This window comes from Crocodylus siamensis, chromosome 5 (genome assembly GCF_052110815.1).
Source record: "Crocodylus siamensis isolate JL-2025a chromosome 5, ASM5211081v1, whole genome shotgun sequence".
Taxonomy (NCBI): domain Eukaryota; kingdom Metazoa; phylum Chordata; order Crocodylia; family Crocodylidae; genus Crocodylus; species Crocodylus siamensis.
The window spans coordinates 166675126-167222498 of record NC_143399.1 but is presented as its reverse complement, the minus strand read 5'-3'; the positions used below and the strand labels follow the sequence as shown (position 1 = coordinate 167222498).

The 547373-nt window shown below is 42.5% G+C and overlaps 2 protein-coding genes and 1 long non-coding RNA gene across 10 annotated transcripts; 1 reads left to right on the top strand and 2 right to left on the bottom strand.

Annotated features, from left to right (window-relative positions):
- The first annotated feature begins 71222 nt into the window (after nucleotides 1-71222).
- DYNC1I1 (dynein cytoplasmic 1 intermediate chain 1) lies at nucleotides 71223-366113 on the top strand. Of its 5 annotated transcripts, none has more exons than XM_090046981.1 (17): nucleotides 71223-71427; nucleotides 102612-102726; nucleotides 106649-106763; nucleotides 113510-113651; nucleotides 140378-140437; nucleotides 146077-146192; nucleotides 231129-231218; nucleotides 242816-242978; nucleotides 246162-246261; nucleotides 252988-253113; nucleotides 291350-291496; nucleotides 299013-299126; nucleotides 301230-301363; nucleotides 304230-304374; nucleotides 331373-331513; nucleotides 338150-338275; nucleotides 365150-366113. In XM_090046981.1, the coding sequence occupies exons 2-17, from the start codon at nucleotides 102619-102621 to the stop codon at nucleotides 365258-365260; spliced, it is 1938 nt and encodes a 645-aa protein (XP_089903107.1). In that variant the 5' UTR covers nucleotides 71223-71427; nucleotides 102612-102618; the 3' UTR covers nucleotides 365261-366113. The 5 variants fall into 5 exon arrangements, with proteins under 5 accessions (XP_089903107.1, XP_089903109.1, XP_089903108.1 ...); XM_090046982.1 differs by having other exon boundaries at nucleotides 71224-71427; nucleotides 113561-113651; XM_090046983.1 differs by lacking the exon at nucleotides 140378-140437.
- On the bottom strand, nucleotides 304385-331356 carry LOC149864874 (uncharacterized). Its single transcript, XR_016442310.1, has 3 exons — nucleotides 330541-331356; nucleotides 318271-318412; nucleotides 304385-305007 (listed from the first exon to the last, which is right to left on the bottom strand). It is a non-coding gene; the product is annotated as an uncharacterized LOC149864874 (long non-coding RNA).
- Nucleotides 366114-373805: 7692 nt separating the features above from the next.
- On the bottom strand, nucleotides 373806-507015 carry SLC25A13 (solute carrier family 25 member 13). 4 transcript variants are annotated; one of them, XM_090046976.1, is made up of 18 exons: nucleotides 506844-507015; nucleotides 475639-475692; nucleotides 468340-468482; nucleotides 460730-460845; nucleotides 438840-438979; nucleotides 424491-424637; nucleotides 422037-422175; nucleotides 421111-421204; nucleotides 420839-420923; nucleotides 418803-418887; nucleotides 418169-418327; nucleotides 411116-411168; nucleotides 410078-410158; nucleotides 392909-393049; nucleotides 381587-381725; nucleotides 376280-376438; nucleotides 375895-375985; nucleotides 373806-374965 (listed from the first exon to the last, which is right to left on the bottom strand). In XM_090046976.1, exons 1-18 carry the CDS (start codon nucleotides 506853-506855, stop codon nucleotides 374776-374778), a joined length of 2028 nt encoding a protein of 675 aa, XP_089903102.1. In that variant the 5' UTR covers nucleotides 506856-507015; the 3' UTR covers nucleotides 373806-374775. The 4 variants fall into 4 exon arrangements, with proteins under 4 accessions (XP_089903102.1, XP_089903106.1, XP_089903104.1 ...); XM_090046980.1 differs by lacking the exon at nucleotides 506844-507015 and adding an exon at nucleotides 506596-506614; XM_090046978.1 differs by lacking the exon at nucleotides 506844-507015 and adding an exon at nucleotides 505266-505346.
- Between the last annotated feature and the right edge of the window lie 40358 nt (nucleotides 507016-547373).

Genomic DNA, 547373 nt, shown 5'->3' with positions numbered 1-547373 from the left:
CGGGCCGGGCCAGCGCTTGGTTTCGGCTTGTGGCTGTAGCGGGTCCGTGGCGCTGGAGGCCCCCAGCGCAGCGGCACTGCGGTACAAATAACATCACGAGCCGAGGCCAGAGTAACACCTTCAGAGGGGCATGAGATAGCAGCTGATGCCTTTTGGGACATATTGGAGTGTGAGGTGCTGCCCTGCCCAGACTAACACCACCGACTACCTTTTCTTAATAAATGATGAGGAGTGCTGACATCCTGAGAGCCCCTACATCTCCAGTGGGCCCCTCCTTGTCCATGCGCAGCGCTATGATTTTGCTGAGCTGCTTTTTGGCAATGTTCTTCCAAGACCTATGGAAGCGGCATAACTAAGTGAACTTTCATGAGGGGGCGGGGAAGCTAGCCCTGATGGTCTCGCTGGTCTGGCTCGGAAGGTGGCTCTCTACCCTGCCGTCTGAGTGACTTTAGACTAACATGGCTAACTACCTCTCTGGCTCCAAAGTCATCAGGCACCGGGAATGATCCAAACGTTTGTTCAATCCCCGTGGTGTTGGGATGTCCTTCAATCTCAGTGACACTCATGGGGTGCAATAAATGGCAGCCCCTGATCCAAAGAGTGTCCAGTCAGAAAACTTCTTGGCAGGGAGGAGTGCAAAGTACTAAAATAAAGTTACAGCATGGGTGTGCAAGTCATAATGAATCTGGGGCTGTAACTGTAATTTGTCACCTACTGCATTGGCAGCTTTCTGTCTGGGGTTGCTCTCCCCTTTGTTTTTCACTTCTGTTCTGTTCAATCCTGCAGGCTGGGGAAGTCAGACATAGAAACAGCTGCTTAGCAGGGCTTGGGTTGTTTTCTTTTGCAGGCACTTTAAGGTTCTAGCCATGGGTGTCTGGTGCCTCTTGAGTCAAGGGGTCACGTGCCCCCTCTGACACCAGCTGATCCCACTGACTGGGGGCAGGTCCCCTGGCGGCCGATCCTGCTGCACCGCCGTGCACCCCCTGCATATCACCCCTGGCTCTAGCTGTGGTGTTAGTGCTGTGAGGTTGGGACTAAGAGGAGTGTACAGATCCATGGGTTTTTCAGATTTCCCTGCGTCTTAGGTTTGGTTGTGAAGCTACTATTGTGGATGTTGAAAGTGAAAAAGTCTGTACAAAAAACACCCTAATGTGAACTCAAGTGACAAGGCAGGGGGACTAGGTAAATTCCTGATCAGTCCAGACTCCAACCTGGATAAAGAGTAAGGGGATGTGAGGGTTGTTTGATGGCATTTGGCAGTCTGGGTCACAATGGCCATGTGAGCTTTTGTTTGCACTTTCTACAAGAACTAAGGATGGATTGACTGAGCTGATCCTTACCTGTTTTCTCTGGGTTGCAGCTGGGGCTGGGAAAAGTTTGCACTGTCCTTGCACTTCACCTGCTTTATGGAGAGGACTTTGACCTCCACCACTGATCAGCATTTTCACATGCCTGACATTAACTTGACTCGAAACAAAAAAAAGTGATTGCATAATGAACAAGAAATGCAATAACAAAAGTGAAGCTGGTAATTCCAGCAAAGGATTCTCATGATAGTCCTTATGTTAATGACCAACATCTAGGAAATACTATAATAAAAGTTATGTTATAAAGAAGTATAGTCTTTCTCTCTATATATAATAATCATCAATTTTTCAGTGGAGAGGAAGTCCTTATCAGAACTGTCTGCATGTTAAGTCAAAAGTAGAACAAAGAACTTTAACTCATGCTTAGATTTATTCTGGCACTTTATCAGATATTTTTCTCATCTGAGACCTTTTTCCTTCTTAGCTCTACTTATTCTTCCATTCCTTATGCATTTGCCATTTAATTTTTTTACCTCTCTCTTATCCTGTTCTTGCTGCACACTGTTTTCAAACCATTGTGAAATTGTCACAGGAGTAACGGTGTTGAAATTGTATATATGGAATAAGGACAGTTAACATATATAAGTTTAGCTTTAATTAATGTCTAACACTCTTGCCAGTAGCTTATACTGGTGGGGGGAGGCTGTTCAGATAACCATTGTGTGTGCGTGCAATTTAATTTAAGCTGCCTGCCAGGCTAGAATGACTGTCATGCAGACAGGTAAAAAGCAATTGGGCTTAAATTATGAAGCACTAATGAGTGTCCTTTCTAATAGCTGGGAACATGGAAAAAACCTTAAGATTGACAACTCTTAAAATAAGATTTTGAGTTACAATCTTGTCACTAAATTCACCTGTGCCAGTCAGTTATACTGCTCTGAATTAATTCTTCACCTGTCCCCACCCAGGCACCACAATTGCTGTCACTGTGTGGCAAAGTGGGGCTTCCCACCTAGCCACAGTACTAGTCTCCCCACTTGCCTTTGGGCATGCCACCCACCTGACTCACCTGCCATGCCTTGTTCTCAATTAATTATGATGTTAATTAAGGCGGGAGGCTGCCCATTCTTGCCCCAATGCCAAGGAGTGCTATCTGTGGCTCCATACCTCCCCTACACCGCAGCCCAGGCCTCACAGATGGCATCCAGCTGTTGATCTCACCAGCCTCACACTGGGCCCCAAAATCCTCCAATTAACACCTGTCTAAGAACCCTCCATTCCAGTGACCTATCCCTCCTTCGTTTGGATTGTCTAGCTCCCTGAAACCATTTCCCCTCTCGAGCGTGGTCCCCCCAGGACCTTTGGCCACACAGGCCCTGGCCTCACCTCCAAAGCCAGTTAGGACCACAAGCCCTCAGCTCTGGGCATCCCTCACAGTAGGCCCCTGGCCCTTTTGACCGTTCTGGTCCTGGCCCCAGCATTGACCAGTTGAGGGTATTCTACCTCAGGCCTCTGCCACGAGCCCCTTTGCTCTCTAGGGTCTGCCTTCTGGTCCCTACTAGGGGTTACCCACCCAATTGTGGGAGCTGGGGTAACACACCACGCCTGGTGCTCCAGGGTCTCACGGGGAGACTGACTTGCTCCGATCTCACTTTCCCCCACCCCCAGAGCAGCATGTCATTGATCTGCTCACTATAAATCTGCCTTTGACCCACACTCGGCCTCCCAGTGATGGAGGACTTACCGGGGGTCAGGACTCACACCTCTATCTCAGGCTAAGCCCCCTTTATATGGCTTCTGGTCCAAATTACAGCCTCAGGCATCTAGAAACATGCCTGGGCCTACTTCCCTTCACTGGGGCTCCACACTGCCCCCTCACTCAGAGTCACAGGGCTCCCCAGCGGGCTCAGGTGGCCATAGCCAGGCCTGGCCCCAACTACCTTTCCTCAGGGTCTTACACCCCACACAGGGCTCAGGTGGCCACAGCCATGCCTGGCCCCCACTTTCCCTCCTTGGGGTCTCTCGGTGTCTTGCACCTCACAGGCTCAGGTGGCTGCAGCTGTGCCTGGCCCCCAACTACTTCCAGTGTTACAAGACCCACACAAAGGTGAGGGCTAGGGTTAAGGTTAGTCTACCCGCCTTCCATGGAGGTAATAACTGGCCTGGCATTTCCTGGGGGCTCCCGCACCACTGGGAGCCCCACCAGGCCACCCACTCTCGGCAGGGTGCAGTTTTAGGTCATGCCCAGGACCAGGAGCCTTCTAGCCATCCCCTACAGCTCCTCCTTACCTCCAGGATGATACTTTTTAAAAAAGTAATATTTTATTAGAAAACAGACAAAAGCAGACAGTCTAAAATGACCCAAAAGGCCTCACAGAAACAATTACAACATAAAATTTCCTAAATTACATAATACAAACGTGATAGCTGACATCATATTCAACTTCACTTAGACTGTAGCCACTATCGGCCAACATGACACAGAACAAATTACACTTTGCTTCTTACGTACATACAGGTTCAGTCATCAGTACATAAACCAGAAAAACAAAAAGTTTGGGGCAAATCACCTCTCCCCCTCTGTATCCCATACACAAGTCCTCACCCACCCATTCTGGCACTAAGTGGCACCTTAAATTCAACCTATCCCTATGCGGGGCTGGAACAACCCCCTGAAGTCCAGCCCTTGCCACAGCCTTGCATCCCCTCCTTCCATCATATCTCTTTCCCTACCTCAATAAAACTCCAGCTTGTACATCCCTAACTGTAAACACTCTACCACAGAAAAACGTGACTCTTTTAGTGCCAACAGTGAGCGCACTTTTCATAGTGCTACTTTGGTGCATGTAATCAAAACCCTCATTCCCCACATCCCCTCCATCACCTCTGATAACCCATATAAAACATTTGGGGGTGATCCCCGTTCCCCTTCCCGTATCCTTCACATAGGTGGCTACCTGGCACTGACTCAGGCTTATAGCAGAGCTCCCTTGGGCACTTGGGGGACTGCAACAGCACCCAGCGATAGAGCACCTGTCATACTGGCAAAGCGTTTCACACGGAGCCTCAATGCCAGCTCCTCGTGCTCCCCTTTCCATTCCTTCCCCACCAGCCCTTTCCACACCCTACTGACTTGCTCCGATCTCAGCTTTCCCACATCTGTCATCCTCTGCCTCCCCCTCATGAAATTCATAGGATCATATCATAGAATCATAGAAGTAGGGTCGGAAGGGACCTTGTAGATCTTCAAGTCCGACCCCCTTCCTGGGCAGGAGAAAAACTGGGCTCAAATGACTCCAGCCAGGTAGGCTTCAAGCCTCTTCTTAAAGATCCCCAGGGTAGGAGCCAGCACCACTTCCCTTGGAAGTTGGTTCCAGATCCTAACCACCCTAACTGTGAAGTAGCTCTTATGGATGTCTAATCTAAACATACTCTTCAACAACTTATGGCTGTTATTCCTTTTTATGCCAGGGGGCACTAGGGGAAACAAGGTCTCTCCCAAACCCTTCTGGTCCCCCCTAGTGAGTTTATAGACGGTCACCAGGTCCCCCCTCAGCCTTCTCTTGTGAAGGCTGAACAGGTTCAGATCCCGCAGTTTCTCATTGTAGAGTCTGCCCTATTGTCCCTGGATCATGCGGGTGGCCCTCCTCTGGACCCTCTCAATGCTGTCCACATCCCTCCTGAAGTGGGGCGCACAGAACTGGATACAGTATTCCAGCTGTGGCCTGACCAGTGTCGCGTAGAAGGGGAGGCCTTGGGCCCTGAGAATCATCTCCTTTGCCCTACTTGAGATGCACCTGTGGATGCAAGACAAGGTCCGGTTAGCCCTGCCAACCATGACCTAACATTGTCGGCCCGTGTTCTTCTTGGAGTCAATAATGACTCCAAGATTCCTTCTGCCTCTGTGCTCTCAAGAAGGGAGTTTCCCATCTTATAAGTGTGCTTCTGGTTACTACTGCCCAAGTGCAGCACCCTGCACTTGTCAGTATTGAAAGGCATCCTGTTTTTGCTAGCCCACCCCTGTAACCTATCCAGGTCTTGCTGCAATCTTTTCCTCCCTACTAGTGTGCTCACCTCACCCCAAATTCTGGTATCATCAGCAAATTTAAACAGGTTGCTTTTTACCCCGTCTTCCAAATCACTGATAAAGAAATAGAACAGCATGGGCCCAAGGACCGAGCCCTGGGGTACTCCGCTGCCCACTTACAGATTTTTTTGGCATCCCCCAGCCCTTTGAGCCCCAACCCCTTCAAGCCTTCCCTCATAACAAAAGTTCCAAGCTACGCATAAGGGAGCGACATCTTTCAAGCCCATGCCCCTCTCTACCCGCTCCCAAACAGCCCCAACCTTCATAGTAGTCTTCCCCCACAGAACCTGCAGAAGTTGGAAATCATCCCTGGTGCTCCCCTCACTTCTCTCACCACCATCTTCAAGAAGTGCTCATAAACAAAAACCTCCATGTTGGGGAAACTCCATCCCCCCAACACTTCCTCCTTATATAGCTCTGTCCTAGCCACCTTCTCTGTCTTCCCCCCCACCAAAAGAAGAGGCACAAGGCCTGCTGGACCCACCAGGCCTGTAGCCAGGATGCGGGGGGTACACCATCCCCGTGTACAAAATCATCGGCAACAGGCACTGTTTAATCACCTGCACTTTCCCCCTTGATGATAAACCCCATGTGCCCCACAACCCCACCATCTGTTTCACCCTCCCCTCCAGCACCTCCCCTGCCCGTTTCCCTTTCCCCTGGGTATCCATCCAGACACCCAGTACTTTCAGTTCTACCCTTTCCACCCACAATCCAAATTTCTCCAAATCCCCCCATTCTCAACCACCAGGATAACTCTTGTCCATGTTCACCTTCACCCTGGATACCCCCCCAAACTCATTTGCATGCTTCACCACTCTTCCCAGGGACACCTCATCCCTCACCAGGCAGGTCACATCATCCCTGTATAGGAGGATTTTTAATTCCCTCCTGCCTTGGTACTCTAACCCCGCTGACCACCCTATCCCCCCTGATCAGCTGTGCCAGAGGCTCAGTGGCACAAACAAGGAGCCCCGGTGACAGTGGACACCCTTGTCTTACCCCTGAGTCTACTCCAAAAACTTCCCCCAGGAAACCCCTCACCAGCACCCTGCTTCATGCCCTCCCAAATCTCCGTGGCATCCCCATCTCTTCCAGAACCCGAAACAAAAACCCATGCCCAATACTGTCATATGCCTTTTGCAAGTCAAGACTCACAGCTATTGTGTTCCAGTTTCGGTCAAAAATGTATGACAATGTATGACGGTGTATCCTGGAGCATCCAGTGTGCTTGTGTCATCTGCTGCCCCCCCCACCACGCACATTTGTTCCCGACCCAGCACCTGCGGTAACACCTCCCCCAACCTTGCTGCTAGGATCTTAGAAAATAACTTAAAGTCTGAATTCAACAAGGTGATTGGCCTCCAATTCTTGATGTACTTCTGGCCCCCTTTCTTGTAGATCAGAAGTACAACACCCTCTGCAAAATTCTCCCCTACCCATCCCCGATCCATAAATTCTCTAAACAGGCCAAGAGATCCTCCTTAACTAAGTCCCAAAACTTCAAATAGAATTATACCAGGATCCCTTCACCTCCTGGTGTCTTCTTTAGCGGCAGTGTTCTCAACACTCCCAGAATTTTGCTTTCCATCAATTCCTTTATCAGCCTCTCCCTCTCTTCCCACCCCCAACCTTTTCTTCCAACCACCCCACCAAACCCTCCAGTTGTTCCCACTACACCACTTTCTTGCAAAATAAATACCTATAATATCTGGTCACCTCCCACAAAACCCCTTCCACATCCTCCACCATCCCTCTATCGGCTGTGTCAACCACCCCCATCACCCACTTCTTTCTTTTCACCTACAAGGCAAAAAACTGCCCCCATTCCTCCCCCTCATCCACCCACTCCACCTTGTCCAGGAACATCTGCTCTTTCATCCTGCTCCAGAACCAATTTTGCACTCCCTCTCTTGCCCTTTCCCATTCTCTTTTAACCACTTCCCCCCTCTTTAACTTTTCCCATAAAACTTGAACTTCCCCTTGCAAGTGCGCTCCTTCTTTTTCCACCGTGCTTGCCTCCTTCCCATGCCATCGAAACACTCCCGCACATGCCCCTTAATTTCCACCCACCAGTCCCACTGTGTTGGGAAAAAGGGCTGCAAGGTTTGCCACTGGTGGTATGCCCGTTGAAAGGCATAGCATTCTTGCGTGTCGTCCAATAAGGAAGCATTAAATTTCCATGCCTTTTCCCTAGTTTGAGCCCCTGCCCAACGCCCACCTCCACCCACAAGACATGATGATCTGAGAAGCTTACACTGACCACTCGGTTGCTACGGATCTCCATCCCCTCCAACACCAAGACAAAGTCAATTCTCGATTGCCTCCTCTCACCAGGATCCACTCTAGTAAACACCTCCATCCCTTCCTAAGCATCCCAGAGCCCCTTGTCTTTAATCCACCTCCTCAGCCATTTCCCAGTGCTACCTATCCCCACTCTCTGCCCTATCCCAATCCACCCACCCTTTTCAATAATGCAATTAAAATCCCCCATCACAATCCACGGTCCTCCACCCCCCCCACACATGTCCATTTTGGGAAAGAAGCATATCCTCTCCGTTCTCTCAGCTGGGGCATATATGTTATACAATGTCACATCCATGCCCTCAACTTCCCTCAACTTCTACCACTGCTTTCTGCAGTCTCCCCTCTTCCAAGACCTGCAGGTCTTTGAATTTCAAGACCCCCTCCCGTCCCAGGAACCCCACTTTTTGATACCTGGGTTGGGGGTGAAAGACTGGAGGCAGTCGTTGACATGGGCGGTTTCCATACCTTCATCCAAAACAAGCTGGCTCCCTCCACATACGTACGGAAGGCCACCCCTGTGAAGATGACCTGCACATGAAGATGGGGGAAGCAGGGCCCTTCAGAAGGGGTGGAGATAGCCCAGCTGCTGATACCCACCCAGTTTAGGCTTCCCATCCTGAAGCTAGCACACGGGAACCTGCTAGGGGGACATATGGAGCACCATAAGACAGAAGCTAGATTAACTAGGTGGTGCTTCTGGACCGGGCTGTACGAGTAGGTTGAGAAGTTTTGCCATGCTTGTCTTGCATGCCAAATGGTAAGCGGGAACTGGCCAGCATGCACCCCATTACCGCCCATGCCAATAATCGAGGTCCCTCTTTCACTTATTGCGATGGACATAGTAGGTCCCTGCTCCAAGAGCTCAGCAGGCCACCAGTATCTGCTGGTCATTGTAGACTATGCAACCAGGTTCCCGGAAGTGGTTCAAATGCGGTCAGTCACAGGGCCCCAGGTAGTGGAATAGCTTATGAAGTGAATCACTCAGGTGGGCATCCCAAAAGAAATTGTTACCGATCAGGGGTTGAACTTTATGTCTAACGTCATCCGTGTTCTGTACAAGATGCTGCAGATTAAACACCTCTGCACGACTGTCTACCACCCACAGACTGATGGGGTGGTAGAGAGGTTTAACCAGACCCTAAAGAATATGCTAAGGCAGTGTGTGCAGATGGAACCCCGCAGGTGGGATCTGATCGTCCCTCCCCTGTTATTTGTGTCACGGGAGGCCCCTCAGTCATTGTTATGATGTGCCCCATTTGTCCTAGTGTGTGGGCACTGGCCTAGAGGCCTACTGGATCTAGTTAAGGAAGGATGGGAGGCCAGACAGGAGGAAGAGTTAAGCTCCTCTGCATATATGCAGAACATGCAGCAATGTCTATGGAGGGCAGGAGAATTGGCTCGTAAGTGCCTACAACAATCACAGAAGGCTGTATATGATAAAAGGGCCCCAGAAAGGGGCCTCTGGGCAGGTCAAAAAGTCTTGGTGTTACTCTCTGACACTGAGAACAAACTTACGAAGTGCTGGCAGGGACCTTTTGTGATAACTCGCCAAGTGGGCCCCGAGGACTATGAGGTTCTTAAACCGGGGTCATGCAGGGAGAGGCAAATTTACCATGTCAACCTACTTAAAGAATGGAGGGAGCAGGAAGGCCTATTAATTACCCCTTCTCCTCTGGAGGATGAGTTCAGCCAAGAGCTTGGGCCAAGGGCTGGGTTAGAGACCAAAAATCTTGTTGTCCCAGTGGGACCCCAATTTGATCTGGGCAGTGGCGCCAGGTAGAGGCCCTTGTGAAAGAATTTTGTGATGTCTTTAGTGAAAACCCTGGGTGTGCACGGGGAATAACCCATTGCATAATTACACCCCCTGGACAAGTTGTCAGGGAGAAATGGAGGAGGATTCTCCGCTGCCAGCACGATGCCATTCACACCGAGTTGGCCAGAATGCTGGAACAGGGAATAATCCAGGAATCATGTAGCCCTTGGCGAAGTCCCATTGTGGTGGTTACCAAGCCCAATGGGTCTTTAATGCTATGTATTGATTTTAGGAAGGCAAACACTGTTTTCAAGTTTGATGCCTTTCTGATGCCCCAGGTCAGTGAGCTTCTCGAGAGGGTGGGGCAAGCCCAGTTTATCTCCACCCTAGATCTGTCAAAGGGGTATTGGCAGGTGCTGTTATGAAGGGAAAACAGGGCTAAGACAGTTTTTGGCAACCCATGGGGGTTATATATGTTCAGAAGAATGCCCTTTGTGTTGCACGGAGCAGCTGCTACTTTCCAACAGTTGGTTGATTGGGTACTAGCCCCACACCAATATGCGGCTGCCTATATAGATGACAGCACCATCTATACTCAGGGGTCAAAAGAACACCTCAGGGCTGTGAGGGCAGTGCTGTGCGAGCTACGCCAAGTTGGTCTAATGGCCAACCCCAGAAAATGTGTCCTGGGCAAGGCACAGGCCAAGTACCTGGGATTTTTCCAAGGGTGAGGCTGAGTCCAACCACTATCTGACAAGGGAAAAGGTAGAGGCCTTACATCAGCTCAAGCCATTGCAAACCCGTAGGCAGCTGAGGGCTTTCCTGGGGTTAGCAGGTTATTATAGGTGATTTATACCCAAATTTGCTGACATCACCGCACCCCTCACAGACCTGTTAAGAGGAAAGAGAGGTGGGTCTCTCTTATGGAACCCGGAAAGCACACTCGCCTTTGAACGCACCAAGAGGGCCCTCTGCCATGAGGCGATATTAGACACTCCAAACTTAGAGTTGCCTTTCACCTTACAGACAGATGCGTCAGACCAGGCATTAGGTGCCATGCTGTCCCAGGAAGTTGAAGGAGCCTCCCAACCCATAGCCTACACGAGCCAAAAGTTAAATCCACAAGAAAGAAGGTACACTACAATTGAACATGAGTGCCTCGCCATTAAGTGGGGAATCCAGTACTTCCAGTGCTACTTAGTGGGGTGAGAGTTCACCCTTATTACCGATCATGCCCCCCTAAGGTGGCTGAAGATTAGACAAACGGACAATGCGCTCATTACCCAATGGGCTTTGGCCTTGCAACCTTTTAATTTTAAGATCACATACAGGCCAAGAAAAGCTAGTAGTCACTGATTTTCTGTCAAGATGAGATAAGGATGAAGACAGCAAAAAGCATGGAGCAGCGAACACAGATCTTGTTGGACCAAAACCCCAGGGCATAAATGCACCTAACAGTGAGTTAAGGGGGGAAGTATGTGAGAGTCTGGAGGGCACTCACCTAGGGTGTGTCCCCAACCAGGGGCATGAACCGTGACACGTCATGTCCACGCTGCAACAGGAGCTCCCCATCCACACCTGCTCAGCTTTACCCCTTCACCAGGTGAAGCGGATTGGTGACAATCTGCAGGGGGGCAATATCCGGAGGCTGGGGGCAGAACCTGGGGAAGGTGGAGAAGGACGACAGGAGAACAGGAGGGAGAGGCTGGGGAGTGGAACCGGCAGGGCAAAGACAGGGAAGACTGGGTAAGCCTGTGGTCGGACCCTGAAGACGCGGGAGTGAAAAGGAGGGTGGAAGAGGCAAGGCAGCAGAAGGCCTTAGGAGCAGCAGAGGCGGTGGATCCGCCCGAACCATGCACCATGGGGTTTTATTTCCTTTTTATTTTTCCCCTCTCTCTCTCTCTCCCCTGGCTGCCTCCCCACCAGCTAGGGACCCCAGATCAGGGCCAGGCATTTCCTCAAGAAGTAGAGGGGAGTGGACACCCAGAGGATCCCCAAGGCTGGACCAGGAGCAAGCAGAGAACCCGAGCTGTGAGGACTGCACCCCTGCCCAGCTGATCGCCCTAGTGGGGATTCCCCTTTTTGTTAGGCAACGCGCACCGTCACTGAAGTTGGCACGGGTCTGATACAGAGTATCCAGGAGTAGTCCAGAGCAGGGAAAGTAAGCTGCTGAAGACCCTTGGAGGGGGGGTAACTAACTCCAAGGGCAGAAACCAGACCTTGACAATGTCTAGAAGATAAGCAGGACAAAGGTCATAAGATTTCAGTAAACTCGAAAGAAATAAAGTGAACAAAAGTAAAGAGATTGGTTTATGTGGCTTATTCCTGCGCATCTATTTTTGGGACTCTGGGCACTGGGGCAGCCCCTACGATCGATCCGGGTGTGGGATGCGTAGTCACTACCTCCCTTTTCATAAATCCTCTTCTTATCATCAAAGTCGTGGCAGGAAGGAAAAGAAAGGGCACCAGACCCCACCCAGATTGATCATAAGGGACGCAGCCACCCTGAGGGGCCAGTGCATGCCAGCTGGATGTAGGGGTACACGTCCGTATCCAGTGACTACCTGACAAAGAGTCCACAAGTATACTAGTCCAAGAGCATGGAGAGCTTTGTTAAATGCCTCAGTGAGTATTTCTGGGAGCAAGTACATCTTAATTTCACTTTATTTTCATCCAGCCATATGTGTTTGCATGATGGTTGCAACCTGTACATTACAATAAACATCTGTGGCAGCGTGTGACCTAGGGGTGCCATGAACTCCCCTAGCGCCCCCTACCTACCGTGTCAAATCGGGCTTAACGCACCCTCGCTATCTTGCCTGCCATGTCTTTGATGGTAATTTGTTAAAGGGAGGCTGCCTTTCTAACCCTCCTTGGCACGGTGCCTTGATGCATCTTGGCTCTGTCTAGTTGCCTGGTGCACTCCAACCTCTGGGGCTGCACGTGAGTCCCACAGTCACCCGTGCCCTGATGGGTCCCTGGACTTGTCTCTGGGTCCACCTCCTGGCTTCTCCTGTGGCTCCTGCCCCCACCAGGGCCTGTCTCCCTGCGGCTCTCGTAGCCCACACAGGGGCCTTGCCTCGTGATCCCTGCCCTCATGGGGGCCTTGCCTCACGATCCCCCACCTGCGCTGGGGCCTCGCCTCGCGATTCCCCGCCCGCACTGGGGCCTTGCCTTGTGATTCCCTACCCGCACTGGGGCCTTGCCTCGCGATTCCCCGCAATCAAGGCTCAGGTGACCATAGCCGTGCCTGGCCCCAGACCCCTTTCCCGACTGGGCTCCTCACAATCGAGGCTCAGGTGGCCGCAGCCATGCCTGGCCTCCAGACCCCAGGTCTTGTGCCCCACTGGGGCTTCTCGCCTGCGCCCACACTGGGCTCCTCCCGATGCTGCCCACACTGGGGCCGGGGTCAGGACACCCCAAAATGCAGTGCCCTCTCCAGCGCCAAGAACCCCCACACTACTGGGGAGCTCCTATGAGGCCTCCTCCACCCCTACAGCCTCACCCAGTCCTCCTGTTTATATAGGCCCGGCCCTGCCCCCTTCTGGTCAGCTGACCAGACTGGTTGTCTTGGCAACCCATTGTGCTTGTGCTGCCCTGGTGACTGGCAGCTGAGCCCATATTACTGTTTGTCAGTAGCAGGCACCTTAGTGCCCTGCTGCAACATCAAACAATGTAACTTTTTATTCTTGTAAAGATTGGTAGCATTTCATAGTAGCAGTTATAAGGCATCTTCTGAGTATTGGACTAGCCATTGGTAGGCTTATTCACATAAGCCTGCCAATCTGGCTATATTAATTGTCAGCCAAATTGTATTTTGGGGAAAATGTTTAGTTGTAGATGCTTAAAAGAGCAGCTACTTTTCAATGCGACATGGCAAACTCTCTTGACTGCAGAGCTGTTCGCCCCACTTTTGCTCCCTAATTATTACAATTACTCCCTCAGCTTGACCCCATTCAACTGCACTCTCATAGTGAAGCACAGCAGATTCCAAATGATGAGATTCATCAGATCTCCCTCTATCATCAATATTTTAATAGTTAATTTTCTTAAACAATACTAGCTCCCTCCTATAGGTCTAAATTTTGCAAAAAGCAGTTATAAGACTTTTAGTTGTTCAGTCACAGAATTTTTCTTCAGTTTGTTCATAGAAACAGCTTTGTTTCAGTTCTGCTCTTTCATATATTGAAAATCCATCTGCTCTCTACCATAATAGAAACCCCCCCTTCTATTTAGCCTGCATCAATTCCAAGGAATGGTTTTGCGGCTAAAAGAGTCAGGAGATGATGAGGTGTCTGTTTGTGGCACTCTTAATTTCTTGTGCAACCGAAGTTAAATCAAAAAACTCTTTTTGCCCAGTGTACCCATTTGTGAAACTGGGAAAATACATGCCTCATGAGAGTGCCATGAGACATAATTTCTGCTTGTTTGTGATACCCTTGAGATTCTGTGATAGGAAGCACAATAGAAAGTCGAAGACATTAAAAACGAGAGCTACATCCTTGTATTTCTCTTCTGAAGTACTGACATAGGATTACAAGAACTTTGTCAGGCTGCTGAGCTGGTCCACAGCTCAGCTAAAATAACTTTAGTAGGTGAAAGGCTGCCAAGCAACAGGAAAACACATCTCTTGGTCAGATACAGCTGAATGAAGTTTAGTATGTGAGAGGTCATGCAACTGCCTGAGCTGCTGCACAACATCCTCTTCACTTCTCATATTTCCAAAACTCAAAGTACAGTAGATGTATCACTTTACTGCTGCATGAATCTCAGACTGCAAGCCAGATGGAAAAATCCAGTCAGTGCTATAATAATTCTTCGGTAATGCACATGCCAACTGTCCAGTTATAAACAGGCTGCTCCTTCCTTCTTCCCTGCCTTCAGTATTTTGGTGAAACGTTTTGCATCTCCTGTTTTAAATTCCTTCAAAATTACATTCTTATAAGGTAAAAGGTCCACAAGTCATTACATTTAAAATGTTTCTAGGTTTGTTGATGAATATAACCAGAATTACAGACCAGGTTAGCCTTATGGATCACCTGGTATACCTTGGACATAGTGGTAAGGGAGAAAAACCTATATAACTTTAATCTATGTTCTTGAGTCACAAGCCTAAAGAAACACCCTGTGAAAATGCCTCTCTCAAGACATATTTATTGAGAATCTCTCTAGAGCATAGGCTTTTAGCCGAGGAGGCTGTTAAGCATGCCATAGGAGGACATTCATCTCTAGCTTCACAGGTCCTGCTGTGATCAAGCATACAGCTATAGAGAAAATATAGGTGGAGTGGATGTTTGGTGAATGTAACTTAAAGCAGGCTGTTGGATAGATTTGTTTTCCCACTCTCAGCCAGCTGCCTTAGTAGCTCTTGTGAGAGATGGTATGCCATCTTCTTACAGCAGCTGTTGAGGTAGCCAGCTCAAGCGGAGGAAATAATAGAAGAGCAGGATCAGCAGTATAGAGAAGAATGGCAGCTGTAGTCAAGAGCTTCCGTTACTCTGTACACTGCTGCTTTGTACTTGAGCAAAGCTAGAGAAAAGCAGCAGTGAGCAGGTAAATATCACTGTCTGGAGCCAAACACAAATTAGCCGAGGCATATTTTTCAAGAGGAACTTGGGAAGGGAGGTTGTAAAACAAAGCTGGACCTTTGAAAAGTGTTGGACTAGATATGAAAGTGACAGTTCTAGGAAGAAGCAATTCTGGCATTATATAACCTAGGACAGTAGAAGCCAACATTTCTGGAAGACTTGCCACAAATTATCCCTGCACCCCCCACCCCCCACAAGTGCCACCCCTATCTCCCTTCCTTTGCCTGATCTACTTTCTGCAGCATGCCCTCTGCTCACTACCCAATTTCTTGATTTTTCTTCTGCTGACTTCCCTGTGCTCCCTATTTGATCTTCTGCTTCTTGCCTTATCTACTGCTGTGCTGCTTGTTCCCTCCCTGATCTGTCACATGCCACACAAGGTGGCTGCCCAAGATACTTGTGCACGAATTGGCCACCCTTGATCTAGAACATCTTCAGGCTTCCTTAATCTCTATCACTTTGATTTCAAACCAGGTTGTGGAACAGACTGTGCTTTGGTCTCACTGGCAAATTCAGTGGTAGACAAAGACAAGGTATTTTTGCTGATTGTTTTTAAGGCGATCAGAAGCCTTGATACTATAGTGAGTACCTGGCATTGATGAATGGGATAACCAAAATGGTTGCATTATTTGTGCTCAAAGTAAATAGTGTTGAACAACTGCTCAACTGGCCTGCAGTTGCTCATTTTTGAAGGGTCTCTTCGCTCCCTGGTTTGACAATATCCAAGATCATGGTAATGCTTTCAGTATGATGACATACAGCTCAGCAGTTCTCTTGTCAAACTTAAAGGTGTGTCTTTGTTTTAAAGAGTTTGAGGTTAGGATTTGGATAAGGGAGAACATCAGCACAGAAGTCTAGAGTTTATGGTTAGGGCAAGAATCTAAAGGGAATGGCTGATGATTCACACTATCATTACTGTGGGGACTTGCTCGTCCTTTTCAGAGAGGCACATTTTATTTGTAGAAGAGAGATTACTTTTGTAATTTCAGGCAATCAACAGAGGTTTGTTTCCAGCTGGGCGTAGCATGCTTAGCATGACAGAATTTACGTTGTATCTATAAGCCACAGTTATTCATGCAATGGTCCCCTCAAGGATGGATTTCTTTTATGTGCTGTGTAAGCAGATACCCATGGGACCTTTTCAGAAGCTTCACCTGGTGCAGGCACTATAAAATTATGAACTCACAATAGGCCTTCTGGGGAGTATTTGTGATATAAAGTCCTTGTTCTCAACTTAAAAAAAAGGGTGAATTTCCCTAAGTATACTGTTATTGTCATGCAGAAATCAATTGGAATTTTTTTGGATATGAAGTAGTCTGTTCCTGAAAAAACCACACAAGAACAGTTGCTTCCATCATAATATTGAAGTTATTTGCTATGGCATACATTTTCTTATATGTGAATATATTTGCTTCAGTCCATAGGCAGCATCTGAAAACTTATGCAGTTTAATTTGATTTTGCTAATTTGCCGTAAGTTAGATGTGACCAGCATTTTAGATAGAATATAGTATATACACATGAACAACTGTTGGTTCATTTATATTTGGAAAAAGATCCACAGATTCAGAATGGAGGGAGTGAGGTTTTTTTTGCAGTAAAATGTTCACCTGGTAAAAAACAGAAAAATTAAATTGTAATTTAATTATGTCTTTTGGGGTTCCTTCCATCTAAAGGGGACAGAAATGAACAAATAATCAATTTCAGAATCTTAACACTCAGGAAACCTTCTTCAAACATGCACAAATAGGTAGCATACATACAGGGTATGTTGACAACAGAGTACACTTTAGGAAATGCAGTGGGTGAAAAAGATAAGTCTGCGTGTGCTATCAAATGAAATGCATTCTAGATCCACACTAACATAATTCAGAAGCTTCAGAGTTATAGTTTCTTGTTTGTGGCTGCACCATAAACAAAATCTATCTGAAATGCAAAAGATCCTGTCTGCCTTTTAAGTGGCAGGTAATAAATTCTGCTTATATTTTTGCTCAGGTATTGTTGGAGGTGTGTCACTTTCCAAGTCTTAAACCGAATGGTTGACAATTAAAAATACAGATCTGAGTGGGCTTGAAGGTGTGGAGATGTCATCATTTCCAAGAGAGATGTAAGGGTGCCTGGTTGCTGTCCACTATGTACAATATTGAACACTACTATGCTTTAAATTCCAAAACAAAAATATGACAGAATTTTGTATATGTCTGTACTATAAATGGTGGGGTTGCATCTGTAACCCTTTATGCACTGTAACTCAGGGACAACTTTAGAGCTTGTAAAAAAAGTGTCCTGCAATATTTGCATTCAAATATGCATGAAGAACTCAAGCCAAATGAAAGCAACATTGGCAACCCTAGGCTACCTAAATAGACAGTGCATGAGCCATTGATACATTTGTGTGGGAAGTTCTGATAACTGTGTACATATTTCTGTATGCAGTCTTCATGCTTTTTTTTTCAAACCATAATCACAATCATGAACATGATTTATTCATTGAGCTCTATTTCATTTATGAAAGAAGAGAGCCATTTTACAACATAGACGATGCATTAAAACCAGAAGTGAAACATGGCTGTTTGAAAGTCAATCATAAAACTTCCAATGAGCTGAAGATTTTGCATAAAATGATATCAGTTAGGTTTTGAGAAAATTAGAGTTATTACAGTGAAACAGGAAAAATATTTGTCTGGTATTTTCCACCAAAGGACCTCAGACACACACTTCAAACTGGTCTTATGAGATACACTGTGTAGCTGTATGTTCTGTGTTCTGTTCTCTACAATGAATGAGATGTAAAAGACCATTGACCTAAATTTTCAACAGTAACCTTTAATTTTAGCTGACTCGGTTTGGGCCACGTAACAGGCCATGGGACTCTGCATGCCCTGTTGACTTTTGCTAGTTTTGTGGATCCTCAGCATCTTGGCAAATTATTCTGTAGGCATCTAAAAGACATACAACATAAGGGAATTAGACTAAAAATTATGCCCAGCTTCTTTCAGGTTGTCTAATTACAGACTGACTCTGTTTCAAACATTTGAGAGCATATATCTCTCATGGGTCTGCCATGATCAACTGTCAGTGCACTTTTCAAATCTTCCGTCAAATACCTAAATGTCTTGGAGTAAAGAGAGAACATATAAAATTATATAGGAAAGGCACCAATTCTCTATTGCTGAGTAATAATTTGGTTTGGCTTAGTGACCTGTGAAGTGGTTTGCTGAAATGATGAACTTTACAGAAGCTATAAGAGTGTGATTATTGGTATTTACTACAGCTGACCTTTATATGCCAAAAAGTGTGTGAGGTACTCAAGACAGAAAAAATTACAACCTCTTTTTCTTATGCTCTTTAAGGGCCTTAAACTGAAGAACTGGCTCTATTAAGCTCCAGTTAAAAGTTAGGACAGCCAGACAAATAAGCTTATTTTGTCACAAGTTAGAAGTTTTCAAATGCGTTATTTATAAACACTTTTTACTTGAGCAAAGCATGACTTACCATCCTTACGTGAACATAAATCCCTTCCATTCTGGTCATTCAGTTGCCTATCTCTTCCGTTAATTTTCCCTGTTTTAGTCTCTTTCATAAAGATGTTGAAATAAGTCAAAAGCCACGATTTAAAAATAATTTAAGGTATTGTGTCAGGTCTTAAAGGCACAAATGTGAATTAAGTGTTCAACTCCTATTGCTGTTCAGTGAAAACTGGATGCCTAACTGTCCTTCAGAGCTTTGAATATCTTCCCAACATTCAGTGTCCTCTAGGATGAATACACTGGCAGGAGAACCTATGGACTTTAAAGAACTATTCCTACAGCAGTCTCTAATATGTACTTGTGCTGGGTAGCTTGCAGAGCATACGTAATTCTTTTCAGCACATGCAGTTCTGGGCATTACACCCATATTTAGTAGTTAACATCTTGAACCCATCTTCTTTGTAAGTGTTAACTGTCCGAAAAAGGTTCCCGCAACAGTACCCAGAGATGTCAACATGCTGATTACTGCAGCATGCAGGAGCTGACGTTATCCCACTGTCACTCATTAGCTTGACCAGGGATCAAAAATGTAATAGCATGCCAGCAGGTATGTCCCTTCGGTCTTTTACGTAGGATTCTCCTATCTGCGTTAGCAACTGAGAAATATGAGAGAGAAGCTAGGGCACTGCCAGGAAAAGCATTGTTTTCTGTTACTTAAATGACACCCTATACTGTTCCCTAATAATTCATGATAGCTGAGTTGCAATTTTCCACACCACTATGTATGCTTTTATCTTATTTGGTCCTATTCAAATTCTTCTACTTCTCTCATCCTGACAGTATCTGAGTGCCATCTAGATGTGCATTAAGTGACATGACTAGCATTTGACAGCCATGATTCTTTTTTTCTACCCAATCTCCCCATTCAGCAAATTATCAAGTATTTTACATTTACATTTATTTTGATTTCATTGCTGCTGTACTAGAAAGCAGGAAAGAAAAGCAGCGTTGTATGAAAACATAGACATCAGGCAAAAGTGTTCAAAAAGAAATGGCTTCTAGAAAGAAGCTTGGTAGGTTCGCAATGCTCCTCAGTTGCCGTAAGAATTCATTACACAGCCCTGGATTAGCCCTATAAAAAAGCACAAGTCAGGTTTCACATGTCCATGGTTTACCATATTGCTGTAGCATTCTATACTAGAGTTCCCTAAGGGCTCGTGAGTTTTTACACAGGTATGCTACATTGCCGCATTTCGGAAGACAAGTAATGAAAGGATGCATACATGGGGATCAAGACATCATCCACCTGCATGGTATATAGTCTTTGATAGGAATTACCTATAGATATTATTGCTATGTGAGAGACTAACATCAGAGAGGATTCTAGAAGCACTCATATTGTGGGCTGGCCCAGAATCAAGGGAGGAGTTTTATAATGCATGATATTGCCAAGTAGAGAATAGTATGTATAACTCAGCCTAGAGGCTGTGGGCATGCGCACTGTATTAAATTGTTGGTTTAGTTAATAACAGACTGTATGGGCAAAAAAGTACAGCAAGAATGGGAAAAAATAGCCCTATTTCATGAAACAGGAGCTGTTATGAAACTATACCAAGACTAAAAAAGTCCTGGAAATCAGAGATCAAACTGGTTAAAGCAATTTTAAAAAAGGTTCTTTCTGTGAAGAGAAAGTGTAAATGTGAGACACTTCTCTAAGGCAAACAGACTACCACAAATATTAGTTTGGGGAGAGGGGGGCGCTGAAGAAGCTGGATTTGCATAAGTTACCGTGTAACTGTATGTAACAGTAAGATAGCAGTACATATATACTCTTTGCTGTTTTAAAAGTAATTCTGCTCAGTGCTTTTTTCCAGCTATGAGTTGAAACAAATAATACTTTGGTATTCAGAAGGTTGCCCGGTATTCATCACTGCCTACAGACTCCCAAAGGAAAGAGTTACAGGTGTCCAACCTCAGTGGGACCTACTAGATGCATCCAGACATGCAGAGACATGTGGTTTGCGGTGCCACAAACCTCTTTGCAGTGCCACAGACCTCAGGCCTGGCACATTAAAACATGCCTTGTGCTGCAAATTTGCAGTTGGGGGGTAACATTTGCTACCGGGAAATCCCAGTAGTTTAACTAGAGTCCAGAGTGAAGGGAAGTTCTCGAGGGACTTTGCTAAGAACCTCTCTCTCACCTTCCTTCACCATTAGGTTGGTGTGAGAAAGCAGGTTAGCAGGGAAAAAGGAACCTTTTGGGACCAAGGAGCAGCAGATAGGCCAGCTTACAGAGAAGTTTGCTTGGGGTGTTTGGAAAGAATGCCAGGAAGAGAGAGACAGCAGATTAAGAGACCCAGAGAAATGGCTGGAGGATGTCACAATGCCAGAGCCATTGCTACTGCCACTTCTTCCTCTGCTTGCACCTGTGAGGGGTCTATCCAGGCAGGACCACTCACCATCAAGGCTTCTACCCAGGTCCTGGTTTGGTGCTGCGGAGACTATGGCTTGCAGGTTCCTTCCTGTAACAGCCAGGTTGGGGAGTGCCTATGATGTGAGCAGTGCTTTCTGTTGGTGTCCTTCAGGGATCAGGCAAGAATGCTACAGGAGGAGGTGGCAAGTCTCCAAAGCATCCTCCACCAGTTTGATGCTGGAGGAGATGTCTAAGATAGTGGATGAAGGACTGCCAGTGGCAGCATTAGAGAAGGAAGGGGATGTGGACTTCCAGGAAGATGGAAGTTGGAAGCTTGAGACCTCTGGTAGTAAGCAGTCTTTATCTCCACCTGCATTAGTTTGCCTAGAGAACAGATATGGAAGAAAGAAAGGAGGAGGAGCATGTTCCATTGGTGGAAAAGGCTAGGCTAGGCATCCCCAAGGTTGGAAGGATCGAGACCACTGCCACGAAGAGGAAGCAATGCATGGTGGTGGTTGGAGACTCCCTTCTGTGGGGGATGGAGGCCTCCATCTGCTGGCCTGACCTATTATCTTGGGAGGTTTGCAAAGTAGATGGAAAACTGGATGGATTGTCAATCTCAGAGGTTAGTAATCAATGGCTTGATGTCTAGTTGGCAGCCAGTATCCAGTGGAGTGCCTCTGGGGTTGATCCTGGGGCTGATGTTGTTCAATATTTTCATCGATGACCTGGAAGATGGGATAGAGTGCACCCTCAGTAAGTTTACAGATGACACCAAGCTGGGGAGAAAAGTAGATATGTTGCATGGTGGGGAAAGTGCTGCTGCTATCCTGAGTAATGTTGAGTTGTTGCCTGGTCGACTCCCCTCCCTCCCCAACCTGCGAGCTGTTTGTTTTAGACTGGGGGATGGGTCTGGCAAGTGGGGAGGGAGAAGTTAAGTTTCCCCTTGGTAGGCTCAGCAGTGACGTGGCCATCCCCTGCCCCTGCCTCCCCTCCTCAGTCTTCTGAATCTACTCCATGGGGCTTGTAGCCCTCTTCTTCTAGTGAGTGTTGAGCCCCTCCCCAGCAAGACCCAGTGGCAGCTTCCAGCTCTATCCTGGCCCCATGCTGTCACCATCCCAAGATCCCGGCTCCAGGCCCACGTGCAGCTCCCCACCTGGCCATGCGCTGAGCAGGGTGCACGGGTGGGCTGGGAGCTGCACTTGGGGCTGGGACTGGGATAGTTGGGTAGTGACAGTGTGGGGCCAGGGCAGGGCACAACTCTGATCTGCTCCCTGCATGCTCCTGCCCATGGAACCCATGCCTGTTGCAGGGGGGTGTGGGCAAAGGCCCTGGCCCCGGCTCCAGCCCCAACCCTGCACTATCAATACCCAGCCTCCCCCACCCATTCCACTCCTAAATACCACTGCCCAGGGTCTCATTCCATATAGGGAGTTTTGGTGAATTGTTGCATGGAGGGGTGAGGGTGGTGCTGACCCAGCCTGAGACAGATCCCCAAAACTCCCTATGTGGTCCTTGGGCCCAGTAATTGCCATCCCCTACTCTAAAGTATTTTCATGGTATCTAAGGGTGTTGCAACATCCTGGTTGAGAATCACGGACCTATCACATTGATTCATATTGCCTCATCTCCTTGTACTCCTTACATATATCCATCTTTTGTTTCTCACCACATGCTGATCAGGGAATGTGTTTAGGTTCTGGATTTGTACAGTGTGTAGCACTGAGGGTTCTGATATGTGAGTAGGGTTCCTAGGTAAAGCAATAATAGACTAATAACTCATTATAATAAAAGTTCCTTCAGGTGACTAAGTGGCCCGGTCCTAAGGGAAACTGAGTAGAGGGGATAGAACAGGGATGGGCGTTGGGATCAAGAGTTTAGAATGAGGGTGCTAGTTAGGGATACTGAGCAGAGTGTGCGCACTTCTCCACAAAAAGTCTCACGAGTGAGTGGATGTTGAACTCTGCCTGGGTGCACAAGACATGGTATTTTCTTGCATACAGTACACCCCTGAATAAGATATACACCTTGTTTTTGAAAGGCAGAGCAAAGAAGAAAAAGATGTTTCCTTGCAATTACTAGGGAACCCAGCATGCTCATTGTGCTGCTGCCTGTAGAGCAGATCAAACATTACTTTAGCTTTCACTACCAGAGGCTTACATCATAGAAATGTCTATTACTATATTTTTTCACTTATTATGCACAGGTCAATACCCAACAGCTAATTTGTTTGGAAAAGATGCATGTCGTATGCAAGAAAATATGGTAATAGGGAACAGAAGTAGGTCCCACAGTTGCAGAGAATCTCTCTGATGAGCTTTCTCAGCTTGTCCTAATACATGGTTGTCTTGGTTGAGAAAAGCCGGTGCTGTGCAGAGGTACAGACAAGAAATATATTTTTTATTAATAAATAAAAATGTGTCAGGAATACTGCAAACAGAAGCAAAGCAACTGAAAGAAAGGCTGCAACTTGGCAGTCTTGATAGATGTACTCCAAGGTCTCCTTTCTACTGCAAAAGGGACAGATATTAGAGATAGTCATATACTGCATCAGCCAGGTATCTGTACTCATGGCTCTGTGAAATAGCTGCCAACAACTATCCCCAGTAGCCTGTGGATATATAATTTAATGGGAATACTTCTGTGAGTGAAGGTGTCTCATCATAACCCAAAGTCCTGAGCTTGACCAGGTGTTCACCCGGGAACTGGCTGAGGCCACATGGTCCAGGACCATGGTGGTCATGGATGACTTCAGTTACCCGGACATCTCGTGGGAGGATCACCCAGCAAAATCCGAGCGGTCGCAAAGCTTCCTCTTGTGCATGGATGACCTCTACCTGACTCAAGAAGTCTATGGGCCAACAAGAGGTAAAGTGCTGCTTGACCTGGTAATGGATAGTGGGAATGATCTAATCAGTGACCTAGTGATCAATGGAAAGCTGGGTGACAGCGACCATGAGCTGATTACCTTCACCATCTGCCGTAAAGCTGGCAAGTCAGTCAGCAACACCTATGTCCTTGACTTCAGGAAAGCTGACTTTGACAAGCTCAGGAGGCTGGTCAGTCAGGCCCTAAGGGACCATGACCCCAGGGAGAGTTCAAGAAGAGTGGTTGCTCCTCAAGGGAGTGATCCTCAATGCACAAACTAAGTCTCGCCCATCTCGAGAAAAGGCAGCAAAAGGGCACAGCAGCCCCCCTGGCTCTCCAGGGACCTAACAGACCTCCTGAGGTGAAAAAGAAAGGCCTACAAAGGATGGAGGATGGGATTCACCTCCCAGGATGATTATTCTGCACTGGTCCAGTCCTTCAGGGACCAAACTAGGAAAGCCAAGGCTGCAACTGAACTCCAACTAGCTTCAAGCATCAAGGACAATACAAAGTCCTTTTTTGGATATGTGGGGAGCCGGAGGAAAAGCAAGGGCGACATTGGACCCCTGCTGAACCGATGAGGCAACTGACAACTGACACGCAGGAAAAAGCCAACCTATTCAATGGGTGCTTTGCGTCAGTCTTTCATCAGTCCCATGGGACGCCCATGCCCGCTACAGGGAGGTCCGGGTGAGAGAGATCCCCTGCCCTCCATTAATGCTGACCTTGTGAAGGAACGTCTTGAGAAATTGGATACTTTCAAGTCAGCCGGCCCTGACAATCTACACCCCAGGGTACTCAGGGAGCTGGTGAGCATCATAGACCAGCCTCTGGCATGGATCTTTGAAAACTCCTGGTGCTCTGGTGTAGTGCCCGAAGACTGGAAGAAGGCCAATGCAGTGCGAATCTTCAAGAAAGGGAGGGAAGTGGATCCGGCTAACTATAGGCCCATTAGCCTGACTTCTATCCTGGGGAAGATCTTAGAAAAGTTTATTAAAAGAAGCCATCCTTAATGGACTTGCCAACCCCAACATCCTGAGGGATAGCCAGCACGGGTTTGTTGCAGGTAGGTCTTGTTTGACCAATCTCATTTCCTTCTATGACCAGGTGACCTATCACCTGGACAAGGGAGAAGAGATTGATGTCATATATCTTGACTTCAAAAAAGCCTTCGATCTGGTATCCCATGATCACCTCTTAGCAAAATTAGCCAACTGTGGCCTTGGGTCCACCACGATTCGTTGGCTGGGAAATTGGCTCCGTGGTCGGACCCAGAGGGTGGTAATTGATGGAAGTAACTCATCATGGTGTCCTGTGACCAGTGGGATCCCCCAAGGCTCTGTCCTTGGACCCATATTGTTCAACATCTTCATTAATGATGTGGACATTGGAGTCAGGAGCAGACTGGCCAAGTTTAACGATGACACCAAACTTTGGGGCAAGCATCCATGCCAGAAGACAGGTGAGTGATCCAGGCTGACCTGGACAGGCTCAGCAAATGGGCGGACGAGAACCTGATGGTGTTTAACACCAAAAAATGCAATGTACTCCACCTTAGGAAAAAACCCCTGCAGCATCCTTATTGGCTTGGCAGTGCTACGCTGGCTAGCACTACGGAAGAAAGAGACTTGGGGGTCGTCATTGACCACAAGATGAACATGAGCCTGCAATGTGATGCTGTGGCTAGTAAAGCGACCAAAACGCTGGCGTGCATCCACAGATGCTTCTCAAGCAAATCCCAGGATATCCTTCTCCCTTTGTACTCGGCCTTGGTGAGGCCGCAGCTGGAGTACTGCGTCCAGTTTTGGGCTCCACAATTCAAAAAGGATGTGGAAAAGCTTGAGAGAGTCCAGAGAAGAGCCACGTGCATGATCAGAGGTCAGGAAAGCAGACCTTACGACAACAGGCTGAGAGCCATGGGGCTCTTTAGCCTGGAAAAGCGCAGGCTCAGGGACAATCTGATGGCCACCTACAAGTTTATCAGGGGTGACCACCAGTATCTGGGGAACGTTTGTTCACCAAAGCGCCCCAAGGGATGACGAGATCAAACGGTCACAAACTCCTGCAAGACCGTTTCAGGCTGGACATAAGGAAGAATTTCTTTACTGTCCGAGCCCCCAAGGTCTAGAACAGCCTGCCTCGGAGGTGGTTCAAGCACCTACATTGAACACCTTCAAGAACAAATTGGATGCTTATCTTGCTGGGATCCTATGACCCCAGCTGACTTCCTGCCCTTTGGGCAGGGGGCTGGACTTGATGATCTTCCGAGGTCCCTTCCAGCCCTAATGTCTATGAAATCTATGAAATAATCCTTACAGCCTGCACACCAATAGTATGTGTTTCTCTATAGTGCCCCAACAGTTTACCATATCTAACAGAGGGTAATAATTGAATTACTATAGCCAGTCCATCTGGGTACTTCTGAGCTTGTTTATTACTTTGAGGTAGTAATAAGTCCCTAATGATGATTACTGTAGTATGGGTACAAGGCATCCTGTGAACTCAACTTAGGGTACTGTAAAATCATCAGATGGTAAGAACCATAGATCAGAGCTGTACTGGGTTGGATTGGAACTGATAACATCTCAAAATTGAAAATCCCTTAACCATTACCCTGAGCCATCCACTCCGCTATATTATTTACTCATGTACTGAAAACTCTAAAAATAAATCTTATTTTAAGATATATTTTAGTAACTAATTACTTCCATTAAAAGTTGGTGATAGGAAAGGTTAATTTAACAGCAATCAAAACATTTCAATAGAATACTCAAGTTATTTCCTGTGAGGCTAATTATATCCATAATACATTGGGGAGAAAATTAGTTAAAGCAAATGGCTGATACTTAAGGTTTGCACATGAGCTATTGTTGAAAAGCAGCATGGTTAATTCCATTTTCTTCCCTTTTGAACTTTTCACAGCACAGAACTTAGGTGTGAATGGGAGTGCATCTGTAATGAAGCAGAATAAATCTCCACTAACTGTAAATAGATATGCTTGTGTCAGCTGAAAATATAATTAATCAAAATGGCCTGGTATCACACCTACTTGATCAAATGCTTATTGGTGTCAATGCTCAGTAAAGACAGCTCCTGTGATAACGTGAATTAAATTGGATTTAGTGTCAAAATAATTCTTTGAGGTTCTGAGCCCAGACTTCTGATGCTAGGGTCTGGTCCAGACTCAATTTTGGAATAGGTACCACCATTTTGAGAGTTTTGCTTGTTTTAGTTTGCTTTATCAGTATAGTCATATGAGTTTAACCTACAGTGTGGACAGTTTTACTGGTATAAAGAAGCTTTATACCACATTAGCTTTTTATGGGGAATAACCTGATGTAAGTACATTTATATTGATAGCATTACATTTGGGGTGCATCTACACATGCTGCTAGGGTGCAGTTGTTACTGCACCATCATTTAGTACTTCTTTTTGGAAGTACTAAAAGACAGCACAGTAACAGCTGGTACTATGCTGTTTGTGTTGCACATGGTTATTTTCAGGCACTATGTCGCTGTAGTGACACAATATAATGGGGGAGCGCATTGCTGTGGTGACATAGCTGCACCATCACAGGTTTTACCTGTATGTTGCATAGTGACTTATTGTCATATATAGACACGCTTTCTGATTAAGGGAAATTTACCCCTTTAACTTCTGCAGTGTAGTCATAATGGTACAATGTATGTTCATAGATAAGAAGTAGGGTTAATGTTAAAGATAATCCATGCCAGACAGATGTTTAAACCTGATTCTACACTGCTGGGTGCTTCAGAAATGCAGGATGAGACCCAACTATAAACAGTAAAGAAAAACTAGAGAAACCCAACTCATCCTGATGAGTTTCTCTTACACCTCATAGGGTACTGATAGGTTCTGTTCATTGCATGTTGATGGTGAGTATAGTTTACCTCAGGGCTAACTACATACAATCAAAAAGCCAAGGCTGAATAGATTCAATCATCATAAATTAGTCTAAGCTGTGTAGATTGAGCCAATAAGCAAATGAACAGACATTCACTTTTGATTCTGGAAATATTGCCACATGCCTGCAGTAGTGCAAGCCAGAAACTGGGGGAAGATGGGGGTATTAGAGCACACCTCCCTGCTGGGCTGGAGCAGACAGCTTGGCCCAAGGCTAGCCTCCCTGTGAGGAATGGTTTGCTGGGGAGATGCAAAGTATCCTGGGAGGCTGGGAGACTGTGAGTTAACTTGAATCTGGAGGGGATCTAGGACAGAAGTGCAATGAACCAATTTAATATAAATCAGTTAAGTCTGATGCTATATCCATCCAGGTTTATCTTAAAATAGTTTCAACCATTTTGAAAGTGGTTTATGTACGCTGAACTTCTGTTGTGTTACAGATTTGAACCAATGGATTCCAATCACTTAGACTGATTTATGTGTATTTTCTTTCCATAGTTTTAAGGAATAAAGGATAAATTAGAAACAATTTTCAGTCTCAGACACCATATAATGATTAAGGGTGATGGTCCTGTGTTCAAGGGTGGTCTATAATCTGATCCTTAACTCTCTGTTATAAAACTTCCTTTTAGAGTAGTTTTGCTCTTGGCCATCTTATCTAGTTTCAGTGTGATTCTTTCAATATAAGTTGTCCACCAAAGAGCATTTTTTTTTTGGCATACTGTCAGTAAGAGCAATTCATTTAATTTTTTCTTAGGCTATGGTAAATCACCACCTCAGTGGATGTGTCTACATCAGATGCTTTACCATGCAGTTGACTAATTGACAGCACAGTAAAGCATCACTGTCTACATGTGTAGGTGCTTACTGTGCAGCAAATGCAGGTAGCAAATTAACTGCACTGTAGTTACTATGCAGTAGTGCATGTGTAGATGCCAACTGGGAGCAAATTTGCTCCTGGTCAGCCCCACCACCAGGGGCCACCCTCAGGCTATCATCAGAGCCACAGGGCTCAGAGCTTCTCCAGCCCTGGGGCTGGAGCAGCTCTTTGCCTACCCCAGCCTGCCCTTTAAAACTCTGCTGTGACCACAGAGGCCTGTGTCACCTGCTGCCTGCTTCTGGCCACCAGATCCCACAGCAGAGGCCCTGGGCCAGCTGTAGCACCCTGCTTGAACCCTGGCACTGGCCCCCACCCCAGTCCTCCTCCTGCCTGCCTGTCCCATGCTGTGCCCCTGAGCCGTGTGGGGCAGGCACCTACCAGGACCAGCAGACCTGGACTTTTGCCTGTAGCCCACCCAAGCGTCATCTCCAGTGCCACATGCTGCCTCCCAGGGATGTAACTGGTCCCCAGATGAGAGTGTGGACTGTAAAGCACTGTGAGATGAAGCTATGGTTCAGAGCTAGTTTGCTTGGATCAAGCGCTTCAACTCCCACTTCTATGAGGGCTTTGCAGGCCACATGCAGGAGCGCGGGCACGACTGGTTGGCATGCCAGTGTCACATAAAGATCAAGGCCCTGTGGGCACAGTGGGTCAGCATCACTGACCACAACTGCTGCTTAGGGGCAGCCTGCAGGAACCTTTATATGGCAGCTGGACCATGTGCTTATGCCCCGGGACTCTGGGCGGAGCCATGTCATAGTTTCCAGCACAGGCAGCCTGCTGGAACCTCCACCAGGGCCTGGCAGGAGTGATAAACCACCAGTGGGGGAGGGCCCCTCGTGGCAGTAGGAGCCCATCCCACCACAGTCCTACCCCTGGCATCATCAAGCAGTTCTGGCAGTTGGGCTAGTGCTTGCACTGACAGCTGTAGGTGGTCAGGCCCACCCAGGATGTCAGCTTGGCTATGGCACTGCCTGCTCTCATGAGCTCCAGCTTGTCCCTGGAAGGGGATCCTGCCCAGTCAGCCAGGTGCTACACTTCTGCACCCTAGGACAGTTCTGAGAGCTGCACGTCATCATCACCAGTGGAACAGACTCAGGCCACCGGAGATACCTGCCATGCCCACCAGGTAAGCCTCCACTGGAAGGAGGGTCTTCTCTTCCCCTCCCTGCCCCCACTTCCACCTCCACCCTCACCCCTGCCCATTTTTCAGTGCAGGGATGCTGATACACATGATGCTGAAGGCTGCTGGAGCACATTCATTTCCTGGATTTACAGCAGGTGAAAGCAACCTCCCTGCATATGTGTAAGTGCTCCCTTTCACTCCTTGCTCCATTTGAGAGGAAATGCAGAAAAGATGAAGAGGAAAAAGGCCATTTTTTAAACTGTCCTTTCATTTCCTTCATATCAGAAATGGTTTCTCCCAGAATAGCTTTCTGACATCTTTCACATACCCTCTAAAACATTTTAGAAAGCTTTAAGGATGAGAAAACCGTACCTAATTTCAGTGTAGAGTTGTGGTAAGTATACATTCTCAACTTTTTTAGACTCCAGGCACCCCTCCAAAACTTTTGTGAATTGAACAGTACCTTGTTTCAAAAACTAATTTATTGACTATAGTACTTATCTCCTTGCCTCCTACTATAGTGCTTACCTCCTATAGTGTTTACAAGTGGGGCCATGAAGACTGGGTGGGGTAGCAGCAAGGCAAGGAGAGGCTGAGCCTACCCTGCTTATCTCCTCACACATCACTTATCTGGTCACACTTCCTGTGGTACCCTTCAAAGGATCTTGATTGCAAATCACTGTATATACAAATGGTTAGCTGGACATTGATTTGGTAATTTGCAGGCATTATTAATCATAATGAACAGGCTTTCAGTGGAAATTGCACATGGAATTAGGCTCATGTATGTATACAGATATTTAAACCTAGGTTTAGAAGTTGTCTTCTAAGAAAAGAAACTTCCTTAGGTTTTCATATTCCCATTTTTACTGTTTGGCATGTGATACTGTAAGAGGGAATTTATTACAATTGCTAGAATCTGTTTAGCTTAGCTATTAATAGTCCAGGAGCAGGATTTTTATCTGCTAAGTTTTAGGATCCAAGATGTTCATCACCATCCAGACAAGGTTCTTTGGTGAATCTGATATAGTTTATTAGACCAAATTAAATAGTTGGAAAAAATTTTTTAGTGAGATTTTGTGTTTAAAAACTCTTTGTCAGGCTGAGGAAGTCTCTGCAGTTGGTGTGTGCTCTTCCTGGATGGAATTAATAGTAAAGAAGAAGGGGTTTTTAAACCTGAAAACTTGCTAACATATTTTTCTCCAACTATTTAAGTTGGTCTAATAAAAGATATCAAATTCAACCAAAAAACCTTGTCTGCCTATGTCCTTAGACCAACATGGCTACAACCTACACCATCCAGGACATTTTAAATATAATAATGTGAAATTCCAGGTCACTCAATTTTAAAACTTTTTTTAATAATATCTGTTTAACATTACTTCACAGAGTATAATTGATTGTCTCAGTATTCAGATGGTAATTGGTACTTTATAGTGTTCTCACCTTTCTTGACCCTTGACATGTAAAACATCTGTATGAAAGGTCATACAAGTAGTTAATGCCATAGATAGCTGATGGGTATGCCATTAGGCTGATGCAGCCAGTTTCACTCATGCTGATTTTAGGTATGTCAGCTGTTCACATTCCAACAATACCAAGCATCTTTTAACTCTTGGATCACAAACAAAACCATTTAATTTTATTGCTACCATATAAACAGACCTACTAATTATGTGATGCTGGTTGTCCTTGTGCATCCATAATCCACTCATGGCCAATGATGTGTAGATAATTCTAGTTTCTGATGTAGACAGATTGGGAACTGAACATTGAGGATCTGAGTGGCTGGCTATAAGGCACAGGTTATATCTCTACTGCTTCTGTGATGCTCCTGAAAGCACTGTCAAGAGACACATCTGCACACGCACTCCCTCTCTGCAGCTATCAAATCTGGAAATCCAACAGAAGAGATTCATCTCTATCCACTGGGTCAGATCTGAGCAGGTAGAGGAAGTTCAAAAGTCATTATCCATTGGCTGTGCAGTGACTTGGATAAGATAAATCAATAGGCTCCATCACAAAATAGTTTATTCTTTAAATGTTTAGTTTCTTTGAAACTGCCTTCTGAGGTGCTAGGTAAAACCTATCACAAAGGGTGAGCAATCCTCTGATTAGAGATGTAGTCCCTCTAGTTCCAGGATGGGCAGGGGTGTGGGATTGTGAGAGACAAAAATAAACCACTGCTGTTCATTCTGTGCATGAAGAGGGCTTCAGTTTTCAAGGTTACCAATTTGTCACCTTTCATAAAGACCAGATTACTTAACCTTCCTCCCCTTACAACTATGAAACATCAGTGGGGACCACCCATGATTCTTCTGGGTCACTAGAGACACAACATGGATAAAACAAAGAACAACATATACTACATTATTATCTAGTCTCCAAGCAAACAAGCTGTGACCAGTGGGCCTAAATATAGACATAATTAGAGTCTGGATTACATCTGCTAGTAGACATGAGAAAACAAGAGGATTCCATCTCATGCAAATTGAATATACTTAACATAACAAAGGCATAGGCATTGTATAACACAGATCAGGCAAACACATCCATTTCTGTCAGAAGCATGCTGGTTGCTGTTGTTGATTCTTTACAATATTATGTTTTTGAATGTTACTTAACGTTATGATTACATAGTACTTATTTTTTCTCTGTGAGATGGTACCTAAACATCACCTTGCAAATTAATGCCCTCAAAAGAGGAAATAACCTACTTGCAGTTCTAGTGGGAATAGGCATTGATTGTTTGAATTTAGTGTTAAAAGTGTCAAATACGTGACCGTATATTTATTTCCTCAAAATTATGTTGAGATTCCATAACACCCAATTATACTCTCTGGCATGACACTGGGGCAGTTCTCTGGGTTACTGAATTCCTCAGTGTTTGTATGGATGTTTATTTGCATAGGTATGTGACAAATGTACACATGCAATACAAGTTGAGTTTTGAAATCTGAGCAGAAAGGAAAACATGATCCACATATGTACAAATAGATTATATATCCATGTTCCTAAACAAATTGGTATTAGAAAGAATTTCATCCCTCAGGCTTTGATAAGGCCCCTTTAATACAGCAGGACAAACATTTTCATTTATTTCAAGGAAAACAAAAGTCTATATATGATTCTGAAAAAATACTAAAGAGTTTAAGGGTATGAAAATTAAGAGGTTCCCATAAAAACGTTATTCCATAGAAATCACTCCATAAACCTCTTGGTCAAGAATTTCAGGTAGTGTCAATCAATGTAATTCCATTGTAATTAGTGGCATTATGTCACTCTAAAACAACTGAGAATTTGTTTAAATAATACAATTTAGCACATCAAGAATGAAATCTTAATATGTTTGAATATTCCTATATGATCCTCAAGGTACAAGAGGAAATTGATATTTTTAAAAGTGAGTAGAAAATTTGCAGGCCTCAAGTTTTGGATGCCCTACTAAAAAAATCTTACAAGAACAGGTAATTACTACATTTTAAGAGTAGTGCTACAAGTTTAAGTACACCTAAGTACAAAGGCACCCAAATCACTGGCTATTTCTTTAAAATCTTGGCTCATTACCCACTACAATAAAAAGGATCATGGCTTCTGGCCAAGAAAATAGAAGTTTTGCTAAGCTTGTTTTACTTGGAAGTTACTCCTGGAAAGGCCTGATGTGCATCCAGCAAGTATGATTTATGTAATCATTAGAAAAAATATCCATTGCAGTTGATCTCTCTGTATAATGAATATTGGACATAATAAAGAAAGAACCAGAAACAAAATTTGAGATCCAGGATTTTGTTATTTAATTTCTCAAGTGTCACAGTATTGAAATGGATGAAGACAAAACTTTTAGTAGAGTAAGAGTTACTATGTTTAGTTGTTGAGAGAAATGAGAATTATGCAAAATTATAATGGTTGTATGCATCTTGCTCTCCACAGGCAGACCACTGTAGTTATGTAGAGTCCCATCAAGCTTTAACCCTGCATAGGTAGGGTGTACTGATGTGGAACAAAGTGCAGGCTCAAGGGTACAGTACTGTTTGTTGACCCAAATGGCTGCTTTTTCTATTCAAGTTCATAGTTTTATTTTGTTCCTTTACTAGTTTAATTATCTTGGGTTATGCCAGAGATTCTGATTTGCAACTTTTACTTTTGCTCATTTTCAATGTTTTTATTCGACTACTCAAGTATCTTTTAGTTTTGCAAATTAATTTTTAGACAGATGCTTTGAATTGTAAGTGCAGACATTTGAGCAACAAACAAAATTAATTAAAAAACCCCTCCTATGTTGTTTTGCTTTCTACACTTCCACATGTGTCCTAAACTACACTAAACCAGCCAGCTGTACAGCTGTTATGCAATCCCAAAGAAGTGAACTCATGAGAACAAACAGAGGAAGTGGTAGATACTTAATTGTTTTGAAGGACAGGGAATATGAATGGAAATAAAATCCTGTTGGCAATTCTTCTAAAAGATTTTTCCAGATCACAGATTGTATTCAATGTGTGCTTTTGTAGAAAATAGATTCTTGGACTATTTCTGTGTTTTGGCTTAAAATAGAATTGTGAATCCTTAATTATAGCATATATAATATGTTCCAAGACCTTTCCTTTTACACAGTTATGCTGAATGGCATGTGTGCAGAGCCCTAGAAGGCCTTGCTGAGTGCAAGCTGGATTATATGGTGGTTCCATGGATTCTGCACAAAGGGATGATGGAACTAGTCAGGGTAGAGGTGTACTGTGTTTTATAGTGTATGTATAAAGCAATCAACATCAGAAGGTAAAATTTGCAAAAAAAATGTTTCAAGCCATTCAAAATATTTCTGTAGCAAACAACTTTTACATTTCCCTATTATAGTAGGCTTGCCAACTTGCCTTGTATACTGAAACCATTGATACTCAGTACGTGGGCCTGCATTCAAAAATAAAGGTTACCTATTGTCATGATATGGACATTTTAAATATGCCTACCATTGTACCCAGGAGAGAACAGCAGTTTGAGTCGTTTTTTCATTCTGCTAGATAAAGTTAATCAATTACAGTTCATCAGTTCATTACTTCAATTCATTCTATACATCTTGGGCCTTTCCTTCTTTAATTTTTTCTTTTCTGTGCCTTCAGTTCCTTGTATTCCATAATTTCTCTCTCCCTCTTCATTTTATTTTTTCCTTTCCCCTTTTTTATCACTAACTTGTGTTTTCCCCTTTCTTTTGGTGACAGATTCATTTGTTACTGGGTTTGCATCAGTCAAATGAAGAGTAGAATTTGGCTGATATTTTCTGTAAATCAGTGCGAACCTTCCTTTCTTTTGAGAGACTTTCCTTTCTCCTCATATTGTTTGTTCTGTTAAATATTGCCCCTAATTACCTTAATGCAGTTCTCTTTCTCCCATTACCTTTCTTTCTTCCAATCAGAATGACAGTATTGAGTGACCCATGTGGCACATTTTTTGGAAGAGAGATGACCTATTAAAGTACCAGCCAGGCACATCTGCTGCACTTCCTGGAGTTTTAAAGTCGTGACAACTGTCTTTAGAGTCATTTGAAGAGCTGTCAACAGGAACTATTATAACTGAAAAGAATAACGTATTAGATACTATCTCACAAAATCTTGAGAAGGATATAATAAGCCTTGAATCTCAACCTGTTGCCCTAGTAAGTGAATTCTTACACTGCCATCTAGTGGACACATGCCACAATATACAGGTAATTTTATCCAGTACATAGTTTTTTGTGAATAAAATATTACTTCCTGGTGAAAATAAGATAATCCTTTGATCTTTCAAATCTACAATATAAAGGTTTTAAATAATTACAAAGAGGAGGACTCAAATTGTAATTATTTAACAAAGAGAAGTGTATTTTGTCCTCCCTTTAGTTTTATTAAACAAATTCTTCTTCTTTTTCCTCCTCCAAATTATTTATTAAACAAAGACTTGAAGAGCACCTGCATTGCTACTCAGTGGGCATGTCTACATGAGATACTGTAATGCACATCAGTCTGTTCTACTGAGCATTAGCATCTCACGGCAAAAACCATGGTAGTGTGCTAATAGTAGAATTAGTCTACCGCGCATTAACCATCTCAAAAAAACCGTTTGCCTTTGCTATTGCACATTAGCATGGGCTACTATGCCTTTATGTAGTACCTCATATTAAAGGTACTAAACTAAATGTGCAGTAGCAAAGGCACATGAATGAACATATAGACATGCCCGTTATCAACATTAATCAAGATTCTCAGCTATAATGAGAAGCCAAAAATAAGACAGTTCTTTTCTGCCTACTAAATTTCAAATACAATATATGAACAATATGTTGTATTGCCTGCACTACAGACAATATAATATATGAACATTGGCATAAATTAGGGAAATAAACAATTATTTTAGTATGATATCAGCTAGGGATATTCAATTATTTTAAAAAAATCAGCTACGGATACTAATGTATAATTTCATAGATGTCATAGATTTCATAGACATTAGGGCTGGAAGGGACCTCGGGAGATCATTGAGTCCAGCCCCCTGCCCAAAGGGCAGGAAGTCAGCTGGGGTCATAGGATCCCAGCAAGATAAGCATCCAATTTACTCTTGAAGGTGTTCAATGTAGGCGCTTGAACCACCTCCGCTGGCAGACTGTTCCAGACCTTGGGGGCTCGGACAGTAAAGAAATTCTTCCTTATGTCCAGCCTGAAACGGTCTTGCAGGAGTTTGTGACCGTTCGACCTCGTCATCCCATGGGGCGCTCTGGTGAACAGATGTTCCCCCAGATCCTGGTGGTCACCCCTGATACACTTGTAGGTGGCCATCAGATCACCCCTGAGCCTGCGCTTTTCCAGGCTAAAGAGTCCCATGGCTCTCAGCCTGTCATCGTAAGATCTGTTTTCCTGACCTCTGATCATGTGCATGGCTCTCCTCTGGACTCTCTCAAGCTTCTCCACATCCTTTTTGAATTGTGGAGCCCAAAACTGGACGCAGTACTCCACCTGTGGCCTCACTAAGGCCGAGTACAAGGGGAGAATGACGTCCCGGGATTTGCTTGAGAAGCATCTATGGATGCACGCCAGCATTTTGGTCGCTTTACTAGCCGCAGCATCGCATTGCAGGCTCATGTTCATCTTGTGGTCAATGATGACCCCCAAGTATTTCTCTTCTGTAGTGCTAACCAACGTAGCACTGCCGAGCCTATAAGGGTGCTGCAGGTTTTTCCTCCCAAGGTGGAGAACCTTGCATTTTTCGGTGTTAAACACCATGAGGTTCTCATCTGCCCATTTGCTGAGCTTGTCCAGGTCAGCCTGGATCACCCGCCTATCTTCTGGCGTGGATGCTTTGCCCCAAAGTTTGGTGTCATCGGCGAACTTGGCCAGTCCACTCCTGACTCCAATGTCCACATCATTAATGAAGATGTTGAACAGTATGGGTCCCAGGACAGAGCCTTGAGGGACCCCACTGGTCACAGGGCACCACAATGAGTGACTGCCATCAATCACAACCCTCTGGGTCCGACCACGAAGCCAATTTCCCAGCCAGCGGATCGTGGTGGAGCCAAGGCCACAACCGGCCAGTTTGGCCAAGAGGTGATCATGGGATACCAGATCAAAAGCTTTTTTGAAGTCAAGATATATGACATCAATCTCTTCTCACTTGTCCAGGTGGTAGGTCACCTGGTCGTAGAAGGAAATGAGATTGGTCAAGGAAGACCTACCCGCAACAAACCTGTGCTGGCTATCCCTTAGGATGTTAGCCTGGGCCAGTCCATCAAGGATGGCCTCCTTAATAAACTTTTCTAAGATCTTCCCCAGGATAGAAGTCAGGCTAATGGGCCTGTAGTTAGCCGGATCCACTCTCCTCCCTTTCTTGAAGATCGGCACCACATTGGCCTTCTTCCAGTCTTCGGGCACTACACCAGAGCGCCAGGAGTTTTCAAAGATCCGTGCCAGGGGCTGGGCTATGACGCTCGCCAGCTCCTTGAGTACCCTGGGGTGCAGGTTGTCAGGGCCGGCTGACTTGAAGGTATCCAGCTTCTCAAGGTGTTCCTTCACGAGGTCAGCATTGATGGAGGGTAGGGGATTCCCCTCACCCAGATTTCCCTGTCCCATAGCAGGCATGGGCATCCCGTGTGACTGATGAAAGACTGATGCAAAGTACCTATTTAATAGGTTGGGTTTTTTCTGGGCGTCAGTTGTCAGTTGCCCCATCTGGTTTAGCTCCCCACATATCTGAAAAAGGACTTTTTGTTGTCCTTGATGCCTGAAGCTAGTTGGAGTTCAGTTGCAGCCTTGGCTTTCCTGGTTTGCTCCCTGCAGGACCGGACCAGCGCGGAGTAATCCTCCTTGGAGGTGAATCCCATCCTCCATCCTTTGTAGGCTTTCCTTTTTAGCCACAGTAGGTCCGCTAGGTCTCTGAAGAGCCAGGGGGGCTGCTGTGCCTTCTTGCTGCCTTTCCTCTGTGTTGGAATAGGTTTAGCTTGTGCACTGAGGATCGCTTCCTTGAGAAGCAACCACTCTTCTTGAACTCCTGTCTCCCTGGGGTCATGGTCCCTGAGGGCCTGACTGACTAGCCCCTTGAGCTTGTCAAAGTCGGCTTTTCTGAAGTCAAGGACTTCTGTGTTGCTGACTGACTTGCCAGCTTTACTGCGGATGGTGAAGGTGATCAGCTCGTGGTCGCTGTCACCCAACTTCCCATCAATCACTAGGTCGCCGATTAGGTCGTCCCCCGTAGCCAGTACCAGGTTGAGCAGCGCTTTGCCTCTCGTTGGGCCATAGACTTCTTGAGTCAGGTAGAGGTCATCCACGCACGAGAGAAAGCTTTGCGCCCGCTCAGATTTAGCTGAGTGATCTTCCCACGAGATGTCCGGGTAATTGAAGTACTAGAGAACTTAACTACATAAACATAAGAAATTCTCACTGCATATGTTATTCAGCAGCATTTTACAGCAGTAAAAGTGTAATGCAATTATATATACACTGCTAGGTAATGTAGTTCTTTCTGTGCTATGGATATAGTAGGTCAAAAGACATTTTGTGAGATTCCTAATGTGAATTCTTAAATTCCCTACCCCAGCATTAAATTAACTTGAACTGTGGCACCTGACATTAAACTGCTTTGGAGAGATCTACAATGCACATCACATGAATTCTGAGAAAAATACTGTTCTCCAATGATTTTGACATCTATGTGATTAGGATCTGGCCTTAGATAAAGGCACGGAGGCCAGGTATAGAAGTCACACTTGTTGTGCAGTAAGTGCACAGAAAGCACTTAGTGGGTGAAACTGAACAGACAGTCAGGGCATATAGAGCACTATGAAAATGGTGGATCCCACTCTAAGACAATCGTGGATGTATGTGGCCTCAAACTACAGCGCTGTAGGTTAGAGCTCTGTAATGAACATCTCTACATCCATCGTAGCTCATGGTTTATCCCATTCTGCTGACATCTCATAGAGCTTTGCAGCACCTTATGCAACCTCCTTCCCAGGGCGGCATGACAGCCTAGGCCAGAGCTTGTCTCCTCTACCCAAGCACCCCCCTTTCCTTCCCCCTGCAGGCTGTCAGTGACCGGAGGTGGCAAAGCCCCTGTTCCCAACCCCACCCACACCTTGTTGCTTCTACCCAGCTGTGAGCCACTGTTTGGTATTATTGCTCAGTGTTTGAAATCCATCTATCTTGTCTGGGCATTTGTAAAAGTTGCAGCTTTTGATTAAGTGTTGTGCTGTTTGCTGGACAGTGTATTCACATAGGAAAAGTCAGCTTTCCTGAAGATCTAATGTGACTTCTTTGTAAGTTGGGTATGCTCATAGGGGAAACTGTGGTTGCCTACTCTGATATTCAGCGTGCTCTTGGCACAATGATAGTCCACGTGGAAAGACTAATGATAATGATTTATTTATACTCCTCACTGACCTTGTGCCTCTCAAACAACCCTCTCCCCCAGCCCTTGGGCCACTGGCTTGGAACAAAAGTAAGGTGCCAGGCTTGGTCCCCCCGACTGTTGTTGGGGGCTTATCAGACTATGTTACATTGAGTGGGGCCATTATTCTGGGTAATTGACAACTGACCACCCCATCCCTCAAGATCATGTTGCTTTCCTGAGAGAGGCCAGCATGTTTACCCAAATCCACCTGACACAAACCCTAACCCAAATAGACCCTGATATACACTGAAATGTTTTTTTGAGTCCCACAGCTGAGGTGTGACTAACAGGCAAAACGGTACATTTTTGCGGGTGCTGTTTGGCAGAGCAGCTACAAATAAGCACTGCTACTCATAGAGCTTTTTTTTTTTTTTTTTGCTACAGGTAAGATACAGCAGGAAATGGAAATTCTCCCTAGAAAACCTCCCCTCCCCCTACTCCCTCCCTCTCTCCGTCCCTCCCTCCCTCTCCTCCCAGAATGCCAGAGAAGGCTTATCCCTCCAGGCCCTGATACTTGGGTTTTCCAGCCTCCTGACTGGGCAGGAGTTGAAAATCATGCATCTGGTTTTTCCTAGCTGGAAAGTGGAATATAGGTGCTCCGTGCCATGGTCAGTGATGGGTTATGAGGAGCTGTGTGGCTTCTGGTCCTGGGCAGGGGAAAGGGTCCAGACAGGGGACTCACCAGAGGTCCCTTGGTGTCTCACTTGTATGCAGGCTCCACACTTGTGCATGGCATGCCTGGTTATGAACTCCTAGATTTTGGATCTAGGACGGTTGCACAGACACCTGAAGAGTATCGGAGACATGTGTGTAGATGGTGCTGGTGACATGAAGACTGAATATCGGGAGTTAGAATGGACAGGTTTCAAACTGCTTGCACACATAGTGCCACAGCACTTGAACAAGGCACCCAGACCCAGGAACACACTGCAGAGTTCCAAGAATGAGGTCTACGGATGGCCAACCACACTGTGAGGGAGGCCACACACACCGCTATCGAGCTGAGAGAGTTGCAGCACCAGGATAAGGAGTTTATGCACAGGGTCAAAGACTGCTTGGAATCCAGCAATGACACCCATGAGTGGTATCGACACCAGCTACTGTGGGGAGTTGTGTGCTCCCAGATAGAGCACAACGCCCTGCTGAGCTGTGCTGCATCTGTGCCTTGAGGCAGCTGCTGTGTGGGTGCCCGGTGGGAGGACGATCCCCACTGCCCCACACACTGCCCTGCACTTCATGGGGGGGGGGCTCTGCCACGAGCCCTCAGAGGCCCTGATTGCCACTGCTATATTCGGTGAGTGTGGAGATTTTTTTTTTAAAGTGCCGGGATGCTGAGCTGGGTGGGGGATGGGGGCGAGCGGGGCATTCATGGGGGCTTCTCCCGTGGCTCCTCTGGCTGTGCCTGCTTCTGCCCTAGCAGAGGGAAATGGGGGAGAAGGCCCTATATTTTCCCTGCCTGACCCTATTCCTTGCCTGCCCCAGCATCCCGGCACTTTAAAAGGGCCAAAACACCTCCAAAACAGGCCAAAACACCTCTGAAATGAAACAGCTGCCAAAGTTTCACACAGCCCTAACTCAAAGTCCTGTGACTCCACTCATCTGGGGAGGGCTCCCATTCCTACTTGGCCAGGGCTGTACGGATCAAGACAGCGTCCCGCTGTGTGGGGCCAGAGCCACCAATATAGGTGGGGGTGGAATAGTGGCATCTAGGACACGTACGCACATGTATATATACATACACAGAACCGGGACACACAGACACATGCACTCACAACCCAGGAGTCCAACACACACATACACACACACTTGGGTACAGACTGTGCTGGGTGGGCATGCACAGGACAGCCGGCTGATGGCTTGTGAACATAACTAGCTGCTGCTGCATCAGGTCCAGGTGGATGGCTGTGATATCCCTACCAACCAATCAGTGATGGCTTGGCCATTTGGCTCCACTCCTTAGCAGTCTTTACCAGCCCAGGGAGCCCACAGAACATGCTGGGAGGCATGTGAGACCACACCCTGACCTGCTGGGCTGGAGCCATATAGGTAGGCTCCAAGCCTCTGCCCTGCACCCTCAGGGCTAACATGTTCTGTTTCTTCTCAACCTAACTGTGGGTGCTTAGAATAAAGCTTGCAAGTTAGACTGTTTCCTTTACAGGCTTCTTGAATGCCTGTAGTTACCTACAGGTGTCAAATCTGCCATTCATTGCACTTAGGTGGATTGTTGCTTCCACATTATGCCCTATGCACTGGGCTTGTATGAAAGAAGCTGCAAGTTTAGAGCAGTGGTTCTCAATCTTTTTAGATTTAAGGCACCCTTCAGAGAGTGCCACTTCTTAGGTTTTACTTTTTTCTTGACCATGGAAAAATAATAGAGCAATTCTGTTGTAAAGAATTCAGAAAGACTACAAGGTGTCAGAATGATTTTGACACTCTGGATTTGTATTTGAAAGTCTGTGGATTTGAAATCTCTTGTAAGTCATATGCATAGGTGTTTGCACATTAGTTGACAGTGCTAATATTACATGGCACCTTAAAAGGATCTTATGGCCTCACACACAAACTAAATGGTAAAATGATATGCATTGTAAATCAGTCCCGTAACATCATTTTAGCATGTGCAGAAATTCAGAGTAGCAAAGGTAACAGATAGGAAAGTGTGATTTCTACCGATAGGATACATTCTGTCTGAAGTCTTTGTAGAAAAGTAGAATATATGCCTGGTTTAACTGAGGTAGGCAAAAAGTAGGTAAACTTCTGAGAGACAGGGAAATCCTACTGAAAGAAGAAGATCTCATTGCTCTAATAAGAAACCATATTTACTAAAAAGAGACATATACATGTTTTAGACACTTATAAGTATTATTTGAATAATAATTCAAATAATATAGGCTGTGGATAAGCCTGTACTCATTTATCCAGCATTCAAGATTATAAACATGTATGTACTGCAGTCCATTTTGTTTAACTTGATACCTTTCACCAGGTAACTGCATGCTAGTTCACTGGTGTGTCACTATAAGTAAAAAAAGGGGAGCAGATCCCTAATGTGCCCTTAAAAGTTAGTGTGCTACAATTATAGATCATAGGCAGTAAATTTTTTCAATCATAATGTTATGGTTATTGCATGATGTCACTACAAAACAAAGTTGAGGTTGTCTATATGTTTTAGCTATGCATTTAAACACATCTGGTTTTCTTTAGTGTGACCTTAACTTAGAATTTCCCAACTTTCTAATGCTTAGTTGCGAGATAATTAGAATATTTTTGTACTTTTTTTGCCCTGGAGTTACCGATATGGGGTATTTTAATCTATTTCATACCAGGCAGGCTCTTAGTATTAATAATAAATTAATATAAGCTATTATTGGCAAGTAGAAATTAGCATTTCTATTGATTATTCTGGAGCTGCAAAGCATACTAATCAGTCTTCTAATTATAACCCCTAATTATTAGTAACTGTACCCTTGTGCTTTTCCAGGGACATTTATATTATTTGCCTGCTCTACCAGCTGCAGTGACAGGAAGCGCAGAAACAACTAGGAAGACCCAGACAACACACAGGGCCTGCAGGCAGCTGACAGGCAATTACGTATAATAAACTGTTATGAAAAACACAGAATAGCAGGTGCAGCCTAAGAAGAAAAAGACAACACACTAGCAGCTGGCGCACATAGAGGAAAGCTGGGATATAAATTGGTAGTATGCCAGGGCAGATCCATAAAATATGCAAAGCTAAGGGGGAAGTAAAACCTTTACTTACCAAGCATCTACTGTTTAGAAACTGTGGAAGTCCATGATTGAAAGTAAATCCCAGAGCCAGTCTTCTATAAATTTATTTAGCGTATACTGTTTTGCCATATTGTTTCAACCATCTTAAGGCAATGCCATCACCAATGTGAAGAGCTCGAAGGCCACCAGGTATCTTGTAAATGGTGTTTGCACTGACCATTCTTCATGCTATTGAGTAAGCAAGGAAAAGTCAAGGGGTTTGGAAAGGGTGGACCATATTAGGTGTCTTGAGAGAAGCCGAGCTATTGGTGGGTGGACTGTGTTCCAGTGCACTGGCAGTGTGGGATTGTCCCAGAGTCTGGCTAATAAGTTGACTTCAGAATATGTGCATCAGAGATGAGTGGGAGCAGTGTTACTGAGGACTGGTAACCATGGGAGTGGAGTTGGGCACAATGTGCCTGGACACAACATGTGTTGTAGCATGTAGTTGGGTATCCACTAGTTTGCAGAATACTGTACCCCTGTCTGGGCTTGTTCATTGCAGAGCAATAGAATAGCATAGTGTGAGAGCAGATGAACATAGCATGGAGGCATTGGCACCCCAAGTGGAGTCTGCAAATAGGTTATTCCTTCTTTTGATTTTTAAATCAGTTTTCTGGAGATGTGATTTATAAGTTAAAGTCCTGTTGAGGATGACTTCAAGATAAACTTGGTGGGATATGAATTTGGGAGGCTGACTGTTTAAAATGATAGTGCTGTTCATGAGTAGTGTGGGCATTATGCAGGTGGAAAACACCTGAGACAGTCTTTGAGACATTTGGTTTGAGGTGCCATTTTAGGCAATACTCTGACATCAGGCTCATGTCTCCATCATCACTTAGTCTGGCCTTAAAGCAGAATCAGTTACTGGAGAAATATTTTGCAGAATTAGCTTCTCAAGTGTCTTGTAGCAGACACTCAGGAGGGAGATTGGTTGGTGACTTGCTTGTAGTTATGGGTCTTTGCCTGGCTTGGGTAGGCCAATTATTTTTTAAACAGGGTGACCATATGTCCTGGATTGGCCAGGACAGTCCTGGATTTCAGAGGTTCTCAGTGTCCCAGCCACTGGAGAAGATTGAAATACAAGTCCTAAACTGGCATGAACTGCCCACATGTGCCAGCACCTAACTCAGGCGCCAGGCACGTGCAGGCGGGTTCATGCCAATCCAGAATTTTTGCTTCAGTTTTATCCAGGGAGCCCAGCCAGTGGCCTTCTCCCTGGTCTGGACTTTGCTGGGCTGCAAGTGGAGTTGCTTGTGTAGAGTTGGGGGAGGAAGCAGGTAGAGGAGCTGTGGGGCTGTGTGTGTGTATGTGTGCCATGCTGTCTTGCCCAACTCCACTCCTGGGAGCTGTGGGGTTGGGGCTCTGTGCATGTGTGTGTGACTCTACTTGGGAGTGTGAAGTGATATCCTGCCTGGCCCTGCTCCTGGGAGCTTTGGGGTTGCTTGTGTGTGCATGTGCCACACTGTCCTACTTGGCCCCACTCCTGGGAGCCCTGATGGGGAGGGAGTTGCACAGGCATGCGTGATGGCACCCCCTGGTGCTCCCCATTCTGGATTTCCCTCAAATTATTATGGTCACCTATCTATAAAAGATACTTACTTGGTCTTCTGAAACAGGCAGTTACATTTATACAGAATTCTTCTGTCTGAATGCTTCCAAAGCACTTTACCTGGTCTTGATCTGCTAAAACGCATCCTGCACTCACACCCCGAGGGAAAAGTGGTTTTGTTGACATTGCAGTAGGTGTTGTGCCTACCCTAATGCTATTTAGGGCGGGGAAAAAAGGGCAAGGGAGAAGAGAAAAAACAAAACAAAACTCATCAAATGTTTGCTGGACAGATTCTTTTAGCCCAACTCAGTCCTGGGATGGAAGGAGGACATGACAGTAAGTAGCAGATGTGAGGAAGAGTCTTCATTGTGGAGCAGTGCTTTGGCAGTGCTAATGGATTGTTAATATTCACACTGAGCCCCTCCAAAATCTCAGTTTTCATCCAATGCCATGCACATAGTTAAGTGCCTGAGATTCATTTTACCTCAGACAGATGATTCCACCCTGCTGAGCTACGGTTCCCATGGAATCAGGACTTACTGCACTTTACGCTTGGCACTGAGCCTGGCATTTCTAGAGGCACAACTGTGTAATTATAACAGCCAAGATTTTTTAAAGGTATGTTAAAACAGAGCTCTACAATCCATATTTGTGTATACAAATAAGTGGCCTGATTTTTGGAAGCATTGAACACCAACAGGCCATTCTGTTCATTTTATTTATGCTTATGTTACAGTTTGAGAGGGCTGCATCAACACATTATTTATCTGGACTTCTTTACAAAGATAATTACTGTATCTAGAACCCAATTTATTCACTAGTAATTATTCCCTTGATCTTTTCTGGTATTACATTTTGATTTAAATAGGGAAAAAACCCTATCCACAGCTCTAATTACTGAGAGGTATTTGGAATTATAATCTGTACAGAAATCAGCATGCATATGTGAACCAAAATTAAAATTTAACCATCTAGTGATTCAAAGAATTTAAAAATCTCCAGTCTCCTCCCTTCAGTATGGAGAATCGCTTTATCTCCTCTCTCTTCTAAGAAGATTAAGCTGTCATATTTCTTTTCTGCGCACTTTCATCTTCTGTATGTGTGCGTCATATTGGAAATCTAGCAAGCTTTTATGCTTAGCCACATCCAGTCTATGGAAGCAGAGAAAAGCAAATATTATTTTAACTAGAAGGCTATAAAGTCTAAACCATAAATCTACAAAACAGCCATCTATAGTATATATATCACAAGAATAAGATTACAAAATATGTTTTAGGAGGAGGATTAAGCAGGGGTGATAAAGGGATATATATATATATGATTTTAATCCAGCTCAAGCTAATATAGTTTGAAAGTTGGGGGTTTTTTTTGTATAAATAGTAGACCTATTTCCTAATCATAAAAAACAAGGGTTGGCAACATTTTGCCACAGCCAGACTCTGCTTATGATCCAGTTCCTGCTGTGGGCCTTATCCCCTGCTGGTGAAGAGCATGCTGTGAGGGGAATAGATAGAAAAAGGCAAGTGCTAGGATCCTGAGGCTACCTCCTCTGCTGCTGTGGCTGGAGTATGCTGCTAATTTCCTGAGCTGTCATGGCTAGATCCAATCTATTTATGGGCTGGATCCAGCCTGTGGGCCATAGGTTGCTGATCTCTGATCTCAACTAGTGGAGGCCAACCTTTTTTGCCACAAATTAGTCCCACATCTTCCCCGAGTAACACTCCAGTCTCCTGCCCCTGCCCAATTTGCTGCTCTGCTTTCTACTCCCTGTCTTGTCTGCTGTTGTGCTGCTTGTCCCCTCGATCTTCCCTATGCCACATACCAAGTTTGGCCTATTCAGGTTTGACTAGCCACCCCTGATATAAAACATCAATGTAGCTAGTTTGCAATTGTAGCCCAACAGCAAACATGCACATGAGGTGTGGATTATTAATTCACTTCTAAAAGCAGTCATTCCAGTTTATGATTGAGGCATATTGATAGCACAATGTAGAGAATCTGGCACTTTGGCTGACAATTTATTACCTGCCCTGACGATATGAAGGGGACTTGACTCTCCAGAACCATCTGTGTGGTTTTTTTCACAAGTACTAAGTAGAACAAATTTTAAAATCATGACTATGAAAGACATGGGCATGGGCTGATCTAGAATTTTGAAAAAAAGGTGTACAGGTGAGGTATATCACGTAACACACCACATATTTTTCTCCAGTTAAAAATAAACTAGCTTTACTAATATGCTAGGGATGCAGGGCTGTATTATTCAGTGTAAGATTGAAGTATAAATAAATATAACTTCACTGAAATGAGGTAGAAACAATCTGCAGGTCTGTGAAATAGAAGTTTCATTACCAGAAGCAGCTAACAGAAAGCAGAATTGCAGAACAAATGATAGCTTGGTTGGTGGAATAGCAAGGCCATTAAAAAGAAGAGGGGACCTGTAGCAAGCTGGCTGGCAAAGGCTTTCAGGAGATTGCTGACTCCAGGCTGGAAGAGTCTGCAGGCTAGCAGGGACTACAGCCAGCTGCCAGCAGTCAAACCTAATTACAGGTCTATCCAGAGGACTGGGCCTGCTGAGGTACATAAATTGGCTGGCCACAGTTAGTTAAAGGTTCCTAAAGGGAAGAGAGCTAGAAGAGAGGAAAATAGAAGAGACACTGATAGCAGCAGCAGTAGCAGCAGCGGCGGCAGCACTAGCACTGAGCCTGGCTACTTCTTGAGGTTTAGAGAGAAACCCAAGGCTGGAAGCAGCTATACTAGTACAGAAGCAGATGGAGAAGGAAGACTGTAGTGTGGAGGGAGTAGCAGTAAGCTTGAGGTGCCTTCTCAGGGCTAAAGAAGACTTGAGATAGTGAGTATACTCTGTATGGACTACCTTAAGGTTGTGTTACTGAGTACTGATTTATGTATGTGGCATTTCCTGAGAGGCCAGTGAGCCTAGAAACAAAGGACTGTATTGTGTTAGAAGACAGTTGAATGAAGCAATAACTCTAGACCTGATACAGGGTCATTAACACCTGTGGAATTAAACATTTAGAAGGGATCAGGTAGATAATGAGCCATGAAGTCAAGTCATTCCTTCATCACTGTCCTATTCAAAATTTTGCTGCCACTGCCAGGCTGTTTGGTTTAAACTTTGGGTGGAGCAGGAATCAAAGGGGGATGCAAATTCAACAGTGTATCCCCCACCCCACCCTGGCTGTCCCCCAACAGAATGCACACCTAGCTAATTTGAGAATGACACCAAGTTGGGTGGAGTTACAGACACTCCGGAGAGTACAGATAAGATCCAGAATGACCTGGATAGATTGGAGAAATGGTGTGCAGTCAATCAGATGAAGTTCAACAAGGGCAAGTGCAAAGTCCTGCACTCGGGATGCAGACAACATAGACAAGAGAATGACTGTGGAATTACAATTATTGTGTCTATGGTACTACAGAGAAGAACCTGATGGCAACATGGATCATAAGCTGAATATGAGCTCACAGCATGCTTTTTTTGCAAAAAAAGCCAAGAGAATACTGAGTTATATTAACAAGAGTGTCATTTGCAAATCAAGGAAAGGGATTCTTCTACTCTGGCTCTGGTACTGTGTCATACAGTGGAGTACTATGTTTACTTCTGGGCCCTATGCCTCAAGAAAGATGTGGACAGATTAGAAAGTCTAGTGGAGGGCAACAAAATGACTGGAGGCCAAGGAAACATGAGCAAAGTCTGAAAGAAATAGGATTATTTAGTCTGGAGGATAATTTGGGTAAGATGTGACAACAGTCACCAAATTGTTGCGACCAGCTCTTGGTGGGAAATGCATGGGTGCAAGCCCATTGCACCCCTAGGAGTAAAGACCCCTGATGTACCCCTCTGGTGGGCCCCTACCTGAAAGAACTGGCTGAGCTCATAGCAGGGTCTCTGGCAAAGCTGTTTGAAGAGTCATGGAACTCAGCAGAGCTCCTGAATGACTGGAAGAGGGCTAATGTTGTATCTATCTTTTAAAAAGGAAAGAGGGACAACCCAGCAAACTACAGACTGGCCAGTCTAACCTCGGTCCTGGGAAAAATCTTTGGGGAAAAAAAAAATGTTAAAGGAGGCCATCAACCACAAATTTGTAATTGGTGGGACATCAAGAAGCAATCAGTATGGCTTTGTCAAAGGTAGGTTATGCCTAAGAAACCAGATGTCCTTTTATGACCAGGTTACTAACCAGCTGGATGAGGGACATGGGGTTGACATCATTTACCTAGACTTCAGCAAGGCCTTGTTTCCCATGAAATCCTTTCAACTAAGCTGGAGGGTACTGGCCTAGGCCAGTCGACAGTAAGGTGGGTTGGCAATTGGCTCAGCAGCTGATCCCAGAGAGTTGTAATCAATGGAGGGCTGTCTCCAGTGGTGTTCCCCAGGGATCAGTGCTTGGGCCCATGCTCTTCAACATCTTTATCAGTGACTTGGGTGAGGGGGTGGAAAGAACAATGATTAAGCTTGCAGAAGACACCAAGCTGTGTGGAAATGCAGGCACATCTCAGGATAGGGTAAGGATCCACGATGACCTTGACAGACTGGTTCTATGGACTGAATGCAATCAGTTAAGGTTCAATAGGGATAAGTGCCAGGTCCTTCATCTGGGTAGGAAAAACCTTCACCACAACTATATAATGGGTAGTGGTCTACCGGTTGGCACTGCATCTGAAAGGGACCTGGGGGTGACAATTAACCAGAAGAATTATATGAGCCAACAGTGCAATGAAGTCTCCAGCAGGGTGAGTAGATAAGCCGATGTGTTGCGAACAAATCCAGAGAGGTGCTCCTTCCCCTCTATTTGGCACTGAGGCTTCAGCTAGAGTACTGTGTCCAGTTCTGGGCACCACACTTCAGGAAGGATGTGGAGGCTCAAAAGGGTACAGAGAAGGGCCACTCATATGATTAGGGCCCTGAAGGATAGTTCTCAGAGTCTTTCCTCATAGGGCCTGGGTTTGTTCAGTCTGAGCAAGAGAAGACTGAGAGGTGACTTGATAGCCACCTACAAGTATGTCAGGGGTGAACATCAAGATGTAGGGGAGCTACTCTTCAGAAAGTCACCCTCAGGGAGGATAAGAACCAACAGGCACAAACTGATTGATGAAAAAATTTAGGTTGGAATTTAGGTTGATGCAGTCACCATCCTTGAAGGTGTTCAAAAGGAGGCTGAACAAGAAACTTGTTGAGTTCATTTGAGCCCAATAATCTCCTGCCCATGGCAGGGGACTGGACTTGAGGTTACCTTACAGGTCTCTTTCGGTCCTTCCCTACTATGAATGGTAGAAGGGCAATTCTAAAGAGGATGCAGATAGATTATCATCCGTGGTTATAAGGGACAGAACTAGAAGCCATGGCCTTCAATTGCAGCAAAGGAAACTTATGTTGGAGTTAGGAAGAACTTGGTCATTAGGAGAATGGTTAAGGATTAGAACAGGATACCTGGAGAGGATTTGGAATCTCTATCCATGGCAGCTATCAAGAGCAGGTTAGATTGACAATTGAATTCAATAGATTATTTGGGAAGGATTCTTCTTTGAGCAGGGGGCCGGACTGGATGACCTTATGAGGTCCCTTTCAGCTCTAGTTTCCTATGATCCTATTAATACAAGTATTAGAGAAATTGGGATAGATTGAGGGTATAGCTCCTTCAGCACCACTCTGAGTTTATAGACTCAGACCCAGAATAGGTATGTAAATCTCCATACATGTTTATGTAATGTTATCAAAGTACAAGTTTTATCCAAGAAACAGCCTTTCTGCGAAAACTCAGAAACACAGACCACCTTCCCAGCAATACTCTCCTAGCCAACATGGATGTCACCAGCTTATATTTCAACATGTCACACCAAGATAGCATCCAAGCCTGCCTCATATATCTATAAGAGAAAGATTGCAACTCAGGGTACAGACCTCAAGATATTACTGAACTTATATACTTCAACTTACTAAATGGATACTTTGCGTTGGTCTTTCACAAGTCCCATGGGACGCCCCTGCCCATTATGGGACAAGTGGTTCCTTGCCCTCCATCAATGCTGACCTCATGAAGGAACACCTTGAGAGGCTGGACACCTTCCAGTCAGCCGGCCCTGACAATTTGCACCCCAGAATACTCAAGGAGCTGGCCTGCATCATAGCTCAGCCCCTGGCATGGATCTTCAAGAGCTCCTGGTGCTCTGGTGAAGTGCCTGATGATTGGAAGAAGGCCAGTGTGGTGCCTATCTTCAAGAAAGGGAGGAAAGTGGATCCAGGAAGCTACAGGCCCATCAGCCTGACCTCTATCCTGGGGAAGGTCTTAGAAAAGATTATCAAAGAGACTATTCTTAATGGACTGGTCTATGGCAACACCCTGAGGGATAACCAGCATGGGTTTGTTGCAGGTAGGTCATGTTTGACCAAATCTCATTTCCTTTTATGACTAGGTGACCTATCACCTGGACAAGGGGAAAGAGATTGATGACTTTAAAGAAGCCTTTGATCTGGTATCCAATGATCACCTATTGGCAAAACTGGCCAACTGCAGCCTTGGGTCCACCATGATCTGCTGGCTGGGAAATTGACTCTGTGGTTGGACCCAGAGGGTGGTGGCTGACGGAAGTGAATCGCTATGGTGCCCTGTGACCATTGGGGTCCTCCAAGGCTCTGTCCTTGGACCTATATTGTTCAACCTCTTCATTAACGTGGACATTGGAGTCAGAAGCAGACTGGCCAAGTTCACCAATGATACCAAACTTTGGAGTAAAGCCTCCACACCTGAGGACAGGGGGGTAATCCAGGCTGACTTTGACAGGCTCAGAAAGTGGGCAGATGAGAACCTGATGGTGTTTAACACCGAAAAATGCAAAGGTGGAGAACCTCGGAGGAAAAACCTGCAGCATGTTTATAGGCTTGGCAGTGCTATGCTGACTAGCACTACGAATAAGAGGGACTTGGGGTCAGGACTGACCACAAGATGAACATAAGCCTTCAATGTGATGCTGTGGCTAGTAAAGCAAGCAAAATGCTGGCTTGCCTCCATAGATACTTTTGCAAATCCCGGGACGTCATTCTCCCCTTGTACTCGGCCTTGGTGAGGCCGCAGCTGGAGTACTGCTTCCAGTTTTGGGCTCCACAATTCAAAAATGTGGAGAACCTTGAGACGGTCCACAGGAGAGCCACGCGCATGATGAGAGGTCAGCAAAACAGACCTTATGACAAGGGGCTGAGAGCTATGAGACTCTTCAGCCTGTAAAAGCGCAGGCTCAGGGGCAATCTGATGGCCACCTATAAGTTTATAAGGGGTGTTCACCAGAATCTGGGGGAATGTTTGTTCACCAGAGCACCCCAAGGGATGACAAGGTTGAATGTTTCTAAACTCCTGCAAGACTGTTTCAGGCTGGACATAAGGAAGAACTTCTTTACTGTCTGAGCCCCCAAGGTCTAGAGTAGCCTGCTGCCGGAGGTGGTTCAAGCACCTACTTTGAATGCCTTCAAGAAAAACCTGGATTTTTTTCTTGCTGGGATCCTATGACCCCAGCTGACTTCCTGCCCCTGGGGCAGGGGGCTGGACTTGATGATCTTCCAAGGTCCCTTCCAGCCTTAATGTCTATGAAAATATGAAATTCTCACATACAGCAACTTCAGTTTCCACAACCAACACTTCCTCCAGACCATGGGCACAGCTATGGGCACCAAGATGGCCCCACAATATGCCAGTCTTTTTATGGCCCACCTGAAGAAAAATTCCTCAAAAACAGTACCATCAAATCCCTGATATACTAGAGATATATTGATGACATCTTCATCATCTGGACCAAAAACCTGCAGTCTCTGATTTCCATCACAAATTCTACAATCATCACCCCTCCATCAGAGTTACTTCAACACCAACATTTCCTTTTAGGCACCATGATCAATATCCAAAATAGTAAAATACAGGCCGCTATATATAATAAAGCCAAGGACCAACACAGAACCAGCAATCGCCCTAACCATACCAAAAAAGCTGTAATTTACAGCCAAGTTCTTCAATACCAAACTTGCACTGAGGAGAATACTCATAATCATCACCTCACAGATCTCAAAAGGGCTTACACCCAACAGGGACACTCCTCCAAAGAGAGATATCGCACTATTGAAAGAGCCACCTGGATACCACATGAATAGCTGCTGAAATACAAAAAGAAAATCCCCATGAATCACACACCATTAGTTATAGTTTCCCTGGAAACTATATGGAAAATCCTCAAACACTTGAAACCCATATTAGAAGATCCAATTCTTAAAAGAGATCTTTCCAGAGCCACCCATCCTAGCCTTTAAAGCAGCACTGAACCTTGCTAACCTCATCACCAGAAGCAAGCTTCTTGTGACCAAAACCACACCAAATAAATCTAAACCATGCTAAAACAAGAAATGTAAAACCTGCCAACACATCTCCACCACTCCTACAATAGTTACACCCCACAACAGAACCATCGCCATTCCTGGATCTTACATGTGCTCATCCAGAAATGCAATACGTCTCATCCACAGCACCAAATGCCCTGATGGAAAATACATAGGTGAAACCAAACAACTACTGTGTACCAGAATGAACGCACACCAAAAATCCATCAAAGACAAAAATATCCTATTGCCTGTGGGTGCACACTTCTTACAAGACAACCACTTCCTTTTTGATCTCTCAGTTCTAATCCTAAAAGGGAACTTACAAAACACCTTTTGTAGACAAGCTTACGAAATTCACTTCATAAAATCTACTGGATACAAAAAATCATGGGCTCAATATAGACACTAGATTTATGACACATTACAACCTGCCTGACATCTGACACACCAGGTAACCTGGCTTTAGCTGACCTCTTGCATTCCTTCACACTTTTTCCTCCCTTCCCCTCCTATCTCTACCCTTTTGTTTGTGTTTATAAACTTCTTGTTTACTCCAGCTTCTTTTCTACCTTTGGAGAACTCATAACAGCAGCAGAGTCTCCCAATGCCTGAAGGGTGTTTACGCATGAAAGCTTGTCAAGAGCTTGTCAAGAACTTTTCCAACTATTTAGCTGCTCTAATTAAAACATATCGTGTCTACCCAAAGAACCTTTCTAGTACTTCTTACCAGGCACTATTTTCTATTTTACCATAAGGTGTGCTGAACTGTTATACTAAATAGAATGGATTATATACAGTTTTAGAAAATGTAGATCTAACTTCTAGTAAGGAGAAGAGATTACTATTTTACAGTTATTTTGCTTTTGTGTTAAAGCAGCACTAAAATCTTTCAGTTGGGAGTGAAGGCCCTTGCCTGCTGTTGCTGTTCAGATACATTGACAAATCAGTTCCATACACTGACAGTCTCAAATTAGAAGAGTTAACTGTGTAACAGCAAACCAGATATTTAGTTTATAACTATCTTATCCTTTCCTGCTACATCAATTTCCCATCTCGGCATCATCCCTCTGCTGCACTGTAGTAGAATTCTGAGACCTTGCTGTTCAACCAATCTGCAAAAGAGATGTTGTTGATGGTCAGCTTGGGAAGAGTCTAAGAGCAACTTTACTTTTTTTTTTTTTTTTTTCCTCTACAAATATGCAACAGTCCGAAGACAGAGCTTGCCAGGTATTGTGGAGGCTACCTTCTCTTCCAGAAACTTCAGTACAGGCAGTCCTCGGACTTACGACACAATTATTCCTGAAAACCACGTCTTAAGTCGAAACGTTGTAACTTGGAACCAATTTTTTCATAAGAAACAATGTTATAAATGTGGGATTAGTTCCTGAACCAAGGCCCGATACCCTATTTTCACCAGAAATACCCCAGGATTTTGTACTTGATCAATTATAGATGAGTAATAGAATGTATTTATATTGTAAATAGCAATCGTATTGATTTGGAAGGACTTCTTTGAGGTGACTTTGGACTTTTTGAAAGGCTCTTGGTTGGACTTTTTGAAGGGTTCTTGGCTGGAGCCTTCTCGGGCGTCTTGGCTGCAGGTTTTACTAGAGGCTTGTCTTCGTTCTTAAAGAAAGCGCCCAAGAAAGTTTGGACAGATGTTCTCCAGGAAGATGAGTGACATACAAGTGTTGTAAAGTTGAAACTGGCATTGTAAAATTGAAATAGGATGTCAATTTATAAAAGTTGTAAGTGCGAAATGGTGTAACTTGAAACGTTGTAAGTCGAGGACTGCCTGTACTTAGATTGCAGGGGGCAACTGTTTACCAAAAACTTATTTTAGCAGAGAGCTAAGTATTGTTGCTACTTGCAACAGTTTTCCAACAATCCCTGATAACAAAACAAACATACAACCATCCCTTTTAGCATCTTGTGAAAGCCTAAGCACTTCTTATACATGAAGAAGTCTATGTGTAACGGTGCCGTATATTAACACCTGCAATAACAATAATAATTGTGTTAGAAGTGATATTCTATATTCTTTAAAGCTTACTTTGATTTTTTTTTCATTCCTCCTTTTGATCTTTTGCTTAATATGTTGCCTTTTGAATAGCTGGGAGGCATTCTGTAACATCCTCTGTTATTTGCAGAGCCCAGGTGAGGTCTTACATGGAAAGCCTCTTAAAAGCAGGCTTGCCATTTTCATTAGCCCTTAGTTATGTCTGCTTTGAAATTCATTTTTTTTTTATCTTCCAGCTGCACACACTTCCAATAAGGTTTTCATTTCCTCTGTTACTGCCCTTTGCAAGGCAGGAATTACTGTTGCCTAAGGCTACAATGTGCTCGCAGTTCTTTGTCTCTGATTTTTGCATCACAAATTGTTATTGGCTGTAATCATCTCATGTCATTCTTCATTAATAACTGGGATTTACAGAACTTAAATAGACTTTAAACAGGATGCCAACATAATTTTTTCACTGGTTTTGTATGTATATGAAATATTAAAATTTTGGTCCTATTAACCTGGGCAAAGTTTGTTTGTTTGTTTGTTTGTTTTTAACATTGCAAGCTTGTGGTTTGATTAAAAAAAACAAAAACAAAAACAAACAAACAAAAAGTAGGAGGGGGTGGGGGAAGAAAGGCAGACACCAGATTCTTACAATTTTGGTAAAGTTCTTTTATTTCATGTTATCTTTATACAGCCTTTTGCCCAAGTCTGTCCCTTAATTACATATTTCTCTGCAAGTGAATTGAGAGATGTGGGAACATTAGATCTGCTTAATCGCTGGATTTTCCTTCTGCCTTGCCCTTTGACTGCTCTGCTAAGAATACAATTAAATGACTTAAACCTAGCACTACATCTGTTTTGAACTCACTAGACAAAAATTCAGACTCAAACTTTTCAAAGCAACCGGAACTCCGCCCCCTTACATAAATATCTTATTATTCATTTAGGTATACCGTAATCTAGCAGCAGAATGTAACTACCACATTTACTCAAATATAAGATGATCCTGAATATATGATGACCCCACCAGTAATTAGATTCTATATATGGAAAACTTACATTTGTAATAATTTTCCAGGTATAGAATCTAGTTATTGCAGGCATGCCTTGAATTTGTCCCCCACCCACAGCTCTAGCAGAAAAAATAAATCTGTGGGCCATCAGGGAGCGCCCTTGCCCTCTGCCCCTTGCTATTTTTTAGAAAAAAATTGTTTCAAGGGCCAAAACAGTTCCAGATTCAGTTGGGCAAAGTTCCAAAATTTGACTTAACAGAACTCAGTCATCAAGTCTCAGTGCCTCTGCCACTGGTCAAGTATCCTCTCTCTCAGACCTATCAGTCTGGGGCTTCAAATACTCCCCAAATTCATGCAAGCCCCAGGCCTGGAGGCCTTGGGGTTCAGGTGTCCCCAGTTTCGCTTGATCTTAGCCAAAAGGCCAAGAAGATGGGTCTGAGAGGGAGGATACTTGCCTAGTGGCAGAGTACACACACATCTCTACCAACCTGTCTTGTGGCAGGTGTGGTTCACTTGACAGTCCAAAAATACACCTTTATAGTTACACTATTCTCATTCCCTTTACAAACCACACCTGAGTGCCCACTTGCCTGTCACCATCACCTTGAACTGTCACTGCAATGCAGGAAGAACTAAAGAACTGAGAGAACTGCAAAGAACAACTAGAGAACTGAGAGATGCAGGAGCTGCTGAAGGAAGGCTACCTGAACAAACAAAGACAGGTATAAGAGGAACTGGAAGAGACCAAACAGGAGCTGGAAAGATGGTTTTACAGAAAGATGAAAGAGAAAATGTGTTTAGCAAAAGCACCATGGGTGGAAGAAAACAATGAATGGTCCTGGTACTTTTTGGCCAGTGTGAAGAAGGTGAAGAGAGAGCTAAGAGGAGTACAGATAGAAGGTGGGGACCAAGTGGCAAAGCAGGAGGCGGCGCTGGAAGCAATGAGGAGATTCTATGAAGAACCATACCAGAAGAAAGAAAATGAAGAATTTTTCTGGAAGAGACTAAAGAAAAAAGTAGAGGAAGAGGAGATATAGAAGATGGGAGGGAAAAAAAAGATAAGTTTAAAGGAAGTTTAAAAGAATAAAAACTCATAAAAGAGGAAAATCTCCATGAAAAAATTCTGTGTGAAGTCCATCTTATGAGAAATTCAGGCTATGGGTGGGGACAGATATAGTAGAGGTTTTTTAAAGAAATAGGGGAAAAAAGGAGAGGTGGGAAAGGACTTTACAAGCAGAATAGTAATTTTATTATTTATTATTATTCCACAATATAGCAAATTTGGATTTGAAAATAGCATATCATAGAGTGGATCATGATTTTATATTTGAAATGCTAAGGGAAATGGATATCCCATAGAAATTAATAGGATGGATAAGACCGGTATCTAGAGAGGCAGAAAGCCAAGTGCGAACAAATGGATATCTGAGCAGAGCCTTTATAATTCAAACAGGATAAGACAAGGGTGCCCATTGTCACCAATATTGTTTGCATGTGCAATGGAGCCACTGGCACAAAGAATACAGAAGGATAAAACCAGAAGTGGGGTAATGATACTGGGGAGAGGGAAAGTGTGCAGTCTGTAGTGGTTATAGACAAATTATCAATTAAAAGGGTATTAAAACATATAATGGAGTATGGTGAAGCAAATGGAGCTAAATTAAAGAAAATGAAAAGCACTATATTGGGAGTGGGGAACTGAAGGGACCTAGGGAAGCTCAGATTACAAGTAGTGGAGAAAGGGATCAAAGTTTTAGGGACCCCAATCAAGGCAAAAGAGAGAGGAAATAAAACATGGGAAAAAGGGAGGTAGTGACTAGTGTGACAGGGGGCCATCATCAGGGCCAGTCACAATGTTGTCCCATCCACCTGCCTAGGGAAGTTCACCCTGATTCACCTGCCATGACTTGAAGCATCATAATTAGATGGAAAAATGTGGGAGGTTGCTCATTTAATGCCCTGATGCCAAGGGCATAATACATGGCTCCAACCTTTACTGTGTCCCATGCCTCACAGATGGTACCTAGAAATTACTTCCATTGTTACTTCTCCGGCCCCATTGCTGGGCAGCACTCAGCTTCTGGCCCAGACTTGGCCTCAGCTGTCTGTAGACATGCCTTGGCCACATGCCCTCACTGGGGCCACTACTCATGCCCCCTCACTGGGGCCTCTAGTTCCAGACACTCTGGGCTCCTTGCCTCGCATTAGGCTTCTAGCCCCTCACACTCTGCCCCCTCACTGGGGTAATTACTCCGCCCCCTCACTGGGGCTTCTGGGCTTTATGCCCCTTGGACCTCAGGTGTCTGTCAACTTTCCTGGACCCTACTCTTGGCTTACAGCCCACTCAGGCCTCAGGTGTCTGCTGACATACCTGGACCTTACTCTCAGCCTCTTGCTTGGCCTTATTCTCTCAATCTTTGGGCCTTGGGCCCTCCTGGCCCCCATGTTGTTGTCCAAGCCTGGTGCTTTTCTGTCAGGGTGTACTTCCTTACCTTTCACCTCCACAGGGTCACCCACAAGGCAGTGGGAGCTGAAACTTTCTGGTGCCCCATACTCATCTTTCGGTAGGGAGGCACTGATGTGGCATTTTCTAGGGACTACTCAATCACAGGCACCCCATCATACCATCCTACCCCAGCAAGGTATAGTTTTAAGTCATTCCCCAGGACCAACTGAAGGCTTACCTGCCCTGGTCCTTTCTCCCCTCATGGGGCTCCTGGATGTTCTCCATAGCTACCCACTCCTGGGCATTCTGTAGCCTCCATCTCATAGCTTGCTCTTAGTCATTAGCCCCATCTCTGTTGGACCCCTTTATAGGATTCCTCCCATCAGGAGGCTGGGCTTCATCCCCAGTCATTTCAGCATGTTGGTTGGCTGACTGATTATCTTCTTTGGCAGTGATGTCCCCCGCATCGAAGGGGCCGTCAGCCTCTTTTAGGCTCTGGCCCTGCCTCCAGGCCAGTCCAGGTTCCACTAGCTCTCCACAGCCCTGGCCTGCCCCTCATGGTGGGTTTAGTTTCCCTTTGGTCTTTTGGCCCTGGCCCCCTTGCTTTGACCACTCAAGAACCTACCCTGACCTCCAGAATGTTTCTGGCAGCAGCAGATCTCCAGCTGGGTGATCTCATTCCAGCAGCATCCCTTCAATGACTGCTGGCTCTGTTCTTCAGAGCCTGCTTTTATTCTGAGGCTGCTCAGCCCTGCTTCAATCAGGTGGCTTCCTGGCTGTCATTTGACCATCTGATTAGCTGCAGGCTGCCTCACAGCCTGCTCAAGCCCTTAAAGTGGCAAACACTCAAAGGTGCACTGCCACAACTAGAGTTATGGTTGGAGATAGGAAGGACCCTGTCCTTTGCTGGAAAAGTAGCAGCAGTTAAGGTGATACTACTGCCAATCACTTTGTACACCAAAATTGTTCCCACCATAATGGAAGCAGTTAGTGAAAAGCCAAAGGGGAATATGTGTGTTCTTTTGGAAAGCAAAAAGAGAAAGGCTAGCTGGAATGGAACTGTATAAAGCAAGAGAGATGGGGGGTGGGGATGGGGGAGGCCAGACATAGAGTTGTTCATTTCCACAAACTATGTAAGTGCAATATGTAAAGCAGCAAAAGGGGGAATGGAAAGCAGCATGCTTTAGCTGATTTTTGGCAGATATAATCTTGAGAAGATAGTGAATGTATGGGGGTTCTTGGAACAAGCTACGAGTGTGGCAACCTCTTGTTCATTACAAAAGAATGGAAAGTTGTAAGGCTATACAAAATAGGAGGGGTGGGGCTGGAGGGCCTGAAAGATCACAGGGGACTGGCAGATTGTAAGAGATGGCATTGATGGGGAATCTTACAGAAGGACAAGTGAAAATGGTGTGAAGGGAAGTGGCTGATGAATGACAGAAAGGGGAGTGGCTGATCATACGAAATATCTTGCCAGTGAAGGGACTTGTATTTTGGGAGTGTATATATGCAAAGGTGTGTAGGAAAGGGTATGTCATTTTTTGAGTGTCACAAAAATAAGCCAGTCCTTAACACAAGAAATGGTACTGTATGGACTCAAACTAAGGGGGCTGAGGAAACAATATTAAGGGCACTGTTAGCAAGTGTTAAAACCACTATATGGAAAGTAAGAATTCCCGTTCACTGCAGGACAAGTTGTGCATCTCTCCTGGGGGATCTGTACGCAGGACAACAGGGGAGTGGCAGAAGGTACCCACCAGACACAGGGCTGCTTGGGCTAGCATGGTGGAGGCTCCCCAGGTTCTACTCAGAAACAGATACAAGGTCCTGGCAGCCTTGGAGGAGAAGGACGAAGAGGAAGTTTCCGGGGGAGATGGTGCCACTCCACACACGACATACGGTGCAGAGAGGGAGCACTAAGAGGGAGAAATGCCAAGTTCTCATCTTCGGAGGTTCCATCCTGAGGTGAACAGAGGATCCCTTCTGCTGACCCAACCCCATGGCACAGGAGGTCTGCTACCTGCCTGGGGCTCGGGTTCAGGATGTCACAGAGAGGATCCCGGCTTTCATTCAACCCTTGGACCAGTACCCCATGGTCCTAATCCATGTGGGAACAAATGACGCTGCCAGGGGCAACCCAGACTGCATCATGAAGGACTACAAGGCCTTGGGGGCCAAGCTTAAGGAGATGGGGGCATAGGTGGTGTTCTCCTCTATTCTCCCGGTAAGTAGATGTGGACAGTATCATGAGGCCTGCATCAATGAGATCAACCGGAGGCTTCGGAGTTGGTGCCACCAGGCAAGCCTCAGGTTCACGGACAATGACCCACATTTTCATGCAGGGGGCATGCTTGGGTGGGATGGGCTTCACCTCTCCCCTAAAGGTAAGCATGTCATCTCTTTCAGGTTGGCTGATCTCATACGGCGTGCTTTAAACTAGCTTCGCCGGGGGATGGGGCCACAGGAGGACATGAGGACACCTCCCAGGCAAAACAAGTGACGAGCACAAGAACTACCCAGGTTAAGTGACAAGGGTCCAGATAGTCCTAGGAATTGCAGGGGGGGGAGATGGGGGGTGCGAGGCATGCACCGACAGGAGGCCTTAAAAGCCTTTACACTAATGCTCAAAGTATGGGGAATAAGCAGGAGGAACTCTCCCTCTGGATAGCTAGTACAAACCCAGACATAGTAGGGCTCATAGAAACCTGGTGTGATTCAACCTATGACTGGGTGGTAAACATTAGGGGCTACAAACTATACAGGCAGGACAGAATGGGGAGGAAAGGCAGGGGTGTGACACTCTACCTCAAAGAGCAATACACATCTTCAACTAATAGGATGGGGTCAGAGGAGGGGCAGGCTGAAGTGCTCTGGGTCAGAATACAAGGGGGTCTTGGGGAAAGGGACTTAACGGTGGGTATCTACTATAGACCACCCAACCAGGGGGAAGAGCTGGACTGGAAATTCTCAGGTCAGCTCGTGGAGGCAGTTGAGTCAAGGGACGTAGTCATCATGGGTGATCTAAACTACCCAGACATTTGCTGGGAGGAGCAGTCAGCCAGGTCTGACCACTCATGTAGGTTCCTTGCTGGGATACAAGACCTCCACTTAACCCAGGAGGTGCCGTAGGGGGAACACCCTGCTGGACCTGGTCCTGTCCACAGGCGATGACCTGGTGAGGGGACTCCAGGTCCTTGACCACCTGGGCGATAGCGATCGTTGCCTACTGGAATTCACCATCCAGCGCAGGGTGTCAAGAGCCTGCAGCAAGGCAGTAGCTCTTGACTTTAAGAGGGCTGACTTCAACGAGTTGAGGAGATTGGTAGGAGAGGCATTGCAGTCCTGGAGAGTAGGAGAACTAGGTGTCCAAGTCGAGTGGTCATTCCTTAAGGAGACGATCCTCTGAGCCCAAGGGCTGATGGTCCCAACGCGAGTCAAAGTGAGCAAGAGTGATCAAAAGCCCCCTTGGCTCACCAAAGGCATTCAGGAATGTCTGAAAGCCAAAAAGGAGGTGTACATGCAGTGGAGGGGGCGGGGGCTATCACCAAAGAGGATTATACCTCCATAGCAAGAGTCTGTAGGGAGGCTATTAGGAAGGCTAAGGCGGAGACGGAACTAGGGCTAGCAACAAGGATCAAGGACAACAAAAAGTTCTTTTTTAAATACATAGGGAGTAAAAAGAAGGCACCAGGCAACATGGGGCCCCTGCAGGATACACTTGGCAATCTGGTGGTTGCACCAGATGAAAAAGCAGACCTTTTTAACAAATTCTTTGCCTTCATTTTTCTGAGCAGGGACTGGCACTTCTCCCCCACTGGGATTCAGGATGGACTCAGAAGTGACTCCACCAGGCCTAGGGTAAGGGAGGACTGAGTTAGGGAACTTCTGGAGGGGCTGGATGTATTCAGATCAGGAGGTCCAGACACTCTCCACCCTAGGATGCTGAAGGAATTAGCAGGGGTCATTGCAGGGCCCCTGGCATGGCTTTATGAGCGCTCGTGATGCTCTGGTGAGGTGCCAGAAGACTGGAAGAAGGCCAATGTGGTCTCCATTTTCAAAAAAGGGAGGAGGGAGGATCCAGGCAACTATAGGCCCATTAGTCTTACTTTGGTCCTGGGGAAGGTTTTTGAAAAAATTATCCAGGAGCACATCTGGGAGGGACCAGCAGGGGGGAGGATGCTCAAGGGCAACCAGCATGGGTTCATTAAGGGCAGGTCCTGTCAGACCAATCTGATAGCCTTCTACGATCAGGTCACAAAATCATTGGATGCAGGTGTAGCGGTGTATGTAGTCTTTCTGGACTTCAGGAAGGCCTTTGATACTGTTTACCACCCCACTCTCATTAAAAGCTAAGTGACTGTGGCATTGATGCCTACACAGTCAGATGGGTTGCAAATTTGCTAGGGGACTGCACCCAGAGAGTGGTGGTGGTGGATGGGACATATTTGACCTGGAGGGAGGTGGGCAGTGGAGTCCCCCAGGGCTTGGTCCTTGGGCCCGTACTGTTCAACTTCTTTATCAGCGACTTGGACGAGGGGGTGAAAAGCACCCTGTTCAAATTTGCTGACGACGCCAAGACTTGGGGCAAGGTGGGCATGCTAGAAGGGAGGGACAGAATACAACTGGACCTGGACAGGTTACAGGGGTGGGCAAATGTGATTAGGATGGGATTCAATACTGACAAATGCAGGGTACTGCACTTGGGCAGGAAGAACCAGCAGCATACCTACAGGCTGGGGAACTCCCTTCTTGAAAGCACAGTGGCAGAAAGAGATCTTGGGGTCATTATTGATTCCAAAATGAACATGGGCCGCCAATGTGAGGACGCAGTCAGCAAGGCCAACCACACCTTGTCATGTATCCACAGATGCATCATGAGCAGGTACAAGGAGGTGATCCAAGTTGATTGAGAGTAGGTTCAGGCTAGACGTCAGGAGGCACTACTTCACGGTCAGGGCGGCCAGGGTCTGGAACCAGCTTCCAAGGGAAGTGGTGCTGGCTTCTACCTTAGGGGTCTTTAAAAGGAGGCTTGATAACTACCTAGCTGGGCTCATATGAGCTTAATTTAATAGGGGTCATGTGACCCCAGAATTTATTCCCACCCAAGGCAGGGGATCGGACTTGATGATCTGCTCAGGTCCCCTCGGACCCTACATCTATGAATTTATGAAAGAAGCCTCCGGGTGATTAAGGGGGTGGCTTTTACTGAGAGTTCCTGAAGCTAGGACTTGATGAACTGAAATGCTACATTGATTGGGACAAGAAAGAGATTGGAGAAGGGGAGGCAAAGAAGAAGTGGAGGAATAAAGACTGGACACATTTGTTTCACTGAGCCAAAATAGAGGACTGATGGAGGAGCGGAGAGTTTCATGTGATTACTGAGATGATAGGGGTGTGTGTGTGTGTGTGTGTGTGTGTGTGTGTGTGTTAGAGGGAGGTTAATTGATATTCATGAGGTTCTGTATGAAAAAATAGAATACTGTAAGAAGTTTCTGTGGGAAGTTGATGTATGTTGTTTAAGGGTTTAATATATGTAGCTGTATATTTTTGATCTGTAGTTTTGCAATTATGAAGTCTTGGTAAAACAAGGATGCTCAATATGTTCTGCTTTGTAAGTGTAGAGTGATTTTTAATCAAATTTGTAATAAAAATAAAGTTAAAAATATTTCCATCAATTTTGTGGAAACAGGGAACTACTTTCACGCTTTTCCTCTAACTGCCCCTCGGCCTTTTGGCTAGGAACCAGCAAGGCCAGGGGGCATCTGAACTCCATGGCTTTCAGGCCTGGGACTTGCATGTAGGGTGCCACCCCCAGAAAAAAGGTTTCCATCAGTATGTTTGCCCAGTGTAGGTCATGTGTTTTATAGGCCTACTCAGTGTTGGCTGCATTTAATCAACTTCATAGTTAGTTTTCATTGTTGAACACATGCTGCTTTGGGTAGCAGTTTAATGATAGACAATGTAAATACCCTGTCTTATATTCAATTAAATATGGTACTTGAAAAATTTTACAAATATCAGTTAAATGTGAAGTGGTGAGGGGTCTTGGTTGTAGTCTGGACCCTCCCTCCCCAGTGAGGCAGAAATGTACCTGCTACTCTCTATCCATTTTATCCAAAGGCTATTTAATGCAAAGGTCAGCTGATCAGCTTTGAAAGGAGCACTGGAGAGGGTCCTGGGTAATGTTCTGGTAGAAAGTCAGGGTGCACTATGCTAGAAAGTCAGGGAGATGTAAGTTTAAATTTCCTGTGAGGAAGGGGAGCTTTCCAGACAAATGCCCCTAGCTACTGGCTACTGGAACTAGGCCAGAGGAGAATATTCCTCCTGCTGGGCCTTTTAAAAAGATTTTTTTGAGACGTGGCTGTATGCATGCAGAGCTGTTTACTTACCTGGCCAGGGTATAGGCTACTGAGTAGGACTGTGCGAAATAGCATTGTTCCGCTTCAACGTCTGTTTCAACAGAACAGTGCTTCATTTTGAGTTTAGTTTCATTTCGAAAGCACTGTTTCATTTCATTTTGTCTAAACTCTATGGCTGTTTCAATGCTGTTTTGATGTTTCACCCATAGCCGGTGCCGGGAAAATGGGTGCTGCCGCTGGCCCCAAGTGGCAGCACCAGCCTCCTGTGATCTGGGAGGCACATGGGGGCCTGCACCCCCGGAGCAGTCTGGCACAGCCCCTGAAGCTGTCCCAGGGGTGTGGGCGAGCCCCTGATATGCCTGCCGGATGATGGGAGGCTGGTGCTGCCAGCTGGGGCCAGCGTCAGCACCGATCTTCCTGGCATGGGCTGCATTCAGCTGGCAGCACCAGTCTCCTGTCATTCGGCAGGCAGATTGGGGCTGCCTGCATTCCCAGGAGGCCTGTGGGGGCTATGCTAGACTGCTCCCAGGGGTGCAGACCCCCCATCTGCCTCCCAGATCACAGGAGGTTGGTGCTGCCACCTGGGGCCGGCAGCAGGCAGGCTGGGGGCAAATTGGCTTGTGCCGGGACCCACCCACGGATCGGGGCAGGGGTGGGTCCCTGCACAAGGTGATTTGCCTCAGACCCTGCACTCTCCTCCAATCAGCTCTGGTGCAGGGACCAGGGCAAATCAGCTTGTGCAGGGACTCTCCCCAGGACAGGGATGGGTCCCAGCATGAACTGATTTTCCCTGGGTCCTGCACCAGAGTCAGGAGGCGCGTCCCCCAGCCAGGCTGAATTTCCCCACAGTGGCGACAGAGCCCGGCTAGGAGAGGTGCGTCCCCCAGCTGGGCTTAGTTCCCCTCTACTGGGGACAGAGCCTGGCTCGGGGAGGTGTCTCCCCCAGCTTGGCTGAGTTTCCCAGCACTGGGGATAGAGCCTGGCGGCAAGAGGTGCTTCCCTCCACCAGGCTCAGTTCCCAGTGGCTCACAGCCCCGTGGAACTCAGCTTGGTGGTGGGAAGCAGAGTGCAACATTGGCTGCGCAGGCCTCCCACCACCAGGCTGAGCTCCATGGGGCTGGTGGAGCTGATCGGAGCGCAGCCTGGTGTTGGGAGGCAGGCACAGCTGGCTGTGCTCTGATCAGCTTCGCCAGCCCCATGAAGCACAGCCCCGGCGGTGGGAGGCGGGGAGAGCCAGGGCTGGGCTCCCCACTGGGCTAAGCCACATGGGGCTGTGCAGCCCTGGCTATCCTCTGGCTCAGCCCTGGCTCTCCCACCACCTGGCTGCTGCTTTGAAACTCGAAACATTTTGAAACTTTTAAAATGTTTCAACTGGCCTCGTTTTGTTTCAAGGCTGTTTTGAAACCCTTTGTTTCATTTTGATTCCACTGTTTCAAGCCCAAAACTAATCGAAACAGCGTTGAAACCAAACAGCCGGCAAAGCTTTGCACATACTATTGAGTATGATGAGAAGCTTTGTGGATGCTTATGCATTCCTCCTGCAGGGCACAATAGAAGCACCAGCAGTTTGCAAGCACCAAAAATGTCACTTATGTGGCACAAAAACTGGTATATAGGCATGTAGAGCATTCTAGAAATCCACCCTAGGTATCTTCTGTGTTGAACAACACTTATGATATGGACTTGACACAATCCCTATATCACAAAATTGAATGCAACAAATCAAAAATGCATCTGTTTTGTGGACTTCTTTTTACAGAGGTTTTAAAGAAATATAATTGCCATGTGAGCAATTACAGAATTTAATTACTTTGTAATAAAAATTTAGGACTCTGTAAGCTTTTAAATGTAATTATTTATGCTAATATAACATAGTATAACATGGAATTTATAAGTAATAGTATTTATGATGTATGTATACTGCATCCTCTTATGGAGTCAGTTAAGTGTTACTAAATACTACCTTTTAAAAAAAGATTTGTCTTTTGAAGATTCTGTGTTAAAAAAATGCTAAACACAACTTTGATGATACCATAACAACAACAATATAATGGTATAGCAGTGGGTATCATGACTTAATGGTATCTTTTTCTCAATTTGAGAGTGTTTCACTTAGAAACTATCAAGTGGTAGGTTCAGTAGAGTATGACATGGTGCATATCACTACTCAATTTACAAACAGCCATAGACTACAAACACCTTCACAGTATAACACAGAGATTTCAAATAGGAATCCATAGTGTCAAAACCATTCTGATCTGTTATGGTCTTTCTGAGTTCTTTGTAACAGAAAAATTGTTCTATCATTTTTCCATAGTCAAAAAATGAATGGAAACTCAGAGCTGTCAATTTTTGAGTTTTGCCTGGAGTCTAAAAAAGGTTGAGAACCATGGTTGCCAACACTCCAGGATTGCCCTGGAGTCTCCAGGAATCAGATATAAATCTCTAGGAGACTGCTGAGAGTCACCAGGGAGAAAAATGATAGGGTATTTATTAAAATAAATATTAAATGTTGGATCTGATTTATACAGTAGTTCAGTGGGTTTTTAAAATGTGCATTTGCCTTCCTGATGTAATGTCTATGCACCATAATCTGTAATACACAAGCACATGGGCAGGTTTGCATTGTGTGTTGTTTATTTATCCAGTAGGCTTAAAATGTGAATTATGATTCATACGACACTCCTTATTTCCACTGAAGGCAAAATGATAGCTCTGTAGTGAATGAGATTTAGAGTACACCAGATCAGTCATTAATGTCATTACGTCATGTGATGAAACCTTCAGGAATAGATTCAAACAGAGTTGGCAACCCTAACTGCACCCATTGGCGATGTATAGGGGGTGCATGTGGGTACACATGCACCCCCTAAGATTGGTTGCTGCTGCTGCTGCTGTTGGTGCCTGTGGATGGTCATTGCTCACCACCCCCCGTTGCTGCCGTCACTGCTGACAGTGTCCGCAGGTGGTCGCCAATCTCTGGCTGGTGCTTGCCACATCCTCCTCCTTGCCACTGCCACCATCACCTGTGGGAGCTCGCTGTTGTGCCCACTCAGCCTCAGGAGGCACGCAACATGCATGTCTGCACCAGTAGGTCTGAAACATTACACATAAACCAGTTTAAGTGATCAGAAACTGTTTTAAACCTGTAACAGAACAGATACTCAGTGCACATAAACCAGTTTTAAAATGGCTGAAACCAGTTTGAGATAAACCTGGTTGGATGTAATATCAGATTTAACTGACTTGGCTTAAACCAGTTTATGCAATGTCTGTCCCAGACCCCTTCCTGATTTAAGTTAAACCAGAGTCCCCCAGCATGCCGACATGCTCTCTGGGCTGGGCTCTCTGATCCAGGGGTCTGGCCAGAGGGGGGGTTTCATTCCCCCCTTCCTGTCCCATCAGCAGAGGCCCAAATCAGATTTTCTGGGTGCCCCCCTGCATTGCTCCAGCATGGCTACTGAGTGGGGTTACTCTCCCCTCTACCCCACTGTCCCTGGGGGACTGCAGCCAGGTCTAGCTGCTCCATCTGCCACCAAGCAGCAGAATAAGCCCCCTCCTGTCCCCTCTGCTGGCTGCTGGAGGGAGGGGGCTAACTCTGGTCCCTGCCTCACCCAAGGGGCCCCGCTGGCCAGTGTCTAGCCCTGCCAGGTGGGAGCTGGCTGGGGAGCGGGCTTCCCGTGCCAGCTCTGTAATGTCCAATGCAGAATGCATAAACAATGCTTGGAATCAGCAAGTGGAAACCTGGCTCTGTAGCCAACCAGCTGTGCCACTTCTCTTGGAGAGGAGTCGTGGGTGCCAGTCCCTGATTCCTGTATTGTTCTACCAGGCTATGAGATGGAAAGTGGGCATCACACTTCCTGTCATTTTTTTTAAATTGAACTCAGTAACATGGATGCAAATTAGTTATGGGTCTTCCTGTTATCAGTAGCGGTCTTTCCAAGGATTTAGGGTGAGTGTAGTTGCCTCTCAGCGGCAATTTGAATCACTAGATTGCTTGTTCAGCCGTTAGGTGTGGTAGAATCATGTCTCTATGCATGCAGCGAAACCCTAGTGTAGACTCACAGGGAAATTTTCAGCCCACAGTGGAATTGTTAAATGAGTTTTGTGGGAGGAACTAGTGAAAAACCAGTTTTAATTATGATTTGGAACAAAGGTGGTTAAATACCGAACCTGGATCACAGCCATAGGGTAAAAAATTGTTGAGCTCTGGTTTTTTGATGCTAAAGAGCTAAAGTTTATCACAGAGTATTGTGTGTGATTTGTGGCTCACAGTGGTAATGGGGGAGTAAAAATGGATATTCTTATGGACTTCTTTGGAGTCTGTGTCTATTGCATGGTCGCCCATTATTACAAGGGGATTGACTCAATAGTCCAGGTAGTCCATTCCAGTCCTGTTACAAACAGTACAGGACAAGTAATAAACCATGAAGATTTATTCCAAATCTGAAATTAAGATTAAAGGCAAGATTTTAACCATACTGATTTTGGAAAACTCTGTTTTTGGGTGCCTAACTTTGCAAGGCAAATATTCAGAATGTGACCCAAGTTAGGCATATAATGATGGAGGCTCAACAAATCATTATCTCCCAAATCACTAATTAATGTTAAAAACCATGGCCCAAAGTCTCTTTCTAGGTGTTCTATCTTGCATGGCTACTACGGCTTTGCTAGTAAACTTTAAGGAATACAGAAAGAAGGAATGAATCCACATGGAGTTGGATATTTGCTATTTAACCTTCAGATTAATTGGGGAGCACTGTTTCATCATATGCCTTTAACTGCAACTGACCTACAGCATATCAAAACTTCCTCAGGAGGAAGAGAGCAAAAAATCCCACCTAGTGCAGGGCTACCCTCCTGTCTCTCCTGTTCTATAAACACTGAGAGGCCTGCTTTATCCCCTTCCCTCCTCTTTCCCTCCAAAACTTGGAGTGAGAAAAGGGAGAAGGTCCTAGTGTAGTACTCCCCCTTGGCCTGGGAGAGGTGGGTGAAGACCGAGCTGGCTCACAATTTTTTGGGGTCCCCTGCAAGAAATAGTTTTGGGGCTCCCTGAGCAGCTGAAGAAGCCAGCAGCTGTGGTGTCAGCGGTGAGGTGGGGGGTGGCAAGCTGGCGTTGGCAGGGGGTGGTGGGGGTGCCGAGTGGTCAGATGTGAAGCTGGGGCTATGGAGCTGAAGAGACAGTGCCGAAGCCCCAGTTTGGGGCCCAGGGCAAAGCCTGCAGTGGTAGCCCACCCTCACCCTGTGCACAGATCCGGGAGGGCACATGTGCTCCCCCCCGTGCTTGCTGGACATGCATGCAGTGGCAGCAGCCACCCTTTCCCTGTCCCCGCGCCCCCCAAATGAGCCCCTCCTGGGTCTGTTTCACATCCCAACCCAGTTAGGCAGCACCCTGTTGGTGCCCCCTTTGCTTTGGTGCCTTGAGGCAGTTGCCCCACTTGCCTCCTGTTTCCTATGGCACTGTGAAGAGATGTGGGGCCCGAATGGATCGAGCTATGGGGGGAGGCAGAGCAGGTGTGGGCCAGAACCAGCATGGGCACAAGGAGCCAGAATGAATCACGGCCGAGGTGAGGCTGATGATCAGAGATCCTGGTTTTCTCTGATAAAAAAAAAAAATTCCTTAATCTTTGGATTGAAAAAAGTAACCCAAAACCCACATTTTCCCATGATTAAAATGAATGTTGGGTTACTTTTTTCAATCCCAAAACGAGGGATTTTTTTTTTTAAATCAGAGAAAACCAGGATCCCTGCTGATGATAACCCGGCACCCTTCTACGACCACTTGGCACCATCACAACCTTGATTCGGCCTTTTCAAGCCAGCTGCAGGCAGGACGTGATGTGGGCCACGCACTTGCAAAAGCCAAATGCCCACGAGGTCCCCTGTGGAGTTGCCCAGCCCTTCACGTGAATGCCACCCCGCTAGGGCCCCGAGTCCGGGCGCCCGGGCCCTGGGGGCACCTGCTCCTGCACCGCCCGCCCGCCTGGGAGCGGGCCGGCCTGGAGGAGGCGGGAAGGGCAGCGATGTCAGTGCCAGGGGCGAGGAGGAGGCGGGAGCGGCTCTGCTCGGGAGGAGCCTGTCCAGCGTGAGACAGCACATTCCCGCACCGCGGCAGAGATCCGGCTGCAGTCGCAGGCTCCACACAGCAGCAGCCATTTGGGATCCAGCTGCTCCGTGAGCACCGGGCTTCTTCCACCCCCTCCCTGCAGCCCCGGCCCCAGAGGCCCGAAGCTCCTTCTGCAGGTGCCCGGCGGCACGGCCAGGTAAAGCCCAGCCGGGGGCAAGGATGCTGGCGCTCCGGGGATGCAGGGCTCCGAGATCAGGGAGGATGCGTGTTGCAGCGGCAGCAGGTCCGGGAGGAAGGGAGCTGAAACCTGATCTCTCCCTTCGACCATCCCCTTGGTTGTATGAGAGCATCTAGCCAGCGGGGAGGGAGAGCCCGAGGCAGGCAGCCACCCCACTCCCCGGGAAAGCTCGGGACCTCGCTGCGGTGGCGTCTGGTGGGGAAGGATGCATGGACCCAGCTTGGGGTGGGGGATCAAGCTGGACACGTCCTGTTTTCTTCACCCGCAGAGGGATGGGTCAGGGCATTTCCAGCGCTAAAGTCCGTCTCTCTCTGGCCCACGGATCAAAGGAGGTGTGGGAGGGCATCATGAACCCCGTCATTGTTTTCAACACGGTGCCCCCTGTTCCCATCCGAGTCCACAGCAAGGTCTGTTCATGTGCCCGCCCCATCAGAACAGGTGCCATCTGCTCCGCTGGGTGTGGTGGGGAGGAGATGGAGTGATTCTTCCAACAACTCGTTTTTGCTGCAGCCCTGGAGAGGTTAAAGCAAAAATAGTTCCCTGTGCTTGATTTCCTGCGTAACTGCAAGCTTTCTAAAATCCACCAAAGCCAGGAGAATGAGACTTCTGTTTGGAAAATAGCTGTGCACAACAGGGAGAGTTTAGGATGAGAGAGAACCCTTTTTCCTATGATTAGTGAGTTTTAATACCTTTCTCAGTATGATGTTGTTATAGTTATGGCCTTCTGTTGCTGGGAATCCCCATGGGTCAGCAGACAGCATAAAGCCTCTGTATGTATTATTGAGTGGCACAACATATGGTTGCTCATGCTAGCATGGATACAAAGTACAACACTTTTCTGTATATTCAGATGCTACAGAATGTAAATAGACCAAAGAATTCCAGCCTAATATTGTAGCAGTGATGCAGTGGAAAGGGCTGACATGAGTTAGGCTTCAGACACTTACACCCGGTAATTTATCTTAACCTATAATTTCTCTTAATATGAAGAAAGTAAATGACCTCTAAAAGTATCCCAAATAGTCAACCATGCAAGATGGCAAAAGTCTGTCAGGGAGGGAATAGAGAGAGAAAAAAAGAAAGAAAGTGTCTTCTACTAGATAATGTTATCAAGCCTCTGGATAGAATTCTACCACTGCTATTTATTAAGGCACAATAGCTTGCCACATTGTTAATGCAGTTATTGTCTTTCTGTATGGGGGGAGATAGCTCCTTCCACATCTCCTTTCCCCACTGTTTATTCCTCTTATCACTTAAAATCCCTAATGGCAATTCCCCATGTTCACGAGAGAGATAAGACACCCTCTAGCGTTTAACAATACCTGTGAACCCTTCTTTTGGTGAGTCTCACAGGTGTTCACAGTACAAAATATTAGCTTTTCCCCAGAAAGTAACATATATCTCTGTACTCTCATGGGAACAAACTTTGAGTGGACTTTAATAAATGCCAGCCCCTGGTGTAGACCAATGGTGCTCAACTCATCGAGGTCTGCATATCCTCCGGCTGGATCCGGAGCACAAAGCTGTATCATCTGGCCAATGAGGATGGAATTTGGTGGCCGCAGTATTAATTGCTGCCACTTCTCCCACCCCAGAGACAGGCCTATGGGCTGAATGACATGGCTCTATGCTCCTGATCTGGCCCATGAGTCCAGAAATTTGATGGCAGGATGAGCAGTGGCAGCATTCAATGCTGTGGCTCCAGGAGCTGTGGCAATTAATGCTGTCATGGCTCACAACACTGCAAAATTTCTGGACTTGTGAGGAGTCCCATGGGCCAGACGACAAGGCTGTATGGTCTGGATCTGGTCTGTGGACCATATCTTGGTCACTTCTGCTATAGACTCTATGGATCTTGATAATAATATCCTTCTTTCTTTCCTTGCTTGCATGGATGAATAGGGAGAAAAGATTAATAACGTTGATATTTAAAGTGACACCAGCGGCAGCTGTATTAGCACCCACTTGGGATCAATAAAGCAAATTACCCCTTCTTTCAGAATCTTTTCAATTTAATGTAATCTCATATTTTTACAGATTTTATTTTGGAGACCTCAGGGAATCACGGCAAGCAACTGATGAGGGACTTCCCTGAGCTGGGAAAATCCTGGATACTGGTCCCTGCTGCCAGGATTATTTCTTTTTTTAACCAATAACTGCTTAATGTAAATGATATAAAGAGTCCTGCTAACAGGCATGGGTGGATCTAGGATTTTGAAAAGGGTACATCATCACATATACCACATTTTTCTCCAGTTAAAGAAAAACTAGATGTTTTACTGACATGTGTAGGGTTTAGCACTATATTGTTCAGTTTAAGATTAAAGCAAAAACAACTATAACTATTGGAGTAGTAATATACTAGATTAAAAAATACAACAAACTAGGCAAAAATAGTCAATAGATATTGTTTCATTCGTTTTTAGTTGTTATGGTTAAATGTCTCATTTAGATTTATAAAAAAAATCTAGTCTTCTTGAGCATCTTCACAGTGCCTCCAATATTTCACTGTCAGTCATTTCTACACTTGAGTTAATATTACCACACCTGAGTTACCAGGAATGGCTAACAGACAGTAAAATGGAAGAAGAAAGGATAGTTTGCATAGGGGAATGTCAAGACCATTAAAAAGGATAGAGGGTCCTTAACACCTGTTGAGTAGAGAGAGATTAGCAGGAATCAGAGAATGATAACAAGCCATGAAGGTAATTGACCAATTGACTCAGTGATGCACCAGTAGAAATGCTGCTTCCTGTCCCAGGCAGTTGGTTTTAAAACTTGGGTAGAGTAGGAATCAAAGGGGAGTTTAACTGCACCCTTCCATCCACTTCTTTATCTGCCCCTGGTAAGAGGGCCCAGAACCTAGACTCTCCCTCTAGTCATTTTGTGCTCTGCTCACCAGACTACAGATTCAGGCTTCCTGCTTCTTGCCATCTTCCTGTCCATATGACAGTAGCACTGTTGGTTGTTGTAAGAGGGGCCAAGCCCTATTATCAAGAGTAAGGCTAGGCAGTAGAGTTAGAAAGGTGCAGCGTCCCAGATAATAAGCAGCTGGTAGCTAATTAAGTAATGGCCTGCTGAGGAGATCAAGAAAAGATACCTATAGCCCAGGTCAAGTGTTTGGAAGGAAGAGTCAGGGACTAGGTAAACTCTGTACAAGTGGCAAACAGAGCATTTTGACCTGGACAGAGCTGGAGGATGGAACTCATTTGGAAGCAGAAAGAAGCAGTGCTAGGGACTTGGGACTGACCCTGGCTGTGCCAGCTGTAGGAGTTCCCTGTGGTGAGTGGAGAAACAGCATGGGAGATGGGAGGAACTGTTCATAGGCTCAGGAAGGCCTGAGCGGGGAGAAGCCAGCAGAACTGTGTAGAAGCATGGGGAAAACTTAGAAGAAAGGCACCCCAGCTACATTTCACTGTCTGGGTTTTGCTTTATGTTGCTGTCAAGGCTGTGAGGCATGGGAGTAGCTGAAGGGGGGGAAAGGAGGCTACTGAAGATGCGCCACATAAGGGCTTAGGTGGTTCAATTGGTGGGCTGCTAGAGGCCTTGGGGACCATGACTGGGGGGGGGAGGGAGTAGGACACCGTGGACCACCATTCTGGTTCTCTGGAGGCATGCTCCTAGACTTAATAACAACAGAGGTGTGGCAGGGGAAGATAAGGAGGACCTGGAGTGACCCCAGAGTGGAGGGGTGGGATTAGAGTAGCCACAAGGAGGTGCCATGCCCATTGCTGGCAGTGGATCCTGTTACAGTTGCCCAGTGGCTTGACTTCAACAAGAAGAGTAAAGGGTGCCATCATGCAGGGGTATCTGTAGTTTAGTGGTAGGAGGACTCTCCAGTAAGTGAGAGATGGGGATTTGAATTGCCTGAAGCTAAAGAGAGCTTAGAATTCTGGTCTCCTATTTTTGGGCATATGCTTTAACCACTAGACTTCAGGAAAAAGATGGATGGTGGTCCTGTAGCTGGCTGTGTTTTTGTTGAGTGAGAGTGGCTGTGGGTACTGTGCTTTTATGTTTACCTCAGTGCTGCCACTGTAATTTAAATGTTCTTTATGGGCATTTAATGGGTTGTGTTTTTCTGGAGACTTGAGCAGAGTTAAAGCACTTCTCCAGGTAGGAACTGATTTGCTCTGAGCGTAGTTAGGAGTAAGGTGCTTAGATGGTCTTCATGGATCACTTCTGAGCCTGGTCAGAGGCCCAAGTATATGCACTTAGGGATTTTGTCAGGTTATAAAGGAGCCACCTAATGCAAGTGGGTGTCTAAGAGGTTTTGTTGCTTCTGGAATAAGGTTGATGTGAAAAATATGTTGGTTTCTTAAAAATATTTTTATATAAATTTTTATATAAATATATTTATAATATATATATATATAAACACACATACTCCATTCCATATAAATAGATATATCTCAGTCTTTTAAATTCTGCCTAACTCTCATTGATGTGCCTATTTTGATGATTTGTATCTGGTCAGTCCTGCTGCTGGAGAAGAAAATGAGAGATTCTTATAGATTTAGTGGGATGCATTCCTACAGAGTGCTATCAGTAAACTGTTGTGACTACCATCTGAAATCAGGACCCAGAGCCCCATCCTACTTAAATCTTTTTTTACTGACTTCATGGGCTTTGAGTGAGGTCTTGCGTGATTACTATGGTGTGCCCTACATATGTGCAATTGTATTATCTGATGAAAAATCAGTGTCCAGATGAATGTTGTGAGTCTCAGCAGTTGAAGTAAATGTACCTTTCACTGCCTGTATGTCAGCTCCCCTGGCCTGGGGAAACTAGACTGCATTATCCCATTGTGCATCTTCTCTAAAATCTTTATGGTTCAGGGAGCATTACACAACTTCCTCCCTTTCTGTCTGCCTCTTTCTTCCCTCCATCATTCTTTTTCTCTCCCTACTGCTCTTCTTATCTTTATTTTAATTTTTGCCTTCATTTTCTCTGTCACTCTCTCCACATTATCTTTTATAGTGTCAGAGCTACCATGGGATTTTGAATTCAAGCATAGCAGCAACTCCATATTTTCTGCTCCTGGCCTGGTTCATCCTGGATTTAATTTTCAACCCTCCCCAAGGACCAGCATTTTATGCTGATGCTTTAGATGTACAAATTGGGAGTTTATGCTTGGCATAATTATTTTTCATTTGAAAATGAAATGTAAAATATATGTACATGAGCTGTGTATAATGGTTAAGCTTAATATTTTTAGATTGAATCTGATATAAAAACTAAGTAATCCTTCCAAACTATACTTTAAAATGCTTTCCAGTACTACTAAATACTAATCATTAATAGGTCACAGACCACATGCAGGGAGAATATAACTCTCCCTAGCATTAGACAGCTAAACCCTTCTAGGCTGTATCCATTAACTCAAACCACAGCTTTTAAAATGAACAGGCAGTAGTATTAAATCCATACTACTTGATGTATTTCCTTGATTTTTACTTTGCCCATTAGGCCACCACTATTTGGTCAGAGCAGTTACCACCTCAGTTGTTAATCTGGGCAAATGCATTTTTCATCTAAGCAGAAAGTAAATTTTTAATCAATAAAACAGGGGTTATGTCGAAAAATGTGGATTTTTTTCCGAAAGTGCAGATTCCTCTACTTGAGAGTCTAACCTTTTTGTGGTGGTATGCAGGACTGTGTTTCTGACTCTTTATTCATGGTAATGTATTAGGAAGATTTTTCCTTTTGCTTTTCACAACAATAAGAGGACGTTGAGAGGATTATCTGCCTATAAATTCATGTGTCCTATCCACAGTACACATCAGCTTTTGCACAAATGATATAAAAGAACTATCATCCTCATTAGTCATGCTCTTCTAAGTTGTACAGCTGTGTGGTGTATTGTATGGGGTTTTTTTGGGTCAGTTTGTCTAGAGTTGCATATTTGGCTATGCTGCTTTATAACCAAGCCCTTAAGGATTCAGGATTGTAATTTGCTCTTGAATATATACAAGAACTTATCTCTGAGTACTAACTGTTTGTTTAGGGAATTTCAACCCGCTTCACCACCTCCTGCATGTGAACACAAAAACAGCTGTGAACCAACCTAGGTAAAGGCAGTCTATGTTATATATACATTCTTTTGCTAGGATTATTAAAAATGAGTGGCTTAAGTCTTTTAACCTTTTGGAACTATGAGAAAATAGACTTAAATTGTACCTCCTCATGTGCGCGTATCTATTTAAGTGTATAATCTGTTGCATTTGGCAGTGTTTGTGAATGTTGTCTCTGTTTTTCACCATATCCAGAATAATATTAAAAAATTGTGCTGATAGGGTAGAACAGGATTGTAATAAACACACCAAAAAGTGGTGTCATTCTGTATTTGTGTTGAGGAAGTCTGTGGAAAGACTGCTATACAATATTTCCTTTTGGTTAACAGTGAGGAAACAGAAGAAAGACTACTTTATTACCATTATTAGGCCTTCATATACTTTGAAATATATGTAAATTCAACATTTTTATATTTACCATTTTTGTCTGATAATTCTGAACAAAATCCATTTTGTTTTGTGTTGTCAGTCTAAGCACAGAACTTGAAAAGAAACATCATTGTCTTTACTGTGAATGACCAAAAGTGAAAAAGATGAAACACTACAGTCATTTAGCTAATGCACTTCATGAATTTTACAGTAATATTTTCTTTATGCAGTTTACTATGGCTGCACTCTTTTTATTTTCTTGCTTAAAATATTTATATTATAAAAATACATTTGAGACCAGAGAGAGGAAGAAATATGAAAGCAGCTTTGGTATGTGAACCACCAAAAGCAAAAGTAATATGTATATATTCCAAATATGAATGCTAATCTCACCAGTCCTAGCTCAGTCTTAGATCCCCTCAATGTTGTTTTGTCCTTTCTGTAGGCCTGATTCTGATTTCATTCACACTAGTGCAGCACCATACTTAGACTCTTGGTGGCCCCAATGAACGTTTAGTATTTGCACTTCCTTTACCAGAGATAACAGTAATAGTAATAAAAAATTACCATTTTCGGGCCCCTTTTCTGTCTGGGCCCCCGGGGCTGCCATCCAATTTGCCTGTGCCTGTGTCTAGCCCTGCACCAGTGCAAGTCAAGTACCCCTTTAATGAAATCAAGGGAATTGCACTGGTGCAAAACCTCTTCTGATATTACTGGTACGTAAAGCCTGATTTTGTTTTCAGAAAAGTGGTTTAATAAAGCATGATCAACACAGGTGCATTGGGTCCTTTTTTCTTTTGAGAGGCATCTATGAAAAAGATGTTCTCTTCTTTAGGAAATTGGACTGGAACTCAGGGATGCAATTTTTTTGTCTTTATCACAGACTTTCTCTGTAGCCCTGGACCAGGGCTGAAAAAGGGTTTAGTGCTGTAGTATCTAAGTCCCAAACTGTGATCCTCAAAATCCCTCTAACTCAAAGAGTGTTTAGAATCCACAAGTGCCTTATCTGGGTTGCTAAGTTCTTTCTAGACATATCTCGAAGTACCTTCATCTTAGCATTTAAGTCCCATCAAAATCCACAAACCATGAAGTATTCTGCCTCTTTCTCCTGAGAGACCTTGTCCCTCTTAATGGGCAGCCTCAGAGCAGACAGGGCTCCATGGACGATAGTGGCATTTGTGAGATTTCTCTCCTTAGTTCAATAATCTAGTGGTTGGAGGACTCACCTGGGTTGTGGAAGATCAATACACAATTCCTTTCTGTATCACCTTTGGTAAAAAACCCACAGCCTGGTGGTTAGGGCATTCTGAGGTGGGCATGCTACCAGTGCCTCCAGTTTCACTGTGCAGTAAACTAAAACCTTAAGATTTTCGGCACCGGAGAGCATGGGAGGGCAAATGCACATCTTTGTAGCCTAGTGGCTAGGGCACCCAATTCATAAAAGTTGTTTTCCCCATTCCCAGAATTATTTTTCAAATTTCCACTAGTTAATTAAATAAAATCCAAGGAAGGGCTACAACCTACCTTTGCCTCTGCTTCTCAGCAGAAGGACCTAACCAATAGGTTTATACTTTATGATTACAGTCTTTCTCCTGCTTTTCCTGACCCAACAAAAACATCTTAAATGCTTTTCCACACAACGATACACGTTCAACAGAACATCTTCAAGCTGTCCATCTACCAAAGTTCCACAATAGTCTATAGCCAGATTGTTAGTGCAGATGCATGGGAAGTGGTCTCTACAGGACAAACAGGCAACGGAATCCATGTCTTCCACATCTTAGTGAAACCATTGGATAAAAAGTGGGCACCACCATTTCCTTTCCTCAGTGACTGTATTTTAAAACTAAGAAAAGACCCACCTCAGTTTTTGAGAGATTGCTTTGGGAGAAGGTTTCAGGCTAAGTGCCAGAGAGAGGCAGGATGTAAAACTCACTCCTGCCCTCAAATTTCCTATTGCGCAGCTTAGATTGTAACCTGATCAGTGTGCTGGGGTTTTTTTGGATCTCATTGAGTTGTCTTTTCTCCCTGTGCATTGCATAATGTGGCTAAATCAGGGTTGTGGATTTTACAGTGAAGGGTCAGACACCTGATACTGTAGTGCTGAGCATCACAGTACCTAAATCTCTTTGTGATCTCCACCTTTCTCTACATCAGTCCTCTATCTGTAAAACTGGGATAATACTTCTTTTTCCTATATTTCCTTTTAAATTTTATATTGCTCACGGCAGGAGTATCTCTTACTATGTGTCGGCAGATCATCTACGATAATGTGGACTTGAACTCAAATGGGGCATTTTGATGCTACTGTAATGCAAATGTACTTATGCAAATGTACTAATAATATAATTCTGCAGGAGGTCAAATATATTATAAATACAATTTTTCCAGGGTAACTATAGACCTATTTGGTGGACCCAAAATGCAAAGTCTGGATTGGAACCTTTCAAAAGGCAGGTGGCATTTAAAGTCAGGGTTCAGGTTCGGGTTCACCTCTATCTTTAAACTATGCACATCTTTTTATTTTTGTTGTGGTTAGCATTATATTTTAGGAAATATTACAGTTTTATTTTAGTGTGTCCTTTCCCCCTTGTGAAGGACAGCATGGATGACTGGCTGAGGTGTTTGTTTTCTCACTTACATTGCTTTGTGTTTGAAGAACAGGGCAAATTTCATATAGTCTGAATTAAATGTCAGTGTTATAGCCTCTACTGCTTTGGAAATTTTGAGAACTTGTAAAAGATAGAATAAGGACTTCTTCCAGCTAATGCCGGTTACTACTTTCTTTAGGCATCTTAATTTTTTTTAAATAAATTAAATATGCCTATGGTGTTTGTGTGTTTGTACTTTTTCAGTTCTAGTGGCATACTGTAGAAAACAGCTGCAAAGCGTATTTTTGTTTTGAAATGGAATTAATTTCTGGGGCAAATTCAACAATGCAAGTTATATGTCAACAGCGCACCTTTATCTTTAGTAGCGGTATGTCAGGCTTTTGTCACAATTGGATTAGGATCTGAATATGAAATTTCTTTTAAGTTTTGGATATGAGAAGTTAAGTTAAGTGGAATGTATCCATTTCCCAGGGTTTTGCTAACATCTGGCTTTCAAATAGTGTTTAAAAGGAAAATTATAAGTTGTGAGTTCAGCAACAACACTCTGGACGCTGCTGTGCTGAACTAACAGTTATTTATTATTATAACTCTCCAGGATCATATCCCAGGTGGATCTTAACAATTGCCCTAGTAGATGTATGCAGATCTTATACCTGCTCTGCCTCTGACTTGACCCTGTCCAGTCCTGTACAGGGACAGGAACCAAGAATGCCTCTGGCTCCTCATGGCAGAAAACAGGGAGTCCCCAGTGCTGCAAAATGGCGACAAGCAGCTGAATCCTGCAGTGCTGAGCGTGAGGGTTTGGCCTTAAAGGGACAGTACAAGGAAAACACAATAACACACAACACCGCTCCCCCCTAGACAGAATAGTTGCCCAACCATTTGAGAGGACTCTGCTTCCGTTGTGGTCTTTCTGTAGAGCTGGACTCAGTGAGGGGTTCAGCAGATGATGACCCTGTCAGCCTATCTGGAGACTCAATGGCGATGCTTCCAGTGCCTACCTGGAGGCTCACCAGCGACGATGGTGATGGCAAAGGGTTTCCATTGGTGGAAACAGGTAAGCACTTCCCCAATGAATCCATGTCTGTTGGCAGTGGATTGGTGCTTGGAGATTGCTCAGGTGTAGAGTTATTGGTAGGAGAACGCCCACACAGCTGGTCCACATGATGTCCAAACTTGTGTGTCATCAGTCTGGACGTATATGATACAGGTCCTGTGGCACTTACAATTGTAGACTGAACCCACTGCGAGCCTGTTCCATAGTTCTGAGCAAACACAGTCTCTTGTGGAACGAAAAGACGTATGCCAATGTGGAGTCCAACTCCTTTTCTTTCCGAAACTGCATGTCTCTCACAAGGTCTGGGTTAACAAGGTCAAGGTATGTCTTGAGACAATGATCCATAAGAAGCTCTGATGGGCTGGATCCTGTTGTAGGGCAAGGAATTACATGTTGAGCAAACATAAATCTGGCCAGTCTGGTAGCCCATTGGCCTGCGGCCTGCGAGGTGCAATGGTAACAGTTCAAATGAGGTTGTGGCTCGCAAAATCTTGGAACTCTGCTTAGGTGAATGTGCTGCCATTATCAGAAACAATAGTGTCAGGCACCCCATGGGTTGTGAACAGCTGATGGAGAGCTGTTATAGTGGCAGTTGGTGTAAGAGTTGAGACAGTAATCACTTCAAGCCATTTTGAGTACTAGTCAACAACAATTTTTTCAACATCTTGATCAATGATTTTGATGGGGGAGTGAAAAGCTCGTTGTCCAAGTTCATGGATGACACCAAGTGTGGCCACACCAGAAAAGAGGTTGCTGATCCAGGCAGACCCGAACAGGCTAGAGAGTTGGGCAGACTGGAACCAGATGAAGTTTAACACTTCCAAGTGTAAGGTGCTCCATCTGGGGGCAAATAACCTTCAACATACACACAGGCTTGGACGTGACAGCCTGACTTGCACCATGGCTGAACGGGACCTAGGAGTAATGATTGACCACTGCATGAATGTGAGCCATCAGTGTGATGCGGTGGCCAGCAGGGCAAACAACATGCTGGCATGCATCAACCAATGCATCTCATGTAAAACTAAGGAAGTGATATTCCTGCTATACCTGGCACTGGTGAGACCGCAGTTGGAGTACTGCATCCTTTCTGGGCGCCACACTTCAATAAGGATGTGGAAAAACTTAAGAGAGTCCAGAGAAGAGCTACCTATATGATCAGGAACTTGCAAGGCAAGCCATCCGAGGAAATGCTGAGGGACCTGGGCCTCTTTAGCCTAAAGAAGAGAAGGTTGAGAGGGGACTTGATAGCGGCTTACTTCTATATCAGAGGAGTGCATCAGGAGCTTGGCGAACAACTTAACCAATTCTCTAGGATTCCCCTGGGAAGACCAGGACCAATGGATACAAACTCCTGGAAGGCTGCATCAGGCTGAATACCAGGAAAAACTCCTTCACAGTCAGGGTGTCCAGACTGTGGGATAAACTCCCTCCAGAGGTGGTTCAGTCACCTACCCTGGAGGTTTTCAAGAGGAGACTGGATAGTTGTCTTCCTGCCTAGAGTAGAGTGGGGGGGCTGGACCCGATGATCTGCAAGGTCCCTTCCAGCCCCATGCAATCTATGAATTAAAAAGTTCTTACCTTGAAAAAGGCCAGCAGAATCCATGTGGATGCATGACCAGCATTCCTTTGTCATTGCCCAAGAGAATACTGGTGCCTTCGGTGGATTAGGACCGGTTGCTTGACAAATGCTGCACTCCCTCACAACCCTTTCTATATCATTGTCCATACCTGGCCACCATACATAACTTTTAGCCAGCCCTTCATCCTCACAATACCTGGGTGTGTTGTGTGCAGTGTTGTCAGTATGATTTGGTGTCTTGCTTCTGGAATTATGACACTATTTCCCCACAAGAGGCAACCCTTGTGGGCAAACAGCTCATGCTGACATGATGAAAATGGCTTGAATTCCTCAGCCAATTTGTCTGCAGACCAGTTCCTTCACACCCAGTTGAGGACATGGGCAAGTATAGGGTCTTTTGCAGTCTTCCTTGCTATCTGATCAGTCTGAAGAGGGGCTTGTGGCATAGATTCCAGCATGAGGACTTCCGCTGGCGGAGGAGTAGCACAATCAGGTATTTGTAGTGGTAGGTAGCTTAATGCATCAGCATTTGCAATCATTTTCACTGGTTTGTACATGAGTGTATAGTCATATGCGTTTAGCGTTATGTTCCAGTGTTGCATACAGGGAGACAAAATGGGAGAAGTTGGTTTGTCCATAGTAAAAATTCCAAGAAGGAGTTTGTGGTCTGTTTGGATTTCGAATTTGCAGCCATAAACATAATTGTGAAATTTTTTAACTCTTGCAATGATTGCCAATGCTTCTTTATAAATCTGTGCATAGTTCTTCTTGGCTGAAGTCATTGTTCTTGAGTAAAATGCAACGGGTGTGTTCGTGCCATCAGGGAATGTGTGACTGAGGACAGCATCAACACCAAATGGTGAGGCATCACAAGTAATGGGCAGTGGTTTCTGCTTATCACAGTGAACAAGGACAAAGTCTGATGTCAGCAACTTCTTGATGCCTTGGAATGCTTCGTTGTGCTGGCAAGTCCATTTCCACTGAGCTCCTTTATCCAGTAAGCAATGAAGGGGTTCTGCTATGGTGGCTTTGTCTTTTAAGAAGATGTGATAGAATCACAGAAAAGTAGGGTTAGAAGGGACCTCAGGAGGTCATCAGGTCCAACCCCCTGCTCAAAGCAGGACTATTGCCAACAAGATCATCCCAGCCAACACTTTGTCTATCCAGGTCTTAAAAACCCTTCAAGGACAGAAATTCCATGATGCCTCTGGGTAGCCTGTTTTAGTGTTTTACTACCCTCCTAGTGAAAAAGTTTCTCCTAATATCTAACCTAAACTTCCCTTGCTGCAACTTGAAATCATGGTTCCTTGTTCTGTTATCTGCCACTGCTGAGAATAGTCTATCTCCTTCCTTTTTGGAACCACCCTTCACACAGTTGAAGGCTGTCCTCAGTCTTCTATTCTCCAGACTAAATAAACCCAGTTCACTCAGCCTTTCCTCAGAAGTTGTGTGCCCCAGCCCCCTAACCATTTTCATTGCCCTCTGCCTGACTGTCTTCAATCTGTCCACATCTGATAAAAATTGAGAAGTCCTAAGAAGGCTTGAAGATCCTGTCTGCATTTTGATATAGGGGCATCTTGTATTGCCTGTACCTTGTCTTCAACCTGTCCACATCTGATAAAAATTGAGAAGTCCTAAGAAGGCTTGAAGATCCTGTCTGCATTTTGATATAGGGGCATCTTGTATTGCTTGTACCTTGTCTTCAACTAGGTGAATGCCAGAAGCATCAATCTGATATCCCAGAAAGTTGATACTGGAAACTCCCAGTTGACATTTCTCTCTTTTTACTCTGAGACCTGCTTTATCGAATCTCTGTAAAATTTCTCTGAGTCTCTCAGTGAGTTTCTCTCTAGACAGCTCCATGATCAACACATCATCAAAGTATGGAACAACTCTGGGAATTCCTGCTAGCATTTTCTCCATGAACCATTGGAAAATTCTTGGTGCCACAGAAATTCCAAACTGGAGGCCCTTGACACGGCACAGTCCCCAGCATGTAATTATTTTTTGGGCCTCAGCAGCCTTGTCATCCACTATGAATTGCTGATAGGCCTGCGTGTGGTCAAGTTTGGCAAAAACCTTCCCTCCTGCAAGAACAGAAGGTAACTAGTTAACGGCAGGCACTGGGTGCAGGTCCTGCTTAAGTGCTTTATTAACAGTGCACTTGTAATCCCCACAGATGAGAGCACTGCCGGTAGGAACAACTGGTGTGACCCAGCTTGTATGTACGATTAGCTTGAGGACCCCTTGTGCAATAAGCCGATGTAATTCTGCATCAATTTTTGGTCGCAGTGCAAAAGGTACATTGTGAGCCTTCAGGAAGATAGGGGCTATTGCAGGATTCATTTGGAACGTCACAGGTGGACCAGAGTAAATTCCTAATTCCTCAGAGAATACCTGGGGAAACTCCTGTGCAAACCTTTCCAGACTTTCTCTGCAGAGACTGCATGCCTCGAATACCGATTCCCAGTGGTGAGAACCAGTTTCTCCCCAGAAGACCTTTGCGGGAACCCTTAGTGACAATGAGGAGTTAGACACTGTCTATTAGATCCATACTGGACATCTGCACTGCAGCTATGCAAAGTTTCCACAGTATGTCCATTGTAGTCATGTAGGTGACACTCAGGTTTCAATAACTTGGGGAGAGAGTGTCAAAACAACTGGAAGAATGTATTTTCATCTATGAGGATACTCCCCAACATGAGTCCATTTCCATTTTGCACTTCTTTCCATTTATTACTACAGTTGAAATCATCTTAAAACCTTGAGTTTCAACAACACCAACATTTTAAATCAAATATAGTTTTTACACCTCACAAAAGGGAGAACTGTAAGCTGTGAGTGGTGTGGGGGTGAAAACATTTGCCACAGTCTTTTTGTCTCCTGGAACTGGCCTTAGAGCAGCAAACCCTCTCTACGTGGCCCTTCTTCATGCAGGCGTGACACTCTGCATTCTTAAACCTGCACTCCCTTCGTCTGTGTTGGCTGCCACAACTCGGACGTGTGTGGGTTAATTGGCTTACGTGGTGCTGTTGGTGAGGGTATAATCCGCTGAATTTCCTGGCGATAATCTGATTCTTGATCTTTCGGGAGTAAGTGGACATTGCTGGAGAACGCCTGGTGAGTTTCTCTCATGTTATGAGATGCTGCTTTAGCTGCCAAGGCTTTTTCTTGTGCAGTAGCCAAGGTCGAATTTGGTTCAGAGAGCAGGCAACATTGGATTGCTTCATCTTGAACCCCACAGATGAGACAATTGTGAAGCAGGTCATCCAGGAGATCCCCAAACTCACAACATTCGGCAAGGCGATGGAGCTCAGCTAGGTAATCTGCTATGCCTTTGCTGGCATTTTGGTCCCGTTTAAAAAAAAATAAAATCTCTGCAGGGTAACAGATGGCCTTGGGCAATAATGTGCCTTTAGCAGGGCAATTAATTCAGCATAAAACTTAGTGTTTGGTAAGGCAGGTGCTGTGAGGGAATGAACAGTGGCAAATGTTTTGGCACCACAGACTGTCAGGAGGATCATGTGCTTCTGTGCTGGGTTTTCCACTTTGTTGGTTTCCAGGTAATAGGATAGCTTTTCTGCATAAGAGTCCCAAAAAGCTGGCTGGCTCGCATTGAATTCTTCTGTGTGACCCAATCTGACCATTTAAACTAACATGAACTGTAAAAGAGAGAAAAGAAGAAGAAAAAACACCTTCCCTCTGATCACAAAACACAGCCTGGTCTCAGAAAGTCATCCCACAATCTAGGGGTGTCATTTCTTTTCAGCAAAGCATCTCATCCTTGTCGCCAGATGATACGTTGTGAGTTCAACAACAACACTCTGGACACTCCTGGGTTGAACTAACAGTAACTTATTATTATAACTCTGGGATCATATCCAGGGTGGATCTTAACAATTGCCCTAGTAGATGTATGCAGATCTTATACCCACTCTGCCTCTGATTTGACCCTGTCCAGTCCTGTGCAGGGACAGGAACCAAGAATGCCTCTGGCTCCTCATGGCAGAAAACAGGGAGTCCCCAGTGCTGCAAAACTGCCACAAGCAATTGAACCCTGCAGTGCTGAGCATGAGGGTTTGGCTTTAAAGGGACAGTACAAGGAAAACACAATAAGACACAACAGAAAATAGGAAAAAAAGAGAGAACCTGGTGGAAGACAACGGATTTAAAAAAAAGTATCAACAAAACAGGTTCCTGTGGAAATGTCAATTTGTTGGAACTGAAACTTTTTGTAGGAGTATACTAATTGTGATGAGGCAGGGTGGAATTCCTGGTCAAAAACAGAAAATAAGAAACTAAAACAGCAAATGGCTCTCGGCTTTTTTACATGTGCTCCAAGGGTAGGGATGAGGCACTAATTAAAGTGCCTGCAGTATCTTGTGTATCAGTGTCCCTGTATTTCAAAATGGCCGTGGGGCGCTTTAACTAAAGCTCCTTGAATGAGATTAGTTAAAGCACCCCCACCACCATTTTGAAACACAGGGACACTGATACACAAAATGCGGAGGCTGGCTGGAGCGTGCTCTGTAGCATGCTCCAGCAGACTCGATTAATTGAGTCTGCTCCGACACACTGTAATTACAGCATGTTGGAGCAGCCTCCCTGCACATGTACAAACACCTTTTGTCTTTAAAGTGCTCACTTTTGAGATGGGGACACAAGTCCCTGCTATGTCCCTAATTTACTCCGGGGACATAAACCTGAGTCTCCCACCTGAGTCTCCCACATAAACCTGAATCTCCCCAAACCTGGAATATGGTATCTGCAGTCCTGTGGTAGATCTCTCCCAGTCTCTTTTGCTGGAACTGTCCTACTCTGTAAATTCACTAGGCTAAGAACTAATTCAGGTTCGCCTCCTCCTACCTCCTATTCAGCTATTTATACAAAGTGAAACAGGGCTAACAAGAGAGATTTCCCCCTGCAAGACAGCTGCCCCTTGCCTGATGGTGAGGCCTTCAATATAGGAGAATAGCATGGACTTTAACCTAGGTATTTCATATCTGAGGTGAGGACCCTAAACAAAAAACTATTGGCTATTTTAGAGTAGGACTTATTTTTTCCATGAAAAAGTTTGAAAGATCTTGGTTTTTGTTCTGATGCAAAACAGGATTTAAATTTCCACATACCTGCTATAAAGAGAAATGACAAATCCATGTCATATATCATGGAGATAAACTAATATGCAGAAAGTTAACACAAAATAGATAAGAATTCATCCATTTATGCTCTAGTTCAGTGATTCTCAACCTGTGGAACTGATGTTACTTTTGTGAGTCCACTCACATTTCCCATCTCTAGTATCTACCAAATTAGATTTTGCTGTTGGTCTCCATCACCAAAATTGCTCCAAATATTGTTGTCAATTTTTTGAGATGCCTTAGTCGAATTTTCATAAAAGATTGTGTGGCATACCTTATGAGACCCATTAAGAAGTAGCTGAATATGGAGAATGGGAAGATTCATAACTCCAGTGAGGTGCTCCTCAATCATAAGTACCAGTATTCTTTTTACCCTACATTAATGAAAGAAAACGGGTTGAGATGAAGAACCTGACAATTCATACATACACTTGTCCTATATTCCATACATGATCAAAGCAGGATATTTGCAGGCTCACCATTTATTAGACATTACTGTCACAGGATTCTTAAGCTCTAACTATACACAGCAGTACAGATGGGCCAGTTATTAAGTAGGTGTAAATCAGTGTTGATGTTCCTCTGAGGTTATTAAGGTATTAGAAGACCTCTTTGCTAGTTTAGCTTTCTTTGAATTGATCAGCACCACCAATACCATGGAAATCAACATGAGCAGAGCACATTCATCAGGGAATCCTGAGCAATGCTGAAACAGTAACTGAATTTTGTTATAGACCAGGTCAGAATATTGTGCATATCCCTCTGTGCCTCCATCTTATTGCCACCAAATACAAAACAGCCAATTCATGTCAACCTTAACGAACCTTTCATGGAACTGTGATTTATTATATGTGAAAAGACTGTGATAAATTTGAAAGGTCATGGAAGGACAGGATGAAGTGAAAGAGATACAGTACTGATATTTTGCATACTACTGGAAGAACTGATAGTAACATTAGAGTTTTGTGGTATACTACCTTGTAGAGACCTCCTAATTCTGCCTTAACAGAGTTTATCTAATTCAGGTGCCATTATATACGAAGAATAATCAAAACATGAAGTGGTATAAGATATAAAAACTATATTTGAGCAACTGTGTCTATCTTTTATACCCTTTCAGCTGCAAAATAAATAAACAAGAGTTGCGGTAACCTGTTGCATAGCAACAGTGAGGAAGCTCAGCACCAAAACTTTGGATGCTCTTATTTGAAAACCTTTCTATAACAAAGTGCCAGACGCTTGTCCATCTGCTTTTAATTCTAAAAAATAAAGAAGAAAATGGAACAGTCCCTGAAATCCAAGCTTTGATAGCTGTTTTCTTATTTTCAGATAATTAAGCAGGAGCTTGAGTGGATTTGCTAGTTTTGCCTAAAGGATAAATACCGAACAGTTAACCTCCATATATTCCATTCCCCTGTACTTCCCCTTATTCATCATAGAGGAAATATCTCAAATACTGCAAAAACTAACTCTGGGATTGCAAATATGTAGGCAAGGCATGATCATGACTATATTCAGATGTGCATTTTTAGAGCTACAAGTGTTGCAGCCCTTTGAATTACTGCTAAAATATAGTGCTACCATGTTCAGCTATTCAGAGGCTGTCTTCTAGAGGTCTACAAAATCACTGCAAAAGCATGTTCTTCAGCCACGATCTGATAGGGGTGGCTCTGTCTCTCCTCTCCCCACTGTTGAGGGGAGCTTATCAGTAAGCCCATCCTTGACAGTCATATCTCTCAGCAGTGGGAAGACCAAAGGGAAGGCATCTGTCACAGTGGCAGCACCACTGTGGCCAGCTGTGATAGTAATGGCAGCATTGCTCCCCATTGTGGTGGCAGCATTGCTCCCCATCTTTGCTGAGCCTAGTCCTACTCCTGCACTCACTGACAAATAGGTCAAGATCAGTGGGCTGTCATAGAGCCCACTGCAGCCACCCTCCCACCCTGCCCCCTTTGAGCAGGGGTGGGTGGGAGAACGGAGCAATGTGGAATACTGGGGGTCTGCAAGATGCCTTGTATCTCTACATGTAATGGCCCAGAGAAAATGTAGTGATACCAGGAAGCTCCTGTTTTACTCAGAAACATTTCTGTAGTGCTGTCACTATGTTTGTAGCACAACAGGCAGAGTGCATGTCTGAACACTTACTTTTTGTAATGCTACCAGAGCATACGTAGTACTACAAAAGGCTAAACATAGCCTCTATAACTACTGACACACCTGGTTTACTTTACACATATGAATAATTGCACTGAATCCAGTATAATTTTTGTTATGGGATCAAAATAGACAAATGTTCATATGTTTATCAGAAATCTACATTCAGGCAGACAATTAGTACCCCACTGCTTTGCCAGTTTATAGTGTAAGGCAGAGGAGGTGGCAACATGTAGCAATTAAACCGTTCCCAAATGTCACTGACTGGGACCTGATTCATAGTTGATGCACATCAGAGAATGCCCTAGTATTCCAGGTAGAGCGGTTACCTTTTAGACATTTGCTGTGCTGTGACTGACATCAGGGGGTGGGAGAGAGAACCCATCCACTGCCTCATGGTAGCTGAGGGAGCATGGGGAATGCTTATTCCTGTGCTTTGGGGCTACCAGGAGGTGGATCACTTGTGGCTGGGAGTATTTTAACTTTTCTGCTTTCTCTTCTGTTCTAAATGTGAGTTCAGTAGCCTGCTCTTGACCAAACTCTGTGGTGTGCTTGCCTGATTTGTTGTACCCAGGAGGGGTACATAGTTGGACTCAGGAATGTAACTTGGGAGGGACAAGCAGGGAACAGTCCTGGGCACTGGAACTGTGAACCTATGGGGAGTCCTTTTCCTGGAAACAGCTGCACAGTAGCTTAATAATACTGCACAGTAGCGTTTTAGCACTGTTTGTGCTGTGGCACGCTACTGTGCAGTATTATTAGGTTACTGCACAGTTAGTGTCTCATGTAGATGCATCATGTGGGTACTTCCATTCAGAAGCACTACGGGAAGAATATTGCCCAGTCTTTCACTTCGTATACAGTATCTTAGAGCACTGTAGGGATGGAAAGGACCTTGGTTCTATGGTTTTTTCATCATGAGCCCTTACCTCACAGGACTGTGACCTAACCACTAGTTTAGCTTCTCTACACGAGGGGATGCTTTTCACTCCCCATCTTCAAGTGGTGCCGCCATATGAAAAGAATTCAGCATTCATTGGGCCAATGAGCAGGACCATAATCCTTAGCCCAAGAGTTGGGGCACTCACCCAGATTTATATCCTAGAGCACTGCCCGAGCAAAAGGGGAGGCCTGGGTTCCCATCTTTACTCCAGTGGCTGCTTATATATGTCATCCAATGGCTTTTTAATATAAAATGCATAAACAGCTCTTGGAACAGGGATAGGAATCCAGATCTATCTCTTCCATATTTGCTACAGGATAGCTTAGGTGCCTGGTCCCAGTCCCAATGCTGTCTTCAATATTTGCACTGAGTTGATAAGAAATTACCCTAGAAGCTCCAGTAGGGATCCCTAGACCCTGAGAGCATGTCCAGATGAGTGCGCACATGCATTTCCCTGGGGACAAAAGTGCACATAGCACTTATCCATGGGGAACAACCCTGAATGCATGCTCTGGTGTGTGTCAAATAGTCCCGGGTGGGGTAGGGGAGACTGGGTCCAGCACATGGGCTAGCTCCAGCAGCTTTCCCTGGAGTTCTGGGAGCCTCCTGGGGCTGCAGCAGTGGCAATCTGGGTGCACAGAGCTTGCCTGGCAGCTGGAGTATGGCTCTAGCCAGCCAGGCTCCAGTTTCAGGAGTGAAACTATGCACACTGTTGCCACAGGTGCTGCTCCACTTTTTTTTTTTTTAGATACTGGGATTTTCTGGTATCTAATTTTTGCTCTGCACTGCAAATATGCAGCATGGAGAACCTTTTCCTATGTGCTGCATGAATTTTGTGGTGCCTCAGAAGCTTTTGAGTCGCTGCAAAGTGCATGTGTGCATTCAGCTGGACATACCCTGAGAACTTTAGCCTTTCATTCACTATTGAAGTGTTCTGAGTAGAACCAGTGTGTTGCGTGTTGATAATTACATTCTGAGATGCCTGACTTCCCCCAAGCATTGCATTGAGAGCTTAGGCACCTGAGAGCTGTGGATTCCACTCTAATAGCAAGTGCCTGCAAGTTAGGCATTGTTGTGATTCTGAGTGGCTTAATGCCCAAGTCCTTTTGTAGACTTAACCCTTAGTATCTTTCCTTCCATTTGCTATTTTTAAAATGTGGTTAGAGCTTACGGGGGTGTTGCGTGGCTAACTGTATCTAAGACTATGATGCCCTCTGATTTTAAATAGATAAAGGTTATGTAAGTACCTAGGACACAGACCCAGTTCCAGTGACCACAAAGCCAGTTATATATTCCCATACACTGTTGTGAATTAAGCAGTTCATAGACCTTCTGCAGAGTGGAAAATTAAATACAATTTTTAAACAACTTTCTGTAGAATTGGATTTGACACATGCAGGTCAATACAGTGTAGCAGGCTTACCTTTCCCAGCTTGGGTTGAGTCCCAGGCTTGCGATTTTGCTGTTTTGATTGGTGGACCCATCCACCAGTCAGAAGGCAGCAAGAGGAGTGAAGTCACGCCCCTTTCCTGTGGGGAGTAGGAGAGAAGTTCCCCCCAGACCTGACTGAAGACTGCAACACTGTCAGCTCAGGAAGACTTCAGGGGCAGAGCCCTGAAGAGTATAAAAGGCGCTGTGTGCCCAGCATGAGGGAGACGCGTCCAGGACGGAGAAGAGAGAAGGGCGGGGCTTAGAAGAGCTGAGGAGAGCCGCTCAGCAGGGCGAAGCTGTAGCCCAAAAATGCCCCTGAAGACTTGGATCAGCGGGGAAAGGCGGACGGCTCCAGCAGCTAGGCTCTCAGTGCGCAGCATGACGCATGGCACCCAGACCCTGGGAGCTGTGTGAGGTGGCTTGAGTCTGCAACCTCTGGCATGCAGCCAGAGACATGATGGACAGGCCACTGCACAGAGCAGGATCTTTGGAGGACTTGGGTGGCTTAGGTCCCCCAACCCTGGTACAAGGCTGGGAGCTCAGTGCAGGAGGCACTGTATGGAGGGTCTGGGAGCAGACTGAGCCCAGTGCTTCACGAGGCGGCCCAGGCTTCCAACCCATAGCATAAGGTTGAGTCCAGGGAGCCAGATGGTGCTTGGCCTACTGAGCCAGCAGACAGGGCCAAGCCAGAGGCCCCTGAAGCCCTGCATAGCAGAGCCCCGTTCCAGGGGACAGCAACCCCCCGAAGCCCACTGCTGGCAAGAGAACAGCTTGGCGCAGAGGATGAGGGCCACCCTCCAGGAACAAATTTATTTCCATTAACTTATTGCAAGGAAAATAAACACTCTCTCTCTCTCTCTCTCTCTCCCCTGACTGTCCTGGCCTGGTTCTACAGGAACAGAGGGAAACTGAGTGGTTTCCCCACAGCATACCTGCCAGCTAACAATTCCCTTCAACTGGAAAAGAGGAGTATATACCCAAGTAGACCTGGGCTACAATAGGAACTTTTCACTTCCTGGAAGAAAATACAGACTGCTGAGTAGGTAATTGGCAACAAATGCAATTATTAAAAACAAATAATATATTCAGCATCGATATATTGCCTCATTTCTCATCAATTATATATGTAGAATTTTTTTTGTCTCTCAAATCATAGCAGAGATTCTCTGGTCATTTGAATCCCGGTAGTCTATTTGGAAGACTACAGAATTATAGGAATATAGCTAAGAAGAGCATATCCAGAGATAAATGTCTCAGAGTTCTTTTTACAGGCTTAAACAGACAATGTTCTCAGGCTAATGTATGCATCTTTGCTGGATATAAGATATATTTTTATTACAAACAGGGTCATAATGTAATAGAACACCATAGGTTTTTTTACAAAAAAGAATGTGTGAAAGATTAAATAGCTGTTGCTTATTCTGGACAAGGCCATTTAGCTTTCATGACATTAAGAGAACTACTTTGTGTCAGATAGCAGTGAATAGGTTTCCAAACAGAAAGGGAAGCTAAACCATCAAGGATTCTGTCATCAGCTTTAAACTAAAATTTGCATATTTTTTGCTTAGAAACAGGATCCCACTCACTGTTGCCCAACTGCAGGACTGAAAAAACCAAACAAAAAACCAAACCCTCTATCTGGCCTAAGAGGCTCGTAAGGGGAACTTGTAAAATTCAAATTCAAATGCATGAAACAGATTAGGAAAATAACCTCAGATAGGACTGAGGCTCTGCTACCACATGGACCACAAATCCTAGCACTGGTTGAAAGGAGATACCAATATTATCATTAGAAAAAAAATCTGTATTATTTTTCAGCTATCTTCAGTAACCTTATACTGACTGATCACAAAAAATATTGTTGTTAAAGGGGATATTACTTTGGGTTATTTGTGTTGAATACAGTTAGTCATTGTTTTCAGAATGAGAAAAAAACAAATGCTTTTATTTCTTTATGAATGGAGCCAAGAGTAGGCAGGAATAATCTGTTGACTATCAAAGATTAAGGCCACCTGCGTATGTAATATGCACATAGGGGGTCAAGCTTGTTAACTAGTTTAATATCCCTTGTGCTCCCAGTCCCAATACTGTTTTCATCATTTGTATTGAGTTAATAAGAAATCACCCTGGAAGCTCCAGCAGGGCTCTCTGGACCCTGAGCAACCAGAGAACTTTAGCCCTTCATTTACTGTTAAAGTGGTTTAACTGCTGGTGTGTTTGAACTATGACATCAGTCTGAAGATCTTTTTTTTCTATGACTTACCCTATACAGCTCAATTTTATGCTAAAGCTGCTGGTTTAGAGAGCGGGATACCTTTGGCATAGGCTGCAGATGCTTTAGATACTTTTCCTATCGCTACAGCTACCTGGTAGGGGAAATACCATGACCACCAAGGTGATTTTCCTTCCGGCTGATTTTCTTATTGGCTGGGGAAAACCACAGGGAGGTAGTACCCTGACTGAGGTAATGCATAGTTAGCCTCCGACTTCCACTTCCAGTGGGAAGATCTCGACTATACGCTGACTTCATGGAAATGGCAGACTCCTCCCTAGCTTGCTCCTGTGGCCATACAGCTGAGGGCAAGTGAAACTCAGGGGCCTCCAAATCCCAAGCCTCTGGGCTTGGATCTGCATGTAGGATGCCAGCCAAAGGATTTGGAAGCATCTGAAGTCCTAGGTGGGGATGGAGGATGCTTGCCAATAGCCGGTCCACATCTGGTTCTTGAATGACTCATGGATTCGGAATTGATTTGGCTGATTTGACTTGTGAGACAAAAAAAATTCCTTTAAAAAAAATCGCAACAGGTACAGCTGTACCTGCTGTGTGGTTGTTACATTGTGCTCCATTTTAAACTGATACCCCCCCCCCCACAAAAAGAATGTTTTCAAAGACAACCTAATCATTTCGGCTAGTAGTATATTTAGTGTACAGAACCCTCTATAGCACGAACCAATTATACATTTATTGTTTCAATGAAAAAATTCTTGTCAATGTGGAGAAATTTATGACCAGTGGAAGTGTTGTATCATTTTTAGTGTGTACATATACAGTTCTGATAGCCAATCAATGCAGTTTCTAATGAGAGCTATATCTTAATTAGTATTAATGGAGGGTTACCTATTTAAATTTCTCATGCATTGAGCAAATAACAAACTATGGTATGAACATGACATTTGCATTGATCTGATTGTTCCTGAGCTGTAATGGGGCTGTGGTCAATAATGCATGAATTGCCAATACAAAAGGGTGTAATTAACTTTTTATGCTAGAGTCTACATTAGTATCCCTGAAGGAATCTATAAATAAACCGCTATTGAGCAAATCTCTACTGATGCTATTATATAATAATCTGTGGTGACTCTGAAGCTGATGTTACAGTCAGAATAAACAATGTGTGATTTAAGTCAAAGATTGGTGAAGCATTTTTGTGGATTAGTGATCAGATTGGCTTTAGGTGCCCTTTTGAGATCTGTTTCTGCTTGTGTCAGACATTGGCAGAGTCCCTTCTCTTCTCATTTGGAAGGCATGTTCTAATGGCAGTACAGAATGGTAGAATTTCAAAAGCATCTTAAGGTTACATTGTCAAGGCTTTGTACAAGTCCTTCACTGGGGAGTAAATTTCATAGATTTCATAGACATTAGGGCTAGAAGGGACCTCGGGAGATCATTGAGTCCAGCCCCCTGCCCAAAGGGCAGGAAGTCAGCTGGGGTCATAGGATCCCAGCAAGATAAGCATCCAATTTACTCTTAAAGGTGTTCAGTATAGGTGCTTGAACCACCTCCGATGGCAGACCTGTTCCAGACCTTGGGGGCTCGGACAGTAAAGAAATTCTTCCTTATGTCCAGCCTGAAACGGTCTTGCAGGAGTTTGTGACCGTTCGACCTCGTCATCCCTTGGGGCGCTCTGGTGAACAAACGTTCCCCCAGATACTGGTGGTCACCCCTGATAAACTTATAGATGGCCATCAGATCACCCCTGAGCCTACGCTTTTCCAGGCTAAAGAGTCCCATGGCTCTCAGCCTGTCATCGTAAGATCTGTTTTGCTGACCTCTGATCGTGCGCGTGGCTCTCCTCTGGACTCTCTCAAGCTTCTCCACATCCTTTTTGAATTGTGGAGCCCAAAACTGGATGCAGTACTCCAGCTGCGGCCTCACCAAGGCCGAGTACAAGGGGAGAATGACGTCCCGGGATTTGCTCGAGAAGCATCTATGGATGCACGCCAGCATTTTGGTCGCTTTACTAGCCGCAGCATCGCATTGCAGGCTCATGTTCATCTTGTGGTCAATGATGACCCCCAAGTCTCTTTCTTCTGTAGTGCTAACCAACGTAGCACTGCCGAGCCTATAAGGGTGCTGCAGGTTTTTCCTCCCAAGGTGGAGAACCTTGCATTTTTCGGTGTTAAACACCATCAGGTTCTCGTCCGCCCATTTGCTGAGGTTGTCCAGGTCAGCCTGGATCACCCTCCTATCTTCTGGCGTGGATGCTTTGCCCCAAAGTTTGGTGGAATCGGCAAACTTGGCCAGTCCACTCCTGACTCCAATGTCCACATCATTAATGAAAATGTTGAACAGGATGGGTCCCAGGACAGAGCCTTGAGGGACCCCACTGGTCGGAGGGCACCACGATGAGTGACTGCCATCGATTACAACCCTCTGGGTCCGACCACGGAGCCAGTTTCCCAGCCAGCGGATCATGGTGGAGCCAAGGCCACAACCAGCCAGTTTGGCCAAGAGGTGATCATGGGATACCAGATCAAAGGCTTTTTTGAAGTCAAGATATATGACATCAATCTCTTCTCCCTTGTCCAGGTGATAGGTCACCTGGTCATAGAAGGAAATGAGATTGGTCAAACAAGACCTACCCGCAACAAACCCGTGCTGGCTATCCCTTAGGATGTTAGCCTGGGCCAGTCCATCAAGGATGGCCTCCTTAATAAACTTTTCTAAGATCTTCCCCAGGATAGAAGTCAGGCTAATGGGCCTATAGTTAGCTGGATCCACTCTCCTCCCTTTCTTGAAGATCGGCACCACATTGGCCTTCTTCCAGTCTTCGGGCACTACACCAGAGCGCCAGGAGTTTTCAAAGATCCGTGCCAGGGGCTGGGCTATGACGCTCGCCAGCTCCTTGAGTACCCTGGGGTGCAGATTGTCAGGGCCGGCTGACTTGAAGGTGTCCAGCTTCTCAAGGTGTTCCTTCACGAGGTCAGCATTTATGGAGGGTAGGGGATCCCCATCACCTGGATCTCCCTGTCCCATAGCAGGCATGGGCGTCCCATGGGACTGTTGAAAGACTGACGCAAAGTACCTATTGAATAGGTTGGCTTTTTCCTGGGCGTCAGTTGTCAGTTGCCCCATCTGGTTTAGCAGGGGGCCAACATTGCCCTTGGTTTTCCTCTGGCTCCCTACGTATCTGAAAAAGGACTTTTTGTTGTCCTTGATGCTTGAAGCTAGTTGGAGTTCAGTTGCAGCCTTGGCTTTCCTGGTTTGCTCCCTGCAGGACCGGACCAGTGCAGAATAATCCTCCTTGGAGGTGAATCCCATCCTCCATCCTTTGTAGGCTTTCCTTTTTAGCCGCAGGAGGTCCGCTAGGTCCCTGGAGAGCCGGAGGGCTGCTGTGCCTTCTTGCTGCCTTTCCTCCGTGTTGGAATAGATTTAGCTTGTGCATTGAGTATCGCTTCCTTGAGAAGCAACCACTCTTCTTGAACTCCCATCTCCCTGGGTTCACAGTCCCTGAGGGCCTGACCGACTAGCCTCTTGAGCTTGTCAAAGTCGGCTTTTCTGAAGTCAAGGACTTCTGTGTTGCTGACTGACTTGCCAGCTTTACGGCGGATGGTGAAGGTGATCAGCTCGTGGTCACTGTCACCCAACTTCCCGTCGATCACTAGGTCACTGATGCGGTCGTCCCCCGTAGCCAGTACCAGGTTGAGCAGCGCTTTGCCTCTCGTTGGGCCATAGACTTCTTGAGTCAGGTAGAGGTCATCCACGCACGAGAGAAAGCTTTGCGACCTCTCGGATTTTGCTGAGTGATCTTCCCAGGAGATGTCCGGGTAATTGAAGTCACCCATGACAACCAAGGTCCTGGAGCAAGCGGCCTCAGTCAGTTCCCGGGTGAACTCCTGGTCAAGCTCGGGACTTTGAGTGGGAGGTCTGTAGTAGACTCCCACCGTTGTGTCCCCTGTGCCGTTTTTCCCATGAATTTTTACCCAGATGGTCTCTAGCTGTCCATGCTGGTCGCCAACATCAGCTTGCAGGGACATGTAGCTTTCCTTCACATAGAGAGCTACACCCTCGCCCCTTTTGTCAACACAATCCCTCCTGTACAGGGTATAGCCCTCTATACCTGTGGTCCAGTCATGGGTGGAGTCCCACCAGGTCTCCGTTATCCCAATGATGTCATAATTCTTTGCACTGAGCAGGAGGACAAGCTCCTCCTGCTTGTTGCCCAGGCTCCTGGCATTAGTGTACAGGCAGGCAAGTGTGCCCTTAGGGGCTCTTGCCTTGCCCACAGTTTGTGCCAGGGCTGGGGCAGGGGTGGGCTCCCTGAAGTGCCTTGGTCTGCTGGCTTTGCAAGGGTCGCTCAGTGGGCCAGCAGTGGCAGTATTCCCCCCATCCCCCAGCGGGCTTAGTTTAAAGCCTGGTGGAGCAGGTCAGGCAGCCTGGCTGAGAAGAGCCTCCTCCCCAGGGGAGAGAGGTGGAGGCCATCTCTTCCCAGCAGCTCGCTGCCTCTCTCGCCAAAGAGCGGGCTGTGGTCATGGAAGCCAAAGCCTTCCCGATGACACCAGCTCCGCAGTCTTTGGTTCACTGCGTGGATCCTCCTCTCCCTCCTCAGCCCATAGCCTGAGACTGGGAGGATTGACGAAAACACCACCTGAGCTCCCAGACCCCTAAGCTTCGCTCCCAACTCCTTGTAGCACCTCATGATCTAGCTGGGGGTGCTCCGAGCCGTGTCAGTTTGACCCTGTTGTAAGCATCATTTAATATTCTAGAAAGAAACTTTGAACCAAGTTTGACTGCTTGATAAGGTCAAAGGATGACTTAGCTTGCATGAAATAAAAATGTACCAAGACTGACATTACAGTGCCCCCCTTGATCCCTGCTCCACACAGTAGTTAAAACCACCTGCCTGGGAGGGGAAACAGCATTTCTATCCATACATCCCTGAGATAGTCAATTACCTTCAGGGCTTGTTATGTCATCTCCCTGACTTCTGCTGAGCTCTCTCTACTCAACAGGTGTTAAGGACTCTCTTTTTAATGGTCTTGACATTCCCCTATGCAAACTATCTTTTCTTCCGCAATTTTGCTCTCTGCTAGCCCCTCCTGGTAAGGTCTGTCTTCTATTTCACAGCCCTGCAGACCTTTTTAAGCTTTAGCTAAAAACCTAAACTCAGGTGTGGTACTATTAATTCAAGTGTAGAAATGACTGATAGGGGTGTAGGTTGTAGCTGTGTTGGTCTAAGGACATAGGCAGACAAGGTTCTTTGGGTGAATTTGATTTCCTTTATTAGCCTGACAAAGGGTTTTTTATTAGCCTGACAAAGGGTTTTTGAACCCGAAAGCTTGCTTAAAAATTGTTCTCCAACTATTTAAGTTGGTCTAATAAAAGATATCAGATTCACCCAAAGAACCTTGTCTGAAATGACTGACAGTGAGGTATTGGAGGCACTGTGAAGATGGTTAAGAAGGTTAGATTTTGTTTTATGAATCTGAACCACAGGAGTGGAACTGCCAATCAGCTGATATTTAATTAGAATGATTATGGGACACACTTTTTAACTATTTTTTTCCTAGTGTATTGGAGTATTTAAAATGTAATATATTATCTAGAAAATGAGACAACATTTCAATAATTATATTTGTTTTTACTTTGATCTTAAGCTGCATAATATAGTGCTAGCTCCCCTAGCATATTAGTAAAGCTACTAGCTTCGCTTTATCTAGAGAAAAATGTGCTGTGTAATGATGTGCCATACCATCTGCACCCCCTTCTCAAAATCCTAGATCTGGTACAGGCACCCAAGGTGGCCAACAGGAAATGGTAAGAATATATTTGTCTCATCCTTCTCGTAGTTGTAGATATAGTTTTGGCATGCAGGTAGTCACCTGAGTCAGATTGGGGCTCACAGCCCCAAACCTCTCCTGGATATAAGTGCCTAACTTGTTCCTTTCAAAGCAAGAATACGTGTCAATGTTCCTTTTAAAACAAGTATTTTATAAAATAAACGACATAAACTGGCCTTTGAGTAGAGACTGGAATCTAGGTCTTCTTCATGGAGGAATGTTCTAATCACTGTGCTGGGCTAGATAATCTTGTGCTCACTAACTCTGTCTCCGTCTCTCTGGACAAATGAACAATGCCCATTTTTCTGCAAAATGATACAGCATCAAGAAGGAGAGAATGGTGTAGTTTACTTATCTTCCACACATCTAGCCTTGTGGTTAAGGCATTGTCCTGGGAGGTAAGAGATTGGCTTGATTCCCCCAGTTTGAGGAGGGCCTAATACAGAATGGAAGTGGTGGTAGTTGTCTTGTTTTGTTGGCTTATATCTAATGTGCTTGCCCATATAGGCCCTAAAGAGGAACACTTAGTTTACAGATTCCAAATGCACTAAATCAGGGGTGCTCAACCTCCAGCCCACAGGCCAAATGCATCCTGCCAAACCTTGGAATCTGGACCATGGGGCTCCATGAGGTTCAGGAAATTTGGCTGTAGGGTACTGGTGGCAGTTAATACTGCCACTCCTCCCTGCTGCCGAAATCCCAAGCTCTGCACCAAGGGTTCATGGCCTAGCTCCGACTTTCCCCCCCTACACAGCCAGATCAGGGTCAGGCCACTTCCCCTTCCCTCTGCGCATCTGGTTCATGGCTAGCGCATTTCCTCCCCATACTTCCTCCTGTGGGTCCAGGCCATGCCCCCATCCTCCTGTGGGGCTGGGCCATGCCTCCCTGTGCCTAGCTGGTTCAGGTCTGAGCCATTCCACACTCCCACAAGACTGGGCCATGCCCCCTTGCCCCATGAGGCTGGACTGGGGCCAGGCCTAGCCCCTTTCCCCCACACAGCTGGATCAGGGCTGGACTGGCTCAACCTCCCGCTGCATCTGCCCTGGGGAATTCGATTGGGTCCACCAGCCGGATCTGGTCTGTGGGGGGGGGGCTGGGCACTGCCCATCCAGCCCACTGGACATAAAAGGTTGAGCATTGCTGCACTTAGTACAAACCTCTTCAGCCCTGCCAAGACCATGGCAGTTCTGGGCCTATACTAAAGCAGAATCTTAGGTCCTTTAGGGATCTTTACAGGAGCCTAAGGTACTATGGGGGTGGGATTAGATTTATAATGCCTAAATATTATCCAAGTCTCACTTTAGGTTCCTAAATCCTTTTGTGGATATGTACCCTAGCATCTGATCCAAAAAAGAGTTGTTAAAGTCACTGGGAGACTTTCCACATGATTCAACAGATTTGAATTAGATCCCAAAGTGTTGAAAGGACTAACAAAAAATAGGTACTTCTGACAAAGGTGCTCCTTTAATGAAGATAATTAGTACAGATTTTTGCATACCTTTTGGGGAAACTAGGATGGGAAATTGCCTGACAAAGGTGTTGTTTTCAGCAGTGTCACTGTAGTTCCAAGCGCCAGTGCCTACTGCCTATATACATACACATTTGTAGTAATGTCATGAACATAACTTCTGTTGCAAGAAAGTCACATTTTAAATAAGTAAAAAAAAAAGTTTACTTCTATTTTTTCTCAGTTTCTCTAATTTTATTTTATCATCTAACAGAGCTGCAATGTCAGACAAAAGTGATTTAAAAGCAGAGTTGGAGCGCAAAAAGCAGCGGTTAGCCCAAATAAGAGAGGAGAAAAAACGGAAGGAAGAAGAGAGGAAAAAGAAAGAGGTAAATATGCATAGCATCTCTAAATGACAGAAAGGGCTTGCTTAGGTCTTACCATCTTTATTTGTTTATGCCAGATGGCTTTCATGTATAAAATGATCGTTGTAACTACTTCAGCTGTAGGCCCAAAATAGAAATGCTTATTTTCAGTCAAGGAAGTTTAAAACAAAAATTGTTTTCAAAACAGATACGTTTAAGCTATTCTCAGCTGACATAGGTTTACCATACATCCGGATTTTCCTGGACCTGTCATCTTTTTTGATCCTTTGATCTCTGTCTGTTTTTTAAAAAATATGATCAAATGTCCTGGATTTTGCTTTACTCAGCATCAGTGTTTTTCCAGGGACTTTCCGGCTTGCCCTAGCAAGGAGCTGCTTGGGGCTGGGGGGAATGGGAGAGGGTGACTGGAGGCAGGGGGAACCACATCCACATATGTGGCCATCATGCAGCTAGGCAGGGTGGTGGAAGCAGTCCCAGCAGCTGGATGCAGGTAAGTCTATTGTGAGCAGGGGTTGGAGGGCCAGGGCTTGGGGACTCTGTGTGTGTGTGTGTGTGTGTGTGTGTGTGTGTGTGTGTGTGTGTGTGTGGAGGGGATGGGTGCCAGTGCTGGGGGAAGCTGTCGAGGCATGGGGGCTTCAGCAGAGCATAGGAGATGAGGGAGGGTGCCTGCCCCTACAGCAGGGTAAGGAGGTGGGGGGCCTTCAGGGGCAGCAGGGCCACGCTGGTGTCCTTGCTTATGTGGGTGGGGTAGCTGGAGGATACTGTAGGACTGGAGGGAGCAGGGAGTTGGGTTGGGAGTGAGGGGCACTGGCAGGGCTGGGGGGGGCTGTGGTTTGCGAGTGAGGGGCACTGAGAGGCGGGGAACTGTGGGTCAGGAGTGTGGGGCACTGGCAGGGCCAGAGGCATGCAGGCTGGGAGTGTGGGGCACCAGTAGGCTCAGGGGGCTGTGGGTTGGGATTGAAGGGCACCAGTATGACTCAGGTGGGTGGAGTACTGTAGATTGGGAATGAGGGGCACTGGCAGGGCCAGCGGTCTGTGAGTAGGGATTGAGATGCAGCAGCAGGGCTGGGGTGGGGTTGTGGCTTGGGAGTGAGGGGCAATGGAACGGGCAAGGATAGGGCACTGTCATATCACTGCCTCCCCCACAATCATATGCCCCCACCCCTGACACATGTCCTCTTTTTTGGAACTGGAAATATGGTAATCCTAGCTGACATGATATGATCTGTATGTAGAAAGAAAATATGATTTGCTTTAGGGCTTTCTTCTGGTTTTCTTCTCGTGGAGGAGAGAGCTCTATTCTGCTAAGGGAGATAGAAAGGGGGTTGACTTTTTAAAGCTATTACAACCATAATAAGTATTTTCATAGTCCTAAGACAGGCTCGATCTGGCTAAGGTAACAGGTTCACAATTGTTATTCTCCAGTAAAGTAAAGCATAATTGCAATTGCATTTTAGCCTCCTGGCATTTGTGCAGCCTTCAGTTCTATTAAACTGTGATTGACATATTAGTTTATTTGTCCTTGACAATATGCATTAGGTTTTTCATTAAGGGATTTATACTTCTTTTTATTCAGTCACTTAGCAGAATAGAGGCGAGAATTGACAGGGAATGGATATTAATTTTCATGCAAAGTCAAAAAAGCATTAAGCAATTATATTTTCCTTCCTTCAAATGTCAACACTTACTATAGTTTAAAGCACCTGTTATCCTTTACTAATAACTGGTTTCCTTTTAAACTGACACTTTAATATTGTACATGTATTTTATAGAATTACTATGGAATGTGATGTGATATAAGAAATCAGATTTCCAATTTATGGCGTCTTTCATCTCCTTTAATTTTGGATGGCTTTGTTCAGTTACTAACAAACAGCCCAAAAGTTAGCAGGGGAATAGGAGGAGAAACAGCCACCTTTCCCCACCTAATTCATTTAGAAAGACAATGGAGAGAGAAAGCAACCATGACAGCAAATTGCCTCTCTTATCATAGGTTTCAAGATCTAGGAGGACTCAGACACCCTCTAACCTTCTATCCCTGGTAAAACTTCTTTGTCATGAGTGTCTCACAGAAATTAAATCAGATTTCAAGGAATTCAGAGCACTTGCTCCCCTTACTGTGGATTCTGAACTCTCATTGTTTGTCATGGAGGCCAGGTACAGACATTACATTTTTACTGGTATAAGTGATTGGAAACCTGTCCATACTCATAACTGAACAGAAGTTTGGCACACAAAACCAGTCTATACCCAGAAGAACAGAAGTCTGGCACTCATAGGCTGGTTTAAAAATGGTGGAACCCCGTCTAAGATTTGCTCCCCCACCAAAGGGCAATTTTGTGTTCTGATCATGAATGATCTAAACCAATGGTCTCCAAAGTGGGGTGCATGCAAGACAATCCACTGGGGTGTGGGAAGAAAATATTAGAACATCTATTTCTATTTATATAAATACACATATATTGGGGGTGCGTGCTCAAAATTTTTTTACTGATAGCGGGTGTGTGCTCAAAAATGTTTTAATGATAGGGGTGCATGAGCAAAAAAGTTTGGAGACCACTGATCTAAACTACGTTGCTTACAGAAAACCACATAACTTAGATAGATTTCACCTCAGGTTTTTTGAATGTCTGTACCTAGCCTAAGAGTTCTACTATTGACTCAAATGGGAGCAGGAGCAGCGCCTCATTCATTCGTTTTTATACTAGTTATAGGCCCCTACCAGATTGTACATTTTAAGACACGATTAACCAGTTAATGGAATTTTAAATAGTAACCTGACCACATATTCAAGCAGTTAATGGTGCAACTAAATGAGAAACCAAGCCACAAAATTATTCTACAAGTGTGTAATTTTGCGGCTAAATGCCATCTTCCCTTAAATTGAATGTGTGACATGGTCCCCACCATGCAGCCTGATGCAGACTGAATGGCGAGGCTTGGCTGACATCTCTGCTGTGTTGGCAGGCTGACTGCTATGTGGCACAGCTCTGCATGGGGCTGCACTCCGCTGTTTTCAGGGTACTGATTGGGGGACACTCATCAGCTGGGTCAGGGGAGCCAGGTCATGGAGAGTCATGGAGTTGCCTGTGCCCCAGCAGGTTGACTCCCTTACTTCACAGTGCAGGAGCTGTGGGGTAAGGCACTTGACACATCCCGGCCATGGGGACCCCAGGAATGGTTGAGGTTCCCTGATCATGGGGTCCCCTGTTCTGGAACCTTTAAAAACTACATGTGCAGCCAGCTGTACACACAGTGTTCTAACATCCAGAGCATGTGGATCCCACATCCTAGATCGTGGGGCCCCAGCACACTGGGACCTTAAAAAATAGGTATAGCTGGTCTATATATGAGGTTTTTTGATATCCCAGTGCACAGGGCTTTGGGATCTATTTGGCACCCTGGTGCAGTCCCAGGGCTGAGACTGGCAAGCAGCTGATTGGGACCTGCTGGAATCTGAAACTGGCTGTACTGTAGAACCCAGGCCTGGCACCAGGCCTGTTGGTTCCAGCCCCAGGGTTCATGAACCTGTCCAGGCAAGATGTAATGGCATAGTTGGCATCTGATCTCTGATTCCAAAATTGTGTGTCCTGCAATGCATGTGTGAGATGGCAGAAGGCATGATTTTTGGAGTTGGGGAAGAGATCCCAGTGTGCCATTAAATGAATGTTTGCCTAGTCCATGCAGTTTGTCTCAGTTTCTGAAAATGACTTTCTATCGGTCCAGCCCAAAAATCAATGGAGTCCTCCAGTTTATTTTGGATGAGATTATTATTATTGTTTATAAATCCCTTAAGTTTTTAGCTGCTTGTCTTTCACAGTACTCCTATTATGGACCAGGAATTATTGCAAGTAAATATCTTCCTTGCAGTCAAGAAATCTTAGTTTATCTCACTTAAGCTATTTGTTAATTCTCTTTATAATAGGCTGATCTGCAACAAAAGAAAGAACCGACCCAGGAGGATTCAGATCTAGACCGCAAAAGAAGAGAGACTGAGGCTTTATTACAGAGCATTGGTATATCCCCAGAACCACCTCTAGGTACTTAGCTAAGCACCTATTAACATTTGACTTTTCCTCAATTAATTCCTTCTTTCTATTAAAGCATGCTTCCCTTTATTTTTGGCTGTGTTAACAGAATAAACTCTTTTGCTTGGAAGCCATTCATGTCATCCATAAACACCAATTCATAGCGATCCCAGTACTTGGCATCACTAAACATCAGCTTTGTTTTTTATAAAGGAATTTTCATAAATACAAACAAGGAACATCTGTGAATGTCAGTAGTTTTAATTTCTTTGTTTGCTGTTCATATTCTCTCTCATCTACCCAACACCACAAAAAATGCCATTCTTTTTAATATCCTGTTTCTTTAGTTCCAGTTATTGCTCCATAAATACAATTCTGGTATCTATATACAGCAACAGGGAAGTATGTATATGGAGTGTTATAGTTTAAAACAAATAAAGCCGTAAAGGGAGATAATTAAGAGAAATATAAAATAGTAACAGATATGTCATCAATTCTTTTTTTATTGCTGAGGTAGAATTTATCAGTACTGTTTTTGCTTTCCTGTTTTTTGATTGTTTAGTTCTTAAAGCCTAAGTCTTCACTTTCAATACATGTGGCTTAACTTTATCCTATAAGTTTCATTAATTGTTGTGGTTGTATTAATGTGACTTGCATATATTTTATGTTGTGTGTGATTTAATCTGTGGTCCCCGATGTGAGAAACTAGTTTGCTTGTTTTTCATTTATTTCTCTTTCCATTTCATTTAAAAGCATCATAAATTTCCTAGAAAAAATCAATTATTATTAATATGGAAGTTGTGACACTGATTTCAATGGGGCTAAGATTTTACAAAATTTAGAGTCTTTTAGAAATTCAAGAAAACAGTCAGGCCTTGATTCTTGAACGTACATGCTTATGTGATTTTTCAGAGTAGGGATAATGTACTGAACTGAGATCTCGATTCCTCAGTTGAAGCAACCAGCATTTATAGAAATACATCCCTATTTCAGTAAAGCATATTACTGTGATTCCAGTCAGTAGATATCATTAGAATCCTAGAATATTAGGATTGGCAGGGACTTCAGGAGGTCATTTATTCCAACCCCCTGCTCAGAGTGGGATCATCCTCAACTATATCATCCAAGCTAAGGTTTTGTCTACCTGGGGTCTTAAAAACCTCTAAGATTCCACAGCCTCTCTAGGTATCCTGTTTCAGTCTCCAACAACATTTTTGTTAGCAAACTAAGGAAGTACAGGTTGGAGAAGTAGACTGTAAGGTGGACAGAAAACTGGCAGGATTGTCGGGCTCAAGAGGTAGTAGTTAATGGCTTGATGTCTAATTGGCAGTTGGTCTCAAGCAGAGTGCCCCAGGGGTGGATCCTGGTTCTCCTTTTGTTCAATGTCTTCATCAGTGACCTGGAGGATGGGATGGAGCACAACCCCAGCAAGCTTGCTGATGACAGCAAGTTGAGGGGAGTAGTAGATATGGTGGAGGGCATAGGATTCTCTCTCGGATTCAGAGAGACATAGATAAATTGGAGGATTGAACCAAATGAAGTTTTAGGAGATTCAATAAGGAGAAGTGCAAAAGTTCTGCACTTAGGGTTGAACAATCCTATATACCGCAACAGGCTGGGAAGTGACTACCTAAGCAAGAGCTATGCAGAAATGGATCTGGAGGTTACAGTAGACACGAGGTTAAATATGATCCAACAGTATGTCCTTGTTGTAAAGAAGACTAACAGTACACAGGGCTACATTAGTAGGAATGTTGCCAGCAGATAGAGGGGAAGTGTCCAATTTTGGGCCCCCGACTACAGAAAGGATGTGGACAAATTGGAGAGAGTCCAGCAGAGGACAATGAAAATGGTTAAGGGACTGAGGCACATGACTTATAAGGGAAGGCTGAGGGAATTGGGCTTATTTAGTCTGGAGAAGAGAAGACTGAGGAGGCGGGGTTTAATAGCAGCTTTCAACTTGTCAAAAAGGATGGAGCTAGACTGTTCTCAGTGATAGCAGAGGATGAAACAAGTTGCAACAAGGGAAGTTTAGGTTGAATATTAGGAAGAATTTTCTCACTAGGAGGGTAGTAAAACACTGGAACAGATTACCTAGAGAGGTTGTAGAATCTCCATCCTTGGAGGTTTTTAAGACCTGGCTAGACAAAGCCCTGGTCAGGATGATATATTTGGTGTAGCAAGTTCAGGCTCCAGGAGTGTCTGTGATACCCCCTGGTGACCACTCAGTGTTTGCTGTGGACTCCTGTTCTGGGGTACTTCCCCCTTCTCATTCACCTGCTATGTATTTAATTGATCAGAAGGAAGGCTCCCTAATATGTCCTACAGCAGACCACCATTTTCCTGACATTCAGCAGGTCCCTCCCAGACTCCATCAGTTTAAACCCTGCCTTTATGCTAAGTGGGTCTTGCTAGCTTGTCTTTGCCCTCTTAGGCATCTGTAGGCTTTAGGGCTGTTCACAGCCTCTGACCATCCCTACAGCCATACCCATGCCTCACATGTGTTACTTTGCCATCACTCCCTTGTCAGGACCTCGCCCTTCTCAGCCTCCATCCCTTTATTCTAGTGGGCCCTTCCAGCCTGCGCGCACTTTGCTGGACCTGGCTTCTGGGCTCCAGCTCTTATCTCAGTACTTTGGTTCTGGGCCCCCAGGCATTGTCTCTGACCTGCTTTGGGAACTGAGTGTGCTTTGGCCCTGTCTGGGCCCCCTGTCCCCTACCTGTTTCCAGCACATGCTAGGTTACCATCTGTCTCTGGCTGTAGCCTGCCTTTGTGTTCAAGCCTACTCTCTGTCCTGGGCTCCCTCATCCCTTGACAGGCTCAAGACACTCTCGTGCCTCTTAGGTACTACTGGGACCTCCACCAACCCTTGATAATCCCAACCAACCCAACCCAACCCAAACCACCAGTCTAAAGTGCAACAAAGGAATAAGCCCACTGGCTATAACTAAAGACTCCCAAGCCCGCTGGCTGTAAGACCAACTAAACCCATGCTGGGTCTAAACATTTTGTCCTAGCTCCCTATTCCCTGTCCTAGCCTAGTTACCCTATGGTGAGGTCCCCTGACTGCCTACAGGTGCACCCTTTCCCTCTAATGGGCAGCTCCATGCCTAGGCAGCAGTGTTTCTTTGCTGAATTCCCTCTTGTGGCTAACCCCTGCTCTGTTGTCTGGGCTCCATCTACTGCCGGTTCTGTCCTTACAGTAACAGGAGCCCCAGATGCAGATAGTAATGCTTTGCGGGGGAGGGTGGGGAGGGGTGGTTGGACTAGATGACCTCCTGAGGTTCCTTCCAACCCTAATTTTTTTATGATTCTTTGATTTCATCCCTGCATGCCTGGACAATAGTTATGCTTCTCACTAGACATTTGCCCAAATTTCGACTTTTTGTAGGTTTCTTTTTTGTGTTTTAGCTCACGCTAGAGTTTCCTGCTAAGCCAAGCTAGTCTTCTGTTGTACTTACTAGTTGTCCTGTGCTTTGGGATGGTTCACTTTTGCACCCTTGCTAAAGTTTCTTTAAAGTAAAAACAGTTCTCCTGGACTTCTTTTCCCCTCAGACTGGCTCCCAGAGATCCTGGCCAAGCCAAAGTCTTTTTTCTGAAGTCCAGTGAGTTCTTCAGTTCCCTGAGTGAGCTGATGTCTGCTTTTCTGAAGTCCAGGGTCCTTACTCAGCTGCTCCCCTTCCTTTCCTCAGGATCCTGAACTCAGTATCATGGTCACTGCTGCCCAAATTGCCATCTTCTTCTATGTTCCCCACAAATTCTTTCCTGTTCGTGAGCAGCAGATAAAGAAAACCACAACCAACTCTCCAAAACTTCTACCAGGAAGTTGTCCACAGCACTTTCCAAAGCCTTCCTGGATTGCCCGTGCATTGCTGTATTGCCCTCCAGGCAGATGTCAGGGTAATTGAAGTCCCCCATGAGAATCAGGGCCCGTGATCTGGAAACTTCTGTTACCTGTTCGAAGAAGGCCTCATCCACCTCATCTTCCTGGTTTGGTTGTCTATAGAAGATACTCACCACAATGTTACCCTTGTTGCTCTCCTCTTTGACTGTAACCCAGATCTGTCTTCTAGTTTCATACTGGAGCTCTGAGCAATCATACAGCTCTTTTACGTAAAGCTCAGCTCCTTCTCTTCTTCTCCCTTGCCTGTCCTTCCTCAATAGTTTATACTCATCCATGACAGTGGTCCAGTCATGCGAGCTCCCACCAAGTCTCTGTTATTCCAATCACATCACAGTTCTGTGACTGTACAGGGACTTCCAGTCCTTCCTGCTTGATTTCTAGGCTCTGTGCATTCATGTACAGGCATTTAAAGTAATTAGCTGATTTCTCTACTTCCTCAGTAAGAATGAAAAGGCCTCCCCTGCTTTCCCCTCCTGCTTTTGCTTCCTTCAGATGACCTGCTTCCCCACTTACTTTAGGGCTTTGGTCTCCATCCCCTGGCAAACCTAGCTTAAAGCCCTCCTCACTAGGTTAGAGAGCCTGTCTGTGAAGATGCCCTTCCCTGTCTTTGTTAGGCAATTCCTGTCTCTTCCTAGCAATCCTTCTTGGAAACATATTGTGGTTGAAAAAGCAAAATCCCTTCTGGTGACACCATCTGTACAGCCATGCATTCATCTTCAGGATGCATCTGTTCCTGCCTAGGCCTTTCCTTAATAGACTTGGATCTTAAATATATTGTATTTTATATATTATGTAAAGATGCTACAAAAGCAATGGATTAATAGTAATTTTAACAGAAAAAAAACACAAAATACTCAATCTACTCATCCCCAAATTATGGTCTAATAATTTTGTAGTATCTAAAACAAAATGTATACAAACACTCAGAATAGTCCAACTTCTTAACTTGAAGTGATAAATTTCTCTATGACATTATCAAAAGAACTTTAATTTAACATATACAATTATTTTTTTAGTTAAGCAATAGAAATCCATTTTTCTCCCTTTAAATTGACAATTAAAATGTACTAAGGACTGTAATTTTGCCTTTGCATATATATATTCAAAACTATATATATAGTTTTGCCTTGGTCACACACACACACACACACACACACACACACACACACAGAGCTTCAAGTAAAACTAATAGCTGTGAAATAAGTGGACATGGAATGTTTAAGCAACCGCTGCATACCTGTCCCTGTCAAAGGGCTGTCATGAAAATGAATTCACTCTTTATAGTACATTTGTTTCTTTGACAGTCCCTAGTGACAGTTTGTATGAAATGTCTGGCCATATGCAAAATCTAGGTCTTTTGACAGATATGTTATTATACATTATAAGGTATAACAAAATAGTTGAAAGTTTTACTTTGTTAAATCTGTTAAAGGAAATGCACGTGATTTGAACCAAACAGTTCACTGTTGCATTAAAATCCCTCTCTTTACTGTGCTTTCTTCCATGTGGCTGCTCCTAAGAACAGTTGCATTAAATACAGACAGGGGCCATCCCTACATTTTTCATTGTTTGCATATTGCTGAGACAATTTGGAAAAAATATTCAGAATGTTTTTACTTTTTGTATTGATTATTTCTCTGGATAAGAGCTTTAACTCAGGCTGACCTTAAGCTATAAGTTTTTTCTTTCCAGTTGGGTAAGACAGACCTGTCTTTGCATATACAGGCAAATAGTATATTCCAGTAGTTTTTCTTAGCCACAGAAAAAGAACTCTCAGGGTCTGATCAAATGTCTATTTATTTATCAATGGGGATATATCAGGTCCCAAACAACAGATTCATTATGTCTCTTTGAAATTTAAATTACCTTACAAAACAGAAAAAAACAGCAAAACAACTAAAATGCAACAAGTTCATATGCATTCTCACTTGATTTTTTGGAGAGTTTTTTTCCACTGGGCAGATTTCTCTATTCTGTTTTCCCCTTATATTTTATTTACAAGAAGAAACTGCAAAATGTGACCAGTAGGCAGTATATTTACTTTTACATTCAATTATTTTACTTATATTTTACTTTTACATTCAATTATTTAATTGCCTAGTGCTATTAGAATTTAAAGGCGTTTGCTTTGGCCTAGATTCCTAACAAACAAGCAAAACATATATATGGTCTCTCTGTCTATCTCTCTGTGCCTCTCTCTCTGTTTCATCTCTCTGGGCTTCTTTACACATGCAGAGAGGCTGTGCTGTAATTACAGTGCATTGGAGCAGACTCAATTAATCAAGTCTCCTGACGTGTGGTGATTGCCGCACTACAGCAGACTCCAGTGTCATGTGTATCAGTGTCCCCGCACTGAAAAATGGCTTTGGGGAGCTTTGAACTAAAGCTCATTTGATGAGCTTTAGTTCAAAGTGCCCTGCCCTCCTTTTTTGGCATGGAGACGCTGATACATGTGATGCTCTGGGTGCTTTTAATTAGCACGGCTCTCAGAGCTGCGCTAATTAAAGCATGCCCCCACCCCCACCTCCCAGAGCACGCCTGTAAATGTCCTCTGTCTCTGTCTGTGTGTCTCTATCTGTATCCCTCTCACAATTCACATTTAAAATTAAAGAAACAAAGATAGCTCTCCCCACCACGGTGTATTATCTATAGAACCAGAATTGGCTTTCAGTCCTGTCTAAATTAGTTTCAGTTATAAAGTTTCCAAAAAATTATTTAAAATTCACTTGATTCTCTTCCTTTTCTTTTTCTTTCCTTTCCTTATTTGCTTTCACCATTTCAAATACTCCTAATCATCCATCCACTATCATTTCTTTCATTGGTTTTGATTTGTCTGACACTGTTCTTCATCAGTGCAGTCGCTGCATGTTTTAACATGGGATACCTGTTATTTTCATTATTTAGTCCCAACCCCTATGTCTCCCTCTTCGAAATCAGTGAGCACTCCCAGTGAAGCTGGCAGCCAGGACTCAGGAGATCTGGGACCAGTAGGAAGGTAAGACAACATCTGTATAGTGTTCAAAGAATGTTTCTTCTAGTTGCATCATGCTTTTATTTTTAGTTATTTAAACAAATACATTTTAGACTTTTCATCTCCATTTCTTACTACATCCTATACCATGTGTTACCATGTAAAAAAGGATGATGATATATATCAAGTAACATTATGGAACAGGGGTGATCTTAAATTATAGTCAATAGAAACTAATAAGCAGAAATCAGGCCTGTGTGTAAAGCAATTTTTAGAAGTCTGTCTGCTCCATATGGAAATGTGATTAGGGACACAGAAAAGGGGCTGTTCCTGCAAATGCTCGATTACACAAGTAATCCTTATACATTAAAATAGTCCCACTAAACTTGTGTTGGCCACAATATTAAATGTGTAATACTGATCAATCTGAGATTTTGATGATAGAATTCTTCATAATACATGTAGGCAAAAGTGAGGGAGAGGGAGACAGGGTTTGGGAATAGATTATTTAGAAACTTCTTGGAACATCTGGGGCACTTCAGAAATTCTCCTCTCTGCAAACTATGGATATCAAAGAGCTGTGGGTAGAGTGAGTCAAGTAGGTCTACCAAGGTTTCTAATGAAATCTACTCAACCCTACATGTGGGCATGGACTCCAGAGGTTGTGGAGTTCATTAAGTAAGGGAACTACGAGCATGTATGGCAAGGAAGTTACAAACCTGGGAATGAAAGTAGTCCCAAAGTCATAGAAAGAGACAGTTGATACTAATCTGTCAGAACCCCATGTATATTAACAGGATTGGCAAGTACTTGCAAGGAACTCACAGGCTGCTAATCACAATGACATTCTTTCCTATAAAATGTATTTTGGCAATGGTAGTTTGGGTTTCAATATATAATGTCACACAACTCCCTCAAGATCATTTGAACTTTCTTTCAGCTGCTTCAAGCAATCCATACAGAATATGGCAGACGCTAGAAGATAATGCAGTTCCGAATTTATCAGTCATCTCATTAAACTGGAATTGGCATCCTTGTTCATGGTGTGACCTGCCTGGTGCCACCCATTTCACTAGTAAAGTAACAGCTATAATCTCACCCTCAATGGGTTTCAGGATCCAGTGGATCCCAATCTGCTCATAGGGTGACTGCTTGAACACAAGAAGTACAAGAAAATACTTTCTAAAACACATACTGAGATTGAAAGAGATACTTTAGTGGTTGATGTCCATAAGGTAAATGGTTCCCCTACTGGATGCTTTCATTTAAATAAACATGCATTGGTGCTAATATTAATTTATGGGCTAGTGCAGATGGATTAAGAAATTTATTTTACTTTCTTCCTTAGAGTTGTAAAATGGTATAGTCCAGTGGGGGGGAAATGTTGAAAAAAACAATTAAATATTAAAAAATAGATGATAAAATGGGAGGGAATGGTGAAAAAATAAAATATTTACCACTAAACATGATAAAATTTGGGAAATAGTGAAAATATTGTAAAGGGGGAAGTGTTAAAACCAATAAAAGTTGCCTATTAACAATGGTGAGATTAGGAAAAAATTGTAAGAAAATGGTAAAAATTTTACTGTTACAAACTGTAGAGTTGATGAAGTAATTTGTTTTTACCAATAAAAATAGTAAAGTTTGGAAACAGTAAAAAGGTAAAAGTTAAAACAGGAAATTCAGGGAAAAATTGATGAGAAAAATGGAGAAAGATAAAAATGATAAAACTGGTAAAGGATAGGTAGTTAGGAACAAATAGTTTTTTGTAAGAAATTAGTAAAACAAATTACTGCAGTGGTTAAAAACCCAATATATTTGGCAAAATAAAAATGGTAAAGTAAGTAAAGAGGGTTAAAGAAGCTGAAGTTGGGGGAAAGTGGTAAAACAGTCAAGATGGGGGAAAATTAATAAAGACTGGTAAACATGGTAAACCTGTAAAGTTAGAGAAAAAGAGTAAAAACAGTAATAAAAGTCAGGGAAAACAGTGAAAATGGGAAAGTCAGTAAAAAAAGTAAAGCTGCAGGGAAAAGGGTAAAAAAAATAGAAAAGCAGGGTAAAATAGTAAAAAACAGTAAAAAAATTGGTGAGGTCAGAGAAAAATTATAAAAACAGTAAAATATGGTAAAAGTGATAAAACAGTAATATGGTAAAAGAAGATTGGAAAAATTGGTAAAATGTTGGTGAAATTGGCAGGCAGGAGCAAAACATCAGTTAAGTTAGTGAAAAATGGCAAAAATAGCCCATTCATTGAAGAATGGACAAGTGAGTGATTCCTAGGTCTCTAAATGCTGGAAGCTGTAAAATAAGAGGGGCAGGGGACAGATCAGTCTAGATAGGTCTCACATAATTACTGTTCCCCTGTGACACAGCAAATACTGGACCTCTGTAGGCATAGCATTTCTTATGTTACATTTTGATGAACCTAGTAAGAAAAGAATAGTGAATATCGGATACCTGTGGACTTTGGGTGTTTTGTATTATTAGTCTGAAGAATATGAATTCACACTGATTTATTCTGTATGTTGGGGACTTACCGACAGTATTGGGAACCTCATAAGTCATCTTTTAAAACTTATAAAACTCCAGCATGTTCTCAGCATACATCAGGTGTCCATTTGTTTGCTGACTTTTCTGGGGATTTATTTGTGATTGTGTCTTTTATACACAACATTTGTCTGTGTGCATCTTGAACATTGAAATTTCTTTGAACCCTATATGGAATTTCCAATCCCAAAGGGGCTCTTCCAAGGTTATAGCTTCATTTTTTTTATTCAGTTATCTGCACACTGCCTAGTTATCATGGCCATGTTTAGGTAAACTGTTATCTTCCTTTCCATTACAATATGCATCTACTCTTTACCTAAGACACGGGTGGGCAAAATGTGGCCCATGGGTCAGATGGAGCCCACCAGGCCATTTTATCCAGCCTGCAGGGCCCCTAAAAAATTTAGAAAATTTATATTTATCTGCCTCTGGCTGCCTGGCATGCGGCCCTCAATGGCTTGCAGAAACTCAGTAAGCAGCCCTCCACCCGAAATAATTGCCAGCCCCTGACTTAAGAGAAGTGCTTTCTCTCCCCTGTGTGTTTATTTCTCACTTATGATCCTTGTTCTTTGCATATTATGAGTCCAGGCAGCAATATTTCTATTTCATCAATAATGAAGAAAATGGTAACAGAAACTATTCCTGGTGTTTTGGGCACCTTGGCTGCAGTTATCCTGGCCACTAAGTGCAACTGGCTACTTCACTGTGGAGCTTTTATCTGTTATTAAATAACAGAAAAAAAAATTCCTCTGTGTGTTATTTCCCACTGTCTATAATATGGAAAATAATTGATCTTTTTATGACTGGATTAATTAATTCTGCAAATATCATTTCCACATAAATGAAGATTTCATGTCAAAATTTTAAATAGTAATTCTTATTTGACTAAATTTACCATGCAAGAAAGAGGATTCACGTATCCTGAGACAAGCTAAGCTTATTGAAATAATTTAGACGACTTTAATGTGTAATATTTTCTTGTATGTAGAAAGCTTTGTGGGGCCAGGCCCTATTCAAATTAAGTTAGAAATATTTAATGTGAGTTACTGTAGGAATGACTTTGACACATAGCAATAAGTAGATATATAGCATAAAGAAAAATGAAGTTTTAGAAAAGATTTGCTAGTACTATTCATGTGCTGCAGTACAGCTATAATTTTTCATGCATTTTAGTCGCTATAAAATCCAAGCTGGTTTGTGCTCTCCTTCCTTGCTGTATTTTATCCTTAATGTATTCTACAGTGAGTTGCAGAATACAGTACTAGGAGCATCTGTGGGTAAAAGATTGCTGTAGTAAAATTTTCATTTTATATTGTGTGTTCTTCTAACTATATGTAACTATAGAATAACAATCAGCCATTTGCAACTGTGAATTACAGTATCAACTCTTTCTGCTTTTGGCACAATTTTTTTATCCATTGTATCAGTTGCATAGCAGTTGCTGTGACCTCCGGAAGACCTGTCGGATTGTATTCCATAGCACACAGCAGAGGTTGTCAGATTAGATTAGATTCTACATATTTAGCTTAAATATGGGAATTATTTTCTAACACATTACCCTGCTCCAAAATTTTTGCCCTATTGCCTTTTGGAATTCGTGTGTGTGCTCCTCACCTGTGGTTTTCAAATACTTGCATGCGTCCATCTGTCTTGGATCCTTGATTATCTTTTTTTCCAGTTGGGTGATTTTCTTTCCCTGTTTGTCTCAAACTGATTCAGTCAGTAGAGGCCATAGTTCTAAAACATCCTAATATTTTATCCACTCTCTTGCACTTAGTTATTATGTGTTTTACTTTTTAATACAATGTCTGAAGCTTTCTGTTAAATGAGCTTTACATTGCAGCATGTTTTGCTTCACAGAGATGGGATGGGCAGGGAAAGAGGCAGATAAAAGCATTCAGCTGCCCTATGAATCAAAGCATGTTGCTGAAATAATTTTTTCTGAACACTTTGTTTGCCTTTTTGTTGGGTTTTTTTTTTTAGTTTCTCTGATCATCAGCTATGTCACAAAAGGTTTGTCCAATGAAAAAAGGTGTTCTTAGCATATTTTCCTAAGATTTTGTAGCTCGTCTTTTTCCCAGTTCCAGTTGCCACAGCCTTTAAGCCCTGTGCTGTGTACCACTTGTGTATTTTACATTAAATCCCTGTAGCTTCCAGTTTTGGTGACTCAGCTTTTATTTGCCTTGCTTTATTTTTTAAACAGGTCCTTATTTAGTGGAGTGACATAACAGCTTGACAAGTTAAACAAAGAGTCAGGGGTGACTGGTGCCTCCTGGGTCTGGGGGGGGGGGCACAATTTGTGGGTGGGCCATTCCTATACTTCTGTGTCGTGGCTTAGTGCCCCACTCCCCAACATGCCGCTGGCCTGTGCAGCAAAAAAACTGCCCCATCCTGCACGGTGCTGAGTCAGGGCCAATCACAGAGGGTCATGTTGCCCCCCCCATGACCCTCCTACCAGTTGACTGTGCAAAGGGTATTAGAGTAGTGTGCTCCTTCAAAAGAGTCTGCTCTGTGTAGCCAAACATGAGAGAAGAGCGGGAAAAAGAGAGGTACTCTCAGTCTCCATTTTAATAATACTAGGAGGATAATTTGTTTCAGTAAGCTGCCTTTTTTTATTCGTGGCTGCATATTACTTCTCTCCCTTTTAGGTACAGTAAAGGTCTGTCAGGACACAATTATAAAATACATTTCTGTAAGATCTGTTAAAGTGCTACAACCAAGAATCCCTCTTAAGGGTTTGGTTACACCATTATTAGGATGTTTGACCAGTTATGAGTAGGGATGTCCTTTTGCCATTGCTAATCATTTTCAAACTGTCATCATTTCATGGTAGTACAGATTTCACAGATGAAAAGGTATTCTTAAAATGCTAGTATGAAAAGCAGACTTGCTATTGCTCTGGGAGCAGCAGCAATCATATTGAGTGAGAGCAGATTTTTTTTGATTTTTGTTTTTTGTTTAAATCACATTTTCTGTAAGAAATATCTTCTAAATAGCTGCTTTACTTATGGATTTTGTAAATAATCTGAACTCAATGAAAGTCAAAAATAAACTAACAGAAAAGTATTTATCCTTTAGGAAGGCTCCAAGGATAGAATAGTCTCAATAAGGTCCATAAAGACTTCAGATTCAGGACAAATCTTTGGAGTCTGGTTCTGCTTGTTGCCAGGTACCCAAGAAAATAACTGGCTGATAGCTGATATTACACTATCCAGTTTCTGATCCTCTCTTTTCTGCTCAGCCTCCTTTTCCTGTTTATGCAGCCGAGTTCTGGTGGAGGCATCATAGTGAATGGAAACAAGCCAGGTAGGGTAGAAGGCAAGGCTTTTTCAGGTTATTTTGGCTGTAAGCTTGACAGACATCCTTACCATTTTGAATGCTGCATTCCCTGAACCCCTATCTTCATCAGAAAAATAAAATAGGATGATTGCAGCATTTGTCTCAGACCCAGAAACATTGCCATGTGAGGGTGTGTGTAGATGAAATGGGGGCTCTAAATTAAAGAGGTGGGTTTTAAAAAAACACTGCTTCAGTTTAGGGCCATTTAAACCCTCATGTCATGCACACACCCCCGCTGACTTACCTGCCTCTCCACCAGGGAGGAGAGGACGAGCTGCTGGTGGGTAGAGTGGTCCCTAGCTGCCAGGGAGGCTGGTGCTTCCCTCCGCGGCAGTGGCGCACCCCCGACAAGCAGCACCTGCCCATAGACATCCAGCTTGGGCAGTCCCAGGGGGCATTGCAGCCATGGAGGGAAGCACTGGGCCTCCATGCAGCTCAGCCAGGTAGGCTCCAGGGGTGGGAGGGGGTGGAAGATCAGGCTTGCCATTTTTCTCGGGCAGAGCCTGCTTTCCCGGGCTGCTGTCGGCTGCCTTCAGGGCTTCCTGCAGAGCTGTGGAGTTGCACAGAGCCTGGTGCTTTGTTCTGCAGCTGTAGGGGCAGCAAACTAAAACTTGTTGGAGGAGTTTTAGTTTCCTGCACCCCAAGTCATTTAAGGTTCATTATGCCACCAAATTTCCTACAGCGGCTGGAATTAATGTGCAGTACACTGCCGAGGCGTGCAAACACCAACACTATTAAAGTGGTGCAAAAGCATTACCCTGCTTTAAAGTGTCATGCACACATGCCCCTCATTTTATCTACACACGGCCTGGGGTACCAGGCAAGCACTTGAGTGCTTCATTATATAGAGTCTGCGCTGAGCTGCATGGTAGAAGACTAAGATGATGGGCTACCAAACATAAAAGACTTTGGTACCCTCATGGCACAATGGATGACCAAACATGATTTTTTTATGAGACCAGACTACTGTGTTCCCTGTCCATGGGCTTATACATTAGGGCTGTGTGAAGCTTCGGTCCCTGATTCAATTCGGCAGAGATTTGGCCCAATTCAGTGGCTGAATCTCTGAATCCTAATCAAATCAGAGGACCCTCTGAATCAAATCGGAACCCTCTGAATCAATTCGGAGAGATTCAGAAAGATTTGGCAATTTGGACATAGAGACAGCTTTAAATGTTTTTAGTACATACCTCTAGGTAGCAGGGGCTCGTGAATGCTGCAATGCAGGGGTGCATGCAGTGTCCCACAGAAGCGCCCGGGGCTCCTCAGCACGCTTGGCAGCAGACCCGGAAGTGGACCAGAAGCTCTTCCAGTTCACTTCTGGGTTTGCCGGGGAGTGCACAGAGGGTCCCCCTGTGCCTCTCTGGCTCTGCGACTGGTGCTTCCTGGGTCTGAGGGGACCCCCCAGCACGCTCCCCAGTGGACCCGGAAGCTCTTCCAGTCCACTTCCGGGTTCACCGCCGAGCATGTGGGGTCCCCCCCATTCCTGTGAGATGCTCCATGTGCCCCAGCATCGCAGTGATAGTGAGCTACCTGCTACCTCAAGGTAGGTAGAAAAAACTTTTAAAGCTGTGTCTATATTTCTCCGAATCAGCATCGAATCTTCAGTTTGGATTCGGCCGAATTGAACTGGGGACAATGAACTGAATCAATGAATCGAATCACTGTCCCCAGTTTGGGCCAAATCCGAATCGAACAGGGCCTGTTTTGCACAACACTTTTATACATAATACAGAGTGGTTTTGGCCATGCAGTGTTTGGAACAGGACTGCACACAAAATTAAGTATGCATTGGTTTGTAAAAAGAAACTATCCCATCCAATCTAAATTGTGTAATCTAGACTTATGGTAAGGAATTTGCATTATCTCAGTGTGACCTGAAATAGCTGGTCACACTGATCTGATGATATACTCAGGGGCCAACTTCTTCACAAGGTCCTTGAGGAGACCAGTGAGGCAAAATTCAACACAAACCATCTGTATGTACTGGCTGATACATGCCTCTCACTTAGCTCTCACGATAGGTATGTTTGGCCAGGTCTCCATCTTATTTACTTGGGGTTGTGCTTCCTTATTTCTTACTATTCAAATTATTCTCATTTCTTACTATCCAAACTATTCAACCTCCTGTTTAGCTACCTTGCAGTTTACTTGGGCAGCTTCCAACTTGGCTTCTTATAAAGACTCTTAAAATTTTAAAATCTTAAAGGAATGGGTGGATTTGTCCTAACCATGACATTTCCAAAACAGGCTGCAGATAGGTGAGGATATGAAACATGGTCTACCAACTTCAAGAAGTGGCCGTGACACATGTAAACCAGAGGGATTTATGACAAAGCAAAACATCCATTTTATCACAGAAATTGCCAATAGACCTTTGTCAAATCTGAGAGTGTGATATATCATCCATCCAGCAGACCTTCCCCCTGTTACAATGAGATGGTTCCCTCTGGTTTTGGCACTGGGACCCCTGGATTATATAAGGGATTATATTGATCCCCAGTCTTAGCATCTCTTTTACCTCCTTAGACCTTTTGAAGAATTCTTTCAACATCTTGATAGGATTTCTGAGAGGGCTTGATCTCTGCTTCAGAACTCATCTGTTATCACAAGAGAGGTCACAAGAGAGGTCTGTCCTGGCACCAAGGAGAATACATCCTTCTAGCTTTCAAGAAATTACCCTTTTGCTCTAGTGAACATAAAGTGAACCCCCACCAAAATAGGGAACCTGGCCTGCCTACTCATATTGTGTCTGGTCCTTCTACAAATGCATAAGATGTAAGGAGGAGGTATGTTTTTAGTAGTCTCTTTCCTTTTGTTAGTATCTTTATAGGGACAGCAAAATCTGTCTGTGTGTATAAACATACACAAACATGCATAATATACATGTCTATATATGTATATAAGCACACAAAAAACATAAGTGCATGGATATATACACTTATGTGTCTATGTATGTTTTAATGTATAAGTGTTGGCACTGGATTTATGACCCAGATACTTTGTTGTGGGTGGACCCAGACCCTCAGGCCAACCATGACCTCTCTACTCACTAACAGGTGAATTTTATTGATATACAGTGATAGCAGATAAAAATAATGCAAACAATTGTATATCTACCAGTCTCAAAGTTGTCATCGGAGGGAAGGTATGTCTGGCCAGTACGCAAGCTTTACTCTGAGGTTCTCTCTTGAATACCAGATGTCAGCAGCCTGAAGGTCAAAGGCTGAAGCCCACCCCTCCCAGTAGGGTGGGTGAGACAGGCTGGTGTTTTGCCCTCTGTCCATGGTGTCCGTGGGTTCCCCTCTCAGGGACCCTTTGCTGCTCTGAAATCCCTCCTTTAGTATCTTTTTCCCTCTGTGATGACTCTTCATATTTGGGCATTGCTGATTGGTCTCTCTGTGGTTGGCATACTGTGCACATTCTGTCCTGCCAGCATATTGCTTTGTTTTACAAACCCATTACATGTACACGTCTTAATTTGGTACTTTCTGGGTCTTCTTCTAATTTGGTTCATTCCCCAAAACCAGAAATTCCAAGGGCTCTGCACCTGCTCACTGAGACCCTGCCAACTCAGCCAAGTCCCTTATCTCATATTATGGAACAGTCTGGTACATGCCTTCAATTTCCCAGCCTGTTTGTCTGATTGCTGCTTGCTTGTATCAGACACAGTGAGCCTTGAAGGCACAAACAGGCTTAAATCAATTAACCCTTACCATTGCCCTGGACCATTGTTCTAATGCCTATCTACTTTACCTACAAGTCAGTCCCCAAAAGCAAAAATCTAAATACCATTTTCTAGCCATCATAAGTAGCCCTAAAGTTCTGAAGCATCACCATACCAATATTCTTTTTCCTCATAAATATTAACAGACACCCTAGGGAATGTGTGTGGCAGTTGCTTGCAAGTCTTTACATCTGACCTAGAAAGCAAAGAATATTTTTCAATGTTTGCCAGTTACAGAGTCAGAATATTCTATATTAATTAGAATCATTTGCAAGACTTTTAGTGTGTGAGCCTGAGGCATCATTAAGGATTTTCATGCTTTCATTCCTGAAGGAGGGTTCAGTCCTCCATTTCTTTTGAATATTTTTCCCATTAGTAAGATTCTCCATGCTGTAAACTGGAAGGGAAAGTAAGGTTGCCCAGGATACTTTATAAAATGTCTTAGAAATCTGAGCACTGGTAGCACCCAATATAATAATATAAAGTATTAAGTGCACTTAACCCATCTAGTTATAAATGCATCTGCACTTTATTCAGCTCAAAATGTTTAGCAAGAAAAAACAGACAGCAATTTATATCATGGAAATAAATCACTTTTTACTAAAATAAAACAGGGCACAAGAAATTACAACCCATATTAATTAAACCATGGTGATATTGCACCTTTTAAATGGATGCAACTTCTGTGTGTGGACAAATTTTATTTTTCTGCTACTGTATAGCCAAAGGACCAAGAAGCCCCTCAATGTTAATTACATGCTTATTCTGAGAATAGTTAGAACTTGTCAGGAATTTTCCCACAAAATATTTTCTCACAAAATTATTTTAGTTTTGAGAAACTGAAGCTTCCATCTTTTAAGACTCCTGATTTGGAATGTGTTTGCTTTTTTTTTTTTTTTTTTTAAACTAATGTAAAAACGTAAGATATTAACATTTCAGAATTGAATGTGAATTTTTTTCACTTCAAAGTGGCTTTCCGTCAATATTTTAGTTCATTTATACAAAAATAGTTTCAAAATGTTGAGATAAAATAAAATGTTTCTATTGATCCAATCCATTCTTTTCAAATTATCTGTGTATGAAAATTGTCAAAATTTTGACCATTTTCCCCATTTCAGGATGAGAAAATTAAAAATTTAAAAAACTTGCAGAATGAACTCTCATTTATCTTCTATCTGTAGTAAAAAAAAAAAAAGGGGCGCGATCCTGCTTACTTCACACAAAAAGTTCCTTTCTTGCAAAATTGATAATAGTGGGTGCATCTACATGTGAAATTAATGTGATATGACAAACTTCAGCACAGTTGGTGCTAGGGAAAACTGCTTCCAGGCACAACCTCTGCACGTGTGCCCTGGACCACAGCACTTTGTGCTGGGATGGAATAGCAGTGGGCTGGCAGGGAGCCTGGGGGTCAGCACTGGGCTCTCGGTGGCAGCATCGGACAGCAGAGAGGCTGGCTGGACATGAGGGTACTAAAGTGCATGGTAGGCAGCAGGCAGCCCCCCTACTTTAGCACCCTCATGCCCAAACCAGCCTCTGCCTCTGTCCTATCCTACAGAGGAGTTAATTAATTTACTGCACCCTAATACCAGTGCATGTGTAGACTGTGGTGCTTTCCTGTGGAGTTAATTAGATGTACCCACATGTCTATGGCATCTAAGAATGACCAAGAAAAAGGCCTCTCATTGTTGAAGCAAGGCAATGGTGATCTTGAACAAGATCCCTGATTTTTTTAATAGCAGCAATCCAGTCAAACCTGCTCTGAAAAATTTCCTGACCTGTAACATTCAGTTCTGTAAACTGGAGATTTGTCAATTTTTTATTTAGTTTAATAATGCCTGCCTGCAGCAGACACCAACCTGAATATTAACCGTTTTACCATCCTTGAGGGCTCTTGTGTATTCTTTTTTTATTTTTTTTATTCTGTTTTGTAATGTCTAGTTAAAATACCAGTATTATATACTTTTACAATACCTTACCAAAGGCCATTGAAATTAATAAGAAACCTGATTGAGCCAATGGGCTATCCTAGGGTACCTCACTATCCATTCAAGGGTGCTATGAAATATTAGCACTTCTAGGTTTGCAAGCATGATCTACACCATAAAGAGGTTTCACTTAGGAACCCATAGTGTCAAAATTGTTCTGACCTCTAGTGGTCTTTCTGAGTTCTTGGCAACAGAAGAATGGCTCCATTATTTCTCTGTAATCAAAAAAAAGAGTGAAAGCTAAAAGCTAGCATTTTCTGAGGGTGCTTCAAACCTGTTAAGGGGTGCCTCAGGTCTTAAAATGTTGAGAACCGCTGCCCTAACATGTCCACAGCAATACTGTTACAATGGGGAAGACAAAGGCCAACACAGATTCCTTCAGTATTTTGGCATAACTATGACTTTATTTTATTTTTGTGATTGTGATATTCTACGTTCTCTTTTCTCGTGTAAAATATTCTTGGGGTTGGAACGTAATTTTTAAATTTGAAGGATTTTTAGATGTTTGAAGAAACAGTTTAAGCCCCTTTAGAGACTTTAAACTGGGGTGGGCATAATATGGCCTGTGGGCCAGATCCAAGGCAGCTACATGAAGGACAGCCCAGGCCATGGTGCATACAGCTGGTCCCACTGTCCAGCTGTATGCACCATGTATGTAGCAGAGCTGGGGTGGCGCAGTGGCCACACTTGTTTCTCAGCAGCCCCTGCAGCAGTGGCTCCTTCCACTGTCTATATCACCACAGCTGTTAGACCTGGCCCCGCTACCCAGGCACCCTGGCTTGTCTACCCCACACCTACTGCAGGCGGCACTGGATGGTGCGGGTTGGTGGGGTCTCCACAGAGTCCCGAATAGAAGGGAAGAATCACTTCCTGTGACTTCCTTACTTTCCTATTTTTCCCCTCCTTCATGCTGATGAAATAAAGAAAACTACTCTCATTATATAATGACTGTTCAACTGGCAGTCCACAAGCTACATGTAGCCCCTCAGGGGTGGGGTAGGGGGTTGACCCATGGCATCTGGGCTCCTGGTTTTAGTGCTTTTCCCCCTATCACTCTCCTCCTGCTGCTGCAAGGGTCTCTGTCCTCTTCCTCCTTCCTACAGTTTCTGTTTCCTGCCATCACTGCTCCTTGGGGTTGGGTATGATGATGTGGCATGGACCACAAGGCAGACAAAGCTTGCTTCCAGGAGGCCTGAGGGGGGACTCAGGGGTAAATGTGAAGTTCAGTAAGGGGTTCCCATGTGGCATGGTGCAGGAGCCCCTGTGGGGAAAGGATGTGCGGCTTGTGATTGGAGGGGACATGTGGCCTCTGTGCACTCAGAAACTGGGCAGCCCTGGTAAAAATGAAACAGACTGAGCCAACTTAATTATAGACTTACATCATTGGAACTCTTTGTGATGCAAATTAGTAAGGAATTTGGTCCACTATGTCTACATTTTTTAAACCATCCTGGAAGAATTTGTTGCGATCTGACTTCCCAGATCAAATGCAACCTTCAACAAAGCTTTGATTTAACAGGAATGGAAAAATATATACAAGTATACTAAATACTATTGTCTCCATGATTGTTGTGAGTATTCTCTTTTAACTCTAATCCATTTTTAAGCATATGCTGTTTTGACTGAGTCTGTTGCTAGTGGCCAACAAGCTCCTGAGGGAGAGTGCTGGTCTCTCAGAGAGGTCACCGTTGCTCTTTTTATTGGACATCCGGGTGTTGGTCTGTTTGGAAGTGGAATTGTAATCCTAATTACAAGGCTCTGCTCCAGCATCCTTGCCAAATTTCCTGTTCATTCATACATCATGGCTTTTTATCACACTATTATCATTCATGCTCCATATACAGAGACTCACAGTGATATTCTGTTTAAACTGATATAAATAAACCTCTTAGTCAGTCACCCAAAATGCTTCCTAAATACTGATTCTTAATACAAATAGCAGAAGGGCAGGCATTTTCCCTCGGAAAGGAATGGCAAAGTAGAACTGGCCTCCAACCATAGCACAGGTGGTATCAAATGATGATCAAAGATAACCCACCAATTGTGACAAAAAGTATTTCTAAAGGCCGCATTTTGCTCTTCTATTCTGGTCATGTATGAATTGTTTTAGTAGACATATTGTTTTTAAAATTACAAAAACATACAAAAAAGGATCATTACAAAGAAAAACCCTTCAATTTACAGAAGTCCATAATTAATGGAAGCAAGCAAAATAAGAACAAAAAATATTTCAGGCATCTGGAATATCATTTTTCAATGATAATTTCCTATTATATCAATAAAAAAATAAAATATAAATTTAGAGAAATTAATAAACACATCAGAGAAATAAAGCTATTCCAGAGCTCCATGAACTAAAATATTTATAGCAAGATCAGTAAGTTAGCTCAAGCATAATTTTGTCTCAGGAGCTTTCAAATCTAAAATAAATGTATCCACCTATTAAACTGTATATTTGGTTTATAAAGAACCAAAGGAGATACGTTAGGCAGCCATATTTACTGTCATAATAAAAAAGATAATTCAGTCACACTCATTAAAAGTATTATTTTCCTTTGGTCTTCAAAATACATTCCACACCACACAATTCTTCCTCAGTTATTTCTTATATTGATTTGATTTTTCAGTGAAGGCACTTAATTCACAGATACACAATTCTCCAGAATAAGCATGAGTCTGAACTATGTAGAAATTGTGATTTGCACCTGAACTTTGGGACATTTGCCCAGGTTGACTTCAGACCAGTAAGAAAAACGGTGTTCTTCCATGCAATAGATTTTTCACTAATTAATCATTTTGCCAGTTCCATTTGAAGTGCCCCCCTCCCAAAAAACCCACCCAAAAACCAAACCCCAACAAACAAAACCAAACACCCAAACTCCATGGGCTCTTCAAATATTCCAGGAAGTAGATATCTTGTCAGTTGACATCCAGTATTGGCTCTGCTGGCATGGAAATCAGAAGATGTATATGAGATGCACGTGTCCTTGATGCCAACAGTACTGGACTAGGAATGTAAGGGCATCCAGAGACACAAGGGCAGAAGTGTCTCTGGGTATGGTCTTAGCAGTGTTGGCAATGATAAGTGTTCAACCTGTGCAGCCCCTCCTCCATTTCTTGTCCCTTGTCTCTGGTGTTTGCATTTAGCATATTACCATCTTAGACATTATAGGTTAGATCTATGAAAAACTCAATGCAAACTTGCCTATTTAATGAGGACCAGCTCCTCTGTTTAAATTTTACCTTGAGGAAGAAATAATTATTACACTTGCAAGGGGTCATGTCACTTCATGACATACTACTGGTACTTTTGTTAGGAAAAAGAAAGGTATTTTGGGGGATAGATGTCAGGATTGATGGTGTTTCATTAATGAAACATGAATAGTGTCATAGTTTCTAGGGTCGGAAGGGACCTGAGTAGATTTCATAGACATCAGGGCTGGAAGGGACCTCAGGAGATCATCGAGTCCAGCCCCCTGCTCAAAGGGCAGGAAGTCAGCTGGGGTCATAGGATCCCAGCAAGATAAGCATCCAATTTACTTTTGAAGGTGTTCAATGTAGATGCTTGAACCACCTCCGCTGGCAGACTGTTCCAGACCTTGGGGGCTCAGACAGTAAAGAAATTCTTCCTTATGTCCAGTCTGAAACGGTCTTGCAGGAGTTTGTGACCGTTCGACCTCATCATCCCTTGGGGCACTCTGGTGAACAAACGTTCCCCCAGATACTGGTGGTCACCCCTGATAAACTTATAGGTGGCCATCAGATCACCCCTGAGCCTACGCTTTTCCAGGCTAAAGAGTCCCATGTCTCTCAGCCTATCATCATAAGATCTGTTTTGCTGACCTCTGATCATGCGCGTGGCTCTTCTCTGGACTCTCTCAAGCTTCTCCACATCCTTTTTGAATTGTGGAGCCAAACTGGACGCAGTATTCCAGCTGCGGCCTCACCAAGGCCGAGTACAAGGGGAGAATGACGTCCCAGGATTTGCTCGAGAAGCATCTATGGATGCAAGCCAGCATTTTGGTCGCTTTACTAGCCGCAGCATCGCATTGCAGGCTCATGTTCATCTTGTGGTCAATGATGACCCCCAAGTCTCTTTCTTCTGTAGTGCTATCCAATGTAGTACTGCCGAGCCTATAAGGATGCTGCAGGTTTTTCCTCCCAAGGTGGAGAACCTTGTATTTTTCGGTGTTAAACACCATGAGGTTCTTGTCTGCCCATTTGCTGAGCTTGTCCAGGTCAGCCTGAATCACCCGCCTATCTTCTGGCGTGGATGCTTTGCCCCAAAGTTTGGTGTCATCGGCGAACTTGGCTAGTCCACTCCTAACTCCAATGTCCACATCATTAATGAAAATGTTGAACAGTATGGGTGCAAGGACAGAGCCTTGAGGGACCCCACTGGTCACAGGGCACCACGATGAGTGACTGCCATCAATTACAACCCTCTGGGTCCGACCACGGAGCCAATTTCCCAGCCAGCGGATTGTGGTGGAGCCAAGCCCACAACTGGCCAGTTTGGCCAAGAGGTGATCATGGGATACCAGATCAAAGGCTTTTTTGAAGTCAAGATATATGACATCAATCTCTTCTCCCTCGTCCAGGTGATAGGTCACCTGGTCATAGAAGGAAATGAGATTGGTCAAACAAGACCTACCCGCAACAAACCTGTGCTGGCTATCCCTTAGAATGTTAGCCTGGGCCAGTCCATCAAGGATGGCCTCCTTAATAAACTTTTCTAAGATCTTCCCCAGGATAGAAGTCAGGCTAATGGGCCTGTAGTTAGCCGGATCCACTCTCCTCCCTTTCTTGAAGATCGGCACCACATTGGCCGTCTTTCAGTCTTCGGGCACTACACCAGAGCACCAGGAGTTTTCAAAGATCCGTGCCAGGGGCTGGGCTATGACGCTCGCCAGCTCCTTGAGTACCCTGGGGTGCAGATTGTCAGGGCTGGCTGACTTGAAGGTGTCCAGCTTCTCAAGGTGTTCCTTCACGAGGTCAGCATTTATGGAGGGTAGGGGATCCCCATCACCCGGATCTCCCTGTCCCATAGCACGCATTGGCGTCCCACGGGATTGATGAAAGACTGACGCAAAGTACCTATTGAATAGGTTGGCTTTTTCCTGGGCGTCAGTTGCCAGTTGCCCCATCTGGTTTAGCAGGGGTCCAACATTGCCCTTGGTTTTCCTCTGGCTCCCTACGTATCTGAAAAAGGACTTTTTGTTGTCCTTGATGCTTGAAGCTAGTTGGAGTTCAGTTGCAGCCTTGGCTTTCCTGGTTTGCTCCCTGCAGGACTGGACCAGTGCAGAATAATCCTCCTTGGAGGTGAATCCCATCCTCCATCCTTTGTAGGCTTTCCTTTTTAGCCGTAGGAGGTCTGCTAGGTCCCTGGAGAGCCAGGAGGGCTTCTTGTGCCTTCTTGCTGCCTTTCCTCTGTGTTGGAATAGATTTAGCTTGTGCACTGAGGATCACTTCCTTGAGAAGCAACCACTCTTCTTGAACTCCCATCTCCCTGGGGTCATGGTCCCTAAGGGCGTGACCGACAAGCCTCTTGAGCTTGTCAAAATCGGCTTTTCTGAAGTCAAGGACTTCTGTGTTGCTGACTGACTTGCCAGCTTTACTGCGGATGGTGAAGGTGATCAGCTCGTGGTCGCTGTCACCCAGCTTCCCATCGATTACTAGGTTGCCGATTAGGTCATCCCCCATAGCCAGTACCAATACCAGCGAGCAGCGCTTTGCCTCTCGTTGGGCCATAGACTTCTTGAGTCAGGTAGAGGTCATCCACGCACGAGAGAAAGCTTTGCGACCGCTCGGATTTTGCTGAGTGATCTTCCCAGGAGATGTCCGGGTAATTGAAGTCACCCATGACAACCAAGGTCCTGGAGCAAGCAGCCTCAGTCAGTTCCCGGGTGAACTCCTGGTCAAGCTCAGGACTTTGAGTGGGAGGTCTGTAGTAGACTCCCACCATTGTGTCCCCTGTGCCGTATTCCCCACGAATTTTTACCCAGAGGGTCTCTAGCTGTCCATGCTGGTTACCAACATCAGATCATCTAGTCTGACCCCCTGCCATGGCAGGAAAGAGTACTGGGGTCAAACAACCCCAGCAAGGTGTACATCTAGCCTTCTTTTAAAGACCTCCAGGGAAGGAGCCAGCACCACCTCTCCTGGAAGTAGATTCCAGATCCTAGACGCCCTGACTGTGAAGTAGCACCTCCTGATATCTAGCCTAAATCTACCCTGTGCCAGCTTGTGACCGTTATTCCTGGTCACTCCTGGCAATGCTCGGGGAACAGGGACTTCCCCAGTGCCTGCTGGTCCCCTCTGACTAGTTTGTAACAGGCCACTAGATCTCCCCTCAGCCTTCTCTTGTGAAGGCTGAACAGGTTCAGGTCCCGTAGCCTCTCCTCATAGGGCCTGCCCTGCTCTCCCTGATCATGCGAGTGGCCCTCCTCTGGACCCTCTCCATGTTGTCCATATCCCTCTTGAAGTGCGGTGCCCAGAACTGGACGCAGTACTCCAGCTGCGGCCTGACTAGTGCTGTATAGAGGGGGAGGATCACCTCCTTGGACCTGCTTGAGATGCATCTGTGGATGCATGACAAGGTGTGGTTGGCCTTCCTGACTGCCTCCCCACACTGCCGGCCCATGTTCATCTTGGAGTCAATGATGACTCCAAAATCCTTTTTCGCCTCTGTACTGACAAGAAGGAAGTTCCCCAACCTGTAGGTATGGTGCTGGTTGTTCCTCCCCAGGTGCATCATTTTGTAATTGTCGGTGTTGAATCCCATCCTAGTCTCATCCGCCCACCCTTGCTTGTAACCTGTCTAGGTCTGATTGCAGTCTATTCCTCTCTTCTAGCATTCCCACATCCCCCTACATCTTACTGTCATCAGCAAATTTGAACAGGGTGCTTTTTATCCCCTCGTCCAAGTCACTGATGAAGATGTTGACGAGTGCGGGCCAGAGGACCGAGCCCTGCAGATCCCCACTGCCCACATCCCTCCAGGTCGAAAATGACCCATCCACTACCACTCTCTGGGTGCGGCCCTCCAGCGAGTCGGCGACCCAATTGACTGTGTGGGTGTTGACAGCACAGCCCCCCAGTTTCTTAATGAGAACGGGGTGAGAGACAGTGTCGAAGGCCTTCACACTGTATCTGTTCCATTGGGTCACTGCTTTGTCAGGGTGACCATTTGCTGGGAAAGAAGAACAGCTTTTGGGCTAGAAACAGAAATTTCATGTAAACCCATATAAGTGATTGGAAACTAGTTCAACTCTATAACGCAGTAGAAGTTCAGTGTACATAAACAACTTTTAAAATGGCTGAAACTGGTATACGATAAACCTGGATGGATGTAGTATCAGACTTAACTGGTTTATTGCCCCCGATTCCTCCAGACTGAAGTTAACTCACAGTCCCCTGGCATCCCAGGATGCTTTGCACCTTCCTCGACTCCTGCAAACCTCTATTGCAGAGTGGGCAAGCTGGTGTTGGCTCAAGTTGTCTGCTCCAGTTGAGCAAGGAGGTGTTTTCTAGTGCCCCCAACTTCTGGCCTGGGCCACCGCAGGCATGTGGCTGCATTTCTGGAATCAAAAGTAAATGTCTGTTCACTTGCTTACCAGTTCAATCGATGCAATTTAGGCTGACCTGCAAAGATTGAATGGATTGAGCCTTGGGCTTTTTGACTGTCTGTACTTAGCATTGGTGACAGGAAATGGTGCTTTCCTTCAGTTCTGCTTGGAGGTGCGATTTGCAGTGTGATGGGGTTATTGTCTGCCCTTCTGTATGTCCCTTTACAAAGCAGGCTTTTCCAGTGTCTTTTTTGAGAGCATTGACTTTTCGACCTTGATGCTAATGACTGGGGGAAGGAGAGAATCTGAACAGAACACATTAATTCAGTATCAGCAGTAGAAGAAACAATTTGATTTTATCTTTAGAGAAGCACAGTTATGAGTTTTACTCATGTCCCATGGTGGTTCAACTGAAAAGCAGGGGACTGGATTATTAGTATCTGACTGTACCAGTGATATGTATTTATAAATACCATTCAGTATTACAGTACTATTGCCATTATTGTTTGATTTACATTTTATTAATATCTTTAATATTACAGATTTCTTTGCAGATTTCTTCTTATATTGCTGTTAGGGTCTGGTCCTAAACTCACGAGCTTGATTGAGAGATTTTCATTGATTGCAGTGGAGTTTTTATCAGGGTCTTCAGACTCAAGTACTGGTCTTTTATGTTTAGAGCTTTCTATAATGTTCCAAGTCAGGACTATACGTGAAGAAAATATTTTTTTTCAGGAAATAAGTTTCAATAATACATATGATAACACAATGGGATCTGTAATTTCTTGCAATAACAACACAAAATTGGCTACTACTCTCTTCATGCTCTCACATCCTTTATTAATCATGAAGTTGTGTTTAGTAATTTTCCTACAATCTTCTAGTAGCAGCTCTGAATCAAGGAGTCCCAGATGTCATGGTCAAGTTGCCAGGAATACCAGGAAGGAGAACAGTATACCGTGAGCCAGCCTACTTTGACTCTCTGGTAAAAGTGATATCCTAGTCCATTCAGTCCTAGAGTCTTTTTTCAGGTTATTCCATTATAGCGGTGAAAGGAAAAGAATCAGGATTGCATTTTCACTTGTAAGTGAAGGGAAAAAGGTAGAGTAGTCTTTGTCAAGACTTTGACTTGTTAGATATAAGATGTGGAATTTTAAAGGTCGATGGACCAGTTCAGTTTAGTATAACAGAGCAGGTAATCGTCAGACTTGTTCTATAAAACTGTAGTCCGTGGGCAGTATTTTCTCTTTCACTTCATGCTACATCTTGTTTAAAAGAAGCTGAAGAATTCATTTTTGATAATAACTACACTGTTTTTATCCTGTGAAAAACCAAAGGCAGCAGTTGTTTAGAAAACATGTAGCAGGGAGATGGATAGCAAGGCTGTTTGTCAATAACAGCTATGAAACAACTGACCAGAGGCACCTCTGCACTTTCTGAATGGCGGGTGTGGCATGATGGGACTCCGTTCTGACTCTGTTCCTTCTCCTGTGCTAAAACTCAGGGAGTTTCCATTTGTGTTTGATTCACATGTGAAAGAATCAGGGGGTTCAAGGCTCAAACATAATGTATCTTAGAAGAATTTGACAGATCTGCAGGAAACCCTACTTTTCTATGAAAGCTTAACTTTTCCATGCCAGCTTTAGTTCTCACCAAGTTCCTTCTGTCTCTCCCTTGCCTGTATTCCTATCAAGACCATTAGAACCTCTGGTCAGAACTCCTGTCAGAATGTCACTGAGTTGCTCCTGTATTGTATCCAATAATTTAATTCCCCTGGAATTTGGCTTTGCAGTGAGGGGTCAATACACCATGCAAAGTTAAAAGCAGTAAATTAACCCTGATTTTCACCACTGAATTCCCACTTTTTGGTAAAGTAGAATGATACGGCACAGTGGCATTTCTTGGTCACATGCCTGTCATAGGCATCCATGGGGATCCACTCACATCATGGAAGAGGAGAATGTTCCTGAATCCAAGTATTACCATCAATATACATCATAATTAAATTAATTTTACACAAAGTGACCTTTCCATTTAGGTTTCTAACTTTTCAGTACCCTTTAAGAGAGCATATACTAAAGAGCTTATTCTGACTTCATTTTAGGGGTTTTAAAAAATAAATAAGATTAAATAAATGAAATACCATTCTTCCTATTAAACTTATAATATATATAGAATGCCATTTGTGATTGAATTTGGTGAAAAATGCCTTGAATATGAAGATTTCTACATAGTTTTGCTTCAAAGTCCATTGAAATCATTAGCAGGATGCATTGATAGTTGCACAGGTCCTCTGAATAGATCAAGTGTCACAGCAGAAGCATAAATTTCCGCCATGTTGTGCCAAGAAAGCCCTGCAAACACCAATCAAATCAAGTTGGTAAGATCTGTACTGCGATCCTTCCGTCCCCATAACTTTGGGCAAGTAGAAGAGTCAAGGCTAATTTAAGGTTCTAGCTAGGGGGAAATCATTTACCGCCCCTTTCTTATGAAAAACACCTTGGAAAAGTAAATCAGGCACTAGTGTAGTCCTTTTTAGTCACTGATCCTATAGATCAGAGGGTATTCACGATCTCCCTTTCAGTTGCCCAAGGAAGATCTGGCTTACTATTAACATTCATTAGATGGCTGAAAGAAGTCTCTCAGGGTGTAGCTAAAGGATGTTAGGACTGTAACAGAGGTTCATATCTTTTGTAGCTTGAATCTTGCTAACTTACATAGCAGTGAATATGTGGCAGCACAGACTTCAATACAAACTGTACAAGCCTAGCTCATGTACTCTGGTTGTCATCCTGTACTGAAGCCTTTACTACTATCATTAGCTGAGCTAGATAGATTAAAGTTATTATAGGTAGGCACACTCAAGCTATAATCACCCCCTCATTTTTGTTAGTAAAAATGCTCATAGTGGAAGAATCAGTCAAGGGCAATTCCAGATTTCAGCTTTTTTGGAATACTGCAACATTTTATTATCATTTTGGCAGTATGCCCAGCCTCCAGGACAAGCACTTAAACTCTTGCCTCCCCTGGAATGGTGGTCGGCAGATCCAGTTCCACATATGTTATTATATGCTATTGAATAGGTCATCTCAGTTAGGGAGCCTGCCAGAGAATCAGCTTGCTGACCATCCCTCAAACCTATGCAAAATGGTTTGGTCACAATAGAGGGAGGTCTGCTGGAGTAAAGGATGGAAGTTCTCCATCCGAACTAGTGGAAGTTTCCCTGTCTAAGTAATGTGGCATGTTGTTACATATTAGACATTTTTATTATCTAGAGCAGTGGGAACCAACCTTTTTTGGTAGGTGTGCCACAGATTAGACCTCCACCCTCCTCTAATTCTGACCTCTTCCCCTGCCCAGTCTCATGCTCTCTTTTCTGCTCCTTGCCTAATCTGCTGCTCTGCTTTTCATTTCTTGCTCTATCTGTTGATGAACAGCCTGTACCCTCCCTGATCTGCTTGTGCCACAAGTTGGCCGCCCCAGGTCTAGAGACTCCGGTTCCATTGTGTCTGAATATCATCTGCCCATAAAGAACTCAATTTTAGAACCAAGTGTAAAACTGAAGAAAATAGAATCTCCATGCTCAAAATAAACAGTTTGAGGTAGAAAGTGAGAGCTGAACACTCTCTTTGGAACTGAACAGAGGTCTCAAACCTGATTTCGTTTAGGCCAGCAAATGGCTGTTCGATAGCAACAATTCACAATCATTTCTTTCATGGACCGGGTTTTAAAGTTCTGTAACCCTTGAACAGTGCTGCAGGCTCTTGTTTAATTATATCTAATGGACTTCTCCCTAATGGGATATTGTTTACCCGTGGGGGAATCTGAAAGGTTTTGAAAGTGAAAGGATGTGGGGTGGCGAGGAATGGCTGCTTCAAACAAACTATGTATATTTTTCTGCCAAGTGTTTGAAATACCTGGATCTGCCAGGATAAGGAGCCCCAGGATAGCCATAAGAAACCGGCACTTACATAGCAAACCACACTACATATTGCTGACCTTGGCAGCATTATAGGGGTCACTTCCACACAGATGGCTTTTCTAAAGCAATCCCTGTAGTGCATTAGGCACTGACACTTTCTTTCCCAGCATTAGCCACTCAGCTGCCCTTTGTGTATCATTACACTTTAGGAATACCATACCCTTTTGCACGTGCAAGCATCACGGAAAATGTCTCCTTGTATAAGTAAAAAACTCTTTGTGCAAAATTTCCCAATTCACCTGACTGAAGTTACATATATCCCATACAGTGGATGAGAATGAATGTCCTTGAAGCTCACTGGAATGTCTTGTCATTACACCAATTCATTATTTTTATAAGTGTATAGAATCAAGATCAATTATCTTTCATTTTAATGTACAGAGTGCAGTGCATGGCTTTGCTCAGATCCCCAGAGAATAGTCAGACATTGGTACTGGAGTGCATGAATTTATCAGGCTATAGCAAGTAGTCACATATTTAAGTTTCAGGTAGTTTTACCTATAATTCTTGGTAATTTGACAATTTGTAATGATTATGCTTTGGCAGAGGCTGCTATTCTGTGGTTGGTCTCATGTAAATTCTGTAATGGATGATATGATTTATTCTGATATGGTAAAATTACGTTCTTTGTACATGCTTCGAATCTGCATTCAGATAATATGAGTTGCATCAAAAAAGCAGGGAAGCTCACAGATGTTGGAGGGACATGGGATGAGTTGTCTGTTTCTGTGAAGGATATGGATATGGGCTTTGCTTGTTCATGCTAAGGGAGGCAATGCATAGACTCATACTTAAATCATGAGTAATGAAAATTAGGAAGCCTGGATTTTAATCCTGATTCTGCCAAAGGCACTGACAATTCACTTGGACCTACATTTTTTCAGATGGTCCCCAGCTGAGAAGCCAAAAATCAGGAAGCATTGAAGTAGCAGCCATTTGCTGTAGCATGTGCTGCGTCCCAGGGATGACTGTGATGCCCCTTGGTGGCCTCTCATCCCCTGCTCTGCCCTCACTTCAAAAGCTTGCTCCCCTTCACTTTACCTGCTACACCTTATAGTTATTAGATCCTTGGAAAGGGAGGTTGCCCCAGGGATCCCTGATCCCATGCTGCTGTTCAGGTGCCAGTACTCAATGCCTTAAGAGCTTTTTACATGGCTCTGGTTACCCCTTACACCAGTGGTCTCCAAGCTTTCCAGGTTGGAGATCACTTTTGGAACTTAAAAGGAACTGAAGATCTACCCCCCATCCCCCAGCAGATATGTCTGTGGGGGGAGGAGGGGAAAGGGCCTGGAGGGGGGCAGGGCAGATCAAGGCCCCAGCCAGAACCCCACTTCCTCCCTCACTGCTGGGGTCTTGATCTACCCCTACAGTGGCAGTGAGGGAAGGGCAAGCCCTGCACAACTGGGGCGGGGCAGGAGACGGAGCCATAAGTGGCTCGTCCGGGGGGGGGGGGGGCACACAGTGTGGGGGGGGCATGGGTGGGGTGTTCCCCTGGATCTGCCTGCAGGGCAGAAAGGGCTGCAGGCTGGGGCCAGGGTGGTGCCGCATTCTTCCTGGCCAGGCTACGCTCAGGCCAGGTGGCGGCAGTGGTGGTGCTAGAAGCAGGGCCACTGGTGGAGGGGGGGGGCAGGGAGGCCTTAGCTGCCACTGAGCACAATGCAGGACAGGCCTAGCAGGAACACTGTGGCACAGCCTTCCAGCTTGCAGCTACAGCCTGCCCTCCCCTGCCCACCCCCCCACCCCATGTCCTCAGGGGGTGGAAGGGGAAAGGGGAGGGGAAGGCTGTGCCAGGCTGTTCCTGCTGGGCCCGGCCCTTGCTGCACTCAGTGGTGACGCTGAGAGCGGGGGGGCAATGGCCCTCCCCTGTGGCCCCACTCCCAGTGATGCTTCTGCCACCGTAGCTTTTCAGCCTGAGTGCAGTCCAGCCAGGAGCAGCCCAGTGCTGCCCTGGCCCCAGACTGCCCTGCTCCATGGGTAAATATGGGGACATGCACCCCGCCCATGCCCTTCTGGGCTGTGTTCCTCCCCCTCCCCCCATGCCTCTGGCCTGCCCTAAATGTCATTCCAGGCTGGACTTCAGGATCCGACCCCTGCTGCAAGTGCCCCCCGGGCCTCCCCCCCTTCTCCCCCCCCCCACCAACTGACCTGCTGAGCTTGTGGCAGGAGTCACATGTGTGCATACACACATGCACTTAACCCCAGCAGCCTAGGATTAACTTCAAGAGGCTCCAGGATATACCAGTTGATACCAATCGACCAGTTGGTGACCACAGCCTTACACTACATCCATGCCTCACAGATGCCATCAGTTAGCACAGTGCTAAGCCTATACTGGGACCCTGTCTCCACCTCTGCTGGGACTTGCAGTCCCTGTGCCATCACCCTTCCAGGTCCCCTCCTGGGCTCAGGCCACTATCTACACCTGGGCACTTTATCCATTCTTGCTACTTCTAGGTACCTTGTTCCTTCTGGGCACTGGTCCCTCCTGATTCCCTCCAGGAACCTTCTCTGTTCCCATCCTCACTCTGTTGCCAAGCTCTGGCCCTGCTCCCAGGCCTCTTGAGACCACCACCCCTTGGTGGTCTAAACCACCAGACCTACCTCAGCTCTGAGGCTGCCTTCTCTTAACTTCTTGGAGTGTAGAGGCTCCTTTCACGTCAGCAACCAGGGTGAGACTGCCTGCCCCAGCTCTGGCTCTGGGCTTATATCCCCACCTCTTTCTGGTCAGGTGCTCTCATGCCTTCAGCTCATTCCAGAGCTTTCTCCCTTCTTAATGTAACAGGTGCACCCTATGCCTGTTCTATTGGATTTATTAGGGTTTGCAAAGTATTAATATTCTCACATGGAAAGTTTTATTGCAAGGCAAAGAACATCATTTTCAGCTAAGACTGAAATGCTGTAGTGTTCACAAATTCTTTGATAAAAAAATTTAGACAGTGCTTGCATCAAGATCAAAATCCAATTGAATGCAAATAGCTGCAAAAAAATCTGGACGAATTCTTACGCAGTGAAAGCAATACTTATTTATTTCCCTAGTCGCCACAAAGAATGACTACATCAGAGTCATGATACAGGATGTCATCAAATATTTGATTTTTTTATAGAATGACTTCATGTCAGTTTCAAAAGATGTACAGGCTTATATTCTTCATTAAGATTTCACAGGGAGCACTCTGTCTATCATATTATATATTCCATGATCATAACCTATAATAAATGACACTTGCAAATTTAACAGGTTACTGTGAGTTTGCAAGGTATAGTTGGTGAATCTACAAATTGTTGAGTGAACTAAATCATACATGTTATTAAGCAAAATTTGGATTAAAAAAGCAATTCCCAGACTGAAAGTCTCTGTCTTTGTTCACTAGTGGATTGTATTCCACTTCTACTTAGTTTTAATAAATCACCTGCCCTTGTTGTAGGCAAGCATCACACCTTGTTTGACTTACCTGTGGCTCTCTGGTGCCCCTTCAGGCGTGTTTTGTGTATGTACCATATACAGCATGTAATTAATTAAATGGGGTTTTTTTTCATCCTTTCAGTTAATTGTGTGTTCTTTCTTTTCCTTTGTGCTGCACGGCTGATAACCAACTTAGGACCTTGCAATGGGACACAGACCCCTCAGTGCTGCAGCTCCAGTCTGACTCTGAACTTGGGTATATGTCAGCCCTTTTGTTATTTGTTTTACTATTTGTTTGCAGGAGTTATGTTAAAAATGCTTCCTATTAACCTGGTTTAGTGAGAGTTGTTTTGCTTTGGCAGCAGCATTTTTGTGACAAAACAGTAAAACAACCCCCCAAAACTAAATAAAGCCCACGCAAAGACAACCTGCTATTTCTGTTGCTTGATAAATAATAACCATTTCATTCCAGATGAAATGTTGTTATAGTTAGTGCACTTTAATGGAAAATAGAACATGCATGTAAAATTATCCTAATGTCTTGTTTGTATTTGTTGATTCAGATTTTTATTTCTGCATTTTGCTGGCAAAGTGCTCTTTCTCCCACCTGCTGTCTTTACCATAGTTAAGGTGTTTTCCTTAAGAATAATTGTCATCCTTTTCTTTTAGCCTTACCTTAGAAGTGTGACCACATATATTTGTGCAATTGGCAAACATAATTCATGGCCATGAATAATTTTGATTTTTTTATTAGTCTAGGTCAGTTAGGATTTCTTTATTTATAATGAGACTGACATAAATAATTTACCTGGCCAGGAATACTCTACCACAAGTTAGCAACAAAACAAAACACTGCTTTGGGGCACTGAATCTAACCATTGTAGTTGGAATGGTAGTATATATTTGAAAACAGTCATATTTATTAAGTATGAAAATTGTCTATTGTGTAGTTGGTATCATTATTAGAAATGGCATATGTTATAAAGTATCTATTAATGGTGGGCTAGTTAGTGAAAATCAGTTTTATCTAGTGAAGGCTTGAAGAGCTAGAGCTAAATCCTACCTCACCTTTTAGGTACTTAAGTGAACTTAAACAACTGCAAGCAGCCTTGTGTCTAAAAAAACAAAAGTGCTTTACCAGAGGAAGCATTACTTCAACCCAGCTTCACAGCATCTATGTAAATTGGGTGCTTCAGCGGGGCATTTTGGCACATTTAGCTAAAGTCGATTCAATCGGCTATTAGATAAAAGCATCAAAAAATCTCCACTAAGGCCCCCAATCTATACAGACATGGGGTCAACTGAGTCCAACGAATGCACTGCCTCATCTAGGCATGTGCTGGGTTTGGCACAGGAGTCAACAGAATTTAAAGTAAGGTGACTTTCGTTTTCCTTTTTAACATCTGCAAGCATTATTATGATCCCGTTTTTCTCTGTTATAGTCCCTGCAAAAATGCAAAAATGTAGGTGCTTCCTTCTCCTCCTTAATACATTTTTGTAAATTTGTTGTAAATCTAAGATGACAGCAGAGAAGTTTATAGCTTTTCAGGGATTTGAGAAGGGTGAAATTAGATCACACTTAAGTCCACTGTGGTGCTTAATAGATGGAGTAAGAACTAGTTCCCATTTTGTCCTGATGCCCATAATGTCATCAACAGACTGGAGATGGAGTTGAAGTTCAAAGTGAAAATGTGGCTAGTTGAGACTTGGTTTAGATATTGTCTATGTAAGCACCCGAACTATTACAAATATTCTGGAAAAGGAAATATTGTAGCACAAGAATTAAGAGGCTAACTTAATCAATTCTTAATTCTTCCCACGGTATGCAAGTTGTTTGGTTTTATTTCTTTTAGTGAGAGAAGTCAGAGAAGTTTGAAGTAACAAACAAGAAAGGAAACTGAGAAAAAGAAAAATGGCACAAATGATGCCATGAAAGGTCCACTTGCAGTGGCATTGAGGAAACTTATCCCGTCAAGAGGAGAAGTGGTATCCCATCAATTTCTGCAGAATTTACACACTTCAAAAGTTGAATTGAATTGATACAGTACTGTCTTTCTGAGCCTGCAGGCTGATATCACTGTTTCCCCTGCTGCTGTTTTCTCATTAGCAACATTTTAAAATTTTGCAGCACAAGTTCAGAATCTAGTAGGGTATGATGAGAATGGTGATTTCACTTTGCTTGCTACTTGCCAATGCCTTGAGAAATAGCAGTCAGTCATTATGGATATCAGCATGGGAGGAAAGTCAAGAAAAGATTCAAGGACTAGCAGTGCAACAGAGACTCTCCCTCTTCTCTACAGAACAGTTGGTAGGAAATGTAGGATATACCAATGTTAGCTTTCAACCCCAGAACTGCGAGGCAGCTTTTTTTCTCCTTCTTGTTAAGTAGGCTAGGAGATATGGCTTCAGATGGGTCCAGTGTAAAGAAATGACAGTGAATTCACAGGAAGGCTGGTGCACCCCATACCGTAAAATTCAACGTGCTATATATATGTTGTTAGTAACAGCCGTTCTTCTAAAAAGGGGTATAGGTAAGAAAGGCAGGGCTTCCTTGGATGATACAGAAAGATTTGAAGGAGTAAGTACCAATACAGAAAAAAATCTGTAGCATGCACACAGATTATTCATGTGGCTAAAATGCCTGCTAGAGACGTCTTCCTTGGTTTCTTCAGGCATGGGGATATGATTTTAATGGAAGGACTAGAGCTTTAGCTCTTCAGTTCTTAATGACTTTACATGGTAACATTCCCATGAACAACTTTTGACTATGAATTCCTTAAAATCTCCATAAAAAATCCAAGGCCAGGAAGCATTCAAGAGCATCTAAAATGAAAGATGTATGTGAATAGGATGGTGGTGTGACTCGACGGTGAAGGTGTTTGCTGTATGAAAGGAAACTTTAGTTCTGAAATAGGATATTTTAGATAATGGAACTCAGGCATTGAGTGAGGGTTCTAGCCATCTCTGAACATTTAGGACCAAGGTTCAAAACAGCTTTTGAAAGGATTAAGATTCCATACACTATAGCTGATTGATTTGTAGAGATATCAAATACCTAGGAGGTCACATGCTTCAGATGAAGGAAAACTACCTGATATTAACAGGCCATTATTAGGGTATTGGTGGAACACTAGAGCTCTGCTGATTCATAAACTGTGTCTAAATGAGAGATGTTTAAGTTTAAAAATTCAACAAATCCCTTCACTGAATTTCTCCAAGACAGGCATGAGCAGCCTAATAGTCTGCAAGCTGCTGGCTCAGTTGTCAATATGAACTTTCACTCTCAACTCCTGAAAAGAGGAATTAAGTAAACTGACACAGTGCTATCTTTAGTATCTAATAAGTTTCTATAAAGGTAGCACTAAGGCCTAGTATTTCACATGCATAAATTAGTACTGAATTTGTATTCTGCTGAGAGCACAATAAACCTATACTAGTGAAGGAACCTTTGGAATCTCAGTAAAATGAGTCATAAAAGTAGGTAGGAGTTGACTAGTTAGAAAGAAGAAGTCTGTTTAATCATATAAACAATGTAGGTGTGAAATCAGCAATTGAGGGCAGAGGCACTTTGGATTGCATTTTTAATTTTAAAATACAAAGTCAAAGTAGCTACAGATGCACAGCATGTCAGGAAAGCTTTTGGATGTGTTACAAATCCATATGCTCAAGCTGCTGAAAGTTTCCATGCAGCATTTTCAAACATGCATTGCTTTTGTTCTCCTCAGCAGAGCCTTGAAAACTGGTGTCAGGGTGGCTTATTCATTCATTTTTTTTGTGGAAAAATGAATCAAGAGCTATAACAACAGTTATTGTTTTAGTAATTTACTTTTATTACCTACTAAATCTACTGTTGTTCAGACTCATAACACTGAGGCAACCAGATGCGTTAGAAAAAATATAGCTAATGCAGCAGTAACTCTAGGTGAAGAACAGCCTAGCTGCAGATATACCGTATTTACCTGAATTCAAAATGACTTTGAATTTAAGATGATCCCCCAATAATCAGATTCTACACATTGAAAATTTATAAATGTGTTTTTATGTTTCCATTTATAGAATCTAACCATTGGAGGGTTGTCTTAAAGTCATGTCCCTCCCCCCCCCCCCCACCATTGCAGTAACAGGGAAAACAGCAGCAGAAGGCTAGTAGCCTGGCCCCTTTACCTTGTACTCTGCCTCTTGTCCCTCTCCCCCAACTTGCCTTTCATGGTACCAGCTGCCCTGGCATCTGTTGTCTCCCCCTTGCCACTTGCCCTCCCCTAGTACTTACCCCCCTGCCAGCACCCCTTGGCACCTGCCCCCCACTTTTGCCTCGTCCCTAACCGCTCTTGCCACTTACCCTTCCTGACCCTGGCTCCAGCCCCACTTGGTGTAGAGCAGTGCAATTGTTGTCCCAACACCTGCCCAACCTGGCAGCAGCAGTTGTGGCAGCTTCAGCCTCTTGGGGGCAGAGGCAGTGAGATGGTACATTTGGTAGGGGGGCAGGCAGCTGTTATGGCTCTGACTTGGGTCAGGGTCAGAGTCAGAGCTGCAGAACCTGTTTGTTGTCCCCTGCCCCACTTGTACTCAAATCCAAGATGAGGGGTTTCCCTGCTCCATATTAAATGGGGAAAAGCCTCATCTTGGAGTCAGGTAACTATGATACTTTTGGAACTTTTATTTCCTTTTGCAGATCTGTTTTAGTTTGATACTTTTTAATCATGGCTCTAGGTTACCCTTAAAAACAAGTATATGCTCTCCTGAAAGTCATGGAGAGAAGGAATATTTTGATTTTGGTAGTTAGTTTTCCAAATACCTTCTATGAACTGTAGTTTTACTACAGAACACCAGAGGAGTGACAGAGAAATTAGTTTATTGCTTTGTCTATCCAGATATGCCCATATACCATTCCACCAAATTTATCTGGAAACAAGTTTTTACAGCTGGATTTGTTTGGCTGGGTAAAATATTGATTGCAGAATAATTAATCTGATTTTTATTCAATATTCTGTTTGCAAACAAATTTTTATCTATTCATCCATTTCTACAGATAATCAAATCATATTTAGCAAGCAGTTTGAATATTTTTTTCAACTATCATTGAGTGAATCCAATTACCATGACTAATCTTTCCCACTTTTTGACCAGCTCTCTTTCTCATATTTCAGTAACCAGAAACTATCTTGTTAGGTCTTGTAGCTTCCTTTTCATGTAAGTTAGGGCAGCAGAAGGATGGCCGTATCATCTAGCCTCTATGGCAGCACTATGTTCTTGTTGGCTTCATCAAGTCCTTACAGGGTAGCTGTAGTAATTCTCATGGCAAATGGCTTTCATGAAGATTCTCCCTGTATCAGGAGGAGAAAACTCTATTCTTTTTCTCCACATCTCCATAGTCCTGATTTAGAGAAGATGCCCATCCTTTTTCATTCATGCTTTGGCCTTCTTGCTCCTTTCCTATCCTTTACTCTCCACCATGTGGATCCCAGGGCCAGTGAAGTACCCTCCCTTGGTCCTGGAGAAATTGGAAAAATATTGCTTCCCCATAATAGAACAGCATATAGAGGGCCACCTCTGTACACAGGTTTACTGGATACATGAAGAAGCCTTATGAACACAATGTCCCTGTCCCTCCCCATTACATTAATCCTCTACAATGTGAGCCAGGCCTAATAAAGCCATAAATGTGTAGCCTTCTCATATCATTAATTATAATTTGCATTCATCTTGTAGTTCCCAGCTAAATTTCCTTCAGTACAAAGTCAGCTCCTGGTTAATTAGATACTTAGTATTCTTAGTTTATAATTTTAAATTCTAGTAGACACTAAAATGTGTTATTCATTCTGCTTTTGAAAGCTTTGCTGCTATGATAACTTTTATTCATGTGACTAAACTTTGATGTCTTATATTAAATCTTAGACGCAGACTGCACAAGCTAGGTGTGTCAAAGATTACCCAGGTTGATTTCTTACCTCGGGAAGTGGTGTCCTACTCCAAGGAAACACAGACCCCTCTGGCAACACATCAATCCGAAGGTGAAATATTTCTTATTTTAAAATTTATCAACAGCATTTGGTATCATAAAGAAAATAATGAAGACTTTGCTTTGCATATATAATTATAAGTAATATAGTATACACTAATAATACACAGTATTATACTAATGATTTTGATATTTCTATTGTATTATGCATTATTTTGATCTGATGCGTCTGTTCTCCATAAATATTAGGTTTTTCATTTTTGTCAATATTAACAGACAAGTAGCAGACAGAAACTTAAAGTTTCAGGACACAGAATACACCCCTAATGGGTCCTGCATTAGAGAGAGAGATCAGAGAAACATATTATTATCAACTATAGATAGAAAATATGAAAGATCAGAAAACGTTCAAAAGATAACTGGATGCTTTACTATAAAAAATATGTGGAATTGGTAGCACAGAGAAAATAATGAAGACTTTTCTTTACAAATATAAGGTAAATACTAATAATTTTGATATCTCAACTTATGCATTCTTTCAAGCTAAGTGTTGTTTGTGTTAATGGGTTTTTGTGAGAATAATTATAATAATTATTTTTAATTTTTTTAAATTCAGGTAAAACCAAAGCACAGCTGCCTAACCTTACACAGTATCATCATAGCAGTAAAATGGGGGCATATTTTCAAATAAATTATTATGCTTGTACTTAAGAATTGCTTTGTGACATGTTCTTGCTTTCTCAAAGGAAGTTGGATTCATTCCAAAGGATCTGTAAAGAGGTAATGTTAGAATGTTACTGTAGTTTATTGGCTTAGCATGCTTGTGTCTTCCTTTAGTGGATAGCCCCCCCACAAGAACAGAAGTCGGTGCTTGTCCCATAATAGGAATAGGGAATCTACATTTTGGTGCAAATAGTCCTGAGACTTGTTCCTTCTAGCAAACAGTTTATATCCAGAGGCCGATCCAGATCCCCGCCAGGCCAGAAACAGGGGAGTGGGAGAGAATATATCTGCCTCCATTGCCATGGTCCCAGATGAACTTAGCCCCTGTGCAGCCCAGTTGGAGAAGGCAGGATCTTTCCTTGCCTCCAGAACAGCCAAAACATAGGCAGTACCCATGGGCAGCACCAGGCAGGGAAGGGGGAGAACAGCGGGGAAGGGGAATGGAGAGAGGAGAGGAGAGGATATGCCTTTGAGTATGGAGATAGGGCAGCTGGGGGTAGGAGACTGGGAGGGTGCAGCCACCCTTGCAGCACCAGTTACTGTAATCATACCCCACTTTATAAAATCCTGGATCTATCTTTCTATATGCCTGCAGAGCTGTTGTTTGTTACAGTATGCTTTGCCATCAAGAAATTCATAACAAGAATTCTTGATATTTGACTTCCTAGTGTTGGCCTGACTGTTAGATTAGCTTACTGAAAACATATGTTTGCCATGACTGTACCATGTGGGCATGTGTTGATTTCAGTTTCATCTTATGCCAATTAACCCTTTGTAAAATTAATCATCCTTCTGGTGCAATGTATTTGTTCTCCTTAAATATTTTGCTTCTCATTTTTATCAGCATTAACAAACAGGTAGCAGATGGGCACAGCTTCAGGGCACAGCACGCACCCTCTGGGGCCAGCATTAGAATTGGAGAGATATAGGAGGCACATATTATAATTTACTACAGCTAGAAAGTATGAAAGATCAGAAAAGGTTCAAAGGATAACTAGATGCTTTATTATAAAAAAAAAAAAAAAAGTGAAATCTTCCAGCTGGGATGAGAACATAGCCAGATACAGCAGGGTGTGGCAGTATGAACATACCCCACTTCTGCCGCTGCCTTCAGCTAATTCAGGCACAGGGGAAACCGTAGAACTGCTCCTGCCCTGCTTCAGCCACAGGCTATGGCTGTGCAGGGTGTCAGGCTTGGTAGGGGACAGTGGTAGTGGTGTGCAGGTTCTTTTTTCCAGCACCAGCTCCCTGCCTGCTTTGCTTCCCCTACAGGTGTTCCTCACTGGCCAGGAACAGATACTAGAAGGAGGGACCTGCTCAGATTCAGGCACGGTGAGGCTTCTACCCAATGGGTCTCTTCTACCCATTTCTACCCCACTCTTCAGGAAGCAGCTGTGCAGGGAGCTGAACTCAGGTGGAGACAGCAGCAGCAGTGCAGAGGTTTCTCCTTCTAGTGGAGTGGTTCTCAACCTTGAGGCACCACTGGATAGACTCAGGGCACCCCTTGGAAAATGCCAGCTCTTAGTTCTTGCTCTTGGTTTATCTTGTGAATCATATTTGTAAACCTACCAATGCTAAGATTGTGTGGCACCCAACAGCACCCTTGAAAGAATCTCAAGATGCCCCAGAGTGTTATGGCACCCCAGTTGAGAATCACTGTTCTAGTGCCTGCTCTTGGACATCTGCAGGGGACACTGGAGTGAGAGGCAGGCAGGGCACAGAGGCTGGAAGGAGGAACCTGCATTTGGCTGCCACTGTCCCAGCCATGCCCAGAACCCTACATAGCTGCTCCCTGCAGGCAGGCACTGCAACAGGGCAGGAGTAGCTCTGTCCTCCATCCTGCCCTCAGGTTAGTGAGGGACTGTGTCCCTGGGTCCACCCCTTGCCACTCTTCTTGTGCCTGCTTCCTACAAAGCTTTCCAGTGTCCCCTGTCAGCCCAGGGGTTACTTCAGCCACATCTCTCATGGCCTACCACATCTGCCTTTAGTGAATCCTGCATCTTTCCATGGTTGAGACTAATACATAAGAAGCAAATAGATTGCAGTACATTAAACAATTCTGTTTAATGTAGCTTATTGCTGGAGGGGATCATAGGGTGGTAGGGATGGAGGGTACTTTTTTGTGCAATAAAGCACACTGTTGGCATATATTCAGCATATGGTCTGCTGCAACCCTCAGGTCCTTCTCTGCTGTACCACAGTTTAGCCTGTCATTCCCATCTGCATCTGTAGTTGCAGACTTAGCATGTATGGTGAATCAAATGCATTGCAAGGCAACTAGTGCCAGGGGGACTGGATGCTCTATATAGCCTTAATTAACAAAGCCTTTCCTAAATACCAAGAATTTCTGCACTAAGCATTAGGCCAAAGTCATTATGAAAAGGTAAAATAGAAAGAGAAAACACAGAGAGTTCAGTAGCGAAGGTTGACTATACCAGTGTTTCTCAACCAGTGGGATGCGAAGGTTGTGTAGGTGCAGCTTATCCAGAAAAAAGTGGCATTCCTGAGAAAAGTAGGGGGCCTGCAGGCTCAAGATTCTGCAGAAATACACTTCTTGGAAAAAGTGGGGTTTTGTTTTTATAATGGTAGGACCAGAGTTTTTTGACAAAATGGTTGTTGGGATGTAAGGTACAAAAGGTTGAGAACTGCTGGACTAGACCTCAAACTTAGTAAAGAGAAGAATTAAAGGAAAGTGCATACTTCTCATCTCATCATCCTGTGCTCCATCACAAGGCAGGACAATGCCTCTGTAGAATTCTGATGGAGGTAAGGATTTGTGGTTACCAGTTTTCAATCCTTCATAGGTTCTCTGGGATCATGTTTAAAGAAATATAATCAGGAAGAGTAAAGTTTAGTATTTCAGCATGGAAAACAATATATCCCCTGATGTCTGTTCTTAAGTGAGTGTAGGAGGTTGAAATTGTACTTAATTTCCAGTCTGTGGCCAGGGGTATGCAGGTAAAATTAGACACAAATGCTGCTTTTGTTCAACAAGAGATTCAGAAAAGAGTAGTTTAGATCTTAGAAGTGGTAATTAATTGGAAACACTACAGGGGATAAATAAGCTTCATATTTGTGGCCCAGGCCTGCTAGGAATTATGTCCCAGGTTTAAATTTCAATCTCCTAAACCAGTTTAATGAAGATGTAGCCCTTCCATATTGTCAGCCTGAAAGATTTAAATGTATAATGAACAGAGAATTTCTTGCAAAAATATACATCAGGAAAAAATCTCCATAGTGTTTCTATTCATCCAAACAGCAAGACGTTTCCAATATTGTCTTGGGGGAGTGTTTTATCAGTGGTAACCAATAGTCTTTGGCCTGTACATTGCTGCAGAGTAGTTTACCATGGTTATGAATTCAGTTTTTCATTTCCTAAGGCAAAATATTTATTTACTTAGATGATGTACTGACTATGACTATCAGAACCCTTAAGCAGCCTATCTTGCCACTGGAAAACTTGAAAAATTCAGGATTTCAGAAGCAGACTGTCACAATTGTGGGTCAGAAAAAAGACAACCAAGAAAACCTACTACAGGGATAATGGGGACTTTATCTTACAGGAATATATAAGGAAATAAGAAATATCTTTCAGGGGTCTGACACAAATAGGGTATCAGTACCAAGCCTTGTAAATACAGAACTTTTATTTTTCTAACCAGGAAATAAGAATCTGTGGTTTGGAAATCTAATACCTAAAGCCTACTCCCTCCAAGAGGCTCTTGCATCTATAGTACTAAGGATCATGAGTCCTCTGCAAACTACTATTTGCACCTTGTCAGTCTGAAATCAGGTCCTCTATAAAACACCAGAAGAGCCCTTCAACATGCCAAGCACAGCTAGGCATCTGAGAGTCTGATACTATGATCACTAGAGTCTCTGAAACTAATTTTAGAAGAAATAATATGGCATTATTCTTCACTACATTAAAAACAGATGACCTTTCCTTTTAAGACTAGGTAATTCTTTTTATTTTAAGGGAAGAATAGCATGTTATTTTTCCCTACCCACTCTGTTATTTTGGGAAATAGATATATGTCTTTTCCAACCTCTGATCACAGGTCCTAATTTACATGTTGTGTTTAGGTTATGGTAAGCTTCTACTCTTTTCTTTCTCTATTTGCAGGAAGTAGAGGACTTCAAAGAACCCAAATTCTGGGTCTGAGTCCTAGGAAAACGGGGTTCTTTCCTCTTCCTCAAGGCATAATTAGATTTTTTTTAAAAATATATTCTTGGATTTTCTTCCTTTTCCGTTGAAAAGCAGTATGGGTTTGATTAAAGCTTAGGTAATGCCAGCTATTTTCTGACCTTTTAATGGTAAAAAGACCCCCCCTAGAATTGCACCAGAAAGAGAAATTTACCTTCCTCCACTGCACAGAGGGCTCCATATTCCCCATAATGCCATGCCATCCCTAAGTAACCTTCACTTAAAGTCACTTGAACTCTCTTAATCTAAAGCCATACCTGGGAGATGGCAGCAATACTGACCTTGGCCTGATCTCTGCTTTGGGTGAATCCCCAGCTGGCACACAACAGGGGATACTTCTCTACCTTGTTTTAATGCAGGGTAGAGAAATGTCTGCTCTTTCTAGTGCCTTTTCCCCCCTCTTTCTCGTCATTTCTTTTGTGACCAGAAGATAATTTTATAAGTTATTGTCATTCCTGCTTGTGCATTCTGTTTCCTTCAACTTCTATATTAAGGTGTTCGTTTCTTTCAGAAGTGGATCAAAATAAAATGACAAATCTAGTAGGGAAGTTCAGCGTCCTACAGGTTTTTCAGATTATCTATTTCTCTTGGAAGTTGTAAGTCTCCAAACAATGTACCCAATGGTATACTTTTAAAAATGAGCTGTTGGTAGTCGACTGCTTGTACCCAGTATTGTCACCCTAAAACGTAGTGAGTAAAGCCTCACTCATCCTTTTTCAATCAAGAGATTAAAAAAAATACAACATTGTTATTTTGCCTTCTGGGTTTCAAATCCTTATAGATCATACCATCATGGTGGCTAGAAACTTATTTTGAATGATAGCTAAGATTTTGGTGTTTTCATGTGACTCCTTACTCCAGAAAAATAAAATAGCAAATATGGCAAGACTGTCATAACTGGCAACTTAGCTTGCTTGTGATACACAGTGTCTGCAACAAATGTATCAAAATCCATGAATTTATATGAGAAGGACAGAGCAAATGAAAGGGGAGAGGCAATCAGCAATAGATGTAGGAAAGTGTAGATTATCCTTTGACAGAAAGTATAAATAAGAAAATGATGAATGAATTACAAGTAAAGCAAAACTGGGACAGAAATCACTACAAAAAGTAGATAAATGAAAGAGAAACAGGTTAAAGAAAAGCTTTGCTGTCAGGCTCAAAGGAATAGGGCTTTATTATTCATGTTGATGAACATTACTTTGGTTTTAATTTTGTAATAATTATAATTGTTTTCTGTACTGGTACGTATTACATGATACAAATGGTTGTAAAAATCTGCTTTGTCTTTTCTCCTTAAACTGTAACATATCAGGCTGAAGCTGCCATATCTTGGTAGATAACAGTAAATGTCCACATTCAAAATTCCTTTGTTTGATCAAATCAACAAAGCTTGTTTTTTACTCTTGTACCAGGTGGTACACAATTGGATGACTAGAAAAAGTTAGTCAGATGTGGGTGGTGCTGGATTATGAAACACACTTTCAATAATTTCTTTTTATGTCTTTACAACTGCACATTCCTGTCTTGATGCCAATACTCCAAATATTTTTAAACCACTCATAAAAATGTATTTCAAAAGCATACAAACAGTACCCTCTGGTGGTAGATTGATAAGCTGACACTTTATACATAATATACAACTTTCAGAAAAAAGATTGTGTGGTCTAATTGTTTCAGTATGCATACATTACTTGCTGTATTTTATTCAACCAGAAATATTTATCATTGGAACTTGTATTCATATAGAGTAAAGAAGCAGCATGTTCCTAAATGTAATATTGAAAGAGGGAATACAGTTAACCTGAAACACTGATTTTCAGAGGTAAGACCACTAGTAGAAACCGAAAAATAAAACAAAAGGCCGTCACAATACCCAAATTAAGTTTATGGTCAACCAAAGGACTCATTCACCATGAAATCTGCAGTAAATCCCACTCCTGCCATCCCCTGACCAAAGGAATGACCAACACCTTTTTCAAAAAATCTATAACTTTTTTTGCACCTGTTGAAGCTTCTTATATCAGCTGGAAAACTAGATGTTCATCTGTCTAAATTTCATAGCATGACATAGAAAAGATTCTGGTCTGTTAGCAGGCTCAGTAGTGAGAGCAAACTGAAGAGGCCTTGAAGTGTGATGATTCAAGCAACAAGATGTGCAGCTCTGGGATGTGGGAGCAGGAGAACCTAAAGGCATATAACCCATCTAATTGCCTGAAAGTCATAGTCCATTGGGGAACGTCATGTTAATATGAAAATCTTGCTTCATTTGAACAAGGTATTAGGAAAAGTCAGTTGGCTGTATGCATCATCTACCTGTATGTGTTTGGCAGTGATCCTCAGCTGGGCATAAGGAAAACTTCTTTTCCTTACAGGTAACTAGAATCTGGGACACACTTCCAGCAGGGGTGGTGCAGTCACCATCCCCGGTGGTCTTTAAGAAGAGGCTGGACAAATACCTCGTTGGGCTCATTTGAGCCCAATTACTTCCTGTCCATGGCATGGGACCAGAGTTGATGATCTCACAGGTCCCTTCTGATCCTTCTTTCTATGATTCTATAATTCTCCCTCCAGTATGCTCTGGGAGTGAAAGGCAGGAATAGGAGGATATTTGACTCTCATAGGCTCAAGGCAATATTGAGCAGAGCCCTCTTGATACTAAACTGTTTTGAATATGTAGAACTGAGAATCATTTAAGGCTTGGGAGATTTAGGAAATTGCTATTAAGAGCTGGTTTAAGAGACAGAAGATTAGCCTGGATCATCCTCTGTCAAAATAAAACCCACAAGGGAGCCAAGGGGAGGAAAGCTATTTTTAATAGATCTTATCCTGATTGTTTCATTAGGGGTGGAAAGAATGTTTTGAATCTTTGCAGAAGCAGAACAGGGCCTGAACTACTGTGAAGGAGCCTCACAAAAAAGACAGTGTAGCCCAGGCCTTTTCTGCAGATCTGGAAAGGCTGGGACTGTGCAGCTATGTCATGTCCCTCCCCCCACTTCTGAACTCTATATCCTCCTCCAGGACAAAGAGTAGGTGCAATATATGCATAGGAAATAAAGAAGAGAAAGGTGAGCTGGAACAACATACTAATCAAAGCTTTGGTTTCCTTGGATGTAGACTGTTGTATAGGAAACATTCCCTATGGGAATAGGATACTGCTTTAAATTTATTCCAGATGGAATCAGGATGGATTAAGGTCCACCAATGCCTGCCCTCACTGCAGTTCCCACCTGATCCTAACAGATGATCTATGCTTCATGCTCCCAGAGAAACTGACCTCCTTCCCTCCTCCCCAAGAGACATGTCCTGGGGTGAAAAAATCCTGTTTAGTCCCCATGTGTAGAACTCAGTCTGTCTCTTTTTTGACTGAAGTCCCAGTTCAAAACATTAAACCAAATGAGATCTTGGAACACCTGGCATCAATTGGTAAAAACAAGAGCTCTGATGCTAATGGCCTTGACCTCAGACTCCTTTAACTAGCTGCAAGTCATCTTGCTGTGCCTTTGACCCATCTTGGTATCCTGACATTTGAAACAAGCCATGATCCATGAATTTATAGAGAAGCCTAGTAACACCTGTATGCAGATAGAGTCCCTGCCTGGGTGAAAAAACAAAAACCTCAGCTTAGTCTCTTCTTTCATTATTAGGATGGAGCCTGGAAATTTTAACCCTTTAATAACTGACACATCAAACTGATTTATTTGGTGCTCCATTGAAACAGCAATTTGACTTCAGAACAAGCTACTCCATAAAGGCTTTTCGTACAAACCATTTTCTTCAAGTGAAAGAGATGCTGAGATGAGGTGAAGAGTATATAACCTTGAAGTTATGCATGAATATGTACTACTTCTGTTAATATTTGAATTAGGAGTTTTATAGGCAACAAGGAGAACTAAAATTTCCTCAAATATGATTAAATGATTTCAGGAACTGGCAGCTTCTTAAGAGAAAATGTTTATAACATTTAAAAACACATTTTATAGGTTTCTGGTTTCATTTTGCCATAGCTATCATATTTATAATATTTTAATATATATAGTATTGCCATTTTGGCTATAGTACACAGTGGTCTCCAATTTGAAAAAAAATAACATTTACCATTAAGTCACACAGTTACAATCTACCCTGTGAAAAAGGGAAAATCATTACTTTGGAGACACTACTTGCACAAATAGAATACTGTGTTAAACTTACCGCTGGTGGAAGTCACAAAGATCACTGTCCACAACCCCTATGGCACCCATTAGATTCTAATAGATTATCCCTGATCAATAATCCAGTGGAAACTAATCTTTGCTTGCAAGGTACCACTGTTTAATAACCATCAGCAAATACTGGCTTTGCAATAGAGACCAAATTGTGCGTATATTAAATCATGTATGTGTAAGGAAAGGTTGCCTTATGGAGGCAGTAGTTATTTATCCTCAGTGGCCTCATTAATATTTTATCTATACACTCCTAAAAGTAGCTAGAAAACCAGTGCTGGACTAATCTACAACCCTCATGTGAGGGCCCATCAACAGCAGATTTCAAAAGACATACTAGGAGATGTAGATGGGTAAAATAGAGAAAGCACATTATGGATTTATATCTTGGCCCTTGTGACATAAAGGAAAAGCATCCCAGTCTGGAATCCCATGCTCTATTCTAGCCCACACAGCAAATGATAATTAGGTTAAAAAAATTATACAGCTGAACCAGAAGAAAATTCTTCTGTTCTGCCACTAACTATCATAGATTCTGTAGCTAATGCACATCTCAGGAAAATATCCCCAATTGCTCCTCTGAGGCCCTTTTAAAAAGTTTCCTTTAATTAGCTCATTAACATAAGAGAGGCCACCTGCCCTGAATAACTGATTCATTGCAGAGCCTCAGTTTTGTACCCTCAGTCTAACTGGAGAGGGAGCCAAACTGCTGGGCTGGGTAAAATAAGTCAAAATTTTTCTTAAGCTACATAATTAGCCTTTGTGATTGCAAATCAGGACAGCATCCAAAACTAGGCCCTGATCTTGCAAGTGACTTAACAGACCTGACCCTGGGCTTGTGCAGAGTCAGTGAGATATCCTGGTGCCTTGAACAGCTCTGCCTAGGAATCAGCATTTAACTGCACAAAGCAGCAGTATATTATCCTGGTTACGAACTGCCAGTTGGATCTTAGGATCATAGGAAAGTAGAACTGGAAGGGACCTCACAAGCTCATCTAACCAAGTCCCCTTTAAATCATTAGGGGATTTCCACTGAAATTACTAGGAAACAAAAGTTTGACACAGAATCCTTACTTACAGAGACATTCATATACAGAGTCACTATAAAAAGTAAAGGGGAGATCTGCCATGTGTGTGGAAGTTTTTAAATAAAATAAGTGTATCTGTATCTATCAGATGAGTTTCCTTTAGATTAATATTAACAGAAGACAGAGCTCTTTTTGTTGTGTTACAATATGATCATTGTAAACAATGTTGCTGTTCAGTAAGATACAAATCACTTCTTCTCCCACTATTCTGTTGTAATTTGGGTAAATTATATCTCAGGAGCCAGTTGCTTAATGATTAGTGGACTCGGCTGGGATGTAAGAGACCATGGATCAACTCTCTGCTCTGTTTGACTGGAACGGAAATGTTAAGTCAGGCCCTCTATAATCCCAGCTGAGCACTTTAACCACTAGAATAGAAGGTCCTTCTCAGTATCTCCTGGTGGAGATGTTTTATTGCTAATTTCCAGGCATGGAGAATGCCAAGTAGGAACTAGTGACCAAGACATGTATCTCAGCATCTGGTGCCAGGTTTGCCACAGAATCCTTCTAGATAATTCCTAAGAAATACCTATCACAGAACACACCAGTGGTTATGAAACTTTCCTGGGATGTGGGTTTTTAGGAGATTGGCTGTGCTCTGTTGGTTCTCTTTTGTGATTTTGGTGCATGGGAAAAAAGTCCCTAACTTCAGGAGAGGATTCCTGGCTAGGGAAGGCCAGTGGTAGGACACTAGTTGGCCAGACATAACTACTTATCTCTGGCCAACTCAATCCTTTGGGTGCCAAATAATTTCAATTCTGGCTAGTGTAAGCATTCTTTAAGGTATCACACTGAGGGCTGTAATTCCATACAGTGATAAGCATTGCAATTAAATTCCTTGGAGGATCTACCCTATATTGATTAAGTCACAACCAGGTAGGTCACTATATGATATGCAACCATTAAAATTGACATGCCAATGAAAAAATTGATTTTTTTTCAGGGCAAAGGCCAATAAACCCTGTAAAAGTGAACCTGGATAGACTGTTGATAATGGACTGTTATGAAATGTTTATTCCTTGAGTCATAGTTTAAAACATTGTGGAAGGAGCTAACGAGTAGCAGATTAAGCTAGGCCCTCTCCTACCTATCTGTCTGATCTAGATATTTGAACATGTTACAGAGTTTTTGGTTAGCTGATCACTTTGGCATCTAGGCACTTTACTAAATTATTGGACCAGTCATGTTTATATATTTTAGACTCATGGATGAAGTACTTGATTAAGAGTCTGGGGTCCTGGATTCCATACCTAGCTTCGTTACTGACCTGTGACTTTGATCAAATCATTTCATTTTTCTGTTTGAGAAAGGTCTTTTTCCTCTTCTGGCCTTTGTCTGTTTAGATTGGACTATCTCTTACTATATGTCTAAAGAATGTTTAGCAGAATGGAGCCTCTACACACTCATTCAATAGAAAAAAGAATTAATGAGGCCATCATGTGCTCACATGAAGCTCAGTGCAGTCCATTTTCCCTTGTCTGCCATGATACCATGGTCAGAGCACTAGCTGGACCTTTGCTTGGACAGTTCTACTGTATGTCTGTAGATATTGTGGTCACTTATGTGACTACAGTATATGCATAGCTATTATTTAGTGTCCCTCCCTGCCACGTATCTGATGCAGCTTTATGCTTCCTTTCATTGTTCTTCCTCATCCTTTGTCCTCATAATCTATTTGTTGTGGCCACAAGAAGGCAAAGATTCTCTGACTCTGTAACTAAAAACTATGGGCTCCTATACACATGCAGATAGACTGGTCTGACATGTTGTAATTAGAGCACATTTGAGCATACTTATTTAATTGAGTCTGCTGGAGTGTGGCAATTACTGTGCTCCAGCAGACTCCAGCATCATGTGTATCATTATCCCCACACTGAAAAGTGGCAGCCGGGCACTTTAAAGCTCGTTCAGTAAGCTGTAGTTCAAAGCACCTTGCTGGCATTTTTCAGCATGGGGATACTGATACACGTGAGACTCCTTTTAAATTAGTGTGGTTCTCGAAGCTGGGCTAATTTAAGCGCGTCACCTCCTGGAGCATATGTATGAATGCCCTATGGTTCTACAATGAATACTTCAAGGGAACCACTGAGGGAAAGGAAATATTGATGGAAACATGATTAATTGTTCATTAATTGAACAAAGGTTTCTTGTGCAGTGTCAGGAACTGGTGTTATACATAGACTTGGCTTTTTTCATTTTGAGAATTGAAGCTAATTGTTGTAACGAGTAGTAGTTGTTCTGAAATATTCACATTTCAATTAATCTTGTGTAGGGCATGTGTATTATAGCTGAGTAGAAATGAGCTGAAATCTAGTTTGAGGTCCAGAGTTAAACCTGAAAGACATTCAGGCCTAAATAAAAAATGTATAGCGTGGATCATCAGCAAAATGATGAAGTTGGATACCTAACTGTACTATGGGGGATTTGCATCTTTTTCCACATCATCTTGCAGTTGCCACTGTCACAGAGGATATCAGGACCAGAATATCAGAGGATATCCTAAAAGACATTGTTGGAACAGATGCTCATAACATATAACAAAAGCTGAAGACCTGCCTGGGTTATCTGTAAATTATGAATACACAATGTGTTTGCCAGTAGTAAACAGGGAAAATACATCTTTTTAGTTCTGTTTAGGGAACTAGTGAGATAAGAATAATTTTCTAGTTAGTAGATCATCAGCTTGTCATAGTTTAATAGCAAAGGTTAAGACCAGATTCCTATTAAAATCAGTGAAAAGACTCTCAATGACTTCAGTAGGAACTGGATTGGACCCAAACTGAAATGTTTGCTGAGTCTAACTCACTGCAATCTCTCATGGTTTTATCATGTTAAATCAGTTTCACAATTTTGAATTGTGCTGCTTAGATTTAATTAAACATAAAGATATTATTCAAGGCTTCCTAACTTTGGACAACAAGGTAGTTTGCACAAAACTTAGCATGCATTGACCTTTACACATCTGATTAGTCCCCTGGATTGCTTGATTGTGTGAAATGAAGCATGTACATGTTTGTGAGATCAGGGCCTTACTTCTCTTACTTCTTGCATTAGTCTTTCCAATGCCATGGAATGCCAGGTGCTGGGTTTAATTGGGGATGGCAGAGGTAGGCAGTACCCACTTTTAGCACCTTTTTCCTATCAGTGGAGGATACATGAGGAACTAGGCAGGGAGCAGGATGACAGTGAACCTGCCTGCCATCACTGTCCCCAGACAAGATTGGCAGCCTGCACTGCTGTTCACAAAAGCCCCAACTAGAGTGAGGCAAAAGCACCTCTACAGCTGCCCCTGTCCCTGGGTTAGCCAGGAACAATGGCAGCAGTAGGCAGGTCCCCCTTCCTGCATCCAGAGACAAATGCTTGGCAAACCCTGCTAGAGAGGCAGAGGTGGAAAATGGAGGGGAAGGAGGCCAAGAGCAGTTGCGGGGAGGGAATCTCACTTTCTCTGGGGAACCAAAAAGTCCATGGCAGCTTCTCTGCACAATCTGTTGGCGGGGAGGAAAGAGGGCTGGGTGCAACCACCCCTGCAGTACCAGTAATATCTCCTACACGCCCCTTTTTGAATTCTTGGATCCATCCATGCTGTGATGTCTATAAGATTAATGTTATGAATAAATCATAATAATAAATATTTTAATTTCAATATATTTTTCTTTGTGAGTAATGCTATGATATGATATGATATTATAATTTTTCCTGGTCAGCTATCAGCTGCAAAAAATGTGCCTTTTATTATTCACACCTTTTATCAATCATTTAGACAAAAGTAATAGCTATGCTGGTTCAAGACTACTACATCTTGTAATAATTTCTAAATGTTGCATATTAAAAATAATACAGTTACTTGTTCTTGAACTTTTTCAAAATGTCGGTGTATGAGCAAAAGTGTTTGTTTTGTTATTAGTTTTGACAAACTCTGATTGTGCCTTGGCTATTGTTGAAGGATTTTATCTGCCCCAAACCTGCTGAGAGACAAAGAATTTTTAATGAATTTAATTAAAACTTTATGTGGTTTATGGCAATCACCTCCAGCTGGTGTTCCATTCTTCTCCGGTGAATGAAGTTTCCTATAATGCATAATGATGTGTTTTATACGAGATATTTGAACCTGCTTCCTACTAGCCCTAAGGTAGTTTCCATGGTGTGAGACAATGGTAAAGTATTTTAAAGTAATCTCTTAAACTTAAGAGAGCTATGTAGTATGTTTAAGTGCATTTGCATCAATGGGTAGATGAATGTGTTACAGTGTGTTTTAAGAAATGTTTCCCACCTGTAATCATTATTGGCTGGACCAAGGAACCCAAATTCTTGCATACCCATTCAGACAAATTTCTATTTGTGTGAGTAATTGATCAGTTTTCTAAGCAAGGGGTTCACAATCTGGCCTCATGTTGGTAGCCAAAAAATTTAGTCTGTAGGAGCTCTCTTGTACATATTGTTTTCTTGTGATATAGGCCACTTCTTGAGATCCTTCTTTCTTGGTCCAGTTGCTTTTTCTTCTATAAATGAAGAAAAGTTTATCAGGGATTGATGGAAGAGGAAAACAATTCTGGGCTGTTCTTAGATTGCCATCTCTTCAGGGTAGAAACTGTTTTTCAGTCATTTCTGCATCTCTACAACAACTAAGCCCTGATTTATCAAAGCAATCAGCACATGCTTAACTTTCAGTATGTGCTTATATTTAGTTACAGTCAATGCAACTTAAACCCATGCTCCTGCATTATTAGAATTAGTAAGAGTTATTTTGCTACTGGAACAGATCCTAGGAGTCCTAGTCATGGGGTCTGGCCCCATTATGCTCAGTGCTGTACAGACACACAACAAAAGAGATGGTCTCTGCCCTAAAGAAATCACAAACAATGGTCTCCAATGCAAGCCATCAACTTAAGCAAATCATTACATGGCTTTGCTAAAATGGGGCCCAACTGCTACGCAGACCCAACCCTGCTCAGGCTTTTAGTCATGACTGTAAATAATAACAAACTGCAGAGATTGGTGGAAGTCATTTTTGTTGGTTCTGTTCGATTGGGTGTGTAGGTAAGTGTGTATCCTTTCACAGAACACAGGAGGAGGACCTTTGTCCATGCATTTCTTATGGGGCCTACAGGTCAGCACTATCAATGGAGAGTCACTGTGTATGTTTTCCTCTGTCACCACAGTTTTGGTTGATGCCTGCAGATGGTTGCATTGTGAGGGCGGGGAGGAAATGAATCTATTTTAAACAGCTGATGATGGAGCTTCCCAATGAAAAGGTCTGGTATGAAACACTACTAAGCATGAACTCAGTGAGCTCGGATCTGAGCTTTTCTTACAAACCCTGGAGTACAAGGATCTAAGGAGCAGAATTAGAAAACTCTGTTGGTTACGGTATAGTAGGCATTAAGCTTTAGCAGTTCTAGACATAGTTCCTAGCTTTGCCACAGACTTACTATACAACCTTGGGCATGTTAGATAACCTTCCCCTTCATCAACTCCCCATCATTAAGGGATGGGTATAAACTATTTTTTCCCATATCTCTTGTTACTTTTCAATGCAAACTTTTGGGACAGAGACTAGGTCTAACTTTATATACAGTAGCAAGGTCATAATTTTGACTGATACCTCCAGCTGCTGCTGTAATAAAATAAAGAGCAATATCATGGTCACTTTCCCACAAGCAGACTTCACCCTGACAGAGTAAGCTTGGTTCTGATGATCTCTTGTTTACAGCAGATTATTGTTATCCTGAACTCTGGTTTTCCTAGACCTGGCTGCATGTATTGCTCTTACTTAAGGTGTCTAAGAATCTCAAGCAGAAGCTTGGCTACTCCAGGCCATGTCTATACCTCCTTCCTCCTGAGCCAAAGAACTACATAAAGAGACAAGCCCTACATACTTGCTCAAAACCAGCAATTAGGCAGCAAAAATGACTTGGCGTCATCTCCAATGGGCATATGACAGAACCTATGCACCTTCTGTGGTCTTATGGGACTGGGGCTGACTTGGTATAACTAGGGGTGGGCAGGTAATGCCTTAGCCCCAGACGCTGTTTTAGAGGCAGTACCAGAATGACAGTCCCTGGCGGGAGGTCTCTGCTGGTGGCAGCCTATACTACAGTCCATGTCCAGGAGATAAAACTTTCCAGTTCTCAGTCCCTCCCTCCTCTTACCCCTGGTGATTTGCAACTCTCTCTGCATCCCTACCTGGGGCACCAAAATTCCTTATTATTCCTCTGGAGATCATCAGTACAAATAAGTATGAGAAGGACAAGGCAACCTTTCTAACTTTATATAACTCTGCTTCTTTCCTTAGGTAGTTGTCAGATAGACACAAAATTGGATCCAAAGTGAAAATGGCTATGTATGGGCATGACTTGTAATACTGAAGCTCAGTGAGATGGGCTCTTGGGCAGAATAATGATTTTGAAAGGGGGATAGAGTTGGTGTAGTGCATTATCACATGTAACAAACATAATGCAGATTTTGTCAATTTAAAAAAGAACCTAGATGCTTTGCTAATAAGGTAGTGGTCTAGGGCTATATTATTCAGTTTAAGATTGGAGCAAAAACAAATATAAATTTATTGTATTTAAATTGCTATTTCATATTATTTATAAAAAATAACAAACTAGGCAAAAATAATCAATATGTTATTTCATCAGTCCTGCAGTTATTAGTCTATTTCATAAAACGAAATGTAGCCTTCTTGAGTATCCTAACAGTGCATCCAAAGCTGTACTGAAAATTTTTTCCACACCTGAATTAATGTTTTTAGCTAGAGTTAAAACCAGTTTGTGAAATAGCAGTTACATTACCAGGAGCAGCTAACAGGCAGTAGAATTGCAGAAGAAATGCTAGTTTGGTCAGCTGAACATCAAGACCATTAAAAAGGATAGAGAGTTATTAACACCTGTGGTATGAAGAGTATAGAAGGAATCAGGTAGATTAGAATGAATTGTGAAATCAGTTGACTCCGTCATTGTTGTCTGAATAAAAATGCTGCTGCCGCTGCCAGGCAGTTGGTATTAAGTTTTGGAAAGACTAGGAATCAAAGGGGTGGGGGTGCAACTGTGCCATTGCGCCCCAGTTGGATCTGCCTCTAGGTGGGCTGCACCCTGTGATGTCAACTTGCAGAAGGTGACCATGGTTTTTTTCAGGTCTGGGAAAGCAGGAGATACAACCTAAACTAAATATTAGTTAAAACACTTACCTTTGTTTAACCCTATTATGTAAATGAAAGTGGGAAGTAGACAGTAAGCCTGTGGAACAAAGAGAAGTTAGTAGTAGTTACTAAAGAACAGTAGACATCTGGAGATAAGCTCCTCATATGGCTAGCATTTGAATAACTTTAAGTGCTTGAGTTCTCTTGCCGAACATGGATTTTCAAGGCTTGGATAATAATAATAATAATAATCCAAGCCTTGAAAAGTATTATTATTGTTGTTGTTATATGTATTGTCCCCAGCTGATGAAACCTTGTACAAGAAAAATGTTATTTATGAACTGGAAATAAAAAGATTTTACAGGAGAATTTACAGACAGAAAGAGGCTCAGAACTCCATAATGAAAGGTACATATGGATAGCGTGAGTAAAAGAACAACTCCTAGCCATGGAGAGAAGCCAGAGGCCAAGATAACAAAAAGAACAAACAGGCAGAGGAGTGACAGATCAGAGATGAGTGGTCAAGAATGAAGAGTAGGTGGAGTGGATTTTGAAAACCACAACGACAGTTTTGTATTATCCTCAGAAATGGAGAATGTCTGTGAAGGTGGCACAGGAAGGGGATGAGAGGGGTGAACATCCTGTACTGAGGGTAGCCTGACCACAGACTGATGAGTCATGCTGCTGCATGTGATTTGAATCCAGATGCTGTGACCTGGCTTGACAACAAGGGCCTGATTCTTTGCCCCATAACCTAACTCCTTTGCAGCACTCAGGTGATATAAAATAGCCTGATTTGCAGCTGAAAATTCCCTCAGCAGGAAGGTGGGCACATTCATAGGCCAAAAGCATAACTCCTGGAAAAAAGGCATCAAGTGCTCGACAGAGCATGGTTCTCCTGAATCAATATATTTACTTATTTATGACAGATATTACCTGAGCAAGAACATGTATACCTGGCATAAAAGAGAGCAGCCCCAATTTATGCTGGGTGGGAGGTGGAGTAGCTGTGGGCTCAGAATCAGAGAGCTGCAGAGGACTTCTGGTGCACTGCCCTGCCCTGTATGAACCTCTGTGAGAGAGGATCTAGGCCTGAAATGTTATTCAAGGAAGCCAGTCTTCTGGCCACGGCCCTCCTCTTCCAACCTAAGGCATCCAGACCTCAGAACTGGAGGTATTTTCAAGGATTCATCATTTAACTTGTTTTTCAAGTGATTTTAAAGAAAGGTTCCCAGTTACATTCTCCCTACTTCCTGGCCTTCAGTAAGCAACATACATGCCTAGCTGAGATGAATAGCTGCCTCCAAAGCCATGCAATACTTTCCATGGCAGCTGGCAAATTGGGAGGGGGAAAAGGACTGAAAAAGATGGAATGTTACTAAAGTCAGACATCAATGCAGACTTTCTCCTGTTTATCAGCCTGACCTATTGCTGCCACTTCACTAGCCCATGCACGTTGGCATTGTGACTAAGCCAGCTGGACTCCTGGAAGCAGGAAAAGGCAGGGCCATATAGGAGCTATGGAGTTCAACAGTGAGTATGGCTGTATACATTTGCTTTTAGCAGCAAAGGGAAAAGACAGACATTGAGAAAGAAAAAGGAACATTTGAGATAAAATATCTGTTTCCTTGTCTTTTAATATAGTCTGCTAAGTGGCTAATTAACAAAGGAACAAAGTGTTTGTGAGTTTGATTTATAGCAGATTTTATTAGCATATGAAACGCTGCAGCAAAAGCATTGAGAACAAAAGAATGGAGTTTGACTCAAGAAAGGTGTGAACTCTCAGTGTGACCTCTCAGCGTGACCAAGGGATAACAGTATGAGGTACTCTGCCAAATTTCTTATATGAAACTATGGCATTTTACGGAGCTACTTTATTGAGAGTGAGGGACAGACTGAAATCTCCAGAATGCTGCTTACCCACCTAGTCTCACTCCACTTAACTTCCTGACCTCCCTATTCTACCTTGGACTTTATCTTCCATAATCTTTATTTTGTCATAGACAATATGATTAAAGTACCTTCTATGACAAAGGTACTAGTGCCCCAGAATGGAAATCATCAGTGGTGCCACTGCGTAGTGTTTTAGTGGAAGATAATGATGGGACAGTAGAAAGAAAAATAGGAGCCATCTCCCCCTCTCCTCAGAATAAAAAAAAAATGGGATTTTTCTTTCCTGTATAGGTTCTCTTTCACTCCTTCACTGTTTTTCTGCTAGTCACAGGCCATCCCCTCTCCCTCTGCCCCTCCAGTTGAACACTGACCCTGTCATTTCCTTCTGCTGTCTTCTGAACACACACACCACTTGCTGATTTATTCAGACCCTCCTGCACTAGTTGACTATAATTACTAAGTGACTGCTATACTCAGTGGGCCTTTGCACACACCACAGAATTGGCCTTGAAAGCAGCTTAAATGCCCTTTTGCACTCTTTTAATGGCATTGCTGTTTGCATGTTTGGCAGCGTATTCCACTTTAATGGCGTTTCTGTTTGCGTGCTTGGAGGCTTATTTCGCTTTAAATAACTTTGGGACATAGCAAGATAAAACACCTCCAAGGGGTTTTAGTTTGCTATCTAACAAAGTGCAACAGTGCACGGGGTGCTGGAAGCTGATGTGCTTAGGGCTTGGTGGGGCTTGCACAGCTCAGGGGCTGTGGGACCTGGCAGCAGCCCATGCAAGCAGGCTCCATCGAAGAAAAAAAAAGAAGTGGTGAGCCTGATCTTTTTTTTCCTTTCTCCATGGAGCCTGCCTGCCTGAGCTGCATGGGGGCCCAGTGCTTCCCTCTGTGGCTGCAGGGGGCTCCCTCCATGGCTGCAATACCCCCAAGGACCACCTGGGCTGGGTGCCAATGGGTGGGTGCTGCCTGGGGAGCCCCCACGCAGCTCAGGGACTGCTCAGCCCACTGGCAGCTTGCCCTTTCCCCCTTCCCCCCCACTGCCAAAGAGGCAGTTAAGGATCAGGCCCTCACCCTTGCGTACATGCAATAGGGATTTAGTTTGGTTTAATTCTCCCTAAATCGAAGCAGTGTTTTTAAAACCCCACTGTTTCAATTTAGGGAGAACTAAACCAAATTAAACCCGCGTGGTGTGTAGAAGCAGCCAACCTTGTTAACCCAGTTCATCCCCAGCTGAGACCTTTTCCTAAGGATATTTGCAACCCAGTGCCTACTTGCTCTGGAAGCTTGTCTGTGTCCCAGGCTGTAATTCTCTCCTCTTCCAATCCCAGCCATCCGGACCTCAGAGCTACCCTTGAAGGATTCCCCTCACATGGTAGCACGAGGGTCACACGCCGGTTGTACCCTTTTCCCTCTTTTCTTCTGCCTTCAACTCTTCTCTCTTTTCTCCCTCCTTTTTCACCTTCCAGCAAAGGATGTATGAAAGGTCATGAGGTAAATTTGGATTAGAACTAATACTAGTGACACAGTTCTGTGGACCAAATAAGAGATCATTCAGCAACTGTATTTCAAGAAAAACTTTGGTGATTGATTCTAACTCATTTTCTCAAATTATCTGGGAAGAAGAGAGGACATGACAATTAGTGTACGCAACCGTCTACTTTGTTTCAGCAGAATTCCAGTAACTGTAGGTGGATTCCAAAGAATGGAAGGCTCTGTTGAGACATTAAAAAAATGTGGTTTTAATTCTATTCTTTCTGAAATTTCCCCTTTTTCTACCTAATCTAATTGTTAAGAAACTTGAGTAACTAGCCAGATTTCCTTTTTATTCTTAGTAGGGTGTAAATTGACCATTAAGGTCTATTGATTTTGTTGTCGTTGGCAACTCATTGCCAAAAGTGGCAACAGTGTATTTCATGTAGAAATGGTTTACACATGTGAGGAAAGTCATATTGCCAATCTGGTAAGTAGTTCATGTACCTGCCATGTTGGAATCCAGGATGGCTTCCATGAATTCACATTTTGGTTAATATTTCAGCCCTACTAGGGTGGCCATCATAGAGGACAGGCCAGTTGTCCTCTGTCCTCTATTGATACAAAACACTATGCTTTTATGTCCTCTATTTTGCTCTTCTCTTGAAAAATAGAGGACATAAAGGCATCGGATTTTGTATCAATAGAGGACAGAGTTGCAGAAAACCAGAATGTCCTCTATGATGGCTACCCTAGCCCCCCACTAGGTTTAGAAAATTAATTCCAGTGACAAAACTAACATTGTATGCACCAAGGAGATCAATCATAATATTTCCATCATGGTAGCCATTTTGGATTCCAAGATAAAGGACACATTAGCATGTATGTATTGACTCAATGTAATTAAAAAGCCTAGTAAACAATACCCTAATACTAAAACCTCACAAATTCTATGACTACAAATTTCAAAGCAGGCCTACAGTACTGAAAACATTGTAACCCAGGCTAGCCTACTTGTTCAAGTTATATTGAATAAGATGATACAATTTTTTTTGAATTTCAGAATATGGGTAAGTCAGATGTTAATAATGCATAACTCAATGGCAATGAAACACACAGATGTATGTTCGGCTTGAGGCAGTAGGAAAATGTAATAATCTAATCCAGTGATAATATAATGATAATGCAACAGCATATATAATACAACAGGTAACTGCTGTTTTTCAGATCTCTTCATCACTTGAATTCATTTCTGAGTTCCTGTAGTTATTATATGAATTGCAACATGCTGTCTCATAGCAGTTGCATCCAGGAGTGCATGGCACATTAACCTACTTGCATGAGCTTGCTGATCCTCAGCATTCTGTCTTGCACTTGCAACTTGTTATCTGAAGGTATTCTGCTGGTAATGGTTCAAGTGTGTTTATGTTTAAAACATAACCATCATTTTCAGCTTGCCAACCATACTGGTCAGGTGATGGCAATTGTGGATTAGGTTGTGTGTGGAATAATGTGGAAGTGTTTGACGTAAAAGATGGTTTATGAAACAAAAAATGGAAATCTGGGAAATATTGATGAAAAGGATGATGATAAGGAGAATTAAATAACGATGAAATGGAGAATGAAATCTATGTTGATTCAGATGTATCAATATGTATGGATTAAAACAGGGGCTCAACACCTGGCCCATGGGCCAGATCCAACCTGTGACACTGGATCAGGGCTGGCTGGGGGTGGTGCTGCACTCCAAGGCCAAATCCCAGTGTGGGAGGCCTGGAGGGGGCAGCACCAGGCCTCGGAGGCCCAATCCTGGCATGCAGGGGCAGGAGGGGACAGTGCCAGAGTCTCAGGAGCAAATCCCTGTATGCTGGGGTTGGAGGGGGAAGTCCTAGGCCCCTGGGGACCAATCTCAGAGCACAGGGGTGGAGTCAGTCTCCCTGAACCCAATCCCAGTGCATGGGGATGGTGCCAGACTCCAAGGCCCAATCTCAGGGGCAAGGAGAGAGTGGTACAGGACCTGGGCCTAATCCTGGTGCACCAGACTTAGTTAAATCCACAGACTGGCCTTGAGCCATTTATCTGCCTCTCAGGGCCAAAAGCTTGAGCACCACTGGATTAAAACAATGGAAACAATTTTATTGCAAAGAATATAACAGCAAACTGGGAAACCAATGAGAACAAATGTTACTTATTTAAATGTTATACAACCTGGACCAGCACAGTAAATGGTAGGGTTGGTTCATGGAGGATGATGTAAACTATAACTTGATGACAAGAATAGAAAATCAGAAGTGTAAAGACTTTTAGTGGAATCCAGATTTAGCCTTGCATTAGGGAGCTAGGATTCCCTTATTTGTCACTATATAGAGCAACTCATCTAATTTATTTTTGTTTTTCACCTTTCCTTTATTAATTCTTTAGGACTTTGACAAAGTCATGCTTTTTTATAAGAGTTTCTCCTGTGATGTTGAGGTCTCATTGTCTCCAAAGCAGTGGTGGCCAGACGGGCCAGATCTCACCCCTTGCCCCCTACCTTTTGTCTTCCCTGCCTGTGCTTATCCTTCTGCCATATGTCCCCTGGTCCCCATAACTGTTTCCACTCCCCCCGTGCCTGTTTTTCTGCCATGCCTGTGACTGCCCTCCACTCCTGCTCCCCCTTGCCTATGCCTGCCTTCCCACAGAGCCTACTTTCCCCACTCCCTGCACCCCCCCCCCGCTTCTGCTCTGCTTCAGCTCCAAGGCAGACAGTGGCCCCAGCCCAGGTCCAGCCCTTCCCAGTGAGGCAGAAGGAGTGGCAGCAGCTCTGGGCTTGGCTAGGTCAATGCTGGAGGCACCAGAACCAGAACAAAGGGCAGGCACAGACACAGGGGACAGGGGGTGACGGGGCAGGTGGCAGAGGTCAGGCATAGGCACAGGGGAGTAGGGGGCAAGGGGCATAATGCAAGGGGCAGGTGGCAAAGGAAGCAGGCAGCAGGAGGACAGGTACAGGCATGGCGGGGTTGGAGGCAGGCAGCAGGGGGAAGCATGGTAGGGGACAATTGGTAGGGGACAGGTCCAGGCACAGGTGGGGGAAGGGGCAGGGTTTGGCCCTTCTCTCCTGCTGCTGTTTTTCTGCGCTGTCCTTTCACCCCCTACTGCATGCTCTCCCACTCCCTCCCCCATCAGAGAGTCTCCTCCTTCCCACTGCATAAGCCAGTCTGGCCCAGAACAGATGGAGCCACCACCTATCCTAGGCCAGTACTTGAATCTAAGATGCACCTCCCCTTCCAATTTTTTTGGCGGGGAGGGGGACAACCCTTGTCTTGGATTGGTGTAAATACTGTATTTCTTCTTGTAAGACTGTACGTAGTATGTTGTTGGAACTCTTTGGATTTTTGATGTATTATTTTATATCTCTTATTTGAAGTACTATTTGATTTTGGAACATATGTATCAGTATGTATTTTCCTGTTCTGGGATGAATTCAGATAAACATGGTTAAGGATACTGAAAAGATATAAAAAGTACAATGGATAGCCTTAGAAATATTGAGAGAGAGGAAAGTTTATAATGATTTTTAAGGCATCCTGGCTTATACAGAAAGAAAGTAACTAGAAATAATAAGATCTTTAACAGGTGCTCTCAGGCATAGGTGACGATAAAAAATTGTTGTCCCTTGTCACAGAGGGCAGGGCATGTGACCGTGGGTTTAAACTACAGCAAAGCAAGTTTATATTATATCTCAGAAAAAACCTTAATTGTAAGATAAGAACTGCTGCAAGGGAAGCTGTAAAATCTCTTTCAATAAAGGTTTTCAAGAAAAGTTAGATAGGTATCTTTCTCTGATAGTTTAAGAAAAATGAATCCTACATCTGTGCAATGGGTTGGAGTAAATAAACTTTCAGGATGCTTCCAAGCCTATGATATTCTTGGTAAAATACCAATTGAATGTGTGTTTAAATATTGCCAGAATGTTGTAAATCTGGAAAATAGTTCAGTTTTGGCCTCTGCAAAATGGAAGAACACCAGAATGTTACATTTTTAATGATTTTTTTCATTATTTGACCAGTTCTAATGCTGTTCTTTGTTATTATATGAACAGGATTTGTTTAATGTAAACAAAAATGCATTAAATTCATTCTTCAAATATTCAAGAAGATTAAAATAAATTAAATAAAGCTATCACTTCAGTTAAATGACAACAGTAAAAAAATCTAAACAGGAGAGTGAGATGCCCTACAGAGGCATGAGACACAAATCAAATTATTGTATTGCAACAGTTCAATACACTGCTTAGACTTCTCATGTTATCTGATTATACTTTCATGAATATGTGTAGAATAGGAAGGTGCTGACATTCCCCTACTGCATCCAAGGCAAGGAATCCTGGTCACATTAGAGCCGATGGCAAAACTACCACTGATTTAATTGGATCAGAGTTTCACCCTAAAGATTTTGTTCTTCTTCACATCATTGTCCTTTATACCATTCCAGCTGACATTACATTTACATTCACTTTAACATTCCTCCATGGTACTAGAATCAGGTAAATCAATTTTAGTGTAACTGAGATTCAGGCTATGGTAATCTGTTCTCATTTAAGTGATTTGTTCTGAAATGACCATTCAAACAGTGGCCCATTGCTATAATCCAGTAGCAGAAAATAAGCTACTTGCTTCCTATCCTTCAAGCTTTACCAGCATATTTGAAAACTAACTTAATCAGTGTAGTTCTGCTGTAAGAAATATAAACCAGAATTCATTACTGTTGAACCTGGCATTCCATATCCGGAAACATATAAAAGCACCAAAACACATAACTGATGGAAACTGTTAAACAGACTCTGAGTCTGCACTATGCAGTAAGAATTTGATATCAAACCAGTCTGATGGCTTCCTCCCTACACTCCATTGCTTGATTCTGGTGGTCATAATTTATAACATGGATTAATGAAAAAGCCAATGCATGCATAATGATTAAAGTGCTGAGCCTAGGGCTGGCTCAGGAAATGATTATCTCTCTGACCTGCTTCTGAGATCTCCTGCTTTATTGGTGCAGACATGCATACATTTTACATCATTAGTAGCTTGTATATTTTCTTGTTGTTATAAATATAATCATTTTGGGGTTAGGAGTAAAAAAAGGCTAACAGTCTATCTTGTTTGTTGTAATAACGGCATGCTATCTGCAGTGTGTCATTTTCTTTACCCTTGTAGTGAGATAGCATACAATTAGGGAGTGATGTCAGCCTGTAAAATTTTGGTGTAAAATTTTGGTCACACCAAAATACCATACTTCTTAACAAAGCTGGCAGACGTGTCCTTTGGCAGCAGCTGCTTGCCATGTGATTTAAAACTTCCTGTCACTATAATTGATGTGTTTTTATTCTTTCCACTTCCTGAAGCCTGATCAGAATTAAAATTGCTCTTGGAATTTCCTGTCAAAGCAACTCATTTATTCGCTGAGCAGCGCACTGACAGTACTTTGATTGGACATTGCCTTCAGCTATTCTCGGGCAAAGAGATTGCTGTGAATTATATTCCTTGCACAGGTTTGACTTCCATGCATGCCACATCTGCAAATATATACAGATTGTCCATCATGTGGTAACCTTGTCCTAATGAAAACTCCACATGTAAAATGTTAATGATTTGAATATCAAACTTGGCCACCTGCTGGGGGCCCTGGCTTTTGTGTTTATTTAGGAAACCCTGCAGAGCTTTCAACTGATTGTCTCACCATAACATTCATGCTGCCTACCAGACAGGGCTCTGCTATGTTTCTACACTAAAGAGAATTTATACTTCTTTACATCTTCCGTTTAAAAAGTGAATAGGTTTGGCTTTAAATTTCTGCTTCAGCTTACCATCAATATTCTACCCCAGAGATGGCTGCATTTTATTGCTACATTTTATATCGTTATCCTTGTGAACTGTACTTTGTATGATTCTTAAAGTGCTTTGGACATCCTTTGGACACTTTATAAATACAGGTTGTTCTTGCTTGAAATGTAAGCACAAAGTGGTAGTATTCTTGGCTATTAGGAGAAGGGAATATAGAGTGCCCAAAAGGATGAATCAGTCACCATTTGCAATTCAGTATTTCTTTGTTAAGAGTTGACAAAGAGCTATGGGTTCTTTTGAAAAGCTGACTTAATGGCTAAATTTTGGGCTGTGCTGCAGTTTTAACTGATACAGTGTGACATTCCCAGATGCAAAATGGATATGCTTAAAATTTATCTCTGAAAAGTGGTTATAAACTTGCAAAGTATTATTATTGTTTGATAAGTAATAATACATTATGATAGTTTTAAGTGTTATTGTTATTTATAATTTTTAAACTTTTAATATATATTAACTTTGAGAAGTAGTAAGGACCAACATATTCATGTTTGCTCTTCCTTGCTCCTCCTTGACCAAGTTGTTTGCCAACCTTTCTTAGACCATTTAATGGAAATGATGCCAGGACCAAGGGTTGTTGGTTACAGGTGGACTGGGAGATCATAGGTTGCTGTATATGAATAGTACTGTATCTCTGGCTAAGGAATCAACGTCCATTACTGTTGAAACAACACGCCAGAAGGAGGCATTAGTCAGAAGTGTAACCTATAGACTTTTACCTCTAAAATATATTGAGGGAGAAAAAATATGTTGTACATTTCAAAGAAGCCTGACAAAGATCATATGAAGTTTGTAAAAGAGGTAGGCAAGAACACTAACAATAATATGAAGTTTAGTTGCCAATTCTGCATCAGAGGAAGCTTCTAAAACAATCTGCATTCTCAAAAATCTGTATTTTGAGAGGGGAAAAAACCCTTGCTTTTAAATAATATCCACCCCTACTCAGAGGGCCAGCACAAATCTAAAAAACCTCTTAAGTTCAGGGTTTCAATAGGACTGAAGTGCTGCAAAGGTTGACCCTCTGGGCAGAGATGAGTTTCCCGTTGAATCGGTAGACCCCACTTTGTCCTTCAAAAGGGGTACTTCTTTTTTGTTTTGGAAGTTAATGTTCTGCAGAGCTGGGGATAAGGTTGCATGTTGTCAAAAATCAAATAGAAAGCACTGTAATAAAATCTCCAGGGTTTTGCCTGAAGCCTGTACAAACGCTGTGCATCCTGTCTTGATAACATATTTTACAGTGTTTGTGATGTTCTAAAACTGGTTGTAGAGGCTGATCATAATGATTCAGTTTCTCCTGATCTTGTATTTTTAGGGAAAAAAGAAACACAGAGTGAAAAAAAACAAAAACCACAAATAAATAAACTTGGTTTTGTGCTTCTGAGGCAGCCACGTCAGCCTAGAAGTAACTGCCCAGTGCAGAACAAGCCAAACCAACAGTGCTGGAGGCTCCAGGAAAGACATAATGCTGACACAACATTAGCTGAGTTTCCAACTGATTTCAATCACTAGATAAATATCAGTTTCAGCCCTAAATGATATTCTCGAACAATTGTCCAATGCCCAGTTGGTCTGGAACAGTATTCCTTTGGAACCAATTCAGGCTAGTTTTAACTGCCTGGGAGTGCTGGGCCAAGAGCAGACTTGTGTGTTGGAACCTGAAATGCCATTAAACAGGCTTTAGTCAGGAGGACAAAATGCCTCGTGTTTAGTCTAATATGCCATGGGACTTGTTTGCTACAGTTACAGTATTAAAGCTGTAATTATAGTCAGTGAACCGCAGATGTACTGTAGCCATAGGGTTTAAACAGGGTGTTACTGCACTGGAAACCACCTCTAGTAGGTTATAAGTTCAAAGGGTCATTTTTCCACCCTGCATTTAATCGGATACTAAAGCCTTCTGTCTTACTCTTAACTAATTTCCATCAGGTAGTTCTTAACATCTTGACTTGTTTTCTTGATTTTCCCCCTGTTTGCTACATAAAATAAAGTTTAATACTTATGGATGTATTTATAGTAAGTAGGTAATGGAAGTGTGAGCGAAATACCATTTTTGTAATGTTGCAGCGGTGGTTAAACATACCATGTGCTGCTGCGTCAAGTTACTATTCTCAGCAAAGACTGATGTGGATGCTTGTACTTTCTGCTGGAATGGGGATTGGAAATCATAGCAGATCAAAGCACTTGGGTTTCAGGGTAGTAAACAGCAGAAACGTTTTGCATCAGGGAGTCACAGAATGAAGAGATGTAGGGTATCAAAAGCTACTTCACTGGAGTCTGTAGTCCCAAAGCAAATAGATTTAAGTTTCCTTCCTGAGTACAGATGGATGACTTGATGTAGTGTTTGTATATAAGCAATAGGGAAATTATTTGAGGTTAGACAAAATTTCATGTCAGCATATGTAGGTGTGAAAGACCGTATCAGAAGTGGTTAAGGAAAGAAGTCAAAATTCATATTTTTAAGTTTCATAAACTTGATAAACTTTTATATTTCATCTGAGTAAGATAACTGAATATTGCCTCCCCATTTACCAATAAGTATAACAATTATTTTTGATGAAGCAAAACTGAAATGGTTACCAAATAGGAAAAATACAGGTAATATTAAGCTGAAATATGCCTGTCTAGGGATCTGTTCATTTCCCCCAAATAGCCAATTTCTATTTATATATGAATGTCTGTATGTTTATATATATTTAAATGCCCCATTTGCTACACTGGTTTTAGCTTCTTGTTAGCATCACTTCTTGTTAGCATGATGTTCTACAGCCCAAGGCAGCTGGAAAAGTGAAACATGTGTTCAAGAATTTATGCAGTGTCTTTAGTTTCTTTCATTAAGAGAGCTAACAATAATAGGTGCATATTATAAGTTAACAGTGTTAAGCAGTATGTTATAGCCATGCCTGACAGACATGTTGTTTACATTCATATTTTATATTGGTAAAATGGTAGCTTTTTTAGCGACATGACATTTTTCAAATGCAATATTTATACTGGTGCCTCCATCCATAGGAAACTTAGTCATCTAAAAACATGATATGTTTTAAATCCACTTGTCTCCTTTTCCCTAATAAAATATTTCAAATGATTTCCCACCAAAATATGCAGCTTGGAATGTTTTTTATTTAAGGTCTCTTAATAATTGTCGAGAGAAAAATTTCTCACCTTATACTAACAATAACCCATCTTATTTTAATATCACTGAAACCTATTCCACGAGTACATATAACCCTCCCACATGAAGAGTGTCTTTGTTGAACAAAACAGTGTCTTTAGGGCTATGCATTAAACTCATTTTGCACATGCACTCTCTGATGATGTCCATAGAAGTTGTTTGTGCAGACTTCTTGTAGTAGTACATATTCTGAAGTGCTGATGCAGCATTTACTTAGTCCCTACCCAGACAAACACCTAATGATTTTCTAGAGGGTAGCCCTAACTCATGCCTATCTGCATTGCCAGTCTACTCATTGACAGTATCTTCAAAGAGTCCTAGAAACAGCTTGGAATTGAACATTTGGTTCTTAAAAATGTTTGTGAAAAGGATTGCCAACCTGGATCAGGCCCAAGATCCATCTAGTCCAGTATCTTTTTTTCTGCCCAACACCAGATACTCTAGAGAAAGGTTTACGAGAAAGGTTTACAAATCTGGAAGTAGACCAGCGTGGACCATTTTCCCCACTTCCATGAAGGCTTCATTCTAATTCCTAGTATCTAGAAATTGACTTTAAATTCTGAAACACAAATGTTTAGCTTAGATCCAAATTCTGAAGCACATGTTTATCTTAGATCCAACTTTCTTATTTTAGAATTATATTATATTATATTTATATTATATTATATTATATCGTAACTGGAAATTAGTATTATCATCTCTACAAATGTCTAGTCCCTCTGAGATTCTTGATAAAGTCTTAGTATCAGTGGGTGCATCTACACGTGAATATTAATGTGATACAATGAAACAAACTCCAGCTGCTTCTGCCTGGTTCAGCGTGTTGCGGAGGGGCTGGCTGGGGCACGAGGGTGCTATAGCATGGTGCTAGCCAGCAGGCAGCCCCACACTGTAGCACCCTTGTGCCCCAGCCAGCCCTGGTCACTGTCTACACATGCATTGTAGGGAAGTAAATAACTCTGCCATAGGATAGCACTTGTATTGGGCAGTACTAACCTATGGTGGAATTAATTAGTTTCCTGTAGCCTAATAGGTCTGTACATGTAGATGGAGATGTTTTGCGGTGGAGTTAATTAGGCAACCTCCTCAGTAAGCATCTCATGTAGATGCCCTCACTGGCATCCTGCGGCAATGCGATCTAAAGTCTAATTTACATGCTGCTTGAAAATATATTTCCTGCTGTCTGTTTGGATTTTTTCCCTGTCCAGTCTCGCATATTCTCTCATTCCTTTGTTGTTAGATAGAAACTTCTCATGTTGAAGTTTAATAGTCTGGTGTTACATAATCAAACATAGGTGAAATACATTCTAGACCTCATTAGGGCTAAAATCAGATGATGTTTTTGTTGTGGCACAGCTTATTTACTTCATTGGGTGACACAGACATTGCCTGTTGTCCTATTGCTTCCAGGGTCCCTGCTCCCAGGGCTTTAGGGGCCCCATTCTGCAGAACAAGTGCAAACCCGGCATCTCCCCATTTCATAGATTTCATATCTATGAAATCTATGAAATGGGAAAATGCCGGGTTTCCCACTTACAGAGGTGGACCCTGCTTTGGGGCGTGGCAGCGCGATACATGCACTCCAGGATTCCCAGAGCACATCTATAATCAGGTTCCTCCCTTTGAAGAGGCATGTCCCAAGTCCTTGTGGGAGATTCCTGGGGTGTGCCTCTGCAAATGGGGAACTCTGGGCTGGCACTCCCAGGGCTTCAAGGGTCCAATCCTCTGTATCTGTGGAATGGAAATTCCTGGAGCACCCAGGATTGAGCCACTGAAGCCACAGGAGCACCAGCCTGGGGTGACTGGGAAGCATGGCTGCCCATATAGCACAAAGGTGTCCACTATAAAAAAAAAAAAAAAAAAAAGGCACAAATTTGTATTACCTATTCTCACAACACAGTTTTGTCCACTTTTGGTACTACAAGGGGTATAGATTTCTGCTTGTTTTGCCTGTGTGTTGCCATAAATATATTTATAGCGGCACAAAGACAACATCTGTTTCCAATTCCATACCTTCCTGAAATTTATCTGTGGATCAACTCTATGCAGACAAAAGCCCTAGTAACAAAACAGAACATATGAACCATAATTTTGAAGTTGCAAAACATGTTTATGCCCCAGCAAAGAATATTTATCCGATCACTGACTAGAATTAAGTAGACATACCAGCTTTCATGTTCTGTTATAGATTGTGAATTGAAAGCTGAGGGTGAAAGTCTCTCCTGTACAGCAAGACAGGGTGGGTCTATCCACTTGGAAGATGCTACATAAACATTTTTCTCCAGGTTAAAGTGGGACTTGATTGGTGTATGGGTCCTCTGTTGGCTCTATGTATGGAGTGAACTTCACCTGTGTTGTAGTTAACCTACTCCTCTACCTCAGCCTGCAGAATGCAGTCCAACAGCTGTGTGCCCCCTAGTGATTTCTTAAAAGATGTTCATGTCCCAAACCCTCTGAGACTATTGCCCCCTCCTTGTCCCTTCCTCCCTTCCTTAGTGACTAGGGTCACTAACTTTGAACGGGGTTACAACTAGAACTGGTTCCTGTGAAGGGGAAAGAGGGGCAAAGAAGGGAAGATGGCTTGGGCATCTGCTCTGAGAGGGGAGGCTGCCTCAGAGTAGCAATAAGTTAAATGCCATTTGACAGCCTCCGTGCTATGCAAAGTACTTGAAAAATGCTTTGTGAAAGAGAAGGAAAATGACTTTGCTTCATCCAGCTGGCTATCTGCACAGTAATTAGATCCCAGTGGTCTAAGTCCTCTCCCATACTTAAACAGTGAAAGTAATAGATATGCTGATCCTTGATTGCTTCCCATTTCATACAGCTGTAAACTGTTTCTCGTCTGGTGCCTTTATCTCCTTGCCAGCTTTCCATGAACACTAGAGCATAATACGGATGTATTCCATGTTTAATAACTTTCTTCTTCTCCATCTAATTCAGATGGCTATTACTATATTATCTGACTCTGTCCATCTTCGTTAAGTTTGTGATTGTGTGATAATGAGCTGATGTGACAATTAGATAATTTATTTTATGTTGTAATTGGGTTTAAAGTCCCAGGTGGGAGTTTTGTGAGTGTATTTATAGCAGAATTTCTCCTAATGAATGTGTTGTAACTTATTGAGCAAACAGGCTAATGGGAAAAAACCAAAAATACAAATGAAACAGTAAAATGTCAACTAAGTGAATGTCAGTGCTCTACTTTATATGCTGTTCATGCAACCCATTAACTTTAATAGGGAAGATGCATGGGGATGAGGGTTAATAGACTCCTACGTTACCCTGAAGCAAATAAGTAAATAGAATGGACCCATGCTCTCATATCATTATTGTACTTGAAAGAAAAGACATGAACAGCAGCTAGAAGAGAGAAATCTACAAGGATAGAGGATCCAGTGGCTCTTTAATTTTATAACCGATTGTCTGCACTGTAACCTTTTGGTATTGCTTTCCAAAGACATTCAAGAATTGTTTCTCTGTGTTATGTTCTTTCCAGGTGCATTAGATTATACCAAGTGTAAAATTCCCCTCTCTAATCTGCATCAAATATCTCATATCTGTATAAAGATCTTTATTGCAATGTCTGCATTCATTCCAAGCCTAAAGAAGATATCAACAGACTGGCGGTTAATCTTTTATCATGTAAACTAAACAGATTTGAGCCAGGACCCCCTACACATATGCAAATAATTTGCACCTTTTTTTGTCAAAATGTTACATTTTTAGAATACGCTAGTCTCAGTAACACTCCTGCATCCTCACATAATCTTTGGAGGTGCACACATGTTCAGTAATTGAGAACAGCATTTAGCCCATTGCATACTTTCTATCTGCTGCAGATTTAGCCCTGTGGAATCCTCCTTCTTTTTCTAATAACCAACAGTAATATGCAGAGTGGTGGAGTGAAATGTTGTGTGGTCTAGTGGCTAGGTCACCAGACTAGGATAAGGAAGAACTTCTCTCTTGTCTTGGGCTCTGCTACTGATCTATTGTGTAATCTGATAATCATGCCGTACATTATAGAGGTGAAATACAATTCTCTTCCCCTGGTGAAGATGAGAGAGAGAAAATGAACCACAGATGTCATTCATATCAGTTAAGGCATTTTGGAAAGTACCCAGAGACTATGGTAATATAGATAATAGAACAACCTTTACAGGACAGAACAATTACTGGAGGGGAAACCTCACATTTTATAGATAGAATATTACCTAAAATTAGTCAAATTTAGAGATAATGGGGACATAAGCATGATAAATTCTAGATATTAATGTTTGTTATGTAGAACATTTACTGTACAAGTTAGGGTGTTCATGAGTTTGACTTTTTAATGAACTTTTGATATTGTCTCAATTATGTAGTGCTGTTGGTGTCATAGTGCCCTCCTGACACATCCGTTTACTTAGAAATTCAATGAAAGCCTAATTCTTCAATGCACCTTTCTGTGGGCATAATAGATTAATTGAAGGTAAGTAGATAGGAAGATAATTCAGTAAAAAATAGGAAGCAATACAGTTGTTAAGAGACATTTTGTTTCCAAAGTTAAGTAAAACTCACTGAACCAGTTATTTTGCACCAGAACTAGTCCTTTAATTCTGCCAGTGGGATATAATAGGCAGTAACCTAGTTTAATTACCTACTGGATGTGGCATAGTGAAATTCCTCGATAGCTGACATCAACCACCATTCACTGGCTCATTGCAGAGCTATATTACAGTCAAAGTCAACATGGATAGATTTCTGCTGTGCATTCTCCATCAGCACCAAATTACCATATTTTCCTGAATCCAAGACAACTTTGAATTTAAGATGACCCCCCGCCTCCCCCGCAATAATTAGATACTAGACATGGAAAATTAAAAATTTCTTCTAATTTGCCAGAATCTTGAATTTAGTTATTGGAGGGTCATCTTAAATTCCAGCCACTCCCCCACTGCTGTGGCAGGAAGGCAGCAGTGGGACGGCTGGTAAGGGGGAAGCAGAGTTGGAGAGCAGGTAGGGGAATAGCAGGGGTAGGGAACAGGTGGGAGAAGCAGAGGTAAGGGAAAGAACAGGAAGGGAGAAGGCAGTGGGGAAAGCAGGGGCAGGGGAGCAAGCAAGAGAAAGCAGAGGTGGGAGGGCAGGAGGTGGGGAAAGCAGGGGTGTGGCGGAAACTCGGATCTGTGTGAAAAGCAGCAGAAGGGGGACAGGCAGCAGTGGGGGGAAGCTTTAGGGGGGCAAATGGCAAGGTGGTGGGGGTGTAAGACTGCCTGCCCCTGCCTCTAGCTTCCCCCTTCTCTCTCTGCTTCCCTGCAACTTACCCCTTGCTGCCTGTCCACCTGCCAGCCCCCCTTCTGCTGCTTTTCACACAGATCCCAGCCCAGGAGGGATCTGCTCTACATTGCAGGGAATAGCTGTGCTGGGAACCCAGCTTAGCAACATGCAGGTTCCTCCTTCCCCCTCTCCCCATCTCTCCTGCTGGCTCCGAGTAGGCTGGATTCTAGCCCCCCCCTCCCCCACCCCCGCCTGCTCTAGCTAAGAGTCATGCTGCTCCAGTGAGGAGCTGAGAGCTGTGAGGAGCCACTTTGCAGAGAGCCAGGCTGTCTGGAAACCATACATCCGCTCATCACAGCTCCCAGCTGGAGCAGCATGGTACTCGATTCTAAGACAAGGGTTGGTTTTACCCATGATGAAAAGGGAAATATGCCTTGTCTTCAAATCAAGTAAATATGGTAATGTAATTAATGTTGCAAACTCTGAGACTTTATTAAGTTGTGCCAGGACTTCTAGTGACCTCTGGTCCATCCTGTGATTTGCAGAAGAGGACAGAAAGGTGATGTAAAGGCATAGGATTCAGGGTCTGTTCCAAAGCCACCAAGTCAATAGGAATCTTTCTGTTGACTTCAAAGTTCTTTGAATCAAGGGTTTAAAGCATAAGTGTAAAAACTGGAGCACAACTAACTGAATAATGATATCTAGAGATTTTACTTACCCTCAAGTAATAAATTTTATACTTTTTTAGTTTTGAGGAAGAAAGAAAATTGTGAAATGTGAAAAATGTGCCCAGTGTCCAAAAGATTCTGGTAATGCTGGTCAACTGAAACTATGTTACTTGTGTATTCTTCTGTGGCATTGTATATGATTGTATTTACTTTTGCACAAATGGGAACAGTTTCACTGAAGGAATCTCTGTCCTAGTTTCCAGATAAAGGAATTGAGTTCTGCATTCATTGGTATGATCCATTAAATGCAATCTTTTGTAAACATAGAAAAATAAACTTGAAATTTTCTTTGAGAAATTGATAAAGAGGTGTACAGGTTAGTACTATTATCAAGATTCTCAGTGTGAGAAGAGGGTATTGATTTGCCTTCATATAAACTAAAAATTACAGCTACCTATAGAAGCCTGTCTGACTTTCAGTGACCCTTGAGAATTGTCTCATTCTCCAAAGAATAAGAAGTTTCATGGAATATATTGTATATTTTCTACATAGCACAAAAAGGTCCAGTGTACATCACAAGAAAGTGTACTCACAGGAAAAAAATGCAATGAAATCTTTGTTAAGTGACTTTATAAAATAAATTGGTTGCATAGGGAAAGGTTTCTCCCTAATACTTTTCTCATGTGGACTCATTGCTTCTTCAGTGTAACATTATTTTTCTTCCCCCATAATTCTCTATGACCTGTAAAAAGTTCTAGTTTGGAAGCACATTATTTGGACAATTCAGTAACCAATCTGTGTATATGAAAGGCTGCATTTTGAATTTTAATGAAAAAAGATTCCTTTTGGATTACAGAACAGCTCATTTGCAAATTACTTAAATATGCAAAATATTTATAAAGGATTAGAAAGAAGGTTGAATCTTCCATACAAAGCTTTGTGTAAAGAAAAGGCCAAATTTATTTAAATTCTTTGCAAATTGCAAAATATTGCGTAGAGTGAGACTGGTCTGTGAAAACAAACAAAAATACAAACCAACTTTCTTGTAAGGGTTGTGGGTCTTTAAGAATCTGAAAGAATCTAAAGAGGAACTCACTGTGTATGGTTTTGAGGGTTGATTAGTACATTTAAGTATCCAGTGTAGTTTAAAAAGTGATATCTTTGGAATGTTTAAGATTAGTATGTTTTGAAAGTAAAAAATATGTTCAATTAATCAGCTTGAGTAAAACTGACATCTATTCACAGGACTAGCAGCAGGTCTATGCACAGCTGAAGGACGAGTTTCATTGTTCTATGAGAGCTAACATGAGGCTTCATTTATGGGCAATATGTCTTTGAGCTGTTTTTTACACAGGGGTGAATTACATCTTCTTTCAACAAGGTCCAAGCAGAGTCAGCAGAACAACAGTCTTCAGCTTTTTTCAGTTATATATTTTCTGGACAAAATGGTTCTGTTTACACAGAGAACCACAGCTGAGCAGCCCTAGACAGCTTGATGTATACACACTCATACTTGGGAGCCAGAAGAAAGAACAGTTATGAACCCCTGTGCTGCTTTAAAAGAAATAAATGATACAGGGCAACAGTCTTATGTTATTTTAATATGTAATAGACTTACAGTAGTAATAATACTCCTCACCTGTGCCCTTAATCTTTACATCTTTTGTAGGACTGTGCAAATAAGGAAGTATTTGATTTGGATTTGGATTCAGCCTATTTAGAAGATTCGATTCGGTGATTCACTGTCCCCATCTGATTCGGTTGAATTGGCTTCAAAAGATTTGGCGATGATTCAGAGAGATTTGGTGATTCGGATCGGCTGGGGAGAGGCAGGCACAGCCATGTGGCTGCATGTTCTCCCACAGCTCCTCCAGCTCTGCCTGCCTCTCCCTTGGCAGGGGGACCTGCGGGAGAAGCCCCCATAGCTTCCCTGCCCAGCCCCATCCTCTGCCTAGCCCCAGCCTAGTTCTAGCATGTTACAAAAAAACTCCAAAACCCCACACTCACTGGCTGCAGCGATCAGAGTCTCTGGGCTCTCATGGCAAAGCACTTTTACACTGCGTGGGGACAGTGGGGATTGCCACCCCCACCTGGCAACTGCTCAGCAGCTGCCCCATAGCATGGGTGCAGTGTGGCTCAGTGGGACACTGTGCACTGTCTGGGAGTAGGGGCTGCTAGGGCTGAGCAGTGCTGGGCTCTGGGTGACTGCTGAGTGCGGGGCTCATTTTTATTTTTTTTTTAAGTGCCAGGAGGCTGGGGTTGGGCAGGGCACTCATGGGGGCTTCTCCGCAGCTCCCCCTGCCCAGGGAAAGATAGGCACAGCCAGAGGAGCCGCGAGAGAACCTGCAGCCGCCTGGCTATGCCTGCCTCTCCCTGACCGAGCCGAATCTTCGAATCTTTTCCGAATCTTTACCAAGTCAATCATTATTCAAAGATTAATTCTTTTTACAGGGAAATGAAGTGTAGAGAGATTAAGTGATTTGCCCAAGGTAATATGAGTCAGTGGCAGAAACAGGAATACAGAGTCTTGTGACATCTTCATTCCATTCAGTTGACCATGTTGCCTCTTGTTATGTCATTGGTAGGAGCAAAAGTTACTGGTTTGCTGTAACTGCAGTTTTTATTCAGAAAACTGCAGACAAACAGCCAGTAGAGTGTGCTGCTGACTTGCCATTCAAGGAAAAAGTACACAGTTGCTGCTTCACCTGAAAAAGAGAAGAGTTCATCTCTTTTTCTTATTCCTGAATATCTAATCCTGGCAATTTAGAATGCATGTCATGTTAATGTGGCCTTTTCCCAAGAACAGTTAAATAATCAACTCGCAAAATAATTTTGATTTATCCCAGGGGTTGGGGCACCAAAAAACTACGGCTGGTACAGTAAGGAAGAGTAATAGAGTTAGAGTGTGTCATTTAGCTTTCAGCTTGAAGTCCCTTTCTGAAAGTCCCATTCATAAAGGTCCAAAAAAAGTGTTTACATTTCTAGTTTTCCAGCTGACCTTACCAGTTATCCTCTGACCCTATGTTATGATCTGAAAACATCTGTGGAACCCTGGCAACCTCAGTATTTGGGGAGACTGAGCTTGTACAGAATCTCTCATCGCCTTTTCCTTTGCTTATACAGGCATTGTAATATTTTTTTTCCAGAACCCATATAAGAATATTTAAAAGTTGTTTAATGAATTGACTTCGAAAGTTACCATGACATTATATTATATAATCTTTTATGATGTTGTCATAACATTTTTTTGACAAATAACATATTAAAAACTGCATTTCTCTCTGGGTCCAAACTTTTCCCTGCATTGCACTTTTTCATCAGCTGGGAAAGTAGGTGATCAACTTCCTTTGCAGCTGGTGAGTACCATTCTTGTCTGGTTGATTAGCTGGCAAAAGATGTACTATGCCAGCTTGAAAACTGTCTTACATTGGCAAATGAGTCCATGTCTTCTGCCACTCATACTGTGCATGACCTAGGAGTTAAAAAGAAAAAAATGTGAGTCATGCCTGAGAGTGGATGATTTTGAATGTTCAGTGTAACTTGTATAAATCTAATTATAAATGTAAAAACTACCAGTAAAATTTACAGGTTTGAAAGATTATAACCTTTTATAACAGGTAAACCTAAACAAACAAATAAATGTACTGTGGTCAAATTATCCTCTTTCTTGTGAAAGAAAGACTATGTAATATTATTTTCTGCAAATTTCATATCCCAATCCAATTGTCCTTTTTGGTTTCAAACTCTGATATAAAGTGATGGGGATTATGTAATTTTTTTTATCAAATATGAAATCATAAGTGACATTAAATATGTAACAATGACATAGTTTTAACGGACTTTTAATTTTGAGACTTGATTAGAGGAATGGGGACTTTCTATATTCTTTGGACAGAAATAAAATCCAGCTTGTTAGGAGGAATTTGAAATATATGCTAGTATGAATTCAGATTTCCTTAAAAATTGATGTGGGGAAATGATGGGGAAGTGGACATTTAAAATGGTCTCTAAATAATCATTGCTGGAACCTCTTTCCAGCCTGCCTCTTGAATCTTGTGTTAGACCCTCCTCCTGCTTGTTTTCCATCCCTCCGTCCCTGACTAGCTATGGTTTTTGATGGATTAAAATTGTGGACTTAATGGATTAGCAGTACATGCACACCTGGGTGATTCTATTTTGCTATGTATCTGCTTGACCAGAACACAGCCGCAGTGAGCGTACTCAGTAGGCTAGCAGCCATGATACTAGTCGTGTCTACACAAGACACTAAATTTTCAGTAGCCTTATGCTACTGCGCAGTAGTAGTAGGTTACTGTGCAGTAGTGTCACTAAAAAGGTGTGCACTGGTACTATTGCTCAGTAGTGCCAGTTACTGAACATTGATTTAATACTTGGTTATGCAAGTACTAAACTTAATGCGTGGTAACTATGACACAGTAATGAACATGTAGATGCGTCCACTGAATCACAAACTGTCCATAAATGCATAAAACTGCAGTTACTCAGGTATGTATGCCCCACTAACACATCTAAAATGGAATGAAATGGGTTTCTTCTAAGATCTTTGGGTCATATGCAATTAGTAGAGAGCAAAGAACTGCTGCTGCTGGTAGGTAAAGACCTGAGCACTACAATTCGTAACTGAAGAAACTCACTGAATTGTTGCTGTATTTTTTGTCTTGTTCAAGTCAACAGCTCAAACTGTGCTTATGGTTTGTATGTACTTCCATTAACACTCGCTTATTTCAGAGCTTTCTGAAAAAAGACTAGGCTGGAATTTTCCATGCTCAGCTGAGAGATTAATATTTTTATTAAAAACTAAAGAAAATCTCTTCACCCATATATACAAATACAAGATACAATTGTAATTTGTTCTACTTTCTACAAATTGTTGAAGGGTTAGATTGAGTCTTACTGCTGTTATCCTTGACCATTAACAGCTCTTTGATACTGAAGCATGGAGAGAAACTAAACACTTTGCCCAAGGTCCAACAGGAAGACTATGGAAGAATAACATACTAAACCCTAGTCTCTCAGTTCTAGATTAGTCCCCTAACCACTGAACCTCCCTTCCTTTCTACATGGTCAGCTCTTGCTTCAAAGGGCAAAATGTGATCTCACATATCTCTTTTAAGCTAACAGTGGGCGCGTCTACATGTGCACATTTGCTACACAGTAACGGAAATTACTGCACAGTGTGGGTGCACATCTATACATGCATGCCTGTACTGTGCAGTAAATATGGTGACTTATGCTGACTTGAGCATAAATTTGATACTTGCATCATTCAGGTATCAAATTTACCCCTGATTAGTTACTTCACAGTAACACACATGTAGATGTCTTACTGCACGGTAATACTACATCTGTGGACTGACTTGGGACTAAAGGCCTGCAAATGTAGATGGCGGCCTATTCCCACTGGTAAGGTACTGTGCAGTAAATTTAAGCCGATGTAAATGCACATGTAGACACACCCAGTATATATTGTCTTTTGTTCTGGCAATGGCACTACCTAAAAGAGGACTATCTGTGTGGAAACACCGGGTTCCCAACAGATTATCTGAAAGATCAGTCTGATTATCTTAGACATTTACAAAACAGTTGCATATCACAAACAGAGGAAGTATGTAAGCTGAAGTATGTGATCTCATTTCAGGGTGATATTAAGGGAGCACAATTAATGAAATGTATGAGGATAAGTGAAGGAAAAAAGACTCAGAACCTTGTTATTGTGTAAATCTTTTAATTTAAAAGCAGTTGAACATTGATAGTTGAGAGAGTGCACAGGGGAGCTTACTTTTCAAACATGGCCTCCATTTTTTGCAGATGCCTGTTTGTGCACCTTTATGACTACACACAAATTATGGAATTCACACATGGAAAATTCATTTGGATTGCATAGATAAAATGCAGATAGAAGGCAGACCTGTTTACATCCCAAGGAGAGTTTGTAAGAACTTTATGTATTCATTTGTACTGTATACTAATAAAGGGGGCTACCTGAGTTCCCTGAAAATATGGCCTCCCCTGCTAATGAGACATTTTGTACCTGTACATACCTGCAGATACTGGTTGAACATGAACTACAAATCCTCTTGAATTATTGGTTTTAGAGAGAAAATCAGTTGAAGGTAAGTGGAATTGTGATAAATATCTGAGAAGATTAGCCTCTGCTTTCCAGCACAGACAATAATTTACATTTTTAACTACAACATAGTTAATTTTTTTCCTCAGGTTTAATCATTAAACAGGGAAAAACTTAATTTCATCAAGTGCAATCAAAGAATTTTGTACAGTAGCAATTAAAAGTAAAAAACTGGCATTAGAACTACAGAAAATTAAACAGCTGCATTGGTGTATTTTTAGCATTCATTCCAATCAAAATGCACAAAGGGCTTTTATTTGTCTTCAGGAGTATTTATCAGGTGTAGGTTTGGCTTCCGTAATTCAAAAACTTTGCTAAAAATACATGTGTGCTTCTAAAAATTCACTTACTGATAGCACAAAACTTCTTTTTGGTATGAGGCAAACTAGGTGAAAAAGTTCAGAGGAGGGCTGATTTTGGTTCGCTTGCTTTGGCAAGAGGGGACTTCCAACTATAGTTGAACTGTTTAAATAAGGAAACCAAGAACTATTTTGCTGTTTCTGTTACTCTTACTGTACTACATGTGTGGCATTGAGTTTTCCTTCTTGTAAATGCCACACATGAAGGCATGAGACTTATTTCTCATCATTCCTAGCTGCTGCCACGTTGGGGCAGTAGGTCTTTTTAGTGGAATGCCCAGGCTGAAGCCAGCAAGCAAAGCCCTCTGTAGCTCTGCAGTCAGCTAAAGGTTAGGTCTACATTTCATATGCAGACATGTTCACTGCATGTTCCCTCCCCTGTTAATAGGCTGAGTGGAAAAATTTAGAGAGGTCTTGGAACACATGCAGTTAGAACCAGTATAGTTTTACTGTGCTATGCATATGGAAGCTGAATGCAGAGGCCTTGCTCAGAGGTGGGAAATCTGTGGTCCTTGTGTGTTGCAGATCCTTGCTGATAGGGAATAAAAGAACAAAATGGAGTTTCAGACCGAGTAATAAGCTGGGAAAGGTAAAGAGATTTACTCCTGTCTGCTTCCCTCATAGGGAGCACAGCAGCTTCAAAAGCTACTGTAGCCATGAGGGCTAGGAACAGAAGTTACACATAAACTGGTTTAAGTGATCAGAAACTGGTTTAAACCTGTAACAGAATGTAAATTCAGTGTACATAAACCATTTTCAAAATGGCCAAAACTGGTTGAAGATAAACCTGGTTGAATGTATTATCAGACTTGACTGATTTGGGTCAAACCGGTTTATGCAACTTCTGTCCCAGAGGCCTCCCTCCTTTAAGTTAAAACAGAGTACCCCAGTATCCCAGCATGCTTTTCAGCCCTGTGCTGTGCTGTGCTGCCTGCTCCAGACAGCAGGGCTGGCCCTACTGTTCTGCTCTCTAGCCAGACCAGGGGCGGAGGCGTGGCCAGATGCGGGCTTGGCATGGCCCCCTGAGGCAAAGGGAGCAGGGAGGGGTTTATTCCCCCCTCCCTCCTCTCTCCCACCATGGGGCCCCAGCCAGGGTCTGCCTCACCAGGGTGTAGCAGCCTCTGTCAGGCCCTGGCTAAGCTGGTGGAAGCTTCAGCCCCACAGCTTTTGCCCAGCACATGGAGTTGCAGCTCCATCCTGCAGCTGCCCTCCACCCACTCTGCCCACCTACAGGGGCTGCTCATCATGCTGGGTGGGTGGATCAGGTGAAGGGCAGCCAGAGCTCCATGCACTGGACAGAAGCTGCTAGGCTGAAGCTCCCCCCGCCCCCCTGCTGCCCAGAGTGGCACAGCAGGGGCAGGAGTGGGAGTAGCCTTTGGAGGTGAGGGGAAGCTGGCTTGGCCTGGCAAGGCTGTTCTTCTCCCCTCACCTCCAGCTGCAGCTCCTGCTCCTGCTCCTGCTGAACCATGAAGTGCCACTCATGCATGGTGGGGGGAGCTTCAGCCCTGCAGCTTCTGCCCAGTACATGGAGCTCTGGCTCCAGCTCCAGTTGCCTTCCATCTGCTCTGCCCACCCAGTGTGATGAGCAGCCCCAGTGACCAGACTGGATGGAAAGCATCTGGGAGCTGGAGCCAGAGCCCGATGCACTGGGCAGAAGCCATGGGATTGAAGCTTCCACCCACCCAGCCAGAGCGGTGCAGCAGAAGTAGGGGCAGGGGCAGCAGCAGTGGCAGCTGAAGGTGTGGGAGCCAGAACACCCCCCTGGCCCTGGCCAGCCCCCTGGTACAGCTGTGGGCTGCTGGGTGCTGTACAGAATAGAGGGCACAATGGTGGCTGCAGTGGGCAACTGCTGGGCTTGGGGTCCACTAGTGCCTCTGAGCCAGCCTGGGCAGCCTACTGCTGGCCAGCCTCCACCCATGCTGCCAGGCTGGGGTGTCATGGAGCCACAGCCTGCTGGGAAGGGGTCAGCCCCTGTGGCCCAGCCCAGACTCGCCCCTCTGTGTCTGCCCTCAGCAGCACTCTCAGGCCAGCTTGGCTTAGCCTCACAGCTACAGCCCCACAGCCCCAACTAGAGCCCCGGCCCTAGGCAGATAGTGGGGCCATACTGGCTGGCCCTGACCAGGTGACCTGCTGCCCAAGAAGCAGAGGGGGAAAGCTGGGCAGACCCTCGCTGGGGTCTCGTGCCCACCAAGTGACAAGAGAGTTTAATTCCCTCCTCTGCCCCCCTTCACCTGAGGCGCTGGCCTTGTGGACAAGTCTAGCAAGGGCTGCTTTCTTCCCCCCCACTCCAGGCACACCCTGGCTGGGGTTCCTGCAGGCCAAGGGGGGTTTATGCCCCTCCGCAATCATGCTTAGCCCCTGCCAGAGCCTGGTCATGCCCCCTAGGTCAGCTTCCTTCCAGCTGTGTGTCTGCTGAGAAAGGGAAGGGACCTTAGCCAGGGAGTCCCCAGCTTTCTAGCTTGAGCCACTGCAGGCATGTGGCTGCATATTCAGAATCAAAACTGAATGTCTATTCACTTGCAAATCAATTCATTTCAGGCTATGGCTTTTTGAATAGCTGAGATATCTTAAGTCAGTGGTCACCAACCCAGGGATCCCGATCAACACGTAGATCTTGGAGCCTCTTTGGGTCGGTCCTGGTCTGGGGTCAGCTGGGCACACACGCATGTGCACACCTTCTGCCCCCAGGCCCAGCAGGTCAATCTGTGGGGCCCAATTTGGTGGCCCAGTTCAGTGGTCGAATCTCTAAATCCGAATTAAATTGGGAGACATATTAAAAGGTCCGAATCAATTCAGAAGCCTCCAGCTGGTAAGTCTGTTGTGGTGGGTAGAGGGGACAAGGAGAGGGTGTGTGGAGGGGGCAGATCAATGCCCTCACAGCAAGGGAGGGATTGGAGTAGGGGCTGGGACAAGCCCAGCCGGGGCAGTGGAGCACAGGACTCACGGAGGGGTGCTCCAAACTTCCGCATGCCACCAGTCCAGGAGCTGCTCTTCTGGCTGCTCTTGCCACTAGTTTGGGAGGGCATGGGAGTGGACGTGTGCTCCCAGATCTGTGGAGAGTGGGATAGCCCCAGACGGCTGCCGCTGAGCTGAGCTCCATAGTGCGGGGGGAGCTAGGGCTGTGCTCCAGGCGGCAAGCCCCCAATGCCAGGCTGCACTCTGCAGGGTGGACAGAGCCAGGGCTGCACTCTGAGAGGCTAGCCCCAGTTGCCTGGCACTGGGCTACACTCCGCAGGGCAGGTGGAGCTAGGGCTGCACTCTGGGTGGCAAGTCCCGACTCCTAGGCTGCGCTCTGTGGGGTGGGCTGAGCCAGGGGGGCTGCAGCTAACCTAAAATTCTCCATAGCCCTTGCTGCTGGCCCTGTCCTGATCCAGATGCATGCACCCACTTGCCATGCCTTGCTACTGCTTGCCCAGCTTGCATGGGAAGCGTGGGGAGGCTGGATTGGCTTCTGCCACTGCACGCCACTTTTCTGAGGCAATGCAGTGGCATTGTTCCGTGTCTCCCCGCTCTGGCTTGGTGAGTGGTGGGAGGGCATAGCCCCTGTTCCCAGCACCTTCCCCCACCCGTCTGGAGCTCAGCCCAGCCCACCCTGTGTAGATCCGGGGACACATGCTTGCTTCCATGCCCTCCTGGACTGGCAGTGAGAGATGCTGGAGGAGTCACTGGAAGAGCAGCTCCCAGACTGGTGGTGTGCGGCAGTGCACAGTGGTGGGAACCTCCCTTCCCAAGTCCTGTGCCCCTCCTCCCCCAGTTAGGCAGCCCCAGCCCCAGTCCCTCCCTTGCTGTGGGGGCGTTGATCTGCACCCCCCATGCCCCTTCCCTCCCCCCCTCTGCCCACCACAATGGACTTACCACCTGGAGGTAGCTGTGCCCAGTGTCATCAAGGATTGCTGCCTGTATAGTCTATGGCCGAATCTCTGAATTGGTGCCGAATCTCGAATTCCAAATTGGCCAAACTGAATCAGGACAGTGGTTTGAAACACTGTATCAAATCACTACAGCTCTGAATTGGCCAAATCTGAATCTGAAGGAAATACATGCTGTCTTGAACAGGCCTGGCAAGTGGGGCTCCAGCCCAGCTGGGTGGCAGGAAGATTGGAGCCCAGGGGCTCCTCCAGGGACACAGGAGTGGGCTCCCTCCCCATCTCTGCAAAGCGGAGGCAGCAGAGGCGGCTGCTGCACCTTGAGTCCCACTCTAGCTGGCCACTTGTGGGTGCGGCTCAGCTCAGCAGTGGGGACTTATGTGGGGAATCTGGGAAGATCTGGTCATCCAGGGGCACATGAGGGGGTTGCTACCTCTGCTGAGCACAGGCTGGTGTGGACACCAGGGGCCTGTGTTCCCCTGACCTGTGCTTGGGGTGCAGCAGACAGTCCACAGCAGCAGCTGCCTTGTCCTGAGCACAGGTGGACGGGGGAGGCATGGGACCCTGGGGCCTCTGCCAGGCTGTGCCCAGCAGTGGGACCCCCTCCCCCCAGGCCCGGGCTCTGACCTTTCCCGAGCCCAGCCTGGCTGGGGTCCCATTCACTTGATGGTGGGGGGTATTGGGGCATAGGCAGTGGAAGGGGGGGGGATAACAAGGCTTAGTCCCCCAACATGTGGGACAGCGGTAGGGCTGCAAGACACACATGGGCTTCCAGCGGCTGCAGCAGGGGTGGACAGGGGCACACACACAGCAGTGAAGGGGGGATTGGAGCAGGGACAGGCCCTGCAGCAAGTGGCTCATCAAGGGTGTATGGGGAGGGGTGGGGGGTTGCAACCTAGGAGGACATGGGGGGTGCGTGCCCCTGGGTCTGCATTTAGGGTGGGACTAGGCAGGCTGGGGCTGGGGCAGCACGTGGCTCAGCTCTTTGGCAGGGGTCTACAGCAAATTTTCAAGTGCCTGCAGCCCTCCCTGTAGACCCATTCCCAGTGCTGCTGCCACTACCATCTGGCTCAAGAGCTGAGCAGCGCGACTGAGAAGTTGAGCCACACACCACCCTGGCCCCAGCCTGCCCTGTCCCACATGCAGATCTGGGGGCATGCGCCCCCCCCGCCCTCCCAGACTGTGGCTCGCTTCTCCCTGCATCCCTGGATGAGCCACTCGAAGCTCTGTTCTGCACCAGCCCCAACTGTGCAGGGCCTGGCCCAGCTCCACTCCCTCACTCACCACTGTAGGGGGTGTGGAGTGCTGATTGAGGCCCCAGTGGTGAGGGAGGGAGTGGGACACAGGCAGGAGCAGGGGCTGCAGGGAGTGGGAACAAGCGGAGGTCTGGGGGGCAGCCTTCACTTGTCCCACCACCTGGCCTGGCCAGGCCCACTCCCACCTGCTTCCTCCCTCACTGCTTGTGTCTCAATCTGCCCACCCTGCCCCCTACAGCCCTTTCCCCTCCCCCTGTCCCTTCCCCCACAGGCTTACCTGCTGTGGGGGTTCCCCCAAATAATTTTTTCTCCCTCTGCCTCAGTCTGCCCCTTCTTCCCTCCCTCCAGACTGACCTGCAAAAGGGGGTGGGGAAGGGAGGGGAGAGACTGGCAGTGGCACAGGGTAGATCTTGGGTTGCTTTTTAATTAAAAAATTCTCCTACCCAAAATGGTTGGAGATCATTGTCTTAAGTGATACTTTCTGATCTGGGCTGAATGCTTCTGTACCCATTGGTTTTTCTTGGATCCCTCCTTCCCTTAGTGTTTGAGAAGATTTGGACCTTAGACCATTTTACAATTCTTACAGTTTCCCAAAGTACTCTCCCCTGACCCTTCTCAAGTTATTTTTCCCTATTGTATTCTCTAGGCATGTGTCCAGATTAAGATCCTGCTTGGCTATAAAATCCTCAAGATCCTCATGGCTCAGATGTCAGCTCTTCTTTCACCCTTTCTCTAACTGTTGTCACTGTTCCCTACGCTGTTTCACCATCATCACTATCTGGTTCTTTTTGTGCTTTGAGTCCTCTTGCTGTTTTATAGATCCTCTCCTTTGTCTCAAGGCAGTTCTCTGCCCTCTAGGGATTCAGTTTATAGTCTAAAGGTAATTAACTTTCACTGTAGCTGTTTCCTCTTGTGTTGCTGATAAAGTACCAATCATTTTTATAACAATAAATGCTACTGGAGTGCCAATCGCTGTTTTTTAGGTGTAGACATGATGATGGGGAGCTGTAGGATCTCCTCTGGGACAAGGTCATTGTATTGCTGTGCAGTGCTGTTTATGTTGCACTGCTGACTGGTAAGGTGGTGATATTACATATCATTGCAAGATTATGTTGTGCCAGTCCTGAAGATATTTTGAGACTGTCAACATTCTGCAGGCTCTCTGTATAGGACATGGTGTACATGTAAGATAGGCAACCACTCATCCTCTGGATCATGGTGTACATGTAAGAGCTCTAGTTAGGTGCCTGATAAATCTATTTGCATACAGTTCTGTGACCATCACACCAAGACTCTCAATGAGTATGCTTGGGCAAGAGTATGGAAAAGTGAAGAGTATGGAGGCTAGGAGATGATGTAATGAATTACTAAATAAAGTGTGCATTCCCCCCTCTCCCCCTCAACTCAGACACTTAAGGAGTAGGGCTAGAATTTGAGTTGTTCAGTTACATAGATTTAGTGGGTGAGAGGGGCACCACCCCTGAACACGGACTTAGGAAGGATGCCAAAGTTGTCCTGCATCCCCCCATAGTCTATGCCCTGGAGCAAAAGCAGCCCCACAGCATTGCTTTTTCAGCAGCAGCTAGTACATGGGCACCATGCTGCTGCTTTTGCTTTAAAGAGTAAGAACTGGGTGGCAAGAGGACAGAGCCCACAGCCACAATAGAAACTGCAACAGCAGCAGGGGTAAGACTTCTGTGTCCTCTTCCCCCATTCCACTCTCAGAACCATGCCCTCCATCTCTCACTCTTCTGCAGGGTTTGCTCAGGATGCAAACCCAGCTTTTTACATCACTGCAGAGATTAAGAACTTAATGAAAGACCTCTGCACTGATGGTAGTCAGAAGATTTCTGTGGCTCACCACTAGAGTGTAATGTTGTGCACCTACCTGTATTCACATATTCATGAAAAGAAGCCTTGAAAGTCTGAAAAATGTTGCAAAAATTCACAGAGCTAGTATGCTCCTGCATAGTTCCACCAGGCTTGTTATCTTCTGGATCTTGGGCTATTTTTATTTTTTTCTTATGGGCAGATTCTTCTGACTTTCGTAGAAGGAAACTTGGTATCCTAAGCAAATTGCAAGAGGCAGTAATTTGTTTGAATTGGTCTTCTTGGAGCACAAAAGGTGTCAGTCAGGGGAGGTGAATTTGTAGAATATAGAAATCCAAACCAGGGAGCAGAATCTATTTAAAAAGGTATGGCATGGTATGGCATGCCAAAATCTGTTAGCAAAGATGCTGTTATCCACTAACTTGGCTAAGTTTGGTAAATGGCTCAGAAACCCCATGTTTTGCACTACTTTTAATGGTTCACCTAAACTTCGTTGGTCAAGCATTATTATGTTCAGATTCATGCACTGAGTTTTTGGAGCCATAGCATGACATGAAAGCCTTCTTGCTATTAAATATTGGCACACACATAACTAAATATGTAGAACTAATGATTATGGTGATATTAATTAAAATACTTATCAATCTAGCTTGTTGCCAGTACCTTAATTTCAAACATGTCTGAAGAGGTTTCTAGGGGATTTTACTAGCAGCACTGTAAATTATTTGTCAATGAATGATGAAAACATTGGATTGTTTATACTTCAGTGTTATCATCTTAATAGGCGACCGTCTGCTTGCCACCCACAGTAACTTTTTTTTTTCCCTCAGGAAAGTGACTAAGGTGGGGATCTGTTTTAGGTAGCTGAAATTTCATGTTTATACTTCTTAAAGCAAGCCGAAACCCTCAGTATTTGGTCTCCAGCTGAGTGAAGTACACATTTAGAAATTACAACATTGGTATTGGCGATCTGGAGCTTTAGGAAGTGGCTGAGAGCTGGCAGTCAATTAAAACTGGGCTGGAGTTCAATGTCAGGGCTATGCTGCCTGTTTTTGTAGGATGTGCCTGAATCCTGGGCTACTCTGAATTGGTTTCGATGGAAAAGTATTTGAAAAGGAGATGTAACCTTTAAACAGCTTGTCTGCATTTTCTGACATAGGTTGAGCCTTTTCATGTTGATGATTACATTTGAGGTCTGAATCTGCAGCCTGTATATCATGGCTAGATTCTGATCCCATTTATATCAGTTATAAATCTGAGGTAACACTTGGACAAAGTAGTTGCATTAGATTTACACCAGAATAACTGAGATCAGGGTCTGGCCTTTCTGTCTTTAGCTGAATACTATTTTGGAGCCTGACTTTGACATGGCTCTTATTTAGTGACAGAAATAGGAGAACTTGCTTCCCTCAGACAGGGAAAGAAATAATCCTGGTTTTGCAGAAAGAATGATGGTCTTGTGGTTTAGCCTGCTTGTGCTAGACTGTCTGCATGACCTTGGGCAAGTTGCTTTGGCCAACCTTTTAAAATAGACAGGAGCCTAAAGTTACACAGCTAAATCCAGAAACCCCTGTGGAGTGCCCTAACTTATTAGAGATCAGGGGCACTGAGCCCCTCTGACAATCATATGCCAAAAATGGATTTAGATACTACAGCTGAAAGATGCAAACTGGGAAATATTGACTTTGATTGCTGTTTGCCTCAGTTTCCCTAATTCTAAAGAGAGATAACACTACTTACTGCACACTTCTTAGGGACATTGAATCAGGGGACATGTTGACATCTTGGGGTAGAACAGAAACAAAAGGGCAAAGTTCAGTTGATAACCTGTTCACTGTAATTTATTTGCTTAATTCAGTGATTGCTAGTTTAGCACTAATTTTCAAACTCATCCAAATCTTCTTGCCCTATCTGAGCAAGGAGACTATGGGCTTGAGCAGGAGGGCATTTTTTCAGGTTTAGTTTAAGTTTTGTATTTTAAGTCCATTTTGAGAGCTGCTGAGTAGTTGGGCTGTGCATGAAAAATATCACCTCCCACACTGTTCAGCTGAGACCGAGTTTCTAAGAAGAAATTTGCCCCAAAGGATTCTAAGTTCATTTTCTGTAACAAAGATTCCCATTGACTTCACTGGGCTTTGCATCAGGCTTTAAATGCTTTTGCTTTGCTGTGACTAGTGATGGTAAAGTGGGCTTATGAACCTCAGGGTAAGGCAACTTTATGTCTAACTTACCTAACTGGCATCCCCAGTTACTGATGCTATAAGGATGCCCCATGAAAATCAGCAAGGGAGGGGAAGGGGGCAGCAGGGTGACTGCCCTGGGTGCCAAAGTGAAGGGTGCCAATAGGCACTGCCCCGCCAAGGCAGGGCATGGGACAGAGCTGCGAGCAGCTCACTTGGGGGGCTGTGGGGGTGGGGGAAGGCCAGCTCCCGCCACTGCAGTCCTGGACAAGCATGGGGAGGCAGGTGCCCCCGATCTGTGCGCAGGGCAAGCTGCCGCTGTAGGCTTTGCCTCAGGCACCAAACTTCATTGCTATGGCACTGGAGATCATTATATAAACCTGGATTCTTTGCCCACAAAATATTCTCAAATGGAACCACTTTAACTCATTTTAAAAAATGCTCAGTTTAGGTTTTTTTAAGGGTTAATTCAATTGGCAATGTAGACTAGGCAATAAGGAAAAGAACCAGGGATCTTAGGTTTATGAGTGAAGTCATGAAGTCATGCCCCTTACCAATAGAGAAAAGAATGGTAATTGCCTGCTGTGAGTATGAACATATTTTGCTGGATAGCAAAGAAATGGCATTGACAACTGGCAAGCCCACTCTTCTAAAGAAAAATGTGTTTTTGAGGCAGGCCCTTAGCCAGGATTTTCATTTGGGAAGTCTCATAAGTGGAATCAAAACTCTTGCGGAGGTAACATGAAACTGTGCATTAGAAGGTTGTGTTTTTTTAATCCCACATTTAATTCTGTATACATTTCACTCTAGGATAAGAAAAATATTTCTTAAAATAGTCCTAGACAACTCCCTCAGCATCTTTTTTCCCCTAGGCCCTTCCCCCTCTATTTGTCCCCCTCCCCCATATACTTTCTCAGCAACATGCTTGTTTAGAAAGTAGTGATCTTAATGGAGATTAGGACAAAGTTCTCCTCTCCTACTTGCTCTGATGACCATGATGGTGCATTGCATACTTGGGCCCTGATACAGGGAGGCATTTAAACATGTGCCTTATAAGAGAGCCAAGAATTTGTGTTGTATCTTTTATTGGACCAGCTGCATAGTTGGGATAGTTGTTGGTCAGGCTTTTGGGCATTTGATGCCCTAAAGCTTGTCTAATAGCTCTTGAAACTCTACAGTTAGTTCAATAGAAGAAATCCCATAACATCCTTGCCTCTCATGCACTTCTTGAACTATAACGGCTACATCAACACTCCAACCCTGCCTTAAAACAGGCAGGATAGTTCAGTGGTTAGGGTACTGATCTGGGACTTGGGACCGGTAATCAGTTCCCAGCTCTTCCACTGACTTTTGTGTAATCTGAACCAAGTCACCTTCAGAGCCAGATCTTAAAAGAACCTATTGACTTCAGTTGAAATCAGTGGAAGTGAGCCTGTAATAATCTAATGTATGGAACTGTGGTCTAGTCAGGGGGTATAGAATGGAGTCGTCATGTGGTTGTATTGAGTGCTGGAATAAAACTGTGCTCTTTTTCCTCTTGCTGGAAGTTGCTAGTGTGCTGCTCGTCATGGAGTAAAGCTATATGCTAAAGCAATAAGCATTATTGGTAGGTGCCCAAAAATATATCAAAAACTATCCCTTAATGCATTTGTATCTCAGTCTTCATCTGTAAGATGGAGGTAATAGCATTTCCTTACTTCACAGCGGTATTGTGAGGAGAAATACATTTTGCTGAAAAGGAGGTGCTCGGACACTATGGAAATGAAAGCTATGTAAGTACCTGAGACAGAACCAAAAAAGAAAATGAATTAATGTGCCACAATATTGGTCTGAGAACAGGATCTTGACCTAAAAGTGGTAGAGTGAATAGAGGTCTGGAAAAGCAAATCTGAGCTGCAGACATTTCTGCTTGATGAAATGCTGCACTGTGTATGCATGACAGCCATGTATTTGTTACGTGTTTGCACCATGTCTAGCACAAAGGGACCTAGCCTCCATATGCTACTGTAGCATGAGGAGCAGTAATAGCAACAATAATGATAATTAGGAGTAAATGGTGTTGCATATTGATGTTCATGTCTTCTGATCAATGAGGTCTTGGGCCATATTTTAAAAAGTGTTCAGCTTATTTTTAAGAGCTGAATAAGTGGCCAGATTTTCAGTGGGTTGTTCAAAAATCTATATGTGGTTACAAACGTGATAATAAAGTTCCTGGGCACTGAGGTCTTCTAAAAAATCTAAGTATTTGACTAGAAAATGAGCTCTTTAAAAATATTTATTAGATTTTTGACCAAGTTTTTAAGAATAGCCTCAAGTTTGACTCCTGAATCAGTATGTAGGCATTTAAACATGGCCTGATTAGGGCAGAAGAGATCACAAAAAAAGTGTGTGCTTTTTCGCTCGTTTCTGATGAGCTGCAGAATTCACTTCTAAGATAAGAGGGAGCATAGAAAGTATAATGCCAAAGAGTAACATTTTGATAAAGTTATGTGCAAGAAAGAGGGCTTTGAGAAAAGGTATGAATCTCAAATATATAGTGTTACGAGAGCAAAATTTTTACGGGGATTCTTTACAAATGCTGTTAACACTCGTCAAAGTTGTGAGAGAGAGAGAGCCCTGGCGTGTTCTTCTAAGAACAGGTCAGAGGCAGAACACAGGCAGACAAAAGCTTCCAGTTAACATGTTTTAAATCTCTGACTGAGCAAAACCACCTCAGCCTTAGAGATTCATAAGACTAAAGGTCAGAAATGATAAGAAAAAGCAGGCCTTGCATACATACACACTTGAACCAACATAATCAAATTGAGTTTAGTTAAACTGGTGCAAGCCCTTGTGTGTGTACTCACATTTCATCTGCATGGTATCTCATTCATCTTAGCTTAAACCTTCCTCCTAACTAACATAAACTGCACAGAGGTAAATCAAATCCAAACTGGTATAAGAGTGCTACCTTGATTTTTTTTTTTTTGTGTAGATGTGGGATAAATTGATTGGAAACTACGCTTTTAGTTAAACTATGCTACTCATTGTATTTATTCAATTCTTAATCTTCCTCCTAGGTCTGTTAAATTTACATCTCAATTAGTGGCTAGTATATACTGTCGATAATAGGAATTAGGTCACAAAAACAGCTGTTCATTTTTACTGGTAGGAATTTCTAAGAAAATTTCTAACAAATTTGTACTGATAGAAATCTTTCTGTGAGAGGGAGTATACAAGCGTTCAGCCTGAAGCTGTCCCGACTCCATTGGCCTCTGCACCTTTACCAACCAGGACCTTGATCTGCGGGGTGGAAGGGCAGAGGGGCAAGAAGCAACTGCTCCTCTGCTGTGCTCTTGTCACCAAAAGGGGAGTGAGGAAACAGAGGGCAAATCCACCCTGCCCTTTCCTCTCCCCCTCTTGCCTCCTCAGACACTGGAATGGCTAGGGGGCTTATAAGGGGTTGGAGGAGCAGGGCAATGTCCCATACCCATTCCCCTAGCCAGGTAGCCCCAGATCAGGAGAAATGTGGGGAGCGTTACCACACTTTGCTCTTCTCTCCTTCTAGACCAGACTAGGAGGGGAGTGAACAAAGGTTTGCTCTTGCAAGACTTGAAAGGTCTTGTCCTGAAGAGGGCATTTTTACCTTGGAAGAAATTGAGTGCTGAGGAAAATGTTAAAAAAAAGAATCTTTTTAAAAATGCTGCTCCAGGCTCTCTGGAGCAGCCACAGGTCCCAGCACCGCAGCAGGCCCTGGGGATGGGGTGAGGAGAGCACAGGCAGGGAATGAGAGATGCTGTCGGTGTTCTGCTGACACCACCGTTGATGCCTGTGGTGGTCCTCAGCACTTTACAGAGCTTCATAAAAGCTCCCAGCATTGCAGCAGGCCCTTGGTGCCTGTGGCTGAGTTTGTGAAGCTTTGGAAAACTCTCAGCACCACCACAGACATCAAGGGCAGGGTCAGCAGAATGCAGACAGCTCTCCGCATCTCTGCCTGTGCTCCTCACCCCAACCCTGGGGCCTGCCAGGTCAGTGCAACACGGGGGAAGGGTGTCAGAGTAACCATAATAAGAGTTATTTCTTTCTCTCCCCTTTGCTCTTTTCTTTTTCTTTTCTCTCCTTTTTTCTCTCTTTTTTTCTAGTTCTTCTCTTTTTTCTCTCATTTTTCATCTTTCACTTTTCTCCCCTTTTTCTCTTTTCTTTTTTCTTTCTCTCTTCTTTTTTCTCTTTCCCTCTTTCTCTTTTTTCTCTCTTCTCTCCTTTTTCCTCTTTTTTCTTTCTCTTTCCTTTCTTCTGTTTCTGTTTCTCTTTGCCTCTTTCTCTCTTTTTTCTCTGTTCTCTTTTTCTCAAAACAACATGCTTAACAAAAAAAGAATACGAAACAACAAAGGTAATATATGAAGTTTTATTTACAGTCACCAGGTTTAGAATTTTTAGAAAAAAATTACTGTAAAAAAGCAACATTTATGAATATCAGTTATATTAATATGCAATTAATTTATATATTAATAAACCCCCCACCCCAGTTTTGCCTTTGTGGCATGCAGGCACTCTAGCACCTTAAAATGTAGACATTGTGGTTTCTTCAGCACACTGGCCAAAAGATTAAGGCCACTTTTCTATTTCATGTGTTCTGGTGAACAGCTCTTAGATAGAAATTGCTTGTACTGATTGTGCAGGATTTGATCTGCCAGTATAGAAGTGAAAGTTGTTGCAGCTCATTATCAATTTTTCGAACTTGCCAAATGCAACTCTCTTCCTTTAGAACGTTGATACTGCAGTATCTTTTCATGATCCAGGCTTGTCTTTTAGGCCTTCTTATAATCTTTTATTGGTGATTGCATTATGGCATATTGAAAAGCACTTGACTTTGAGGAAATCATATGAATATGTTACATATTAAATTTGTACCAGACCATCCTTTTGCATTGTTTTTTTGTATTACCGTATAAACTGAACAATTAGGCAGCTTGCCCGGGGATTGATTGTTATGCAGTTCTTTCTATTTGCAAGTCAATAATCTGCAAAACAAAAGGTGTTTCATGGTTGTAGAAGAGCTAAAATGTGAAAAGAAGTAACATGTTTGGTGATGGAGAATTTGGGGAATTTTCAGAGGAGCATCTTAAGGTGGAGAAATGTGTTTCTTTTACACAATAAATGTTCAGTGACCACTTTGTATCTGTGCTGCTCATGCAATTTTATGATAGAATGGCACTGGAAAAACATATAAGAGCAAAATCGAAATTCCTGAAATTGTTGGAAGAGAAAAGAAAAATCTGAGCTGATTGTTAGCACTCAAAAAAGAGAGCTATTTTCAGAGAGCTAATTCCTATCTAGATTTCCTGAAAGCAAAGATGAAAGTCATTTTATGTGGAGCCCTTCTCAGGGAGGATTTAGATTTTTCTCCCTTCATTGTTTTATAGTACTGCCAAGAAATATAATTGATGCTGGATAAATGTTGAAGATAAAATGTATTTGTCACTGACTCTGGGAAATATTTTCTTTAACAAATCAACATTTTTAATAAATTTAATGGGGTGAAATGTGAGGGACAGGTAGCAATAAAAACAGAAGTCTTTTTTTAGTTTGAAGGAAGAGTGCACCTGCCGACCATTTTATTTGGCCTAAGCATAAATAGAGGGCTTTGGACCAGGTTACCATTAATCTCTCATCTTTCATTATTAGTCAGTAATTTTATCCACAAAATACTTTAAATGGTGTATTATAAACCTTTGATTTCTAAATGATTTTACTCACAAATCGCTCTCTCCCTGTGTTTATTGCATTCCTGTGCAGATGGAAATTGTCTCTGCTAGAAAGTACTGACCAAAATATTCAGCATAGAAGATGATGGACCCTATCTTGCAAGTTGCAAAGCATCTCCTCGGAGAGGCTGAGCACCCTTACCTCCTAATGTGGATAGGCAGCAGCTTGTTGGATTGAGATCTTTTGGTGAATAACTGGGGTAAAGCTTGATTAAGCACTTACTGAAGTCATGAGAGTTTTGCCATTGACTTCTGAGAATGCAGAATAGAACCCTTAATGTAGTACTAAAAAGAGAGAGACAAAAGCAAAACTGCTGAATAAGAGAAAATGGGAAGGGCATTCTAGATATATTTCATCATTGTATCCACTAGAAAATCAGGCAGCCCTCATCTTTCTACCCTGCCTCAGGTATAAATAACACCAACTCAGGTGAATGGGTGTTCCTGTCACCTCAGCAGTATTTAGAGATTTAGAAATGTTTTTGCAAAAGTCCATAACTTTGCATAATGTTTCATTGTTGAATGCTAGTAATGGAGAATGTTCAGACAAGATGTGGGGAAAACTTGGAGCGAGCCCGAAAAAACAGAAACCCTCAAAAAAGAAGTACATTTCCAGAAAATAAAATTAATATTTTCTGATGACTTATTTCTTTATTGTTGATTTCCTCTATGCTTCTGGTTCAGGAAAATTACATGAAAAGCCATTGACATAATTCTAACCTGGATGGAACCTGGATGTTCTGGAACTTGAGAAGGAAAACATTTCTTGCAGCATTTCCACTGTAGTTTTCAGAATAAAGAGGTTGGAATTGAGTCTTTTAAGCTTTGGAGAAGCAGCTGAAATCTGGGCTGCTCACCAAAACCAAACCTTTGAAAAACCAAATTCAAATGAGGGTGAAATGTCTCTGCAAGATGACATATTGGCAGCTTCGGAAACTAAATATTTCCTGTGATCCACAGAGCAAAAAGGGCAATTGGCAGTGCAAACTCCCTCACACTACCCTGTCAGCCTTGTTCAGTCAGGGTGAAATCAGCCCAGTAGCTACCCATTAGGCATGTCTACATGAGACGCTAACTGCGCAGTAGCCTAATAACACTGCGCAGTAGCATGCCGGGAAAAAACTGTGCTAATACGCTACTGAGCAGTAGTATTGATAGTATTAATCAAGTCTGCTCCAACACGCTGTTACTACAGCACACCAAAGCAGCCGCCCTGTATGTGTATAGGAGCCCACAGTGCCCAACTCGCTCCCCTCCCTCTCCACCAGCACTGCTCAGCTGGAGCCTGCATGGGCACGGAAGCAGCAGTCTATTCTTACATCCCTTTTCTATACATTTAATTTATTAACAGTGGAAATATTTTTCTGTCGGTCTACGAGTGTGAGGTGAAACCACCATTTATTACTTTTTACTGATAAAGTTGTAATCCTGCCCACATGAAATATGACATTGGCCTCACCTTGACTGAGGGGACTGCTTCTAGGAGTGAGAGGGCAATACAGGCTCCGGGCCTGAAACTATTGATAAGTGGGCCAATTACAACATGAACACCTGTCCACTAAGAACTGGATGGAGAGTACAACCTCAAGCCCATTTCATATGCTAAAGATCACTGGCATTTTGTATTGGAAACAGATCATAGAGTACTTTAATAATTGCCATTTTTTGTTTGTTTTGTAGCTAATGAGAAAAAAAACAGAGAACTTCTAAACTGAGTTCAAAGGGAAGTTGGTCATCTCTCTTTTCCCCATACATGGGAACTGGGGTAAAATCTGGTTTCAGTTTAGCTATCAATCTAGAAGTAAATTGAATTAAATACGAAAATGTTTGAAAGCCGAGTTGTATTTCATTCCAGCTGCATCACTGATTTAAGTAGGGAAAAATGGCTTAAATATTCAGCATTTTTATGATTAAACATCCCAAGTGCCCCCCTACACCTCCCCTGAAATGAAACACAAAACATGTCTGGAACAGACTCATTACTAATATTCATCTAGGCCCCCCCTGCCACTTCAGGCTAGATGATGCCATTGAGGCCCAGCTGAGAGGCAGATGAAGTAGTTGAGCTTCACTGCTCCAGCAGGGTTAAATAGTGTGTATGGGGGAATTAAACCTGGCATTCTTGCCTCCCCACCCCAACCCCACACACACTGCTGTGGGATAGCAGTCTCCTTCCTGTGTGTTGGTGCCACCAAATTTCCATGCTACCAAGTCACTTTTTGAGGGGCACAATCTCAGTCTTTCCCTCCCTCCTGTTCTGTTTAGCCATCTGTCACATTTGCCAACCTCTTAGATCAGGAATTTCCTGAGGAAGGTATTGCCTGTTTGTATGGTGCCTGGCATACTGAAGACCTTATCTCAAAGCCTTTGAGTGTCATGAATGTGTACCTCTGATCCCCTTTGGGACACCATGCATCCTAAGAGAGTGCAGGGATAAGATATGGGGCAGTAGTCCTTTTGTTCCCTTAACAACAACAAAAGTAACAATAATTACTGTTATTATTTTTATTATTATTATGATTTATCAAATGCATTACAGTACCACATGCAGCCTCCAATGGAGATCCCTGTGCTAGGAACTGTATAAACATATAGTAAGAGACAATGCATGATCCATGGAGGTTACAGTCAAAATGGGAAAGGCAAGGCAGTGGGATGAAAATAAAATGAACTGCCTAGAGATCATAAAGTATGCTAATAAAAGGGAAGGCATATGGCGTTTCAGTGGGCCATAATGACAATAATGATTAAAAATGAATAATTCCCACTTGCAGAAAATTAAAGTAACAATTTCTGTTCTTTTATTCTGAATCCCAGAATTTGGATGGAAAATGTCTGGGGGGAAAATGTATCAGGCCAAGGTGTTGTTTTTATGCCCTGTGTTATTTGTCTCTTTGACAAGCTGATGTAGATGTGAGTGATCTTGGAGCTTACAGGATGAAGGTGTCCTGTAGTGAGACTAAAATATACATGTGCCCCAACTCTGCAGTTGTTACTGTTCAGTCTCAGTGGTGCACAGGTCATTTCCAACCCTGCTACACAGTAGCATCGGTGTCAGTGTCACAGTTCGTTCCCATCAGCACTATGTTGCCATAGCGATGAGCTGTGTCCCTATAGCTCATTGCTATGACAAAATAGCATCTTGTGTAGACATGCCCCCAGTATAACAAATAGTGATTACGCTGAAAAATATTAAGCTGGGCAATTGTTGTTCCTACATCAAGTTGGGTGAAACCTAATTCTTTACAGATATTTAAGTGTACATTCAGATTGGCAGGGGCACTGATGAGATTGCCAAGAGTGTAACATTCAATTTCTTGAGACTACTTCATGTAATTATGAGTGTTGTTTTCTGTAAATACTTTAGTATCTAAGAATAACTCCCGTGTCTTAAAATTCTGTAGACAATACTACTGTGGGCTCTGAGGCCACTTGTAAGAAAAGGAAATCATGTTAATATATCTAAACACAACTGATCTGACATAGTAAAGCTATAGTTGTAGAAGCATAGTTAAGGCCAGAAGAAATGGATATTCTATTTTGACTTTAAAGGAGTCCTACCATACTTAGGGTATGTGTACACTCCTTCTTAAGCCCACTGTGCTGCGCATGTGAGCCTAGGGTCAAGCCTCCCTCTAGCTCTTATCCCCCTTCATCCCCTCCTACAGTCTGCTTAGAACTTGGTCATCTGCTGCAGGCCACAAATACAGGAGATCTGCTAGTGGCAACCTTACAACTTCTTGTACCTGTCTTCTGCCTTTTCTGGGTCCTTCTTCTGGTCTCTACTGCCCACAATTACAAACAAGCATGGAAGGGGAGATAAATAATGCACAGGCTGATTCATAGAAGAGTTCTGCTAGAGGAGCAGGAAGTTTTGAACAGAGCCTTTCTAGGAATTAGTCTGCTCACTATTTAGTTCTTCTGGATTCCATCTGCAGCCAGGGTAAAGTATTATAAAATAGAGATGTAGTTCATAGGGCTCAGGAAAAGTGAGGGAGATCTTTGGAGTCAACCTTAAATAACCCACACTTGTACTTTTAATCACTGTGCTTCTTTTGTCTCAGGCACTAGACTAGAATACAAGTGATTCAGATTCAGTAGGTATCTCTAACATAGCTTTTCTCTAAATTTGTAGACCAGTCACTTGATCACTGTGGCTCTTGTGGTTCTGGCTGTAGACTCAAGATAGCTAACACAGATTCTATGACATTGGGATAGTCAGTCACTTTGTGCTTCTGTTTCTCTTCTGTAAAATTGGAAATAATAATGTTTTGTCTGTCCTATCTGGAAGGTAAGCTTTTCAGGACATGGTAAATTTTTTAATAGCTCATAGCACAGTGGGGAACTAGCTACAATGTAATAATGATATTAATAGTAAGAAAAGTGGGATAGCAATGCTTGCATATCATGCACTGAGAATTAATATTTGTAAAGTGCTTTGAAATCATGGTAAGGAAGGCAGTGTAGAGATGTGCTGTATTAGCATTCATTTATTTCACATCAAAGGCACTAGATTGCATGGGAATCTGTAGCTTTTTAACAGCAGTTCTGCTGCATTTTTAAATGATACATATTTTTTAAAATGTGGTTAAGATTAAGAAACCTTTCTTGTAGCACAATTGTACACTCACACTTTTCCCACTTTTCTAATGACTTTAGTGCACAAAAGTTATAAAGAAAATCTTTCCGTGACATGATGGCATTACCAGCTTGTTTCAAGTGGGAGGACTGTACTCCTACACAGCAGATTTTCCCTGTGTTGTGGTATTCATGCTCCAATGAGCTGTACTTCTGAAGGGTTTCTTGTGTAAGCTCTTTCATACTTCTCGCCTTAGAGACTTCTTTTAGACTTCTAGCCAAGAAGAGGTCAGGAAGTGCTCCTTTCTGCAGCTTCTTTTTCTGTACATGTTTCTATGTGGTTCTCCACAGATCCATGGAACACATTCCCTCCCATGTCTCTCTCTCTCTGTGTCTCTCTCTCTCTCCCCCTCCCTCCCTCTCCCGCTCAGAATAGTTTGTTTCATTATTTGCAGATGGAAAAATGACAACTTGACAAACGGGGGTCGGGGCGGGGGGAATATTTCTATTTAAACCTTACACTCCTTTCAGGTTCCAAAATATTCTAGCTGGGTAAGTAATACTGAGACTGCAAAATAAGGCTGTATATATACAACATTTAAAAAAGATATATTCTTTCTGGATTTGCACACTTTTTTTCTTTTTCTTTTCTTTATCCTCTATGGTTTTCAGATTTGGCCAAACTATTAATGCATTTATTGCTCGTGGCATTATGTGATTGGGTTCATTTTGTTTTTTAAGCTTTATATTTTCCTCCCCTTTGCAATTTTTTTCTTTTTACTAAATAGCTCTGAGTGACAACAAGTGATTAAAGGAGCCTTGCAAATGTCATTTACGAACCCTCAACCAAACCATCTCATAAAGACTAAGGTACATACTCAAGCTGCACTCACTGGTTTAATTAATTTTTCTATACCATACTTTCCAAACAAAGCTCACCACCTTCTCCTCACTTCCTGACCTTGAGATTCCAGCTAGGAAACCTTGACAGACACTGTAGTACCTATAAGCCACTATCACATTAGGGTCAAGTACAGACATTATATTTAGGGCCAGGTACGGACCGTATACTTTTACCGGTATAAGTGATTGTTTATACCCGTGACAGAACAGAAGTTCGGCACACAAAAGAGGTCTATACCCATAGCAGAACAGAAGTTTGGCATGCATAGACTAGTTTAAAAGGGCAAGACCAGGTCTAAGATTTACCCCCAACCCACCAAAGAGTGAATGTGTGTTCTGTCCACTACCAATTTAAACTATGCAGCTTACAGAAAATCAGGTAACTTAGACTGATTTCCTCTCTGGCTTTTTGAATGTCTGTACCTAGCCCAGATGCACTTTGTTTCAATATAAACACAGCATTAGCAAGGTATCATAAAGACACAGGACATTAGTACCTGAAAGTTTTAATAGCTCTTGAACCCAGTGGAGTTTGAGGAGAAGTATATCAGTGTTCCATCCTTTGCCCTGACTTTTACTCACTTTATATTTCTTCCCTTGTCCTCTCTGCCTCCCTCCTCTCCTTCATTAGACTTGTTGTTGTTGTCTTCAGAGTGAAATCTGAAATTGTCCAAGCTCATTAAGAGCAAAGAGTAAGATTGAGTCTATAGCACACAACTTTATAACTCTGTAGAATTGGGCAAAGCTGAGCTCAATATAGTACTAATGGGGTGTCTACAAGTTCATTAATGCACAGTGGTTACTGAGCATTAAATTTACTACTTGTATAATCAAGTACTAAATCACTGCACAGTAGCACTGATACATGCCTTTTTAGTGACGATACTGGACAGTAGCCTAAAAATACTGTGCAGTAGCATATTAGCACTGTTTGTACTGTGACGTGCTACTGCGCGTTATTATTCGGCTACTGCACAGTTAGTGTCTCATGTAGGTGCTCCCACTGCGAAGTAATATATTAAGGAGCCCATTCTCCTGTCTTGATCCAGTTCTAGAAGAGGGGTGCTGTGTGTAAATGAAGTATGTACTTGGCACCTACTCGTAATTTAAAACTGTTGTCCACAGAACCAGTACCTATGCACCTTAAGGGCCAGATCCTATAAAAGGAGGACAGCACCTTACAGGAAGCATTTGGCACCTTGGAATATCAGACCACAATTGTTAGCACACAAAATGGACTTTGGGTGAGTTGGAGTTTCCCACTGTTGGCTGGTCAAGATGACAGACAGCAGGCTATTCTTTATGTATAAATATTTTTGTACACCTTTATAAAACAGTCAAGAGCAAGACCAACGTTCCTTCCTTTGTCCCAGAATTTTGCTGCATAAATAAGTGTATTCATAGAAAATGATGTCATGGAATCTAAGCCTTTATCCTTGCCTCTCTTCACCTCTGAAGCTTGGCTGCAACTGCAGTTTAAAAGAGTTGTTCTGCTGTTACCCCTCTCCCCCAAAAAACCTGTTTGGATTTTAGCCACCTGGTTATAGTTAGTTTCTTATTTTAAAATAGCTTTCAAAATAGATCAGACATTACACTGTTAAAAACAATTTTCCCTGTAGGTATTGAATATCATACTGGGCTTGTAGTAATAACTGATAGATATCTAGAACAATCTTCAATATGGCCTGAGACTACAAAGATCTGTCAATCACAGAGTTTAACTTTAAGCACAGATGATTTGAATTCGTGTTAGCAGCATGAGGAAGCCAAGAAGATGGAATGGTGCTGCTTGGAGAAAAGATGATAGGATTACCTCTGCTGTTAGTCTTTCCTGCTACTTGTTTGAGATACTAAATCAAGGTGAAGTTTATGAAAAAGGCTACAACTGGGGTTTCTAACTCTTCGTTCCTGCTGGGATTTTCCTATTATAAATCTGCTGTCAGAAATGAGTGCTTTACTTGCAGCTTAATTTTATGCAGGCACAAACACCTTGGTTCAACACGTTTTGCCAGAGACTGTCTCAACTGTCTTAATGCAACAAAGTCCTCATTAATTGAGACCTGTGAGAAAGAAAAACGCACACATGCTCTTTTGTTGTTGGTCATTGCTTCCTGGGCTGTCCAGTGAGAACTGAACTAAAACATAAATTCTAAGGTGGCATGCAGTCTGCATGTAGAAATGAGCATTTGAATTATATGGGTTATGTGAATTATCCATCTCAAAAACATTGCAGTTGTGCCTTTGAATGAAGTTTTGTTGAAGGGGAGAAACAGTCACAATTTCTATTAGTTATGCTACAACTGCTGAATTTAGCATTGCTATGGGGATTTTTTCCTATTTTATTCAGCTGTGTAACAGCACTGGATAGCTAATGCTGTGATGCAGCAGTTCTTTCTATAAGCAAAAGCTACTGCGACAGATTAATGACCAGTGTCAGTGCATTTCCTTGGGAATAAGTTGGTGCCGTTGGCTTCAGTGAGGGCTATGCAATGCAAAGTAACTGTAGGATTGAGCCTAAAAAAGTGTTTGATAAGTTGTTTGAATTTCTTCCCAGATTTTCAGCTCTTGCCCTGATATTTTACCTCAGTTCAGATTTGCCCATGAGTAAATCAATTTTGTAGCATGTCTGTATTAAGTGCTTTGCAGAATTTGAGTATGAATGTTGTCCTTAAGCACACAAGAAAATAAAGTATTTCCTTGAGGGTGTCATACCAGGGGAACGAGGATCCTGAAGTTATAGAATTGTTTATCATACGGTAGGAGAATTTCTATTCCCAATTATTGAAGATAATCATTATACCCAACACATTTCCTATTTGCATATTGCATTTGTTTAAACCTTGAATATGTCCTTAAAGATCAGAGAAAAAAACATGACTTGGAAAGTGATATAACCATTACCATTTAAAGTTGAAGTCCTTAAGGAAAGATTTCAAAACTTCAAAGTCTGGGTTCTGTTCCAATTAGTAACAGAACCCTACAACTGTGAAATTTCCTGAAAAAGTTTTCTGGAGGTGATCAAAATGTTTTGTTTAACAAACTGTAAATATTTCCTATTTATATGAACTAATAACATAATGCAAAATAAAAACATGAAAATGAAAACAGGTTTTCAAAGGAAAAACTAAACAAAATTGTTCTGAAAATGTCAAAATGGGTCATTTTGACATTATCTGACCTTTCCCCTTTTTTCTTCTGAAATGAAATTTTGACAAAATCAACATTACTGGCAAAGTATTTGGACATTGATGGAATTGTATTTTCTGAAGGGAAATGATTCCATTGAAGGCTTTCCAATCGACTCTACATAAAACATTCAACTTACGAAATGTAATGTGTTTTGAATTATCTTGGTGAAATGCTTTTCATTCAATAAATCCACTGACATATATGGACAGTGTGTCTCCTTAAATCATAATGACAACTTAGTTATGGAGTTGAAGAAGCCTAAGTTAACACTTACAGGTTTGGAGGCACTTGTGTTTTTTCTAAACTAATATGTTTAGGAACTAAATCCAGTAAGTTACAGCTTTTATTTTTTCATATTCGATGTATGTAAAGCTAAAACTTCTATCCTGAAGTTAAGATGAAAGAGCATTCAAAATATAATCAAATGTATTTTCATTTTGTCTTGGTTTTTGTGTGGTTTTTTTGAGTTAACACCCAGTCACTCATCTGTAGCTTTAATTTTCTGATTCTGTCTGAACTAAGGATGTTTACAGTGTTTGTGGGAGGGGAAGAGGATTTTGCTTTGCAGGCAGCTTGTTGTACAGTAGTTCAAAGTGTATCTTTCTTAAAGTGTGAAAGGTATAAAGTAGCCACAAAAAGTGAATTTCCTGATGAATTTGAACTACAGAGTGGAAAAAGGGAACTTTGCTCTAATGACTGGTGAAAATCTTGCTTTGAAAATAAAACACAAGTGCTGCACACCTATTTGAATTAATGATACAGTTAATGTGCCTGGAAAAAAGAATTCCATAGAGTTTAAGCACAGGACAGTTCTAATCATGAGACTGAGTCATGAGGCTGGAAAGGAGGAACCAGCCTGGATAGTAACAATATGGACTGTTTTACCATCTTAGTAAGACATCTTAAGGGATACTTGAATGTGACTGTGAAAATGCTCACTTGTGTGACAGAAGCATGTGTTTTGCAGCTGGATAGGCTTCTCTGCTCACACCACTGTGAATTAGGAGACCTGGAATTTATTTCCACAGTTAGTAGCAACTTTTTTGCAAGACTGCAGGCAGGCCACTTCATGTATTACGCCTCAGTTTCCCCACATGTAAAATGGAGCTAAAAAAATCTAAGTTTGAAAAGGTGTTAGGTTTAATTCAATAATGGTTTTATAAGCACCACGAGACCTTTGAAAGGAAGGTGTTATGAAAGTGTTAGAAGTGTTAAACCCCCTTTACCCCCCACCATACACCGGTGCAAATGAGGAACAGCTCAGTTATACTGGAATGAAATTAGGTAAAGTGAGACTAGATTTGGGCCTTGTGTCAGTAAGAAAAATAACATGTTCATAGAGCTGACTCAGCTCTTGTTCTTCTATCATATGTTTGAGTAATACATTTTTTGTTTGTAGTTTTAACATCAATGCAGTGACCAATCTTTGTTTATGCAAACTGCTGGTGCCAAATGATTTTTTTAATGTGGTCCTGAACGTATCAGTTTTAGTGAGGAGGGCTGTGGGTGACATTTTATAAACATTTATTTTTATCAACTGTTTCTATAGCACCTTAAATCAGTAGTTCTTTACTACATTTCCTCTTACGCTGATGTCTGTGTAAATGTAGAGTAAGTACAAAAGTGCAGGCATAAACACTGAGGCCCTTTTTTCAAAATTCAGTCTAATTCATAAAGTCACAGTGAATCAACAAAGGCACATTTGAGAAGAAAAAGGTTTCAAAGTTAATTCCCTGGTTTTGCAAATGGCAATGTATGTATACAGTTCAGGGGCAGAATTGAGGTCTGAAGTAGTGTCTCCCATCCAAAAGATACCAAAAGGAAAATTTAATCGCTCATTGAGGTAAAACTGTGTTGGGTCTTATCAATCCCAGAGCAAGAGCTGAAGGATTTGGCTTGGAAAAAGTATAGTGCCCTAGAGATGACCACACTGACCATCTTTGAGCATTCCATGTAGTTGTGCCTTTGTGGAATTATCCTTCAATCCTGCTCATGCTAAAATACCACTGCTGAAAGAGGAAATTTTATATAAGGAGAGAGTGTAGTATTTTGCCTACAGATATAAAGTGATGTGGGGTCCTTTTGGATGACAGGCACTGGGTGTGTCTACATGTTCATTAATGTGCTTTTGCTACTGTGCTTTATATTTAGTACCTCTAAAGTAGGGTACTAAAAGGCACATTAGGCTGCCCTAATGCACAGTAGCAAAAGCGCATGCTTTTTTAGTGATGCTTTATGCACAATAGCCTATTTTACTGCGCATTAGCATGGTTTTTGACGTGATGCTTTAATGCGCAGTTCATATAGGCTACTGCACATGAAAGCATATGTGTAGACATGCCCACTGTGGGTGAAATCCTGGCCCCACTTAAGTCAATGGGAATACTCCCACTGACTGTAATGGATCTATAATTAAACCTCAGGAATGAAATCTTGCTTCTGTTGATGGCACGGAGTCTTCTACAGTTGACTTCAGCAAGAACAGCATTGGGCACTAGGCAAATGTCAAATATCTTAAAAGCAACTTTTGTTTTACATTCCCCGCTAGTGCCATATAGATTGAGAGCTGGTTTTCATTAACACACTTATATATTTGTGATTTAACAGTATTACATGATTTGAGCATTTGAGAATGACTTTTACAGGCCATGTATGCTCTGTCTCCCGCATGACCCTCCACAGGCCTTCCTAGAGCTAGAATCTTCTCACTTTATTTCTTTTAATGGTGTTTTTCCATGGCATAGTAGCCTTAGTGGAGATAACATCTTCCAGGTTTTACACACTGTGGAAAAACTGTATCACTTAACTGTTCCACCGGCATCTGTGGAAATATCTCTGTCTAGAGAAAACGATCTCTCTGATAACATTGCCAGAATTGTTTTGTCATCACTAAAACTGTGATTCTTTAAAATTATGTTTTCTGGCTGTAAAGTTTGAAGTCTGTAAATGCTGCTTTAAGGATTCTGCCATTTTGCGTGCTCCACACAGGCTTTTTTATTTGAAGGACTAATGGTGCCAAAGAAAACTGAAATTTCTCACTTTTCTTTCTGCATTGAATCCTCAAAATTGGAAGACTTTAAAACACAATAGAACTGAGCATCAACTGCAAGGGAAGGGGGAGGAAATCAGCATTAAGTTATGATGTCTCCAGTGGGGTTCATTGCAGTTTCAGTCTCAGGCGATTGAAGTGCTCTTAACCAACTGGATGTTTCAACAGCCTGAGAGAAGAGAGAGAAAGAGCCATGTCTTGTCTAGACCAACCAGAAACTAAAAACAAGGGACACTTTGAATTTTGAAACTCTGACCACAACTGAAAACTGTATTCAGGCCAAGTAACTGGAAAATCAGTTTCTTGGGTTAGACAAATGCTTCCCTTAAGAATCGCAGGCAGCTTTCCATTTTAATTAGTAGAGAAATTATTACATTGTGAGGCACTGAATCTAATATTTGAACCAAGCAAGGCCTTGCAGTTGGGACTCATAGGAGACTAGTTTAGCCAAATACAGGACTTTGTGAAATGCCAGAGGAAACAACAAACAAAATGTTCCAAGGCATTCCCTTGCCATTTGGCCATGACAGTCTATCATTTGACATAAGATGGAAAAATAAGGTCTGCCTCCCTAGCCTACTAGAAACAAAGTTGACTGCAAACACAAAATCAAGAGGAGGCTTAGGAACTGGAGCATAGCAGTGAAACCCTAGAGCAGGAGATGGTTATGGGAAACCATACACCAGGAGACCTGAGAAGCCACAGTCCTGGAGTAACTTGATATACTAACCTTTAGGAAGAGCACTGCACAGAAATGTTGAGTAAAATTCACTAGTGAAGTGCTTAAATTTAGACAGAAATACAGCAAACTGCAGTGCAAATTTTTTAATAGGTATAGCATAAACATAGAATATACTGTAGTCTTGGTGTATCATATATAAACACAATTACTCTTGTTGGCCAATCAAGTTCTAGTGCTTCTTATACATATAAAATGCAGGTATGCTCATGTCTGACATTATTTTACTGGAGGGGGGATGGTTGAAGCACTGGACTGGGATTCAGGAGATCTGGATTGTAATTTATAGCCCTCCACAGACTTTCACTGTGACCCTGGGAAAATTTTTTGCAAAGTGTTGTATTATGATTGGGAAAGGAAGGATGGAGAGTGCTTCTCAAGACTAGACAAAACCAACTGATTATTTTTTCATGCTGCAAGAAACAGAAAATCAATTAATTGCTGTGTCTCAGTATCCCACAGATGAAAAATTGGGCTTATAATACTTTCCCAATTAATAGGAACAATGTAAAATTAAAATGATTAAAACATGGGTCAAATGCCTTCAAATCTTGAGGATAAATTTTATATATGTGCAAATCATCATGATTATTATTCTAGCATCACTTCAAAAAATGTTCTTTAGAAGATTCAGCAGCACATACCTGAGTCCATTCAAAGTAGCTTGATAACTCACATTTTAGTAGCCCTGAAGTCATGTAATTCTCCCTGCAAAAGAGAATTTTTAAAAAGTCAGTAGAACTTAATGGTGCTAGTTCGGTCATGCTAAACTTCTGGGCCCATGGGCCATACCCAGCCTATAGGGCTGTGTCATCTAACCCTTAGGGCTGTCCATGAGTCAAGAAATTTGGCAGCAAGGGAACAGTGGCCTTGTTAATTGCCACTTCTCTGCTACCAAATTTTTGGATTCAAAGGGAACCCTGCAGGCTAGATAACACAGCCCTGCATGCTGGATTGTGCTGGCATATGGCTCTGATCCACAGAGCTGGGCTGGCATCCAGGATTGCTTCATGTCCAAATTTGGCACACACGGCCAGGCCAGACCACTGGATCGCACCTGCAGACCAACCTTGCATTCCAAACCCATGCTGAATCCATTATGCAGGCCAATCCTATCTATGGGATCCAGCCTAGGGGGCTGGAAGTTGGAACACTACTGGGGTAGTTAGTCTGTACTTGTGGTGCTGTGATTCATCCCTGATCCCTACACGTGTTACTGGGAACAAATAGAGTGAGATGTTTCATTCTTCGAAATATAATGAAAAGTAGCATACATGGATAGTTTTATACCCCAGTAAGTCATGGTGAAAGCACAAATCTGCCTTCTTTCCCATAAAAAATCTGTAACAATTCCTTGAAACCATATATTCAGTGAGGTACTACTTTCACTTTTTATTTCCTTTGTCCTTGGTGCCCTTAGTATAGTTACTAGGAGTGTCACATGCTTTCACTTACAGTCCTGTAGGTAGTACTGATATACTATACTCTGGCATTCATTCATCCTATTTAGCATTTTCTTTCCTTGTGTTCCTTTTTTTATGTTATGTGCTTAAGATCATAAAGAGGCATGGCTTATTTATACCATATCACAAGAACAAGCTGATGTAGTTGGACGGTTTGGGTTTGGGTTATGGTACTACAGGAAGAGAATGTTATATTTCTTAATATAACCCTTACCTGCATGTATATGTGCAAGCTAACTTTCACACATATAAGCAGGGATTACTTACATGTGGAATGTTACTAGAGGCAAGGATTTTGTTGTGTGGTATCTTTACTGAACCAACTGGATGATTGGGATAAAATTACTTGCATGCTTAAATGATTGCAAAATCAGGTCCTCTGTGTTTACTTTTGTTTTGTATTTCAAAAGTTGAAAAAATTGTTCCATTAAATTTTGATCTTGAGTTCTTGTTTCATTCTACACCTATTCAGCCCAACAGCTGTTCACCTCTGTTTTTCTAGTAGTTAATGGTAGACTATTTCCTGCTTCAGCCAACCAGAGTCCATTTCAGTAGGCAGTTTCTTACTGCCAAGGTTAGCTGCACGCAAGAATATTTCCATCTGTAGAACTAAAGTATACCCACAGTATGTCTGATCTCACATCCCACTCCACAAACAACATCTACAGATGACTTAATTCCCTAATGGATTCCCAATTCAAAGAACACACAAAAGATGCAAGTGGGAAACTGGGCCTGTTTCCAAAAATTAAATTGGTCTTTTGCACCATATGAGAAATATGACATCAAGCCAGATTACAAATGATAGATTTTCAGAAATTGAAAATGTCAAGCAGTCATATTGTAAAAGCATATGTTTCATTAATTGTTGCATATTTTGCTGACGATATAAGTAACATAATCAAAAAGGAAAGATAATGTTTACAGTTCACCCTCCCCAAATACATGTCAGCACCATTGACTTGTTTGAGATCCAGCCTTCTGTCAAGATAAATAAAACCTTAATTTTTTTACTTGCTCAGTTTGTAACTCATTCATATCAGGAACAGCAAAATGATTCTGTACAGTCTTAAATGGAATAATTATGCAACTATTTCTGGTACTTCACAGTTGCTAATAATAGAGTGTGTTCATTATGAAGACGCTTGGGTTTCCTAGAGTTAAAAAACATGGACACAACCTATCCTTTATGGTTCTCTGAAGGAAGCAAAGACTTTGTAGAATAATGTATTGGCTTCTCATGGACAGTAAAATATAGAATTTTGAAACTGATAAATGTTTATTTTAAAGTCATGTAATTAATAAAGGGTCATTTGTAACTACACAGAATTAAAAATTGTTCTGTCAGTGTAGTTCAGCAGAGCTGTGGATACATAAAACAATCCTCTGGAGTTGTGACTTCTTAACTAGTCTCAATGGGGCAGGTCTGTGAAGGTGTAAATCTCATGCCCAAGGGAGCAATGCATGCCACATTGCCTGCTGTTGAGCTGGTAGTACATATATCAGCAGAGAGGGGGGTTAGCTTTACACAAATCTTAAAAAAAATATTAAGCTGTTTGGTAAACCATTTGAGTAGTAACAATGCTAACTGCATAAAAACAGACCACATACTCAAAGGGAAACACTGAGAATTTAAATATTAGTCTAACCTAAAAAACATATATCCCAAGAAATAATTTATGAAGGAATGTCTTGTGCAGTAATATTACATGTGATTATTTTAGATTAAAATGCGATTATAAATGCTTTGAACCAAAAACATTTTCTTTCTCTTTGTCCTGAATATACCTGGTGTAGTTTTTGGTGCTGTAAAAATAGATATTAGTGATCTGAAACCCTTAAAAGATTTATAAAGCAGAGATAAAGAGTAAATATTTTGGACATAAAACAATGTGGAGACTGACTTTTTGTTATAGCTTTTAATGTTGTGCTTTCAATTTACTGTTAGCTGAATTAGCTATACCTAAATATTCTAATTCTCTATTTAAATATGCTACTAGGTGGTCAGATGAATAAGTGTTACCAGTGTCACCCACAGTTTCCTGTGAGTGTAATTTTTTGTGGGTGCCAAAGTTATGGCCAGATTGAGGTCAGTGAGAACAACCCACTGAGCCATTTTAGAGGGGAGTACTGTATTTACTCGACTACTAGATGAAGTCTTCCCGCTCCCTGCCCCCACCCCCAGTTGACATGAGCTCCTTGTCTTATAATTGCATGCAAGAAAATATCATTAAATATGTTGTCTATCATTAAACTGCTGCCAAAAGTAGTATGTGCTGTGCAATAGAAACCAACTATGAAGTTGATTAAATGCAGCCAACACTGAGCATGACTATAAAACACATGCTTCACATTGGGAAAGTATGCTGGTGGGACCTTTTTTTGGCTCTTCAAACAAAAATGGGCAAGTGTTCCCTCCACAGAGAACTGGCATTGGGCCTGGAGGTACTACAATACCAGGCCAGATCTAATACCTTCCCTTTGATGCCAAAAATGTTTGATCTTAGCTCAGATGCTAACCTACCATAAAAATAGGCTAATGTAGCTCATCTAAATAACATATAAGTTAGTGCCCATTAAGTTCAGTCTCCTCACTGCGGACACTTTTTCAAGTCACAGTGAGCCAGGACATTGCAAACAATTCGTCCAGAATCCCTCTATCACTCTCCCTTCCTCCTCCCCACCCTGCCGCTGCCCCCCAGCGTGGCACATATGATTAGTGTGGCCCTGCTCTCTCTGAGGTGAATTTACACCAGGTTGCCTTGTGCCTCGTCGCATATATATTTTTGGAGGATCCCAGGACTTGTGACAAGAACACCTGGTTTTAGTCATGAGTGGGGGCACATAGATTCTTTGTGGGGGGTATCTGGAGCACACTCTCATATTAAGCAATGCTGAGCTATGAGGATACTGTGGCTTGAAATGCTGTTGACTCTGGGGTTGCGGGGGGGCAGTCCAATGTACTGTGTCGTAGATCATGAGCCTTTGGTTTGGACTAATAACATTCATGTCAACTACAGAAAAATAGTTTGTACTACATATAAGTAGCTGCATCTACATGAGATGCTACTGTGCAGTAGTTACCACACATTTATTTAGTACTTGTATAAACAAGTACTAAATAACTGTGTAGTAACCAGAGTTACTGCGCAGTAGCACCAGCAAATGCCTTTTCTGTGATGCTACCGTGCAGTAGCATAATACTGCTGTGCAGTAGCATCAGGCTACTGCACAGTCACTGTGTCATGTAGATGCACCCAGTAGGTACCAAAATGCTGCTGAGAAGTGTATTTATGGAGTACCTGTATCAAAATTTACAGCAGTTTCAAAAAAGTAATGTGCATCAATTCTGGATAAACTAAATGAATGGCTACTGTATGCAAATCACTACAACCTGTTTAATTTCAAGGTTATTGTTTTCAAATTTGTTCCTCACTTCCTTATGCTCAGGGAGGGTAGGGTCTGATAATGAAGAGAGGGGAAATGGGTTGCCAAGGGAAAAAGTTGGGGGGAGGGGGAAGCAGAGAGAGAAGGACTACCTAACTCTCCAGATTTATTTTCCCTGCTGAGCACTGAGGGGGGAAAATTAAAGGCAAACCTCCAATAATTATATTATACCTGGAAAAATACATCAAATTTATAAATGTTCCATATATATAGAATCTATTTATTGCAGGGGGGTCATCTAATTGGTGTTGTCTTCTATTCAAGTAAACACAGTAGTTAATACTCAAATCAAGTAATTTATTGTTAGGGCTAACTGGCCACCCCTAGGGTGTTTATAGTTATGCTTTGGGAGGCTGGGGGTGGGGGGAGAGGAGGGATGGGGAACTTTAATTAAAGTGTCTGGAACTCTCATGTGTATCAGCGTCCTGCGCTGAAAAATGGTGGTGGGGATACTTTAAAACTCGGATGCTAATATAAGTGACACTGGAGTGCTGCTGGAGCATGGTAATTGCAGTGCATCAGAGCAGCCTCAATGTACATGTATAGGTGCCCCTAAAGTGCACAAAATTTCAGGGCTCTGAATTGATGGCTGCCGATAGATGTGCTCCAATGCATTCTACTTAGAACACATCAGAGCAGACTCAATTAATCAAGTGTGCTCCGTGTTCTAATTAGAACCCTCTAGCATCACCACAGTGTCACCCCCACATATTTCAAAATGGGTGTGGGGGTGATTTAACCGAAGCTCATCGAATGAGCTTTAACTAAAGTCCCTGTGGCCATTTTTAAATGCTTAGAGGCTTAATACATGTGATGCTGCAGTGTTTTAATTAGAGTGGCTCTCTAGGAACTGCACTAATTAAAACACTCATTTCCCATCCCCAAGTATGGGTATAGGCAGCTGATGAGAGGAGAGACCTCAAATATTATTTTTAGATCAATAACTTATTTGGCTATAGAGAACCACAGTCATGATTCAACACAAGTGAAAAATGCTCAGCTAACAATGGAGCCCATCAATCCTCAGGTTAGTAGATGGCCAGTAAGTAATTGCGACAAGAGAGAAATTGTCTGTGCATTACAAAATGTCCTGACCTCTATATGCTCTTTGCTACTTTTAGAATTTGGTTGGAATATAGATAGCCAGAAGCTTTCCAGTCAGAGAAGTGTGCCATTAAGTAATACAGGAAATTATCTGTACATCCTTATTTTGACCAACGCGTGTTATGGTACTCTTTAATTGCATGATCTGATACCTTTTTTTCTCTGCAGAACTCTTGTCTCATTCGATGAATGGCTAATTAGATTCTGAATATTTATTTTGTCCCTATTTAATACAGGCCTTGTTCCATGCCATCCAAACCTAGCATTGAATACACAATTATTAATCTGTTTCCTTCATGCTCTAACCATACCATCTGAGAGCTTCACAAGCAATAGTGAACTTATCTCCACAGCATCTCTGTGATATGAGAGGCAATATTATTATACTCATGTTCTAGCAAGGGGACCAATGCACAGGGAGATTAAGGGCAAAGTTAGTGTCTGCTAATTTCAAGTGCCCAGCTTGAGACACTTAGGGCTTTCAGAGTACTTAGCATATTTATAATACTTCATATGCTCAAAGTAGAGCTCCAGTTGACTTCAGCTGCAGTTGTGAGCTCTGAGAACTTCCACAGTTCTGGCCTCAGGTTCAGCACTCAGAAAATAAGACAAGCACTCTGAAGGTAGGAAATTCCAGAATCACGCCATAATGTACATACACACATGGTGACCAGCTTTAATGTTGCAGAGATGATCTTAGTTCTAGCATTTCCTAACGTTTTCATATTTTGCTTTGTAACCTTAAAGTTCTTCTTAATGGAGGCTTTTTTTAGTGTGTATCTCTGTATAAACATGTACACACATACCATACCGCTGTGTAATGTAGTTACATACCTCACATAATTTATTGTAAGTTCTTAGATCTCTCTTCTCACCAAAATGAATAAATTGAAGTGTTCATGAATGTGAAAATTTCTAATATGCTCCTTTGAACAAGCATGTCACAGTGAAAATATTTCCTTCTGAAATTAAACCTAAAGAAAAAGTATTTAGTACAAAAAAAAAAGGGGGGATTTGGAATAAGAATGAGAAGAAAGCTGCGTCCTACATCCAAGTGAAAAAACAGGACCACAATATTATTTTATACTTATGGCTTAGGAAATGGTGCATAAATATCATCTTTTGCTCATTTATAAACTTTTCTTCATCGTCCTTAGATCATTTTGTAAAAATCTTTGTATATGCTCTTACTTTGAGTCATTTTCGTTAAAGTTACTTGGCCTCGATTATTCCCAAGAAACAGTATAACACAGGAGGCAGTAGAAAAGAGCTACCATAAAAAGTTCTCGAAATACTGTATTCTGGACTATGCCTGCACATGGTTGTCACCATATATCTATGACTGATTGTCCCTATGATTATAGTGCTGGGTCCCTATGATTATAGTGCTGGGTCTTTGTAAACCCCCTCCACCAGCACTTTGGTTTTCCTTTATCTTCTCTGTGCACTCTCTTCTCTGCATTCGGTGTCCTCCGCCTCCGGGTATACTCTCCTTAATTGAGGATGTATGTCTTCTTTCCTTACCCCTGTCAGAATAGGAGTCAGTGCATGATCTCTTCTCCTCCCAGGTTCATGGAGGCTGACTGGGAAGACACTCTTCTCTTGTCCCTCTTGGGCACGTCTCCACTTGCAGGGGCATGCACTTGCAGTGGGGAAAAAGTAGCAGCAAAAATTTGTGCCACTTCTTTTTGATGCTACACATGTGTGCCTCTGCATGTGTGCTTTGGTTTGGGGCAAAATGCCCCACTTCGGGGAAACTGCCCTTTCCCTGATCCTCCCAGCTCCCAGAGTGTTGGAGGAGCCAGGGGACAACTACAGAAAGGGACATACTCTGGTCGGTAGCCAGAACATTTCCTGGGAGGATTGAGCCTCTGTGCCTGCTGCCTTTTTTTTTGGTGAGGATTTTTTTGTGCTGATTTCCCAGTAGCAAATTTTGCCCCTGTGCTGCAAATTTGCAGCATGGGGCATGATTTAACATGCTGGGCTTGCAGTTTGTGGCAGCACACAGAGGTTTGCAGTGCTACTAACTGCATGTGACTGCACATTTGGATCCAGCCCTTGTGGTCACAGCCAAGAGAATGGGGGGCTGGACTTTTCCCTATGACTGCCTCTGCCAGCTGAATCAGTTGTTGTTTTCCTCCCAGCTGAACAGAGTGCCTACTTCCCCACACTAGCTCCATGGGAGAGGCTTGAAGCAGTGTTGCATGTCTTCCGTTTTACCTCTTACATCTTTCTTGCCACAGGCTAAAAGGTATGTATATGCAGGATAACACTGTAATCCCCTCTTGCCTGAAAAGCGTGGGGTGAAGGTGTGCCCCCATCACTTCCTATGGATACATCCCTGGTGATGATGGGTATGAGCTAATGAATGGACCCAGTGCTCTGACAAGAGTGAACAATGGCTTAACAATGCTGTAATGTCTTTTGGATACTCCACATTTTGTGGCTGTGGAGTCAGCTAGCAAGCAGCTTGTGCTTCATTGGCATCAGAGGAAGGTTCCAGGCAGGGGAAGATCCAAAGGGGGTGTGATAATGTTTTCACAACCCTCTCTCCACAGCATAGCATGACAGCTCCAGTTCTTCATAATGCCATAAAGCTGGGTCCCCTGCAGATTCCAAACTATGCTCTAGGAGAGGAGTCAGGGACATTTCTATAGCCCCAAAGCAGGTAAAAATCCCCTGTCTCGTCACCCCTCCATTCCCCTCCATGCTCAGAAGTATAACTCCTCCACTCCCATTTCCCCCCTGCCTCTACTTAAGTCTCTGGGTTTGAGAAGAGGAGAAACACTTGCCACTGCTGCTGTAGCTGAACCAGTGTCAGAAGAAGCCCCAGAACCTCTCCTGTTCCACTGTGTGCGGGGGCCTGGCTCAGCTGGAGACAGTGGCAGTGGGCAGGCTCTCCCTTTCTGCCCAGTCACCTGGATGTTCCATACAAGCCTGGAAGTATGGAGGGGAAAGGAAGGTATGCCAAAAGTGAGGGGCAATTCTTACCGTATTCAGAGGCTTAAAGAATTAAAGTCCCCAGCTGGTGCTCCAAGGATGTGGTCTGTGTGTCCTGGTGGGCAGGGAGGTCAGAAATTAGCTGGGTGCCACCCTGCAGCACTGGTTGCTGCTTCGACACCCTGCTTTTCAAAACTCTGTAGCTGTGTATGGTTCCATGGTAGATAAAATGGTGGGAACAGCATGGTACCTATTATGTTACTGAAACAAAGTATGCCTGTACATCACTATTGGCCTAATGCAGCCTGTCAGCACTGACATCTTCCAACAAGTGAGAATTGCTTGTAGACAACCTTAATAGTAGCTAAGTAGCTTGAGAAGCAATGACTTGCCATTGCCCTCTGTTGATTCACTGATAGTATAATTGCTGGATGCTACAGTTGCATAGCCTATAATGTACACCATTAGTCAGGAATCCATTGAGGATGCCTGGAAATGTGATGTACAGTGGGTGTATTTACACATGCAAATGCTGCTGGATGCATCCATTTGAGACCAGATTTGCTGCTCTTGGCAGCAGTCTGCTCTTGCCCTCTCTGGTCCTATTTCAGCCCCTTGCAGCAGCCAGGGAGAGCTCTAGGCTCCCCCTGGGTGCTAGCCAAGGGGCTGTCAGGGAGCACAGGGCCAGGAGATGGCTGTCTCCTGGCAGGGGCTGGGAGGGTGCTTTCTGCTCCCAGGAGCTGCCTGCTGCTGGGTGGGCTCTGGTGACAGAACCTGAGTGGGGATGATGTCCTTCTGCCCCAGCAGCAAGCATCTCCTAGCCCTGGCCCTGACTCGGGGCTTGGAAAGAGCTGCAGGGGAGGGGCAAGTCCCAGTTCCCTGGCCTGATCAGCCAGTGGGGTAGCTAGCGGTGAGTCCCCAGCTGAGTGGGGATTCTTAGCCTAGCCATGGCCTCACTGTTAGCTGCCCAACTGGCAGATCATGGCAAAGGGCTGGGACCTGCCCTTTCCCTACAGCTCTTTCCAAGACCCATTCCTCAATCACCCAATTATTAGGGGTGGACAAAAGCTGCAGGGTTGAGGGCATGGGGGTGGGAAAAAGCTGCAGGGTTGAGGGCAGTTCCTGGCCAGCCCTGGGCTGCATGGGGAAGTCTGCACATGCAGCCTGGACCTAGATGAGGACTGCCTGAAATGAGACATTCCTCAGCCACACTGTAGCCAAGGGGCAGATCCCCGCCAGCTCCAGACTGGGTGGGAAACTCTCTGTGTGGAAGGAGCTCCCTGCCCCAGCTCTGCGATTGTGGAGTGCGAGTTTGTTTCTTGCCTTGACTGCGGAGTTGGGGCAGGGAGCTCCCTGCCACTGGAGCACAGGGACATTGTTGCTGCTCAGGGTTCAATGGCAGAGCCACCCTGGCAGCAAGTAGCTCGTGAGGGCAGGAGGCAATCTCCCACCCCCTGCTGACCAAGAGCGCATATGTTCCTGGTAAACTGTCTACACGTGACTTACTGTGCATTAATTACTTGGTAGTTAATTTGCTATTCACATTTGCAGGTAGAAAATTAACTACCAAGTAGAGCAAATTATTGTGCAGTAAAGGTCTGCACATGTAGATGCAGTTGCTTACTACGCAGTAATTTGCTCTACTGCACAGTAAAGCATTTCTGTAGACATGCCCAGTGTAATGGTAAATAACAATGGGCAGATTGATTACAGATCAAAAGGAACAGGAAACCAAAGTACTCTGCATGTGCTCTCCCATGTAAAAATAACCCTGATACTACATTGATGCTTAGTGGGTATGTCTACACAAGATGCTTTACGGCACATTAGACTAATGCGCTGTAAAGCAGCACCATCTACACATGTGCAACAATTAATAGTCTAATATGCCATTTTCTAGTACTTATAGATACAGGTACTAGAAAAACAGTGCATTAACAAATGTGCCGCATCACACTTGTAGATGCTGATGCAATTTGCTCCCAGTCAGCCTAGGCACCAAAGGGCCACAAGGGGCAGGGGGAGTTGTCTCAGCTGGCAGGACACTGCTTGCTAGCCACGTGGAGCTTAGGACTCATCCTGATCTCCATGTGGCTGGGAGGGACCTCCTCTCTCTTCTCCCCACTTTTTCCCCCACAACCTGATCTCCCCTCAGCTGGGACAGAACCACAGGCTGAGTCAGGACAGCTCCCTCCACCCTTTGGAGCTTGGGGTCTAAGCCATGGAGAGTCTGGAGCTCCCCCTGGCTGCTGCAGGGTGGTAGAGCAGGACAGGAGCAGCCTTAGAATCAATGAGTTGGAAGGGACCTGGACAGATCACCTAGTCCGGCCCCCTGTCATGGGCAGGAAGGAGCACTGGGGGGTGGTAGGGGTTGTAAGACCCCAGCCAGGTGCCTGTCTAGTCTCCTCTTGAAGATTTCCAGGGAAGGTGAGAGCACCACCTCTTTGGGAAGCCTATTCCAGGCTCTGGCCACCCTTACAGTGAAGTAGTTCTTCCTAATATCTAACCTAAACCTATCCTCCCTCAGCTTGTGGCCATTGCTCCTGGTGACTCCAAGGGGGGCCCTAGTGAACAGACTTCACCCAAGTCCCTGCTGGTGGCCCCTGATAAGGTTGTAGGCAGCCACAAGATCCCCCCTCAGTCTCCTCTTGCGGAGACTGAAGAGATTGAGGTCCCTCAGCTTTTCCTCATAGGGCTGGCCACGGAGGCCCCCAACCATATGAGTGGCCCTCCTCTGGACCCTCTCCAGGTTCTCCACGTCCTTCTTGAAGTGCGGCGCCCAGAACTGGACTCAGTATTCCAGCTGCGGCCTGACCAGCACTGCATAGAGGGGGAGCAAGACCTCTCTAGACCTGTTAGTGATGCCCCTGTTGATGCATGACAGGGTGCTGTTGGCTCTGCCTATTGCTTCGTCGCATTGACGACTCATATTCATCCTGGAGTCAATCATGACTCCAAGATCCCTCTCTGCCTCTGTGCTGCCGAGAGGGTCGGCCCCTAACCTATAACCACAATGCTGGTTCCCTCTCCCCAGGTGCAGCACCCTGCACTTGTCCTTGTTGAGCCTCATCCTGTTCAGATCCGCCCACTTTTCTAACCTATCCAGGTCTGCCTGGATGCAGTCCCTGCCTGCCGGAGTATTTACTTTACCCCACAGCTTGGTGTCATCAACAAACTTGAACAGGATGCTCTCCACACCCTTGTCCAGGTCGCTAATGAAGATGTTGAACAGCACTGGCCCAAGGACTGAGCCCTGGGGGACTCCGGTGCCCACACCCTCCCAGGTCGACATCGACCTGTCCACCACCACCCTCTGGGTGTGCCCCTGGAGCCAGTTTGCCACGCATGTGACCGTGCATTCATCAGTGCCGCAGTCCCTCAGCTTGCCCACCAGAATTGGGTGGGACACTGTGTCGAAGGCCTTCTGGAAGTCCAAGAAGATGACATTGACTTCCTCCTTCCCATCTAAGCTCTTTGTTACCTGGTCATAGAAAGAGACCAAGTTAGTCAGGCAGGATCGGCCTTGCACGAACCTATGTTGGTTACCCCTCGACATCACTTCCCCTGCAGGGCTCTCAGAAATGTGGCCCTTGATAATTTTTTCAAAGACCTTCCTCAGGATAGAAGTGAGGCTGACTGGCCTGTAGTTGCCAGGCTCTTCCTTCCTCCCCTTCTTGAAAATAGGGACCACATTGCCCCTTTTCCAGTCCTCAGAGATTTGGCCCGAGCACCAGGAGTCCTCGAACAGCCGTGCCAATGGCTCCGCAGTGACACCAGCCAGTTCCCTCAGTACCTGCGGATGAAAGTCATCCGGGCCCGCCAACTTGGATATATCTAAGCCCTCCAGGTAATCTTAACTAGGTCTGAACTAAGTTGGGGAACTCGCATCCTTCTCAGGCCTCTCTACGCTATCACCCGAGAGCACCCCATTGTCAGCGGACAGGAACACGGAGGCAAAGAACTTGTTAAAGAGTTTTGCCTTCTCTCGCGTGTCCGTCACCAACTGCCCTGCCCTGCCCCATAGGGGTCCAATGTTACCCCGAGACTTCTTGAAGAAGGACTTTTTGTTATCCTTAATCCTAGAAGCTAATCTAAGCTCCAGTGCTGCTTTAGCCTCCCTTACCAAATCCCTACAAGCTCGGCTCAGGGAGGTGTACTCTTCCTTGGTCCCTGCCCCCTGCTTCCACCACCAGTACGCTTTTTTCTTTGCGCTCAGGCCAGCCTGGATATCCACGCTCAGCCATGAAGATTTCTTGGACCCTTTTCCTGCCTTTCTGCACAGAGGAATTGCATCCTGCTGTGCCCCAAGGATAGCCTTCTTGAGGAAGGACCACCTTTCCTGGCCCCCCATGCTAGCTACCCCCTGGGCTTCGAGTCCCTCCCTGACTCTGAGCACATCGAAGTTGGCTTTCCTAAAGTCAAGCATTTGTGCTGTGCTAGTTACCCTCCCCACCTTTCTCTGAATAGCAAACTGGATCATTTCATGATCACTGTCTCCTAGCCTCCCTTGTACTAGCACCTCCCCCACCAGGTTGTCCCCAGAGGCTAACACCAGATCCATTATGGCGTTTTCCCTAGTGGAGATGAGTACCTCCTGCACGAGGTGTAGGTCCTGTATGCACGTCAGGAACCTTTGTGAGTGGCTACACCTGGCCAACTGATCGTCCCAGTTGATGTCAGGGTACTTCATATCAACATCCTTTGCATGCACGCCCTCCCCAAGCTGCCTGGAGAATTCCAGATCCAGCTCTTCCTCCTGATGTGGTGGCCTGTAGTAAACCCCTACTACCAGATCCCTCTCCCCCCACCCTGCTTGAAGTTTGACCCACAGGGTCTCAGTTAAGCCTTGCTCTGGTCCCATTTGGAAGGTAGAACTGGTATACTGTTCCCTAACATAGACAGCAACCCCCTCCCCACCTTTTTTCCCCTTCCTATCTCTTCTAAACAACCTATAGCCCTCTATGTCTAATGCCCAGTCAAATGTTTCATCCCACCATGTCTCCACTAGGCCAAGCAGGTCAATTTTACTACTTGCAAGCAGGAGAGCAAGCTCCTCCTGCTTGTTCCCCATGCTTCTTGCATTAGTGAAGAGACACCTTAATCCCCCCGAGGGAGCCCTGGGCACCCTCCCTACCTGAGAGACAACTAGTCCCTTGGTATATACCTGAGCTCTTACCTGGACAGGTCCTACACCTGGTTGAGCCTTGGATTGAACTATTCCTGTTGAGCTCAATTTGTTCTTGATGGGGGTGCACCTGTAGATATGCACTGGGGAGCATTTTAATGAGCCTGAATTTTCTGTGCATAAAATTTAAGCATGTTAATTATACATGTAGACATGCCCAGTTTGTCCTATTGTATACACCTCCCAAATCACTCCCATGTGATACCCACCATAGCCTAGTAACTTATTTATGTTTTCACAATTGCCTTAGTTATGCCACATTGTCTAAACCACTCTGTTTTTTCAGCCTTTCTAATCTTTCATGTCTATTAGGCACTGCAATCACCATTATATATGTCTCAGTTCATGTGCATGGGAGAAGCACAAGCAATTTAAACTACTTGGCCTTGATGAGACTTCTTTTTCTATACTGCACTATCATTTTATATAGGTAGGCCTTTCTGTGCATGCAGAACCAATGAAATGGGAAAATCATTGCATTCTCTTGCTGGGAACATGACAATGCTTGCTCTTTAGTGAAATCTGGATTGTTTTTAAAGTATTTTGTTCAACTTTAAGTATTACCTTCAGGCAAACAATGAAAAAGAATTAAGAGCTTGCTCTTCCAAGTAAAATGGAAATATATCAATATGGGAGACCAGAGAGAGAGAGAGATTTGCATAGGTTAGAAAAGGTCATTAAAGCATCTGGTGGTAGTAACTGACATGTGTCAATTTGTAATGTTCATGAAATGTGTATTAGTTCAAAAACCCGTTCTTAAGCTTCAAGTGCCACTTTGGTTTGCTGTGTTCTCCTAGTTGATGGTGAGGACTTTTCAGAACTGTACCGTGCTTGTTTGCTTACTAGTGGCATCTGACCTGAGGTCAGACTTGTATTTAACCCTTTCCTGTAGGTCAAAAAACAAATTAATCTGGTGAGAACTGAATTGGAAATGAGGTGTCTGGATAACAGGTGTCCCACTTTTTGAATAGCTGCCAGGCTGAAACATGTTTATATCTGTCCTTATGCTATTCAATAAGTCATCTCTGGGGTCAGAGAGCCATTCATGAGATATGTGAGATAGATAGTTGCCAAAGGGAGTGATAGTAACAGGTGCCTCATACTAGATTATGAACTTGCTGATTTGGGGATGCTTCCTGAGATGGATTTTTGTGGAGGATTGATTCATTTATATCTGTTATACACTTTATTATGCATATGTTCACTGTCAGTATATTTAGTGGTTACAAGATGCCCAAGTAGAGTTCTGCCTGAGACCTGAAGAAATACAGTGTCACCATCCTTCTTAATTTATTTTTTCTAGAGGATGAGGATGATGAAGAGATGGTGGAACTGAAAGCACAGAATGACTCAGAAATGGAAAATCAAGAGCAGAAACAGGAAGTCAAAGAAGGTATGTAAAAGATGTAACAAAATCTATTTTTATTGGTCAAGCCCTTCAAATAATTACTGTCACATATAATGCTTACTATCACAGATAATTCTTAGTAGACTAAGTATTATGAAAAAGTTACAAAGTTCCTTTGATTCATCACTTGATTAGGGCATAGAATCAGTACATCACAGATGAAAGCTTGTTCTTCCAAGCAAAATGGAACTGTGTCAATATGGGAGACCAGAGAGAGATTTGCATAGGTCAGAAAAGGTCATTAAAACATCTGGCAGTAGGAACTGGGGACCAGCTGGTAAATCTCAGAAACCTGTGAAAGTTTCAAAATCTATTTTCCTTAGTAGAGGTCTGATAGTGCATTTGCTTTTGCAGAGAAGATGTGACCTCATGACAAGGGGAAACGATTTGGATCTCCTTGTTCCGGTTCTGCCATAACTTGCTTTCTGACCTGCCTGAGCAGTTCTGTCAGAATTTTCCAATCTGTGTTTACAGTTTAGGCATCCAGCTAAAACAGGCCTCAAAGATATTCAGTACCTACAATTCTGCATATGTTTGAGAATTCTGGGATTTTCCAATAAAAACTATTTTGTTGGAAACTCGATTTGTCAAAAGAAAACTTTTTTTGTGGGAATTTACATATAACCATAATCCATGGATTTTCTGGTTAAAATTTAAACAAGAAAGACTTACTTCCTCCACCCCCAGAACAGCCAATAACCTAGTGGCTGGGACATTTGCCCAAGAAATGGAAGACTGAGGTTCTGGTACTGCCTGTGTTTAATTCAGAACAGGAACCTAAATGTCAGTATCCAACATCACAGATCAGTACCTGAAGCACTTTCCCTAATCCAGTGGGTTAGCACTGACCAGTGGGCTTTTGGTTGGTCTCTGCACGGTCACTTTAAAAAGTCTGTTTTTTTCAATCACAGCAGAATGGGATTTTTTTTTTAATCTGGAAAACTTGTTTATATTGGAAAACCATTTCTTATACAGTCCTACTTAACCAAGCATTTCCTGGAATTCTATCTCAAAAACTTAGAAGGAAAAAAAATCTACCACCAATAAAAAAAAGTCCCAAGCCCTACCTTGAATATTCTTGGAAGGTAGTACGTATTCAAAACCACAATCTTTACTTTATTTTTTCGAACTTTGTGTGACATAATTACCAGAATGTGTCAAAGTCATCCAGAGCTCTAACTAAGCCTTGGAGAGTGTGACCTCGGTGACAAATCTAGAATGATTCAATGGAGAGTCAGTATTAAAGAGTACAGTAACAGCACTGAGATATTTGCCACCAGATTCTGACCTGAGGGCATAAGTACATGACAAATGTACACCAGTGTATCTTTTCTTTTTAATGGTGTAAAAGAAAGAAGGGATCCCACAATATATAGCTCTATGCTGGTATAATTTATAAGAATCTGGTGGAAGCCCCTCACAGGAAGAAACAGTTACACCGGTGTACATATTATGTGTCCTCAGTTATCCTGAAGTAGCCATTTGAGCAATGCAAACGTCTTATTACTTGGTCCACCACCACATAATAGCAAGGTGATGTACTAGCATCTACCATGAAGCTGTCTTGTAATAACTAGTCATCTGTTCACTCCCAAATGTCAGTACAATTTAATCAGTATGTAAAAACAATGGAAATACATCAATGATAATGTGCCATAGGTGTTCAGGCCCTATGAGTGAAAAGAGATTTATATTAAGTTCATCAAGATCTGAATCCGATTGACAGTGACCACATCCACTGATACTAGCTTTATTGCACTCCACTACTTTTACTACTCCAGCTCTTACTATTACTAATAACAGCAGTTAACAGCCATGTAAAGTGATGTCAATAGCAATCTGGTATGATGTTTTGTTACTAACAGCATAAGCAAGTACATTTTTTTCAACTCATTCTGTGTGCTGTACCAAGAAGTTTCAGTAAGTTGCTGAATACCGTGTAAAATGTTTGATTTACGTTTGTACATATTCCCTTGCATTACCACATAAAGGGGATCCCAATGTTTATATCTGAAATCAAGAAGAGGGAGAGACTGTATTAATAAGTGAATAGAAGGGAAGAAAATTAAACAGAATCCTAAAAATATCTATTTATTTTAGTTTTTTACATGCTTGCAAGTGAGCCCTTTGTGTTGTTATAGCTGAATAAGTGCCATCACTAACATCATCTCTTTCTTTGTTATAGTTTAGTCTAGTGGAAGTGCTTCATATTGCCACTGGCTCCCTCCCTTGTCTAGCAGTAGCTATGCAAAGTTTTGGTAGCAGTGGTCTCTATGACACATGTCAAAATTTAAAGTCAAGCAATGTACTTGCTTCAGCCTTGTGGGTTGCTAATAAAAAGTGGATTCAATGGAAAAAATCTGCTCATACCACCTAGAAAACATACTTGTTAATGATATAGCTAAGATAAAATAGAAGCACATGGATGACTAACATTAAATGCTGTGAGCTGAAGTAATCTTTGGAAATTTGACTGAGAATGGAATAATAAAGTTGACATGCTTAGTGTAGTTCTCTCTGTCTTTTCCCTCTTCAGACCAGTTTTTCTCTCCAATGTAATCACCCTTCTCATGTTCTGAGCAACACTCAGAGTTTGAAACCATCGTTTGTGTTTCATGGAAGTGATTAAAACCATGTTATAAGTCAAACAAGAGTTTAGAGGAACATTTCCTGTTAGTACTGCACTCTGTGCGCCGGATTCAGAATTAATGGCTTTTCTGCAAATTAGCACATAATGGGTTAAAAGCATGTTTATGTTGGCATTAAGTACTCTGGCTTTTTTTCTGGAAGGCAAGACAATATTTTGCAAACTTTATAAAGAATCTCTAATAGATATTATAGTGGCGCCATTCACACGGCTATATGGTAGTTAAGGCTGTGTCAGCACTTCCATTATGAATCCTGTTTTTCAGGGATTTATAACCCAGCCGTAAAAATTTGCTCAGGGCTGAAATTTGGTTTCAGCTCAGGGAGCACATTTTTAACAGATAAAAAAAAAATCAGCTTGGCCTTTTTTGAGTTATAGGAGTGTTAAAAAAATCATGAGAGGGGGAGAAGAGAGACAGACTTTTTTTTTATATGTATACCTCAAAAATAGGTTGAGTATACAAAATATAAAAGCTTAGATCCACTCCTTATGTTTCATTTTCCTCAAAGCCATTGGGTTAACAGTGCTTTATTTTGTTAGAGACACTTTAATAAGAAATCTGAGTTTTTCTCCATGTATTACAGCTTCTCCTGTTGGGTGCATACTTATATAGGTACTTACTTTTACTCACTGGAGTAATGCCACTGATTTCCATGGGGCTACTCAATGTGTGTAAATATCTGCAAGATTAGCACGTATTATTGGATTGGTTCATTATTATTATTATTGGATTGGTCTGTAGAAGATGCTGTGGTGCCATAGCGATGAGCTACGGTGATGTATGGGCACTAACCATGACGCCGCCACTACTGCACAGTAGCAATGAGCTACTGCACAGTAGCTTGTTGCTACTGCACAGTGGGTTCAAAATGACCTGTGTCCTGCTGAGACTTCACTGTACTGTGAGGTACTGTGAAGTCATTTAGTACTTGCTAAAACAAGTACTAAATGACTGCACAGTATCATTTGCTCAGTCAGGGGCATGTGTAGATGCACCCAGTGACAACAAAGGATACAATTCACCTGCAGGATAAAGGGCCTGTACAATGACTTATACATCACCTACCTTTGCATGAGGACTGCAGTAGTACACCAAACACACTGACAGGATGATGATGTCTGAGTGTATTTGTCAAGAAGAGGATTATTGCACTGAGTTAGTAGAGAAGCCCATAATGGGGAAGGTTGCTATTTGTATCTGTGAAGGTACATTGTGCCCAGCCCTTCTCAGAACACATAGCTGGCACACAGGAACTACTACCAGAAGTGCAATTGCAGCTTGTGTAGACATAGTGAAGCTGGCTTTAATCTATCTTGCTTGAGAACCACCAGCAGTGAGTGCAGCTATGGTATCTGAGATCTATAGATTCACTAGGGTTTTATTGTGCAAACATGATCTCAGTTTGGCCTCATGTCTCCAGAGCAGTGTGGGACAACAACATTAGGCTGTATATAGAATAATGTATAGAATAGATAAAAAATAATTTGGAATATATGTATGTGGACTATGTGTATATGTGTGTGTGTGTGTGTGTGTGTGTGTGTGTAAATATTTTCTCCTTGCATGGAAGAAAAACTGAGTTGTCCCTGGAAACCAAAATGAAATGTGTTTTGCACTTAGGTGTAACACCAAAAAATTACTTTTAAAAACAACAAAAATTGAACATATCTGAAGGCAAGAGATTTACTCAACATGCAGCTATGAAACATCATGGCTTTTTATTACCTTACAACTGTATTAAAATGATCTTTCACAATCTTCTTTTGCATGTCAAGACTTTTCCCCATTAAACGTAAACAGGATGCTTGAATGTAACAGAAAAAATATACCATACCTATGCATAAAACTTTAAGAACTGAGTTAACAAAGGGTCAAATATTGTTCCCATCAGAAAGGAGCAGGATTGACTTAAATACACTACCAACAGCTGTAATGACAATATATAAGTAGGGGATTCATCCTAAATGGTTTGGGGCCTCATTCTGCCCCAAATGGGACTCAAATAGGAATTTTCAAATGGAGAGAAAATCTACAATTAAATAAATACAGTGAAATATAAAACAGATTCCTGGAACCTAAGTTATTTGTAGGTTCTGGGTTTATTGAAGAATAAAAGCCTGACTATGTTATTAGCATCTATTAAAAACAAAACAAAACAAAACAAAAATCTATGAAAGGAAGAAAGAAAAAGGAAGAAAGAAAGAAAAGCAATGAAGCAGGAAGCCACCACCTTAAGAGAACTCTGCTACTAAAGACAGGAGATTGGCTTAGCTCATTTTAGTGCCATAGTTCTTCTTTCAACATGTGTGTAAGAACACACAACCTTTAGATGTGTTAGCTAACAAGAGCTGTAGAAATCCATGGCTTGAACTTTCAACATCCTATGTGGCACCTTGTTCTTTTAAGCTCCCAGTGATGGGCAATAACCCTATTCCTTTCCCTGGCTACAGCTTTCATGTTTGTCTGGTGTCATCCAGCTGCCTATCCTGGTAGACTTATCTCTAAAAGTGAAGGGGGCCTGCATTAGACAAGTGAGATGATTCATGTATGTGGGTGTTCTGAAACATTTTCAGCTATTTGAAATACCGCCTTTAAGTTTCTTCTTTAATGTCTATATTCCTGCCTAAGTTAATTTTTCTGTAGTCACTGAGGAAACTAGTATAAATCAGTGAATCTTTCCCCTGTGTTATCGACTGAGAAGAGCTAGGAAATGTTAAGAGCTGTCTATCTACAGCATGGTGTATCAGACTCTTTTTGAACATGCCTGTTTCTTTTATACACAACATGGGAGCTGATTCAGAAAACCTAACCCTTACCTTCAACATTTTGCCTAAGAAATGAAACAGAAGGCTCAGTGTTTATTCCAGGCAAAAAAAGAGATTATTGCTTTTACATAAGAAAGAACCTTTATGTCTTCATCCAAAATCTCTAATAAAAATTATGAATTTGCTGAATATGAGCTCTCATACAAAGCTGTGGTCCAAAGAGTTAATCTAATTCTTAGATTTATATAAGGAATCCCAAGTAAGAGTCCAGAAGCACCAATACAACCATTGCTGAACGCACTTCAAGAAGGTTTACAAAAATGTTTAAAGGATTAAAAAATGTACCTTATGAAGAAAGAATTTTGGAGCTTTAACTTATGAGGACTTTGATGTAATCTATAAGTACCTCAATGGGTAAATTTTATAATAGAAGACTGTCTCACACACAGATATAATGAAAAGTGCTGACTGGATTCTGAATCTAAACAGTGTCAGACTAGGTGCACATTTTTATCAGGATGGTTAATTAATCATTGAAACAAATTAACAAGTGTTGCAAAGGTTTGCCAGCAGTGGTAATGTTGAAATCAAAATGGAAGATTAATAGATATGCTTTAGTTCAAGTACAGCTGTTGGACTTGAATCAGAAATTAATATAAGGAAGCCCAATGGCCTCTGTTATGGGGAGTGGGGGCAAGCCCAATAATCCTTCTATGACTTTACAATATATAAATATAACGGTTAGGCTGAAAACAGTAGCCATAGGTTATGTCTACAGTACAGCTGGATGGTTTTATTAAAGTATTTGCAGGCACACTTGACATAGCTTTAATCCAGGTTGCTGAGGTACCAGTAGAAGTAAAGCTGCTTTGTAGAAGTATAAGGCCTTTGAATTATTTATGCAAGGAGTGAGGATTTTTGTGGGTGATATCTTTTATTGGACCAACCGCATTGTTGGAGATCTTAAACAAGCTTTCCAGAACAAGATACCCTTCCTCAGGTCTGAGCAAATCGGACACAGCTTGAGCTAAGTAGCAGATAAAACAATGACCTGTATAAAACTCCATTTGTAAAACATATGCATATTTGTGTGAGTGACCTTATATTTCATGTAAATATATGTAAATAAGAAGTATTTAGCCATTCTAAATCTGTCCATTAGAGGGCAGTGGTACACATGTACACTGGCCAGTTCCTTCTAAAGTCAGTGGGGCTCCACTGTATAAACAAGAGCAGAATTGGATCCCTACTATTCATAGTTTTTATTATTAAATTCAACCAATCAGTATAAAATCTTTTGGTCCGAGTTAAATATCAACCTCTATTGTATACCACAGCTGTATAGAATAGGATTTATTCTGTGTAAAAAATAACTGTGAAGCCAAATACTGCATTCTCAAATATCATTTGTGAACATGCTGTAGCATTGTGTAGAAGAATAAGGCCCCAGGAAAAAATACTCAGATCAGCCACTTTTCTTGGAAGAAAGTCATGTGTCTCTTGAAAGCTGAGATCAAAGTAACTCTAAGTTGCCAGATAGGGATTGCAAAAAATTAGATAAAACTTATTTTATTTTATTCAAGGTAAAAGACACTCATGGAAAGAAATGGGGAGAAAATGGAAGTGGCCCTGAAAGATAAAAGTATGGAAAAATCTTCATATTAAAAATTGCAACTCTCTGTTTCAATTTCTGCTTACACTTTGTGTATTTGTCACGTTATTGAAGTATGTTGTACTGGAAAAAGTAATGATGTTGACATTCTTGCAAGAAAAGATTGCCTCAAATAAAACTTCAGAGGCAACCGAATGAAAGAAGAAAATAATGTTAAAATATGAAGCTTAATATTGCTAGGGGGCATCTGGTGTGTCAGTCTGATGAATTAGGTAAACCAGTTTATGCCCTACAAACCTTAGCCAGGGTGTTTTCTGATGTTGAAGAGGGCTTAATAAACTGTTGGCCTCACGCAGATAATTGCTAACTACAAGAGAGATTTTGTGGCGGCAAAACTGCAGTCATTCATGTCTCCAGAACTTCCAAGCTGCTTTTTTTTTTCTTTTCTTCCTTCTTCCTGCAGCACTTGGAGCCCCAGGCTGGCAAACTGACCTCCTTGGTTCCCTGCCAGTCTGGGCTGCTTTGACTGGGCCCCATGTTCTGCACATGAAGAAACTCCAGAGCAACATGCTCCAGAGTTTTTTGCTCCCAGGCCCATGTTCAAACACTGTACCCAGAAGCAAAAAAATATGGAGCAATAAGCTCTGAAGTTTATTTGTGTGCATTAATGGCATGCGTAGATGCTCCCACGATGCCCCCGTCTAAAGATATATTTTGCTCCTGCCTTAGTAACTGCTGTTCCATTACACTGGGGGACTATGCAGGGGTTATATACACCTCTTGCATGGCATAGAGGTCCACAGAGACCCAAGGTTAATTTGACAAAGCACCATGGAAGGCAGTTGTCTATGCTGGGGAAGGCAAAGGACCAGGGCATCATCCAAGGTTGTAGTTTCTTAGCTATTTTGTTTCCTGGGAGGATTTTTGCCTCTACTCTGCACCTTCCTGTCAGGTTGGATTAGGTGTTGTGCAAAGATTTTGCTTCTATAAATTATAGCTTAGAGCAGTTCAAACAAATATAAACTGGCAATATTATCACCTCCCCCTATCTTCTGGGTTGTGAGGAAAAGTGCTTTAAAGACTGAAATAGATTCAGGTACAATGGTGAGTGTGGCTATATAAGTGCCTTTGATAAATACCTACTTATAACCTTACTCCCTTAAGTTAGCAGAATTGCACTCAAATATCTGAGGGCAAATTTCGTTTTTTGCCTGCCCCTGAGTGCAGCCTGATGCCAAGCCTCAGAAGAGCAAAGAAAAAAAAAAAGGAAGTTTTGCAGAGACTTGTAAATCTGATGTGTGAGATACAAATCCTATATGCTGCAGCACTTCATGTTCAATAATTTGAAAGGGCAACTTTGAACTATTTCAGTTTGTGTTTTGTTAAGTGTTAAGCAACAGGGTATGAAGTTACAGCTTAACATCAGGACTCTCAGGGTGTTCCTTGAGACACTAAATTGAATTAACCTTTTGGCTGCTTCTATTTAACCCACTGTGACTTGGAGAGTCTGCAAGATGTTTTTCAAAAACAAACAATCTAATTAAAACTTATAAACAGAGACGCACTTGGAGCAGCTGTTAGTACATAGCTATTGTAGTTTTAGTACTACTATTTGATAACTGATGATTCCTTTATTATATTTTGTTTGCAAGCATATTTCTGAAGTCTGAACCAGGTTTTCTGCTGGCATAAATCTGCTGAAGTCAATAGGGCTTCACCAGCAGGCAGCAGGGAATTCATCCTGTTAGCAAAATTAACTTGATATAACTTCAGTGACACCTGTGGCATTTTCCTAAGGTGGATACAGTACTGTTTTTCCAAGGCTAGAAAAGTAACCGGTGCAATGATTTATTATTTAAAAGGACACAGGAGTAAAGACAGCCATTCAGTTTATTCTGACTGATTTATTATATAATGTTGGGCCAGTGTAATTGAAAGCAGACTTTAGATACATAACTCTAAGAACTTGTCAGTTCCTCTTTTTCCCTCATAATCACACCATTTATAGTTTGTTAACAGCATATTAAACCATACAGAAGAGCAAACTTGGTGCATCTCATAGAGGATGCTTTTTAACTCATATTTGTATTGAAAATGTGTTGAACACTGTGAACATATCCTATGTACAATTGCATAGCTAGATCCCTAGCTAATGGAAATGGGATTGAAGGATCTGATATAAAATCTTTAAAATGGAATTGTAATATATAACCTGACTTGCCCCTAAGGGAGTGAAGAGGGCATTGGTAACTATGCTACAAATCCTTCCCTTTGTCCAGTCCATAGGGAATGTAAGTTCTTAAAGCTCCTAACTACAGAGGCATGGATCTTTAATATAAGCTGCATTAATTCATGCTTTTAACTCATAAGATCCTACACTCAGTGGGTGCCTATACACATGCTCCAATGCGTTCTAATTAGACTGTGTTGGGAGTGTTCTAATTAGAACACACCTGCATGCTGCAGTGTCATGTGTTCAGCATCCCACATTTCAGAATGGTGGCACGGGTGCTTTAACTAAAATGTATCGAATGGACTTTAGTTAAAGCACCTCCACAGCCTGTCTGCAATGTGGGACACTGAATACATATGATGTTGCAGCATTTTAATTACAGTTGCTATCTGAGAGCCTCTTGAATTAAAAAGCCTCCCCCACTACCCTGGAGCATGTGTATAGACAACCAGTGACCCTGTAGGCATATCTATACCACAGTGGCACCAGACCTTAAAGACCAAAGGGATGAACTTCCACCAGAGACTCTGCCCACCCAAGGCTGCTGTTTCACTCCAAACCTGGGAATTCATCAAGTTGCTTATGAGCCCTTCGCCTCTGATGGGCCTGAGAACAGCTGCTGGGACTAATCCATAACAGCTTCTCTGGATAACTTTCAGATCTGAAGCTCATCAGCATACTTCGGTGGGTAGGCCGTAAGAAAAGCATGCTCAGCCAGTCCTCTCCATGACCTGCCACTGTAGTGTGGGCAAGCCCTCTGTTAGCCAAGAAGTAGTTATAACAAGTGCACAATGTGAAGAGGACAAAGGAACCTTCTTTATTGTAGACTTAAGCTACAACTGCCTGATCCTACTAGGGTAGAGAACAGGTGGAGTTGGGTGGATATAGGGCTGGGACCTCACCCCTTTTCTCTACCAGTCAGCAATACTGAACTTCATGAAAGGGTGCAGCAATATGGGTAGTCCTCTCTGCACAACACATCCTACTAAAAAGGATGGCAGAGCTAAGGTCTACCGAGTTTGGAATACCTGAGCACTCACAGCTCCATTTAAAGTCACTGTGAGCTATAGATTTGAGAATCAGGCCCTACTATTTTAAAGAAAATAATCATTAACCTTTGAGATGTACAAGTCTGTAGGTGTAAAAAAATTCTACTGGTTATAAATAAATGCAAGAATCTAATCTGACCTCACAAACTTATAGTTGTGTGCACGATTCTAGAAATCCCCTACATACATGAGTAATCTCACTGATTAGGATCAAGCCTCTTCATTCGAGTCTACCATTGTTTAAGCCTACTTCTTTCCAGGAGGCAAAGTTCTAGTTCAAGAATATTAAATGTAGGTGCTGTAGCAATAAGCTATGATAACTATAGATAACTATGATAGCTATAGGTTGTCACTACGGTGATGTAGTGTCAATGGGCATGAACCACGATGCTAATGCTACTGCCCATTGCTCAGTAGCTCAATCCTACTGCACACTAGGGTTGGAAACGACCCATACGCTCCTGGAACAGTGCAAGAACAGTGGTTACTATGCTGTATCAGCTACTCAGCTGAGGGCACATGTAGACGCACCCTGTATGAAAGATTTTGATTCTTTTTTATTTTTGATGACTAAATGTTTGGCATAATAAGTTCTACAGCTCTGGCTTTTAGGAGGTTTTATAAGATGCTTTTAAAGAAAATTGTGTGGGTGTTTGTTTTTTAATTTTGTTTCAGGGCTAACCTCTAGAAAAGATCTTTATTTATTTCAGTGCTTCACAAACTGTCCAAAACTATTGCACCAGGAAGATGCTGGAAGAAGTGAATAAAAGATTATGCGAAGTGAAATCCAGTAACCCTTTTAGTACAATGAACTGTAGTATAACTTTTACTAAGCTAAGAAGATTATTTCGTCATAGTCATATTTTAAAAAGTTATCTGCATTTAAAGTCATGTTAGACGGGTCCTCTGTTATATAAGTGTTATACCTTTTCAAGTTTAGTATTGCAATAAATGTCAGTCAGAACTATTTCCTGAAATATGAATGCTGGGTTTATTTAATTTAGGGTCTTAAGTATTTTTCTCTTCAGAATAATAAATATGTAAGATATAGGATCTCTTCTATGTAAATGCCACATTTTGAGAACATACAGAGGTATATTTAGATACTGTTAAATTCTTAGTCATGATTTTAAATGTAAAGCATGGATTTATTACTGTCAGTACAGTAGTGAGCTTTCATATATGTAAAAGAAAAATAATGTTCACTGAAGACTTTGATTCACTTGGAAATGTGTAAGATGCTATATTTTTAACAGTGGCTTTCTGCTTTGGAAGCTCCTCCTAGAGAACTGACAGAGGAAGAAAAACAACAGGTTCTCCATTCAGAAGAATTCCTGATATTTTTTGACCGGACAATACGCGTAATTGAACGAGCTTTGGCTGAAGATTCAGATATATTCTTTGACTATAGTGGCCGAGATGTGGAAGAGAAGGATGGGTCAGTTCTTTTTCCTTTTCTAAAGTATAAATCCATTGGATATGGGATCAAACTTGTGAAAGTTTTATTTTAAATCTAAAACCAATATGGTAGAACAGTGGCTTCCCATGGATCACTGGATCCCATGTAATGTCAGTCCATGAATGTGGCCCACCCCCATATGCCTGGATCCAGCCACATGCTGGACTGACCCAACTCTACGCACTGAGATCTGGCCATGTGGGATCTGGCCATTCACTAGAAAGATTTAGCACATTTAGGGCCACATTTTCTGGCCCACACAACTCCCCATGGGTCAAGATATTAGGCAGTAGGTTGGTGTCAATTAATGCTGGCACCATTATCTTTCCATAAAGTTCCCAAAACCTTGGGGAACTGGTTCCATGGGTCAAATGGGGCCCAGAGCCCAGAGGTTGAGCACCACTGCTGTACAGAATCGTTAGGTAAAAGATCAGAAGTTGATATATTTGAAATCTCTGATCATATTGCTGCACTGAGTTATTTTGTAAAATACCATCTTGCTTTATTTCTCTGATTTCTTTTAAAGCTATTTTAGAGCTGCCCTACATTTCAAGATTTTGATGACATTTCAAATAGTAATAAAAATGTGAAAAATATGAAAAAATCCTAATATTTTGTCCAGCTTCAATTGGTGTCACTTTCTATTTATTTTGGATTTAAGACCAGATACTTAAAGGTTGTTTAACACCTAACAGTGTAAACAAACACCTTATGCGATGTTTAAAAACACTTCAATGGCTTATTCCCATTAGATGCCTGGGTACTTCTAAAAATGCAATGGGATGTTAATCTATATTTTTAGTGCTTTAATACTGTATTTTTACCACATGTAAGTACTTTTAAGGTGCTAAGTGATGCAGTTACTGACTAGATCTTAAAGAGGTATAACATTAATTACAGTTCTTTTTAATGATATGATGCATCTTTCAGCTAATATAAAGAACCAAGGTCTTGACCACCTGTGATCATTAACAGGCCATTGCAGATCTCTCAAAAGTAGGGGTTAGTCCTGGAATCCTAGCTAGTTTCCACCATGTAACTGTAGCTGTACCCTGCCTAACTAAATCCCTCTACAGTCCTATCATTTCAATTGTATATAGAAGTCTTCATTTACAGTCCTAAGCCTTTCAGTGCACCACTGAACAGCTGCTGAAATTCACTCCAGAAGTTCCTGCACTTTTTGGAATGGTTAAAATGATTCTTTTAGGTAGAGTTTATACAATCAATTTGCAAATTTAAAATGAGCCCACTTAGCTGAAAAGTGCTATGTGAGCACAAGATCACAATCAATACATATCCTAAATGTAAAGCAAAGTTTCTGTGTCTAAACTTTTAATAAAAGTGAAAGCCACATTTTAATGGGGTTAGATGGGATGACATCCACATCTCAACTACTAGCCCTCAGGCAGACTGCAGGATTTCAGCTGCAGTTCCAATCTACAAGATAGAATGATGAATAGTATCTAACTCTCTGTACAATTTCTCAGCCACTGAATTTATATGACCTTTTGTTCAGCCCCACTCCCAACAACTCCTTTTTGTGCTAATCTGTTTGAAGCTTGTGCAGAGCCTATCTTTGTACATGAGGTTTGGAGGTCACTTACTTACCTGACGTATTGGTGCCATTTTCAGAAGGCTACTGAAGGATTTCTCTGACGTACAAATAGTAGGTGAATCCATAATGCAAGCAAGAAGGCCAAACCTAATAAGGAGATGCATTTGTAAGACTTAGTTATTTGGACCCCAGTGATGATACGTATGTGGATTTGGAGCTACAGCATATTATGGCTTCATAAGAACTGTGCCGTCAGTAGTCACTGTGGATTATATGATCTATTTTTTATATTATGGGGTTAAATCAGGCCTCTAGTCATGGACAAGGGTTCTATTGTCCTATACAACTACAATACAAGAGTTTACGATCTAAGTATTAAAGCAAAAGCCAAGAGGAAGATGCAGGCAGATAGATGAAGGCAGCAATGAGGCAGTGCTGGGCAGCACAGTAGGTAGTATTTAACAGCTGCCTGTTTAATGGCAAGGTGTTTTTAAAACATCTTAGTAAAGGAGAATTTGAAGAAGGAATTTGAAGAAGGACCTGGAGGTGTTAGTTAGGAATTCCTGCCACATGTGAGAGTGCAGCATGAAGAAATGGGGCATTTGTTTAATAATCTAATAAACTGCCCTACTGAGGGCTGGTATTGGTGGCTAATTGGAGGTGTGAGTGCACATCGCATTAACATGTAAGAGGCCATGGGTAGAAGAAGCGTATGTCTGAACATCCTTGAAAATAAAGACCATATGCTGTTTGGTGTGATAGAGAAAGAATGAAAAGGGAAGGCTGATATGGTCAAAGCAAAGAGTGAGGAAGATACTTCTTGATTCAGTGCTTGGAATGGAAATGAGTGAAGAGAGAGACTTCATTTGTCAAGTCCAGAGAAGAGGTTGCAGTAGTCAAGAGATAGAAATATAGGAATGTCAGGGACTTTTGGTGTAACTGAATTCAGACCACAGACATCCAAGCTGTGTAATCCCTCCCATGATTTTATCGAGTTCCATATTAAAATAAGTTTATATTCCTTGCCTCAGTCTGCCTCTACTGGAACACCATTCCACACTCTTCTGGTTGTTAGAAATCTTCTTTTTCACATACAGACTAAATATATTCATGATCAATTTATGTCAACTGGTTCTTTAGCTTGTCTTGATAATGAGAGTTGATGAGAATTGGGAAAATTGTTTTGGCTCTGTGGATGTCGTGCCTTACTGTTTTAAGCAGACAGAATTAGCAAGAGATAGACACAGTTAAATTCTCTGAAAGGGAGTGAGGAGTCGATGATAACAGATCGTTGACTTGAGTGGCATGCAGGATGATGATGTTGCCCACTATGACTGAGAATGGTCAATGGGGGAAAGCTTTGGGAGGTAAGGGAGAATTATAAATACCATTTTGTCCACATATGTCCAAAATGTCTTTCTTTTTAGCCCTATGACAAGATGGCCAATAAGCTGAAATAGCTAGAATTAAGTAGTATGACAAGGCTTGAAACAAGGGGTATGAGGATGAGGTGTGTGTGGGGGCGGGTTGGACTTTTTTACATTAGCTGTCACTACAAATGAGCCTGGGTACTTTAAAGCATGTCTTTGTTATTTAAATCCACACAGAGATGTTCAGGCTGGAGCCAACCTTTCCTTTAATCGTCAGTTCTATGATGAGCATTGGTCCAAGCATCGTGTTGTCACTTGCATGGATTGGTCTCTTCAGGTAAGCTGTGAAGTTATGAGCTACATAGCCATCTCGGGTATTTCCTTTCTTTTTTATTTGATAAGGTTTTGTGTCTTTGATAATAAGTGTTTTTTAATGACTGGATTCCGAATGAGAGTATAAATATGGGTAAGGAGGAATAAAGACTATATGAAACTATTAGTTTGATGTGTTCTATGTTAAAAGAAATCATGACTTAACGTTCAAACAATGTATTAATAATCTTACCGAGGTGTAAAACTCTCTGGTTTTAACCTCCCCTCCAAAATTTCCTTAATGTAATTGAACATTTTTTAATAAAAGACTTGTGATATGTTGAAATTTTAAAATTTAGAGACTTCATAAAATAAACTGAATTGCAAGCAGGAGTTAAGTAGAAGAAAGAATTTAATATTTTGATAGTTTTATTTCTCAAAATGTAGTAAATAAATCCAAATGTGAGTGTACCTGACTCTACCTAACATTTTCAATGAAGTCCTACAGAAACCAAAGGATTTTATGGAAAATGGCAAGTCTAGCTTGTCACTGGCTACCTAAGGTTTACAACACTGAGCTTCCTTCTTGCAGACCTATAGGACAGGAGACTAGGCAAACCACTAGTGCACAAGGATGACAGGAAGTATCCATACTCCTGGGCGCCTTAGAAAGTCAATGTGTAAAACCACGGACCAAGTCTTGTTCTACCTTTGGGCATCTTAGGCAGATACGTAAATAATACTTAGTGCCACTTATATGAATTTTAGAACCCATTTCCAGGAAAATCGCCTTGGGTTCTGTCCCCTGGTCTGCCCCTAATGCTTTCTGGCCATTTTATCTAATGTCTATTTCAATGGTTCTCAACCTGTTTAGGTTTGAATCACCCCTTGTTATTCTTAAAGCACCCCTCAGGAAGTGCTAGCTCTTAGTTTTCACTCATTTTTTGGCTACAGAAAAGTACTGGAGCAGTTTTTCTGTTGCAAAGAATTCAACAAGAACACAACAAGTTAGAGTGTTTTTAACATCACAGATTCCTTTATAAAATTTCTGGATTCATCTTGTTTTGCTCACCTAACAGTACTTACATTATGTAGCACCCTGGCATACCGTTGAAAGGATCTTAAGGCACCCCAGGGTGCCATGGCAACCTGATTGAGAATCTCTGGTCAATTTAATGCAAGAAACTGCACTGGGGGCACCCTCTTGGCAACCTGGCTGATAAGCTAGCTTCAATAGCAATATTGAGGGTGTTCTTTATCCGTGGTATAGTGCTTAGGGCACTTTTCTAAAAGAGATATGTAGGTTCAAACCTCCTGTGGGTGAAAGAGGGCCAAGAACCCAGGTCTCCCATTTTTTGTATAACCATTAGGATTGGGTTGAAACAGGAGGTTTCAACCTGTTTTTGGCTGTGTACTCTTTTACCTGCAAAATATGGCTGCTTTTACCCCTTATACTCAATGCGTCTCTATTAACACCAACATGTGACAATGCCATTATTCACTGTGTGTTGACCAATCAGAAGCTCTACTGACATTATTAAAATTTAGGCATGTACCCTTTGACAAAGTGTTGTGTACCCCCATAATACACATTCCCAGTTTGAAAACCATTGGACTAAAATATGGGTGGGTTCTTCTCCAATTGTTTTTTTCCTGACTGAAGTTTCTGGGATTTATATGGAATGAGACACTTTCCCAGGTGAATAAGATTGCAGCAGAGCATAAGTGGATATAGTGGATCACTTTGAAACATGCTCAGATAGACAAATCTACTCATGCAAGTAGGAATAGGATCTAATATCTATGTAAGTGCCACTAAAATACCACTTGACACAGAGTGACCATATGTCCTGGATTGGCTGGGAGAGTCCTGGATTTTAAAGGCTGTCTCAGCATCCTGGGCATTGGAGAAAATTTAAACAAAAGTACTAAATTAGTGGGAACCTGGGAGCCGTGGTGTTGTGTGTGTGTGATGCTGTCCTTCCTCGTCCCACTCCTGGGAGCTGTGGGGTAGAGAGGCAGACAGAGTGAGAGTGAGTGAGTTTGTGGGGGGGGGGGGTGGAGAGGGGCGGGGGCAGTGGGCAAGGGACAAAACAGCTGTCAGGATGCCCTGGGGAGCATAGGCACTGACTTTTATTTTTGCCAGGGAGGAGTGGGGGGGTTGTTCTAAAATGATGGACATGTGAAAAGTTTTACATATTTCAGTTGCCAGCCCTCTTCCCAAGGGGGTCCAGGGCCCTTGGGCCTCCATGTACTCAGCACCTCTACTACGGAGCACAGTGCCTTTGTCACTGGAGCCAGGGCTATGGACTAAGGCTATGGCTGGGGCCAGGGGCAAGGTGCCAGTTGAACTTGGGGATGCTGCACAGGCTCTGTCTGCCCCACATTGACTCATGGCTCTGGCCCCATACCAGCACCATATAGCCATATCCTGGCCATGCCAGCACTATAGCCATATCCTGGCCATGCACCCCCAGGCAGGGCTGGCCTGGGGCAGGCCAGTTGCATTGCAGCTCCCACAGGAAAAGCCCAGCCTGGCCCTACCTCACCCTTTCCTGACTGCGGAAGGGATGTGAGGCTGGGGCTGCATGGCCTGGATGTGGCTGCAGGTGCCAGGACAGGGCCAGACCTGGGAGTCAGACAGAGCTCACAAAGTGCCCCCGGCCAGGCTGGTGGCCTGCCTCCACCCCCGGCACCAGCCTGTAGCCCCTGTGAAAAAGGCACTATGCTTCCCAGTGTGTCCTGGCTCCAGCCTGCAGCCCTGGCTTTGGTGACAAAGGCACTACACTCCTGACACCTGCTCCAGCCCAACCCGCTACCACATAGTGCCCTGGTACATGTGTGTGTGTGTGTGTGTATGTGCACACACATGCGTGTGTGTATGTTCTAGATTTCCCCTTCTCCCCTCCTGGATTTTCCTAAAAGAATTATGGTCACCCTAAATAGACAGCTGAGTAGTTGTTAGGTGTTTAAAGATGGAGCAGGATTTGGTCCTGTGTCTCTAAAGGTGGAAGTAGATGGACCATGTATGTTGATCAGGATGAGGCAGTAGATGTGTGCTCCAGTAATTCTAACCAGCAACAATTTTCTCTCTATCTTCCTAATCTCACAGTAAGACCATCTTTGGCTCCTCCATGCTTGCAGGGATTTCTGTACTTAAAATGGCAGTTGGCTGGGTGAGAGGAAACTGAATTAGGGTGCAGTTAGACAGAAAGGGGAATAATGCTGTTTAACATCAGGCAGCCTAAATAATGGAAGTGTAATGTGCCACATAAGCTATAGACTTGGATATGTGGTCTGAGATGCTTACTGAATTGTGAGATGTAATCTTATCTCCATGTGCAGGGAATGTTTTTTGCTATTATATTACATTCCTTATTTATCAAATTAAAAATGTTTCCCTGTTTGATATCATACATAATATCAATTTTACAACAGGTATGTACTGGCATGATGTGGGTGGCCTTTAAGCACATATGGATTTCCACAGAAATCAAATGTCAGCCTGAGGAAATGCTTATCTTAGGTTGTTCACTTGTTCAGGGGCTGGAAATTACATGGAATCCTTATCTGATATTTTCCAAGCAGGCAGCTTTTACTGTATTCCCAGGACAGCAAGATAAAGCCGACTTAGAAGAGAACTGCCAAATGTGATTGTTCAGCCCCTCAGGCACACAAGCATGTTCTACTTCCCACCTCTTTGTTCTAGGGTGGCCCCGCCTCACCTTCCTCTCCCATTAACTCCTCAGCCTTTCTGTCTTTGGCACAAGAAGCCTGAGCTACTCTCAGTGCAATCCCACATTAGATTGGAAGGGGGCGCTATGGCTCCTTTTGTCATCTTTTTCTTGTGTATGTAACAGGGGGAACAGGAGCAGGACTGATGTCTTACCTAGGAGAGAGCCTCCGCACACTCAGACCCATCCCATAATTATATAGTGTCCAGTGTACCAAAGGGTATTTGAATATGTTGCTCAGTATAATAAATAAATAGATAAACAAATACACAAACAAATAAATATTGAGCAGCAGAACATATTGCTTAGTATGCTGAGCTGCAGAATATGTTGCTCCTTTTTTTCTGGGATAAAGCTATTTCTTCTCAATCTCCTTGAGGAAAATAGAAGCTTAATCAAAGAAAAAGTTTAGAAAGGAACTAGATGCCTTGATTAAATAAATTATACTTAGTTACATCTAAAATTAGGTCCAGCGTATGTGGGATCATTCATATAATTAAAGCTAACCCAGTAAACCTCTGATTCTTTTGCAGAAAGGTTGGTAAAAATCCTTACTCAAGTTTTTGTTTAGACAATGCTCAAAAGCTTCAATTTAAACTTAAAGGAAGGGAAACACCTTATTCAAAACAAGGTTGTCTCAGCTAGTATAAAGTCAAAACCAAGGTAAAAGATGCAGAATTCCGAGAAATGGTTCCTCTTCCTTCTTGACACCCATGTGACATCACCTCAGCTCCAGGTCAAATGCATCTAGCCAAGATGAAAGTGCGGTGCTTCACATTACACTATTTCTGTACTACTTCCAGTAGCAGTTACAAGATTGTTAGCCAAGATTGTTACAGACTTCCCCAAACCTGCAAACATATATAGACAGTGAGTGAAGAAATGGCACAATTCATGCAGTAAGAGTGTAACTTTGTACAACTACCAAACAAGGTAAGTTTACCATCAAGTCAAAATTTCTCATAACAGTGGTTGAGCAACTTAATGCGCTACCAGTGGTTGAATATTTAATCTCAAGTTAGTGCCTTACTAAATGCCTAAAGTTAATGCAGATATACATGCAAACCAATGCTATTCAAGCCTGAATTAGTTTGCATCCAAATATGCTACTATGAAATCCGTAGGAAAACTCCAGTTGAGTTCTAGGGAGAACGACCTAGCCCCATGTAGGTAACTGTATAAGTAAACAGGAATTTAAGGTACATAGTTAAGGTACTTTTATATTTCTCCCAATCTGGAAGCGTTAATGATATAAAGCAGATCAGCCTTCAGGCTACAATATTTTGTGCTGGATGCCAATGGTCCTTAAAGGATATTTTAGTAGGTAGAATAGCCAGGATGTAGGAACAAACCAGCTGTCAGCTTGACCCCTGGACACTCCATGCACTAGGGTTGAGAGAAGAAATGGTGTAAGGGTAGCTATAGCCACCTATGTCACCCAAGAATTCCCTCACACATGGGGAAATGGATCCAGAATCTGGCTTCTGTTCAACTTAGGAATGATAAAGTTGGAATACAAACATAACCAGATGTAAAATGTACAAAAAGAAGGACTTCCATCAGCTGCCTTTAGTGACTCTTAGAATTCATTTGGCCTATTATCTTTAGAAAAACTAAAGCTGTACTGAAAAGCTATTTCCCCCACCACTACAGTGGTAAGTGGTTTGGGAGTAAGCTACCTGAGAGAGACAGAGCCTGGTTTGGTACTTTTGTTGTAGAGATCAAAAGAAAACCTTGAGCTAAAATATTTTTCAGTTAAATGTCAAGCATTTCAGTTAAATGTTGTCAGCATTCTCTATGAGGCCTCTGCTCTCTGAATCTCATTGGTCTTGTGGAGTATGCTAACCTGCACATATCATAAATCCCACCTTTTTTATTTTGAGCAGTTGGCTTCAGGGTTAGGGATTTTCTGAGGAGTTGGAAATTGGACCTATCTGGTTCCATGAGGAGGATGGGGCAGTTTGGTCACTTCATAATTTGCTCTTGCTACTTAATGCATGGTTTCCAAATAATATAAAACATGCCCAAAACAATTTGGAACGTAGAGACATGAAACAAAGCACCCAGAACAATCTGAAATATAAATATATTTGCATAGTTTTGTAGTTATTCACCCATATCCTAGTTGCAAAGTAAGATTAGGTTGGTTTGGGTTGTCTACATTCCTGGTATAACTACACTAAAGTCAGTGGAATTGTATTACATTATACTCTGCTTAAATTAGTTTTACATATGATATTTTAAAACAATATCATGTAATCAAAATAATGTAAAATTCTAAGTCATCATATATAGCTCGTTTGATCCTGTTTATATTAGAAAATATGGATCTGATTTTGCAGAGTGATGGGCACTTTCAAATCCTGTTGAATCAATGGAACTTGATGGCACTCTGTACTGTACAAGATGACCTTAGCATCATGTAAAATTGGGTCCTATGTGAAGAAAGTTTTCATTTATTATTACACTATAGTATAGGTTTGCAGAAGGTATCATTCTGAAATAGGAAAGAAAAATGTCTAGCACGTGGAAGATTTGAAATTCAGGATAAAAACGATCCACTGTGATTATTTTATGATGGTGATAATATCAAAATCAGTGACAGCAATGGTTATGTGGTGTGAGGAAGGAAATGATTTACCTTCAAGTTAAATTTCTACAGGTTGTCATTTTTCCATGCTAGAATTAAAAAAGACTGTTTTGAATTTGAATATCTAAACTTTTTTTTAGTTATTCTGTCTCAGTAATTATCTAGAATAAATATAAACAACATTGTTCATCTGAGAATACACTATTATGGAGCCAAGACAAAGAGGTCTTTAAGGATTTTAGTAATAAAATATAACACCAAAATGCAGCCAAATAGTATGACTGAAGTGGTATGTGTTGTTATTAAAACCAGATACACAATACCACATGTAGTGTGAAAAATTATTGCTTCTGTCTCATATGATTTCACATATCTTCTTCATTCTAAAAACAGAATCTAACCCTCCTGCATGGTTTCTTCTTTCTAGTACCCAGAGTTGATGGTTGCTTCTTACAATAATAATGAAGATGCTCCACATGAGCCTGATGGGGTGGCCTTGGTCTGGAACATGAAGTTTAAGAAGACCACACCAGAATATGTTTTCCACTGCCAGGTAAGATACAGTAAGCCATCCATTTCACATGAGACAAGGCAGAGTTTACTATGCAGTGGATCTTCCCACTGTTTAGATGAAGAGACTAAGGTTAAAAATAGGCAATTTTGGAAAAAGTACAGGCGGAGACTAATGTTTTTAGAAGGCATCAATCCTCCTAAAACAATAAGGCATCCCTGTCGGGGACTGTGTGTCATTCTCTGTCTATTTAAAACAATTCCCTCAGAGAATTAGCTTATAAAGACCTTGCACTTACGAAGTAACTGTGGCATGCCACTTCCTCATCCAGGCAGCAACATATGCTTTCCCACCCACATTCACTTCCTCACAACCCCTGTATTCCAAGCTGTCTACTCTTGTTTCAGTGTTGTCCAATGTGATTTTTCAGCTTTGAAATTATTAACTACACAGTGCATTTCTGAATGTTTGCCTTGATAGCTTGGTAAAAAATGATCCAAACAATCTGAGGAGATTTCTCTATCAATTTGACTATCCTGCAGGCTACCAAGCTACCATTTAACTTCACTCAGTTCTACTGTATGAACAAGTTATGCTAGGAGTCTATCAATAACACAAAAATAATTGGGTGCTTCATTTCCTTTTGTCTATTTATATTTCTTGCCCCATTGTTTTTCTCTCTGGCATGGCAGTCTGAAATCATCAGAATTTTCAGTTCATATGCTTTATTTCCATCACTTTGCTCAGATAGCAGAATGTGGCTCAGGCCAGTACTTCAGTGCCCTTATTAATACCTTTCTATTGTAATTAAATGCAGAATAGTAGCATGCAATAATCATGTGGAAAAGTTTCAGTTAGAAAAAACTTTCCCATCAGAGATTGTAGAACTGAATGCAGATTATTCTGTGGTAAAACTTGCTTCTTTTGGAAGGATATGTATTACCTGGCTAGCTGTGCAAGCTGAGTGTCATTTTACATTTAAGGACCAAACATCTTTTTGAACTAAATTTTTTGTTTGGACTTGGGTACATTATCAGATGTAACATAGTGGGAGGGAGTTCAAACTGGAGTTACTGCATCAGCCTGATTAAGTAACCTTTAATTCTGGGCATGTTTTTCTAATTTGCTATTCCAAAAAACAACTTCACAAGAACCCTGGGTCTGCACAGTAAATATCCTGCACATATTTTTACCTTTGGAATAAAAACATTTTATTTTTTCAGGGTTTCATATGTGATATTCTTTTATACTTCTTCAGTATCTTATGCCCAGATCATTTGAAAGTGTTAATTTATGTGCTAAACAAAATATTAAAGAGAAGAAAATCCCCATTACAAAATCAAAAGGAATATTTCTTAGCTTAGAATGGTTTTGTAAGTTAATGGCCAAATCCTGGCTAGACTCTGTGTACATTTCAGTACACTCAGCAACAAAGAGAGCAGTATACTCTGTTAGGTAAAGTAAAGCAAGGAGCAAACGGATTCACAAATGTATGAGTGCTGATAGATTCTTCCCTCCATGGGAAATACACATCAAGGACAAGGGTATCCTCAACTTTTGACTGATTGAATTTGCCTAATTCTCCTACTAGAGAGTGAGGTAGAGTTCTCATTTCCTGCTACTCTCTAAGTCAGGGTGGACCTTTTACAGCCTGTGATCTTTGGCTTGCTCATGTTGCACAGTGTCCTCCTGCTACTCCTTGGGTTAAACCCTCTACCAGTCTGAATCATGTACCTGTGAGAAATACGTTGTTTTATTAAAATATACACAGATATTTTGAAATCTCTGGGAGTATCTACACATGCAATTAATGTGCCCCCACATGGATCTGGACATGTGCCTGTCAGAAGCGAATTTGCCAATGTGCTGATATTTGAACTATGGTTGTTGTGAAGTTGATGCATGGAATTTTTCCTGTGTCCCTAACTGGCTGGACATAGCCTTTGAGATTAAATATGGCAGTGAAAAACATTTTATTGGTCTGTTGAAGACAGGGTATGTTTTAGCTGAGCTAACTGATTCAAATGGAAAATAAGAAGGCATTTTATCTTAGCTCAGAGTCTGGAAGTCAGTTCTGTAGATCGTCATGTTATTCTATCAGTTAGTGGAAACCAACTGTATTATTATTTAGCCTCATATCATATATATTACAGTTTTGAAAGGGAAACATCCCCTGACTCAGTCCTGATTCAGCCATTTCACTAGCTGTTATACCAGCCATGCCTCTAGACCCAGTTAAAATTGTGATTTGTTTTCCTCCACACCCAGCTGACATTGTGATTCCTCAGCAAATAAAGATACACACACACAACTTTTCATTGCAGCTACATTGTCCAAGTATGATACACACTCTGCCTTAATCAACTTCCCCAAGAACACATTCATACTCTTTTTCAGAGTATTTTAGCATAGTTATGTTCTTGACAAACATCTCTTGGCCTTGAGTAACCAGTGCCATTTACACCGGCTAGAAACCTGAGCATGAGATGTCCTCATGCAATAATCAAGAAATTACTTCTTACCTTCCAAATAACTTTCTTGACAATACCTTGCATCAGTCATTACTTCATTTTGACTTTGAAAATTCAGCCTATGCCAGACAATTATGTACTGGTAGAAATGGGACTGTATCTGCTTGATTTATCCACTCACAATGGCTCTGAGATAGGCCAGAATTGCATCTTTACTCTGCTCACCCATTAGCTGCATGTGCCAGAGTACCACATTAATTGACAAAATTAAGCTTTTTTTTCCTGCTTGGAAAAGAGAAAAGAGCTAATAGTACCTGAGTACAATCTATTGCATTTCCTGCGCCACATTATGTGAAGTTTCTACATTTGGTATGACACCCATAAATCTTCTGCCGCCTTTTTTACTAATATGTAAATACTGGAAGAGCTGGGTCTGTGGGACCTTAACTTCTTTTGTTCCTTGACCTTCAGAAACTTTTTGTTCTTTAAACTTTAAATTATGTGGTGCTTTTATGTGATGTGCCTACAAAACAAAACTACATTGACAAAGATTTTTTTAAAGTAGGAGGTGTAGGAAGGGAAAATGGATTTTTTTTAAATTACCCTATCTTCCCATTCAAATGACATCTGTCAGACTTTGAAAATCAGAGTTTATATTGCTCATTAGTGTCAGTTCTGGTATGCATGAACCCATCCGATCATCTAGAATATCAGACCTTCTGCCTTTTGGCTGGCAGCTTCATAATGAGATTCAAACAGGGAGAAGCTGGTTATTTCAGACATGAATGTGTTTAAGCTCCAGACCTGGGAATTCTTGCAAACTGCTTCTGAGAAAATCATAAAATCCTAGAAAATTAGGGTTAGAAGGGACCTGAGGAGGCCATCTAGTCCAACCCTTACTCAAAGCAGGACAGTCCCCAATTATATCCTCCTAGCCCAGGCTTTGTTTAGCCAGATCTTAAAAACCTTCTCTTAAAAAATATAAAAATGCTGATGAAGACATTTCAAACTAAGCTTTAGAAAATACCTGCTAAGATGCTCTACCGCATCTTAGGCAAAAGAGAGGATAGGTGTACACCTCATAAACTAAATCAGAGGTGTATAAGCTTTGATAAACAGCAGCTGGCTTCATCAGATGCTGTGAAGGAACTGTGCTGATGAAGTAAGCCACTGCTTATAAAAGCGTATGCATCTCTGATTTAGTCTATAAGGTACAAATGTATCCTGTCTTCTGCCTGACTCCAGATACATGGGGGTACTATACATTCAATTTATGGTGCCATACAAATGTGCCACAAAGAAGTTCCACATATTTTGTGAAGTACCTTTCTGGCTGGTTTGCCACTTTATGGCACCATAAAACATCTGTACATGTAGCTCCGTTAGTATTTAGGGTACCATTAACACATTAATTACACCATACTTGGAATGTGTGTCAGGGGCCTCAAACAACTAACTACCTCTCTCATACTGCATATTAGTCATTTGGATGGACTTCATTTGAACAGAACCTTCAAAGATTTCATCTCTTGAGTATATTCTGTGAATAGTTGAAATACCCAGTCAAGAGCTTTAATCTTAATTCTTTCTCTTTTCTAATATATAGTAAAGGCTGCATCTACATGTGCAAATGCTCTTGGGTGGGTAAAACCAGCCCAGGTAGGTGTCTATATGTGCAGGGAAGTGGGAGCAGATTTGCTCCTCATGGCAGAAGTCTGTTTCTGCCCCTGCCAGACTTGTACTGGCCCCCTGCAGCAGCCAGGGGAAGCTCTAAGCTCCCCCTGGGTGCTAGCCCAGGGCCTGGCAGGGAGCATAAGGCCAGGAGACAGCTGTCTCCCAGTGGAGGCTGGGAGATTGCTCCCTTCCTATGGAAGCTGCCTGCTGAGGCGGTGGGCTCTGCCACTGGACTCCAGGTGAGGATAGTGTCCCCATGCCACCACAGCAGGGAACTCCCAGCCCTTGCTCCCAGCCCTCTGCTGCCCGGCTGACCAAGGGCAAATTTCCTCTTAGTTGGCCATGTACATGTGCTGTACTGCACATTAATTTCTCCCAAATAAATCTGTTACTTGTATTTACAGGTAGCCAATTCTCAAGATTTGAGCAAATTACTGCACAGTAGGCATCTGCATGTGTAGACAGTGATGCTCTAATCTCGAATAAAGCATCTCATGTAGATGGGCCTAAAGAGTACTTTCAGTAAGATCATTCACAAAAGGGTTTAAATCATTTTAGTACCTATTATTTTTGTCATCTTTTGTAAAAACTTTGGAATAGCCTTATCTGGTTGGACCAATGGTCTTTTGTCCAGTATTCTTTCAGAAAGTGGCCAGTATCAGATGCCTCAATGAATGTTCAGTAATTGCTATAATGGCTAATTATGGAATAATCTGTTAGTGAGGAAGGTTTTTTTTCTTAACATAAGCAGCTAGTAATTGACTTATGTGCAGAAACATGGGTGCTGATATTCCCTATAAATAATTATCTTAGCTATTGTAGCTGTTGATGAGATTCTTATTATTAATATCCATATCTAATCCTTTAAATTGTACTAAGCTCTCTGGCTCATTAATATAGTGTGGGTAACAATACTTTTCAGAGCTTAATTATATGTCATGGCAAAAATGCTTGATGATTTTTTAATATGTTTCCTTTTAATTCCATTGAATATTCCCTTGGTGTATAGTAAAAGAAAGAATGAATTGCAGGTCCCAGCTAACCTTCTCTAATTCCATTTATTAGTTTACATACGTCTATCATGTTTTTACATTTCTGTGTTGTTTGGTAGCTTGATCAACAAGTCAGAGAGTCTAGAAGCTATAACACAGTTTACTGAAAGTAACAATAGCAGATGACCTTCTACTGGAGAGAACTCCTGCAGTCTGGCCCAACTTGCACACACATTGTAAAAGACCTGCCCTCCTCCAAGCACCTTCCAGAACAGACAAATGGAACAATTTGTGGAGCTCTAACAACTGCTTGCACACTTGTAAACTAAGTGATCCTCACAAAGAAGTCTTTCTTTGCCACTGATAATCCTTTTACCCATGTCTGGATCTTTCTATTTCTGCTATATGTAGTGACATGCTGCCAGATTTTTAACAAGAAAGCCCTGCAAATTTTTTCCTCCTTAGTTCATAAATGCCAAGACCATAAGAGTGTGCGCGGTAGCAAAAATGGAGAGGCTGGGAAAAGTGAGGAACCGGGCATTTGGTTCATTTGTTTTTCTCTGTAAGCAAAAATGTTCTCTCAGAAACATAATCCAAGAGGAAGGCAACTTCCCTTGCCAAAGAAACATATGTTAGATGCTTTTCACTGTGCGTGGTTTTTGGTAATGAAAAATATACTAAATATATATTGATAATACAGCATAAAGTTCAGATTGTATCATTTCAAATGAGGACAAGGCCTTTTAGGAAAGATGTGGGGGTACCAACCCTCCGAAGCATCCTAGTCCCTTGATGTAATGTGATATATTCCAAAAGCAAAAAAGTGTGGGCTTTAGAAGTATGCTGTGAGGCCCATGGTTGAGTCATCCCTTATAAGGATGGTTTGGCAGTATCCAGAGAAGGAGGGAATTCCCGCAAAGACAGGAAAATGACATCAACTCTTTTTAATTTGGTGGTAGAATTTTAACAAGGGAATCCCATTTTAAACAGAGGTGACTAGAACAGAAGAGCACATCCTGTGTTTGTAGAAGGTTGTACTCAATGACTTTTGAGGTTCTCCTAACGCTATGACTGTAAACATAGTGGGCCTGAACATCAGGTGGTTCAACAAATTTGCAGTGGATATGTTAGTAAAGTTGTTGTAGCTGTAATGGTCCAGGAAATGTCTGAGAGGCAAGGCTTTTTGTGATATCTTTTATTAGAAAAACTGTAGTCTGGAGAGCTGCAGGACAAGCGTTTGGGCATCAGGTTACCTGAGGAAGGTAACCTGAGGTAGGGCACCAGATGCCCCAAATCTTGTCTGACAGTTCTCTCGCCATACAGTTGGTGCAGTGAAAGGTATCACAAAAAGCCTTGCCTATAGGTATATTACAAATTTACACTGCCAGAACATCTGACCTGTAAGTCAACTGAGGGCATACTACACTATCAGTTTAGAGGACAGCATGATAAGATTTTGAGTTTCATTTTCTATGACCTTCTTAGTAAAGCCTAACATTACACTTTTCCATTATACACTCTTACTGAGAAAGTGACAGCTTCCTGCTTATGTATTAGTTGAGTAGTAGGGTTGTACATTGTTCATGTGTGATGGATCATCCATGTACCTCGATGTTGTTTCTGTCTCCTGAAGATTGATGTAAGCTCTAAAAAGAATCAAGCCTCAATAAGTAAACACTCTGCTTCCTCCAAATAAAGGGAGAAAATACATTAGGAAGATATAATCAAGAGGCCTAGGAAACTATAGGACAATTTAAATTGTTTTTGTCTTCTGTGATTCAAGAAGGGTCCCAATTTTCAAATGGATTAGTAATTTATTGGTGGCTGGGAAGAAAAGAAAACAGAGGCTAGATGTATTTGCTGTTTGGCAAAAGGTTAACAAGCCAAACTGAAACTTGTTTTCTAGTTTGATGAACTCTTAATACATTACTTTTTGTGCTATTCAGGCAGTTCTAATATCTATCCCCTATGGATGCTAAAAAGAAAAAGACTCATATACTTTACTGACTGAAATTTGGTTTATTTCAGATGATATTCTGATCTATTCATTTCCTATTTTTCTGCAATGATTCTTCTAAATGTTTGGGAAGAGTAGTGTAATGTACAGCTTTGACACTTACAAGTAACTCCATTCAGCATATTTTTCAGGGAAGAGAGCATATGTGCAGTAGCTTTTATTTCAGGAAGCGGTAATCATTTAAAAGTTCTTTCGCAGAGTCAGATAGACTTTTAGCATAATCACAAAAAGACTTTTGCAGTATATCATTTTTAGTAGCAACATCTATTTCTGTCCTTTTCCTAAAGTGCCATGCAGTCATACTTACTTGGTAGGTTTCATGTCATTACTAAACTGTCAATTTTTTGTGGGATATAGGCCTTGTGTTTTCTATTTTAATTTCAATAAAAGCTGTCCATGCTTGGAAAATATTGGTGGATTGGGTATAGAAATCAGCCACTCAACCACACCACAAAATGTTTCATTCCCCCCTAGTTTTTCTGTAGTGGCTTCTATACACTACTATTAAATTATGTGTTTGACCACTCTTCATTGCTTATCCTAATGTGGTCTTTTCCTTTTCAACTGAATGGATGGAATCAGAAATGTGTATCTTAGAATTAGATGCAATGAGGTAAGTGAAAGGTTATATTTAGGGGCTGGTATTGGCAAGAGTTACTTTTTTTCCCCGGATTTGGTTCTTTTGTTGTTGTCTGCTTTTTTTAAGTCAACATAAATTGCCTTAGATGTTTCTTGGTCCAGTGGCCCACTTTTCAAAGGAGCTGAACATGCAGACCCCCAGGATCTTCTTGTTTGTGTGCATGTATATCAGGTTTGAGGATGCTGATTGAGCCAATACTCTCTTTTTTCTCCTACACATAACCCTACATCTTTGCCAAAACCCAGGCCAGAACTCAAAATATACAGAGCTGCCAAGAGAGTATCGTACAGTCCTGTGAAAGAGTAATCAGCATTTGGAGTACTTGTGAAAAAAATTTTGAGCCAACTCGCATTCAACAATGTTGGTGTTTCCCCGCATAGATTTCCCCCTTTTGCTGCTGTGAAATAAGCTTCAGGGCAAAGCACACCTCAGCATATACACATCATGCCTAGCATATATATACCATTCCTTCTTCCTCCTCCATTTTTTCCTCAGTCTCTGCAGTGTGGCCTCAAAAGTATGAGTAGCAGCGCCACAGCTTCTCTCACAACTCTTGAGAATTCCTTCACAAAAAGCAGTCAGAAGATCCTCATGGCCAACAGGATTTCCAGTCCCACAGTCAATAATTGACCATCTTAGCTTCTAATGAGATAGAGAGCTGTAGCATGGTTTTTCAGCACTGATAAAAATCAGGCCCCAGCCGCAGAAATATAAACAAATGCAAAGTATACATTAAAGACTAAATCCAAATTGTTCTCATAGACCACTAAATAGGACTCAGGCATAGTTTAGCATCCACATTATTCCAGCAGCTACAAAACTAGCAAGGCATCTGCATTCATTATTTGTTTCAATTTAGGCTCCAAAGGTGCTTTGGGATTAAGCTACTGCACATGCTCAGATCAGGCAATTCAGACACCAGGATTCCCAATTCTGTTCTAACCTCTACTGCAATCCATGTTGATATTAGAGGCACCTAACCTATGCCTAAGACTCCACTTCTTTATAGCAGGGAGAGAGCACAGTTATTGCCATTGTGCCACCATAAACATTTGTATAATGGCACAAAACCCAAGTGAACAGATGTCCGTCCCCCTTATCATACCCCAAAGACCCATAACTGGTGGTGTGAGAATTTCTAGTAATAGTTTGTGCCTTTTGTGCCTAGTAATAGTTTGTGCAATGGTCATCTGTTCATTTATGAGTCCCCAGCCATACCAGGCAGGCACTCACAGGGCTTTAGGGGCCCAATTCTGTGGGAAAACAACCCATTGGGCCTGACCCCAACCCATAGGATTTCCCACGCTGCATTTGCAGATGTGTGCTGCAGGAATTCCCCTGTACCTGGGGCTGTTGTACTGCAAAATCAGACCCCTGAAGCCCTGGGAGGAGCAGAAGCCCAATCCTGTGGGACCATGGATCCATGTGACATCTGTCTATTGGACACATCGTGGCCCAGCTGATCCCATCACAAAGACATCTGTAGTCTGAGAGACTACATTCTTGCAGTTCAGTATCAATTATAGGTGGTAGTGGTGCTGGTCTTTTGTTCGGTAGTGTAATGACTACAGTTCTTATCCAGGTAGCAGGAAATCTGAATTCTAGACCTTCTTAAGCCTGGGCAGACCCAAACCCATATCTTCCACATTTCCAGGAGAATGAACTAACCAGCAAACTCTGGGTTAGGTTAGTTTTGCCAGGGTGCAGCCAAAATTACAAAATTCAGGGCCCCAGACAGAAAGCAAGCAAAAGGGAATGTGACTGTAACTCAGTGAAGAGAGACTTCCCTTTGAGAGGGAAGTCCTAATATTTGGTCCCTGTTCCCACAGTTATTTCTGATTTTTAACCAATGACTGTCTAATGTAAAGTGCCCAAATAGTCCTGGGCCCATGGACCAATTTCAGAGCTTCTCTCTGATTGAAAGCATAACTGCATTGCTGCTTAGTTGGTTAACTCACATTGATATCTATTTAAAGAACTTCACAAATATGAAATAATTATTCCAGCTCAGTTTTCTCTAAGGCAACTGCAGCTGACCCAGCAAAGACCTGCTTTTCTGAGCACAGACTAAGATGTCACAAAAGAGACAACTACCATTTAATTTACTGTAGACTTCATGAAAAGTATCTTTAGAGTTGAGCTCTGGGATGTTTTGGTTACTCCTAGGAGGAAAAATGGATAAGCTTTTACTCAATTGGACATTTAAGGCTCAGACTTAACAGTTACAGAGTTTTTCTGGAATAGCCATTTGCTAGAATGACCTCTGTGAAACTCCTTTATTTTTCTGCCTGTTTAGCAGAAACATTAATTGCTTTTGTTTGTGCTATTGTTATGCATTAATTTGCATATTGAAGCAATAAAATTTGCAGGTTAAGTGCATATATTTCCACAAGATTTCTGAAACTCAGGTTTACATAGGTTCCCTCAACTATGGCTCTTGATCCAAGAACACAAAATAGTTTCCCTCAATAATGGCTTTTGATACAAAAACAAATCATGATTATCTTTTTATTTGAAAATAGAGGGAACTTTTTCTTCCAATGAGGTTCTTCTTCACAATTATTTTTGTGTCCCAGTCCTATCTAGATCTTTTCACACTATAGTAATTCCAGATTTGAACCTGACTCTGTAAAACATCATCTGGGCAGGCTGTATTTTACAAAGGTACATGGCTTTTGTCTTTGTTTTGAATCTTGCCTTCTCATTTGGCATTGCTGACATGGACATGTCTCTCTCTCTCTCTTTTGTTCTTTTACTATTTTTACCAGTGTACCTTACATTGGCTGATAAAAGTAGCTCTCTCTTGGCCTAAATTGGGCTCTCTGGAGCTTGTGTGCAGCTTCTATAGAAGTCAGTGGGAATTACACTAATGCATTCAAGGTCTGAATTTGGCCCACAGAAAATAATTTATCTATTTCTACTAAGGGCTATCCCTGTATGAAATGCGTGGTGACCAGATCCTACGTTATTGACGCTAAACAGTCTATAGAGAGGTGTACCCAAGCAGCTCGGCACCTGGGGCAGCTCTGGCTGCCATAGTACTGATCACAGTGATACTGCCATAGCACTGATCAGCTGCCACTGTTGTGACTATTTCTGTGCACCTCTAAGGTGGTGCTGTGAGCTGCTGCCCCAGTCACCCCCACCATCAGTACTGAGTCCACTGGATGTGCTAGCTTTTTCAGTTAAGTAAAAAGTAGTCCATGTTCTTCCCAGAGTCTATCCAAATCCTTTTGAACCATGCTTCATTTTTGTATGATAAAATAAAATTTCATAACTAGGGGGAAAGGGAAATCTCTCTCAAGCAATCTATGATATCAGCCATATCTTTTCCTTTTGGTATACCTTTATGATCCCCAGCTCTCCAAAGGCTTTTTTCTTTTATTATAATTTTTCTCTATTATTATCATTCAAGGAACCCTGAAGAGCCCCCTAAAAAGAACCCTGAAAGCAGTGTGTAAATTATAACAATGCAAGTAGAATACAATATCTCTCGTCCATTTAATGAGTGGTAGTACAAGTAATGAGTACGCTGTCAATATTTGTAATTAACATTTTGCTTTAAAAAATAAATTCTGCTTAGCAACACATTGTTCCTTTGTTTTACCTATGCTTGGCATATATCTCCTTACTCATTTGAACATATATTAATTACTAACCATAGAATTAAGGAATGACAAGTTGTTGTTTTTCTTGGATTGAAAATTGTAGAAATTTACTCCTCTAAGCATGTTTGGAGGGAGTAGAGTCTGATAATTTTAAATGGCAAACTGGCACTTTTAGTGATGCTGGTGTTCACTTTTTATGTATAATAATAATAATTTGTAGTGCATCTTTGGTGGAGCTGAAGTGATCTTTCTTTTAGACCTTATTTGAAGACTACATTAGCCACTCCTGCTTAGTGTGAAATGCATCTTAACACTTATCTTAACAGTGTTTCTAATCCTGTTTCTTTGATAAGTTGGACTGAAACTGTTTTGAATTACTGGCATCTAATAAAATGTAATCTGTATAAAAGCTAACCCTTGAATCTGCAAAGTTAGTGTGTTTTTCAAGCGTTAGCTAGGTAAGGAAAAGGCTCCCAGTCAAAACCTATATTTTATAAAAGAGAACTATACTGATATTGATGGTTTGCCAAAACCCCAAGTGGTGACAAAATCTACAAAGTGTCCTGAAAGAGATGCCTTTGCAAACCATTCCTTCACAGATGGCTTAGATTTTTTATGCTTATAAACATATGACAGCGCTAGTTTGGTTTAGAATTTGGAGCAAACTGTGTTGATAAAAAATGCAAATTTGTCATCCTATATCTAAATATAAGAAACATTATCCAATTCTGAGATTGCTTCTGAGGCTGTTCTCTAGTTCAAGAGTTGCTGGATGCATTTTAATACTTTAAGACAATTAATTATTTCATACATTTAAATAATAAAAAGAAGGAAGAAATAAAATTGAACAGCTTTGTTTTATGAATAAGTTGTTACATTTTTAAAGTTGTTCTTGTACGTCCATAATTTCCACTGAAATAGGAAATTTGCTGGGCACAGCAGGCAGGATCAGACATGAAATCAATAAGAGAACCTTTTACAGAATTGTTTTGCCATAAAAGATAGAAAACATCATGTAATTTCCCTGTCATGCTGCAAATGATAGTTAAACAGACATATACATTACTTTTTTGTTTGGGTATTGTAACTATTTTCTCTGCAAGCCAAGTTCAGCAGAGAGTACATTTGGTCCAAATTTGAGTAAATTATTTTACCTTTTTTTTTGTCTCTGGGGGGAACCTGTGTGAACACTGCAGCCTCATATTGTATTATCTGGCACAAGATGTTGAGCAGTTACTCTTTTTAAGTGCTCCAAAGTCACCCTAAAGCTAAGGGATCCATCACTAAGAGTCTGACTCCAACTGTCCCCTACGTTAGGTCTAAAATCAGTAGTTTTCCACCCTCTGCCCCACAGCTGGATGCCTGGCAAACTCCCTGAAAAGAACTTTTGTACAAGAAACACATTAATTTAATGATTATTAATACCCCATGTATCCTGTATCCCACAAAGTGAATATAAAAGTACACACTTTCTGGCTGAGATACTGAAATTGTCAGTGGAAGATTTTTCACCAGAAAACCTTTAGAAAATTAGCAACAAGGGAAGGGGGAAGTTACTCTGCCTAATTAGGCCTTCAGGTAATAGGTATTGTAAAAGCATTACTAGGTACACTGATAAGATTATTTATTGTGATTTTAATTATGAGGATGATAAGCTTTAATAATAAATCACTTTTTAAAAGCAGCCACACTAGGGCATCCACAGGGTTGTTCAATAACTTCAAGTTACATTACTTAAACACAATATAAACAATATTATAAAAACAATGAAAAATACCATGGATCTGCTTAACAAAAAAAAAGTATGCTTGAGAAGATTCTGAACAGCCTTGGAAAAAAAGTTAAAATAATCTATTGTAGTGGCAAGTGCCAAAGAAGTATTATATATGGAAGAATTGGAATGGTTTTTGGAAAAAATGCTTCTATTAGAATTATCAAATTATTTGAATGCTCTATGAAATAAGATGGGTGGATTATAATTTAGCATTAGTTTATTTTGATTGCTCTTAGAAATAATTTGTCCAGAATTTTAATGGCCTAGAATATATCCTTTCCACACTTTTGTATTGTCCTTGGACACACATTAAATCAGTAACCATTTTTATGAAAGGCATAATTAACATTTATCTCATGTATATGTTAGTAAATAAATAGCTGCAGCATTGTTTGCCAATGGAGTTAGCAGCATGCAAAAGATGTTTGGCATGTTCTTTGCCATTAGTAGTCTCAGCTGAATTCAGCATTAGTTGAAGGAAACTGTGTGTTGGGGTATTGGTCCATTGTAGTGTTACTTATGGTACAAAAAGGGTCCCAACATATCTCACCTTTTCTATTTTTCCCCCCAACATTGTTAGGCAAGGAAATTACTTGGAGTGAGATGCGGCATCAGTGACACATGAAATCGTACCCTATTCTGCACGAAAGTATTTCTTTCAGGAAAACTGGATGGGTTTCAAATATTGGTCTTATAATGGGCTTCTTTATTTATAAGCTTCTTTCTTAACAACAGCTGCTCCATAATACTCCATAATATAGAGATAGTGTAAACATCTTGGAACAGTGACAGTGACTTGATTTAACAGACATGAACATTGTACTATAAATCCACGTTTCCTCTGTTCTTCAAATGAAGAATTGCTTGTGGTTATGTATTCTGAGTTTCCAGCATGCATCTGTTTATCTGTACTTATCTTTCTATCAATATACCTAAGTACAATATTCAATTAATTTCTAATTATTTATAATTGCCCAGTGACACTACTACTAGATGATGCGTTAGTGGAAGTGATGGGTTTGGGCAACTATAATAGTCTGAAAATCTTTACTAGAAGCTGTAATTAAATCAAAAGATAAGAAAAGAGTATCATAATTATTTTGACAGTGAACTGATAGAAGTTTGCCCAGACTAAGGAGTGCAAAATATCAATTGCTTAAAAGCAAGTGAAAGAAGGTGTGTAATTGTCCCTTCACTCCCCTTAAGGTACCTGCTAAAATCACTTGATGGCTTTATTTGGGAAAACTTAATTGATCAGATCCCCAAGTTTGACCAAGTGCCACTTAGCAAAGAACCTAAGGGTCTTAGAGAGATTAGGTTGACTGTTTGACTCCATTATCCTTTTCTCCCCTTCCCCTTCATCTTAAGGTTTCCAAAAGCCAGTTTGACTGAACCCTCTGGCACTGCAGTAACCTCCCAGAGACCATTAAGAGAACCAGAAACCATTCCAATGTAACAGCCTCCTGCCACTCTCCCTACCTTTGTATCAGCTCAGCCAGCCAAAGAGGCATCTCTGTACCACCACTCTGATTCAGAAAAGCATGCCTGGATGGCTTTTTTCAGGACAGCTATTATTTACTCAACTTTAAATAGGTTCCTAAATTCCATTGACTTAAACTGGGACTTAAGCAGCCGCTTGAAATTAAGCATGGGGTAGAACATTTTTCTAAACAGGGATGGATTTAAAAGGCATGATTAAGTTCTATCCTTAAGAACTTACTGAAAAAACATACTGAAAATAAATGCTTGCTGCCTAGAGGGAGCCAGCAGTCCTCACAGTGCTGCAGCTCGACTACACAACCCGAAGGGGAGAGGTGGGGGGCCAGCATGAGGGGGAGCCCAAGATGGCTACTGCCCCTGCCCCTTGCTGCTGATTGGCTGAGGGCTACCTGTCAGGTGGCCCTGCCCCTCTCCATCGATTGGCGGGGGGAGGCTGATGATGGACAGATCTCATAGCCAATCAACGGCAACGGGCAGGACTATATGATGGATAGCCCTTGTAGCCAATCAGCAGTGACAGGTGGGACCAACAGAGCCCCTTGCCCAATCAGAGGCATGGTTGGCCCCACCAAGATAAGCCTGTGAAAATGGTGGCCAGACTTGCAATCTTGTGATATCAGCCAGCTGCCTCCTCAAGTTGAGTGGACCCCTAGTTTTAGTCCGTTCACTCTCCTTTTCAGCATCCATTCTCTGCCAGTGTGTGACACAGGACACTGGACAAAATGAACTTGTGGTCTGACCCACTGAGTGGCAGTTCTTACGTTCTAATGTTCTGTGGCAGCAAGGGGTCATCCCACGTTGCCTAAAGTCAACGAAACTGAACTACTTATATTTTTATACAAATTTGCCTTGTTCTGATTCCTGTATAGTCAATCTCTTGCTTGTAATAATAGGTAATATGTGCATTATATGTAAGCACCACTTCAAGAATTCACCAGTGAAGGGCACTGTTCAAAAGTTGTCCAAAAAATAAATACAGTACCTCTTTTTAGAACATTTTTGACAGCATTTGAAAAGTGCACCATAAAAATAATGAAGAGGAATTACCAAGGCATCTCTTCTATCTGAGAATGCTCAGCAGCCTTTTTCTTAAATTAAAATGTATTCACTGAATAAATCAAGGGTTTCACATAGGGATATTTTACAAGTTCTAGCTGAAGTAGCATTTCTGAATGTGGGATTGATTTAAAGATATTTTGCTATAGTACTTGTCAGTTGTCTTAATCAAACAGGCCCTGAAATTCTACAAAGACCTTGTCTCCAGGCAGTTCTGGTAAGGAGGAGAAAACAAAGCATTTTCATATTTCTTTAGGGTCTGTAGAGAATGAAGAGTAAAGTATTTCAAATGGAGCTGTAAAGTCAAACTTAAGATCTTTTGTTTCAGCTCAGTCATGGTCCCTTTGTGAATTATTGTAGACAATTCGTTCTAATTTATCACACTGATTTTTGTAACTTGGATGAAGCCCAAATATAATTGAGCTAACATACAGATTGAATTACAACTTACATAAAAGGAGGGTGGTCCCATCAGGGCAAAATGGAGATCATTAGCAGGCCAAGGAGCTTCCTCTGTAGCTACCTGTGTTTATACATAACCCTTTAACATTATAAGCCCAGTTGAATGGAATAATTCTTGACAAAAAGAATTACCAAGGATTGTAGCGTTTTATTCTCCACTGTTGAAAGGAAAACTGTACACATCCTCCTTGGCAAATAGTCTGGAAGTTCAAAGGCTCAGACTTGCAGGTCACTAAGATTTAACTAGGGACTATATTTGGAATCGGGGATTTTTTCATTGTCAAGTCTCTGGATGCTAACAACTATTTATGTTTTTTAAAAAATGTTTATACCATGTTGATATGGTGCTCAATTTTCAAAGGTTTCTCTCCTAGTGTTTAACATGGAGGAGAGAAACGCTTAATGGGATTTACTAAAGTATCTTTCAGTAGGGGTATGCGAAGCAGGCCCTATTCAATTTGGATTCAGATTCGGCCCGAATCAGGGACAGTGATTCGATTAGTTGATTCAGATCACTGTCCCTGATTTGATTCGGCCAAATCCAAATCTGAATGCCAATTTGGATGCCAGTTCTGGAAGCCGATTTGGAGAATCAGTGATTCAGACATAGACACAGCTTTAAATATTTTTTCTACCTACCTTAAGGTACCAGCGCAGCTTGTGAATGCTGCAGTGCTGGGGTAGATAGAGTGTCCCACAGGACTGCAGGTCATGCTCGGTGGTGAACCTGGAAGTGGACCAGAAGTAGTTCCGGTCCACTTCCAGGTCTGCCAGGCAGTGTGCGGGGCAAGGGCCTCCTCATGCCCTCTCGGCTTGGCAATTAGCCATGGAGGGACCCTGGGTGCCCCCCAGACCAGAAGGCAACAGTTGCCGAGCCTGGGGCTTTGGGGGGGCCCCCTGTGCTCCCCAGTGGACCTGGAAGTGGACCGGAAGTGCTTCTGGTCCACTTCTGGGTCTGCTATCAAGCATGCTGGGGGAGCCCCTCATGCTTCTGTGGGACACTCCATGTGCCCCAGCATTGCAGCACTCACGAGCCACCTGCTACCTAGAGGTATATAGAAAAAACTTTTAAAGCTGTGTCTATGTCCGAATTGCCAAATCTTTCCAAATCGATTTGGAGGGTTCCAATTCAATTCAGAGAGATTCAAGGGTCCTCTGATTCAATTCTGATTTGGAGATTCAGCCACCGAATTGAGCCAAATCTCCACTGAATCGAATTAGGGACCAAAGCTTCATACAGCCCTACCTTTCAGCACCTAAATTATTTTGCAACTCTGGACCCTGCTGCCTGAGAATCATTGGCTTTCAGTGTTTTTTGAACTCGAGGCATCCCTCACTGGATTCTTAGCACCCATTATTGGACTCAAGGCTCTCCAAATCTGAATGCTTTAACTAATTGAGTGGCACCCGATTTCAAAAACTACTGGTAATTTATAGATTACAGTGCTTACTTCTTTACAGAGGGCCTGACAATGGAGATGGGGGATCATACGGACAAGGACAAGCCTGAGTCTGTGTTTATGTGCTTAGTTTATCTGCTTATCTCCTAACACCTCACTTATCTTTACAGACCTTCAGAAGGTCTGGTGGCACCCTGATTGAGAATCACTGTACTAAGGAATGTACAACGAAAATCAGGGAAGGGGGTGTGTTACTGTTTTATAAGCCTTACCAGGAGCCTATAGGCCAAGTTAAAGAACCTGATTGTCAGTTGGAGACCAGGGCCAGGCCAGTTGTTGGCATGCTGCTTGGAGCCCTGGGACTATCCAGGGCTGATTCTGACAATCAGCTAGTTGTTGGGCATCTGTCCCTTTCCGCCTCAGTCAAAGGCACCAACTCTGTGGGTGCTCTGGGGCTCAAGCAGCCATCAAAAAATATTAGCGGGTGCTTAGCACCCACTGGGCTGCTTGCAGACATTAAAAAATGTGCTTTACCAGAAGCAGCAGTATGTTACTTCAGCTGGGCTCTGCAGTGTCTATAAAGATTGGGCACTTCAGTGGGGCTTTTTGGCACTTTTAGCTAAACCAAGTCAATCAGCTTTTAGATAAAAGTGTCAGAAAAGCTCCACTAAAGCACCTGATCTTTACAGACATTGGGCAAGCCAGGTTAAAGTAATGCAGTGCCTCTCCTGGGCATGCATGGAGCTTGGTGAGGGAACCTGCTGAGTATAAATAAAGTGCCATGGGGGGGTGTAGTTTTACCAGCCTGTCTGTGGACTTACCAAATATTCAATTTATGGTGCCACACAAACCAGTCATTAAAATGACCAGTATATGTAAAACATTGTTATGGCTGGTTTCCCGTTTTATGGCACCTTAAATTGGATGCATACAATAGCATCTTGCTACTTCTGGCATCTTTAACACAATAATTATGGCATAAATGTAACGTGTGCCAGGGACCAAATTAAGTGATAACTCCCCTATTTAAGAAACAGTCACAAGGAGATTAAAGGCTCTTACATGTTTGCTGAGTTCTCAGATTATTATCAAACAAAACACTTGGTCAAATGCTTAATAGTTGAGTGCTTAGCATTTAGGGGCTTGAATAGTCACATTGGCTCCTAGCACTATCTCCATTAAGCAAGGCACAAAACAACTGGGTTGTTCATGAGATATACATAAAGAAGAAGTTCTCTTTAGTATTTTTAATGCTTTCAACTTCTCCAGCTCTTGTGCTCATACCAAGAGACTGAATATTTACAACCACACATATTTATTAGATTGTCCAGTTGAATACCATTAAGGCTAGGGACAGAAGTTACACATAAACTGATTTAAGTGATCAAATCTGGTTTAAACCCATAACAGAACAGAAGCTCTGTGCACAAAAATCAGTTTCAAAATGGCGGAAACTGGTGTAAGATAAACCTGGTTGAATGTAGTATCAGACTTAACTGATTTGGGTCAAACTGGTTTATGAAACTTCTGTCCCAAACCCCTTCCTGGTTCAAGTTAAATCAAAGTCCCCCAGCATCCCAGCATGCTTTCCAGCCCTGAGCTGAGCTGTCTGCTTCAGAGAGCAGGGCTGGCCCTGCTGCTCTGCTCCCTAGCTGGAGCAGCAAGAGCTGGCTGACAAAGGTAGCGGGGCAAGCCTGGCTGAGGATGCAACCCAGTCTGCAGGGTGCAGATAAAAGTGCAGCTCCCGGTTATAACTGAGAACAGTTTGCAGGAAGTGCAGAAGTTCACTGTTGGTTCCAAGGGAAAGAGGAACCTAGCTGTTGGCTGCCAGCCTGCAGCCAGTTTTCCCTAGCAATGGCCCCTCCTCTTTACCAGCCTGTGCCTTTTTCAGAATGGGAAGGGGAAAAGGGAGCAGAGGGAGCTTGTTCTAGCAGTTCCCCAGCCAGCTTCTGAGGGTAGGGTGGGTGAATTTGAGCCCCTCCCCCCCACCTTGGGAGAAGGCTCCAATACACTTGCCCCACCTTCCAGCAGGGGCTGAAAAATCCCCAAACTGAACTCTCTCTGCTTCCTTTTCCCCTCCCATTCTGAAAATAGCTCAAGGCTGGAAGGTAGTGCAGGCAAAAGTTGTAGAAGATGCTGTGTTTTGAAACATCTTCATCTGACCCCTCAAAGAATCATAGAAGTAGGGTCAGAAGGGACCGTGTAGATCTTCAAGTCTGAACCCCTGCCTGGGCAGGAGAAAAACTGGGCTCAAATGACTCTAGCCAGGTAGGCATCAAGCCTCTTCTTGGCTCAGGTCCCGCAGTCTCTCATTGTAGGGTCTGCCCTGTTGTCCCTGGATCATGCGGGTGGCCCTCCTCTGGACCCTCTCAATGTTGTCCACATCCCTCCTGAAGTGGGGCGCATAGAACTGGACACAGTACTCGAGCTGTGGCCTGACCAGTGTCGTGTAGAGGGGGAGGATCCTTGGACCTGCTCGAGATGCACCTGTGGATGCACAACAAGGTGCGGTTAGCCCTGCCGACCATGATCTCGCATTGTCGGCCCATGTTCATCTTGGAGTCAGTAATGACTCCAAGACCCCTTTCTGCCTCCATGCTCTCAGGAAGGGAGTTTCCCATCTTACAAGTGTGCTGCTGGTTACTACTGCCCAAGTGCAGCACCCTGCACTTGTCAGTATTGTAACGCATCCTGTCTTTGCTAGTCCACCCCTGTAACCTATCCAGGTCTTGCTGCAGTCTTTCCCTCCCTACTAGCATGCTCACCTCACCCCAAATTTTGGTATCATCAGCAAATTTAAACAGTTTGCTTTTCACCCCATCGTCCAAATCGCTGATAAAGAAATTGAACAGCGTGGGCCCAAGGACCGAGCCCTGGGGGACTCCACTGCCCACTTCCCCCCAGGTTGAATATGACCCATCCACCACCACCCTCTGAGTACGACCCTTTAACCAATCTGCAGTCCATCTGACTGTGTAGGCATCAATGCCACAGTGTCCCAGTTTTTTAATGAGGATGGGTTGGGAGACGGTGTCAAAGGCCTTGCTGAAGTCCAGAAAGACTATGTCCACAGCGACACCTGCATCCAATGCTTTTGTGACCTGATCATAAAAGGCAATCAGGTTGGTCTGACATGACCTGCCCCTAATGAAACCATGCTGGTTGCCCTTGAGCATCATCCCTGAAGCCGGCCCATCGCAGATGTGCTCCTTGATGATCTTCTCAAAGAGTTTCCCTAGGATTGAGGTAAGACTGATGGGCCTATAGTTGCCTGGGTCCTCCCTTTTTTAAAGATGGGAACCACACTGGCTATCTTCCAATCATCCAGCACCTGGCCCAAGCACCACGAGCACTCATAAAGCCGTGCCAAGGGCCCTGCAATAACCTCTGCTAGCTCCCTCAACACCCTGGGGTGGAGAGCATCTGGATCCACTAATTTGAACACATCCAGCCCCTCCAAAAGTTCTCTAACCGGTCCTCCCCAACCTGAGGTCTGGAGGTATTTCCCTCGAGTTCGTTTTGCATCACAGTGGGGAAGTCCCAGTCCCTGCACAAGAAAATGGAGGTGAAGAATTGGTTAAAGAGGTCTGCTTTCTCCTCTGGCGCAAACACCAGCTTGCCCAGAGAAACTTGCAGGGGCCCCATTTTCCGGTGCTCTCTTCATCCTCCCTATATATTTGAAAAAGGAGTTTATTATCCTTGATCTTGGATGCTGGTCCCAGCTCTATGCCGGCCTTAGCTTTCCTGACAGCCCCCCTACAGGCCTGAGCAGGGGAGGTATACTCCTCCCTGCAGATAGCCCCTCTCCTTCCACCGGTTGTATGCTGCCTTTTTGGCAATCGGGCATTCCTGGATGCCCCTTGTGAGCCGGGGGGGTTTCGGGTGCTCTTGCCCCCCTTGCTTCTTGTTGGGATGGTCACCCCTTGAGCCCTGAGTATCGTCTCCTTAAGGAACGACCACTCATCTTGGGCACTGAGTTCCCCTGCTCTCGAGAACCGCAGCACCTCTCCCACTAATCTCAACTCATTGAAGTTGGCCCTCTTGAAGTCTAGGGCTACCACCTTGCTGCAGACCCTTGACACCCTGCGCTGGATGGTGAATTCCAGCAAGCGATGATTGCTATCACCCAGGTGGTCCAGAACCTGGAGGCCCCTTACCAGGTCATTGCCCGTGGCCAGGACCAGGTCCAACAGGGCATTTCCTCTGGTGGGACTGTGCACCTCCTGAATTAAGTGGAGGTCCTGTATCTCATCCAGGAACCTCCTGGAACAGTCTGACCTGGCTGACTGTTCCTCCCAGCAGATGTCTGGGTAATTTAAATCACCCATGACAACTACATCCCTTGCCTTAAGTGCCTCTGCAAGCTGGCCCAAAAATTCCTGATCCAGCTCCTTCCCTTGGTTGGGGGGTCTGTAGTAGACTCCCACCATTAGATCCCTCTCCCCCCTTGTATCTTGACCCCTTGTATCTTGACCCAGAGCACTTCAGCTTGCCCCTCCTCTGACTTCATTCTGCTGGCAGAGGATGTGTATTGCTCCTTGACATAGAGCGCCACACCCCCGGCTTTCCTTCCTTCTCTATCCCACCTGTAAAGCCTATAGCCCCTAATGCTAACTGCCCAGTTGTGGGATGACACAACTTAAATGCCCACCACGTTTCTGTAAGCCCTATTATGTCTGGGTCTGAACTGGCTATTCTGAGGGCGAGTTCCTCCTGTTTGTTCCCCATACTACGAGCATTGATATATAGGCATTTAAGGCATTGCCTAACTGCATGTGCCACCCCCCCGATTTGGGAGACTGTCTGGACCCGTTTCTTATATGGGCAGTCCTTGCATTTGTCACCTGTCTTGCTCGGGTGGTGTCTCCTCGTCTTCCTGCGGCCCCCTCCCCCGGCAATTCAATGAGGGATTAGATTTTCACCTGATAGGCCATTTTTGAAGCTGTCTGCAGCCACGCACTAGTGTTTGGTCAACACTATAAACTGCTTTCTGTGACCAAGTTGGGCGAAAATTGTCACTTTTGTCTGTGCCCTCAGATTCTCTTTCAGCAGGATGAAGTTGTGGGTGTATATTTGGTTATTTGTTCCTATAAGTGCAGGAGTCACAGCTGCAGACACATGCCTGAAGTGCAAACCTTCATCTCAATGGTAGGCACAAAAATGGATAATGACCTTCTGAAAATGTGGCCATAATGCCCTAATACAGCTGCATTGCTGTATGTCCAAGCCGCTGCATACCTATATTGCAAAGATGTCTCTGTGTTTCCTGATGTGCAGTTTTCCTTCTCTTTAAGGACTTAGTACTTTTTCAATAAAAATAAATTTGATTTGTGGCTATATTTCAAGTCAGTTGGTTTGATGGTATAAGTGGAGCAGTACCAGCTTTGGATTTAGAGCAGTCGTGTGGCGGAATCTCTTCGTGCAGCTTTTATGTGGTTGGGTGAGACATTCTTAGAAACCCCAAACATTTTTGAAGATCCTAAACTGGAGACATTCACAATTCTTCCCTCCCTTTTTACCATTAATCCTTCATGTTTGAACAAGCACTGAAGTTAATGCAGCCTACGCTCTTTCCTGTCAAATTGGGCCCCCTCCCTCCTCCTTTTCTTTTGAATAAAGCAATCTGTTCCTCCCATCCATACTCTTGTAAATCAAAGGAATAGATGTCAACACACACTATACCCAAGTATAAACTTCCTTTTTTAATTAAATGGGATTTTGACATTTGGTTTAAAGAAATATTTGTTAAAAAAAATATGTGAAGGATATCAACTGCTTTTATTTTATTTTTAGTAAAAATTAAATTTTCTATTATACCACAAATAATTTCCAGACCAATATCTTTCCAATGCTATTTCATGGGTCTTTAGAGAGCAGTGAAAGAAAGTTTCTGTAGTAAGAAATTCTACAAGTTAAGTATCTTTGATCAAGCATTGGTGCAAAAAGACCCTTCATTAGAGGATAGATTTTTCTTTGCATGTATCTTTAGTGTATTTCCATATATATTTGTGAAAACTGAATGAAAGTCCATTGCTCTCTCCCTTGCATTTTGTTCATCATCTGACAATAACTGACCATTTCATTCTGAAACAAAGCGAAACTATCCTTTTTCCCTTCCATTCATAGTAATTTATCAAAACTTGGTAAATCATATCTATGTTTAAGACTGGCAGCTTTCCTATATACATCTTATCTGTCCCTATGCCAGTATTTTTGTTGATTGTTAAGATCAGAGTGTTATGTTATGATGGAAGAACTTCTTAATCTCCAGAAAAATCAGATAGAAACTGCAGTCCTCATCTTACACAATTAAAGGGAGCCGGAGGAAAAGCAAGGGCAACACTGGACCCCTGCTGAACCAGATGGGGCAACTGACAACTGACGCACAGGAAAAAGCCAACCTATTTAAATGGGTACTTTGCGTCGGTCTTTCATGAGTCCCATGGGACGCCCATGCCCACTACGGGACAGGGAGGTCCAGGTGAGGGAGATCCCCTGCCCTCCATAAATGCTGACCTCATGAAGGAACACCTTGAAAAGCTGGATACCTTCAAGTCAGCCGGCCCTGACAATCTGCACCCCAGGGTACTCAAGGACCTGGCGAGCATCATAGACCAGCCCCTGGCACGGATCTTTAAAAACTCCTGGTGCTCTGGTGTAGTGCCCGAAGACTGGAAGAAGGCCAATGTGGTGCCGATCTTCAAGAAAGGGAGGAGAGTGGATCCGGCTAACTACAGGCCCATTAGCCTGACTTCTATCCCGGGGAGGATCTTAGAAAAGTTTATTAAAGCGGCCATCCTTAATGGACTTGCCAATGCCAGCATCCTAAGGGATAGCCAGCACGGGTTTGTTGCAGGTAGGTCTTGCTTGACCAATCTCATTTCCTTCTACGACCAGGTGACCTATCACCTGGACAAGGGAGAAGAGATTGATGTCATAGATCTTGACTTCAAAAAAGCCTTCGATCTGGTATGCCATGAACATCTCTTGGCGAAATTGGCCAATTGTGGCTTTGGGTCCACCATGATCTGCTGGTGGGAAATTGGCTCCATGGTCAGACCCGGAGGGTTGTAATTGATGGCAGTCACTCATCATGGTGTCCTGTGACCAGTAGGGTCCCTCAAGGCTCTGTCCTTGGACCCATATTGTTCAACATCTTCATTAATGATGTGGACATTGGAGTCAGGAGCGGACTGGCCAAGTTTGCTGATTCCACCAAACTTTGGGGCAAAGCATCCACACCAGAAGACAGGAGGGCGATCCAGGCTGACCTGGACAGGCTCAGCAAATGGGCAGGCAAGAACGCTGGCTAGCACTACAGAAGACAGAGACTTGGGAGTCATCATTGACCACAAGATGAACATGAGTCTGCAATGCAATGCTGTGGCTAGTAAAGCGACCAAAATGCTGGCTTGCATCCATAGATGCTTCTCAAACAAATCCCAGGACGTCATTCTCCCCTTGTACTCAGCCTTGGTGAGGCCGCAGCTGGAGTACTGCGTCCAGTTTTGGGCTCCACAATTCAAAAAGGATGTGGAGAAGCTTGAGAGAGTCCAGAGAAGAGCCACACGCATGATCAGAGGTCAGGAAAACAGACATTACGATGACAGGCTGAGAGCCATGGGACTCTTTAGCCTGGAAAAGCGCAGGCTCAGGGGTGATCTGATGGCCACCTATAAGTTTATCGGGGTGACCACCAGGATCTGGGGGAACGTTTGTTCACCAGAGCGCCCCAAGGGACAAGGTTGAATGGTCATAAACTACAGCGAGACCATTTCAGGCTGGACATAAGGAAGAATTTCTTTACTGTGTGAGCCCCCAAGGTCTGGAACAGCCTGCCATCGGAAGTGGTTTAAGCACCTACATTGAACACCTTCAAGAGCAAATTGGATGTTTATCTTGCTGGGATCCTATGATCCCAGTTGACTTCCTGCCCTTTGGGCGGGGAGCTGGACTCGATGATCTTCCAAGGTCCCTTCTAGCCCTAATGTCTATGAAATCTAGAAATCTATGAAATCTATGAAAGTCAATGGCAGCTTTACCACTGAATATAATAAGCGAGAGATCAGGACCCAAGTGCTTGGTATATGGGCTGCTGGTTATCAGTGGATAGTTTCATTAAGAGAAGGATGGGGTGGTTTCATTCAGATTCCAAGGAAAAAGGGGACCACAGATAAGCTAGTCAGACATCCCACTCCTAGGCTTTCAGTAGATAATTTGTTGAAAAATGATGGGAGAAATCTCCCTTCATCTCCACAGTGCATTACTTTTCTGTAGTTTTTGCTTATACCAAAACTTTGTTGATGCCAAGGTGAATTTCACAATCAAGAATTTCCCCCATATTCAAAGGCAAGAAGAAGGAGATATTAAAACCAATAGACGGCAAATTCAGAACTGATAAAAAGAGATGCTTTTTCATACAATCCACAACTTGTTTCTCAAGATCATTGCTATAAAATTGCATTGAGACCAAAATCTTTGCAGGAATCTTTATGAAACATATGAATATCCATAGTTATAGTATCTGATACTGAGAATAATCAGGAGTCTTGGAACTAACACAGTCCCAGCTCCAGTACACAAATCAACCTCAATTAGGGACTAAGCCAAGGTTATTCCAGATTGCTTACTCTGGGGTGTCTTGCACCTTCTTCTGAAGTAATTGTCAGTGACGGGTATCAGGCAAAGTGAACCACTTGTCTAACCTGATGTTGCTGTCACAGTACAGTACTAGTTTTCAGAGTTTGCTCCAGTAGGCAAGGAAGAGCTAAGAGGAGGATTTTAATGTCTATCTGTGTCGATGGGTATTTGAATGGCCTTTGTACCCCAGATGTGTCTGCTGAATCCCTTCAGTAGGTGCATAAGGGGGAACATGAGGATGGAACAGTATTGCCTTTGAAACAAGGAAGCCCTAGGGACAAAGGGGTCATGAAGACTTGGAATCTTCAGTCCCAGTAGTAATAAGTACTAGTTGAGAAGGAAAGCAGGAAAGGATCTATGAATATGAATTTAGAATACAAGTCTTCAAGGGTCAGTTTTGCTTTTACTTATTTTTTCTTCATGAGGACAGGGGTAAGCAGTCTTCAACTCCTCCTAATAAACTTAAGGTCATACTGACATTTAGAGTTTAATTTAGTGATGACACTGCAGGTTTTCCACAGATACTTAAATCTGGTCCAAGACCACATGACTGGGTCTGAAGCAGGGAACAGAATTGGTTTATTGAAGCGCATACTGCACTACCATCTGAAATGCAGTGTGTGATGTGCATCTCAGACTCTGTAGCACTCTCTTGTTTGTTTTGTTTCCCGTCATCCTTTCCTGTGGAATTACTTACAGGGAAGGGTACCTATTGGCAATCCTGCCTATGACATGAAGATAATCTTCACGAGTTTCCTAGATGTCTGCTGCAATACAACCTGGCTTCTGTAAGCTGGAAATGGCTGTTAATTTCTTGGAGCCCTTCTGCCCTCTAATGAAAAATTCTTTCCTGACCCATCTGATATGAAGTGCAGGCATATGCTACCAGTATGGTACTGCTTCCTCAGGGGAGTGATTTCCTGCACAAGAGACCTCACAAAATGCAGTAGCCATTGTCTCTTTAAAGTCATTTTTATTTAGCACCCACATCTTAGTGAAATTGTTCAATTGGTGGCTGGGCACAATGCCATCCAACTCTGCGGACATGAGTATAGACAGCCAAGACTCTCAGGCCATATGCACATCAGATGTGGGTGCTGAGGTTGGGCTTCCTAGTCAGGAAAATCCAAATAACTGTCTGTCCCAAGCATATGCATCTGTGGTTAAAGGGATATGTCATCACTAATACAAATCTGGGCTGGTTTAACTTTGTAAAATAAAAACCAGCTCTGTCAGCCACTTAAAGGGAGTTTGGATGCTGCTTAAATTAAGGACAGTGGAATAAAGGGAGGAGAGAGAGACATCTGAACAGTCATCACCCCTGTCATCTCTGCAGCATCCCCTCTCTGTAAAGAGTAAAACAAATTGACTCCTGTCAGAATTGGTTGGAAGGGCATGGTGCCGTTCTTTTGGGCTGCAAGCATCGAAGGGATGTATACTTGCTTTTTCTGAACAGAGCCATCACCTTACTGTGACAATAGTGGAACTATCCCCTAATTTGTTAGATCAGTTACTTTTTCAAAGATGCTCGTGATGCTTATGATCTACAATATACATTTTAAAACTTTGGGGAGCAAGTGTACCAGTTATGCCAGACTAAAATCCCAGTTGCACCAACCAGAGTTTAGAGTGTCCCATTCAGCTATGCAATATTCTTATCCCAGTGGGCTACCCTAGGCTGACTGGAGCAACCAGGTCTAGTAATTTTGAGAAAAACTCAAGCTCTGTTGTATGGTGGGACACACACACGAGAATGTAGGGCACCAATAGCATTTTGGGCCCCAGAAGATAAAAAGGCTGGAAACCTAGGTAACAAATCACAAGAACCAATAAAACTGATATGTGAAACTGGCAATAGATTTACCAATAACCAGACAGCAAAGAAACAGTACTTGATATGTTGGCAGAAACTAAGAACATGGGCAAAGTGATGAAGTGAAGGGGGAAGTAGAACTCAGGCATTTTAATTGTTTAGCCAACTGGGACATCCTTGTCATTTCGCCATTACCCTCCTTTTTGAAAAAATAAGCTCTCCACCTACAGATGTTATTGTTTAAACTTCACCCACCATGCTGAGTAATCCATCATTCAGAACTTCCATCCCCAAAAGTGCTTTAAATTCAGATAGAAACATTTTGGCTTGAATCTACCTTTGGCTTAGAACTGAAGACTACAATATCTAGGTACTAAAGGCTGTAAACACACATCTCAGTTGATGTGATCCTGATTGATCTGAGTCAAAACCCTGGACAAAAGAAGCAGCACAGCCCTTTACATAAGGGGCCCTTCCAATCTACATTGCTGCTTGGAGAGCGCACTGTTTGACAGGCTTGTCCCTGGAATGACTGGGGATTAATTTGAATGACCTGCCGTCAATTTACAGATGGACACAGCATTGTCCCAGGAAATATTGTTAGCACCGTTTGTCACAGGTACTTAAAGTGGGACAACGGATTGGCAGGTTGGATCCCAGAACAAAGAGCTTTATCCTGGGAGAAATGCTACATCTATTTACACAGCTGATGAGAGGATTTGCAGTTTTATGTTTGTGAACCATGCCTGGAATATATATGTAAAATAAAAAGTATGCCGTACTCTAGCGAAATTTCTTGTGAAAATCAAAGAAACCAGAGCATGCAAATAAAAGAAAGTGGAATCTGTTCTACATTATTACCAGTATCTAGAAACTGAAACTCAGCATTGTGAATTCTGTATTATTCTGCCCTTATATAGTAGCTATTAAGAAATCTGTGGGGGGAAAAATAAACACAAATTAAAAAAAATTCTTGAAGTAGGACCAGTAGGCTATACAAATGTTTCAACATACTCTTCAACACCTAAAAACCAAGCCAGATAATGGGTGACTTAGTAAGATGGCTGCTGCTTGGGATAAGAGGGGACAGGTGTTCTAGCCTGAGATCCTATTCCTAGTAAGGCAGAAATTTCCCCAAACCATGTGTGCAAAGGGCTGTGCTGCTTCTCTTTTGTCCCAGGTTTTGGCTCAGATAAATCAGGACCATATCAAATGAGATGCATGTTTTCAGCTGTTGGTACCTAGATACTACACCTGTTCATCCATTTTACTGAATGAATAGTTAATACAGGTTGCAGTGGGGGAGAGAGATGGAGAGGGGTCTGAACTGAAAAATGCCTCTCTGAGGCTTTGAGCTTTAATTAAATCAGTTTTAATGGGACATGGTAATTCCCTTTCTTTTTTGTCCCAGATTTTTGTATACTGCTGTTGTGTAACATTAAATTAGCAGCTAGGTTCCTTAGCAAAGTTGGCTACGTTCCCATGTTTGGCAAAATGTACCTCTGAAACATTTGGGCTAGGGACAGACATTAGACGTAAACCAGTTTAAGTGATCAGAAACTGGTTTAAACCTGTATCAGAACAGATGTTCAGTCCACATAAACCAATTTGAAAATGGCTGAAACCAGTTTGAGATACACCTGGTTGAATGTAGTATCAGACTTAACTGATTTAGGTCAAACTGGTTTATGCAATGTCTGTCCCAGACCCTTCGCTGATTTAAGATAAACCAGATACCCTCAGCATCCCGGCATGCTCTCTGGGCTGGGCAGGGCTCTCTGCTCCACAGCGGGGCTGACCCCTCCCCTGTGCTCCCTGGCCAGAGCTACAGCGGAGACTTGCAGGCACAGCAGCATCTGTTGGCTTCCCCATGCTCCCCCCCCCACTTAAGCAGGGATCCCTTCCTTCTCTCTCCCATAGCACAGACCATCACCAGTATGTGGTATGTTAGCTAATGCTGCTTAAGGCAGATAGGACACTGTCTGCTTAGGGCTTTTTGGAGGTTATCAACAGCTCAGATGGTAATGTCCCTGCATTCCTTCCCTTGGAAAAGCTGTTTAAGAAGAGCTTGGAATGATCGAGTCTTTGTTTTCTGATGAGGTGTTAAATGCTGATAACAGAGTTGATAAATGCTCTGTTATCAAAGGTGGGGGGGGGTGCTTCCTAATCACAGCATCTTGCCAGGGCCTGGCCACGCCCTCCTCAGCTCAGCCATGGGGTCTGGGGCCATGGAGAGGGATTAAACTTCCCTTCACCTGAGTACAGAGTTGCCCTGCCCTGCCCTCCTAAAAACTTACTGCTGGCTGTGACTGTGGGCTACAAATCCCAAAGGTACCAGGAAGCAGGAAGAGGAAGTGATGAGCAACCCTGTAGAAGTCTGCTGTTTTGATTGTGGACTGCAAATCCCAGAGACCTCAGGAGTAGCAGGCAGGGGAAATTAACACACAGCCCATGCTGGCTACATGCCAGAGAGCCGTGCTCTAGCACCCCCTGGCTTCTGGCCTGAGCTACTGCAGACATATGGCTGCACTTTCTAAATCAAAAGTAAATGTCTGTCCAGTTGCTTCTCAGTTTAATCTCTGCAGTTTATACTGACCTGCAAAGACTGAATTGATTCAGCCTCAGGCTTTTTGACTGTCTATACTTAACCTGGGAAGCTTTACTGGTTAGTGTTTAAAAAGCATGCAGATTCTTTCTTGAAAGGTGTACTCAACCTATAGAGAGTGATTAATTTAATATCCGATCACCAATATTTCTGCCTCTTTTACAATCAACAGCAGGATTCCCTCTGATTTCAAGGAAAGCAAAATTGGGCACTGTGTGTTTGAATTTTCAGACAAGGTGCAGCCTGGAGTCAGAAAAAAGGTCATTGTGAAAAATTTCTGCTGCTGTTCTCCTTGTTCAGATAATTGGGAGACCCGTCTGTTAGGGGTGTGAGAAACAAGTCATATTCAATTCTGATCTGGATTTAGCCCTAATTGGGGACAGTGATTTAATTCATTGATTTGGATCACTGTCCCAATTCAATTTGGCCGAATCTGAAGATTCGATGCTGATTCGCAGAATCGAATGTTTTTTCTACCTACCTCGAGGTACCAGGTGCAGCTTGTGAATGCTGCGATGGTGGGGCTGATGGAGCGTCCTACGGGGGGGGAGAGGGGGCACATGCTCGGCAGTGGAGCAGAAGTACTTCCAGTCCACTTCTGGGTCTGCCGCCAAGCACGGGGGGGGGGGGGGGCGCCATCCATAACCCTCTGGCTCGGCAATCAGCTGTGGGGAGACCACCAAATCAGGCCGAATCTCCACCGAATCAAATCAGCAACCAAAGCTTCGCACAGCCCTACTGTCTGCAGTTCCCTTTTACTAAGGCTAAGAAATGAATGCTCTTAAAGTTGTTAAATGAAGGCCTGATCTTACAGCCATTTCTTGTGTGAGCACGCCCATTAACTTCAGGGAAATAATCATGTTATTAAAGTCTGTGGAGTAGGGTCCTTAAATTGTTAAATTCTAATATTTGACAGGTCTTTCCCTTCAGTGGAAAAATAATATTGACATAGTTGAAAAGATGTGAACATTTCAGTAGTTGAAAAATGTAAGTTACTTTGGAAGAAAGTATAAAACTAGAAGCAGTGGGGTTTTATTTGTTGGGTTTTTTTAAGTCAGTGTCATGTCTGAGGGTTATTTCCAGACTTTATGAAAAACACTCTTTGACAGTTTTTAGCTCTACCATCCAACTGTATTCTGGGCTTCTGCATTCAAAAACATTCTAACCATGAAAACACAACATTTAAAAATACACCGTCTGCCCAGCATCTCTGACTAGCTGCAGAATCTCCAAGTTTGCATCCGACAAAATGAGAACTTTGTTGTGGAATGACTGTTTGAATTTAGGTTTCTTAAAATATACATGGAGCCTCACAGCCATAGAGGGTTGTGCATCTAGTGGTCTAGCTGTACTATTTTAAAATCATCTGGCTATTTTACTTCATGTAAGAATATCTGTCATCTTAGTTATAAAGTATGTGATGGGTTGATTAAAACAACTCATGAAGCCATTAAGTGAAGAGATAAAATGTAGAACACGTGCTGTAGGGTTGTTTTAATTATAACATGGGGAATTTGTGGAAATGGCATGGCAGCTAGATTGTAGTTGATTTTAAGTGTGTCATGATGCTGTAGTACTGGTACTATGAGTATTTTTACATAAAGCTGTATGTTTACGAGCCCTTTCAGAAATAATAGAAACTACATTCTCAGTGCTTTAACTGACCATGGAATAATTACTATGTTCCAGCACACAGATGGAAGTGAGCTAAAATAGGCATGAATAACAACACAGAGCCACATGAAAGCTTTAGTGGAGAAAGAAGGGGGTCAGGAGAAAATGGAGAAAGAAAGGGGTCATAGAGGTCAGGAGAACACCCATGAGGAATAGGAGAGAACAAGGAAGAAGGAGGTAGTGTCAGAGTATTTCAGTGTCTCAGAGACTTCATTAGTTGAAGCACACGGTGCTGGCCATCCCCTCACTGTGTCACCATATACTCCAACTCTTTCAACTACATTATTTAATACCCATATCTTCAGGCAATATATATAGGGTATATCAACGTTAATTTAGTAGATGGTGTTTAATCTGCGAATCTCAGTTTATTCATGTTTCTCCTGCTTGTGGATACCAAGAGTTATTGTGATCAGTGATAAAAATTTTGGAACAGAGATTGAAGTAAGATGATTCAGGGCTCAGAGTGATTTCTAAGCATGAGAAAACAGGCTGAGACCTAATGTTGAGAGAAGGTTATGAGACATCTACTTGCCTACAGGATTCTTACACCTTCCTTCATGGCACCTTTTCTTCAGTGCTTTTGGAACCAGATGGATGCTGGATCTGGAGTAGTGTACCAATGCCTGAGATACTTCACCCAACAAGTTTACCTTAATATTTGTAGCTTGGCTGAATGTAACCAAAATGTTATAACAATTATAGACTTTCTTCACTGAATAGTTTAATTTGTAGGTTCTCACTCTTTTAAAATATCTAACTAGTAGGACATACTATGTTACTGGTATTGGTCTGAGGGAGTCAGTAAATAACATTGATGGTTGTGATTGATGGCAGTCAATCATCATGGTGCCCTGTAACCAGTGGGGTCCCTCAAGGCTCTGCCCTGGGACCCATACTGTTCAACATCTTCATTAATGATGTGGACATTGGAGTCAGGAGTGGACTGGCCAAGTTCGCCGATGACACCAAACTTTGGGGCAAAGCATCCACGCCAGAAGACAGGCGTGTGATCCAGGCTGACCTGGACAAGCCCAGCAAATGCAAGGTTCTCCACCTTGGGAGGAAAAACCTGCAGCACCCTTATAGGCTCGGCAGTGCTACGTTGGTTAGCACTACAGAAGAAAAAGACTTGGGGGTCATCATTGACCACAAGATGAACATGAGCCTGCAATGCGATGCTGCGGCTAGTAAAGCGACCAAAATGCTGGCGTGCATCCATAGATGCTTCTCGAGCAAATCCCGGGACGTCATTCTCCCCTTGTACTCGGCCTTGGTGAGGCCGCAGCTGGAGTACTGCGTCCAGTTTTGGGCTCCACAATTCAAAAAGGATGTGGAGAAGCTTGAGAGAGTCCAGAGGAGAGCCACGCGCATGATCAGAGGTCAGGAAAACAGATCTTACGATGACAGGCTGACAGCCACGGGACTCTTTAGCCTGGAAAAGCGCAGGCTCAGGGGTGATCTGATGGCCACCTATAAGTTTATCAGGGGTGACCACCAGGATCTGGGGGAACATCTGTTCACCAGAGCGCCCCATGGGATGACGAGGTCGAACGGTCACAAACTCCTGCAAGACCGTTTCAGGCTGGACATAAGGAAGAATTTCTTTACTGTCCAAGCCCCCAAGGTCTGGAACAGTCTGCCATTGGAGGTGGTTCAAGCACCTACATTGAACACCTTCAAGAGTAAATTGGATGCTTATCTTGCTGGGATCCTATGACCCCAGCTGACTTCCTGCCCTTTGGGCAGGGGGCTGGACTCGATGATCTCCCGAGGTCCCTTCCAGCCCTAATGTCTATGAAATCTATGAAATCTATGAGAAGCTGAGGCTCCGTAACTGCCATATTAATGCTCTAATTATCATTGACAGATCAATTGCCTCGAAACTTGTCCCCTCACTTTTAAGTCTGAGCAAAGTTGTCGCAGAAGAGTGTCATTTGCATCTGTTTTGCAAGCCATGAATTTATTGCTATTTTAATTCTCAGGAAGTGATATGGTGGTTATAACTTTTCCCATCTACGTAAAATAGAGGCATTGTGTCATGAATCAGGGATGTCTAAAATAGAAAATAACTCTTTAAAGAGAGAATAATATACCTAAAATATGTTAATGACAGTTTGCTTGCTCTGGCCCTTGGTTGCATGCACCTGAAAAGTACAGGGACTCACTGTTTAGATCCCAGGACATTGCTCCATGTGGTTCCATCAAGAGCAGAGAGGTGGTAGTTGAGGATTACACTAGGTAACCTTGGTAGATATGCTGTCCTCATGGTTCCCCACCATCCCAGGAAACAGGAGTTCCTGCAAGTAAATGCAGCTCTCAGTTAATTAAGAAATCTCAGTGCTGCAAGAGCAAGTAACTCTAAGAGCAAGTAACTTGGCTGGGAACTGATTTATGTTATAACCCACAGTGGGGCTTTTTGGCTTAACATCTTGTGTATCATACAACTAACTTGTTTGTTCAATAAAGAGGTACCAGCCAACTTCTTGATCTGCCAAGACAGTTGATAGATGCACCTTAGTGAAGAAGGGATTTAGGAACTTTCACTCTCACAAGCTGATCCCATAATTGTTGTATTGCTTTGAAGTGGTATTTTTAGGTGCTAAGGTAAGAGATTGGGGGGTAAGTTTATGGGTGTGTCCACACATGCAAACATGTGCGTTTGCAGCAGCTCAAATAGAAGCAGTGCAAATGTGAGCCGGGGCTTTGTGCCTCAGCACATGTGCTTGGACATGCACTTTGTTTTGGAGCAAATTGTGCAACTTGGGGCAAAATAACCCTACCTGGCTCCTCCATAGGGAGCTAGAGCCCGGGCCAGCACCTGTGCTGTCCCCAGCAGTAAAGAAAGCTGCCCTGTCCTGGCCCCAGCAATATAAAAAGCTGCCTTGGCAAGTAGCTCAGGGATACTAGCTCTCAGGAGCTTCTGGGGCCCAGCCCATTGGTACCTGGGGACACTACCCCTTGTGCCAGCTGGACAGCTGAAGCAGCCCTGAGAGTTCCCTGCACCCTCTACCCACTGCAGCAGTCTGGCAGTGACCTGTTGTGCCAGACTTGGATAAGGACTGCACAGCCAGTAGAGGCATCTGCCCCTCTGGGCCAGCTGCCAGTGGACTGTGGTTACAGAGTTGGCCTCTTTGTGGCACTACTGCCACATGTGCCCCCTGCCTGGCCACCTGGGCAGCTATTGCCTGGAAGATTTTCCGGGCATGGTGGCCTGTTTTGAACTGTCAAAGCATGTCCTCCTGGCCCCATTTGGCCAGGAGGTCAGCCACAGCCAGCTGGGTCCAAGGTGCCAGCTCTGAGCAGGCAGGTCCCTGCCACTGGCCTCCCTAGCAGGACTTCTGGTGTTCCCTATTGGAAAATTGAGAAGCACAGGGCAGTGGGGAGGGCAGCAGGGCCGAGGCTGCAGCTGTCACCCTGCCCCGCACTGTGCAGGTGGGGCCCCAGTCAGCCAGACAGCAGCTACAACTGCTGGTAAGTGCTGGGGTTTGTTTTTTTGTCTTTTTAAAACTATGGGGGGTGGGGAGGGATTGGGGGGCTGGGGCTGGGCAGGGCAGGGGTTGGAGGCCTCAGGGGGGCTGGCGGGGGGAGGGGCAGGGCAGGGGGAGGAGGGGCTGGGGGAGTGGGTGGGGCCAGCAGGAGTTTCCCCCCATGGTCCCCTCCCTCCTCCTCCAGCCCCCCCGACCCCTTACTCACAGGCACTGGAGTCCTGGTGCTGAACACGCAGCCTGTCCGGCCACATGTTTCAGCATCAAGGCAAGGGGCCACAGAGATGCTCTGGCAGCCTCTGGTTGCCTCAGGGCATGTTCCGTGCCCTGCTCCACTTTTTTAAATTTCAATTTTTTTAGACCCCTGGATATCCAAGGGTCTGATTTTCTCCCTGTGCTGCAAACTTGCAGCATGGGGAACATTTTTTTGTTCCCACGCATGCTGTTGCCCTGTCTCAAAAGGGTTTGAGATGGGGCAAGAGGCACATGCGCACTCATCTGGATGCACCCTATGAGAGCAAGAATAAGGGTCTCTTTCTTGTATGGCATAAGCCACTCTCTGGTATTATCGCTCAACGTGAGAATTCCATTTTCCCCCTCTGGGCATTTGTAAAGATTGCAACTTTCAATTAAGTGCTGTGCTGTTTGTTGGACACTACATTCACATGGGGGCTGTCTAAGATGTTCATCTTGTGAAGTGTTGCTTTGAAGCATCTGTATCCAGATTTCAGTCTATTCAGTTTGACCCACACTTCTCTGTCAAAATCGTGCCTGTTGCAGGACTTGTTTGGTGTTGGTATAAAAATTGTAGAAATAGGTCTGACCTTTCCCAATGGTCAGCCCACTCTGTTGCTGCCCATAGTTTTGGTTCAGCATCCCCAGTCTCTTTAAGGAACTTGTGGGCTTCATGTATAAACAGTTTATGACTTTTAAACCTCTTAAGTTTCCATCTGTTCGGGTCTTCAGTTAACAGCTGATGGAGCAGATAATGTTCATCATCTCTTGCCTCTATTGCTAGTCATGATGTTAGGGTCTGTCTTCTTACATCACTTGGTCTAATGCCCCAGAGTACAGGGAGTACATATGTGTGTGTGTAAGTTGTGCAGCCTGTCATGAGTTTCACCACACTGTTAAGTACACTTTCAAGCGTTTTAGTGTGACAACTTCTGGACCATACAGGAGCACAATACTCTGTTGCGGCATATACCATTGAAAAGCGAGGTGGTTCTGAGCACTTTGAAGTTGGTGCCCCATGTTGTGCTGGCTAAACATCTTAAAGCAGGTATCCATGCAGAGACTTTATTACTGACTTTCTGAATGTGATATTTATTGATAGGGGAATGGTCTAATGTGACTTTTGGATAAGTTGGGGTATGCTCATGTGGAAGAGTATGGTTGCCTACTCTGTTATTCAGCACGCTGTTGGCTTAACAATTGTCCAGGTGGAAAAGTGATTATAATGATTTATTGATGCTCAACTTCAGGTACCACTTGTGGAGATAGTAATGAGTTCCATGTCAGTATTCAGTATCTTTTCCAATTCTGTCATGTCTGTTCCTTGGACTACTGTGGTAACATCATCAGCAAACACATATTGCTTAGATGCTGTATGTGGGCAGTCTGAGTTGTAAACCTTGAAAAGTATTGGGGGACTCCATTCTTCAGAGTTCATACTTTGATTTTTTTTCTCCTTGACTCAGAGTGAGTTTGAATGATCTGCTGGAGATCATATTCATGAACAAAGCACAGTACTTGGAGTTAGGTATTATAGGTATCATAAAGGTCTCTGTGATGGAGTGAGGTGGGGGGGCTCAAGGAGGAGGAATAGTGGTGTAGAGCAGGGGTGTCCAACCTTTTTGAATGTGGGGCTGGATCATGAACTTTTTATCACCCAGTGGGCTGGCGAGCCATATTCAAAGACCTCACAGGAAGCGGTATCACATCACCCCCCGGCCCCGAAATGAAAGTACAGTGTTTACTTTAGTTTTCCATTGCAGCACCTTGAGCCTCACAAAATGGCTTGGTGGGCCGCATGGTAGCCCACAGGCCATTTGTTGGACAAGCCTAGCGTAGAGGTTCACCTGTTGGGTTTAAAATAAAATAGAAATATTTACTTTTATTGCATAAAAACTAAAAAAAGAAGAAGAAACCTAGAGGAAGCACTTTAACATCATCCCCTTGGCAATGGTATCCTAATCAGCATTTTACTATCCCCAATTCATTATGCCTACCCTATCAACTTGTTCTCTAAAATCAATTGGACTACAAATATTAGGTGCAGTGCAGCATTCTTTGTAAGTGTCCCATTGACTTCAATAAAAGTTGCAGATGTTTGCAGAGTGCTGGATCAGAGTCATGTGCTATGTATTTCTGAGAATATAAGTGCACCAGATGTTCTGAGAAATAGCAATGAAGTTGACTGACAGTGAACCTGAAACCTCTACTCTACCCTGTTTTACTCTAGTCTTCTGTGATGTCTGTCTGCTTTGCTCGCTTTCATCCAAACCTGGTTGTTGGAGGAACATACTCTGGGCAAATTGTCCTGTGGGACAATCGCAGTCACAGGAGAACTCCAGTTCAGCGTACCCCCCTCTCTGCTGCAGCACACACGGTAAGGCTCAATATCATTGTGTTTACTCTTGTGCGGAAGCAACCAGCAGAGATGTGTAGCAATCTTAATCTTTGTAATGTCTAGAATGCAGTATGTGTTGCACACAAAAGGAATACAAGCATGGTTTTTTAGAGGAAAAAAACAGATGAGGAAATGTCTACTTGACAGCTTTCCATGGATGAGGATACTATAAGCAAGACTGTGATGACCTTTGCTTGGTTGTGCAGAAAGCCTCACCATATTGTATGTCTAAGCCAGAGTATCTTGAGGAGACCAGGGACAGCTTGCTCTTGCTTTCCTCTTGAGGAACAAGTCATCCAGAAAGACTGGAGAATAAGGGAGGTCATCATCTCTCCTTCTGTACTGGACTATGGAGCAGAATGAACACATTATGAGAATGAAAATGAAGTTAGTTGTGCGCATGCATTTCCAAATAAAACAGCAGTCACAGCTTCCCTGGAGATCATTATGGTGTGAAGTAGTGCAGGACAAAATACCCAATTTAGTCCCAAGAGAGCAAAGGTCATTCTGGTGACACAAGAGAATGTAGTCAGGAATAATGGGTTAAACATTAGCCAAGGAGATGTAGATTGCATAGGAATAAAATGAGATCTCTTAGAATGTAGAATAAACTTCCAGTAGGAGATCACTAGAAATATAAGGAAATGGGGTACTCAAAGCACTGCAAAAAGTAGCAATGAATCCCACGCTAACAGGAAGATGCAAACTATCAGGAAGATCTCATGCTAACAGGTCTTTGTGTCTCTGGATTCTATAATTCTATGGCATTTATGTTTGGAATTTGCAGTTGAAGGTTAAAACTTTAGCTTGCTATGACAACATAATCCCTGGGGTTAAAAATCAACATGTAAAAACCATTACACATAATTTAGTGCAAACATTCAATATGGCACTAATCTGATGATTGCATTGCCATACATATTAGAAAATGGCAGGTGTGCACAGACACTGATACTGGAGAAGCAAAATAGTTCTTAAGATTTCTGTCATTGGGAATATTTGTCTGACTTTCTAAAGCCCAAATTATGCCATAAGTTGCAACTGCAACATTGCATTTAATTACCCTCATGTTGTTGCCCATTCTATTTCTAGTTAGCTGAGCTAACATTGTTCACTTTAAATGGAAGGGAACAGTGCTTTCCTCACAAGTAATGTAGCAATTTGGGAAGCCAGAGAACTAGGGTCAAGACACTGTGAACAGCATAGAAAACTGAGTGATCTGAGCACAAAATGAGTGAAAGGAAGGCAACTCTTTGTTCTTCCTCTATACCTAATATTTTTTTTTCAGACAAAATTATATTTTCTAGGAGCTATATTTTAAACTTGGATCACTTTCCCAGTAGCAGAGGACAATATATAATGTTCTAATTACAACAAATATAAATAGATTATATGTGAATGTTACCTGTCTGTTTTATATGTATGAAGAATGCATTGCATTTGAAAGCTTACTTAACTTTATTCCATCCATGCAGGTGGTCCAATAAAAGATATTACCTGAAAAAAATCCTTGACTCTCTCTTAATGATAAAATTTTAAATCCTAATAATAAAAGGCAAGCAGGCAACATTGGTGAAAGAATAGGTTAGGGACTATTTAGAAAAGCTGGATGTGTACATGTCCAAAAGGCCAGACACAATGCACTCAAGAGTGCTGAGGGAGTTGGCCAATATGACTGAAGAGCTGCTGGCCATTATCTTTGAAAACTCATGGTGATCAAGAGAGATCCCAGACAATTGGAAAAGGGAAAATATATTGTCCATCTTGAAGAAAGGAAAGAAGGAGGATCTGGGGAACTACAGACTGGTCCATCTGACCTCAGTCCCTGGAGAAATCATGGAGCAGGCTGTCAAGGAATCCATAGTTTCATAGTAGCTAGAGTCGGAAGGGACCTAGGTAGATCATCTAGTCCGACCCCCTGCCTTAGCAGGAAAGAGCACCGGGGTCAGATGACCCCGGCAAGGTGCTCATCTAACTTCCTTTTAAAAATCCCCAGGCTAGGAGCCTGCACCACTTCCCCTGGAAGCTGGTTCCAGGCCCTAGCCGCCCTGACTGTGAAGTAGCGCCTCCTAATATCTAATCTAAACTTACCCTCCGCCAGTTTGTGACCGTTATTCCTGGTCACTCCTGGCAGCGCACGGGGGAACAGGGACTCCCCCAATACCTGCTGATCCCCCCTGACCAGTTTGTAGCAGGCCACAAGGTCCCCCCTTAACCTTCTCTTGTGGAGGCTAAACAGGTTCAGGTCCTGTAGCCTCTCCTCATAAGGCCTGCCCTGCTGACCCCTGATCATACGAGTGGCCCTCCTCTGAACTCTTTCCATATTGTCCACGTCCCTCTTGAAGTGTGGCGCCCAGAACTGGACGCAGTACTCCAGCTGCGGCCTGACCAGTGCCGCATAGAGGGGGAGGATCACCTCCCTGGACCTGCTCGAGATGCATCTGTGGATGCATGACAGGGTACGGTTGGCCTTCTTGACTGCCTCCCCACACTGCCGGCCCATGTTCATCGTGGAGTCAATGACGACTCCAAGATCCTTTTCCGTCTCCGTGCTGGCAAGAGGGGAGTTCCCCAACCTGTAAGTGTGGTGCCGGTTCTTCCTCCCCATGTGCAACACCTTGCACTTATCAGTGTTAAATCCCATCCTATTCTCATCCGCCCACCGTTGCAACCTGTCAAGGTCAGCTTGTAGCCTATTGCACCCTTCTAGTGCACCCACATCCCCCCACATCTTAGTGTCATCAGCAAACTTGAACAGGGTGCTTTCTACCCCGTCATCCAAGTCACTGATGAAGATGTTGAACAGTGCGGGCCCGAGGACCGAGCCCTGCGGAACCCCACTGCCCACATCCTTCCAAGTCGAGAAGAACCCATCCACTACCACCCTCTGGGTGCGGCCCTCCAACCAGTTGGCGACCCATTTGACCGTGTGGGCATCGACACCACAGTCTCCCAGCTTTTTGATGAGGACAGGGTGAGAGACAGTGTCGAAAGCCTTCCGGAAGTCCAAAAAGACTACATCCACAGCAACCCCTGCGTCTAATGATTTGGTGACCTGATCGTAAAAGGCCACCAGGTTGGTCTGACAAGACCTGCCACTGATGAACCCATGTTGGTTGCCCCTGAGCATGCATTCCCCCGCAAGGCCCTCCTGGATGTGTGCCAGGATAATTTTTTCAAAGAGCTTACCCGGGATTGAGGTAAGACTAACTGGCCTGTAATTTCCCGGGTCCTCTTTTTTTCCCTTTTTGAAGATAGGGACCACATTGGCCCTCTTCCAGTCCTCCGGCACCTCACCAGAGCACCACGAGTGCTCATAGAGCCGCGCCAGGGGTCCCGCAATGACCTCGGCCAGTTCCTGTAGAACCCTAGGGTGAAGATCGTCCGGACCAGCGGACTTGAACACGTCCAGCCTCTCCAGAAGTACCCTAACTAACTCCTCGCTAACCCCTGGCCCAGGCGTGTCTCTCTCGGGGCCCGAGGGGGGCCCAGCAGGGAGGTGGCTGAACTGGTCCCTACTTAGGAAGACAGAGGCAAAGAAATCGTTAAATATGTTAGCTTTGTCATCTGGCGTGATGACTAAGTTGCCCATCGTGTCCTGCAGGGGCCCCACATTACCCGGGACCCTCTTTTTACCCCCTATGTATTTGAAGAAGGACTTCTTATTGTCCTTAATCCGGGAAGCTAGTCCTATCTCCAACTCTGCCTTGGCCCTCCTGACTGCCCCCCTACATCCTCGGGCGACTGTAACATAGTCCTTCTTGGTGATGACCCCATCTCTCCATTGGGTATATGCCTCCCTTTTAGCAAGGAGACATTCCCGGATGCTCTTAGTGAGCCATGGGGGTTTATGTGCCCTCCTGCTCCCTTTGACCCTTGTTGGGATTACCTCCCTTTGGGCATGGAGGATCGTCTCCTTAAGGAGCAACCACTCACCTTCGACATCTGATTCCCTTCCCCTCTGGGTCCTCAGCGCTTCCCCAACGATCCTCCTTAGCTTGTTGAAGTCAGCCCCCCTAAAGTCTAGGGCTGTTGCCTTGCTGCAGCCCTTTGCCACCTTACGCTGGATGGTGAATTCCAGCAAGCAATGATCACTGTCTCCCAGGTGGCCCATCACCCGCAGCCCCCTCACCAGGTCATCACCCGTGGCCAGCACCAGGTCCAACAAGGCGTCTCCCCTGGTGGGACTGTGCACCTCCTGGGTTAGATGGAGGTCCTGCACTCTGGCTAAGAACCATTTCACTTGGAAGAGAAGAAGGTGATTAGGAACAGTTGGCATGGATTCACCAAGGCAAGTCATGCCTGACCAACATGATTGCTTTTTATGATGAGGTGACTGGCTGCATGGATGCAGGGAGAGCAGTGGATGTGATTTACCTTGACCTTAGCAGGCTTTTGATATAGTCTCCTAAAACATTCTCACAAGCAAGCTAAGGACATACCAGTCAGCTGAATGGACTGTAAGGTGGATACAAAATTGGCTGGAAGGGTAGTAATCAATGGCTTAATGTGTAGTGGGCAGCTGGTCTCAAGTGGAGTGCCCCAGAGGTCAGTCCTGCGGCTGGTTTTGTTCAATATTTTCATCAGCAACCTGGAAGATGGGATGAAGTGCACCCTCAGCAAGTTTGCAGATGACACCAAGGCACTGGGGAGGGGACAGTAGTACATAAGATGGAAAGTAGGACTAGAATTCAGAGAGATCTCAACAAATTGGAGGATTGAGCCAAAAGGAAATCTCATGAGGTTCAACAAAGACAAGTGCAAAGTCCTGCACTTAGGACAGAACAGTCCTATGCACCAGTACAGGCTGGGGACTGACTAGCTAAGCACTAAGCAGCAGCTCTGCAGAAAAGGACCTGGGGCTTACAGTGGACCATAAGCTGAGTATGAGCCAACAGTGTGCCCTTGTTGTGAAGAAGGCTAACAGCATACTGGACTGCATTAGTAGGAATGTTGCCAGCAGATCGAGGGACATGATTATCCCCCTCTATTTGGCACTGGTGAGGCCACATCTAGAGTACTGTGCCCAGTTTTCGGACTCCACTACACAAAGGACAGATTGGAGACAATCCAGGAGAGGGCAGTCCATCTTATTTATTCTGGAGAAGAGGAGACTGACAGGGGATTTAATAGCAGCCTTTAACTGCCTGAAGGGTAGTTCAAAAGATGATGGAGCTAGACTGTTCTCAGTGGTGGCAGATGACAGAACAAGGAGCAATGGCTGCAAGTTGCAGCAAGGGAAGTTTAGGTTAGATATTAGGAAAAACTCTCTCACAAACACTGGAACAGGCTTCCCAGAGAAGTAGTGAAATCTCCATCCTTAGAAGTTTTTTAGACCTGTTTAGACCCGGCTAGACAAAGCATAGACTGGGATGATATCATTGGGGATGGCCCTACTTTGAGCAGGGAGTTGGACTGGATGACCTTCTGAGGTCCCTTCCAACCCTAATCTTCTGTGTTTCTATGATTCCATGAAATGCTGTCTTAGGCAATGTGGCATTTTGTTCTTAAGTAGAAGAATAACTTTTCCAAATTAAAATGGGCCATTTCCCCCCTATTTTTACATAGGCAAAACACACATTTATTTTAAAATTGGTCCTGGTTTGCAAATTCTGGATCATATCCTAAGCCGTTAAGTACAAAAAATTATGTTAAATCAAGAAAATTATTCTGTGTTAGTGTTATTCTGCATTCAGCTAGGTTATTGAGTCAAATAGTTAGTTATTTTTATTTTAGGTATTTTTAAGATTACTCTGTGTATAAACAAGGGGTTCGTACTTCCCCCCACCCTCCCTTTCCTTATCTGGAAAAAAAGAAAAATTGCATAATTATCATGGGTTTAAAAACTCCCTGAGTTTATATCCCTTGATTGGTGCCCAGATTCATAAGGAAAGAGAGTCCTACCACAGATTATTCACTAATTTCCTTTCACACCCACCCCACATCTGCCTTTGGGACAACAGGAAATTTTAATTAAGAGAAAAACCTCTTGCATGATGATTTCATTTCCAAAATAAATAAAAACAAGATGGGATCTACCCTTTGAAAGGAAGGGGAGCCCATTTATACTTTCTGCTATGTATAGCTGGTTGTCTTTTTCATCCGTTTTCTTGACAGCATTTAAATTCTGCAGTGAGATTTATCACTCATGAAACTGATGGCTGGTAGTACTGATTAATCCCAGGCACTCTTTGGGAAGGTGCTGCTGGCCCACCAATATGCCCATGGAAAATTTGCCAATTTGAACTTTCTCCTTTTTCCTTCCTTGCAATACCAGCCTAGGTGCTATTATACAAATGCATAGAGCTCATTTTATGAGGAGGACAAATGCCCATTAAAACTTAGACTGATAGACTAAATGCTTTTTATATAAGAATATGTGCTAATTAGCCTTTAGTGCTGCGTTAATAAATACACCAGGAAAGGTCATGTTAGGGCTTTTCCTAAGGGTATGATGGAATCAGTTTCTCTAAAAATTTAGTTTTTGGGACATGTTTTCCAAATCTGACCTCTGTGCATAACACTGATTTTCATGTGCAGTCAGTTGCATGCACAGTTCTTCATCATATTTTTCCTGTCCTTGCAGATGATGGAATTTACACGTGTAGGGGCTGGTCTTGCACCGATGAAGTGACTGGTAGTTTTGCCATTCACTCCAACAGGAGCAGAATTTGACCATAACCTTTAAATGGGGTTTGCTCACATACATTCTATCATTTCCTGGCACAGAGGATGGTCTGTACAACATTGTGCATTGCAAATGATTGCAGATGAGCATTGATGGCAGCCTCTTGTAAATTTAACCCTTCAAGATGCCTGAAAAATAAATTAATCGTGCTTCATCATAGCATGTGAAATGGACCAAGTTAGTATCTGTGGACCAAATTTTGCTCTCAGCTCCCCTGGTGTAACTCTGGTGTAAACCCCTAGGCTAGTGTAGTCAATTCAGATTTACACTGATAGCTCTGAATATAAATTGGCCTATGGTCAAGAGGACTAGTGGATTTGTTCACAGTTTTCCACTGAAGTACATCTGCAAATATTTTGTACGGCAGCCAAACTATGGCAAAGTCCAAGTTTTTTGTGCAGCTGTTTTCTTGAATAAAGTCTTCATTTCGATTCCTTTTGGATGATTTGCTTCTTTCTGCCAGTCATTTTCAGCATCAAAACCATCAGCGGAATGATACGTGTCCCTGTGAGTGAAATATCATCCATATAATTCAACATTTTCACAGAATTACTCAGTTGAGTTGTTTTATGAAGAAGTAAAATGAAGCTTTGAAAACATTTCTCACCACCATAACGTGCCTTTTAAAGTTTAAACAAAAGGCAAGTTAAATTCCTCTCTGGCAAATAGCTGAGTAACTGTATTGTGCTGGCATTACATGACTACTTAATCATTCTTTAAAACAACATCCCTGACATTTGAAATTGAAATTTGTTTTTGAAAATGTAAGAATGCCATATCTGATTCCCAGTCTTAATGTGTTTTCAGCACCCCGTGTACTGTGTGAATGTAGTTGGAACACAGAATGCGCACAATCTCATTACAGTTTCCACAGATGGCAAAATGTGCTCCTGGAGTCTGGATATGCTCTCAACTCCACAGGTGGGTTTATTTTTACCTCCACACAAAAAAAGCATCCTGGTTAAAGCAGATACCTGCTTAATGTAACATAGCAAAAGCCAAAACCTCACATCCTACACAAACTAAAACCAATGGATGCACTTGCTTCCAGCAGTCTCCTCTAAGAGCCAAAACCCATTTCCTTTACCACAAATCATGTAATTATTGTAATACGTTAATACATAGGTCAGTTTCAAGTGAAAATGAAATAATCCAGTTTAAAACATGGTAATTATAGAAGTTGCCTGTGGTATAAATTGTGCTTACTGTACAGCATTGTTTAACAAATACGGAGTAGACTGCACTGCTGTGGAACCCACCCTACCCACTTATATGTCTTTCACAAAGTCAAAAAGCTTAGTTTGTTGCCTGCATTTTGTTACCAAGGGAACAAACAATGCAAATCTAATGCAAATCTAAAGTTTTTAATTGGGCACCCCCCACACACATGCACACTTTGGAATGTTTGCTACTCTTGTCTTTTTCCCCTCTCCTTTGTATTAGAAATAAAAGGAAATCCAGGAAAAGTTTCCAAGCCACTAGTGATTATAGTAATACAAACTAAACAAAGAAGAGATATTGAAAGAGACCTTTGGAACGCTTCGATTTTTATGTTATTTTCTATTCCAAAACATCCCTTATTTCTCATTTTTCATCTACTGGGATGAAGAATATATTATTATTGTTTTTTATTAAAATAATGTGAATAGATTGGGCAAGTTGTTTCAAAATATCTTGTAGAAATGCCTCTTAATGGAACATTACTATCCCTTCAAAGATAAATGTTTGTTGTTTAACTTCAGTTTCAATTTCTGTAAACTCTCCATTTAAATGGGATATGCTTCTACAGAGTAATTCTAGTTCTAACACCATTGTAAATTGTGTCAACATGGTAAATTGTGTCAAATCTTAACTTATTCTGTTCTTACAAAGAAAGTCACAAAACTAGAAGTTAATGTGTTAGCCTCAACTTGGGATTTCATAGCTTTTGCTATTTTGCTTTACAGTCCTGAACTTCATAAATATAGAATGTGTGTAAATTTTCTATTTTTTGTTTTGGGTTTTTTAACAAAGGCAAATATTTTCATAGGAGCATATGAACTTGGTAGTAAGGATTATCTATATGCTGGATTTTACATCCCTTCCTTTTATGAAAAGTCCAGCTGATTGTGGCTACAGAAAAAAAATTCTCCCAACAGTACACACTGACCAGTCCCTAAGGCTTAGATCTGAGGAAGGACACTTTATGCTTTCTTGTATACCCCCGGACCATCACAGCTGTAGCAACACTCTAACTTTTCTTAAATAGTTATGCACAAAAATTATGAAGTCGGTTCACCCCCATCACAGATTCTTAGGTTACACTTAAGAAAACACGTGGTTTGGCGTTATATATGTGCAAAAAAAATCTATTTCAAGTAAAGGCTTATACAAAAGAAATGCCCACATTCATTTCACTCAAAAAACCCCCAAACATAGCTGATTTAGTTTGAAGCCTAACTGTGGGGAAATAAAGGAAAATATTCTCATCAGCTTGCAGCTTGACAGTAAAAACCTGGACAAATATTTATGGCTGCTATAACAAACCCCTGAGAAACAGTGTTTAGAACAGTAATGCTGACTTGATCCTAACTTTCTTCTTCTGTTCTACAGAGGGACAAATTGCATTGTCTGATAAGTGTCCTGGGTGTATCAGATATTACATGTGTTCCTGGCAAACAATTGATTTCAAAATGTTTGTAAATATAAGGGTATTGTGTGCTTTATTAGAGCCTGGGGATGACAAGTGTAACCATTAAGGTATTATCTTTAGTTTCTGCACCATTAGTTTTTAAATTCTCATCTGTCATCTCTTCTTGACTTCAGAAGATGAAGCACAGACTGATAAATTCCAGCCACCCTGAAACATGTGATATGCAGCAGCATATTGGCAGCAGTGCTTCATATTCTATGACAATGCATCTTCTTGTAACAACCTATGCAAAAACAATAAATGATTTAGGAAAATAATCTTTTTTTCCCCCCATGATGCCTGTAAAAACAACTGGGAAACAATCAGAAAATAACTATGATCTGTTTTGGTAGGAGAGTATGGAACTGGTGTACAATAAATCCAAACCAGTGGCAGTCACAGGAATGGCTTTCCCAACAGGAGATGTCAATAACTTTGTGGTGGGCAGTGAGGAGGGGACAGTCTACACAGCTTGCCGTCATGGAAGGTGATTTTCAGAATTGCTTCTTACAGCATAGTGTTTGTGTTTTACAGAGAACATTATCTTTCTTATTGTCCATTATCATCAGTGCCATTAATGCTCTGTTAGAATTGCATGTAATTCCTTCCCCAGCCTCAGCTTCATTTTGGGTCTGCTTTCTGACAGTAACTTCACCTTGAGGTGAGGGGCAGGGAAGGGCAGAACAGTGCCAGCCCTGAGGTTTTCTGCCTGCCCAGAGAAGACTGACTCCATGGATACTGGAACAAGGCATTTGGTAGCTGTGACTACCTCCCATCTGTTTCATGCACAGGGTCCTGCATACATGGAGTCCATTTAGACTGCAGCGACTTGGATCTTTGTTGAAGTGCAGTGGTTTCAGTGCTGCTGCTTGCAGCTAAATGGTGCATTGTGTGATCAGAGATGTTGTGCAATTCCCTGAATGCATGGAGCTTCCTAGAAGCTTCCAAGTTTTGCCCTCCAAATCATCCCCCCCAGCAGCTCCTGTTCCAACTTGTAGGGTATCTGCAAGTTGTTACATCACTTAGCGCTTCCTATTAGCAGTAGCGTGCATACTGGGAGCCGGGCTGGTTGACTGCTCTTCCTTAGTCCATTTTAGTCCTTTGAACAAGATTGGCACCCTCAGTTTCCTCTGCTTAGTTGCACTATAGGGATAACTTGTGGAACCATTTTCTCAGGAGAGCACCTTAATAACATAGGACAGACTTTTGCCTGAATGTGATGCTACTTATGAGGGGTCTGATCTGCAACCTTTACTCCTCTAAACTTCTATGGGAGTTTTGTCTGGATAAGCAGTGCAGGATCAGGCCTTGGGTATTAATATGGATAAAGTGACAGTCTGAAATGCAGTGGAAATACCATCCAAAAGAATGTTTCCTAACATTGTTTGGAGGGCTACCCAAGATCTGCATTTACCTTTTGTACAGATCTAAGTGACATATCATAGAAGAGCCTTTGCACTGTGCACATTACAACAATGATCTCCTGTTCTTCTAGAGCAGTGAAGGTGCAAATCCACTTCCATAATTTAAATGAGTTCCTTATTTTGCACTCTGTAAACTTTTTCAGGGGTAAGTGGTATCTCACCTGAGGCCACTTCAAAGATCAGTTCCTCATGTTCATTAAAATGCATTTCTGCAAACTTGTGTGCTTATTTTAACTGCTGGTAACATTTTCACTGTGCTGGATGCTTGCAAAGAACATGCTTCTCAGCATTCCATTCCATTCTTGGGTTTACAGTTTGTTCTACATTTTGATATTTCTCAGTGCTATGTGCTTTAATTTTATATTGTAATAACCAATTAATTGCCATTAAATACGCTTCCATATTCATAATATTAAAATAATAGAACAGTTCATAGACTCTTTAAAAGGTATACCGTTTATTAATGAAAACCTTAGATATTTAGCTTTATTGCTGATACATAGCAATTTTGAGTGTCTCTACTTAGGCAATGATAGGGTGACTGATGGTTTGAATTAGTCTTGGGCTGTCTGAATAAATGAAAGCTGCCCTGGGTCATTTCTGATTTAGCACTTCTAAACTTTCAAACATGCTCCTGCTTTTGTGTACCTCACAAGAGGAGGAAACTTGTGCTTGATGCTCTTTTAGTATATCCCCTGACCACTATGAAAAATGCACTCTGCCCTTTTCCATGCATGTGGGATTGGAACCATTCACAAGATAAAATTTATTCTCATGGGCTCTCGTGTTCTTCAACACAATACATTACAAAGGGAAACAAAATTTTAGAGAGAGCTGTGTAAAGGAAAAGGTGTTTTTCATGCTCTTTAATCTCTCGAACGTAACAATAAAATATCCTGCCCTATGTAGAAACAATAAAATAATTGGCATGCTTCACACCAGAACTATGGAACATGGTACAGCGAAACTGGCTGACAAGTCAGTGCTTCCTCAGAGGCATTGTAGGTTTTAATGGCTTACTAATAGCTATGGTTAGTTTCTAGTTTGAGCAAGCTGCCATAACTGATAGAGGCCTTTGAGGATTTAGCTGCTGGCTGCTGTGCATTCATTCACGTCCCACTGTGCAAGGGCAAAAATGCATGGCCTTAGCAGCTGTGTCATCCATAGATGTGTTGACCGTGTTTGTTTCTTTTGTGGTATCCATGTAAAAGCAGGGGTGGTTTTATAATGCTTTTTTTGGGTACCATGGGGGAGTGATATGAGTCAATTCAGAATGGTTGTTTGTAGAAAGTACATAAGAGTGTTTCTCAATGTCTCTCTTTAATGGATATTTATTTTTTGCTTTCTTATAGCTGCTCCGTTCTTTCTTTGAATCATTCTAATGCAATATAAATTGCCACATGTTCAAACCAATGTTGGACCTAAGATTTGGGGACAAGTCCTGTTCACTGTGATGATTTGAACAGTTTCTTTAAATTCAGTAGAGTTAAGGAAGAAGGATCTGCTTCTGAGTAAATTGCCTAGCTTCCCTGAAAAAGTTATTTCAGATGTTCAGAAAGAAAGGGAACTGTAAATGATGTCTTTTATTAATGCAGCTTGCAGTCTTAATGGATGCTCTGCATGATAATGGGTTACTTGGATTCATTAGTCTCTGTGAGTCTTTCCTTTATTATTATTCAGAGATGTTCTTGCAAACCACAGTCTCTCTGATACTGTATGTGAAAGCAACTTAGAAGAAGACATCTATATGAGGGGTTCTGTGAATGAATTGTGCCCACAACAACAAGTCTTTGGAGACAATGGCATAAAAGAAACTAGCTGAGGTTTACTGATTGAACACCACTTTTCAGAGAATCAGTGAGGCATGAATCTGAAGATAAGGAAAATTAAAAAATCTCTGACTAAGGTTTGTGTATCTTCTTTCTGCAGTAAAGCAGGCATTGGTGAAATCTTTGAAGGCCACCAAGGGCCTGTCACAGGAATCAATTGCCACATGGCAGTGGGCCCAATTGACTTTTCGCATCTCTTTGTTACATCGTCATTTGACTGGACAGTCAAACTGTGGACTACAAAGGTGAGAGATCTGGGATGGAAGGAGGTAGGCTTGTTTAATGCTTTTTACCCTATGTAACTTTAAAAAAAAGGTCCCTGTTTTTGCTGCATATAATCAGTGTTTGGTCTATCAAAATAAGATGTAGCTTCAGCTGTTACTACTTACTTTTTCCCCCTGCAGATGATACTCTCTTCCTCCTTCACCAAATTAAATATTCATACATTAAAAATAAAGCACTGTATGAATCTGGGTTACATGAAAATATCATTGGACATTTTGAGGCAAAAGGATGAGGAATACAACTTGCAGGAAGGCTGTCGCTGCATGATGGCATGAGGAATAGAATTCATTGCTTGTGTAACTAAATTCACCCAGGAGTTTATTTATGCTTGCTTCCACTTTAGGATTATCTCTTGCCCACTGGTGGAAGGAGGTTATGATGTCAGAAAGCTGCTCTAATCCTTGCTCCGTAGGGAACCTATCAGGGTCAGCACAATCCAAAAATGGAGAGTATTGTCTAGAAACAGATATGATCACTCCCTGCCAGTGAAGCACCTAAGGGGCACTGCTAATGGGAGATGCAACCAGCATGCTGATCTGCTTTTTACATCTTCATCATCATCATCACCATCTCTTCCTTGGACAAATTCTTACCTGGGAAAAGAAATAGCCAAGCTCATACAAGTGAAATGTAACATAAATTAATGTAATATTCAAGTTCCAGGTTCAGTGAATTAATGTCATTATAGAGCTAAACATATTTGCCAAAATATAAATCAGTATTTGTCACCAGAGCAGCATTAGGGCAGTCACTGGTAATGGAGAGGATGACCTGAATACCGTATTTTCTTGCATACATTACATCCTGGAATAAGATACACACATTGTTTTTGAAAAGCAGAATGAAGAAAAAAGATCTTTCTTTGTAGAAAATAACTGAATATTAGCTGAACTGAAGCTAGGGAGCTGAGCCTTCTCATTGTTCTGCTCCCTACAGATTGATGCAGACTTTACTTCTGCTTTTGCCCAGTGTCAGAAACTGCTCTTGCCATATTTCTTGCATATATTGCATAGTCCAAATTCCAGCATCTTGCTGTTGGAAAGGTATACTGTACACACAAAAATATAGTACTTTTTTCTCCTGCAGCTATTTCTTTTGTAAAGAACTGCACTTCTACAAATTGCCATCAAATAGATTACTGATATTTTTTTACATTGATTAATAACATTTTTGTTGCTTTTTACTGTGTTTCACAAAGTGACCAACCCAGTATTCTAAATGAAGGCCAAAGTCCCAGAGAGTTTATTAGTGTCATTTCATTAAAGCCACATATGGATTAGGAGAAAATGTAACAATCTCTGGCTGCATTCCCTAATATCATCTGATGTGATTCCCAGCTTCGTGCTGCCCAGCAGAGATGCCATGTTCAAATGGGCTGCAGGAACAACTCAGAATTGCTTATACCAGCCACTGGGAATAACTTAAGGGCCTGTTGAGCAACCTATCAGGTGGTCTTTCTACCTTCTCTCTTTCTACTTCCCCAACTGGAAAGAAGGGAACTGATGAGGAAGGAGCACTTAAGAGGAGGAGGTGTTGGGGGTCAGAAGCCGAATGTCCACAGGTCCTAGAGTCTCCCAGTCATCTTAATCAGACTCTAGTCATCCCAACACCTCCAGAGACATTTTTCACCACTTGTTCCTCCACCCCCTTTAATGAGTCATCTGCGAACATCAGACGCCTCTTCTACAAACACTATAGCAAAGTATGGTCATAAATGGAGCGTGGAATTTTTATTTTGGTGGGAAGGAGTGATTAGAGGCAACATTAAGGGGACCTATTATATTTAAGAACAATTCAGTATATACCCACTATATGCACATGAACAAACTCAGGGATGTAATGTATAGGTACCTCAGAGGAAGAAGACATTTTACACAAAAATGGACCAGACTGCCTGTTGAAACTTTGCAGATGCCAACCTCCTATGAAGCTGTATTGTTTTAATGCAGAATAAGCAAAAAATGAGAGAAAATTGCAAAACTCATTAAATACCCCATTCTACTTTGATTGTGAAAGCTGAGTGAAAAAAATTAAAACAGTCTAAGTGGTAAAAAATAAAGCAGGTTAATATTCTTGCTGTTTAAATCATCTAAATTGTTATTATTATCATACATTAGGCAAAGATTTGTTTTTAAAATGTCTGACTTTTATCTTGACAGTGGCTTTATGTCTTTGTTTGGCTCATAGCTTGAGATGCACCCAACAGTGTTCCAGTGTTGGAAATTGACCCCAATCAGGAAGCATCTCAGCATGTTTTCCTCAAAGGCATTGTTGGTAGGAGATGATGGGATAGATACATAGCAAATGTAAATACAAAATTGGCTTGGGGCAGGTCATGTGACAGCATTGTGATCTAAATAGAAACACAGCTACCTATGAATCAACCTAGTGTAAAGGCATTATGATGTGTTTGAGATATTATAATGTGTTTGTTTAAAATGGCCTGATCAAATGCCCATTTTTGCATTGATTTGATCAATCATAGTTACTAATTTTGTGTTGCTGAGAGTATGACAGGTGATGCAAATGTTTTAAGTTAATTTGAGTGATTGTAAATAATTTGCATGAAATTATAAACTTCAGTTTACAATTACCAGACCCTACCCCAATTGGTGACAGGGTGGAGTATAGAGCACCATAAAACTTGGCTGCTCTGGCAGGCACGATGGAATGTGTCTAGAGGGCGCCTCGGTTTGGTGGGTGCTGTAGGAGCATTAGGGATAAACAGGTGATGGATAGGCGCTAAGTGGTGCAGGTACCTGAAGCAACTCTGTCCTGGATACCTGGGTCTTGGGAGAGAGAAACAGATGGATGTGTAGGAATGTGGTTGGGGGTATCTGATATTTACACCTGGCTCATTAAAGGGGATGTGATGTGATGTGAGGACTGGTTGGATGCAGAGATGGAGAATAATATCTGTTGATGCATGGAGATGACTAAAGTCTGAGTCAAAGGGGCTGAAAGAATCTAGGACCTGTGATGGACCCTCATCTTCTGACCCTGCTATTTGGTCTTCTGATCTGCGATCCTCTTCTTTCCAGTTGGGGAAGCAGAAAGAGGTGAGGCAAGAAGATCATCTGGGGTGCATTCACACATGCAGGCACGTGCGCTTGGAGCAGCTCAAATGAGAGCAGCACAAATTTGAGTTGGGGATTTTTGCCTCAGCACACATACCCAGACATGTACTTTAGTGCAGGGCAAGTTGTGCCACCTGGGGCAAAATAACCCTACCTAGCTCCTCCTGGATCTGCAGCCAGGGGGAGCTAGTGCCCCCACTCTGCCATCTGAGAAGCTGTTGCCCAGAAAATGTGCTCCTTGAGGTGGCCTGCTTTGAACTGTCCAAGTGTGTCCTCTTGGCCATTTGGGGCCAAAAGGTAAGCCACCTCATCTGCCCTCCAGCTGGGTCCCTAGTGCTGGCCCTGGACAGGCTCCTCTGCCCAGGTCTTGCCACTTGTCTCACTAGCAGAGCTCCTGGTGTGCCCTGTTTAAAAATTGCAAAATCTTTTATAAGCAACCCAAGTTCTCTCATTAAAATACCCAAAATAGTGTTCTTTCACTATTAAAATGAAATGCCACTATATAGAGAAAGATCAGTTGGGTGATGTTTTATTGCTGTATTTACAAGTTTAGAGCAATTTGGAAGCCTACCAGTGCCTCTACCATCATCATAAAATAATTTCTAAATATTTATACACTTTAGCATTTACTTTTGACTTTTTGCTGTCATAGAAAAATCAGAGCTGCCTCTACCCCCATTCTCTCACCAAGATGTGCAGCTCTGAGTAGCACTGATATGCCAGTGCCCTGCCCCTGCCCTTGCCCCTCACTCTCAACCCACAGCCTTCCCCCTGCTCCAGTCCCCTCACTCCTGACCCACAGGACCTGCACACCCAGGACCCAGCCCGGTGTGACAGGTGGTCTCTGTGATTGGCACCGGCCCCTGGGTGACAGGTCGAGCAGCCCAGAGCTGGAAGGCACACGGCCCTGTGCTGAGCCAGGCTAGGCCCACATGATGTGGCACAGGCAGTGCTGTGTGCCAGGAAGCAGGGGCTGCACCATGCTGCCCCATGCTGATGGGGGGGGGCTGTGCCAGGAGGGCCTGAGCACCCTGATGGCTGCTGCTGCTGTGGGGGGGGGGCGCTGTGGGCCTTGCAGGGGGCAGGTAGGGACCCACCCCTCCCGAGCAACCCCCCACATCCCCTCCCCCCCCAGTCCCCTGCACCTACACAGCCTCGGCTTTAGTCCCCCCAAACCCCAGTCCCTACTTCCCTGGGGATGGAGCCCGGGTCCAGGTTGCTGTAGCCTACACTGCTCTTTGCCTTGCATGTAGGGGCAGCCATAGAGACACTCTAGCCAGCTACCAGCGCATCTCTTTGGAGGATCCAACCCTCCAGTTGCCTCAGGACATGGTCTAGGCCCCACTTCTATTCTGGGGAGAGGGGATACCTGGATATAAAGGCTGTGCGAAGCTTCGGCAGCCAATTCGATTTGGGGGAGAGGTGGCCTGATTCAGGGACCAAATCTCTGAATTTGAATTGAATCAGGAGACCAATTAAAAGCTCTGAATCAATTTGAAGCATCTGAATCAATTCAGAAAAGATTTGGGAAATTCGGTGATTCGGCCATAGGTTAAACAGGCAGCTGCCTCCAGCTGGTAAATCCATTGGAGTTTGGGGAGCGGGGAGAGAAGGGGCATCAGGGAGGGAGGGATTGGGGCTGGGACAAGCTGCCCAGCTGGGGTCCGGCAGTACTGGGAGTGGGGGCTCTGCAGTGCTGCCACTTGCCCAGCCAGGGTGAAGAGGAGGGGCAGGATGTGGGCGCAGCTTGCTCCGGGCAGAAGGGGGCAAGTGGCAGCAGGGCAGTCCCCACTCTCAGCACTGCCACACCTGCATCCTAGGTCCCTCTCCACTGGCTGGGCAAGCAGCAGCAGGGTAGAGCCCCCACTCCCAGTGCTGATGTGGGTGCAGCAGCGCTGGGAGTGGGGGTTATGTCCTGCTGCCACTTGCCCACTTCCACCCAGAGCAAGCTGTGCCTGCATCCGCACTGGGAGTGGGGACTCTGTCCTGCCACCGCTTGCCAGCTGGCCCAGGGGGCACAGGATGTGTTGATGTAGGTGCGGCTTGCTGGTGCTGGCACTGATGCAGGCACTGGCTGATGCTGGTGCTAATGCTGACGCTGCTCACTGATGCAGGTGCTGATAAGGCATGGCTCATTTCGGGTAGAAGGGGCAAGCAGCAGCAGGGCATAGCCTCCATTCCCAGTGCTGCCACACCCACATCAGCACTGGGAGCAGGGGCTTTGCCCTGCCGCCACTTGCCCAGCTGGCATGGGGGGGTGCAGGATAAAAGCATGGCAGTTCTGGGAGCGGGGGCTCTGTCCTGCTGCTGTTTGCCCCCTACTGTCTGGAGCTATTCGTGCCTACATCCTGCCCCCCTCCCCACACCAGCAGGGCAAGCAGCAGCAGGGACTCCAGTGCAAGTGCTGCTGCGCCCACATCCCACGCCTCCTGCCTTAGCTGGGCAGCTATTCCTAGCCCCAACCCCAATCCCTCCCTTCCCCATGCCCCTTATCTCTTCCCTCCCCCAACCCCAACAGACTTACCAGCTGGAGGTACCTATGTCAGCTGCCTGTTTAGTCTATGGCTGAGTCTCCAAAGTGGCGTCAAATATTTCAGAACTGATTTGGTCGGATTGAACTGGGACGGCGGTTCGAATCTCTGAATAGAATCACTGTCCTCCAAATCACCAGAATCTGAATCCAAAGCAAATACTTGCCACTTTGCCCAAGCCTACTAGATATCCAGGTTTGAACTTTTGAGTCTGTGCTGCAAATGTGCAGTGCGGGGGGTGTTTTTTTGTTCCCAGCATGCCTCTTGCCACGTCTCAAACTGTTTTGAGATGTGGCAAGAGTCATGTGCAGGCTCATCTGGATGCACCCCTGGTGTGTTGCTCAGCTGGCCCTATAGTAACTACCAGTAGCTGATATGAGCAATTGTGAGCCATTTCTGAAGCCTATTTAAAAGTGGCATCTCTGCTGAGCTGCATACAAGGGAATCGCATCAAATGAATATTATTTGAGAATGCAGCCAGCGGGTGCTTAGTTTTCTCCATAAAGGCCTGATCCTTCTGTTGCTTACACATTGGGAAGAAGATGGCCTTTATGATAGACACCTGTCATATATAACATTAAAAAAAAATAAACCAACGGATAATAATAAGTGGCAGTTTGGGATACAGACAGCAACACAACAGAAAACAGTCCATACTCTGTATTTGTCATACAAAAAATATTACCAAAAATGTTTGGATCAAACAGTGCTGGGTACAAAAATTTTACAAAGGACTAAATTTTAAATTCTATTTTAGGTGAGAAAACCTTATTCTGCAGGAAAGTTCTATCCTAGAAAACACTTAACCTCTTTATAGTAAATACTTTTTAAATCCTGAGCCTGACTAGGAATCTAGTTAAACTAAGGCAGTAGATCAGTTGCTGAACTGTTAATCTGTACTTCCTTTTCCATCCCATTTGGCTCCTGCAGTATTTTGTTTGTTGATCATCTAATTCATTCTTTTGATTGCGGTTAGCCCATATTCAGCAACTAGGATTTAGGGGTCTCTATCACAGTGTTTCCATAGGAAGAGCCTGATCTGAGTCCCAATGATGACAATGGAAAGACAGCCATTTACTTCAGTGAGTTATGGGTCAAGCCCTTGGAGAGCTTGAGTGTCTACAGAAAAAGCAATGGATTAATTTTAAGTATTTAGTGCTGATTATACTGTATGGCAGTTTATTCAAAATTGTTGGATATATGTAGCTTCTTATTGGTCACTTCATTCTTTTTATCAGCCTTCAATTGCCTGATATCTTTTCCATTCTAACAGATGATGTTTTAATCCCAGGCACATTGTCCTCTTCAGTCATGAAATGCAGTTTCTTCATCTTTTACAGGTTCAAAGTCAAGGTCCAATTACAAAATGTAAAACCTAAGTGTTAATGTTGTCTATTGATGGTATGCAGCACCCTGGGGAGTTTACAGGAAAGGCACTATGTTAGTATGAATTTGACTGATAGATTGAAATAACTGTTTCCCATTAAAAATAAGTCTTGATATTTTATAATCTGTTCTAGTAGTTAACACACTCTTGAATACACTGAAATTTGCAGGCCAGTCAAATAAAAAAATGGCAACTGTTGCTGACCAAGGAATGAAGGCTCTGTAGATGTCATTGATCAAATATTCCAGTGATCACACATGATCTTATTCAATAATAATTTATTATTGAGATTATTCAATAATAATATAATACTTTAATGCCTCTTTTAGAGCCCAGAGAGACATCACAAAATGAATATATCTAAGTCTGTCTGCCTTTATAGTAGTGACAAAACAAGAACAATTGGGGAAATAGAAGTAAACTTCAAAAAAGTTGTGGAGAATCTTGAAAGGGGCCAGAGAAGGGCCACAAGAACGATTAGGGGCCTGGAGGACAAACCTTATGAGGAAAGACTAAGGTATCTAGGACTGTCTAGCCTGGAAAAGAGAAGACCTGGGCGGGAGGGATGACACACGATTTTATGGCCATCTGTAAGTATGTAAGGGGTGAATATTGGGAGCTGCGAGAAAAACTGTTCACTAGGGCACCCCAGGGGAGGACAAGGAGCAAGGGCTATAAACTGTTAGAAGATAGTTTCAGGTTGGATGTAAGAAAGAACTTATTCATAGTTTCATAGTTAGTAGGGTCGGAAGGGACCTCAGCAGATGATCAAGTCCAACCCCCTGCCATGGCAGGAGAGAGTACTGGGGGCAAACGAGCCCAGCAAGGTGATTGTCTAGCCTTGCCTTAAAGACCCCCAGGATAGGAGCCAGCACCACTTCGCTTGGAAGTTGGTTCCAGATCTTAGCCACCCTGACAGTGAAGTAGCACCTCCTGATGTCTAATCTGAATTTACCCTCTGCCAGCTTGTGACCGTTATTCCTGGTCACTCCTGGTAGTGCTCGGGCAAACAGGGACTCCCCCAATGCCTGCTGGTCCCCCCTGACTAGTTTGTAACAGGCCACTAGATCCCCCCTCAGCCTTCTCTTGTGGAGGCTGAACAGGTTCAGGTCCCGTAGCCTCTTCTCGTAGGGCCTGCCCTGCTGCCCCCTGATCGTGCAAGTGGCCCTCTTCTGGACCCTCTCCATGCTGTCCACATCCCTCTTGAAGTGCAGCACCTAGAACTGGACGCAGTACTCCAGCTGCGGCCTGACCAGTGCTGCATAGAGGGGGAGTATCACCTCCTTGGATCTGGTTGAGATGCATCTGTGGATGCATGACAAGGTGCAGTTGGCCTTCCTGACTGCATCCCCACACTGCCAGCCCATGTTCATCTTGACATCAATGATGACTCCAAGATCCTTTTCTGCCTCTGTACTGACGAGAAGGAAGTTCCCCAGCCTGTAGGTATGGTGCTGGTTCTTCCTCCCCAGGTGCAGCACCTTGCACTTGTCAGTATTGAAACCCATCCTATTCTCATCTGCCCACCCTTGTAACCTGTCTAGGTCTGATTGTAGCCTGTTCCTCCCTTCTAGCATGCCCATATCCCCCCACATCTTAGTGTCATCAGCAAATTTGAACAGGATGCTTTTTACCCCCTCGTCCAAGTGACTGATGAAGATGTTGAACAGTGCGGGCCCGAGGACCAAGCCCTGGGGAACCCCACTGCCCACATCCCTCCAGCTCGAAAATGACCCATCCACCACCACTGTCTGGGTGTGGCCCTCCAGCCAGTTGACAACCCATTTGACTGTGTAGGTGTCGACACCACAGTCCCCCAGTTTTTTAATGAGAATGGGGTGAGAGACAGCGTCGAAGGCCTTCCGAAAGTCCAGAAAGACTATGTCCACTGCTACCCCTGTATCTAAGGATTTGGTGATCTGGTTATAGAAGGCCACCAGGTTGGTCTGACAGGACTCGCCTCTAATGAACCCATGTTGGTTGCCCCTCGTGGACATGTGTCAGAATAATTCTCTCAAAAAGCTTACCCAGAATCAAGGTAAGACTAACTGGCCTATAGTTTCCCGGGTCCTCCTTCCTCCCTTTTTTTAAGATGGGAAACACGTTGGCTCTCTTCTAGTCCTCTGGCACCACACCAGAGCACCACAAGCGCTCGTAAAGCCGTGCTGGAGGTCCTGCAATGACCTCAGCTAATTCCCTCAGCACTCTGGGGTGGAGATTGTCCAGACCAGCTGACTTAAATACATCCAGTCCCTCCAGAAGTTCCCTGAGTAGATCGTCACTGACCTTTGGCCTAGGTGTGTCTTCCCCTTGGGCCTGCGGGGGGCCCAGTGGGGGGGTGATCCGGTCCCTGCTCAGGAAAATGGAGACAAAAAAGTCATTAAATAGGTTAGCTTTGTCGTCTGGTGTGATGACCAAATTTTCTAGTGTGTCTTGCAGGGGCCCCACGTTATCCGGTACCTTCTTTTTGCCCCCTATGTATTTAAAAAAGGACTTCTTGTTGTTCTTGATCCAGGTAGCTAGACCCAGTTCCATCTCTGCCTTGGCCTCCCTGACTGCTCCCCTGCATCCCCAAGCAACCACAGTATAGTCCTCCCTGGTGATGGCTCCTCCTTTCCATTGGGTGTGCGCCTCCCTTTTAGGTAGGAGACATTCCTGGATGCTTTTGGTGAGCCATGGGGGCTTTTGCGCCCTCCTGCTCCCTTTGATCTGTGTTGGGATTACTTCCCTTTGGGCTTGGAGGACTGTCTCCTTAAGGAGCGACATCTCTTCTTGGACACCTGACTCCCCTCCTCTCCCCTTTGGGACCTCAGTGCCCCCCCGACTATTCTCCTTAGCTCGTTGAAGTCTGCCCTCCTGAAATCTAGGGCTCCTGCCTTGCTGCAGGCTTTTGCCACCTTGCACTGAATGGTAAATTCCAGCAGGCGATGATCACTGTCACCCAAGTGGTCGAGCAACCGCAGCCCCCTCACCAGGTCGTCACCCATGGCCAGCACCTGGTCCAACAAGGCGTCTCCCCTGGTGGGCCTGTGCACCTCCTGGGTTAGATGGAGGTCCTTCATTTTGGCTAGGAACCTACATGAGTGGTCAGACCTGGCTGACTGCTCTTTCCAGCAGATGTCTGGAAAGTTCAGGTCACCCATGATGACCACATCCTTTGACCTAACTACCTCTGTGAGCTGACTTAAGAATTCCTGGTCTAGCTCTTCCCCTTGGTTGGGTGGTCTGTAGTAGACCCCCACTGTTAAGTTTCTTTCCCCTTGACTGCCTTGTATTCTAACCCAGAGCACTTCAGTGTGCCCCTCCTCTGACTCTGTGCTACTTGATGAGAATGTGTATTCCTCCTTAATGTAGAGCGCCAAACCCCCGCCTTTCCTCCTCGTCCTGTCCCTCCTGTACATCCTGTAGCCCTTGATTTTCACCGCCGAGTCGTGTTTTGGGTCCCATCACATTTCAGTGAGCCCCACTATGTCTGGGTTGGTGTCAGCTAGCAGGAGGGTAAATTCCTCTTGCTTGTTTCCCATACTATGACCGTTTGAGTAGAGGCATTTGAGGCCTCCTGAGGATGTGTGCACTGGCCCCCTAATCTCAGCATTGCCCTGGCCCCTGTTGCTTCCTGGGTATATGTTCTGCTCATCTGTCTAGGCTGGGCTGTACTAGTGGGTGCTGCTTGGTTTAGCGGTCCAAGGCTTCCTCTGCCCCCATCTTCCCCTTCCCCTGATGAGCCTAGTTAAGGGTAACCAGAATCTGAAATAGACTTCCCAAGGAGGAGGTGCAGTCCCCAGTCTTGGAAGTCTTCAAGAGGAGACTGGACAGACATCTTGCTGGGATCATTTAATCTCAGCAGTATTCCTGCCCAAAGCACGGGGGTGTTGGACTCAATGCTCTTTTGAGGTCCCTTCCAGCTCTTAATTTCTATAATTCTATGATTTAGGCTTGGCTGGTTAACATCAGTGCTGCAGTCTGGCTCCAGGGAAGCATGTTGCATCTTATGAGCAGGACTGAGATGCAGAACAGGCAAAAGGAAATCATGATGAGAAGTGTCTGTCTAGCCATGTCCTTAATTGGGTATTGTCTGAACAGTGCTTAAAAGATGTAAAGTATTTTAGCAAGGCAAAGTGTTGTTCATTAATTAATTAAATGCTAAGGTTGCTTAATAAAGGCTGTGTAATTAAATAATGGCATATAAGTATAATTAGAAGTATTATTATAATTGCTGTGCATAGTGGGAATTCTTGGGGGGTTATGTTGTTAAGATGAAAGTAGGCCTGGATTTCTGTTAGTATATCAGAAGAATTCTGATATATAATTATATTTTAGTCACAGGCTGGAGAGAGGCTTGCTTGCTGCTCATTCGGTCTAGAGCTGGAAAGAGACCTGGATTATCAGCAGCATTTCCTCTAAACTGTGTGGTGTGTGCGGCCATGCAGGCACACTCATGCCACACTGCCAGCTGATTGTGTGGCCATGCATGCTGCGCAGCTTAGAGGAAATGCTGATTATCAGCCATTTCCCAACCTTCCCCTGTCCTCACACTTCAGCTCTGCTAAAAGTGTGAGGCATATACTTATTGCTAATAACCTTTTTTCTCCTTTTGCATCTTTGCCTACCATGTGGTAGAGGAATGGAAGAGGGGTTTTTAATTATAGTTCTTTTCTTTTTCCCCTCTCCCCCATCCCTAGTTGTTTCCTTCATATGCCTGAATGTTTAATTAGAGGGGTAGACAATGATAATCGAAGTGAGGGAAGAAAAGAGGAGTAGACTGGTAGTAGGGGTCATTTTCAGACCACTGCCAAGAAATGGAGGAGACAGCAAGCACTTGTGTCTTTAGTTATTTATTCTTCTGATTTATGTGGTCAGTTTTATCTTCCTTTCATTTGCACCACTTACAGTCTCATCTTTCCAGACCTTTTCTTACTGATGCCTATTGCCTTTTCTTCCAGTGCCATTTGTTTGCCTCCTCTCCACTTGTTCTTCTGTGATACTTCAGTCTACAATTCTGTGGGACGGGGTGGATCCAGGATTTCCCAAAGGGGTGGTACACAAGCAGCAACCTGCACTGCAGAAGTTGTTGCACCCCTTGCTCCCAGCCTCCTCCATCCCCACCAGTGCAGGCAGACTGTGCTGTGTGAGCCTCTGGGGACTTTTTTAACTCCCTAAAGCAGTTGAAAATCCCCTTCCCCTTCCCTTCCCACTCAGAGGCAGCACCTTACCCTCCTCTTCCCCCTTCCCGCCCCCCATTCTCCTACCTGCCACTGCTGCTTCCTCTACTGTCCAGGGGAGGGGAGGTTCCAGAGGTAGCCAGGCTGCACAGGGACTAGGCTCAGCTGGGGAAGGGACAGTAGCAATAGGGCAGCTGGAGAATAGTTCCCCCACTCTGCCTGCTCTTGGAGCAGACAAGGGAAGCAGAACTGTCCCTGCTGCCATTCTTTGTGTCCACAGCTAAGCCCAGCCCCCCATGTAGCAGGCAGGATGGGCTCTAGTGCTTCTCTACCCCTGAGACAGCAGGGGAAGTCAAGTAGAGGAGGGGAAAAAGGGGCAGGCAGGAGGCATGCTTTTGAGCAGGAAGGGGAAGGGAGAGAGGATTTTCTGCTGCTTTAGGGGCTTTAAAAAGTCTCCTGAGGCTCCATGGTGTGGTGCAATCCAAAAGGGGGGTGCAGCCACACGACAGAATCCTCTCTGGATCTGTCCCTGCTCTGGGGGTTGGTTATACTTTAAACACTGAAACAGAATTGTACATTTCTAGATAAAGGCTGCTGTGCTATATTGGAGGCACAGTAGCAGGTATTGGAAAACAGTAGGCGCAACTACACATACAATTAATGTGACTGAATAAACTGTGGTGCAATATGAGCCAGTGTAAACTAATCCCAATGTTACCATCTACACATGTAAGCACAGTAATTTATGCCACCTTTGGATACTGCCTCTGTACACTGGCACAGTTGCTGTGCACATGTAGACTGTGACCCTTTACTGCAAAGTAAAGTAGTCTACTGCCCAGTAAAGTGCATGTTTAGATGTGCCCAGTGAGAACTAATGGGAGATTAAGACAGCCTTTGGAGGAAGGAGCAGGCAAGTACTGATAGACGTCAGTAGGCAGGAGTGTTTGTAGAAAGGTAATGGTATAAAAAATACATAAATAACTGGTGAATGGGTGTATCGAAAAAACAAAGGAAGATCTACTTTATCTTACAACTTCTTAATGTCCTCCTTGTGGTTAACTTTCCTGTTGTGACCTAATCTTTGTGCATTTTGGCATAAATGATAGCAACCTACAGTTTACCGTCCTACCAGCAAGTAACTTGTACCAAATTTTCATTAATTTTAAAACTTGGTCTTCACTGAACAGCTGTCTCATATCCAGAAGCAATAAATCCTGACCAAACTGTTCAGGTGAATAATGTAAAGAAGTGTGCACTGTTTTTATTGCCTGTCTAGTGCCAAGAATTAATTGGAATAGTAATAAAAAAGAGATGATGATGCAACCAATCCATTTGAACAGACTCACCCTACTGGAAACTGATGTGGCAAAATAAATCAGAAAATGGAACTATTGTATGAATAGTGAGAAAAAATATTAATAAAATGACAATTTTTTTTAATGTACTGATACACTGTTGTTGAGTTGTCACTTTAGCTTTCTTAGATTAGCAAGTGATTAGTGAACAAGATCTGTAAATCTGATTAACTGACATTCATTTGATCTAACATAATACTACTTAAGCTCACTGAAGTCAATGTCATCCCCTAAAATTTCTGATAGACAAGTTCACAGTTATTGATACATGTAAAGAAACTGCCAAATAATAATTGCAAAAAAATTATTGCAAGTTTAACAAAACTATTGGAACAACTTACTAAAAGTTGTGGTGCATTTTCATGAGTCTTCCCCTGTATTATGCAGGTCAGAAAAAGGTGGAGGTTTTCATGAGTCTTCTCCTTATGAATTATGGAGGCCAGAAAAAGGTGGTCACAAAATGTTTCCAGGTCCTGGCAGTCACTGGGAACACAAAAGACCCACATTCAAAACCCTGTTCCAATTAATATTTAACATTTATACATGTGGAGTAACTCTAACAGAAGAGAATGAGAGGTACACAATAGAATACTTTACAGTTTGGTGGTTCAGGTACCATCTGAGACATAGGAGACTTTCTGGGCAGGTTTTCCACAGCTAAAATGAATGCTATGACAACCAGCTTATTTGGAATGTGTTTTGCTCATTTTGAGCAGCAATTCCATCCTGAACATGAGAAATAGTTCCTGACAAAAGTTTTGTTAAAATTGCTGTGTTCCTGCAATAAGTTCAGGTTTCAGTTAAGTGAGATTTTCTGATAAAAAATTATGTTAAACAACTCTTGACCAGGTCTACAACTCTGATGTATGCCAGGGGCCACTTTGGTCTTTGAACTGGGGAAATGCAGAGGTTTCATTACATAGGATAGTGGATAATGGATCCTATGTTGGGTATACTGAGGGGAGACTTGAGGATTGGGGTGAATGGGACTTTTGGGTAAGGAAGGGTTGCATCACCAAGTTTTTTTAAACTTTTAATAATTTATTAAAATAATCCTCCTCTTGAAGTGTATTTAGCAACAGAGATAGGGGTATGGTGAGACTAAGGCCAAGTCTACACATGATAATTCTTCCAGGCTAGTAATGTCAATTAGGAATGATTTTTATGACATTTTCAAATTGGTAAAAGTCTTGGGGTAAATGCAAAAAAGGCGCCCAAAAAAGGTATATGTTGTATAATTTACTTTATTTGGGGACATGTTAAAAGGCACTCTTCATTAATATAAACTGAATCTTTGCAGGGAGGGTTTGATGGTGTAGCTAGACTTTGTACTACTTTTACTGTAGATTAGATCTAAATAGGATCTGGATCCCCTCAGACTTTAATGCTTCTGACAGGTCATTATTTCTTTCTGACTTGTACATACTTCTTTTGGATCCCTTCATCTAATTTCTTATGAACCCTAGAAGACTTTACCCACATTCTTTCCCCAGTGAATTCATTAACCAGCCCACAGATTTTAGGGAAGTTACTACAAAGGACAGCAGTAGCAAATTGAACCTTTACTTTTTCACAGGTGCATGGATGGGTGGGGTTCATAAGTCCCACATAACAATGTAGGAATTAGATATGGGTGTTAGGATTCAATAGCAATTCAAGCAGCTTAGACATCCAGTAAGGGACCAAGAGAATAAAAAGGAGAGCCTGGTCAGTTACAGGAAGTTCTTGAGCTGAGAAGAGCTCTAAGCTTTTGTTTTAGAAGCAGTGGTGCATCTACACATTCATTAATGCACTGTAGTTACTGGTTACTAAGTTCAGTACTTGTATAATCAAATACTAAATCTGTGCAGTAACTGATGTTACTGTATAGTAGTGCCAGTGCACACCTTTTTAGTGATGCTACTACGGAGTAGCCTAATAAGACTGTGTAGTAGCATATTAGCACTGTTTCTGCCATGGTGCGCTGTTGCACAGTCTTATTAGGCTACTGCACATTTAGTGTCTCATGTAGACACTGGCAGTGTTATCCAAAAGCAGGATACAGAGAAAGGGAGTGTTTTAAAGGAAAGGGTCAAGTCTTTCCTCTTCCACATATGGCTGCCTCATAACTCCTAGAGTGCAGGCCTATATCTAGTGGCACCAAGAATCCTTCTTTAATCTCCCTCTAAGATAATCACCTTCTAACAATATTATAATTCCATTTAAGACTTTATCTCTTTAACAGATGTAATTAAAATGACTAATCATTGCAATATGCTAATTGTACTGGATTATAGATTAAAACAAAGGGTGATAAAATGTCATACTGGATTTCTTGGAAGTGTTCTGGTTGTCATGTGAGTTCAGAATTTTGAGTCTGATCCAAAAACAAGGAGAGGAATGAATGAATTTGCTTCAGAGATCATTTTTTGTCAAAAGGCCAAGCTGACTTGGGGAAGAGGGTGGAGCTGCTTGTTCAGACAGGATTTTAGTTTTTGCCCTTTACCTCTGGAGCCAGAGGTCTGGCTGTCATCCAGCCATACGAAAAGAAGATTATGGTATTTTCTAGGTAATTTTAAGGAGCAAAAGCAAAATGAAGTCAGGTGGTTTCAAGTCAGGCCTGAATTTTTTAACATTAAGTGTTTCTTACCATTTTGGTTTTTAGCGTAGCTGTATTTCAAACAGTGACAGGAAAATATACTTCAGCAGACAGGCATAGTTCAATGAATATGCAAGCCAATTTGCATTTTCTATTTTTTTAATTAAAAAAAAATTGTGAACAATTATGCATAAAAGAAAATAGGAATTGTCTGACAAGGTGGAGCTATTGCAATATGTATTCAAAGCCTCTGAATACCCTTGCGTGAATCTTGCTTTAACTGGTGGAAGTTTTATGTGCATACTGAGAGCAGAATTTAGCCTTAGGGATTTATGTAGACTGCACAAAGCTAAATCTTTCTTCTACTCCCATTGAAGTCAAATGCAAAACTCAAGTGACTATAGTAGTACATGACAAGGCTGCAAACCTGTAACTCCTACATATTTAAGAATAATTAATGCTACATGCAAAAGAAGGTTTTGTAATATATCAGAGAGCTACCCCCCCATCTGCTATCTGCTTAAATTCAGCAGTCACCTCCATGCTGTGTGAAAGATTCTGTTATCAGAGAGAAAGAAAATTAATTCAAATATCCCACAATATGAGATCTCTCCAGCCTTCTGGTTTTACCAGCCACAAAGACTAATTCTGACTGTTCAGCAGAAACTACTATAACATCACGCCATATTATGTCTTCCAAAATATTCTATACTCTCCAGAGCATAATTTTTAGCAACTGAAATACTGAGACTGAAACAACAAGATTGCTGGGAATATATAATTGATTGCTGAGCCTGCATGCAATACAGTACTGGACACCCTGTGATGAATTGTATTTTCTATTTAAAAGAAAATAGAATTGTAAAGGCCTAACAGTGAACCTTCCTCTTTCTAACAAGAACCTTGGTGTTGTGATGACTATGGTAATGAGCCCTTAAAACTGTATGTAGCATTCCCTGCACCCGTGCCTATATTACCAAGTAATTTCTCCACTCCGCCATTAATGCCTATGAGTTGCTGCTGAGATCAGCAAGAGGAGTAAGGTTGAATAGTGATGCTGCAGGAGAGATCAGGCAAAGACTGAAGCAACAGAGGAGCAAAATCATGATTATAGAAGAGGAAAAACTTGTTAGCCAACCTAATATTTTATTTCTAGAGATAGAAAAAAGAAAAGAGGAGGAAAGAGGGGTAGAACGGTGGGGATGGAAAACCTAGGCCTTCTGTATTTCTAAATGTCAGCAGCGTAAGGCAGAGGGAGTGAGCCTCTAAACGAACAACAATGTATTTCCATAAGCAAGATTTTTTCCCTAAAGGCATTATTATTTTGAATCTACAAATGATCAGGTTTTATAGAAAAATGAAAAGCCATCTTAAGTTGCCCTATGAACTTGGAACCTGAGGCATTCCTATTGATCTTAATAGGCACTAAGTTAAGTCTTGGATAAAAAAAATTCTAATTTCTCTCCCACCTACCAAGAGAGGTGCTTTTATATATTACTCTGGCTTCCTCTGAACACCTCATTGTACCCTCAGCCTCCATTCCTGCTTTGTTGTTCTACCTTTTGTACCTGGGAATGATCTAAGCAGGTAGTGACTTGCTTAACTGTTGATTTTCAGGTAGGATAGTGTAGTAAATGTTCTTAGGTGTCTCAGAGATCTTTGGAGCAGGATTTGGTAGTTCTTTTATGTATTAGCCAGTCAAAGTCATAACTGACCCATATGTTCCAGAGTCCTTCCCTGAAAGAAGCAATGCATTTCTACAGATAGCACTGTGAGTGAAGCAAGCTGTAAATTAGGCTATCATGCATGTAGGCCATAATACTGGCAAAAATGGGTGTCTTCTTTGGAATTAAGAGTTGATTTCTGTAGGATAAGCAAGGTAAGTATAATGCCTTCTGAGCTTCTTAAATCATGAGATTCAATGAGTCATACTTTAAAGCAATCATGTTGCATAAATGAACTTCATATGAAGACACGTCAAATTTTCTTTCAGAAGTCAAAGGTTGAAAACTGACTTCAACAGGAGCAGGATTGGGCCCTATGAGAATAACTTCAAAGGAAGCTAAATCAGGCCTGTGCCTGCTGTGAGTCAAATTTTGTGCCTCCCATTCAGCCCATGAAAGCTGGAAGGTGGGTGGATTAGGAGTAAATCTGGTTCTTCAGGATGCAGAACACTTGAAGAGCTACTGTTTTAAACAGGTTATTAAGAAAGGAGTTGGGCAAGTGAATCTACAGAAGTGAATTGAATCTACAGAAGTGAATCTACAGAGCCTGATCCAAGGCAAGAGAATCCAGTGTGTGATTTCTCCACACAGTATTTTTCTCATAGTCTGTTCTATTTAATTCCACAACTCTTGCTTGGCCTGCTGAGAAAATACCATCTGCCCTGTCAACAGTTTAAATATAAGTGGTTAGCTGCTACACATTTATTTCAAATACATTTAAAAACACTTCCTCCTCTAAAACACAGTGTTCTGCAAGGGATGCCACGCTTCATTTTATGTTTTAGTGAGAGAGCATTGATGGGTTCCTTCCAATTGAGTAAGTGGGAGAGAGGGGCAGGGGAAAGACCAAAGTGAACAACATAACTATTACAGCACAGCCTGAACGTGTTGCATCCCTGCAGAGTGCTTAAAACATTTAAGGAGATTAACAAAATCATCAGTTACCTGCCAATAACACTTTAAGGCTAACTCCATATACCCTCAAAGCTCTGCTGGCTGACTTTCTGACGCTCCCAGAAGTCAGGTGATGTCTGACTTACTAGATTCTCTCACTCTTGTTCTCCATCCCATAGTATTAGATATTAAGATTGGCTCTCATTAAAACCTCCTGTACCAATCATGAAGCTCTTTTCCTTTGCTTCCTTTCTGTAAGCTCACCCATGACGCTTTGACTTTGAAGGAAACCACAAAAATGTAATCATCATGTTATCTCCAGACGTGGTCTGCTCTCATACCCCGCACCCTTTCTCCCTCCCACGCCCCTTAACTCCCCCTAACACCTATAATAGTTCCCACATGTTTATGCTAAAATATTGAATATTTTTTTAATTATTGGCTTAGAAATCAATTAAGGAAACCAACATTTTTTAGTCTTTCTGTAACAAGTGTGATTTATAAATGTAATAATGTATAATGCATTGACCTTCAGTAATTTCAAGTGTATCAAATGGTGGCACCATTTACAACTATTTTTTGCTTTGTTAAAAAAAGGGTATTAATGATGGTGGGGATCAGTTCCAATGTGATTTCTTTTTCTTTTTTCCTCCTGTAAAGTATAACAATGCCATTTTAAAGATTTGAAACTGTTCTAATCAAATTCCAACGAACAACAATGGTTGTATGGAGTTTCAGGAAAACATACAAAGCAGATAAAATATTATAATCTCCTGTTAGAACAGAAAAAGAGTGTTTGGGTCCTTATTGAACACCATTGTGTTGGCTTCTTTGGGAGTTAGTGCTTGTAGCACCTGGTAAAATTCAGATGCTTGTGTTGTAAGCATACTACTATTATAGGTTATCTAGTTCAATCAATAAATGCAATGAGAGAGTAAAATTTCAGCCCCACTGAATTCAGTGAAACTCTCCGTTGATTTCACTAGGGCAGAGTTTCAAGGGATTCAAGCGTGATTATATCTTGAATGGTGAAAGCTTTATTTACCAATAGCCATGCAGTGGACATCATAAATCAAAAGACGAGTGGCTTTGTTTTTCAAGAGATTGCTTAACATGTACTTCAGTGTCCTTAGGCAGACGAGGTTCTTTAGGCGAATCTGATTTCTTTTATTATACCAACTTAAATAGTTGAAAAAAAATTTTTAGCAAGCTTTTGGGTTTAAAAACCCTTCATCAGGCTAAGGAAGTCTCTGCAATTGGTGTGTCCTTTTCCCAGGTGGAATGAATAGTAAAGAAGCCAGAGACTGGGCTGGTGTGCGTGTAGTCAGTGAAGATGTAAACTGAGGAGTCAGTGGGTGAGAGACAGGCTGGGTGGGGGGATAAGGGGAATGAATTAGATAAGGGGGAACAGTTTTGAATTATAATTACTAGTAATATAATGTGCTAGGTATTACACATATGCATGGGAAAAGAACTTCATAGTATTTAAAATATATACATGGTTCATAGTCCCGTGATACAGCAAATATTACATCTGATGGGTTGGTTCAACCCCATTGTACCCTCTGTGGCTTGGGAGGAGATAGGCTGCTGTGAGTACTGTGCCTTGGAGATAGAATCAATTCCAGTGAATATGTTAAAACCCCTTAAATTCAAGGACTAACAGACTGGTCCACACATGACTGAAACATATTGAGAAAAATAAACTAGGGAGAAATCCTGTATGACTTACATCATGAAACTGCCACTAAAATAAAGAAAAATTTTGTCTGAGTAAAATGCTAAGTTTTATTAGGTTCGTCGCTGCTTCATTGGCACAAAGAGGAGCAGGTGGGAATTAAAATTCAGTAATGCCCCAAAGAAGGGGAACCCTTGCCACACCATCAATAGAGCTGAGGCTTGGTGGAAATGGAAGAAGAATGTTGAAGTAGCAAGGGACTAGGCCACAGAGAACCTGTTTTTTGTAGTATTCCTTGGTCTGAGTAGTAATATCATATTTTCCAAAGAAAATGCTTTGGAGTCAAACTAGCACCTTCTGCTTCTAGTCTATGTTGTACATGTCATGTGGAGTGGTATGGGTAAGCTGCAGATCTTAGGTCACGGAACGGGTTGGGCCACCTGGGCCATGGCCCAACCAACTTTTAGCACATTAATTTAATAGATTTCATAGACATTAGGGCTGGAAGGGACCTTGGAAGATCATCGAGTCCAGTCCCCTGCCCCAGGGGCAGGAAGTCAGGTGGAGTCATAGGATCCCAGCAAGATAAGCTCCCATTTTCTCTTGAAGGCATTCAAAGTAGGTGCTTGAACCACCTCCAATGGCAGGCTATTACAGACCTTGGGGGCTTGGACAGTAAAGAAATTCTTCCTTATGTCTAGCCTGAAACGGTCTTGCAGGAGTTTATAACCATTCAAGCTTGTCATCTCTTGGGGTGCTCTGGTGAACAGACGTTCCCACAGATCCTGGTGGACATCCCTTATAAACTTATAGGTGGGCATCAGATCGCCCGAGCCTGCGCTTTTCCAGGCTGAAGAGCTAGCTATGCAGTTAAAAAAATAGCTATACAGTTTTAACCAGAATGGCAATTGTGCATTTGTGGATTATATAAATTAATGTGCTAAAAGTTGGTTAGGCCATGGCCTGGGTGGTTCACCCTGTTCTCGGCCTATGCTGCAGATACTGCATGGGGAAGATTGAGTCAGGCCTCAGCAAAGAGGAGCAAGGCTTCCATTTTGACGTGGAGCAGGCTGGATTTAGGGATTTGCAGTGCACAGAGGCATTGCAAGAGCTCAGATTCTGTCCCCTTGACTGGATATGCCACCAGCTCCACCCTCTTTCCTCTTGGCTTTACAGTGGAAAAATATGACTTGCCTTGAGTAAAGACTACCGTTTAGGTGCACTGTGTCATATGCATTCAAAATGACTACTTCATTCAAAATTTTCATGCCTACGGTCATCATTTGTCAGGTTTTAAAAAAATAAAGGAGGTGCATTGTAAAAGGGTCAAGATTAAATGCTAGGGTCAAGATTAAATGCTGGGGCTAACCTTTTGGCAGAGTGCCACAGATTAGCCCACCACCATCCCTGAGTGCTACTTGGACTCCCGTCCCCTGCTCAATCAGCTGCTTTGCTTTCTGCTCCCTTCCCTGTCTGTCACAGTGCTGCCTGCCCCTCCCCATGCGACTGTGCTAGGGAGTCTCTTCCAGGGTTCGAATCACACCTAGACTTTTGGGGGTTTGCAGCCGTGGCTGCTGGAAGGAGCTGCCGCTGCCACCTGACCTGCTTAGAAAGGCGTGGGTCAGGCCGGAACTCTCATCTCTTATGGAGGGGAGCTTTTGGAGGACTCTCATCTCTTATGGGGGCACAGCCCCCTGTATTTTGAACCCTGGTCTCCAGTTTGTAAGGGAAGGTTCAGGACTGCTTCTTTCTCGTGCCTGAAAGTCACAATTTAGCCCTAAATAAACATACTTATCAAGTACCAACAAATACATGAGCCTATATAAAAAATAAATCAATACAAGCTAAAAATTCTGGGTTAGATTCTGTGCTGATGTTAAATCAGTGTTGCTTCATTGACTTTGGTGTAACCACAACAGCCAAGGATAAGGTCCACTGTATGAAAAGAGATAGAGTGAAAAGCAGAAATATAGTATTTGCACTTGGTGAGTGGAATAACAGTAGTGTGACACAGATTTATGCTATTGAGATACACAGCTTAGAGAAATACCTTTAGGTGGAGCTGATATCCATAGAAATTGTGCCAATGTGTAAAATACTCCTTTCATAAAACAGGCAAACCTGATAGCTATTTCCATGGCTTTTAAGTAGTCAGATGCTAGTTAAAACCTGTGAATATGTATACATTCCTTTATATGGATAATTAGCTTCTTTATGTGTGGCGCCTCCTGGATTAAGGAGGATTCTTCCATGCAAATAAGAAGTGGGACAGACTGGTAAAATTTATATCTGGAAACAAAAATGCCGCTTTATATAAACATATAGTATTTGTTTAGAGAAGCTTCTTGTTTCATTGGCAAGTGTTAAATTCCTTGACAGCTTTACCTTTTATTAAAAATCTGTTGTTCATTTCCCATTGTTCTTTTAAACAATGCCTATACAGAAACAATAAGTGAATAAGAGAGTTTAAAGACACACATGTTTAAATAGACCAGCTAAAAATACAGGTCTGCCTTGGAATTGCTTGCTCTGTTTAAAACTAAGTGTTGAAATCTTGATCCTCAAAGTAAGGATCAAGATTGTCTTCAGTAGGGCCAAGATTTGTCTTCAGTAAGGCCAGGGTTTCACCCAAAATTGTCTCTTTCAGTTGTAGGTGGATATTTCTCAAGATTGTCAGAGACTTTGCTTCCATCTATTAGTTCTGTTACAGAGGATAATACAGGGGTTTGATGAACCTTGTCTGCCTATACTTAAGAATGGACACATCAAATTTAAATTCCAGTTGTTTTATAACAATAGCCATATTAGTTATAGATCATGTAAATCTGAAGTTCAAATAATTTTAAATGTTTTTTAAGTGATCTTTATGCAGCCTTACATTTTAGAATTTCCTAGAGGAACTGGTTTATAATGGCAGGATCTGATGTTTCATATCCTTTTTCTTAAGAGTTAGGGGAACTTGCAGTAGGCAGGGGTTGCAGAATTGGATCTTTGTTCTTGGGTTTACAGTGTAGCTAAGGTCCAAGTTCTACAAGTACTACATAATGTGGTACTTTAGGCAGTACGAGTACTCATATTAAAATCACCAGGACTGCTTACAATGAATAAAATTAGATAAAGCCAAAATTTCTACCTTTTGTAGAAAGGTTTCTGAGAATTTTTCTCTTTTCATATAAGCAGTGCAGGACACGGACTATCCTTCTCATAACATTTTTCCATCAATAGTTGACCTGAGGGTGGAATAGTTTATCTTCCTAAGCCACATTCAGATTTATGAACATGTCTCTCATTTTCCAAAAGTATCAAATGTTTCCTAAAATCCACATTACTTTGGTGGTCCAAATGTTCTCATTTTTGCATGTGAAGATTTCCGATATAGTGGTAACCATGATGCTGAGCACTTATCCAGAGATCTCATAGAAAAATAAGGCTTGAAGGGACCTCAGGAGGTCATCTAATCCAAACCCCTGCTCAAGGCAAGATCATCCCTGACTAAATCCCCAGCCAAGTATTTGTTCAACCTGCACTTAAAAACTTCCAGTGATGGAGATTCCATAACTTCTCTTGACTGTATTTTTTTAGTTAGAAAAGTTCTTTCTAATATCCAGCCAAAATGTTACTTATAATGATACTTATAAAATTGTTACTTATCCTCTCCCTGTCTTCTTTATACTGATCCTTTTTTTGTATTTGAAAATTACCATCAAATCCCACCCCACTTCTCTGTTCCAGACTAAATAAGCCTAGTTCTTCCATCTTTTCCTAGTAAAATGATTTACTAGGAAGCACTTAGCAAGGCAATGTCAAAGCACTTTGTAAGCCAGGGAAGTATCATTATTCCTGCTTTACAAATAGGAAAACCAAGCTATAAAGGATAAAATGACTTGCCAAAGGTCTCTTAGCAAGTCAGTGGTAGGGTAATCACTGGACATCTTATCCAGTAACTTTAACCTCTGGACCATTCTGGCCATTATTTGGTCAATGGATTTAACAGCTAAAAGAGACGCAATGAAATAACATCTGATCAAAGCAAGTTCTGCTGTTTCTGCAAAAAGAAATGTTGATTGAAATCTGCTGTGAGTTGATTGATACATTTATATTCCTTTTAATCACATGATTTTTTTTATCATAACCCATAACATTTTCAGCTTGTACATGCCCTTTTTGTGCATGAGAAAAGCATGATCCAGTTTCTTTCAAATATACTACTTTATATCACCAAGAAGTTTTACTTCAGCAAACTTAGGTCTAATACTTCCAAACCATACTGCATGGTCTCTATGTGCATGTGCTGTTCAATTATATGACTACCCCTGCCTCCTCCCCTTTCTATTTGCTGGCTCACAGCTGAAGATATTAGATACCACATATCTTTTATATAGCTCTGTCTCTTCAAAACCCTGACCATAATGTAGTTTTGAATCTTGCAAATATTGCACATGTGCTCAACATTAAGTATGTGAGAAACCCCACAGAAGTTACTTAGTTTACTCATATTCTTAATTTAAGCACATACTGTAAGTATTTGCAGGATCAGGCCTTATTTAGGAAAAATTTACATTCCTATGGTATTTATCCTCTTTGTTTGCAACACTAAAGACTCCAGAAGAGAGTACATTAGCATTTCAGAAAGACTGCATATGAAACTGAAATAATTTCCACCTTTATTCTACTGATAAAAAAAAAAAGAGTGAAAAGTTGGGGCATCATCCTGCTTCTATTGGTTGCCAATGGCAAAACTTTCACTGACTGAATTGTAAGCCTTGTCAATGTTATAGAGTCCCTTGTAACTGAAATCCTTGATATAGCCTTAAATGGTTTTACAAAGCCTATGGTGAATGGAAATATTTTAATACATTCTTCTTTTTAATAAAAACTCTTAAGCATACACATGCAGCAGATGTAGGTCTGAATCTATATGTTCCACACACATTCCCCTGCAGTGTTTGCAATCCAAACATTGTAGCTTGTGTAGTACAGGAGTGCTGAAAGTGATTAAATTAACTGTTCTAATTGGATTGTCTAAAATAAACAACAGGTAAAAATGTACTTCATTCACTTTTAGGTGTGTTGTTAGAAAAGCTGGTCATTAAAAAAATCATATATAACCTGAGAACGTTTCAGGATCTGATGCAAAGCCCACTACAACCAGTGGGCATTTTGCCATTGACCTACTTTAATAGCATAGCTTTATAGTGCACTTATTTAAAAAAAGTTGGCAGTAGCATAGGCTATTTCCTTACAGTGATATAGTTCTAATTTCCCTTGTTTTCCTGGGTCCCTTGTTTCCTGGTTCATAGCTGGTTGTATTCTGGATTGGCTTTCTTAAGATCCTCTAAATATATAAAACCAACATAAAAATAGTTAAAGACTTACAAGAGGATTCTGTGTAATACCCATTACTAAAGTCCCTGTAAAAAGGTAGGGTAGAATCCTGTTTTTGAGTGCTTATTTGTATTTCTTCTGATCTGTCTTGTACCCTGCTTTCAGAGACTCTAAACCAAGCCCAAAGAGCTGTTAAAGACAGCTGAGTGGATGAAGAAGACATTTTAAAAAATCCCATTGTTTAGATTTCTGTCACTGGCTATGAGAATACTTAATTTCTTTTATCTCTGGAGTGTTCATTATCATTTAAATTTCATTTTACATTAATTGATCAGGGATTAGTGAAGCCATTATGCAAAAATTAGAATAAGACAAGCCAGATGCCATGAATAATTCATGATGCACAAATTACCTTATATTTCTGGTGTACTTTCAAACTTGCCTCTGACTTCTCCGGGGTTTTGAAATGACAGCCTGTGCTTAAATTAAGTAGCTTTCTGCCTGCTTGGATGTCACACTTCTGGCCTTCCCACCTCCTTATCTCCCTCCTTAGTTTTGGGTTTTCGTTTGTTTGTTTTAAATTGAGTTGAAACAAGTTTTGGGAAACCTAGCTAGCTGGAGCACGAAGGGCCAATGCAGGTGGCCTGCGAAGGAAGGGGAGACCGTATCAGAGGGAGCTCAACCCTGATGAGTCCAAGTGACCCCATGGAGCAGGCGGAGAAGTCCCTTGGCACCGGGTCACCCGGGCGTCACTGCCCCTGCCCGGCGCTGCCCTCCGCAGCGGAGCAGGGGACCGCGAGCGCTGCTAATTGGCTGTCGCAACGGGGCCCTGGCCGCTAGGTGGCAGTCGCTGCCTTCCGTGCCGGGAGCCCCGGGGGCTGCGGCTGCAGCTCCCCGGGGAGCGCAGGCTCCGCGCTCGGGTCAGCCCGCCAGCTCGCTTGGCTTGCGCGGGAGACGTGCCCGGCCCCGGCCCCGGCCCCGGCCCCGGCCCCGGGGCGAAGCGCAGCCCGCTCACCTGTCTTCAGCACTGCTTCAGCACCCCCCCACCCCCGTACATTTTATTTCTACCACTGGACAGTTGTTGTTGTCCCATGAAAACTGCGGCCCCACCCCTCTGCACGGACCTTTCATCTGGGGAAGTTTTATGACACTTTGTAAATGTGCAAAGTTTTTAATTAGACTCGCCAGACAGCCCGAGGCAGCACTAGCGCCACGAAGTCTTCATGCTGCTCTCTGCTTTACAGCACAACAAGCCGCTCTACTCCTTTGAAGACAATGCAGACTATGTCTACGATGTCATGTGGTCACCAGTGCATCCCGCGCTCTTCGCCTGCGTGGACGGGATGGGGCGCTTGGATCTGTGGAACCTGAATAATGACACCGAGGTGAGTGTGTGCGTGTGCGTGTGTGTGTGCGCGCGCACGCGCGGGGGGGGGGGGAGCCCTTAACCCTGTGCGGTCTGCTGGGGGGGAGGGAGGGAGGAGACAGAGCCGCCTCAGGACCCTGCCTGTGGCAGAGCGCGGCTGCTCCCGCACACTCCCCTCCTTGTCTCCTCCAAGGGACGCCTCCTGGCACTGCCTTCCCCTCCGTGGGTGCCTCTGGAGAGGGGCTCAGCTTTCCCGTGGGGGGGCTGGGGGGGAGCGTCTCACTGAAGGGAAGACGAGTTTCCCCCTTCTGTGTCTCCAGGCTCCTGGTGTGTGACATGCAATGAAATGTGGGCTCGGGGGGCAAGGGGTATCAAAGAAAGAAAGGGGAAAAAAAAAGGGAGCACAAGGACAGCAACTAGAGGATTCTGTGTCCCCTGGGGTGATTGCAAGGCAGAGGATTTTAAAAGCTCTGGGTTTTGTCGGACATCCAGATTGTAGCCGTATCGGTTTAGAGGCAAAAGGAAGCAGAACTCATGGTCGAGGTGATGTCTCTTATGAGACCAACTAGATGTTTGCAATAAAATAAAATTTAAAGATTTTTTTTTTTTTTGGCAAACATCTAGTTAGTCTAATAAAAGATATCATCTCTACCATGAGTTCTGATTCCTGGGTTTTGCAAGGCTCCTTTTCCCCCCCGTCAATAACTCAGTCCCATCCCCCGCTCTCCCCCACTTCTCCCTTTATTTCAGTTGTCACAACCTGACTTTTTTTGCAGCCACAGCCAGACCTGCCAAGCGTCCCTTGCTCGAGTCACTCGCCTAGATTTTTAGGTGGCTGTGGAAGAAAGCTTCCCTGCTCTAGGCTGGAGGATTGCTTATAATTATTGTTATTTATTGTTGTTATTTAATATTTCAATGGCAGCTCCAGTTTGCCTGGAGAAACCATTGCCTGCTCCCTATCTCCCTCAACTTGTCAGAGCTTGTGAGCTCTCCGGTCTGGTAGGGACTGTTTTCTGTCCCCCAACCTTTCATAACACTTCTGAATGATAACCGTGGAAACTACTTGTATTTTCAAGCCATGAAAAGTTCTCATGGGTTAGTTGTGATTCACTACTTTTTTCCTTTTTTTTTCTTTCGACTTTGCAACTTTGGTAATGTAAATTTTATATGCAGCAATATAAAAGACAAGTAGCCAGATTCCTGTACCTGCAGCACTGCTGAACAATGGGGATCATGGAGGGGGAGGGAATAGTGTCACACTTTTTAACTCCATGGAAAATGAATTGTTGCGTTTTGCAAAAACAGTGGCAAATATTAGACTGTTTTTTTTAAAACAACCTTTCCTAAATAAGGAATGGAAAGCATATATTTTATAGCCCCTTTTATTTGGATTCTTTTGACTTCAATTTGAAAAAAAATGCCCATGCTTTTTTTCATTTTAAATTTATAATTCTTAATGAATGTGCAGAATCTTGATTTAAGCTGAAATTTCCTTTGAAAAAAATCTTTGGTGTAAGAAGTGACATGACATTTAAAGTTCTAAATGGCTCCATAATCAAGATTCAAAACTGCATTTGAAATAGTTTTCTACTACTTAAGCATTAAATATTTTATTCAATGCCTTGTAAATGCACAGAAAACAGCATAAACCACATCAAAATAAGGTACTATTTTATCTGGTGGGCTATTCATTCTTGAAAAGAAATGATGAAAGCAACAGAAACCAGTATTCCCCTCCCCCCCCCATTTCTTACGATATTTCTTTAAGGTTAATTCAGTCATTAATATGTCTTTCATGTAGTCATGATATACATTTCAGCCAAAGTAAAATACAAATGCGGTTTATGGTTTTAAATCAGTGCTGCTTGCCATAAATAAGTATGGACAGGTAAGAGTAACAAACACTGCGGACTGTATTGTCAAGTGGAGCTGTGAGGCCTTTTGAAGTATTCTGAGCAGGAAGCAGTGCAGCCTTTTTAATTAGAACATACACAGCTGGAGGATATACAGGAGGACTCTCCTCAGAATTTCTTTTCGAGGAGGGAGGGACATATTCTTCAGGTGCTGTTAATGACTGTTTACACAGCATAAAAGCTGGGTAAAATTTAAAAAAAAGCAAAATAGCCCTTTCCTCTAAGATATCAAAATGGAAATTTTCTTCTATTTACAACCAATGGGAGTTTTGTCTTTGAATTCAATAAAGCCAACATTTCATCCCTCCCACCCCACCAAAAAAAATTATTATGGGACTGATTTCACTCCCCTGAAATAATGAGAAGGATCATATCCTACATAATTAGGATTGCTGAGGAATATTTCTTATATAAAAGGAGCCTCATCAGAAATGAAATCACAACCTTGCTCCTGCCTTTCTTGGAGATCCTGAACTACTGCTGATTTCACAAATATTTGTTATTTGTAGGGTAATAATCAGGTCTCACATAAGTTACATAAGTGTAACTGTGGAGTATCTCTGGTATTCTAGATTTGCATGAATATGAAAGCCAACTTAATATTTTTCTGACTAAATCCTACTTTGATTTGTTCTTAACCAGTAGTAGAATGACTTTACAATATCCTGTAATGATAAACTAGCAGGATCTTATTAAAACGGAGACTTGGGTATGCGAGAAAAACATGATCAGACACATAGGTGCCAGGGCAAGAACCCCATGCCAGTCTTCGAAATGTTGTAACTGAAGGCAGTCAATGTTTGTTCTGATCTTGGTTGTTTCGAATTAGTTTGCAGTTTTCATGACTGATTGTTACGGTATCTGAATCAGTTATTCTGTTTACTAATGAAAAGGCATGATCAGAGTTTTACTCAGTCTTTATAATGAAAATGAAGCAACTAACTTGAGAAGTTTCTTAATTGTGTTTAAGCAAGCAGCAGTAGCATTACTAATAGAAATAATTTATGTGATGTCAAAGTGTCTATAGAGATGGAAGAAAATGACAGGTATATTAATGGGTTATTCTGCAACCTACTGATGAAAAGCTCTGTGTGTGAGATCCGGATACTATTATTAATTAGGCATTTATGTGTTTTAGGAAATACACTTTATTATTTTCTAGCTGTTACTTTGAAAACTGAGGGAGAAAATGTTTTTAGATGACATACTTTCGAAATTCTTGAACAATAGCACAATATGTGCTAGTTTTATGCTACATATTTATTCTACATCATTTTAAAAGTGCTCAATCCATGCTTATTGACCAAAATGAATGTAATCCTTTGATTCTATCATCAAGATAATCAATACAGTAATTCCCATGAATGAACTTTAAAAAGGACTAAACAAGTTGTATCTAACACTGATATGTGAATACCATATTTGGTTTCTGTAACATCACTGAAAGTTATCACATTTGATTTATATTCAATAAACAGATGTATTTTTTAAAAGCCACTACATTTCCGTACTCTCTTGCAAATTTGTACTGTAACAGTAAGTCAGATGTGCAGTTAGATTTCAGACAGAAAGTCTGTTTCCCAGCAGCATGTCCACAATAGATTTCTTTCTTGGTTTTTGGATAGCATCAGCTTTTATCTCTTTCTCAAATCGTCTCTTATCGATTACTGTACTGAAATGAATTCTATTTTTGCACTTCTCTGCTGTATTTTGTTGGTTTCAACAATATTTTTCTTGTGCATGAGTCATACTTTGGCTTTGAAAGTATATACATGGTATATGTTTCATTAAATAGGTATGAAATATATTCCTAAACAATTTCAATACCACACAAGCAACAAAAATTGAGATGAATTATTGTTTAATTTTCTATGACTGCTTTCTCAATCTATTGCCTACTAAGTTCATGTGCCAAAATAGTTAAAATCTGTCAAGCATCATTTAACAATTTGAGATAATTTTATAAAGTATTTTATATGTAATTTTTAAAACATAACTAATGGTATCATATAACCATTATAAAGTGAATTTGGATCTTTGAAATCCAGAATAGGTGTGTGTAATTTACTATCATTATTCACAGCAGTCAAATCTATTTTAAGATGATATAGTTTGAGTATATTTCCCTCCATATCAGAGGAAAACCAGGTTTGTATTTTTTTCAAGTATTTTAAAATGTTTTGAAGTTCCTTTGATGCCCTTAGATCACTTTGTTGAATGGCAACAGGTTTTTACTAAACCGTTAGGTTATTTTAATTTACAAGGGTTTATGTTGGTCAGCATGCATCTTGTTGGGTTTTTTTTTCCTGTGGAACAAGGCAATAATGCTATATGAGCCCAAATCAAGGTAGAGTAAGTGAACATATTTCAACATTCTGAGAGTTTGGCTAAAACTGAAAGTGTGAAATTTACACCTAGGAAACCAAATTGGAAGAACTCACATGTTTTTGATCTGCTAATTTTTTGAGAAACAAAATTTAAGAATCCAGCAAATGCACTGAAAAAAGGTGGAATTTAATTGTTGAAAAATTGGTAGGTAATAGGCCTAATAATTTGCATGGGGCCATAAATTGCCCCACTGAACAATAACATTCATAGGATGAGAAATTACAGTAGGTCACATTTTAATGGTAATATTGCACTGAGAGGAGGACTTGGCCCTAAACAGTGAAGAGATGGCAGGGGCTTATTTGCATGAGTCCTTCTTTAAGGAAAAAATAGTCATCTGCTACTTCCTTATTCTTGTCCAGCATTATTTCTGAATTACTGTGTGGGCAGATCTATTTTACACTTTACATTGCAGTGTGGTCATTTACAAAGATGATTTATCATGCCAACTGTATTGTGTTCTGAGGTACCACTTTGGATTTTCAGCTTTCAGTCTGAGACAATGACAAAGAGAAGCAGTGAGTTTCCAGATTTTTAGGTGCTAGGCAAACAGCACTGTTTTACAGTAATTGCTCTGCTGCATGAGTGACTGTGCAGTTACTGGGTATGGCTGGAGTCTCTCAGAAAGTCTGCAAAAGCCCTGCTTCCTACTTCTGCTGATCCTGAACAAGGGACAGAAGGGTCTAGAGTTGAGGTAGAGAAAAGAGAGACCAAGAATAATATGGAACACTACACGTATCTAGTTTTTAATGGAATTTCCCGTGTTTCTGATCTTCTGCCACCAAAATAAAAACTCACAACTAAAGCTGATGTAAGGCCTTTTAAATTTGGTTCATAAACCCTACTACCATTGTCTCAGCTTTCAAACCAGGTTTTAGGGTTATGGTAGGAGGAGGGATAAGATGTTGAAACAGAGTAATTCCTCCCATTTATGTTGCAATTACCCCATAAGGACATAAGAGAGTAGCTGCCACTTACTTACCTGCAGCTTTGGCTCCTGCTGCAGTGCTGCTTCCTTTCCAAGCTGTTTTGTGGGCCCATTCCCAAACAGAACCTTGGAATATGGCCTGGGATGTCTCTAGCTCATGGAGTCATATGGACTACTCCAAGGCCTGTTCCAGCACCCAGTTTTGGGGTACATTCATGAACACTTAAACCATTTTTGTTAAGGAATTCACCAGCACCATCCCTGTCTCCTTTGCTTTAATCTGAAAATCAGATTGTCTCTGTGGAGAAGCCTGTCATGCAGGGTTAGCTGCCTGGGGCAGAGGTAAGCACCTAATGAAACGAGTTATATGAAGGGCTGGTGTGTGGGATGTTGCTAGTTTTGTGGCTGCTAACCTTTGACTTGTAGTGAGCGCCCCCTATGTGTTCAGTGTGCTACCACAGCAGGACAACTGTCTACATGATCCCCACCTTGGCCAACCAACCTCTTTGAGCCTCTTCAAGGTGTTTATAAACCAATGCAAATTTGTGATGCTTGTCCTAAACCAAGCTATATTCAAGGTATATTCCCTGGTAAATTCATACCAAGGGTTAAGTGGAACCCTCATGTGTTTCTGTAGTTCACATAGCAGCACATTAGACTGGCATTTCTAAGGCATTTGGCTGAGCTGGTCGAGTAGTTCAGGAAGTCGTACTGGCTACATGGAATGAAGGGTTGAACACCAATCAGGGGCATATCAACCTGCCTCAAGTTGCTTCAGATGCCCAGCTGATAAATCCAAAGTAAGCAGCTTGGAAGGGCTGGAGAGGTATGGAAAGGATAATTATGTAGGACAACCAAAACACAATCTCAGCAACCCAGTCTTTAGCTGCATTCTCACTGCAAAACTTAATTTAAAACTTGGGCTTTAACCCTTGCCATTCAAGTGAGTATGGATTCAAAGCAATATAAGCCTCCTGGACTTAAGCCTGTACTTGTATGAGGATGCTTAGGGGGCTGAGCTAAAATATTGATCAGAACCAAAGTAAGCCTATAATGAAGTCATACTCTTAGTTGATTCTTAAGTCATCTCTTGAAAGGTAAATTGGGGCATACAGAGAAATAAGTCAATGTGGTTTTGCATGTCTCCACAGTCAGGAAAAAATATTTGTGTAATTCTGTGCCCTTTATTGTGGAAATGCCTTCTCCTTACCTTCTCAACAGTCAGTTTCTCATTCTTCATTGTCTCCCTTAATTCAATAGGACATGTGCTTGAAGAAATAATGATTTTTTTCACTCCTTATTTCAAGGAATTCAAAGGGACCTGGGGCTCATGCAGTGATAAATATCATCCTAAGCTGGCACATTTAGATTCATCACTTGCTGCATGGTATTATCACAATTTATTTTATGATTATTGTTTCAATAGGTTCCAACAGCCAGTGTGACCATCGAAGGAGCTTCTGCCCTCAATCGTGTCCGTTGGGCACAAGCTGGGAAAGAGGTAGCTGTTGGTGATTCAGAAGGCCGCATCTGGATCTATGATGTTGGAGAGGTACCTGTACTTTCTTTTCTAAATACTTGGTTGCTGGAAAGTACTATGCTAATAATACTGAATGTTGGACTATGCCATGTGTTTATGTGCATGGGGAAAGATTTTTTTTTTGTATCCGTATTGATTTGCTGTAGCACCCTATCATGTAAAGAATCTGTCTGTTTTCTTGATACCATTGTCTGGCTATGTACTACGGCACCAATAACAGAAAATTGAGAGGCAGCTATTTGGGAGAGAAGGGTAGCAGACCTGCACGTGTGGAAAGGAATATATGTAGGTGGTGAGAAATAGCAGGATGAGTATTCTGTGTTTAAAAGCTGATCTCAATTCCCCCACTACAGATTATAAAAAACCATCTAAGCTACAGTGTGTTGTGTGCTGATGGAGTCAGCCTCTTTGTTGATGAATACAGTATAAAACATTCAGTCTGCATTACAATTCCTTGGAATAGTCAAGGGTGAATCTCTGAGCAATCAGCTTTTATGTAGAGAATTTGTTTTCCATCATTATCTGTGATAGGATACCAGGATATCCATCTCTACACAGTAGGGAAACATTATAGAAAACATACAGAATTGTCTGTAACTCACATAAAGTGATTTTATGGCCCATAGCAAAATTGCTTGAGCATGACTCATATTTTTGGATTGCATTTGCTTTTTTTCAGGAGTTGCCTTTCCTTTACAAATGTTTGCAAAACTTCTTACTATATTTTTATCATAATTTCTAAATTGTTTAAGGCTATTACACTCAACTTTTCACTGAAGCACTGGCAGGTCAGGCTATTTTTATTTATGTATTTACTTTTGCATTATATCTCTGAAATGGTGATTTTTTTTGTCTTCCAAGTGATATGACAGGCTATCTGCAGTGACAATGTAGTCTGGTCACATTTATTGTCTGGAATCTAGACAGGCTATAGAGAAGACTCTTTGACATACCATATACGAAATAATTCATAAGATTGTTTATTTCTACAACCATGAGCAAATGGATTTAATATTTATCCATTTTCCTCAGAAACACATACTAATATTCCTGGTTCCAAAAAAAAGCCATTGATTTTCATCTGCTTGAGTCCGGTTTGTTGTTGTATAATGCAAACTGCAGCACTGCCCCTGCATTCTGCTCTGCAACGTGCAGAACCCCAGCAGATTTCCACAGAGCTGCTGAAAAAATAGGCCCCGAGAGCATCTATGTCCTTACTTCCTCCTTCTCCCACACAACTCCTCCATTGTATATTTTTAATAAGGGAGATGACACATTCTCTCTTTTTTGCCTTCCTTTCTATGGTAATTTTAAAAAAATCATGGCTATACATTTCCTTGTAATAATTCCTGTTCTAGGGAAAGGATACTTGGAGACTAATTAGGCTTGGAGCAGTGTGAGGTTCCTTCATTTCTTCTACCTTATTGAATGCTCATTTCTGATTACTAAGGGTGCTACAACTTAGTTGTTTCCTATTGTGACAGCCCTCACTGTTGTGCATCTCTGTTGTAGCTTATGTGAGATTCAGAAATGCACTACCCTGGCTAGTAAGGATGGTCTTGAGATAGAAAGCCAGCTTAAATCACTAGTGAGGATGGTTCTGAGATAGAAAGCCATTATAGTGGATAGAAGCAGCTTAATTTAGTAATCTACCATATTATTTCATGAAGTGTCCTCTTAAAAGTAATTCAGACAGAGGTATCTTTTAGACCTTGATCTAATTCCCATTGTAATCAGTGAAAAGATTCTCATTCACATCAATGGGATTTGCATAGAGATCTTAAATAAGGGTCTAGTCTAGGCAAGCATGCCATATATAGCCTTATCTTTGTCATACAAACTGAATCAAACTGTGGAGACTGATTTTATGGTAGGTTACTGTGTAAAGACATATGAATTTATCCTGCAGAAGAAGGATGTGGTATATTCAACAGGTTATATTAATAACTCAGTATTTGGTTGGGAGAAGGTATCGAGTGGGGTTCCCCAGGGGTCTGTCCTAGGTCCAGTATTATTAATATCTTCATAAATAATTTGGATGATAGGATTAATAGTATGCTCAGCAAATTTGTAGATGACACCAAGTTGGGTAGAGTTGCAAATGCTCTGGAGAGCAGGGCTAGAATCCAGAATGACCTGGATAGACTGGCAAAATGGTCTACAATCAATCAGATGAGATTCAACGAGGACAACACCTAAGTCCTGCTCTTGGAATGAAATAATTGTATTCACAAATACAGACTACCTAGGCTGCAGTACTGCAGAGAAGGACCTAGGCTAGACTGAATATAAGCAAACAGTGTACTCTGGTTGCAAAAAAAAGCCAATGGTACACTGGATTGTATTAACCAGAGTGTCACTTGCAAATCAAGGAAAGTGATTCTTCCTTTCTATTTGGCACTGGTCAGGCCTCACCTGGAGTACTCTGCCCAGTTTTGGGCCTTACACTTCAAGAAGTATGTGGATGGATTGGAAAGAGGCCAGTGCAGAACAACAAAAATGATTAAGGTCCGGGATATAAGTCATATGAGGAAAGGCTGAAAGAACTAGGGTTATTTAGTCTGAAGAAGAGAAGACAAAGAGGGGATTTGATGACAGTGTTCAGATACTTGAAGGGTGATTATAGAGAAGATGGCAGAAAGTTTTTCTCTATGGCTGTATAGGACAGGACTAGGGGCAATGGCATCAAGTTGCAGCAAGGGAAATTTAGATTGGAGATGAAGAGGAACTTTCTTACTAGGAGGGTGCTCAGGTTTTGGAAAAGGCTACCTAGAGGAAGTGTGGAATCTCCATTCCTGGAAGTTTTAAAGAGCGGGTTAGACAGACACTTGACTGGGGTGGTTTAGTCAGGGATGATCCTGCCTTGTGTAGACAGCTGGACTATTTGACCTGGTGATGTTCCTTCCAGCCCTGCTTTCCTCTGAAAATTGTGAGATGAGGTAGTGAGGTTCATGTTCTCATCTTGTTTGGCCTTCACTAGATGATCCCTCCCTTCCTTCCTCAACCTGCTATACAGAGCATAGGAGTATGTATAACCTCTAGGCCACCTAAACTTTTATGTAGTGCACCCTGTGCAGGGAGAAAAAATGGCTATAGCTCAGCATTCTGGGGAAATGTTAAAAAGAACATTACAGCTGTAGTGGAACCCACTGTGTATAATGTACTCCCTAGCCTTTTCTTCCTTTTCTCTTATGGTCCCCAGAAAGATCATATCAATATTTATACCATACTTAGCTTGGAGGCATCTGTTTATTGCCTCCAAGTAGAGTTATAGTAGGGCTTCAACATGCATTGTTATAATCAGTGGGAGGTTTGCTGTTCAGTTGAATGAGAGCAGGAACTTAATCAGGAACATTTTCCCAATTCCAAGAGTAACATGCTGCTGCCTCTTTCCAGAAGAATATGGCCATGAACAAGAGGATCCTCCATCCTTAGTCCCCTGAGCTTAATGGGGATCCTCCCCCCGATTAGTTCTCAGTCATGATGACTGATTTTTAGGCCATACAATTCTTTCCTTCTCTTCTGTGGGTGCTTTTTGAAACAGAGCTATCAGCAGAGAACAGGATCATTTTTTGGCTAGGGTGTCTTTAAAAGTTATCCCTTATTGACTGAAAATCAGGAGCATCCTGTAGGTCTTTTTGAATTGGAAGGAATCCTGGTGATTACAGCTCTTGGAAGATCAGCAGGCTGTTTTGCAAGAGCATAAGTGCATATTTTTAGCATTTACTGGGTGCCTCTACACAAGGTGTTTACTATGCAATAAACATCTCAGCATCTACATGTGCACCCCTATTAGGGTGCACAAAACTAATAAACTCTGCAGCAGGGTAGTTTTGCCAAGTATTACCCTGCTGCAGAGTTTTTTTGAGTAGCAGATGTGTAGATGCTGACCTGGCTGGCTGGGCACAAAGGTTCTTCAATGCAGAGGATGCTTGCCAGCTAGCACCTCCACAGCACATTGAGTCTGGTTGGAACAGCCTCAGGCTGGCAGGCTGACTCTGGGACCTCCTGGCAGCCAGGGCTACTACAACCTAGCTCTGTGTGCTGTGGTCCAGGCGCGTGTATAAATATGGCTCCATGTGCTGCTGTCCAGGTGCTCCCAGGAGCCTTCCAGGCACAATAAAGTGTGGAGCAATAAGCTGTAGTCACATGTAGTCATATTCATGTAGTATTATATTTGTTAATATATTCACCAAAATGTTGCTAAATGTCATTTCTATTAAAAACATGTAAAATAAAATATGAATATATGTTTGGTTAAATAAGAAAGCACAATGATTTTTAAAAACATTATATTTCTTAAAATCCTAAAAATCAGTTTTTTTACATACCGGAAAATAACCGGGGAGACTATATTTATGTAAACTTTAAACAGATCAGCAAATCAGATAACTAAGGAAAAAATTTAAGTGGTGAGATCCGTGTGTTAGTTTCATTGCTAGTTTGATTATCTCTCCTAGAGAACAGTAACATGTCATTCCACCATTTATATATTCATCCACAAGGTATAAAAAGGGACCTTAAAAATGGCCTAGATTAAGGGCCCAATCCTATGTTCTTCGCTGACTCATAACCCTCTTTGAGAACATGGACATTTGGCATGAGGTAAAGACTTCAGGATCAGGTCCTTTTTGTTTTGAGAAGTCATTCCTCTGTTGTCTTTATGACAACACAGGTGACAGTTCATCGTAAGTATGAAATGTGACAAAGTCCATGACCAGTGAGTTAAAAATAACGTTGGTATTTTCAGTTAGGTCATATAATGTTATTTTTTTTACAGTACGCTCTTTTAGTTGTTTGATTTCAGCACCGTGTCTGAACATAACTGAACACATTTATTTTCACAGTGAGGGGTCTATTTTCTCTTCGATGCTTTTGCTTTACGCCCATTAGCATTAATGGGAGTTACACACACACTTCCAGTGGAGAATAGACTTAAATAATCCATATATATGTACTCATGTGGGACAATTTGAGAAAGCAACTTGTAGATCAGTAACTGATGACTTTAAAAAATTGAAATAAGCTGGTTGTTTCAGGATGACATGATATTAAATATATTTACTTTAATCAGAGAATATAACCAGTCACTGTAGGTGGGAGTTAGCTTCTGGGGCTAAGTACAGACATTCAAAAAGCCCAAGTCTGAATTGATTCAATGTTTGCAGGTTAGTCTAACCTGTATAGATTGAACTAACAAGCAAGTGAATAGACATTCACTTTTGATTTTGGAAATGTAGCCACATTCCTGCAGTGGCTTAGGCTAGAAGCTGTGGGGCACTACAGTGAACCCTCCCTTCCCTTCATGCTGGAGGGAGGCTGAGCTGAGGTGGGGTATGGTCAGACCCCAGCAGGCTGACTATGTCTGGGGAGTGGTTTAAACTCCCACCGCAGCCTGCAGGGACCCCAGCTGAGGTCTGCCCAGCTTTTCCCCACTGCTTGTGACTTAGTGTGGCCCAGGACCCCTAGAGCCCTCCTCCAAACCAGGGGGTAATCCCGCTGTCCCTTCCCAGCCACCAGGGCCAGAGTTTCGCTTGGGGCAAGCCAAGAGCAAAGGCCAGATCGGTGGGAGAGAGGGGAATGAAATGGCCCCAAACACAGGTGGGGACATGCAAAGAGGGATTGCAGGAGCGGTGGGAACATGAGCCCCACCAAGCAGAGGGACCCAGGCTGGGCAGGTGGGGGGTAGAGAAGGGGCTTGAGTGTGTCCATGCTAGCCCAGGGCAGAGCTGAGCCAAGCCAAGCACGCAGCTGGGGGAGCATTTCCTGCCTGGCAGCCCCTTCTTCCCACTGGAGAGTAGCACCCAGGCCAGCCCTGGCCCCTGCAGCAGTGTGTACAGTGCAGATTTGCCCCCTCAGCTGTATTAACTGGATCTCTTGGACCACTGGGCTGGGAGCACCCTGCTCAATCTTCCCTACGCTGTGGTGGTGGTGCAGCACAGCTCCGTGTACCAGGCACCAGGTGCGGGGCGCTACCCCTACAGTTTCTCTGCTACCATCAGGGCGGTCTGCCCTGGCAATACTGATAGGTGCTGCCCATGCCACGAAACAGTGGTCGGCCACCAGGTGGGCAGATGGCGGCAGTGGTGGCTGGGAAGCCATTGGGTAGCACCCCACTCCTGGTGCCTGGTACACGGGACTGTGCTGCACTGCTGCCATCCGGTATGGGAAGAGTGAGCAGGGCACACCCAGCTCAGCACCTGGCAGCCCGGGGGAGTGCAGGTAATAGCACTTGGGGCTGAATGGGCACATGCATGCTGTGCATGCCGCTACAGGAACCAGGGCTGGCCCAGGTACTGCTCTCCAGTGGGTGTCAGCTCTGTCCTGGGCTAGCACAGACACACATGAAGCCCTCCCCCCCCCGCCACCAGCCGGGATCCCTCTGTTTGGTGGGGTTCCTGTCTAGGATGGAGCCACTGCTGCCACCATTCCTCTGTGTGTGTCCCCACCTGGGCTTGGGGCCATTTTGCTCCCCTCCCCCTGATCTGTCCTTTGATCCTGGGCTGCCTCAAGCGAAACCCTAGCCCTGGCGGCTGGGAAGACACAGTAGGATGACTCCCTGGCTGGGAGGGGAGGTCTGGGAGCCACAAGGAGGGGGAAAAAACTGGACAGACCCCAGCTGGGGTCCCTGCGAGTTGGAGAGGGGAGGCAAGGGGGTTTAATCCCCCTCTGCCTGAGCCTGCTGTCCCACACCCTTGCCTCCTCCACTCCAGTGGGGAAAAGTCTGGCAGGGGCTGCTCCATCCCTGCCAGGTAGCCCGGCCTGCTCCATCCCTGCCAGACAGCCTGGCCTGCATCCCCAGCACACCCACCCCCTTGTCAGCCAGCTATCAATGCTCTAATACAGAGTGGGGGCGGGGCAGGGCCAGCCCTGCCCTACTCTAGCAGACAGCACAGCCCAGCCCAGGTCTGCAAAGCATTCTGGGATGCTGGGGGACTGTGATTTAATTTGAACCAGGAGGGAGTCTGAGACAGAATTTCCATAAACCGGTTTGATCTAAATCAGTTAAGTCTGATACTACATTCAACCAGGTTTATCTTAAACTAGTTTTGGGAATTTTGAAATTGGTTTTTGTGCCCTGAACTTGTGTTCTATTACAGGTTTAAACCAATTTCTGATGATTTAAACAGGTTTATGTGTAACATCTATTCCTAGCCTGGGAGTTCTGAATATACTTGTTTCTATTAAACTGAGTGTTGCTTATATCTTTTTTCAGTTATAGTTTAAATATGGCATGAATCCACTTAGTTGGTGATGTTAGTTGGTGTCAGACAAACTAGGTGGCATTAGTTGATGGCAGACAAACAAAGACTGGATGATAATAAGGAGTCCAATGGATTCTTTACTGGGTAGCAGGTTTTCTACATAGTAAAAGTTATTTTTAGCAGAGCATGGACCATTGACTATAGATTTATTTTTATGTCCTAATGATTGATATTTAGGTCTGACCACATGTCTCTTTCATAAATACATGTTATTGAAAACTTGCTCCCATTGTGCATGCCTCAGTGATGTTATATAGATCGTTCTGTCAAAAATATTCTTTAATAGCTCTGTTTGTGATTTACTTGAATTACTCAGAATGGCGTTTGTCGCTCTAGTTGTGTAAGAAGTAGCTTCTCTTCTACCTTCCACTACTTCTACAATTAATGTTTTCAAAGCGTACTTTGTTTGCTGTGGGGATAAACAGATAGACATTTAAAACCCAACAACTTATTTGACTGTAGTGAAATACAGAATTAAAAACATGTTTTCGACACAAGGAGGAGGATTGAGAGTTCAAAATTTATATTGCAAGGGGTCTATTATTACATAATATTTGTTTCATTAGACTAGTTATAGAAATGTCAGTTACATCTATTTTATCAGAAAAATCTTTTTCTAATATTATTAAGGAATAAATAGCAATAAGGATCTTATTGGAGAAAAATAAGAAATTATGTTCTCCCAGATTCCATCCACAAACCAAACTCCACTTTGCTGGAAAAGCCAAAACAAGAAATTACACAGTAGACTAGAAAAATCTTGATAATCCTCCTTTTTTCATGCTGTGACCTGCAGTGAAACCACTAAGATAAATGGGGCAGTTCATGCCTTTTTTTCAAAGCTGGTACTTTAGGCTATCTGGAAACTTTGTTATATATTGCAGAATTAGTTTATATCTGGCTAACATTTTGAAGTTTATCTCTTCCATCGAAGGGTTAGAATCATAATCATTTTTAAATGAATAAAAGCTTGTATTCTGGAGCTCCGGAGTGTAACTTCCAGAAAACCAGGCCACCACAAATCAGTCGAGTTTGCCCCTTGATTGCTGTAATGTTAATGCAAACCAGAGAAACTGGCAACTCCATTGACTCCTATGTTTAAATATTGAAAAACTTCAAAACATTACACGTGAAAATTCAGGAAAGGGATGGAAAATCTTAAGGCTACATCAACCTTTCAACATGGCAGCCCGGACAGCGAAAACACCAGATGCTCTCAAACACGGTTTGAAAGTACTTCCTTTGAGGTAGTGACCGCCTGTGTGGACTGAACTACTGAATTAAATTATTTTACCAGACAGTGGGGAAGATTAACACTGCACATTGTACCTTCATATTCAGTGTGTTATATGTGAAGTGTGGTCACAAGGCAGAGTCCTCTCTGTAGTTAAAAGCCTCTAGCTCAGAAGGGGATGTCTCATCAGAAGCTGTTTCATCTTGGGAAGTTTTCTGCAGTAGATTTTTCTTCAAAAGGCATGATAGAGCTAGTATATGATTTATAGTTGTTTCAGAAAGGACCATTTTTTTTTTGCAAAACTAAAATTGAGTTTAACAATTTGTAAACATTTTATTTAAAAAATATGAGATAGAAAAAATAGCATTAAAGGTAGCCTTCACATTCCTGGTGGGTAAATGGTTTGAGTATGTACCTTTGGAATTAAATCTGAACAGTAACATGCTGTAATGCTTAAGGAAAGTTTTTTTTTCAATGACAAATAGTGTAAGATACAATAATTGTAACAAAGAGCAGAATCCTGACATAAACTATAGTTAAATGGATTGTACCCTAGGGTGCCTGATCTTGCTCTCACTGAAGGCAAAGGAAATTTTGCCATTGACATCTCTGGTATCAAGATTGGGGCCTTAGACTCAGTGTTTTAACAGCCTGTCCGAGATTAGTTGCTGGAAATCTGTGAAGAATTAGTTTAAATTTTTCCTCCAGTTTTGTAAGGTAGTTGGCACTTTAGAGAAAAGAGAATTCATAGAGGAAAAAAAATTGGCAGAATACTAGAAACTCCTGGATTACACTTGAGCAATAATAGTTTGCTTTATCCTAGAAAGTGAGCTGAACAGCTTTGCCATCTCAGGGCTAAGCATGTGTATTTTAAATACAAAATAAGTTACCATTGACTGATATATCCAGTGTTCACAAAGGTATTTTTGAAGTAGCTTAAATAAGAACTCCATAATGAAAAAAATGCATGGGTTTCAAATCAGTCAATTTAATTACTGTGTTTTATGAAGGCCATTATCCGTTGCTGATTAGTGGAGTGATAAAATCTTTAAGCTTTGGTACCCTCCATAGGGGGTGAGCCGATCTAAGTAGAGCAAAGTCCAGTCATTATCACCCTAAATACTTGTGTTTCTCATTACAATATTCATTACCTTAGGCTATGATGGATGCTTTGAGGGCATAGAGTTATTCCCCAGTAAAAAACCAACATTGCGGGGTTGAAAAGCCAAAATCAAAGCTTTAAAACCTTTTTTATTTGGTTTATAAAAAGTGTGTGTGTGTGTGTGTGTGTGTAAGTACATCACTAAGTACACACACACACACACACACACACACACTGTGGCTGGAGTGGGGGAAGTAATATGCCATAAGAAATGGTGCACAAATGTGAATTATCTTGCACCTCTGTCTAGGTAATTATATTGTCTTCACCACCATATTTTCTGATGGTTTCTATCTTTGCAGTGCCCCAGTGACTTAGGGTGTATTATCTTCCTTTTATAGATCAGGAAATTATGGAATATGGTAGTTACTTGGCCAAAAAGAAACAGTGGCCCGTGGCCAAGTTGGGAATTGAGTGCTAGTCTAGTGCCTTGTCTGTAAGACCATCTCTTGTATTTTTTACCACCTTACCTGCACTGTCAGGCAAATTGCATCCTTTGTGGATTCCTTACATTCTTAACTTCTTAGCAGCTTCAGACATCTGCCATTATTATAAAACTTATCTGTGAAAGGCTTTTTATAACTATATATTTTATTTCTTAAAAAACTGGAATTGTATTGAAACTGGAACAGGTTCAGAGCCTGGAACAGAGATAGGCTATTTGGACAACTAGTGGAATGGAGAATCTGTTTTACAAGAGGAAACAACACTGCTTCAACAGAACATGTCTGTCCTGCATGTGCTACTTACCAAACTGGAAGCGGTGTATTTAGCACTGTGAAGCGGGCTCACACCTCACTATGCTCAGGAGAGGTTATGCCATATGCACAACACCCTAAAAGAGCACTTTGGAATACGCTTTAGAGTACAGCCTAGCAGAACAAAGGCTGAGAAGGGGACATGATTGTTAGCTTTATCAGGGAGAAACATTTTAAGCTAAAAGACAATGTTGGCACAAGAACAAATGGGTGTAAAATGGCCATGACTAGATTTAGACTGACATTAAAAGAAGGTTTCTAACTATTAAAGGAGTGAGGTTCTGAAAAAGGCTCCCAGACTGAGTAAACAACCTGACTAGTTACCAATAAGTTAATGAACAGGATTTTATAACATGGTTATGAACAGGATTTTATAACATGGTTACTGCAAAAACAGTGCACTGGACTTCATGACTCCAGGGGAAACTGCAGTCGGTTCCTGTGTATCTGTTCATTTAAAAAAAAAAATTCTTGTTTCCTGTATTATTATGGTCCTATCTTCACTACTTTAGGTGCTGCTTTAGGACTTGTGAATCACAGGAAATGTGTAATATGCCCTCTTATGTAAATTGGTGTTGTGGAAGAAACAAATTTTTAACAACAATGTCCTTTCCTTCATTTGTTCATTAGGTGTGGGAGTTAAATAGGCATTAATAAAAATAGACCAAAATTGGGATTTTAGACAGTCTAACTAAAAATCCCTATGACTCTCAATTGCCTAGTAGCTTCCAGTTTGTTAGGGAACTTTTACACGTGCTCCATGGGTGGCTGTAGGGGGGGGGGGAGGGTGCTTTGATTCAAATGCCACAACACTTCGTGTATTAGCGTCTCTGTGCTTCAAAATGGTAGTAGGGGTGCTTAAGCTAAAGCTTGTTTGAGTAGAATAGAATTGAATTTTTTATATGAAATAAAATCTGTTTTACTAAAGCTTCTGTGAGCCTCTTCATGTAATAAAAAAAGCAGTAAGAAAATCTCAAACCCATTTTTTTTGATAACGTCTTACATGTAAGACAACCCATTGTTTCCTTTTTTTCCCAGGGAAGGCCCAGATTCTCCCCCTGGGGAGAAGATCAGACAGGGAACAAGTTGTCTGACAGTATTAATCATGTAGCTTTGCACACTATTGGGAAGCACTGAGTGCAGTAGAAAGACTGGAATGCTTCATCACTTTTCCCCCTACTAAAACCTGAAAGGGGAGGGGAAGCACAAATACCCTTTCACAGCTGTTCTCCAACATCATCTTCCTGCCTGCAAGGTGAGGGGAGGAAAGAATGTTTTCCTTGTACAAAAGGCAGTGGATCTGGCTACAGACCAGGCACATCCATCTCTTTGGAGATTAAGTACAGCTGTACTAGCTTCGGCTTAAGTGACTTTTCCCCAGCTGCAGCTACTCTTGCAATCCTGTGGGGAGGCACAGAGGAAAAGACAACTTACTCCCAGGGAGTTTTCCTGAGGAATAGCAGAAGTCCGGTGGGTGCCCTACCCAGTCTTCATTCCCCTAGCTGTCATGTGTGCCTAAAAATTGGAGGTGGGAAGACTTGCATCAAAGTTAGCATAGCATGCTAATGGAGACACAGAAAACATATAATTTGAAATAATAAATTATTATTAAGGATAATAGTGAAAGTAGGTATAATAAAAATACTTTCACAGCATGGGTTTCTTCATTCCAATATAAAAACCAGCTTGATTGGAAATTTTTCATAGCCTGCATGTAATGCAGAGTATTGAATGGGAAAAAACACTTGGTTAAACCTATATTAATAGCTATGCAGTAATTTATATCAATGAAATGCATGTACTCTCCTTGCGGTGATAAATGCTTTATGGATATAAAACCTCTGAAGCAAGAGTTAGTTTGTGTAATTAATTATCTTTATGATTCTTCTGTGGTTTTAACTTGTCACATTAAATAGCAGTTTGCATTCTGAGAGAGTCCTTAATTGTGGTGTTAATTTTTGTTTATGGTTTGCAAAATTGTGTAGAATTTGAAAGAGCTAAACTATTGAATTCATGACTTGAAAAATAACAGGTTAGCCTAAAAGCACAGTTGAGGCTATAGGGAAGTTCAGGCCCTTCATATGCAACAGCTAAGCTTACACATTTAAAGTTTAAATTAAACAGGCATTTGCACACTTAGTGCATGTAGTGAACTTTGAAGGAGAGGAATATGCTTTTAGAATGAAAACAATCTCCTTATTGCTACCGCTTCTGAAGAGGAATGCATGCAAAATCTAGGTAATGGCACCAGTTCCTATACGGTCTCATGCAAACCAAAAGTACTGAACACCAAATGGGTCAATTTTACTTGTGTGGTTAAATCCCTTTGAAGGCCCCTATTTTATTACAAGTCCACTGGGACTTCAAATTCTGCTCAAATTCGGTGAAAGAGACAGTGTCAGCCTGGGATGTGTGAGGCCAGGAACCAAGAGAGGCATTCATATATTGCTTTTTTAAGGTATCCCTGGCCTGTTTGTCAGGCTTTCCTTTTTCAGGAGAACTCCAGAGGCAAATAGCCTTTCAGTATAGCAGCAGGGGGGTTCAACTACGTGACCTATGACGATCCCTTTCAGTCCTACTTTCCTATGATTCTGCACAAGTTCCTTAATGTCCCTTTTAGGTATTCAGAAGTTAGGGATCACACCTCCAAATACAAGAGAGATGAGATATTTAAAAATAATAAATCATGGGTTAATTTTATTTACCTTCTGATTTGAGCCTTTGGGGGTCACATTTTTTCATGCTTTCCTCTGCAACTATGAGGATTAGGTATTTTGGCTTTATTTATTTATTATTGAACACTGAGATTCCACTATGATCTCATGATTCCAGGAGCTGGGGCTTTTAGAAAATCACTGAATATCTTGAGACTTGTGTTAAAACTAACAGTTGGCAGGACTGAATCTTCATAAGAGATGGAAATCAAATTGGCTAGGGACAGAAGTTGTACACAAACCAGGATAAGAGATCAGAAACCAGTTCAGATCTGTAACACAATAGAAGTACAGTGCACATAAACTGCTTTCAAAATGGCTGAAACTGGTCTAAGATAAACCTGGATGGATATATTATTAGACTTAACTGATCTAGGTTAAATCAGTTTATTGAACTTCTGTCCCAGATGCCCTCCAGATTCAAGTTAACTCACAGTTCCCCAGCATCCTATGATGCTTTGCACCTCCCCAGGAAGCCTCCCCACCCCTTACAGGGTGGGTGGGCTAGCCAAGCTGTCTGCTCCAGCCCAGCAGGGAGGTGTGCTCTAGCACCTCTCAGCTTATGGCCTGGGCCACTGCAAGTACGTGGCTGCATTTATGGAATCAAAAGTGGATGTCTGTTCACTTGCTTATTGGTTCAATCTATGCATCTTAGACGGAACCATCAAAAACTGACTTGATTCTGTCTTGGGCTTTTTGACTCTCTGTACTTAGGTGTATGGGTGTCAATAACCATATGAGAGGCAAATGGTAGAGTCCATGTTTCACTCGTAAATCAACATGTAATTTTTAATAATAAATGGCATCAATTATGAGACTGTTGCTCCCCAGGACAATGCCATTGTGGAGGCAATGTTCTTAGGTGCGTTAAAAGGCACAGTGGGGCTGTATAACAACTGACTTACATCAGTGGCTGGATATTAAGATGAATTAGAATAGACTTAGATTAAATGCCTTTTAATCTGTTTAGGGGGAAGAGGGCTAATAAACATTGGACCTTCTTCTACTTCCACTGAAGATTGCATAAGAGTAGATCCATAGGGAGAACCTAGCTATAAAATATTTGCAGAAGGCATCATGTTTTCACTTGGATTGACCTATGCTTCTCAGATTTCAGTTGATGCCCACTTCAAGTTAATTTTTTTGGAAAGTCAAAATGGTTCAGCCATTTGCAAGAATTGGATTAATAAAATTATATATTGTTTTACCTGGGTAACAAAAGTGCTGGAAGTGATTTTGTAAGGAAATGCTAGGACTTCCATGCTTTGAGGCAGGGATTTGAAATTCAGTAGGAGGTTGTGCTGGTGTCAGAAATGTACCTTTGGTTGTTTCTATGACTGGCTGATCCTTTACTAAAATCTTTTAAAATATTGATGCACAGGGAATGCATTGGGGCTGGGAAGTAAACAAGACTGTAGTGATTGAGGCAGGGCGCTGTAGATGGAGAAAGGACAATGGCAGTTGAAAACTGCTCAAGAACTGTATTCTATTCCTGCCTCTGCAACAGAGTTCCTATGTCATGTCAGGCAAATCATTTAAGCCAGTCTTTTCACAGGGCTAAATCCTATTTCACCTTACATGAGTGAATGGTAGTTCTTGGCACTTACATACTACATAATTGGGATTCTGCATAGGTATGCTAGTCCCATATTTCCCTGGTGAGCATGCCCAGTTGGCTGTACTGTGGCTGTGCAGATGCCTGAGGGAATAGAACTGAGAATAATGCAGGGTAAGACACTGCTCTTAAGTCATTTTACCCAACATCTAGTAAATACAAGTCGCAAAAAAGGCCAGTATAGATCTGGAGCCCCTCACTTTCAGGACAGCATCTCATCCAAGCTGTGCATAATTGCCGAATATTTTGGCAACGTGGCCCTCATAAGTGCCCCTTGACCACATAAGCAAGAGCAAAGCAGGATTTATCTCTAAGTGTGTTTGTCAAAATCAGGTTACCAGCTTGCAGCTCTGGGTTTAATTTGAAGAAGTGTTGAAGTATTCAAGTCAGGGGAGCTGAGCTTCCATTTTATAAAGTGATATATTAGTGGTAAATACTTCACAAAAGTTAAAACTGAGGGTTCTTAAATCAGGCACCCAAAAACTGGTGAACACTTTTGATCTTCATCCTTCTCTGCCTCAGGTAGGAACACTGCACATGGATAAGAATACTTACTGGATAAGAATAAAGACTGATTAGTCCAGGATCTTGTCTAAAATGGTGGCCATCACCCATTCCTTCAGAGGAAGTGGACAGATGTTAGACAATCTACCCCGCTAACATTATTTTCCCATTTCCCCATGAGTGAAAATAAAGGTAGTGAGGATTCCTCAATTTATAGGATATGGTGAAAACAAATTAATATCTTTGAAATACTCTGTGTCTGTAGTGATGACTGCCATTGTAAAATCTATGAGGAAAATAGTAAGCAGGGCTTGACTAGTATGCAGTTTTGGGGCCTCGCATAATATAAAAATGAAATATTAAATACCTGCTCATTACACAAACACATATCTATCTAACCTGAGCTCTTTAAAGGTTCTGGTGGAAATGATGACTTTTATTCTAGGCTTTTCTAAATTCTGGATGCTGGACTTTGTCACTTTCCTATTCTTTTAATGTATTTAATTTTATATATGATTGCTATATATGTCTTATACCATTCACAGACTATGCTGCAATATTTTCTGCACAATCATGTGACTCTAGCATTCCTAGTAGACTGAATGGTTTAAGTTTAGGAAACAATCAGTATGGCCAGGTACAGGCATTATATTTTTACTGATATAAGTGAGTGGAAACTGGTCTATACACATAACAAAACAGGTCAGCACATGAAGACTGGTTTAAAAATGGCAGAACCTGATCTAAGATTTACTTCTTCCACCAAAGGGCAAATAAGTGTTGTGTTTGCTACAGATCTAAATGCGCTTGCGTACGGAAAACCATATAACTTAGATCAATTCCTCCTTGGGCTTTTTGAATGTCTGTACCTAATATATGTGTTCAAATTCTTGATTTAATATTCAAGCCCTTTACAGATGAAAAACATTTTTTGAACCCTCATCTTGAAACCCAAATAGTTGGCGCATCTACATGAGATGCTACTGAGCAGTAGTTTAGCAAATACCAAATAAATGGCAGTAACCCAAGTTACTGTGCAGTAGCACCAGTGAACATTTTTTAGGTCATGCTACTGCACAGTAACCTAATAATACTCCATAGTAACATAGTAGCACTGTCTGTAATATGATGTACTACTGTGCAGTACTTTTTGGCTACTGTGCAGTCAGAGCATATTGTGTAGATGAGCCCACCATCTATAATTTTTTAATGGTTACAGTAGTTTTATAGTAATAAAATTTACAATCAAATCATAAAGAATTCAAAAGCTAATATTTTTAGAGGAATAAAAAGCCTCAGAAGTTTTATTTTTGTTCTGTCAGAAAGTAGAAATTTAAGTAATGGTGTCATATAATCTAAGATTTTGTTCTCTTTTTTACTAGTAAAGTACTAGTTAAAGCAATTGTGAATTCTGAGCAGTACATTTTAGGAGACCTGAACTAGAGGAAGGATAAGGAATGAACTCCATATAGGTTGGGGGAGAGAGAGTGAGAGTGTGCATGTGTGTGTGACTAGACTGACTGCTGTACATAGAATAAATGCAGTTTTAGGCTGTCTATGGTATTCTACCCCTTCAATTAAGTAAATAAATATATACAGAACTGCTCTGGTGTGTATCCTTTGTGGTCTAAACACTGTATCTTATTAAAATCATCTGCATGCAGTATGCTGGCTTTGAGTTTTTGCCAGTGGTTTCATCCATTGTTAACAGAGATGCTAAGCTCTCCCAAGAGTTAAATACAGTGGTACTACAGTTATGTGAAAAGGGTGCCCTTGGTTACTTTGGTGGCCATTTCATTGCATATTACCTCCCACTTTGTTTCCATCCATGTGTGTGGTATAGGGAGTTGTCTGGAAAAATACAGATTTTGTCAGAAAAAAAGTATGTATGTTTCAGAAAGGCATTTTACAATTGAGTTTGGTGGGGCAAGGTTAGGGCCAATGTAGATGTGTTTGCATAGAGATGTTTATATATACATACCTGTTTTCACTATTGATAAAATATTCATTGAATTTAGTTGGGTAAAATCAGGTAGAACTGTTTTAGGGAAGATTGTATTTGTGCAGATTTTTATTTGTAACTTTTAATTTACCTGCCTTACTTATGAAAAAGCACTCTCTCACCTAGAAGCAAGGACTGGGCCCATAATTTGTCCTAGTTTTAAAAGCACAGGTCTAGCTGAAATATTTACATAAGAACGTCTTAAACAGATTATTTTTAATCATTTGATAAATGTTTTCATGTGGAAATCTGTTCACACAAATTGTTTACTATGAATTTATTTTCAATACAGCAATTTATTTTATACGGTAATGTAAATAACTTAGGAATGGTTAAAACTCTGTTTACAATAAACAGCTAAAATAATACTCTGTTGAAACTAGATTTTTTTAATGACTCCATCAAATTGAAAAATTATAAAGGGGCTGATAAACCACACATTTCATATTTATTTTGAAGTCAAGGGTCTTAGTCATTATAGCTAGCATACAATACTTGCCGTAATTGACAAATCAAACTAAAATTAATCAGGATACTTTTTTTGTTTTTAATTAGGTAGCTTTGCAAAATATTTTAACCAATCTTCCTCAAGCCAAGCACAATTTGGACTGAAATGTTTTAGGAATGAGAAAAATGACGTTAATTTCACTACAGTTTTTAGCTGTGGTTGGACATGATGTTTCTCTGAAGTAAACTTGTAAAAGTGCAGAGAAACAAGGATAGATTCTTAAAAGCATATAAAATAAAAAGAATAAATCCAATCAATCACAACTAATAGATCACACTTGCCAGCTTCTATTCTCATTTATATAGTGAAACTTTGGATTAATACCAAATAATTGAGATCAGAATTTGGCTCAGTGGATTGCTAAGGTCTTCAATTTACCACTGAAGTTCAGGACTTGTATGAAAGGAGCTCATACACTATAGATCCTTTTTTAATTCTATGTATAAGAATCCTCTATATATAAGCCTATATGAAGGGCCATCACAAGGATTGTTTAGAAGCCCCAGGCACAATTTTGTTTGGGGCCTTTTCACATTTAATCTTGTACTACTTTGGCTAAGTACAGGTACTCAAAAAGCCAGAGGCTGAATCAATTCAGTCCTTGCAGGTTAGTCTAAACTGCATAGCTTGAACCAAAAAAGCAAGTGAACAGACATTCACTTTCAATTGCAGAAATGCAGCCACTTTCCTGCAGTGATCAAGGCCAGAAGCTGGGGCAGCGCTAGAACACTCTTCCCAGCCTGCCAGCCACTGCCACAGGGAAGGGACAGAAGCTCCAAGGCTTTTCCCCCAACTCTCTGCTAGAGTGGAGGGGGAGTGGCCAGACCCCAGCCCAGGGCTAGCATGCTGAGGCCAGGAGGAGGAGGGCTTTAAACCCCCATCCGTGGCATGCATTAGACCCCAGCCTGGGGTGGGGGTGCCCCTGCCAGGCTTATTCCCCCTGCTTCCCACTCCCAACCTGGGCCACCATGCTAAGGGTAGAGAGGGGAGTTTAAACTCCCTCCTCTACCCTAAGGGTACCCCAGTCAGGGTCTGATTGAAGGGGGGATGGGTGGGGGAACAGCCCGTGCCAGGTTTTTGCCCTCTCGGTGCCTGCTGCGGGGACAGTCTCTGACAGGCTTTTTCTACCTCCTCCTCACTCCACTCCCCATTTGAGCAGAGAATGGGAGCATGCCATGTCCTGGCCCAGGGCCAGCAGGTTGGGGTAGAGGGAGGTTTAACCCCCTCCCCATGACTTCATGAGACCCCAGCCTGGGTCAGCAGGGAGATGGGGCGGAGCCCCTGCCAGGCCCCCACTACCCCTCCTGTGCTTGAGCAGAGAGTGGGGGTATGGCCATGCTCCAGCCTGGGTCTTACACTGGGAGGTGGGGAGGGAGGGGGTTTAAACCCCTTCCCTGGCCCACATGAGACCTCAGCTTTGTCTGCCTGGATGGGGGCGGGAGGGGAGAAGACCCTGCCAGGCTTCTGCCCCCTGATCCCTGCTTGAGGGGGGGTGGGGACCAGCCTTTGCCGGGGTTTTGCCTCTTTCCCTTGTCCAGGCAGAACTGGCTGGGTTTCTTTGCAGGCATGGTAGGTGGTTAATGTTCACTGAAATTCTGTTCTGTTGCAGTTTCTGATGACTTAAACCAGTTTATGTGTAACTTCCATCCCCAGTTTTATTGAATGCTCATGCATGCACATTTGCCATTCCATGTAATTATGTATTTGAAAACTGGTGTATTTGTATGCTTCTGATTTGATTTTCCCTTTGTTTCATGCCCCTAAATATTTGTGCCTGGGGTGGGGGCACATCACACACCATTCCTGATAGGTCTTGGGGCCCTTTGGAACTGGGGGCCTAGGACCTGGGTCCCGTGAGCTCATGCCTGAAGGTGGTTTACCTATATGTAACTTGGGGAAACCCGGAGAGGAGGAAGCCTTAGAATTGAATGTCTTTACCCACAGTCAAAATTTAGCCTCAGATTTAACCTTCTGGTCATACTGTATAATAGCTAAAGCCTTAGGTGTGCAAAAAATTAAACATAAATATAGCTGTATGTACAGAAATAATCCTTTGCATTGGTTAAAATAATTAAGGTATCTCCTCAGGCAGCAGTTCCATTCTCCTATCTTAGGGGTGCTCAACCTCTAGCTCATGGGCCAAATGTGGCCCACAGAGCCTTGGAATCTCCCCTTCAGGGCTCCCCACGGGTTAGGAAATTCAGTGTGGGAGGAGCAGTAGCAGTGCTGCCACCACTTCCCTGCTGCCAAAATACTAAGCTCCATGGAGTGGAGTTGAACTGGGCCACAACCCTCCTCCCACATGGCCAGATAAGGGTTGGGGCACACCCCATTTTCTCTGTGTGGCTGGGTTCGGGCCAGCCCACACCCGTTTTTCCACCCTCTCTGTGGGGCCAGCCCATGCCCCCTTCCCTCCATACAGCTAGGTTGGGGCCAGGCCATGTCCCCTTCCCCCTGCAGGGCCAAGCCATGCCCCCTGCTCCTTCTGCAGGGCCAGGCCTCTCTTCCTTTCTCCTGTGGGGCTGGATCAAGGCTGGGTCATGCCCTCTCCCCTGTCTACAAGGCCACCCATCCTGCCCACTGGACAAAAAAGATGAGTACCACTGCCTTATCTTAATAATTTACGTATAGGAGAGTCTGATCCATGGAGATGAGATACTCCCCTCGTCTCTTACCTTACTACGCATAGTCTGTGCATTTAATTGGAATTAACAATATCTGAAACAAATGTTTCAGTAACAACAGATAATGTGAAAGGTTGTCTAAGATAATCTACAAGGAACAATGTTTTCAAGAAGTGTCAATTTTTGATAAGCGAAAGAGCTTATGCGCTGGAATCTAATCAAGTTTCATTTAATGTCCCTGAATTATTAAATTGCAAGAGAGATCAGAAAGGGTTGTGGTACCTCAGAGAAGTGAAATGTGTGCCAGATGCTTGCCTTTCATCTCTGCTACCTTGAAAGTGTCATGTGGCTGGTTCTTGGCTCAGATTCTGCACTTGCACCATGTAACCTCTTTGATTGAAGTTTGTGGCAAACAGAATACTGGTGTATGCCAGATGAATGTAGATTACTCAAGATGAGAAAATGGCATGTACAAGGATGGACTTAAGAAATAGGTCTATATTTTATTAATATAGCACTAAGAAGGGGGTGTCATTGCATACTCACTTCTCACACTTGCTTACTGACCATTCAGCCAGTTCCATTCTGCAGTAATAGTGTTCTCATCATCTGACCAGTACCTTGGGATTGACTTGGACCTAGCTCACTTCTCGTTCTTATTCCTTTTATCTGGAGAGGATGGGAAGGTGCAGATGTCAGTCTTAGGAGACTTCAGACCTTCTCTTTCCTATAGGGTCCCTATAGATACACAGTCCACCAAGGTCCCTTTTGAAATCTAGGAACTCATTTGCCCCTGGGAGTTATACATTTTATATCTATATTGGGCACTTACCTCAAGCTGCGGTGAACTAAATAGTCTTGATATGAAAACTTTCAAATCCTCTTGCTTTCAGCTCAGATGCTGATGCGTTGAGGAAGGTGAAAAAATAGACCAGTTTGTCTCGAGAAGAAAAATGTCTTCCTGATCCAAAGATCTGAAGGTCTAAGCATTTGATGAGATAGTCACCATCCTAAAAGTACAAGTCCTATTCTTTATATCGAAGGAGAGGTTGGGCTAGCCAGCTAACAAGGACAAGAACCTTTGAAAAGACCAAGTATGTTTAAAGGGGGGAGGAGCTTATGTCAGGTCACAGCCAATGAGAAAGTGAAGGGCAGGAAGTGACAGCCCTCATGTTGCTAAGCCTATACTCTTGCATCCTGCCTTCTCCCTGCTGTCTAGACACTATCCCCTTTCCATTAATGTGGTAGTGGTGGGGATATTTCCTTTGTCTATAGAAGTGTATCTCAACCTTTTAAATTTGAGGCACCCCTCAACAGACTCAAGTCACATTGGAAAATGCCAGCTATTAGTTTTCACTTTTTTTTGGCTACAGAAAAATAATAGAAAAATTATTTTGTTGCAAACAACTCAGAAGTATGACAACAGGTCAGAATGTTTTTTAACACTGTAGTTTCCTATTTGAAAGCTCTGGGTTCATCTTGTGAATCATGTTTGCACACCTAACTGTGCTAATATTGCATGGCACCCTGCAGTACCCTTGAAAGGATCTCATGGCACCCCTCAGTGCTATGGCACCCTAGTTGAGAACCACTGGTCTAGAGTGAAATAGACAGTCTTTTAATGTAATCACAAACTGATAAAATGTAGAATCTTCCAAGAATAGGCACAGCCAAAATAATTCTGGTATAATTTCACTGACTTCACAGTGGAGTTTACAGGTATGACTTTGATCGATGGTCTTGTGAAATTACCTATCCATTTCTCCAGTGGCTCCATGTAAGGTAAAGCTGATGAAGATAAGATACTACATGAATCTCATAGCATAGATGATTTTAGTAGCTGAACTTGTTTATATTTTTCTATTTGATTTTGGAGATTAAAATTTGAGTTGTGAGATGTCATGCTGCAGAGCGTTCACTTCATGACTGTTTTCTTTGCTTCTGGCAAAGAAGTAATCAGAATCCATTGTTGGGCATCAACATCTCGCCGACCTATGTTTTCCTGCTTGTCTATGATTCACCTAAATTTCAGTGACGGGGGAAAAAAATCCCTAAAGTCTGCAGCATGGAATAATTTTAAACATTGGATAGAAACAATATGATGAACTATTTTATTACAAAATACATTGATTTGACAGGGTCAGGTTTCAATAGCATAACATTATAATGATGCATTTAATTTACAGGTATAGAAACACGTATTTTTGCATCAGTTTTTAGGTTAGGGAAAAAACCTTTTTTTTATTCCCAAAAGTTGGATATTACACATAGCAAGAAACTTAGACATTGAGAAATATAAGAAAGAACTGTATTTGACTTCAGAGTTTAATGTCTTTATGCATAGTCAAAGTTTAACCCCCAGTTTAACCTGCTGCTCGTACTGTGTAGAATCTAAAACCAGAGGCTTGCAAACAATCAAGTACACATGTGACTTTACATACATAAGTGGTCCCCTTACTTGTGCGCATAAAATTAGGCAAATTCCTAAATGTATACATGACAAGGACCTACACTTTTCAGCTGATATTTTAAAATTATTCAGAAAACTTAAGCTGTACATCTCCCAGTAATTGAATGGACATCTTATGGCCAAATGTTCTGCATTTCTTGGCAAATTCAAATTTGTGTTGATATAAGCACACAGGATTGGAACAGGGGACCTGGGCCATGAAGCCCTAGCCGTGTAATAAATGTTAAGTCCAGAAAGGTCTGCCACAGATGGATTCAGTTGGAGTGTGTCTACCCCTACACAACATTAGCTACAAAGATATAAACAATTTGAGATCTTTGATGCAAAACACCACCTCACAGTACAGGAAGAGATCATGAGAGACAAGGTCACAGTAGTAGGAACTGACCCTGGTGGTGGGTAGAAATTGTTAAATGAAACATGCCCAAATATCTGACTAAGTCTAAATATAGTATTACTTTAGATGAGTTAAAGCTGAATGAATAATTTAGTTGATTAATTACTTGCAGGTGGTGCTTAGACATTATTGCAAAGGGAGAAAAAAAAGAGAACCTGGATAAATAACATTTGGTTTCCTTTTCTGCTCACAAAATATCCATAAGCTGATGCCATTTTATTCAAATATGTTTTATCCCAATGTATTCAGTGAATATCTTTTTGGAAAGATGTGTACTATATGTAATGGCCATGCAAATGTGAAATACTAGTGGCCTTGCTTTGGGTGTAGTAAGCGAAAATGGTTATAAAATACCAAAAATGTGAAATTGCTGGGGATTTGATGCTTAAATACTTATAAAAATCTGGCAGATTGGCCACATATTATTATTTTTCTTACCTGATTCCTGGTGTGTGAATGTATGCATGAATATAAAATTCAGATTCCACAAAAAGCCACCCATGTCCCCTCAATTCTTTTTTCATAAGTAAAACTTGCTCACTAAAACAGACGTGGAAAATGAAAGAATGAGGGGTATGTGTACACAGCCAAGACAGATTTTGAAATGTAAATGGCCATAGTTTTGCATTTATTGTTCAAGTCTAATATTGGTTTTGTAGGTCTTTTTAATTTTTAATTATTATTGTTTTTATATAGCACCCAAATTTGTGTTATGCACTTGAAAGTATAATTACAAGAAATATTGTAATTGTGGCACACAAAACAATGGGAATTTTGCCATTGATTTCAGTGAGGCCAGGATCTCACCACAGGAATTTGCATTCTAAAGACTCAATCTGGAAAACATTTTTATTGCATGATCGTGCCTAAACTTTAGATTTTTTTTTCAATAAATGAAATTAGCAAGTAGTAGGTGGAGTGAGACAGAGGAGTATAAATTTTACAGGAGTTAGATTCTAGATCATTCTGTGTTATGGTATATGTATATCTGTATGGTTCTATCAGACTCTACTTATATTTTAATGGTAAATAAACAGACTTGGGTTTTTAAATGAGATGATTTTAAAAAACGCTTGAAATGAAGTTCTGATCCTGCAGCACTTTCTTACAAGTCTAATACTTGCTTAAGTATTGAGAAATTTTAGCAGTGGAATTATAGCTGTTTAAATGCCTGGGCAGTTCATTTTATTATTCTGTAGCCTATGTTATATGAGAACAAACAACAGGATCACAATGGCCTCGCCTTAAAACTTCTGAATTAAAATTTTTATTTTTTTCAACACAGCTTTCCATATTGACTGCCAGAGTGATCATATGCAGTGTAATACTCTCAGTCAAGTTGTGTTAGAGTTTTCTTACACACATATGGACATGAGCATATGTGTCCATGCACGCGCACACACAAATCCTCCATCTAGAAAATTATTCCTATTAGATTACTTTGTTTTATTGCATATAGGTCTTTGTATGCTTTCTGTAACATGCTAATACAATAGAAACTGAAACTCTTTATGAAAGAGGCAACAATTGGCAGTAGGTTGATTACAAAAGCTTTTGACTGCAATATGTTAACCTCCAGCTGCTCTAATCTGATGCTAGAACTGTGGACATGTATTGCCACTTACCTTGTAAACATCATCTCTTGTATGAATACCAGTGGTGGGGCTTATCCCTCGTTTCAGCTAAATAGAACTGATCCATTTTTCTGTATGTTTTCAGACCACTGACTCAGCCTACCTGCTGCTTTAGCTCTGGACCGAATACTTGAGTGTTTTCATGTTTGCTGAAGTCAAGGAGAAAAATATGCAAAAACAGAATATTATAGACGTAGGGCTAAATATAAAAACAGATTGTGAGCAAAGATGCAATCTTAATTCAGTATTACTGTGGACTGAGATAGTTTTCACAGCGAGTCTTCATTTCCATGTTAGTGACCTCAGTAAATATTTAACCAGACTCCAATAATAAAAATAATTTTAGAAATAAACCCATCTTTCAGTCTGTTTAAGAAAAGTTTGTGTACATTATTCAGGGAAATTTGTAAAACATTTTTTTAATTGAATGTTTGAGCAGTTTCTGACTTGGAACCAGATTCAAAGCTGAACTAGACGAAAGGGCTCTTATTGAAATATGGATCAGATATTTAGGCCTGACTCTGCAGACACTTGTACCAATGATGAAGTTTAACCTGTAAGTAGGACACACAGGATACTTACTCACGTGCTTAACATTTGCTTATCTGTTTAATATTTGCTAAATTGGTACCTCAAACAGAACTGCATACAGTAGACTTTTCTCTTCTTCCACTGGTTTCGCTACTTGCCAAATATGTACTAAGAGGATGGTTAAGCAATTTATCCAAGAATCCAAAATACTCTTATAGCTTTGTAATTTCCTATTTCCAAATAAAAGAAACCTACTTTAATTTGGATAACTTATAAAAAAAGTAGTAAGCTTTCAGACAATTGTGTAGCAGTCAGTTAGGATCAGCTGTCTTTCTTATATTTTTAGTCAGCAGGGTATTCTTCCATATAAGGTGTATAAAAGGTAAATCAGTCTTATTATAGACTAATAACATATAGTATGCCCACTTAGTGTACTACACTGTTTCGTGTCTCTAAACAGTTCTTTTTCCAGTACCAAACCCTGCATAATGTCTTTAAACAGTTCCTTTTTCATACTACCATCCAGGGAAAGATCACAGGCTTTAAGAAGGCAGTAAAAATGTGCATAGTTAATTTGGATGCTGTTGCCATTTGAGTTGATGAAAGTGTACTTTGAGAAAACTATTTAGATTTCTCCACAATTGTATCAGTTCCATTTTGCATTATCTCTCAGAAATTGTGATGTTAGATCCAGCTGGAAAAAAAATGTGGTATTATTTTGCTGTATCACTAAAACAGTTTGTCTGGGAGTTTCAGCTATTTAGACAACATATTCCTCTTGTAGCCTAATGTTTGATGAGTCTTTATTCAAAACATCAGTGCTATTAAATAGAAAAGAGTCTTTTTTGAGGGTTTAAAAATCAGGTCAGTAATGCAGTATTTAGTTGGTTTAGCATTAAGTTTCACATTTGGATCACTGCCTTTCCTGTAATTGGAGGTTTCAAATGAAAGTTAGGAAAATAACTTAGAAGACACTGCTAAAGACGTACCTTTTGTGTTCTGACCCCAATCCTGCAAAGAGTTATGCTCAGAAATATTCTTATTGACGTCCACTGGACAGCTCATACATGTGTAAAGTTAAGCGTGTTTGTGAATGTTTGTAGGATCAAGGCCTTCCACCGGTTTTAAAAATATCAAATTCTCTAGCAGAGGCCAAATTTTGCAGGTCTCAAAATATCACTGAAATCAATTAAAGATTGAATCTAGAGAAAATGGTATTTAATGCAGCAAATATTTCCTATTGATACTAAAGCGGGAGCAACTACTTTACAGGTAAACCACAGAGTTCTTTGAAAGGACCCTGTGTTGTAGTCCATAATTATGCCAAACACCCATTGATTCCAGTAGGAGCTAGTCTCAGATTGAGCCCTGTGGATTTATCCTGAATAGATTACCTGCTCATAGCACAGCATTCCCTTTTTACGTATCCCATCTAATTTTTTCAATCTGTGATATGTTTATTTTACAGCTTGCTGTTCCACACAATGACGAATGGACCTGTTTTGCTCGGACACTGGTTGAAATCCGTGCCAACAGAGCAGACAGTGAAGAAGAAGGGGCTGTAGAATTGTCCACCTAGGGAAAGAAAGTCAGCGCTCTTTGTCCGGCACAGTCTCTGTTCCTCGTTGAGTATGCCAGTGTTCGATGTTGAATTGATATTGCTGTGGCTTTTGATGCCAATGTATGTACCAGTATTGCTCAGAGTGCACCATATTAATCACACTGTGCTTTACACAAGGCTGAAAATATCCAGAGCGTTTCCATATTTTATATTTCTGTCTGAAAAGTAAGAAAGAAAAGACAAATCAAACCTTTTATGGGTTTAGTTGTTGCCTTTTAACTACTTAGTAGCTGTATTTAATAGCTAGAAACCCATGGTTAAACTTGTGCTCACATGCACTTCTGGCATAGTCCTATTAAATCCATATGAAGCCAGATATGATTATGTGCAGATGTGGTGTGCTTCACTATATGGGACTGGGCCAAAGACTTTAGATGTGGTGTTTCACATGGTGACTTACATTATGAATGGATGTACTATACAAAAGTTGCTGCTCCTTATTTATTGCGGTGTGCTGCATGGAACATATTTATTTGAAAGCATTAAAATAAATGATCCAAAAGCATGTGCATAATGAGAGAACTGCATTGTCTCTGTGCTGCTATAGAGGTTACGTTAAGGTCCAAATAACAGTTACACTACGCCAGTTGTATTAAAGATGTAAGATCCGTAACAGTTTGTTTGAGTGGATGGAATGATTTTTTTAAATGCCTATTATTTCTAGGCACTTTAACAATATTTCAAATACAGTCAACCATTGATACGTGTCATGCAAGCTAACACTAACAGTCTGACAAAGGGTTATGGTTCCTGAGTATGACACTGGTATCGCTAATAAAACGTATCAAACCCATTTTGTAGCTATGTGGTTAATCTTGTTATGCCAGCACTACTCAGCATGTTTATTACTGGTCATTGGCTAAGCACTGGGAAAATGTGACTTCCTGGAGCTGCAGAATGCTCATGCACGTGCTATGTACATAGATACCGTAGGGTTCTCTTAATGGTTAATAATAGATTTACATGCAACAGGTCCTGGTACAAATTTTACATAAGTGTAAGAGAGCTAACCTCTGTCAGCTTCTAAGTTTTACTTTTTCATAGATAGCAGCATGTAATTAGACACACTTTGTGACAATGTACATGAAAATGATGAAGGTACAGAGAAAAGTCTACTTTCTGTGGCTCTACTGTATTTGGCTAGGCAGGAAAAAAGACTGCCTGGAGTGTTTGCCTTTCACCCCTATGAGGAGGTACCAAGGCAGGCTACTACAGCAGGCTTCAAGAACTGGTCAGCTTGAGCTAACCTGCTAACCTAAGTTTCATGGCCCAAAGGGGCATGAATAAAGATTGAATGCATGGGCAGTCTCACTGGGGCAGATCTGTATTACTCAGATTGAACGCTCTAGAGAAGAACAGTTAGTGAGCATGACGGGTGCTTGAACTGTGCAGGTAGAGTAAATCAGAGCAAATTTTGTCACTTGTCTGGTAACTTGGGACATCTGGAGTAATCTGGGACAAATATTGTCATTTTGCCATAAGTTGGAAGGGTTTACTTCCCATGAAGGTACTGTATTATGGTCTCTCTTTCTCTTTCTTTCTCTGAGGCCCTTCTGTTGAAACATTCCATTTTGCATAGAATAATAGCACAAAATGTAAGCATGACTCTGGTTGTGTGTGCTTAGGAGGATGAAGGATTTCAGTTACTGGTGCAGTGAACTGCTGCATCAGTGTTTTATGGTTATCAGGGCCAGGACTGAAACCCAGACCGCTCCTCACTTTGGGTAAGTGCCACAACCGCTGGTTAAGTGCAGGTCAGGATCATTTTCCAATCAATGTTTTAGGTGTATAAAATGGAACAGTTTCAACAGGATGGTATTAAAGGAACCTACTCCAGAAGATCTTATTGCCTGGTAGTTAGAATATCTCCTGAGAGATGTGGGTACAAGATCTCTTAAGCAAAAGAAAGAATAGAACCTGATATTCCCAAGCAGTTATTTTGACAACTGAGCTACTGAGTAACGGATGAGACGTGCTTCTTCCTGTGGACTTGCCTCCATTTGTTAAAAAAAGGTTTTAGGGGCACCTATACACGAGCAGCAAGGCTGCTCTAACACAGTATTGGAACAGACTTAATTAATCAGGTCTTCTGGAGTGTGGCAATTACCATGGTCCAGCAGACTCCAGCCTCTCGTGTATCAGCGTCCCCACACTTAAATGGAGATGGGGGGCGCTTTAAGTAAAGCTTGTCAAACAAACTTTAGTTAAAGTGATCCCAGCACCATTTTTAAGTGTGGGGACACTGATGCACAGGATGCTCCAGGCGCTTCAATTAAAGTACACCCCTCTACCCCCCCGCCCACTCCAGGAGCACATATGAACCCTAATCAGACATAGGTGCCTAAATCCCTAAGTGTGACAGGATTTAAGGTGCACACATCTGTTTGACTTTCACTGCTAGCAGACTTAGAGACCTGACTCCTGTGAATCCCATTCTAAAGTGATCTTGTCCCCCAGGCACTATGGAGGAAACCTGAATCCTGCAATGGATGCTGGGAGTTCTCCTCAACATCAGGACACCTAAAAGTTAGCACTGCAACACTGACCACTAGGGCATCTAAGTGCCTCTTGTGATCGAGTGCTCCAGTGCACATGAGCCCACAAGCGTGTATGCAACCTTGAAAACAAAGGTGAGTCCTACAGAATGGGCAAATGAAATGCCAATAAATCTGCCATTGTAACTGCTGTGCCAGTGTTCTCTAGTTCCCATCAAATAGGTTCAGGGTGTGCATGCCATTATGTCCAGTCATTGATGAAAAACTGCCTCAAATACAAAAGAGGTTCTTTAAAACTGTCACTCTCCCACTGTGAACTGTAAACTCTTGGCCAATTTGCATCTGCTTTTTTTCCATATTACCTTTCACTTTTGAAACCTAAGGGGAAAATCTCTGCACATTTACCTTCCATACTCCCTCTCCGTTGTGGCATTAATAGCTTGTAAAACAGTTTTAAGAGGTGCCTCAGAAGACCCTTCAGGATTTGCTGCTGCTGTCAGAAGGAAAATGCCCAACTGCCACAGACCCCTTCTCTGCTAATGTGGCAATGGGCCTAGCTCACACAGAAGATGCTGCTGATAGCCGTATGTGCACACCCTCCCCCAGCAAGACTGTTCTATTTTTTCCTATTTTTCTATTTTGTGAGGTGATTAGTGCCAAGCAAAGCTCAGTACAAGCTCATCACAGGAGCGTGTCACAGAAGAGGTCCAGGCATCAGGTAAGTGTGGAACAAAACAAGCTAGAAAACCTAAAGCGCTGCATCTCTGTCAAGAAAGACATTACAGTGGAAAGAAGCCAGAAGAGAGATTTGAAGCCAGCAAGCATAACATCCTCTCGGTATTCAGATGGCCTTGCAAGCAGAAGGGCTTCATGGAAGAACAAGGATGATTATGAGAGAAGTTGCCAAGAGGGCAACTATTGAAGGCTGCTATTGATTGCGGGGGGAGATGCAATAAAACAGCAGTAATAAGAGTGGCCAATTTGTGATGAGTTTTAGAGGTGGTGAAATCAAGTTGGAAACATGATGTACTGAGAAAAATGGAGGGTAGCAAAGGCGTTTTACCACCTGATCCTATGCTTAGTGAAATCAGTGTCAGAATTTCTTTTGAGCAGTAATACAGGATCAAAGCCTTGTGGAGGAAACGTATGGCCTAAGGAATGAAATGGGCAGCAGCCGTGACAGTTATCTGGGAAGAGGTTGTTACGAGACCCTGTTAACATGGAGAAGCCACGTAGGACATGAGAGAGGACAGTACTAGGTAGGTGCTGGAGAGTGTTGTTTCAGCAGCATTCCTCGTTCCACAGATCACAAGGGAGTTTCCATGAATGAGCACCCTGGGTATTGCACTTACTGAGGACATTACAGGACTGCGTGCGGTGCGGGGACGGGGACGGGGGACGTGAGGGAGAGGAGCAGGGAGAGAGCTCATTTTTTTCAGAGAATGGGTGCTCAGCAATTTCTGTGGGAGAGGAACTCCTCTCCCTTGCTAAGCTGATTTAAGCCAAACAGCCAATATTTTAGTCAATTCTGTAGCCTCCCGTTTATGTTTGGCAAGTATTGCAAGCTAACCCTGCATCTGTCAACTTTGTAGCTGAACATTTAGAAAGACAGTGACAAATGGGAGGTCATGAAATTTATGAGATGTTATTCCTACTTCTGGATTCTCAACTACTTTTGTTAAAAAATTCCATATAAGAAAATGGATGTCAACCTTCCCTTTAGGTCAGAGCAAGATTGCCCAAAAACTTCAGGTTCCCAGTGCAATGTAACAAAGCAGCACATAGTCCTGGCAAAGGGAGCAGGACAGAGACTTCAGCAGCAAGAAGTGTCTCTGTCGCTGCGAAGGAATAGTTTCTTGTCAGGTTTGTAAGCAAGGTGTTTTAGTGACAGTAGTTAGGTACACAGTGAGCCTGCCTCATTGGTTTTTGAGAGTGGAAAGATGGCAATAAATTAAGCCATTCTTTAGAATGTAACTGGGGCAGTTGGAATGAACTTTGCAAGTAGTGCAACTACGGTGCCACAAGGAATAGCACGAACAGTGGTTAGAAGCCCTTATTAGCACACATTTAAAACATCACCTGTGCCTAAAAAGTAGCAGGCACCTTGATAACATCCTCATGGTGAAGCATTTGCGAAGTGGCTTTATTAGAGGCTGCCTGCCCTTCACAGTAAAGAGTTGCATGCTGCCCCTTACTAAACAAGAATATTGTAGATCATGTGTAGTTAAAAAATGCTATTTGTTCCAATGCTGTTCCTGGGTTATTTGCTGTTTAAAGCGCCCTGGAGTGTTATAAAGTACAAGTGTCTCAAGGTTTACAAGTGTCTCAAGGTTTACATATTCTAAACCATTATATAATTGATGGATAGTCACTAGCTTTAAAAAAATTGTTTTCCAGCTTAAGCAATGATGATAAATATTTCAGCTGAAAACAGCGAAGCCTGAAATTTACCATAACTTTTTATCTGAAGTGACATATTCCCTCTCTTCCCTCCTCAGGACCAGTTAGTCAGTGGGCCGAGTCAGCGCTGAAGAGATGTGTGGGGAATACTAGAACAGAAGCAATATGATCAAGTAGATAATAGGGGAACATCCCGGCAGGCTAGCCGTCTACCCCTAAGAAATCTGTGGAGTGGTTTGGTGGTTCCATATTTTTAGCAGGGTTAGGAAAACTTGCCTGAGTTATTTTGGAAGCCTGTGGTATGTTTGCTCACAAAAAAAAAAAAAAAAGTCCCTGCAAACTTTAACAAGAAAATGCTGCAGTTACCAGGCCAAAAGACAAACAACATGATGTAACAAAATAGCTGTTATAAGTCAAACCTGTTGGAAACATCTCAGCAGATTTCATGTTGATGTGTAGGGTTGTCAGGTGCTAACAGGGCAAGGGCTGTAAATTGGACTGCAGTATGCAGGTGAGGTTACAAACCATGTCATCCCTGCACATTCCCATCCAGGAACCCAGAGTACAAACATTAAAGGCGCTCTGTTTTTTACAGAAGCTTTAACAAGTTCTTGGTTTGAAAGTTCATATCACATGCATCTAAATAAAGTGTAGCAGATACCACTGACAAAGGTCTCCGGATGCTACTAGAAAATATTTAGCAAATCCATACCGGTAAGAGTGATTAAACAAAGCAGGATATTCTGTATATAGAGTGCAATTGCCTGATGAACATAGCCAGAAAAAAAGGCAAATCTGAAAATTCCCTCACAAATCTGTCTGCCTTGGCTCTTGCAATTGCCATGAGGTTAGCAAAATCCATTCCTTGGTGCTCGCAGCCTTGTGACAGCCTATCTGGCTAATCATGTGGAGTACTCCATTGAAGAATTCTTGCCCCCTGGGCTGGGAAAGCAGTTAGCAGTGGTATAAACAGAGACAGAGGGCATGTTACAGCAACCCCCAGTGATCAGTGGGGTTGCCATAAGTTATGGTTTGTTTTTCAGATCCAGGTGATAGTTTGCCTTTAAAATTAAAAATAAAAATCTGTACAAGTATTATCATTCCTTTTTAAAAGTGGATGTAAACCCTTAGCACATATACATCTCAGCATGGGCATGGAAGGAGTAACTCCAAGGATAAATGGTTCAAATCCTTCCCAGTGAGGCTTTAAAAGTTTGCAGTTGCCAAGAGATTTTAAACACATTGCATGGGGATCTTGCCATCAGGGACTAAAATGCTGCATTCTGTGTTCAGAAAAGAATTTCTTCCTGTAGCCGTCTGGAGTCTTCACATTTGTTCTCATAAGCCAGTGTGTAAGATGGACAGTTAAGTGCATAGTAATGTTTAAAAACAGGAGCCATGTCAAATTGCTTGTAGGTCTGCAGTGTTGAGCACTGGCAGGTCCCAGTCACAATCACTTGTTACGAGGGGAAATGAATCTTGGGGCAGTAGAGTACAGGGGAAGGGAGTTTTATTTTTTTTAAATCAGAAGGATAGTTGTAGTTGAGGAGAGCTGGAGTACAGTGTGTCCCTCTGAAAATCTTCTCTCTTCTGCAGAGCGTGTGAAGTATAAAGACCAAATTATATTTCACCTCTTAGGCATCTATGTAGACGTCAGTGCTTAAGATGATTCTACCTCAGGAGCAGCCAATCCGTCACATGCATGGGTGGCAGATCAGGGAGGGGACAAGCAGCACAGTGGCAGATACAGCAGGAAGCAGAAAGAACAGGAGATGGAACAGAAAACACAGGGAAGAAAGCAGAACAGCAGTTTACACAGGGGGAGGGAATTGGAGTATTACTCAGAGAGGGCGCAGGGGTAATTTGTAGTTCATCTGCCAAAAAGGTTGCCCCCCTTGTTCTGTTATCCTGATTGAATCCCTAAAAAACAGTTATGCAGAAGACGGGTAGGCCTCTTCACTGTTTATTTGGGACTCACTCTTCAGGTTTGATGATGGTGTGTTAGGAATGGATTTTTCAGGATTGAACAGGGTGGAATAGAATTGCATTTAGGTGTCTAAGTCAATTTAGGTGCCTAATAGTTGGAAGAGATATTGGCCCTATCTGCTGACGGCTAGACATAGTATTTAGAGGTTTACTTTTGGGAACTGGCTTGTAGGTAAAGTAGATATGCATTAGAACAATGGTCCAAGGGAACAGTAAGGGTTAATTGATTTCTAAAAGACTGTTTGTGGCAAAGTCTCCTTCGAGGTCTACTGTGTCTGACACAGGCAAGCAGACACAGGCTGGAAAATTGAAGACATGTACCATGCTGTTCTATAACAGAGATATGGGACTCTGCCATGTTGGCCAGGTCACAGTGACCAGCTGCAAAGCCCTTGAGATTTCCAGTTTTGTGAACAGACTACATTAGGAGACTGGTAAATAACCAAATTAGGATGTGTGCTATCACTGCGTATCAGTAACATTTGCCGATTATTGAATAGAGAGGTCGTGGGTTTGGGTCCACCCAAAACAAGGCATCGTAAATCCAGTGTCAACATCTGCAGAGGCCCTTTCACACGTGCTCTGGGAGTGAAGCGGGGGCTGGGGGGAGGGGGCAGTGCTTTCATTAGAGTGGCTTCCAAGAGCAGCTGTAATTAACGCGCTGCAGCATCTCATGCATCAGTGTCCCTGAGCTTCAAAATGATGATGGGGGGGTGCTTGAATTAAAGCTTGTTTGATTAATTAAGCCTGCTCCAACACATTATAATTACAGCAAGTCCAAGCAGCCTCTGTGCTCATGCACAGGCACCCTATAGTTCTAAGGAGCCCAGCAGTGACACTGGGGAAAAGATAGCCTCTTAGTTATCAGTTTCCCATATGGAATTACAACCTGACTATAACCTTGCTTTTTAAAAACACAGGGATAGTCCAGAGTACTTGTCCCCAGCAATCTACTTCTTTAATTTCTAGGAAATGTGAACAAGGTTGACGAAGCCATTTTCTATATCAAACTAATACAACACAATACATATCCATTTCTGCTGGGCATTTATATCAGTTACAATGCAACAACTATTATGTCATATGCCTAGTAACCCTTTTACAAAGGCATAACACTTGAAATATTTCTACAGACTTGCTGGCAACAAGCATCAGAGACAAAAATGCATATAGCCAGCATTCTGGCTTTGTAAAGTTTAAATCATCTTATTCCTAAAAGGTATCATTCCAAGAGCCCCACTTTTACTAGAGCTAGCTGTTTAAAACTGCAGAATAACTGTGAGAAGGTTTCAAAGTAAAGAATGTTTGAGAGTTAGTTAACTCAAAGAATACTTATTCGTGAGCTACATCTGTACTAACGCATTTTTCACCTCATGCTCCAGGGTTGTTGCAACTCATGTAGACTAAAGGAACTGTGTTCCTAACCGCACTCTATAAATGCTTTCATGGCTTGGTTGAACTTAGACAAGAAATAAAGTATCCAGCTGAATGGTACACATTAGATCTGCTGTACAATTGGCATAACAGACAACAATATATGTCACACTGTTTGAAAGGTTTATTTCTATCTTCATAAATAGTACTCTAAACCTTGCACAAGGCACCACAAATTAGATGAAGTCTTGTGTTTTAGAATGTTTTAATCTTTTGAAGTAAATGAGAATCTAAAAACAAATATTTGCCAAATACAAGCCAGCATTTAAGGCAGGTACCGTAGATACAGTGCATGTTTTTTTTCTCCTTAAATTCATTTATTCAAAGAAGCAGCATTTCCTAGAAGTGCATCATACAAACAGGAATCCAAATATCAGCAAGTCCATGGTAGGCACCCAGTCTTGAAGTTTCATTGTATACGTCATAAAATGCCAGAAATACCTCCATAAAGTGCAAAGACTATGGATAATAACACTTTCTTCCCAGCATTTTGATACCAGTAACATAATACAATGACTAAACATTTTTAAATGTGATTTCTATTACAAAAAACATGTTTCACATAAAAGCTTCATAATACAATCCAGAAAGAGAACTTGTGCGTGTACATATTTAAAAAGTTGAAACTGTACTATCAGACTTAGGTACTCTGTGTGCATAATGTACATATTATATTATTTTTAACTACAAACACGCACTAAGTTTATGACTATTTTACATGTGCCATCAAAATCATTCTGCCTTGAGCACCATGATCTCCACTGAGTATACTGAAATGATAATGTGTGATATCCAATATGCACCTACTTTGACAATATAATCCTCATTTGAATGTTACCTGTAAAATTATCTTATTCTTAGCTTCCGCGCCCAACCCTCCCCCACAAACAGAGTTGATATTAGTGTCTTGCAAACATAAGCACATGTCAGATGTGGACAAATACATTCATGGTCCTGAACCCAAAGAACAATTGTAAGAATTTCACAGTGATCTGGTTAAGGAAGCACAAAGACCAATGATTACATTTAAGAAGAAAACTGCCTTAAAACTCAACTGAAGCTTAACTGATATATGATGAAAAGCTAAAGGAATGAAATATTAGACTGATCAGAAAGTGGCTCTTTCCCAACTAACAGCAAAAACCTACAGCTGTAATTTTAGGTCTTGCTGACTGCAGCAGCCTGTGAGGTAGGTGGTGATGGCTTAAATCGAGGTAGGTAAAGTCCAAATTTGTTTTCAATGCCTGCAAATGTGGCCACTGCCAGTTTATAACCACCCACGTGGTCTGGGTTTGGAGCAGGTAGTGTGATCCTTGATTTGGGAACTGGCTCTGATCCAGCTGGTTTTCTGTAAAATAAAATTTAAAAAATGCTCAATTTCTGTAGTATAAAAAGAGCACACACCAAAATCTCTAACAGTTCCATGTATAGCACCAGAAGTCCTACAGCCACCTGGCAGAGAGGTATGGTACAATGCAATGAGAAGATATTTTTAAAATGTTGTCATGCATAACCTAGTTTCACATGGCGGGGTTAATCTTCACCATGGCGGTGTAATCAATGTCCTCAAAGGCTTATATTATAAGGCTGCCTCAAGACAGTTGGCTTTTGTTGCATTTGATGCAACTGAAACAATATTTAATAATGGGAATTTCAGATCTCCTGTGCTGCAAACAATCACAGCTGCACATGTGCAAGTCATATCATTTCAATTACTTCACTGACATCTACAGCCCTCTTGACAATAATATTAACAGCCCAATCACATGCAGAACCCAACAAAGACTGAATGATGATGCATTGCTCTCTACTAGGTAAAGCAGCTTGGAGTAAAGCAGAACTCCCAATTTCTACTCCTGGTTCTCCCATTGATTCACAGAACCCTAGAAAGTTAGGGTTGGAAGGGACCTCAGGAGGTCATCTAGTCCAACCCCCTGCTCAAAGCTTTGTCTAGCCAGGTCTTAAAAACCTCTGAGGATGGAGCTTCCACCACCTCTCTGGGCAACCTGTTCCAGTGTTTTACTGTTCCAGTGATTCACTCAGGATCTCCTCTTATACTTGCACAGGTCCAAAGTATATAACGGGTACTGCCCTTCTTGTGAAATGGGTATAAAAAGGCTTTTCTAATTCATGGAAGTGTGGCAATATTTATTTTTTCCAAAACCTTACCTTACTCACAAAGCTTTGTGTAACCATAGGTCTTATTAAAAGGGCAAGGGGCACAAGGGTGAACTCCTGTAGAGCCCAAGCCCAAAAGATATAGATAGATATACTTACACTCCCCCAAAATCAACGTAAAACCACCTCTGCAGCAGCTCATAAGTCACCAGAGTTACACCAAACTGAGGGGAGGACCTAAACACACGAGCTTAAAAGAAAAACAAGACTGGATGTGAGTAACAAAAGCTAGTTATCAAAGCAAACTGGCTCCTGCTTCCTCGCATTGGTTTACACCAGCAGTCAACAAAATTTTCCATTGTTGGGTTGAAATGACCTAGCTTGGTGGGCTGATGCTAGGACATGGTTGCTACCACTGCTTCTCCCTACCACCACGCACAGAGGAAGGGACCCTGCCAAATCTCCCCAGTACTGAAGCCCCCCAGCTCCATGGGCCACATCCAGCGGATCTGTAGGCTGTAGGTTTCCAACCCGCTATACATACCTCCAGCTCCTTTCCACAAAGCTTTCGGACCTTCCTCTCGCAGGATCTTGACAAAGCAGTCTACAACGCCACTGTAAGTGGTTTGTCCAGCACGAGCTGCCACCTGTAGCCTTGTCTTTATAACATCAGCAGGGGTCACTAAAGAGGCTGCAGGCATGCCTAAGAAGGGGAGGAAAACAAAAATCAGACAAGTATCCATAACTAGTTACACATGTAAACAGTAATGCTCAGACTAAAGCTAAAGAGCCATCTCTGACTCTTCAACTTATCACCAGCAGTACTTTGTAGAGTGTTGGAAAGGTCTGGCATGCATCAGGCATGTCTTTCCTGCAGTCATGAAAAATACCACACATGTGCTGTCTCTGTCATTAGTTTCTTTTGAACTGGAAATGGATTTGGTACAGTTCACCCACAGTGTGTGTGCATGTACATGCATGTATTAGCAAGTCTTTGGTTACCACTGACTGCTCATATAGCTCATGAGCTGGTCATTACTGAGATTCACTATGATGACGTACTTTCATGGCAAGTTAACTATGCCTTTCGTTCTTGTATCTGAAAAATGAATATGCACTAGCCCTTGTGGAAATGACTTCACTCTAAATAACTATTGGGAGATGCACAGAGAAGTTTTCAGGACAAACCAGAAGCTTGTATAGCTAATATATTGAGCTTTTGGAGGTGAAGTCAATTTTTCCCTTCCCTTTTGACGCCGCTTTGTGGTTACTGGCATTCTCACTGCACAATACACTGGAAAGCACGTTCACACTCACACTCACGTACACCTTAAATAATCTCATGCAGAAATGTCAGAGAGAATTTTGCATACAAATCAGCAAGCTGCAGAAGCTAAGGTTTGAAAGGGCTCATTTTTCTCATTAGGAATTGCAGTTTTCAAGGCACAATGTTTGGAGGAAGATTTAAAATTTACCCTGGCAGATGATCAGAATGCAACAAATATTGAAATACCAATGAATGATATTTCTAAAGTCATTCCTATCCTAACCATCGCTGTCCATGTTTAGACTTTTTTTTTAAAAAAGGCAGTGAGACTGTATTCAGAAGACACTGTCTCTTATGGTTTTATTATTTTCCATTCTGCATCTGTTCCAAACCAACTTGGTCAGACACAGATGCATAAATCTCCTTTGCTTCTTTTTAGGCTTAATAATTCTGTAACAATTTCTGTCCAAACCAGCATGGTTTGGCTTTAAACTTCACCACACCTTCTAGCAGGCTGCTCTGAAACATATGAGCATAAATATATACATGTCACTAAAATGAACTCCTCCTGCTCTCCATAATTCCAGCTAACACCATGCACGAACACACATGTACCCACCCTAAAACTCGCATTTGTAAAAATGGTAAGCAAAGGCTAAAACAAAGTTTCACATGGACCAGAAATGCTGAATTTCTCCTCTGTGAGATGTATCTTAGTTTTTAGTTAGAAGCTAGACTTCTGTCCTTCAAATTTTTCAAAGAAAACCAAAATACATACTTAGAAACAATTCTGTTTACTGTATGATGCTGACCCCCATCTCCTTGTTCCCCATTTCTTACTCCTAGGGTTATTTTGCAGTGAAAAACAAGATCCAAAAATCTTTAAGTTCTATTTATGAAGCACACCAGACTTTGCAGACACGTAGGCTGCTTGAAGACATTAAAAAAAAGACAACAAAAATGGTGCTTTACTTTAAACTCAGTGTGCTCCCACACCAAGCCCACCACATACCCAGAAGAGGCAGCATGTTAGTTGGACCCGGCTCACTCAGCGTCTATATAGACTGGGCACTTTAGTGGGGGGTAAGCAGGGGAGTTGTGCTTTTATCTAATAGCTGACTGAATCAGCTATTAGATAAATGTGCCAAAAAGCATCTGATCTATATAGACACTACAGAGCCCAGTTGAAGTAATGCGCTGCTTCTGGTAAAGCTGAGGTTTTTTTGTTTTTTAACATCTGCGAGCAGCCACCAATGCTTACAGGTCCTTGCCCTGCGGAGCTTACAATCAAGATTAGATAAATTACACCACAGGAGATGACATTAAAAAGGGCTGTGAGGAGAATAAAGAAATTCAAGGGGGGGGACATGCAGCAAATTCACTGGAGATCCTTCAGCTGACATCACAAACATCTCAGCTGCAAACACTGTGTCATGAACAGACTGGGACATTGGGTTAAGGAACAAGCAGCCAGGATCAGATCAAATGAAGGATTTCTGCATGTGGCCCTAACAAGAAATAATGAGGAGAGAAATGTACGTAACACAAGCCACATGTGAGAAACATGCACAAAAGATGCATATGCACATTCAGGCACCTTCAGTTTAACTGTGCAAGGACCACAAAGTATGTGCACAAGCCTTCCACAGCCAAGTTAAATTCAGGAACATTTCTGGGTGCACAATTCTGAAAACATAACATTATGCACTGTAAGTCCAACTGGCTCTAAATACAATGAGCCACATCCTCAGCTAAGGTAAAGTGGAGCTAGACTGCACTTGAGCAGGCTTGGCTCAGTATTTTGGAGGTTTTCATATGCGACCTGTTAATAACAGAACCAACTCTCAGTTCATGCCTCATCCCCGGTTCTTGCAGTCCTTGTTGAGCACTTTCTGGTTACTAGTGTCTCTCTAATAAAAGGAATATTGCTTTTGTGAAAAGTGTGGTGCCTCCTACTCCCCCTCTGGACTGCTCCATATGATGATTGTCATGTTGCTAATTCTGTACAGTAATTTGCTAATGCATGTTGAACTGGAATGGAATTTAGTGAAAGTACTGGATAAAATACACATTATATAGTTGGTTTCCTAAACCATATCAGCAACTATAAAGACTGCTTCTGTGGCTGAACTTCAAAGACACAGTTATCTCAGTCTGCAATCACCTGCCAATGGCTCGAAAGAGAAAAATACTAAAATCCAAGAAATGACTTGGCTTAAAAAATACCAGCTTATATTTCAGGTCTGTAAATCGGATCCAAAGTTCAAAAATTGTTTTGTTCCATTAAAATGAGCATGAATTTAAATCCAGCTTTTTTGGCAATTTTTTTTAAAGCATCAGCTATTTGATCAAAGATGATTTTACTGGTGCCAGCTCAATTCTCAGGGACTACAAGGCACTGCAGAAAGAACAAGTACAAATAGCTGAAGGTACACCCTTCAACAAGACAAACTCCCTACTTGGTATGTTTAAGCCTGGGCCCATATCTAGCTGCAAATGTCCAGAAGCTTCCAGGCTGGTTTACACAACCATGCATCTTCAGGAGGCAGGTAAGTCCCCTCCATAGCTTTCTACGCTAAAAGTCCCCAGGGAGAGGAAAGCCTAAAATACAAAACTTGTTACTGCATTCTAAACTTGTCACCTGCATCCGCTGAATTCATTTCTATTCCTCTTCCTCCTTTCCCACCCTCACTTGGGCTTTGCAACTCACAGTACTTACAACCCAGGAAGGAGGCAACTCTTCTGTGCTGCTTATGGAAGTCTATTTGCCTTTAAGCCACTAACATGGAAAGAAAAAAAAAAAACTGTTTCAAGAGGTCTCCTGAAAGTCCTCCTGCTTGTTATAGCTTTATCTATTGTCCTTTCAATGACCCCAGCACACGCTCCAACACTGCATGCATTCTAGAAGGAAAGGCATGCCCTTCCATCAGGGGTCCACAGCACAGATCCAGCCTGTGAAGGTGTCATCAGGCCCACAAGGCTTCTCTCAGCCTGGATGACCCCCCTCTCCAGCCTGTGGAACTTGTAGCTGTGGCTGCCAGAGCTGCTATTTTGGTACATGCCACTACCCAGTGGGTTGATGCTGCTTCTCCTCACCCTGCCTTACCTACTATGGAATTTCTGTTTTTCAGTCACTTTGGGAGACTCACATTTCTTGCAATCAGCATCAGGAAACGTGGATGCCAGTTGCATCAACCAGCTCCACAGGCAAGATCTGGAGGTAGGTTGTCTGGCCTGAAAGAAGCCCTACAGGCTAGATGACCTACCAGCATATGGCCTGCCAGGTCATTTTAGCCTGCCATAGGATGGTGGAAGGAGGAAGAATAGAACTTGACAATCCCCACCCTCAGCAAGGCCAACATGTCAATAGGTCTGCAATGAAAATCCAGGAACTAGTGTAAAAGAGTCTGGGCCTCCTAATTAGGGCATGAGCTGAGCAGCAGGCACAGAGGTATGTCTGAGCTAAGAAAGGACATCCTCACATCCATTCTCTTCAGTGCTGACACTGGTCAGACTAAATGATCAGTACAGTCACGAGCAGAAGCCAGAACTGTCAGTACTGCAACACGAGTGCCTGCATTTTCAATCCCTGCCTTCCAGGAGTAGAACAAAATAAGCCAGGAGGATTGTCTACTGTGTTTTTATTTTCCTTATCCTTTGTGCATATCCCAGCATCTGCTTTTTCTGAGCAGCTTCCCAGGCAGCAGGCAAGAGAAAAAGCAGAGATTTCTGATCTGTGATTCTATACAAACTCCCTCTTAAATGCAACACAGCAGGATAGAAACAGGCCTATATAATCGGTCTTTTCATTCTATGCAAAGCAGAGGGAAGCCTTTTTCGTGACTATTACATTTCTATTACAGGTTGTAATAATTGGGGCTCAGCTATTGGATGGATTTTTTATTCATGATTTTGCTTATGCTACCTTAAGTATATACTGACTTAAGGTAACTAGGGACCAAAATAATCAGAAATATTTTAATCTTTTTTTTCTACATGAAAGTGAATATAAAACATGCACGCACACACACACACGCGCCAAGATGCTGTGTGGGATACTGTGATCAATGACTGGCTTCAGTCTGCCTGTGGCCTGCTTAGATGCTTATGTAATATATTTAAGTTTCTTTTGATCACAAACAATTCAAGTGTAAAAACTCTACTTTCATAAACAACCTCTGCCACAGCAATTTCTCCAATCTACTAACGAAAACAGACAACAGTATGATAATTCTGTCATACCTTGTTCAGTTATCATTAACGTGGCAAAATTCAAATCTCTCTGCTAATACAGAAGGTAATTTAAGATTTGTGATGTACTGATCATGCTCAATGGTAATGTGAACTCATTTGAATCTCTTCTACGTACTGCAATCTAATACCTAAAGGTTAGCACATCATATAAAAGATATCTGTGCAACATCTACATAGGACTTTCACCATTTGGATAAAGAATTGCACCTTGGCTCCTGTGCTCCACAGAAGGTTTTCAAGGCTTCAGTAATGTCACCTGCATTAGTAAATAGATTTTTGTAGTATCTAGGCACGTCGGTAGGCCATGCCATGAGGAATAAAAGCACGTACCAGCTATTGATCCAGCCAGGAGCAAATTTCCAGGGCCAATCCTCCCATCTTCATTTGTAAGTGCAGACTTCAAGTGAGCGTAACAGGGGAAGTAAATAGCTGAGAAGGGGATGTCACGCAGAAAACATGCCTTAGCACCCTGTGTTAAAAAATGAGGGAGATCTGATTAATACTCAATAGTGGAGATTAGAGAATTGAACAATATCCTGATTTTTCCTCCCCACAGCAAGGTACCTAGAAGAAAAAGCAATTTTTTTTCAAAATTGCATGAAATAGCATTGTCCATTTCATCCCATCCAGAAGTTTGTGTATTATTTGCTGGCTCAATAAATGTTATTACTGTATCTACCTCATCTATTCTTTATTCTCTGTGTTCTTAATATTGTAGTTATTTGCCAGGAACAGAGGAAAATGACATCTATTTGGGTAAACTCTTATAACTTCCTCTGAAGAACCAAAAACTATTGAAACTTTAGCCATCTACACCCTGGCATGAAATGTAGGATGTTGATACCAGACCTAAATTCCAGGACTCTTTGCTACCTTACTCTCTTTTACGTAATTACTTTGCAAAAGTATAATAGGTCAATCTATACATAGTATATTTTTTCATTCATCAGTAATGCATTAATTAAATTGCTAAATTTATTAAACTAATTAAATGCTGTCAGCTATGATAAAGGGATAATGTACTTCTAATCACCATTCTTACATAAGCATGCTTTTATGCCAGCAGGACAATGTACACACCACTTTCTAACTGTGATTTTTATTTTAGCAACAAGATCTTGGATATGCTTTGCTTTCAAACAAAGGAAATAAAGCTCTGACTGACAAAGGAATTTGCCTAATAGATGCAAGTCACAGATGTGAAATAACCATTTTATTTAAAAGAAGATGAGAACACAATGGGCTAATGCCCAAGTTCCAACAGTAAAAAGATATATCCCATGTATTTTTACATCAGTACAGAATTCCAGCAAAGAGTTCAAGAACACCAAGGCTCCAGTTAGAATAAATGTGGCTAGTAGATTTGGAAAGAGGGAAAAACTTCCTAGGATTGAGAGAGAAAAGTAGTGTTCAGGGGGAAAGATACTCCACATGGTTATCTAGAACTCCTATCCCTCTTGCCTTGAAGTTATTTCTCCAGATTTACTATAGAATTTTTCAGTTCCTCTCTTCCTATCCTTCCACCAGGCACCAAGCTGCTCTTCTAGCTTGCTGGATTTATCTAAATCCTTAAACTGAATCTGAGTTCTCAGTCTGGAATGCACCGAGTCCACTGTGGCATCATCTCTTACCATTTCACAATGGGACAGATGCTTGAAAAGAAACTCCTGCCTTGCACCAGGCAAGGTAAAAAAGAAAAGGTGGGCGGGAGAGAGAAATCAAGAACAGGTCTCACAGAAGTCACCCTGCTGTCCAATGGGGGCAACGTGTTCAAAGATACTAAGGGTACTCAGGAAGCTGGCGAGCATCATAGCTCAGCCCCTCTTTGAGAGCTCTTGGTGCTCTGGTGAAGTGCCCGATGATTGGTAGAGGGCCAATGTGGTGCCTATTCAAGAAAGGGAGCAAAGTAGATCCGGCAAACTACAGGCTCATCAGCCTGACCTTTAGCCTGGGGAAAGGCTCGGAAAAGATTATCAAGGAGGCCATCCTTAACAGACTAGCTGAAGGCAACATCCTGAGGGATACCTAGCATGGGTTTGTTGTGGGTAGGTCTTGCTTGACCAATCTCATTTCCTTTTATGACCAGGTGACCCATCACCTGGACAAAGGGGAAGAGATCAACGTCGTATACCTCGACTTTAAAAAAAACCTTCGATATGGTATCCCACGATCACTTGGTTAAACTGGCTAATTGCGGCCTTGATGTCACCATGATCCGCTGGCTGGGGAACTGGCTCTGCAGTAGGACCCAGAGGATGGTGGTCGATGGGAGCCAACCATCTTGGTGCGCTGTGACCAGTGGGGTCCCACAAGGCTCTGTCCTAGGGCCTATACTCTTTAACATCTTCATCAATGATGTGGACATTGGTGTCAGAAGCGGACTGGCCAAGTTTGCCAGTGACACCAAACTCTGGGGTAAAGCATCCACACCTGAGGACAGGAGGGTGATCCAGGCAGTTCTGGACAGACTCATGAAATGAGCGGACAAGAACCTGATGGTGTTTAACACCGAAAAATGCAAGGTTCTCCACCTTGGGAGGAAAAACCTGCAGCATGCATATAGGCTCAGTAGTGCTATGCTGGTTAGCATTACAGATGAAAGGGACTTGGGGGTCATGGTTGACCACAAGATGAACATGAGCCTTCAGTGTGATGCTGTGGCTAGTAAAGCAAGCAAAACGCTGGCTTGCATCCATAGATGCTTCTCAAGCAAATCCTGGGACGTCATTCTCCCTCTGTACTCGGCCTTGGTGAGGCCGCAGCTGGAGTACTGCATTGTTTTGGGCTCCACAATTCAAAAAGGATGTGGAGACGCTTGAGAGGGAGCAGAGGAGAGTCATGCGTATGATCAGAGGTCTGGAAAACAGACCTTATGATGAGAGGCTGAGAGAGCAATGGGGCTATTCAGCCTGGAAAAGCGCAGGCTCAGGGGTGATCTGGTGGCCACCTATAAGTTTATCAGGGGTGCTCATCAGGATCTGGGGGAACAACTGTTCACCAGAGCCCCCCAAGGGATGACAAAATCGAACAGTCACAAACTCCACTGCGAGCAGTTCAGGCTGGACATAAGAAAGAACTTCTTCACTGTCCAAGCCCCCAAGGTTTGACACAGACTGCTACCAGAGATGGTCCAAGCACCCACTTTGAATGCCTTCAGGACACGTTTGGATGCTTATCTTGTTGGGATCCTATGATCCCTGCTGACTTCCTGCCCCTGGAGCAGGGGACTGGACTCAATGATCCTCTGGGATCCCTTCTAACCCAAACGTCTATGAAATCTATGATACACCTGAACAGTTTATGAATTATCCTACAGTGAACTACTAAAGAAAACATTCCTTGTAAAAACCAAATACTCCTAGCAGAAAGATATACAGAACATCAGAATAATTGAAAGGTGAGAGGAAATATAGGCACTGGTCCAGGAACTACTGTGGCAAAAAATTCAGTCCCTGAAAGAGAATGGAAGTGGCTTGGTCACAGAGAGTGGATCCAACATTCGGAGAATACCGCAACAATAACTAGAGTTTATGACCAGAATGTACCATTAGAGCATCAAAATTTGACCTCCAATATATTGCAAGCCATTACATTTTAGCAATTTATTTATAAAGTGAGTCACTAACTTTTCTAAGAATAAAAAGTGTATTTCCCAGAATGGCATCCAATCTTAATTTACGGATACTAACAAACTAAAAACCCACCACCTTCCTTGACATTTTGTTCACTGATTAATCAGTATTACTTAAAAAGTTGTGCCTAATTTATTTCAATTTCTCTGGCTTATAGTTCTAGCCATTGGTTCTTGTGAAGAAAGGCATAACAATGTTGATAAGCCCTTTAAGTACCTGCTTTTTTTATATGGTGCAATCATGTGGTAACACACTACTGTTAGTGATGGGTTGAGCAGCCACTAGGTGCCCTGTGGAGTGAGCACTTAAGTTTTTAAAGCTACTTGTAACCCCCATGTACGTGATCTTTAATGTACGCAGGTGGTAAAAGTCGTACAGTACACATCTACATTCATACCAAAAAAGCCTGCCTCACATTTCCCTAATCTTCACATGTATATTTCTCTCTTTTAAACTGAATTCTATGTGAAGAGATTTTACCATGATCAAATGCTTGCCTTAGTCGCATTTACTTTTTACAGGCAACCTTCATAACCTTCTGTTACAAAATTTACATAGTAGGAACATGTCTTTTTTAATATACTTTTCCCAAGATAAATTACTGACCTGCTTTTCCCTTGAGTTTCCTACTCTTACTTTCTTTGCTATCATTAAAACACGTTTCACATTTTCCTCTGGCCTATCCTTTATACTCTGAAATATTTCACTTACTTAAAATAACTTGTAATGTATTAATTTCCATAGCTATAATGGACTCTCAGCCCAATCTGAACTGCTAACTTTTTTCTACTTGCTAAAGCACACTTTTTTCAAGACAGAAACAGTATATTTTCAATACCACTTCCAGCCCCCACTCCCCCAATAATAAGTATCCAGGTACAGAGACAGAAAGCCCATCAACTAAGATGGCTTAACTGTAAATAAAGTTGGATCCACTTTAATAATAACCCATTTTGGCTCAGTTCCAATATCACAACAGTCTAAAGTTTCTCTCATCGTTCTGTTTAAAGTCTGGGAAAGCATGTTTAAAAGCAGGCTTCATTTAACTTTAAGTTAATCATCCGCAACCAGCCTAGGCCAATTAGGAAGGCTTAGGGAGATTGGCCACAGTATCTTGAAACGCAAAAGAAACATTTATTTTATGTCTCACACCTTTTTGATGTGGACAGCGTGTTGAAAGCCAAAGGGAGTTTTAATCAATCCCCAGCAAGTTGTTAGGATCATCCACCTGAGTTTATTCTGGCAGCCAGGGCACAGACCTGCCAGGCATGAAATTGTTGGGAGATGCTTCACACCGCCAGCATGAGCCTCCCTGATGTAACTGCCAGTTGGCTCCCATCTTCAATCTCTTTAACAACATTAAAGCTCCTAATCTTGGAGAGAATCTCCTTGAATAAACCAATAGAGAAAAAGAACCCTTGGTTGTCCAATGATTCTGAGAAACAAACCCAAAGTCAGAGCTGGGGCAGGTTCTTTAGCATGCTAATTCCTGCTTATTCCAGCTCTACCTGCAAATAAGGCTCTAAACAAACTACTTCTACTACAAGGGGAGGGTAATTACACTGACAAAGGCACCTCTGTGTCGGGTTGGGCACAAGGAGCCGGCAGGTCTGGGAGACGCAGGCTTAACCTAGTCTCCTGCAGTGAATGCATATTGTCTAGTGGAAGGGGGAAAAATGCCAGACTGGGGGGACCTAGCAGTATTCAAGACAACAGTGGTGCACCTTGTCTGAGAGGGTTATTTAATGCTTCTGGCACCTGTACTTACAGCCACCCCCTCTTTTTCTCCCTTACAGGTTTAGAATTTATTTGGCATGTATAATTGTTATTTTGATCCTATAACTACAAACAATAGGCAGCATGTCATTTCTTGATCAGTACGCATTCTTCTTGGTTTTTGCTAGTGACTTAACCCTTCGGATTCAGACCTGTAACACCAGCCTGTAGTGAGGCTTTGGTCCAGAGACAGCTACAGTCAGTGTTACAACAGTAGGCATTATTTTCCCAGGGCCCATACTCATCCCTATTTGATAACTGCATTGTGCTAAAAGTTGCAGTAAATTTCTGCTCATGTGCATTTAAACCAATAAATGGGAGTAGAAACCTCTAGTTATTAAAGATGGAGGTGTTCATGGGGGGAGTGGGGAGGAGAAAGGCTGAAACACAAACGCTTTGTTAAGGGGAAAAAAGTTACCAGCGTTCTTTATTATGATGAACACTGCTTGATTATTTTTATTACAACTGTTTGAACTACATGTGCGCACACATGAAAACCAGCAGGACAGATGCTGACTATACTCCAACCTGCCCTAAACTTTTAGCAAAAGTTCGTGATTCATGTGTTTATTCTACTGTTATAAGCACACTATTTCAGGAAGCGAAATACTTCTCCTTTCAGAGCTATCAGGTGAAAGCTTGGCATACAACCTGTCAACTGAGTTCAGACTTCCTGTCTCAATTCTCTGATCTATAAAGTGGCAAAAAACAAAACAAAACAAAAAACCCCATCACGTTAAACAGCCTAATATTTGGAAGCTTTTCAGACAAAATCCTGGTTCCAGAAGTGCAAGCCTTTTCCATCAGTCTGAGGAGAATGAATTAAGTCCATATTAAATACCTTCCAGTCTTTAATTGTGATTTAATATGGTGCCACAGTAATTTATTCTGTCACTAAAGAATCTTTTAATGTAATATTATTTATCTTTTTAGGCAATTATACGCCATTACTTTGCACGGCACTTTTGCTTCAGAACACAGAACAGCATGCCTCAGTACATTACACAGGAAGATTCTTTGCAAAAGAAATTATATTTTGTGCTACATGGTGTTGAATATATGTAGAAATTTTTATATGTGATATTTTATATAGTCAATAGAGCAAACAGACTATGCACTCCATAGATTTCAATAAGCCTTTATGAATACCACTGTGAAATGTAACACCAAAAGATAGCAGACAGTAAAGTTATGCTTGCTGAGACTTGTAATATGACCTCAAGTGCTCTGTCTATTGTGACCTGCATAAATGAAACCTGTTAAAGACACTAATGTAGCAACAAGTACCTTTCTCTTCCTTTTGCCAATACAAACAATATTGTGTGTCAGAACAAGTGCTTACTCTTCTTGCTTGGGACACAGTTTTGGCTACATCCTTAACACTAAATGGCATCTGCAGAACATCCAACTATGGTAGCTACAGAATAATTTACCAGAAGCAGACTGCTGCCTTGATACTTTTTCCTGTGACAATTACTGGCAGAAAAGACAATTGGAAGAAATAAGTTCTCTCAATATAGGCCGTACAATGTTGGCCTCCCCAGAGGAGCAGTTGGGATGTCCTAAATCACAGTCATTCTAAACTTAACATGCAGATATTGGGACAGGGGGAATGACAGATAAATATTTGCCTGAGAGTCAAGTAAGTGCAGGGCTCAACCTGGCAGCTGACCAACATTACACTTGTATATTGAGGCTCCTTATTCTTGAAACAAGCTTTGTTTTAAGCTATCAAATAAGAGAAAAATTGAGATTTCCAATGATGCTGCTCTTCCTTGGAGATATAGACTGCTCTTCTAACAAAGATCTGATTTTAACTCTTCTGATATTTATTAGCTAACAAGGAAGTGGATAGACATTAAAAGAAACAAACTCCTCCTTGTCCATAAGATTCTTTGATGTACTTGTAGATACATTTTTAAGCACAGGCACATATTTGGGAGAAGTGGATGACAGATGTCAGTTATCTGATCAAGACCTGTAAGCAGTCAAGAAGTATGCAGAAGGAAAGTACTCATTGTGTGGAACACCGAGCTAGATAGTGTCAGGAAACTTGCAATACAAGTCATCAGTCGTATGGATGCACTATGGTGTTTATGTAGTATTTCCTTTGTTGATTTGCAGATATGAAAAAAACTATTTATTCATCTCTACATAAAAGTCTGCTTTGTCAATGCTTTAAAGGAATGCCCACAACATCTATAACCTGCATTGGACCTTTCTGACTTAAAACAGAAAAAAGTTTCAGAACTGGGAATTAATAAAATAACTTAGCCAAAGAATAGGGGATTTTGTCAAGTTACGTATGAATTTGCATGGTGAAGATAGGATCAGTATGCATGCTTCTCTGGTTCCTCAGGCTGAAGTTACAGATAACAAAAACACATTCCTCTAAAGGAGAAGGAATACTTTAGCGCACATTGTTTGCTACCGAGGATGCCCAGCAAATCTTCATTAGGTCTGGTAACTGTGTTGCTCTTTTGTTCCCAAAATATGTGGAGTTGACTACTATATATATATATATATACCAGGCAAAATAAATAAAACCTTTTTCTGAGCCATGAAGGACTTGCTCAATCACTTAAGGAAACCTTTTCCTGCATAAAATAACTAAGCCAAGCAGGTGCCAGGGTTGGAATAATGTTGCAATCATGATGGTGCATGTCTTTTTTCTGACGGAAGAAAGAAGATTCTAATTTGCAAGTCTTTTTTAGATTTCTCCTTACAATCCAACACGACAGTAGTAATCCAGGAAACAGCACAAAAGCAACACAAGAGAAACTGAAAAGCCAGCATGAAGCAGACTGGTGGATCCTTCTGCAGTAAGGCATTTGTCATCTTCCAATATAGCAGAGCGACACTGAAGTAAATTGCAGTGCTTTAGATCCATCACTCCATTTACAAATGACCTCATTTACTGGTCACTGTTTTACCCGTTCTAATTCACCATAATTGAAAAATCCCTTAATATATTCATGCTCCTCCCACTCTAAAGAAATATGGAAATATAACAGTTTCAACTTAATAGCATAACTGTTGTGGTTTGATTCCATGCCATTCAAATTACATAACATCACACCATTTATCTCATCTGAATTGAAACTAATGTTTTCGCACTGCCTGCAGTAACAGAGGCATCAGTAGATCATTATGGTTGAGGACTTTCACAGGCCAACTTCTCTTTCAAGTGATGCACTGGAAGTGGGAGAGGATCCATTTCTCCCACTCCAAAGGATGAACTAGAAGGAAACCCTGGAAGTGCAAACACAGGAAAAAACCTGTCTCTCTCTGGAAAAGTCCTTAAAAGGACATACAGACTTACCTCCTTTAGCCTTCCCTAGAGCACCATTTTGCTGTAACTTTCCCAGAAACACCACCAACAATGCTAGTTACAAGAGAGTTCAGTGCAGATTACTGAGATGGTAACTCTGATCTCATAAGGCTAGGTACTGTATAAAAAATTCAGTTTGGAATGGATAACTTCCCCTCCTCACTCACAAAGCAACTGTAGGCCTTCTACAAGGTCAAGCAGAAAGAAGAGCAATGTTATAATTCTGAGAACAGAGCTCTGAAATAACAAGGGTTTTTTGGTTCAATGGCTGGATTAAAAAATTTGGGAAAAGAGTTCAGCCTAAATCAAACTGAAACTTTTTTTTTTTTTTTTTTTTTTTTTTTAAACAACACGACAATTTTCATTTTGGGTTAATTCAAAGTGATCTGCCTGAGGAACCTAGTATCTTTGTTACTGAATCTTTTTTAAAGCCTATTTCTTTTACTATTTTTTAAAATAAAATATGCCACTTTGAACCTACAGTTCAGTCAGTTTCATTTAGAAAATGTCACTTTTCAAAATACCACATTTGAAAATTTCAGAGTGAAATGTTTTGATATTTTCAAAATCCTTCCCCATCTCCTCTCCCCTCAAAGGAATTCAGCGCTCTTGGGACAGAGTTTTTATCATAGAAACACTTTTGCTAGTACATAGCGAGTTCAAAATATGAATGAACAATCTTCTTTCTTCATTGATCTAAGGAGTAAGAGAAAGAAAGACTCTGAAAAACACTTAGATATTTTATTAGGAGGCACTGCAGAGTTCATATGCATACATTTTTAAAATTAGAACACGATCATCTAAATAGAATATGTAATATTCATCTAGATGATCAACTGGTGAATTTGTTTCATAAAAAAATTACTAATAGGACTGGATACCTCAAGGACATTGGTGTCTTTGAAATCTAGTCAATAGTTAATAAATTCTGTCTGGAGTGCCAGATATTTTGGGACACTGACTGACTAGCTAGCTGGCAATTAATTCTACACGAGTTACTGATTTCATCCAGGTTTCACCTGAGCTTTTCAGTTAAAGAAAAAGGGAAATCAGAGCATGACACGTAAATCTCCTAGGGTCAGGGATGTTGTACAAGATTGGTGGTAAAGTCCATGGAAGCTTTATTGCTTTCATGTAAACTGTAGGTTCAGTGGAAGTTTACTTTGACTGTCAGAATTGACAAATTTTCACAAGCTCCAAGTTCAAGCAGATCTACAAAGGGACTGAGCTAAAAATCCAGTGTGGATCTTCAATTTAATCTGTTGGAATTATACAAGCATATATGTCTGGAAGCAAAGCAAATTTGAAAAATAGCATTACATCTCAACAAAAACCAAAAATTGTATTCCCCTCCCTCCCCTCACCCAAAACGGGAAACAATTATGCCCAAAGCTGCCAAACTATAAAATGAAAAAGGGCAAGGACCAGTAGCAAACAACATTATTTGAAATAAAAGAATACAAGCCAACTGCATTCAACAGTAAGCAGTGGCGGCTCAAGACTTTAGTTGACTTAAGTGGACTTTACTAATAATCAGGCATTCTTTCTAATTAGAAATGTATTGTATTTAAGTGAGTGTAAGCAGACTTTGCTGTCTATCCTCCAAGCCCGCATAGCCTCAGGTATGTGGTATGTTTACTATCACTACCACATTTACACTTGTAAATGTCTGCCCTGAGCAACAGCATGTCATTTACTGGGAGTTCATACAGTAGGATCAGCTTCAGTAAAACAGTCAAAAAATTAGCAAGACAATTTGGAAGGAAAAACAACTCCTCATTAAGTCCTATTCAGACTTAGGTACTACTCCCCAGGCCAAAATATACATACATCTCCTCATTCATGCTGATTTCCTTATTGTGATGTTAACAGAACAGTTTAAAGGACTGTACAAAGAAAACTAGAAAAGTAATGTAACTAGTGATGAACATCACCTTGTGCAAGGAAAACTGGGACAGGGAGAGGGTGGAAAGTGATTAATAAGAACCCTCTGTACATGATGGATTTCACAGTAAAAGCAATTTGGAGTGCCACATCATGATCTGCTATATAGGTCATTAGCTTCAACCCTTATCCATCTATGCTTATTACTAAGTGGTCCAATCTGGCATCCCATACTTACACAAATTGAGGACAATGAGACTACTCATGTGGGTAATGGTTGCAGTATGAGGCTCTCTGTGACTACCAACCCCAGATTTTCCCATCCCTAGGGCTTTGGCCCAGCTGGTTCTGCCAATCAGTGCACTGAAGTCAATGAAATGGCATCAGTTTCTACCAGAAGATAATCTAATCAGCACGGTTTCAATAATTTTCTGTATGCATTAGATGAATACACAGTGCAAGTAGTTTTAGTCAGAAGGCATCAATCGTTTTACAGCTCTGAGAGTAGGTAATTCCTATGGAACACTGTGTTAGGGTCACAATATGCTACACCTTCTTTCTTGCCCTTATCTGCTGGTAGGGGGAGGAAGGGAAGGGAAAGCATTTGACTGGATTCCTAACATGCCAAACATTAAAAAAAAAAAAGATACTACAGTATATTCTATCAGTGTTTATTTAAATGAAGAATTCGGAAGTAACTATGCTACACAGCACTCAAGAATCAGAAAAGGCTTTAAAACTTTATAAGAAAAAGTTAAAAATTATGGTTCTTTACACAGCTCTACAGAATTGGAAGACAATATAGTACCTTGTGTATGCTAGCTATATAGCTGGTGCGTGTTAGTGCAATCTAAGACATGCAGTTAATCATGCAGCCTTCATTAGTCTGGTGTTAAGGTGTTGAAAAGTGGCAACTTTCTAAGCAGGACAGTTAGGAATCTACTAAACAAATGTATCCGATGAACAGAGGCTTCTATAATGTAAAGTCACAGAATATTTTTAATTAAAATCCAATATTTTTAAAGTTACCTTGTACAGACCAAAGAAGCCTAAGTCTCGCAATACAGTGAGGGCACTAACTCGAGGACCAGTGGTTATTTCTCCAGCTACTTGCAGTCGGATCTTGACAATTTCTAGTGGATTTGTGAAGATTACTTGAGAAGCTCCAGCCTGAAAGCAACAAAGAGAAAAGAAAGATGAGCATATGATCATTTTAAATTAGCACTATAGATCTTGCCACATTCAAGATAACTGACTACAAGGAAGGAAGTTACTTTAAGCCATTAGCAATTATGCATTTTAGTGTTAATTAGTTTAATGCATTACAATCCAAAAGATAAAAGCACCTACTCCACTTGATGTGGGGAATGAGGAAATGGAGGAGAGAGATGTGCCAGTGACACTGCAGTGTACTGAACAGACACTAGCGCAGCTCCTGCTACAAGGAAACATTCAGCAACATCATTTTACACAATACTGACAAGCCAAGAACGTTGTAGAGCAAGTAATAAAATGAAAGGAAGAATTAGCAACTAAGTACAGAAACTGAGATCTGCCTGCCAGTACTTAAAAAGTGAAAACATACTACTGAAGAGTAAGGTCTGGCAAGATCTCCCTCCCAATTATTGGCAGTGGTTCAGAATATGCCTGAGAACATATGAATTTAGAGCAGTGGAACTGTGGATTTCCTTTGTTTTCTGAAAATAAACTGCAAGTTTGAATATCCTCAAATTCCATTTTGTTTAGCCTTCAGCAACTGAGCTGCACGGTACCTGTGCTAATATTTTCTACACAAAAAAGTGATTTAGTAAGAATACAAAAACCCATCAATCAAAAACATGTTTTAAAATTCAATATGCATTAAAAAAGTTCCTCTTAAGTTACATCATTTGGCTACTTTGATTAGCCAAAACATCCCACAGATTTAAAGCAGATCTTAAAACAACAATGGTCTTTAAAAATGAGCAAATGCTACAGGAGCTCAAAAAGTTATGTTAAGTTTAAACATATTTGTAACTATTGCAGGATGACTCTTTTTCACTTTAATATAAAAAAATCTTGCTGAGCATTCATTCCTGCATGAAAGTTTTGGTCGCATTCTCGATAGGTTACATTGTTCATTCAAACCCCAATCCATCTAGCATTCAGGAGTTATTTGAGTAAGTATTAATTTATTCAGATATATAGCAAAACCATTTTGCTCTCATCTTGAACTAGCTTATAATGTTTGTATTAAAAACAAGAAACAAAAGGTAGGGACAACCCTTCCCCTCCATTTTAAGTAATGGGCAAAAAAAAAAAAAAAAAAAAAATCAAACCAAACCATATATGAAAATAAAATTATTATTTACATAGAAAACCAGTACCATACAAGTCATCTGGAGCAGTGGTTCTCACCAGTTTTTTTTATACCAGGACCCATTTGTAAACATTGATGGCCAGTCTCGACACAGTACCCCTGACTCCCAACCCCCAGTGTGTGGGGACCCCCTGCCCCACATACCCCAGGAGTGTGTGGGGCTTGAAGGGCCCCAAACAACCCCAAGCAGACCCTTGCAAGCTTGAACACTGACAGCCTGTAAGGGAAAAGCCATAGTTTCCTATGTTTTTCTCCCTCAAAGAAGAATCCATATTTAAAGTTTGTTGATCCATTTTTAAAGTTTGTTCCCAACCCTCTCATATATTCTTGTGACCCACTTTTGGGTCACAACCCAAGGGCTGAGAAACACTGATCTGTAGTATTTAAAAGCTAGAGGCACCTGTTTCAGGCTTTGGGCTATGCTTCAAAACAAGTAATGGTATATACACTGACCATCTTCCAACAAAAAGTATGTACAATAATGCTACTTAAATAATGTACTGAAGGAGCACTAAAGAGCATGAGCAACTAGTCCTGCCTGCCACTTACACTGAACTTATATTGTGTGGTTACAAATTAAAGTCTTTACATAACTCCCCAAATATCTCAAATGTTTCCTATTTTGACCATAAAAAGCAAACTCTTGTGCAGCTCAACTGGTTTTGACTTTCAAATTGGCATAATTTTAACTTTACTGCATTTACCAAACCAGAGTACTGGTACATATAAAACTGCTCATCTTGTTGCCATTAGAAATTAGGATAAATTCTTCAGCATGTACCGACTTTAGTTATGCATTTTTATCATGAAACATTATTCAAACAAAAATAAGGGTGATAAAATAACCAAATCTGCCACTATCTAAATAGACTGGAAAAATGGTCTGCAATCAACCACATGAAATTGAACAAGGACAAGCACAACGTCCTGCACTTGGGATAGAACAATTACACACACAAATACAAACTGGGGAATGACTGGTTAGGCTGCAGTACTACAGAGAAGGACCTGGAGGTTACAGTAAACCATGAGCTGCATATGAGCCAAGAGTGTGCTCGTTACAAAAAAAGCCAACAAGATACTGGGTTGTATTAACAAGAGTGTCACTTGCAAATGAAGGGAACTGGTTCTTCTCTTCTATTCAGAACTGGTAAGGCCTCGCCTGAAGTAGTGTGTCCAGTCAGGGGCCTCACACTTCAAGAAAGTTGTGGACAGGTTTAGAAAAAGTCCAGCACAGAGCAACAAAAATGATTAGGGGCCTGGGCAGTACGACACAAGGAAAGGCTGTAAGAACCAAGGTTATTTAGTCTGGAGAAGAGAAGACAGAGAGGATTTGATAACAGTTTTCAAATACCCGAAGGGTGATTACAGCGAGAATGGAAGTGAGCTTTTCTCTGTGGCCATAGAGGACAGGACTAGGAACAGTCAGCTCAAACAGCAGAGGAAGTTTAGGCTGGAGCTTAGAAGGAACTTTCTGACTATAAGTGGCCTAGCACTGGAATAGGCTACCTAGAGAAGTTGCAGAATTCTCCATCCCTGGAAAATTTTGAGAGCAGTTTGGACAAACTTGGTTGGGATGGCTGTCACAGATGATCCTACTTTGAATAGTGGGCTGGACTAGATTCCCTCCTAGCCCTACCTTCCTATGACCCTATGATGTTCTCTCCCTAATCTGGTACCAGAATCTAGAACTTAAAACTCTTGGAAAAACTTTATTATATAAGCAATTTACACTTCACCATAATGCCAAGCAGCAAAAATACCAAGTGTCTGCACAGACAATTAAGTACTTTTCATGTCAGAAAAGAAAAAAAAATATCCTACACAGGGTGTGTTACAGACATTTGTAGGTTTGCAGTAGCGCAGACCAACTCTTCCTTCCTCTCTATACTAGATATCAGAGTAAATTCCTGTGGAGTAAGTCTCCTTTACAGAAAGTAGTAGGAACAATTATCTAAAACTTCCATATTTTAAGACATTTGCTCCTTTACAAGAGTGGTGTCCACCTCATCCCACTTTCCATGACATCTCTCACCCAGGACTCCTTGCAGGCCAGATGCAGCAGTAACTGTGGAGCAAGTAGGGGAAGCAGCTGTGACAGTGCAGCTGTTGCTCAGCCTCCATGCCATCACTTCCCCAATAGGACCCTGTGCCCTGGACTTTGGTGGCAAGACCCACCTCAATTCTCAGCCCTCTACAAGCCTGATGGGCCAGACTATATGGCTCTGCAAGCCATACAGCTGACACCCCTGCTCTAAAATAATTATTTTTAAGAAGGTAAATAATTCGTTACGCTGCAGTATGCTTTAGCTAAAATTCAGACTGTTTCCAATTTCAGACTGTTGTCTGGAACCTGGCTCTTCAATACATATAATTGATCTATATTAGCACAAAATAAGGCATTTTCTTGATGCACAATTTAATTTTATTTAACGTCCTAGAAACCAAAATTTAAGATGACAACAATGAAATTAAAGTTACGTTTATATAATTTAACTCCCTGATGCATACCAAAAGTATTGAGCCACCTCTTCCTGCCCCTCCACCTTAAAAAATGATTTAGAAGTTGAGTCTCAATGCCAACGTTTTGGAATAAAGCTACAGATGGATCCACTAGTTCTGAATGAGAGCACAGAAGGAGAAGGCAGACAACTTTCTGAATACATTCAAATGTATTTTGAAGGAAGCACATCTAACAGTTAAAACTTAAAATTTCATGCCCAGTTTGACTTCTTATGGTATTTGCAATGTTACGTGTTAGTGTTCCTGCATTTCAGTTTCCAATCTTCAAAAATAATCATGCTATCACTTACCTCTCTCACCCAGTGAGTCTTAGGTTGTTAATAGTCAAACAGCACCTTCAGATCTGTAAACAGAGGCCTGATTCAAAGATGAAAATATTACTGTGGACCCAAAAGCCATGTTGTGGTGACTTGTTTATCCTAACCACATCGAAGGCTTGAAGAATGGCAGACCATGGTCACGTCTCCATGGCAAATTTACTGTGCCTAGAAGTAGCGCCTTAAACATGATGTGCTATTCCTAAACCAAAAGCAGCCCAGTCACATCCATGTGGTACTTTATGCACACTAATTAAGCACTGCTAAACAACACTGACAATAAGTCTATCTCCATGTTATACAGACACAGCATCACAGCAGGAAGGTCGGCAGCCTGGCTAGACCAACATCCTGTCCTTGCCACTGCCAGGCATGGTCACTCTACCATATTATTTGATAGAAACAGTTTCAGCTGGAGAAACTTCCAACAAAAACTTTTTAAATCTCTGTCCTCATGTGAGGCCAACACTGTTGTCATTTACTGGGGGGGGGAGGGGGGGTGTACATTGCACCAGAGATGTAATATGAACCTCAGGTCAGCAAGATGAGCCAGACAGCACCTGAGTACAATGTCCAGAAAGAGGTTTTGCCCACCCTCAGCTTCCCCTCCTCTTCAATTTGTAATATGCAAGGCAGACCTATACAAGGCAGCACTGAAGCAGCTCCAGTGATTGCATGAGCAGATGAGCGTGGCGCTTCAACCACAATGTCCACTAGTCATGTATATTAGTAGCTGTCTGTAGCTTGTCTACATTAGCACATGGAGCTCCTACTGTCAACGGTGCAATATTTTAGAGGAAAAAATGCCTAACGTAGAAAAGGCATTATTACTTTCTAATTCAAGTATTCTCTGCAGTTTAATACTAATAGACTTTATACGGCACTCATCACCATAGTATATTAGTGCCTCGCAGATTTTAATGGCTGTTCCCTCATAATGCCTTTGTGATATAAGAGCTATTACCCCAAGTTAGTAAATAAGGAATCTGTAGTGGAGAGATCAAGTTACATGGCCAGAGTCACAAAGTCAGCCTGTGGCAGTGCCAATAATAGCATCCATATCCCTAAACCCCAGTCTACCAGCTGAAATCATAAGAACATCCTTCCTTTCTCCATACAGCATTTTTAGACTAGCTGAAATGAAGTGAATCACTCATGTCTTTCACCCACCGTAGGTATTGATATTGTCTATTTACACACAGATTAAACCTCACGAAAAATTGGCTCCTGTCAGTTTACTTGGCAAAAGTAGGTAGGAACTTTAAAATATCATTTTTTAAAAACTTTTCAGTAGAAATTAGATGCTGGACAGGCTCCAGTAATAATATTTAGTATCTTCATGCATCTTTCAAGAAGGCAGATATTGTTAACAACGTGCTTGGTCTGAAACTATCAAAGAATAAAAAGCAATTAAATCCAACCCACCTCAATCTTAAATGGTCTCCCTTTCATGGGTACCATATTACATGATCCCTTCTGGGTAAATTTTTACTAACAGTTTAATATATGCCTTCTCTTTACTACATCCTAGCAACCCCTATTTTTCTGCATTTAGTCTTAAAACTTGCACAGTTCTTTAACTCTGAATTTTTTCAGCTTATCTGAAAAACAGCAAGTTAAAACTTCACAGTCTTAGCTGAAAAAGCAAGAATACTGCTTTTACATGTATAATATCCTTCAAGTAAAAATTCCCTCTAAATTATACACAAGATCGGTCTTTAAAGGGTGTGTCGTAATTGGGTCAGTATAACCCACAACAGGATCAGTCTAAATGCATTCAATCACTGTACCGAAATCCTTCCTCCTTCCAAAGTCATTTTACATTTTACTCAGAAACCCATTATGATATTACTACAATACATAAATCATAATTTCTGTACTATTTCAGATTATCAGGAAAAAATGTGTAGTCAATAACATAGCATCATCTTGTGAGGAGTGAGATTGATTTGCAGGCATTCATACCACAAAGGCTATATAGAAAATGCACCACAGGACCTCAGTGCAAGCATCTAGCACCTGAACTAAAGACATAACATATCTAAGTCTCCGTTTACTGCATCATTTGAGCTTACAACTTAAAGTGATTCTTAATGCTTTATATACTAACAAACAGTATTTGTACCCTTTATTTGCTGTTTGACATAAAACTGAAAGTTATATATACATCCATATACCTATAAAATATTTAATATGCTTTAATATTATATATAAAAATAATATTACGGCACGTTAAATATTTTATAGGTATATGGATGTATATATAACTTTCAGTTTTATGCCAAACAACAAATATATAATATTAAGGCCTGTTAAATATTTTATAGGTATACGGGTTAAAGTGGATTATTTAAACAAAGGACTGTTTTAATCTTTAGAGCTTCTCTTAACGCGACTCCACTCTGATCTGGGAAATTATGATATCATTAAACACCTCTCGATGGCAGTATAACCTTGTACAGTAGTATACACGTGTCTATCATATCCTTTTCCCTCTGCTCCCTGGGTGGAAAAGGAGGAATGGAAACAGTCTATGTATTTTCCTGCAGACAAAGAAAAAATGCATTTTGTCCTACAGGGGAAAAAAATTAATATACTTTATTTACATATATATCACCTAACTACATATCAGTGCAAGAAATAAATAAAATTGTTTTAGACTTTGCTATCTAATCAAAATCATCTAGTGAGCGCTACATGGTTATAAAGAGGTCTTTACCACCACTACGTTAAAAAGAATAGGCATTTCTTATCTTACTGTAGCATGGTATCGATATACTTACCAATTCAATGAATCAAAAGCACTTCTAAATATCTTCACATATGGAAATTGCTAAAAGGATGACATGTAAATTCTGGAGAATAACTTACCGTATTTACTTGAATCCAAAATTACATATTTTCCCCTTATCAACATGGAGGGAAAAGCCCTGGTCTTGGATTGGAGTACAAGGGGAGGGGAGCAAGCAGCTGCTATATATCCAACTCTGGAGCTCCAACTCCTGACCTGGGCTTGGAGTTGCAGTTGCCTACCCTGCTCCAGCATCCTGGGACTGCTGCCACTACACCTACCTTGTGCTCCATGCCCCAGGCCAGAATGGGACCAGAGCTGTGCTGGTAAACAGCTGGGGAGAGGAGGATGGAGGCTCTGCAGGGAGAGGTAGGGGAGCAGAGGCCACAGGCACAGGAGCAGAGAGTGCATTTGGTAGGGGGAACAAGTGGGGTGGAGGTAGGCTGGGGAGAGGGGAACAGGCAGGAAATCAGTCCTCTTGCCTCTCCCTGCCGCTGCTTTCCACGCTATAGCGGTGAGGAGGAGGAAATGAATACAAAACAACCCTCCAGTAATCAGACTGTATACATGAAAAATTATAACAAATTATACCAAATTATTCCTGATAGTCGAATCCCAATCTGATAGAGAGGAGCTGCAGAGTGAGAAAAAAATGGCATACAAGTTTGAGGTAATGCACATAACCTCTACTATCCATACACAAAGATAGGTCTTGAATTAGCTGTTATAACTCAGGAAAGAGACCTTGGAGTCACTGTAGATAGTTCTCTAAAAATGGTAGCTCAATGTATGGTGGTGACCAAAAGAGCCAATAAAATGGGCATCATTAAGAAGGGTATTGAAAACAAAATGGAGAACACTGTCATGCCATTATAGAAGTCCATGGTATTCAAACACCTTGAATATGCAGGTCTGATCTCTGCATCTCAAAAAGGATGTAGTAGAATTGGAAAACGTAAAGAGAAGAGCAACCCATACTAAAGGACTAAAATGGCTAGGACTCTTCAGTTTGGAAATGAGAAGACTGACAGGACATACAATAGAGGTCTATAACATTATGAAGGGTTTGGACCAAGTGAATAGGGGACTGTTGTTCACCCAAGACCCAGAATACTAGAACTAGGAAAAAGCCACTGAAAAAAAGGAAGGTTTAAAACTAAAAGAGGAAGTATTTTTATGCAACATGTACTTAACTTTTGGAATGCACCTGCCACAGGAGGTGATGAAGGCCAATGGCACTGCCAGGTTAAAAAATAAACTAGATAAATTCATGGATGATGGAACTGTTAATAGCTGTTGAAAATAATGGTTGAAAATGTTTCCTCTGGCATCTCTATCCAATAACGCCATGGACGGTAACAGATAGGGGATACATCACTCTCCATCTACCCAAATCAATGCTCTCCATCTAGCATCCATGCCTGCCACGGTTAAGAGACATAATACTGGGTCAGATGGACCACTGATCTGATCCATTATGACATTTTCTTATGCTCTTTTGTAAATTCTCCACATGTAGAATCTAATTATTGGGGGGTTGTCTTAAATTCAAAGTTGTTTTGGATATGAGTAAATATGGTAATTATCTAGAAGCAAGTTTTGTGGGATTTTATGTGGTGAGATTTAAAAGATCCTGCCCCGCCCCCAGAAAAAAATCATACTTCAGTTTTTCCTTTCCACAGGTGTTATAATCAATAATACTTTTTTAGTAAAAAATAAAATAAGATTTTAGCAGCCCCAAAGTTATCTTCATCTTCTCTAGCCCATGATGTCTGTTGCTTTTTTTTTCTGTTCCACCCACTAAGGATGTATGCAGATTTACTGCATATTGCAGATGTCTGCACATCTGCCATCAATACCCCACTCAGAAAGTTACCTCTTCAGTAAATGTAGCACCATACAGCTGGATAATGGCTAGTCATGTGGACAGCTGTGATTACTCCTACTGACTAAGAATTGTTCCAAATCTACCAATTATCTACTACCCCACCTCTTGGGCCTCCCATCTCCATCACATCCAGCTCACTTGTTCAGTTCATCCTCCTGGTCACATCATGTCATTTAGACAGCAAACTGTTTGGGGAAGGGGCTGTTGTGTATTATGCTTGTACAATAGGACCCAGCCTTCCTATCAGCTTCAGGTTCTATATATAAAGATTATATGTGCAATATGTGCTTTTTAAAAAATCTGTTATAATTTTAATTTGTGGAGTGGGGAGGAGAAAAATACCAAAGACTCCCACATTCATAACTATTACAAAAAAGAACAGAAAACAATTCCCAATAATGCTGTCTAGAGTGTAGCAGTTATTTCTTACCTGAAAAAAACCAACAGAGAAATACTGCAGTAAATGTCAGCAGTAAATACTGCTGACTTTTTAACAGTAACTCCTGGTTTTCTAGACATTACATAAAGCACATGTAATAATTACCCTAACCCCACCCACAAAATCCAAATATGCTGTCACTTTTCCAAACCATCAAACCTGTTTCAATTTCTACTTCAACTATTAACGGTCTACCTGGTAAATGGTTTAGAGCAGTGGTTTTCAACCTTTTTTCATTTGCTGACCCCTAAACATTTCTGAATGGAGGTATGGACCCCTTTGAATTGTAAGTATGGGTATTCACATACTTTTGATTGATCAGTCATCTTTTGCAGATCCCTTAGTCTGCAGACCCCCAGGGGCCTGCGGACCACAGGTTGAAAACCACTGGTTTAGAAAAATCCATGGGGTCCTTACATCCTGACAGTTACAAAGCACTACTTTTACTACTGATTTTTATATGTACTTAGTAATCCTAATTAAGGGCTAGACTCCATACACATAGTAAGAACTAGCTCTATGCTTTGTTTCTTTCAACTGCAATCTAATGAAGGTACTCAAAAGGCAGGAGACAGGAAAAATCAATCAGACGCAGAACACAGATTCACTAACAGTCCAGTGCCTCAAACCCTCTTTACAGGACTTGTTCAAACAACAAAAAGTTCAAAAAAAAAGGTTCTGGATGCATCCTGGAAAGACGCATGCCTTTCTGTATGCAAATCCCATCTTGTCTATTTGGTTCAAGTAAATTCAACTCTGCCAGACTAGTTAACCCTATGCCCGAAAAAATGCCAAATACCTAAGAGCCAAGACATATTAAGATATTTTTTTGCTGGAACCCTTAAGCAGCAGCATTTTGGTGATAAAAGTGAGCTGCACTATTTCAAATGAAGAGTAATCTTTTTCCCTGGAAAAAAAACAATCATGTAAATGTAAACAAATTTTTCATTATTCTATTTTTCATTGATGTTTTAAATGAATTTTAACCTAATTTTTAACACAGTATTTCATTACCCACAAACTTGAAGTTTTGGTTAAACCATCAGTTGAAAATGGATAATCCTGGGCTTTTGTAAAAAAGAAGTCTTCTTGACAAGTATTTCAGATAGATTAATACACCCTGGATTATGAAGAAAAACAAATCAACTTTGAGTCCTTGAAACTGATATAACCGTCTTTCCGAAGATTTTCATAAGGCTATTTTGTCTGTTTTCCTACCAGATCTAGGGGAGATACCCGAACCAGCCTTTTCTTGTCTGCTTTTCTCTTCTCAGCAGGTGCTCTACTCACATCCTGTATGATAGGAAATTTCTCCTTATTCTCTTACACCAAGTATAGGGCTCTGCTTTTTCAGCTGCTACTGCTCATCCGTTCCTAGTAGGGGTTCCAGCACCAGTCTTCAACAATGGACATTACATACAGCATATACATACTGTTACTATGAGTATATCTTCCTCTGCTTATGATCACTGATCAATGATGAGTAAGCCCAGCACGAGTCATACGGACATTGCCAGTTAGAGCTACATTTCCTCCATTCTAATCTGACTTGTTTTGGAATTTCTCTAGCTCTGGTGAAAAGATTTCAAATTTGGATGGCTTATAATGCTGAGAATGTTGCAGTCTCAGTGAATTTAAAGCTGGCTCATTAATGTCCACATGTAGGATAAACTGCGAAGCTGGCTCCTTCAAACATTCACTGTAAAACCTTGTAAATGGGATAATAATTACTATGTTTAAACAGAGAAAAAAGCATATTCCTACTGCTTTTTAATTATGATTTCTGAGACAACTGATACAAGTTGTTGAAATGTCTTCACAATAATTTTTAATGACGTGGCTAAACAGAAAAAAAATGGTTTATTTACAAGCTCTGACCAGTTCTGCATGGAAAAAAAATAGTAGATCTGATATTTTCCACTTTATAGGTAAGACAATTCTTCAGAAGCCTAGCCAAGAAATCAAAGTGGAGCCTACTTGATTGGCATTATAAAAGCAATCAGGTTACAGACCTGTCAAATATGTTAACATTTGGCTCTGTCTGCTGTACTTGTCTATTTTGACTACATGGAATATCATTTAATGATTTACAGACCTTCCGTGTCTTAAGCTTTGACAATCGTATTAAAACTGTGACCTATTATTTTTTGGTCACATCATAAATAGCTTCACTTTTCTATTTGAAAATTAGATTTTAAATTCCTGATTTGGGTTGTTTTTTTCTTTTTTGACCAGTACTGGTAAATATTAAAAGCTTCAACTTCCTTAGAGGGAACAGGAAGGGGAAGAGGAGAAAATAGTAGTAACTTTAAAAAAAACATGTTTGGGGCAATAAAGTATCTTGCCAATGCTATAACTTCAAAGTGGTTGTTGCCAAACTAACAGTAAAACAATGTTCCAAGTATTTAAGCACATTCATTGGAGAAACAGTATCCTTTAGTCCATGGATACTCTGTTTTTACTGCTTGAAACAGTCAGCTTAATCCCTTTTCCCAAACTGTTTTATGATCTGTAAAAAAATTTATTACTGGAAAATTAGTATTTTTGATTTTTCATAGTGAATATCATATAAAGATGTACATTAAATTCACAAGATAAAGAAAAAATATAAAACTGTATAAAAATCACCACTTTGAACAGGTATTTCATAGGTATAATTAATGTTAATAGGAAAGGCAATTTTAAACAAGTATGGCAAGGCTGAAAAGTCAGGATTATTAGAAAAATAAAATACACACCTACAAGCATAGGGGGGAGGGGTGAAGATGGAGGAAAACTGTGCTGTGAACTCCTCCACCTGTATTTTAAAAAAATACCCTAGGTACAGCACCCTGAAAGAACTACCCCTGGCCTTGCAATATAGTGTCTACAACTAATGTTGGGTGAAAAATTAACTGGAAATAATTCAAACGTAAAACTCCTGAAATACATCTAGATTGACCAGGTAGCACCTGTTAAATTAAATTTGGGTCTGGAGCCAGATACATGTACTAGAGCTATATGGCTCATATATAGTTATGACTTACTGTGTATGCGTAAATTCTAAGAGAAGGGTACATTATTTACAGCTGAATAAAGAGGCATTTATATTAAGAGATGTTTAAGTTAATAAACGGACAAGTTTAATTTGAACTGGTGATGAAAAGAAGCTAAGATCCAACAAAGTCCTTCCTTAAAACAAGATGGGGGGGGGGGATGGGATTCATGAACATATCCAACTCCCCTTGACACTAATGGAAGTTATATGCATGTATGGAAGAGAGAACAGCCCTCAGAGTTAATCTGTTAAGAGTTCATAAAGTGCACTCCATTTCTTTTCATAGTTAATCCTGGCAATCATAAAGAATACTGTTGTTTCACTATTTAAACAAACTGTACCAGAACTTAAAGCTTTAAAAAAAGATACTGTTTTATATTTTTTTTCTAGACATGTCACTCTCTCTCTCCCCTACTGCCCCCCCATACGCACACAATTTTTTCCTGCCATACAGCAGTGAATTTCTTTTTAACCATAACCCAGACTTCCCTGCCAAATAAAATAAGTTTATCAGATTTAAGTTTCTGCACACTGAAAACAAGAATGGCACCTCCAGTTTCCTTTAGTCTACAGTCTTGTCAAACTTTCTGGATTCTTGCAGGCAAGACATCCAAGGGTCTGGGAGTTGGAGTCCCTCTGCTTTCTACCTTGACTACAAATGCTAGAGAGAGAACAAACATAATTCATAGGACACTACTGGACTCATCCTTATTGCCTTCCATAACAAAAAGCAACATTGTAAGCAATAATATAACATTTTTCAGTATGATTAATTGTTTGACACAAATTACATGGAATTGCATTGCATGCCACTTTTTAAAACTAATTTTGGATGGGATTGTGCATACTTTCTGGTTATGCAAATCTGTGAATCATACCAATACCTAATTTTTACGTTCCATTTCAGAGTTAAGATTGTCCAAGCACATCCAGTATATTTGAACGTTATTATAACAGTGATAATGCCTCTGAAACAGTCCTGACAGCCTATATAAAAGCAGATCTGTCTGGGACATGTGGTCATACTTTTCTACATGATTTAAACTGGGTAATAGAGAGCACACAGAGATAGTGCATGTTCATTAAGGGGCCAAAAACCTTCTGCTTTGTAACATTTCTTGCTAAACTTTAGGTCACTGATTTATATGGATATTTGTACAGTTCAGAGATGTTCTTTAGCTGATTTCTTTCAGTAGGACTGCTTTACTTTTTCCTACTCTTGCTAATGAAGAATCCAGGGATTTTTCAGTATATTTTACTGTGAGACTTCGCCTTCTTTTTTGTCCTGGCAACCAGGACCAACTTGTGTTGTTCCAAAGAAAGGGACTAGCATGTCAAGTTGTTCATTCTGCCATCATTTCATTTAGAAAGAAAATTGTAATAATGAAGAAAACAAATAGAATGCTCATAACAGAGGTATCTTTTTAAGGACAAACGAGTCCAAGTCATTTATGCAAATACAGCTTCTCGATAGTGATTATGCCCCAAAAGGAGGGCTTGATTTACTTAAAATGTGTTAATCATTTAACAGCAATATGCAGCTACACTCTATATAAATAATCATTTTTCAAAATATAATCAATCTTCTACATTTTGTTACTCCCCTTCTCTTAGTGGTATATTGCTAATGATGTAGTATCTTATTAAGGTTTACATGTCAGCACCTTTCTTTAGAACAGTTACCACTGTGAAATAAATTGAAAGATGGAAAGAAAAATGTTTTTTATTTTGAAACTAAAGATTATAGCCATTATGAAAGAAGCTCAGGCTGCACTTACAGCCATAAACTCATCCTCTTGTTACAACTGCCTTCAAGGATTCTACGATATTAGGACAAACACGTGACACATTTTTCACTTTTACATTGGAAGAAATTAGCCTGTCCTTCCTTTACATACCTTTAGCAGAGCACTATGTTATTAGACAGCAGACTCTCTTGAGAGGGTTATTCAGGATTCCCATAAACTGCAGGAATCCCAGAAGGACTCCCACAATAGCACCAAATATAAAGGTAGGGACCACATCTCATAAGGACTGTAGAGCATTGTGCAAATGACTGTTGCATAAATATTAATACATTATAATAAATATCAGCAGTGACTTCACAGTAGCAAAATACCTTCGAAATGAGGAAACAAAATTTAGAATATCTGATTCAATAGAGCAATTTACACATCAACTCTCCTCAAGCCACTGTAGCAAGTATAATCTATAAAGGTTATATTTCTAATTGTGTTTTAGGACTTTTAAAAAAAATCTCAGACAAGCTACCACTTTCATCTTCACATAAATAAAAGCTATGAAACAGGCTGTTAACTGAACTAAGTACCATGAGGTCATGAGGCAAAGATTTTTCTGCATTTTTTTTTTGCAGGAGAGAAAACAGTTTACAAAACAGAAAAAGGCTTGTTCAATGAAACAAGCAGCTTTAGTTACAAGTGCAAAAGTCAGCCATGTGTACTAATTCTCAATAATTATGATGCAAGGTGAGCTCCCAAGGGACTTAAAAGTCAATGCCTGGCAATGGTTGGACAAACAGCAGAGTGGAATTGCTCAGGTGATACTGACCTCTTCAAAGCCCTTTGTATTACCGAAGGGCCAAACATTTGCAGGAGTTCCTTGAGCCATTTGGTCATCCCTTTCCTTAGAGCTGAATGTTAAAATATGTTCAAGGCTGGATCTAAACCAAAATACTAAGATTTACCTTAAAAGACTGTAGATTTCCCTAATATGGTTGCCCTCCCCATTTAAGATGAATCATGACACTCTTGGAATACTTGGAAAACTGTAGGATCATGACTGACAAAGAACCAAGACCGGGTCTTTGCTACTGTATATTTGCCTCTGTTGTAAAAGATGATTTTGTTTAATGTTGAAGTAAAAGTCTAAGCTGGCATTTTCAAAAGCATTCAGGTACCAGTCTCACTCTATTCCCACTGCAGTCAGTGTAAAACTGAGGAGTGCTAATGAAATCAAAGGCCAATGTAGTGCTGAAAGTTTTGAAAATCCCACCCTGGGTGTCTCATATTCTAAGCTTATATTTAGATCCAGCTAGGGAAGTGGATATCCTTTTCCCCAATAACTGGGCATCACTTCTGATGATAAATCTGTGCTTTATACCTGAAACAGGTACACAAAAATACCTGAGACCACCTGCAGGAAGACAAGTTGCAACCTAGCTGTCTGGCACTAAACTATCCACTTAAGTGAAACACTTTTTAATTAAAGACGACTCAGGGCATTTTGCTACATCTGACAGAACTTTATGTAGAATCTCATTATTAATGTTATATTTCAAATACCAACTAGCATAATCCAACATTTACAGCATTTTAAAAATATTTCTCAAGCCATTTTCCTCTTAAAGCAGAGCCTTTATTTACAGTGAAGCTGGTAAAACAGCTTCTCACTGCATTCTCACATATGATAGGGCACAGTGAAAGAGTTAGTGCTACTTGTACCTAATAAAAAATAAGAAACTGTCAATTAAAGTAACCCTTAAGATTCAGTTAGACACAAAGTTAAATTTGAAGATTTGTACTGAATGATGGAAACATAACTTTACCATACATAATTTTTCCTAGTGGGTAGGACAAAAGTTTTACATCTACAAGTACTTTACTGCATTTTCCTCTCATTTACTGTGTGTTTTTTATTTAGCACTTTAAAGACCCACATTCTTTTTATTCCCTCCTGAATGCTCCTAAAATTACAGAACAAGGGGATCCTACCTGGCAGTCTATGACAGGTCAGTGATCAAACAGAAGGAGCAGTCAGACAGCAGCCAAATCCTGCCCCATCTCATGAGAATTTCAGAAAGCCAGAACTTCTCAGCCTGCATTTCATTCAAACAAACTTCACCCTGAGGCTTAGGTAACCATAGTGTGCTCTTTGAAAGCACGTACAGAACGAAGCTCTACACCTCTTGATGTTAAGATAGAATACTTTGGCTTTTAGTTGTTGTTTAGTGAAGTTTTTAGCACAGGTAGGACCTGCTTTAAAACCTGACCTCATCTGTCCTATGACAGCAGAAACTTAAAGTTAGATTGAAAATATATCAGCCCCTGCACTGCCCCAGTGATCAAAGCCAGTTTAAATAAACAGTGTTCTTTATCTTTAAAGTGCACTAGTCTTTGAACAAGAGTTCATTTTACTTCAAGTATTTACATTTACTTGAACATAATCAATACACCAGATAAAGTGAGCCTTAGTGTGAATAGACCACACTAAACCAAAATGTAAAATACTGTCATATACAAAATGAATCATTTATTGTTCATTAAGATACTATTTTGCACAAGGAAAAAAATATCTATTTTTTAAAGCAGTGGATTTTAAATACAATCTACATTCAGCAATACATTATGCAATGAGTTAACAGTACACAACCCACGTCTGCCACGAACACATGGAAGCACAAGTAGCTTTTGCCATTTACAAAGCCAATATCACTGAAAAAAGTGAAAATTAGTGGGTGCAATACATCTTTAGGGCGGGTGCCATGGTGGGCGGGTATCAGAGTGAAACAATGCACTAATCATTAACTTCTGGAAAGGTTAGCATGAATCCTGCTCAGACCACAAGCTCCAGCCAATGTGCTTTTATTAAGGAAACAGCTTCTAAGCTGTGAGGAATTACATGGAGAATTTAACAGGCAAGAAGCACAGAAACATTTACCCTTCCATCAAGAATGGTTGGACTATCTAGGAAAGAACTGAGTTGCTCTAGCAGATTCTGTCCTTGTACTGGATCTGTGGTTAAACACAAGCCTTAGTCCACAGTTTCATTATATATTAAATACTTAAATCTCTCACAAATGTAGGAAATGTAAAGGAGGTACTTACACATCCGCCAGCAAGAATTTCTGCTGCCAATGGGACTGAGCCGTCTTTTTTCATAAATTTATCTCTCACAAAATCATTAACCTCAAGAAAAATGTTATGAAAGCCAATAAATGATAGGAAAGTGCAATTTAAATATAAATTTCATGCAAATTTATTTGAAAATTAAAATCAATCCAAATGTTATATCCCTCATTGAACTACCAAACAATATTAAATCAATCTGACATCGTATACAAAACATTACAAAACTGACTAATGCCATTCTTTCAAGGAACAGCTTTTAGTATCATGGAACACAGTTTTAAATAATTTAATACTTACCACTTAGGAATCTCAAAGAAACTTGCAAGCATATACAATACTAAATATATAGCAAAATGGAAAGCTATTAAATGATTTAAAACTGGATTCCAAGATGCTGTCAGGTTTACAGCAATGGTAGCTTAATTTTTAAAAATGTGCATTACTGGCTTTTGTGTATAAACAATGTGTTATGATTAGGTTATATTGAGAACATTTTAATGCCTTCAAAATATTCAGGACATCTAAAATTAAATGCTAAAGAGCAGTAAATGCACAGAAGAAGAATACATGGCAACAGGTTCCTTTCATAGCAGAGTTCTTTGTTATGCCAGCACTACTTATATTAACCTAGGAATTAAACACAGAAATACTGGTTATGGGAAACAACAAAACAAAACATGTATTTCTTTGTGACAAGAAACAAAAAAAAAAATCAAGGTCTATACTATTTCATAACAAAGAGCAAAACTAGAAAATTATGCAGACTTTATACCTTTTGAAATAAACCCTAAAATGTTAGGTTTCAATCAGACCCTTTTCACAAATTCAAGTATGCCATTTGCAATGCCCACAGGTAAGATATGACCAACTGCTGTACCCTTATCTAACAAAACCCAGGAAGTATACTAACACATACTCCAGTACACTAAAGGACAAAAAACAGAAAAGTATTCTCTTAAGAAATTCAGATATTCAAATTCTGGCTAAATACAAAACCACTCCTCTCAGACTTACGGTAAGTTTTATAGCCTTCTCCGGGGCTACTCCCAATAATTGTGGTAAAAGACCTGTAAACATGAAAAAGAGAGAGCTTAAATGTATTAAATAACTTAGTATTAACTTAACAAAATCAACAGCTTTATGCAAAGATCACCACCTAGAAATGGGGGCAATTTTTAGGCAATTTTCTGCTATTACATTTAATGAGAGTACTTAAACATTCCATTTCAAGAACAAACTTTTTGCTGCCACATAATGTCAAAGTAACTTCCTATCTGTATTTAAGTTACTTTTAGGGTAAAGTAAACTACTAGTATTAGCAATGTAAAATCTATAACCAATGCAGGCTTACCAAATATAATTCAGTCTTTTCCTCTGTGCTTAAAAAATTGTTTTTTGTTACTCCAACACACAAGTTAAAGTAAGTAACTCTTTCAATAGGAAACAAGCTGCCTTCATTTTAAAAATCAAGACAGTAAACTGTTTTGCCAGTATAAAACAATGACATAAGTTAGCAGGGATCTCCCAAATGGATACAAAAAGAGAGCACAGTAAAGTAACACAATCAAACATGCTGTATATCTACTCTAAGTCAGGAACTTAATCTAAAAATCTTAGTCTCTAGTTCTTACACATTGCGAATTATAGTATTTAGCTGCCAGTACATTATATTTCTTATTTCTCCTGTTTAAAACACTTATCTGTGAAGCTGGAAGTGTGAATCTAACCAGAGACTGTTCATATTAAGGAAACCGAAGGTAGGCTATTTTCGTAAGAATTTAGTTGCATCCAATTCCAAAAAGGTGCAGAAAAAACTTAAGGGACTTGGTTAGAAGTCTGTTTCATGGCACTATATGCAGCTGCAGCAAGTAATTACACACACATGATTGTAGGAGCAGGCTTCAACTATTTCTATAACAGAAACTGCACGCTTATGGGGAAGATGCACTAAATCAAATATTTGCAATTCTCTTCAATTTTCTGTTTGGGTAAGGAGGCTGTTGTCAAAGGAGCCTGCTTACCAAAGAGTATTTTCCCACAGTACTGGTTATTTAGATGACAGGCTGAAAAACACCTTAATTTGATTCAATGATTGTTCAGTCCTGCTGTCACCCTTCAGCTTTTTGGGTTGCTAACAGCATATGTTTGTAAGGGACAGCTAGTCACAAACAGTATCATTTGATTTGTTGTTCAGAAGCAGCCAGCCAAATTTAGGGTTTTTTTTTTAAATTCAAACCATTCTGCATTTTAAGAAGTAAAAACGATATATGTGACAGATACACATGAGACTTTATATTATATTGTTATATTGGCCAAAATCTCTTTGTAATTCCTACGGTAATAATGGCTTTGCGGCAACTATTTAAATGTGCATTACCAACAGAACTGAGAGCATTATCCTAGAAGTTGGACACACACACTCTCTCTCTCTTCCCCCCGCCCTTTCTCCCTCCTACATTTACTTTTGGCAGCCTTTTAACAGCCAAATCAAACTCGCATTTCCAGGGTAAATCTGGGGATGGTTTCTTTACCGTCTTTCATTTTTCTACCCCAGTTTCTGATGCTACAAATGATTACAGGAAGAAAAAACAACATCAACAAAAAAACACCCACAGGAAAAATGTGTTTATCTTGGTAAAAGTTATTTCTTCCCACCTGCTCTTCCTTAGTACTCAACACCCCTCCCCCTCCCACAAATGTTTTCACTCAAAATTTGTACCAATATTCAACTTCAGAGAGAAAGTTTCAAAGCCAAAATTTAAAGTTCTAAAACAAATGAAAAAACAAAGAAACCCCCCTTTCTAGTATGAAAATGATTTGGTAAATTTAATTTGAAGTGTTACTGCATATACCCCCTATAGCATGTACCGTATTTTTCGGACCATAAGACGCACCTGACCATAAGACGCACCCAGTTTTTATGGCAGGAGAGACTATGTGTGCCGGTGGCTGGCCATTTTTATTGCCGGCTCCCGGCCACCGGCACAGGCGCCGGCTTCCGGTGTAAACAAGCGGCGGATGTCCCGCTCGGGCTCCACCGCCTCCGCGGGCAAGCTCTGCCCCGTCTCCCCGGGACACACACCTTCGGACCATAAGACGCACCCTCGTTTTCCCCCCACTTTTGGGGGGAAAAAAGTGCGTCTTATGGTCCGAAAAATACGGTATTTTAAATAAAAATACTATTTGTAAAACAATCTGTTTTATAACGTTGTCAAATGCCAGTTAGCTGCTTTCCCTCTAAAGATGAATCAACAAACTACACAATTTTGGATTCTGCCCCCTTACTTCTACCTACATAAAACTACTTGGCACCTGCTAATTTGGCCCACCCTTCTGTTCTGCAGTAATATATTACTATTACATTATCTCTTTTTCCTCATTTTTGGATGGGCGTATTGGAACAATACAGAAAGATTTCTGCTATCTTGTGAATAGCAGAAGTTCTGAAACAACAGATGCACTGAACAGCATCAGCAGATAAAAGATTTTCCTTACCTTGTAAATATAATATTACTAAGTCAATTTGAACCCAAAAGCAATGTATTGAAGACTTATTCCCTTCCACCCACCCGCTATTTTGAAGTCTATTTTACAGCATCTCTGTGTACAATCACAGTGCATCTTGGGTTTTTTGCTTGCATCTCATGATGACATTACAGAAGGGCTCTGGAAGATGGATATGGTCTAAACATATCATTAAAAATTGAATTCAAATTAAACATTTGATTTCAAATTAAATTAAATTAATACAAGTTACTCAGAATTTTCTTTCAAACAGCCTATAAGCCTACTGTCACTCCATAGCTCTTCCATTTCAGTGGCAGTGATATTAAGCAGTCAACATCTTACTCCAAAGAAATATATATATAAAGACTTCTGTGGCTGCTGGATGTTGCTTTCACACTGTGCATGTGCAGGTTTTTTTTCTCTTTAATATCAGGAAAATATGTTCCACAAACATTAATTCACTGGTGAGAAGAGCTGTGGCTCAATCTAGGAAAAATACTTGAAACCAGCAGAACACATGATACTGTACAGAGACGGTAACTAAATACTGCAAACTTTCCTATTACATGATTTACATGGGAAAACAGACAACGCAATTACCTTAAATTACCAGTTTCTAGTCAAGCACAGCTCCCTCACTGCACAGGTTAGGGAACTCCCCTCTTGTCAGCACGGAGGCAGAAAGGGATCTGGGGGTCATCACTGACTCCAAGATGAACATGGGCCGGCAGTGTGGCGAGGCAGTAAGGAAGGCCAACCGCACCTTGGCATGCATCCACAGATGCACCTCGAGCAGGTCCAAGGAGGTGATCCTCCCCCTCTATGCGGCACTGGTCAGGCCGCAGCTGGAGTATTGCATCCAGTTCTGGGTGCCACACTTCAAGAGGGATGTCGACAGCATGGAGAGGGTCCAGAGGAGGGCCACTCGTATGATCAGGGGACAGCAGGGCAGGCCCTACGAGGAGAGGCTACGGGACCTGAACCTGTTCAGCCTCCAAAAGAGAAGGCTGAGGGGGGATCTTGTGGCCTGTTATAAACTAGTCAGGGGGGACCAGCAGGCATTGGGGGAGTCACTGTTTCCCTGAGCACCGCCAGGAGTGACCAGGAATAACGGTCACAAGCTGGCAGAGGGTAGGTTTAGGTTAGATATCAGGAGGCGCTACTTCACGGTCAGGGTGGCTAGGGTCTGGAACCAGCTTCCAAGAGAAGTGGTGCAGGCTCCTACCCTAGGGGTGTTTAAGAGGAGGTTAGATGAACATCTTGCTGGGGTCATCTGACCCCAGTATTCTTTCCTGCCATGGCAGGGGGTCGGACTAGATGATCTGCTCAGGTCCCTTCGGACCCTAAAAACTATGAACCATGAACATATTTCCTTTTTCAAGGGATTTGTGCTTAACAGAAGATTTTGAGGTGAGGGTAGGTTTACACTTCTATTCCATAGATTAGTTTTTAATTGCAAGTTTCTGGAAAATGAAGTTCCTACTATGGCAATGATATTTAATTAGTAGTGTGTGAGCCAACCATAAGTAGTTGGTAACTGAAGGAGTGATTAGGGAGTTTGGGAACACTGCAGTGCTGGAAGCTAATCTAAATTCTAAAGATGGTGTAAGTGGTTCATCATTTGTGGCCAAAGATCTTGTGTCCCCCATACCATTTTATGTGTTTGTTTGTTTCTTGTAGAGCAAGGAATATTAATACAAGTATCATTGCTATTTCATACTTTCACCCAAATACATTCTACCAATTGAATCTAAATTCTCTAGGGAATTTTGTTGGACCAGGGTAAAATGATCCCCATGGCTAAAAACAGATGTTGGGCTTATCCTGGGACATTGCTTTTTATTCTGGGAAGCTACAGAAGTACAATCCCATTGCCACACATTAAGTACCTGTGAAGTACAAAGATAACACTTTTTCCCTAAGGGGGGTGTGTGTGGGAGAGGGGGGCTGGTATTCAAGGTGCAAATGTAAATGTGTGTCCTGCATCTGTTTTGATGAGAGCCAACACCAGAACACTTGGACCCCAGACAGACCTGGAATAAACCTCATATCTGTTTTTAGCCTATCAGAAGTATTGATCAATTCTGTAAACTGCTTTAAGGCCTCTGAAAAGTGTCTTGATTTAGAATCTTGTGAATTAGAAGAGATTCTGCTGTTTTAGAGCCCCTGAGACTTCCTTGTGCTATGTTTGGTAGAGTCGCAATACCAAATTATACAATGGGTACTCTTCACTCATGCTTGGAGAAGGCAAGAGAAAAATCTTAAGGCTTTTACATAGGCTGTCTTTCAAACCCAGTCTTCCAACATAACACCTAGATACTACCATTCATGGAAAAATGACCATATCGGAAAGTTACAAATGTGCTATAAAAGACAATTACTCTGACTTTATCTTTGTTGGTATTCAAATATCCTCTCCTGGAACTGACTACCTTTAGGACAAAGTTCTCTTTAAACAAATATTAATGCTCTCTTTATATCCACAAGATGGTGTAATTTATCCTTATCTGAGACTCATGTTTTATGACATGGTGTTTCTTACTTTTTCCCCCACGAAGACCAGAATGAAAAAAACCCCAAAGTTCAAGCCAATGGATTGATTCAAAGATAAAATCTTTAAAAAAAAAAATCCTTTGGAATGGTTTGGAATTCCCACTTGCTTTTCTTACAACTACAATGTCAGAAGCAACCCCACAATAGGCCTTCAAACCCATTTAGAACCTTTTTGCTCCTCCTCAGCTGCCATTCCTTCCCAAACTATGCGTCTTCTCCCTACATATCAGGTAACAGTCTAACTTCCATTGCAAAATTTCATGTCTTTAAGTGGGTACACTTAAAAAAAATAGTTATACCAGAATATGCCCTCACACAAAGCAGCTATATAAAAAAAAGCTCACTTCACCAGAAATATCTACTGCATCAACAATGGCTGTTTTGTTTGAAACAGCCCAGTTTCTCCTCCTGTCTAATCCAGGAATGAGATCATAATCCTGTGCTCACGACATCAGCAGTCAGGTTGGCAGGGCTATTTCACCTATTCAGCATTTCTCTAACAAGATAAAGGAGGTATAGTAGACAGGCTGTAGCGGGCATGGTGCATGAAGCCTAGCAAAGGAGTACGATAGGAGAAAGAGCAAATACACATAGGATGAACAAATAGAGTTAAACTATGTGGGACATTCCCAGTTTGATGTTCTCCCAGTTTGAAATACCCTCTGTGGTAGGAGCCTTATACCATTGGTCAAAAACAAATGTATGGAATTCTATTGGCATCCTCAGGGCACAGATTTATTATTTTGGAAAGTTCAGAAAATGTTATATCTGCATATGCTGAATATAAGCAAACAGACATATATAACAGCAAAACATAATTTATTCCCTAGCAGTTGACACTTCCCAAGATTTTGGTTGCTAGAAATCTCTAGTGCGTTTAAATCAATATAGCAACTGTGTTTTATAGGGAAGTTGGTCAACCAGCACCCAAGCAGCCCCAACATATTATAGACACTATGCCACAAAATCTATTATTAAGGTTGCCAAATGCAGTCTTAGAACTCCCTTCCTCACCAATTGTTCATAACTTTGCCAAATTGTAACCTCTATAACTGAAATTCTCCATTTTCAACTCTTTGCATTTACTGTTTAAGTCTAATTTCCAAAACAATGATATAGTTGTTTTCAGAATCAAATGCTAAGTTGTTAGTATAGCATCTTCTCTCCTGCTCTAAAAGCATATCCAAAACCAGTTTTAATCCAAGCTTGCATGAGGGCAAGCTGAGAAATAATGCATATCAAAATATGAATGGACATCCAAGCAAGAGAAATACACTCTGGTAGCATACATAGTGCGGTTCATGCTACAAAAGCAATGTATTTTACCTCTGTGCCAGAACTAGAACAACTGCAGTGTCAGGTACTAGTTTAAGGTTCTTTGCAACTACATATCCATAACATGAAGTTGTACTGTTGATGCTTTTGTCACTGCTTGAACCCAAGCCACAGTCTGAACTGAAGCCACAAGTGGCAAGTAATGGTGGTGAACATACGTACGCCTGACCCACACCGCACTCACCAAGAACACTGACAGATGGCCAGGTCACTGCCACATGATAGGTGGCAGGACCCAGTAAAATGAACAGCAAATATTGTTAGTTTATTTTTTGTCCTTGATCATATTCAAGACCACTAAATAGACAAAGAATTCCCTTCTAATGCATTTTCTCTGTAAGCAATTGCCACACCTACCACAGGAAAATTGCAGGTGGGGGAGCAAATGGCTCATGCTATTGTGAAAAGAGGGAGAGAAAAAAATCCCCAAAACAACCTTTCCACTAGTTTGTATTATTGAAAAGTTGGCAGACCCCAAACTTAGAAGAGGGAAATGCATTAAAGCTAGGAACAAGAATGGTCAAGCAGATAATGAGACGACAAACAAAAAAAAAAAAAACAAACCCTGCCAATTATTTCTTTTTCCTTCAAACCCTAACAGTAGCAATTCAGGTGAGCAGCTAACTCTTGTTAGTATCTTTTCATTGCTATAGATGACATTTGCAAACTCACCTCTGTAAAGCCCGAAGAAACCTTCATAACGTAGCACTTTCTTAAAACAATCAAAGCTGTTTTTGTACATAAGTTCCCCTACAAATGATCCAGTAGAGCGCTGATTTTGCATTCGAGTTTTTACAAGATCAATTGGGTATACTGCAGTGGCTCCAACAGCTACAAACAAAATTTGATACATGGAAGGAAAAAATACAATTTTTAACCTGCACTGGACACATTCTATGATTATCTCTCAATGATCATTTAGGTGTCCTCCACTCCCCCTCTACCCTCTTCCCCCACTACAATATACACTGGTTCTAAAAGAGATGTCAGAGAAAATTAATTAAATAAAAGCTTGTCACCATAGGCCTCTTTCATTATTAGCCTGTCTCTTATGAAACCAGTTTGATGACAAACAAAGCAGTAAAGCCACCTGTAAATCACTTGCCACTTGCTGGCACAAGTGATATATAAAAGCTCCACTTCTCCACCCCCAGCAACATCCCAACTCACAGTAATGGCTCCATAAGGAACATAGGGAAACCTGTGTCTTTATACACTGAAATGGATGAGGGCAGGGGGTGGGGAACAACAGAGGGAAAAGTAACAGAATGTGAGGATGAATCCTTGGCATTCATCCATGACTAACCTCCAGCAACGGAACCCAGGGCAAATCTGTATGCTGATTCTGCTATTTGGATGAGAACAGGGCGAGTCACATCACCAGGAGCTTTCTGTAAAGGTAAGGCAAGGACAAGAAAGGAAAAGGAAAAAATAACCCTCTGGTTACTATTACTAGAGTGAAGAGCATGACAATAGAGGAAGCAAGCCAGTGCCAAACTCCACCAGGTATTCCCAAGCATTATGTTTAAGAGCAAACCATAAACTTAGTTGTTACCATTTTTGTGTTAACATAAAATGTAGCTGCTTATAATTGGAATGGAAGAAACAAGAACAACAGATGTTCCCAGCTTCAACATCAAACAATTGCCCAAATGGTTTATGAATCAATCTCTAGGAAACAAGTAGCCATCTTCTACACATGTAAGGAATTCAATACAGCACCCCTACACAATCTGGCATTCATCCTGATGGGGAATGAGTTTAAGGATTGTTCTAGTCCAGAATTTATTCCTAAAAATAAAGAAAGAATAAGGAATCCAGGGGAGACAGAAAATTTGTAAGGCCCTCACATTCTCTTGCCACCATTGACTTCGGTAATACGGTTTGCCATTTTCCCACACAGTACAAACATTATAGTTGTTGTCACTATTGGAAATACCTTCAGGGTTTTCTCTTTATGTATTTTTCCCCAGCTTTAGTACATATAGCTTTATTTCTAAGCATATCAAGCTAAATACAGCAGAGTTTACTACACTATAAATGATTTTTTTCAGTCCCAGGTCACATGGTGATATTAAAATAATAACTTGATGTGAAAGTGAAAGGAGGCAACAAAAGGGAGCAAATGCAAATAAAACTTTTGGCACTTTTCCTTTTGAGTAGTATCTTCATATTATCTTAGAACAGCACAAAGCAGAGAAAAGAATATTGAGAAGATCTTCAACGGAGAATTCTTGAGACTGCAACAAACTGTTGTCCTATGCATTGAATTTTCAGTTACAATGTACTGCTACCTACTGTAGTTTATGCTACTTGAAACGCAGTCCGAAGCAACTGATTCTTCCTGAAGTATTCTAGGAATAGACAGTCAGCTTTTGGGAGCCAGCTAATTAGAATTCATCCTAGCACAATCATTACTTGGGCACTGCTAAAAAAAACCCGAGACACTGCCTCAGGCTGGTAAGGGTCATGGGGGAGGGGGAAGAGAAGGAGACAGAAAGAGAGAGTAAGACACACACACTTGCACATATGCCTGGCTCTAGGCCTGTTAGTCCTAAAAATGTAGCCTGCAACAACTCTTTGTGGTCAAACTGGCGTCTCTGCACAGACCCAGAGCTCAAAGGAAAAAAAAAATTAATTTCACAAGAAGCAAAACTTAGCTTGCCTTAAACTATGTTTTTTTCTGTATATATCCAAGATTGTCAATTTAAAAAAAAAGACCTGCTAAAACAATACTAAGGAGAAAAAGATGCTTAACAGCTACAGAGAAGCCAAGTTTGTTTCTGTCTTGTATAACAGATCACTTTGTATTAAATTAGGTCAATGTCCTACCATTTCTCTCTTCACATAACTTACGAACACTTCTCAAAAGCTTTCACATTATGGTGGCAGACTAAACAAAACTCACTCATTTCAATATTCAGCAGGACACACAATGCACTCAAACATGTACAAGTGCTGGATGCCAAAAATGACACTGATACTGAAAGGGGAAAGTCTTCTTCTCTCATTAAAAACTATTTTGTGGGAAAGAATCAGAACACAAAACCTCTTCAATGAGCTTTTTTTTTTTCTTGAGCAGTCAGATGACATCCATACACATTTTGTTATATCTTTACAACCAAATCAATAATTCTTTATCTTTTAAAAAGGGGAGAGTCAAATGAGCAACTTTTGATGTGTAGCAGCATTCCGTTAAGTTGAAGATTCCAACAACTACAAAAAGCCCTGTTTGTGTTACGGAAAAAGGGAAAATGACTGACAAGGGGGGCAAGACACCCAGCTTTAGAACTGGAGGAAAGGAACAGTGTTATGAAAGCTTCACTGTTGTTTCTTTCTTACCTGCCTCTGAGCCTCAGCCAGATTGTATGGCAATGTTCCTTCCTCCAGAGGAGCAATTCTTTCAATGTCAGCTAATGTCATGCGTCTATGGAGGTAAAGCAAACACTAAATTGAAATTTACATTAATGAGTAAGAATGGCTTTGCAACCAACTCTAAGTTACCTGTGCTTCTGGGCAGCAAGTGAGATGCTCACTATCCTTCTATCTCCTACTACTTAGCAAAAATATGTATATAGATATAAATATAGATATGTAGATAAATTTTGACTTACCCTCGGGGCTCATATAAATCTGCTAATTGAAACAAGATGTCAACTTCCATGGGTGTAACCTGACCAAATTTCTGAGCTGCCAGAACAAACTCCTCTGCAACAGAATAAAAATATGAGAGAGGGGAAAAATTAATCAAACCAAAACAAGAAACCCCAAAACAAGAAACCCAAAGCATCCGAAAGTCACCATTCATTTTAGTATTAAGAGCAAGACGCTGCAAAAAAGTGATCACCACAAAAAGTGCAACCAGCACTATGTAAATCTATGTTTTGAGTGCTACATGTCATGCGAATAAGAGCAGCCTTCTGGTCTTAAAGCTTAGTACTATCAGCAGGATTTAGGATATTTGACATACGGTATCAATCAGTTGTGGGTCAGAAAAACCAAAAGAAAAAAAACAACACATACACAAAAAACCAGGAGACAGAGATGTGGAACTTTTCATGCACAGTCCCAGTAGGCCACATTAATGAAACCTTGGCGTTGCAGAGGGAATTCTCTATAAAAGCGGTTAGATAGAGCAGATAACATCTTGTTCCAAGCTTGTAGATCAGCTTACTGTGCCGCCAATACAAGTTTATGGAATTCTTCAACTACCCTTGAAGGTCACTTTAATAGGCTGCCAAATTGGCAGGAGTCCTAGGAAGTTTCTGAAACCTTTAAATATCTTTACATTCTCTCCTACCCCCACCCCCCATCTTCAATTTATTAGGACCTTCTTTCTGGCTAAAACAAAATGAAAAACCTGGAGGGTGGACTAAACAGGAGAATGAACACTTGAAGGATACATCAGAGTATGCTAAAAATGTAGACTGACCTCCTGTTGTTTCTTTGATTGATTTAAAAGCATATGGATGAGTTCCCTCCCCCACGTGAATGCCACAGGAAAACTCCCAGACTTCACAATCAGAACATTTCTACTAACCTTTAGTGACTTCCACATCTTTTCTATTTCCAGCCAGAGTACTGTAGATCTTTCTAATGAGCTCCATGTTGTTAAGGAGTGAATTAAATCCATTAAAATAGGAAAAGCTGACCTGATGGGAAGTGGTACCTCCAGCAGCCTAGAGTAGAGAGACAGTAGAAAGGGAGGGGGGTAGAAAAGATATGAGTTAATGTTTCACAACAGTATAGGATTAAGAAAAACCTTTAAATAACATTTTGAAACAGTACTATAAAAGTAAAAATGTCAATAGCAAGAGATTCTTTTTTAATGAAAAATAAGTTCTATGAAAGTTTCTTATGTTACTGAAACTAATCATGTCCAGAATGTAAAACTCTCCCTACCTCTATAAACCTAAACAAATACATATGCAGGATTATAACAACATGACCAGTAGTAATTTACAGAGTTCAGGTTTCAGTAGTTTCAGTTGGAAATGTTTTATATGTTCACTTATGTCTTCTAATGAGCAAATCTTAAAGCCTTTTAGATGTAAAGTATATTAATACACAAAAACAACAGAACCCGAAACAAGCTCTGTAAAAGGTCGATTCAAACATTTCAATTCACAGCCTGTTTTGAGCTTTCATTTAAATACAAGGGTATAGGTTGTAGCTGTGCTGGTCTAAGGACATAGGCAGACAAGGTTCTTTTGGTAAATCTGATATAGAGTTGGTCTAATAAAAGATTTCAGATTTACCAAAAGAACCTTTTCTTCATTTAAATACAACACTAATAAACCTAGCAGATTTCAGACCACTGCAAACAGTTTCCTAAAATGACAATACTTAAATTGATCTGAGGTGAAATAATTAGAATTCTCATGTTAAAAATTAACTTAAATCACATTTGATTAAAAAGGACAAGATCTAGTGGAGTCGGTAATGGTACTAGGAAGGCAGGAAATCGGTCAGAAATCATCCTCAGTCCACAAAATATTAGTTTCATGGCGTTCTAGATCCTGGCCTCATTATATAAAATTTCCAGTATTTTTCTGAGGCAACAGAATCATAGTTCCCAAATAGATCTCCTCAAGATTCTCCCTCACACATCACCAGAAGCATAGTAGACAATTTGAGCAGGGACAAGCCCAGGCTCTGGAGTACTTGGGAGAGGACTGCATCAGAAGACAAATGACAAAGCCCAGATAAAGTGCCTTCTTCAGTGGAACTACAGCCTTATAAGGCTGAATTTGGCTTATTCTTTATACATGCTAAAAGGTACTTGCTTCTAAAAAATAATTCACCTGATAACAACAGGACAAACTAGAAAAGTCAGCAATAGTAGCAAAAATACTAAATTAACATAAAACAGTTGAATGCTATTGTGAATACCTGTGAGAAAAGAAATAATTCAAAGTGCCCTAGAAGGTAGAAAGATGAGCAGGAAGCAACAAAACGTATTTATACCAAGGCAAATGCAAACCAAGTGTAACTGATGTGACAGAAACATTTTACCCAAGTACATTCAACATATTGGCATTTAATGTGAAATATACAACTGGATAACAGTTACTCCAAAAAAAGAACTGTAATGTCAATAGTGAATGTGAAATCAGTGTGCTGTAAACATGATATAGGGAAAGGAAAAGAAGGAAAAAAGTGCACAGGAAAGCACTGTTAGGCTGCTTGTGCAGAGCCTTAGTATCAAAGAAAATAACATCCCTGTACCTGGCTCTGAGGAGCCCTTGCCAATCACAATACTGGATTCGGATCTCAGCAATATTACAGACTCAGAAAACATTATTAGGTATTTGTCACAAGGATGGCATCATATAGCGTGGTATACTTAAAACTTGACTCACCAATATATTGGGGGGCAAGGGATAAGTGTTGGGCCAGTGTTGAAATAAGTTCAAGAACAAAGCTGAAATGGAAGAAAACTGCCCTGATGACCAAATAAGTCTCATCTAATTTCTACCCATTTTATATTATTTTAAAAGTTCAACAGATCACACAGTTGCTAGCAAAATAATATCTTCAAGTGTTTCACTGATCCAAATATCAGATTTAATAATGAACAATTAACGGAACTTTAACCTTTCAAAACAATTGTTTCAAGAATAACTACTCAGGTAGGAGACAATGGCTTCCTGGAATAACATCCTGGAATAATGTGTTAGTTCAATAAAGCCGAAATTTGTCAGCCATTAACAAGGCCCATTTCTTTGCCTGAAATGCTGCACAAGGAAGTCCTAGTGGGATCTTTGAAGATCTCATCCTAAGAAGAGAGTCTATAAAGTGGGGTATTATATATTTTAATCTGACTTGGCTCTTGTATTCTGAGTCTGGGTGATGGGCACAAGGTACAAATAGATGCATAGGAAAGGTAGCCATCTCTTGGTGCATGTCTGTCCAGTGCCTTGCGAAATAGAGCTCTGATTTTGTTGCGGCTCCTGGATACTAACACATTAAAAATAAGCCATGCAGAACTTACAGCTACTAAACATTCTTCTACAAATGGTGTCAACATATGTGGCCGGATAGTAACCAAAATATCTCTGAAGTCCATAGCAGTGACTCTTCCAGCTTGAGCATTGTCTCGCTGCACAAATGCTTGTTTCGCATGTTCCAACTGCATCTCCTGAAAACACATGAAAACAAATTTAATTGTAATGTCTTTATATTCTGCTATTTCTGTATTTCACGAATGGGCAAACCATAGGTAAATTCCATAGCACACCTCAGTCTACCACATCTCCATGGATGGATGTAAGCAGAGTTCTACATGTATTATCATTCAACTATTCCCAGCTGTGACATGGGCTTGTGCCCATCACCCAGACTCAGAATACATAAGTCCTTTACTAATGTATTTGATAGGTTAAAAAAACCCCTATATTTAACTGAATCTAAGATGAGGTTTTCTCCACTCAATCAGCATGGGTGGGGGGGAAGCCCCCCATTTTACATTTGTGTGCAAACCAGGGGGAGGAGGGGAGAGAGCAAGGGGAGCAAGCAGATGCTGTGGCTCTGACTCTGGCCCTGAGCCTGGATCAGGGTCAGAGTAGGGACCCACAGTAGACACCTGACCCCTACCCTCCACTTGCCCTCTATAGCTTCTACCTCCACCACCCCCTTACTGTTAGGTGCAACTCAGCTCTGCCTCAGGCTGGATTCTCCCCCATGGAAGGAGCACATGGAAACTCCATCCCCTGTCTGGACTATCAGCAGCACCACCACTGTGCTCCATGACCTGCAGAAAATGGAGCCCAAGCAATGTCTGACAGGAAAGAGTGTGGAAGAAGAGGTAGAGATTGTAGGGAAGGGAGGGGCAGATATAATGGGAACCTGGGTGGCAGAAATGCTGCAGGTGGAAGAAGTGGGGTTGTTAGAAGGCAAGGGGGGCGGCTGCCTGATCCCCCAACCCTCCCTCCCCCCATGAACTACAGCAGTTGGGGCGGGGAGGGGGGACAAATTTAGAACAATCTTCCAATAATTAGATTCTATACCTGGAAGATTAAAACAAAATTGAAAATTTTCTATATACAGGCATACCTCGGAGATATTGCGGGTTCGGTTCCAGTCTACCGCAATAAAGCGAATATCACAATAAAGCGAGTCACACGAATTTTTTGGTTTCCCAGTGCATATAAAAGTTATGTTTACACTATATTGTAGTCTATTAAGTGTGCAATAGCATTATGTCTAAAAAAAATGTACATACTTTAATTAAAAAATACTTTATTGCTAAAAAGGCTAACCATCATGGAAAAATGGCGCCGATAGACTTGCTCAACGCAGGGTTGCCACAAACCTTCAATTTGTAAAAAACGCAATATCTGCGAAGCGCAATAAAGCGAAGCGCAATAAAACGAGGTATGCCTGTACATAATCTAATTATTAGGGGACTGTGTTAAATACAGGGTCATCTTAGATTTGAATAAATACAGTAAGCTCAAAGTCTGTGCATTAGGTTACACAATTAATGACACAGTTAATATGCAATGCAGTTGGGCTCTCATCTGTGTATTTTACTGAGTCTACAAGTGTCATGTAAAAGTGAGTTTAGAAGGAATTCTCTGAGGCAGGGCTGCTATACATAGCTGGAGAAGCCAGGGAAAACTAAGAGACAGTTTTAAAGCCAGAAGTTTGTCCCTCTAGAAAACATGCCAGAACTGGCTTTAGGGAGTCATTTGAAGAGGGAGATCAAATAAGGCTTGGAAAGTCCTGAGGCAGAGTTTCCCTTCAAAAGCAGCAAGATCTGTGACTGCTATTTATATGCTAAGAAGAGCCCTTGAAGTTGACAGATCTAATCTTACTTGTTTCTCTTCTAGGGTTTTTCTCTGCTTACAAAGTATAGGGAGACACAATGGGGTATAAACAGCTATAACAGGAAGGGGGGGGGAGAGGGAGGTGGGGATGGCTGGTAACAGACCTCCCCTGCTCAAGGGCTGTATACCTGGGTAGGTTACGAACAAGCTGCAGAAAGAGAAGGCTGGGAGGTGTGTGAGGTGGAATCAACCTTGTACGTGCACATTCAGCCGAGCTTCCATGGTCAGGCTGAACTGCTGCCAGGAATTAAGCTCAGGGGGGTTTAAAGTATAAATGGTAATCTTTATGTTCAATGTTAGGGTCATCCTAATGACAAGTACAGGAATAACCTCAATGCTAAGAGCAGGTAGAGATATATTTCTCGACTTATCTGATAGTATTAGCACATACTTTCATAGTTTGAGATTCAAACACACCAATACAGGGAAGACAGAGGAAGAACACACATAAATCAGCTCCAAAATGTTATAATCTTCTGCAACTGACCCTGTCCCTACCTAACAGAGGTTGACTCTCATCATCATTCAGTGAAGGTAGTGAGGTTGTAAGACTATACCACTCAAAATCCAAACCTACATGTATCAAACCACAGAACCGGATGATGTCAAAGTTAGCTATTTATTTTTGGCCTAATTTTGTATGAAATCATGAGCACAGAATGTTAAAGATTTCCATGTTCAGGATCGATTCCTTTCAGAGGGAAGTAGGAAAAAAGCAGATATTTTAGTATGCTATACCTTTTAGTTTTGAATCGCATTAAAATTTCTTTTCCCTGGAAACATATTGCTTACTTTTAGGCCATACCCGCAATTATACCTACATAAGAACTTGAAAAACAAAGAAAAACTGAGTAAGACCGATTGCTTTCAGATGTAGTAAACATGTCTTAGGAAAGACAGAGACATTATGCTATTATTTCCACCATTTACATTTTTAAAAAAAAAATCTTAAAAATGTCAAATTAAACTGAGACTTGTACTAATCAAGAATCGCAATCATACTACAGGGCAAAATGCAGTCTTCAATGATAAGTAGAGGAAATCAATATTCATTTCATACGCAACACCAGCATTCAATGGGGTATGGAGTGAAGGGTGAAAGGCAAGTTCAATATCTGTGATGCCATGCAAACCTGAAAGGTGTGGGGGGGGTGGGGGGATGAAGGGGGTGAGGGAGAGAGAGAAAGCGAGCTCAGGCTCCTGCCTTCTTAAATAAATTTTAGTTTAATTTTTAACTGACATTTTAAAATTTACCTGGTGCCATCAATATTCCAAAGCATATTACACAAAGAAAAGACTGATACATGTTTCAATACTCTTATTCGCCCACTGGATTATTTAAAAATTCAGCTTTAAAGGAGAAATGTTTTATGCGAGTTATACTATCTTAGTCATTGCATTTGAGTTGTTACAACTCCAGGTCTGTTACATTTCTATTGCATTACAACCCACTATGTGGAGGTGTTGCAATTTAATAATAACACGCTCTCTGGTTGCATCTGGCCAAATAAAGTTCTTGCTTCACCTGGGCCATGATTATAATTCCATTTACTTTAATAAATTTTGAAGCAAGCAGTTTTCAGGAGGTCTAAGAAGGAAGAAGTTCAAGAACACAAGACTTGTCAGGTTGAGACAGGCAGCAACTTAAGGAGTCATCTTGCACTTGGCTTAGGAAATGCTGATTCTCTAACAGACAGGGATCATCCTCTGTTGCAGTGGCAGAAATACCATGGAAAAATACATCTGAACACTCAGAAACATTAGAAGTCTCCATTTCTAAATTCAAACTACTTCGGAATTTCTATACTTCAGCAAAAAATCAGGAGGGCCAGTCATAAACATGGTAATACTAAGGTAGAGCAGTGAACATGTAGGGCATGTTTCCAACCTTTTGCGCCACATTGCCTTGCTTTCTGATTGTAAGCAAGTTCATTATTATAACAATTTTTATAGAGATATTTTAGTCAACAAGTTATAAAAATGATGGCACACACTCATTTAATGGTGCAATAGGAACTGTTCCCACATATGCATGGATCAACACTTGATTTTGGGATTGGGGTATCAGACCCCAGTCATGTGATTACTACTTGCCAGTGATAATCTCAAATGCTTCCTGCACCAGTAAGCTGAAAGCCGAGTGCCTGCTGAACTGGCAGTTCTGGGTCTGTAACTGACAATCAACTGGCTGTCAGTCCCAGGACCAGACTCTAGTGGGGTCATCCTGGGGCTCAGACCAACAACCAGCCGACTGTGGGGCCAGCCATAGGATCCCACTGAGCTGCCCGGTGGAGACCCATGTGGTCCTCTGGCTGGAGGAGCTGTCAACTAAGCCCCACTAAAAAACTGGCATCAGGCTGCATAGCAGGGGAGCCTGCCACACATTCAACTTAAGGTATAACAGAAAACAGCCAGAAAATTGTGTGTGGCTGGTTCACATGTTGTGGTAATAAAAAACTGCTTAAATGTATGGCCTGATTGCTGTTAGATGTGATTAACAGGTTAATTGCATCTTAAGTATAACGTCTGTCAGGGGCCTAAGATAGTTTTGTAGCTTAACCTCCGTTTGGCATTAAATCCACCAAGGGAACTGGAAGGTCAAGATGCAATGGGACCCAAAGGCCATATTTTAGAAAGCCCTGTTTCTTGTTGGGTTTCAAGTGCTTTAGTGGCCTCGACTACAATCTGATGTATCCCCATCCTTACACCTTGCCAATGTTGTTTCAATTGAAATCTGCCCCATATACACGTAACTAGAGATCTTTTAACCAGACTAAGTAACTTGCAACAGTAGAAGGCTAAACACACAAACTGTTATCATCTTGCTTCATACTGATGCCAGTCCTGGCTGGAAGGATTATAGGTATAGAAAAGCAAAAATACACTTATGGTTTATTATATGAACCATGAAGATCCAGTTCTTGAACTGAAAACATACTGAAACCCAAGGACAAAGGCCTAGATTCTTAAAGGTTTTTCCCTACCCACAGATTTTAATAACTCTAAATGCTTTTAGTACATTCTCAAAACCTGGGACAAAACAAAACAAAAACAAACCTATTCCAAACATACAATCCTCACTGAAAGAGTTTTAACTAAGTTTCTATAGTGCTATTTTGAGATGCACTGAGCATGATCTACTTTCTTAGTTACATGAAGTAGAAATAGTAATTATCTTCTGTCAAATTAGTCTCCAAAAATACGAGCAAAACAAACAGACGACATAAAAGTAAATATGGGCAATTCTTATGTAATAAAATTAAGGTCTTGGAAAGTCAAAAGTGTCATATAAACTCCATCACGTGAAAAATCTTTTGTAATGTCAGTATACCAAGTAACAAAGTAATAAAATCCTAGAGTGTCCAATTTAAAAGAAAGGCTACCTATTCTAGTTGTCCTAAAGTCAGAAAGTTAAGACATTTCACAGCATGACTAAATACATCTCAAAATGATTCTCAGTAGCTGCTAGCAATTAGTCTGAAAGTGATGTGCTATTTGTGTCACTGCCAGTGCTACAGGCAGCCAGCATCAAAAATGCCACTTTTTAAACAAAAAAAGTGAAATGGCCCATTTCTTGAAGATTCAGATATGCAAATTGTAAACAAACTTGGTTTGCAGATAAATGTTGCTGTTTAATTGGGCTGATAAGCATTTCCTCCAGCTTTCAAAAGAAAAACTGCCTAAGTAAACAAAATATGCTTAAAAACTACTTTATAGGAAAAACAAACTTAATTGCGTCTCAATATAAAAATACCGCCCCCATCTCATACCTTCCTTAAATTAGGATTTCCGTAGTCCCTATGCATAACTTTAAAAATAACCTTATGTCTTGATACTTGGAGCCTTTAAGTCTTAAATACTTAAATTCTTTAAGTCTTTACAGGGTGCATCTACATGTGCGATCTACTATGTAGTTGACTACAGGTTTCTCTTGCTTTCTGCTGTACATGTGTTCCTGGAAAACAGCACATAAGTCAAATCTGCATAAAGGGAACCCACTTTACAATGTAACAAATAGGGATACATTCCAAGACCTCGACTGTACTGACCCCCCAGACCCATTTCTACCACTTCTACAAGACAATTTTGATACTCAGCAACAGCAGACAGTACACACAAGCACAAGGCACTATCATAATGGGGATGGCAACTACAGAAACACAAGTTGCAGACAATGAGCCAGGAGCACAGATATGCACAGGAGAGTATATATTTTGGCACGCATCAATTCCACAATGCACTGCACAATGCAAAGCAGCTGACTGTGGGCTTCCACCACACTGATTGTATAAGAGTGAATTTACCTCACATATAATGAATTTTTGGTATAAAAAGGGTCATTGCATAAGAGCAAATTCACACATACAGAACCAGCATAAAGTGAAGGAAACCTGTAATTAGCTCTGGAGTAAAGCATCACTGCCTACACGTGTGCCAGTATAAGGACACAGTAAATTAACTCCACCATAAAATAGACAGTACCGTCCTATCTTACAGTGCAGCTATTTACTCCACCGAAGCACGTGTAGACGGTGATAGGGTCTGGCTGGGGCACCAGGGTGCCAAAGTGTGGGGGCTGTACTTGTGCTCTCGTGCTCCAACCAGCCCCTCCGCTGCCTGGCGCCACTCAGCCAGTCCCTCCACTGTTCCACCCCAGCTCAAACTGCTGCTGACCCAGGCATGTGTACAGATGCTGCACCTGGGAGCAGTGTTCTCCAGAAGAAACAGCTCTGGAGTTTACTGTGTCACCTTAATTGAATATGTAGATGCACCCTGCAAAATTAATTTGCACATGGTAGCAAGCACTCTGGCACCAGAGTTTTTAGTGAAATCCCACCTAGATCTTTTTTAACCTCAGCTTTCCCCTACAGCTCATTAAAAATGTCATTCATTTTCCAGTTTATGTGATGATTTAGGTTCAGCTACAACTGATATTTCCAACTGATCACCATTCATTTGATGCAACACAAACCTTTCCACCACAGCAGATTGTGAGGTCTCATTTACAGTAATTATTACCTCATCAAGTAGCATGCCAGAACCAAGTAAATCCCAGTTAATGTGTAAATTTATTTAACAGACCTATACACAAGTGAATACAAAATCTGATTCATAAATCAGTATTATACTCTGGGTGGGTTTTGATATTGTTCTGCTTAAACGGTTACAGACTTCAAGCACTTCTGAACTATGCAGTCACAGAAGCATCTGCAGTATAGTACAGACCTCCTCAAACTAACTTCAAGCTAGCTAAATGAAAAGCAGGATAAATTCGCCTACTCCAAGCTCCAAGCTGCAATGTGGGGACTACCAGTAGCAATGTAGTTTAAAATTGAATACAGGTAGAAGTACTCTCTCACACAAGAAGCACTTTTGTTTAAACCAAGAACAGATCTCTATTCTTGCACATAAATGAAACCTGTTACATTTTCATCTTCATCTAGCTTCAGTGTGTCAGAAGCAAAAATTAATTTAGCTACTATTACAGAATATGAATATGTAAGAAATTAGAAGTGTACCTTATACAGCAATAGGAGTTGGTAGACGACAAGCAAAAGGGATTCCTTTTAATTTCTTTGGATTATTTCATTAAAAGAACAAGTGGGGTTCTGCCTCCAAAGCAGTACTTAAAGTATATTACACAACTCATATGGTCCAAGTTAAGAGCAATAGAAGGAGCATTCACACATCAGGAATGTAAGGAGGTAACTCAGTATCCACTATCGTCTCCTGCTGCCTAAGGTCCAAGGGTCTAGACTTGAGAACAAGAAGACTGACTTAAGCACAGAGAAAATGCCAGAGGGAAAACCTGAACATCACAGGTTACAAAATTCAAAGAAAGATTTTTATACATGTAAATAGTATTTCTCAAGTTTATGTTGAGAGTAGTTTCTGCTGAAACTTCAGCATCCATAATGTAATGCTGTAAGGCAGAGGGTAGTAATGAAGTTCATCCGCTTCAGTGATTTACAGCTACATGAACTGTGTGACTACATGTACCAGTTTATTATGATTGCCCCAGCATCCTGGCAGACTGTAGTGAAATTGGGCATTTGTCAGTTTCAATAAAAATCCGAGAACAATTAGAGTCCCCCTGTGACCTCCAACAAAGCTGAGTGTACCTTCAGCAGCTGCCTTGCCACTTCCCCCAAAGAAATACTGCTTATTTTTAAGAGCAATTTTAGCTTTATCCTGCTGAAATGACTGAAAAGCAAAAAATGAAGAAAGCTCAGAGCCTCTGTTGTGGTCCCCAGACCAGAACAATGGGCTGGTGATGGTTCAGACAAGGTTGGAGGCTTGTAAAGGGGAAGGAGGAGGAAATGGGAGTAGACAGGGGGCACATTTTTTTCAGAAGGGCTGGTCAAAAACCCTCCTTGAGAAAAATCATCAGGTCCACGATAGAATTTTTGATCAAGATGAAACAAGTGCCAGTCACAGAACAATTAATACCCTTTAGATTACAGGTGGCACCTGAGTTGAGGGAAAAATTGAGTCTAAAACTTGTTCTGCCTTGTTTGGTCAGCCTTAAGCCTGACTGTCCCAAAGCCCATGCAAATGTCTTAGCCATGAGCCTACTGAACATCCTGGGTGATCCTATCACACTCACTTTTTAACATAAACAAAATTTGAAAAGCCTTTGTTTCAGCTGAACCAAAATAGATGACTAAACCTTGACGTTTTCACAAAACAGAATTTTTGTTTTCCAGCCTCCCTTACCTTATTGGATTGTATCTGGTGAAACTGAAGATGAAGGAAAGGAATGAGAGGTAAGAAAAATAAAGATACTAAGAAAAGAGAGACTGAATAATTTGACAGAAAAGGATAAATTCCAGGTAATGACGGCTGCCTGCCTGAAAGTCTCCAGCGGCAGCCGGTGGCATCAGACACTGGCTGCAGGCACCCTGGGCTGCTTACTTGGGTTCTGGTTGTGAGGCAAACAACCCTGACCCCAGCCCGCCCCAGCGGGCCACGCCCCACCCTGAGCTCAGGCCATGTTTGTAGCTTGAGAGGGGGAGGAGGGAATGGGTCAGATGCTGTGGCGCTGGTGAGGAGAAGGGGTGCCTGGGCCAGCTTCTGCCTCACTACATGGCACTGGAGAGGATCCTGCCACCCAGGTAAGGGAAAGCGACTGTTGGACGGGCTTCCGCCATGCTGTGCTGCTCGGGCTGGGCCAGGCCGGCACTGGGGAGGTGAAGCAGCAGCTGGGCCAGCTTCCCTGTGTGCCGTTGGGCTGGCTTTGCAGTGTTCAACTTGGGCCAGGCCCGGCTGAGCCAGCACTGGGGAGGGAAAGCTGGGCAGGCTTCGCTGCACGCCACTCAGGGCAAGAGGGGCCTGGCTGGGTCGGCACAGGGGAGGAGAAGCCACAGCTGAGCTGCATGCTGCTTCGCTGCATGCCACTCACGACCAGCCCACCCTGTCCCAAGCAGCACATGGCAAAGCTGGCCCAGCCGTGGCCTTCCCTCCCCAGTGCTGACCTGGCTGGGCCTGAGTTGCACACGGCTCAGCTACTGCTTCTTCTCGCTGGTGCCGGCCTAGTCCTGAGCAGAACACAGCTCAGCTGTGCCTTCTGCAACCGCCTTCTGCAATGCCTGCTGCAGCCAGAACAGGACAGGTGGGGCGGGCTTCTTGCTGTGCTATGCAGGTCTGGACCTTGCAGTCAGGAACGGCTTGCCACTGGAGGCATGGGCTACCTGGAGTGGGCTGGGCCCTGGTAGACCCAGTGCTCCTATTACAGTTACTGGCACATCTACCAAGCTCCCCCAGTTGGGCGGCTGTTATAACAAGGACATCTATGTGTAACTTCCGGTTCCAAGGCTACCCCCCCCCCCCAAAAGAAATACTTCTGGGGGCAAGGGGAGTGACTTCTGGTGGCAAAGGTCAGGGACTAGGGGTAGGACTTCCAGTAACAAGATGGTGACCAGGGGGCAGGCAACTGTCAAGAGGTGGAGCTACCCATGCAGCCTCAACAGCTCACCAAAACTTGTGAAGAGGCCCTCCAGCCAAAATAATTGCCTGCCCCTGCTTCAGCGGTTCAGCCTCTGAATGCACTAGAATCAGCTTCTCTACACACACAGAAGTCCACAATTAAGAGTGGGTGCACACACATTCACATCTCTTAGGAAACTGGTACCCAAATATGGCAGCTCACATTCTTTCCATGCCCATCCAGCCTATGACAATGGGTGAAACTGACCATGATGGTATTTGCAATGCAAACGTATGATCACTAGGAATCAGACACTCCAAGTACAAATGAAACTATTTTATGGAAATTGTGATTTTTTTTCTGTGTGAAATGGACCTGATCACTGTAGAGCCAGGAAGGATTTGCACTGGTAACTCCAAAATGAGACTCCAATTCTCCTTACGAGTTCCATCTTAACTTTACCAAAATTTGAGTTTTGCCTCACAACTCCAAATAAGCAGGCAAATTAAGCAGGATTGGTGGTATGTAACAGAATATGATTGCACTTATGATATCTCTACCCCCTCTTCAGACAAAGAGTTAATTAGGCTCTGCTCCACAAAGTCAATTTGAAGCATTTGTCTCAATAGCATTACCTTAATTATTCCTCATCAAAATGATACTACCTCCTACTGTGAACTAACATCCTTGTGTAAATAAAAAAGAAAAAAAATCCTGCAGTCTTATAATAGGTTCTTGCCTTAAAACTCTTATGTAAAAATCTCATATTGGCACTCAATACATTAAAAAAGGACACAACTATGACATGCAGATGTCTCGCTTTACCTATTACTTTCTTCCTGATGGTAACTATTTTTACTAGTACCATTTGAAATAAGAAGTAATCACTCTTTGTTTTGCTATTTGTAGACTTTTCTTTAAGTAGCAAAACACCGAAAACTATGGACACAAAAGGGATTCCCTTGAAAAGAGAAAGCTTATCTATTCTCTGTGCAACACAGCAGTAGTGTAAACGAGGGGTAGTTGAGGAGGACACCAGTCCTGGGCCCTGATTTAAAAGGACAAGAATGGTGGTAGCTGCTATTGCCAGTCCAGCCACTGCTGCTGTCTAGGGCACAAAAACTGCTTTTCCCCTGGCAAAATCATGGAGCAGATCATCAAGGGATACATTTCTAGACACTTGGAGGAGAGGAAGAAGAGGAACAGTCAGCATGGATTCACCAAAGGCAAGTCATACCTGACTAATCTGATTGCCTTCTATAACGAGGTGATTTGCTCTGTGGATGCAGAGAGACCAGTGCATGTGTTATACCTTGATTTTGGCAAGGCTTTAGCTACAGTCTCCCACAACATTCTCGCAGGCAAGCTAAGGAAGTATGGGCTGGATGGACTGTACGATGGATAGAAAACTGGCTGGAGCATCAGGCTTGGAGGGCAGTAATCAATAGCTTGATGTCCAGTTGGGAGCTCATGTCGAGTGCCCTAGGGGTTGGTCCTGGACCTGGTTTTGTTCAATGTTTTAATCAATGACCTAGAAGGTGGCATAGAGTGCACCCTCAGCAAGTTTGCAGATGGCACCAAGCTGGGGGGAGTAGTAGATACACTGGAGGGTAGGGTTAGAATTCAGAGTGACCTAGACAAATTGAAGGATAGGGCCAAAAGAAATGTCAAGGTTTAACAAGGACAAGTGCAAAGTCTTGCACTTAAGATGGAACAATCCCATGCACCAGTACAGGCTGGGGATGAATGTCTGGGCAGCAGCGCTACAGAAAAGGACCTGGGGGTTATAGTGGACAATAAGCTGAATGAGCCAACAATGTGACCTTGTTGCAAAGAAGGCTAATGGCATACTGGACTGCATTACTAGGAGTGTTGCCAGCAGGTCAATGGAAGTGCTTATTTCCCTCTATTTAGCACTGGTGGGGTCATATCTGGAATACTGCGTTCAGTTTTGGGCCCCGCACACTACACAAAGGATGTGGACAAATTGGAAAGAGTCCAGCAGAGGGCAACAAAAATGGTGAGGGGGCTGGGGAACATGATATATGAGGAGAGGCTGAAGGAACTTGGCTTCTTTAGTTTAGAGAAGAGGAGACTGAGGGAATTTAATAGCAGCCTTCAAGTACTTAGAAGAAGGTTCGAAAGAGGAACGAGCTAAACTGTTCTCAGACATGGCCGTCCCTAAGGGGGGCCAACTGGGGTGACCACTGCGGGCCCTGTGCTTTGGGGGGCCCCCATGCAGCTAGGCAGAATGGCTACAGCGACTCCGAGCCACCAGCTTTGCATCCAGTCACTCGCTACCCCCATCCCTGCCACCGCTGATAGCAGTGGCAGCTTCTTTGGGTCCAGGGCACACGGGATCAGACCAGGGGTGGGGCTCCACACTCTACTCAGGTCAGCTCTGGTGGCAGAGAACAGAACAACGTCTGAAGTTACAGCAAGGGGAATTTAGGTTAGATATTTGAAAGAATTTTTTCACTAGGAGGGTAGTAAAACACTGGAACAGGTTACCCAGAGAGGTAGTGGAAGCTCCATCCTTGGAGGTTTTCAAAACTTGGCTAGACAAAGCTTGGACTGGGATGAACTAGTTGGGGATGGTCCTTCTTTGAACAGGGGCTGGACTGGAAGACCTCCTGAGGTCCCTTCCAACCCTCATTTTCTATGATTCTATGCTTGCCTTGCCTCAGCAACATGGACTAAAACCATGTTTGGCAGCATTCACTTAGAATGGGGTAACAAGCAAACAACACACTATACTTGGAAGCCTGCAACAGAAGTAATATCATTACTGTAGTTTACCACTGAAATCAAAACATATATAATCAAAAGAAGCATTTCGTTAAGCCAGTTTGGCAAGTGAGCTCAACATTTACCATATTTAGCAAAAACATTATTTAACATACTTTGACTTGCCTGTTGACAGTTTTGTCTAAGCTTTCCATCTCATATGTCAATGATTAAAGTGAAACAATGGAACAGACCCCACTAAGTAAAAACACAGTCATGTTTCATTCACAAATTGCCAAAGAGAAAGGTAAAAGCTACCAAGAGCTGGCAATTTTACTACAAGGATGTCACTATTGAAACAAATACTGAAATCCAGTCTTGACAGTTATAAGGGCTAGGGACACACATTACTCATAAACCAGTTTAAGTGATCAGAAACTGGTTTAAACACATAACAGAACAAATGTTCACTGTATATAAATCAGTTGGAGAACGGCTGAAACCTGTCTGAGATAAACCTGGTTGAATGTAGAATCAGACTTAACTGATTTGGGTCAAACCAAGTTATACATTGCCTGCACCAGACCCCTTGCTGATTTAGGTTAAATCAGACTCCCCAGCATCCTGGCATGCTCTCTGGCTGGGCAGGCCTCTCTGCTCTGCAGCAGGGCTGGCCCCTCCCCTCTGTCCCTTGGCTGTAGCTTCAGCAGAGACTGCAGGCATCTGTTCCAACCCATCCCCTCTAAGCAGGAATTCTGCCAACCCCTCTGCCTTACACAGATACTTTTCAGCATTAGCTAGTAGACCATATGCTAGCTATGGTCCGTCCTATGGCAGACAGGACAAAAGCAGAATCAACAGGTAGCTGGTAACGTCCCTCTGTTGTTTTCTTAATGGGGTGATAAACACTGAGTTATCAAATCCCTGCTGGGCTAGGAACCCCTCCCTAATCAAAGCGTCCTGCTAGGGAGCAAGACAGGGCTTCAGGCAGCTGGTCAAGAGGGGCGGAGGGTTGGGGGCAGCATCCTCCCACTGCACGTACTTGTGTGGGGAGTAGTGGGGACCCATGCGCCCCAGATCTATGTGCAGACCAAGGGTGAGGGCAGGCTGCCTGCTGCGGGCTCAGGCTCCCATCTTGCTGCCTTCCCCCAGGGCATCTGCAGCCCATTGGGTGTCACCTGGCACAGCAGGGCACAGCAGGGCCAGATGAGGAAGCTAATGACTGTGGTGAGCCCTGCACTGTCCTGTGCACATGGCAGCAAGTGATGGTGGTGCAGAGTTGTGCCCCTTGCTGCGTGCAGGGGACATGTCACCAGGGCAGTGTGGGGCTCACAGTGGTAAGCTGCTTTCCTGCATAGCTCCACTGTGCCCTGCAGCGCTGGGTCACACATGCTGGGCTGCAGAGGCCCTGGGGGAGGGCAGCAGGGCAGAAGCCTGAGCCTGCAGTGGGCAGCCCACCCCTGCCCGGCATACAGATCTGTGTGGTCGTGAGTCCCCGCTTCCCCCAGGAGTACGTGCAATGGCAGGAAGCTGACCTCACCCCTGCCCGAGTCTGCAGCAGGGGGCAGGGAGTTGGGGTCCGCTTCACTGCAGCAGCCGTCACCTCCTGCCAGGGGCAGGGGGCTGTGGACCTGGGTGCCTGGCCCCATAGCCCGGGCAGCTGAGGCCCTCTCTGGCAAGGCTGGGGGTGGCAGGGGTTGTGGGGGGAGTGAAGATACTTTCATGTTAAATCAGAGAATTTTCTTTTTTTCCTTTTTTTTTTTTTTAAATCAGAGAATTTGTGATTTTTTTTTTTAAATCAGGGAAAACCAGGATCCCTGCTTACTGCTCATGACAAGCTTTATCACCCCGAACTCACCAGTAAAAACTGGGTGAACTCTGCATATGTTAGGTGTCTTTTTCGATCTTTTCCAAAATGCAGCTGCACAAACTCTGAATTCCAGTTAAATGGAATATGCTGATGAATTGTGGTCTGGCCAAAAACTTGCTTAACATCCTCTGGAAAAAGAAGGAAAAAAAAGTGTCAAGGAACACATGCACATGTAAAGAAAAGAACACCACTTTTTAATAGGAACATAATACTACTTACATCAAAATTTACCCTATAATATATTAACAAGCCTAGATTTTTTTAAAATTATAACACTAGAAAAACCTTAAATAGCCCCAATTTTCAAATCAACTGCTTCATGAAACAAGATCCCAAAGAAACTGTTTAATAATAAACATACTGACAACATTTAATAATTAAAGTAGCTAAGCATTTCAAACCATTGCATTTTAGTAAACATGTTTTTAATGAAATCTCTTGAAGCTGTTAATAATAAAGATCGGGGTTGATGTTTTTGATGCAACCACAGTTCACACACTTGTATTACTAGTCTGCTTTCAAAGAAATAACACTATAAAACTACCAGTATTTCAAGATGTATTCAATACTCATTCTCCAGATTATAGGCATATCCACAAATTTTAAAAGATTAAATTTATTTTTGAAATCTCATTTCCTATTAAAAAATGTTAATTTGAATGTAAAAGTATTTAACAACTGACTGTACACTCATTGAGTACCAGGTACACTACTGCTTACTACAATAAGTAAACCTATTAAGCCTTAGTATGTAAGGTACCTTACAGAGAATTGAAGGACTTTTTTGGACAGCACAAAGTATCTAAGATTAATTTAGATACAATGAACGTAAGGGTAGTAGACAACTAGCTGAGGAGAACAGCAGAGCTCTGACCAGAGGTGTGTGTAGGTGGGGAACTGTCTTCTCAAGTCTTCATGGCACTCCCTTCCAAGAGACAGCTTTTCTGAATCAAGGGTACAAAGCAAAAGTATTTCCCCATGTCACAGCTTTTGAAGTCCTTTCAGCTTCTAGTGCCCTTCACCTTCTGTGCCTGGCAACAGTGGCCTTCAACAAGGTTCTAAAGGAGCAACTCCACTGCAGACCACTTTTCAATCCCTCTGTAGATCCCTGTATTGTATCCCATTGCTAAGCTAAGTAGTAAGGGAGAATATATTAGTCTGAATACTGCAAAGCAGACACTAATGAAATATGGTCACTGAGACCTCATAGCTAGATCATGGCACTTCTAAAGTCTGTACCTGCTATAAGAAGAGTTTTCCAAGTAATATTTAAGCAAATCTGTCCCTAGGGTAGCAAGATGCTTACCTTAGTCTTTAAGCTCTCTGATAAACAGGCTTGGATTGTCAGCTAGAACACTCCAAGTACAAAATTCTGCTCCTGGACCACCCAGAGGAAAAGTAGATAGGCTCAACATGAATTTTCCTCTCTTTACCAAGTATATTTTATTAGGGTTCTTTCCCATCTAAAACAGAAGCTGTGCCTTACAGTCTCACAATGAAGATTAATCTTATAAGTCTTTTTATTGAACCTAGACCTCCTCTTTCAAAATGCTGTGCCTTCTTCTGCCAGGCAAGCTGAAGGCATAGCTCACTCCTGTAAAGAACCACATCTGATCTTCCAAAAGAATGAAGCTATTCTCAAAACATTCATAGAATTATGGAAAGTTAGGGTTGGAAGGGACCTCAGGAAGTCACATCTAGTCCAACCCCCTGCTCAAAGCGGGACCATCCCCAACTAGATCATCCCAGCTAAGGCTCTAATTGGGTCTTAAAAAACTCCAGGGATGGAGCTTCCACCACATCTCTGGGTAACTTGTTCCAGTGTTTTACTATCCTCCTAGTGAGAACATTCTTCCTAATATCTGACCTAAACTTCCCTTGCTGCAACTTGAGACCATTCCTCATTGTTCTGTCATCTGCCACCACTGAGAACAGTCTATCTCCATCCTCTTTCGAACCTCCCTTCAGGCAGTTGAAGGCTGCTATTAAATTCCCCCTCAGTCTCCTCTTCTCCAGACTAAACAAGTCCAGTTCCCTCAGCCTTTCCGTATAAGTCATGTGCCTCAGCGCCCTCATCATTTTTGTTGACTTCCACTAGATTCTCTCTTATTTGTCCATATCCTTTGTGTAGTGGGGGGCCAGTACTCCAGATGTAGTCTCACCAGTGCTGAACAGAGGGCACCAAGCACTTCCCTTGACCTCCTGGCAACACACCTACCAATGCAGCCCAATATGCCATTAGCCTTCTTGGCAGCAAGGGCACACTGATGGCTCAAATTCATCTTATTGTCCACCGTAACCCCCAGGTCCTTTTCTGCAGAGCTGCTGCCCAGACAGTCAGGCCCCAGCCTGTACTGACGCATGGGATTGTTCCGTCCTAAGTGCAGGATTTTGCACTTGTCTTTGTTGAACCCTTATGAGATTTCTTTTGACCTAATCCTCTAATTTGTCTAGGTCACTCTGAACCCTAGTCCTACCCTCCAGCGTATCTACTACTCCCCCCAGTTTGATGTCATCTGCAAACTTACTAAGGGTGCACTCTATGTCATTTGCCAGGTCATTGATGAAGACGTTGAACAAAACTGGCCCCAAGACTGACCCCTGAGGTACTCCACTTCATACCGGCTGCCAACTAAACATTGAGCCATTGATTACTATCCTCTGAGCCTGAAGCTCCAGCCAGTTTTCTCTCAACCTTACAGTTCATTCGTCCACCCCAGACTTCCTTAGCTTGCCCACGAGGATGTTATAGGAGACTGTATCAAAAGCCTTGCTCAAAATCAAGGTACACCACATCCACTGGCCTCATTGTATCCACAGTCAGCCATCCCATCATAGGAGGCAATCAGGTTGATCAGGCATGACTTACCCTTGGTGAATCCATGCTGACTGTTCCTAATCAGTAATCACCTTTTTCTCCTCCAAGTGCTTAGACAAGTATTCCTTGAGGATCTGCTTTATGATTTTTCCAGGGACTGAGGTCAGACTGACTAGTATGTTGTTCTCTGGATCCTCCTTTTTCCCTTTCTTAAATACAGGCACAATGTTTGCCCTTCTCCAATCATCCGAGACCTCCCCTGATAGCCATGAGTTTTCAAAGATTATGGCCAGTGGCTCTGCAATCTCATCAGCCAACTCCCTCAAGCCCCATAGACTTGTACATGTCCAGCTTTTGTAAATAGTTCCTGACCTGTTCTTTCAGCACTGAGGGCTGCTCCCCAGACTGCTGCTCAGTTTGGTAATCTGGGAGCTCACTTTGCCTATGAAGACTGAGGAGAAAAAGGCACTGAGCACTTCAGCCTTTTCTGCATCCTATCACAAGGTTGCCTCTCCCATTCAGCAAGGGGACCTACACTTCCCCGATTCTCCTCTTGCTACCAACATACTTGTAGAAACCCTTCTTTTTACCACTCATATATACCTTGCTAGCTGCAACTGCAGTCACAGTTTCTACGTAAGTCTCCCTTGTAGTAGAAGGGAGGCTCAGGATATTACCAAACCTCTTTTCCTATTTTCCAAAATCCCTCCAGGCAAGAGTCTAGCATTGTTTGAATGTGATACGAACATAATGTTCTATTTAAATAAAAAAACTCATTCAGTCAAGTTCTCATGCCTCACCATCACAAGGAAAAATGGCACATTATTTGTGTGTAAGCTAACAGATGATAACTAATACGTGCAAAATACCAGTAAAGCAAAGGCCGTCTGTAGTTTTTTTCTCATATATTAAACAAATCAAGATAAAAACTAGACTCCATGTACTCTATACTTCAACTTGCTAAGATGTGAAAGCTACAAAGTTCCCCGTCTTCATTTGGTTTTTACCTTACGTTAGTTACCATATATTGCTCAGGTAAGCTAAAAAATATATAACACCCCCCCCCGCCCCAAGTTACAACTGAAGAATATGGCAAGAGAAACAAGAGGTAGAAAAAATGTTTCTTTCAGATTTAAAAAAAAAAATATTCCTTAATTACTGGCACTGTACCTTATTAATAAAGGTCTGGACACTTTAGAAATGCCTACAACCTACAGAAAAAAGTTGAACAGCTATATCAAGACTACTGAGAAGACAAACAGCATTAAAATTAAGATGTTATATAATGCCTATATCCTATTGCTCACTGGCATGCACATACCTACTTGTGCTCCCCCAAGAGTTTGGATAAATAAAACCATCCTTCACTTGAGGATATTTTAGCTTTTTGCTAAAGCAGGCTAAGAGCTATTTGAATTCTTCAAAATGATATTGTGACATGATGCAATGCATATTTGAAACTAATACCGAGTGCTTTTCTGAGAGTGTACACACTGGATTAACATGGTGTTGCTAGCTGAGTGGAAGACTATTATGCTGTTACTGACTACTTGGTGGTACGAGTCATGGTATCCCCCTTTGCTCCAGACTTTTTACACACACTCTGTACTTTCTTTTCACCATTATTCATGGTTGGCAAACTCCTATACATGTTTGGTGGAGTGGATCTTAAATTTTGCCTTCTTCCTTCACTAGACTCATCACATACACCTAGAACAATTTCACCTACTTGAGGCCTTATTGTCTGATTAAAACACTATGACTGTTCATGCTCCATGAACTGATTTATAATGTTTTGGTTTGTGATTTACCTGTCAAAAGGTACCAAAACAGTCACAATTCACCGCAAGCTATTTTTCCATTCGGAAAGTACTTTTCCTTAATCTTCTAAATCCAGGATTAAGAAAAGGTAGTTGCTTTTAAATTTTGCTTCAAACCTTAAGGAAGATTTTATAGCTACCTGAAAGTATATGGAACTAAATACAAGTAAAGGCAAATTCTTAGAAAACACAAAGCAAGGATTTTTAGGATATCTTTTATGGTTAGGGACAGAAATTACACACAAACTGGTTTAAGTGATCAGAAACTCATTTAAACCTGTAACAGAACAAGGCTAAGTGTTGCTAGCTCTCTGGCACATAGCCAGCATGGGCTGTGCTCACTTCCTCTTCCTGCTGCACCAGAGATGTCTAGGATTTGCAGCCCTCAATTTGAAATTTGAAGCCCTCAGGCCTCTGCTGGATTGCTCATAACTTCCTCTTCCTGCTTCTGGGTGCCTCTGGGATTTGTAGTCCACAGTCAAAGCCAGCACTAAGTAAGCCAGCAGGGCAGGGCTCTGTACTTGGGGGATAGTGAGTTTAACCCCCTTCCCTGGCCCCAGCCCCCAGCCAGGGTTTGCCTGGGGGTGGGCAGCAAGCCAGCCAGTGAGTCAGCCCTCACTGCTCCAGCTAGAGAGCCCCAACATGCTTTTCAGTCCTGAGCTGTGCTGTTCTATCTGGTCCAGAGAGTAGGGCTGGCCTCAGCCCTCTCTGTAGCTGGAACAGGGGCAGGGGCAGGGGCATGGCCAGATGGTGGCTGACAGGGTCCCCTAAGGTAAAAGGGGCAGAGAGGGGATTTATGTCATCTGCCTGCCTTGCCCAAGGCTGAGGCTGGGGCTGGGGCTGGCTGAGCCCATGGATGCTGCTGAGGCGGGTACAGAAAGGCCAGCCCTGGCTGGGCCATGGGGGCAGAGCACTTCCCAGCCAGTTACAGCTCCGGTTGGGGACGTTGGAGCTGTGTGCCCAGATTGCTGCCAGCTCCCTGCATGCAGGCTGGGTTGGTCTGTCATGGAGCTACACCCAGCTGGGAAGAAACCTTTCCCTGTGGCCTGGGCCGGCCCCTCCACACCCGCCCTCAGCAGTCCCCACTGCCCCAGGAAAAGCAGGCAGATAGTGGGGCCAGGCCATCAGGGCAGGGCCCTTCCCAGCTGGCTGTGGCTCCATGAGAACCTGGCCCGGTGTGCACGAGCAGCAGCTGGCTGGGCAGTGGTGTGGAGCCGATGCTGCTGCAGCTGCGGGCAGGAGCCTTGACAGCCAGACTGACGGTGTGGGACTAGTCCTTCATGCCCATGGCAGCCCAGGCCAGCTCACAGTCACTGGCTGGCCCAAAGACTGACAGCCGCCCACCACAGAGGCTCATGTGCCCACAGCCACCATCGTCAAGCCCTATGTGGCAGCTACAGACAGATGAGCAAGCACCGTGCAGAGGGTGCAACAGCAGCAGCAGCAGGTACACAAGCCCCCATGGCCTGCTGGTGCCTCCGAACCAGTCTGGGCAGCCATGGGCACAAAGGACATATCCTGCTTGGCCATTTTGGGTGCCAAGGTGCCTGCCCACACCTGCAATGGCATCACCTCCATGCCACTGCTCAGGCAGCCTTTGGTCATTCGTGCCAAGCTGGGCTGCCATGGAGCCACAGCTGGCTGGGAAGGGCCCTCCCTGATGGCCCAGCCTGGGCCAGCCCCTCTATCCACCCACCTCGCCTGACTGCAGGCACTGTTGCGGGCAGGCACAGAAGGGCTGACCTGGGTCAAGCCAAGCTTCAGGGGCAGGGCCCAGACCCTTCCCAGCCAGCTGCGATTCCGTGACAGGTGGAGGTGACACCACTGCTGCTGTAGCTGTGGCTCCATGACAACCCAGCCCAGCCCAGCCCAAGTGCAGGGAGCCGCGAGCAATCTGGGTGCACAGTTCCCACACGGCCAGCCACAGCTGGCTGGGAAGAGCCCTGCCCCCACGGCCCAGCCTACGCCGGCCTGTCAGACCCACTCTCATCAGCAGCCGTGGGCCAGCCTGGCTCAGGCTCATGGCCCCAGTCCCAGCCTCAGACTGGGGCAAGGCAGGTGTATGGCAGTGTCATGCTATCTGGCTCTGGCATAGCTACCACCGCACTAGTGGCCAGTGGGGCAGAAAGGCAGACCCTGGCTGCGGTCACTGTGCCCATGGGAGAGTGGGGAGACAGGGGAATTTAATCCCCCACCCTACACCCCTTCATCGGAGGCGCTGCCATGGCTGGTGTCTGGCCATTCCCCCCTCCGCTAGGGACAGACCTGGGAAGGGCTGGTTACTCCTTCCCCTCAAGGCACACCCTGGCTGGGGTTCCTGCAGACCAGGGTGGGGGTTTAAACCCCTCCCTAATCATACTCAGCAGTTTGCCAAGCCCTGGCCATGCCACCTCCTCCCTCCCAGGTCAGCTTCCCTCCAGCCTTGTGGCTGCTGCCAAAGAAAGGAAGGGCTCACTCTAGTGCCCCCTGGCTTCTAGCCTGAGCCACTGCAGGCATGTGGCTTCATTTCCGGAATCAAAAGTGAATGTCTATTCACTAGCAAATCAGTTCAATCTACACAGGTTAAACTAACTTGCAAAGTTTGAATCAATTCAGGCTTGGATTTTTGAATGTCTATACTTAGCCTATTAGACCAAAATACACAATACAGAAATGCCCGATTATCTCTTCTTTCTCCCCCCCCACCCAATTTTAAAGGGAATCTGTCAGACGTTTGAGTTTTATTTAAAAATATTATTTTAAAAGTATTTTTTTTCCAGTTCCAGTAGAAGCGGGTAAAAAGTAAAAAAGGAAGTTACAAGCACAATATATATATATATTTTTTAATTTTTAACAATCCATGTTATAAATGAAATAAAAACCATTTGTTAACTTAGATATTTTCAGGTTAAAATTCAAGTTGGCCAAGTAACATCTAAGATAATAACCTGAAGTATTATAGTCTGTTTATTGCACTCCTCTGATATTCTCAAACATATCTTGTTCCTGATCTCTATAGGAAAAGCCCTTAGAAAATTGATTTTTCTTCTAAAGTGTGCTTGAGGAAAAAAAAAATAAGGCTAACCTTTTGTCAATGAAACTATGCTTTGATAATGCCAAACCCTAAATACAGTACATGTAAATGCAATATATTGATGTCTACATTTGTTTACATATACATTAGATAGAACAGCAAAATGTAAAGATAGCATATATTGGAACGACCATACAGCTGTTTGCTTATAGCCTAAAAAAATACTAGTGCCCCTATTTAAGAACAATCTATTTTGTAGCTTAACTTTTTTTCTAAGATTTGAAGGAATGTGTTAATATGAATTAAAATAACTTGGATGTTCTAATTAGATTTAAAAGAATCAGAAAACCTTAGCTTATTTCTTTGAAAATCTTCCAGCCCTTAGAAATAGTTAGTGAACAAATTACTTGCATATGCCATTAAGCAGCTGGACAGACCTTTTTACTAAAAATCTCCCAAGCCTATAATTCATAAATGTCTGCAGTCTTGAATCTGAAATTCTTCCCTTATCAATTATTTCTTCACTTGTACCAAATTAAAATTTTTCTTTTCCATTTGTACAGCATTTAAATCAATGAACTATTGTTCCATGAAGTGTCCCCATTGTTAAAATCCAATATAGTTAATTGTATTTTAGTGCATAGCCATAATGAGACTCAGGACCAGCCAATAATATTCCAGATTTCTTATTGCACAACTAAATTGTTACACTTCTAAAACATGGCAGAGTAGTCATTTAGAACTGTATTATGGTAAGTTATATCATTAATAGAAATCTTGAAATTGCTGAGACAGTAACAACAACAGAGAAAATAACCATACCTTTGATATAAACAGAGAGTACCACACAAATTAGAGAATTTGCATGTTAAATGATGTAGTGAAATAAACCAACATAGTTCCATACACAGAACCAGCAAAACCTTTTGACAAGCACCTTTTTAAAAAAAACAGGAATTATAATAAAGGCCGAAAGAGGAAAAGTAACACTAATTCTAGGTACAGCTTAATCTTATTCAAGAAAAAGGTATGCAAATAGAGTGGAATATCTCACCACGAGTCAGATGTTTAAAACAAAGGAAGCCCTCAATTCTATGTAGGCAGTATTTAAAATTACAGTAAAAGATATATTTACAAAATTATGCTTAGTTATCTATAATACAAATTTTCTGCATGTTTGGAAAAAACATCTGCCTAAATTAATAGGGACATTAATGCATGCATTCTTTAAAATCAACTGGGAAAACTTCTGGAGGACTTTATCTCACTGCTGCAGTTGCTCATAAATAAGAGTTGCTTCACTGATGCAAACAGAACTACTCAGCAAGTGAGACTGTTCACCAACATAAGTGCAGGACCTATAATCTAGCTTATAGCCAATTAAGCCCCATGCAAAGCCCACTTAAGTCAATCAGAGCCTTTTCAAAGAGCCTAGACTCGGAACATAGACCATTTTCAAACTACTCTAGTGGATGCCTAAAGCAAGGTCACTGTACAAGACATACACAATGAACTACATTTGAGAATGCACACCCAAGTGCAAAACATCAGCAGCAATAAGTATGTCCTTTGGAAATTGTGTTTTAGCTGGTGGCCATGCTGAAAACTTAATTTTAAACAGCCATTCTATTTCTCAGAGAGTATTTTCATACTGTTTATTGCTTTTATACTGTTCAGTGTAAAGTTAAAATTGATCAGCTACTAGGAGTTCAGCTCGTTTCCTCTAACTATCCAGCATCAATAAGTGCATTCTAGGGAAGTACAGTATTTTTCAGGCTTACTGAATATTTAACATGGGCAAAAAGATGGCATTGTAGGTTTCCATTTTCAGACTTCTATAGCCGTATCAGTTGGCTCAGCTAAAATAGAAAATAATGCTTTTTCTTATGGCCAGCCCTGCAACACAAAGCTGGATTGTCAATTTACGTTCCACCTAGACTAAAAAGACAATGCATGGTTTGTCCTCCGAGTTGCAATCACTCTCTTGATCATTCTTCTGTTCTAACAAAGTACACGTTGCAATATGTTTGTGCTGGAAACTACTTAATGCATTGGCAAAGCTGAGTCACTTGGGGCAGCAGATGCAAGGCTCTGTCCACTACAGCTCCGCAAAACGGGTGTGTTTCAATTTGGTCTTGGATTTGGCCATATCAGAGGACAGCAATTCATTTAGGCGTTTCGGATCACTGTCCTGTTTCGTTTCGGCCGAATCTCCTCTGAATCTGTTTCAAATGGGCTGCAAGAGAAGCTTTGTACAGCCCTACCCAGCGGGTCAGAGCTTGGACCTTGGGGCTGCAGGACCCCAGAAGGGAGTAGGACAGGGCCATGGGTGGCTTGTCTGGGGTAGGGGGAGGGCTGCTGCCCTCCGTGCAGGCAAGGAGAGCCCTGCGTGGATCTGACCCCTGTCATGCCAGGTTGCGGGGCACGGAAGCAGTGGCATGCAAGCCTGTTGGTCCCTGCCGTGTGACTCAGCTCTGCAGGGAGCAGAAATCTGTGCCAGGATCTCCTCACCACCACTGCCTGCCCTGCGCTGCCCCAGCGATGTGGGGCTGTGCAGAGCAAGCAGCAGCAGGAAGGAGACCCCAGCGTGGATCTCAGCTCCCTGCAGAGCCAGGTCACGTGGCAGGGCACTGCTGGTCCCTGCTATGCAACCTGGCTCTGCAGGGAGCAGACATCTGGGGCTACACAGGGCAGTGGCAGGGATGAGACTCTGGCACAGATCTCTTCTCGATGCGGAGTCAGGCTGCACAGCAGGGATTGCCCAGCGCCCGGTTCAATTCTCCAGCCCCCCCCAGTTTGATTCCCCAGCTTTTTGTTCATTCCCCCAGCTCTTCCCAGGGGGCACGGGCCCCTTGATCTGTGCACTGGGTTTCAGCAGGCTGCTGCTGCAGGCCGGGGCTAGAACTGCAGCCTTTCCAGTGCTAGGTGCAGGCTGTGCCAAGTGGCTGCTGCTGGCCCCAGCCTGCAGTGGCACCCTGCTAAACCCTGTAGGCAGATCCAGGGACCCATGCCCACTGGAAAGAGCTGGGGAAATGATCAGAGAGCTGGGGGAAGCGATCAGAGAGCTGGGGAATTGAACCAGGAGCTAGATGTCAATATCAGAGCAGTCCTTCCCCCACTTCTTAGTTTTTGTTTCCCTGCAAGCCCAGCTCCAAAATTCTCCCAAGCATTTCTGAAATGTTTCAGAGCCTTCCGATTTTTTTTGGAGCTGTTTCAAAGCCTTCAGTTTTGATTCGGATTTGGTGTTTCAGGCTCTGAAACATCCTGAAAAGAAACTACTGCTGAAGTTTTGCACAGCCCTACTGTCCACTGAACTCTCCTGCACAATGTGAGGACATACTGGCAGCTCAGTTTACTATCCCCAAAGACAAGAAGTGCTACAATGCACTGGTAATACATGCTGCCTTTCATCCCCTTACTTCCCTCACACCAGCATGCAAGATGGACCACAACTTGGGATTCAGAAACAAAACTGCTTTTTTTCAATTTTACACAACATGGCAAATAAGGGACTTTACTGGCCAAAATCAACTACCTGTTCAAGGTCTGTTATTTCAAATTCTGCCCTGTGATAAAATTATGCAAATGGCACCTTGTAGTGTGGCAACATAAGGCAGCATTTGAAGACAACTGGATTGCAAAATAGCATTAAGGAAGGAGGGTTTTAATTTGCAAAACAGATGAATAGTAGGATTTGAGCCAATTTGCATTCTTGGGTGTGGTGAATAAATAAAATACCACACACTGGTTGGTGTTTAAGCATATATAGTCAAACTGGTACAAAGCATTGTGTGGATACCCTTTATCTGTTAAAACCTATATATTGGTTTCAGTGTGTGCCTGCAAATTATAAGGCTTTTACCAAACTAAATTTAAATTCTTCCCTTTTTATTGTTGTACAGTCTGTGTGTGGGACTTATTTTGGTGTCCTATTTAAAGTTGCTTAAGCATGATCAAATTAAGGCAGTTAATTCCAAAGTGAGAGAATTTCTGAATGCAACGATTGAACTGAAATAGCTATAGGGAATCTTGTCCAAGATGCTCTTTAAGTCAGGGATGATAACTGTGAACAGTGTTCACATTTACGGAGAAGTCTTATCTATGCTTATTAGAGGATGGTGACGTCTCTGCCCCCCTTCTCCCCTGAGCTCTGAGGGCTGAGCCCAGAGTTGGGGTAGGGAGGCTGGGATACTGAGCACCAGGCACACCAAATGGCCACCTGAGCTGCAAGGAGGATGGGCCTATTTAGGCTGGGGCTTTAGGGCTAGGGACAGACATTCAGAAAGCCCAAGCCTAAATTCTATCCACTGATTTTCAAGTGGATAGAAATTCACTTTTAATTCAGGAAATGCAGGCACATGCCTGCAGTGGCTTGGGCTAAAAGCCAGAGGGCACTAGAGTGAGCCCTCCCTTCCCTTCCAAAGTGCTGGGCTGGGGGGAGGGGGGCATGACCAGGCTCTGGCAGGATGCCATGATTAGGGATGGGTTTAAACCCCCACCCTGGCCTGCACAGTCCCCAGCCAGGGTGTGCCTGGAGTGGGAAGAGAGAGCAGCCCCAACCAGGCCTCCGCCACTCCCCCTCACTGCTCAAGGGGCAGGAGTGTTGCCAGACCCTGGGTCCCCGCTAGCACTATGAGGCAAAAGGGGGGCAAGGGGGTGAGAGGCAGAAGGACTGCTTGTGTGGACTGCATGCATTTGTTGATGGTACTGAGCTCTGCAATCTTTCTCCCTGCTTCTTCATACTGTCTGCAGCAAACGAACAACACTAAGAGGTCCCAGGCATTGCAAACCAGGTCGTTTCTCACACCTCTCTCTGTCCCCCCTAAAATACTGTCACACTGGGGCCTTTGAAGCAAGCCAGCAGCTAGCTTATCAGAACACAAAGCATATCAGCCCATCAAGAAAACAAAAAACAATTTTTTCCAAGGTATTTGTAAGGAAGAACAGAGGGACATTACCATCTTACCTGTTGATTAATTCCAAAAAGCCCTAAGTGGACACTATTCTGTCTGCCTTTGTTCCAGTGAAATAGGAGACAAACATATTAGCTAGCATGGGGGTGGTGTGACTGTGAGCAGATGCCGGCTGGGGTCCGTGCTGTAGGACAGCGGAGGGAGGAAGGGAGAGAGAAGCCAGGCAGATGCTGCTGTGCCTGCAGTCTTGATCTTCTCAGCCAGCCAGAGCTCTGGCTAGGGAGGAGAGCAGCTGGGGGACTCTGATTTAAATAAACCAAGAAAGAGTCTGGGACACAAGTTCCATAAACCAGTTTGAGCCAAATCACTTAAGTCTGATAGTACATTCAACCAGATTTATTTTAAACCAGTTTTGGCCATTCTGAAACTGGTTTATGTGCACTGAAATTATGTTCTATTACGGGTTTAAACCAGTTTCTGATCATTTAAACCAATTTATGTGTAACTTCTGTCCCTAGCCCCAGAAGAATGGCAAACTGCCTTGGGCAGGTAATACGTTAAGGGTTCCCCTTTGGCATTACCCTATCGATGAAACAGAGATGTGAAAAGGGGGAAAGAGATTACTGTTATTTGTTATTTTTTAAAATCTGAATGTGTTCCCTTGGCAAAGAAGGAAGGAAGAATGTGCACGTCTTAGAAACAACCATGACCCTGTCCCACCCGCAAGATGAAAGTGTAGGCTTGGGAGAGAGAGTGAAGGAGAGGTGGGAATATGGAGAGGGTGGACTTTGTTGCACGTTTTTAAGGAGGTATTGAATGTGCACTGGAAAGCCAAGTTGGGTTGCATGGTGGGAGAGAACATTCTCCTTGGTTAGATCCAGGGAGGCTTGAGGGGGCAGGCACGATGGACTGCTTTTGAATTTGGGTTTTTAGAGGGTGGGGATAGAGTTTGTATTGCTGTAAATTGTTATTTTTATATTTTATTGATTCTTTCTTTTCTTTTATATACTCCCCCCAAACAATAAATCAAATTGTATATTAATAAATAACAGGAGATTCTGAGCTGTAGCACTTTGGTTGCTAGAATTTTTCTATTAGGTTACAATCATTTAATAAAAGGGAAGACCCCTCAAAAGCATGATTTTTAGAGTCCTGATGGAGTCAACCGTTTCCCTTGATCTAGTCAATTTGGTGATGGCTGTCACAAACACCAGGTACAGTAATTTGCTTTAGAATTCATATTATCATTTCCCCAGAAACTAGTTGCAAGAAAACACCACTTAAGAAGTGATAAAGTTCAAACTTTAATCATTTTCCTGAGCCATAAGGAGAACAACTTATATTTTTTTCTCCAACCTGGATTTAAGACTCTATTTTTTAACAGCTATTTTGTTTAGATGGATGGTACAAAAATCACTTCCATGCCAAGCATTAACATACATTTTTCCCCACTTAAATACCTGAATTTCAAATGCACCACAAAATGTACTCCCACAACAATACCATATTAGTATAAAACTATTTTAGTTCAATTAAAATGTCTAACTATCTACCCCCAAAACCTACCTAAACTGTAATTTTCACTTTGAACACTTCAGTATGTTCTCACTTTTGTTTTCTTTTACCAGCTTATCAAATCAGGTCTTACATACCAACTGTTGGAAAAAATAAGTCATTAACAGCTAGGTAACAGCAGATTTTCCAATTTAAAAAAAAAAAGAAAATAGACACAGTATGTTCGTATGTTTTGCTATCTGGAATTGGCACATTAAAAAGCATAATAGCAAAACCCCTCACCTAATGTTAGAGTGTGTTACAGCTTTTAGCTTCCCATTTGCCATCCAGTACAGAGAATGGAACAAAATAAATAAATGGAAGTTAAAATTTATACTGTTGTTGCTACAATGTAAATATTTAGCTAGGAAACTATCCTTCTCACAAAATTGTTATATAGTACACATGTTTTTTCAATACCACACCCAGTCTTTTTTTTTTTTTTTTTAATAAAAAAGATGGCCTTCAGCTTGTAGATAACCAAAGAGTAACCTTACATGGTTGTGATTTACTCTCAAATTGTCTTTATCCCACTTTCTTCACACCTATTTTTTTTTTTTTTTTTTTTTAAGCAGCAGCAGAAAGCACAGTATTTTAGCCATTTGAGCATGTAGTATTCTCAAATTATCCCACCAACTGGAAGTGCTCTGTGTTACCTCTATCTTTCAAAATTGGAGCCATTATAGTCAATCGTGCAAATCCACATTTAGCCTTTCGTAAAAAGTAGATTTTTGACCCACTGAACTGGAACAGCTTCTGAGCAGTTCTTCTGATCTTTGACAAGATACCCCACAACACAAGCATGCCAGTCTGATGCTGGTGTGTGCATCTGTATTCAATTCCCCAACACTTGCTGCTCACGAGTGGAAACTGATTTTCCAATGTTTACAAACTGATCATTTAAAAAAAATTATAACAAAGCTGTAAGTAAATCAAAAGATGAACAACTTTCACTGCTAGATAATACGTTAATGTTTGGATCATAGTGATAGAAAGCAGAAGTCATTGCTTTGGATGACTGAGTGGCATCCAAAATAAAAATGTCAACATAAAAATGAATCAGTGGGCCCAAACCAATTCCAGGCAGAAGGGTGTTGTCTATATCATGAAAGCAGCTGCCACACAGCATCTTTGTTGGCAGTCGCAGCACAGCAGTATTGCACTGCATGAGCCAGGGGTCTCAAATTAAAAAGGTGGCAGTTTTCAGTCAGGGTTGAACCATATCAGTCTTATGGTGTGGAAAAAGCAATGGCTGTACAGCACCTGTTGTACATACAAAGGAGATTTCATGCATTAATGCCATTATGCCAAATACCTTTCAGTGGCAAATTTTAAGAAACAAAACTGAAAACCAGTTGCCACACACCATTTTTTTATTTTATGGAAGTTTAACTGTTAGCAGGACAAGAAATGACTAACTCCATACTCACCCAGTCTAACAGGAACAGATTTAAAAGGAAAAAAAAATCTACCTTAATAAAATTATTAGGGGGGAAGACACACACAACCTATCACAAGTATCCAGGCTTGCATGTAAATGATTTGTTCATCCTCCCACCTTCCTCTATCCTGCTCGTCAGTTTTACCTTCCTGCTTCTCATGTAAACTGAGCTCCCTGGGGCAATGCAATGTCTTACTTGTTACATCTCAGAGACCCACTGTGCTGGGTGCAGACATCTGACTAGGATTTCCAGGTCTCATAATAGTTAGTTTCATTCCTCATCCCCCTCTCACCTGCCCTCTCCAAAGTAACTTTTTACAAGTATCACCTTCACAGGATTCAAAACCAACTGGTTCCCCCTCAGCTATAAATATTCTGGATACCCTTGACAATACCCGCGAAAACGTTCCGTCTCCATTTGGCTCATCAAGGCCAAATGAACAATATACAAAAAAATTCTGTTGTTGATGTACACAAAAAAATAAAATGCAGTTTAGCCTCTTCTGCCATGCAGAGTTATCAAGGGCAATAATGGACACATTACCAAAACAACCCGACAGCAAAGAATACAGGAGTAGGTTGGTAGACCAGCTAAGAAACAAGGTGCATTTATTTTTACCATCATAATCCAGTACGTAGAACAAAATATTTCTCAAACCTTGAGTCTGACACTTGTCTCTAGGCAATGAGAAGAAAAAAAAAATGTACCAAACTGTAAGTACCTTGGTGCTACTTGGCACAGAAAAACAAGCCAGCCCAGAACACTTTAACCTCCTTGGATACTTTATCACTGACCTGAAAGTGGATGGTCAAAGACAACAAACTTTTAAAAAGGATTTGAGCAGGCAACTGTGGAACCAGAAATCTTTCAGACTGGATTGTGTTAAACATGGTTTAAATAGGGGCCATAGATTCTTATCCTATTACCTGGGTTAAATTTCTGTGACTCCGCTCCTATGGAATTACTGCTTGTTTGCTCATCTCTTCCAACACTATTCCTTCCCTCTTCTCCCACATCTCATCTTTTCTTATCTTATCCAATTTCTCTCTCCTCCTTACACTTTGTTTTCTGCTCAAGAAAGCCTGTGACGTATGCCATACATACACTTCAGTTAGTCTACAAGGTATACATTTACCTTGCCTTCTAAAAGAAAAACAACCCCAGGAAAAAAAGAAGAAAAGTCAGTCACTTATTTTTACTATTTACTTACATTTGCTTTATTTTTTTTATTTACCCAAACTAGATTCAAATATCCTTGTACTAGGTGCTGTACAAGACTGAGAAGTACAGATAGAGAGGCCATGAACTCATCCCCAGAATACAGGACATCCCCTTTGCAGGGGGGGGGGGGGAGGAGGGACACCAGCTCCCTTGGCCAATAGCAGTAATGGGTGCGCATGTGTGTGGAGGGGGGAGAACCACTGGGCCCTTGGCCAATTAGCAGTGAGGGGCAGGGCCACTGAAAAAAGGACACCTCCCTCTCTCCTTGGCTGGCTCGGAACCCTGCTCCTCCTGGCTGTGCACCACCCTACCTCTAGGCACACCCAGTAAATAGCAAGGACAAATCACTGACATACATTTCCACCAGTGAACTGAAAACAGGACTCTTTGCAGTCCGTTCCTCATTTAAAAATGGACAGGGGAAAAGGGTTTAAAAACAGGACGGTGCAATATAAAACAGGACCAATGGCCACCCTAAGTATAGATCCTACTGGAATTGCTTAATAATAAATCTGTAAATAGAGAGAAGAATGCATCATAAAAATAATTAATTCTTGATAGCATAAGCACTAATTACATTTCTCTGCAAAAGTATATATATGCCTTGCACCTCTCCATTCTAACTCACAAGCAGAACTGGTGTTCACAGCTCTTCCCTAAAACAGGGGCCTGTTCTTGGTTATAATAACAAATACAGCATAGCCTCTCCAAAATTTCACCACGTAAAATTAAAGCAGTCAAATATTACTTCTGCACACAAAAGAGTAAGTTCTTAAATCTAGCAAATTTAGATAAAGAAGATCACACATGAGATGAAATCCTGGACCCACTGAAGTCAACATTAAAACTCCAGTTAATTTTCTGTGGGACCAGGATTTCACCTAAAATTGGTAATATTTTTCTCTGATATACTACAGTTTGGTATAAATAAAATAATTTTACTTCACTGAGATATTCTTTAATAAAAAGAATTAGATCTCTCGCTAACCTCAGCTTTGACTTATAAAATGGCATTAAACATACCTGTAACAAACATGACTGGCACTTGATCCAAACATTAAAAAAAAAAAGTCTTCAAATCCTCTCTCACATGAAAGGAGACTAGGATCTTTAGACTGCAGCAAATATCACTTCATACCCCGTTTTATTCTAACACTTGTCACCTCCTAAATTAAAGGAAGAATAAAAAAGTATGTTCTGTAACATGGCTTAAGAGCCAGTTGCAGTGAAAAGTCTTGGTTCACAGAAAGTGTTTTTCCCAACTCAGAACTCTTTACACCAAAACTTCACTTCCCTGTTCTTTACAGAAGAGGCACTATCTCTTAGTTCAGTTACTAAAACTAAGTAATTAGGAAAACAGCATTTTCTAAAATGTCAATCCAGCTTTGCTACTGACTGGTTATGCAAACTTGAGCAAATCACTAACATATTGTATCTAATTTCCCATGCCTAAAATGTGGATAAGTTACCTGCCATTCTGAAGGGTTGCAAAGAACATTTGAATAGCAATACAAAGTTCCAGGTATCATTACTATATCACACAAGGCTCAAAACTGTTACTTCCCTCTTTCATTTATTCAGAATTAAAGATGGCAGTTATTAAATGGTCTTGATTTCCTAATATTTAACATCTAAACTTCTATTTAAAAAAAGAAAGAAAAAGAAATAAGAAAGCAACATAGCAAAGAATTTCAAAGATCTCTGCCTCTTTAATGAGGTATTAAAAATACAGTAACATGACAAAAAGGCAACACTGCTAAGTCTCTTAAGCCCCTGGACTTACATTATCAGCTTTTATGTGCTTGTCAATACTCAACAGTAAGAAGCAATGGTTTGCTCTTTGCTTCAAAATTTAAAAGCCAGCTAACTTCCTTCCACCTTCCTGCTGAGAGTTTTAACTCCTTAAAAACTGTCAAAGCTTTGACACATCAACAGCAGATAAATCTACAGAAAGATGCAATAGCCAGGTGAACTCCTAACTAGCTATGCGCCAAAGTGTGCTGAGGTTTTCCATTCTATCAATGTAAACTACAAAGAATAAAAATAATCCTTATGCTATCACACTGCTTACCAGTAGCCATTCTTTGGCTCTAAACCCAAATTTTCTTGGCCAGCTCCACAGAGACTTATTTAAACAATCAGCCAAAAAATCCTAACTTTAAGGGGAAAAAAATCTACAACTCTAAAGCATAGAGCTAAAATTAATAAACAAAAGTCATGCATGGTAGCCAAAACATGTTTTTATTTTAAAGTGGGGAATTAAACTATGCTCTATAATGCTCTGCACTTCAATGGTACCTAGAACAGCCCCCACATACCTATAGCCTGGTATATACTAAGTAAATTATCTAAGCCACTGAAACAATAATTATAAATATTTGCCTGCAATTTCAGTGTCAAGATAACCATATCTCTGGGAATGCCAGAACTGGACAACATGCTTAGTATAGTTTAGTTCGGAAAAGATACAAAATTAACTACTGGAAAATCCTACATTACATTTCATTTAAACTAGAATAGTCTGTCTGTGCAACACTCAAGCCAGCTACAAATTTATGACTTAATAATTGAGATATTTCATTTATCAGCAGAGATTAATTCCTTTCCTTTTCTTTTACTCCATAATACTCAACAATGTAAAAGAAGCAGTATAGAAAACATCCTACCTAATTTTCCAGAGTTGACTTAAAGACTCAATCGATCTTTTCTCAATTTTAACGGTGAAAAAATGAATTAAGTGATAATAATTAATACCAACCTCTTTCACACTGAATAATGAATATAATTTATTATTTGAGATGGAATTAGAAACGCTTTTTTTTTTTACTAAAAGATCTCTTCCTTGCAGTGCATGCAAATATCACACCGCCCATTACTTTGAAAAAGGGTCAAAGAAGTGTTGTGTAGAAGCTGAAAGCTGACATTTGAAAGAAGAAAAAGGAGAAAGACAAAAATATCTAGAGCTTACCAGCCTCAGCAGAGTCCCCTTTATGATGTATCTCAAGACAGTTGCAATAAGAAAATCTATGCCAAAATGAGACTTCAGCAGAGAAGAAATTTCAAGTAGACAATTCTTCAACATGAGTTTGACGCTGACCTACTCTCATGCAGGCTCCTTTCTTACCTAGAGTCACTTTGCCACTTCTCAACAACTTTCTTTTAGAGTTTGAGATGCTTGAACATGCCATCCAAAAATACAGTAGGAGAGTACCATTTTAAATAAAAATTTCTCCTCAGAATACCAAAACCCAAAAATTTGGGGTTTTGTTCTCATCATTGCTTCTTTTGACTTGTTAACAAACCAGTAAGAACACCAAGAATTTAACATAGATGAAATCACAGATGAAAACATTAAATTGCTTCTAGATCACAAATGATGCTCCAAAGCAAGCACAGCTCAGCAACAGGCAATTCCTGGTAGAATCACTAACATTCTACCAGCCTCAGCTGGTCTAAGGCAGAGATGTCAAACAGAGCCTATAAATTGGATCCAGCCCATTGATCCAGGTCATCTGGTCCATGGACTTTTGCTCCGGCTCCAGCCATGGTGGTGGGGCATCCAGTTGCAGCAGACAGGGCTCTGGGGAGAGCAGCACTGGGCAACACCATGGCCAGAGACAGGGTAAAAAACTTGGCTCAGCAAACTCTGGCTGCATTGGCAAGACTTCTGACCATGCTACCACTGCAGGTGCCTGTACCCTGGCTCTCCACCAGAGCACCGACGACCACAACAGGAAGCCACACCACCTTGGCCAGAGCTCTGGGTCTAGCCAAGGTAATGGGTCTTCTGCCCCTGGTGCTGCTAGAGCTGACTGTGCCACAGCAAAAGACAATAAAACTTTTATTTTCTGATATCTCTCAATTTTTGTATTACCATCTTAGTCTCTAATCACTTTAACACTATTAAAACAAGTAACAGATTTTTAATGTTTTACACACAACCAACATGCCAATAAATTAAATAAACTAAGTAAGCTAAATTGACCTAAACATTATTAAGGCCTAGTCATTTCTATATCAAGTAATTTCCAATGCATCTTTGGGGGAAAAATGCTACAAACTACTATAGCAATCTTCCCATTTAAAACAGAATGGGGAGAGCTTTTAACACAAAAAACACATCTGTATACATTAAAATAAGACGAATGGTTCTTGGATTAAGGGTGTCCTTGTATATTCCATCCAAAAGAAACAAAGAAGTGGTGACTTTCATCTGACTGTCCTTTTATCTGGAAGTGTTCGCTCACAAAGAGGAGAGGTACACTGAGTGCATACATATCAAACTGGAAATAGTTGTTTTTATATATTGTTGATACTTACAGAACTTAAAGGGGGAAAAGGCTCTTTGAACTGCAGCCCACTTTCAGAAATTATTCTCAACTGCTAATTTGAGTATTGTTCTTCCAGACAGAGTGGTAACTTGTAGGAGTAATTGCCACCTGCCCTACTCACATGTGTCAGAAGCTGTCTCTGTGGTTTCAAAAAAAAAAAAAAACCAACACACCAACTCCCACAAACAATACCAATGACCATGGTTTAAAGTGGCCTCTTGTGTTTCTTATGGAGTTAGTATAAACTCTTAGTATAAACCCTTCAGCTCCCAAAGAGTAGCACAGGTTTTTAGTAAGGGAAAATAATGGCTTTGATACAGAAAAATGTTATTAAGTAAAGTTTTAAAGCTGAAAAGGAAACCAACTTGAAAAAAAAGCCAACTTCAACAACAAAAAGTCATTTAAACTTATTGCAGGTCCTATGTTTTCCCACATCGTTCAGCAATTTTGCAGTTTTACCAACCTTTCCTAACTCCTCTCCACCCTGCTACTTGGGAAACCTCACGCAAGTAAAAAGGGAAAGCAAATAACCCAGAAGAAAGCATAAAAAATGATTATACATAAAGGCAAAGACAAATAAACCAGAGTAAACATAAAAAGACCCAGGAGAGAGTCTTTGCCTCTAATATCTTTCAATTATAGTCTCTGTAGATGTTTTTTGTAAAGATTGAAGAAAAACATTTGCTGGTAGAAATCTGATATTTTAATTGACTTTCTTACTTGAATACTGAACATCACAAAACTCATAAATAAAAGTATGGCTTACCAAAAGTAACTTCTCCTTTGCCAGTTTTGTCAAAGAGCTGAAAGGCCACCATGAACAATGCATCTGGAGCACACAAAACTGATTCAAATGCGACAAATTCTTGAAAGGATATCAACCTACAGATAAGACAAGACAAGAAGCATGAAAGTAGTCACTCATAGAAAATGCAAATACCAGTTTAATGCAACCTGTGCAAACCAGCATACAAACAAGCCCTCAATCAAAGGTGGCACAATAAGTTCTTGTTTACAGTATATTCGAAAATGTATCAGTAAGAAGGGTGCTAGTAGCCCATTACCACTGGATGGAAATTGGTGAAATGGGCATTTTTTCTCCAGAACAATTCATGCCTTACTGTAAAACAAAAAAAATGTTTTTTGAAAGTCCTATATTGAGTAATAAAAGTTTCATCAACTTTTTGTGGGACCAAGGTACTTAAAGCACATCTACCCTGCAGAGTGAAGATTAACTATAGCAGTACCCAAGCTACGTTTTGGAAACAGTTCATTTATGACAACATGGAGCTGCTGTGGCTTAATTCACCCTGTTTCTCTATGCCACCATAACTACACATCTTCTGGGATCCAAACTAACTTGGGGTTGCAGACAGACCTTTAAGCATTTGTGGAAAGCTTGCCCTTAAGTCCTAACTGCTGTCCTTCATTTTCAAATGGAACCAACCAAGATGCACTGTCTGCAAATTAGCAACTTTCTAGTTATATATCACAGTCCTTATGCACTGGACATAAAGCCACAATTCTTCAATTAGTAGCCAGGATACTCCTCCAAACCAAGAGCTGTTTATCTAACTCAATTATAGTTGGGCTCCTAATCTACAAGGCGCTGAAAGCATTTTTTCTCTACTTACTTCATAGTTTGGTATATGAAATCATCAGACTTTGACAAGAACCAGACAGGTTCAAAACTTCTCTGGGTTATACTAAATGGTCAGAATAGAGAGTCAGTGTCTTTAGAGCAGAGGAGATAGTGTGCTGACCTCCTGTCCTCTTTCTCTTTCTTCTTGAATGTCTAAAAGGCACAACCTAGAGCTGCCTGCAAATTCAGTCTGTTGTTCAGTGGTTGCTTGGAATGCTCTCTTCCCTAGAAACCCAGAGTGTGGAAAGCAACCAGAAGGAGAACTTACATTGCTCACTGGAGGGCTTGTAAGTACATGAGGCTGGATAAAATTTAGCATAGGGAAATGACAAGTGATACACACAGAAAAAAAATCATTTGAGCTCTTCATGCACATAACTGATTATAGGCTAGCTGGAATCCCAAATCTTTTCCATCAATGTGTCATTGCATATAATCTCAATAAAATGTTCAACTACAATGGTTTGGAAAATAGAGACATTAAATAAAGTGGCAATCTGGTTTCATCATGAGTGATGCGCTTTTTTCCACTAAGCATATATCAATAAAGTTATAAAATTAACCAAAAAAAGTTTGGAAACCAGCACTGCAGCAATCGTAGCCACAGATTAGCTGTTTTATAAGAAGCATCTGAAGACATGGAATGCAAGGGATATTCAATGAAACTTAGCCCCCCGTTTAAGGTTGCACTTAAGATGTGATTGACCAGTTAATCACGTCCTAAGTAGTAACCCAGCCACACATTTATGCAATTAATGGCATGATAAAATAAGGACTAAGCTGGTTCCCATAATGCCTTAAACTGAATTTATGGCCAGCACCAATCAGCTGGCAGGCACCCCCAGTAAGCTGATGATCAGAGCCTTCTTCCTCTAGATTTAAAGCAGCCAGCTGATCAGTTGTCTTGCCCTTGGGATCAGAGAGCCCCTGAAGAGTTCCAGTGTGTTCCCACACCTGGGAGTGCCAATCAGATGACTTGCACTCCCAGCCTCGGAAGCACCGTGCATCCAGGCTGCTACTTTCCAGTGTTGGGGCAGCCCAGGATCATACTCCCTGCTACCTCTGCATCCACAATAGGGTGCAATTGGGATCACACAACTGCACCTCCTGCCATGTATGTGCATCATAGCAGGAGGCACAATTGCAGATCAGATCCTATGGCATCTTTAATGAAATGTCTTTTAGCTGCCTGAAAGAAAAAGAGAGTTGGATATACTGTTACAATTAAAAAATATATTTTACCTCTGGGACTTGCTGCCACGAAGTACATTGAGGAAAAGAATTTGACAAGATTATATATGCATCAGTAAAATCTTGTCAAATATATATATATCATCAATTACATTAAACATTTATAAGGGATAACAATATTCATACTTTGGTGAATAAGTCACCACCCTGACAGGTCCTGCAAGAATTTACCATATGAGGAAAAGGCATAACAGATAACTTCCTCCTGAACCACTTAGTGCCACTGACACAGAATAATGGACTGCACAGTCCACTGGTCTGACACATCATGGCAATATTTACTCTTTTAAAACCAAAATCCTAGTGGGTGTGATTTTTTCCTCCAGATTTGAAGCAAAAAAATATCAGTTTAAATTTATTTTTAGTTTACTTCTGCATTTACTTATTTTATTGTTTTTTACAATTAAAGCCTAAAACCTAAAAAGTATTAATTATTACTTATTAAGGATGATAATTATTAAAATGGTGAACAAGACACAAAATGCAGAAGGTTCAGACTCCAGAGAACATATAGACAATACACAATGAATAAGAACTATGGGATGTATTAAATAGATTTTTTGTGCTTACTGATATGGTAGTCAACACTTACAGGGGCACTGATGAAGCAACAAGGCTTTAAGGACATCCAAACTGGGGGAGGAGGGAGAAGAGCAAGAGTCTTTGTGAACCAAAACAAGCAGGCCATTTCATGTGCAAGGGAGGAAGTGGAAACAACTGATCCTTGTAAATGAAAAGCAAATAGATTTGATAATGCTATCAATGCTGCAAGAGGGTTGGGGAAGATTTCTAAGGACAAATACTTATTAAAAAACACCCCAACAGCATCAACAATGGAATGTAGCTATGAATACATGCTATAAAAAGGAACACATTGATTTTAATGTTTAATTGTGTGATTATTGCATAGAGAGAATAGGTTAACAGGTAAATGGGCTGGGTTTATTAATATACCTTTCGTAGCACAATCGTTTTAATATACCAGAGTTGTAGAGCCCAACATACAATAAATCAAAACAACATGTTACACTGCACCTGTGGGTCGTACTGGGTTTTGATGAAGATTCCCCACCATATAGGCTACTGCAGGGTTTTGTATTTGGAACACAATGTTCATCAGCATTTTTGAGTAATAAGAACCCCTAATAAGTCATTCCAAGGTAGATTATTAAAATAACCCATATCAATTTTAAAACACAATTATTCATGGTTATGGGAGATTAAGAAAAAGTATACAAATGCAAGGTTCTAGCCAGATGATTAGGAAGAGCCATTAATATCTGCTGTGCCAGCTGAATTCAAATTAACCCAATTTTTACATGTTAATTAAACCAGCTATTTTCTTCTTATTGTATTTTTGCACCTTAAGTAGACTAGCCTGCTAGTGATTCCCAACAGATCTGCTCTAACAACAATGACGTATTCATTTACTTCTATTATGACCATACAATACAGTAACTGAGCAGTAATTTTTCACAGTCAATTACACGTGTGATTCTTAATGCTTAAAGACGCTGAAATAATGTGTACTACATAGCCATATGCTTGATGCTCTATACTGCTCAAGGGCAGTTGCCTGGGTAACACATTTTCTTTCTGGTTTAGCATAACCCTTCATTGAATATCATTAGATGTCATTAAACAGCAGATATTAACATGAACTTCAATATACTACTTAAGAGTTATTTTACCTACATAAACAAGTGCTCACTTATAACCCGAAAGGCTAAAAAAAGAAAATCCAAATAATCCAGTATTTTAACTGATGCAGAGGGAAAGCACCACTATGTTTACAAATTATGAATCAAGCATCCAGATATTCTGTGTGGTCAAAGGCCACTTCCAACCCCCACCCTACCCTCATTAACACTGGTATTACTATTGCTTGTATAATTTACTGAGGAAAGAATAAAATCCTGAATTTTAACGGAGGCACACAAATCACAAGGCTAATCCACCCACTAGATTTGGTACATCAAAACCATTATTTACAGCTTCCCTATCTCTCTCTCCCTCAGCTTTTATATTGGTGTTCCTCTCCGTAGCATCTGCATGCCAAGCAGCTGTAAAGCTTTTCTACCAGAAAAGTCCACATGTAGCCATACAAAGAAAAAAAGCCATTACCCACTGTAATAATACATACAAATGCAATAATGAAGAGGTTTCTTCAGAAATCAATGCATATGTTTTACTGTATCAGCAATTTAAGCATGATAACATAATGGGACACAAATTGAAGCTATATCTATTATTTTTATACTCCAACCTAGGTAAACTAAGTATAACGTAAATTGGTGCATTAGACATAAATTTATATTCAATAAAAATGAAAAAAGCTGGCATTTCCAAGAGTTATTTCTGAATGGTTTGTCCTTTCTAAAAATAAAGCGTACAGTATTTCTCAGGAAAATGTGTTAGCTACTACAGTCCAAACTAACTGAGATGTACAGTAAATACTTATTTTGTTAGACAGGCATTTAAAGTACAACAGCAGACAAAAATACATTATGTTACAGGAGACAGAATGGGAAATGCCTGGACTATTCCTGATAATGCCTTGGTGCAGGCATCATATTGTTGGAAGACACTTCTGATCCAATCTGAGCAAATTGAAGTATTTTTCAATTAAAAAGAAGAGAGCTTGGCAGAACACAATCTTAAGTAGAGTGCTCTTCCCCATTTCCTTGACATGGGACAGGACTTATTCCTCCTACAACAGGGCTCACAAGAGTCTCAGCCTAACTTTATGGAGATCTAGCATCTTTGTCACACCATCTAGCACCTGTGACCAACCCTCAAAAAACATGAAATCCTGGCAGTGCTGCTCTACTGGAATTGTAGTACAACTGCTACCATGACCATCTCTGTATGGCTCCTTGTAAAACATAATCCAAACCTAGTCTGTACTATCACTTCCAATTGAGCTGTCTGGAGAAGTGGAATTAGGAGGAAATAATGCAGGCTTCCCCCTCCTCCCCTCAAGATCTACACATTTCTTCTGTCAAATCCATTCAGTCTCCACCTTCACAAGCACAAAACTTCATAGCACCTGCCAGAACCCAGGGGCAAGGGAGCCATAAGTGGTGCTACTTCTGAGCCAGATTTTCTTCACAAGAGGGGACAACTGGCACAGAGATGGTTCCTTCAATACTTTTTGAGATTGCAATATGGACCCTATACAGATTACTTTGGGATGAACAGTTAAACATCCTCAATTCCTATGAAGTTTTAGCTAACCAGTCAACTGCTGCTTCATGGTCCAATTTTTATTTGACTGCCTTAAGAGATTTCTATAGAATCTAGCACTGGAGCATCTTGGCTTCTCTGGACAACAGTAATTGTACCTGTCCACCATGAGGGACAGTTTTATCTTCTGATTGAAGTGACTACTTGGACAGACATAAAGAGCCAAGACATTTATACTAGAAGCATTTATACAAGCACTTTGCACTCGTGCATTTCAAACCATTAAAAATACACCAGAATTAACTCATTGTTTCTCCTGTTACAAAAGTGATCAGGCTGAACTATATTACACTTCCTTCTGGCTTTAACATCTATGAATCTCTGAACATTCTGTAGCTAGTTAAAAGGCAAGGCTACAAAAGCAAGCTTGCACTTTGCACAAGCTATCAGACTACTAGGCTGCAGCCTGTTTTAGAGAAGGCAACCTTTTATCAGAACCAAAAAACCAAGAGCAAACCAAAGTAGAAGACAATCATTCACTGGAGTCTTTAGCCGCCATTTGAATGGAATGTGCTATCAGGGCATGTGGTAAGATAATCATGTGACACTAGACAACAGGAAGCTATCAAATTCTTTGGCTTTCTGAACCTTTGCCATTTGTTCAGAATGGTCCAGCCCATCTGATAGAGGACAGCCTGGAAACTACAAGAGACTTTCAAAAGATAACAAATATTCATTGACTAACTGCTGCTAGTTGATTGCAATAAATGTACTCTAGATTAGTGGTATCTCCACTGCAAATGCAAACTCTTGTAGCTAACAAGGATTTTGCAACAAGGTAAGTTTATGACCTTAATTTGTCAATGAGTTAACATAAGCTACATACATATTTTAAGATTTTGCCATCTCTTCTAGAGCAAGCTACCTTATGCAGAAGGTATGTGTCATACTTCCAATGTTCCCATTACATAATAGCTTTGAAGCTGCATAAGACAGAAAAATCAACCTGTACATACCAGAAGAAGGGAAGAGCGGTAGAAAGCTGAGAAGGGTTTATCACTTCCAGTTGTACTCCATTTGAAGCCATCACTTTCTCACTGCATTACAGCTATGTAACCTTTTAAAGAATTCCTTTACCAGGGATAGCAATCATCATGTTAACTTGTCTGCAAGGTCTACAGTTCCTAACCACAGGAGGTTTGAGAGGGTCAGGTGAGCAAGAGAGAGGGCATAAAAATGAACACTAAAGTACTTGGTTATATCTACATCCAATCTGTAGAAAGCATGCATTTTCTATTCTTGCTTCTTACCTGAATCACATTCTACTCCAAACAACAATCATCACTCAGCCTTGCACTATGAATCATTTTTTAAATGTTCTGCTTTTTAAAAACCCAAACTATGAACTTCAAATTTTAAGTTTTTTCTAAATACCCTTTAAGCCAGTGTTTGAAAAAAAAACATTAAATCTGGGCTGAAGTGGCAACCTGCCTAATGTACCGATAACAAATGTGTGGACCACATTAAATAAGAAAGAAAAAAGAAAAAAAAGAGAGATGTTAACCTCAACTGTTGAGGATGTCAACCTTACAAATGTGTACCATGTGTAAACAGCAACAGCACTATCTTCCAATGTCTACAAAGAGACTCCTCAAATGCGTTGGTTGCTGGTCATAACTTTGACAAGTAGCAGCAGTAAAAACTGACTACAGCCTTGTAAGTGTTCACTAGTGTTACAGAGAATCATGCCAGGCCAAAGCTCCATAGACTTACTTTTGTCAAACCTTCCCTCTCTTCCTGATTTATCTCCACCTTTTTAATGATCATTATCCCAAAGAAAGAGAAAACAATAATGGAAGGAAACCAAAGAAAGATAAAAATATGACAAAAGAAAGAGAGAGTCTGAAAGACAAAATACTAAGTCAGTAAACATAAAATTGACTGACAGTACAATACTGTTTGATACAGTACAAAACAGGGTGTAACCATTTCATGCCTTTAAATTGCAGCAATGTGCACAGTTTTAGTATCTTTCACTCCTACTGTAGATTTATTTCTTGGACTGGTAATTTTCCAAACCCTGTTTGAAACATGCCTTTGACACATTTCACTCTGAAGGTTATTGAAGGCTTGTTTCCTCTATGAAATGGGAGCTTTAGGTCAGGTATGTTAGCAATTTCTCCAAGTGCTGTAGAATGCAGACACTTGAACGGTGGAGAGATCAGATTCTCTTAGAAGGAGAGTTCATATAATTTTTCTGATCTGGTTACAATTAAAATGAAAAACAGAACACATACCCATCTTTGGTCTGATCCACCACACCCGCTAGAAGCTTTACAGAGTTTGGATCGGGAACCCCATCTTCCATTATCTTCAGGTACCGGGTGACAAAGTCATGAGGAGACATAAAGTATTCTCCATTTTTTTCAACACTTGCATACTGTAAAAGGAAAAAGATGTTAAGCGTCTCAAATGAGTTCTTTATTGGCATTCCAGCAGCACTCAAAAGTGCCAATCAAGATTTGGCCCATCAGGTCAGTATCATAACTAAGGGAGGGGGCACCAGGGCACCAGTTCCAGGCATCAACATGTAGGAGAGGCACAAAAACAGCAACCACTACCCTGGCTGCAGCTGCCGCCCCATGTGACACTGCCACCAGGGCACAGGATTGCGCGGGGGTGCAAAAAACATACAAGCATTTACAATGCATCTTAAAACAAAATGCAACAGGTGAGAGAAGTAATTAAAGGTGTATGGGGGGAGAAAAGAAAGGTAACAGATATATCAAAGACCATAGGCCACTACTTACTTCAAAGTTTGCCAAAATCAGCTTTGTAGCCAAAAAAACCATTTTACGATATACAACCAAACAAATATTAAAATCAGTACTCCCTCTAATTTAGTTGGGCAACAATAAATAATTCTGCATTTAGTGTTTTCCAGAGTCAGGACCTTCAGCACATGCTTAATTTATAATGATCAGGGATCCTTGTTTTCCCTAATAAAAAAAAATTGCAAGTTCTCTGATTAAAATACCCAAATCTGTCATTAAAACAAAAGGCCACTATACATATATACATATACACATACATACACATATACACATACATACATACACACACACACAATATTTTCTTGATATATCTACAATTTTAAAGCAATTTGGAAGCTATCAGTGCTTCAATCATTATAATAAAATAAATTCTAAATACCTATAAATTTTGGTATTAGATTTGGGGGTTTTTTAATCCTGGAAAAGTCAGAGCTCCCCATTCCCCTGTACTCACAGAATGAAGGTCCACAGCCCCTCACCCCCCACCCATAGCCCTGAACCTCCCCCAGTCCTATCAGAGGGAGCCCCCAGATGCCAGGTCTATGGGGCCAAGGACCTGGGTCCACAGTCCACTGCTCCCCCACAGCAGTGCCTGAGCCTAAGACACTGCCGCAGGAGGCAGCAACTACTGCAGCAGAGCGTAGCCTGGCTCCCCTCCCTCTGCTGCAGGCTCAGGTGGGGAGTGGGGCCAGCTCCCCACCGCTGCATGCACTCCCAAGAGGGAAGGAGGGACCCATGCCCCCCAGATCAGTGCACAAGGCAAGGGGTTCCCTCTGAGGGCTTGCGCTCCCCACCCTGATGCTCTCCCTCAGGCCTCAGTAGCCCAGCAGGTGTGACCCAGCACTAAAGAGCACAGCAGGACTGTGTAAGGATCTCCTGCTCCTGCAAGCTCTATGCTGCCGAGGCAATGCGTCCTCTGCCTGCAGAGGGAGAGTGGCACAGGGTTGTGCCTCTTGCTACTGTGCACAGGCAGGGGGGGCCTCATCAGGGCAGTGTAGAGCTTGCAGCAGCAAGGAGATCCCCACGTGGCCCTGCTCTGCCCTGCAGCTCCAGGTCATACCCACTGGGTTGCAGAGGCCCCAGGGGAGGGCAGCAGGGAAGAGAACACAAGCCTAGGGCAGCAGGCAGACTGCACCCACCCGGCACACACTGATATGGGGAGCACGGGTCTCCTCTGCCCCACTTGGGAGTGGGCACAGCAGTGGGGAGCAGCCCCAGCCCCCAAGCACTGCCTGGCTGAGCAGCAGCCCCATCCCTGCCCAATTAACTCCCTCCCACCCTATGGCAGCTTCAATTCTCCCCACTCCCCACTGGACTTACTTGTGGGAACTGCTCTCCAGACTGCCTGGTGGCCATTTGCATATACATGCACATGGCACCACCTACTTGACTGCCCTCCTCCCACTGCCCCCCAGCTCTTGCATCCTGCAACCCCGCCAGCCCGCAGAGACCTCTCTGCAAAAATGCATGCACTTTTCTGTTAAAATAAAAAATCCACATTTTCCTTGGGTAAAGAAGGAAACCTGCGTTTTTCTCCATTTTCCCATGGGAAACAGAAAACCTGGATCCCTGTTACTGACTACAATGGGACTTCATCAGGTGCTTATCCATTCTCTCTGCCTTCTTAAACCAATAGTGAAGTATTTCAGAGCCCTTTTAACTATACTGGAACAGCTATCCCACAGATTAAGCTATTGAAAAATAGCAGTGTGAACACAAATGTGCCAGGATATGAGTGATTTTATTCCAGAATAATTACTTTCTTCTGTGACTGGAGTACTTATCCCAGAATACTGTTCACACAGAGCAGCTGTTTTGGGAACACTGCTGTGCAATAGCTAATTATAAAATGGCTATATCAGAAAAAAGAAAGAAACAGTTTGGCCTTAGTTAATTTCATAACCCCATACAGTGCTGTCTCCCCAGACGATATCCAGGGAGAAAAAAAAAAAGAGGAAGAAAAATGAAGAAAACAGGAACAAGAGAATGGCAACATCAGACATTTATAAACTGAGAGATATCCAGAAACCACAGACAGTAACAGAGAAAGAAGATCAAAAGTACAAGATCCTATTTATATTTGTGTTAGAAGTTGCCACTACTCCCATGACACCTGTAGGCACAGCCAACCCTATGAGCCTTGAAGAGAACCCAACCAACACAATCCAAGTTCTTTAACAACAACAAAATATTTTAATATTTCAGCAGTAATAATTTTCCTGCTGCCACCTCTCAACCTGCCTACTCTTAGCAGCTTTCCCCAAATTTAAGATCCCTAATTATGTGTCAAAATATAATGCAGGTTTCCCTCAATTTATGCAGTACATGCATTCCCGGAGACGAACACATAAATCAAATTCGCATAAAGCGAACCCACTTTACAGTGTAACAAATAGGGACAGGATCCCATGGTGGTGAAACAGGGAGGGAATAAGGCTGGGACTAGGGTGTGGGAGAAGGGGTGCCACTCCCAGGGCTGCACAAGGCAGCAAAGTAGAGGAAACAGAGCAGCACTCACCCCAGCCCCAGGAGCGGGCAGTGCCAGGTACGTGCAGCCACTGTGCTATGCCTGTCTCCACTGTCTGCAATCCTCTGCTCCTACGTTGCACCACACCCTTGTGCAGGCAACTGGTGTTGGCTGCTCCTAGGGCTGCTCCAGCACAGGCTGGGGTGAGTGCAGACAAGCAGAGCCCCGGGCAGCGCAGGGTGCAGCACTCACCTTGGCCCCAGGAGTGGCCAACTCCAACTGCCTGCACCATCGCACAGTGTAGCCCAGAGGCTACAGGCAGCTGGCATCAGCTGCTCCCTGGGCTGCTTCAGCAGGAGCTGGGGTGAGTGAGGACTGGCAGAGCCCCAGGGTGTTCGTGGCATGGTGCAGCCCAGCTGCTACAGGCAGCTAGTTGCAGCCCCTCCTGGGGCCGGGGTGAGTGTTGTGCTTTGAGCCGCCCACGGGCCACTTGCCGCACTCATTCCAGACTGCGCTGGAGTGGCCCTGCGAGCAGCTGACACCAGCTGCCTGCACCACGGCACAGGGTAGCCTAGAAGCAGAGGTGAGTGCAGACAAGCGGAGCCCAGGTGTGGGTGGGATAGGTGGAGCATAGTGGAGTCCAGCGGCTGCAGGCAGTTGATACTGGCCGCTCCCGGGGCCGCTGCAGCCAGGGCTGGGGTGAGTGGGGCCATGGCCCTTTCCCCTCCTCACGCAGACTTGCCTGCTTAGGTGGGAGGGGGCATCTATCCTGATCACATAAGAGCAAATTTATCTTGCATATAACAAATCCTGGGTCTAAATATGCTCATCGCATAAGAGCAAATTTCCATATAAAGAACCCACATAAATCGAGGGAAACCTGTATATCTAAAGCTAAACATGGGATTTGCCTTCAAATCAACTGCAAAAACTTTAAAAATGAAAACATAATGGTAAGGAACGATTTTTGAAAATGCTTCTGTTACCATACATTAATACATTAGGTGCATCTCGCTATGCTGTGGTATAGTTCAAAGACATGTGTTTTTGCTTTATACTGCTATACCTCTGACAGGGGAAGGAAGCTGCCAGTTTTCATTTTGTAAAGCCACATGGGTGTCTCATGGTACTATTACTTCTACTGTAGGCTCACACACTTGACATCCCTTTGAGAATTAGAATATGTAGATGTTTCATTGCAATGTAAATGCAGGTCTTACAGAAACTGTAATTTCTTTACATTTCGGAGGCAAAACCAAACAGAGTATGGGGTGGGAAAAGACTAAACTATTACTGACACGTAAAGTAGGATGATCATATATCCCGGTTTACACAGACAGTCCCAGAATTTGAAGCCCAGTCCCGGCTGGTTAGCAGCTCTGCCTCCCCACCAGATTGTGCATGAACCTCTGTCCACCAGTCTCTGCAGGCTGCCTGCAGCAACACCACTAACTTGGGGGGCGGGGGGGCAGTGTTCCAGATGTCCCAGATTTCCTTATGGTCACCTGATATATAGGTACATGCCAGGTAGCATTTAGGAGTTTATATTTCAATAGCGTTCTTAGGAGCAAGCTTACCAGTTGATATGCTAGAAGAACTGTCAATAGTATACTTTTATAATATCTAGCAGATCAACTGATTTCAATTCAACTGCTTGCAGGAAAAAGAATCTTTTAGAATCCCAGGCTCAAAAACTTTTAACACAACTGTTATCAAGAAACAAATTAAATAAGTCAGCTAGTCTAGGCTTCTATATTTCATTTTTCCCTTCCTGACTAACCCCCTGCTAAGGACACTCAATAACAGAAAACAGCACAAGGTTTCAGTGTCCCCCTGCTTCTTGTCATTGTGATTTACTTATGTGTATCTAAAATCCAATCACGTATTCTATACTACATATAGAAAATGACCTTGAAAAATGTCAGCTTGCTCATTTTGACTAAAGTCTAATCTCCTAGGCGTTATGGTAGAAGACTTAAAAAAGTAGAGTTACTTCTTGTAAATTATCATAACAAAGAAGAGAAAAAGAAATCAGTTGTATTGGTTTTAGAGCAGACATTAAAAATATAGTTCTTTACAATTGTATTTTTTCCATTTTGGCAATTATACCCACAGAGAATTTGATATTATACCATAGTAACTTAATGGCTTCTTGGTAACTTGCTTCCATACATTTAAGATGGTATAATATTAACCAATTCTGTCCCATTTTAAGTAAAAAATGTAAGCATTTCATTGAGAGGTCTTTTTCTTTATAAAAAAAATATCCAAAGTTGTTTTTAAATGACTAAGCATTAAGCCAAATTTATATAATGTGACTCAATTAGAAAAGGAATAATTTGCTAGTCATGTTTATTTCTGCACAATAAAGAATAATGTAGTGTACTGTTTATTTATAAATACAATTTAAGAGCATTTTTCCCTTATTTTATTTGGGTTTAAAAATGCCTTTGCCAAAACAGCACACTACAATATTCTTTACTACAAATAAATAAGTAAAAAAAATACTGTTAAATTGTACTCATAAAAGCAGGTCCTTCTTAAAAAGAGACCTTCAATATAGAAAGATAATTGGATTGGTCTTGCCAACTATGGAGACACAGACAGGAGCTGTTTAATTCATGCTTGGGACCACAACTAGCTTGTAGGCTATATGCCAGCATTGGAATGGTGATACATCTTCTGTACTATTTTAAATAAAATACTGAGATCACATTTAATTCATCTGTGACCACCGAGTCATCTCCCTTTCAGTCTAATGGGAAGTGGAGATTAGAAGAGCAGAAAAAGGGGCACAGAATGCAAGTCTTTTTACTAGTATACTTGACATGTTTCCATATGGACCTATCATATTCACAGCCTCAAGCAGCTGAAGAAAACCTCTACTGGCAAGCAGGGTGTACTAAGAGGTACCCTCAAAGGGAATGCTCTGCATGTACCATGAGAATGCTGCGCTGTTTTGAGAAAACAGAATAATCTATTTTTCAACAGGGACAGGGGGTCTTCACTTTAGACCACACCTTCCTCCTCATCATTGAAACAAGAAATCACTAGGGTCTTTCTGGCCTGCTTCCTCTGCCTGATCCTTCCAGCTCTTCAAGTGTTAACAAGAATGGCCAAAAGGCCATTATTTTTTGGCAGAGATTTTTCTCTCAGATTTCAAAACCTCACACCTTTTAAAGCTCGCTTTTCATAACTGTGTGTCTAACTTTAGGAACATGAATATATTCAGAGGATGCATTTCACAATCAACAGCAACAATTCAGCAAAACATATGAAAGATACAGTAAAGAGTTCACAAATATAAGAAACTGGGAGAGAATTTAGTGTAGTATTAAGACTCTTGCAAAGATGTTGACCGCAGCAGAAGAAGTTTAGGTTCAGGAAGTCACCACTATTAGAATCTGCACTGAGCTGACCTGAAGGGGAATTATACATCTATCCATCCACGTGTGGGCGAGAGTGGATAAGCACTGCAACAGAGAGGTTATGGAATCCCTGGCACTAGAACTTTAAGCACTAGTAGAAAAACACTTGTCTGGGATGATTTGGACAAGGATAGATCCAGTGTTAAGCAGGAGGCTGGAGAGATGACCTCTTAAGGTTCCTTCCAACCCTATTGTTCTATGATGCTATTATATCTTCCCTGTAGAAATATTTAGTGACACTTGTCCAGATAAGGATATACTATCCACAGACGGCCATACCCACTATGCTCTGAAGCATCCCGTTTCCCCCACCCCCTTAATTTATCGTCGTTATTGCAGGCTAAGGTCAAAATCCAGCACACATATGCTTAAATTTAAGCATCTAAGTAAATGTACATTCTATTGTTCTTCCATAGCATCCGGGAAGAAACAGAAACAAAAAGCTGACAAAAGACAGCCAACTTCTTACATGTTGATCCCGCCTACACCTCTAAAAAAGCAAAGCATTGGCACAACCCAAATGGGAGAAGACAATTTACCCTGTAGTCTAACAGCAACCTGTCTACACTAATATTTGTACCATGTGTAGGAAGCATGTTGAAATTCCTATCCCATTTTCTGAACAATGCTTTTTTTCCCCTCCAAGATAGTAATATTTTTCTGAGCCAATACAATAATCACTCAAGAATATATTTGACTTCTTGGTGAGCATTGTTCAATTTTGATAGTGGTATTTAAGTCTAACATGGTAATAATACAGTGAGTGATTAATGGTTGAAAAACTATCAGGAGTTGAATACTGCAATAAAGGAGCAAAAGATATGGAAAATTTAGGCTGAAAGGATAAAATATTTACTCTCTACATACCTTCAAAAATATTGTTTTCAACTCAGCTGGATCAGCTCTCTTGGTTTGAGCCACCTACAAGTAAATACAATTACATTAATATGCATATTTTATACAAAAGATGTCAAAGTGTCATTTAAAAAGAAAGCATTCAAACAAAAGAATGAATGATGAAAATAAGTGTTAGCCTTAGATAAATTAGATACTGATTTAGTTGGTCATGTTTACTTTATGCGCTTAACATTTATACTTGGTTACTCAACCTTTTTGCTACAAATGTTTCTCTAAAGCAATTCTACAATTCTTAAACAAGCACAAAACAACAGTGAGCATAACTGTCTAAGTACCAAACTGCCCATTGGCTGCATTTAGGCAAAATACTGTGCTTGCCACACAGACTTTTACACTTCTAGCATCTTTCCCCCAGGGGTATGAGTGCACAAAAAGTTACCATGAGGCAATTCTGCAGTAACAAGCTGGAAGTTCATCCCTCAGAATCGAGTGTTACCTTCCATTTACTGAAGGGCAAGAGCACAAACAGGCAATCATAGCTGATGTGCTGTCTGCTTACATCCTCAATTAATCTGCAGTAAAGTGTGTCCCTTTTCTGATTTACAAAACAAATTCTACCCCAATGTATACCTGATGGAAGCAAAGCATTAAAAACCTTGCCTAAGAAAACCCAAAATAGAGACAGCAACAGATAAGAAACACTGGTGACTTCTTAACTGCTCAGCGAAGTCACGTTTCTGTTAGGCTAAGGGTCATCAACCTTTCTCCAACCAAGGAGTACTCAACAAGGCAGTACAGGCTAGGGTTTTGAGATGCCCTATGCTCACCTTACTTTGGAGGTTGCAACATTGGGGTATTTTATAGGAGTTAATGCACCACAAGTAGCCCCATCACACTGCTACCAGGTCCTCCAGTCAGATGGAGTTTACAGTCATAACCAGGACCCACTGATCATTTGAGTAAGTGTAAACAGGCAATGCTATACCAAAAAAATAAGGAGTATAGTAACTTATGCTATAAACTGCCGTAGAAAATGGACAATGAAAAATTATTTCTGAAACTAGATGCGGATGCTATAAATGATCAAAAAAGGTGACAAAACTCAACCCCCAAAATGCACAGTGAGTTTTAGTTAAGAACTATGCATTATAATTTAAAAATGATGATAATTAGAGTAGCTGTAGGGACTGTATTGTGTCCTAGTGAAAAATAATAAGGACTATCTAGTGGAACTAACAATGCTATTTTTATTATGGACCCAAACAGACAGACTCCACAGGTGGGGCCCTGATCCTACATTTGCCCAAGGATCTGCCCACATAGAAGCAGCTGCAGAATCAAAGTGCAATTGTGGGGTTGAGACTCTCAAAAATGTGTGTTATCTGAGTGTACATGCTGTTCTAAGTGTCATAAGCTTGTACTAAGCTGGTTATTTACTCGAGAGCCCATTTGTGAGGTCTTTGGCATTCTACCGCAAGCTGGACCTAAATTCTGTAGAAAGGTCCCTTGATCTCTGCAGCACTTCTGTGCTCAATTCCACAGTACAACCAGCAAATTGACAGAAGGGATTTATTGACTCCAAAATGAACAATTATCTGTATGGGATCTCCCTGTCGATAAATTTACTTTTACCTTATCCCTCACAATGTTTTAATTGCTGCAAAATGTTAACTGTAGAAATAACTGAAAGGAAAAGGAGACATGGGAAACTGTGTTTTTGATATTTATATAGGATGGCTCATATTGGTCTAATTACAGTGGCATTAAACAACATAGAGAGGCACATACCCTAGGTTCCCCAAACTCCAGCAGCCATTTTAAGTCCCCTATTGGTTAGATTTCCCCAGAGCCAGCTACATGGAAACAAGACTGAAAGACTGTGGGAATCAGTAAGTCAACTACAGCTTCCACTGATGTCAATGTAACTAAGCAATTAAGTAAAAAATATTAACAGTTACAATTAAATTGTAAATGCAGACAAGGCACACACACACAAGCCTTATTCACACTAGGAAAGTGATCTGCTACTGAGGATGCATTGTCACCAACAGGTTCACTATCTGAAAGAAGGTCTCTCTCACATTTTTCATTCACCATATTGAAAAATCATTCCGTTAGAAGTTAAACAGTTTTCAAAGCCAAATGAGGAGAGTGTGAGGAACTTGGAGGCTGACAAGCTGTGTAAGCTAACAGCTGGTTTGCTCAGAATACACTGACCAGACAGTGCTTGTGCTGTTGTTTCAGAAAAATCGTCTTAAAAATAGGATGTTAAATTAGTACTTAATGAATGTCAATTTTTGTTGATAGGCAATAGTTTCAATTCCATTTTGTTCCTGTGGAAGGACAAAAACGCAAAAACCTCTGCCATGAATTTGCAGGCATCTGTCTCATCACGTGAAGAGACATTTGAAAAAGCATATCCAAGTGAGATAATGTTTGTTATTACTCTGCACAAAGAGTGGCTTTGTGAATGGTGCTACCTCTTAAAAAATGTAGCTGGCTTTCATTAGCACACATTTGGTAGAGAACTGCTGGATTATGGAAAGTTTTGGGGGGTTTTTTAAGACCATAAACAGGATCTGAGAACAAGCTAAACCATACAGGATATTAACAAAGGGCAATGTTGCACCAAAAAATGAAAACTAGAGTAAAATCTACAAAGTCAAAATGGATTTTACTCCCAAACAATACAGACTCTTTGAAAGTTTTATCCAAAATATGTGCATTAAATTATATTAAGTTGTAGTTAACTGTATGAAGTGGAGCAGGGGTGGCCAACCTACATTGGCAAGTATGCCACAAGTAGCATAGACAACTTCTGTATAGCATGTGGCAGATCAGGGAGGAGACAGGCAACATAGTGGCAGATAGGGCAGAAAATGCAAAACAGAGCAGCTGATACACAAGGAAAGGGATCTGAGTGGCACTCAGGGATAATGTGGAGTTAATGTGTGGCACACCTGTCAAAAAGGCTGCTCCCCAGTGAAGTAGAAAATGTTGCCTCATCCCCAGCATTCGAAACCTTTACTCCCCCTGTTCTAGCAAAGGTGGTTAAGGAAAAGGAATATAAAAATGGACTGCTGGAAAACCAGGAGTTGGCCTAGAAATAGGGCTGCCTCTCAAAATGGAGCTTGGAGGGCTGAGTTGATCCACAGGCTTGGAGTTTTCTGATTGTTACTCAGTCTCCTCTAGCTTCCCTTGTTTTGAATTCATACTTATGCAGATTCTTTCCTGCCAAACTGGCTTTATTACTAACTCTGTTATTCAGTTGGTCTAATAAAAGATATCACACCTACTCAAAGAACCTTGCCTTACTGACTTGACCACACTTTTGAGGTTATTTCAAGATTAACAACATGCTCTGTCCTGGACAACACACAGAAAGATGACAGGCCCTCCTTTGAGAAGCTTTTTTTTAAGTGATACAGGAGATAGGACGCACAAAGGGAAAATATACTGGAGGATTCTTAAAACAACCATCTCCAGTTGATTTGTTTATTGAAAGTAACATAGGAGGTATTTGAAAGAAGAGTGGAGAGGTTGAAGAAATCAGAATACAACATTCTATCCCTACGAAGCCATACAGGAAGGGCAGATGAAAGAGAGAGACAGAAATGGTAGCAAGAAATAGGGTGAGAATTAATGTCCAATGGTAGAGGGGTTAGATGGCAAATGTAAGCAGTCTGACTTTGACAGGATGGGGAAAAGACACCATTTGACAACATGGTCAGTGGCGAGTGAATTAGTTAATATCAGTGGGCACATCTGGAGTACAGAGGTGATGCAAGTATCAGGATGCCCCAAGACACGCTGTTCACAACATCAGCATGTATTTTAGTCCCTCCCAGAGAGAAAGTGAGGAACTTTTGTTAAATTACAGAGGAAGACACTACAAGACCTGGGAACCACGTGGACTAGGGAGGAAAACAGGCTGGAGAAATCAAAACCATCCCTTCATCCTACTCTATATGAAAAGGGTCTTTTTTATATTCTCAGAGGCTATTTCTCATATCCACTCATTTAAAAAAAGATTGAAAGTCTGGAGAGTATTCAGGACAGCTACACAAATTATTTGAGGTCTGGAAAGCCTTTTTCATAATGACTGAAGAAACTCAATCCATTGAGCATAATGAGAAGATTTAAGAGACAAATTGGTCATAATCTACACTATACCAAATTCCATAGAGAGGAGCGACGACGCTAAAATCCTCTTTAATCTAGCAAAAGGTGTGAGAAGATCTGGCAACTGGAAAATGAAGTTAGAAACATTCAGAATGGAAAAATAAAGTGACTAACAGTAAAAGCAAGGATTGTGGAGATAATGTGCCCCAGACATGAACAAGAACATTTTGTGGCTGTAAGACTATCTAACCTTTCTTTCAACTATACAGCTGATCCAATTAAAAAAAAAAAAAAATATCGCACTGAAAAACCTTGTTTCTCTCACATTTCCTGGATCATCACAGAAACAACAAACTTCCCACCCTACTAATAGTAAAAGTCAGAAATCATTAAAACAGGGCTACCAAAGTGTGTAGTGGATTCTCTATCCCTTGAAGCCTTTAGCTCACGATAGCAGCCTAACAGTTTCTAAGAGAGATTTTCTGGTCTAGTCACAAGTTATGTTGCAACAAAATACGTAGCTCGTTATTCAAGAAGTCAGATGATTATACATACTTAAAGCCAGAAGGGACTTTCTATAATCCCAAGAAAAAGCAAGATGGCCTTTCTGCTTGGCCCCAGAACTTCATCGTTATTATTAAAAACTAGGGGTCCACAGGTAAAGATTTTCTTCGCCAATACCGAGAGCCAATGGCTAACCACCATATCTGCCAATGCCCATCTAACAACCACTATTTAGTAATAGGCATTTTAAACTACTGACATAAAAAAACTTTTTGTTTTGTTTTGCATTTCTAGACACACTTGCACCTCCTGCCTGCTCTAGCCCTCAATGAAGAAGGTGGCGACTGCCTTATTCCCATGCATTTCTCTCCCTCACTCATGGCTCCCACCTGCAGCCCTGCTCCCTGCACAATCTGTGCTACTGTCCCAGGCGGGTGGGGCAGACCCTTGTGTAGACAGCAGCACTAGGTATTATTGAAGCTCCGCAGTACGCCGCTGCTTCAGCGCCAGTGGGCTCCACACAGCCAAGTTCCCGCAGCCACCAAGGAGAAGCCACTGCAAAGTCGCCCAGTGCCTGGCAGAGCAGAACGTCTCTTGCGCAGCGGCACCTTACCCCACCTGCACACAGCCCAATGTCTGTGGCAGCCCTGGCACTCAAGCCCCTGATGCACACATGACATTGGCATGGCAGCAGCAGCAGAAGCCAGTAATGGTCCCTTTGTTGCTGAGCACAGTGCCCTGTGACTGCTTCCCGGTACCCCCACCCCTTCCCGCTGCTCACCAGGACCTGTATTTTGCTGCAGGCTTGGGCTGGCAGCAACGCACAGAGACTGGACTACACTTGCCAGGGTGCTCCAGGTACGTGGCCATAATTAGCAGCTACAATGACCAAAAAAAGCCGATAACGTCATTTCTTCATTTAGCGGTGCCAGTCCAATAGTCAACCAATATCTCGGTACACCCCTGTTAAATACACTGCCTTTTTAATTAGAGGCTGGAACATGAAATTGTCAGGTAGAATTTTCATCTAGACCACAGATTTCTTCAAAGTATTTGAAGATTATGATGCTCTAACCAGGTTTGGGACAGAGATTATTATAAAACAGCCAACCACAAACAAGTGACTTGCATAGATGAGAATTCACCTTTCCTAGGTATTTGAAAGTAATTTAGCTGCAAGAAATCAAACTGTTTTCCTAAATGACAGCTCTTCCACAGAAAGCAAATTCCATATGTTCTTCTGAGGTGCAAAGTGTGTTCTGTATCACCGCTTTGCCAATGTACTCTGCTTCCCATTTCACCTGTCCCAAAGGTCCATTACAGTTCACCTCAGAATGCAACTAGCTGCCCGTAAACGGAGCTCAGACATGGCATTTGTATTCTTAATGCAGACCCTCACCACATGGAAAGAAGTTAGATTGTGATCAAGAATGATGAATTTAAATAGGCACAACTCAGCAGGGGAAAAAAAAATCTTCCTGGCAGGTTTACAAGCAGAATGTGGACTGCCTCACTTAAAAGTATATGGAACAACTGGGAGAAGAAAAGGCATTACAGATATGGTATAAAATCCAGAATAAAAACATCGCCTGTCTTTCTTAGTGGTACACTGGATGCTTTTCCTAGCATGGTATTAATACCCAAGAGTATTTCTTCACACATAACAAGGGCAAGAAGCAAATACACAGTGCAACAGAGGCTAGTAACTGTTGGTCCAGGTAGGAAGTGACTGAAAGCCAGGAGTCAGAAGACAGTTGGAGGAGAGCTGAATTTGAGCATCTACTGCACGGGGCTGCATGGTCTTCCAGTAACTGAAGTGGAACTCCCTAACAATCACTAGCCCTGTGGCAATAAATCCCTCCAGTTCTACAGCCACAGACTAAATTTTAGAAACAATAATTTTCAGAGGTGCACCAATACATCAGTCCAATATTGGATCAGTATCAATATAAAGCAAATTTGCTGCATCAGATATTGGCCCGATGGGGCCGATAAATACCTGTGCTGTGTGCAGCTGCAGCACAGCACTCAGGCAGCATGGAGAGCTGTCCTCAGCTGGTAAGTCTGTTGTGGTAGAAGGGGAGAGGGGAGGGAAGAAACACACGGGGACATATCAACGCCACCCACGGTGAGGGAGGGGGCAAGGGCAGGCGCTGTCCGGGCAGGGTGGGCAGCTCGCACTCCGGAAGGGCACGGGGGGCATGCCCCCCGGCCCTGCATGAGGTGGGGCGGGCTGCAGCCAGGGCTGCACGGGGCTCTCCTTGGTGAGGGCCGGGCACAGATCAGGTGCTGCCGGCACCGGGAGGATGCTGTATCCACCACAAATTTCACCACCGCTTCACTCCCAGCACCACTGCTGCTAGCCACCCAGTGCAGCCCTGCCTCCACCCACACACCAGGAAAAGCCAGGGCTGCGCCAGGTGGCTGGCAGTGGCGAAATTTGGGGGTGGATGAAGCATTCTCCCAGCGCCCACACCAAGCCTAGCCCCAACCAAGAAGAGCCCCATGCAGCCTGCCCTGCCCTGCCCTATGCAGATCTGGGGGGCACATGCCCCACCCCTGGCCTCCTGGGATACAAGCAGTGGTAGGAACAGCTCCCTCCCCCCATGAGCTACAGCTCTGGCCTCCCCCGATCTGCCCCCTCCCTCACCGCAGGGGATGTTGATCTGCCCCGCCCCCCCATTTCCCTTCCATCCCCTTCCACCATCCCAGACTTACCAGCTGGATGCAGCTGTACCATAAACCAAATTGGTATCAACCAATAAGCCTCCTTAAATATCGGCTGTTGGTATTGGCCCCCAAACCCTCTATCAGAGCACCCCTAACATAATCTTTTAACCTCAACGTTTATCTCTACACATCAGGACCACTATAAGAATATAAACCTACCAAACTCTGCAAGGATTCTTGTATTTCCATAGGTTGGAAGCATATAAAACAGACTGGAAAACCCTGTCAAGATTAAAAATAATAGGAAGGTTTAATAATGCTATCCAACTAATTCTCCTTTGGTTCTATAAGCGGATTCACTAAGCAGGACTACAGTATAAACATTCATGAAATTAGCCCTTTGCTTTGCTTTAAGCAGGACAAGGACTCATTCAAGGCACATCTGAGGTACAATACTTTCACCCATCCTCAAACTGTCAAAGCTATAAATACCTGAACCTATATATAGAAAGTAATACAGGAAACAATGGAGCTAGGTATTTCTACTCAACAGTGTAAAGAACTAGCTATAAAATTCCAAGTTTAGTTTTCCTATTCCCTCCTTTAGTCAGAAGACAAAAAAAAACAAGGAGAGGGTGAACGATAGCTCTGGAAAAAGAAAACCATTGGCTCCTCACTCAGCAACAGTATCTGCTGTGGGAAAAAGAAAATTCATGCTGAGATCAATACCAGGCAAGGTTCTCTGAGCAGATGCGATATCATTTTTTACAACACCTGAGTAGTTGGAAAAAAGTTCTTAGCAAGCTTTCAGACACAATCATCTTTCTTCAGGCATAGGAAGTCTCTATGCCTAAAGAAGGGTGACTGCGCCCAAAAGCTTGCTAAGAAATGTTTCCAGATACTCAGCTGGCGTAATAAAAGAAATCACATTTAGTCAAAGAAACATGTCTGTCTAGATCCTTAGACTGACATGGCTACAACCAAAAACCCAGAGATCAATACCATCCACTCAACAAGCAAAAGACCATGAGTAGTTAGTTGCAAGGAGCAAGAATCTAGATCAGGGTGGCCCATGGCTACATCCAGCCCTGTAGGAGTTAACATTACTCCCAGGCTCTCAATCTGGGTGCTGCTTCTCCCATTGCTTTCCTGCTGTTACCACTAGAGTCTCCCTCTTCTCCTGTTTCTACTGCCTGCTCCCTCCCCTGAGGGAAGCACAGCACAGCCCCCAGAGCTAAAGGAGCCACGAACCAGGGACCCTACATGGCGTAGGTCTGTCTGCCATGTGGCGCAGCAGCATGTAGCGCACAGATGGACAAGGGGGATGACTTGCAACAGGGGGAAGCCACACAGCGTGGCACATAGCCTGAGAAGCATGCAGCCCCCAGACTCTCAGAAGTTGGACAGTCCTGATTTAGATTACCACCATTAGTCTCCAGGTAATGACACAAAAGAGCATGTTCACATACTGAAGCCTCTGAAGCGTGAACAGGAAAACAATGGAAAGCCCAGTCTTTTTCTCTGTGAAGTGGAACATTCATTTCTCCTCTTGCCTTATTACCAAAACACTCATCTCTCCAGCTGTTTCCTCCAATGCACCATCCAGGCCTATTATGCCTGTAACTTCCAAACCAAACCTGAAATGGCTTCACCAATGCCTACTCTTCAAAGAATCCTTGATCCCGTATTTTATCCTGACACAGATCCTCTGCTACACAGAGATCTGAAGTTTCCTATTCTCTGTTTGCAAACTTACTGCTTTTTCATAAAAACTAGTTTTCTGAAGCCAGGTATCCCTAGGAATCTTATATAATCACAACTCCTTAACTACCGACTGAGAACGACGAGATAATTACATGTTGTATGTGATATAGCCCTCAATAAAAACATCTGTACTTAAATTAACAAACAAAATGTAAGCTGCCAGTCAGGATGGTCAGAACTGGCAAATTTTCTGTCCACAGATATTTAAGTAACATCTTCCCCCACCTACCACTTACCATGGTAGAAATAAAGCATCCACAAACATCCACCATCCATTACCTTTGCTTTCCAAAGTGCTTGCATAAAGAAGATCTACTCTCACATACAACATAAATAAAAGCAGTTGAATTACATTTGATGAGTTCCAACACTCAAGTCTGTAACACTCCTTTTTGCTTCCACCAAGCACTGTGCAACATTCAGCAACACTTTTGAGCACATGATATATTACTGGTATCAAAGACAAGTTTCATCTCCCTATCTCAGCTTCCAGAAGCACAACCCAGTGAACTTACTGAAGTTACAGTTAAAGCACTGCTTCTCTGTAATAGAAAAACGAAGCTTCAGTTTTGCCATCCAAGGACATAAAAGATAGGCAGGATTCTGGGTGCATCAGTGAGAATCAGAAACTGCAGTTAGGAGGAGACAAGTGTGAAATTCTGTCTCAACATATATAACAAGAAGTTTTTGAAGATTATAACATGAATTTTGCCTGGACAGCTGATGTGCACAGTGAAAAGCAGGCACCTAACGTCCAACATTATCCTGTGAATACATTAAAGGAAACATGCACGCCAATCAGTCCTTCATAGGCAGGAAAGCATTACTTGTATTCAAATTCTCCATTACCACAGGGAATACTGTCAATGGCAAGACACCAAAACTAATACATGACACACTTCCAACTCACTCTCTGCACTATGTGCAAGAGGTCAATCTCTTACCCCAGAGCAACAGAAAGCCTCTTGACCACACAGGATGCAGCTTTTATTCTAATGGATGGTTCTGTTGGGTAAAACTTCAGACATATATTTAGTGACTACTTTCTCATTTGGAAGTTGGAAAGAATCATTACAGCATTCACCATGATCAGTAGTCCAGGTCAGCAGTCCTTCTGTCGTTTCACTATCAAGTAGAATGGATTCCAGTCCAAACAGAAAGCACTGACAAGCCACCAAAGCACTGTCCCCTGTGCGTCTGCACTACAACAGCAACTTTGAACAGTTTGGCTTGTTCTGCACAATACCAAGTGCAAAGTCCAATGCATGTCAATATAGATGCTATTCAGAATACCATACTTTGCAGCAGCATAAAATTTGACACTAGCTACCCAGAAGTGCTATCAGGGGTATCTGCACCAGAATAATTCACATAACCAAGACAGCTGCAACAGAGATGAGACAAACAAATGTTGCAGCACCAAGAGTGAACAGCTGTTTAAAAATGTTTATGACATGACTTTCTCTTGTACTTCTGAAAATGTCAAGGTAAAGGGAAACTAAACCATAATACTATGGTTCAGTAAAACACCAAGAAAAACTTGAGGCATTTCATTATGAGAACAGCCCACTGAATGATGACCTGGGCTAGATAAAAATAAGGTACAAGTGGAAATTATGTTTGCCTCTTGTAAACAGTCATTCTTTGATTATCATAAAATTAAGAAGTACCACAATGATGGGCATGCAATAAATACCTATAAAGAAGATGAAAAGGTCCGCCTCAAACTGTTTTAAGTAACTATCGTGATTCTCTATTTGTGACATTAAAGTCGTGCATAAGTAAGTAAAGAAAAAGGGGCAGGAGAGAAGATTCCTATACATTAATGTCTTTAATAATTGCATGACAGGAATTATGTAGGAATAACTGACAGGTAAATGTATTTTTTTCCAAGTGTTATGTTTTCTTCTTTGATTGAGCACAAAAGTTCACTTTTAAAGATCCTATTTATAATCAAATCTGTCTATTCAAGTCTTTTCAAAATGCTACACCTCAGTAGTTCAGAACTGGGGAGGGTGTGTGAGTGGGCTTGAATCCATATGTATGCACGAATCCAATTCTACAATCTTAAAAAGAACAAAAGACAGCTGCATAATGGAGGCAGACAACACCACACAAGTAACAAACGTATTGTATACTATAAAATAGTAGGAGTAAAAGAAGAGAGTCCTGGAGTCAAAAATCTTTTTGTAGAGCTTACAGGGGTAAGGCCAGTCTTATTTTACTTCAAACCTAGAGAAATAGACAAAGATTAATATTTTTTTAAAATTCTAGCCAACAGTAGTTTTGTTTATATTTGTACAGCACCTAGCACAATGGGAATCCAGTTCACAGAACACTTAAGCACAACAGAAATTCATATGATGACAGTACTAACTGCTTTAACAATCCACTTTTTTCAGCAGCTAATGCAAATTAACTTATGTCCACTGAAAGTCTAACCTTTAAGGGTTTGAATTTTTTTTCATTTCATTCAATCACATTTTTCCATTCAATCAAATAACTACATGCCAAGACACAGGTATACAGATGTACTCTGTTTTGCACAAAGACTGTGGGTATCATTTTGGTCCAAACATGAACTTCTTCACTCTCAAGAAACAGGACAAATTAAAAGAAGTTTTAAAATTCATACATCACGTGCTAAGATTAAGCACATACATGTTGCTTAAATAAACATGTATGATTGATGTACAGCAACTGATATTATGTGACTTTTATTCACAAAAGACAGGAAAGATTTTGAGCTGTCAGGGAGAATTCTTGGAAATAACTCACGATTTCTAAAAGCAACATAAACTGGCTGCACTAAAAGGAGTTATTGATGTATTAAAGACTAAGCAAGAGTCAAATCTGGGCTGGCTGGATGTAGGACCATTGACAATCATGGCTGTGAAGGAATTAACTTATAACTTCAAAAAGTTTCCAAACTTTGCAGAAAATCTAAGATACTTGGAAACAGTATTTTAATCTCATTTAAATCAGGAAAATTCAGGGAGACAGAGTGGAAGATATTCTGTTTAGAAATAATTCTGTTTATAGCTTTAATATGGTTATCAGTTTTTCCTCTACTTATTATGGTGTCAAACCGAGCATTTTTATTTAAAGAAGAAAAGAAAAATCCTTTAAAACTTGCTCCCATGCTGGTACCTTCAGTAGGACAGAAAGTAGTATTGAATTTAGTTATTTTTTGTTCCAAGAGTAGTTCTTTGATTTTTATTTCTGGTGGGGGCACTGTAGCTGAACTTAAAATGATAAAAATACAGCTTTAAAAATCAGACACTAGATCCTTCAGAAGTTCTAGTTCAGAGGTCAGAAATGTTTTTGGGCAGAGTGCCAAGGACACCTTCTCTGCCATCCACCCCGAACTGTGCATGCCAAGCAAACTGCCTTTGCATGACATGCTCTGGCACCTGTGCCAGGAGTTGCCTACCCCTGTTATAGTTTTGTTTTTTTTAATAGATCTCATTAAACAAGAGGTCTCCTGTTTTCTTCCTTAGATGTTCAGATAGCAGATCTTCAAAGAAGCCAAGAAATTCTGATTTATGCATTTGCCATCCTTTATTAGTTGACTGTTAACCAATCAACATGCCTGCTTCTTGTCACCAATTTTAAAAAACGCAATAGAATTCCAAAGCCTTCTGATCATTTAGCCCAGATCTTTGAAACACAGCAGTTATTTAATTTAATAAATATATCAAGTACTCTGACTCGGGACTTTCATAAACTGTTGCATTTCATGAGGTCATCTAGGAGAGAAAAGGCAGCAAAGGACAATAACTTTAGACTATTTATATTTTCCCTGGAGTACAGCTCACATTAATTACATCCTACATCATATATAGTATTTTGCACGCCTGACTTTCAGAACTGCATATATATACAAGGTATATAAAATTTCCTAGAACAAATAGAGAGAAAAATACAGGCATACCTCGGAGATATTGTGGGTTCAGTTCCAGACCACCGCAATAAAGCGAATATCGCAATAAAGCGAGTCACACGAATTTTTTGGTTTCCCAGTGCATATAAAGGTTATGTTTACACTATACTGTAGTCTATTAAGCGTGCAATAGCATTATGTCTAAAAAAAAAATGTACATACCTTAATTAAAAAATACTTTATTGCTAAAAAATGCGAAGTGAGCAAATGCTGTTGGAAAAATGGCGCCGACAGACTTGTTTGAGGCAGGGTTGCCACAAACCTTCAATTTGTAAAAAACCGCAATATCTGCAAAGCGCAATAAAGCGAAGCGCAATAAAATGAGGTATGCCTGTACACATTTTCCAGCATTTTCTCATGCACCAGATCAAGCCTTTTTTTTCATTTTCATAATTTCAATCTATTCTTATTTTGCCTCACAAGGGACAATAAAACTAATGTGAATATTAAACCAGCTATTTTCCTAGCTTATCAACCTCAACTAAAACAATAGAGACTACTTCATTAGATTTTGCTGGCAAAATGCTTTCATTGCTGATTCCCAAATTACTCTCTACTTCAGTCCCAGGTAGAGAGCAAACATAATTCAGGTGGTTATGATTCCCTCTTCATTATATTTATGCCTATAATGGTGAATCCTAAAACGACTTTTGTTATACCAAGGAGTCACAATCTAGAAAACACTAAGAACCACTGCTCAGTAGTATTGTTCTGTTAACACCGATGGAGATATGCAAGCAGCAAAAATGAACAGAAAAAGTTAGATCTTTTGATTTTTTCTTCACTTATGAGATAGTGCATGAACAGCATCAACATGGGACTAAATCATGATCTCTATAAAGCTGTTTCCATCCAGACTTGACATACAATGGCAAGCTGCATTGTAAAAGTGAAGTGACAGGAAGGAGGAAGGCTGACTTGATGTCAGTGACAAAAACTATTTTAATGGAAATGTGGAATTATTCAAAATTTTGTTCACCTAAATACGTGAAGACTTAACTAGTCTGATTCAGAATGTGATGAGCTGTGAACCAGAATCACCACACAAGGTATTCTGACATAAAGCATTTTTCTAATGCTCTTTCATGCTCTACGTCATACGTAATGGTTTCTCTTTAACAGATGTATTAAAATAGAGATGTGAATTTACTAACAAGAACCAAGCATGGAATGAAACTAAAATAATAATAAACAGGGACCAAGTGTCAGCAACCAGGCATTTAGATCAAAATAGAAACAGACTATATTTCTTAAGCAAAATAAGAAGATAGGACAGTAATGAGTTAACCACAGTTCTGCCTGTTAGCATACTGTACTTTTGGACTATAGACGAGGGGTGCACCAACACATCGGCTGGCTATTGGATCCGCACCGATAAAAGGAGAAATTATGTTATTGGCTATCAGCTTTTTTTGGTTGTTGTAGCCGATAATTACAGCCATGTGCCCAGAGCATCCTAGTGAGCACAGTCTGGTTCCCGCACCCCACCACCAGCCTGAGCCCGTGGCAGACTACAGCTGCCGATGAGAAACAGAAGGGGCACGAGGGAGCAGTCCCACAGTGGCAAAGCAACAAAGAGACCATTACTGGCTCTTGCTACAATGGCAATGCTGTGCACATACAGGGGCCTGAGTACCAGGACTGCTACAGTGATGGGCTGTGCACAGGTGGGATAAGGCGCTGTGAGAGGGACATTCCACTATGCTGGACACTGGGCACCTTTGCAAAAGTGGCAGGAACTCAGCTGCGCAGGGCATGCCGATACTGAGGCAGCAGTGTGCTCTGGGCTTCCAAACATGCCTTCCCCCTCCCAGGACAGCAGCATGGGCTGTGTGGGAGCGGTGCTTAAGGGGGCAACATGTGCAGGATTAAGATGGTAACTGCCTTCCTCATCAAGGGCTGGAGCAGGAAGGAGGCGTGCGTGTACATGTTATAAATCCAAAACAAACAAACAAAAAGTTTTATTTATGTCAGTAGTTTAAAATGCCTTGTGCTATTACTAAATATCGGTTATCGGAATGGCATCAGCCAATATGGGTGGTTAGACACGGGCTATCAGCATAGGCCAAGAAAATCTTTATTGGTGCACCCATACCATATATTTATGCATACAGCTCCTAACTTTAATGAATATATTGATAAAGAAACCTTAGGGTCATCATGTTTTTGAGAGTCCACCTAATTTAGAGCTGTGTGAAGTATGAGATGAACATGATTAGATATATTATTATTAAAAGTACCATCCCAAAGTCATATTCATTATCTTAAAAAGTTAAATATACATTCAGGGTTCAGGTTAAGTCCACAAAAGGGGCATATCTGCTAGTTAGCCCATGACTAAATCTCAAATTGGCTACCAAAGAACAGGCATGCCTCAGAAAAAGGAAAGAAACCCTTGTGGGGACTCTGGCTAGCAAAGCACAAGGAAGCTGGGATAGGTCTAAAAACTAAGACATGAAGCTAGGTCATAGGATCCTCCTCCCATATGCATGATGCTAACCATTTGGCTCTGCATCACCTTTCAACAGAACCTATATATAACTAACTGAACTCAGTTGAAGGAGGTTTGAAAACAACCAGCAGGAAATATTCTCAGAAGCTGGAACAGCAAAAAATGAAGAGATGGTACAAGTATTGGACAACCTATGAAAAATTCAATGGAGGCTCCTTACAGAACTCAAAGGACAGTCTTCATCTCCTGGGAGATGAACATCATTCTCTTTACCTGCTACACTATCCTGATTCTAGACAAGCCTTCATGTTGCTTTTGCCTACTCAGCATAAGATATTACTAGCAATTACTGGGAAAAGTCAAGAGTTATACAGGCACAGAAGTAATTTAGAAGTTTGTTATGCCATGCAATATTTTTAATGAAGGAAAAAAATGAAGAATTAAGGGAAAGGTAGGGGGAAAATAGAAGAGCTCTGCTTAGAATCTATGGGAATCTTTGAATGAACTCCCATGTGAGAATAAAAGGCATTTTTAGACTGCATGTGGCCTGAAAGTGATGTCAGCTGTTCTTTCAATTCAAGAACTGTGGGTAGGATCTTCTGCTTCCACCTACAGTGATCTCAGCTGCATCTCAAGATCTACCTCCACAAAGAATTAACAAAATGCATTTAATACACATGGTCACCATTAACAAATGATCCATGTATATTTCTAACACGTGCTAAACTAGAGTTCACATAAGTTTAAACATGTTCATTCTAGGGACACTTGTTTTAGAGACAAACTCAGAAGTGATAAAATTAGATGATGTGCATTACATATCATTAACCCTGCATAAAACATATGAAGTGAGTGCAGACTTGTAGCAGGAAGAGCAGGTGATAAAAGAGCGTCTGAGAGAGAGAAAGAGAAAGAAAGAGGAGATGCATGGTCTCAGCTCCTCTGTCTGATCTCCACACACCATCCTATTGGTTGCCCTGCAGTTATGACAACCTTCCACTATCAGACTGCAAGTTACAGAAACTTCAATTCACCTGTGCTAGTTAACGCTAACTTAATGCTATGTAACTTGCACCAAAATTGAGGTCACCTCTGAATCTGACCATTCTTCTCATGTAAATAGGTATTTTGTAGCTCTCTCAGAAAAGGTTTGTTGGGGGGGGGGTGTTTAAATACACTATGGCAGAACAAAATGTTTCCTTTCTAATGCCAATGTTGTGACAAAGAAAAGTAAAGTCAGACAGAAGAACACTGTTGGTCTTTATGCCCTCTCCAGCTACTGGCAGCACCAAACTCAGAAAGCCTTCTGATTGCAATGTCAAGAAATGTGCTTTGAATTTTCAAGATTCCGTCTGTTCTGTAAGCCTTCATGAAACAACCATTTCAGGATGAAATGAAGCCTACCTTCAGAAAGGGTATTTAAAATTCCTGAGACAATGTATATCAGATGCTACTTACTAAAGAAATAAAGTAAATGCGTGGGAACACAGTACAATGCTGTGACTAAGGTAAAGGAGTCTGTCAGTGACTGAACCAGTTGCTCAAGACTGAGCCCACTGAAGGACTGTTGACTTCTAAGACTCTGGTTTCCATTGTAAACAACTGAGAGCACTGACAGATCAAGAACACAAATTTTGTAAGTGTATAAATCCAAGCAGTGTATAAATCCAAATATGAACCATCTGAAGATCATGGATGAAATAATTGCTCCAATCTTTTGCTAAAGCCTCTGATCATTTCAATTATTGTTGTTGCTGTTATTAATAATTTGATATAAGAAATCGCAAAGTAATAATCCACAATATCCCAAATTCTAATTCAGATGTTCTATGCCATCTTTCATAGAATGTGTCTATACTGCAGAACGCTGCCATAAGCAGGCATACTCTTGATAGGTCTGTACTTGCTAATCCCAGCACCAGAAGCAGTATACCTACGTTAGTGTGTACTGTACCTACATTAGTTAGTTTAACTGGTTATCAAGCCCATACAACATATGCTCCAGTAGGGGTATGATTTTTGCTATATAGGCAGTACAATCTGTTCCCCCAAAAAGATAAAGAAAATAGCCTCTACATGCCTGTGTTCCTTGAAAACTTAAATACCAACCAAATTAACAAAAATGTTCTTGAAAACTAAAACTTTGCAAGATCAAAGGATGTATTCTTCTTCCAATGTTGTTGATTTAAAATAGATCCTCAAAACTGGAGGTTTGTCAAACAGTAAAAGCTAATGCCCTTCAAATAACTTTCCTTTTCTTGATACACATGCTCTGAACTGAAGCATGCAAGGAAGTTCTAACTGTACGATACGAGGTTTAATCTCAACATGACCCATCAGCAGTTCCAAAGGTAAATATATTTATAACTACTGGCTCAACAAAGTTTAAACAAAATCTAGTGAATCAGTTTAATTCTATGTTCAGGCAAGTTTTGAAAACAAAGCATCCTGGACATAAAATTATCTTTAAAATCAGTTTTTAAAAGATTTTGTGTTCCATTTATAATATATCACTAACCATTTGGCCTCTGCACATCATCCCTAATTCACTATCATGCGTTAATGTTAAGTCTAAAATTTAGCATATTTCTTTCTTTTGTTAAAGATCTAGGACACTTGTGCATATTACAAAATATAGTCTTCTCTATAGTTCAGCATATAAAGAAAAAGCCAGGCCTCTTATTCAGTCTGCATGGAATAAAATATAGTGCCAATGTGTCTTTGATACTAACTTCAAGTTTGTGATAAGTTTTTATTTAAAAGGGTGTTCAAGTTGCTGAGAGCCTCAAATCAACAACAAATGTAATTTGCAGAACAACAGTCCCAAGAGGCATTATCTGCCCTGTTCACCTCAGGGACCCTCTCAAATGGCAAAGACAATACACTAAATGTCAGCAAAACACCTACAAGACGAGACTCACAAAATCTGCACAGCCTGCTTTGAGTGACACATTTCAGCACTATTGATGAAGACTGTTTCTGTTTCAACTTTTTTCCCAGTTCCAGACAAAAAGGGCCCAACCCCAAATACTTCAGCAGGTCCCAGCAGGATATCAGAGCTTCCTCAGAAAGCCCAGCAAGCATCACTGAAAGAAAACCAATCCAGAGCAGAGTCCATGGACACTATTAAGGGAGCACCAAATCCAAGGAACTCAGAGAGCATGTGGTACAATACCATGACCATCTGTATAACCTACTCTGTGTAACATCTTACATGATTCCATCTTCTTATTGGTACTCCTCCCTCCACTCTATGAAACAGGACCTGCCCCTGCCCTCCATCTTTGGGAACCATAGAAAAGTAGCTATAGAAACGGTCACTGTGATAATTCCTTGATTAGTAGATGCCAACAGCCTCCAGAGACAGTAATTTCAGTTTGCAAAAACAAATATCTTTCTAGCTGCAAACTACATGCTAACTAAATCCAAATCAAGCTACCAATGACATATGCAACAACTGTCCCTTCAAGCTAGGGACAGAAGTTACACATAAACCAGTTTAAGTGATCTGAAACTGGTTTAAGCCCGTAACAGAACAGAAGCTCAGTGGACATAAACCAATTTCAAAAGGGATGAAACTGGTTTCAGACAAACCTGGTAGAATGTAGTATCAGACTCAACTGATTTAGGTCACACCAGTTCATGAAACTTCTCTCTCAGGCCCCTTCCTGGTTCAAGTTAAATCACAGTCCCCCAGCATCCCAGCCTGTTTTCCAGGCCTGGGCTGGGCAGTCTGCTTCAGAGAGCAGGGCTCTGGCCCCATCCCTCTGCTCCCTAGCTGGAGTGGTGAGGGCTGGCTGACAAAAGAGTGAGGTGGGGGGGCAGGCCTGGCTGGGGATGCAGCCTGGTCTGCGGGGGAGGGCCCCCTCCCCCGGCAAACCCCAGCTGGAGTCTGGGGCCAGGGAGGGGTGTTAAACACCCCTTCCCCTGCTCAAACTTACTGCTGGCTGTGACTGTGGACCACAAATCCCAGATGCACCTGGAAACAGGAAGAAAAAGTGATAAGCAACCCTGCAGAGTCCTGCTACTGTAATTTCTGGACTGCAAATCCCAGAGACTTCAGGGGCAGCAGGAAAAGGAAGCTAACACACAGCCCATGCTGGTTACATGCCAGAGAGCCATACTGTAGTGTCCCTGGCCTGAACCACTGCAGGCATGTGGCTACATTTCCTGAATCAAATGTAAATGTCTTATCACCAGGGATCCTGGTTTTCTCCAATAAAATAAATCACAAATTCTCTGATGAAAACCTTAAAATCCATTATTAAAAGTCCCCTGCAGCACCCCCAACCCTGCTGGTCCCCCTCACCCCCCCCAATGCTTCCCCAATACTGGTGGTGCCCCTCACTGCCCCCACAACAGGCCCCCCATCCTACTCAGGCCTCCTGCCCCCCACCCACAGCCCCTGAACCCCAGGCCTGCTGGAGGGTGCCCCCAGCTGCAGCTCCCTGCCCCCAACACCACGCAGCTGCAGCAGAAGCAGCATGGAGCCAGCTCCCCCACTACTGCCACCTGCTTGGGCAGGGCCAGGACTCCCAGCTCCCCCCCAGCCCTGCCAGTGTGGCCTCCAAACTCCTGCAAGCCACACCTACCTCACAGGCTCCAAAAGAGTAAGACTGAGCTGAGCCAAGTGAAGCTATGGCTGAGTGAGAGCCTCAGGCCCTGCCCTCCCCCTCTGGGCAGGGCTGGGGTTTCCCACCATTTGCAAACAGGGTTTGCAGGATGGAACTCTAGTAGCCTGCAGGGCTGTTTGCAAAAGCAGGGAATCCACGGGTTTCTCTGCTAAAAGGAGAAATCTGTGTTTTCTCTGACAAAAAGGGGAAAATTAGTGGTTTTCTCCGTTTTTCCATGGGAAACGGAATACCTGGATCCCTGTTGATCACTTCTGTTTCAATTTAATCTGTCCTGCAAAGACTGAACTGATTCAGCTTTAGGCTTTTTGACTGTCTGCACTTAGCCCAAAGCTGCAGCAAACAGAATTTAGTCAGCTTGGCCGATGATACTCTGGAAGGAATAGCAGTTTCTCAGTTATATTTGGCGTGATAAAAAAAGAAGTAAAATAAACAAAAGCTTACTTTTGTCTCTAACCTTGGCAGATACCCACTATGCATAATGGAATACACTGTAAGTACATAATACCCTTAACTGCAAAACACAATACTAGTTCCAATGTATTGCCCAATGCTTATATTGTAATAAACTCGGTATCTGCATATCAGTTTATGAATCTTTCACCTCCCTATCTACTTTATGACTTAACTGTACTCTAATTAACTTCAGAGTACTTAAGTGTAACTGTCCATTTCATAGCTACCTGTACTCCATTTATCTGCTCCAGAAACAGTGAAGGGAAAGCAGCTGTCAATGGATTGCTGTTAGAAGCTTTGAAAATGATGGGAGCTAGTCATTTTCACAGCTGCCATTTCCCCTGCTCAGCAGATGTGGGAGCCTAAGAACATGTCAATGTTCAGACTAGCACTAGATTTCCTCATTAGTAAAGCAGTCACAAATGGTAACTGTGCAGCTTGTTACAATCAGAACTCAGATCAAGTATGTCTCTACATATAACAGCTGAGTTCTGTAAACGATAAGGCAGAAAATCACCACATTTTCATCTGAACAACAGTGGACACGGACTGTCAGAAGACCAGATTGTCAGTCAAACAACTGTGGGTCCAAATCCAGCCCTGAAGCATACATGTAACTGGATTCTCAAAGAAAACAACTCCGTGTCAGCTGTGGCACAAATGTTTTGTCCTTATATACCTCCCTAAAGTCTTCCATGTCCAAAGACTGAAAAGAAAGACTCACTCAATTCCCAATCATATACTGGGTACTAAGATGCAGTGATAAATTAATAACCGATAGGAGGGAAGAAGTTACAGTCACCCAGGTTAAAATTTAAGGGTAACAGTAACCCAAGCTCACACTTATTAATTTCCCCATCCCAGTTACTATCAACTTGAAAAGCTTAGAAGCCAAAACCAAAAATATTGATTCAAGTGGCTCACTCAACATGTGTCTGTAGAAAACTCCTACTCCCCATCAAGCCAAATTTATTATAAACAGTTCAAGTCATCAACCTAAATCTATATTAAAAAAATCTGATAATTACCATATTGTACCATATATTGTACCATCTAACCACTACCCTCTATCTTCTTTACTCTCCTACATTTCTAAAGCCATCAAAATAAAGGAAGAAAAAGCTGCTGGGTATTAGATTTTCTGCAACTGACTGACATGTTATAGTCTAAGGCAGTAATCTTCTCTGTGTGGCATTTCGATCTACGTTGAGCTAAAATTGATTAGCACTGTTAGAAGAGTGTGTTGCAGACTAGTAGGCTAATCAAGGTAAACCTAACCATAAACTCTCCTAAAATAAGAAATAGTTATTCCTTCTATCAGTTCCCATTTCAACACATAAATAAGCCAATCACTGGCATGTCAAGCAAACCCTGTCAAGGCAGTTTTTTCTCTGTTCATGTCCTGTGGAAACTCCAGTCCAAATTTTTGCCTCCAAATCTAAGTTAAAGTCTATGCCTACTGGTACTTACATCAACAATTACTAGAGAAGGGGCCAAAAAAAAAATCTTGTGGGATAGTAATGACCTTTGAGGAAGTGTTTTAGGCTTTGTCCTTTGGGTACAGATCTGTAAATCTCTGGTTTCTCTCTGACCAAAATCTGTGCATTTAAAAAGTTATTTTGCACACCCTCCAAGTTCTTAGCTTTAAATGTCAGAGGTACCAAAAGGCTTGAACTATAAGCCAGAATACCCAAGACGGAGCTTTGGAAGAGTATGTTTCATAGTGTTAACTACTAGGAAAGATTTTGAGGGGAATATGACCTAACACACGAACTTAGGCCTTAAAATATCTGGGCAGCTGGATCCAAGAGGGGTTCCAAAACAAAAAGTTTGTACTCCATGACTGAGCTAATGCCTATGGACAGAGACAGGACCTGTAGCCTGCCTAGACTTAAGGGAACTCAGAAGTAGTTTCATAGTTTCATAGTAGCTAGAGTCGGAAGGGACCTAGGTAGATCATCTAGTCCGACCCCCTGCCTTGGCAGGAAAGAGCACCGGGGTCAGATGACCCCGGCAAGGTGCTCATCTAACTTCCTTTTAAAAATCCCCAGGCTAGGAGCCTGCACCACTTCCCCTGGAAGCTGGTTCCAGGCCCTAGCCGCCCTGACCGTGAAGTAGCGCCTCCTAATATCTAATCTAAACTTACCCTCTGCCAGCTTGTGACCGTTATTCCTGGTCACTCCTGGCAGCGCACGGGGGAACAGGGACTCCCCCAATACCTGCTGATCCCCCCTGACCAGTTTGTAGCAGGCCACAAAGTCCCCCCTTAACCTTCTCTTGTGGAGGCTAAACAGGTTCAGGTCCTGTAGCCTCTCCTCATAAGGCCTGCCCTGCTGACCCCTGATCATACGAGTGGCCCTCCTCTGAACTCTTTCCATATCGTCCACGTCCCTCTTGAAGTGTGGCGCCCAGAACTGGACGCAGTACTCCAGCTGCGGCCTGACCAGCGCCGCATAGAGGGGGAGGATCACCTCCCTGGACCTGCTCGAGATGCATCTGTGGATGCATGACAGGGTACGGTTGGCCTTCTTGACTGCCTCCCCACACTGCCGGCCCATGTTCATCGTGGAGTCAATGACGACTCCAAGATCTTTTTCCGTCTCCATGCTGGCAAGAGGGGAGTTCCCCAACCTGTAAGTGTGGTGCCGGTTCTTCCTCCCCATGTGCAACACCTTGCACTTATCAGTGTTAAACCCCATCCTATTCTCATCCGCCCACCGTTGCAACCTGTCAAGGTCAGCTTTGTAGCCTATTGCACCCTTCTAGTGCACCCACATCCCCCCACATCTTAGTGTCATCAGCAAACTTGAACAGGGTGCTTTCTACCCCATCATCCAAGTCACTGATGAAGATGTTGAACAGTGCGGGCCCGAGGACCGAGCCCTGCGGAACCCCACTGCCCACGTCCTTCCAGGTCGAGAAGAACCCATCCACTACCACCCTCTGGGTGCGGCCCTCCAACCAGTTGGCGACCCATTTGACCGTGTGGGCTTCGACACCACAGTCTCCCAGCTTTTTGATGAGGACAGGGTGAGAGACAGTGTCGAAAGCCTTCCGGAAGTCCAGAAAGACTACATCCACAGCAACCCCTGCGTCTAATGATTTGGTGACCTGATCGTAAAAGGCCACTAGGTTGGTCTGACAAGACCTGCCACTGATGAACCCATGTTGGTTGCCCCTGAGCATGCATTCCCCCACAAGGCCCTCCTGGATGTGTGCTAGGATAATTTTTTCAAAGAGCTTACCCGGGATTGAGGTAAGACTAACTGGCCTGTAATTTCCCGGGTCCTCTTTTTTTCCCTTTTTGAAGATAGGGACCACATTGGCCCTCTTCCAGTCCTCCGGCACCTCGCCAGAGCACCACGAGTGCTCATAGAGCCGCGCCAGGGGTCCCGCAATGACCTCGGGCAGTTCCTGTAGAACCCTAGGGTGAAGATCGTCCGGACCAGTGGACTTGAACACGTCCAGCCTCTCCAGAAGTACCCTAACTAACTCCTCGCTAACCCCTGGCCCAGGCGTGTCTCTCCCAGGGCCCGAGGGGGGCCCAGCAGGGAGGTGGCTGAACTGGTCCCTACTTAGGAAGACAGAGGCAAAGAAATCGTTAAATATGTTAGCTTTGTCATCTGGCGTGACGACTAAGTTGCCCATCGTGTCCTGCAGGGGCCCCACATTACCTGGGACCCTCTTTTTACCCCCTATGTATTTGAAGAAGGACTTCTTATTGTCCTTAATCCGGGAAGCTAGTCCTATCTCCAACTCTGCCTTGGCCCTCCTGACTGCCCCCCTACATCCTCGGGCGACTGTAACATAGTCCTTCTTGGTGATGACCCCATCTCTCCATTGGGTGTATGCCTCCCTTTTAGCAAGGAGACATTCCCGGATGTACATGGGTCCAGTGTGTGAGAACAGTGGCAAAGGTCCAACAGAAGGAGTTTGATTAGGTCGGTGACAGCTTCCATTTATTTTCTAAGTAAAGCATATGTGCATGTGTGCACACATGCATCCATCCTCTAGCACTCACACATGCCTTTTTTTTCTTTTGTTTTTTAAAGGAGAAACGGGGAAAAAATGGCAGCAGCTCACTCCACATTAGCAATTTTAACCTAGAAAACCCCATGGTTTTCTGCAGACCACAGTAACATTTTTGGCAAAGAATATTACACTTCTAAGGTATTGAAAATAGCCTGAAATTACTTTAAAATGTTATGAAAAATACATTGGCAGTGTTCTTAAACATTTTAATAAAGCCTCTATTTAAATTGTTTTATTCCAAAAGCAATCTGAGATAGAATACTCAGAAGGGAAGCTTCATCTCCCCACATATTTTCTAGGAAAAAAGCAAATATAAAAAAAAAAAAATACCACTTTTTAAAAAAATGACTGCAGATATTGATCATCATAAAAATATCACCTTCTCTGTCCCTGGCTCTCAAGACTACACAGTAACTCAGACATTAGATAATAAGTAATACAGGAGTGTCCAGAGGACCTAATCAAGTTCAGGGTTTGGTGCTATACAAACGAAAACACTAGGATTCTGGTGCTCAATTCATCAAGATCTTTCTATAGCTACAGAAGCAGCAAAATCACAGATCAAGAACAAAATTTAACATAAGGTAAAGGAGCAAATGTTTGCCGCCATTCAGTAAATACATCAAATACTACCCGGATCAACATAGACATATAAAATAGGTATGTGCCTGAACATACCACAATCACTTGATTCTAAGATGAGGCTTTCCCCCCACTTAACATGGGAGGAAAACTCCCCTCATCTTAGAATTGAGTACAAGGGTGGATAAGTAGCTGCTGCAGTTCAGGATCCAGCCCCTACCCAGGGAATAGCCATAGCCGCAGCTGTTGCCTGGCCTTCTCCTTCCCCACACCACACTTCCCCTGCATACCACCATCTCACCCAGCAGCCTCTTCCTTCCTATCTGTTCCCCACCTGCCCCTTTCCTTCCTGCCTTACCTTTGTTCCTTACCGACATGCTCCATCCATGCTGCAGCCTAGGACACTGAGCCTGGCCCCAACCTAGCCAGTAGCAGTGCACAGACTGTATGGCTGCTACAAGGGCTGGGGCCATGTTCAGTGCCCTAGGCTAGAACAGGGATGAGGCCTGCTGTAGAGAGCAGGGGTAAGGTGGGGGAAGAGAAAGCAGAAGCTGGGTGCAGGGGAGCAGAAGCTACAAAGAGCGACAGGAGGGAGAGCAGAGGAGAAAGGAGAACCCAAGGTTCCAGGGGTGCAGGTAGGGGGAAGAGGTTGCAGGGGGCCAGGCACAAGTATAGGGTAACTGCTTGACCTCCTCACAATACCTGCAGCCCCCACTGCCTGCCCTCCTGGGGATGAATTCAAGAGGCCCTCCAATAACTGATTCTATACATCTAATTATTCAGGGTTATCTTAAATTTGAGTAAATACAGTAAGTTGTCAGGAAACGCATTCTGAGCCTGTCTGGCTTTCTGTCCCTAATCCTGTATTGCAGCATTTCCCAAACTGTGAGGTGCATGTACATATCACAGCAGCAACTGGCGGCACCCCACTACATCAGCCCTCCGAGTGCTGGCAGCAAGATTAAATGGTAAGGCTAGCTAAAGTATATGCATGTCAGTGAAAGGGAAGGGGAGCACAAAAATGCCTACTTTTACTGCAGTGCAGCATAACCTCAAAGTTTGGGAAACACTGCCATATTGTATCATCTGCATTATATTAGCAGAGCTTTTCTAATTTCCAAGGTAGAAAGCTGCTGCTCAGCAAAAGGAATTTGTTTCCTGATGTAATAGAAGTTAGATACCTACCAACAGCATTATCACAATGAAAAAGTTGGACATGACAGACAACCAAAATAGACCTGAACAGATTTATTAAAAGCTCCTTCCCTACAAGAAGGGAGGCTGTTTTAGTGTGGTTTTACAGGGTCACCACCAACATGTATAAATTAAAAGAAATTAAATTAATTTTTAAAATTTTTTAAAAACACTTGTTTAATGGCAAATATGATGATAGCAACTTGAACAGAAAGTGAGAAAAATATTAAATGCATTAGAATGCTACTAAAAATAACTAGAAACATACATTGCATGTTCACCAGATTTTTATTTCTCTTCTTCGCTAGAAATTTTTTCCCTAACTTGGACAGAACCTCAAACAGTGTAAGCTTTACTTTTAAATTCTTATCAGTTAATGGCACAATCTGTTTATGTGACCTTGCTAGCAATCTGTTTTACCAGTCAGGCCCCCCATTCTGCAAAGACTTCAAGTTAAGCATGAGAACAGTTTCACTAAATACCCATACAAGATTCATAGCCTTAATTTCCTCAGTTATTAACATAAAAAATTTAGTCTAGTAAGTGAATCAGCTGTCAGTACTCCATCAGTTTATCATGTTCTAAATTATAATCTTAAAATACGCAGCAGGTATAACTCTCACATGCAAGAGCTGAACATATTACAACTGAGGCTATGATTCTGTCACAGTATTTTTTTAATTTAATTACCTAGCTGGGGGTCATATGAATTACCTAGCTGGGGTCATATGAGCCCAGTATTCACTCCTGCCCAAGGCAGGGGGTCAGACTTGATCTACTTAGGTCCCTTCTGACCCTACAAATATGACACTATGAAACTAGTAACTAGTTGGGGGCACAAAGCAATAAAAAAAAAAATCAAGATTCATAAAAACAGGTGAACAATTTGTTTCTGGATATACTTCCTTTCTATGAGCACTGTTTTACGGGAGTATGTGGGTAGACAGCTGATGTCTCATTCTCTCCTACAGGCCAACATCTCAAATTGAAACATACCTCCCACAATTCTACACATTTTAGCTTCTGATCATCAGACCCTCATGACAATTATGTTGTTTCTTTGAATTCACCATTTCTAAAATGGCCGTGACAAAATCGTAGCCTTAATCTCATCAGGATATAGCACACTTTTCCTGCAACAACCCTAAACAGGCCCATGCAGATGCAACAATCTGTACACATGCTGTCAGTTACAGGACTGGAGCCCACAGGTGCAGAAGCATTTTCATGCTAAACCTCCCATTTTAGACACATGACACAGAGGTGGAAGTACCAAAATACTGAGGTTTAGACTATTCAAATGTGATTTTTTTTTAAAGACTAGACACAGTTCATTTGTCTTGTCAGTGCTAGCAAAAGACACCTTTCCCTCATAGATACTAGGGTGTAACCTTACGTGGAGGGGTGCAAGTGCTAGAAAGGCAGGATCTAGCATGGTAACAACCTTCATTAAGAAGTACCATAGAGCTTTCCAATGCAAATAATTTTTTGTATTTTTCTGAGCTGCATGACAGTTGCAAGAAAAAGCAGTCCAGCTTTGCACATGCAAAATAAAACTGGTCTAACAAATGCTTTGTAGCAATATCTAGAGCAAAGGTAGACTGGACGCACTGACATGCGTGGGTAATTTAGCCGCATTACAAAAAAAAAGTTGGAGATAGGACATCTGATTGCTGACTTGCTCCATATTATGGACACTTTTCCTCTAGGCCATGGCTATCCAACCGGCAGCCCATGAGGGGTTAGCATCCAGCCTAGGGGTTATTGCCCATCCACCATTCTTCCCAATGCCCCTGCTGTGGTCTTTGAGCTCCCCTTCCCTTTTCCATCTCCACATGCTGCCCTCACCCTTGGGGACTAGGCAACATGGCTTGCAGCAGTCTGGGAAACCCACAGCCTACATGGCAGGTAAAAGCCCACAGCCTGGGGGCCCATGTGAGATGCAGCCCCTAGCCACTCAGAAGTTGGACACAGCCCTGCTGTAAGCAATTCCATCAAGGAACCAAACTGATATATATATATTAAGGTTACACAGTTAAGCAATGAAAATTTAAAGAAATTAAGCAAAAGACTGTACATGAGACCTGAACTTGGCTCTACATATGGTATTATAACAAAGTATGCATATAGTACAACCTCCCTGATGTGCAATCCAAAGCTTCAAGCAGGTAACTACAATGCTAATTTAGGTAGAAAGTTAGCAAACATTTGCTGGAATATATATGACACATTTCTTTGTTGTTACAGTAGGCAGTAAGGATCTGTTGTGTTGCGAAAAACATTTTGCTACGTAATTTACAAAAAACGTACTTTAAATGACTCAAACAGCAATACACAATGCAAGAAGCCAGAAATTATGTAGAAAGATTATGCAATGCTAATAGATCATAAGAAAAAACACTATTCTACATCGTAATGTACTATTTAAGCTTGCATGTAGAGCCTCATGTTTTCCAATTGCTTAATGTCTGAATACTTAACTATGCAGCATTAACAGTATCCCAAACATGGGAGGGGGGACTGTTTTGATTTTTTTGGTATTAATTGGCAGAGTTTTTGGTTGACCGAGTTCTAAAGTCTGCTCAAAATGTCAGCATTTGAAATCTAGCAAATGAGAAACAATTATGTCAGATTCCAAGTGATTCATAAGTCTGAAGGGGTGCAATAAAAAAAAAAGTTAAAAGAAGCAGTCATGCAGAGCACTGGCAAAGGAAGAGTACTGAAGGAATTTGGGGGAGGGGGCTAGGAAATCATTCTTCAACTCACCAGTCCGTTGTTTGGCTGAGGTGAAAAAGGCAAACATTACCAAGATGCAATGTGGAATTAAGCCACAAATCAAGGCCCAATCCTGCAAACACATGAATAACTGTAGACCCATCTGACTATTTATGTGGGAAAATTATTCAGGAGTGTTCACACAGGATTTGAGCTCAGACAGCACACTTATAGGACAAAGCACTACTCAGAGTTCAACAAGACCTTCCCATTGGTTTAAGTGTGGTCATTTCAACTTACAAAAGTGATCCTCCAAAGTCTCGTGATATAACAGTCCTCTCAGGATATAACAGCTCCTCTCAGTTTTTATTTCTTATGAATTTGCAAGCGTCTCAGAACCCACTCCATGTTTCAGATGCTAGCCTTTCCAGCTGACCTGAAGACTATAAAACCCTTCAGTGTGTCTGTCTGCACTACACCAGGAAAACTTGGGGAACTATTTAGATAACATCAAGAATAATATCAGGTATCATCCAGCCAAACTTGAAGGGACTTGGAACCTAGAGCTCACCAGTTCACTATGTTTAAGCGTACTGAACCTTCAGAATAGACTTCTGAAATATTTTCTTAAAGGATTCTGGTCACTGAAAGCCCTGTAAAATTAAAGTTAAAGAAAAATAATATGACTGAACAATACAGAATGGGTGGAGGTACACAATGCAAGTATTTTTAGACAAATTAAAAGCTATTTAAAATGTCCTAGAAAGAGTACTGTATAACCAGAAATATTCTAGATTACAAAAATATAAATATAGTATAACTGGAAAAACTGGAAGGGAAATACAAGTGGGTTGACCTCAGTGAAATGAAAACTGAAAAGTCCTAAATCTCAGAGACTTTGATAAGAGTGGAGCTTGATAAACTGCTCTCACTGTGGAGGACAGAGGATGGGAGAGGTAAAAACCTGAAAGAAAACCAACATGAATAATGCAAAAGACACCTGAGGAAGATAATTTCATTCATAGTGGCAAACATGTGGCATAATATTGTTGCTCTCAAATAGTAGGAGTTTCAGACAAGTCAGCTACTTTAACAAGAAAGCTGCCATATGCTGACATCCTGGACAGTGATTAACTTCATTAAAATAAGCTTCTTTAGAGCAGACTCTGTAGGTCAGAAAGTACTGCGGGTTTAGTGCCGTTTGCATTTTGTTAAAGTACAAACATTTGTTTATTTTGTTGTGTCCTTGCATAAGAAAAAGTTTTATTCAGTGGGAGCAGATCCAAGATCTTTAGGAAATCTATATTAGTGTTTTAAAGTGGCTGGATTAGCCAGATAATATCTGCGCAATTATGCCTTCTTGCAACACAATCAAAATGAGCATACACTGCTTACAGAAAAGACAAAAGCCTTTTGAAGCAGAGGCACGTGCCAAACTAATTTGTCTTTACTGGTGGGACCTGAGTATGCAGGCTAGGGACAGAAGGTCGGGTGGTTTGTTTTAATAGGAAAAAAAAAGTTAAAAAAAAAGTGTTTCTTGGGGGGGTTGAATCCTAATAAAAGTAACCAGCCAACTTGCTGTAACCTTTGTGGGTCTGGCCTTAGACCAGTAAAAGAGAACACAGAACTTAAACCACGGGGGAATTATACCCAGTGAACCCAATTAACAGAGGGTCCCCACCCAAGCTAAGACAACCAAACAGGGTGCTGGGAAGATCAGGCATGGGTCCAATCCTACCAGCGCCCCCCAACACAGTGCTGACTGCCCGGAGCGCTGTCCTGGCCCAGCCTCTTCCTAGCAGGAGCACGAGGCCACCTAAGGAGCAACCGTAAGGGGTGCAGCGAGGTGCTGTCCCTGCCGGAGGAACCCCGGTGTGAGGGGAGACATCTCTTGTACTTGCCAGCCGAGGGCCGCCCTTCCCGCTGGGCCCCTGCTGCCTGGCCGCCCGGCCCCCGCGCCCCGCCCCGGGCCCCTCAGCCACCGGCTCGGCCCGGATCACGTGCTGTGGGGTCCCGGGCCCAGGCGGGCCCCGACTGCTGGGGACCCGCCGGCAGAGCCGCACCAAGTGCAGGCCCGAGGTCACGTGCAGCCGCCCCCCGCCCGGCCGATGCAGCTGCAGGGCCGAGCCCGGAGCGGCGCCGGCCTTACCTTGGCAGCCATGCTGTGCCCGCGCGGCCGCCCCCGGCCCGGCCCGGCCCGGCCCTGCCCTTCCCTTCCCCGGCAAACGCGGCAAGCAGCAGCTTCCCCGCCTGCGCCGCTCTCACAGGCCGGGCTAGGGCGGACCGCGCCGCCCGCCCATTGGCTGCGCCCGCCCCGGCCCGGCCCGGCACTGCACCGCCCGGCCCGGCCCGGCCGCAGCGCCTGCTCAGCCGGTGGCCTCCGCCCGCCCTGCGCTGTCCAGCACCGGCTGCCCACGCGGACCGCTCCGCCAGCCCGCACGAGGCTCGTCTAGATTCTGGAGCAAAGAGCAGTGGCTTAGGCCCTGAAGGGAGGGCCCCTGCACCCGAGTAGCCTCTCCCCAAGGCCTCAGCCCCACTGTGGGGCCCAGCTGTTGGCTGAGGGCTTTTGTTGTGGTTGGTATCTTCTCTGCATCCTGGCTGTCTCAGGGACCTTCTCTGTGTTTGTGCCCAAAAGCTTGCATTCCCCCCCCATTTTTTAGTTGGTCTGATTAAAAGATAGCACATCTACCCAAAGACAGTGTGACCTTTGTGTGGTGTAGGTTGTAACTGTGTTGGTCTAAGGACAAAAGTAGACAAGGTCCTTTGGGTAAATCTGATATCTTTTATTAGACCAACTCAAATAGCTGGAAAAATTCAAGGACCATCCTGCACTGGCTCTCAGCCAGTCCTCTGGGAGTAGCCCCCGATCCTTCCTGGCCAGCAGCAGCATTGAGCAGGCCCCAGCCACCCCAGAGGGACCTTTTCCCCCTCAACCTCCTTCCTGTTCCCTCTCTTCCTCTTCTGCCCTCAGCTAGAAACCACACCTGCTACACCAATGCTCAAAATCATCCTTGCTCTGCATTTATTTTCCAGTTAACACACCCACCCCCATCCCACATGCACACAGAATCTGTGCTGTTCTACCACAAGGGAGGAAACTCCAGTTGGATTTTAAATCTAACTGTAGCGCCCATGGTTTCCTGTGATGTCAGCTAGAGTAGAAGCTGCCCCAAATTTCATCCAATGGGGAAAGCACTGTGTTGCACAGTCCAGGGAAATACAGAAACACTGTGGGAAAGGGGAAACCACGGAGTCTGTCAAAGAATGACTTGTGCTGCCTGATCTGAAGAGCTAAAAGCTTCAGCCTTGTTTAAAGATGCCATGAAGAAAGCAAGTGAGATACTGGAGCTAGTGGAATGTAACAGGAACATACAAGGCCTGTCCCAAACATATGAGCATTTCTTCTCAGAAAATTATGTCCTTGTGTCCAAACTGGCTGTCTTTGCTGCCTCTGAAGTAAGGTACTAGACTGGTGATTTTTCAGAGGCCCAAATAGCAGATACTTCCACAAGTATCTTATCACAATGTTTTATTCTGAGGTATTCTGGGAATAAAAAGCTCTTTAATAAAATTCATTTTTCTATTATTTTTGGTTCTAGCTCTTCAGACCTGCATGTGCTTTGCTTTACACACAAAAAGTCCCACTAAAATCAACAGGATTACTCACAGGCAGAAAGGTAGGCACAGGTGGAATCATTTGCAGTGGTCCAATTAGCAAATCTGAGATGATTACATTTTTAAGTTGAGTGACTAGCATCAATCCATTTATAAAACAGCACAAATATTTTCAGATCATTTTTAATACTACTGCTACAAGAAGGATACTTATGGAGAAAAACAAAATTAGTAATAATTGTGTTTTGACAGAAAAGCACAAAAGCAAGGGCACTGAGAGCTAAGGCAGAAAGTCCATTTTAAATGGTTGGCGTTGGAAAAATAAACAGCAATGGGATTTTTTCCATATTCAGTCTGCTAACAATTTTAAGTAGCTCACAGTACTTAACACCATAATAGTCTGCTTTCCAAAGCAAAAAAATGTAGATGCATAGGAGAAATTTAGTTTAAAACTGTAATTGTGAAAAATTTTCTTCAGCTACCACCTAACCCTGCAGGCACCTAACTCCATAAATGCCTCAGGTTTGTATCGTAAAGTTCCCCAGGTGTCTTAAGTTCTGCTTGTGGGAATGCCCAGAAATGTCCCATTGATAAGCTAAGCTACATGTACAGAGATCAAGAGCTAGACTCAGTCCATGTCCTCTGAGGATCTCAATTCAGTAGATATTCTCAAGCCTACGGCACAGATATAAAAACAAAGCTTCTCGCCAAATGCAGGAGCTGTTCCACCTCCTTTTAATATACAAATGGTGGTAGTGCCACTCCCATTGTATTTGGCCTCATGGTTAGAACATTTGCCTGGGATGTAAGAGACCAAGAATCTGTTCCCTTTGTGTTTCTTATCTCCACAGAGCACTCTCAACAACCCACTATCAGCTGTTCTAGCATGAGAGATTTTTCACTGCTTTAAGGGGAAGGACCATAAGTCTGGTTTAGTGGTTCCCTCAGCAGCAAGAAAAAAGTCATGAGTTACAATCGCTCAGTGAACAAAACAAATTAACAGTCTAGAATAACTACCCCCAGTAGGTAACCACTAGACTGCAGAGCTTCTCTTTCCTGTTTGAAAGTTAGGTTATATAGTCTATTTGTAACCGTCACAGGATAAACTGCATAAACAGTCCTTAAAGCAGGAACCAGAATCTAGTGAGTGCCCTAACCACTAGGCTAATATGCTTATACTTATGATCTTTTCTACCCTGTGAATCTGGAATTCTTTTCAACATGGTAGCATAGCTCCAACAGAAAAGATGGACTTCCCTCTATCCTAGTGCAACCCATAGCTTGGTGACTAAGGCACCACAGGGCCAGCAGGGAGCAGGAGCAACTGGTAGAGATGGATCACCCACTGATGCCACTGTTTCCTGCCCTGCCTGGCATTCTGTGCAACTGTTTCCCAGTTTTTTTACTTGGGGCCCTCAGGTGAATGCAGGGAAATGCATTGAAGCAGAGAGAGGAGGGTCCTGGCATCCTGTGTAGCCAGTCCCCACGGCCCTTAGCTAGAACTAGGTAGAGAAGTCCTGGGGCTTCCCCTACCCTTGGGTCAGCTGGAGACAGCAGCATCAGTGGGTTTTCACATGTTCCTGCTCCCTGCTTAGCTGCCAGGTGTCCCCATGGTCTGGGACCAGGTACTGGAAGGGGGGACCTGCATGCCACTACTGCTGTCCCTACCAACACCTGGCAGCCCACACAGTTGCTTAATAAAGCCCCAGACTAAACCCCTAGCTGGAGCAGTCCTTCCTTTCCATTCCTCATTTGGTCCCCATGGGTGCCCAAGTCTAGCCGTGCCTCACACCCCACAGGGGACCCAGGTGGCTAGGGCCCCAGGGAAAAGGAGCTGCTGGCACAGAGGTGGGGGGTGCAACCAGGCTGCTGTACCCCCCCTGGATTTGTCCTCCGTCTGATTTACTTCATACATATTTTCTCCTTCTGCAGTACAGCAGCCATTAGCTTCTTTGGTCTCATTAGCATACAAGTCAGTAGTCTTCTTTTGATCCAAGGCCCAGATTCTTTCAATTAAGCTCTGATAGAGGGTCAAAGTATTAGGCTGTCCATTGAGAGAAAGTTTGTAATAAAAAATGGCCAAAACCCTTGGGCTTAATGGGAGACAATGAGGAACCAAGCACATGCCTGCAATAGTCTGGGATATTCTGGCACATTTAGAACTGATTTAATGCTCTCCAGAAGCAGGTTCTGCCTGAAAAGTTTCTATAGAGTGTGGAGTATACATTTGAACTATACCATTCCAACCAAATATCAACCTCGGTGGAAGACAAGCAACAGCAGCATTCTCCTGAGCTGCATAGTTCTTCCACAGGGGATGACTGACTGGTCTAAGTAGTTTTCTCTTTCCTGAATCTTAAAGATTTCTTGTTCACAGTTGGCCTCACATTGAAAATATCTCTAATAAATCCCACAAGACTTAAATTAAATTAATCATTCACAAGGAATAATTCCTCCTTTTCTACTTGCACAGCAATATCCACAGCAGATTGTAATTTCCTCAAATGTATTTGTTATTAAATCACGTGACTGACTTTCTCTATTATCAACCCCAAATGTTTATTGTATTGTTCATAAAACAGCTTTGTTCATTTAATCAAATGGTACTGGTCAAACATGGATCATAGTCCCTGATTGAATCAGAACACTGGATCCTCAGATGTAAATATTTCTATATGCATGTTCAAAATCCATTGTCTATCAACATGTTTGTCAGCAGAAAAGCAAATCTGATGCTATCAAGGGTAAGTGAATAGCAGAAACAAAGCCAATGTTAATTAATTTAAACAAATGTTCTTTGAGGTTCTCTCACATTATTTGCCCAGCTCAAATTATGACCATCTTTCCCAAACACGATACATTAATGCACCGCATCTACAAAGGGGCACCAGCATTCACAAAGATAAAGTTGGAAGGAGAGACATGGTTCTGATGTCAGACTGAACGATTTAACCGATGGTGGCATTTCCAAAGACATTGTTGCTAAAATGGCAGAGTTGAAGATGGTCTAATAGGGCTATGTTTTAAAATGCAATTGTATATAAACCAGTAAATGTATACATCAATGTTGATTATAAATAGAGTATAAGTTAGAATACCTAATGGTGGTATGCTGATTTATACCAGCTGAGTATCTGACCTGTAGGCTATAAGGAGCATTTCACAAACAAAGGATGCTATATTTCTTTCCTAAGGGAAAAATACTTCGTAACTCAGAGCAACCATTGGCATGAATAAGTTATGAAAAATCTTCACAGCCAAAAGAAACATAATCATCCTTCATGTATAACAGATTTGTTTATTCTGTAAAGATTCATTTCAGTTGATTAATTATCAGTATCTGCTGATGGTGGAGGTAACAAGCCAGCTCTGATGAGAGAATCATTTTAGTACATGCTCAGAATATTTTATCAACTAACACAAGTTGTATATGCTTAGAATATTTATCACACTATGCACTACTACAATTACAATTCTTTTCTAGCTAGATATAGATATAAATTACTTTCCAGGTACAGAAAATAACTATATTTTTTCAAGTTTTTTTAGTAGAGTTTTTTTAATACATCAAAATAAAATGAAGGTACAATCGTGCATTTGTATGTCAAATCTCTTCCAAGTGCTAAATTGTGCAGCTCTGTTATATCATTGTTATTCTGAACTAGTAAAAGATTTGCATAAGTGCAAATGCCAGCTCCTAACAATACCATCAGAATTATTTTAGCTTATATCAAATGGAATCTGTGCCAGCTAGATTGCTTCCTCATTGACCATTATGTACACATGCAAGTTAACAAGATGGAAGTCCAGCTAAAGGAAAATCAACTTCTTTTTTCCCTCCAATTTCATTTTTCACTTAAGAAAATTGCCACCATAAGCTGAAATCAAATACAAATGACAGATTAAATTATCTCCATTCCAAAGTATTTATGCAAGGGAAAAGCTTGTAATAAACCAAGTCTATTAATCAGGATAAAGAAGAGAAAAGAGAAACTTCTTTTTTTCAAAATAGCCTGCAAATTTGCAATTTCTAAAATTATTCCTTGACAGGAAATAAAATTAAAATATAGACATATTCATTTATAGTCAGGCAGGTTGTAATCAATAAACAAATTCTTCATAAAAACTATTCCCATCACTAAGTCATGTCCCTTTTTAAAACAGACTTCACTTATAGAAAGGATTTATCATCATTATTAAAAAGCATGTGTTTATATGTATTATATATGCATACAAACATACCACACATGGTTTTGGTATCTTTGGGTGTGAGGGACAATTCAGACATTAATCAGCCAAAGCTTTGTAAAGAATAATAAGAGCTCAGTCACCTAATGGGAAAAGTTCTTCACAAAGGATTTACAATTTTTTCCTCAGTGTAAGTAATGTCACACATATCTCAACTGTTTTGCTTCATGTATCAGACAATTAACCTTTTCCCTTTTCCATGATGATATTAAATTATTAATTATTAACATATATTTCCTCTGTAAGCTTGTATTTTTCTAAATGCTCTTGAGGAATAGTCCATGCTTTAAGGAAATCATAATTAATATCTAATACAAAATCCATTGAAGCCTTTTGGAGTTTTTCTATTAAGTTCAGTAATAGCTCAGCTAGACCCAACGAATACTATCTGCCTAGGTTTCTATAGCTTTTGATTAGTACCCTATCAAGCACCTGATAATTGGTCTCTTCCATGTTACAGGGGTGTAGGTTGTAGCCATGTTGGTCTAAGGGCATAGGTAGACAAGGTTCTTTGGGTGAATCTGATATCTTTTATTAGACCAACTAAATAGTTGGAGAACAATTTTTAAGCAAGCTTTTGGGTTCAAAAACCCATCATCAGGCTAAGGAAGTTTTAGCAGTTGATGTATGCGTTTCCTGGATGGAATGGAAAGTAAAGAAGCCAGAGGCTGGGCTGATATGCATACAAGACAGGCAGTCAGTAAAAATGTAGATTGAGAAGTCAATGGGTGAGAGACTGGCTGGGTGGGGTGATAATTGTTCTGGTAGATAAAGATGAGATGGATAAAGACGGGGTTTAGAAAGGTTTTAATGGATTATAAAATCTCTACAATTTGAAGAATTTATAGTGGCTATACAGAGCACTGAGGCTTTACCTTAGTAAAAGAATTCCATAAATTCTGTCTGTAAAAAAAGAGAATTCTACAGGAAACTTCAAATCCTTCTAAGATCTCATTCTGACCAAATATCGTAATAAGGGACACATTACAAAATGTTTTTCAAATGACTGATGCATGTTTCCAACTTTTGTCCCAAGTCAGAAGCTTTTGCAACAAAGTTTCCAGAAAAGTATTCATTCTTCTCCCTGGTCCCATTCCTTTTTTATTATTTAATAACAGTAATTTTAGAAGAAACTAAATACAGTTCAGGAAAAAAGAATCAAATCTGGAGTTCAAGGTCTGTGAAGCATGCTATAACTGTCAAGAAAGGGACATTCTTTGCCATTGCTAAAATTGTGCAGCAAGAAGGAAAGTAAGAAAAAGCATCCGTGGTCCCCTTTGGTGTTGCTGAGCCATTCCTGGTCCTGATTTTAGCTAGTCTACCCTGATATCTATCTCCTATTAGGGTATATAACAATGAAGTGGGGAATGCAAAAAATAGCCTTCAAATATAGCTTTCCAAACAGGTTACTGTGCTTGGAATAATTTAAAAAAAGAATTATACTTAATAGATTTAATTTTTATGATTTCTGTTAAGAAAAGACTGAGAGGCTTCACCCCCATTGTGCTAGATACTGTACAGACATATCATTTAAATAAAGTCCTTGCCTCAAAGAATTTACTGAAAGAGTGAGTGGGGTCTATATGCCATCTAGGCTGTCCTCTTGTATTAATTCAGCCATAGCATTTCTGGTCTGGTCTTCCATGAATGACTTTGCTGCATAAATTCCCCACGTGCAACATCACTTCTAACATCACAGGTGCAAGCTAGCAGTGAAAGATTTGGTAGTGGGAGCAGCACAGAGAGAGGAAGGAATACACAATTCCAGCTCTGGGAGAAATGTGTGAATTGCAGATTCAAGAACAGAGAAGTGGTGGTGCAAGGAGTTACTACAGATAGCACTCCCAAGCCTCCAGAGCATGCACATGCTCAGAGTGGTCCCTGGAAAGGCACCACATGCCTTCTGTTGGCACAAAACTTAAGAACATAAGACTAGAAGGGGCCTCCTTGGCCACTGAGTAGAGTCCCCTACACTTGCAGACAGTCATCCACCCAAGGAATCCCCAAACCTGCTATTTTAACTCTCACACAAGCACAAGGCACAACAGCTGAAACACAGAAAACACCTTCTACCATGCCAAAGATAAAAGCAGGAGAGACACAGTCATTGCTAATGCCCAGGCACGGCAATGACAGGAAAGAAGTTGCTTAATACATACTCAGAAGATCCTAGAGGAAAAACAAACAAACAACAAAGCATTCCTACTATAAAGGAAGGGGAATAAAACTGAAAACCCTGCAGTCTATGCTAATCTGATGTAGGGAAAAAATGATTTCCCAACCCCAGTTTGGCATTTGGTATGACCTTGAGGGGAGGAGCAAGACCCGCTAGCCAAGCATCTCTTAGTACTGAGAGGAGCAACAGTGGACCCCAGTCAAACTATCCACTTTAGCTCTTGCCCGCATCTCAGGTATTCGGAGGAAGGCAGAGGTGAAGGAACTCTGCTGCCAGAAAGAAAAGCACCATGGAAGACTTCTGGGTATAGAAACAATCAAAGTTTTGCCTGGAAACCTTTGCAGTATCAATGAGCCCTGTGTGTTTTCTCTCCTTTTCAGAACTCACCTCAGAGGACAAGAAGAGCACAGGCAATGGCAAGGATGGAGAGCAAAAGCAGCAGCAGACACCAAAAGAATAAAAAATTTGTTCAAATTTTGAAAGTTGTTTTATGTCTATTACCATAACTCAAGCTAAAATGAGCATAGTTTTGCAGACTTCCACAACCGTTTGTAGGGGATCTAAGTAGACGACTAGTCTAGGAATGGGTTCTTATTCTCCAAACAATGTGTGTGTTATGCTGCTAAACCCACTGGAGATAGGGAAGCTCAGTGAAATTGCTAGAGCTGCTCATAATTATTGGAAGACCATTTAAATTTTGCTTTTTAATTTGACTTTTATGTCTTTGCTTTCTTAAATCTCACTGGTTTCTATTATTTTCTCAGTGACTTAGATGGTTTAGTTCTCAAACAACGTAACAGTACAAACAAAATGAGACAATTAAATACTTCCCCAGATCTACATTAGTCATTTGCTATAACAGAAACAATATCATATCACAAGAGCAGTGTCTCCCTGCTAAATGACATTGCAATTGTGATCATAGTGTAATGTTACTATCCTGTGCTGACATTCTGTTGACATTTTCCATTAAAGAGGTTTATTGACAAAAGAGAATGTGTGTGCTTGCTATCACTGTGGTTTTTCATTGCTTGTAAGCATTGCTTATTTTTAATACTTTTATCCTACCATGAAGTCCAGAAACCCTTTTTCTTGCTTTTTAGCCTTTCAGGGGTTGGAGTTGGTATATGAAAGTCTACAAGAGAAACGTATTATAATTCAAAGAAGAATGGGCCTTTGACAAGGAAGAATTCCACATCCATGTAACTTGAGCTAGGTTGTTACCTGGGTTGGGAATATCTTTGTTTTCTAATTATATAAAATAATTTCTGTTTCTGTTGCTGGAGCCAATGCACCTTAAAACTTTAAAAATGAAATACTGATGAGGAATTTTTACTCTTTGGATGACTATTTATTCTATTCTAAATGAGCAGATCAACCTCATTGATTAACAAGCTTCTCATAGCTTTGATTTACACTTTACTGCAGGTTGATATTTTGAGGACAGTCATATCCCCAGCTTATATTTGTGCAAGTGCACTTTTGCATATACTACGTACTTTTACAAACATTTATGTTCTGGCAGTGCAAACATATTCCTTTTTTATTTGCTCTTTCAAAAGACCTTTAGGGCATGTAAGCACTATCATCTTTCTGCATAAGGAGTAGTATGCAGTGAATGCAAGATAGGCAGACCTTGGCAGTAAAGCTATGATAGCATGAACTGAGCCAAAACATCCTTAGCATATTGTGTTTGTGCTGCACCAAGCTTAGGTGGTTACACTACTTTTGGTGCAGGAGTCTAGCTAGACTTGTAGTAGTACTGCTGGGTTAGGGTAGCTGGCTTACTGCAAGCACTGCACATACACCAGTAGACTCGGCCTCTCAGTAGAGTTTACTGGCATGTGCACAATGGGCACCTTAACACATGCTGGACACCTGCTCTGACCCACGCTAATTAGCACACATCGGAGCAGACTTAATTAATCGAGTCTGCTGGAGGGTGCTTATTAGCATGCTCCAACAGCCTTTGCCTCACATGTATTCAGTGTCCATGTACTTCGGAATGGTGATGGGGGCACTTTAACTAAAGTTCATTTAACAAGCTTCAGTTAAAGCACTGCCACTGCTATCTGAAGTGTGGGGTACTGAATACATAAGATGCTTCAGGCACTTTAATTAAAGCAACTTCCAAGAGCTGATCTAATAAAGTGCTGCCCTGCACCCTGGGGCATGTGTAAAGTACCCAATGTCACTCTAAACTGGCTCTAAAAGTTCAGGAGGTGGCACTTTGGAATGGATGCAGCCAGGCTCATTATGGTGCTCCCTCGAACCATACACAAAGTTTAACTCAGGACAAAGTTTAACTCAATTTTTTGGAATCCTTGGACACCTTCTTTCAAGCCACTACCTTCCTGCCACACTGGGGTATAGATTTACCTGAGGGATACTGTTTAGAACAGCTAGGTTGGGTGCTGGCAGCCACAGCATCATGGAGCTCAGGACTAATTTACCTTGCCAATTTACCCTGTTCAGTTACACACAGTGTCCCCTGTTGAATCTGTTCTACTCTGTATAAATAATTAACTATTAATTGAAACAGGGTGACCATATGTCCTGGTTTAGCTGGGATAGTCCATGATTTCAGAGGCTGGCCCTGGCTGGCTGCTGGGAATTAGAATGGGCATCATAGTAGGGGGTGGGGGGCACACACCCCTCCTGAGATTGGTTCTTGCCAGCCAGGGAGTGGGGGCAATGGTCAGGGTCCCTCCCTGAGAAAATGGGGGTGCTGAGAGAAGCGCTGCCGGCACTTCCAGGTTTGCTGCTGGCTCTTTCTGCTGGTGGCAGCAATTGGCCACTGGGGGACCCTCCTTCCCCGCAGTCCGCGATCAGCCACTGGTGCCCTCCCAGTATCATGAGGCACCAGTCACCCGTGATGGGCATCCCAGAAACAGGGACACAGGTGCAGTCTGGCTGGGAGTCAGAGCAGTGTGGAGCATTTTGCAGGTGGGCAGATACCAGGGCTTTTCTGAATTTCCCTATAGTTAGCCTAACCTGAACCCATATTAAAGGATTCTTACATTCCAGGTAAGTGCCAATGACTCCTCACTTCTCTTTTGAAGAATGAATCTACAAAGGAAAACAGAACTTGAGAAAAAGAAAAGAGAACTGGAGAGCCTGAGAAAAACAGATTAAGTCTACAGTGGATTAAAAAGGATCCATCCATTTACTTCTTGCCTGCAAGCATTTAATATCTACACCATACAAACCAAATTAACCAGTAATTAGGATAATCTAAGAATAAATTAATGGTACCATCATGATAAATCATTCCAAAAATAATTGAGTACCCACAAATAACATTTTATTGTTTTTATTTCTTTTATGCTGTATATAAGCAGGAAGCTCAATTCTGGTACAGATAATAATAGAAATCATACAGCACCTGCCTCAGGAGGTTTACTTTCTAACTAAGCTTCAGCTTGAGAAGCTCTGTCTATCCCACTGTCTAAAACAGGTGGCTTAAGTTTTAAAAGGTTTTTTATTGTTTTATTATTAGTTTTTTAGCTTGGCTATCCATGCAATAAGGCTTAGAGACAAGAAGAAACTGAGAAGCTGATTGTGGTTCTATGGTTTCATGCTTCAAGAGCAAGCATGATGTTTGAAGAAGAGTTACACTGTGGAAAATGACTCTGAAAATGCCATCATGCCGCTTTATGCTTGTTGTCTCTCAATGACTTTCAGATCAAATTTTCATAGTTTACAAGTCAGAAGCTCTTTTCTTCTGTCTGCCAGCTCTATAAACTTATTCTGCATTCTAAAAATCAAACTGTGTTTTGTTTTGGGGGGGGGTTTAGCACAAGATCAGTACCAGTAATATGGAGTCAGCAATAAATAGAAAAGATCCGTTCCTACTACTGTTGCATTCCCAACATCAACAGGAATATGATTTAGTTCATATTAAACAATTCTGTGAGTGAGTGGACGTCTGAGGCAAAAAGGAGCTAGGTGCATTTTCTTCTCCTGAATTGGTCCTCCATTACTAATAGCAGTTAGACGTAGGAAAACCATAGGGTCACAGTCATATCCCATGACAAGCTGGAACAGTGAGGAAAAGGTTTATGGATGGGCCTCTGGGACTTGCAGTGGCCCTGGGAACAGCTTTGTTGTGCATTTCTGTCATTGTTTTGTGCTCTTCTTAATATACTGTGCCACAAGGGGTGGCGATAAGTAGTTTTGGGTGTGATGCTAAGTTTTTCATGGGCTGGCAAAGAAGGCAACCAGTTTCCATGTATGCAGTTGCCATAGCCTGAAGACGGAAATGCATTCCAAAATGCTACTGATGTGGAGAGTGGGATAGCAGCAGCTGCGATAGCAGTTGTTCTTGTTACAGAATCAACAGCAGCAGCAGCACCAGCTGCAACAGCAATATCAACAGGGATCCGGGTTCTCCCTTATAAAAAATTGCAAATTCTCTGGTAAAAACTCCAAAATCCATGATTAAAATGAAACACCACTATATATATTGGTATCAATTGAACACAATTTTTTATTGATATATTTACAATTTTAAAGCAATTTGGAAGCCTATTAGTGCATGGATTACTATAGTAAAATAAATTCTAAGTACCTATACATTTTGGTATTTGATTTGAGGTTTTTTATCATGGAAAAATCAGAGCTCCCCCTGTCCCCTTAGCTCATCAGGCTGCAGGTCTAGGTCCCTCCCTCCCAACCACAGTCTTCTAGACCTGCTGGTGCCCCTCACTCCCACCCACAACCCCCACAGCCATGCAGGTAAGTCTGGCACCTGCAATGCTGGGTAGGGCTGTGCAAAGCTTTGGTCCCTGGTTTGATTCGGCAGAGATCTGGCTCAATTCGGTGGCTCAATCCAGACCGAGTCAGAGGACACTTCAATGTCTCCAAATTAAATCGGAACCCTCAGAATCGCTTCGGAAAGATTTGGTGGTTCAGACACAGTTTTAAATGTTTCTTCTACATACCTCTAGGTAGCAGGCGACTCGCGAATGCTGCGATGGTGGGGCACATGCAGTGTCCCACAGAAGTGCAGGGGGCTCCCCAGCACACTCAGCAGCAGACCCGGAAGTGGACCAGAAGCAGTTCTGGTCCACTTTCAGGTCTGCTGGAGAGCACACCTTGGGTACCCCTGCACCCCGCCTGTGCCCCCCTGTCTTGGCAACTGGTGCCTCCTGGGTCTGGGGGGGTACCCAGGTTCCCCCTGCAGCTGATTGCAGAGCCAAGGGGGTGAAGTGGGGGCCCCTGCATGTTTCTAGTCCACTTCTGGGTTTGCCACCGAGCACGTGGAGGGGTGCCCCACCCCGCACTCCTGTGGGACACTCCATCTGCCCCAGCATCACAGTGTTTACAAGCTGCACTGATTTCTCAAGGTATGTAGAAAAAAAAATTAAAGCTGTGTCTGTGTTCAAATCACTGATTCTCTGAATCAGCATCAAATCTGCAGATTCAGATTCAGCCAAATTGAATCAGGGACAGTGATCTGAATCAACAAATTGAATCACTGTCCCTGATTCTGGCCGAATCTGAAACCAAATCGAATAGGGTCCCACTTTGCATACCGTTAATGCTTGGGGACTGAGAGTTAACTTGAAATTGGAGGGCATCTGGGGCAGAAATTCAGTAAACTGATTTCAGTAATCTGATTCTGCATCCATCCAGGTTTATCTTAAACCAGTTTTGGCCATTTTGAAAACAGTTTATGTACACTGAACTTCTGTTGCGTTATATAGTTGAACCAGTTTCAAGTCACTTACATCAGTATATGTGTATTTCTGCCCCAGCCTGTAAGGCTATCTAAACTGATCAGTAAAATCCCAGTAAAAATTTGATGCCATGCCCAAGTCTTTTAAGGCTTTACCTTTATGCATTATTTATTAACTCAGAATACAAGCAAGTAAAATAATATAAAACAAAGCTGCTGTTCTGAACAAGATGGGCAGTATAAACTAGAAATGTTTCCCAGTGTGTTTCTCTGGGTATCTGCACCACTCTCAGGGAAGGACATTCTGAAGCACAGTCCCAACACACATAACCCAACCCAGAAATATTTCAGTAAAGCTGCTCCAGTATCACCCCCTGTGTCCACTCACATGTCCCCTGTTTCCACTACATCTATAAATCTGTTGTTGGGGAGAGAAGGGATGGGGATCTTTTTCTGTCAGGGCAATAAAATGTTTTTCAGAGAACTGTCTGCTGTGAGCGTGGTGCTGGAGGTAGGCAGTGGGGTGAGGGACCATGGGCAGGTGTCCAGGTGGGCTACAGCAGGAGAACAGGAGGAAGTGGTTGGCCAGTGTCCCTTGCACCCAGTGCCTTGTCCCCGGGTGTGTGGCTCACCTGGGATTTTGCGGGGGTGGGGGTGCTGAGGCCAGCAGAGCCATTATGATGGCCAGCAGGAGCCTGGAGAATGGGCCGTCAGTGCCAGGGGCAGGGGAGCAGCCATGGCATGAAGAGGGAAAGGCTGCTGTGAGAGAGCCACTGTGTGCTTCCCCTGGGCTCTACATACTGGTCCCAACCAGCAAAGTGGCTGGCCAGTGGGGCTGTCTTTTGAAGATAGCTGCCAGCCCCAGGCAGCAGCAGCTGGAGCCTCCAGCTCCCCCTGATGGTGGCAGAGGCCTATTGCAGGGTGGCAGGAAGCAGGAACAGTTTCCTGCTAGGAGCAGCATATCTGCTCCTGCTTCCCTGCCTGGGAGCATTTATTCTCAAGTAGTTTACTCATGAGTAAACTGCTCTGGATTAAATGCATGTGTAAACTCACCCAGTGTGCATATCTACACATGTAAGAGCTGTGGGGTGTGTTTACTCTAAATTACTCTGGCAAGAATGGGTTTCAAGAGCAGATTTGTGGAGGGATTCAGGAGCGGATTTGCTGCTCCTGGCAGCAGTTTGCTCCCACCCCCTCTGGCCCTGCACTGACCTACTGCAGCAGCCAGGAGGAGCTCTAGGGTCCCTCTGGGTGCTAGCCCTGGGGCTGGCAGGGAGCACAAGGCCAGGAGGCAACTGTCTTCTGTTGGGGGCTGGAAGATTGTTCTCTGCCCCTAGGAGCTGTGTGCTGCTGGGGCAGGCTCTGTCACTGGAGCCCAGGTGGAAACAATGTCCCTCTGCCCCAGCATATGGGATGTCTTGGCCCCAGCTTCCCAATCCACAGGGGCTCTTGGCCCCAGCTCCCACATCTACCCTTCCCCAGGCTTGGAAAGAGCTTCAGGGGTGGGACAGGTTCCAGCTCCTTGCCTCGATCCACTGGTGGGGCAACTAGCAGTGAGCCCCTGGCTATGCAGGGATTCCCCACCCAGCCGGGGGCTCACTGCTAGCTGCACCACTGGCAGATTGGGAGAAGGGGGTGGGACTTGCCCCTGACTGGGACAGTTCCTGGCTAGCCTCAGGCTGTGCAGGGAGGCCTGCACTTGCAGCTCTGAGCTGGCTGGGGACAGTCCCAGCAGTCAGGGACAGGTCCTAGCCAGCTCCAGGCTGGGCTGGAAACTCTCTTCCTGCAGGCCTCCAGCCCCTAGCCCCCATTCTACAACCATGGAACAGGGGCTGGGAACAGGCTGGGAGATTGTTCCCAACTGCTGCTCTGTGATTATGGAGCAGGGGCTGGGGAGCCTGTTCCCATTTATATATGTATATATCATACACATACACATATATACATACACACACACACACTCAGTTATGTTCAGTAAAGGGCTGTCATCCTCTTTGTTCACATGTAAGGCTGAATATATGTTGATCTGGATAACATTGCCTTAGTATCCAGAAGATACTAAACTGTTAATCTCTATTTAGCAGACCTGAATAACACAATTGAGCAGCTTTTCCATTCACTATTTAAGATGAGGGTCTGGGCAAGAGCTTGTTAGTTGAAACCCAGTCAAGATAAGGCAAGTATGCAAGATATGTTGATTGAGAGAATATATTCAGCTTTGTTACAGAGGTCTAAATAGAATCTCTTTTTTGGAGGTTCAGAGCTTGTCCACATTGCTGCTATGGTGGTTCCCAGTAATGATGGTGCAGAGCAGGCCCAGTCATGCCTAGTTTCCATGCACTCTCCAGACCCAGAAATACATGTGTGATGCTGCTCCAGGCTCATCTACAGCACTTACTCTGAGGCTCACATAAGACCAAAAGCTCAACAATGCGCACAGAGAGAAATTTGAAAGTAGTTCACTAACACATTTCTGGCTTGGAACATGCCCTCAGTCTCAGGTGGGTGTGAGCTAGAGCATACTCAGAGCCAGAACATGCTGCTGCCGCTATAATTATTTTGTAAATCTATACACCTTCTTTCTCTTCATATCTTATTCTAGAAGATTAAATTAACTGAGATTCTTTAGTTGACACAAGGGAGACTTGTGAATGCTAGGAGTTAGACACTCAGAGGAAGGCTTGAAACTCTAGAAAAAGCTTCCCCTTTTGAGTTGAAAAAAATCTGTATTTTTGACCTTCGAGACATGTTACCAAGCCTACTTTTCTCTTTTTTGTCCAACAAGAGCTGAGGGTGTGGGCTTGTGGGTGGAAACAGGTTGTGATCAGTTTTTGTGGGAATATCTCAATACTATCAATGGATCAACATGGAGTCTATGTTTTCAAAGCTGAGATTGTGCATGCATCTAGACAGGTGGTCTTTATAAACTGAAATAATCACATTTTAGTGTGGTATTAGCAAATATTAAATAGAATATCACTTCAAGAAGTAAGAGGCATGATCTGAGGGATTGTTGTTGAAACAGAATGTGACCCTTGGTACATCATTTATTAGTGAGTGGTTTATTTGGAAAATTTTGAACCCCCATGCAGGTCATCTATCTCAGTAGCTAAGCATTAAGGCTACTGCACTGATAAGCTATTTTTTTATTCCTGAGGTAGTAGACACCCCTTCACTGCTACCAGCTTTGGAAATGGTCTCTGTAAATCATTAACATGATACATCTACTTTCAACACAGCTGTATTGCTGAAAGTTGATATTTGGAATCTGTTAATCATTACCATAGGCAGATGGAGAAAAAATTAGCATGCATACGTGCCCCCCCCCCACCAGCATGCAAGTCTGTGGGGAAAGGACGGGGGGGGGGGAGAGGAAAGGGCCATAGGGGGCAGATCGAGGCCCCAGTGGTAAGGGAGGGAGCGGGGCCCTAGCCGGACTGTGTGGTGGGACAAGCAAAGGCCCAGGGACATGTGTCCCCCCCCAATCTCTGTGTGGGGCGGAGGTAACTGCCACTGCGCTTTGCTCCCTGATGCAGCTGTCTTGGGATTGGCTGATGCCACGTACCTGCCACAGCTGGGTTGCACTGTGCCCCCTGCCCACCCTGCAGTGGGATGCATATGGCATTGATCCCCACTGCCCTGAGAGTTGTGCAAAGCCCAGGGCACAGTGGCAGCCGCTTCCACCCATGCATAGATTGAGGGGCCTCTGCTTGTCCCACCACCCAGCCTGGCCAGGGCCCCACTCACCCCAGCCCCTGCTCCTGTTCCTGCCTGCCTGTGCCCCGCTTCCTCCTTTACCGCTGGAGCCTTGGCAGTGAGGGAGGGAGTGGGGCTGGGGCAGGAGCTGTACAGCCAGGGTGGGGGCACGGGATGGAGCCATAGGCAGCTTGTCTGGGGCACCAGGTGCAGGGATGGGGGGCAGTTCCTGCTGCTGCATGCATCCCGGCAGGGCACAGGGTGTGTGTGCTCTGGATTTGCACGCGAGGCAGGGTAGGCTGTCACTTCAGGCTGGGGCCAGGGCCAGGGACAGTGCTGGGCTCCTCCCGGCAGGCAGGTTGGGCCACACTGTGCTCAGGATGGGCGGTGGTGGTGCTGGGAGGGTGGGTTGAGAAGGGTTCAGTGAATTTTGGAGTGGCTGCAGCCCAGCCCCATAGCTCCCCTCCCAGGGCTGCCACCACCTGCCCTGAGCATAGCCCAGCCCAGGCTCCCACCAGGAAAACCCCAGTGCCACCCCAGCCCATAGTAGCAGCCCACCCTCACCCCATGTACAGATCCAAGGGCACATGCCCCCATGCCTTCCCAAGGTGCAAGTAGCAGCAGAAGCTGCACCCCCCAGATGAGCCATTCGTGGCTCTGGCCAGTCCCCCACCCCCATTGTGCAGTGCTTACCCCAGACCCACTCCTTCTCTCACTGCTGCATGTGCACCCCTCCCTACCTGGGCTGCATTGCAGCCCTACACACTGCCCTGCATTTGGGGGTGCTGAGCCCCATTAACCCCACATTTCATATAGTTTCATAGTAGTTTGGGGTCAGAAGGAACCTGAACAGATCATCTAATCTGACCCCCTGCCACTGGTAGGAGCACACGCTGGGATCACATGACCCCAGACAGGTGTTCGTCCAGCCTCTTTTTGAATTTACCCAAGGTAGGAGCAAGGACCACTAGGATATTGGTTAGAGATCCTAGCCACCCTAACAGTGAAACAGTGTCTCCTAATCTCTAACCTGAACCTATTCTCCAGCAGCTTCTGGCCATTGTTCCTCGTCACCCCAGGTTCCAGGGAGGAATAGGGCCCTTCCTATTTGCTGCTGATCTTCCCTAACGAGTTTGTAGGTAGCCACCAAATCCCCTCTCAGCCTCCATTTGCTCAGGCTGAACAGGTTCAGGTCCCTCAGCCTCACCTTATAGGGCCTGCCCTGTTGCCCTCCAACCAAACAGGTGGCCTTCCTCTGAACACTCTCAAGGTAGGCCACATCCTTCTTAAAGTGCGATGCCCAGAACTGGATGCAGTACTCCAATTGTGGCCTGACCAAATGTCGTGTAGAGGGGGAGTATCACCTCTCTGGACCGGCTTGAGATGCATCTTTGGATGCATGATAAGGTGCGGTTGGCTTTGCTGGCTGTGGTCTGGCATTAGCGGCTTATGTTCATCCTGAAGTCAATGTCTCCAAGATCCCTTTCTGCCTCTGTGCCCACAGTGGGGGAGCTCTTCAGCTTGTATGTATGCTGTGGATTCCTTCTCCCCAGGTGCAGCACCCTGCATTTATCTACATTGAACCCCACCCTGTTACCAACCCCCAACTTCTATAGTCTGTCTAAATCTAATTGCAGCCTCTCTCTCTCTCTTCGAGCGTGCCTACCTCTCCCCACACCTTGGTGTCATCGGCAAACTTGGACAATGTGTTTTCCACCCCCTCATCTAAGTCACTGATGAAGATGTTGAACAGTGTAGGCCCCAGGACCGAGCCCATGACCCCACTATTTACATCCCGCTAGGTCGAGGACAACCCGTCCACCACCACTCTCTGGGTGCTCCCCATCAGCCAACTTTTTACCAATCCAACTGTGTAGCCATCAATGCCACAGTTGCCTAAATATATTGATGAGAATGGGGTGAGAGAGTGTCAAAGGCCTTCTTAAAGTTCAGAAAGACTACATCCAAGGTAATCCCAACGAGGATCAAAGGGAGCAGGAGAGCACACAAGCCTCCATGGCTCACCAAAAGCATCCGGGAATGTCTCCTTGCTAAAAAGGAGGCTTACACCCAATGGAAAGAAGGGGTCATCACCAGGGAGGACTATTCTGTAGTTGCTTGGGGATGTAGGGGGGTAGTTAGGAAGGCCAAGGCAGAGATGAAACTGGGACTAGCTTCCCAGATTAAGGACAATAAGAAGTCCTTTTTTAAATATGTAGGGGGTAAAAAGAAGGTCCCGGGTAATGTGGGGCCCTTGCAGGATGCCATGGGGAACTTGGTCATCACACCAGACGGCAAAGCTAACATGTTTAACGATTTCTTTGCCTCCGTCTTCCTAAGTAGGGACCAGAACAGCCACCTCCCTGCTGGGAGCCCCTCGGGTCCCAGGGGAGGCACACCTGGGCCATGGGTTAGCGAGGATTTAGTTAGGGAGCTTCTGGAGGGGTTGGACGTATTCAAGTCAGCCGGTCCGGATGATCTCCACCCTAGAGTTCTAAAGGAACTGGCTGAGGTCCCCTGGCACGACTTTACGAGCACTCGTGGTGCTCTGGTGAGGTACTGGAGGACTGGAATAGGGCCAACATGGTCCCCATCTTCAAAAAAGGCAGGAAGGAGGACCCGGGAAACTATAGGCCGGTTAGTCTTACCTCGATCCTAGGCAAGCTGTTCGAGAAAATTATGCTGGCACACATCCAGGAGGGGCCAGCAGGGGACTGCATGCTTAGGGGCAACCAACATGGGTTCATCAGTGGCAGGTCCTGTCAGACCAACCTGGTGGCCTTTTACGATCAGATCACCAGATCATTAGATGTAGGGGTAGTAGTGGATATAGTCTTCCTGGACTTCCGGAAGGCTTTTGACACTGTCCCTCACCCCGTTCTCATTAAGAAACTGGGGGGCTGTGGTGTGGACACCCACACAGTCAAATGGGTCGCCAACTGGCTGGAGGGCCGCACCCAGAGGGTGGTAGTAGATGGGTCCTTCTCAACCTGGAAGGACGTGGGCAGTGGGGTTCCGCAGGGCTCGGTCCTCAGGCCCGCACTGTTCAATATCTTCATCAGTGATTTGGACGAGGGGGTAAAAAGCACCCTGTTCAAATTTGCTGATGACACTAAGATGTGGGGGGACGTGGGCATACTGGAAGGATGCACCAGGCTACAATCAGACCTAGACGGGTTACAAGGGTGGGCGGATGAGATAACTTTTTCAAGGTTTCAACACCGACAAGTACAAGGTGATGCACCTCGGGAGGAACAACTGGCACCATACCTACAAGTTAGGGAACTCCCCTTTTGTCAGCATGGAGGCGGAAAAGGATCTGGGGGTCATTATTGACTCCAAGATGAACATGGGCCGGCAGTGTGGCAAGGCAGTAAGGAAGGCCAACTGCACCTTGTCATGCATCCACAGATGCATCTCGAGCAGGTCCAAAGAGGTGATCCTCCCCGTCTATGCGGCACTGGTCAGGCTGCAGCTGGAGTACTGCGTCCAGTTCTGGGCGCCACACTTCAAGAGGGATGTTGACAGCATGGAGAGGGTCCAGAGGAGGGCCACTCGTATGATCGGGGACAACAGGGCAGGCCCTATGAGGAGAGGCTGCGGGACCTGAACCTGTTCAGCCTCCAAAAGAGAAGGCTGAGGGGGGATCTTGTGGCCTGTTACAAACTAGTCGGGGGGGGGGGGCGGAAAAATCAGCAGGCATTGGGGAAGTCACTGTTCCCCCGAGCACTGCCAGGAGTGACCAGGAATAACGGTCACAAGCTGGCAGAGGGTAGGTTTAGGTTAGATATCAGGAGGCGCTACTTCACAGTCAGGGCGGCTAGGGTCTGGAATCATCTTCCAAGAGAAGTGGTGCAGGCTTCTACCCTGGGGGTCTTTAAGAGGAGGTTAGATGCAGATCTTGCTGGGGTCGTTTGACCCCAGTATTCTTTCCTGCCATGGCAGGGGGTCGGACTAGATGATCTGCTCAGGTCCCTTCCGACCCTAGAAACTATGAAACTATGACACCATCATCCAAGGATTTAGTTACCTGGTCATAAAAGGCCATCAGGTTGGTCTGGCAGGACCTGCCTTTGATGAACCTATGTTGATTTCCCCCAGTCATGATCTCCCCTGCTGGCCCCTCACAGATGTGCTCCTTGATAACTTTTTCAAGGATTTTTCCCAAGACCCATGTGAGGCTTATGGGCCTATAGTTTCCTGGGTCCTCCTTTCTTATAAATGGGGACAACATTAGCTAGTTTCCAATCTCCGGGCACCTTGCCCGTGGACCACCATCGCTTGTACAGCTGGGCCAAGGGCACAGCAATGACCCCCATCAGCTCTCTCAACACCCGTGGGTGGAGGGCATCAGGGACCACAGATTTAAAAACATCCAGCCCTTCCAGAAGATCCCCAACTACATCTGTGCAAACCCAAAGCCTGGCAGTGCTATCCCCAAGATTGCCCCTACCTGTAGTGAGAGAGCTATCCTGGTCCCTGTCCAAGAAAACAGAGGCAAAAAACGTGTTAAAAATTTCAGCTTTGTCTGGCATAGCCACAAGGTTACCACTTGAGTCTAGCAGGGGCCCTACATTACCTGGTGCCCTCTTCTTACTCCCAGTGTATTTGAAGAAGGACTTTTTGTTGCCTTTAATCCTGGTCGCTAGCCTGAGCTCCACCCCAAACTTGGCCTTCCTAATGGCCCTCCTACACTCATGGGCCAAGGAGGAGTATTCCTCCTTGGTGATAGCCCTTCCCTTCCACTGGGTGTACACCTTTAGGCATTCTTGAATGCCTTTGCTGAGCCATGAGGGTTTCAGAACACTCTTACCCCACTTCTTTCTCTCGGGGACTGTCACGCTGTCAGCCTGGAGGATCATCCCCTTAAGGTACAACCATCCCTCATGGACTCCCATATACCTTTTGGGCCGTCAGTGCCCCCTCACTAGTCTCCCAAGTTCGTTGAAGTTGCCCTTCTGAAGTCAGGGCCTTTAGTCTTGGTATAAGCCCTCAACACCCTGCGCTGGATGGTGAATTCCAGGGACAGAGGTCTAAACGGAGTCTCTTTTTTGGCGACTGATCTTTTGCCACCTATGATCGTTAGTAGTTATCTATTTGCCATTCGCTACTCAGAAACACCTTTTTGTATTAGTCCATTGTCACGTAAGTTCATTATCATTATATCAGGGGTTCGTAAACTTGGTGATACTGCAACCCCCTAAAATAATATACAAAATTTACATGACCCCCCCTATGATTAAAGCTATTGATTTCATTAGGATTAGGTAGGAGATAAATAAAGCACATTTACCTTTGTATATTTAATTTAATATATTTGTCAACAACCACTTTATAAAGTTTATCAAATTAAAAACTGTTTCACTGAAATAAAAACTATCAAATTTAAAACTGTCAATAATCTTCAATGAGAAGGCTGTTAGCTTGGTACTGCTTTAGTTTTTCAAGCCTGGGCTTTATTTTTGAGACTGCCAGTCTCATTTTGCGCTCCACATTTATTTTTGATTGGTATTTGCTCTTTATAGTGGCAACTGCTGGGGGAAAAAATCTGCTGAAAAAACTTGCACTCAGTCAATTAAACTGTTGACACATAAATATCGAGCTTCACTAACCTATACAAGTCTGGATTAGAAAACAAAAGAGACACTTCCAATGTGGGCGAGTTGGGGAGGGAAAAGAAGTTTGTGACCCCCTTTTAAGTTGCTTGTGACCCCCCGGGGGGTTGCGACCCACAGTTTGAGAACCCCTGCATTACAGAGTTCGATGTAGCTGGCTGTCCTTGCAAAAGTAAACCGTATTTAAACTTTGTTAGATTTTAAATATCTGGTTTGCAGAATCAGGAATATATGGTAACCTTTCCAATGTCACTCAAGAGTCATCTTGAAAACTCCTTGGGTCAGATCCAAAGTGGACATTGGCAAACATTAGGTGCCACTTTCTGGGTGCGTCTACATGAGACGCTTAACTACACAGTAGTGTAGTTTACTGTGTAGTAACCATGTGCGTTTACACTTGCATATGCTTACTATGCAGTTAACCTTGCTAATCACGAATAAATATTCTACCTGCAAATGCAAGTAGCAAAATTTATTTTTGATTAGTAATGGCACAGTAGTGCTCATGTGGATGACTGATTGGGAGGAATTCAGCTCCCAGTCAGCCATCTACCAGGGGCCAGGAGATGCCTGCTGCCAGTGCAGGCTCCACCGCTGAAGCCCAGACAGGTACTATGTACCCCTGCTTATGCAGTGGGGAGCTCCAAGCCCCCTTGCTTTGAGATTAAGATCAGGGAGAGGAGAGTGGGAGACCCTTATCTCCCAGCCCCAACTCTGCCATTATGATCGGGGAGCAGAGGGCTGAGAGATCCCTATTAGCCCCATGACCGCAGAGCTGGTACTAGGAGGTAAGGATCTCCCAGTGCTGGCCCCACAATGCAGAGCTGGTGCTGGGAGCTTCCTGCTGGTGGGGTCTGGACAGCCTGTTCCCTGCCCAGCTCCATGAGTACAGAGCTCAGTGGGGAACAGGCTCCCCAGCCTCTTCCCCACCCTGCTCTGTGCTCACAGAGTTAAACAGGGAGCAAGCTCCCCAGCCTGTTCCCCACCCAGCTATGTGCTCATGGAGCTGAGTGACAAACAGGGTCCCCAGCCTCTGCCCCAGATGCAGGTTGGGGGCTGGAAACTGTCCTGGTCAGGGGCAGGTCCCAGCCCCATGCCCTAATCAAATGATCAAAGCAAAGGGCTTGGAAAGAGCTTCAGAGGTGGGGTAGATCTTAGCCCCTGGCCCAATCTGCCACTCCCTTGCAGCTCTTTCCAAGTCTCCTGCCCCTGATTGGGGAGCCAGGGCCAGGAGCTCCCTGTCGCCAGAGCAGGGAGACATTGTCCCTGCCCTGGCAGCAGGCAGCCTGCGGGGGCAGGGTATAATGTTGCTCTCCCTGCCAAGAAGCAGCTGGTCTGCCAGATACTGGCCTATTATCCAGGGGGTGCCTAGAGCTTCCCCTGGTGGTAACAGGGGCCTATTGCAGGGCCCCAGGAAGCAGGAGCAGATGTCTAGACATCATCCCAGGAACATTTATTCACGAGTAGTTAACTCATGAGTAAACTGATCTGGTTTACTCATGAGTAAACTGATTCTGGATCAAATGCATCTGTAGACATGCCCACTTCATAGTAGAAAATGAGTTTCTCCCCAGTCAGTGGACAGAGACATCAGTTACCATGCTATCTTGAGTGAGGAACCTTCCTCAGAAGGGGCAGGATTTAAGATACACTCCTGTCCTCATTGTTTCTTATTGAGTAACTCTAAGTAGTCACATGCTAGCTTAAGGAAGCTCTTTCCCTTAGGGTGCTGGCTGTTTCAGGTACCATTCTGAGGTGTCCAGCTCCCCCTGCCCCTGCACTGTATATGGTATGCAGATTCCTAACAAAGTGTTCTGTATTCCACTTCAAAGGTCAGCTGCTTAAGACCTATTAGGTGTTTAAATTCTTCAGCCAATCTAGTGCTTTGATCATTTCATAGCAGTGTCACTGGAAGAAAGCACTGGGAAAAGACTTAGTTCGAGTCTCTTCTCATTTACACTTAACTCCACTGGTTTCAGTGGAATTACTGTTGATTAACAGATACAAGGGAGAAGAGAATAAGCTTTCAGTTTCTAAGTAGCAGGGTGCCCTGACGTAGGGCAGCATAGCTCTGTTTAAATCAGTGGAGCCACAACAATTGACATGAACTAGAATCTAGCACTATATTTTTATAGGTCCGTCACTACTAGTTAAATTTGGATAAGTTTCATTCGTTTTAATCAGAAACAAGTCAGACTTTATCTTGTATCTGATAGCCACAAGAAGATGTGGTACTGAACCTATTGAACAGAATATACTGCTTAACAGAGTACAGCTATTCAATGCCTTCCACTATATTTATGTCCTCTAGTTTTCAAGTGTATTTCCAGTAATTCAAGGGGATGCTGCTGCTACATAAAGCCCTCTATGATTTAAGCTTTTAATTTTTTTTAGGTACCTTTATGTTTCTAGCAGTTGAGATCAATCTAAGTGATTGAAATGTTGATGGATTTGAAAGAGCCTATTGTACATGAGTTTTGATCTCACTATCCTCACTGGTCTAATAATCTGAGTCTGTTGACTTTCAGGATTGTCTTAGACCTTAAGACAAGAAGATGTATCCAAAGAAAACAATTTACAGTGGTGAAATATAAACAGTAGGAGGAACAAGCTACTAGAAAGGTATTGGGGAAGAGTCTCAAAGAAGGAAACACCTTTTTTGTGGTTTTTGAAACAGACCATAAGGTCTCAGACTTGTTGAAAGCCTGCAGGTGAGTCAAAGGAATTTTTGTATTACCTGTGCCTGCTGTTTATCACAATGGCCAAAATGTTTCATATCATAGCTTCACAAGTGCTTATACACTTATTTTCAATAACTCCCTGATAAAATGACATGGGATTATAATATGCATTTTACACATGGGAGGAACAAAACAGAAGAAGATTAAGGTCAAAACTGTCCCTAAATTTCAGGTACCCAATATAAACAGAGTTTGTGTTTTGTTTTGTTTTTTTATTGTGCATGTTTCAACCCTCTCTAGAATTGATATAGCACTTTTTGTTCAGCTCACATATCCCAGATTACATTGGCAACTGAGTGGTGGACACTCAGAAAATGAAGAACACACAATTACTGGGCATTTGTGAAAAGTTTGGTTTGAATGATTTGCATCTAGGAACTTGGTAGAACAGGCTGGGAGAAAATTCAATTATTCAGGGCAGCGTTCACTGGGTTAACAGTGAGACAACCTTTCTATAATCCTTTGGCTCATTTACCTGCTTCATTTCTTGTAGAAATGGGAATGAGTCCTACAGACCACATCCTTTCTCCCAACACACATATAATTCATCCCCAGGGATGATCCATCCTGTGCACTGAATGAGAGAAAGGAAAAAAAAATAACATATCATTATGCAATTAAGGACCATATCATAGTGGATGTGCATACAGAGAGGACTGAATTAAGGTTTTGTCAGTGGCATGACTGGAGTATTACCATTCCTTTAATGTAGTTTCCTTTATGAGTAATTGTTTTTTGCTTTTTCTAGAAAAAAAACCCAAAATACCACCATGGCCTCATTTTCACGCTCATGTGATTTATCAGCAGGATTGGAACCTTTGGATCCATGGCACAGACTTCTTCCATTTGCATTAATAAAGCAACCTGCATCTGTATTAGGATGCTAATATTAATGTGGGCCAGGATAAACATGCACCATAACAGTAGGTTTCAGAGAAATAGTGAGACTTAGGAATTCCGAGTTCTGTTCCAGGGTCTGGAAAATACTTGATTTTAGTATTCAAATATTTTTCTTCTGTCCTACACAACCCTGAACCCTTCTACCCCCGTCTCTTCCCTTTATAGGTTTCCCATCCCAGGCTCCTCACATGAGGAGTCAAAATTCTTTGCTTAGCCAGCCCTACTCTCTTTTCATCTCATCTATGGTCAGAGTTTCTGCCTCTTGACTTCCTTTCTCTCTTAGCATTCCCCTTCTCCATCACAACTGGAGTCAGAAGCAGACTGGCCAAGTTTGCCGATGACACCAAACTTTGGGGCAAAGCATCCACGCCAGAAGACAGGCGGGTGATCCAGGCTGACCTCAACAGGCTCAGCAAATGGGAGGACAAGAACCTGATGGTGTTTAACACCAAAAAATGCAGGGTTCTCCACTTTGGGAGGAAAAACCTGCAGCATCCTTATAGGCTCAGCAGTGCTATGCTGGCTAGCACTACGGAAGAAAGAGACTTGGGGGTCATCATTGACCACAAGAAGAACAGGAGCCTGCAATGTGATGCTGCAGCTAGTAAAATGACCAAAACACTGGCTTGCATCCATAGATGCTTCTCAAGCAAATCCCAGGACGTCATTCTCCCCTTGTACTCGGCCTTGGTGAGGCTGCAGCTGGAGTACTGAGTCCAGTTTTGGGCTCCACAATTCAAAAAGGATGTGGAGAAGCTTGAGAGAGTCCAGAAAAGAGCCACGTGCATGATCAGAGGTCAAGAAAACAGACCTTACGATGACAGGCTGAGAGCCATGGGGCTCTTTAGCCTGGAAAAGTGCAGACTCAGGGGTGACCTGATGGCCACCTACAAGTTTGATTGGGGTGATCACCAGTTTCTGGGGGAACGTTTGTTCACCAGAGCGCCCCAAGGGATGACGAGGTTGAACGGTCATAAACTACTGCAAGATCATTTCAGGCTGGACATAAGGAAGAATTTCTTTACCGTCTGAGCCCCCAAGGTCTGGAACAGCCTGCCATCGGAGGTGGTTCAAGCACCTGCATTGAACACCTTCAAAAGTAGATTGGATGCTTACCTTGCTGGGGTCCTATGACCCCTGGTGACTTCCTGCTCTTCAGGTTGGGGGCTGGACTTGATGATCTTCCGAGGTCCCTTCCAACCCTAATGTCTATGAAATCTATGAAATTAAGTCTGTCAATGCTTGCTACTCTTAAATCAGTTTTCCAGCCCCCATTTTACTCTCCTGTTGGCTTCTTATCAGCCAGTATAGTCTCCCATCATCTAAAAGCTCCTAGATTCTCACTTCCTCTGGTTCCTCTTCCATTTTCTATTCCCCTCAGAGTCCTTGTTTCAATCTACTGCTGCTACTACTACCCTACATACCAGGCCTGACTCTTGAATTTTCTATTTTCCAGGCAGGCTATTTTCTCCTCCTAGCTTCCCGAGTGCCAACAAGTGCAATACTGAGAGCACAGAAGAAACAGTCTTTCTGCGTTCGGTTTTAGTGTCCATGGTTACATTAGTACACAGCAACTGAGACCAGAAATTGCAAGTTAAAGTCCTGCTGACCCTACATATCCCTGGGTTAGAGCATGCTCCAGGCAGATGGAATGTGAGTAGATTTTAGCTGCTGAACAATAACAAGTCTCTACTTTCTATATGTGAACTGTGCTTTGTCAAAAACTCATAATTTGAGCAAAATAAGTCATTTTCCCTTCAGGAACGGCAAAAGAAACAATCAACAGTTTCTTGACAAAGTTTAAGTTCCTACTCTGAAAGTACATCAGTTTCTTAATGATAGTGTTTTAGGAATTGTTTGGGTTTTTTTTTTGAATGGACAGAACCTTTTTGGGAGGAAAAACCTGTAGCATGCTTATAGGCTTGGCAGTGCTACACTGGTTAGCGCTACAGACGAAAGGGACTTCGGGGTCAATGTGATGCTGTTGCAGCTAGTAAAGCAAGCAAAATGCTGGCTTGCATCCACAGGTGCTTCTTAAGCAAATCCCAGGACATTCTCCCGTTGTACTCGGCCTTGGTGAGGCCACAGCTGGAGTACTGCATCCAGTTTTGGGCTCCACAATTCAAAAAGGATGTGGAGAAACTTCAGAGGGTGCAGAGGAACAATGGATGAAAAGGTTGAATGGTCACAAACTCCTCTGTGACCATTTCAGGCTGGACATGAGGAAGAATTTCTTTACTGTCTGAGCCCCCAAGGTCTGGAATAGACTGCCGCCGGAGGTGGTTCAAGCACCTACTTTAAATGCCTTTAAGAGACATTTGGATGTTTATCTTGCTGGGATCCTATGATCCCTGCCGACTTCCTGCCCTTTGGGCAGGGGGCTGGACTCGACGATCTTCCAAGGTCCCTTCCAGCCCTAATGTTTCATAGACAATATTTTCCCTGAATATCATTCTTAGAAGTGACTGAACTATTTTTTTTTTCCTGAAACTTTCAAAGCAAACAAACAAAAAGAACATGGAAAATTCCAGCCCAAATGGTTAGAGTCTGTCAAAAATTAAAAGAAACTCAGTTTGCTTTGTGTAAGTAGGCAGGTTCTGTAGAAAAGGGAAAAGTGACTGGATTATTTTGGCCAGCATTTAAAGGATTTGTATATGCAGTTTTCTAAAAGAAATAGAAGACTATACAGAATGGACAACTGTAACATAACCCTCTTTGACAATGAAACTAAATAAAAGCCACATTGCCTGAAACAGTGACAAAGGTCCTTATATAGCGAAAGAAAATTAGAACTGATAAGAATATTTATTTTGGCAAGAAGGAGCCAAAGTTTCTAAACCAAATGTCTTTTAGTTATACCACGCGTCCGACTTCAGAAGATTAAAAAAAAATATCAATCACATAGGAATGTGAGCATGGAATTGTATACCAGGTTGTCTTTCCATTCATATGACAGACGTGCTAAGAGCAGTGAAGGACACATTTTGCAAATATCCCTTAGCAATATTTGTTCTAAACGAAAAATCATATTTCATGTAAGGGTATTTTTCCTAACTCAATATTGCTGAGAGTGATGGGGGTAAACATGACTGTAAATAAAAAGCACAAAAGAACCACAAATTATACACTAAGAGAAAAAAAATAATCAATTGATTTGAATAAAATTTTCAGCATAAAGTTTGCGATACCAATTTAAAAACATGTATTATGGTGGATCAGGATCAATAGGCATTATCGTCATGAAAATAAAGAAATGTTCTGCTGTGATGTTTTAGGTCTTTCACATCTTCTGTTAGAATACTTTATTTTGGGATTGATTGTACCATCCCCCCCCACTGGGCAATAGCTTACTATGTAAATAGAGCATTAAAAGAGAATGTGATACTTTTGGAGTTAGGCAGTATTTACTGGTATTGAATCGGTCTTACAAAGAATATCAGCGGGTTAGGCTTCAATCTGACTTCTGGTGGTGACTATAGTTTTGGTGAACTGCAGCTTACCCTCACAAGTCTCTTGAGTGGAAGTCACATGCATGACTGTTAATTCTGATGCCAGAGGGAAATTTTCAATTCAGGCCATAGTGTTCCTATAGGATTAGCCAGAAGGTAGGAGACAATTTCTTGAACAGATACATGGACAACATCTATCTTGGAAAACCATATTTAGCAAGAAATAAAAGAAAAGGTTGAGCAGAAAGGAAGATTTAATCAGGTTAATTATAGGTTAATTAATTGTACCTTTTATAATTTTCACTACTCCTCAAGACAGAAAACAAAATGCCAATTCAATTATCCAGAAGACACCTATCAGTAACAGCAAATCTGGTTCTTGACAAACCAAATTAATACACACACACACACACTTGTATTCAGCTGATGTTTCTTTCAGGATTTCAATCAAGTTCAAGTAATGTTGGTTGAAAGTACAGAACTTTTTGTAGAAAAAAAAATTCAGATAAAAATTTCAAAATTTGATACTTGATGAAGGAAGGAGAATGACCATGGAAACAAAAATTGGATTGGGTAATGTGAAGTATCTGAGGTTTTCTGAACTTCTGGAAGGTAAAAATCCACATTTTTAGTTACTGGAATAGTCTAATGAAACCATCAGTTTTCCAAAGCCTTTTCTGAAGGGCTCTACATAGACAACTTCCATTCAAAGATACCCCAGTACAAAAAAAGCTGGATCTTAAAACTCATAGTAGAATTGAGAGTGAAGAAAATCACACATTTCTTGGAAGAATTTAGGAGCCAGTGCCAAGTTCCTGGCTGAAGCCCCTTCCCCTACAGCCATAGGGTTCTCGGGTGGGGGGGGGGGGGAGGGTGAAGTCCTTCAAGCCCTTCCTGGAGGTGTTCCAATGTATGGGTCCTGGGGTTTAGGTGGAAGTGGGGAGGGACACTGTATGCTGAACTAAATTAGGTTGCTTGCTTGAGTAAGGATCACTTATTTGAATTAGAGTTGTAGAACTAGGTTCATTATCCATATCTGACTGAAGCCAATGAAAAAAATATGGGAGTTTCAATGGATTTCAGTGCAGCCTGGATCAAACGCCCTCAATATGATTTTGATTTTTCTCATTTGCTTTTTAACATCTGAGATTTTTTTGAAAGTTTTTGTACTTATTTATTAGTAATTTAAACAGTGGGAGTATGCTCAGTTCTATAGAAGGCAATCAAGAAGGCTCAGTCCCTTGTGTCCCAGGGATATTATCATCAAACCTAAGCATTTTTTATTGCTGTAAACAAGTTTGTATATTGTTTAAATTAAAGCAATGCAATTTTTTTGTTTTGTTCAAAAGATGAATTAGTTCCATCCACCCCAAACTAGGAAAATGTTATACAATAAGTAGTAATTGTGCACAGGATGGATGAAAAGTATTTAAGCAAGGAAATGTATTTCCATTTCAGGCTCCCATGGGGATGCGAACACCAGAAAGAAAAAACAACAGTAAATATTCTATTTACATATATTGCACTATTCTGCAGCTTCTGTAGTATGCAGCCACATTAGTTTGGATTATGATGGTTGTGGCTGCACAGTAGGGGGCACTACTGTGCAGAAACACCCACCTCTCTGTGCCAAACCCAAAAACCTCACTTTGGGAGTCTCCTATGGGATGCCTACTGCTGGCTATCCTACTTCCTGGAGAACCCCTGCAAGCCTGGGTTAACACTGCCGCCACCCAGGCACCGGTCTCTGTTAGGCGCTGTGCAGCCCGAGGCACACAGACCCTGCAATCCTTGTGGCAGCACTTTGAACAAATATAATCAGAGTCTTACATAGTGTTGGACATAAAAGCCCTTTTAAAACTGCTTAGACATAAATCCTAATTCCTGGCTAATTTCCAAATTTTTACTTACAGGAATTCATCTAGGTAGCAGCCTGGAGGCATTCTGCTTGTGTCTTTTCAAAATGCTTGCCAGAGGAAAAAGAGTGAGCTCCCTCCTCCCCCAGGAATTTATTTGACTAGGTCACCTGGTTGACCAGCCTAGACCAACTAGCAATCAAGTCAAAGAGAGGTACTCCTGGGATGACAAGGGTGGGGCAGAGAGAGGGGGATTTCTTCACCCCTCCCCCCTTATTTTCAAAAGCCTGTGCCCATTGCTGCACAGGGCTGTGGGCACTGGCACCTGTATGCCCAAGGGGGTTTTTCATTACATAAAGAAAGCCACATAAACCCTAGAACTAACTACAATGACAATGCACAGAGAACACAAGGAAACTTTGGGGTTTTCATGTGTGAGAGCATTTTGGGGTGGTCCTACATTTTTCTGCCTGTTACCCAGAGTCTTTTCTTGACAGCGAGTCCATCACCACATTCTGGCATCCCTTTATGTTGTCACGGCACGGGGTCCTGCAGGAGGGCCGTGATCTTCCCAAGGCCCCCTTCCTGTGCCAAGTTGCCCCAAAGGGCACCCTTGATTCTCGACCACATCTTTGATGGTAAGATATATAATAGGGAGGCTGCCTTTACATCATCTTGGACACAGTCTTGTTGTACTCTCTGACCTGTGGGTTCCTGGACCCCTTGTGGGTCCCATTTTGCAATGGGTGTTTCAGGGCACACTAGTCTTATGGGCTATGCGTGGCTCCAACCACCCCTTTACCATGTCCCAAGCCTCACAAATGGAACTGATGTTGTTTGGTTTGGGCCTTGTTATAATTTGGCCCCCTTGTCCTCCCTGGGCCCTCTACAGCCCAGTCTCACTCTGTGCCCTCCTGGCACTCAGGTCCTCTGCAGCCCTGTCTCACTCTGCGCCTCACTGGCGCTTGGGCCAGTGCACCCCAAATACTGCACTCTCTCTGGCGCTGGGGTCCCCACACTGCTGTGGGTGTCCTATGCAGCCTCCTCCGTCCCCCAATAGCCTCACCCAAACCACCACTGTTAAACAGTAAACAAACACAAGCCCCTGGGTTATAACATAAATTCTATCTGCCTGGCTATAACATTATTCAAGCCACACCAGGGGCGCTCCCTCTCTCACCAGTCTTGGGGATGTACCTGCAGTCAGACCTCTCCCCTTTGCTTGCTCTGGGAGAGCTCCTTCCCCCTTGACTGCTGACAGGAACTGCTAGCCTGGCCTCAGCCCTGGGGTTTATATGTGAGCCAGGCCCCGCCCCTTCTGGTCAGCTGACCACTGGCAGGTGTGGGCCACTGGCTCACTCTGGTTGCCCTGGTAACCAGCAGCTGGGGCTCCTCACTCACTGCTAGGGCTCCCCTAGCAGTTTCCCCTCTATAAAGGAGCAGGGCACCTAAGTGCTCTGTAACAATGTATTTTGAGTTCATGCTGGCACTGAATCTCCTTTTGCTCATCCTTGTCCTTAAGCTTGCACTGCTTGGCTTCCAACCTCAGAGGCAAGTCCACTCCTGGAGCAGTTCTAGCTCTGCAGGGCTTCTGCTGTGAAGCCCACTGGAAAGGGCTCTTTCAACTCCACTCCCACTCAGAACTGGAGCAGAAAGTCCCTTGGTTTGACTGTTATCCTGAAGGTCTTTAACTGGGTCCTCTTTCTTTAGCCCCAGGTGGGCTTAGAGACCCCTCTCAGCCAGTACCTTCCCCAGTTCCTCCATGGTCAACTTGGTGTAATTATTGGTCATTCTAGCTAAACCCTATCCAATTGACCCGATGCCAAATCAAAGACTCATTTTTTCAAAAGTTTTCAATGACTATGCTTTATCCTCCCAGATTATGCCTTCCAGACGGCAGTCTGAAGGATCCCACTACACCACAATGTGCGGCGGCACAGTAAGGGGTATTACTATGCAGAGCCACCTTCTTCACTGTGCCAGGCCCAAAAACCTCAGCTTGGGAGTGTCCCACAGGGTGCCTACCACTTGCTGTCCTGCTTCCCGGAGAACCCCCACAAGCCTGGTGTAATGCTGCTACCACCGGGCACTGGTCTCTGTTAGGGCTCTGTGCAGCCTGGAGCACACAGACCTTGCAAACCTTTGGGGCACTTTGCCCACTAGTAATATTTCTGGGAGCCTCTTTCTGCCTGAAGCATCCCCGGATAACCTCGGGTATGACTGAGGGAACATAAACAGGCAAGCTCTGCAGCTGGGCCAGGAGCAAAAGTCTTGCCTCTCTCCCCTACAGTGAAATAGCTAGGCACACTGTAACCTGATAGTCATCAGGGGAGAGGTTGCAGGTAGAACAAGAAAATCAGAATACACTTTGAGCAAATATAATCAATCAGAGTCTTACACAGTCTTGGACATAATAGACCTTTTTAAAATGCATCTGCCTAGACATAAATCCTAGGGCTGCATGAAATTTCACTGGCAGTTTAATTTTGATGCTGTTTTCAACTCGTTTGGAGCTTGAAACAGCAAAATCGAACTGAAACAGAGAGCTTTGAAACAGCCTTGAAGCGAAACGAGGCAAGTCGAAATGTGAAAAAATTTTCTAAATGTTTTGAGTTTCGAAGTTCAAGCTTGCCTGCAGGGAAACAGGAACTGAAGTAAGGAGAGGAGAGGGAAGGGGGGGTGGGGAGGACTGCTCTCATTACTGACTGTGCAGCTGGCCAGTGACTGTCATCCTTTCCTGAGGTCCCTTCCAACCCCAATGCTCTGGGAGAGGGATGAAGAAACTGCATAAAAGGCAGCATTGTTTGAACTGCCCTGCTTTCTGCCTCAGTGTCAGTTGTGTGAGGGCGCACCTTACCACACACACACAGTGTCACCCACCCATGTCATGAGTGTTGCCTGTCAGCAGCTAGAGGTGAAGGGCCCTAGAACCCAGACTCCTCCTGCACCTATCTCTTTGACAGCTGGCAGGCTTTGTGGCCACAGCAGGGCCTAGTAGGCCTGTAATTTTCACCCCGCCTGTGCCCCAAGACAGACACAGTCCCACAAGCACCCATGTCATGAGTTTTGCCTGTCAGCAGCCAGATGTGCAGGGCCCCAAAACCTAGAAGCCCCTGCACCTATCTCCTTGAAAGCTGGCAGGCTTCGTAGCCTCAGCAGGGGCTAGCATGTCTGCACTTTTGACCCCTCTGTGGCATAGCACATACATGTGTCGCAGACTCTTAGGTGCTCTGTGACTGGAGGGTGGAATTGGCTCAGAAGAGACTTCTGATTACGGGGAAGCGTAACTGCCCGTCCCCAAGACTGTGCAGGTGCGGGTTGCCTTAGCAACCAGGAAAGCCTAGAGCCAGGAAAGGGCGGGGCTTAGTCCTTCTTAAGCCCAGGCAGAAGGCCCGGGGAGTAGTCCCCTTCTGGCAGCCGCAGGAGCAGGAGCTCTGCTGGAGAGCTGAGCAGACCGGGTCGAGGGCTGCAGCCCAAGCGCTCTGCCCGACTGCAATGATGCAGGGAAGAGAGAATCCTATGGGAGGTAGGAACTAAGAGCCAGCATGGCACGCAGTTTCCAGGAGGCTCCTTGTTGTTTTGCCACAGCCATTTGTCTCATGATTTAGTTATCAGCCATTTGGCTTATGATTTGGTTATTGTTATACCGGAGGACTGGGTGAGGCTATAGGGGTGAGAGGAGGCCTCACAGGGGCTCCTCAGTAGCTTGGGGAGTTCCTGGTGCCCAGCGGGGCACAGTGAGCAGTGACACGGCGTGCACAGCATGATGAGTACTGGAGGGGTGCTTGGTGCAGGGAGGTTGTAGCCCCAGCTGTGAAAGGGCGCTCAGGCCCGAGAGAGGGCAAGGAGCGCAGCAAAGGCCCGAGAGGGGGCGAGAAGCACGGCAAAGGCCCTAGAAGGGGGCGGTGGAGAAAACCCTGACAAAGGGGTGGTGAAGAGCCCGACAGTGAGGGTAGTGAGGAACCTACAGTGTGTGTGGGGGAGCAATAAGGGGTCCCAAGAGTGAGAAGGGCGTTGAGGAGCCCCAAAAGGCAAGCGAAGGGCTGAGACTCAATACCATGTTCTGGAGGAAGATTACTTCAGCAACAACTGTGAGGCTTGGGCTGCGATGCAGGGGAGGAAAGGAACCACAGACAGCGCCCCCTGTCATTGGGGCATATAAAAATGGCCAGCTTCCCGCTAGGTTTCATCATTCCTTAATTATGAACAAGATCAAGATGTGGCAGGCGAGAATAGGCGGGCGGTGGGCCCATTGCAGGAGGCTGGAGCTGCACGTCCAGAAAGGCTCCGGAAATGATACTCCTGCGACAATGGTGCATTGGCTGGGAAACCTGCATACGGCCATTTGCACTTTAAGAAACTGGTTGGTTTGTATGAAGGACCAAACCCTTGGACTTATTCAGACAGCGCGACGTGAACTAGGACCAGCGCCAGACCCCAAACCACAACGGCAGGATGAGGATCCGCCTCGGCAAACGGCACGGTCGGCCGACCCGAACAGAGGCGGCTTCCCGCAATCGACGAACTGCCTGGGGATATGTGGCTGCGGGACCCTCGTCAGGGATGCAGCAGGAAACATGCTTCCCGCACTGACATTGGACGTGACAGTCGATGGAAAAATGGTACGGGCTATGTTGGATTCAGGCTCGTCACAGACTATGCTGTGGGGGAATCTGGCATCAGTGAAAGGGAGGGGCATAGTTGACCAAGTGAAGGTCCAGTGTTGGTGTGGAGACCACGTCGAAGTCGGCAGGGTAAGGGTCACCCTACAAGTGGGCGAGAAGACCCGTCAGATGTCGGTCGGACTTGCCAGGTGGTTGCTGTATCCAGTGGTGCTGGGCTGCGACTGGCCTGAATTGCTGCAAGAGATAAGCAAGGCAAAGCCTAAGAAGAAGGGGGAAGTACTTATGGGTGTGACCGAACGAGACTCTCACGAAGAAGGAGAGGAGCCAGAGGTGGACCTCGCACAGTTATGGGAAAATGAGCACTTCCAGTTGGAACAAAGTTGGGAACCAGATTTCCAACCAGCATTACAAGAGCATCTGGCCCAACGAAATGGGGAGATAATACAGCTGAACCAGATGAACACAACACCGAGATTTGAGATCAGAAACGACCTCCTGTACCGAGTGGAGCTGGGGAGGTCGGAAGGAGAGGAAGTTGCACAGTTGCTGGTGCCCCAGTGCTATCGGCGAGCGGTGTTGAAGGTAGCCCATGAGCTCCCGATGTGGGGACAAAACTGAAGCCCGCATTCGGGCAAGGTTTTATTGGCCGGGACTATTGAAGGAAGTGGTGAGCTATTGTGCCTCATGTCCAGCGTGTCAAAAAATGAGTCCCAGAATCCCCGCAAAGGCCCCTTTGGTCCCAATTCCTCTAGTGGAGGTCCCCTTTGAAAGGGTGGGCCTCGATTATCGTGGGGCCACTTCCCCGGAGTAGCGCAAGGAACCAATCTATATTAGTATTGGTGGATTATGCCACGAGATATCCTGAAGCGGTGGCGATGCGGACTCTATCTGCCCCAAAGGTGGCGAGCGAGCTTGTGAAAATATTTTCCCGGGTCGGGCTCCCTAAAGAGCTGCTAACAGATCAAGGGTTGGATTTCACATCGCGAGTGTTTGAGGGAGTGAGCAGAACCTTGGGGATTAAGCACCTAAGGATGGCCGTGTATCACCCTCAGACTGACGGGCTTGTAGAGTGTTTTAACCAGATGCTAAAGCAGATGTTGAAAAAGTGCATGGCTGAGAGACCCCAGGACTGGGATAAAATGATACCGCCGGTGCTGTTTGCAGCCAGGGATGCGCCGCAAGCCTCGACTGGGTTTTCGCCTTCTGAATTATTATATGGCCGCCAACCCAGGGGGATCCTGGACTTGATTAAGGAGAGTTGGGAGGGTCAGCAGAGTAAGGACCAGAACCTCCTACAATATGTAATACGGCTGCGGGAACATCTAGAAGCAGCCCGGAGCGTAGTTTTAGAAAACCTTAAGGAAGCGCAACAATGCCAGGCGAGATGTTATAACCAGGGCGCTCAGACAAGGAAATTCGAGGCAGGGGATCGCGTGTTCGTACTGTTGCCTGACTGCGATAATAAGCTGTATGCAAAGTGGCAAGGGCCCTACGAAGTGACCTGCCAAGTGGGCCCCGTAGACTACGAGGTCTACCAGCTGGATAAACAGAAGAAAAAACAAGTGTACCATGTTAACATGCTAAAGAAGTGGGAGGCCTGGAAAGGCATGTACCTTGCGGTTCCACCCGAGGAGGTAGAATTAGGGACCTCCTTGACGGTGGACGGCTGCCCAGGGGAGGTAGAACTGGCCCAGCAGTTGTCGGTAGAGCAGAAAGGGCAAGCGGCTGAGCTAATCGCAGAGTACAGGGATGTATTCCAGGAGACACCTGGGGAAGCTCGGGGTGTAGTACATCAAATCCAAAGTCCTCCGGGCCAAGTAATCTGGGAGCACTGGCGACGGATTCCCCAACCCCTACAGAGCGAAATAAAAGCAGAGATCGCGATGATGCTGGAGAAAGGCATCATATGCAAATCCCATAGTCACTGGCGGAGTCCTATCATGGGGGTACCCAAGCCCGATGGGAAGATTCGCCTCTGCATTGATTTTTGGAAAGTGAACGCCTATCCAATGCCCAGGATAGATGAGCTGATTGAAAACATCGGGCAAGCTCGCTACTTTTCTACCCTGGACCTGACAAAAGGGTATTGGCAGATCCCGGTGGCCCCCGAGGACCAAGAGAAGACTGCATTCACCACTTCCTGGGGCCTTTTCCAATTCCACTGTATGCCGTTCAGATTGCATGGAGCTGCGGCGACATTTCAATGCCTGATGGACAGAGTTTTGGCACCCCATGGGAACTATGCGGCCGCCTACATTGATGATATTGTGATCTACACCTCAGGCTGGCCAGAACACCTCACGGCATTGAGGGCAGTGGTGCAGGACCTGAGACAGCCAACCCAAAGAAATGCAAGATAGGAAAGAAAGAAACCCAATACTTGGGATTCCTGGTAGGCAGTGGACAGGTGAGACCACTATTAAGTAAAGTATCAGGTGCCTCAGACTAAAAGGCAAGTAAGGGCCTTTTTAGGGTTGGGCAATTATTATAGGAGGTTCATACCTCATTTTGCAGAGATAACAGAGCCTCTGACCGACATGACGAAGGCAGGGGCTCTGACTAAGGTGAAATGGACACCAGCTGCAGAAGGTGCCTTCCAAGCAGTGAAGGATGCGTTGTGCTTGCAACCCCTTTTATATACACCGGATTTCGATAAGCCCTTCCAAGTACAGACTGATGCCTCAAAGGGGACTATTGGAGTAGTATTGCTACAGAAAGTGGATGAGGAAGAACGGCCCATAGCCTACATAAGTAGGAAGTTACATCCGCTCAAGCGGAATTATGCCATGATAGAAAAGGAATGCTTGGCAATTAAGTGGGCTATCGAAACATTCTGATATTATCTATTAGGACGTCGGTTCGCATTGATTACAGATCATGCACCCTTACGATGGTTACGAAATATGAAGACAGAGAATGCCAGGCTGATGAGATGGGCCCTGAGTCTGCAACAGTATTGTTTTGAGATAAAGCACCGTTCGGGGGTCCTGAATGCAAATGCCAACTTCTTTTCGAGGCAGTATGAGGAAGAAGAAAAGCCTGGGAGATCTGGAAAACCCTGGGCTAGGAAGGAAAGAAGGGGGACACCAAGGGACAAGCCGCCACCCCCACAACGGTGAATGGTGGCTGATGTGCCAGCTATACTAAGTTAAGGGCCCTATAGACTAAAGAGGCACCCTACCAAGGTTGGCTAGTGTGGCGGGGAGTACCTGTGACGGGTAGCTCCCCAAGAAAATCCCACATGGTGCGCCCTTGGGGAAGAGGCAGGAAGGAGGAGCCTGAAAACCTCCGCCTCCGCTGTCCGGGTCGTTGGGTGCCAGAAAACAGATCCTGAGAGAAGTCCAAGCGAAGATCGACTTGGTGAGTCAGGACTTGAACGGGGGAGGTGTGTTGCAGGGCTCTTAGGTGCTCTGCGACCGGAGGGAGGAATTGGCTCAGAAGAGACCTCTGGTGGCGGGAAGGAAGAAGCGTAATTGCCCGTCCCCAAGACTGTGCAGGTGCGGGTTGCCTTAGCAACCAGGGAAGCCTAGAGCCAGGAAGGGGCGGGGCTTAGTCCTTCTTAAGCCCAGGCAGAAGGCCCGGGGAGCAGTCCCCTTCTGGCAGCCGCAGGAGCAGGAGCTCTGCGGGAGAGCTGAGCAGACCGGGTCGAGGGCTGCAGCCCAAGCGCTCTGACCAACTGCAATGATGTGGGGAAGAGAGAATCCTATGGGAGGTAGGAACTAAGAGCCAGCATGGCATGCAGTTTCCAGGAGGCTCCTTGTTGTTTTGCCACAGCCGTTTGTCTCATGATTTAGTTATCAGCCGTTTGGCTTATGATTTGGTTATTGTTATACTGGAGGACTGGGTGAGGCTATAGGGGTGAGAGGAGGCCTCACGGGGGCTCCCCAGTAGCTTGGGGAGTTCCTTTTGCCCAACGGGGCACAGTGAGCAGTGACACGGCGTGCACAGCGTGATGAGTACCGGAGGGGTGCTTGGTGCGGGGAGGTTGTAGCCCCAGCTGTGAAAGGGCGATCAGGCCCTAGAGGGGGCAAGGAGTGCGGCAAAGGCCCAAGATGGGGCGAGAAGCGTGAGGAGCGCG

Coding starts and splice junctions, on each gene's coding strand:
- DYNC1I1 (XM_090046981.1), top strand. CDS start 102,619: ATGTCAGACAAAAGTGATTTAAAAGCAGAGTTGGAGCGCAAAAAGCAG. Junction 102,727..106,648: donor AAGAGAGGAAAAAGAAAGAG/GTAAATATGCAT, acceptor TCTTTATAATAG/GCTGATCTGCAACAAAAGAA. Junction 331,514..338,149: donor ACCTGAATAATGACACCGAG/GTGAGTGTGTGC, acceptor TTGTTTCAATAG/GTTCCAACAGCCAGTGTGAC.
- SLC25A13 (XM_090046976.1), bottom strand. Junction 438,980..460,729: donor CAAAGGAGAAGTTACTTTTG/GTAAGCCATACT, acceptor TTCTTTTTCCAG/AGGATGTTAAGCAAGTTTTT. Junction 393,050..410,077: donor AAATTCTTGCTGGCGGATGT/GTAAGTACCTCC, acceptor TGTTGCTTTCAG/GCTGGAGCTTCTCAAGTAAT.